A 531,353-nucleotide genomic window follows, 5' to 3' on the forward strand; every position below is an offset into this window, starting at 1 on the left:
GGCCCACTTGATTCTTATGTGAGGCCCGTGGTAAATAACCTTGATGTGAAAATAGACTGTGATCTAAAGCTGGAGAAACAGATAAATTCTGTGGTGAGATCATTCTTTTACCAACTGAGGCTCCTTTCTAAGGTCAAGCCCTTCTTATCTTTTAATAATTTTGAAAGAGTTATAGATGCTTTTATTTCTACTAGACTTGACTACTCTAATGCCCTGTACATTGGTATAAACCAGTCCTCTCTTTCACGCCTTCGATTGGTCCAGAATGCAGCCGCTCACCTTAATAAAAGAACTCCTAAAACTGAGCATATCTCACCTGTGCTAGCCTCCCTTCACTGGCTCCCTGTGCATTTGAGGATTGATTTTAAGATTTTATTGTATGTTTTTAAATCTCTAAATGGGCTGGCCCCATCATACCTCATCGAACTCCTAACACTTTATGCTCCCTCTAGGTCACTGAGATCTGCTGACCAGCTACTTCTCAGTGTTCCTAAAACTAGGCTTAAGGGCAGAGGAGGACCAAGCTTTCTATGGCACGAGTTGCACTCCTTTGTTAGTTCAGCTTCCACTGTGCAAGTTTTTAAAGTGTGTCTTAAAACTTTTTTATTTTCTCTGTTGTTTTTTATATGTGCTTTATAAATAAATTTGGATTGGATTGGATTGGATACATAACCAACTAAAAGACTAAAGACTGATAATATTTAAGATTGAAGCATCAATTAATGGACTTCTTTGAGCAGTCTAGTAGGAATGAGGTCTAACAAACACATTGATGGTTTGTAGGTAGTAACTATTAATGTTAACAGTGAACTTCAATACTTAGAATAGAATGCCTCTATTTGTCATTATACAGAACGTACAATGAGATTGAAGGGCCACACCTGTTCAGTGCCATGCAATAGAAAGTCACACTTTCTAAAAATATAAAAGAATATACAGAAAATAAAACAGAATGTATAAAATATATACATTATAAAAAAATTATGATAGATAAGTATATACATATGAAGATGGTGAGTATTGCACTAGTGAATGAATATTGGATATTGCACAATATAGGAGTGATAGATATTGTTCAGTATGAATAATATAATATTGCACAGTTAGAGTGGGTGAGTGTGTGAGTTCAGGGTGGTGATTGCTCTGATGAAGAAACTGTTCTTGAGTCTGTTTGTTCTGACTTTGATGCTCCTGTAGCGCCTGCCAGAAAGCAGCAGGTCTAACAGGTCAAAGCCAGGGTGGGAGCTGTCCTTGATGATGTCTTTGGCTCTGCTGAGGCAGCAGGATGTTTAGATGTCCATCAGGGAGGGAGAGGGCAGCCAACAATTTTGTGTGCTGTCTTGACTACCCTCTGAAGCCTCCCCCTGTCTGCCTCAGTGCAGCTACCATACCATAATGTGATACAGTACTTCAGCAGGCTCTCAATGGATGAGCGGTAGAAGGTCCAAGTTGTTCTTCCTGAGGACCCTCAGGAAGTGAAGTCATTGATGAGCCTTCTTGATAACAGCTGTGATGTTATCTGTCCAACAGAGATCAGCAGAGATGACCTGAAGGTGTGGACCCTCTCCACACGGTCGCCACTGATGTAGAGGGGGGGCTGGGTCAGTCCTGTATTTCCTGAAGTCGATGGTGCTCTCTTTGATTTACATGATGTTCAGTGACACAAAAAAAGTTTCAGTTCTGTTTGTTTGTTTGTTTAAATGAAGCTCCTGTAGCTCCTGCCAGAAAACAGCAGGTCTAACAGTTCAAAGCCAGGGTTGGAGCATCTGCAAGTATTAGTGGTAAGTAAGTATTAGGTAACTGTTGAAAGGTATGATTATTGTAATTTCACAGATGGTGTATTTTATATTACAAAAACTGGTAAATTACAGAAAGTAATGAACAAACAAATGTACTATATTCTATTCTTCTGCTGTAGCTCAGAAGGTAGAGCAGTTAACTACTAATCAGAAGGTTGGTAGGTCAGTGCTCCAGTCTGCATGGCAACGTTTCCTTTGGCAAGATACTAAACCCCAAGTTGCACTCTGATACTTTCAGTGGATTATGAATGTTAAATAGAAGCAGTTAGGCATCAAAAATATGAAATTACAGGCTTGTATCATCACAAAGATAATCAGTATAGCATACTAACTTATGTATCACTACTGTTTTTAAAAAAAGTTTGTAACACTTAAAATATGAAAATATTTGTGTAATTACTTAGTTTTTTGTAATATAAATGTATAATTAAGAAGTAAAAGGATTAAATCAGAAACATTCTACAATCAAACAGGTTGCAGATTTTAGCTTTGAACAGAAACAAGGAAAGTAAGGTGGGCACTCTGCAATGCAACCTCAACAGCCTTAACCTTTAAATCAGCACACGGAGAGGCCATTGCAGATCATGGCACACTTATAAGGGGACAGTGTGGAATTTTCAACTTTGTAAGAGAAGATGGAGACTTTTCTCAAATTGCTAGCAACAAGGAAACAATTTGGGGAGGGAAACAATCCCTTTACAGTTTGAACCAGGTGAAGGACAAATGGACCTTACAAGACCAATCAGTGTTTACTTTCAGATTAACACGGGACATGGATGCAGGAACATTCTAAAATTGTTGTTGTAAGAGCAACAATAGCTAATTTTGAAGGAGGAAAAAGGGCCATTTACAGTCAACAGTGGGGACAACAGTACACAGTAAATGGAAAATGGACTAGTTCTTATATAGCGCTTTTCTACTCAGTCAGAGCACTCAAAGCGCTTATACAACCTGTTTGCATTCACCCATGCACTCCCATTCATACAAGCACTTCCATTTTTATGAAGCTAAGTGCTTTTAATTACCTAACATTCACTCACATTCATACTCCGACAGAACGGTCGGAGAGCAACTTGGGGTTAAGTATCTTGCCCAAGGATACATTGGCATGTAGCCCGGAGTAGCCAGGATTCGAACCGCTGACCTTCCGATCAGTAGGTGACCTGCTCTACCTACTGAGCTACAGCCACAGTGCCTCTGCAAGCTGAAAATTTCATGTCCATAGGATGATGGCTATCACTTAATGCCCTTTTCCTGTTGCCACTAGGTGGCAATATGACTGTGACTAAATAAGTTGGATAAAAGGTAGAGCAGAGGTCTCAAACTTCAAGCCTGCGGGCCACTCCCCCTCCCAATCCCGTCGCTTCCAGCCCGCTAATTGATGTCAAAAGTATAATGCAACTAAGCCCTTTGAGTTACTTTTTTTTTTTTTTTTTTTTTTTGCTTTTCCTTCCAATTAAAACAACCATTTTTCATGTAATTTAAATCAGAGGTCCCCAGGAACTGGATTCTCTCTGTTTCATCCATCTATGACTCACTCTTGATGCGTGTCACATGCTTCCCATGCCTGTTGAAAGGCCGCCACTGTTAGTGGCATTATAGCAAAGTGGAAGCAATTGGGAATGACACTAACTCAGCCACAAAGTGGTAGGCCAGCTGCATTCAAGACTTACATCACCAAGTGCAATGCAAAGAGTCAGATGCAGTGGTGTAAAGCATACCGCCACTGGACTCTAGAGGTGTGTGACATGTTCTCTGGAGTGACAAAACACGCTTCTTCATCTGGCAATATGATGAACAAGTCTGTGTTTGGCAGTTGCAAGGAGAATGGTACTTGTCTGACTACATTGTGCCAGTTGTAAAGTTTGATGGAGGGGGGATTATGGTGTGGGGTTGTTTTTCAGGAGTTGAGCTTGGCCCCTTAGTTCAAATAAAAGGAACTCTTAAATGGCACATATCATGCTTTTAAATTCTTCCTTTTCATATGTAAATCATTCACTTGTGGTCTATATAAAGTAGAACTGCAATGCTTTGGTATGAATTCCTCTTTATTGTAGCTCGACAGACCCCTCGTTTACCCTTTTTCCTGAGGCGTGTCTTAGAGCAGTTCGTTTTGGTGCGGTCTCTTTAAATGTGAATGAGACATTTCATGCCCTGCCCCCTCCAGGTCTCAGAGCATTCCACTCTACCACATTCAACCATTTTTGTAGTTTGATAGCTGCGATATGGTTATCTACTGGCAGAGAAACAGGAACTTCGAAGATGCTCTGATGCCAGGGGCAATGTAAGGAATCGTGTGGGTTAATACACCCAACAACCAAACATTTTGACTTATCTACTTGCAACTTTGGCATAACTGAACTTGGACTACAAAATTGCTGCGAGAAAAAAATGGCAGATTCATGAAATCGGTAAGCTGGAAGTCCATGCCCTTGTTTAGCAGTTCCACAGCAAATACTGTGACATAACAGATAAGAAAATGTAATGGGGAATAAAGAAAAGTGAACAGCCTGAAAAATATGATCCAAAAAGAATGTAAAGATATCTACGCAGCACCTTAGAGAGCAAATTTAAATTTTCTGCACTCCTACACACTCAAAGTACACAAAAAATTTATTTAAGGACTAAAAAAGTGGATTTTGCATGATATGGCCCCTTTAATGCTTCAGCATTCCAAGACATTTTGGACAAGTTCATGCTCCCAACTTTGTGGGAACAGTTAGGGGATGATCCCCTCATGTTCCAACATGACTGCGTACCACTGTACAAAGCACGGTCCATAAAGATACGGATGAGCAACTTTAATGTGGAAGAACTTGACTGGCCTGCACAGAGCCCTAACCTCAACTTGACACAACACCTTCAGGATGAATTAGAGCAGAGACTGCGAGCCAGGCCTTCTCATCCAACATCAGTGATACTGCAATACACAGTATCAACTGAACATTGTTTGAACTCCACAGCCTACCTAAAGGGCCCAATGTGTGCCAAGAAAATATCCTCTACACCATTATACCACCACCAGCCTGAATAATTGATAGAAGGAAGGATGGATCCATTGTATCATGCTGTTTATGGCAAATTATAACCCTACCATCCAAATGTTGTAAAAGCTCAATTCAGTTCAATTCAATTCAATTTTATTCATATAGTGCCAAATCACAACACTCTTAAGTATCCTAGGAACCACAAGTAAGCCAGCAGTCTGAGAGCGAAGTGCTCTATTTGGGTGATATGGGACTATGAGGTCTTTGAGATAGGATGAGGCCTGATTATTAAAGACCTTGTATGTGAGGAGAAATCGAGACATACTCTGTGAGAGCAGGCAGTGTTTTTTTAATCTTCTGTCGTCTAATTTTGGTGAGCCCATGGGAATTGTATCCTCAGACTCCTGTTCTTCGCTGACAGGTCTTCTGCTGTTGACATCAACATCAACACATCAAACCTCACATCAGAGGTTTGATGTGTTGGGTATTCAAAAAAGCCCTTCTGATTTGGCAAAGACATGGACAATGCAATCTGTAGAGGTGTGACTGGAAAGAGCCTACTCAATCTAAACCTAAGCAGAGTTCTGTTACTGGACTTCTACACAAAACACAGCTGTGACACCATGACACCCTAGGTTACAGTCAGTCAATTTTCATAGAGTCAGATCTGTGGCCACATGGACACTTGGACACTCGGATGAAGACAGTAGGTGACCTGTCAACTGATCACCACTGATAGTAAGTCGGATGAGGTGGTGGGGCTTGGCACACCCAGATGTATAGTGAGGCGCGTGGGTGGCAGCATGGTGGTGCGGTGGCTGGCTCTCTCTGGGTACTCTGGCTTTCTCCCACAATCCAAAGACATGCAGTTAATTTCAGGTTTAGGTTAACTGGTGATTCTCAATTGCAGATAGGTGTAAGTGCAAAACATTTGTCTCCCTGTGTTAGCCCTGTAACAGATTGTACCCTGAATATGCTGGGATAGCCTCTTGTCCCTTGCAAACTGAAGAAGATGGATGGATTGACTGGGAGCATCTGGCAGAGGCCCTGGTCCACAAGAGGAAGAGTCTATCTGTTAGTCAATTGGCAGATCCAGGAGAAACAATGTAGTTTTCATTCTAACATGGAACAGTGAATACGCTCTTTAATCTCTCAAAGATAGGATAAACACCTGCAATGGTGCAGGGGCATTTATCCAGCCATTCTACTTTGTGGACTTGGCAAAGGCATTCAATAATGTCCCTAAGAGCATCCTGTGTGCATGTGTGCCAGTAGGGCAGGGGCTGCCCTTTGTCATAAATTCTCTTCAATATTTTTTATGGACAGAATTTCTAGCCTAAGCAAAATGGAATAAAGTTTCTACTTTGGTGGTCTCAGGATCTTGTCTCTGCTCTTTGCAGATGAGGTGGTTCTGTAGGGTTCATCTGGTGGTGGTCTCCACCTCACACTAGGACCATTTGCAGCTGAGTGTGAAATGGAAGGAATGAGAATCACCACTTCTGAGTCTGAGGCTATGGTTCTCAGCAGGAATAGGGTGGAGTGCCCACTTTGGGTCAGGGAAGAGTTGCTGCATCAAAAGGAGGAGTAAGTGTCTTGGGGTCCTGTTTTTAAATGAAGAGATGGATTGCTGCTTCAGTTCTCGTCTCCTGGTGAAGAGAGAGCCAAACATGAAAGCGAACCTGTCAGTTTAATGGTTAATGTGTGTTCCTAATCTCAGCTATGGTTACAAGCTTTAGGTAATGACTGAAAGAATGAGATCACGGATACAGCAGTGGAAATAAGTTTCTTTTGAAGGGGTGGGATCAGCCTTAGTTAAAGGGTGAGGAATTCGGTAATTCAGTAGGGATGCAGAGCAGAGCTGCTGCTTCTCACATCTAAAGGAGCCAGTTGAAGTGGTTTGGGCATCTGACTAGGATGACTCCTGGGCACCTATTGCGTCAGGTACTCCGAGCATGTTTTACTGAAAGTTGGTCCTGGGGCGGTCCAAGGATATGCTGGAGAAATGATATCTCTTGGCTGGCTTGAGAATGCCCAGGGGCCTCGCTTGATGAAATAGAGGAGGTGACTGGGGAGTTGGGGAGCTTCTCTGCTTAGGCTGCTTACCCTGTGACCTGGCCCAGGATAAGCAGAAGAAAATGGATGGTTGTTTGGAGTATAACATGCAATGTTCATAATGCATGATGCACATTGCCACACACTTCAGCAGCATTTAAACTGCAATTCATTAGAGAAGAATGCGATTAGTGGTTTCAAATACCTTTGTTTAGACAGTTTTTGACATTGTCCATTAAACAGTTCTTAAATTTAACTTGATATCTGAGTGTTTCTTAGTTTTGAACTAGTCGATGAGTCTATATTTTCCCTTGTTTATTTGACTATGAAAGTAATTGCCATGAACATCACTAACTTCCCCAATCGTGCTATAGATAGTCCTTTCCTCTTTGTCCTCCTTCAAGCTTGGGTCCTCTACCAGAAGCCTGGGAATCTGAGCTTCCTGCATTATCTTAGCTGTTCCTAGGACTGCACTCTTCTTGGATGTCATTTCTGTAATCTGCTGGAGCCACTCTCCCAGTTTGAGGGATGTTGCCTTCACTTTCCACATCCTCTCTAGCTCTTCTCTTGGCCCTTGGTATTTCTCAAGCTTCTTGTGCTGCTCCTTCTTGATGCTCCCATTGCTTGGTATTGCTACATCTGTCACTATGGCTTTCTTCCTGTATACTATAGCAGCCACTATGGTGTTCCATGTATGTCCTGCTTGCTAGTATCTTGCACACTGCTGCTATCTGCTGCATTGCCCAGCCTTCATCAATCTTGTGCTTAGAGCGTGCCTCTGTGCTGTCTTTCAGCCCAGCTTTATCCAGCTATTGGTAGGTTTTTTTAATATCAGCCACTTCTTCTGTCTACCAGTGGCACATACCTTGCAGGTGCCTGTCCTTCTGATAGACAAATTTTGAAGTATTTTAAATGGTAAGTAGACTGGTTCTATATAGCACTTTTCTACTCTAGGTTGAGCACTCAAAGTGCTTTACACAACATGCCTCATTCACCCCATTCATAAAAATACTTCTTTCTTAGCGTAAGTGCTTTCTGTCTAACATTCACACTCCGACAGTTCCTTTGGAGAGCAACTTGAGGTTCAGTAACTTGCCCAAAGACACTTTGGCACGCAGGGTGGAGCAGCCAGGGTTTGACCCACCAATAGTAGGTGACCTTCTCTACCTCCTGAGCTACAGCCACCCTCACGTTAACCTTTTATAGTTAACAAGGCACTAGTATGTATATTGAAATAAAGCACTAAAAGTATGTAACCAGCTTTAGATAAGTATTGATGAAATCTCCATTAGGTAAGGTTGTTGTTTTGTACACACTGTCCTCTGAGCTCTACAAAAAGCGGAAGTATGACTACCGTTTCCATAGAGTGACTGCAGAAGAACAGCACACATACACACATACATAAAGAATACTATGTTGCTTTTTTTGTTTTTGGCAAAGTTTCTGGGGAAAACCTGGTCTGGTTAGGAGAGACGGCATCCATCCCACTTTGGATGGAGCAGCTCTCATTTCTAGAAATCTGGCCAAATTTATTAACCCTCCTAAAACCTGACTACCCAGGGTTGAGACCAGGAAGCAGAGTTGCAGTCTTACACGCCTCTCTGCAGCTTCTCTCCTCCTGCCATCCCCCCAAAACCCCATCCCCATAGAGTCGGTGCCTGCTCCCAGACCACCAAAAAACAAAGCTAAAATCAGCAAAAAGCTATTTAAGTATAAAAATTCAAAAACAATAAATAATACAGCTTCATCAACTGCACCAAAAAATAAAACAATTAAATGTGGATTGTTAAACATTAGGTCTCTCTCTTCCAAGTCGCTATTAGTAAATGATTTAATAATTGATCAACGTATTGATTTATTCTGCCTTACAGAAACCTGGTTACAGCAGGATGAATATGTTAGTTTAAATGAATCAACACCCCCGAGTCACAGTAACTGTCAGAATGCTCGAAGCACAGGTCGAGGAGGAGGATTAGCTGCAATCTTCAATTCCAGCTTATTAATTAATCAAAGACCCAGACAAAGTTTTCATTCTTTTGAAAGCCTGACTCTTAGTCTTGTCCATCCTAATTGGGAAAATCAATAACCTGTTTTATTTGTTATTATCTATCGTCCACCTGGTCCTTACTCAGAGTTTCTGTCTGATTTCTCAGACTTTTTATCTGATTTAGTGCTCAGTTCAGATAAAATAATTATAGTGGGTGATTTTAACATCCATGTAGATGCTGAGAATGACAGCCTCAACACTGCATTTAATCTATTGTTAGATTCAATTGGCTTCTCTCAAAATGTAAAGGAGCCCACCCACCACTTTAATCATACTCTGGATCTTGTCCTAACATATGGCATAGAAACTGAAGACTTAACAGTATTCCCTGAAAGCCCCCTCTGTCTGATCATTTCTTAGTAACATTTACATTTACTTTAATGGATTACACAGCAGTACGGAATAAGTTTTATTACAGTAGAAGTCTTTGTGAAAGTGCTGTAACTAAGTTTAAGGATCTAATTCCTTCAGTATTATGCTCTTCAGTGCCATGTGCCAACACAGTGCAGAGCAGCTACCTAAACTCTGCTCCCAGTGAGGTCGATTATCTCGTCAATAGTTTTACATCCTCACTGCGTATAACTTTGGATACTGTGGCTCCTCTGAAAAGGAAAGCTTCAAATCAGAAGTGCCTGACTCCGTGGTATAATTCGCAAACGCACAGCTTAAAGCAGATAACCCGAAAGCTGGAGAGGGAATGGCGTCTCACTAAATTAGAAGATGCTCATTTAGCATGGAAAAAGAGTTTGTTGCTCTATAAAAAAGCCCTCCGTAAAGCTAGGACATCTTACTATTCATCATTAATTGAAGAAAATAAGAACAACCCCAGGTTTCTTTTCAGCACTGTAGCCAGGCTGACAAAGAGTCAGAGCTCTGTAGGGCCAAGTATTCCTTTCACGTTAACTAGTAGTGACTTCATGGATTTCTTTACAAATAGAATTTTAGACATTAGAGAAAAAATTATAAAATAACCATCTCAAAGATCATTCTTTATGTTCGGCTGCTTTCAGCACTGCTGGTATTTGTTTAGACTCTTTCGCTCCAGTTGGTCTTTCAGAGTTAACTTCAATAGTTACTTCCTCCAAACCAGCAACATGTTTATTAGATCCCATTCCTACTAGACTGTTCAAAGAAGTCTTTCCAATTATTGATGCTTCAATCTTAAAAATGATCAATCAGTCTTTATTAGTTGGCTATGTACCACAGACCTTCAAGGTGGCTGTAATTAAACCTCTACTTAAAAAGCCATCACTTGACCCAGCTGTCTTAGCTAATTACAGTATAGGCCAATCTCCAACCTTCCTTTTCTCTCAAAGATTCTTGAAAGAGTAGTTGTAAAACAGCTAACTGATCATCTGCAGAGGAACGGTTTATTTGAAGAGTTTCAGTCAGGTTTCAGAATTCATCACAGTACAGAAACAGCATTAGTGAAGGTTACAAATGATCTTCTTAGAGCCTCTGACAGTGGACTCATCTCTGTGCTTGTCCTGTTGGACCTCAGTGCAGCTTTGATACTGTTGATCATAACATTTTATTACAGAGATTAGAGCATACTATAGGTATTAAAGTTACTGCACTGCAGTGGTTTGAATCATATTTATCTAATAGACTCCAATTTGTTCATGTAAATGGGGAGTCTTCTTCACACACTAAGGTTAATTATGGAGTTCCACAGGGTTCTGTGCTAGGACCAATTCTATTTACATTATACATGCTTCCCTTAGGCAGTATTATTAGAAAGCATTGCATCAGTTTTCATTGTTATGCAGATGATACTCAGCTTTATCTATCAATGAACCCAGATGACACACATCAATTAGTTAAACTGCAGGAATGTCTTAAAGACATTAAGGCCTGGATGACCTCTAATTTCCTGCTTCTAAATTCAGATAAAACTGAAGTTCCACAGCTTGCCTTTGTTTCTCTCCCCTCAGCCCAACTGGTCACAGCAGATGACTGCCCCTCCCTGAGCCTGGTTCTGCTGGAGGTTTCTTCCTGTTAAAAGGGAGTTTTTCCTTCCCACTGTCGCCAAGTGTTTGCTCACAGGGGGTTGTTTTGATTGTTGGGTTTTCTCTGTATTATTGTAGGGTCTTTACCCACAATACAAAGCACCTTGAGGCCACTGTTTGTTGTGATTTGGCGCTATATAAATAAAATTGAATTGAGTTGAATTGAAAAATTGAAGTAATAATTTAATAAAAGTGGCAATAATAATCACAATAAACATAGCAAACTGTAAGTTGATTTTAAAAAAAGTAAAGTGAAACGTACTCCTTCAGCCTTAATTACCCAATACTCTAACACCTAATTAAACCAAACATTTATTATAATGTTTATGTTTCTATGTTGAATATTAAATAACATTATCACTGAATCACTAATGTTTGTCTGGTTGATGTGATGACATTGCATGAATTGATAGTGCCCGTAGTCTTACTCACTTCAGTGTTTTTGACTCAGATTATGTAATTTTAATAAATGTTTTTGTTAAGCAAAGCTAAACACTACGCATGCCCTTCTCATCACAAAGTAGTCCCAGTCTAAACTGTCTACTCTCCTCACAACTGCATAGTAGCTTCATATTATGTGGAGCACTAAAAGTAGCCTTTACCCTTCTGTAGCCCTTACCATCAAGCTATTGCCAATCTTCAGTACCATTGCAGATGGACAAGATGATTGTGTATGTTTGGTAGTAGTATCAAAATCCAGAAATAAACATATTGCAATACTAAAACCAATAAAACAGGGAAACAATTTAAATATGTTTTTGTTTCTTCTTTTAGTGACTACTCCTGATCAGGCAGTCTACAGGTACAAGTGCATTATGAAAAGATACCAGCAACTCAAATATCACCACATGGACAAGACAACCCCATGACTTACCGCCATCATTGCTGAGGTATAGTATGTGCAATGCATCTAAAATTGATGTCTTGCAAAATTTTATGCACAAATGACATGGCCACTCTATTTTTTTATTATTAATAGGGACATGGTCCCCATGTATCATTAAAGGTATGACATTATGGAAACAAAGATGCCTAAATGCCTTTTATTTTACTGGAATGTTATTAAATTAACAGTTGTTACTTTTAAAAATCTGGCCCTTTACATTAATTTTGTAATGCCGTTTCTATAATTGTTGCAGTTTCGTATCCCTTGTACATTTAACACTTGTTATGTCTTTGTTGTCACTGCTGCTATCGTACTCCTTTCACAGATTTTACAGCATCCTCCAGAATAAATAGATGTGGACACTTCTTACCCATCATATTAACAACTCACATCTCACATTCACTACAAATCAACAGCAGCGAGAGTAAATTTGCTACTCCTCGGCCATTTATATTTGAAGTCTTCTGAAACTTGCCATAAACAATCTTTGGGCAAGGCTCTACAAAACAGGGGAGACAGATTTTATTTTATTTTTTAAGTTAATTTTCAAAATTTGTAAAAAAAAGAAAAAAAATTAAAACTAAATATGAGCTCAATGATGGTTGACCTACAGCCAAATTATTATCCGTTCCAATGTATCACATTGCATATTGTATATGTAAAGCATTTGAGAGCAGAGCTCAATAAGCTCATGTCTCATGTTTATTCCTGATTTATTGCTAAGTGTTGATGTTCTTCAAATCTGCTAAAGTTGCAGTGTGTACAAATTTTTAGAGTTAAATGTCAGTACATTGCAGGCAAATGAGTTCTGTTTTCGGAAGCCTCCCAATTCAAATGCATAATTCAATTCAATTTATTTATATAGCACCAAATCACAACATCACCTCAAGACACTTTATGTTGTAAGGTAAAGACAATACAATAATACAGAGAAAACACAACGATCATGAACAGCACTTGGCAACAGTGGGAAGGAAAACAGCTTTTAACAGCTCCGGCTGAACCAGGCTAAGGGAGGGGCAGTCATCTACTGTGACCAGTTGTGGGAGAGAGGACAAATAATATGTTATGGAATAGAGCCAGAAATTGATTATAACTAGTGATTAAATGCAGAGTGGACAATAAAAAGAGGTGAATGAAAAGAAACACTCAATGCATTATGGGAACCCCCAAGAAGCTTAGGCCTATTGCAGCATAACTAAGGGATGGTTTAGGGTCACCTGATCCAGCCCTAAGTATAAGCTTTATCAAAAAGGAAAGTCTTAAGCTTAATCTTAAAAATAGAGAGGGTGTCTGACCACTGAAGCTGGGAGCTGGTTCCACAGAAGACGGGCATGAAAGATGAAGGCTCTGCGTTCCATTCTACTCTTAAGTATCCTAAGAACCACAAGTAGTGAGTGAGTGAAGTGCTCTATTGGGGTGATATGGTACTATGAGGTCTTTGAGATAAGATGGGGCCTGATTATTCAAGATCTTGTATGTGAGGAGAAGAATTTTAAATTCTAATTTGGATTTAAGAGGGAGCCAATGAAGAGAAACCAATATAAGAGAAACATGCTCTCTCTTTCTACTTTTTCTCTGTACGTTCACTGCGGCATTTTGTATCAGCTGAAGGCTTTCCCAGGAGCTTTTAGGACAGCCTGATAATAATGGATTACAATAATCCAGTCTAGAAGTAATAAATGTGTGAATTCACTTTTCAGCAACACTCTGAGACAGGATGTTTCTAATTTTAGAAATATTGCACAAATGCAAAAAAGCTGTCCTTCATATTTGTTTAATATGTGCACTGAAAGACATATCATGGTCAAAAATTAATCCAAGATTCCTCATAGTGTTACTGGAGGCCAAAGTAATGCAGGAAAACGAAATTATTTATACATTTTTTTTAAAGCCTGTCATGTCTGGCACTGTTTGCAAACAGAATTGTGATCTGAATGCATTGTTGTGCCAAACATATTTATTCTTCCAAGATAAGCTCTATAGAGTCTCTATAAGCTTTTCTTGTTAATGTTTTGTGTTTTTGTTGTTTGTTTGTTTGTTTGTTTTATTTCATTTATTTATTTATCTGTGTACATATACATTTAATTCCAGTGGACAGGCTGGGGGAGAAGAAGAAAAAAAAAAGAGAGAGAGAGAGAGGGGAGAAAACAGAAAAAGAGGACAGAGCACCACTACACTAACCAAAACAATTCAAATGCTGCAACTGCAAAAAAAAAAAAGAAAAAAGACAACATACCAAAACAGAACAAGCAATACCTGGAAAAATAACTATGTGGAAAAGGCACAACAAAATGAAGCATGGTTGTATAAGAACAACAATTTTGTTATGCTGTGATTGCGTTAGTGTCTGTGTCATGGAATGCACTTACCAACGAGGGCAGAAAGCCGCCGCTCCACCCACAAGGAGCCAGAGGCAGGCAGAGAAGGACCCAGGAAATCCGAGCCATCCGCAGCCCATCAAGAGCCACGAAAACCCGCGGCAGCACATTCCAGCGACAACCGCATACCCACCCCAGCAGAGGGGAGAGGGAGGTCCCAGATGGAGCCCCCCCAGTCGAGGGGCAAGGGCCCCAGGGAATTCGAGGCATCAGGAAACCGGCCTCCCTAGAGGCCAGCCCCCCGTGCAGGCCGGCGGCAGGGCCCCAGGGCCCAGGTGCCCAAGAACCGCCCAACAAACCGCAGAGCCCCCCCCCCACGCCGGAGAAGCCCAAGCCGCCCCGGCCCACAGCCCCCAGGAGAGCAGGTCGACACCCACGCCAGAACATCCAGCCCGGCCCAGGAACCCCAAGGCACCCACACCCCGGGGAAGCGGGGGACGCAGGAGCGACCACCGAGAAGCAGCCGGGAGGCAAGGCACAAGAAGGCCCAGATTCAGGTCCAGCCATGCACACACGTATGCACACACACTCACCCACATATGCTCATGCGCACACACACACACACACACACACACACACACACACACACTCACACACACACACACACAACCCTACCCACACGCATTTACCCACCCAAATACACCCACGAGGACTGTGACAAATGCACATTCATCCACATCTATCCACCCTCTGAGGCCAGGGCAAGTAGACACCCTACCCGGGCCAACAGCGCCCCCACGATGCTGCCAGCCTGGCACCCGAAGCACCACCCGACTCCCACCCCGGGCGAGGTGCAGGAAATCCAGGTGTGGGATGGCCCACCCCACCCCACCCCCCACGCAAATTATAAATGTTGAAGTGTATGACTTCGTGTTTGTGAATGCATGAAGTGTCTAAGATGCAGTTAAAATTGAGGGGACAGCTGTGCCTCAAGCATCCATGGGTGCTCGAACTCACCACCCCCTCAAAGCCCTTAATGTCTAAAGTGCCATTAAAATTGGGGGGCTGACGGTAGACTGGACCAGAGTGGGGCCATCACAGTGGCCCCCTCTCATCAGGTGAGAGGGGGCCACGTGGACCCGGGGCCCCGGTGACAGCACCATGGAGCACCACAGCCCCTGCCACAGAGGGCAGCATGCTCCACTCCAGATACTCATTCACTCAACGAGGGACACAAACAAGAGACAAGACAACCTGACCTGAATTGGGAAAACGGTGCCCCGAAAACGAAATTAGAGGTCATCCAGGCCTTTATGTGTTTAAGACATTCATGCAGTTTAACTTCTTGGTGTGTCATCTGGCTTCATGGATAGATAAAGCTGGGTATCATCTGCATAACAATGAAAATATATGCAATGATTTCTAATAATACTGCATAATGTGATGTCTCAGTGTGATGCTGAAAAACTAGTTCCTGTTAAATTATTATGAAATGTGCTTTTTAAAAAATATTACATAAAAGGTATTTACATGTATAAAAACAGTGACTTAAAATTGTAGAAATATAATGTTATTGGTTGGGTTTCATAGCATAAGTTAGAGATGACATTTAGTCTTACAGTTACAACTCTTAAACAATTAGGCCACACATACTCCCTGTGCCTCAACATTTAATTGTTATCAAATAGACTACAAGAGAAAACTTCTAATAATTTGTTATAAAAAAACAATAAAAGTGCCCTGTTTCAAAGGATCTTAAAGTGCCATAAAAACAAAACACAACGTGTACCAATTAAGCAAGGGTACCAAAATTTAGAGTCACACTGAGCATGGCAACTTTCCCTAGTGCTGTAGACACCTGGAGATGTTGGACACTTGTAGAGAGTAAAGTTATTTTTCAATCCAGGTACTGCTGACAACAGGTACAGTTCAGGATCTCTGTGAAACACAAAGAAATGATTCGCCACCCTCAAGGAACGATGGCCAAAGTCTATAGCTTTATTTTATCTTCTGGTTGGAGGACGTCATTCAGTTTGAACAGGTAGTCCAGCTCAGGATTGCACGTCTATAGGTGAGGTTGCAAGAAGTTTTGCTGTGTCTCCACGCACAGTCTCAAAGAGCGTGGTAAAGAAACCAAGAGATGGGCTATTACACAGAGAGAGCAGTACAGGACAGGACTGTAGAAGGGCAGCAACTGAGCCGCAGGACCAATGTCTCCTTCTTTGTGCACGGAGGAACTGAACAAACACTGTCAGTCCTTTAGTGGGACTTGTACTTACAGCTCAGTATCAGATCGATTGGCCTTTCCCAGAGAAACCAGCTAGTCTGCCAATGAAATTCCATTCTCTTCATGGATGAGAGCAGGTTGACACATATTTAAGGGAAAGATGACCACAAGCCGCCTGCTCAGGGTTTTCTTCCTTTTTTCATTTTTGGCTGAGATTTATCTTGAAGAGGCATCTGTCAAATTAAATACAAAAAAACAATAATCAGCAACAAAACCTGGACTTTACTGTAAAATACTTTTTATATAAATTACCAATAAAGCAGCATAAAAGTGGGAATTTGCAAAGAGCATTTTTGTGTATTAGGAGTCTGCACGTTATTCAGTGCCCAAAGAAGTTAGGTTACCGTCCATCCATCCATTCTCTTCCAGTTATCCTGTTCAGTGTCACAGGGGAGCTGGAGCCTTTACCAGCTGTCATAGGGTGAGAAGTTAGGTTACATTTGTAATAATTAAAAATGAATAATCTCTGTATTGCCTGTACATTTTATTCTGGTCACAGCTTTTTGCATTTGCATATGCATTTCTGATCTGTTATGGAATGTGGAATGAGAGTAATGCAAATGCAGTACCACACACACAGACCAGTATCTCTTTGACTCCCACCACCCTCTGGAACACAAACTTGGGGTGATCAGGACCCTACAACACCGTGCGGAAAGTGTTCCCTCTAAGGCAGAAGGGAAGCATAAGGAACACACACACATTAAGAAAGCCCTCAAAACATGCGGTTACCCCAACTGGGCCTTCATCAAATCAGCTAAGATGCACAGGAATGAAGGCCAAACACAAACTACAGAGAATAGGAAGGACAAGAGGAACAACATTGTCATCCCATATGTGTCAGGCTTGTCAGAGAAACTCAGAAGAATTTTCTCCAAGCATGACATCTCAGTATACTTCAAACCAAGTCACACCCTAAGACAAAAACTGGTTCATCCCAAGGACAAACCCGCCAAACACAAGATCAGCGATGTAGTGTATGCTGTTCAGTGCAGTGAAGAGTGCTCGGACCTCTACATTGGTGAAACCAAACAGCCTCTTCACAAACGAATGGCACAACATAGAAGAGCCACCTCGACAGGACAAGATTCAGCAGTACATCTGCATCTGAAGGAAAAAGGGCACTCTTTTGAGGATGCCAATGTTCACATTTTGGACAGGGAAAACAGATGGTTTGAAAGAGGAGTGAAAGAAGCCATCTATGTCCACTGTGAACAACCATCATTGAACAGAGGAGGTGGATTACGTCACCAACTTTCCCCCGCTTACAGTGCTGTCCTGCGCTCCCTTCCCAGACGTCTCAACCCCCATTCACACCTTTGTTCCAGTGACCTCAATAGGCCACGGGAAACAATGGAGCGGAGTCCTAAATTGGTTTCAACTGAAACCACTGATTAAATATGACCCACGCCCCCTTCACACCTGGGCACATGTGTTCACGCACATGATCAATAGAGGGTCATAACCACCTCCAGGGGACTACGCCCACAGGGGTTTAAATACCTGGGTCTCTCCACCATTTGGTTGAGAACTGAAGAAGCCTTTCGGATGAGAGGTGAAACGTCTTCAAGAAACAAAAAGAAGTCCAGTCGCCTTTTTCAAGCTCCAGAGACTACTATGACCTGGATGACTGAGAATCTACACAGACAAATGCAGTACTGAAAACTAACCTTTACTTAGGATGTATGCAGAAGTCCACAGAGGGAAAACTAAACAGGAAAATCCAAACTTCTTCAGAGAACAGTGAGCACATGAGTGGAGCTTAAGTAATAGCCTGAAAAAGAACAAAAGGAATAGGCTATAAATGTACATAAGAGAATTAAGGGAAGTGTACACAACTGTGTAGCAATGTACAGCCGAAACTATTCAATACAATGATACAAAGGAAGCAAAATTAAATGGAAGACATGGGAGAAAAATGACTACCAAAATATAACAGGAAGTGAGGACAAGAAAATGCAGAGACAAGAACTTGTAATTAACACTAAAGGACGAGATGGAAGGAACACTGAGGGAAGAACTTAAAGTATATAATTATGACTAGATTAACTTTGTACATTTCATGTGGGTCAATAAAGGTCTCTGCAAAGTCTCACATTGTGACACAGAATATTAAAGCTGATGGTGACAGCAAATGAGACATTTGAAAGCATTGTAATCTTTGATGTGAGACTTGCAACCTGCTATACAACATGGATGTTTCATGTTGTATGGATAACCTGTTATGGTTTTCACAGAAACACCACAGCTAAAGTGTGATTTCTGAACATCTTTAAAATATTTATAGTGCAAACTCACCTTTGCACAATGCCCCTTGACACCAACAAGTCATATAAATTGCTAACATTACCTCAGACATTAGTGTTGCTAGCAAACTGACTCTCAATACCATGAGATGGAAGAGTTGGTTTAATTATAAGCAAGAGCAGTCATTTATTTTTTTTCTCGCTCTTCTGGAGTTCAGCCACATGTACATCATTGAAATCTGTGTGAAGGGGAAATGTGTAAATGTTTATGATGCAGAAGAATGAATGAAAATGCACGGGGAAGGTGTTTTTAAAGTATTATTGGCTGCTCAGTTCCTGGAGTAATGTTTAGTGCCTTAGTATTGTCAGGCCTATATGTTTTATGTCATGTATGCGCCATCAAATATTAAGGCTGCTGTGAATATATAATGACACATCATTAACTAGGTATAATTTTCCTGTTACTTCACCAGTGTTAGCTGACACCACTGTCTCTATGACCAGTCATATGCAATATGATTGGTCATAGAGATTTAATGCCAAGCTGGAGAAAAGATAGTGTGGTATGATATTAAATTAATGCTACCGAGTTTGAGTTTGGTATACTTACCTTACAGAGGCACTGTGTACTGTTGTCCCTGCTGCTGACTGTAAATGGCCCTTTTTCCTCCTTCAAAATTAGCTATTGTTGCTCTTACAACAACAATTTTAGAATGTTCCTGCATCCATGTCCCGTGTTAATCTGAAAGTAAACACTGGTTGGTCTTGTAAGGTCCATTTGTCCTTCACCTGGTTCAAACTGTAAAGGGATTGTTTCCCTCCCCAAATTGTTTCCTTGTTGCTGGCAGTTTGAGAAAAGTCTCCATCTTCTCTTACAAAGTTGAAAATTCCACACTGTCCCCTTATAAGTGTGCCATAATCCGCAATGGCCTCTCCGTGTGCTGATTTAAAGGTTACGGCTGTCGAGGTTGCATTGCAGAGTGCTCAGTGTGCTCTCCTTGTTTTTGTTCAAAGCTAAAGTCTGAAACCTGATTAATTGCAGAATGTTTTTGATTTAATCCTTTTACTTCTTAATTATATATTTATATTACAAAAAACTAAGTAACTGCACAAATATTTTGATATTTACAAACTTACAATTTACAAACTTTATTTAAAAAACAGTAGGGATACATAAGTTAGTATGCTATACTGATTATCTTTGTAATGATACAAGCCTGTAATTTCATATTTTCGATGCCTAACTGCTTCTATTTAACATTCACAATCCACTGAAAGTATCAGAGTGCAACTTGGGGTTTAGTATCTTGCCAAAGGAAACGTTGCCATGCAGACTGGAGCAGTGAGAGACTGACCAACCAACCTTCTGATTAGTAGTTACCTGCTCTACCTTCTGAGCTACAGGAGAAGAATAGAATATAGTACATTTGTATGTTCATTACTTTCTGTAATTTACCAGTTTTTGCAATATAAAATACACCATCTGTGAAATTACAATAATCACACTTTTTGACAGTTTACTAATACTTATAGATGCTATATACTCATTTAAACAAACAAACAAACAGAACTGAAACGTTTTTGTGGCACTGAACATCATGTAAACCAAAGAGAGCATCATCGACTTCAGGAAACACAGGACTGACCCAGCCCCCCTCTACATCAACAGCGAGCATGCCTCTCCACACAGGACTGACTGGGTCAGTCCTGTGTTTCCTGCAGGTTTCTTGGTGTCCTCATCTCTGCTGATCTTTCTTGGTCAGAAAACATCACAGCTGTTATCAAGAAGGCTCAGCAGCGACTTCACTTCCTGAGGGTCCTCAGGAAGAACAACTTAGACTCAAACCTGCTGCTGACCTTCTACCACTCATCCATTGAGAGCCTGCCCTCGTTGGCTCCCCCTTCACTGATGGACATCTGCAACTCCCGCTGCCTCAGCAGAGCAAAAAATATCATCATGGACAGCTCACACCCTGGGTTTGAACTGTTTGACCTGCTACCCTCTGGCAGGAGCTACAGGAGCATCAAAGTCAGAAGAAACAGACTCAAGAACAGTTTCTTCATCAGAGCAATCACCACCCTGAACTCACACACTCTAATGGGCTCGACACAGGGAGCGACGTCGCTCGCTCTCCATTCATTTCCTATGGAGCTTTTGCGATGAGGCGACAATCGCTTGCCCTCCTCCAGCTAAGCGACCGGCGACATTCGTGCATGTGAAATTTCGAGCTCGTACACGTAGACGTGCACACGCGACCAGGCGACGCGACACAACAAAGTTGGAAAATGTTCTACTTTTGTCGCTGTCGCGTGGCACTAAACCAATCAGCAAGAGTTTCATTGACTGACCAATGAGCGAAGAGTATGCTACACACTGCAGTCTGCAACCACTTTCAGCAGGAAGGAAAGCATCGTTTTAGCTGTGTTTGACTTTCCTATATTATATGACACTTCACGCAGTGATTATCGAGTTAAACATAAAAGGCAGCCATATGAGAACGTGTTGGTGCAAGACTAACGTTAAACAGATGGATAGAGAGGACTTTTGTGCTAATATAGGATGAACGTGAGGTTGTCTTTTTCTTTTGTAGAGGAGACTTAACAGCAAGATTTCTGTCAGTTCCAATAAAATCTTCAGACTCATCTTTATTGCCGTGTCTGACACGGACTGCTTTTAAAATGTCTAAATCCCTCCAGTTTCATAACCAATCACATTTCTTGGAGACGAGCGCGATTCGCAAAGCTGCCGTCGCTATCGCGTCCCGTGTGTTCGGTTTCACCCCAGTGGCGATGCGACCCATTCGTCGCTGTCGTTTGTCGCTCCCCGTGTGTCGAGCCCATAACTGTGCAATACTTATATCATCCATACTGAACAATATCTATCACTCCTATAATGTGCAATATCCAATATCCATTCACTAGTGCAATACTCACCCATATTTATTATTATATGTATATAGTTGTTCTATTTTTTACAATGTATAAATTTTTTAAACATTCTGTTTAATTTTCTGTATATTTTTAGAAGTTTTATTTTAAATTTTAGAAATTGTGATTTTTCTACAGCATGGCACTGTACAGGAGTGGCCCTCCAATCTCATTGTATATCCTGTATAATGACAATAAAGGCATTCTATTCTATTCTATTCTAATTTTACACTCAATGCATCAAGTTTTAGATACATATTTACAGCTTTAAAATTGAATTTAACAGTTTTATCTTTTAAATAAACATGGCATATTTATAAAATTGTTAAACATGTGACTGTTTTTTTTTTTTTTTGTCTTTTTGTGTGAAAAAAAATATGTTTCTTCACGGGTATAGGTTTTTCACGTTTTTTACATTTACATTTTAATTAACTGTTTTTTTAATTTTATTGAAAGTTCACATATTTAAAAATAACAGGAAAATTCTGTTAAATTCATAAAAATTATGTTAAATTCTTTTTTTTTTTTACAGTGTAGCATCTACCTATCCATGAATACATAACACACTCTACAATCTACATTACACACTAACTATACACTCCAAACATGCTAATTGTCTTTAAAATTTCAAAAATTGCTATCAATATCACTTTCTGTCTTTTGGCATCATGACAACTATAGCCTGTTCCTCAGCAACCACACGTTGCCATGTAATTTTTTTGAATGGTTGATATGGTGCATTTTTCCACGAATAGGAAAGGGAATGTTCTGATTTTTTGTTTTTGTTTTTTTGCTAACAAGCACTAGCAAATATCCTGTATTACCCTCTCTTCAACCATGAAGACATATACAGGAAAGAGTATGGTTTAAATTATTGATCATATGTAACTCTGGCTTTACATGGTCTATCAACACAGTTTAAAGACTGGTTCGTAGTTTGAAGTCCGCACTTTAAACACAAGTTGAAACAGACACTCAGCAAGGCTGCATCCTGCTGTTATGTAATCTTAACAATGAAATTTGGATGCGCTGGCATGCTGATGTGCGTCGGCTCCAGTGGATTAAACTTGTGAATGTATTTTTAGTCTTTTTGTGTGAGAAAAAAAATACATTTTCCATTAAAAAAAAATTAAAATCATGTTTATTCACAGGCACAGGTTTTTCACATTATTTTACATTAGACATGTTAATTCACTGTCTTTTTTTTTTTTTTTTTTTGTAATTTTATTGATATTTCATTACTTAAAAATAACAGGAAATTCTATAAAATTTGTAAGAAAAATTCTGTTAAATTACAGATTTTTTTTACAGCGTGAGCTACAGCTCCCCAAGTTTCCAGCACCTGGAAGTGCAGGTAATTATGTTCTTCAGAATCATCTGGATCATCACTCCCCCACTCCCACCCACATCACATTAGCAATAATAATCCTTTAGCTATTACACAAAAAGATACCAGCTATTACTGCCTTACCAAACTGGAAGGAATAACATTGCTTAGCCAATTTCCAAACTTTGGTCACTGTGTGTTCAGAAGTCCATTCTTGATACAGAACTCATGACAAATTAAAAACTTTTTACAGAGACATGTACTTCTGAGGTTAACAATCTTATCCAGAATATACTTGGGATTCTCCTTGCGGCCCTGGAAACTGCACGGAATTTCACCACACAAGTTGGAATATCTTTCATGATAAGTAATCTCATAAAATTACTTGTCATGAAAAATAATAGGTTAAACCAGAATCTGCTGTTCTGCAAATTGACCAAATAGCTAATAGTATTGTGACCAGCTTTGTTGACTTACCAGTATGGTAGAAGAAATTCCAGTGCTTTTTGTCTCCCACTATGCTGGGCCCGAGTGTTACTGCCAGGTCCTTGTGGGTGGGGATTGGTGTTTTTTCATTGGCTGATTCTCTGGTAGCATTTGGATTAAAGTGAAGTGGATTATAACTATTTGCTTTTAGTTGGTATTCTCTAACAGGTGGTGAGTTAGTAGGATCTTTTCCAGTGTGTTCTTTCTCCCTTGCAGTGGAGTCCGACATCTTACTGTGTGACAGCTTCATTGTTATGTTGCTGTACTTCTTCCTTGCCTTGCTTAAACCCCTTGATCCTTTCCTTTTCTTTTTCTCCTTTTTATTTTCTTCTTCCTCCTGATCGTCCTTATCCTGTCCTTCCCTCTCTCTTTCCTCTCCATGATCCTTGCACTTTTCTCTGTTCTCACCCCCAGTTTCATTATTATCCTTAACTGCAGCAGTTGTGACAGGAGACATGTCTTCGGTGTGCTCAATGGCTTTGGTAGTCTGATGGTGGAAGGTGGGATTATGGTTGGGTGCTCTGCTTGGCCAAATGTAGCTGGGGAAAGAGGAGATGACACCACCGCTAAAGCCCAGACCAGCCAGTAAAGTGCTAGTCACCACGGATGCAACAGTTGCCTGACTACCGCTGGAGGATGGACCAGTGCCTGTTGCGATAGAGACGAATGAGAAGGGGATACCAGATGACGTCCAAGTAGATGAGCCAGAGGAGATGGGAGCCATATCAGCTGAGGAGGCTGGAGACACTGTCGGCTTAGAAAGAAAAAAAATTGTAAATACAAAGTAAAACTATTACTAATTCCATGAACTCAGTCTGCTTTGACATTATTAATGACAAAATTTGCAATTAATGTCAATTTTAAAGGTTCAGCCCTCAAAGTTTGTTCCATTTATACTTAATTATTTCACTGGATTTTCTCTAAGTTTAGTAGGTGATAATCAAAAAAAAAAAAAAAGCCACTGTGCTTAACTGGTCAAATTTTTAATCTGTGCTACAAAAAATACAAAAGGAACAAATGTAAACCCAAAAGGGATCAAGTAACTTGAGTGTCAAAAGGTATATTAAATAGCTACTCAATTTCTAGACCTTTGCTGGAGACGTATTTTGCTTGCTTCCAGTGCTTCATTTTTATTCTTGAACTCCACTGGAGTAGCTTGAATGAATCCTTTTTTTTTTATTTATTTTTTATCTCATTTCTCAATCTCTAACACAGTCACTCAGACTGGTAATAGTGGTTAAGTAAATTAATGTTTTTGATTAGAAACCTTTTTTATTTTTGGAATATGGCAGCATGCTTGCTGTGCTTGCAGTGACCTCTCCTGGAAAGTTAGCAGAGTGTGTGGATGAATGTACTATTATGCGTGATTTAAACTGTGTGACGAGTGAAGCTAACTGCGTAAGTGCAAGATGCATCTAGAATTGGCAATGCTTATTGAACATCCACAGCACAAAATGCTGCTATGAAATACTTCAGCCAACTGTGCTTCATCACCTGAACAAGTTACGTCTGACCGGGCCCTGAGACACCGCTGCCCATGACAACAACATGCAGGAGGGATTGGAGGTGTTGTGAAAAGATTGGCAACCACAGAGAAGTTCATGCCAGGATAATGGCTAACCCACACAAGCCAGCAGTTCCAACCAGGGTTATTATAGTTTTGAATTTTACATTATAATTTAGTTTTAGTTCATTTTCTGAGTAGTTTTGCTCATTTTTATTAGTTTTTATTTTTGGTTTAATGCTTACTTTTAGTCTAGTTTTCATTTGTTTTAGTACTAGTTTTAGCTTTTCATACTTTTATTATTATTATTATTATATTATTATTACTATTATTATTATTATTATTGCACACTTTCTGTAAATCCTATAAACTTCATTTCATTTCTCAAGTATTACTTTGTTCGTCTGCTATATGATATATTTAACTGAAATTGCTGATCCGAACAACCAATGATTTATAAAGGAAAATTATGAAAATTATCAGGGGTACCCAAACTTTTGCATACCACCGTACCTTGTGGTCACGTGCTGGTGTTTTATACGCGGTGCTGGCTGGGACTTTTTTTGGTCCTTGCTCTTTGCGCTCAGTTTTTTTTTGATGCAAACATATTCGTCCCTGTTTTTTCACTTTCTTCATTCCCTCGCATCCATTCCGATAGTTTTAGCAGTCTCCCTTCAGGAATTTGCTGACTTATATTGATGCTTTGATTATTATTCCTGATTGTTATTCTCTGACTGATAAATTCAAACACTGTGGTGAAAAGTGGCCGGATGTGCACAAGGACTGAACAGGTTAATCACAAAGTTGCGGGCTACATGAACCCGGGGAGTAGTTCCGTTTCTCCAGAGGTGCACGTCAGATCACGTCATAGGTTCAGGGCAGTTTCTGTAGCCGTTGTGCGCGTTTCTCAGGCGGACTTTGATGTTGGTGGTTTTCCGCTTGAGAAGTGCGTCACACATTTTTTCATCATCCACAACAAGACAATCGCTTCTATCTGTGCTATTCTACTCAAATAAACTCCATATGGGACTCTACTGCTTTCTCGGCACACTGCTGCCATTACTTTATGGACCAGCACAGTGAGCATGTAGGCACATGCACACGCACAGTTGCCCGATGGCATTCCCACTGGAGTGGAAAAAAATGATTTCATATCAATCCACAAGGCTTTTAAATAAAATGACAAAACACAAAAACAAAGGTAATTTTACCTATAATTTCAGTTAGTTTTAGTTAGTTTTGTAAACTCACAATACAGATTTTGTTAGTTATAATTTTTTCCGTTTAATTATCATTTTTATTTATTTCAATTAACAAAAATGTTTTTTCATTTTCATTTTTTGTTACATTATTTTGTTCATTTTCATTAACTATAATAACCCTGGTTCCAACAGTCCTCCTGGCTAACGTCTGCTCACTAGACAGCAAAATGGTTTGAGGGATTGCTATGTCTTCATCTTTCCCAAGACATGGCTTTGCTGGACCATCGTGGACACTGCAGTGAAGCTGCAGAGGTGATTTTAAAGGTCTGCATACCAGACATAGAGCTGCTGACAGGCTATAACTTGCTATGAGGTTGTGGACTGGCTAAGAGGGCCCTGTCACGTGACATTAGGGAGGCAAAGGGGTGTTATGGACAGAGTCTTCACAGCCACTTCACTAACACAGGGGACACCCAGCGGCTGTGGCAAGGCTTCCACTCTCTGCTAACCTGGACCCCCTTCAGTTTGCCTGCAAGCTAGACCATTCCACTGAGGATGCTATCTCCACCACACTCTAACTCATCCTGTCCCATCTGGAAGCTCAAGAGACCTACACCAGAGTCCTTTTCATTGACTTTAGTTTGGCGTTTAATACTATAATTCCACAGCAACTGGAGGAGAAGCTGAGCTTGCTGGACATGGACACTGGCATCTGCCACTGGGTCCTCAGCTTCCTGATGCAGTGGGAGCAGACAGTTAAGGTGAGAAAAGGCTGCATCCCGAGTCCCCTCCTGTTTAGCCTGCATACCCATGAATGCACTCACCCCCAGTCACCCACGCCACCAACCATATCATTAAGTATGCAGACGACACGACTGTGGTGGACCTCATTAAGAACATAAAGAATGGAGGTGGAGCAATTGACGTCGTGGTGCAGGTCCCACAAGTTATTCCTTAACATAGAAAAAACAAAGGAGATCTTGATGGATTTCAGGAAATCTGGCAAACAGGCCTACTGTCCTCAGACCATCAGTGGGGCTGCTGTGGAGAGGGTCAGCAGTGAGGACTTGACGTTCACCACACTGAAGTCAGTGTCAAGAAGGTCAACTTGATCATCTTCTATAGGGGCACCATTGAGAGTATTATGACCTACAGCAGGGGTGTCCAAACTACAGCCTATGGGCCCAACATGACCCAAGCTTGGATTTTATATGGCCCATGTGTCGTGTTATTTTTGGCCCACCAGCCCAAGCAATGAATACAACTCAGCATGCAATTCCCCTTTTTAACTCATGGAGGCAGTGTTGTGTAACAGATGTCTGCCAACTGTTTCAAAACCTCAAAAAGTAGATGATTGAATGATTAGCCAATCGCAGCCCATACTGTGTGATGCCGTGCGACTTGGGTGGAGGTCACAAAAGTGTTGCCAACTTAGCAACTTTTCAGTACAGGTGCGCAAACAAAGCAGTATGCACCGGTTAGCGCTAGTGATTTTTTGGTATTTCCCCCCTCCAAAAAAAAAAAAAAAAAGATTTGCTGTATTTGAACTGCTGTAAATGATTTTTTGGCCTATAATCTGTCAAGCATATCTCTCATGAATCATATCAATTCATTTTGAGTGAGAAAGGACACTTCTGTCACAGGTAGACGCTGCAATCACATTTTGGCAAAGTGACTTTTATATATACTTTATTTATCAGGATAAAATTCATTTTTTCAGAGAGATCTTGCCAAGGGGGGCAGCAGAAGTAGCAACAAATATAACATCACACTTTTATAAACAGAGCTGATGTGGGCCAAAAAGGACCAGGTTGATTATTATGTAGATACAATAACACAGTCATGAAGATTCTTGCAAAACAGGTCATTTCTTTATTTTATTCTTAAGGCCTTCATAAATTCTGTTGACTACAGTCTACTTACCAATATAAGCAGAAACATTATACATCAAAAACACATAAAAACATTAGAATTTTTTTTTTTTCAAAATCACTTTTTTGGCAAAAAATCACTTTTTTGGCACAACACCAGCAGCTGGACAAGATCAAGTTTCCAGAGATGTGAAAGAAAATGTTCTGCTTGTTTGGCTCCACATGTTTGTTTGCACAGATTTCCTCTGTTCTGAACTTAAACAAGAACCGCTGAGATCCAGATTTAGTGACTCCCACCTACGTGACATTTTACACACTGCTCAGGAGCCAGACCTCCCCTTTGTGCCTGTGTGCCCTTCACTTCAGTGTCAGCAGCCTATCTGTTGTTCTGTTATGAGAACTGCACAGCAGCATTTTACAGTTTCTGAATGTTAGAAATTTCAGTTGGAAATTTGGTTACTTCATGTTTGTTTGCTGCATGGAAATGAATGTATTAAATAACAACATTTATACGCATCTTTTATTCTTAAAAATAATGTCATAAAAGACTGTTGGCCCTCGGGTACTTTCACATTGTCAAATCTGACCCTCCTTGAAAAAAGTTTGGACACCCCTGATCTACAGCCTCACCTCGTGGTTTGGCAGCTGTAAGAACTATGAGAAACATTAGCTGAAAATGTTGGTTAAGATGGATCATAGGTGCCCCCTCCCCTCGCTGCTGGACATCTACAGCCAGCACTGCGTCTGTAGGGTGTCAGATATTCTAACAGACCCTTACCACCCATCTCACAGCCTGTTTTTCCTGCTACTATCTGGGAGAAGGTTCAGGAGCATCAGCTGTAGAACCAGCAGACTTTTCAACAGCTTCGTCCCACAGTGTGACCTTCTTTGAACATATGCACAGTTCTTGTTTTGAATAATCTTAGTTGCACAGCACAGCATATACACTTCAACACTTACTGTAGGCTCTCACTACTCAGTATGAATGCCACCAGCTGCTGGCCTTATTGCTGTTTTTATATCTTAGAATGTTTATGTTTTAGTTAGATTGTTTTTAACGTTATTTGCACCATTTTGTTTCTGTTGCATGTTTCAATGGCAGAAATGACAATAAAGAGTCTTGAATACAGTAACGGTAAATTGTCAAGTATATCCATACATGTCTGAGCACCACATTCACAAATATGATCGTGTACAACATGAGCATCCTGTGCAAAATAGATTGCAGTAGGATATCTCTGTTTGGCAAATATTAAGCTCACTGTCCGGTTGTGAAACATGATGGTGGATTTAATATTTCAATTATAAACAGTATACATATTTTTTGTTAACATACTTTTCTACTATCATATTTATACTTATTACTTCTACTTACATATTTTATTTTGCATTATACTCCATAATTATATTTTACATATTTTATGAACTGTTTCTTCGGAAGCCTATGAGGCCTGAAGATGTCACATATTCCATACCTGTTTGACATGAATTTGTCTAATTATTTCAAACTCTGGCCACATTTCATGTGAACATTCAACATTTTCTGTCTTATTATAACCAAAAATAAGAAGAAGCGTATAAGAGACTACAGGATCAAAACCATCAGGATTAAAGGGTCACACAGAATCCACGAATTGGAAGACTTCAAATTGCTTTTTAACTTTTAAAGGTCATTTGAAATGTGCACCGATTTATGTACAATAAAACTAAAGTGTGATCACTTATGTAGGAAATAAAACCTTGAGATTGCAAACCTTTCAACCACTTTCACCAAGAATTCTTTGAGTCAGGCTGTCACTTGGTGTTGGCTCTCACTGCGGTATTGTATCACTTCCTGTTCCTGTTTCGGAGCACAGTGTTTTGCTGTCTGTTAGCTGTTATATCTGTATAACTCGATTTATCTGGATAATAATATATTTTAGTGTAATCTTCACCTACTTTAAATAGCATACTCTTTGCTGAATCACCTGTATTCACATTACTCACTTTATTTGTTTTTAGAAATTCGCTAGCTTAGCTCAGCTAGTAGCTTAGCCCTTAGCCGACTCACTACCAGCATGGCTTCTTCTCCTGTTTCTCCTGCACTTTCCTGCTCTGGGTGTCACATGTTTAGTTACTCGTCGGCCTCCTTTAGCAGTAACGGTACTTGTAATAAATGTAGTCTGTTTGTAGCTCTGGAGGCCAGGCTTTCTGAACTGGAGACTCGGCTCCGCACCCTGGAAAATCCTACATCTAGCCAGGCCCCTGTAGCGGGTGCGGACCATGGTAGCTTAGCCGCCGTTAGCTCCCCCCAGCAGATCCCGAGCAGCAGGGAAAACAGGCCGGCTGGGTGACGGTGAGGAGGAAGCGTAGTCCTAAGCAGAAGCCCCGGGTACACCACCAACCTGTTCACGTCTCTAACCGTTTTTCTCCACTCGGCGACACACCCGCCGAGGAACAAACTCTGGTTATTGGTGACTCTGTTTTGAGAAATGTGAAGCTAGAGACACCGGCGACCATAGTCAAATGTCTTCCAGGGGCCAGAGCAGGTGACATTCATGGAAATTTGAAACTGCTGGCTAAGGCTAATCGTAGATTTGGTAAGATTGTTATTCACGTCGGCAGTAATGACACCCGGTTACGCCAATCGGAGGTCACTAAAATTAATATTGACTCGGTGTGTAACTTTGCAAAAACGATGTCGGACTCTGTAGTTTTCTCTGGGCCCCTCCCCAATCAGACCAGGAGCGACATGTTTAGCCGCATGTTCTCCTTGAATCGCTGGCTGTCTGAGTGGTGTCCAAAAAATGACGTGGGCTTCATAGATAACTGGCAAAGTTTCTGGGGAAAACCTGGTCTTGTTAGGAGAGACGGCATCCATCCCACTTTGGATGGAGCAGCTCTCATTTCTAGAAATCTGGCCAAATTTATTAACCCTCCTAAAAACTGACTACCCAGGGTTGAGACCAGGAAGCAGAGTTGCAGTCTTACACGCCTCTCTGCAGCTTCTCTCCTCCTGCCATCCCCCCAAAACCCCATCCCCATAGAGTCGGTGCCTGCTCCCAGACCACCAAAAAACAAAGCTAAAATCAGCAAAAAGCTATTTAAGCATAAAAATTCAAAAACAATAAATAATACAGCTTCATCAACTGCACCAAAGAATAAAACAATTAAATGTGGATTGTTAAACATTAGGTCTCTCTCTTCCAAGTCCCTATTAGTAAATGATTTAATAATTGATCAACGTATTGATTTATTCTGCCTTACAGAAACCTGGTTACAGCAGGATGAATATGTTAGTTTAAATGAATCAACACCCCCGAGTCACAGTAACTGTCAGAGTGCTCGAAGCACAGGTCGAGGAGGAGGATTAGCTGCAATCTTCAATTTCAGTTTATTAATTAATCAGAGACCCAGACAAAGTTTTCATTCTTTTGAAAGCCTGACTCTTAGTCTTGTCCATCCTAATTGGGAAAATCAAAAACCTGTTTTATTTGTTATTATCTATCGTCCACCTGGTCCTTACTCAGAGTTTCTGTCTGATTTCTCAGACTTTTTATCTGATTTAGTGCTCAGTTCAGATAAAATAATTATAGTGGGTGATTTTAACATCCAAGTAGATGCTGAGAATGACAGCCTCAACACTGCATTTAATCTATTGTTAGATTCAATTGGCTTCTCTCAAAATGTAAAGGAGCCCACCCACCACTTTAATCATACTCTGGATCTTGTCCTGACATATGGCATAGAAACTGAAGACTTAACAGTATTCCCTGAAAGCGCCCTCCTGTCTGATCATTTCTTAGTAACATTTACATTTACTTTAATGGATTACACAGCAGTGGGGAATAAGTTTAATTACAGTAGAAGTCTTTCTGAAAGTGCTGTAACTAAGTTTAAGGATCTAATTCCTTCATTGTTGTGCTCTTCAGTGCCATGTGCCAACACAGTGCAGAGCAGCTACCTAAACTCTGCTCCCAGTGAGGTTGATTATCTCGTCAATAGTTTTACATCCTCACTGCGTATAACTTTGGATACTGTGGCTCCTCTGAAAAGGAAAGCTTCAAATCAGAAGTGCCTGACTCTGTGGTATAATTCACAAACGCACAGCTTAAAGCAGATAACCCGAAAGCTGGAGAGGGAATGGCGTCTCACTAAATTAAAAGATGCTCATTTAGCCTGGAAAAAGAGTTTGTTGCTCTATAAAAAAGCCCTCCGTAAAGCTAGGACATCTTACTATTCATCATTAATTGAAGAAAATAAGAACAACCCCAGGTTTCTTTTCAGCACTGTAGCCAGGCTGACAAAGAGTCAGAGCTCTGTAGAGCCGAGTATTCCTTTCACGTTAACTAGTAGTGACTTCATGGATTTCTTTACAAATAAAATTTTAGACATTCGAGAAAAGATTATTCATAACCATCTCAAAGATTATTCTTCATGTTCGGCTGCTTTCAGCACTGCTGGTATTTGTTTTGACTCTTTTGCTCCAGTTGAGCTTTCAGAGTTAACTTCAATAGTTACTTCCTCCAAACCAGCAACATGTTTGTTAGATCCCATTCCTACTAGACTGTTCAAAGAAGTCTTTCCAATTATTGATGCTTCAATTTTAAAAACGATCAATCAGTCTTTATTAGTTGACTATGTACCACAGACCTTCAAGGTGGCTGTAATTAAACCTCTGCTTAAAAAGCCATCACTTGACCCAGCTGTCTTAGCTAATTATAGGCCAATCTCGAACCTTCCTTTTCTCTCAAAGATTCTTGAAAGAGTAGTTGTAAAACAGCTAACTGATCATCTGCAGAGGAACGGTTTATTTGAAGAGTTTCAGTCAGGTTTCAGAATTCATCACAGTACAGAAACAGCATTAGTGAAGGTTACAAATGATCTTCTTAGAGCCTCTGACAGTGGACTCATCTCTGTTCTTGTCCTGTTGGACCTCAGTGCAGCTTTTGATACTGTTGACCATAACATTTTATTACAGAGATTAGAGCTTGCTATAGGTATTAAAGGTACTGCACTGCAGTGGTTTGAATCATATTTATCTCATAGACTCCAATTTGTTCATGTAAATGGGGAGTCTTCTTCACACACTAAGGTTAATTATGGAGTTCCACAGGGTTCTGTGCTAGGACCAATTTTATTTACATTATACATGCTTCCCTTAGGCAGTATTATTAGAAAGCACTTCATCAATTTTCATTGTTATGCAGATGATACTCAGCTTTACCTATCAATGAAGCCAGATGACACACATCAATTAGTTAAACTGCAGGAATGTCTTAAAGATATTAAGGCCTGGATGACCTCTAATTTCCTGCTTCTAAATTCAGATAAAACTGAAATTCTTGTTCTCGGCCCCACAAATCTTAGAAACATGATGTCTAACCAGATACTTACTCTGGATGGCATTACTTTGGCCTCCAGTAACACTGTGAGAAATCTTGGAGTCATTTTTGACCAGGATATGTCCTTCAATGCACATATTAACCCCTTAACTGGCAGCAAATAAAATCACCTGAAACAACTACATAACACCCTCTGGTTATTATTGGCTCTGAACAACCCATTTCATAGCCTATTAATCGGCTGCGTCTGGTCCGCGGGCCGAATGAAGTGCATTTATATGGCAGGCTAGACCCGCCCATTTTGACTGACACCTCATTCGGCCAATCATGTTAAGAAATGGGTTTCCCAGAGCCAATAATACTCAGAGGGCGTCACGTAGCGTTGTCAGGTGATTTGGTGCAGCCAGTTACATGATTGGCCGAATGACGTGTCAATAAAAATGGGAGGGTCTAGCCTGCCATATAAAAGGGACTACAAACGGCCCGTCACCGGGCCCTTGCCAGTTAAGGGGTTAAACAAATATGTAGGACCGCTTTTTTGCATTTGCGCAATATTTCTAAAATTAGAAACATCCTTTCTCAGAGTGATGCTGAAAAGCTCATTCATGCATTTATTACTTCTAGGCTGGACTATTGTAATTCATTATTATCAGGCTGTCCTAAAAGCTCCCTGAAAAGCCTTCAGCTGATCCAAAATGCTGCAGTTAGAGTACTGACAGGGACTAGAAAGAGAGCGCAGATTTCTCCCATATTGGCTTCTCTTCATTGGCTCCCTGTTAAATCTAGAATAGAATTTAAAATTCTTCTCCTCACATACAAGGTCTTGAATAATCAGGCACCATCTTATCTCAAAGACCTCATAGTACCATATCACCCCAACAGAGCACTTTGCTCTCAGACTGCTGGCTTACTTGTGGTTCCTAGGATACTTAAGAGTAGAATGGGAGGCAGAGCCTTCAGCTTTCAGGCGCCTCTTCTGTGGAACCAGCTTCCAGCTTGGATTCGGGAGACAGACACCCTCTCTATTTTTAAGATTAGGCTTAAAACTTTCCTTTATGATAAAGCTTATAGTTAGGGCTGGATCAGGTGACCCTGAACCATCCCTTAGTTATGCTGCTATAGGCCTAGTCTGCTGGGGGGTTCACATAATGCACTGTTTCTCATTCACCTTATTTACTTTGTTTATACTCCACTCTGCATTTAATCATTAATTGATATTAATCTCTGGCTCTCTTCCACAGCATGTCTTTCTCTCCCCTCAGCCCAACCGGTCGCGGCAGATGACCCCCCCTCCCTGAGCCTGGTTCTGCTGGAGGTTTCTTCCTGTTAAAAGGGAGTTTTTCCTTTCCACTGTCGCCAAGTGCTGCTCATAGGGGGTCGTTTTGACTGTTGGGTTTTCTCTGTATTATTGTAAGGTCTTTACCCACAATACAAAGCGCCTTGAGGCGACAGTTTGTTGAGATTTGGCGCTATATAAATAAAATTGAATTGAATTGAATTGAACATGAGATGTGAAATTTTATCTGGAGTGTGCTCAGTAGTTTACCAGTGATTCATTACTGTCATCAATTGATTCTAGGTAAATTCATAGCCATTGTAGTCATTATTGTGGCTGTAGCTCAGGAGGTAGGGCCAGTCACTTACTGATCGGAAGGTCAGCGGTTCAATTGCTGGCTACTCCAGGCTGCGAGCCAGCGTATCTTTGGGCAAGATACTTAACCCCAAGCTGCTCTCTGACGCAAGCGTTGGAGTGTGAATGTTAGATAAAAAAAGCACTTAATTAATCATGAAAGTGCTTGTATGAATGGGTAAATATAAGCATGTTGTATAAGAGCTTTGAGTGCTCAGACAGAGTAGAAAAAGCGCTATATAAGAACTAGTCCATTTATTGTATGAAATAAAGCAAAAAGAGAGAGAGAATATATTTAGTGCATTTGTAGAATTATTTGTTTCCTCAATCTGAATTGAATGCTTGTCAGGTTGTTTCAGAAAGTTTTTGTCACATTTTACAAATAAATTAAAATGTTGGATGTAAATTTGACTTTTCTAATCCTGATTGTAATGCCGAGTGACACACAGATGATGTTCATAGACATGGATAAGAAGAGAAAGCACAATAGTGCTGATTCACCTCTGTTGCCCTTACCATTCCAGTTTTTACGATCCTTGTCCCCTCAAAAATCCTGGTAGTGTTTGCTGAAACAAGAGAAAGAAAATATGACATAATCTACTGTGAAACATAGGACTATGGAACACTTCACTTAGAGATGTCAAGACATCCATGAGTCCATTATAAGCTCTTTAATCATTTCATGAAACTGTAAATACAAGGTACTAATACGATAGCACATAATTTAAGATGTCTGCTTGTATTGTCCTTTAGCCTGCACCTACTGATACACTGATAGTTTAATTTAATAACCTTAATATAATAATATATATATATATATATTAATATAATAATCAAAGAAATTTTCTGTCTCTAATAATATATTTGGCTAGTGCAACTACAACATTACAGCATGACATTAGAGAAGAGAATGTGTCAGGAGTGTGTGTGTGTGTGTGTGTGTGTGTGTGTGCAGTACCTCTAAAAAGCATGCTCTGACTGAAGTCACTACGCATGTCATTCATGCAGATCGCCTGGACTCGAAACAGGTAGAGCACATCAGGGGAGCCAGGAGAAATGATGGCCTCCTGAACAACAGCAGAAATTGCAGTAAGAAAATCAATAAGGTTGGCATTGCCGAATCATGTCAATCTTGTTACAGGTCACTGAAATTATGATGGGGGTCCGTAGTTAATGTCTGAGTTTGGACATAGTACTGAAAACCTCATAAACCTCAAAACTGACAGCTTCTCCTCCTATGACAGCTGCTGTATAATTAAAATTGAAAATTAAATTGAGGTGATCCTTGACTGGACCTTGGCGGGTTCGTGGTCAATCCTTGGCCGAAATTAGATCCCCCGCTTATGACGTGGGGAATGCGACAACAAACTGGTGGTAAAATCTTGTGTAGTCACCAGGAGGAGCAGTGATAAAGGAAGAACATTCATTTACAGCCTGCTACACTGTATATTCATACATTTAATATTTGCTCAGGGGTTCTATAATTTTAACAGGATCATAAAGGGGAATCATTCTATAAAACACTGATATAGATATTTGCTTGAAGCAAATAATGTAGAGGTTGTGCACACTGAACAGGGAAATCAGAACACAGAAAGTGATCCTTGCATGGTTTTTGCTGACTAATGAACATGAACGCATAAAATGATTATTTAATGGCACTGCAAATGTTTTTAAACAAAAGGTAAAATCAAAATTTAAACCTGAATTGATTACTGCTGGATTCTGTCAGTAAAGGGTTCATTTTAGATGTGATACAAGAGGGCAAGTCTGACAGGATAGCACTGGGATTATGCAATGATACAGTATTGTATTGTATTGTGTGCTTTACAGAAATGTGCCAGGAATATGAGGAGATCTCAAAACATTTAGGCTGAGGAAAAGCTACTGTATGGGAGGGACCCGTGCCAATGCTGTCTTTCCAGATACATTTCAGCAACAGCCATAGCATCAACAATCACTGTCATACATGTTTATGTTCAGCATTACTCAGTGCACTAAGATGACTGTAGCTAATCTTAGTACAGTGTGTATCTTCTTTGTGTGATTCATTTTAATACTGTACTCTACTCCAAAAATGATGCGCTGTGAAAGGGATACTCCAAATGCAACTGTGTCCAAATTCATAGTGCAGTTTTTATTTATTTATTTATTCATCCCTAGGTGCAAAAAGCTGTATATGCTGATAGGTACTGTAGGAGAGAATCAGCACATCATTAGCATCAACCCAGCCTTCCATGCAAACATCTCTCCGATAGATACTTAGAACCCTGCTGCTCAGTAAGACTCAACTCACCCACATCACAGACATACACACCTGACAAATTCTGAGGACATCTGACTGGACTTATATCATCATCACGGCACCTTACATACACACAAACATACATTCTCACACATACTATGCGCACAAACCTACACTCGCCCCAGTGCCTGCTCATTGCAGAAATGCTCTTTTTTTACTGCAATATTGTTTCCTTCATTGCACAAACTACCTGCGGTCTTCTGCTACTGTATAAAACTGCTTTTTCCCCATATATAAGATATATTTATTTACATATTATTATTTTATTTTCTTGTTATTTATTATTTACTTCTCTCTTTTTTATATTATTGTTATATTTTTATTCTTTACCATTCCTATTTATATTTATTATTTATTCCTATTTATAGTATCATTCCTATATAGTCTTTAGCATCATCTCTACTTCTGCAAATTGCTTGAAATACCCTGCTGCTTGACAGGTTGAGTTCCCCCTAGTGGGATCAATAAAGATGTCTGTCTGTGTGACATTAGCGAGTGTTACTTCTTCCATTTGAGTGCTTGCTGCTTGCTGATGCACCTCATTTGCATTATACTGGCACTCTTGTCACCTTTTAATGTGTAAAATTAGAGCCTTTCTTTTACCTGCGGACAAGAAAAAAAAATCTCTGACATTCGCTGGATAACTGAATTGTTTTCGTGTTTTGTCCTTGGTAATTAACTCCACTTGTTTCCTCTTTGCAAAGGTTCTAAAGAGCTTCATCAGGAGTAATTTAATCACGTTTGTCAGATTTATTTAATAGTGTTGATACTGTACGACGTCGAGGGACTCAAAACATTTTTTTTTTTAATATGCAGTCGTGAGATTATTAACAACTCATATCAACTTTATACATTTGCTAGGCTTAGGGTTAGTGTGATTGTGTCGTCATCATGCAGTACAACCCTTTAAACTGGATGTGCAAAATAAAACAAGGAAATTTTACAGGAAACTGTGTCTTAAAATATCGGGAACTGGCTGGTTTTCTAAAAAACAAATAGTGTATAATTACAGTAATCCAATGTGGAGAAAGTAAATCATTTTTGCTATTGCATTGTGTGAGTTTTATCAGGACAAAAACACACATCTCAGTCTCAGTCATATTGTCTTTATTTTACATGTGAATGTTTCTACATGCAAACAATATATTTTGAAAAAATGCTCACAAGATAGAAGCTCACAGTTACATAAACGCAAATCAGGTTTGACCATGCAACAGAAGCAGGAGATGAGACTGGGAGCCAATGGGAATTAAGAGCACTTTTCCAGTAGATTGGAATGTATGCCCATTATATTTATGTGGTTAGTAGGGTTCATATTAATGCTAATGAGGCATCTGTGCTGTCTTAGGCTACCTGCAGGATAGGTACATAATTCTAAGAGAGTCTACACTTTAATACAAATACCATACATACGTCACCTTTTACACTGTGGTTTATACATTTTAGAGCACACAGATAAAAAAATACTCTTACCATAACATTCATATTGTATATATAAAAAAAAAAACAAAAAAACTTCCTGCTCACTTAATTGATATCTTGTCAAGATAGTTAACTATTTTCATGTAGACTCTAAAATTTGACAAGTTGACCTTACTTAAGAAAATCTTGGAAACCGATTGCCCTGAAAAATGTAAGTAAGTATAACTATTAAGTCTTATGTTTGTTTACTTAACTTATACTTGTTCAGTGTACTTAAGACCTTGTTGTGTCAACTTAATCGTGTTAAGTTAAATGAACTTAGTTTAGTGAAGTTGTTTCAACTCATAAATAGGAAGTAAATTAACCTGTTCTTAACTTAGCTACATCAAGTTAGTCCAACTTACATGAACAGTACAGTTTACTTAGCAGACTCTAGGAAACCGATTGCATGATGCATGAAGTAACTACAACAAAACATGATGAGTTCACAAGGTTCAGTGTTTTATTTTTAAAAAAATACTATCCTTAGCTTCTTAACAAAAGGCCAATGTGGCCACACATGAACAAATACAAAACTAATCACGTTTTTACCCTTCCACAGGGCTCAATAACAGTAATACCAGAAAGATGCTTAAATCAGCTTACAGGCTGAATGAGCAGCAACTGAAACAGTTTATTTTGAACTGTAACAAGTAGGCACTCTAGCACTGTAACATTTACTTGAAAAAAAGTGATTTAAGTAGTTATATATGGAGGACAGATTCTGACATACTTGGCAATAAACAGAAATAAATAAATAGCTTGATGAAGTAATCCATGTGCCAAACATTGCATCCAACAAATACAAAATAAGAACTTTACCAACTTTTTTGATAACACAGTGCAAAAAAAAAAAAAAAAATCAAATTAAAATATGATAGTAAGTTAAAAGAATATCATATTAAATGAATACACAATATGAAAAAAACATAGAAATACAAGTAATGGCATAAAAAAAGAAATCAGACTGAGCATCAGCCTCTGAATGAAGTCAAAGGTGTTTTTTAGGCGTTTTGGACTGTCAGGATGCAGGACACAGGTCAGTCCAAATATGAGGCAAACAGCATGATCAGTGTCAACCATGACAATTGTACCTTCCAGAATGATAACATGCTGGATGGTTCAAGTTGATGAGCATTCGGACCTGGTTGCTGACTGACTTAAGGAATAACAGGCAATAATCCCACAGGAACCTGGGTGAAGTCTGCCACGGCATCTGAATCCTGTGGCTATTAAGAAAAAAAAAGAGCAAAAAAGAATGGGGTGAAAATCTTGATTTCCAAGTGCAGAACCTCTAACAAACCAAATTGCAATACGTACAAAAGAGGCATTGTAGCAGTCTCTTTCATCACCCCCGAGGAAAACCGAGAGACATCGCAGGACAGCAGTCCTCATGGCAACAACATCACTGGTCTACAAGAAGGGAAAAACAATAAAAGTAAGCAAAAGATTCTTCTGAAGAAAATGAATCACATTCTTCACAATAAGTGATACAAATAATAATTGTTCTGCTTGTTGAGAGCACTTATTTAGTGGAATGCATTGCATTTTTTTCTTCCATGCTACATGTGCAGAGCATTATAAGCAAGCAAAGTCGTAAAAAAACAAAGAACAGCTCTCACTGGCCGCTTTTCCACCGACGGGGTTCTGGTGCCAGTATTTGAACCATTCAGCAGTTTTTCCATGCAAGGCTTGTTCCTGAACGTCACATTACCCTCCGCATGACTGAGTGAAATTAAGGCTACACGAATGTTAGCAGGCCTGGTTTACGCTTACAAACATGCTAACGTGCTGCATTTGAAATACAGGTAATTAATGTTAAGAGCTCTTATTATGGACAAAACATTAAAGGCTCTCAAGTAAAATATAGTACATGGCAGTTTTAGCTAATATTGGCCCCATAAGCCCATGCTAACCTTAACATTATAATTAGTCTGCAAATACGTTTATGCATCATCATGCAAAACTAGCCTGTGACAATATATTGAATAATAAAGTCATACATGACACATGAAAATATAATGAAGATGAACAGCTCACCTTTAGAGAAGATCAGCTTCTTCCAATGTGTAAGTCCACAGGGTTTCTGGAAGCTTCCCGCACTTCTGTACTGCGCATGTGCACTGCTGAACTCACCCCAGCATTCACTCCAGTAACAAAAATATTCAAGTCCAGTTTACACACTAGAACTTAGTCTTGTACCTCTCTCAGGCTAAACATGTACATTACTCACATTGCTTGAGTTAACTCAACAGTATAGTGAGACTTAAGTAAAGCACACAAACGTAATTTAAGTAAGAATAGGTATTACCTTTTAGAGTGTACAACATTTTGCGTATTACGGTCTTGTCTAGAGTACAATATAAGACAAACTAGGCTTTACAATAGGGCATGCCTGATTTTGTGAATGCAAAGTTCCTGATGTGAATGTTGTGTATCAATCAGTTTATCTTCACTGGCAGGACACATTTGCTTTATGAGAAGGCACACCTGTCTGAAGGTGGAAGGACGGTTGGGACAATACTGTCATGTAAATCAGGTTTGACATCAGGCAGCAGAATCAGGACATTACAGAGGCAATGGTAGTTTAATATATATATATATATATATAGCCAAGCTTCTCAAGGATCACTATTACTGTGGTATACATCAGCTGGTTTACTTCAGTGATGGTCGAAATACGGATTGTCTGTAATACTGCATTCACATCTCCTAGTAGACTTTCAGTGGGTACTTCATGTAGTCTTAGTAATTGGCCATAGAGGGTCCAGATTTCCAGCTTAACCATGATCTCATGTCAGCTGCTCTGTCATTCAATGTACCAGTTGTTCTTGGGGCTTGGTATCCAATCTCAGAGTGTGGGAATGATGATATCTCCCTGCTAATCTGACATCCTTGCTCCCTTGTGTGACCATGTCAATTTACAAGTACAGAGGTACTGCCCCAGACCTCCACACAATGAGGTATGTTAGTCAAGAGAGCCCCACAACATCCAGAAAGTCTGCAATGAAGGCAGTGAGACCCACAGACAACAGTAACTTGAGGTCTGGGAGAGCATCTCAAGGGGAGAAATGCAACATTTGGCGATGTCAGTGGATTCTAGATGTCAAGCAATCATTGCATGTGCATGATTATTATCCAAATATTAAAAAAAAACAAACCTTACTTTTTACTTACTTTTTAAGCCTCTGAAAAAATGGCTATGATTCCTGGAGTTTGCATGTTCTCCCTGTGTTTCCGTGGGTTCTCTCCAGGTACTCCGGTTTCCTCCCACAGTCCAAACACATGCAGTTACTGGGGTTAGGTAAATTGGTGACTCTAAATTGTCCATAGGTGTGAATGGTGGTCTGTTTGTCTGTGTTAGTCCTGCAACAGGCTGGCGACCTGTACAGGGTGTACCCTGCCTCTCGCCCAATGACAGCTGGGTTAGACTCCAGCCACCCCACCCCAACCCTCACCCCACCCCCGCAACTCTGAACAGGATAAGCAAAAGGAGATGGATGGATAAACCTATTTTTTAATTACAGTAAACTATAACAAATGTTTAAACTGAGGAAATGTACAATTTTAAGAAACATATGAGTTTATTTTGAATTTGATGGCAACATATCTGAAAAAAAAGTTGGGCTTGAGAGGTGGAACGGTTCATGAAAAAAATCTGTCCTGTTTGGTACGCTTGTCTTGGTTCAGGATGTGCATTGTTCGGTTCAGGTCATCCACAAAAAAGCCTTGTGCCAGGAACCCAAATGAAGGGGCAGAAGGGTAAAGTGTCTAGTGCAGCAGCCAGGTTGTGGAAATGGCAACCGATAAAGACAAAGGAGACCCAGAGTTAGAGGACGCATCAGTAGCAGCATCATTTCAATCTGCTGTGTGGGACCATTTTGGATTTAGTGCTACATATGATGACATCAGCACAAAAGTAGTGGATAAAACTGCAACAGTGTGTAAGCACTGTGCAACAAGTGATGCTTATGCTAGCGGTAACACGTCCAATATGTTGGACACCCTAAAGTGTCAATTGACAGATACTCAGGCAGGAAAGAACAACTTCTGCTCCCCGCAGCTTTTAAACAGCCTCTTGGTGAAAAGTCAGATGGGGTAAAAGCCATAACGAAAGCACTGGGAAGTTTCATAGCTAAAGACATGAAATCTTTAGCTGCAGGATTTCAGCATATAAGTGACTTGATCTGGCAAAATGACTCAGAAGTCGCAGGGGCTAATCAGGCCAATAACATATGAACAAGGAAGAGATCGCTTACATGTTTTGGGCACTCATACGTGCTACCAGTGATGCTATAATTAAAATTGCGCTGCATAATCAATATGTAACATAATTTTGCTGACATACTAATGTATACCAAACCAAACCAAAAACCATGACCCCAAAACCACGACATGAACCAAACTGTGGATTTTGTGAACCGTTCCACCCCCAGTCTTTACCTCTTCTTTTAACAACAATCCATAAATGTCTAGGAGTCTAACTAAGGAGTCTAGCTACTGAACTTTTGAGAGAGGAATGTTGTGCCATTGTTGTCTGACATAGGAATCTAGATGCTCAACAGTCCTTTTGTTTTATGATGCCCTAAATGTTTTCAGTTGGCAAAAGGTATGAACTGCAGGCAGGCCAGTTCAGCACCCAGACTCTTCTATTACAAAGCTATGTCACTGTACTAGATGCAGTATGTGGTTTAGCATTATCTTACTATAGTATGCAAGGCCTTCTCTGAAAAAGACATTGTCTGGATGGGAGCATATCCTGTATATACCTTGCAGGACTGATGGTGCATTTCCATATGTGCAAGCTGCTATTCTATAGGCATAATGCACCCCATAACATCAGTGATGCAGGCTTTTGAGCTGAACAGTGATAACAAGCCAGATTGTCCCTCTCCTTTTTAGTTTGGAGGACACAGCATCCATGCTTCCCAAAAGCAATTTCCAATTTTGATTAATCTGATGAAGAAGACCAGATTACCACGTTGCTTTGGTCCATTTAAAATGAGCGTTGGCCCAGAGAAGATGGTGATATTTCTGGATCATATTCACATAGGGGTTTTTCTTTCCACGATAGTGCTTTAACCAGTATTTCTGAGTAGCACGGTAAACTGTGGTCACAGACAATGATTTCTGGAAGTGTTCTTGAGTCCATGCAGTGATTTCTGTGACTGAATCAAGCCTGTTTTTAATGCAGTGAAGATCACAGGCATCCAATATTAATTTTCAGCCTGTCCCTTATGCACAGAGATTTGTCTCGATTTTCAGAACTGTTTTGATATGTGCTGTAATTGTTTTACAACTTATAGACAGCTTTTTTGCTGATTGGTGAACCTTGGCTCATCTTTACTTCTGGTAAGCTCTGCCTTCCTAAAATGTTTTTTTTGTACCCAATCAACTTGCTGACCTGATGCCAGGTCAATATAATTATTAAACTTATTAGCTGCAATTCTTTTCTTCAGCTGTGTCAGTTTAGTACTACTTACATTTTCCCCTTTTTGCTGCCCCCCATTCCCATTCCAAGATCTTGTTGGGATGAGCCATCAAATTCCAAATGAGCTAATATTTTTAATGTAAGAGTAAAATGTCTTTTATTAAACATATGATATGTTTTCTGTGTTTTATGGTTTATAGTTTTATGAGCTCTGCAAATAATTGCATATATTTTAATTGCCATTTTAGACAGGGTCCCAACTTTTTTAGGAACTGTCGCCTTGTGAGTTATTTGGGGGTGCCACCACTTTTGGGGGAAATGAATTAGGCTACATTCACATTGCAGTGACCCATTTCCGATTTTTTTGCCCTCATGTGACCTGTATCATGACAGTCTGAACAACACAGATCCGATTTTTTCAAATGTGACCCAGGCCACTTGGATATGTGGTCCTAAATCCGATACATATCCGATCTTTTCAAACGTGACCTGTGTCTGTACAGCCAGGTCGCATTTATCTGACCTGCTTGTCATTAATACTCGACAAACATCACTATTCTGCTTCCCTTTACGTGGACACGGGAAGGAAAACAAACTTACTTCCATAAACACTCAGCACGCTCGGTACAAGTGACGTTATCGCATCTTCTACTGCACATTTGGGACACTAGGTTCGTCTACAGTTCACACACAGATCACATCCAAATTGCATATATTTTGAAATGTGAATGACCACGCAAAAAAAATTGGATTTCACAAAAAATCGGACTTGAGTCACTTCAGGCTGCAGTGTGAACATAGCCTTAGTTTCTTTGTTCCCTCAGTCTCCTTAGTGTGTGTCCGCTCACCTGTTCTCCCCAGCTGTGTCCACTTTCCCCTTATTATCTCTTGTGTATGTAGTGTCTGCATCCTCCCCCCATTCTTTGTTGCATTCTCCCGCATGCTGTGTCATTCCTGTATAATGTGCATCATTTCTTTAGTTTGTTATTATTTTTGAGCACATTCCAACAACAAAGCAGTTGATTGTCCTTGATCTGGAGTCTTGCACTGGAGTCCAAACGCTGCCTGCCACACAGCGGAGACTTGACAGAAGAACGCAACCATAAAATGGACTCCGCAGACTCCAACCCCTATAGAGGCACTCACCTGGCCCTGGGGGGACCTGCCTGGTGGAATGATCCCCAGTGACATTGCTCCCCTCAACAGCCACCTCTGCCAGATTCCCGAGCTTCGCCACGTCAGCTGCCCACCATGTCAGCTGCCCACCATGTCAGCTGCATGTTCTCTGCCTGAGCTCTGGGGATCAGAGTAGGTCAACTTTTACTCCGGCCGCTCACTCACCTGCCTCTCCGCTCGCCAGTGTCTCTTCTTCACAGCAGTCAATGCCTCAACTGAGGAAGAAGAGCTCCCGGCGGTAGCGGAGAGAGTGTTTCCCAGAGCCATGCAGTCTAATGCTGCAGGAATCCTTTGCCCAGCCCCGTGCCACCCAGCCCTTCCACACCATCGCTGCTGTGGATTTCCACACCATTGCTGCAGCAGCGGAGTTCCACACCATCCCTGTCACAACAGCCAGCTCCATTGGAGTGGAAACGACACTCCCAGTGGGGAGCTCAGCAGCACCAGTCTGCTGACACAGCGAGTGACCATTTTTTTTGCTGAGAGTTTTGCAAAAACTATGAACTCACAGATTATGTTTGGGGAAGCGCTGGTCAGTAAGGCTAGTGATGTTTTTGCTGAAACGGTTTCATACCATCAGATAATGGACTAATTTACTTTATTCCCCTCTGATGAGGTGAGAGGGGCTATTGTTCATTCTGTTGACACACTATGTTATGAGAGGTTGTTTGACCCATGCAAGGAAGACCAGGAAGCCATTACAGCCAAACCCCGAAGACTGGTTACCAGCTTTCCTTGGCTGTTAGACTCCTTGCACAGGTTAGTGAGAGATTTTCTGGTCACCACTCTACACCTTCATCTAGCTAAAGAGATCGTTCCTATAAACTGGCCACAGAAGGGACTGTGTTTTTAAACAATTCTAGCTATGCTCCTGCCAAGCACCCAGCACCTACACCTATTTAGTTACCTCAGGTGGGAGTGACCAAGAAAAGGCTTACTCCTGCACCCGTTCTGTTTCCACGGGTGGGGGCGGCCACAGACAGGCCTGCCTCTGCACCCATACCTGCTCCATGGGTGGGAGTGGCCAAGGACAGGTGCACTTCTGTACCGGTTCCTGTTTCTCGGCTGGCGCCAGCCAGGTCCAGGCCTTCATGGCAGTCTTCTGTGCCTTCAGCATCTCTTCAATCACCACTTCAGTCTGCACAGTCTCCTCCGTCACAGTCATCAGCCGCAGCAGTTCTGCACCCACAGCTCTCAGCACCAGCTGCAGCAGGTCCACAGCCACAGCTCTCAGCACCAGCTGCAGCAGGTCCACAGCTACAGCTCTCAGCACCAGCCACAGCAGCTCAGCCACAGCAGCTAATATGCTTTATATGGAACAACAAGAAGCCAAGACTTCATCTGTTTTTATTATACCTTCCTTATGATCGTGGAATCTTAAAATGCCCAATTTTTTTGTTGTACTACTGGGCTGAATTGGACTGACTTGGAGACTCAAGGTCTAAATTTGACTCTCCCCTCATATATTTATTCAAATACAATAACTAAACTGCTGAAACAGACTGAAAACCCATTCCTTAAAAATACAGTAAGAGTATGGAGGGATGTAAACAAAACTTCTAAACAAGCCATTCTGCCTATTTCAGTTCAGTCTAATTTGGGGTAACCAATTATTTTTACCTGATAGAGCGGATGCAACATTTAAATTGAGAACTCTAGACAATTCAAAATCTTTATCTGCCTGACTCTGATATACTAATGAGCTTTCAGGATCTACATAAGCAATTCTACTTAGATAAGAAATATTTCTTTAAATATCTCCAACTCAGAAGCTTTATACGAATGCATCATGTACTGACAAAACCTGTTCAATCAAATTTTGAAAGAATGCTGACAAAAGATAGTTGGAAGAAGGGTATCATATCTAAATTTTATTATTCAATGGTGTCACATCTTTCTGAAGGATCCTATGATAGACTTAAAGCATGGAAGAAAGATTTGCTACTAGAATTTTCTGAGGATTGGCAAAAGGCATGTGCATTGGCCCACACTAGATCTAATAACACACATCTCAAAATGATACAGTTTAAATGGTTAATGTGGTTTATGTAACACCAGTAGATCTCAATAGGTATGAGGGAGATACCTGATGTATGTCCAGAATGTACAGAATACAGAGGAACACTGGTTCACTGTATGTGGTACTGCAGGAAAACAACAGTGTTTTGGAAAGAGGTGAAGGATATAATTGAGAAAATTATTTCCAAACAATTAATACTGGATCCAAAGCTGTTTTTATATGGACTGTACCCAGAAAAACACAAATATACTAAAAATGCACAGACATTTATAAACCTAAGCCTGTTCAATGCAAAAAGATGTATATCGTTGTTTTGGAAAAAACCCTAACCTTAACCCTAACCAGTGGCAATTAACTAATTGCCCTCCCACTAGAAAAGATTATGTATGCACTAAAGGACCAACAAGACTTGTTTGAGAGCATTTAAAGACCTAAAAATGCCAGAGGACAGTGCCAGTGACTGAAGGAAATGGAAATAGTAGTTCTTAAATATGAATGATCTTAACATATTTTGATTTCTTGTCGTACTAATGTAAAGGTGAAGGAATGTGAAGATCTGTGACAGCTTGCTTTTTACGCTCAAGGCTTTGTGATAGGCACCTGATTGTACTATTTATTTTTACTTATATTTTTGAGTTAATTTCAGTTCTATTATTTAATTTATTATTATTAAAATACTTTTGCTTTTTATTTCTTCTCTTGTGTTTTTGTGTTCATTTTGATTAAATCATTGAAAATTCAATAAAAACATTCGCAGACTTCCGGCAACAATTTTGTAATAACCCTAGGTTGGGTGTGAAGCACAATTTCTCAGATTTCAAAATAGGAACGACAGTCACGTAATTACGGTAATTCAAAGTGATTTTTTCAGACTTCTCAGCTGTGATATGCTCAGCATTAACCAGCTGTTCACGGCAAGTAAGGGCAGGTAACAAGTGAATTGGCGGTGATCGCCCGCTGTTAAAGGGTTAAAGTATAGTGGGGTCACAGGGTGCCAACTACATTCTGTAACATATAGGCCCATGTTACATGAGCCATTATGCTTAATTGCCACCTCTAGCTGTATAAAGATGGAATTTGGCAAGTGTTACTAAAGACCATCTTCTTTCAGCTTGTCTAGTATCCTCCTATGTCACACCAACCTTCTGCATGTCCTCCTTCACTATATCATTAATCTTCTTTGTGGTCTTCCTCTTTTCCTTCTGCTTGGCAGCTCCATCTTCAACATTCTTTGTCCAATATATCCACTATCCCACCTCTGTACATGTCCAAATCAATCCATCTCAACCTTGTTGCTTTAAATGTGACTCCAAACAGTTCAATCTGAGTCCTCTGATGTACTCATTTCCAATGCTTTTTACCTGGTTACTGCCAACAAATATCTTAGCATCTTCAAATCAGGTCTACCTCCTAGTGATATTATATCTGATATTAAAGCCCTGAGGTCTGTGTCAAGGCTTGTATCCTTTTTCAGAATATCATGCGATAAAAGCCAGACGAGGCCCCATTTTCTGAAAACACGTGACTGCCTTTTTATGTGATTCGAGTTGCTGAAAAAGCCATGGGAAATAGAGGAAGTGTTTCCTTCGTGATATAAGGTGTGTTTTGATCCATTATTATACTGGCTATAGATTCTGTGTACCCCTGCGTCTTCAGTTCTCTGTGAGAGAATGTTTTCTAAGGCTGGGGAAGTTATACCAAAAAGCAGAAATCGCCTGAGCCCCAACCCCCCACCCCCACCCAATCATTTCCTGTAACTGTTTATCCACACACTGTCTATATACAATACTTCATTGATAAACCACAGCTGATCTGTTGTTACTTAGATGTACCGCAATCAGGATAGATTTATTTCACCTGGCTTCACAATACCTCAAATGGAGATTTTGACACAATAATTGCATAATTATGCCAATTATGCCAACATGTAATAGCAGTTATGTAACAAACATAACAGCAGGAATGCTGTACATCAAATGTCCAGCAGATGTCAGTACTCCTAAATGAGATGTTAAAGAGAGCTTTCTGTGATCAGGCTTTTGGTGAAGCAGTTGGCTGGAAAGATTCAACATATTCAAGGGGCCTCATCACATCATCACTGCCACTTCCTGTCTTTTTTGGTAGTGCCACAATCTTTAAACATGCATTATAGCAGGTCTCACTACCATTTTGTAAACCTTTGCTTTCTCTTTTGCTGCTATCCTTCTGTCACAAATCACCCCAATACTCATCTTCACCCGCTCCACCCTGCCTGCACTCTCTTCTTCATCGCTCTTGTGCACCGTCTATTGCTTTGGGTTGTTGACCCCATGTATTTAAACTTATCCTCCTTCATTACTTTAGTCCTTCCATCTTCACAATTCCATCTGCCTCTGATTCACATGTATTCTGTCTTGCATCTACTGACTTTCATTCCTCTTTTTTCCAGTGTATGTTCATCTCTCCAGACACTTTTCTGCTCATGACTTCCTCATATAGTAACCACAGTTCCTTTCTTTGTACCCTATCAAATGCATTCTCTAGATCCACAGAGACAAAATACAACTCCTTCTAGAAGCAAATTCTCTTACTTAGCAGCTATATTGAAGTCATATTTACAATAGTTTTGAAATATGAATTAACTGTCATTTCAGCGGTTAATGGGACATTAAAAACTTCATGTAGAGAATATTCAGCCAAATATGATCAAAATTGTCTAAAGGTTTGCTTACTTTGCACACAAATATTACTTTCACCACTATCTTTCTATGAAAAATTCTCTCATAAATTTGAATTCAGAATGGTAATGTATTATTATAATGTGTTTGGCCAACACACCAAGGATACCAAAGTCACACCAGTCGAACATAGTTCATCATTGTAAACTGAACTACAACACTGCAAACTACCCATTTTAGAGTGCACTTACTATCCAGTATAAACTTTCAATAACATGGAGTCATTATTATTTAATTTGTTTTCAAAAATGTATAATGAGAAGAATGCAGATAACTTAAGCAATCAACATGTATAGAGCCAATATCCATTCATCTGTCCGTCTGACTATCCATCCATCCATCCATCCATCTTCTTCAGCTTATCTGGGGCTGGGTTGTGAGAGCAGCAGCCTAAGGAGAGATATCCAGACCTCCCTCTCCCCAACCACCTCCACCAGCTTATCAGGGGAAACACTGAAGTGTTCCTAGGCCAGCTGAGAGATGTAATCTTTCCAGGGAGTCCTGGGTCTGCACTGGGGCCTCCTCCATGTAGGACATGTCTGGAACACCTCACCCAAGAGGTCCCTAGGAGACATCCTAGTCAGATGTCCGAACTACCTCAACTGGCACCTTTCAATGTGGAGGAGTAGAGGTTCTACTCTGAGCACCTCTCGAATTACTGCAATCTTCACTATATCTCTAAGGGAGAGGTCAGCCACTCTTCAAAAGAAGCTCACTACCTAATTAAAAAAAATTAAACGAATTAGGACATGTAAATTTTAAATTTCTAGTTTATCAAATGACACTTGCTGAGCAGTCTTTATGTTACTTCTTAAAATTTTCTCCATCTCTGAGAGGAAAATTATCAGACATTAACATTTTAAGCTGAGAAATACAGCCACTGTACTCTTAGCTAGTGTGTCATGTTGAGTTGTTTGAAACAATGAATTTGAAACTACCTGTCACTTCAAAAAAGTTACTCCAATTATAGTCACTCTACTTCTGAAACACTAACTAAATGCTGAAGTACCACAAACACAACTTTACATATGAACCTTAAATGCATCACAGGGATAAGAGGGAAAATAGATGTTTGCAGGCAGGATCATGTGATGACTTAACTGTCTCTGTGGTACCAGCTAAAAAGACCACCAGACTGCAACACATAATTGGCACAAGCCAGGCAAAGGGATCAAGGTGAAAAGGATTTCTGGTAGGTTAGGTTGATTAAGAATAGAGACTTATGTAGTTATGTAACTATGAGGAACTGATGAATAAAAAAATGAAAGAAGAGAAGTGAGAGCAGCTATGAAGAGAATGAAGCGTGAAGAGGTGGCTGGTCCAAATGACATACCGGTGGAGGTATGGAAATGAGAGAGGACTGCACTCTTCACCATATCTGTAAGGGAGAGGCCAGCCTGTGCAGAGAAGGGATAGTGCATATTGTTAGCCTAATAGCATAATTGCCTAAGTCATATTTTGGCATATTTTGAGATACGTACCTAATTCTACTCTGCTAACAGTGTAGATTCATTTAGATAGATATCTCAATTTTGGCCAAAATATGACTTAGGCAATTATACTATTAGGCTAATGATATATAGGATGTTGAATGTTGAATATGGAGCTGCCATGCAGGAGGAAAAAAAGGAAGACCACCTGAGAAGATTCATGGACGTAGTGAAGAAGGACAGACAGTTTGTGTGATTAAAGAGAATGCTAGGCAGATGATCTGCTGTGGTGACCCCCAAAGAGGGCAGCCAATAGAAGAATATACTGTATTTCCATGCATGTTTGCATTTTTCAATAAATTACTGCACCTATTTCCCATTTTCATAGCAAAATATAAAGGACTAGGGGGTTAAGACTATTGCACAGCACTGTAAGTATTTTTCTTTCACATTCTAGTTTTTCTATTTAAGTTTAATTTATCATTCATAATCTTGGCTTGTAGAGATGAACTTACAGAGAATCACCAACATATAGAGAACGAGCATCTCCACAGTCCCCCTCAGCTTTACATGTTAAATCATTTTTTAGCTCATTGTTGTGGTTTTAGAGGTGCAATGTTAGTAATTGTAGACAGCATTATATTGACAGAACTTTTACTGACTGGTTACTGATTTTGTCTTCTTTATTTAGCTAATTCTGTATCCGTGATAAAGTTGCTTTTCTACCTCTCAGTGAACAGAGCCTTTTTTATTGATCTTTTAATTGTGGGCTCAATTTTGCCCTGTGTGATCGTGCTTAGGTTACAGCTGATCCAGTTGTTTCAAAATACCATGCATCATCCCCTTAGACACCTTCTGAGGGTCTGCACCAAGGCCCAGCATAAGACACACAAATATGATTTTGAATGTAGTAATATTACAAAAAGGAACATATGGAGCTGGATATGAATAATGGAGCACCCATTTAAACGTTTCTGATTTACATAAAACTATAGATTTTATTATATATTTATATTATTCTTGGAATTATAATTGACATATTTTATACATTTTCACAAACACTAGATGACTAGCATATAAAAAGTTCATTATGATGAGCATAATAACATTACCAGTAATATGCCACATCACTTAACTCAATCTGAAAAACGGGTTCAACTCCGGCACCGCAAGCTTTCTGGTCTGAAACCAAGAACGCGTGCCAAAAATGGCAGAAGGGCGTCACTCTGCCATCTCAACATAAAGTTTTCTACCACTATTTCACTGCATGGTGTGTATTGCATAAGAAAAGCGATGCGATTTTCACGGCTGTGAATTAGGTTGGGCTCTAAGGCTGAACTTGCTGCTTTCTATCAGTTCATATCACAGATAATAGGATGCAAAGTGTGTACTTGTCGTCTTGCTCGTAATCCTGTCTGTGTATACCTTGTGCTGCATGCAGATACTGCAGTAGTTTTATTTGGACCATAAAATATGTTCACAGCACAATAGCGTGTTCTCCCACATTTGTGTCCAGGCGAGGACACGCCCACACTCATATGTGAAAAGGTCAGTTCACAAAATGTGGTGGAAACACAGGCCCGTTCTTAAACGTTTGGCTGGTTCACTGAAACTGACACCAGTACTGGCCCGAGCACCGGCACCTCGGCAGTGGAAACGTAGTAACTGTTACTCATGACAGTTCTACTACCATACAGATATAGCCACTTAAAATGGCTGCTTCCAGCCGGCTGTCAGCCAGTTACCAGCCACTGGGAGTCCCCCCTCCTTCTCTGGGGACGTATCTACATTCCACTATAAACACGCCACTTTGAGTCAATTGCATAGTGTCACCAAGACATGGTGCTTTCTTCACAAAAACTTTCACTTTCATAGTTTCAAATTGTTTTGATAGGTTTTAGGCTTAAATATTTTCTACTGCTGAAATATAAAATTTTAATCAAAGTTATGTTTTGAAAATGTAAAATTGATGGATAAAACTTTACTGTCAATTTGAACATTTAAACATTTTGCACTGCAAGATACACTGCAAATCACCAAAACTATGTTTGGTGACTTTGTTCATCCATTTCTATTGAGTACAAAAAATATATACAATTTAAAAAAAATATGAGATAAAAAAAAATAACAAAAAAAATTGCATACAAGTTCCTCATACTACAGATCCAAAAGCAGATGTGCAGGTTGTATCGGATACTGAAAGAATAGGATTTTTCATTTATTGTTTGCTTCCATTATCACTGCTCTTCCTAGTGGATACACAAGACACTACCACCAGTTTAAATGCTGCTTAGGGGTGTTATCACTCGTGGTTGCATTGTCCATGTCATGAGCGGGGGATCTCATTTCAGCCAAGGATCTGCCAAGGATTGGCCAAGGTCCCGTCAAGGATCAGCCGGCCATTTTAAGTGGCTGTAACTGTAGGTATTAAAGGTACTGTGCTGCAGTAGGTTGAATCATATGTCTGTAATAGATACCAATTTATTCAAATCAAAGGTGAGGCTTCTTAATAAACTAAGGTTAATTATGGAGTTCCACTGGGTTCTGTGCTAGGATATGCTTCCCTTAGGCAGCATTACTAAAATGTATAGCATACGTTTTCATTGCTAAGCAGATCATACCCAGCTTCATCTATCACTGAAGCCAGATGACACACACCAATTAGTTAAACTACAGGAATGTCTCATAGACATAAAGGCCTGGATGACCTCTAATTTCCTGCTTCTAAATTCAGTTAAAATTGAAGTTATTGTACTTGGTCCAACAAACCTTATAAACATGGTGACTAATCAGATACTTACTCTGCATGGCATTACTTCCAGTAACACTGTGAGGATTCCTGGAGTCATTTAGACCAGTATATGTCCTTCAATGCACATATTAAACAAATATGTATGACTGCTTTCTTGCATTTGTGTAATATTTCTAAAATTAGAAACATCCTTTCTCAGAGTGATGCTGAAAAGCTCATTCATGCATTTATTACTTCTAGGCTGGACTACTGTAATTCATTGCTATTGGGTTGTCCTAAAAGGTCCTTAAAAGCCTAGGAGAGCATATTTCTTCCATATTGGCTTCTCTTCATTGGCTCCCTGTTAAATCAGAATTGAATTTGAAATCCCTGTCCTCACATACAAGGTCTTGAATAATCAGGCCCAATATCATCTTACAGACCTCATCGTACCATATTACCCCAACTGTTAGACTGCTGGCTTACTTGTGGTTCTTAGGATACTTAAAATAGAATGGGAAGCAGAGCCTTCAGCTTTCAGGCCCCTCTTCTGTGGAACAAGCTCCCAGTTTGAATATGGGAAACGAACACATCTCTATATTTTTAAGATTATGCTTAAAACTTTCCTTTTTGGTCAAGTTTATAGTTAAGGCTGGACCAGGTGACACTGAAACCCCCCTTAGTTAGACTGCAATAGGCCCAGGCTGCTTGGGAGTTCACCTGCTGCACTTATTTATTTATTTTTTCACTCACCTCTTTTCACTACCTGTGTTTGTACACTGTTTAATTAACATTCCACAGCATGCGTTTTGTCCTGTCTCCCTCCCTTCACTCCCAGCTGGTTGCGGCAGATGACTGTCCCCCCCTGAGTTGATTCTGCCAGAGGTTTCTTCCTATTAAAAGGGAGTTTTTCCTTCCCACTGTTGCAAGGTACTTGCTCATAGGGGGTTGTGAATGTTGGTTTTTTTTCTGTGATTATTGTAGGGTCTTTATCGTACAATATAAAGCAGCTTGTGGCAACTGTTTGTTATGATTTGGTGCTATATGAATTGAATTGAATTGAATTGAATTGAATTCCCTTTTCAATCCAGTTAGGAAACCTTACTTCTTATTTGCTTAAAGGGGAAGCTGCAAAATAGTTCAGTCCGGAGTGTTTAATCACATGGGGTTCTCCATTGATTTTGACAAATGTCATAGACTGTGGGAAGAGGCAGGTATGTGGGGACACACTGAGAGGAAGGGTGAGAGAGAATAAAGTGGATTTTAGAGGCAGTGATACTCTCTTGAGTTAATGATAGGATGATAAAACACCCCGTACCTTCCATCTACATGTTTTGCCATGGCAGATTTCCAGATCGAAAGTTAATGCTGCTTCCGCAGCCAGGGGGCACTCTGATCCCTTCTTTGCTCTGTTTCTGTTTTCCCACAGAGCTACTCACCCAAGGTCATGCTTTCTGCACAGACTGACAGCCCTGTATCCCCTCCAGCTTCACATTAGTATTCTGTGAGCCGAATGGAAGACCAGAATGGCAGGGAATTAAACCTCCTGCCTGCTCCACAGCCTTCTCTCATATCTCATTCTGACTCCTGATGAAACTCATTTGTAATTGAATTGATAGAGGATGCTGCTTGTTTTTTTAATTTTATTTTTAGTCTCTCTCTCCCTCTCTTACTGTGTGTGTGTGTGTGTGTGTGTGTGTGTGTGTGTGTGTGTGTGTGTGTGTGTGTGTGTGTGTGTGTGTGTGTGTGTGTGTGTGTGTGTGTGTGTGTGTGTTGGCATGGCATGTGTGTGTCTTAGTTCAAAAACTTTTCTGCTCACACAAATTAATAAGTTCAGTACCCTTGCTGACCAATTTTCTCAAATTACATGGGTGCCTTTCTGAGATTAAAAAAAATATATGTATTAATGATAAAATCAGTTCTGATTTTGTATGTGTCAACATACTTGTTTCAAAACAAGTAATCAGATGTTTTTCAGGCCCTCACAGTTATATTTGTGATGAAGAAAAATCATCTTGTTAAACTTTACAGTTACAACAGATGAAGTAGACTTTACATCAATTTAAAACAGTTTCACAGGTTAATCAGAATTTCATATGGACTGTGATATCTGTAGACACCAAAAAATGCTAGACAGTTAAAATATGTTAAAATGCTTAGTGGATCACAGTAGTAACATCCTCACATTTGGATGAAGACTGGGTTGGTGTTATCAGTAGGCAGTGTACTAGATCAGCAAGACAGGGAGTGGGGAAAGCCGGCTCATGGAAAACAAAAGACTGAAAAGATGAAAGAGTACAAAACTGAAGGAAAAAAGCAAAATAGGAGAAATAGGACCATAAATGGAAGGGTAAATATCAGTCACAAAATTATGAAGAATTTTGTGATATGGGTGTGGGATATAGTTGGTGGAAAAATTATGATTATTGACTGATGATTAGTTGATGGTTGGCTAATCTGGAATCTGAACTTTTATGTGATCAATTTAGGTTTTTCTAGTCAATTACACGGTATATCAAACACCAAAGCAGTCGTCAGCGAGAGAACGTACTTCAAATATCCTGCCATTTGTAGACTTCAAGGAACAAATACTGTAATAACCCTATGTTGGGTGAAGCACAATTTATCAGCTGTCTGAAACTATTTGAATTTTTCCAATAAGACAAACAGTCATGTAATTACGGTAATTCAAATTATGTTTGATCTGACCTCTCAGCGGTAAAATGCTCGGTGTTAACGAGATGTTCACGGCAAGTAAGGGCAGGTAAAAGGTGTACTGGCAGTTATCGCCCGGTGTTAAAGGGTTATGTATATGCAGATCAGTTATTGCTGCTCCAGATGTTATCAAATTTATTAAGTCCACTAATCATTTGGGTGTAAAAGTGGCAAATGGCACTGTGACTCAGAGAGTACCTTTGAGCACAACACTCACAGTGACTGATCCACAAACCAAAAAGTCAACATCAACAGCAATTGTCCAGTAAATTTCTTAGGAAGCGATGTAATGACAAAAATTAAATCTTGGGATAATTCCAACTGAAAAACGAATTCTGGCTATAAGATTGCAAAAAGAGAGAGGGACCAACTTGTCTGGTCATTCAAAGACAAGGAATTCCACACTATTGGTATGGTTTAGATCTGATAAGCACAGGTCCAAAATCAATAACCTCCAACTTGCACAAGAAAGCTCGACCATCTTTTCTCAACAAATGTCTGCAAACATAGCAAAACTCACTGCAATAGCCAAATCTTACTTTATGTTGAGACATTTTGTTGGCATCAAAAATCAAAAGTAGCTGTGAAACAGACACAATCAGCCTGCTCAACCTTTTGGCAGAAATTTTTCAGGTACTTAGTCTCAACTTAACTGGAGTGGTGGCCTAGGGGAGAAGAAGAGGGTTCATCACTGAGAGGACCCTTGTTCAAATCCTCGGGCTGGCATCACTGTGGGTCCCTGAGCAAGCCCACCCCCCCAGGTTGCTCCCCGGGCGCCCTTTGGCTGCCCCCTGCTCCATGCTGTGCTGTGTGTACTACATACTACATGTGTGTGATGGGTTAAATGCAGAGAATGAATTTCACTGCATGTAAATGTATGTGACAAATAAAGCTCTTTCTTCTTCTTCTTCTTCTTCACAGAAAAGAAGAACACTAGACCACAATAACCACACACTAAGCGGCAGATGATGTCCTTCTTAGGGATGACAAACATCTGCAGATATTCGATAGATAATTACTCTGAAATAACTATCACATCTTAGACTTGCAGACTAATATGGCAGTGCATGACAACATTACCTGGAGTTCAAATGCAGAATCTGCCTTCTGTAAACATTAAGCAACTAATTGCCAGCTCACAAGTGTTAGGTCTGCCTAACAACTCTGAGCCCTTCATCCAGACAGTTGACTGTAAAATTGGCCATATGACCTCAGCCACATGGTTAGAAACACAGGCCTATTGCCTTTTATTCACAAAACTTGATCCTGTTACACTGGCCTTACCTATATGTGTTCAATCTGTTGAAGCAGCAGCACTCGCAATTAAGGGATGGGTGACCATTGTACTTTTTCACCCCCAACATTAAAGGTGCCTCGTGCCGTGGCTGCACTGCTTCTTCAAAATAAAGCAGCCTTTCTATCACCAGCTTTACAATTAAGTTGTCTGATTATACTGCTGTCACAACAACATCTGACCACAAAACGATGCAGCACACTGAAGCTTTGAACTGTAGATGAATCCCATGATTGCTTAGCAACCACATAAACCTGTCTATTACCACAGCCTTAGACACCCTGACACCAAAGTCTGACCTGATCTTTTTCATGGATGGGTCCAGCACGAAGGACCCTAATGGTACTAATTGGACCTCACTTACTGTAGTCAACAGCAGTGAAATTTTAGTAGCTAAAAGACTACCTAAATATTAATAAGCCTGATCAGCAGAATTAATTGCGCTAAATAAAGCTTGCAACGGGAAAGACAGCCACCATTTATACCGACAGTCAATTTGAACTTTCCACATGCAACATTTTCAAACAATGGGGAAACTGGGATGGTAAAATCTGGTAAAACTATTAACCATAAACAGCTGATACTGAATCTCCAAGATTCAATCTTACTTCCCAAAGCACTAGAAATTTGTAAATGTGAAGCTAATAAAAAAGACCCTATTTTTCTAGGAAACTCATAACAAAAGAGGTGGCACTTATGCCTGAAAAGCAACATTATGCGTTTAAACATGCAAATCATTAACCATCAGAAAAGTATGCAACTCTTCTCACTAAAATCAAAACAACGTTCCTAGCTTCATAAAGGTGCAATTATAAATAAAGATGGCTTATATCTTTGACCATTAGGAAAACCAGTCCTACCCAAAGCACTCTCTCATACTGCTGCTTTATTGAGCCATGCCATTTTAAGATGACTACCAACAGCAGAGATGGTACTCTTAATAGATCAAGTGTTCACATCTTATGGTTTTATAAATTAGTCCCAGAATTTTTTCACGTCATGTCTAATACGTGTTAAACATAATACACAGGGTAACCTAAGAACAAAGAGGGGACAGTTCCCAAAAACTGATTTTCCCTTTCAGAACATTGGCATGGATTTTATAAAACTAAACAAATGTGAAAATAAAAGATACTGCTTGGTCATTATAGAGATGTTCTTCAAATGGACAGAAATATTACCTTGTACTAATGCAGATGCCATAAAACATCTTTTTTTTTTTTTTTTCCACAGCAATTTATTTTTATGAGCAGTGGAGGGAGACAGGAAATGGGGGAAAGATACAGGGGAAGACACGGGCAAATTGGCGACAGGCCAGGACTCAAACCCACGTCACCTGCACCGCAACGCAGCGTACGCATGTGGTCGCCGGCTTCACCACTAAGCCACCCAGGGTGCCCGGCAAAACATCTTCTAATAGAAGGAATACCTAAATTTGGGATTTCAGAGAAAATCTACCATGATAATGGTACCTATTTCATAAATAAAGCTATGAAACATATTGGTAAAGTTGTGCAAATAAACCAAAAATAAAAAACAAAAAACAACAACAACAAAAACATTTTGCATATCACCCCAATCTACAGAACTGGGCACCATAAAATCCAAATTGATGGAGTAATGGCAGAGACAGGGAGACTTGGATATATTGTCTACCTTTAGTAACCCTAAGTCTGCACATCCAGAAAACAGAAAAGGGATTTAGCCAATTTGAAATAATATACAGAAGACCAGATGTGCCTTCAAGATTTGTACCACTCACAAGACCAAGTAATGAGGCTGAAAAGGGGCTAGCAAGTTATATGAAAACTCATTAACAAAATCTCTTTACTTATAATAGATCACCAACCCAACCAGAGCCTCCCACAGTTGGTAAAACTGAGAGACTCGGTCCTGATAAAAGTCATCCACAAGAAGAGGTGGACTGACCCAAGGTGGGGGGGACCATTTCAGGTATTATTATCCACTCTCAAACCAGTAAAGGTGAAGGCAAGACCATGTCGCTCCACCTGATACACTGTAAATTACTGAAACTACAATTTTTTGATGCCCTGGAGTAATTTTGTGATCAAAATTGAATCACCACTCCCTGATCTCCCAGCATCCCCCTTAGGAAAGTCCAAGTACAAAGGGGCAGTCCTGTGCTTGGTTCCTGTCACACCTGTCCTCTTGTAGGAAAAACATCAGCTTAGAGACAGAAAAGCAGAGTCCGGAAGCATTGGTATTTACATAATAGGGTCAGTATTTCGAATTGATGAATTTAGAACCTTCTTGGTGGTAATTCAACTCAGGCCCAACATCAGACACCTATCTTCCACATGTATAAACACAACAAATATAAGCACCTCTTCTTAACTTTCAACTCCATGTGGTTTGCCAGCATTGTGGTGTGGTGGTTAGCACTTTTGCCTCACAGCACAAAGGTCCTAGATTCAATTCCACCTTGGTTGAGGTCTCTCTGTGTTTTGCGTGGGTTTTCTCCAAGTACTCTGGTTTCCTCCCACAGTCCAAAGACATGCATTTAGTGGGGATAGGTTAATTGGTGATTCTAAATTGCCCATAGGTGTGAATGTGAATGGCTGTCTGTTTCTCTGTGTTTGCCCTGTGACTGGCTGGGATATGCTCCCCCACCCCCCACACCCCCATGTCCCTGACCAGAATAAGTGGAAGAGAATGGATGGATTGTGATTTGCCAGGCACAAAACTGCAAAAGCAGATCTGTAAATGGACTAGCTCTTATATAGAGCTTTTCTACTTTTAGTTGAGCACTCAAAGCACTTTATACAACATGGTGTGCTGGTTCCTTGGAAGTCGTACTTTATATTCACGACTCCCTTCAGGATGGGACGGAACATGTCCATGGTTGTGCCATTTTATGTGCCGTTTTATGTATTATGTGTACCCTGCTTTACCCTACTAAATCTGAGCTACAGCATGCCAAACAAAGGGTCTCATTTGACTCACACATATACAGTACCAGTCAAAAGTTTGGACACACTGAAACTTTTGACTGGTACTGTACATAGATGCTATAGGAGTGCAGAGAGATGTGCCTGATGAATTTGAGGCAAGAAATCAGATCACAGCTGGGTTTGAATCTCTGTTTGCATGGTGGACTACATAAATAAAAACTTGGATTGGATAAATTATATTTATTTCAATCAGCAGCGTTATGTTTATTTCACAAGTGATGTCGCTGCATACCATGTCTTTGTGGATTGATCAAAACACATATTACCATGGTTCTGACTAAAGTAGACAGCATAAATGGTAAGATCCTAAACAATGCATTTCAGGGGGATGAGGATGAAGCTACTGTGACACAGAACAAAATGAGGACAAAATTGACACAAAACTGTAAATAGATGAACTGAAAGATGCACTACTCATGACAGACCTGCGGAAAGCAAAGAGGAGAGGCAAAGTTTTGATATCATCAGAATGGGACTTTATATCATTCAATTGCGACCGGGTCCTAAGTGAGACTAATTGTATATTCTGAGTATCTTATCACAGGCCTGCGTGTAACTCAATAACAAGAACAGGATGTTCTATGTTCAATAATAAAAAGGCCTTCCACATATTTGCCTGAGCCCTCAGTGTGATCATTTTATTGGTGTTGGATATTTTTCTTACAAGGAGTAATTAAACCATCAGAAACATCAATAACACTAATTTGTCTATAAGGAGTTATTGTGCAATATTTGGTTTCATTACTACAGCTCCTTTCTTTGCATCCCCAATGAGTTTCAAAAGGACTCAAATCAAGGGATTGAAACAGCCTCTCGAGTACATCCCAATGATAAGCTAATAACATTAATCTCAATAATGCTTTAAAAACTGCTCAAATAAGAGTCCAAAGCTGTTTTAAGATGAATGCCAAGTAGAAGGACATGCTTTTGATAACCACCAGGTGTGAGTGTCAACAGGGGGAATTCCTTCTTTCTTTGTTCTTCAAAAAGGCATTCAAGGATGAGATAATGCCAGTGACATAATCAAGATTACCAATTCCAACACTAATACACACACACACACACACACTTTTGTTTTTGTTTTTACACCAAAGATAGTGTTAAAAAGTGTGTCCTAGAACTCAGCAATTTCATGCGAGTGCTTTCTTGTACAGCCATGTCAAGTCCAAGACTGTAATATGCTAAAAGAGTATGAGATTTATGGTTCTTAATATGTATGCTTATTAGAGTACACAAGCTGTCATAATTATCTCACAGTACAATGCTGTAGCGAAGGGTAATCAAAGCAGCACCGATCTGACTTCAATACCAATTTAATGTAAGTTTTTAAATATATGATGTCACTTAACAGTTAATCATAAATAGATTTTTCTAACACAAAGTTGGGTTATCATATAAATTGTCTCCAAATGGAAATGCGGCTCCCTGGAAGTGATGCAAAAGTAGCATAACACAAGTCTTTCACTGCTTTTTGATCAAAAATGGTGTGGTAAGTCTTCTTATGGCTGTCCTTACAATCTACACATTCTTTGGTTCCTGCCATCATCACAATAGAATAGAATAAAATAGAATAGAATGCCTTTATTGTCAGTGTACGAGCTGTCGTCCTGGGGTCAGTGGTTCGAATCCCAGCCAGGACATGAATCCAGTAAGGCCCCCAGGCTTAGGCTGCCATGCTACCCAAGCTACCCAGACCTACCTTAGACTATGAGTGATGCATTTATATGATATATGATTAAAGGACGTTGCCTGGATTAACAAGGTTCAGAGCCTAAGATCAAGGCAGCAGGGAGGGGAGTTAGCCAGCTGTCAGAGCTGTAGAAAGGTGTGATGAAAAAAGGGGTGGCAAAGAAGTACAGCGAACTGTCCAAGCAAAGACTCACTGCTTGAAGACATATGCCTCTTTTCCACTAGTACCTACTCAGTCAACTCGAAACGACACAACTCGGCATCTTGTTTTGTTTCATTACAATTGAGTAGCCCTTAATGTGGTTGGAGTTGATATAGCAACACCGGTGGATAGTAGTCTCTTGATGTAATTTGTTTGCGACTAAAACACGGCTATTAGCTTGGAGATGTCCTGATACACTGTCTCATTTCTCATCTGCCACCAAACATAAACATCTGCACCGCCTCATTTGACCATGGTGTTGGTTTGCGTGCCTCTATTTTCTCTATTTTTTCACATCCTCTATTTTTAAAAATGGCGCGGTTGATTCTGGTGAAGGAATCACTCTCATGACTCTAGTGACGACACTCCCTGGCTGATCAGTGGCATGCTGTTCTTCAACATCACATTTTTGTATTGCCTCGGATTGCTTGGAACCCCAGCTGAGTGGGTACTAAAAAAGTACCTGGTACCTGGTACCAATACCTAATGGAAAAGCCTACAAACCGTGCCGAGTTGAGTCGAGCCGCACTGAGTAGGTACTAGTGGAAATGAGGCAATAGAAGCCAGATTACAAGAAAGTCTATGACTTAATGCCTCACACATGGATCCTGGAATGCCTAAAACTGTACAAGATCAACAGGACCCTAAAAGCCTTCATCAGGAATTCAATGAGGATGTGGAAAACAACACTAGAGGTCAATTTCAAGCCTATTGTACAAGTCACTATTAAGTAAGGGATTTACCAAGGAGATGCTCTGTACCCACTGCTGTTCTGCTGAACCTCTCAGCCAGATCATTAACACGACTGGCTACAAATAAAGACTACAGAATGGAGCAACCATTAGCCACTACATGGATGGCATCAAGCTGTATGCCAGTGGTGAACGAGACACTGATTCACTGATCTACAGAAATGACATTGGAATGTCATTCGGATTGGAGAAGTCTAGTCAGTTGGTAAAAAAGAGAGGGTACATAGTCAGAAAAGATGAGATTGTACTACTGGAAGGCGACACTGAGTACAGCTACAAGCACCTTAGAATCCCACAGGCAAATGGGAACCATGAAGAGGCCACTAGAAAAACTGCAACTCCTAAGTACCTGCAGAGAGTAAGGCAAGTCCTGAGGAGTCAGCTGAATGGGAAGAACAAGATCTGGGCAATTAACACCTATGCCATCAGTTAGAGATAGAAGTCACTGACATCAAGACAATAAAGCTCCTTTCCATGTATGGAGGGTTTCACCATAAATCCAGCACCATGAGACTGTACACTAAGCGGAAGGAAGGAGGCCAAGGACCTGTGAATGTCAGAATCACTATCCTGAATGAAACAAAATGATCCATGACTACATCAGGAGGATGGCCACAAATGATCATGTGCTTAGTGAATGCCTCAGCACACCACAGCATGTACCAGCGGTAGATAGAATATGTGGTCAATATCAATCCTACCAATGGCTGTACAAAGCTAGACTGAAAGATGGCACAGAAGCACTAAGCATTGTAACACAGGAACAAACTCTTAGCACAAGATCGATAAAGGCTGGGGCATACCATACAAGGCAAGACCCCAGGTGAAGGCTGAGCAGAGATGACCCTGAGGCAATCCAGCACATAGCGGCAGGGTGCAAGATGGTAAAAGGCAGAGCATGCATGGAATGCCAAAACCAAGTGACTGCCATAGTATACAGGAACAGCTGAATCCATCCATCCATCCATCCATCCATCCATCCATCCATCCATCCATCCATCCATCCATCCATCTATCCGTTTTCTTCCGCTTATCCGAGGCCATGTCATGGGGGCAGCAACTTCAGCAGAGAAGCCCAGACCTCCCTCTCCCCAGCCACCTCCTGCAGCTCATGTGGGGGGATACCAAAGCATTCCCAGGCAAGCTGAGAGATATAATCTCTCCAGCATGTCCTGCCACAAGGCCTCCTCCCAGTAGGGCATGCCCAGAACACCTTACCCAAAACATGCCCAGGAGGTATCCTACTCAGACGCCTGAACCACCTCAACTGGTTCCTTTCGATGTGGAGGAGCAGTGGGTCTACTTTGGGCCCCTCTCGAATTGCTGCACTCCTCTAAGTGAGCCACCCTTCGAAGGAAGCTCACTTCTGCCACTTGTATTTGCAATCTCGTTCTTTCGGTCACTACTCAAAGCTCGTGGCTGTAGGTGATTGATGGGACATAGATTAACAGATAAATCGAGAGCATTACTTTCATGTTCAGCTCCCTCTTCACATGACAGACCAGTGCAGCATCACTACAGACGCAGCCTCAATCTGTCTGTCAATCTCTCACTCCCTACTTCCGTCACTTGTGAACAAGATCCCGAGATACTTGAACACCTCCACCTGGAGCAGCAACTAGTCCCTGAAACAAATGGGCACTCCACCCGTTTTCGGCCTTACCGTGGCCTCAGACTTAGAGATGATAATTCTGAGGCCACTGTAAGGCAACCTGGAGGCCATCAGCTGATGAAGCAAACAGGAACACATCATGCACAAAAATCAGAGATGAGATTCTGAGGCCACCAAGGAGGAAGTCTTCCACCTGTTGGCTATGCCTAGAAAGTCTGTCCATAAAAATTATGAACATAATTGGTGACAAAGGGCATCCTTGGTGAAGTCCAACACCCACAGGAAACAAGTCAGACTTATTGTGAGTCTGCACTTCTATTTTCTCACTGCGGTTGTACAGGGACCGAATGGCCCTTAGCAACAGGCCAGACACCCCATATTCCCACAGCACCTCACACAGGATACCCCAAGGGCTGTGGTTGAATGCGTTCTCCAAGTCCACAAAACACATGGGCTGGATGGGCAAACTCCTACTCATCCAGCATTATACGATCAGGATGGAAACTGCATTGTTCCTCTTGAGTCGGAGGTTCCACTAATGGGCTGACCCTCCTTTCCAGCACCCTGGCATAGACCTTACCGGTCCCCCTTCTTAAAGGTGGGGACTACCACTCCAGTCTGCCAATCCAGTGGCACCACCCAAGAGCTACACGCAATGTTGCAGAGGTGTGTCAACCAAGACAGCCCTGCAACATCTACAGCCTTCAAGAATCTTGTCCACACCAGGGACCCTGCCAACAAGGAGTTGTTTAACCACCTCATTGACCTCCCCCCAGTGGTGGGCGAGTCATTGCCCTCATCCCCAGACTCTTCTTCCACTACAGAACGCGTGTCAGCTGCCAGGCTCCAGGGTGGCGCCCCAGTAACCCTGTCCCAGGCAGGGTAAACATTTACCCTGGTGGATCTTCCATAGGGGTCACTGGAATCGCTCTTTGTCTGGTCCCTCACCCAGGACCAATTTGCCATGGGAGGCCCTACCACAGGGCAAAGCCTCTGGACAACATAGCTCCTGGGATCACTGGAATTAAGGAAGTCCTCGAAGTACTCCTTCCACCACCTAACTATAGGCTCAGTTGAAGTCAGCAGCACCACACCAGCACTTTAAACCGTATGGGTGGAGCAACACGTTTCTCTCCTGAGTCACCTGTGATCAGTTGACAGCTCAGCTCCTATCTTCACCCAAGCGTCCAGAACATCAACCACAGATCTGATGATACGAATACAAAATTGATCATCAACCCATGACCTAGGGTGTCCTGGTGATATATGCACTTATGGACATCCTTTTTTTGGAACATGGTGTTTGTTCTGGTCAAACTGTGGTTTGCACAGAAGCCCAATAACAAAACATCATTTGAGTTCAGATAAGGCAGGCTGTTCCTCCCAGTCACGCCCCTCCAGGTCTCACTGTCATTGCCCATGTGAGCGTTGAAGTCTCCCAGCAGGATGATGGAGTCACCGGATGGAGCACCCTCAAGCACCCCACCCAACAACTTCAAGGAGACTGGGTATTCTGAACTGTCATTTGGCACATAAGCGCAAACAGTCATCACCCGTTCCCCAGCACAAAGGGGCAGGGAAGCAACCCTCTCGTCCACCGGTGAAAACACCAACACAAAGACAGCAAGCCAAGAGGCTTCAAGAGTTACCACACAAGAGTTGCCACAGTTAGTGGCATTGAGGTCAGTGGTGATTCTCAGTTTCCAATTGGTGTGAATGTGAGTGTGAATGGTTGTCTGTCTCTCTGGGCTAACCCTGCAACAGACTGGTGACCTACCTAGGGCATACTCTGCCTCTTGCCCTGTGACAGCTGGGACAGGCTCCAGATTAGCCCAAGAACAGTGTAGAGAGAGCTTCATGGAATGGGTTTCCATGGCCAAGCAGCTGCATCCCAGCCTTATATCACCAAGCACAATGTAAAGCATCAGATGCAGTGGTGTAAAGCACGCCACCATTTGAATGTAGAGCAGTGGAGTGTGTTCTCTGGAGTGACAAATCACACTTCTTTGTCTGGCAATCTGACAGATGAGTCTGGGTCTAGCAGTTGCCAGGAGAATGGTGCTTGTCTGACTACAGTGTCTGTGCAAAGTATAAAGTTTGGTGGCGGGGTGATTATGGAATGGGGTTGTTTGTCAGGAGTTGGACTCGGCCACTTAGTTCCAGTAAAAGAACATCCTAGTAAATCCTATGGATTAGGAATGGGATGTCACTCAAGTTCATATGCGTGTGAAGGCAAATAAGTGAATACTTTTGGCAATAGAGTGTATGTGTGAGAGACATGCTCTTTGTCTTGGTGTTATGCATAATACAACAAGGGTCTATCCACCACAGGTTAGCAAGTCTATCAATGTCCACTGAGCTAAGAAGAGGAATGCAAACACTGTTTCTCTTTACAGGAGCACCGACACCCACACTGGGACTTTTGTGTACTTGTACGTTTTATATTATTCACTGTTTGTACATGCGGTCCCAGTCAGATCTGCTGACTACTGCATCTCTGCTGCCAACTAAAACCTGTTTCTGCCCACCACCCCCCACTACACTGTGCCCCAGCCTATGGACCACCTTTGAATGGTTGTAAATCTAGGTACTAATGGGTGTTGGCATCCTTCATGCAATAGAGCCTCTGCAGTGGGGCGTGGTCCGAGCAGAGGGTGAATGAGCGTCCCAGGAACTAATAGTGGAGAGAGCCGACTGCCCATTGGATCACCGAGCACTCTTTCTCCACTCTGCTGTAGTGAGTTTTGTGCACCAACAGTTTCTGGCTGATGCTGACAATCGGGCAGTCTTACCTCTTACCTGCTGAGACAGAACGGCTCTCAGCCCTCTGCTCGAAGCATCACTCTGCAGAACAAAAGGGAGGAAAAAGTTAGGAGTGTGGAGCAAGGCTTCCCTACAGAGAGCCTGTTTTACTTTGTCAATGTCTGGCACTGCTTCATCCACTGGACCAGATTTGGGGCACCCTTTGAGGTGAAGTCAATTAAAGGGCTGGTCGGCTTCGCACAGTTTGGAATGAGCCTGTGATAATAACCAGCCAGTCCCAAACACTGCTTCACGACTTTTTTGGTCTTGGGATGAGGGCAGGATGTGATGGCAGCTGTTTTTTCTATCTGAGGGCACACCTGCCCAACTCCCAACTTGGTACCCCAGTCCAACCGCATACTTCTTTGGGTTGGCCATGAGCCCCACCTGCCTCAGAGACTCAAGCACATGCTTCGCCCAGATGTTACTGTGGATGATAACATCATCCAGGTAGGTGGTGGCAAAGTGTCTGGGGCTCCAAACCGGTTAAAAGAAAGGATGATGAATTGGTACAACCTGTACATAGTGGAGAATGCCATCTTTTCCTTAGACTCTGGAGACAAATGAATCTGCCAGTAGCCCTTGGTCCAGTGTCGTAAAAAAAGCAAGCATGCCTGGACCGGTCCAGGAGTTCATCTACCTGAGGCACGGGATACACAACGAACTGTGACTTCTCATTCACCTTGAAATACAGAACCATATAGACCCATCTTTCTTCACTACACAAACTATGGGGTTACACCACGCACTGTGTGACTCATCAATTACTCCCATCTGCAGCATAGCAGCCAATTTCATTGGTTCACCTAACCTAAAGGGCAGTTAATGCACCATCATGCCTGGTCGTGTCTCAAACCAGACAGACCAGGCAGTGGGGAGAACACATCTGCAAAACACTGTTGCAATGCAGTAACATCCATTATCTGGGTGTGAGATGGTATCACAGTGGAGTGAGATGGGGATACCTCCAGCACCTCAGGCCCCAACTCATCTCTATCTTTCACCAGGCTCACTCTCACCAAAGAGACAGACTGCACCAGACTTAACACCCGATAATTCAGGACATTGTGTTGCACAATCCACCAGTACACAAAATGGTATCCCCTCATCTTTCGGTGAAATGGCCTGATGAGGTCCATGCCAATGCGCTCAAATAGGACCTCCAATAATGGTAACGGGTGCAACAGTGCTTTTGGCAAGACCGGCTGGTTAACTAACTGGCATTCTGAACAGGATGCACAACACCAGTGTACATCCCCCTATATGCCTGGCCAATAGAATTGGACCATGATTAGATATCCCATGTGACCAGCCATTGGGTTATAATGAGCCACCTGAAAAATTAATTTCCAACGACTTTTAGGCACCAATAACTGAGTGTATTCATCTCTGGTGCGAGTGTCATGACTAAATTAATACAATTTGTCACTAATCAGCCCAAAATGTGGGTATCACTGCGCTACCTCAGAGCGTACCATGTGACAATCAATTTTTACCACTTGGTCTAAGCCTGAGAGTGTCATCACAAGACTGTTCCACTGGAAAATCTTCCATGGAGTGAATTACGGGAGCTGGCAGGGACTCCTGAGAAGGCCCCACAAGTTCCACCTCCCTGGCAGCAGCGTTGGACAACCTTGCATCACAACTGAGCGCAGCACAATTAAGATTGCTATCTGCCGTGAGTGCACCCCAAACATTGTCCCGCCAGTTTATTAAACCCAGGCCAATCCATCCCCAAGAATTAAAGGGTTTGCAAAGTGGGAGCTAACTGCATCCTTAACTCTATTTGTTTTGCACTTATGTTTAATTTCCACTGGCACCATGGGATATTTGTGAATGTTAGCATGTAGTCACCTGATTTTCACCCATTCTGCTTCCAATGTGCCAAACCAGAGTTTAATGATCAAAGTGATGCTGAAAAACTAATTCATTCATTTATTACTTCTAGGCTGGATTATTGCAATTCATTATTATCAGGCTGTCCTAAAAGCTCCCTGAAAAGCCTTCAATTGATATAGAATGCTGCAGGTAAGATAAGATAAGATAAGATAAGATAAGATAAGATAAGATAAGATAAGATAAGATAAGATAAGATAAGATAAGATAAGACTTACTGATCCCACGACGGGGAAATTTGTGCATTACAGCAGCTCAGTGGAGAGAAGAAGGATGAATAAGAAAAATTTAATAAAATATTAAATAAAATAGAATGGAAAAACACTATATACATAGAATATATATAAATTCACATATCAATATATACATATAAACAAATATACATCAGAACACTATATACAGAGCTAGAGTACTGACAGGGGCTAGAAAGAGAGAGCAGATTTCTCCCATATTGGCTTCTCTTCATTGGCTCTCTGTTAAATCTAGAATAGAATTTAAAATCCTTCTCCTCACGTACAAGGTCTTGAATAATCATGCCCCATCTTATCTTAAAGACCTCATAGTACTGTGTCACCCAATAGAGCACTTCGCTCTCAGACTGCTGGCTTACTTGTGGTTCCTATGATACTTAAGAGTAGAATGGGAGGCGTAAGTAACAGCCAAGTAGAGATGCTGAAAGCTACCATTAGCTCCTGTCAAAACCTCAGAATGCATTTTGTCATCAGGACAATTGGAGGGGTACCTTCACTCTACAAAGAATTTTTCTAACCAGGAATTATTTCAGCTAGGCTTCAGTCAACAAGACTGTACATATAAAATATGTTTGTATTATCAGACTCTCTTGAATAATATGTTTTATCAAATGTATGCTATTACACTTACACACGCACGCACGCACACACGCATGCACGCACACACACGTATAAGGACAGGAAATTATAAGGGACATTTAACCAAATATTTTTGGGGGTATCTATATATTTGAACCTGTACATATTTTGACAATGTGTTGATTAGAGAAAATCCAAAATAAATTCAAACTTGTCCACTCAGTTCTTGTTTTTTAATGTCATTAAAGATGCATGCTGTAAAATATTCTACCCTGGAAAAAGAAGGCATATTTCCTAAGAGCAGCCAGTAAGACTTTTAGTGTGCATAAGGCATGTGAGTACTGTGCTACAACAGACTAAAAAATACTATATTTTATTAACTGCAGAAATAACATGAGTAATCACAGATAACCCGAAATCACCTAGACCAAAATCGGTAAGTTATTACAACACTTTAAAAGGATGGTATTCGTCTTAAAACCACAAATCTTGTCTTTATAGTGAAGTTTCTGTTATTCCCCCCAATTTATATAAAAATGTATTTCCAGGATCAATCTTTTTTCCCACTTCTTTTTCTATGTTTCTCAAAGCCTTCATCCAGTAGCTGCTGAATCAACTGCAGTATGAAACATACTAGTGCTACCATTAATATTCATCATTCACTGTTCATTCATTATTCAGTTATGGAATGGCTGCTGCTTGATTTCAGTGTGCAAAAGGCCATGCTTATGATTGAAAGTCAAAATAAACTCCAATGAACCTAACATCACACATGGAAGTCTTCATAAACAATCATAGCAGATAACATAAGTAGTGCAAGTAACAGCATAAGTCTCTCATTAGTAAATGTAATGTACTATACTGTATTGTGTTACTGAGAAATGCAATGTAATTTCTCACTTTGGAACATAGTAAATCAAAACAGTGATCACAAAATTTAGCATCACAACATTATGACTCTAACCATCCAGACCGTCCAAGCCTCACCAGTTTGTGTTTGGCATCAGTTAGGTGAGTCTCCTCGTAGCTGTCATCATGGGCCGTCCAGCTGTAAGACACCAGGAAGTGTAGGATGGGTGGGTGGTAGGTTACCTCTGGATGAGCCCAACGGACCACCAAAGCACTGCTATTCACATGCTGCACCTTCATGTTTATGGGAGCACTGCTGCAGACTAAGAAAAGGATGGAGGCAGGATCAAAAGAAAGAAAGGAGTAAAGTGGTGGATATGCACAAAAAGAGGAAGTGGGAGAGAAGAAGGGAAGAATTGAAAGTGCAAAATGTAGTAGCAGGAAAGGGTAGGTAAGAATAAAGAAAGCAACACAATCAGATGAAAAGGATTATAAAACACAGAAAAAGGAATATTTGTGAAAGGACATGTGAATGAAAAACATGTCAGAACAAAGGAGATGTTGTGATAAGAAAGAAGAAAGAACAGAGATAGGGAATAGAGGAGAAAATGAAAAGATGGTAGGAAAGGTAAGGCGTAAAAAATAAATGTGAAATGGAAGGAAGAAGGAGAATTATAGCAAGGTAAGAATAGAGATGAATTATGAACAAAGAACAAAGAAACGAACAAAGAGGACAGATGAAAGGGATGAGGAAAAGAAGGCAAGTGACAGGAAATAATTATTAAAAGGAGAATGGAGGAAGAAAATAATGAAAGGATGAATTAGAGTGAAGAAAGAAGTGAAGAGTAGAATGATGGACAGGAGAGGAAGAAAGAAAGGAAGTCATGGAAATAGGCAAATAAGAATTAAAGAGAGGGAGAAAAAGACAAAGAGAGATCATTTAATAACTGAACACATCAGCTTATCTTTCAAATAGAGAGAGAGAGAGCAAGGGGAAGTTATCTGAACCTGAATTGTGTCATTAATATTGTTGTAAAACATCCTGAGTCATCCATACAGAGACACACACTCAAGTCAGCACAATCCAACATAAATAAATGACAGGACTAAACACACAAATAAATGCTCAGTTGTGCACACACACACACACACACACACACACACACACACACACACACACACACACACACACACGCACACACACACACACACACACAGTTATATACTGGCAAAACAGGCAAAATACAGCCAACTTGCTCTGTCTTCACACCTGGTAGTGAGCGATAGAAAGGCAAACAGATATCCAATTTAACAGTAGACATTGCTGCAGACCATTTCTGACTCTTCAGTCTTTACCAGCCCACTCCTGACTCTCCTGGCTTGGACACATTTAGGTTGAGTATTTGATTAAATATCGACTATGTTATAATTAATGCAGTTCTCAAATACTGTCTGGGCACCTTTATTTACCTGTACTTGCCTTAATATCGACAAACAGGATTAAAACAATGTAATTATTGTAGAAGAAGAACATTATGGAAAAGATAAATAGATTGTAGATTACATAAAAACAGATTAAAGATAAAAATGAATTTTGGATAATGGGTGGTGTTGCTGAAATGTAGTCGCTAAAGTGGTGTTGCTAAAAAAAAGGTATAAAAAAAACTGCACTCACTAGGAACAGATTGAACAAATTATTGTCTGTATTTTAAAACTGACCTCATAGCTGTCTACAACAAAAAAAGAAACACATTTTATTAGATCATTATAAAAGTTGAACAGTGAATGTTTATCATCTCATTCACATCCATCTCTGGACCTGCAGCCCCTCTTTTATCCACTGTTCACACTGAAACCCATCAGATCTGGCTCCTCTCTTCCAGATTTCACTCTGTGTGTTCAAATTAGTTCTGCACACTGTCCACTCCACTCTCTGCTCAGTTCTGCTACATTTCCACCACTGCTCTGCATAGCCAGCACTCCACCTGGTTCTCCATGCATCCAGTCGCACACTCTGCTCCGACTCAATATCCCACCAGCTACCCTATCAGTCCTGAAACAATTATTCTTTTTTTAAAAATCTAGCTACACTCCAATATATATTTATCACATCTAGCTAGCTCTGGCTCATGTGATAGCAGCCATCATGTCAAAATGTGTGTAAATAATAGTCTTGCTAAGCAACTGGGCATGTTGAATATGGTAATTTACTTTCATTTCTATCAGATCAAAATTAATCTGTTGGTGATTCTAGGTATAAGTAGTTATAATTTTATTTCTTTTTATCTCCCACACCCCAAAATTTAATATATGAAAAAAAAACCCGTTTTAGAAAATGATGAAATTTGAGATGATGGGATTTTATTTTAAGAAGCAAAGGGGTCAGAGTAACCACCTTGACAGTTTTGGTCTAACAGTAAATGTAAGAGGAACAATGTAACAGTTGGAGGTTTGAAATTTTGTCTAGGTATGAGGACAATATTTTCATTATTTTGTAAATTATCATTATTTCATGAGGCTGAACTAAATGTAAGATTCAGAGGGGTTTGAAATGTCACTTTTATGATGTAAAAGGACAAATAGATATTTTCTATAGTTAGACTGTATATTGTTTAGAAAACATGTATGTCAATGTATGTAAATAGTGGAACCTTTTTCCTTATTCTGATCCAAGCATAGATTGAAATTACAGGTATATAGGACCAGGAGCTTCTACATACCTGTTTTTATATAAATTAGGTAATTTAAGATGATAGAAAAAAAAAATGTATGCTTGTACTTTAAAGTTGACGTGTGAACGTCCTACCTTTGGAAGCTTCTGTGCCATATGGACTGCTGCCACTGTCAGCCAGGTCAGGCAACCAGGCATCTTTAACTGCTGACTTGAAAACATGGCGGTTATCCATGCTCTGGATGGGCCTGAAGTTGCTGCGCAGATATTCCACTGACTTAACATGGTCTTGTTGCTCCGTGGTGAAAATCGAGTAGAAAGCTTCCGACTGTTGACAGCAGGGAGAGTGAGCATTGTAGAAAAATAGAGATGAGTGGAAACAAGAAGTTATTGCCAAGAAGAACTCACATTATGTGGGTATTTTTTATGTGTGTGGGCTTTTTATTTGAGCAACTCGTGCATCCATCACACATCAGTAAGAGGCTATTTTCACCCACTACACAAAACATACCATATGCATTGTATGATTGAAGTGTCATCTCTCTGTCTGTGTTGGCAGATGGATATTATGTACAATGTGTTGGGAAGCAAAACACACTGGAAAAAAGCTTGTGTGCATAGGAGTGTTGAAAAGAAAGGGCTTTGGAGTGTAGGTGCTAAAAGGCAGATTTAGTTTCAGGAAGGTAAATAATTCAACAGCTGAATATCTAAAGACTGCAGAATCATTTAGGCAATCAAATCACTGAAATAAAATAATGACAAACTGAAAAATAAGACACCTATCTGGGGCATGAATATTTTGACACATTTGAATAAGATATGCTCTGTGCCCCTGACAATCTTAGCTACTTGAGTTCCAGAGATTTTAAAGAAAATAGCAATTCTTAGTAATATGGGTGGCATGGTGGCTGTAACAGCCCAGAAAGAGAAGTGGCATGGTGCATTTGAGGGAAAAAAGGTTCACTTACACAAAACTCAGTCATTCCATTTATAAGTTTGGCCTTGAGAATAACCGAAAAATACGTTGATGAATAATTATTATCCCAATAGCCAGTCTCGATAGCTGGGGATTGGTCCGCCAGGGCCTCCGCCCTTGGCCACCGCCCGACACACAGTGCACCTGACCCCTATGATGCCTCCAGTGAGTTGTGGGCCTACAGGAGGGCGGGCCCATGTCTTTTCTTTGGGCTGCGCCCACCCAGGTACCACGGGCTAATGCCCAGCCACCAGACTCTGTCCCTTCGAGCTCCCTCCCCAGGCCTGGCTCCAGGGTGGAACCCTGGTAACCTTATCCCAGACAGGGTAAAAATTTCCTTTGGTGACTCTTCCATAGGTTTCTTTGGAACGTGGCTTAGGCCGTGGAAGCTGACTTCAACTAAGCCCATAGTCAGCTGGTGGAAGGAATACTTCGAGGACCTCCTTAATCCCACTGACATGCGTTTTGTAGTGGAAGCAGAGTCTGGGGATGAGGGTGATGACTCGCCCATCGTTACGAGTGAGGTCACTGAGACAGTTAAACAACTCCTTGGTCGCCAGGGCTGTCCTTTGTCACGGATTGTGTTCATAATTTTTATGGACAGAATTTCTAGGTGTAGCCAAATGGTGGAAGGTTTCCACCTTGGTGGCCTCAGAATCTCATCTCTGCTCTTTGTGGATGATGCGGTCCTGTTAGCTTCATCAGGTGGTGGCCTCCAGCTTGCAGTGGAACAGTTCACAGCTGAGTGTGAAGTGGCTGGCATGGGGGTTCATGGAGGTGGATCGGCGCTGCATCTGCAGTGATGCGGATGCTGCATTGGTCTGTTGTGGTAAAGAGGGAGCTGACCGTGAAAGCGGAGCTCTCAATTTACCAGTCAATCTACGTCCCTGCCCTTACCTATGGTCATGAGCTTGGGTAGTGACTGAAAGAATGAGATTGAGAATATAAGCAGCAGAAATGAGCTTCCTCCGAAGGCTGGCTGGCCTCTCCATTTGAGATAGGGTGAGGAGTGCAGCCATTTAGGAGGGGCTCAAAGTACAGCCACTACTCCTCCACACTGAAAGGAGCCAGTTGAGGTGGCTCAGGCATCTGACTAGGATGGCTCATGGGGCCTCTTGGGTGAGGTGTTCTGGGCATATCCTACCAGAAGGAAGCCCCAAGGCAGATCCAGGACATGCTGGAGAGATTATATCTCTCAGCTGGCCTGGAAACGTCTTGGGGTCCCCCTGGATGAGCTGGTAGAGGTGGCTGGGGAGAGGGTGGTCTGGGCTTCTCTGCTTGGGTTCCTGCCCTGCAACCTGGCCCCGGATAAGTGGAAGAAATGGATGGATGGAATAATCATCATTAGCTAGAGAAAACAATAGTAGGACCTTCCATTGTTTTTTTTGTTTTTTTAGTTCAGGAGAAAGACATTACATAGCTAGTATGCCATCTATCCCTTTTAAGACCTGCTCCACACATGATGTTTTGTAATCCTAAAGTCTTTGGAGAGAATTGTGGGATTTGCATGGACTGCTTCTGTATAAATATATCCTGTTATCATTTGCCAATCTGTATTGCTCTCTTTTATTTTATAAATTTATATTTTTGTTTATTTTTACAAGGAACCTGTCATGAGCCTGGGTCTGTTGAAGCAGCGTTTTTGTTTTGAGCCTTGACTCTTTTTTTATGTTAAGAAGTGTTTACTGTGGTTATGTTGTCCTTAAGAGATTCCTTATTGGTACATTTTCTAGTTTTGCCTTGTTATGGGTTTTTGTTCTTAGTTTTAGTTTATTTGGATCTTCAATTCAGTTCAATTCAATTTTATTTATATAGTGCCAAATCACAACAAACAGTCGCCTCAAGGCGCTTTATATTATAAGGTAAAGACCCTACAATAATTACAGAGAAAACCCAACAGTCAAAACGACCCCCTATGAGCAAGCATTTGGTGACAGTGGGAAGGAAAAACTCCCCTTTAACAGGAAGAAACCTCCAGTCATCTGCCGCGACTGGTTGGGGCTGAGGGCTCTCTTAGTTTAGTTACCCGAGTCTTGTGCATGCTTCCTCATGTGTCAATTCTGCCTTTCTGTAATGATAATGATACAAGGGGAAGCAAAACTGAACACAATACATATGTGTTGTGTTCAGTTTTGCTTCCCCTTGTATCATTAGTGTCATTCTCTACACCTGCCCCTCCCAGCTGTTCCCACTTGTCTCGTCACCCTGATGTGTTTATATTGTCTGCATTTTTCTCTTATCCTTTGTTGCGTCCTCATTTTCAATTGTTGCTCATGCTCATTTTAAGTTAATTTTTCAAGTGAGTTAATATCTTGTGCTGCTGGCACTCATCCAGCTTTATTTATGTATTGTGCTCAAGTCAAGCTCAATTTTGAGTTTAGTCCTTGTCCAGTGAGTCCTGCATTGGGGTCCTCTGCCGTACCTGCCACAGCATCAGTTGACAGAACCATGTCCTACAGCATACCCAAAGTTAGTTTGTAATGCCTGTCCATAGTTCGACTTTTAAAATAGATACAGAAAAAAAATAAAAATAAAAGATACAGTCTAAACAATAAATGTATATTAAGGATAGAACCATTCAAAATGAGTCTCATTTGGTTCTCTTGCCTCAGTTCAGTTCAGTGTGTATGTTACGCTGCATTTTATGTAAATACCTTGCTAATTTGTTCTTTTTTATTTATTAATTTTAGATAACTATTTCTTATCAAAAGTGTCACTGTCATTTTTCCTTTGATTGTATTTCAAATACTGCACTTTAATTTCAAGTGAGAAAACTAATCTTTCCATTAAGAACTAACAATCAGAGAACTGAAAGATTGTTTTTTGTGTTCATTTTCAAGAAAGGAAAGTCTAGTGCTGGTTGATCTTATGCTTCACTTTATGTTGATGGCTTTTGCCTATAATGTGGTCATAAAAATAGCAAAATTTTTGTTTTGTTTTCACTACTTTTAGGAGTCAAGCTTTAAGAGTTGTTTTCCTCTTTTATTGAACAATTTTTGTAAGCACCACAGCAAATTTAACACTGTGATAAATATAGCGTGTAAATTTCAGTCAGTTCAGCCTTTGTGTGCTGAACATGACCAAAAGGTTTTAAAGATGGCAGTAAGAATAGAATAAACTTTTATTGTCATTATACATACAACAAAATTGATCATCATACAAGAAGTCGTATGTCATTCCGTCATAATATAACAAAATTTCGCTTAGAACAACCATCCAGATAAAAACAGTAACACTGTATTTTAGCATCAAGAAAACGTATTTAGTTTCAAGCCTTCCATCCACCATCCATCCATTTTCTTCTGCTTATCTGGGGCCAGGTTGCAGGGGCAGCAGCCTAAGCAGAGAAGCCCTGACCTCCCCCTCCCAAACCACCTCCTCCAGCTTGTCCAGGGGGACCCCGTGGCATTCCCAGGCCAGCCGAGAGCCAAGAACACCTCACCTAAGAGTCACCCAGGAGGCCACCTAGTCAGACGCCTGAACCAACTGAACTGGCTCCTTTCAATGTGGAGAAGCAGCAGCTCTATTTTGAGCCCCTCCCTGCCCTCCTCACCCTATCCTTAAGAGAGAGGCCAGCCAGCCTTCGGAGGAAGCTCATTTCTTCTGCTTGTATTCGTGATCACAATCTTTCAGTCACTACCCAAGTTTGTGACCACTGACCAGTAAACCGACAGCTTTGCTTTCATGCTCAGCTCACTCTTTACAATGACAGAGCAGTGCAGCATTTGCATCACTGATCCGTCTGTCAATCTTCCGTTCTCTTCTCCGATCACTCGTGAACAAGACCCCAAGATCCCGACTTATTGCCGGCAATACGGACCACGCTCTCGCTGCAGTTGTACAGGGACTGAATGACCTGCAACAACAGGCCAGACACCCCATAGTCTGGCAGCAGCCCCCGCAGGATGCCACAAGGGATGAGGTCGAATGCCTTCTCCAAATTTACAAAACACACATAGATCTGGATGGGCAAATTCCCATGCACATGCGAATATCTTCAAAAGGATAAATTGCTGGTCAGGTGTTCTGCAATCCGGAACAAAAACCACATAGTTCCTCTTGAATCTGAGGTGCGACTAAAAGACAGACCCTCCTTTCCAGCACTCTGTCATAGACCTTAACGGGGATGGTGAGTGTGATCCCCTGATAGTTGTAGCACACCCTCTGGTCCCCCTTCTTAAAGATGGGGACCAGTACCCAGTCTGCCAATCCAGTGGCACCACCCCAGATCTCCACGTGACGTTGCAGAGGTGTGTCAGCCAAGACAGCCCTACAACATCCAGAGCCTTCAGGAACTCAGGGCGAATCTCATTCACCCCAGGGTTGTTTAACTGCATCAGTAACCTCACCCCCAGTGATGGGCAAGTCATCCCCTTGTACCCAGACTCTGCTTCCAGTAATGAAGGTGTGTCAGTGGGATTAAGGAGGTCCTTGACGTATTCCTTCCACCACCCAACTATAGCCTCAGTTGAAGTCAGCAGCGCTCCACCCACACTGTAAATCATGTGGGTAGAGCACCGCTTTCCCCTCCCAGAATTGCTTCGAGGCCATCCAAAAAATCTTTTTCCATGGCCTCACCGAACTCCTCCCACACCTGTGTTTTTGCTTCGGCCACCACCTGAGCCACGTTCCGCTTTGGCTGCCGGTACCCATCAGCTGCCTCCGTAGTCCCACAGGCTGACCAAGCCCAATAAGGCTCCTTCAGCTTGATGGCTCCCGTTACCACCGGTGACCACCATCTGGTTCAGGGATTACTACCACAACAGGCACCAACATCCTTGCAGCCACAGCTTTGAGCAGCAGCCTTAACAATGGAGCTGTGGACCATGGTCCATTCCGACTCAATGTCCTCAGCCTCCTTTGGAATGCTGTCAAAGTTCTGCCGGAGGTGGGAGTTGAAGATCTCGTGGACTGGGGCCTCTGCCAGGCGTTCCGAGCCCACCCTTAAAATACATTTTAGGTACACCAGGTCTGTCCAGCATCTTCCCCCATCAACTGATCCAACTCACCACCAGGTGGTGATCAGTTGACAGCTTAGCTCCTCTCTTTACCCAAGTGTCCAGAACATATGGCTGCAGATCTGATGATACAATTACAAAAACCGAGGGTGTCCTGGTGCCACATGCACTTGTGGACATCCTTATGTTCAAACTTGCCGTTTGTTATGGACAAACTGTGGTTTGAACAGAAGTCCAATAGCAAAACACCATTTATGTTCACAACAGTTCCTCCCAATCACACCCCTCCAGGTCTCACTGTCATTGCCCACACGTGTGTTGAAGTCTCCCAGTAGGATGATGGAGTCACCAGATGGGGCACCCTGGAACACCCCACCCAGCGACTCCAAGAAGGGTGATTACTCTGAACTGTCATTTGGCGCATAAGCGCAAACAAAAGTCAGGACCCGTTCCCCGGCCCTAAGCAACCTTCTTGTCCACTGGTGAAAACTCCAACATACAGGCAGTAAGCAGAGGAGATACAACAATACCCTCCCCAGCTTGCCACCACTCACCGAGGGCAGCTCCTGACTGGAACAGAGTCCAGCCCTTCTCCAGGAGGACCGATTCCTGGCTATCGAGCCAGAGCCCAGGCCATGGGTTGAGGTGAGCCCAACTATATCTAACCGGTATGTCTCAACATCAGGCACTAGCTCAGTCTCGATAGCCAGGAATCGGTCCTCCAGGGTCTCGACCCTTTGCCACTGCCCGACACACATTGCACCCGACCCCTTTGATGCTTCATGTGGGTGGTGGGCCTACAGGAGGGAGAAACAGAAGTCATTCTGTTCTCAGGCTTAGAGAACACACTAAAGGGAGAGTCAGTTTTACTCAATGCTGCTGCTGGTTCTGGAAGTCCAACGTCAGCAGTTGCAAATGGAGGAACTGTCTTTGGATGGAAAGAGGAATGCAGACAGCGAGAGCCTTGCTTCCTCGTGGAAGCTGCAGTGGTGACAAGCTCTTCATCCTCGGCTCACATTTCCACCAAAAAAGAAATTTGCGAGGAGCAGACAAAGGTGCTGGACATCTGTACCTCCAATGGTTTAGGCTGGGACAACAAGGCTGGAAGCGGCTTTGGTGGAGGTAAGTCCAATAGCAGGGAGACTTGTTTGTTTGATATTATACAGTCTCTATGCTGGGAATCATTTGTCTGCTGCTGAGGGCCACACTTTCCTCCCATAGGTTATGAGAGGCTGGCAAGGAGGTGGTTGTGGGACTGATAAGTGGGTGGCAGGTGAGCAACTAAGCCAACCCAGATACCTCCTACTATTCAGAAGGTTGGTGGTTTGATCAGAATTGAAGTCTACTAAAACATAACACTGAAAAGTGTAACCTATGGAAACAAATTCTCTGGGACTGAGAAACACTGTGTCGAGGGAAACAAATGATCTTACAAGGGCATGGGTCGGCAGTGACAATATATATATATACGCAGAAGGGTAGTTAGGGGAAGCAGAGGCAGCTGAGGAGGACAAGACATGGGTGAACTAAATTACTGGAGACAAGACACAGCAAAAAAAAAACAAAAGCAAAGCACAAGGAACACTAACTCTCAAAGTAAAACATTAAGTGAAATAACTAAATGGGGAAGACAAAAACACATGAATGAAATTAATAGAAGAGATTTACACAAGAGGAGGGAACACGGGGGGAGGAATTAAACTAAAGCAATTGGTAACTTAGAGCAAGACTAAATATACGTAGAACACTTGAGGCAAATATAAATATTAAACAAACCAAGGATCAATAGAATATTATAACAACAAGAAAGTTAAAAAAAAAAATCAAATCACCGAGTAACTTACCCAGGACCATTGCACATTGTGAAAGATTACATCTGTTTAAAACCAGCCCAGTTTGCAAAATGAAATTGCTATGATTTGAACCAGGCAGGATTACTGAGTCAGATAACATCTAAAATGGCATTTGTTAATTTGGAAAATCAGATTCAACACATAGTTAGTTATTGTAAAAAAAATATATGTTCTTTAACACTGATTACAATTACCACAGAAAAATACAATGACGTTACAAATAACATCTTCTATTGTTTGTCTGGTATTTGACACATAAAATTGCTTTACCTGTAGTAAAATCTACATCTGTCCACCATAAAAGGAAAGCTTATAAGCTTCTCTGATTTTGGTGACAACTGGGAAATCTCATAAATGTGCTCCAACATACGGACAGTACAATGATTTATTTTTTAACATCAACTTCTGACAAGAACTGATCATCAAGACCAGAATGGGTAAGCGCTTTAGTTATTTTCACTGCCTGCAGGACGTCTTTGGACATTTTGTCTTGCCTCTCTGTTTAATGAAAAAAGGCTGTTGCTATTGCCTGCTGCTAAAATTAGAAAACATGTTGAACTCTGTATTGTGAAGTAATCTCAGAAAAGTGGAGAAAATGATGTTACTGTAATTTACTGTTAAGTAGCTGGTGTTTGAGAAGTTTTATGACTTCAAGTACAATTACAAAATAACAGCATCAGAAACAAAAATACAAGTAGGCACTTGTCCATCACTGTATGTTTTGGGGAATAAAACTGGAGGAAGTAATTTTTATTTTGTGTTAAATTGACGTAACAAAAAACCCTGTGTTGCTGACTAATTACCATGTACAAAGTAAAGTCAGCTGAAGCTAAAAAGATACAGTTATAGAAAGTTACCATGCCAATGAAGCTAGATTGTCACATGAATAACAAATCAGACATTTTTGTTAGTAGGCAGCACAGAAAATTGCTGTCACATTGCAAAATCCAGCTTTGTACTTTTTATATTTTATATATTTTTATATATTTTTTATTATAGTCTGTTTATATTTTATCAGTGGCAGATACAATAGATGAATGCTAAAAGATGAGGCTGTTCCATCTACAAAAGTCAAATTGAGGAGTCAGAACAACAAGCTGTATCTAATTTATTAACAAGTAATCTATTAATGACCAGAGATGTATAGTAACAAAGTAGAACTACTTAAGTACTGTACTTAAGTACTAAAATGCAGTATCTGTACTTTATTGGAGTACATATTTTTTCCCCTACTTTCACTTTTACTCCACTATATATTTTACTCGTTACTATTATGAAAATGTTATTAATCATCCCCAAGTCATAGTATCAATGCCAGAGCGGTAGATGGCGCTGTCACGGTTTATGAAGCTGGCTCATCATTGGGCGATTTGAGCGATCAAGCCTAAAAAAAAAAACGCAGGCTTCGTCTCCGCCTTTTGCGCTGTTGCTTGCAAGTATTGAGGACAAAACGCGTCAGCTTACTGTCCGATATCGAGATGGATGACGTCCCAGGAACACCTTGTCCAGGTTTGTCTTTTAGCTGCTCTGTGGACTGCCCCTCTGGCCTTTTGAGATGTTTTATTTGTGTTTGTTTGTTTGTAAACACTTGTATGGCCTTTTATCATTGTACTCCAGCTTCGGCCAAATACATTGTGCCTTTCAAATGTTTGAAATAATATAAACAATGATAATCAAACTTTTGACTGCCTTTCTTTAATATACACAGTACTTGTACTTTTACTTGTACTTGTACTTTCGGTACTTGAGTAGCAATTTTTGAAATACTTCTACTTTCAATACTTAAGTACCAAAAAAATTGAGTACTTCTCTACTTCCACTTGAGTATGGTGTTGAAAGAACACTTCAACTTTTACTCAAGTCAATTTTTTTTATATAGTACTTGTACTTCTACTCCACTCCTCTACTCCAGTACTTTATACATCTCTGTTAATGACAAGGAAAACTCAATCCAAAATTACACACAGTGTTTATGGTGTAAAATTGATCCACATAGTCAATATACTTTATCCATTATAAAATAATTCCTGGTACTATCATCCTAGCCCACTGTAGCTCAATACAACCACCACTAAAATACAAAGCAGTTTTAGTAGTTTTGTCTCACTGCCATAATTTATGATAACATATTACAATATATAGTACTATAGTATAACAGTACAATACTATGTATTGTAATATTTAGTAAGATTTAGTATTACAATATTTTGACTTGTACTGTGTCATTACAGTAACAGTTACAATTTAATGCTTTGCCTCATATCATGTAATTTTCTTATTCTGCAGTTGAAATAAATCATTAAGAGACACTTGACAGGCATCATTTGAATCAGTGAAGTATTAAAAAAGTATTAATTAACTTTACCATTAGCATAGCGTACCTCAAGTATAGATTTCAGGTATGCTGAAATGACTGTGGTTGTTGTTATGTAATTTAGAAAACATATAGTATAGTGATACAACATATAGTTGTATCACTGAAAAACTTCTTACCTGTTTGTAAGAGAAGTAAACAGGTCTGCTGAAGATGATCCACTCTACCACCTTACTGCAGGGTGGAGTGGTCAGAGAACCAGTGTAACGATAGTAACTTCCCAGTGAGGACGGCAGAAGGTTCTTCAGCACAAATGGCTCCAGTAAAGTCTCTTTTTCTGTATGAGAGAGAACAGGACGAAGAGTTACAATTAATGCAACATGATCTAAATAATAATTATTTCTCTGCAAACTGAAGTGACAAGAGTTTCAGGAGCTGATCCAGACTATTGTTTCACAGCCTTTAGGTTTATTTTCTTGATTTCATTTGTTTTTTTCTTGCCTAATTTAGCATCCCCAAGCTCACAGAGATGTGATTTTACCGGTAACCGGTAAAACCGGCAACCGGTATTCCCTGATGGTCTCTCATGCAGTACAATCCAGCCCTGACCCTGCCTAGCTTCTGAGCTCAGAGGACATCAGGAGTGCTCAGGCTGTTTACTGGCACCTACAGCTGATATATATTATATTATATTATATTATTATTATATTATATTATATTATATTATATTATATTATATTATATTATATTATATTATATTATATTATATTATATAAGGTATAAGTCACTTTGTGATTTTTATGAACATAATTTATAAAAAATAATTATAACATCACTAATTTCTAATTTATTTTACTACAGTAAAATCATTAAATTCAGTTCACTGAACATTATTAATTTTGTTTCTGTTTTTCGCAGTGCTATAGTTGTCATTCAGTGTGGTTTCTAAAGAACTGAAGTGTCTCCATGTCTGAAGACATTAAAATCTGGAAAACAAATCTTTTTTTCGTAGTAATAAATAATTTTACACTTCAATAAAGGCCGTGCTGTGCAGTCAATGAGGTCCTGCAAGTGTTGTATTTAGTCCTCACCCAGCAATGCACTCTAATTGTTAAGTATAATTTTTTTAAATGGTTGCTCAACTATACCAAATATTACATCTACACAGCTTGCTGAAACATAAATTTCCTGGACTAAAATGAAAATCAGTGCACCAAAATTATGTAATGTCACTTCTTCATAGGTCCTCAAGGAATTCACAAGGCTGATGGACCTCAGTTCATTCTATGAGCATCTGGACAGCCATCTATTCAGCTGTTCAGGTCAAATGAAGGGGTTTAAAGAAATAACATCTGTACTGGAAAGTCTTAAGAATGTCAGTGCATTTCTTTAGACACTTTTCTTTAGAGACTTCAGGCCAGAGACAAGCCAGTATACTCAGTGTTTGTCATAAGCACAGATATATGGGTTGAATCAATTCAATTCAATTCAATTTTATTTATATAGCGCCAAATCACAACAAACAGTCGCCTCAAGGCGCTTTGTATTGTGGGTAAAGACCCTACAATAATACAGAGAAAGCCCAACAGTCTAAACGACCCCCTATGAGCAGCACTTGGTGACAGTAGGAAGGAAAAACTCCCTTTTAACAGGAAGAAACCTCCAGCAGAACCAGGCTCAGGGAGGGGGGGTCATCTGCCGTGACCAGTTGGGCTGAGGGGAGAGAAAAGACATGCTGTGGAAGAGAGCCAGAGATTAATAACAATTAATGATTAAATGCAGAGTGGAGTATAAACAAAGTGAATAAGGTGAATGAGAAGAAACAGTGCATTATGTGAACCCCCCAGCAGCCTAGACCTATAGCAGCATAACTAAGGGATGGTTCAGGGTCACCTGATCCAGCCCTGACTATAGGCTTGATCAAAAAGGAAAGTTTTAAGCCTAATCTTAAAAATAGAGAGGGTGTCTGTCTCCTGAATCCAAGCTGGAAGCTGGTTCCACAGAAGAGGGGCCTGAAAGCTGAAGGCTCTGCCTCCCATTCTACTCTTAAGTATCCTAGGAACCACAAGTAAGCCAGCAGTCTGAGAGTGAAGTGCTCTGTTGGGGTGATATGGTACTATGAGGTCTTTGAGATAAGATGGGGCCTGATTATTCAAGACCTTGTATGTGAGGAGAAGAATTTTAAATTCTATTCTAGATGTAGCCCCTTAACTGGCAAGGGCCCGGTGACGGGCCGTTTGTAGTCCCTTTTATATGGCAGGCTAGACCCTCCCATTTTTATTGACACGTCATTCGGCCAATCATGTAACTGGCTGCACCAAATCACCTGACAAAGCTACGTGACGCCCTCTGAGTATTATTGGCTCTGGGAAACCCATTTCTTAACATGATTGGCCGAATGAGGTGTCAGTCAAAATGGGCGGGTCTAGCCTGCCATATAAATGCACTTCATTCGGCCCGCGGACCAGACGCAGCCGATTAATAGGCTATGAAATGGGTTGTTCAGAGCCAATAATAACCAGAGGGTGTTATGTAGTTGTTTCAGGTGATTTTATTTGCTGCCAGTTAAGGGGTTAACAGGGAGCCAATGAAGAGAAGCCAATATGGGAGAAATATGCTCTCTCTTTCTAGTCCCTGTCAGTACTCTAACTGCAGCATTTTGGATCAGCTGAAGGCTTTTCAGGAAGCTTTTAGGACAGCCTGATAATAATGGATTACAATAGTCCAGCCTAGAAGTAATAAATGCATGAATGAGCTTTTCAGCATCAGTCTGAGAAAGGATGTTTCTAATTTTAGAAATATTGCGCAAATGCAAAAAAACGGTCCTACATATTTGTTTAATATGTTCATTGAAGGACATATCCTGGTCAAAAATGACTCCAAGATTTCTCACAGTGTTACTGGAGACCGAAGTAATTCCATCCACATCAGGAAGAATGTGGTCAGTTTTTTTATTTTTAGTTTTTGTCTGCAAACATAATTGTCCCTCTCCTTTTTTTCCCTCCACTTTGTTCATTTTTTCACGTCCATTCACAATACCCCTCCAGGAATTTTTGAGTCCTCATGTTGATGCTATGATTATTATTCCTGATTGTTTTTCTCTCACTATTCACTATTCTCTCATTCAAAAATTGCCTCAAAAAGTAGCTGGGAATGCAAGAGAGGACTCAGCAGTGGTGAGCAGGCCAATCACAATCATTCCAGGCTGCATGGACCCAACATGTAGAGTAGAGTCACTACGTCTCCACATTGAAAGGAGCAAGTTGAGATGGTTTGGGCATCTGGTTTGGGCTGCCCCCACACCCAGCCATGGATAAGTGGAAGAAAATTATACATTTTTTTCCCCATGATTTTTCTGATAAAAACTTCCTGATGACACAACATATGTTTTTTAATGAACAAATCCATGTGAAATTACAGACATTTTTTGTGACATTATGCACTCAATGCATCAGATTTCAGATATGTATTTACATCAATAAACTAGAATATAACAGTTTTATCTTTACTCAGAGCTGTGATGGCCTTCTTTTCTTGAATAGTGAGGTTGGATGGAGGAATTCTTGCACTGGAGAGGATAGCTGAAACTTTCATCCTGATTTGCTCTGCTTCCGGTTGTGTTAGTTTTTTTTCCTATTGCTGTTTCTGTGGCCGTGATGAGGTCCACTATGGGCAGCTGTTGAGGGGATATGGCAAAATTAAGCCCTTTGGGTAGCACATTTTCTTCTGGTTTAGTGAAGACCCTGTCTGATAGACAGGTCTGTTTCACTATAGATGCACTGCAAAACAAGATCCACCCAACCTTGCAGGGACTCTCAACACGCTTACCTTCTTACATCTTCCTCCATCAGAAAGTTCTAAGTTTGTGGACAAGGCACAGCTGGCACAACATATTTTAGGCAAAGAAACTCCAGAAATTCCAAACTCTGCAAACAAGGACTTACCATTCAGATTCAATACCTAGACCATCTGGATGCAAACAGGGTGACAACACAATCAAAAACAGCCAAGAGAAGTGGGTGAAGAACCTATCAGACATGTTCCTCCCTAAGCCAGAAGAGCATCTGCTAACCAAAAGGGCTCATTTTTCCAGTATCCCTACAACAGATGCTCATAGTGGATCTCATCACAGAAACAGCAATAAGGATTAACAAACTACAGATACAGCCACCTATAATGGCCACTCCTAGCCAGTTCCCAGCTACTGGCAGTCCCCTCCTTCTCTGGGGGCATATCTACTTTCCACTATAACCACACCCCTTTGAGTCTATTACAGAGTGTTATCAAGAGATATGTTTGTGATGTGGGCAACGGGACCACAAGTGGTAATGCCCCTAAGCAGCATTTAGGAAAATTACCTACCAGAAGGAGCAGTGATAATGGAAGTGTATTCATTTACAACTTGCTACACTGTATTCAAGCATTTTAAATTTGGGGTTCTATAATTATAACAGAATCATAATATTGAACCCTACTGTAGAGAATAAAGTAGAGGCTGTACACACTGAACAAGCAAAGCAGAAGATGCTGATGCTTGTACTCGATGGTTATTGCTGACTAATGAACATGAAAACATAAAATTATTTAACTGCACTGCTAACATTTTTAAACAAAAAGTAAAATTGAAATTTAAACATGGATTGATTATTGCTGGGTCCTGTCAGAGAAAGGTGCATTTTAGATGTGATATGATAGAACACTGGGATGGTGCAACAATACTTTATCTGCATGTGTATTCTGCTACACATGCATATGCAGAAAGAAATATGGCAGAAATATGTGGCGCTCTGTGCAAAACATATATTTGTGCATTTGTAAAGTCTTGAAAGATACCTGTACATTCAGCTGCACTCTGTTAGTCCAACTGAAGACCATAATTTGACATAATTTCCACACTCACCTCAGAGGTTCAACAAGATGTGTGTGTGTGTGTGTGTGTGTGTATGTGTCCCTAGCACTGTCCCCTTATTTCTTCTGTTTTCTCTCCTCCTCTCTCTCTCTCTCTCTCTTTCCTTCCTGCCTGTCATACCTTGCAGTCATATTTTGTGGACAATAATCATAATAGAATAGAAGAATAGAATAGAATAGAATAGAATAGAATGCCTTTATTGTCATTATACAGGATGTAAAATGAGATTGGAGGGCCACTCTTGTTCAGTGCCATGCAACAGAAAATCAAACTCTCTAAAATAAAAATAAAAATATTCTAAAAATATTATAATCTAGTATAATCAAGAGATATACAGAAAATGAACAATGTGTAAAATATTCAAAAAATAGAATGTATAAATATATATACATACATTAGTGCATCTGTACATTGTAAGAAAGTAAATGCGTGTATACATATAGTAATGAAGATGATGAATATTGTTCAGTATGAATAATATAATATTGCACAGAGATGTGGGTGTTGCACAGTTACGGTGGGTGAGTGTGTGAGTTCAGGGTGGTGATTGCTCTGGCGAAGAAACTGTTCTTGAGTCTGTTTGTTCTGGCTTTGATGCACCTGTAGCGACTGCCAGAGTTCAGCAGGTCATACAGGTCAAAGCCAGGGTGTGAGCTGTCCTTGATGATATTCCTGGCTCTGCTGATGCAGCGGGAGGTGTAGATGTCCATCAGGGAGGGGAGAGGGCAGCCAACGACTCTTTGTGCTGTCTTGACTACCCTCTGAAGCCTGACCCTGTCTGCCTCAGTGCAGCTGCCGTACCATACTGTGATACAGTACATCAGCAGGCTCTCAATGGATGAGCGGTAGAAGGTCAGCAGCAGGACTGGAGCAGATGGGTGGTTCTGAGGCATCTCAAAGCGAGCAAAGAAACAGTTAAGTTCCTCTGCTAGTGACACACTCAGGTCTCCTGCAGTCACATCACAGCCTCTGAAGTTTGTGATGTTCTGAATGCCCTGCCACACCTCCCGTGTGTTATTGCTGGACAGATGGGACTCTATTCTCCTCCTGTAGTCCGTTTTGGCTTTTTTAATTCCTCTTTTCAGGTCAGCTTGAGCAGCACTGTACAGAGCTCTGTCGCCTGACCTGAAGGTAGCATCATGGGTTTTGAGGAGTGAACGGACCTGGCTGTTCATCCAGGGTTTCTGGTTAGGGAAAACCCGGATGTTTTTGCTAATAGTCACATTTCCGATACGGAACTTAATGTAGTCCAGTACCGTCCCTGTGAATGTTTCTAGGTCCTCGTGTTCGAATAAGTCGCAGTCTGTGTATGCAAAGCAGTCCTGTAGGTCGGAGAGTGCGTTTTCATTCCAGGTTGTAATGGTTTTTACAGTAGGCCTGGCTCTCCGTCTGAGGGGGGTGTATGCTGGGGTGAGAAGCAGGGAAAGATGGTCGGACTGGCCGAGGTGGGGGAGGGGTTTGGCTCTGTAAGCGTGCTTAATGTTGGAGTAAACATGGTCAAGAGTGTTCTCCCCTCTTGTAGAACGAAGAATAATAGAATGAATAAATAAAAGAAAAATACAAACTTTAAAGGGGACATATCATGCTTTTAAATCATTCCTTTTCATATGTAAATCATTCACTTGTGGTCTATATAAAGTAGAACTGCAATACTTTGGTCTGAATTCCTCATTACTGTAGCTCCGCAGACCACTCGTTTACACCTGTTCTGAGGTGCGCCTTGGATCAGCTCATTTTGTTGCGGTCTTTTCAAATGTGAATGAGACATTTCACGCCCCCTCCAGGTCGCAGAGCGTTCCACTCCACCCCATTCGGCCATTTTTGTGGTTTGATAGCTGCGATACGATTATCTACTGGCAGAGAAACTTTGAAGAGGCTCTGATGCCTGGTGGCAATGTAAGGAATCGTGTCGGTTAATACACCCAACAACCCAACATTTTGACTTGTCTACTTGCAACTTCAGCATAACTGAACTTGGACTAAAAAATCACTGCGAGGAAAAAAAAAAATGGCGGATTCATGCAATTGGTTAGTGGAAGTCCATGTCCTTGTTTAGCAGTTCCACAGCAAATACTGTGAAGTAATAGACAAGAAACCGTAATAGGGAATAGAGAAAACTAAACAGGCTGAAAAATATGACCCAAAAAGAATATAAAGATATCTATGCAGCACCAGGAGAGAATACATTTAAATTTTCTGCACTCCTACACACTCAAAGTACATAACAAAATGTATTTAAGGACTAAAAAAGTGGATTTTGCATGATATGTCCCCTTTAACAAGAGTAGCCTATAGAGAACTTATAGAGCCCTTTCTGTAAAAGCAAATATGCTTAGTACAACAATGCATTCGTATCATAAATCTGATTGCAAAAAAGAAAAGAAACAATTTCTGCTAGCAAAGAACCCATTTTTACTATTTCTTCCTGCACCAAACACACATCACATGTGAGGACAATTTACAGAAAAAAACATGGCATAAATTATTGATCATAACTCTGGTTTTACTTGATCTATTAACATAATTAAAAAAAAAAAATCTGGTACACAGTTTGAAGTCTGCAGTGTCGACACAAGTTTAAATGGAGTATCACTGAGGCTGTGTCCTGCTGCTATGTCACTTTAAATAGACAATGACATTTGGACGTGCCAGCGCATCCGCAGAGGGCCAAAGATAGTGATCTTTCTTTTTAAATTTTCTGGATTTTTTTTTTTACTTTATTGGATTGGATTTACTGGGTTTTATTTTATTGAAAATTTTTAATCAGGTGTTCTAGGGCCACTGACCATCTTTCATGCAAATTCGCTATGAATCGGACTGGTAGGTTTGCTGCAATTATGTTAAATAGTTTTGTTTGTTAGGGGTGGCAGACACTCCAGAGGTAGAGCAGCTCACCTACTAATTAGAAGGTTGGTGGTTCGATCCCTGGCTGCTCCAGTCTGCATCCCAAAGTATCCTTGGGAAGATACTGAACCCCAAGTTTCTCTCCAATGCAATTGTTGGAGAATGTTAGGTAGAAGGAAGTGCTTGTATGAATATGGGTGAATGAGGCACGCTGTATAAAGTGCTTAAAGTAGAGTAGAAAAGTGCTTTATAAGAACCATTAAACAAACATACCAAAAACATATCCCATTCTCCTTCCAGGGGCCTTGGTAATAATTAAAAGGAAGGCAATAATTTAAGTAGAACTTGTTAACAACCAATTCTTATTGTTCTTATTGTATTAGCTTATTTACTTTTGAACTTAGAATATCATCAGCTTTCATTTAAAGTAGCCTAGCTTTACAGAGATATTAGTTTTTACCACTAGCTGGCAGTAGAGACATTGGTAGGTCATTCAATTCACAAAAACTATACTTGTCTTAACACAATAGTCAGGGCAATCATTTCTTCTTTCTTAAAAGATCCCCTTTAAATGTATTTTAAATATAAGTAATCCAGTTTATCCACAGTAATTTTGTTTAAAAATGCATTTAATAGTTCTCAAGCTGTCTGAGTTATCATATGTGGATAACTGCTACATTTGCAATTTTTTAGCATAGAATTTCTTTGTTCTCAGAGTTTTGGGTGCTGAGTGGGGCATTGGTGGTAAAAAAAAAAAAAAAAAAAAAAAAAACATTGAATACATTTAGCTGTTTTGTACGACGGAGTATTAGGGCCACATTTAGAAAAAAAATTAAATCTTGCATTTTGAGAATAAAGTCAAAATTTCGAGAAAAAAGTCGAAATAGTATTTTGAGAATAAAGTCGAAATACTATTTCGAGAAAAACTTCAAAGTCGTCATTTCAAGTCAAATAACGGCCGCGGCTGCTATACCCTCTACAAAATGCCTTGGGTAGATGAAACAACTTGATCAGCTGTCTTAGGGGCTCTACACACGGGGAGCGACGTAGCTCCCTCTCCATTCATGGAACTTCTGCGAAGCGAATGTGGCATCCTTGCACAAGTTCCATAGGAAATTAATGGACAGCGAGCAACGTCGCTCCCCGTGAGGCGAGCCCCTTATTGTGACTTGTGATTCTGAAAATCCCCTCTGTACTGCACGAAGGTGCATTCATCGAAATCCTTGCATCTAACCATTGCCAGTTTGTGTGGTTTTCCTTCTGAGCCGATGCAGCTTTCTGCACATCTCATTACCATCCTCATAGTTATCACTCCATTGTGTTTGTGTACTAAAAGAGAAATAAGTTCCGATTCTTAAGTATAGTTTCGCTAACTCATAATACAAGACATTCTGGAGGTTATACTGTAGTAGACGTAGCATGGCAGGTGTTTGACTTGAAACAACTTAAATCTGCACATTTCAACTTTTTTCTCAAAATACTATTTTGACTTTTTTCTCAAAATTTCAACTTTTTTCTCGAAATTTTGACTTTATTCTCGAAATAGTATTTCAACTTTTTTCTCAAAATTTTGACTTTATTCTCGAAATAGATTTTCAACTTTATTCTCGAAATTTTGACTTTTTTCTTGAAATTTTGATTTTATTCTCGAAATCTTGACTTTATTCTCGAAATAGTATTTCAACTTTTTTCTCGAAATGTTGACTTTTTTCTCAAAATTTTGACTTTATTCTCGAAATAGATTTTCGACTTTATTCTCTAAATTTTGACTTTATTCTCGAAATTGACTTTTTTCTCAAAATGCACAATTAAATTTTTTTTTTCTCAATGTGGCCCTAATACTCCTTCGTAGTTTTGACTAATTTACACAGAAGTTTCACATTAGGTCAAACTTGATGGGGGTTACTAACAATGTATACATTGCAAGTGTTTGAGGATTTTATTTTATTTCTACTTTGGGCAACAACAATTTAAAATCTGTGAAACCAGTCTTTAAGTAATTATATACTAAGTAGAATTGAGTGTTTTACTTAATTAGTTTTATGTATCCATTGAACACTTAAGTTCCATTCAGCTCAAAATAACATGGCATAATGTTACAATTTGCAACATGACACAAAGGGCAATCTTTGAGTGATATTTTTATTAATTTGGAGGTGTATTTTGCTACTCATTCCAACCAAAAGCTTTTTTTCTTTTTTTTTCTTGCGGTTTCTCATGCATTTATACATGTTGGTGGTCTTGCCACATTAGAGACTTTCCTTCCAACATGTATCACTGTTTGCAGTGTTTTAATTTACAGCTGTAAAGAATCACAATACACTGCTCCACTTTCTCAATTACTGTAACCTGCAAGTCATTGCTTGATGTCACTGAGTCACATGATCGCAGGAGGTCTAAACACAACTGCAGGGCAGCTTTGAACTTTTATTGTTCTGGTCATTAAAAGTCTATCCTTTTGCATAATATTGCTTTACATCCTGTATATTAATACAACGAAATTTGAACTTCTCCAATTCAATGTTTTTTTTTCCCCACGTATCAAATTATAAGGTTTTACACTGTGTTTGCAAGACGCATACATCCTTGGTCAAAAACAGTTTCCTGTTCTGTTTAGAAAAAAAGAAATAAAGAAAAGAAAAATAAAACTCAACTTTCCTTGCAACAATTTCAGGCCTTTGGCATACTCAACAATAAAACTTTTATAAAACACCCAGCATATGAAACTTGCACTTTATGTCAGCGGTCTTTGAAGAACTGCTCTGCCTTCATAATTCATCCTACACAAAGACCACTCAAGTTCAATCAAGGCCATGCTCCATTCTCTCCCACAGAGAAGGTGGTTGGCTAATTTGCACTGTCTTCAGCAGCACTGTGCTATGGACCAGCAGGTGGTTAAATTTTCACAGCATTCTCTCTGTTGTTGGCAGGCTTGTCTGACAGACACATGACAGGTTTAACATCTGTCTTTGTACCACATGTTTTGTTGCAAATGAAAACTCAATAGAACAAATGGCCTCTGACTAGCTAGCCAGTGAGCTCTGTACCAGTTTCATGAAATTCCAATATTTTGCTTACTAGTAAAATGGGTGGATTCAAACTAAAGGAGCTATATTCTGAACTGTGTATCAGATCCAGATGTAAATACCTTGAAATAAAAGCAGAGATGTTGAACTTTTGTCTCATATTGATTTTTTTTTGTTTTTTGTATTTATGTATGTATTATGTATTTTTTTGTATTTATATATGTTGGTGATGTTGCCACAAGTGATAATTTCCAACACGTAACACTATTTGCAGTGTTTTCATTTACAGCCATAGAGTACCTCAACACGATGCTCCACTTTCTCACTTACTGCAACCTACAAGTCATTGCTCGGTGTCACTGGGTCAGGTGATCGCAGGAGATCTAAACACAAACTGCAGGGCAGCTTTGAACATTGATTGTTCTGCGCGTTAAAAGCATAAGCCTTTGGCATCTCGGCGACAAGATGGCGCCGAGATGCCTGGCCTGCCGTCTGTCACTGCCTTGCCTGCTTGCACTGGTGCTTTTTTTTGACGGGTTTTTTACAAAAATTCAGTGTCAGCGCTCTGTTGGTCTATGATCGCCAAACTCTCTTGGATCTTCGTATTTTGGCCGAAACAAAGTTTACTTACGGCAACCAAGAAATCGTGCCACCGGTTTTGTCAGAAGTTCCGGAGTTTCTTAGGTGCGCTTCGGGTCCACCTCTCCGGAGGAAACGTTCCCGTTACCGTGGGAGACGTGGTGGGAGGCTGGTGAGGATGAAGGCCTATTTAGCACAGTATACTGGGAAAACTGACAGATATTCGTGGTACCCTGTGTATGGAGTGCCTCATAACTGCTTTTCTCTTTGGCGCTCTCGGGACCCTGCGTACACCTGGTTGACGCCTGTTGTTGACTTTGAAGGACCGGCCCTGCTGCCACACCCTTACCGCCTGCGGTTTTGCCGTCCTAAGCGGCGGGGAGTGGATCTGGGAAATCTGCGGACCTTTCGCCAGGATGTCTGCAGTGTTAACGTCCCGACTCCGCCGGTGTCCGTGAGGTTTGGCCTGGTGAACGCTAGATCCCTTTCAAATAAAACTTTTATTCTTAAGGATTTCTTCACCTCAAATGGACTGGACTTTCTCTGTGTGACAGAGACTTGGGTGAATGTTGGTGATTTCAGTGTCATATCTGAACTTTTACCGCCTGAGTGTGACTATATAAATTGTCCCCGGACGTCAGGCCGTGGAGGTGGAATAGCGACGTTTTATCGGAATATGTATAAATGTAAATTGCTGCTCCCATCATGACCTGTCTCCAGCTTTGAAGTAAGTTTATTTGAATTGGGTCGTTCTCACCCTGTGATATGTGTTATTATCTACAGGCCGCCTGGATATAATAAGGACTTTTTAAATGAATTTTCTGGACTGTTGGCAGAAATTTTGCTCAAATATGACCAAGTCCTTATTATTGGTGATTTTAACATACATGTTTGTTGTCCGGATAAACCGTTGGTCAAGGACTTTTTAAATTTGATTACTTCTTTTAATTTTATGCAATGGGTATCTGGGCCCACTCAAGAACGTGGGCATACTCTGGACCTTGTTTTATCCTATGGTCTGTCTATTTCTAACTTGTCGTTAAATGATGCTGTTTTTTCAGATCATAAGCCCGTGCTTTTTGACATTGCTGTGCCTTGTGGCCGTATGAAATCTTGTGTTTCTGCACGTAGTCGTTGTGTTGTAAACCAGCTCACTGCTGCCCGTTTTTCCGCCATTATCGAACAGAACTGCGGAATTCCGGAGTCTGTATGTTTAGACACAGAGATGATTAATTCCTGGCTTCTCTCTATCTGCCAGACTGCATTAGATGAAGTGGCCCCATTGAAGCTCAGGAAACCTAAAATTAAGCTAGAGCCTTGGTTAAATGACACAACTCGTGCTGCCAGACGAGATTGTCGGAAAGCTGAATGGAAATGGAAAAAAGACAGATTACAGGTGTCTTTTCAAATGTTAAGAGACTGTTGGCATCACTACCAGGTAGTTGTGAAACATGCCAAACGAGAGCACCTATCAAGGATAATTTTGTCAAATTGCCACAAGCCTCGTATTTTATTTAATACTATTGATAATGTTTTAAATGCCCCCCAGAATACAGGTATTGAGCCTTCACCTTAGGTATGTGAGGAATTCTGTAGGTTCTTTGTGGATAAAGTAAACAATGTTAGGGCCCTCATATCACCTCCAACTTTTGACCCTTCATTCAAGATTCAAGAAGTTTATTGTCATGTACACCGCAAAACACTGTGGTTATGCTGAGCAATGAAATTCTTACTTGCGACTGCTTTACAAACAATTGAAATAAGCAACTAAGTTAAAATAAAATTTAAGAACTAGTATATTAGGAAGTAAAAGTAGAAAATAAAAATAAATAAATAATAAAGCAAGTGCAATATATACAGATATATACAGATGAAAGAAAGGCAGGTAATCACAGTTTGGTAATCAGTCAGTGGTTCAGTAGCCTGATGGCCTGTGGATAGAAACTGTTTTTTAGTCTGGTTGTTCTTGCTTTTACACTCCTGTAACGTCTGCCAGACGGCAGGAGTGTGAACAGTGTGTGCTGTGGGTGGGTGCGGTCCTTGATGATGTTGTGTGCCCTCTTTATTACCCGGGTATTATAAGTGTCCCGTAGTGATGGGAAGGCAGCTCCACAGATGAATTGTGCTGTTTTGATGACACGCTGGAGAGCCTTCCTGTCCTGACTGGTGCAGTTTCCATACCACACCGTGATGGAGTTTGTCAGGATGCTCTCCACAGTGCATCTGTAAAAGTTGCTGAGGAGCTTAGGGGATAATCCAAATTTACTCAGTTTCCTTAAGAAGAAGAGTCTCTGCTGAGCTTTCTTGACAGTCTGTGCTGTGTTGTAGGTCCAGGTGAGGTCTTCACTGATGTGGGTGCCAAGGAATTTGAAAGTCTTCACTCTCTCCACCTGAGTCCCGTTGATGAATAATGGAGCATGCTGGTCTCTTCTCTTCCTCGGGTCAATAATCTCTCCTTAGTCTTCTCTGTATTTAAGGAGAGATTATTTTCCTGGCACCAGGACACCAGCTGGGCCACCTCTTCCCTGTAAGCTGCTTCCTCTCCCCCAGTAATCAGCCCAATGACGGTGGTGTCGTCAGCAAACTTGACGATGGAGGTGTTGCTTTGGGAGGGGATGCAGTCGTAGGTGAAGAGGGTGTACAGGAGAGGACTAAGCACACAGCCTTGTGGGGTCCCAATGCTCACTGTCTTTGTTTCTGATGTCCTGGTACCAACTCTGACTGCCTGAGGTCTGTCTGTAAGGAAGTCCAAGACCCAGCGGCAGAGGGAGGGTGGTATTCCGAGGGTGAACAGCTTTTCAACCAGCCTGCTTGGGATGACAGTGTTGAAAGCTGAACTGTAGTCTATAAACTGCATTCGAACATAAGTGTCCTTATTTTCAAGGTGTGAGAGGGCTGTATGGATGGCTGCATTAACAGCATCATCAGTTGAACGGTTCTGACGGTATGCAAATTGCAGGGGATCTAATGTGTCCGGAATGGATCCTTTAATATGGGACATGACCATCCTCTCAAAGCACTTCATTACAAGTGAAGTGAGTGCAATGGGACGATAGTCATTCAAAGAGGTTGTGTTGGTTTTCTTGGGGAGGGGCACTATAGTGGTGGACTTGAAGCATGTGGGCACAGATGATTGGGAGAGGGACAAATTAAAAATATCTGTAAAAACCTCGGCCAGCTCTGAAGAGCAGACCCTCAGAGCACGGCCAGGGATGTTGTCGGGGCCAGGTGCTTTTCGGGGGTTGGTCCTCCTCAGGGCCTTGCACACCTCAGTCGATGTTACAGTGGGTGAAGAGCTCTGTGTTGCCTCCGGTAGTAGAATCTCTCTACGTTGGATGGAGTTGAGGGTGTCAAAGCGAGCATAGAACTGGTTCAACTCATCTGGTAGGGCGTTGTTGCAGGCTGTGATCCTGCTGTTCCTCTGCTGAAAGTCAGTGATGTGTTGCAAGCCCTGCCACATGCGTCGGGAATCAGAGTGTTTGTAATATCCCTCCAGCTTCAGTCTGTACTGCCTCTTGGCTTCCCTGATGGATCTACGTAGGTCATATCTGGTCTTTCTGTAGCCCTCCGTGTCACCAGAGGCAAATGCAGTTGAGCGTGCATGCAGCATGGAGCGTACCTCACAGTTCATCCATGGTTTCTGGTTGGGATATATCTTGCAGCATTTGGTGGGGACAATATTATCAATGCATGTGCTGATATAACTGGTAACCACTGATGCATATTCCTCTAAATCCACAGAACTGTCCTCTCTCAGAGCAGCATTCATAAATACATCCCAGTTTGTGGCATTAAAGCAGTTCTGAAGCAGCAGATCAGTCTCTTCACTCCAAACTTTAATGGTTTTAATTGCTGGGGGGGCTTGTTTGAGGAGCTGCCTGTACTTTGGATAGAGGAACACAGAAATATGGTTGGACTGTCCAAAATGTGGGCGGGGCACAGCCTTGTATGCATCCTTCACATTGCTGTACACGTGATCCAGAATGTTGTTATTCCTTGTGGGAAAGCTCACATGTTGATGGAACTTAGGGAGAACAGTCCTGAGGCTGCAATTGTTAAAATCCCCGGCAACAACAAACACAGCATCTGGGTGGGCGGTCTCATGTTTGCTGATGATGTCGTGCAGTACTCCTAGCGCTGTGGTCCGATCGGCTCACGGCGGGATATAAACAGCCAGCATTAACACAGCACTGAACTCCCTCGGTAAATAAAAGGGTCTGCACTTCACCATCAACACTTCGATGTCAGTACAACAGTGTTTCTCCACCACCTGAACGTCCACACACCATCGCTTGTTGACATAAACACATACACCGCCACCTTTGTTTTTACCCGAGGCAGATGTGCGGTCTCCGCGGTGCACTGAGTGGGTCTGTAGTTGAATGGCCGAGTCCGGCGTAGTTGCAGTGATCCAGGTTTCCGTGAAGATCAGAGCACAGCACTCCCTGATCTCCCGCTGAGCTATTGTCCTAGCTCTCAGCTCGTCCATCTTGTTTTCGAGAGAGCGGACATTAGCTACCAAAAGGCTAGGCAATGGTGGTCGTGTGGCTCTAGCCTTTAGTTTAGCATGTAGCCCTCCTCTCTTGCCACGCTTCCGTCTTGGATGCGCTCGTTGTCGGCTGCTCTGCCTGCCTGAGCGGGATCGTGGTGTTACGGCCTGCTGGCTGGAGCTGGCATGATCCAAACACAGAAGAAGGCTATGGTCCAAAAGGTCTAAGCTAAGCCCATGGGAAACTTTTCCAATGTCCAATAGTGTTTCTCTGCTGTACGTGATCCTTGAGTACAAGCACTGAATATTAGCCACACAAACTAGCACTAGAATAAACAACAAATACAATTGGTGTAGGGAGCGCGTCGCAAACACGTCTGCCACGGAGGGCGCCATGTTGATACAATGTGTGTCTCGGTTCCTTGCTCGACTGCCTTGTACCAGTTTGAGCCAATTACGTTGTCTTTGCTGTATGAGACTGTTAGTCATCTGAAGCCCTCAGGATCTCCTAAAGATACCATTCCACCCCGACTTTTTAAAGAGGCTATTGCTGCCTTAGGCCTGCTAGTCCTGGCTCTTATCAACAATAGTTTATCCTTAGGCGTTGTTCCTAAATCTTTTAAACATGCCTCAATTCAACCACTGATCAAAAAACCTGGATTGGACCCCACTGTGTTATCTAATTTTAGGCCTATTTCTAAACTCCCTTTTTTATCTAAAATACTTGAGAAAGTTGTCTATAACCAGTTGAAAGCCTTTTTAGATAAAAATAATATTCTTGAGATCTTTCAATCTGGTTTTAAACCTCTCCACAGTACAGAATCTGTATTGTTGAGGGTGTTTAATGACATTCTTTTGACTACAGATACAGGAGATCATGTGATTTTAATGCTTTTAGATTTAACGGCTGCTTTTGACACAGTGGACCATGATATTTTAATTTCTCGTTTAGAGCACTGTGCTGGTTTGGATGGCACTGTTTTGAAGTGGCTTAAGTCTTACTTGACCCAAAGGTCTTTCTGCATAAATCTAAATGAGTTTGAATCATCCTCTGTTCCGTTAACATGTGGAGTACCACAGGGATCAATTTTAGGACCTCTGTTATTTTCATTGTATTTGCTCCCCCTCGGAAGCATTCTTAGAAAGCATAAAATTGCTTTCCATTGCTATGCTGATGATACTCAGATTTATATGCCTTTGAAACGCAAGGAAACCCACTCTTTACAGACCCTGTTTAAGTGTCTTGATGATATTAAAGCATGGATGGCTCTAAATTTCTTGAGTTTTAATGAGAAAAAGACAGAGTTGGTTGTTTTTGGCCCTAGTGTCCCAGGTGGATCTTCCCCCGTGGACGTGGGGTCATTATCACAATATGTAAAGCCATCTGTCACAAATTTGGGTTTTATTATGGACGAGAATTTTAAATTGGAGGATCAGATCAGTACAGTGGTGAGATCTAGCTTCTTTCATTTGAGGCAGCTGGCAAAAATAAAAAATATACTATCGAAGAAGCATTTTGAAGTTGTGATCCATGCTTTTATTACCACTAGACTGGATTACTGCAATGCTTTATATGTTGGTGTTAGCCAGTCTGCTCTAGCCCGTCTGCAACTGGTTCAAAATGCTGCTGCACGCCTATTGACGGGATCACGAAAGAGAGAGCATATTACCCCTGTTTTATCCTCACTGCACTGGCTGCCCATGTATTTTAGAGTTCATTTTAAAATCCTTTTATTTGTTTTTAAGTCACTTCATGGCCTTGGCCCACCTTATCTTTCCGAGTTGCTGCACGTACATACCCCTTCCCGGTCACTCAGATCAGCTGATCAGCTTTTTCTGGATGTGCCGAGGACACAGCGGAGGCTCAGAGGAGACAGAGCCTTTGCTGTGGCAGGTCCAAAACTCTGGAACACTTTGCCAATAGAGATTAAACAGGCCTCTTCACTGGCCACGTTTAAGTCTGCTCTTAAGACCCACTTGTTTCGTTTGGCCTTTGATTAATAGGAGCGGCTGTCTATTGAAATTTGTATTTTATTTATTTCTAGGATAAATTATGCTATTTATTATTGGTTTTATTTGTGTGTATTATGTTATTGATTTATTGTTAGGTTAAATTATGCATTTTATAGTTGTTTTATTGGTGTGTATTATTTTATTAATTTATTGTTAGGATAAATTATGCATTGTATAGTTGTTTATTTGTGTGTAAATTTTTAAATCTTTTATCTTTTTTAATTTTCTCTTGTCCAATTGTGTTTTATGTACAGCACTTTGGTCAGTGGTTGCTGTTTTTAAAGTGCTTTATAAATAAACTTGGCTTGGCTTGGCATAATTTAATGCTTTACATTCTCCATATTAATTCAACAAAATTTGGACTTCTGTGATTCAATGTCGCTCACCCCCCCCCACACACGTGTCAAACTACAAGGATTGATTTTGCAAGTCTGAACAAGAAAAAAAAAGTTTTACTGGTTAAATGCTATGCTTGATCAATTTCTGACTTCTCAGACATGTTCAGTACCCCTCCCCCCAAAAAACATGAACTCAGCCTTTTTTGTTTGCCTAATAAGGAACAATATAATTTTAGCTGCATGTTGCTGAATTAATTGTTGCTAATAAAGACAAGGCTGCACCATGTTATGAAGGCGTTAATGTAAATAGCCCCTGGAGGCCACCAGGAAGCTTCCCACATTTCTGAAGTGTGAATACCTGGTCCTGTTCCTGTGACCATTTGATCTTGGTGCCGTTTACACGAGACCGTTTTCATTTTGAAACGGTGTCGTTTTGATGCGTTTCGGCCTTGCGTTTACACGACAACGGTGTCGTTTTGATGCGTTTCGCCCTTCTGTTTACACGACAACAGAGTGAAAACGATGTGTTTCAGAAACGGGGTCCAGAGTGGAGCGTTTCAGAAACGCACCGGCTTGCGTTTTCGTGTAAACACTTGAAACCGGGGTGATTTGAAAACGCTCGACTCGCACATGCGCACTATGGTTGCGACGGCCAGTTTTTCGCGCACGTGCAAACTGATAAACAGTACTCGCGGATTCACGAGTGCTTCTTATGCTTTTCCTGTGTTTTTACCATTTTGTAATTCAGCGTTGTGTGCAGCAGCGATCCAACCTCATCATCGGTCCACACAAAACCTCTCACATTGGCCGTTTTGTAAGTAATGAACAATTTGCCGCACTACCTACTGTGTCACTCCACGCATGCGCGTCTTGCGTAAACAAACTTTGCAAAGAGAAAACCAACGCCAACTTGTGGCCTGGCATGGGAACTACATCGTTTTCATCGTTTCACATGTCCTCGTGTAAACGCGGATCGTTTCTGAAACGCCATCGTGTAAACGAAAGGCTGAAACGCATCAACACGACACCGTTTCCAGTGAAAACGGCTTCGTGTAAACGGCACCCTTGTGTGATACCTTTGACTGTCACCAAGATGCTGCCCATCTCCTGGAGAGTGACCTCCTGTTCCCATTACCATTCAGTCTCTTTTGTTTTCTTGCTGTTGTAGTAGCCTGGCACCTCTGTGACCCTTTGATGTCTTACTTTGGTTCCTTGTATGTATTTAGCAACCCTTCCTCCAGTTTCTGTCACCTCCCCACTCTCCCTTGTAGTCTCCTGTATAAATATCATTCTTGTAGATAGCTCTGGGTTGGTTTACCTACTCAGACCCACCCTCTGTGTTTGTAAACCCATCGTATACCGTATACTTTAATAAATACACCACTACAGCAAACTCAAGGAAACCAGGGTCTGGAGTCAGGTTTTTTTCTTCGACAATGTACCAGAGAACCTGAAGAATATGCTTTACAAAATATATACATTCAGAACATCTAAACTCCTGATGTTCTAGTTCTCTCATCACTAACCGGGCCTGCCACTCACCATGATGGACTACACCCTTCAGACCATGGATTATGGGGTCAACAGCAGGATTGTCCTTTCCTCCCACCTAAGAAAGAAAAAAGAAAATAATTGCTGTATTTATTAAGTCATATAGGCTAATATTGAAACCATAGACTAATAAATTATACATTTAAATGTGTAAAAATAATAATAAAAAAAACATAGGTAGGTTTATGATAGGAAATTCTAATTCTGTTTCCTGAATGGATGAATTTCCTCATAAGGCTAGGACAGCCTTATTCAGTTTTACACTTTTGTATTTGGTAGTTTCTGCTGTATTCTCTGCTCTTGCAGTGATGCACATCAATAATTTCACTACAGCAATAGTGAAGTGTGCTTTAGCATGGGTTTTAATTTATTGGTTTAATTCAAGCTGAAACTGGTGCCACCAATAATGTAATGGTTAACACATTTGCTTGGCTAGTGAAAGGCTGTTGGTTTAAGTCTAGCCAGAGACACAAATCCCCTTTGGAGTTGAGTCAGGAAGGCTATCCAGTGTAAAACCCGGCCAAATCAAACATGTGGAGCAACATGCTGTGGTAGAATAGCTTTCTTTAAATTCAATGTGAAACTGTTGCTGAATCCAAAGAGTGATAATTTGACAGAGTGTAAGGAGTAATTGTAACACTGAAAGCAAAGAGAAGATGAGGCAACAACAGCAACAACAAATCATGAGCAGTGTACTTAGAACAAACAGCAGCAATCAGCAAACTCTCAAAGGCCTTCTTTATCTGAACTATGTGATGTCATATGAATGGGTTTTTCATTGTCTTCAATTAGAGCATCACTGTTGTCATGCAGACTCGAAATAAACAGAAAGCATAAAAAGCAGTGAAAAAATAGCAAATTACTGTATAAAACACCAAAAACACCACATACTTTATGGCCAATCAAAAATTAGTCATCTGAGGACTTAATGGTCCAAGGCTATGTTCACACTGCAGCCTGAAGTGACCCAATTCAATTTTTTGTGAAATCCAATTTTTTTTGCGTGGTCATTCACATTTCCAAATCTATGTGACTTGTATCTGATCTGTGTGTGAACCGTAAATGAACCTAAAAGTGTCCCGCATACGCATTAGAGGACCCAATAACGCCACTTAGCGAGCATGCTCAGTGTTTGCAGAAGTACGTTTGTTTGTCTTCTCGCTTCTGCGTAGCAGGACGCAGAATAGTGAAGTTTGTTGAGTATCAATGACGGCCAGGTCGGATGAATGTGACCTGGCCATACAGACAATATTTGTATTTTCTTGAACTGTGGGACCACGTTAAAAGGAAAGATTTCTGTTTTTCTCATTTTAGTACTTGTGTTTCAGCTGTCGCACATCATTTGCATCACAATGAAACTCTTTCACCGCGCAATGATCAGGCGTGGAATAAAACACTTCCTGGAGACAAGAAGCAACCCGCCACCCCCTATTTCCCCTATTGTCTGTAGAAATTTCTGAATGAATATGACTGTTAAAATCCATTTTTTAAAAGTATGCTACCTTTTGAATATTCACAAAACAGGTGTTAAGACATCTAAGATATCAACTTTGAGATATCATGCTGAATTCATAATAAAGTGTAGCTTAAAAATATGCAGAAGTCATTTCCACCTGATGGAATGATCTGACAAGCTAGAATATGCCTATTTAGTTATTTGGGTGGGAGCAGGCAGAAAACAGTTTCAAGGAGGCATTCCTGAAAACTCTGACACGCTGACCATTCTTGCTAGCTTGGGGCAATGAGATGAGATGAGATGAGATGAGATTTATTTGTCACATGTACAGTTTTACACAATGCAATGCACAGTGAAATGTATCTTGTACCTGCAGCTGAAAATAAGCAGCAAAAAAACATATAAATAATAAGAATAAAAATATGTAATTCACACTATACACTACACATAGAATAATGTAATGATTTACATTGTGCAATAATAGTGCTGTTCAGGGCTCAGATTTGAGCAGACAGATGGCGTGTGGGTAAAAACTCTTCTTCAGACTTTCAGTCTTAGTCCTCAGGCAGCGGTAATGCCAGCCTGATGGGAGCAGGAAGAAGAAAGAGTGTCCAGGGTGGTTGGGCGGTTTAAGGATCTTCAGAGCCCTTAACCTGCAGTGCTTGGTGTAAACGTCCTGCAGGTTGGGGAGGGTGGTTCTGATGGTCCGTTCAGCTGAACAAACCACCCATTTAAGGGCCATGAAGTCCTGTTTACTGCAGTTTCCCATCCAGGTGGTGATGCTCCCACACATGATGCTCACTATGGTTCAGGTGTAAAAGTTCCTGAGCACCTTGAGTGGAAGCTTGAAGTCTCTCAGCTGCCTGAGGAGACGCTGTCTGGCCTTCTTCACAGTGATGTTAATGTGATGAGTCCAGGACAGGTCCTATGAGATGTTCACTCCCAATTATTTGAAAGTGTCCACTCTTTCCACCTCAGCACCACTAATGAGAAGTGGATGGTAGTCCCTCTGCTGCTTCCTGCTGAAGTCCACGATCAGTTCCTTTGTTTTGCTGACATTAAGTAGAAGTTGTTCTCCTGGCACCAGTTCTCCAGGTGGGAGACCTCCCTCCTGTAGGCTGTCTCTTCATTGTTGGAGATCAGTCCCACAACAGCAGTGTCGTCAGCAAACTTTATGATGACATTAGACTCTGACATGGCCACGCAGTCATGGGTGTACAGCAAGTACAGCAGAGGGCTGAGCACAAAGCCCTGTGAGGATACAGTGATGAGGGGGAGGGGGCATGAGGTGAGGTGACCTGTTGATCAGGAAGCTGTAAACCCGGGGGGGTCGCGTGACCAAGATCCGAGATGGCAGCACAGTGAATAACTCCTAGGACAGTGTTCGAAATTTCTTTTTAAAACCCTTGTAAAAGCTGTAAATAAGGCTTGAAAGATACGACATTGATATGTTAAGCTTCATCATATGACCAATGATATTCCAGATACTTGCACAAAATGCCTATTTGAAAAAGGCACTCTTCTCCATTGTCTGTGGAAATGTCTTGAAATCCAGAAGTTTTGGAAGGGGGTTATTGGGTGTCTATCTGAATTGTTTAAGGTGAAAGTCCCACTAGAGGTTAAAATCTGTGTCCTAGGAATATACCCAATGGAATTTAAACAATCACAGACGAAAACTAAATTGATAGATTATGGACTTCTTCAAGCCAGAAGATCTATTGCATTATGCTGGAAGAGCATGGACACTCCCTCTCTGGGACTCTGGAAGAAAGAAATTGCAAACTCGCTTGGACTGGAAAAATTAACATACAACATGTTTACAAGGGTAAACAGCGAGACTTTGAGAACCTCTGGGAGCCATATATGAGGATCATAGGGACTGAAGGCGGAACTTATTAAGAGGAGTCTCGGACGGAGGTCTTGACTATGGTTTCTATTTACATATTGCCTTGTTAATTTTCTTTGTCTTGATCTAAAGGAATTTTTGTATATTTTTGGAACTAAACAAATGCAGGTTTGAATGATGAGTGTGTGAGTGAATGTAAGTGTGTAGAAGTACATGTTTACAATGATAAGTTTGTTGTTTGTAAGTTTGTTGTGACCTAAAAGAGAAAACTCAATAAAATATATTGAGGAAGCTGTAAACCCACCTGCACAGGGATGGGCCCAGGCCCAGGTCCAACAGCTCAGAGACCAACATGGAGGGGACTATGGTGTTGAATGCTGAGCTGTAATCTACAAACAGTGCTCTCACATAGTTCCCCTTACCTGTGTCCGCGTGGGAAAGGGTCTTATAGAGAAGGAAGGTTATGTCTTTTCTCTCCCCTCAGCCCAATCGGTCGCGGCAGATGACCCCCCCTCCCTGAGCCTGGTTCTGCTGGAGGTTTCTTCCTGTTAAAAGGGAGTTTTTCCTTTCCACTGTCGCCAAGTGCTGCTCATAGGGGGTCGTTTTGACTGTTGGGTTTTCTCTGTATTATTGTAGGGTCTTTACCCACAATACAAAGCGCCTTGAGGCGACTGTTTGTTGTGATTTGGCGCTATATAAATAAAATTGAATTGAATTGAATTGAATTGGTGTCGTCTGTGGATCTGTCTGGGAATTGTGCGAATTGTTGTGGGTTGAGGGTGGCGGGCAATGAGGCGGTGATGAACGTCTTAATGAGTTTCTCAAAACATTTCATCTGCACAGAGGTGAGCGCTATGGGCCTGAAGCCATTGGGGCTGCTGGGGTGTGGTTTCTTTGGGACAGGGACTATAATGGACTTTTTAAAGCAGGTGGGAATCACACACAGTTTCAGTGAAAGGTTGAATATTGCTGTAAACACAGGTGCTAGCTGGTCAGTGCAGGTCTTGAGGACAAGTCTACTAATACCATCTGGTCCAGCCACTTTCCTGGTGTTTACACTTCTAAACACCCTCCTCACGTCACGTTCCGTCTCTGCCCCACCGGCTGGGAGCACAGTGGGCTGTCGGCTTCCCGACTTGAAGCGTGCAAAGAAGTTGTTAAGTTCATTAGCCAGAGAAGCACCGACACTCACCGGGGGTGTGTGTGGTGCTTTGTAGTCCATGATGGTGTGTAGTCCCTGCCACAGTCCCCTGGAGTCAGACTGTTGTAGTTGTTGTTGTTCCAGTCTGCAGCCGTAGCAAATGTTTTGCCTCTTTCACCACTCTGCAGACATTGTATTAGGCAGCCTTGTAGTCTTCCATGTTCCCAGAGGTGAGGCCGGAATTGTAGGCAGTGGTGCGGTACCCCAGAGCATCACAGACAGATTGATCCACCCATGGCTTCTGGTTGGGAAAAGTCCTGATGGTCTTCCTAAGCAAAGTGTCATCAACAACTTTCCCAATAAATCCCACAACAATGTACCTTTTCATGTACATGGACTGGATTGAAAATGAATTTAAAAGCAGACAATGTCCAAAGAACAATTTTGACCTTCATAAACCCTGGAGAGTTCTTTAAAAATTACAGTAGGTGAAAGGCTTCTTCTATGCAAAATATAAAGAAGTGATTGTGGGTCAAAACTTTTGAACAATATTAAAGTTCAAAGAAATTTATAGCAAAAATGTAGGACTGAACAAACAGCATCCCAGCAAACAATAAATGAAAAATTAGGTTCTCCCAGTATCAGTCATAACATGCACATCTACTTTTGGAACTGTAGTATGTGGAAGTTTGTGCGCAAAAAATATTTTTTCTTCATTTCATTGTCTTTTAAATTGTATGGATTTACTATATTAAATAGAAAAGCATGAACAAAGATATGTTTGCTGGGAATAGTTTTAGTGATTTGCAGTGCAAAATGTCTGAATGGTCAAACTGACAAAAGCTCTTTTTGATTGATAAGTTAAACCCTCCAGTGTGGCTGAATTAAAAAAGAAATCCTGCAAAGAAGAGTGGGACAAAATGATGGTCATTTCCTGATGTGTAGTCATAGATGAAAAATTGCTCCAAAATGAAAGTTGAACTGATGTTACCGATATTATCAGTAGTCACAGATGCTATCATGACATTGGTTCAATTTACATTTTTAATGTTGCATGACATCATTTTTTGACTTTGTAGATAGATAGATAGATAGATACTTTATTGATCCCATGAGGGAAATTATTGTGTTTCAGCAGCAAGAAAAATAGTACAATCTACAGTAGCTAAACATCAAAGTGAGAGTGCCAACAATGGGTGCAAAACTATACGTATAGAAACAAAAATAGATAGAAAAAAGAGTTAGAGGAGTTATATTAATGCTGACATTGTACAAGAGAGTAGTGCAAATTGCAATGATAAATATGTAATATATACACTATGAATCAGAATATGTGCACAAAGAATCTGGAAGATGGCAGCAAGATGATATGATACAAAAATTTGTGTGTGGGATTTTCTGTCCTGACAGTTTTATTGAGAATGGTAGGACTGATTTCCTGAAGCATTCTTTATGGCAGTGAGGTTGAATCAGTCTGAGGGCGAAGGAGCTCTGCTGCCTCAGTAGTGTGGAGTGGAGTGAGTGAGATGGGTTGTCCATAATGGAAAGCAGTTTGTTCAGTGACCTCCTCTCCCTCACTGACTCAAACATCTCTAAATTCTCCCCTATGATGGTTCCAGCCTTGCGAATCAGTTTGTTGATCCTGCTGGCATGTCTGGCACTGATGCCAGCAGACAACAGCAAAGTAGATGGCACTTGCTATCACAGACTGGTAGAGTATCTCCAACATCTTGCTGCACACATTAAAGGATCTGAGCTTCCTTAGAAAGTAGAGTCTGCTCATCCCCTTCCTATACACAGCAACACTGTTGGTCCTCCAGTCCAGTCTGTCATTCAAATGAATGCCCAAGTACTTGTAGCTGTCCACCATTTCCACACCCTCCTTCATGATATTAATATGCTCAGTCACAGTTCTATTCCTCTGGAAGTCAACCATCATCTCTTTTGTCTTGCTGACCTCCTGCCAATATGCGGGCTAATCACCATTGTTGGTCAGAGAACCAATGAGTCCACTGACCTTAATACAATCAGCATATTTCAGCTGGGTCCTTGGAGGTGCAGTAACTCATGAAGAGCAGTGGGGAGAGTACACCACCCTGAGAAGCACTTGTGCTGACTCCAGAGCTGACTCAGCATCCTATCCTGCTATTTCCCGTCTGTCAGGAAACTGGTGATCCAGTGGCAGGAGACACAGTGAGAGTTTGATGGAGAGCATTTCAGTGTTGAATGTCAAGGCCAAGTCTATTAACAGGATCCTTGCATGTCCCTGCATGGTCAAGGTTTTGTAGGATGTAGTGCAGTCCCATATAACAGCAGAGCTCTTTGCCCAGTAAGCAAACTGTCTTCATAACCACAGATGTCATAGTGACAGACCTGTGGTCATTCAGTCCTGTTTTTTTTTTTTTTATTTCTTTCATAACATTCCACCATCACATTTATTTGTATTAGTTTTTGAACACTTCATCATATAGATATAACACTTAATATGTCTACACTATATAAAGCAAGAGACATAAACAGAGTAAAAGAAATAAAGTGACCGCAGGAAAAATTAACTGGGGATTAATGGACCACATAAAAGACTACTTAAATAATTGATGGCTTCAACTTAACTTTTTTATTCCTGCCATTGGAGAGAAATAAGACTGATCTCAGTCCACTCAAAGCTCCACTCACCAGCCCAGAACTTTATTGGTGGCTGGACTTTGATCTACCAGCATTACAGCTTGTAAGGTCACACCATCTCAATACTCACAAAGTCAGAATGTTTAGTGTCCAAATCAAAATACAAGGAAAATGCACAATGAAAATAATAACCCACTTGAAGATAATTGTCACCTAACTTCCTACTAAACGGAGGCTTCATTCTAATCTCATGTTCTCTCTTTGTTTTTAAACCATAGGTATATAACCAATGTGGAAAAAATTACACTGGACTCAAATTTAGTACAAACTAACTCAAAAAACTAATAATAATAATACCTCTTTAAACTCAATCTTCCCAGAGTTGTATGGCCTGACTAATCTAATTTTGATTGGTGTATCTATATTCAGTCACACAATAACTTGTGAAACAACTGCAAATTAAACCTTCTTTGGTTTAATCTTCCAGAACTGTAATACTTTCCATTATGTTTTTGTCTCAACAAGCTCTGATATGTCACTATAGACAGAAGTTTATTTTTACAGTGAGTTACCCATGAACCATAAATTCCCAATCCACCAAAGAAAGACCATGCACAACTGGACTCTATCTCATCTTGTAGCCCCTTAACTGGCAAGGGCCCGGTGACGGGCCGTTTGTAGTCCCTTTTATATGGCAGGCTAGACCCTCCCATTTTTATTGACACGTCATTCGGCCAATCATGTAACTGGCTGCACCAAATCACCTGACAAAGCTACGTGACGCCCTCTGAGTATTATTGGCTCTGGGAAACCCATTTCTTAACATGATTGGCCGAATGAGGTGTCAGTCAAAATGGGCGGGTCTAGCCTGCCATATAAATGCACTTCATTCGGCCCGCGGACCAGACGCAGCCGATTAATAGGCTATGAAATGGGTTGTTCAGAGCCAATAATAACCAGAGGGTGTTATGTAGTTGTTTCAGGTGATTTTATTTGCTGCCAGTTAAGGGGTTAATCGAGTATACAACCTTTCGTACCTGAAAAAAAACAGCCATGGCTGCAATGATCCTCTTCTCTCTGAGTGCTGTACTGAGACTATCAAAGTCATCTGAGTTGTACATGTAGACCTGCATCTGTGAAAGACAGAAAAACTGCATTAGTTTGTGGGACAGATTTAAAACAAGAAAAACATCAAACCATTTCAATTTATGTAGATGACAAGGTGTCTGCAGTGGCTCAGGAGGTATAGCAGCTTATCAAACAGCTAGATTTTTTCCAGTTCATGTGTTAAGAGGTAGGTGTACAGAACCCCAAAGATGCCCTGGATATATCAGTAATGTGTTTCAGAAAAGTGCCATATGGATGAATGTGTTTTATAAAGCATTTTGATTTGTTGGTAAGACGGAAAAAGCACTATAATGCTGCCATTCCATTTCCCCTGTATACACCTATAAAAGAACTCACTGGTCTCAAAATTTGACTTCATTCATACTCAAACACTATCTTCACTGACTCATCAGCTCATTTCTGACTCTTTCACAAAGTTTTACAGGCTCCTCCAGAGTAAATAGATGTGGACACTTCGTGAGTTAGACAGTAATATTACACCTTATACTCACCAGATAAACGCCGGCCAGAGCATTTGAGGTGACTTGGGACTAAAAACATAAAATATTGTAAAATATTTAATTACCACATCTGTTTTTATATCTGATTTATTCCTAAGTGTGTACTATTAAAATAGAGGATACAGAGGATTAAACTTTATTTATTTATTTATTTTTTTTCTGATACAATAATTCTATGAGCCATTTCTGGTTTGGTTCACCAAACTGTGTCTTCTGAACAGTTACACCTCTAAAAAATTGTCAGAATACTAAGCAAGATTTGCTTTGTTGTACTAAAGTAGGTAATAATATTAGAAGTTTTTTCTGAAGCAAGATTTCATCACAACTTTGGTCACATTGTTTTTGCGATCAAGTTTTTATTGTATTTCATTAAGACCATACAAAACACAAAACCACAATCATATGGCAATCTTTTGTGAGCTCACAATCTGCTAAGACATAGGAACACGTCTTAGCATACAATGTAATGAAAGGAGAAAAAATATAAAAACTGTAAATAAAATAAACAAATGCATGAATTATCAGGGGTAAAACATACCATGCATAAATATAGAAACAAAGATGTAAGCACAGACGGACATAGACAAGACAGAAGGGACTATACATCTTAACAGATTAAAGTGGAAAGGCTAGAGTCAAGTCCTCTGAAGGAAACTCCATATATACTACATCCAAAAAGGAAAGGGCCCAGGACTTGACAAAAACAGAGTTTGAATGGACATAGGAAGGCCCATCCATCTATCTGTATCCTTCCAAACATTGGTTAAGACAGCCGAGTATTTATGTGAAACAATGGTTTACATTGGGGAAAATCTCAATTCCCATATATTTGAATTGCTCAACTGTGGGAACATTAAGAGAGACAACTGATTTTTTTTTTTTTAGCTGAGTCATTAAAATGTAGGAATGCAGATTTGGACCAGTTAATTTTGAATCCTTATAACTGCCCAAACTCCTCACAGATGGACAAAAGCTGAGGCACAGATTAAGTAGAATTTTCTAAGAACCCCAGCACATCATCTGTGTACAGTGAAAGCTAATGTTGTGTATCACGAATACATATAGGTGAGACCATGTTGGACTGGCTGATAGCTTGAGCTAGAGGCTCAAGGGAGAGGACAAAAAGTGCAGGGCTCAATGGACAACCCTGGTGTGAGGACCTGGAAATAAGGAATGGTAGATGGACTAGTTCTTACATAGCACTTTTCTACTATAGCTGATACAACAGCATACTTGCATTTACCCATTCATTCATACAAGCACTGTTATCAAAGTGCTTTCTGTCTAACATTCACACTCTGACAGTTGCATCGGAGAGCAACTTGGGGTTTAGTATCTTAGTATTGTAGACTGGAGCAGCCAGGAATCAAACAACCAACCTTTTGATTAGTAGATGAGCTGTTCTACCTCCTGAGCCACAGCCACCCCATGAAAAAGGAAGAGAGTGTTTGACCAGTTATTACCAAGCTGAGGGATTTGAAAATAATACTGTAACCATAGTTATAAAAGTGGTGCCACAGCCTATTCCCTCCAATACAGACCAAAGATAGGACCACTCCAGTCTGTCAATTCCATTACATCAAAGGAGAGCAATGAAATTAGGGTCTTACTGCTTGTTGTAGCATGTGCAATGTGAAGAAGGCGCCTGACATTATCCGCTGCCAGTCTTGATTTCATGAAGCCTGTTTGGTCAGAACTCACTAAAGATGGCATGTGGGGCTCCAGACAGAAGGCAAGAAGCTTAGCAAAGATCTTCAAGTCAGAATTCAAAAGACTAAGAGGACGATAGCTAGAGCATTCTGTAGGGTTCTTATCCTTTTTCAGGAGTAAGGAGATTAGGGCAGTGTTAACATCCCTTGAAAACCTATCCTTTCTAATTGAAAGGCCCAACTGTTTCCAAAAATTACATAGACTTCCGGAGGGATTCCATCAATGCCTGCTGATGTACCTCTCTACATGCTCTGCACTGCTACTCTCAGCTCTCCCAAGGTAGGACAGCATGTCTTGTCTTGTCTCTATCCCCTCTCTCAGCCACAAAAAGTGGGCGTCCCGTCGTGATAAGTGTCCTCTCTTCCTGCGTCATGATGCACATTTCTGAAGCTGATGCTAATGTGTTTGTAGGTGAATGCTGATTAGCTGCCTGGGTCTCTCTTTCCCTCCTTCCTCATATGTGCACGAGACTCTTGAAGTACGTAGGTGGCTTTTAGAATCATAATATTTTGAGCTTTGCTGTAGATTTGCTTCAACTCTAACTCCACATTTGTTAGGTGTACCACCACTCGGCTGACTCATTTGGAGTCACAATACCTCACGATAGTCCCAGCTGACTGGAGCGGCTGCTGTCCTGTCTCCTTGCTGCTGTGTTTCATTGTGCAGTTAGTTTTATTCTGCCTACGTTGGCTTTTAATATGAGTTTACTCCCAGTGTTTTGAATGAAATACAGAGTGTGGGGGGTGCACTGCTCCTATTTGATTTATGTATTTCTTTATTCTGTTACATTTGTCAATGTATTTTCTGACAAGTTTATTTATTTAGTGCTTTCCACTTACTGATTTTATTTCTTTTCAGTTGCTGGAGGCTGTGGTGGTGGCAGTACTTGTGGCCTGTGATGGTGTCCCCCTCCCCCTTTCCTCGTGTCTTTCTCTCAGATTATGGTTCTTCACTCAAGGGCAGTGGCGCAAAAAGGGGGTATGCACTATATGCAATGCATAGGGGTGCCGCAAAAGAGGGGGCGCCAAAACGATGTGGGAAAATATTTCTCTAGTTGCATTTTCTGTATTTAACAGCTGTGCATATGACATGATCAATAACAGATGTGCGGCGCTGATTAGGCGCCCCTGCGCTCCTTCACCTCCCCTCCTCCTGTCCCCGTTTAAAGACATTCGGTAAGTTATGTCATAGATGTCTCGTATTTTATAAGTCCACGAATAAGTGATCTGCACACATGAACACAGTAAATGTTGAGAGGATGCGGATGGTGCGTTGTGTGTGTGTGTGTGTGTAGTGTTGTAGCTAGTGGTTGGTCACAAGGCGCCGCTCCGGATTTCACCTTCACTTTCGGAGCTCTGCTGTCTCTGCATTTAGCAAACAGGAGCGCGCCCCGCGGACTCCTCACCGGCTAGATCGCTGCTTTTATCGCTGCTTGCGCCTCTATTATTTCACTGCAATTTACAATCTACCACAGCAGGGAAAGTTCACAATGTGCATGTTTGATGTCCCTAAGGTCATGCGCGCACTTGATTTCGCAGCTACAGAAATTGAAATGACAACCGGCATGAATGAGAAGAAGTAAGAAGAAAAACGAAGATCAAATGAAAATTTCAGGCATGCTTTAGCATGAGTGGATCATCGCTGACAAGTTTTTTTTTTCATTCCTCCATTGTTCTGTGTGGTTTTACTCCCTGTACAGATAATGTCAGCTGTTATTTTTTCCTTACATCAGCTGTAGCCACCAGACCGATCACTATAACCACAATCTGGTGATAATCACACTATTGTGGTTTGTGCGATTGTTTGGTGCTGTTTCCTTCACTTTCTATGAACTGACAGATTTGCTCAGGCAGATAATCACACCTGTGTAATAAGGCACGTCACCAAACTCAGAAGCTATTTACTCCAGAAAAGTCTGAAACTGCTGTGATTTAAACCTCTTATAAAGTTCACTGTCTGTGTTTCGGTGTTTATGACGCGTTCTGTCTTCAGGACTTTGCTGCGCACCGTTTCCTGCTGTGTGACGCAGTGATGCACTGTCAGCTCACCTGTGCAGGTCTCCCTCTTCATCTTGTCCCGTATCTGTCCCACCAATCCGCTCTTTTCCCCGCATCGCGAGTGAGGAAAAGAGACAGATGGTTTACCTCCAATGTCAGCGTTCAGGTCTTTTGCCTCCCACCTGTTTGGAAAATCCCTGTTTTCCACTTTTCGTTTGGTCATTTTTGGGGAGTCAGGCAGCTTAAATGTCACCAAAGTGCTGACCGATGTTTTTATCCGCTGATCATTGATCAATCGGCAATACGGAAAACGGGATAGCACAGTTCTTGCCGGCTGCCGGCAGCTGTTGCAGTGCATTGTGGGATTTGTAGTGTAAGTGGTGGAAGCACATTTATCCGCGGGCCAAGCTATATGAAATCATCTTGCTGGCCGTATAAAATTAGATCGTGGGCGGGAAGTGGCCCGCAAGCCTCGAGTCTGACACATTTGACATAGAGAAAAACTGCTGTATGGAAGTTAAAATGTGTAGATGAATTGTTAGTACGAAAAAATATTTCTTATCTGATTACTTGATTAATTGATGGAATAATCAAAACAATACTCGATTAATAAAATAGTTGCAGCCCTACTTGTATTCAGAAAGCCATAGTCAAACATTAGTTTTCAGCACCAGTGGAGCTGTGAAAGGCCTTTAAGAAAAATGACATGCACCTCAAGAAATGTAACTACAGGTTCACAAAGACTGTGATTAGGCTTTAGATGTGCTTTCTGGTTACATGTGTAGGCCCCGTCACTCAGTTAACAAGCAGGAGCAACTTTTAGTGGTTAGCATTAGCTTGCTAATTAGCATTGGGGGGGGGGGGGGGGGGGGGGGGGTCCAAAATGTGTCCGCATACACCTCAGAAAGTATATAGCTGCGCCCCTGCTCAAGGGTGTGTCCATCATCTCTAGGTGATTTAGTCTTTTGTTTTGTTGTTTTTGGGACCCCTTTCTCCCTTGCACTGGTCCCTGTCCCCCAATAGGGTCCCAGCTGATTCTCTGTTTCTCAGTCCTTATCCACGGGTTTCTGGAAGAGCATATGTAGGCTGCCATGACAGACTGCTACTTCCGCTGTACGGTTGTATACTTCTGGTTACCCAAAGTCAGAGCCAGAGTTGATGACAAAATTTGGTTACTTTGTGCTGTAACAGGCGGCTTTATTAGTTGGAACATGAGCTCGGATTCAACTTGTGCTGTTGTTGGTTGTCACTACATCAGTCTGTACATTTTTTCAAATTATTTTATTCTGTAAATTTCTTCTTTTCCCCCCAAATTATACTACCCAGTTGCACATCTTATTATTGTATTTTTTCCTTATGTTTTAAGTTTTCCTTTAATGTACAGCTGCTTATTTTTTTACGTTATTTTATTTATAGTGTGACTACAGTGTAAAGCCTACACAAAGCTTTAACAATGCGTGCCTTCATATAAACACGTAGCAGTTAGCAAGATGACAGCTGCGTGTCTCCCCGATCACAGCCTTCGGCCAGTCCAGTGTTTCTGTTTCAGTGATCTGAACACTCTGATATCCAGATCAGTGATTTACCTTCCACAGAATAGCTGCAGCATCACTACATGATTTCCCTAATCAGCGATACAGGAACAGCTGACTGTGTCCTCCACTCCACTTTCCCTTAGCATGACTCATGCTAAGCGCTTTGCTTGGCCGATGTGCTGGCTCGGATCTACAGCTGCTTTAAGGAAAACAATGTTGCCTTGTTTGTTAAGCATTACTTTATTGATTTTATTGCTTTGAAGGTAATCTGGTGCTCTTATAATTACGTGATTCCTCGCCATCAACACCTTCAGAAAAAACAAGGTAACTGATAATGTGGATGTAGCTGACTTCAGGCCATAATTTCATGTCATTTACACAAGTGACGGGTGAGGCACTGTTACCTCGCTGCTTTTTAAAACATCCTTGCAATGTATCCACCTCTGATGTGGTACATTTAGGCCAGGTAAAAGAAACTGCAGTGTCAAAATGTTTAAAGGAATGGCAAGGATGTAAGCCCACAACCGTAAACAACAGCGCAAACGGAAGTAAACTACCAGTTTCTGCTATGAATTATGGGTAATGGCGCGAAGTCAGGAATACTGTGGATATGTCTGTCATGTTTTAATTAGGGGTGGGACTTTAATGCGTTAATTTCGATTAATTAATTACAGGGAAATTAACGCGTTAAAAATTTTAACGCATTTTAATCGCACTTTGCACCGTGGAACGTTTCTCAGTGCACGAGTTCCCGGCATACAGATTATATCGACGCACAATGTCCAAATTAGAGGCCGCATCCTGCGAAGGACCCGGCCAACGTCTTTCGCAGCCCACGAAGACCGCAAAGGCCGGAAGTGAGCAGCTAGCCTTCATATCAGCTGCCGTCACCTCTGCGTAGCTCATGTCGCCTAGCAACCGTGAGTGAGAAGCACAGCTGTGTAAAAGCAGCTGTTTAAATGGAGAACGAACTTTCGCTCCTGTTTGTGGTTTAATTTTAAGTCTTTAATTCAAAATAAGCTGTTAAAACAAGCATAACACATTTCAACATCAAGGAATACAGCTGAGCAAATGATTAATTTCCAACTATAACAAGTGAGACATTAATGTTGAATAAAACTATCCAGTTATGATGCTTAACTTTAATTTCAGGAGTTTATCACAGGAGCACTTCCACCCTCCGTTGGTCTGTGTAGTAGACTGGTGGGAAAATAAACAAAATTTTGAAGTTTAAGCTTATGTATATTGATTCATTCATCAACTAAACTTAAATTAATATTTCTCATGTCAATATTGAAATGCGATTAAAATGCGATTAATTTCGATTAATTAATTACAAAGCTTGTAATTAATTCGATTAATTTTTTTAATCGAGTCCCACCCCTAGTTTTAATGTTTTGTTTTCTAAATAAAACTTGTATTGTTGTTTTAACATTGAACCTTGTCTCCTGCCTCATCCATGGATGAACCTGTTTGTGCCTTAGTGAAGGAATTCAGTTCTCTGGGTGAAACTCTCAGGGTGGCATTGTCTGGCAATTTGTCAGTTATTTTCTCTCTTCCTGCTTTTGATAATCATTCCTTCGTCCCCTCCCTCACATCACATGTAGAATCCAGTTATGACAAGTTCTGAAGCCGCTGTACTCCTGTCCTATTAATCTTTTGTACAGCATCGGATACTTTTCACGATTAAAAAAAATCATAATGAGGATCAGGAAAGAAAGTGTGTCTCTGGATGTAGGAATTGTAACTTAGGCCAAAAAAGAGAAATAAACCTGCCGACAAAGATTTGCTCAGTCTGCATCAGACATATGTAACTGTACCATGACTAGATGAGTGCTTCAAAAAGATTTTTTTAGTATCAAAGTGAAGCTTGTGATAAATCAGCACTTACACTGGTGTAGGGTAGAAATAACAGCTGTAGTTGAACTGGCAAACTTCACTTTGTAAAGGGTCAGCAAATCCTCAAAACAGCAAATTACAGATGTGTAGTACAGGTCAATTCTTTCATAATGATTTTTGATTTAGTCATAAAAAGATGCCAAGGCAAATATTTTACTTTGAACTCTATTTAACGCTTTAATCCTACTTAGCAGAATCCATCCATCCATCCATCTATTCTCTTCCGCTTATCTGGGGCCGGGTCGTGGGGGCAGCAGCCAAAGCAGAGAAGCCCAGGCTTCCCTCTCCCCAGCCACCTCCACCAGCTCATCTGGGGGGAGCCCAAGACGTCTCTCCATCTCTCCAGCGTGTCCTGAGTCTACCATGGGGGACTCCTCCCGGTGGGACATTCCCGGGGCATCTCACCCAAGAGGCGCCCAGGAGCCATCCTAATCATACGCCCGAGCCACCTCAACTGGCTCCTCTCGATGTGGAGGAGAAGCGGCTCTACTCTGAGCCCCTCCCAAATGGTTGCATTCCTCACCCTATCTCTAAGAGAGAGGCCAGCCTCCCTCCGAAGGAAACTCATTTCTGCCGCAATCTTATTCTTTCGGTCACTACCCAAAGCTCGTGACCATAGGTGAGGGGAGGAACGTAGATTGACCGGTAAATCGAGAGCTTTGGTTTTACGCTCCCTCTTCACCACGACAGATCACTGCAGCATCTGCATCACTGCAGACGCAGCGCAGATCCGTCTGTTGATCTCTCGCTCCCCTTCTCACGTCACTCATGAACAAGACCCCGGGATACTTGAACTCCTCCACCTGGGGTAGGAACTTGTCCCTGAGCTGTAGAGGTCACTCCACCGTTTTCCGGCTGAGGACCATGACCTCAGACTTAGAGGTGCTGATTCTCATGGCAGCTGCTTCACGTTCGGCTGCGAACTGTTCCACACTTAGCAGAATTAGATTAAAATAAACTAATAAATTAGATTAGATCAGATTTATTGTCATCACATATGTCACAAGTACAACGCAACGAAATACAGATTGCATCTAACCGGAAGTGCTTGAGCATTGATAAAAAGAGCATATGACATGTACACAGGTTATATAATAGTGTCTACAGGAATGTATGTATAGGTTATGACTATTTATACAGATTATGACTATAAAATTAAAGTATGTACAGTTGTAGATTATGAGTCATTACAGTGGCTTGCAAAATATTCACACCCCTTGGACTTTTCCATATTTTGTCACATATTTGTAACCCTAACCCTAACCACAAACTTGAATCTATTTCACTTCTATTTAATGTGAAAGACCAACACAAAGTGGTATACAATTGTGAAGTGGAAAGGAAATTATACATGATTCAAAACATTTTTTTACAAATAAAAAACTGAAAAGTGTCGTGTGCAAAAGTATTCAGCCCCCTTTTCTCTGAGTGCAACCGATTGCATTCAGAAGTTGCCTGATGACTGCTAATGACTAAAAAGAGTCCACCTGTGTGTAATCTAATCTCAGGACAAATACAGCTGCTCTGTGACGGCCTCAGAGGTTGGTTAAGAGAATACTGGGGAATAAACAGCATCATGAAGTCCAAAGAACACACTATACAGGTCAGGAATAAGGTTGTGGAGATGTTTAAAGCAGGCTTAGGCTATAAAAAGATTTCCCACGCTTTGAACATCTCACGGAGCACTGTTCAATCCATTATCCAGAAATGGAAAGAGTATGGCACAAGACAAGGCCGTCCACCTAAACTTACAGACCGAACAAGGAGAGCACTGATCAGAGATGCAGCCAAGAGGCCCATGGTGACTCTGGATGAAATGCAGAGATCCACAGCTCAGGTGGGGGAATCTGTCCACAGGAGAACTATTAGTCGTGCACTGCACAAATGTGGTCTGTGTGGAAGAGTGGCAAGAAGAAAGCCATTGTTAAAAGAAAACCATAAAAAGCCCTGTTTGCAGTTTGCCAGAAGCCATGTTGGGGACACAGCAAACATGTGGAACAAGGTGCTTTGGTCAGATGAGACCAAAATTGAACTTTTTGGCCAAAATGCAAAACGCGGAGAATTAACACTGCACATCACTCTGAACACACCATCCCCACTGTCAAATATGGTGGTGGCAGCATCATGCTCTGGGGCTGCTTCTCTTCAGCAGGGACAGGGAAGTTGGTCAGAGTTGATGGGAAGATGGATGGAGGCAAATACAGGGCAATCTTGGAGGAAAACCTGTTGGAGTCATATACAGAAAGTGCAATACAGTAGTAGTGCAATAAAATAATCAGTCCATGGGGTTTAGTGGGTGCATGTGTGAGTGAGGTAATGGAAGGTGGGATGTGGGGTATATGTGCTTGTGTAACAGAAAGAAGTCCAGTTGCCTTTTTTTCAAGCTCCAGAGACTAGCGTAGAAAGGCACCACATTAGTACCAATCCATTTATAATTTGTACTTTTTTTTTTCATGCTCTTCACGTGTTTGGATTTCCACACTGCCTGCCTGTCTATAAATGACCACTACCTGTTTTGGAATAAATATTTGGATTTTCCAAGTCTCCTTTGTCCTGCAATTAGATCCTTTCCCTTGCCACAGTTCATCAAGATGAAGAAATGGTCTGAAAATCAAGATAGTATATTTCCAAACATATTTCAGTTACACCTAAACACAACATTGTTGCAAGCAACTTTCTTTGGTCATTCTGAATTTGGTTTGATTAGTGTTGGGGTTACTAAAAGAATTAATGTATTACACATTACTCATTACTTTTCTTAAAAGCAATGCAGTACATTACCTAATTACTCACTGGAGAAGGTAATTTGCTACACTACTCATTACATTACTTTCGTGTTACTCCATAAGATGAACTTGAAGCACATTGAAGCACAATATAATCCTTAGGCTACAGTTCCACACACTGATGTAAAGCCCTATCCTAATGAGGACACACATAGGATCTTTCTTTTACATTATTCTAGTGTTTATGGATTGTACAAGATGCAGGAATGTGTATGAATGCACATGTGCTTATGACACAATCCATCTGAATAAGTGTGCTGTGGTCCCTGCCAGTGCTGTGTTTGGCATATTAACCAGAACATTACTGTTTAAAACAGCAGGTAGGGGAGTAGCAGGTTCCTACTTCGTTATGCCATTTAAGGGCCCTTTTAGGCTAAATTTACTAAATAGCAAAAAATCATGCATCATTCATGCAGAGCAGTTGGAGAAAGCATGAAAAAATGCTCCTCTTCATCAAAAAGAAATTATCATACAAATCAGAGGCTGTTCATTTCTTTATAAGTGAACAAACTTACAAAGAAGGGCAGGGATCAAATAATTATATACCCCACTGCACATGACAAATTTAGCAATGCATGTTGTACTGCTTAAAGTACTACTTAAAGAATAAAATATGTGTATTCAGAACATACCTACTTAGAATTAAAAATGTAGCCACACACCACATATGCAAACCAAAGATGTAGCAATACATTTTTAGCCACAGAAACAATCAATAAATACATACATACATACATACAGGTTAGTCCAAACTGCAGTAAAGTTAGTTGTAAGACTTTTAAATGTATTTTGTATTGTATCTTGAAAAAGTTATGCCATTTTTAGGGCAATTTACACAATGTTATAACATAAGGTAAGTAGCCACAATATGAGCCTGGAAAGGAAAAAAGAGATACATTTATATGGCACTATTCATGTCTGAGTGACTAATTTGAAATAGCAATAAACTGCGTGAAGTGCAAGATAAAGATATTAAATAATTTTATCCTTCTTACTGAAATGCTGCCTATTGTTTATAACCGAGATGTTCCCTGGCCAGCTAAGAGATATAATCTCTCCAGCGTGTCCTAGGTCTGCCCTAGGCTGAATGGCTTGTGTCACCTTTCTGGTGAGGAACGAGCCTGAGCTAGTGTGTGAGGTAGAGGGATATCGACTAGATATAGTCGGGCTCACCTCAACCCATGGGCCTGGGATCCAGAACCAGTCTCCTGGAGAGGGGTTGGACACTGTTCCAATCTGAAGTTCAATTCAATTCAATTTTATTTATATAACATCAAATGACAACAAACAGTTGCCTCAAGGTGCTTTATATTGTAAGGTAAAGACCATAAAATAATCACAGAAAAAACCCAACAGAAAATGCTCGGTGGGTATCCTTGTATCCCCTTGGCTTGCTGCCTGTAAGTGGACGAGGGTTGAATGGTCTTAAATGTTGTTTGTACTTATGTGCCAAATGACAGTTCAAAGTACCCAGCTGTCTTGGAGTTGCTGTGTGGGGTGTTCAAGTCATCTGGTGACTCAACGCTCATGTGGGAAACAACAGTGTGAACCTGGAGGGGTGTGATTGGGAGGAGCGGCCTGCCTGATCTGAACTGGAGTGGTATCCTGTTATTGGACTTCTGTACAAACCACAGTTTCTACATAATGAACACCATGGTCAAACATGAGGATGTCCATAAGTGCATATGGCACCAGTACACCCTAGGCTGCAGGTCGATGATCGATTTTGTAATCATATCATCAGATCTGCAGCCGTATGTTCTGTACAGCTGGGTGATGAGAGTAATTGAGCTGTCAACTGAGCACCACCTGGTGGTGAGTTAAATCAGGTGGCGTTTAGGTGTCACACCTAAACATATAGGGAGGGTGCACTGGGAATGCCTGGCAGAGGCCCCAATCCGTAAGATCTGTAATTCCCATTTCTGGCTGAACTTTGATAACATTCCAAGTAAGGTTTGAGGGCATTGAGTCCAAATGGACCATGTCCCACTGTTCCATTTTTGAGGCTGTTGCATGGAGCTGCAACTGCAAGGCAGATGGTGCCTGTCATGGTAGTAATGGTGAACCAGATGGTGGCCACCAGAGGTGAAGATAGTCATCAAGCCAAAGGATTATTTAGCCTGTGGGACCTTGTGGCAGCGGACAGGTACTGGCAGGTCAAGCAGAATGGGGCTCAGGTGGTGGTGAAGCAAATTCTTGGGTGTGGGTGGAACTCAGTGAGGCCATGGAAAAAGACTTTCGGACTACCTTGAAGCGATTCTGGTAAACCATCAGGACTCAGGAGGCTCTAGTCACATGATGTATAGTGTAGGTCGGGTGCTGCTGACTTCAACTGAAGATATAATCATGTGGTGGAGGGAATACTTCGATCTCCTTAATCCCATTGACGCACCATCTGTAAAGGAAGGAGGACGACTCACTCATCACTGGGGGTGAGGTCACTGAGGTAGTTAAATAACTCCTTGGTTGTAGGGCCCCTGGGGTAGATGAGATTTGCCCTGATTTTCTGAAGGCCCTGAATGATACAGGACTGGGTTTGTTGACACGCCTCTGCAACATCGTGTAGGGATCTGGGCGGGTGCCTCTAGATTGGTAGGTTGGGATGGTGGTCCCCATCATTGCATTCCATGCATCCTGTGGGGGGGTGCTGCGGGAGTATGGGCTTCTCTGGCCTGTGGTTACAGGCCATTCAGCTTGGGGCAGACCCTGGACATGCTGGAGCAATTATATCACTAAGCTGGCCTGGGAACATCTCGGTTATATAAAATACGCAGTATTTCAGTAAAAAATATTTTGACGGAGCCCCTCTGTACCAAACGGGGTAGTAGTTATTCATTACTGAATAACTACTAGTGCTAATGGCCCGCTAGCAAACTGTGATATAGCAATCCGTTCCGGTAGCTTACAACTGAAATTCTCAGCACAGCGAGCACAACACACACACACACACACACACACACACACACACACACACACACACACACACACACACACACACACACACACAAGGGTGTAGAGAGCAGTGAAGGCATGGAAAAATGTGTTTGGTGGTTATCCTGGGTGGGGGGGCGCTTCGGAGTTTGGCAGTGAATGACCTCTCTGGCTTCCTGTCTGCTCACAAGTTTAGCATTTAAAGTTGCCTCGAGCCTGGTACTCCACTGAAGACTAGTTAGGTAACTTTTTGTTTCACGTCAGGCTGGGAGTTGCTCAAAATCGAACCAGTGACTCTTTTTATTAGAAATTTTGAGAGTAAGTTGAGAACCGTCACAAGCTAGGGTTGTGGTTTAAGCAGGTAGGCTTTTGTTTAGTTGGCATGTAGGGTGTTCCAGTTATGTCTGCATATGATGATGATGATGATGATACTTTATTGATCCCACAATGGGGAAATTACAGTTAACAGAACACCCATCCAAGAAGACAAACAAACAAACATGAGGAGATAGAAGAACTGTGGCCATGCTGCTCCCCCTTCTGGAGGCGCTGCTATTAAAAAGACAAAAACAATAGTATAGGGATGAATGAGGAAAAAAATCATCTCATACTTTGTATACATATGCACACACACAGTATAAGGTTACAAAAATGCTACTGTACATCTGTCAATATTCATGGATGCTGACTGATGAGGTGATTCTTGTGTTATGACCTTTAGTGTTTTGGAGAAGTTGACCATTTTTGTTGGATCACTTGTGAGTGTTGCTGGCCAGGTGATGGCAGTAACTGTGTGGTGTTGTGATCGTTCGGTCATAGTTCTCCATTTGTGGAGATTATTAGCACACTTGCTTTACTGAATTTTGTTGATTAAAGTAACTTGTTGTGGTATAGGACCACTTGGGGTGTGTCCATTTGTTGTGTGGAGGCAACAGATCACTTGGTGGGATTATTGGTTACTACTTTTAGTATTGTGTTGTAGCAATTGTTTGCGTAATCCTTTTGGTTTGTGGCTGTTGTGCTCCTCTTTGTGTTGGTCACATGTTACTTTGTGTTCAGTGCAGCAACTTGTGATCCTCATGGGGTCTTCATGTTTAAAGATGTCCGAAGTCATTCGAGGGCACTTAGTTATTGGGGACATGGTAAGCTGTCCGCTGCTTAAATGATCCAAAATGAGGTGCTTTGGTGGTTCAAGCTTATGTGCTGGATTTTTCTCTAGCTTCAAACTGTTGTCTGGTCTATTGGACTAACTTCATGGCTGATGCACATTGTACTTGTGTTCCAGTTTTTAACCACTGTTTTCAGGGCTGGGAGATCGAGAACCAGTGAACTTCAAAGGGACTTGTTTCTTTAGGGCTCCTAGAGGCACCCTTTTGAGGGGGGAGGTGTTACTTCCATCTGCAATCCGTACTGTGTCATGGCAGTGACAGGTTCATGTGCTGCCTCTGCTAATTGCTGATTACCTGCACCTGATGAGGTGTGGATAAAGGCAGGTATGAGGTCAGCTTTGCAGGGGTTCACAACTTTTGCTCTTCTGCTTGTTTGGTTTTAGCAGTGCTCATCACTGGATACAGAATAAAACCCATTTGTTCTTAAAACTCTGGTGGCAGTCTCCACTTTATGTTGCGGCTTTTGAGCTGGGTTGTAACAGTGTCAAATGACAAAAAAGATCATGGTTTGGGTTTTTCTAGCATTCAAAGAAGCAGCGCTTGTTCCTGTAACTGGGAAACAGCTGGAGGAGCCCTTCATCAACCACCTGATCAGCAAGTGTTAACGTGAAGAAAAGACAACTTTGTAGCTGTGCCATCCATTGCTGTTTATTTCCCCAAGCTAAAAATCAACAGTTAAGCTATGGAAGTTAAAATATACAGATGAACTGTTAATAAGACAAAAATAATTCTTATCTGATTACTTGCTTAATTGATGGAATAATCGATAGAATACTTGATTACTAAAATAATCACTAGTTGCAGCCCTTGTTGTTATAGTTGCATTTCAGCACAGTGGGTGGTTGTACATCATCCTAAACCCTTCCATCTATTGGTCAGTCATGGGAAGTGCAATTTGTTTTACTCAGAACCAAAATGGCATATGAAAAGTCAGAAATGCTGAACATCCAGGGAATGTCTTGTAAATGCTTTTATAGCAGGACATTCTTGTAGGTTAAAAAAAAAAAAAAAGCTGGCATCAAGTGATATCAAAGGATTAATATAATCATTAAAATTTCCAGATATTTATTTTATATTGTGAGAAATATGCAAGCAATCGTGTGTCCATCAAATTGGATGCCAAATGAAGTTAGTGTAACGTTGCTGTTCTTGATAAACCTCATCTGCAATGACTTTTTTTTGTGTGTAAATCAGTTAATATTTATTATTGGAATGTAAATCTCAGCTTTAAAAAAAAACAATATTTTTGCACATTATCTTCATAAATAAAGTAAATATTATTGAAATTATATTTTGTAGAGTTCAAGTGCAGCTTGTGATAGGAAGGCCTACAAGATCATACCATCTGTGTCAAAAGAGGATGATGCCAGTCACAGTGATGATGAATGGTCGTCAGAAAAACAAAGAGAAGGATCAGGGTTAGTCAGTGCTAGCAGTAGAGATAGTGGATCTGAGGATGCTAGAGAAGCTGTAAGTGATGAGTTAGCTGATGATGCTGGGGATCTACCACCAGACAGCGCTCAGGTACAGACTACATTGAATGCCTGGCACTTTTACAGAATGTCTGGTTTGGAACAGACGGCTCTCCTTCATTTCAAGGCATCTGTAGGTTGCGCACTAATAAATGCAGATTCCAAAAAGACACCCACCAGAGAAAGACCAAGGGGTATTCCACCTCCAATGAAACACAGAGCAGTGTCCAGGCCATTACCTGAGATCAGGTTTAGCCCTGGTAACCAGTGGCCTATTCCCACCAAAGCAAAAGAAATGCCAACAAAAGGAACAAAGGAAAAAAAAAAAATTGAAGAAAAGTAGATATACACACACACACACTCACACATCCATACACACACACACATGCACATACATATACACACATACACACAATTTTATTGTTTGCAGTAATGTGTGTGTATGCGCCTCTGTCATGCAATGTACTCAATAATGAGGGCAAGAAACTGTAACCATGCCCCCCGTGATCCAGAGACGAATAGGGAAGGTAATACTGTTAAGACTATTCTGCTTTCTAAGAGTGTTTTTTTTTTCTTTTTTTTTTTAGTTTTCACACAGTACATCATTTTCTATTATTGGTTTGTTAAATGCTTAGTTCTTTGGTTCAAAAGTCAAACACATGGTCTCCCAGCTGAGTGAACATGTTTGTAACCCCATGAAAAATAGGCTCACGAACAAAATTTCACTTGCATTGCTTTTTCCATGCCTAAAGAGGAATAAAAAATCTTGACTGTAGTTCTCATAATTCATGCATGAAAGGGCTAGACTATTTAAGAATAAGAATAACTTTATTGATCCAAGAGAGAAATTGATATATCTGACATAGCTCATCTGCTATTTGTATTAGAATTGAAAATCCCAGTGGCTGTGGGTCCAAATAAATTTCTGTCTCTCCGTTTTACAGAGGAGCAAGAGTCGTCTTGCAGTACTGATGTTTTTTTGTTCCATAAAGATGTTATAAAGTGGGTGATCAGAGTTGTTCTGGATGGTTTCTAACATCTTTAGTCTGCATTTTTTCACCCAGTGTGTCCATTCTGGCTCCAACTACAGAGCCATATCAAGAGATCTTTGTTTTCTTAACAAAATGAGACAGCTCTGCCCCTTTATGTATGGGACATCTGTTTTCAGGGACTAGTCTAGTTTTGTATCTAGAATTTTAGAATAGAATAGAATAGAATAGAATAGAATAGAATATTTTTTTGGAACTCTTGGTGATAATTAAATTAATAATAACCACCATCAAAGTTACATAAGAACAGTCATACATAAGAATAATGAGGTTGTAAGATTTTGAAGCTTCTGCAAAGCAGAGGTGAGCAGCATTCACTCCAATACATTAAGTATTTAAAATACTTTATTCACAAAACTAATGAACAAAAGAACAAAAAGAGCTAACTAAATGTATATAATTAGAATAAAAGAATATATATTATTTGTGGGTGTGTGAAAGAAAGTGTGTGTCTTTATTCTGCAACATGTGATTGAACATGTTGTTAAATGTGGTCACTGAAACAAAAGAGTGTGCCTGGTGGGAACTTTGAATTTCCTCACCATGTGGCAGAGGTAGTAAAAGTACAGACATTCTGTTCTTAAGTATAAATACAGATATTTGTATTAAAAATACTCTGGTAAAAGTTGAAACACTGATTCAACTTCTTTACTCAAGTAAATGTGATAACGTACAGGCTCTGAAATGTACTCAAAGTTAAACATAGCTCTTTGAAGGACATTATAATAAATGGACAAAGTTTGAACACCGTTATGTAGAACATGAGCAGAGAAAAAAAAGATAATACATTTTTTACAAAAATATATAGAGGGGGACTCTGCCTCAACACATAAACAGAAAAAAACTGTACAGTCAGGGGTTAAAGTGAGATTCAACAGGTCGGGGAACCCTAAGATTGGCTGTAGTGATTCAGCGTGTGGAAACAAATCACTGCTGCTCTGAGGTTTACTGCTCGTTGTGGATTTACACAACTGAATTCAACAAGATGTAACCCATTATTTCATGAGCTATCTTGGTTGATTTCCACCCCCTACACTGGCAGTATACTGTTTATATTGTCTTTATACTAGACAGTATAGAGCTGGTATAAGGGTGGAATTCAGTTAATCACTCTAAGCATCATCAGCTTAAATTCAAACTCATCTTTGCTACACTTGATCTAACCGGTGACCATGAACAGCACAGCCACAGTGCACCAGTCCAACATAGTGTTTTAATGTAAACTGAAACTGCTGAGTATTTTTATGAAACCTTTGAATTACATAAAGTTAGTACATCTCAGTTTATGTTGCAGGAAGTTTCACAATATGAAAATGCACTTCACATCATATACAGACTCAATATATATCAATATAGAGTTAAAAAATGAGGACATTACATGTAAGTTTTAAATTTGTAGTTTAATTCCGCTGAGCAGTATGTACCTTTAAATATAACCTTTCCTCTCTTGTCCTGTCTTTCTTACAACTTTCTCCATTTCTGAGCAAAGTTATCTCACACTTTTTTCTCTCCCTTGGAAATACAGCAGCTGTGCTTTTAGGTAGCAGACACACTATGTGACAAATGATGCATAAATTATTTGTTTTTTGCTCCTTCACATGTTTGTATCCAATAAGCCCTGGTGATTGATACACCAATAGGATTGCCTTTTATCTATTATTATTATTCCCCCCATCTGGGCACAAATTGGTCTGATGTTTGATGTGAAATAAAAACTCCCCTGACATCTGTTAAACCTAAAGTAATGAGCCAATTTTAAGAATGGAAAGAGTAGAAGTATAGATATTTGTGTAAAGATGTAAGGGGAAAAATTTAAATGGTAAAAGGATGATAAAAGGTGTCACATTACAGATACAGAATGTGAACCTTCACCTCTTAGAGTGGAGGTTAGGTTTACAGCACACAAATTAATCTGTGACCTTACTCATGGTTCCTACAGCATGTTATTATTATTTATTTGCAAAAATCCATCCATCCATCCATCCATCCATTTTCTTCCGCTTATCCGGGGCCGGGTCGCGGGGGCAGAAGCCTAAGCAGAGAAGCCCAGGCTTCCCTCTCCCCAGCCACCTCCTCCAGCTCATCCGGAGGGACCCCAAGGCGTTCCCAGGCCAGCCGAGATACATAATCTCTCCAGCGTGTCCTGGGTCTACCACGGGGCCTCTTCCCGGTGGGACATGCCCGGAATACCTCACCCAGGAGGCGGCCAGGAGGCATCCTAATCAGATGCCCGAGCCACCTCAACTGGCTCCTTTCGATGTGGAGGAGCAGCGGCTCTACTCTGAGCCCCTCCCGGATGGCCGCACTCCTCACCTTATCTCTAAGGGAGAGGCCAGCCACCCTTCGAAGGAAACTCATTTCTGCCGCTTGTATTCGCGATCTTATTCTTTCGGTCACTACCCAAAGCTCGTGACCATAGGTGAGGTTAGGAACGTAGATCGACCGGTAAATCGAGAGCTTCGCTTTTACGCTAAGCTCCCTCTTCACCACGACGGACCGGTGCAGCGTCCGCATCACTGCAGAAGCAGCCCCGATCCGCTTGTCGATCTCCCGTTCCCTTCTCCCATCACTCGTGAACAAGACCCCGAGATACTTAAACTCCTCCACTTGAGGCAAGAACTCGTTCCTGAGCCGGAGATGGCACTCCACCCTTTTCCGGCTGAGGACCATGGCCTCAGACTTAGAGGTGCTGATTCTCATGCCAGCCGCTTCACACTCGGCTGCGAACCGTTCCACTGCGAGCTGGAGGCCCCCCCCTGATGAAGCCAACAGGACCGCATCATCTGCAAAAAGCAGAGATGAGACTCTGAGGCCACCAAGGAAGAAGCCTTCCGCCACCTGGCTACGCCTAGAAATTCTGTCCATAAAAATTATGAACAGAATCGGTGACAAAGGGCAGCCCTGACGGAGTCCAACACCCACAGGAAACAAAATTTGCAGAAATATCAGTATTAAATGTGACTGTAAAAGAATTCTTTCTGTGTATGTTTCTGAAGAAATCTGAAGAAATCGAAGAGAATGATAAGGTTACTCAATATGAGAAAACAAAGTGGAGCTTTACTGATGCTTTATTAAAGTGCCAAATAGTAAGTTTTCTCTGCAATATTTCTGACTTGTAAATCAATTGTAACAGCATATTCTATAGTAATTTAAAAAATAACAGCTCTTAGAAAACTTTGCCATGTATTTATATCAGAGGTTTGTTTTAAGCACAATCTTAATTCTTCCCTTGTGGACAGCTCAGCAATGTTTTAAAAACAGAAAATGCATCATTTCAATGCAAGACTCTTAGCAACTCTTACAAAAACACCTTTATGTTACTTTATTGTAAAGCTTCAGGAGGGAAAAAACTGGAAGGGAAGGAGAAAATTACAATATCAAGCTGAACTGTTAGCGTGTTGACCAAATGTCAAACTATAAATATCCATCTGTTTGGCTGCCACAGCAAATAGGAGTGGTCCAAACAGAAAATGGTTGATGTTTCAGCATTCAAGAGTCTGACAGCTGCACATAACAACAACATGCAAATACACACTCTCAGAAATGTCGATATGCACTTCTGGTTGTTAGAAGTTGAATCTGAATGACTTTCATGGTGTCTTCAATCAATTTTGAGAAGTAATTTTATGTTTTTGCCATCAGGGCCCCTTGACTTTGGAATAACCTACTAGAAGAGTAACTCTTGCAAATTCTGTGATGTTTTTAAAATCACTATTAAAAAAACACATTTTTGCAAACTTGCTTTTATGTGATGTAATATTTTATGGAATATTTTCCTATATCTTAAGTTCTCCTTAATTTTATTCTGTTCTATTTGTGGCCATAATGTATGGCTATCTGTTGAATTCAGTATTCTACATTCTACAATTTCTATTTATTATGTGTTCTTATTTTTTGGTCTATTGTTTTACAACATTTTATCTCACATTGCACTACTAAATGATTGATGTGTCAAACACAATTCTATTTTTATATGATGTATAAAAATGACAAATAAAAGGAATATGAATCTAAATCTGAATCAGCACATGTGGGGAACACCGTGGCATTCCCAGACCTGCTGAGACGTAATCTCTCCAGAGTGTCCTGGGCTTTTCCAGGGGCTTCCGCCTCGTAGGACATGCCTGGAACACCACTCACAGGAGGTGCCCAGGAAGCATCCTAATCAGATGCCCGAACCAAGTTTACATAACTTGTCTAATGTATATGCACACTGAATGCATTGTGTTTTGGCAAATAATTTGTCCTCAAAAAAACGCACAGTGAAACAAATGAAGCTGACATTAAGTGAAGATGAGCTGGTCCTGATGTTTCTAAACAAGAAAAGGAAGAAACAGAGATTCTAGGTTAATCCAACTCTCATGGGAAGGCAGCAGGGACAATTTCATGGTTTGTTCCAGGAGCTGAAGCTGGATCATGACCACTTTCACACATAATTCAGGATGTCAGGGAGGCAGTTTGCGCTCTTATTGGCAGAGTTGGGACCATGTCTGAGGAAGCAGAGAAATAATTTCATAGCGTCAATTGACATGGAGCAGCGTCTAGTTGTGCGTATGAGGTAAAATAAATATAAATAAAGAAAATAGTATTATTTTACTATTTATATATCATTGTATAAGCTATGATCACACTTGTTGCCAAATGCAGTAGTCTGATTGATCAGGTGTGTTCTTTTGCATGCAAAAATTGGAAAAATCTCATTTGATACAAAAAAAAAAAAAAAATACTGTAAATTTGTCTTGTGAAATTACGTGGTTGATGTCAATGACCCCCATTAAGAATAGGTGAGTCCGAAAAATATTTTTAACACACAAAACATTCTCATGATTTTATCCATCCAGTGTGTAAAGGCCTTACGGCTGATCCCAGACACCCTTCAGAGCAAGTGCATTTCCACTGCTTGTTTCCTCAATCTCATTCCTTCAGTCATTACCCAGAGTTCATGTCCATATATGAGAGTCGGGATGTAGACTGACCAGCAAGTCAACAGCTTTTACCCTCAGCTTTCTCTCCAGTATAGTGTCCACATCACTGCAGACACTACGCCAATCTGTCAATTTCCCAATCCCCTCCCCTCTTACTTGTGAATTGAAGTGAATTGAACTGAACTGAACTGAATTGAATTGAATTGAATTGAATTGAACTGAATTGAATTGAATTGAATTGAATTGACACTACACACTCGACTGCAAACCACTCCAGTGCCAACTGGAAACCACCAACTGATGAAGCCAACAGGACCATCAACAAAAAGCTGAGATGAGATTCTGAGGCCACCATGGTGAAAACCTTCTGCCACTTGGCTCCACCTAGATATTCTGTCTATAAAAATTATGAACAGAAACAAAGGGCACCCCTGGTACACTTTCATCTTATTACCAGCAATACAGACTAAGCTCTCATGAATGTCTTGAAACAACAAACCAGACACCCCACATTGTAGTGAGGATGTGCATGGATTTTCTCCCATTTTTGAAAGACACCCCATACTCCCCAAGCACCTCCGACAGGATTTGCTGAGGGGCACAGTCAAATGCCTTCTTCAAGTCCACAAAGCACAAAGTAGACTGGTTAGGCAGACTCTCACACAGACATTCAAATATCCTTGAGAGGATAATAAGCTGGCCCAGCGTTCCGCAGCCAGGATGAAAACCACATTGTTACTTCTGAATCTCAAGTTCAACTAATGGACAGATTCTCCTCTCCAACACCCTGTCATAGGCCTTCTCGGAGAAAGCTGAGGATTGTGATCCACCTATAATTGGAGCGCACCCTCTGGTTACCCTTCTTAAAGATGGGAACCACCACTGCAGTCCAGAGGTGGGAAGTAACGAAGTACAAATACTTCGTTACTGTACTTAAGTAGATTTTTCAGGTATCTGTACTTTACTTAAGTATTTATTTTTCTGACTACTTTTTACTTTTACTCCCTACATTTTTACACAGGTATCTGTACTTTCTACTTCTTACATTTTCAAACAGACTTGTTACTTTTTAACATGTCAGAGAGAAGTTTGCATTTCCGGTCAGTGCGCCGTCAAACATCAAACGATCTGAGCCTAAACGGAGGAATAATAACACGTAAGAGACAATCGTACTCTGTATCCTCCATCACCGGGGCTTATCTCATACAAAGGGATTAAATACGCAAACCCATATAATTAATGTATCATTTATAGTGCTATAATCGGGCCAGACACATAAACAGCTTAGCAAGCGCTACTGAAGAGGAGCGAGCATGAAGGGAGTAACGTGTGGCAGGTAAATGCAACGTTTCTAAATGCTCAACAAATATCAGCAAACACAAAGTGTGTGCAGTTTGTCACACAGTGTGTCTGCGAGCTAAAAGAAGAGCTGCTGTATTTCAGGGAGAGCAAAGAGAGAGAAGTTCACTCAGAGATGGAGAAAGAGGACAGGAGAGGAAGAAGAGAGGTCAGAATTAAAGATAAGGACTGGAAAACAAACTGAAGTACGCTGACTTTGTGTAATTCAAAGATTCTATGAAAATACTGCAGTTTAGTACGTAATAAACGGGTTAGCTTGTTGTACTGTATTTACAGTAAAGCTCTGTGTTGGTGCACAGAGGCTGTGTTCATGGTCAGAGTTACAGGTTACATCAGTGCAGCAGAGATGAGTTTGAATCAAAGCTGCTGATGCTGAGATTCAATCACTGAATCCAACATTTCTACAGCCTGTATGCTGTCAGTGTAGGGGATGGAGATCAGCTCAGATAGCTGTGAAATACTGGGTTACATCTTTGTGAGTTCAGTTCATCCACACAGAGCAGTAAACCTCAGAGCAGCAGCAGCAGGTCAGCTGATCACAGCCTGCACACCAACATCATTTACTGGAGCTCACAATAGAAAGCTGTGGTTCTTCTCCCCATGCAGAGCCACTACAGCTGATCTTAGGGTTCCTCCACCTTCTGAATCCCACTGTAACCCCTGAGTATCCTCATGTTGGTTTTTAGGTGGAGGCACAGTCACCCTCTACTATGGAGGACACAGAGAACAGAGCTGTGTTTAAATTCCCTTTCACAGTTTATGTCCTACATAACAGATTCAAGCTGAGTGCATTCATTAGGATTAAAATTTAGATTGGAATAACGTTTGTATTCTCGTGTAATATTATTTTATATTATTACAATAATATATAATGAGGTTCGGTTAGTTTTACACAAAAATAGCAGGTAGAAACATCCTCCAAAGAACTACTTTTACTTTCTTACTTTGAGTACATTTCAGAGCCTGTACTTTTTTACTTTTACTTAAGTAGAGAAGTTGAACCAGTACATTGACTTTTACTAAAGTATTTTTTAACATAAGTACTTGTACTTCTACTTAAGTACAGAATGTCAGTACTTTTGCCACCTCTGCTGCAGTCTGCCAATCCAGAGGCATCTGCCCAGATCTCCACACGGTCCGTTCAGGCTCAGAGTTGGCAGCCTCCCTCAGAATGCTGTTGAAGTTGTGCTGGTGGTTGGAATTGAAGATCTCATGGACTGGGCCTCTGCCTAACACTCCCAGCACATATTCACTATGCGTTTGAGCATGCCAGGCCTGTCCAGAATCCTCCCTCACCACCTGATCAAACTCACCACCAGGTGGGGATCACTTGACAACTCAGTTCCTCTACAATTATAAAATTGATCATCAACCTAGGGTGTTGTGATGCCATATGCATTATGAACTTCCTTATGTTTGAACATGCTATTCATTATCCACTCAGGTTCAGATCAGGCAGGCCATTCCTCAAGACCCCCTCCCCCAGGTTTTGCTGTTGCTGTGCACATTCAGCCCAAGCTGTGTTTTGAGGTGAGACTGACTATATCTAGCCAGTATGTCTCAACCTCACACACCAAATCAGGTTCCTTCCACACCATAGAGGGGACACGCCTTGTCCCAGTAGCCAGCCTCAGCAGCTGGGGATAGGTCCACCAGGGCCTCTGCCCTTGACTGCTGCCTGACCCTTAAGATGACTCCTCCAGGTGGGGAGCCTACAGGAGGGTAGACCCATTTCACCTCTTTGGCCTGGGCTATCATTATTATTATTATTATTATTGTTTAAAGGGACATTCACCAGTTTTTGATAATGAAATTTACATCTTTTCTTGAATCACACTAAAGACCACTGATGTGTCTCTTCTTGCATAATTACACAGTTCTTTACACAAAAGAGAAGATAAGATTACCATTCTTAACCACAATATGTGCATATGACACCTCATATATACCAGTCTCATATGCACAATATGTGCATATGAGACTGGTATATGTGAGGTGTCATCAAAAAGCTCGCTGTTCATCGGCCAATCTCCCATGGAGTTTTTTGTTCTCCTCAAGGCAATCTTTGCTTGCCAATCCTACAGTCAAGTTGAAAGATTGTCATTGTGACATAATGAAGAAGATTAAGTGTGCACTGTCAGGGCTTTCAAATTGTTTTGGAGTAGCAGGGGGGAATGCCAAAGTAGCAGGCGCCTTATGACCAAGACCGAAGCCATGACAGCAGCAGATGATATGAACAGTCACATGGCAGTCACATGACAGTCTTGAACCAATCAAATGGATCAGATTGAAAGAACGTAAATATTGCCACCTGTGTCCTCATGGCGCTGGAAATGGAGACGGCAACCAGCGCAAACATTTTTTTTTAGGAAAATTAAAAAGTAGACTGCGCAGAGTGGTGGAGTAGGTGGAAAATGCGCCTGCCGCCGGCAAAATTTGAAAGCCCTGCACTGTAAGGGGAGAGAACCACGCTCAAAAGGGTTTAGAGGTGCAAGAGAACATGATCTCGAAAAGTAGATTGGCCAATAAAAATCAAGTAGAGTCTTTAACATCTTTTACTAGTCATGGAGAGATGAAGCTTCATGAGCCAGTGGAGTTTTCCATCCAATTAGTGAACTCATGGCCCGAAGTTTCATGGCACTTCATTTGCTCTCCTGCGCCATCAAGTGGACAAAAAATGTAAAACAGGCAGAGTGATTACAATCACACTGTGGCTTTGGTTTGTGAAGCTTTGAACAGAATACATGATGTTTGTGTTACCAGCACCAGTACAGAACTTATTAATATGGCAGGTGTCTTTATGACACAATGGTGGGGTCAAAAGGGAAAGTGGAAACAAATTGGGGAGATTGGGGTTGTGATGCAAATGTTATTGTGATTGTGTTACTTAATTATTAATTAATTAGTTTTTTACTATGCGCATATGTTATTATGAGAGATCCTTCAGATCGTTCCACTTTTTTGCTGTTCCATCACAAAAAAAATAAATAAATTAAGCTCAAATAAACTGCAAGCATACTTGTAATAAAGTCCCAGATCCACAAACTGAGTGGGGGATCCCTTGGGTTTGGCTACCTGTTGTGGCCACTGACCTTTGGCCTCTTTTTGAAAGAGAACTGCTCTCCTTTTCTCTCTCTCCTCCAGGTCCTTCCATTCTAATGGCATTGCAGTCATTTGGGAGGCTGCATAGAAGGCTCTAGCTGCCATTACTCCCTGCTGTTAGGCCACTGAGCTTTAACAAGTGTGGTTGCTGGACCAAGGCTGTTTGTACTGACAGTGTTTATGACTGACAGTAGAAAAACATTGGTATTTGTGTTGTTGGCTCTGCTGTGATTTCCTTTTTTTTTTTTGTTAGTGGTAGGGGTTCTCTGAGATTTTGGTTTGTTACCTTGTTTCTCCTGTTTTGTGGCCAGCCAGGGAGTTTAGGTATTGTCTTTTGTTTTAACCCCAAAGATTAGCACTATTTTTAATTCTAGAAAGTGGGGGTGGGGTGGGGTGGGGTTGTTTGTTATTTTAGCCTTGGAGACCCTGAAGTCTGATGTGCTTACTCAGTTTGTTCTCGTTTCTTATTTTGCTTTGTTTGCTTTGATTTGGATAATGTGGGTTGGTTTGTAAATATTAAGATTGGTCTTGGTCTCGAGACCGCTTTTTGATGGTCTTGTCATGGACTTGGACATTGCGGACTCGGGATTTTATTTCAAGACCAGTCAAGACCACAGCTCTGGAAATATCACTAAATTGCCAGAATATTGTCAAATTTATTTGTTAACATCTTTGCATTTATTAGATGCAAATCATACTAATTCAAATCTAACAAAGATTGCGCGACTCCGGCCTCTGCCAGGAGTGCAGCCCCGCAGACTCTGCCCTGGCTAGGTCGCTGCTATTATCGCTGCTTACACCTGTATCATTTCACCGCAGTTTGCAATCTACCACAGAGCAGTTTCATTCACAATGTGCAAGTTTGATCTCACTAGGGTCATGTGTGTGCTGCATAAATCGAAATAACAACTGGCATGAACACGAGGAGAGGCAAAATGAAGATCAAAGGAAAATTTCAGGCTTCCTACTCAACAAAAAAATCCCAGCATGAAAGGTAAATACCAACCTTCATGTATTTTCATGCACAAACTGAAAATTTAATGCAAATTATAGGGCTGCAATAATTCTTGAAGTAACTAAATTCAATTATTTAAAATCCTCAACACAAATTTATTGATTTGCTGTTTCATTTCTACTCAGGTGTCTCTGTGTAAGCGGAGCATTTCCTCTACATTAATTCTCCATAGCTGCAACTGATTTCTGTCATTTGGAAAAATTACCCTTTAACACGAGTGGATCATCACTGACATGTTTTTCCACGCCCCCACTTCTCTGTGCTGTGAGCGTGCATGTTTGAATGTGCGCGCACGTGGGTTGTGCAGAAGATGTCAGCTGTTATTTTTTCTTTACGTCAGCTGTAGCCACCAGAACAGATCTATACCCACAGTTTACTGCCCCCAGTTTTTCAACAAAAACACAGCAGCACCTGTTTATGTGCAGTCTACTAAACACATGCAGCAAGCGCAAAGAGGCGGAGTCGTTACTGAGACAGTGAGCTCAGGTGGAGTGAAAGGAGCTCCTGTTCCTGTAACAACCTTAAAACCTTTACTGGGAAACAGCTGGAGGTCCTTCATCAACCACCTGATCAGCAACATGAAGAACAGAGAACTTTGTAGCTGCTCCATCCACCCTGTTTGTTTCACACAGAGAAACATCAGCAGTACGGAAGTTAAAATATACTAATGAATTGTTAAAATGAAATATTATTTCTTATCCAATTACTATATTATTGACAGAGTAATCAATTTAATACTTGATTACTAAAATAACTGATAGTTGCAGCCCTACTTGTATTCAGAAAGCCATAGTCAAACATTAGTTTTCAGCACCAGTAGAACTATGAGAGGCCTTCAAGAATAAAAAAAAACTACAGTTCCCAACAAGATGATGTCACTTCCTGTAGTTGCAATAAGAACGAGATAGTTAATGCTCACAACATGGTGGCTGATATTCAAATGTAGGAAATGCTTTTAGCAGCTGATCGTTCAAAAATCTGTATTATGTTTTTGTTGTGCATGCTTTTTATGTGATTTCTGCAAATACAGTGGAAGGAAACGGCACTCTGGGACACATTAAGTGCATGATATATAAATGTAACTTTTCTGGATTATATGCAAAAATTATCACTCTATCAATCTAATAAGTCTTGATTTAGAGTTCTGCATTGGTCCATTGTACATAACTGAAAATCCTCTCTGAATGAAAACCTGACATGCACCTCGGGAAGTGTAACTACATGTCCAAAAAAATTGATTACTGACTAGGCTTCAGAAGTGCTTTCCAGTTACATCTTAGGCCCCATCACTCAATTAACAAGTTGGAGTGGCATTTAGCGGTTAGCATTAGCTTACTAATTAGCGTTAGCGCTGGGCTGAGAAATATTTCTTGCTAGAACCCTGAAGTTACCATGGCCACCACCAATGTTAATGGCAGAGAAGTAAGTTGTTTCTCCACCATTAGTACATCAAGCTAGTGGTGGGCAGATAGATCCTAATATTGATAAAATTGACACCAACGTTGGTATTGGCATTGATCAATATCAGTGTGATGAGATTGATACTTTGGCTTCAGTTTCTCTCCTGTATGCAGTGCTGCGGTTTTATCAAAGATGCGAGCTGATTGTCTAAGTGTCACTCCTGTCACAGCACAGAGCAGGCACACTTTGCTTCTCCCCTCCCCTGTTTTGTTATAGTGTCATGTGACACATAATATATTTTATTTGGGAAAAAAATGGAATTTACTATGAAATATTTAAAGCAAATTTAAATTTGTACAACTTGTTTACTTAAGATCAATTTGAGAAGTAATTCTGATCATGTTTCACATTTTGTTGGGTCATGTAGTGTCAGGCACTGATCTTGGTCTTGTCTCGGTCTCGATACACTCTGGTCTTGGTCTTGGGTTAGGTGGTATTGACTACAACGCTGGTAAATAGCTATTTGTAAATAACTGTAAATAAACATTTTAAGTGTGTGCAAGATCCCATTTCTGGTCATTGCGAGGCTTCAAATGTCATCAACACAATCCTTGACACAGAAAGATACATCACTATCTTTTACTGTAACTACCTCAGCAAAATGGCAACTCTGCTTTTTAAGTTAAAGATTGTGTTTGTTTTACAAACTGAGTTTAGCCAGTTTCTAATGGCTTACAGACCTTTACCTTTATTTACACCAATATGAATGACAATTAGCAGATGGTCCTCTAGAGAGGCAACTGAATCAGTTGTCTTTTTTCAAGTTCTCTATACTACCATGACTTAGATGACTGAGAAATTATGCAGACTTAACAGATGGTTTATTCCCTGGAATGAAGAGGTTTTCCAAATGATGCTTACCTCCACAGGGTAACGCTGGCTGTTGATACTATGTTCAGAGCCCACAGATCCATTGCTTGGCCCCCAGTGAAACTCCACTTTTTCTGCCTTAAACCTCCCTGGTAGACCTGCTCCCCGAACAAAGTAATCATCTTTCAACATAATGGCCACTGGAAGAAATACAGAAAATCAGAGAAAAACTGACAATGAAAAAAGTGAACTTTCATACATTACTAATCATATTTTTCAGCATACATAGCAATCAGTTCTCACAAAGAAACAGAAAATTTATGTCTGTTGTTGACATGAAGATAAATTTCAAAGATTGCTTGAAACACCATCAAAATTTGTTAAAGGACACATGCTCAGCATGAAACCTCTTTAAGGTGTAAGAAGACACAAACTAAAAGATACTAAGTATTCTAAGACATGTTAAGGGAAGGACTGTGTTTATACTTCAGATTCAAGATGAATAAATGCTCACTAAAGATAATTTCTGTCATTTTCCAGAAGTTCTCATATGAGAGGCTAATTTGCGGGGCAGGAACATTCTCTTAAGTTGCTGATAGTTGACCTTGCAGGGTTCTTTGTTGTTCTATTGCATCTTGCTGAGATGTAGAGAATTAAGACTTGCTCTTATTTTAACTTTTACAAATGGGTCTGAAAGAATTCCTACATTCCACTGAACAGTTTAGCACCTCCTTCCATGACTTTATCAGACTTTAGTCATGTTTATAGAGGCAGCGCTCAAATGAAGTGTTTCATCATTTTAGGACTTGACTAAGACTTATGAGTCATGAAATATCACCAAAATCACATTTAGAAGCCAACTTTACATACCCCATTCTTAAAAAGCTCTACTAGCACCCCTTAACCAGAATTGTTTGACAGACTCAGATCTTTTTAGCGTACAATTTGAAAGTCCTACAGGGTCAGTGTCACTACTGGTAGCATGAGGTGATACCTGGACCCTTCAGAGGTTGCAGAAGTAGTCCAACTCATCGAGGATAGCACATCATACTTGTCATTACCAGAAGGTTTGTTGTGTCTCCCAGCAAAGTCTCAAGAGCATAGAAGAGATTCCGTGAGACAGGCAGTTACTGTAGGAGAGTTGGACAGGGCTGTAGAAGGTCCTTAACCCATCAGCAGGACTGACATCTGCTCCTTTGTGTAAGGAGGAACAGGATGAGCACTGCCAAAGTCCTACAAAATGACCTCCAGCAGGCCACTGGTGTGAATGTCTCTGATCAAACAATAAAAAACAGACTTCAGCAGGTTCACCCTGAGTACATCTGACAGACATGAAAGGTTCAGCATGACCAGTTTGGTGGTGAGTCAGTGATGATCTGGGGAGGCATATCCAAAGAGGGATGAAGTCCTCTATATGCTAGGCAACGACCCCTTGACTGCCATTACATATTGGGATGAAATCCTTGGACTCATTGTCAGAACCTACACTGGGTCTGTGGGTCCTGGGTTCCCCCGATGCATGGCAATGCCTGGCCTGATGTGGTATGCAGGCAGTTCCTGAAGGAGGAACAACCTGCTATCACTGACTGGCCCCCACACTCACCTGAACTAAATCCAATAGAACACCTCTGGGATATTACGTCTGGGTCCATTCAATGGTGCCAGGTTGCACCTGAGACTGTCCAGGAGCTCAGTCATGCCCTGGTCCAGATCTGGGACAAGATCCCCAGGACACCAGCCATCATCTCATCAGGAGCATGCCCCAACATTGTCAGTCATACATACAAGTATGTGGGGGCCATACAAACTACTGAGTACCATTTTGAGTTGCTGCAATGACATTTTGAGAAAATGGACTAGCCTACTTAATATTTTTTTTTTCACTTTGCTTTTCAGAATGTCTTTGAATTCAGCCCAGTGTAGATTTATAATTTTTATTTCCATTAAATGATGTGGGATCCTTTCATTTAGTTCACATCCAGATATCCATGTTTTTTTTTCTTTTTTTTTTTTTTTTTATTGAGATCTGATGTGTTTTCAATTTTTCAATTGTATATATATATATATATATACATATATATACATCCATCCATCCATCCATCCATTCACTTCCGCTTATCCTGGTCAGGGTCGCGGGGATATATATACATATATATATATATACATATATATATATATACATATATATATATATATATATATATATATATATATATATATATATATATATATATATATATATATATATATATATATATATATATATATATATATGATCTTCAGCCTAATATATTCAATTTCAGTTTCAGACTACATTAAAACTTAAAAACATGAGTTTATCTTGAGAAATGTTTGAGTTGATTTGTGGTTGGATTTGTGTTGCGCCTTATGGACTTTTTATTCAGCCTAAAAATTTGGCTCATCTTTTGTTCAACTCATTCTGCCTCCCCAGGTCTGCATTTTGGGTCCTTATTCACTAACAGTTGACAGAAAGTCAAATTAAAGACTTTTAGAAATATGACATATTACACCAAAATGCAGAAATAGTGTATGAAAAATTAAGTACACTATTTTTAGGTTCATCAGTCCACAGTGAAAAATATTAACTTGAAAACACTGAAGATAGTTGCCAGTTAAAAGTTAACTGGCACAGTATCATGATCCTGCCTTGTTTGTTGTTGTTTTGGAAGTGCTTTTTCCTCTCACTCCAGGGATAGAGTAGGGCTAGTGGTCTTCTCTCTGGGGCATGAATTCTCTTTGCAGTCTGACACACCTGAGACTAGTCTGGTTACAATTACTCCTGCCATTCAAGGGCCAGTTCAAGCGTTCTGTCTTTGTTCGAGTTTCAGCTACCCCTCGCAGTAACTACTCTCCAGCCTACTTCGTGTTTTGAGACCCTTTCTGCACTTAATCTGTGTGTTCTTTGTGTACAGCTCACTTCACCTGCTACGGGAAATCACTTTTTCACCTAACTTACCTGCAGCGATTGGACTGGCCTCCTCCCAGCTCATCTCAATAACTTACTGCCTTCAAACCCTGACCCTGCCCTCCTGGAAACCACAAACCCATCAACAACAAACAATCCCCCCAAGGACTGTTTCACTGCCAATGCCAAGTAAGCTGCTCAGTTTTCTACATTAGATTTTGTTTTCTTATTCCTCTTGGATTCACCTTGCCCTCTGGATTAGAAACTAACTACCCTTTCCTCTGTCTTAGGACCTAACCTGCGTTACCTATCTCCAGTGCTCTTTCTCCTGTGACCTACCATTGCTGCTAATGGATGACTTCCTTAGGATATTGTTTTGGGTAGATTCCTGCTTAAAAGTTGACTGCCTTGATGTTCATAATGTTTCTGTAAAAAATTTTCTAGGAAAACCACAAACATGTTGTTATGTCCCCTGAGTCTAGAGGGCGAGGGAGCAACATATGATCAAGAAAATAAACAAGGAAAACAAAGCTGTCAATATAATAAATACTGTTTATTTACAAGAAAAGGCTAAAAACGAGTCAGAACACAAAACAGTCTCCAAACGGGAGACGCCACCTGTCCTGCCAGGGGGTTACCACTAAATGAAATGGTCAAACACAGCACAAACCCTACAGCCAAAACCCACTCCTCCGGACTCTTGGAGCACATCTGTTGTCGGCCAACAGACAATACACCCTCCACAATGGGAGTAAATCATTGTCCACACAAGCACCACTGCTTGAACTGGCCTTGCAACACTCTCTCTTCCTTTTCGCCATCTTCTCTCCGATGCTTTATATCAGGTGTCCTTAATTAGGATTGGACTCACCTGGGGAGTAGCCCCGGCTGTGGAGAGAGAGACAGAGAGAGAGAATGCCCTGGTCCAGATCTGGGACCCACAGAACACTAACATTATAGCACGCAGCCATAACACAACCACCCACAAGAATGAATACCACATAGGCAGGTCTACACACAAAGAGTCAGCAGTGGAATGAATACCTGACTTGGTATTTATTAAACTTCTGAGAAAAATAGCAGACAGGATGGCTGTTTCCTCGGGCAGTGGAGTCAAATAGATTGGAGAAATCTGGGGCGGTAAGAACAGGAGAGCTAGAGAGGAGAGCTTAACGTACTCTATAAGCATGCTGGCAACGCACATCAGGGTCAGCAATAATTGATTTCCAGTTTTTGTCTTTGGTAGCGGTCCAACAAAGTCAACTGTTACATGTTTGACCGGTTCCCCAATAACAGGGATGGGGGTGGAGTGGGCCAGGAGGAACCACCTGATTTGGTTTGCCTGTAACCTGGCAAACGTTACAGGGTCGACAGAAATGCATGTACATTTTTTATGATTCCCAGGTGCCCCGACCATGGGTGATAATGTGCTAGCATCAACACATGATGATGTAACACAAAAGGCACGACCACTTGATATACTGTTTTCCAGTTACCATCCCTGTTTCCACTCGCGTCAGTAACTATAACCTCTCCCTGAGGAGTGATCCACTTTCTCATTAGAACTCCATCTTTTATTAGGTAAGAGGGCGAGCAGGCTTTCTTTTTATTTGGGTCAGTTACAGTTGCAAAGCACTTGGTTAAATCAGTGTTGGACTTCTGGGCACTAATGAATGCCTCATGCATCACAGACAATCCTGGGGACAGCACGTATGACAAACTCTCCCATTCGGAGAGCCTAGGCTTCAGAGTGCTGGCACTCTCACCAACCCCGTCACTCAAGCCACCCTCTCCAGCAGACTCGGCCGCCAGCCAGGAGTTTGTTATTCAGCATCCTGTGTTAGTTTGCATGATTGGGGTGATTGGGCTCGAGTGAGAACATTAGTAGGAAACACAGATGGATGACTGTTAGACAGCTCATCTAGCCCTGACACTGGTGTGTTTATTACATCAGGGACCGGGTGTACCTTCCCTCCCGCTATGTCATTCCCCATGATAAAGTCCACACCCTTTATCGGAAAAGACGATCGGACAGCTACATCAAACCAACCACTGACTAGTTTGGAAGTTATCCACACATGATGCAGGGACGTATCCCATCTCTACGCCTTGCAGCAGTGTGCTAACCTGACAAGAGAAAGCCTCATTAATAGGAGACCGAGACCCACCCGTGTCTCTCAGCATTCTAACAGGACGTTCATCCGCTGGTTTCCCCGTTAGTGACACTGTCCTTTTAAAGCGGAAGTGCTCAAAACATGGTTCTGTTTCCTTTATCTGACTAGTATCTGGCCTCTGGGGTGAAACAGTTTTAATTAACCCTACTCCCTGTGGATTATGTACCCTTTGCTGTCTCTGTTACAAAGCCAGACAGTCAGCCACCTATATGACCAGGTTTGTGACAGTAGAAACAAAGCTTTTCAGTCTTTACACTGGGTGCAGGGAGTGGAGCTTTAACACTTTCACTACCTCAGGGGGTAGGTGGAAGAGGAGCATCCTCATTAGCGAAAACAGTTTTACGGGTCAATGTGTACTCATCTGAAAGTAACGCAGCCTGTTTTAATGTAGACACCTTCTGTTTTAATAAACAGATATCTGGTCCGGCACACAGTTCTTGAACTCCTCTAGCAGTAGCAACTCCCACAGAGAGGCCATGTCCTCTGCCTTCCATGCAGCACGCCAGCGATCAAACAACAATTCTTTTTCTCAGGCAAAGTCAGCAAACATCTGTCCGGACACTTTACAGAGAAGTGTTTTCTGTAGACTTCAGGCACTAATTCGTACACTGTCAATATAGCGTTTTTCACTTCATCATAGCTCAGGCTGTCCTCGATAGAAAGAGAAGCACACGCTTCCTGGGCCTTTCCTGACAGTCTACACTGCAAGAGAACAGCAGTCACTATATGCTCAAATGCCCCCAAAGTTGTGAGTGAGAGCTGTCACATCCTCTTCCAGCCACAGTGAGGCTCTGCAGCTCCAACTCCCGCATCCTGAGTGCAGTGTTGGCCTCCAGCTTCTTTAATTCCAGCTCCCTTCTAAGCCGAAACTCACGTTCCTCTTTTTCCTTTTCCATGCTTAGGCGAGCCATTCGCAATTTTACTCAGGTGCTTAATCGTGTTCCAGCTGAGGACCCAGCAGAGTCAGGATCAAACCATGGCAAGGTGACTGGCTTTTCCTCCCTTCCGCCACCCCACTGAGCAGGCGTGGCAGCCAAGGGCGCCTCCAGAAGCGACTCAGCCTCTGCTGGTGCATCGAGTACTCCCTCACTTATTAAGTGATCAATAAGTGCTTCTTGCAATGAGAACTTTATAATGTTTTGCGAGTGCCAGCAAATTAGCTTTCTTACAGCCCTCCAACTTCTCTAGGCTAGGAGCAGCAGCAAAACCATCCAGGTCAAACACCATACTGACGCACATACAAAAAGCTACACCCAATGCTACAAACAATAGCCACCTGAGACCCCACACCCGACTTTCCCAGACCTGCCTAATCCATACCCTGCCTGGCTATCTTCTGAGGTGTACCGAGCTCAGAGGGCTGTAAAGGCGAAAACGGAGAGGGCAACCCCTCTGGACCACCTACCCCCACCAGAGAATTAGCTTCTTCGCTCAGAGTTACCTCAAAAATAAAAAAAGGCAAAATAATAACTGAGCACTCGTCAGAAGAGCCTGCCTGTTTGTCAGAGCCTAATCTAGCTGAGGAAGTCACACAGTGCAACAACAACAACAACGCCTCCAGATTTTTGTACAACGATTTGCAGAAACATCAGGTGTCACAATAAGATGCCACACAAATTTGTGCCACTCCAAAAAACAGTTCCTGTCTACCAGTAGACAGCAAGCTGCATATTGCTTCAGAGCTTGGCATGTTTTGTTTTAGTCCACTTTGTCTTGGTAAAACAGTGGAGGAAGATTTGGTTTTTTTTGGGTGGGAGTATCATCTCTGCTTGCCTTCCTGTAAAAGTCACAGCATGTCATTGTAATACAGACTGATCATTCCCAACAGTAGTTCCTACAGTGAGCACTGTTGCATCAGAAATGGATGACATAGTAAAGAACGCAACCTGATAAAATAAATCATTTTTTCTTTTACATCACATGAATGACCACCTGTATGTATGCCAATTATGAAATAGATGGCAGCAGGAGTCATTATGGGTAGAAAACAAGCTGCTGGAGGTAGTTTGATAATGTGGGCAAAGCTCTACTGGCATTCATGCGCACATGAAATTGACATGTACCAGATACCTAAACATTGTTGAGGATCATGTAAACATTTTCATTTAAGCTGTATTTTCTGATGATAATGGCTCTTTTAGCGCCAATCACAGGAAAACAAGTCGGCAACATCTGTATAACTTAAAAAAACAGGTGATTAATGACTGATTACATTGATTTTTAATTAATTTTATTTTGTTTTATTTGCTGTCTGGGACCAATTGGAAGTAGCTGCAGTAACCAATTTGTTTCCCAGGGGCTGGGAATGCAGCACCTTTACCCTTTGGGCAACCAGTTTTTGTCTGGTAACCCTCCCATAAGTCACTTGTCCGAGAATATACCTTTTTTTTGCAAACAAAAATGCTAAGAACTTGAGAGATATATGAGTCAGGGCTGATTGTCATGAATCTCCTCAGTCTTCTTTATCTTTGCTATCTAGTTTACCAGGTAGCAATTTCCCATATTTAAATTGTAGTGCTACGATTAAAGGAGATACTTTGCTACACCCCCACACTGGAAGGAAGTTGAAAATCAAACATAGGATTTCTTGTAGAACCAAATTTCTGGTTTATCTGTTGAAATGCCCTTGTGGGCTTGAGGTAAAACCTAAAGAGAACTAAATATCAGGATTTCTGAACACATTCCAGTGGTTTAAAATTGGTGTGCTTAGAGCTGTGTTGAAGCTGTTTTTGTGGAATTGTAGAGGTGCATTTTGATAAGGATTGTTGGCACATGTCTGCTACATTTGGTATAATTTTTTCTGCAGGGGCTTTTCATTAGAGGTCTGCTTTTAGATTGGTATTGAATCATATCTGGATTTTATATCTTTGTCCTCTCACTTTTTGCTCAGTCTTCACTTTGAGTGTTTAGAACTAAACCCCACATATTCCTGCTCGCAGTGATATCAGTAACACTTTACTCTAACCTGACTACTTTTTTCTGTAACAAGTAATCTAACGCGTTACTATTTGCAGTCCAGTAATCAGATTAAAGTTACTTATTCAAGTCACTGTGCGTTACTATTTTTGTCATTTTCCTTAATAAAAAGATATATTTTTGCTTTCTTCTTGTGTGTATGTGTGTGTATGTATATATATGTGTGTGTGTGTGTGTGTGTATGTATATATATGTACACTGCTCAAAAAAATAAAGGGAACACTTAAACAGCACAATATAACTCCAAGTAAATCAAACTTCTGTGAAATCAAACTGTCGGAAGCAACACTGATTGACAATCAATTTCACATGCTGTTGTGTAGGGGCGCCGCTACGTACTTTCTGAGGTGTATGCGGACACATTTTTAGGTGCCCCCCTATTTTTCGTACTAACAATTCATCTGCACATTTTAACTAACTGCAGTTTTTCTCTATGTCACATGTGTCAGACTTAAGGCCTGCGGGACACTTCCGGCCCACGATCTAAATGATGATTTCATATAGCTATTATTAATAGCTCGCGGGTAAATGTGCTCCCACCACTTATACTACAAATTCCATGCATTTCAACAGCTGCCGGCAGGCCAAAAACTGTGCGCTAACCCGTTTTCCATGTTGCCAATTGATCAGTGATCAGCGGATAAAACATCGGTCAGCATGTTTTACAGTGACATTTAAGCTGCCTGACTCCCCAAAAATGACCAAACGAAAGTGGAAAACAGGGATTTTCCAAACAGGTGGGAGGCAAAAGACCTGAACGCTGACATCGGAGGTGAACCATCTGTCTCTTTTCCTCACTTGCGATGCGGGGAAAAGAGCGGATTGGTGGGACAGATACGGGAGAAGATGAAGAGGGAGACCTGCACAGGTGAGCTGACAGTGCGTCATTGCGTCACACCGCAGGAAACGCAGCAAAGTCCTGAAGACAGAACGTGTCATAAACACCGAAAAACAGACAGGGAACTTTGTAAGAGGTTTAAATCACAGCAGTTTCAGTCTTCTCTGGAGTAAATAGCTTCTGAATCATTACACACGTGCGATGAGCTGCCTGATGAAATCTGTCAGCTCATAGAAAGTGAAGGAAACGGCACCAAACAATCGCACAAACCAAACCACAATAGTGTGATTATCACCAGATTGTAGTTATAGTGATCGTGCTGGTGGCTACAGCTGATGTAAGGAAAAAATAACAGCTGACATTATCTGTACAGGGAGTAAAACCCCACAGACAACAGAGGCGTGGAAAAAACTTGTCAGCGATGATCCACTCCTGAATCATGCCTGAAATTTCGATTTCTGTAGCTGCAAAATCAAGTGCGCGCATGACCTTAGCGACATCAAACGTGCAAATTGTGAACTTTCCCTGCGCTGTGGTAGATTGTAAATTGCAGTGAAATAATACAGGAGCAAGCAGCGATCAAAGCAGCGATCTAGCCGGTGAGGAGTGCGTGGGCGGGCTCCCGTTTGCTAAATGCAGAGACAGCAGAGCTCCGAAAGTGAAGGTGAAATCCTCAGCTGGGCTCGAGGGTGTCTCAGACCGGCGCCGCGCCTTGTGATCAACTGCTACCTAGAACACTACACACACACACACACACACTCACATACATACACAATGCACCATCTGCATCCTCTCAACATTTACTGTGTGCAGATCACTTATTCATGGACTTATAAAATAGAAGACTTCTATGACATAACTTACGACTGTCTTTAAACAGGGACAGGAGGAGGGGAGGTGAAGGAGCGCAGGGGCGCCTAATCAGCACCGCACCTCTGTTATTGATCATGTCATGTGCACAGAAAATGCAACTAGAGAAGTATTTTCCCACATCGTTTTGGCGCCCCCCTCTTGTGCGGCGCCCCTATGCATTGCATATAGTGCATACCCCCTTTTTGCGCCACTGCTGTTGTCCAATTGAATAGACAACAAGTGGAAATTATTGACAATTAATAAGACACACTCAATAAAGGAGTGGTTCTGCAGGTGGGGACCACAGACCACTTCTCAGTACCTATGCTTTCTGGTTGATGTTTTGGTCACTTTTGAATGTTGGTGGTGCTTTCACAGTCGTGGTAGCATGAGACGGACTCTACAACCCACACAAGTGGCTCAGGTAGTGCAGCTCATCCAGGATGGCAAGTCAATGCGAGCTGTGGCAAGAAGGTTTGCTGTGTCTGTCAGCGTAGTGTCCAGAGGCTGGAGGCGCTACCAGGAGACAGGGCAGTACACCAGGAGACGTGGAGGAGGCCGTAGGAGGGCAACAACCCAGCAGCAGGACCGCTACCTCCGTCTTTGTGCAAGGAGGAACAGGAGGAGCACTGCCAGAGCCCTGCAAAATGACCTCCAGCAGGCCACAGATGTGCATGTGTATGCACAAATGGTTAGAAACTGACTCTATGAGGAAGGTATGAAGGCCTGACGTCCACAGATGGGGGTTGTGCTCACAGCCCAACACTGTGCAGGATGCTTGGTATTTGCCAGCGAACACCAGGATTGGCAAATTCGCCACTGGCACCTTGTGCTCTTCACAGAAGAAAGCAGGTTCACACTGAGCACATGTGACAGACATGACAGAGTCTGGAGACGCCGTGGAGAGTGATCTGCTGCCTGCAACATCCTTCAGCATAACCGGTTTGGCAGTGGGTCAGTAATGGTGTGGGGTGGCATTTCTTTGGAGGGCCGCACAGCCCTCCATGTGCTTGCCAGAGGTAGCATGACTGCCATTAGGTACCGAGATGAGATCCTTAGACCCCTTGTGAGGCCATATGCTAGTGCGGTTGGCCCTGGGTTCCTCCTAATGCAGGACAATGCTAGACCTCATGTGGCTGGAGTGTGTCAGCAGTTCCTGCAAGATGAAGGCATTGAAGCTATGGACTGGACTGCCCGTTCCCCAGACCTCAATCTGATTGAGCACATCTGGGACATCATGTCTCGCTCCATCCACTAACGTCACATTGCACCACAGACTGTCCAGGAGTTGGCGGATGCTTTAGTCCAGGTCTGGGAGGAGATCCCTCAGGAGACCATCCACCACCTCATCAGGAGCATGCCCAGGCATTGTCATACAGGCACGTGGAGGCCACACACAATACTGAGCCTCATTTTGACTTGTTTTAAAGACATTAAATCAAAGTTGGATCAGCCTGTAGTGTGTTTTTCCACTTTGATTTTGTGTGTGACTCCAAATGCAGGATGCCCCTCAGCACCCAAACAACAAAAGCTTGACTTCGGTACAATACCATTAAGTGGGGGAGAGCTGAAGAAGTTGGTTGGAGAGTATGTAGTAAAGGAAATGGTGCCCTTAAACACGGTTGACTCGCCCTTGTGTCCTGGTTGTCATTTTTATGTTGCGGCAGTAGGGGGTGCTGTCAGTGTTGTGCCAAAAAGTGACCATCTGCAATGAAGTGATTCCAATGTTTCTGTGTGCTTTTATGTGTGATGTCTTTCCTATTGGTAAATAGAGTGCAGTCAGCTTGATTTATGAAGGGCTTCTATATAATTACCCATTTTGCAAGAATCTCTAGGAGTCTGTGTTATTGTACCTACATTATAATCCAGGGGTCTCCAAACTTGCGGCCCTTGGTCCGCATCCGGCCCCGCCCACTTCCAGTCCGCAAATTGATGTCAAAAATAACATACAGGCCCGGCTCCGCCCACTTCCGGTCCGCCCACTTCCGCCCCTGCGTGTCTTCCCCTGTATCTTTTCTCCATTTCCTGCGTGTTTTCCCCTGTATCTTTTCTCCATTTCCTGCGTGTTTTCCCCTGTATCTTTTCTTCATTTCTTGTCTCTCTCCACTGCCCATAAAAGCTGCTGTGGCCAAAAAAAATGAAAAAGTCACTTTGCCAAACATTTATTGCAGTTTCTATGTTGTGGTAGAAATGCTGTTTCTTGCTCAAAATTACCTGATATTATTCATGAGAGATATGTTTGACATATCTCTAACAGGTTATAGGTCAACAAGTCATTTACAGCCATTTAAATGCAGACGATGACTTTCTAGCACACCGGCAGCTGTTGAATGTAACTCATAAAGTAACTTGTATTCTAACTTAGTTACTTCTAAAAATAAGTAATCAGCAAAGTAACTAAATTACTTTTTCAAGGTAACAATGCCATCACTGCCTGCTTCTTAATAATACTGGAATTTTATTGAAACAGAGCAAACTGAATTGTCTTTCAGGCTTTTCGTCACATTTCTACGCAGAGATTGGTACACAATGAAAACATCTCTTCCTCTCTCATCTCAGCCATATGCACATGGTAAATGGTCTGGTTATTATATAGAGCTTTTCTACTTTACATGAGCACTCAAAACACTTTTATACAGCATGTCTCATTCACCCATTTCCACAAGCATTTTCTACATCTAATTTCTTTCTATCTAACACTCACACTCCAATGAACACATCGAGAGCAACTTGGGGTTGAGTCTCTTGCCCAAGTATACTTTGCCATGCAGACAGGAGCAGCCAGGGATTGAAGCACCAGCCTTACATTTAGTAGATTACCTCCTCTACCTCCTGCACCACAGACACTGCAAAGCCAGAGCAACATTCCTGTGTCTTTCTTTCTTTTCCTTCAACAACAAACAATAGAGGTTATTGTAAATGTTTGTCAAAATACAGCTCTTAATGGGACTGTGTGTGTTAGTGTGTTAGAATAATGTCTGAATGTTATGTTAGTTTTTCCAAAGCATACATACAACATACCGGGGGGGAGGGGGTTACCACCCAACAAAAACTTTTCAAATAGTTAGAAAACGTCATTCAGAACTATGTAATTTGACCACTACCGCCTGACTACCAGTGACCAAGGCATCCACTCTCGTTCTCACAGATACAGGTACACCACCGCACTATTGCATGGTCTGCAGCAATATGGTCTCAGGTTGAAGATCAGATCAAAGGCCTCACTGAATTCTCTAAAATAGCCCATCATCGATTCACAAAAAGACTCTCTACTGACGAACAAGCTGTGGCATACAAGGTGTGGAAAGCAGCCAAAGTCACCAGAGATAAATTCAACAAGGAAGTGGAAGCATTGTGCCACAAAACGGAATCAAAAATGTAAACTGTACGCAGTAAACCAGAGAAAATGATGATTCAGAAGGTATCCACATTAATTCTACATGTTCCTGGTGTTTTCATCTATGCTGGCCCGTGTGTGAGTGTAATCTGGTGATTGGCAGCCAGCACTGTTGCCAACTTCTGTGTACAAAAAACTCGTCAGCTGTCTTAAAAGTCGCTAAAGGATGAATCGAAGTGTCCCCTTCGGTGTGTATGAAGGGACACAATATGAGCATTGTATGTGCACAAAACATGGCGACAGCGGAGGATTTCCAAAAGTACATCACTGGAAAAAGTCCCTAAATTTGTCACTAGTCGCTTTTTGAAAAAATGTTGCTATGGGGCTATGAAAAGTTGCTAAATCTAGTGACAAAATTACTAAGTTGGCAACACTGGCAGCCGGTGTTGCCAAAAACTGATTGCAGCTTCTACCATGTGACAGGAATCAAAATGAATTGATATCATTTATGAGAGATAATGTTTGAGATATGGTTGACAGATTATGGGTCATTTAGCAATAATTTTTTTGGCAAATACCGGAAAGCACTTTTTGGCATACAAATTGCTCCACTGCCACTGTGTACAGTGTGGCAGCATGTACATTTTGCGTACATGCAGAGCAGTACACATTTACATTAAAATTTAAATCAGTTTATTGCAGCCCATAACTTCAAACATATAGGTATATCTGTTTATTAGTGCAATACAATGTTTTAGAAGGAAATAGTATATTTGATACCAAGATTTCCAGAATTATTCAACACCAGGATGTGTTTTTAATACTTCCTATTACATTAAAATACCAAAGAATCAGGTGAAATTAAATGTCATGAAAAAAGATCAATATTTTCTTTGTACACTTTTGGGAGAAGGGGGTCTGAAAAAGAGTACTCTTTGTACACTTTGTAAAAATGTTGATAATTGTGAATGACCCCTTAGCATTAATATGTACAATATTCCCAGCCTCATGCTTTCTTCTTCAGAGACTAGGCAATCAATTGCAACACTACAAATGGCTTAACATACCAAAATTGTCATAGGGCAAGAGGCAGGGTACACCCAATACAGGCTGTCAGCCTGTCAGAGGGCTAACACAGAGAGAGACCTATTCATACCTATAGACAATTTAGAATTACAAATTAACCTAACCCCAGGAACTGAATGTCTTTTGGAGAAAACCCACGCAAACTCTACACAGAAAGGCCGGGACCAAGGTGAATTAGAACCCAGACCTTTTAGGTGTGAAGCAACAGAGATAACCACCATGCCACTGTGCTGCCCTCACCTTGAACTTCAATATTTAATATTTCCTACAGTGTGTCCCTGTGAATGATGCATATTCACAGAACTTAAAATTTGTAGTGAAATACAGTCAGGTTCAAATCAATCAAATCAAATAAACTTTATTGTCCCCCAATGGGAAATTTGTCTTGGACAAACAGTGTTACTCAGCTGCAATTTGTATAATAAAAACAGAGAGAAGGATCAATTATGGTAATAATATGAGAATTTAAAATAAAATAAATAATTAAATAAATAAAAGTTCATAGAAGTTCATCTCTAACATTAAAATGCATATTGGTTTGGCTTGAGGCCTTTTAAACAGTGCTGAGTCTTTGTTCAATAGTCCAATAGATGTTGGGAGGAACGAGAGATTATAGCGGTTTGTTCTACAGCTACTTGTTCTGTAACGTCTTCTTGAAGGTAACAGCTCGTATTGTAAAGAGGATATGGGAAGAATCCTTAATAATCCTGTAAGCCTGCTGTACAACAATTGTTTCATACTTTGATTGGAGAGACTGATACTCCTAATATCCAACAATTTTCATGGCAATTTTACAAGTTTCTCGATTCTCGATTTTACCTTTACTGTAAGTGAGCCATACCAAACTGCCATCCCATATCTGATCAAGCTTTCCAGCACTGCATGATAAAACATACCCATAACCTTGGAACTCACACCAAACAGTCTCAATCTACGAAGAAAGTGTAGCCTTTGTGCCAGTTTTCCACATAAGAAGTCAACATGTTCTTCAAATTTAAAAGATATGTCCATGTAGATGCACGAGTATTTATATGACTTGAACTCATATTCTACTGCACATCCATCGATTACAACAGGATCATGTTTATATATTCCTCTAGGGTCAAATATCATTTCTTTCATTTTTTCAATGTTCAAAATCAGATAATGATCTTCACACCACACTTTGAAGTCCTTGATGTCCTTGTGGTAAAGAGATGGGCAGTCATTTTTTCGTAACAGACAGTATGAGAGTATCATCCGAAAATTTAATTACCTAGTTTTTGAGGTTAGGCTTGATCTTGATCTTTTCACTCAAGAGTGTGGCTGCTCGCCTCTTTCAGTCCATGACAGCAATGGCAAAGCCACTAGCAACTAAAAAAGCACTAGCAAGTAGCAAAGGCAACAGATTGTGCATGTGATATTTCTTCAGAGACACCCTCATAGCAAGGCATTCTAACTGTAGGACTGTAGGACTGTAGGAGCCCCAGTTCATAAGGACAGAGGACAAAAGACATGGTGAGAGCCAGAGATTAATACTGTGATTAAATACAGAGAGGTTTATAAATATAATAATTACAAAGAAAACCCAAAAGTCAAAGTGACATCCTATCAGCAATCACTTGGTGACAGTGGGAAGGAAAAACTCCCTTTTAAACAGAAAGAAACCTCCAGCAGAACCAGGTTCAGGGAGGGGCAGTCATCTGGTGTGACCGATTGGGGCTGAGGGGAGAGAGACGGGACAAAAGACAGACTGTGGAAGAGAGACAGAGAATAATAATAACTAGTGATTAAATGCAGAGTGGGGTAAATACAGGTGAATGAAAAGAAACACTCAGTGCATCATGGGAACCCTCCAGCAGCCTTGGCCTATTGCGGCATATATGATGATATGGTACTATACGGTCTTTAAGATGATGATGATGATGATGATGCTTTATTGATCCCACAATGGGGAAATTACAGTTAACAGAACACCCATCCAAGAAGACAAACAAACAAACATGGGGAGATAGGTGAACTGTGGCCATGCTGCCCCACTTCTGGAGGCCATTAAAAAGACAGAAACAATAGTGAAAACATATAGGGATGAGTGAGGAAAACATCATCTCAAACTTTGTATGAGATGACACACATACACAGTATAAGGTTACAAAAACCTCTGCGATAGAGCAGAAACATATAGCATATAGCACTAAGGTGGGGAAGGATGAAAAGGGAAGCCAGCAAGGGGTGGTCGGGCTACTGTGGGGCTGACTCAAACTCCCTCCTCAGCTAACAGTTCTGATAAGATGTAGAGTTCATCAGCGGCTAGGTCAGGGAGATCAGTCCAACACAGGTCAGAAGAAGACAGGACAGCGTAGAGCATCTGTTTACAAACATCCCGGAGACAATTTGATAAGCAGCAGTCCAAGAACGCCAGGGAGCCAAATTCCTGTTTCTACGACTTATTTTGGTACAGACTGTACTGATTAATTTGTTGACAGCCTTCAGTCTTTGTGGCACCTCTCTGTGGCGAAAAAATCTGTCTGTACCTTCCTGCATTCCCGTCATAAGCAGCCTTACCAAGGCCAGACAGCTGCCTAGACTTCCTTAATTGCAATGACAAGCCAGGTATCTCCAGGTCCAATTCGGAGAAGTCCCAGTGTCAGTAAGCCAAATGTGTGTGTATTCCATTGACAATACGGCCAGGCACGTCATCTTCCACACCACACAGGAATCCATAACGAAGCCAGCTGGAATAAGAGGGAATAGGGTTCTCCTTCCCCCAATCTCCTCATGGTGAAAATTTGATCAAAACAATGGCATTGAGAGACCAGCTGAATTATAAATTCCAGTTCGGAAGTTGTGTGAAGAGAGGCTCTGAAGCAGCAAAGCAGGGGAAAAAGGAAAGGCTGTGGAGAGAAGAAAAGAGCACCTGTGTCCACTGAGAACTTAAGAGAGGCCCTGCTAAGCTGTGGTAGCTTCGGTAGCTTAGCAGGGCCTTCTAAGATAACATGGGCCATGATTATTGAAGACTTTGTATGTGAGGGGAAGAATTTTAAATTTGATTTGCGATTTAACATGAAGCCAATGAAGAGAAGCTAATATAGTTTCTGTCAGTACTCTCGCTGGAGCATTTTTCATCAGCTGAAGGCTTTTCAGGTAATTTTTCAGAAAACCTGATAATAATCAATTACAATAGTCCAGCCTACAAGTAATAAATGCAGGAACTAGTGTTTCAGCATCTCACTGAGAAAGGATATTTCTAATTTTAGAGATATTGCACAAATGCAAATAAATAGTCCTACATTATGTGTTAATATGCGCATTGAAGTACATATCTTGGTCAAATATTTTCCCAGGATTCCTCGCAGTGTTACTGGTGTCACGGATCAGCTGTGTGGCAGGAAAGAAGGGGACCCCAAGGCAGACGAGGTAAATGGAAAAGACAGTCTTTAATTGGCAAAGTGCAGGACAAATCCAGGAACAAAACCAGAACTCAAAACCAGGACAAAACTGAACCACAGAGGAACACAGCAGGGGAGCGAACGACGACGACGCGACGAGGACAAAGTGAAAACACCGACAATATAAACACAGCAGGTAATGGGCAAATGGGAAACAGCTGGGAGGGAAACACAGGAAGCACAATTAAACCAAAAGCGCACAGACAAAAGACCTACCAAAATAAAACAGGAAAGAACCTAACAGAGTACACACTGGCTGAACACCTGGGAATACAGACACCGAAGGATAACCGACACCAGCACAACAGAGCACAAGGGAACAGAAACAGTGAAACCATAATAAAACAGAACTAAATCACCGGAACATAGAATACTGGGCCACCGGCCCAGGACCATGACAGTACCCCCCCCTTAAGGGCCGGCTCCCGACGGCCCACAACAAGAACAAAGAAAAACCAAAACCGGACCAGGGCGGGAGGAGGGGGAACCGGACGGAGGGACCGAACCAAACAAAACCCAGGAGACAAAACAAAACAAACCAGTCCAGGAACTAAACAAAAAACAGGACCAAAACAAAAGGCAGTGGCACAGGGCCGAAGAGCGCCAACGCTCAAAACAGGGGTCAGAAAAACAAAAACACAGGGCCCAGGAAAACAGTACATAGTGTCCAGGAGGACCCACTGGGAAATCCCAAAACAAAAAAAACACAGTTCAGGGGCCACACAGGCCAAGGGCCACAAAGCAGAGTCCAAACGAGGGAGGCTGACCGCGCTCCCAGCAGCGGCGGCAACGACGAGGAGAAGGCACTGGAGGCCGACCGCGCTCCCAGCGGCGGCGGCGGCGATGAGGAGTCACTGGAGACCGACCGCGCTCCCAGCGGCGGCGGCGGCGGCGAGGAGGAGTCACTGGAGGCCGACCGCGCTCCCAGCGGCGGCGGCGGCGGCGAGGAGGAGTCACTGGAGGCCGACCGCGCTCCCAGCGGCGGCGGCGGCGGCGACGAGGAGGAGTCACTGGAGGCCGACCGCGCTCCCAGCGGCGGCGGCGACGAGGAGGAGGAGGAGGAGTCACTGGAGGCCGACCGCGCTCCCAGCGGCGGCGGCGACGAGGAGCAGGCACTGGAGGCCGGCCGCGGGGCATGCGGTGGCGGAGACGGGTGACCTCAGGCTCTGGCGTGGAACCCTCGGGCTCTGGCGCAGGACCCTCGGGACCCTCCGGACGCTCGTGCTGAGCGGAGACCCCCAACGGCTCGGACTGAGCGGAACCCCTTGGCTCCGGCGCAGGACCCTCTGGCGGCTCGGACTGAGCGGGACCCCCTGGCTCCGGCGCGGGACCCTCTGTCTCCGGGCGCTCGGACCGAGCAGGACCCCCTGGCTCCGGCGCGGGACCCTCTGGCTCCGGCGCGGGACCCTCTGGCTCCGGGCGCTCGGACCGAGCGGGACCCCCTGGCGGCTCCGACTGAGCGGGATCCTCCGGATGCTCGAACACTGGATGCGCAGGCTGGGGCTGCTTTGCAGGGCATAGGTTAGGTGAGTCTGATGGCGACAGGGGAGCTGACTGGGACTCTGACTCAGAGACCAGGGACTCTACAGCAGTCGACGGGAGAGACTGGGGCTGAGACAGAGACGCTGCTGAGACTGACTGGGTACCTGACTGGAAAGGAACTGGAATCGGGGAAGCTGACACTGGGGAAGCTAAGGGAACCAAAATTACAGAGGGAGCAGGAGCTGAGCGGACTGTAGAGGGCCATGGTGCCGGCTGAGTGGGCGTCATCCTGGGCAGCAGGGGCTGCTCAGGGAACAGTTTGGGTATGTCAGAAGATGGCTGCGTGGAAGCAGGCCGGGAGACGACTGGCTGCGTGGAAGCAGGCCGGGAGACGACTGGCTGCGTGGAAGCAGGCCGGGAGACGACTGGCTGCGTGGAAGCAGGCCGGGAGACGACTGGCTGCGTGGAAGCAGGCCGGGAGACGACTGGCTGCGTGGAAGCAGGCCGGGAGACGACTGGCTGCGTGGAAGCAGGCCGGGAGCTAGGGAGATCTGGCTGCGTGGAAGCAGGCCGGGAGCTAGGGAGATCTGGCTGCGTGGAAGCAGGCCGGGAGCTAGGGAGATCTGGCTGCGTGGAAGCAGGCCGGGAGCTAGGGAGATCTGGCTGCGTGGAAGCAGGCCGGGAGCTAGGGAGATCTGGCTGCGTGGAAGCAGGCCGGGAGCTAGGGAGATCTGGCTGCGTGGAAGCAGGCCGAGAGACAGAAAGAGCAGACTGCGAGCTAGAGAGGGCAGACTGCGTGGGAGCAGGCTGCGAGCTAGAGAGGGCAGGGAGAGCGACTGGAGCTAGAGCTGACTGAGGGCGAGGGAGAGCTGCTGGCTGCGTGGGAGCGGACTGAGGGAGAGCCGACTGCGTGGAGACTGACTGAGAGCTAGAGAGGGCTGACTGCGTGGAAACTGACTGAGAGCTACAGAGGCTGACTGAGACTGAGCGGTGACTGAGAGCTACAGAGGCTGACTGCGTGGAAACTGACTGAGAGCTACAGAGGCTGACTGAGACTGAGCGGTGACTGAGAGCTACAGAGGCTGACTGAGACTGAGCGGTGGCTGGAGCTACAGAGGCTGACTGAGACTGGGAGGTGGCTGGAGCTACAGCTGACTGAGACTGGGAGGTGGCTGGAGCTACAGCTGACTGAGACTGGGAGGTGGCTGGAGCTACAGCTGACTGAGACTGGGAGGTGGCTGGAGCTACAGCTGACTGAGACTGGGAGGTGGCTGGAGCTACAGCTGACTGAGACTGGGAGGTGGCTGGAGCTACAGCTGACTGAGAGACAGGCTGAAGAGGCACTGTGGACGACACTGAAAACTGCTGTGAAGGCTTGGACCTGGCTGCCCCCACCCGCGGAACAGGAACGGGTGCAGAGGTCAGCCCGTCCGTGGCTGCCCCCACCCGCGGAACAGGAACGGGTGCAGAGGTCAGCCCGTCCGTGGCTGCCCCCACCCGCGGAACAGGAACGGGTGCAGAGGTCAGCCCGTCCGTGGCTGCCCCCACCCGCGGAACAGGAACGGGTGCAGAGGTCAGCCCGTCCGTGGCTGCCCCCACCCGCGGAACAGGAACGGGTGCAGAGGTCAGCCCGTCCGTGGCTGCCCCCACCCGCGGAACAGGAACGGGTGCAGAGGTCAGCCCGTCCGTGGCTGCCCCCACCCGCGGAACAGGAACGGGTGCAGAGGTCAGCCCGTCCTTGGCTGCCCCCACCCGCGGAACAGGAACGGGTGCAGAGGACAGCCCGTCCGTGGCTGCCCCCACCCGCGGAACAGGAACGGGTGCAGAGGACAGCCCGTCCGTGGCTGCCTCCCCCCGCGAAACAGGTACGGGTGCAGAGGACAGCCCGTCCGTGGCTGCCTCCCCCCGCGAAACAGGTACGGGTGCAGAGGACAGCCCGTCCGTGGCTGCCCCCACCCGCGGAACAGGAACGGGTACAGAGGACAGCCCGTCCATGGCTGCCTCCCCCCGCGAAACAGGTACGGGTGCAGAGGACAGCCCGTCCGTGGCTGCCTCCACCCGCGAAACAGGAACGAAGCCATCAGTCTTTGAACCCCCAGTGCTTTCTGTGGCTAATTTCTTAGGAGCCAGTTCAGGGGTGTCAGAATGACAGACCTCTATGACAAAGGCCCTAACTAGGGCAGGAAGAGAGTCCAAAAGCCAGGGATGTACTGACAACAGATTATGTAGCCTCTGCACTATAGCTTCCTTTTGCCTTTCACAATGAAGTTCAAGCCACAGATCACACAGCTTATAAACAAAGTTACACACATCCGACCGGGAGCCCTCAGCAGGGAAACCATTCTTTGTAGACAAACACGAAACGTCTTTATCCTTGGCTGTCAGTGAAACAGGGAATTTGGGGCTGGGTTTTACAGCCTGCTCAAAAAACACATGTCCTTTAGCGGCTCCTTTGTTCAGCCCAATGTCAAGGAACTCAGTCTTTACATTAACAGGCATGGCAACAGAGTTACTCACGGAACCTGGTGACTGAGTATGAAGCGGCGACGGCTGTGTGGAATCTGGAGGCTGTGGTGACCGTCTCCGCGGCGTTATCCCGCTCTGCTCCCGCGGCGATTCTCTACGATGCTGTCGGGAGCTTGGCCTTCCTCCCTCAGCAGCAGGCAGCGGTGAAGCAGAAGTGCTGGGAGGCCAGGGACCCCTGTGTCCCAGGAATCGGAAAAATGACTCCTCCGGAGTCATTCCGGGCGGCGGCTCCGGCGAAAAGTCTCTTTGCTTCCTCCGGGATCTCGTCCTCCGTGGCTGCGGCATGGAAAACCGCGGCGTCATACCGCACGGCTCCGGGGACGAATCATGCAGCTGCTGCCAGGGATTCCCCTTCCGCCATGGCTGCGGCGCCCGCTGAGGAGGGGAGGGACCAGTGAGCGGAGTGACAGGTGAGCGAGCGGCAGGAGACAAAAAAATTCCGCCAGTGCGGATAACTCGTGGCTTAGGAGGAGGAGGTGAGTGGCGTCGCCGGGGACCGTTCCAAAAAGCAGGTCCCCCCAGCGCCAGGCGAGTGCCACTGTAGGGGTCGGAGTCTGCGGGGTCCATTCGTGGTCGCGTCGTACTGTCACGGATCAGCTGTGTGGCAGGAAAGAAGGGGACCCCAAGGCAGACGAGGTAAATGGAAAAGACAGTCTTTAATTGGCAAAGTGCAGGACAAATCCAGGAACAAAACCAGAACTCAAAACCAGGACAAAACTGAACCACAGAGGAACACAGCAGGGGAGCGAACGACGACGACGCGACGAGGACAAAGTGAAAACACCGACAATATAAACACAGCAGGTAATGGGCAAATGGGAAACAGCTGGGAGGGAAACACAGGAAGCACAATTAAACCAAAAGCGCACAGACAAAAGACCTACCAAAATAAAACAGGAAAGAACCTAACAGAGTACACACTGGCTGAACACCTGGGAATACAGACACCGAAGGATAACCGACACCAGCACAACAGAGCACAAGGGAACAGAAACAGTGAAACCATAATAAAACAGAACTAAATCACCGGAACATAGAATACTGGGCCACCGGCCCAGGACCATGACAACTGGAAGCCAAAGTGATGCCATCCAGTCTAAATATCTGGTTAGACAACATATTCCTAACAGGTAGGGCTAAGTACAATCACCTCCGTTTTATCTGAATTTAGATGCAGGAAATTAGAGGTCATCCAGGCCTTTATGCCTTTAAGACATTCCTGCAGTTTAACTAAATAGTGTGTGTCATCTGGCCTATGCCTTCCAATAATACTGTCTAAGGGTAGCATGTTCTGTAGGATGTAAATATAATTGATATAGTTATTCACAGTGGGGTCACAATGGGACCTTATTCATACCTTAGTGTGACACAGGAAGACACAGGAAAGAAAAGAACACGGGGAGAAACAAACACAGGAACACAGAGACACAGGATGACAAGGACCCAGGAAAACAGAATGAAAAGCAATAACTAAACTCAAAGCTGGCACACAAAACTACAACAAACTGAGAACCTAAACAGTGAGAAAAACCAAGAAACACAACCCGAACAATACAACAAAACAGAACTTCACATAAAGAACTCCAAACATTGGGCCACTGGCTCAGGATCATGACATTATGGCCTCAGTCTCAGAAGTTACGGCCTTGGTCCTGGAAATTCCGCCCAACTTAAACTTACTTAGAGGGTATATCCCTGTGAAATGCCTGTACTTACGGCCTTTGTCCCGGAACTTATGGCCTTAGTCTTGGAAATTACGCAGAACTTAAATGTACTTTACTTGTAATCACTACTGAAAGAAATAAACTGCTGCTTAGCATCCTCTGTTGCTCTGTGTTGTTTGCCTTTTCTCTGGAGTGGTTGAGTTGGGCCACATTTTATGTCCATGTTACCCGTAGGCCAGGGACATAACATATAGTTCTTTTTGATTTGCTGAAACAGAACCATAAAGTTTTCCTAAGAATAGCCTCTAAAACCTCTCATGTTCTATATAATGAAAGTATTACATGAACTGTATAATACTATAATCTTTGCTAGAACAGAAAACATTTTCCGTATACCATGATGTGTGCTCTTATATTATAATCTAAAGATCACCCATGCAAGTCTTTTAGACTTGGCTCCTTCCCCAAATCCCCAACCACTTTTGGCAGATGACTGCCCCTCCCTAAGCCTGGTCCTGTTGGAGGTTTCTTCCTGTTAAAAGGGAGGTTTTCCTTCCCACAAATACTCATGAACCTGGATGTATTCTTTAACCTACTGATTATTGCGGTAGCTTAGCAGGGCCTACTAATAACAATTTGCATACCTGTCAGCCCAACACGTCCAGCTTTGTATGATAGCATTGTACTGTGTAGTTGGGTATTAAATAAAAGAAAATCTTGAACCCTTGAATATGATTATTTTGTGAAGTGGGGGAGCACTTTGTTGGCATGAATAATGCCAAGTTTGAAGGCAAGTTTATATTTGATGCTGAATTTAAGTGTTATGTTTGATTTAAAGTTTAATGTTTAAGTATGTTTCAATTAAAAAAAAATATGCTTAGTGAAAAAAAAAAAATCACAGACCTGATAGTTGGAGATAAAATGTGAAATCATGGGAAAACTGGGCCTGATCTCAAAAGGTTTCCAAATGTACAACAAAAATCTGAACAGCATCTTACTTCTTAGGGCCCCCTGCATATGGAGTTTTCCATTTCAACATTTAGCCATGTTTCATAAATTGAGAATAAAAAATCTTTAATTATGCAAAAAGAACATGTTTTGCTTACCTGTTTTGCCAGTGTTCTTCATAGATGTCTTATTTGAGGATTCCGTGTCAAAACCTTCCAGTGTCAGCTCCTGATATTCCGTGGATACTTTAGTATCCTGATCCACAATATTGATTGGTGACTGGTTTCTCTCTCTACATTCTGGGTAGGCAGAGGCCCAGCCCTCGTCTGGCCCATACATACCTGGGGAAGACAGAAAAGCAACAGTGTCCCATCACTAGAAAGAAAAAAGATGTGAATGCAACAGAAATATATCAGAAAAAAATTACAGTTTTAGAACTTCCATGTCATCTGAAACCAGCTGACAGTGAGCACTGCCAAATTGCCAAATATCTAAATCTCTCTCCTGGTGAATGGCAAATGCACCTCCTGGTGAATTTCAGCAAAATGGTCTATGTATGTATGTATGTGTATGTATGTATATATAAATATATGTATGTGTGTGTGTATGTATATATATATGTGTGTGTGTATCTATATATACAGGGGTTGGACAATGAAACTGAAACACCTGTCATTTTAATGTGGGAGGTTTCAGGGCTAAATTGGACCAGCCTGGTGGCCAATCTTCATTAATTGCACATTGCACCAGTAAGAGCAGAGTGTGAAGGTCCAATTAGCAGGGTAAGAGCACAGTTTTGCTCAAAATATTGCAATGCACACAACATTATGGGTGACATACCAGAGTTCAAAAGAGGACAAATTGTTGGTGCACGTCTTGCTGGTGCATCTGTGACCAAGACAGCAAGTCTTTGTGATGTATCAAGAGCCACGGTATCCAGAGTAATGTCAGCATACCACCAAGAAGGACGAACCACATCCAACAGGATTAACTGTGGACGCAAGAGGAAGCTGTCTGAAAGGGATGTTCGGGTGCTAACCCGGATTGTATCCAAAAAACATAAGACCATGGCTGCCCAAATCACAGCAGAATTAAATGTGCACCTTAACTCTCCTGTTTCCACCAAAACTGTCCGTCGGGAGTGCCACAGGGTCAATATACACGGCCGGGCTGCTATAGCCAAACCTTTGGTCACTCGTGCCAATGCCAAACGTCGGTTTGAATGGTGCAAGGAGCGCAAATCTTGGGCTGTGGACAATGTGAAACATGTATTGTTCTCTGATAAGTCCACCTTTACTGTTTTCCCCACATCCAGGAGAGTTACGGTGTGGAGAACCCCCAAAGAAGCGTACCACCCAGGCTGTTGCATGCCCAGAGTGAAGCATGGGGGTGGATCAGTGATGGTTTGGGCTGCCATATCATGGCATTCCCTTGGCCCAATACTTGTGCTAGATGGGCGCGTCACTGCCAAGGACTACCGAACCATTCTGTAGGACCATGTGCATCCAATGGTTCAAACATTGTATCCTGAAGGCGGTGCCGTGTATCAGGATGACAATGCACCGCTACACACAGCAAGACTGGTGAAAGATTGGATTGATGGACATGAAAGTGAAGTTGAACATCTCCCATGGCCTGCACAGTCACCAGATCTAAATATTATTGAGCCACTTTGGGGTGTTTTGGAGGAGCGAGTCAGGAAACGTTTTCCTCCACCAGCATCATGTCGTGACCTGGCCACTATCCTGCAGGAAGAATGGCTTAAAATCCCTCTGACCACTGTGCAGGACTTGTATATGTCATTCCCAAGACGAATTGACGCTGTATTGGCCGCAAAAGGAGGCCCTACACCATACTAATAAATTATTGTGGTCTAAAACCAGGTGTTTCAATTTCATTGTCCAACCTCTGTATGTCTCCTCCGTGAATCGCCACCTTATTGTGGTGGAGGGGTTTGTGTGTCCCAGTGATCCCAGGAGCTATGTTGTCTGGGGGCTTGTCCCCCTGGTAGGGTCTCCCATGGCAAACTGGTCCTGGGTGAGGGTCCAGACAAAGAGCGGTTCAGAAGACCCTTATGAGTGAAAAAACAAGGGAACAGTTTACCCTGCCCGGGATAGGGTTACCGGGGCCCCACCCTGGAGCCAGGCCTGGGGAGAGAGCTCGAGGGAGAGCGTCTGGTGGCCAGGCATTAGCCCGTGGTGCTTGGCCGGGCGCAGCCCGAAGAGGTTACATGGGCCCGCCCTCCTGCAGGCCCACCACCCGCAGGAGGTGTCGTAGGGGTCGGGTGCAGTGTGTGTCGGGCGGTGGCCGAGGGCGGAGGCCCTGGCGGACCGATCCCCGGCTATCGAAACTGGCTATTGGGACATGGAATGTCACCTCTCTGGTGGGGAAGGAGCCTGAGCTTGTGCGTGAGGTTGAGAGATACCAGCTAGATATAGTTGGGCTCACCTCAACGCATGGCCTGGGCTCTGGAACCAGTCTCCTCGAGAAGGGCTGGACTCTGTTCCAGTCTGGAGTTGCCCTCGGTGAGAGGCGGCGAGCTGGGGTGGGTATTCTTGTATTCCCCCGGCTTGCTGCCTGTACATCGGAGTTTTCACCGGTGGACAAGAGGGTAGTTTCCCTGCGCCTTCGGGCTGGGGAACGGGTCCTGACTGTTGTTTGCGCTTATGCGCCGAACGACAGTTCAGGGTACCCACCCTTTTTGGAGTTGCTGGGTGGGGTGCTGGAGAGTGCTCCATCTGGTGACTCCATAGTCTTGCTGGGAGACTTCAACGCTCACGTGGGCAATGACAGTGAGACCTGGAGGGGCGTGATTGGGAGGAACGGCCTGCCCGATCTGAACCCGAATGGTGTTTTGTTATTGGACTTCTGTGCAAACCACAGTTTGTCCATAACAAACACCGTGTTCGAACACAAGGATGTCCATAAGTGCACATGGCACGAGGACACCCTAGGTCGCAGGTCGATGATCGATTTTGTAATCGTATCATCAGATCTGCGGCCGTATGTTCTGGACACTCGGGTGAAGAGAGGAGCTGAGCTGTCAACTGATCACCACCTGGTGGTGAGTTGGATCAGGTGGCGGGGGAAGATGCTGGACAGACCTGGCACACCTAAACGTATTGTGAGGGTGCGCTGGGAACGCCTGGCAGAAGCCCCAGTCCGGGAGATCTTCAACTCCCACCTCCGGCAGAACTTCGACAGCATTCCGAGGGAGGCTGAGGACATTGAGTCCGAATGGACCATGTTCCGCACCTCCATTGTTGAGGCTGCTGCTCAGAGCTGTGGCTGCAAGGTGGTTGGTGCCTGTCGTGGTGGTAACCCCCGAACCAGATGGTGGTCACCGGAGGTGAAGGGAGCCATCAAGCTGAAGAAAGAGTCCTATCGGACTTGGTTAGCCTGTGGGACTCCGGAGGCAGCTGACAGGTATCGACAGGCCAAGCGGAATGCAGTTCGGGTAGTGGCCAAAGCAAAAACTCGGATGTGGGAGGAGTTCGGTGAGGCTATGGAAAAAGACTTTCGGACGGCATCGAAGCGATTCTGGCAAACCGTCAGGCGACTCAGGAGGGGAAAGCAGTGCTTCACTCACACTGTTTATAGTGCGGGGGGGGTGCTGCTGACTTCAACTGAGGCTATAGTCGGACGGTGGAAGGAATACTTCGAGGACCTTCTGAATCCCACTGACACGCCTTCTGTAGTGGAAGCAGAGTCTGGGGATGAGGGGGATGACTTGGCCATCACTGGGGGTGAGGTCACTGAGGTAGTTAAACAACTCCTTGGTGGCAGAGCCCCTGGGGTGGACGAGATTCGCCCTGAGTTCCTGAAGGCTCTGGATGTTGTAGGGCTGTCTTGGTTGACACGACTCTGCAACATCGCGTGGAGATCTGGGGCAGGGCCATTGGATTGGCAGACCGGGGTGGTGGTCCCCATCTTTAAGAATGGAGACCGGAGGGTGTGCTCCAACTTTCGGGGGATCACACTACTCAGCCTCCCCGGTAAGGTCTATGCCAGGGTGCTGGAAAGGAGGGTGCGTCCGTTAGTCGAACCTCGGATTCAGGAGGAACAATGCGGTTTTCGTCCTGGTCGTGGAACGCTGGACCAGCTCTTTATCCTCTCAAGGATATTCGAGTGTGCGTGGGAGTTTGCCCAACCAGTCTACATGTGCTTTGTGGACTTGGAGAAGGCATTCGACCGTGTTCCTCGGGGTGTTCTTTGGGAGGTTCTGCGGGAGTATGGGGTGTCTGGCCCATTGTTGCGGGCCATTCAGTCCTTGTACAACCACAGTGAGAGCTTGGTCCGTATAGCCGGTAATAAGTCGGATTTGTTTCCTGTGGGTGTTGGACTCCGTCAGGGCTGCCCTTTGTCACCGATTCTGTTCATAATTTTTATGGACAGAATTTCTAGGCGTAGCCAGGTGGCGGAAGGCTTCTTCCTTGGTGGCCTCAGAGTCTCATCTCTGCTTTTTGCAGATGATGCGGTTCTGTTGGCTTCATCAGGGGGGGGCCTCCAGCTCGCAGTGGAATGGTTCGCAGCCGAGTGTGAAGCGGCTGGCATGAGAATCAGCACCTCTAAGTCTGAGGCCATGGTCCTCAGCCGGAAAAGGGTGGAGTGCCCTCTCCGGCTCAGGAACGAGTTCTTGCCTCAAGTGGAAGAGTGTAAGTATCTCGGGGTCTTGTTCACGAGTGATGGGAGAAGGGAACGGGAGATCGACAGGCGGATCGGGGCTGCTTCTGCAGTGATGCGGACGCTGCACCGGTCCGTCGTGGTGAAGAGGGAGCTTAGTGTAAAAGCGAAGCTCTCGATTTACCGGTCGATCTACGTTCCTACCCTCACCTATGGTCACGAGCTTTGGGTAGTGACCGAAAAAATAAGATCGCGAATACAAGCGGCAGAAATGAGTTTCCTTCGAAGGGTGGCTGGCCTCTCCCTTAGAGATAAGGTGAGGAGTGCGGCCATCCGGGAGGGGCTCAGAGTAGAGCCGCTGCTCCTCCACATCGAAAGGAGCCAGTTGAGGTGGCTCGGGCATCTGATTAGGATGCCTCCTGGCCGCCTCCTGGGTGAGGTGTTCCGGGCATGTCCCACCGGGAAGAGGCCCCGTGGTAGACCCAGGACACGCTGGAGAGATTATGTATCTCGGCTGGCCTGGGAACGCCTTGGGGTCCCTCCGGATGAGCTGGAGGAGGTGGCTGGGGAGAGGGAAGCCTGGGCTTCTCTGCTTAGGCTTCTGCCCCCGCGACCCGGCCCCGGATAAGCGGAAGAAAATGGATGGATGGATGGATGGATGGAACCTCTGTATGTACACTGCTCAAAAAAATAAAGGGAACACTTAAACAACACAATATAACTCCAAATAAATCAAACTTCTGTGAAATCAAGCTGAAAGCAACATTAATTGACAATCAATTTCACATACTGTTGTGCAAATGGAATAGACAACAGGTGGAAATTATTGGCAATTAGCAAGACACACTCAATAAAGGAGTGGTTTTGTAGGTGGGGACCACAGACCACTTCTCAGTACCTATGCTTTCTGGCTGATGTTTTGGTCACTTTTGAATGTTGGTGGTGCTTTCACACTCGTGGTAGCATGAGACAGACTCTACAACCCACACAAGTGGCTCAGGTAGTGCAGCTCATCCAGAATGGCAAGTCAATGCGAGCTGTGGCAAGAAGGTTTGCTGTGTCTGTCAGCGTAGTGTCCAGAGGCTGGAGGCGCTACCAGGAGACAGACCAGTACACCAGGAGACGTGGAGGAGGCCGTAGGAGGACAACAACCCAGCAGCAGGACCGCTACCTCCGTCTTTGTGCAAGGAGGAACAGGAGGAGCACTGCCAGAGCCCTGCAAAATGACCTCCAGCAGGCCACAAATGTGCATGTGTCTGCACAAACGGTTAGAAACCGACTCCATGAGGATGGTGTGAGGGCCCGATGTCCACAGATGGGGGTTGTGCTCACAGCCCAACACCGTGCAGGATGCTTGGCATTTGCCAGAGAACACCAGGATTGGCAAATTCGCCACTGGTGCCCTGTGCTCTTCACAGATGAAAGCAGGTTCACACTGAACACATGTGACAGACGTGACAGAGTCTGGAGACACCATGGAGAGCGATCAACATCCTTCAGCATGACCGGTTTGGCAGTGGGTCAGTAATGGTGTGGGGTGGCATTTCTTTGGAGGGCCGCACAGCCCTCCATGCGCTCGCCAGAGGTAGCATGACTGCCATTAGGTACCAAGATGAGATCCTCAGACCCCTTGTGAGACCATATGCTGGTGCGGTTGGCCCTGGGTTCCACTTAATGCAGGACAATGCTAGACCTCATGTGGCTGGAGTGTGTCAGCAGTTCCTGCAAGATGAAGGCATTGAAGCTTTGGACTGGCCTGCCCATTCCCCAGACCTGAATAGATTGAGCACATCTGGGACATCATGTCTCGCTCCATCCACCAACGTCACGTTGCACCACAGACAGTCCAGGAGTTGGCAAATGCTTTAGTCCAGGTCTGGGAGGAGATCCCTCAGGAGACCATCGGCCACCTCATCAGGAGCATGCCCAGGCATTGTAGGGAGGTCATACAGGCACGTGGAGGCCACACACAATACTGAGCCTCATTTTGACTTGTTTTAAGGACATTACATCACAGTTGGATCAGCCTGTAGTGTGTTTTTCCACATTAATTTTGTGTGTGACTCCAAATCCAGGCCTCCATTGGTTAATAAATTTGATTTCCATTGATGATTTTTGTGTGATTTGTTTGTCAGCACATTTAACTTTGTACAGAAAAAAGTATTCAATGAGAATATTTCATTCATTTAGATCTAGGATGTGTTATTTGTTATTTCTTTTGTCTTCCCCACCCTTTTTTTTTCTCTATCTCTTTTTCTTTCCCTGCCTGTCAGACCTGGCAAGAATAAATAAAATAAAAATACAATAAAGAAGATAGCCTACAGAAAACTTATAGAGCACTTCTTGTAAAAGCAAATATGTTTGGTACAATAGTGCCTTCGGATTATCATTCCGAATGCGAAAACTGCCAGACATGACAGGTTTAAAAAAAAAAAAAAAAAAAGGAGAAAGGTGGACTCAGAGTGTAGAACTTTCAAAAAAAAAGAGAAATGGAGCCTTTCCTATTTATTTACAGAGATAAATGGGAAACCTCTGTGCTTAGTGTGTTCACAGAAAGTTTCTGTGCTCAAAGAATATAATATCCGACGCCACTATGAGACTCATCATGGTGAAAAATACAATAGCTTAGAAGGACAACTGAGAAGAGAGAAGATAATTGATTTGTTGGCTGGTCTGAGGAAACAGCGGGCAGTTTTTACTTGCAGCCAGGAAACGACACGCAGCAGCAAACGCTAGCTACCTTATTGCCAGTGAAATAGCATCAGAATCAAAGCCATACTGTGAGGGTCAGTTTGTGAAAAAAATGCATGCTGACGGCTGCAGAAATCGTCTGCCCTGAAAGGCGACATGCTTTTGCCAACATTAGTCTGATGAGAAACACTATGGCCAGCAGGATTTCAGATCTTTTGGCAGATTTGGACAACCGAATGAAGCACAAAGTCAAGTCATTTGTTGCATTTTTTGTCGCAATTGTTGAGAGCACAGACATTACAGATGTTCCTCATCTGGCCATATTCATTCGTGGTGTTGATGAGACTTTGACCGTCACAGGAGTTCCTTGAGTTGGTGCCTTTGATGGACACCACAACAGCAGAGGACATTTTCAGCTCTCTCATTGGAGAGCTGGACAGGGTCAGAGTGGACTGGGCCCACACCGTCAGCCTGGCTACAGATGGTGCACCATTAATGATCAGGAAAAAAGCAGGTATTGTGACAAAATTCAGAGATAAAGTACAGGCCGCAAATGGAGGACATGGTTTTTGGACATTTCACTGTATTTTGCACCAGTAGGCATCATGGAAGTGGTCGTCTGAACAGGTAATTTAATCTGAGCCAGAGGTCTGAATCACCGCCAATTTGACAGCCTTCTCAGTGATAAAGACATTACGTATGGACTGCCTTACCACACGGAGGTAAGGTGGTTAAGCCGAGGTGCCGTGCTGAAGTGTTTCTTTGATCCACGAGAGGAAATTGGACAGTTCATGGAGAAAAAGGGCAAAGTGGTGCTGGAATTAAAATTCCAGAATGGCTGCAGGATCCAGCATTTATGGTGGATATTACAGACTTGTTCCTTTTTATTTAAAAAAAAGTTGTCATTATTTATAATTTAATATGCTATGATTTTACTGGTCCAGCACACTTTAGATCAAATTGGCCTGTGTGTGGCCCCTGAACTAAAATGAGTTTGACACCTCTGGTCTAACCTGCTGCATAATTTTTTCACTTTGATTTTCAGGGTTTCTTTGAATCCAGCCCTCTGTAGGCTGATAGTTTTCATTCCCAACAAATGATGTGGCATCCTTTCATTCTTAACACACTACCCACTACCCACACTACTGGTTTTTGTTCCCATTGAGTTCTGTTGTGTTTTCAAAGTGTTCTTTTAATTTTTTGAGCAGTGTATCAACACTATTATTTCAGTTTTATTGGAAAAAGACCAAGCTCCAAAGAAAACATGAACAAATTATCCTACAAAGTGGAAAACAGAACTATATATGCCTTGGTGACTAATAGGATGGAGAACAAGATGCAGGCAAACAATAATAAACAACAGGGGAGAACAATTAGGACAATCACTAACACAAGACATTAATGAAAACTATCCTTCAACCAAAGCCAGGGGACTGGGAAAGCTACAATACCAAATAGAATCAAAGGTCAACATCACTATAATAACAAAACATGAAACAAAAAGTCAAAATAAAGCACAAATCCAAAACATAAAAATGTAACCAAATCTGGCGACCATAACAGAACCCCTTGAGAGATGGGCTAGAGGGCTGACAAATGAGATGAAACCGCTGGGGGGGATACCCATGCCACAAGATTGTTTCTGCCATGTGTCAAACATGAGTCATGCTGCCATGTGTCATGAGCACCTGTCAAAGGTGCTCATGACCTGATCCTTCACCAAAATTTTCTCTTGCCATCTCTTCACATCCATTCTGTTACAGGTTAATCTTTGTTTTAGTTCTGCAAGTAATTTTTTTCAGAACTGTTCAGGCTCTTTTAGATGTTTTCTAAGTCTAAATCTAACCTGGCCTTCCTGTTCTTGTGTATAACCAGTGATTTGCACCTTGTCATAAACCCTCTGAATTTATATTCATGAAAGTGTCTCTTCATTGTAGACTTTGACAGTTATATGCCTACCTAGCTCTTTGGCCAGATGTTGTGAAGGAGGTTTTCTTAGTCAAGGAAATAACTTTGTGATCATCCATTTTAGTTGTCCATCTGTGGTATTCCAGGCCTTTTGATGTTGCTGAGCTGGGAAATGCATTCCTCCTTATGTTTTAAAATGGCTGCAATTCCTAAACAACGGATGCAATACTTTTGTTAAACCCCTTAAATTAAAGGTGAAAATCCGCACTTCATCTTGATTCACACTCATCTTGATTGTCTGATTTAAAATTTGCTATAGTGGTGTACAAAGGCAAAATTAGAAATAAAAACCCCATTAGAAACCTACTTGTCGAACATTGCACCACATGTGATATCACTGCTGGGTGTAATTGGTTGTGGTCATGAGTGCATTTTGTTGTACGAAACAATGTGCCCCATAAATACGGAGAAAACTAGATTCAAGTCATTCCAGGCATCAGGTTTTGGCCTATTATCTGACATTTTCCAAATTAAATATCTGAACTGAATTTGCCATGTCCACCAGAGTTCATGATTAATATTACAGTTACACATTCCTGTCTTATTTAGAGACTATTTCTTTAAAGGAATCATTCACACTTATAAACATCCAAAGCACACAAACCGTACAACGGGGGAGGAGGTGAACAGCCAATGTACGCTTTTCAAAAATGTCAGTTAGAACTATGTAAATTGAGCATTACTGCCTGACCGCCAATGCCCGAGGCAAATGCTCTCATTCACTTTTACACCACTGCACCATTGCGTGGTCTGTGGCGATACGGCAGTCTAGTGGATGAATTCAAAGGCCTCATTGAATTTTCTAAAATAGGCCATCATTGATTCACAGAAAGACTCTACTGACGATATTAGACCACAACAAGCTGGGAGAGCACCGCAGCAGGTGTGGAAAGCAGCCAAAGCCGCCAGAGATAAATTCAACAAGGAAGTGGAAGCATTGTTCCAAAAATGTAAACTGTATGCAGTAAAGTGCAGAAAGCGATGAGGCATTTTACTCAGAAGGTATGTACATTAATTCTACATGTTCTTGCCGTGTTTTCATCTATGCTGGCCTGTATATTTGTGCGTAATCTGGTGATTAGCGGCCAGAACTGTCGCCGATTTTTGTGTAAGAAAACTCGCTGTCAGCTGTTTCAAAAATTGCTAGAAGTTGCTTAAGGACGAATCAAGGTCCAGGGGGTGGGGTATCCTCCTTGGTGCCAAAGAGAGGTCCGGGCGATGCCATAGCATATAAAGGGACGCAGTATAGTAAGTGCTATATGTACACAAAATATGGCGACAGCTGAGTTTTTAGGTTTCCAGTTTTGTGCTAAATAGACTGTGGTAAATAGACTGTGGTGCACAGGATTTATTAAGGGCTTATATATGAAATGAAGAAATGACTTGTTTGGAAATATATTTATGACATGGCATTATTGTAATTACATTATAATCAATCTAGTCCTTTTGGGCTACTCTTTGTAGAACTGTAATGTTATATCTGTTGCAATTTCCGCAGCCTTCTTGGCCAGATCTCTCAGGAAAAAAGAAAATTTTAATGTCAATGATATTTTTTTACCCTCATTATAAAAGACTGTATGAAAGTCACTTTGCCAAGAAGTAATATCAGCTTCTAACTTGTGACAGAGGTGTTGTTTCGCGCTTAAAATGATAATGAAATATAATTTATGACATATATGTTTAACACGTTTCACAGATTTTAGGCCAAAAATTAATCTGCTGTACTTTAAAGACAACCAATCACATGTGACAGTGGGAAGGAAAAACTCTCTTTTAACAGGAAGAAACCTCTGGCAGAACCAGTCTCAGGGAGGGGCAGTCATCTGCCGCAACTGGTTGGGCTGAGGGGAGAGACAGGACAAGCGACATGCTGTGAAAGAATCAGGTTCAGTCAGGTTTCAAAATTCATCACAGTACAGAAACAGCATTAGTGAAGGTTACAAATGATCTTCTTACAGCCTCTGACAGTGGACTCATCTCTGTTCTTGTCGTGTTGGACCTCAGTGCAGCTTTTGATGCTGTTGACCATAACATTTTATTACAGAGATTAGAGCATACTATAGGTATTAAAGGCACTGGTTTGAATCATATTTATCTAATAGACTAATCTAATAGGCACTAAGATTAATTATGGAGTTCCACAGGGTTCTGTGCTAGGACCAATTTTATTTACATTATACATGCTTCCCTTAGGCAGTATTATTAGAAAGCATTGCATAATTTTTCATTGTTATGCAGATGATACCCAGCTTTACCTATCAATGAAGCCAGATGATGCACATCAATTAGTTAAACTGCAGGAATGTCTTAAAGACATTAAGGCCTGGATGGCCTCTAATTTCCTGCTTCTAAATTCAGATAAAACTGAAATTATTGTACTCGGCCCCAGAAATCTTAGAAACATGGTGTCAAACCAGATACTTACTCTGGATGGCATTACTTTGAGAGCATATTTCTCCCATATTGGCTTCTCTTCATTGGCTTCATTGGCTTCATTGGTTAAATTTAGAATAGAATTTAAAATCCTTCTCCTCACATACAAGGTCTTGGATAATCAGGCCCCATCTTATCTCAAAGACCTTATAGTCCCATATCACCCAAATAAAGCACTTCGCTCTCAGACTGCTGGCTTACTTGTGGTTCCTAGGATACTTAAGAGTAGAATGGGAGGCAGAGCCTTCAGCTTTCAGGCCCCTCTTCTGTGGAACCAGCTCCCAGCTTGGATTCGGGAGACAGACACCCTTTCTATTTTTAAGATTAGGCTTAAAACTTTCCTTTATGATCAAACTTATAGTTAGGGCTGTATCAGGTGACTCTGAACCACCCCTTAATTATGCTTAAGACATGCTGCTATAGGCCAAGGCTGCTGGGGGGTTCCCATAATGCACTGTTTCTTTTCATTCACCTTATTTACTTTGTTTATACTCCATTCTGCATTTAATTATTACTTGTTTATTAATCTCTGGCTCTCTTCCACAGTGTGTCTTTTTTTCTCTCCCCTCAGCCCATCCGGTTGCAGCAGATGACTGCCCCTCCCTGAGACTGGTTCTGCTGGAGGTTTCTTCCTGTTAAAAGGGAGTTTTTCCTTCCCACTGTTGCCAAGTGCTGCTCATAGGGGGTCGTTTTGACTGTTGGGTTTTCTCTGTATTATTGTAGGGTCTTTACCCACAATGCAAAGTGCCTTGAGGTGACTATTTGTTGTGATTTGGCGCTATATAAATAAAATTAAATTGAATTGAATTGAATACTTCCTCTTACATTAAAATACCAAAGAACCAGGTGAAATTAAATGTCCTGAAAAAAGATCATTTTCTTTGTACACTTTTGGGGAGGGAGGAGGGGGTCTAAAAAGAGTACACTTTGTACGCTTTGGAAAATGTTGATAATTGTGAATTACCCCTAAATTAACACAAAAATGTATACTTAACATTTAAAAAATGTGTTCCCCTGATTTTTGTTTATTTCAAATGCTATACTTTTCTTAGATCAGTTGGCTGCATATGCACACCCTTCAGGGTTTTAAGGGTCAGTAAAACTGAGATAATAAGCCCAGATTAATTATTTTGCATTCAGTTGTACATTCACGTGGTCTCTTTTGCTTCAGTGCCATTTTCTATTTATGCAGTGCTGTGAGTGGCTCAGACTTCTCCTAGTTGTTTTTAAAATAAGGAAAATAAGACATGATAAGTTAAAAGCAGTTTTTATGGAGATGTGTCTGAAATCAAGCAATGTGTAATGCTTTAACATGTGCTAAAATGCACAGAAGAAATAACTCAATTTTCTGCATTGGGACAGTTACTAAAGAAGTCACCTTTCCTCTTCTGCTCTTTGTAATGTGTGAAGACAAATGGTAGTAAATAACCACCTAGGGCTTTGATTTAATTTCAAAGCTTTTTGATGTTGCTCAAGTTGTTTGTGAAGTCTGAATGATGAGAACTACAATGAACTGCACACACATCAAGGACATTTGCTTATGTGAGCAAAAAGGTAAAAATGGGAAATATTCTCATATTTTAAACTACTAGAAAAGACAAGATGATAGCATGCTTCTTCAGTATGCTACTGTTTACTCACAAACATACAATGCAATCAGTGCTCTCAGTGTTGATGATTAATAAGTACCCAAACTCTGAATTTGCAACTCCATTACCATCTATTGTCCATTATACAGAGTACAGTGAATTACATTCCATTTTGACCTACTATTAACATGTTATCTATACCCAGGTAACTTATCTGGATATAGGAAAATCAATGTTTATACATTTTGTGAATTCAGTTGGGGTTGGAATTTGAGTGGATCTGCCAGACTACATTGATCATCTTATCTATGCAAAGAGTAAAAGCAGTCCCTCCAGCTTGGTCACAGTTTGATGAAAAACCATCAGTCCCACAAAATGGCAGACCACCTATCTTGACCTTGTTCAGTTAATTCAAACAGCCCTGACAAAAGATACCAGTAGAACCATTAACATAACTTCAAAAGCAAGTGTGTAATTGGTGTAGGTGTATGGCTCAACACTGTGTCTGGTACCAGAACTTTGGCTCCCCAATATTTCTAGTCTTTAGTAATACCGGTACATATTACAACACAAAGATCGTTATAATGAACGTGTCTTTGTCTTTTCTCCACTAGGGGCTAGCTCAAACAACGGTATTGGGACCTCACTGTGGCAATGCTGGTAGCACTCTCAAATGCCAAGACCTACTGTAGCTTTTGGGGGTAATGCCCAGAGTTTGGGGATGATGCCATGACTTTTGGGGGCGATGCCATGACCCACTGTGGCAGCAGCTTTTGTCTGGAGGTGGCAACTGCAAAAACCCAAACTCATTCATTGGATTACCAAACGGAGAAGCGTGATTCATCACTCCATAAAATACATCACCACTGCTCTAGATTCCAGTGGCATCCTGCATCCAGCTCTTTGCATTGTGCTCAGTGATGTAAGGCTTGGATGCAGCTGCTTGGCCATGGAAACCCATGTCATGATGTTCTCTATGCATTGTTCTTGAACTAATCTGAAGGACACATGAACTTTGGAGGTCTGTAGCAATTGACTGTGCAGAAAATTGGCAAACTCCGTGCACTATGCGGCTGAGTTGCTGTCATTCCCAATTGCTTCCACTTTATTATAATATCACTAACAGGAGACTGCGGAATATTTAGTAATAAGTAAATTTCAAGATTAGAGAGGTGCTATCCTATCATAGTACCACACTGGCATTCACTGAGCGCCTGAGAGCAACCCATTGTTTCACAAATGTATGTAGAAGCAGTCTGCGTGCCTAGGTAGCAGTTATATTATGCGCCTCCCACCCCCTCACCCCCCCAGAGCAGGTGTGCGTGTACATGTATGTCCTCGTGCACATGCGTTTCTTCTCCTCACAGGCACCTTTGCGCATACATGTTACAACTGTTCTATTCCATCACCCCCCCCCCCCCCCCCCCCCCCCCCCCCCCCCCCTAGTGGGCCTGTGTTTGAAATGTATTTAATTCCCTTTAATTCTGTGATCATACTGTATTTTGGCTATGTAGCTGGATGTGGACAAATTTTCACTTATGCAATGGCTTTGGAGTATCCTGCATGGATTCATTATTTAATTTGTTTTATCCAACAACTATGGAGAATAAAGGCTATGGGTGTATTTTATATTTGAACTATAGTTTGATCATACATTACCACTAGCTTAGATATTTTAGTTTGTCACAAATTTTCACTGTTGGAGACTATGGTTTGCCCTATTGCCTGGCCATCTTTGCTGCAGCAAGTGTACAAGAGAACCATTACTAGACGGCACATTGTGTGTATCTCTGACACACAACTGCTTTACACAGCAGGATTTGACATCCTAGAGTGAAAAAAGTCTCAGTGATCAGTAATGACTTCTTGATTACGATATCTCAATAGCATTTGGTAAACATTACAAATACATAAAAATGTTTTCAGACAAATTTCACTTTTTGCTTGATTTCACCAAACACAGTGAGTGGAGTTTTGAGGTACTATATATTAATTACATGAAAGGTAATTGTGTATTAATTACATGATGTATTATGTCCTATGTTATTAGGTTCCCCAGATCATATCTACCAGTTTACACATCTGTGCATTTTTGGTCTAGGTGAGGATTTGGAACCAGGTTAAGCTTGGTGAGTGTCCAGAGATTACAGCTAATACCCCCACCTCACTGGATTGGATCTTCGACAAGTACTGGCATCCTCCCCATACAGGCCAGCTCCTCAGTGCAGTGAATTTTATCATTTCCCTACTGATCCTGATGGAATCAGTGCAGGGATATATATAGTGGCTGATGGAAAGAACTTAAGGCTTAATGGCTTAATGGCTTAAAGGCATAATGTTACATACACTATTTTGCAAAATGTATTCACTCATCTGTCTTCACACACGAACTTGAGTGGCATCCCATTTTTAATCCATAGGGTTTAATATGATCTTGGCTCACCTTTTGCCATTATAATAGCTTCAACAATGTCTTGGTATGCTGAAGTATTATGAGTTGCTTTCACTGGAACTAAGGGACCGAGCTCAACTCCCGAAAAACACCCCCACACCAAACTTTACACTTGGCACAATGTAGTCAGACAAGTCCAGTTCTCCTGGCAACCACCAAACCCAGACTTGTCCATCGGTTTGCCAGATGGAGAAGTGTGATTCATCACTCCAGAGCACACGTTTCCAGTACTGTAGAGCTTACACTGTAAAAAAAAAAAAAATCTGTAAAAAAAAGAAAAAATCTCCTGGAAATTGTCTGGCAGGACATTTTCCTTTTTTCGATGGAAAGTTCGTGGACTTTTCTGTAAATGGTAAAAAAAGTATAAAGTATATCCTCCATACAATTTACGGACATTTCCTTCAACTCTAAAACAGGAAATTCCATTTACAATATATTTTCTGTGCAATTAATGGAAAATTATGTTAGTAGTAAAATGGAAAATTGTGTTTACACTAACATTAAAGGGCAGTTCCTTTCACTTTTAATCATTAAATGAACTTCTTCATCACCGTAAAAATACATTTCTATTCAGTATTTGTTCAAATATATAAAGTTAATCATCCCTTTATTTACTCCAACTCAAAATCTTTAGGTCATAGCGAGTGGTGTGGCAGGCATGGTTTGGAACCAAATGCAGTACTCAGCAGACTGATGTAAATTAAAAATTGCGTTATTGCTTAATTGCAAGCTTCAGAAAAAACCCTCCATGGGACAAAACCTGACAGGTAATCCATAAGCTCATTCAAAAACAGGATGAGATGATTGATCAACATGGTATATGTATACATACGCAGAAGACTGTCTTGCTGTCACTGCTGCGCTGTCGACAATTGTGTGTTGTTAAAAACAATAAATATATAATGTCAAAAAAGGGTTCCTTTAATTTTTTGAGCAGTGTATATATTTGAGCCTGTATGTATATTTTTGAGAAAATCCAAAAAAAATTCAAACTTGTGCAAAAAAACAAAAAAAACAAAAACAGGATGAGATGAACATACAAGCACACCACCACAAGGGGAGCTTCCGACAGGAACACTGTGACAAGAAACAGACATGAACTCCCCTGGCTCCCCTTTCCAGCCCTCCCCACCCTAGTGCTCCCATGCTATATGTTTCTGCAAATGCAGAGGTTTTTGTAACTTTATACTGTATGTGTGTATGTATACAAAGTATGAGATGATTTTTTTCCTCACTCATCCCTATATGTTTTCACTATTGTTTCTGTCTTTTTAATGGCAGCGCCTCCAGAAGGGGGGCAGTATGGCCACAGTTCACCTATCTCCCCATGTTTGTTTGTTTGTCTTCTTGGATGGGTGTTCTGTTAACTGTAATTTCCCCATTGTGGGATCAATAAAGAATCATCATCATCAATATATACACACACCAGGGAATGAGATCATTGGAAACAGCTGGGCATGACTAAACCCAAAGCACAAGAACCAAAGTAAATAAAATTATATATACTTTCAGTTCTATCAAAATAAAACAGGAAATGGCAAACACAAAGACCAAGACTAATACAGGTGAACTTGACACAAGGCAGGGGAAAACAGGAATATAGAAAGACACAAACACACAGAGACCAACTGTAGACAAGAGATCTGAACAGGATACTGAGGCAGATATTACTCAAAACTGAAACAAAGGAAGAATACAAATAACAAACCCTACTATAAACTCAAAGCACTGGTCAAAAGGCTCAGGACCATGACAGTATACTAAAATATAACAGCCTTCATCTCTAGACTAATGTAATGTCTCATGATAAAATCACTAAACAGTCAATACCTTAATAAAAGAACTCACAATCTTTATCATTTGAGCATTTTTATTTTCCTGAAATCATCATCATGTAAATGTGTTCATATACATGCATTCATACCTGACAAACATTGACATTCATTTCATTTAACAATATGCAGAATATGTATAAACTAGAATTACTACCTCACATTTTGCCACAGGCAAACAGTTAAGTTGCAGTTTAGATCCATGTCTGATGTGTCTAAGTGAATATTCGCTCTAGATTAAAACTGCAGAGTCTTTACCTTACAATACAAAGTGCCTTGATACAAGATTTGTTGATTATTAACTGGTGCTATATGAGTAAAGATGGTTAGATCTAAAGAAGGTGTTCCTGAAATTTGGGTTTATTAGAACAGGCCAGATGGACGACCACAGCCCTCTCAGCACAAGGCTGACAGGACTTTGACACCAAAGAATGCCTTATGCATATTTGACACACCAGCCACGTGTTGACCAGTCTGTCCTTACATACTGCATCTCAGTCTGGTACTCTGGCTGCACTCTAAACAACAGGAAAGCTCTCCAGCTCATCATGAAGACAGCTGAGAGGAACACTGGCACCCAGCTCCGCAGATTAGAGGACATACAGGATCCGCTGCACCAGGTGGGTCACAGCCATAATAAGGGACAGCACAAATCCTGGACACTGCCTCTTCACCCCCTGCCTTCTGTGAGGTGCTACAGGATACTGTATCTCCAAACCACAAGACTGAAAAACAGCTTTTACCATAGAGCTGTCACACTACTGAACACTGACAATATCAAACCCAACATACTATAGCTCCACCTTCACATCCACTTGCACATCCACCACTTTACCACTGCACTGTTTTTTTGCCAGTGCAGTGGTAATTTATTGCCATTTATTGCCATTTTCACTGTGAATACCAGATCTTATTTATCCTTTTTATATTTCTTATTTCTATCTGTATTTATAACGTTAGCACCTGGATGATGGCTCCAACAAAATTTCACTGTATTGTGCAATGACAATATATCTTATCTTAAAAGCTTAATATAGAACATAACCTATGGAAGTGGCCAATGTTGTCGCATTTATACTTTTGCAGGTGCGTTGCATGTGTTAATTACCTTTTGGTCATGTCCTGGTGTTTTACATGTGGTGCTGGCCAACAGAAAGATAAAATGCTGGGACTTTGTTCTCTCCTGGGTCCTATTCTTTGTTGTGGTCAGTTTTTTTTTTCTTTTTTTTTTTAAGGCGCTTCTTTGTGCATACTTGGGGGAAGTAGCTGGGAAGGAAATGATAGTATGATAGTGTTTCTCAGGAGGTGTGCTTCAGGTTACATTGTAAAACTTCAAAAATAACTAGCAATATTAGATCAAATAAAATTTCAGGCCAAGATTAACATGGCATTTTTCTATAACAAAGGCATGGCTGCAGCTCTATCTGGTGGCAGATGGCTGCTTAACATTTAGGACAACCATTTACAGCACTGGGCATCAATTAAAATCTTAATTAGGCTAACTGACGTCTGGTACCGACTGGTGACAATAGCGACGTCTAGTTGAATAGTCACGCACATCCCTAGTTGGAGTGGAGACGCAGTTACACAAAGGATAAAAAGGTACCTTTCTCTGTGCTACAACATGGACGTAATGATAAAAGTGCTGAGTACAAACTTATTTAACTGGCATTTCATGAACTTACCGCTGTAATCTGTTAACCAGCAAACTAGTCTCTGCTGGTCAGCAGTCTTTACTTTAGCAACCCAAATCAGCAGAGGTGGGAAGTAATGAAGTACAAATACTTTGTTACTGTACTTAAGAAAATTTTTCAGGTATCTGTACTTTACTTGAGTATTTATTTTTTTGACAAATTACTCCCTACATTTTTACACAAACATCTGTACTTTTTAGTTCTTACACTTTCAAAACAGACTCGTTAGTTTAGGGTTAACGTGTCTGAGAAGTTTTCATTTCCGGTCACTGCGCCTTCAAACATCAACCCAATCTGAGCCTAAACAGAGGAATAATAATAGACAAGGGATTATCGTGTCGGTGTATCCATCCCCAGGATGGATCGCATCGCATAAAAAGACATGAAAACCATATAATTTATGCATAATTTATAGTGCTGAACTCAGGAATTAAAGTGGGCCAGACTGAGTGCAACTGTCCTTAAGTTGTGGTTGCGGTACTTCAGTATCTAGCTAGCACTACTGAAGACAGGGTTCTAGGCAGTGGTTGATCGCCCGGTGCTGCTCCATGCTGAAATCGTCTCGTGCCAGACTGAGAATTTCACCAGTTCACTGTTGAATCTCTTCTATCAACAGTGACTTTTTTAAAACCCAAAAGGTTATGAAAGATTATGAGCTGAAGCATGTTTGAAAAACCTGGAAGGAGTCTTTTCTGAATGTAATGGCTGTGTTACAGAGGCAACAGCAGCAAATGACTCACAGCCCCTTTAAAAACCAAACAGCTTGAAAGGCTTCATTTTGAGTTTAAGAATGTCAGGGTCACAAAGTGTTTTGAAAAAAAAAACAAAAAAAAACTAAAGGGACATTTTTAATCAGAGTAGAGCATCAAGTCACTTTAACTTCTGGGATATTGATGTGATCAGTGAAGCAGCAGAGGGGGTGTTAATCCGTTTCAGCTGATTTGGTGTTAATGAAATTAACAACAACAATAACATGCTCTAGAGGGGCAACAATGAGACAACCCCCCAAAAAGGAATGGTTTTACAGGTGGAGGCCACTCACATTTTTTCTGACTTTTGTTTTTCATTTCTGCATTTAGCTAGGGTCAGTGTTTCTACTGGTAGCATGAGGCCATCCCCGAACCCTACAGAGGTTGCAAAGGTAGTCTAACTCCTCCAGGATGCCACATCAATATGTGCCATTGCCAGAAAGTTTGCTGTGTCTCCCAGCACAGGTCTTAAGATCATGGAGGAGATTCCAGGAGACAGGCAGTTACTCTAGGAGAGTTGGGCAGGGCCGTAGAAGGTCTTTAACCCATAAGCTTGACCGGAATCTGCTCCTTTGAGCAAGGAGGAACAGGATGAGCACTGCCATTAGATCCCCCAGGACACCATCTGCTGTCTCATTAGGCGCGTGCTCCAACATGGTCAGACATGCATACAAGCACGCAGGAGTCATACAAACCATTTTGAATTGCTGCAATTAAATTTTGCCAAAATGGACTAGCTTGCTGCATGATTTTTTCACTTTGATTTTCAGGGTGTCTTTGAATTTAGTCCTCTATACAGTAGGTTGCTAATTTTAATCTCCATCAAACAATGTGGTATATTTTCATGGTATATTTTATCCAACGCGATTTCACATTATAGTTTAGTTTTAGTCTGTTGTAACTTTTTTCTCTAATTCAGTTAGTTTTAATTAGTTTTTAGAGTGCTCATTTTGATTCTTTGTTAAATGCTTAGTTTTTGTTTAGTTTCCATTAGTTTTAGAATTAATTTTAGTTTTTTCATACTTTGTCAGGTGCACGAGTCAAGATGCCACAAATGTATCTGTGCATCCTCCCGCTTTAAGTGTATTAACTAGCCAGCAGTTTTAGGTGAAAACAGTCAATTATGGTTGTCACCTTTCTGTATGGCTGCGCTGCTGGTTCTCTGTCGGAGCTGCTCGGAGATGCTAGCTCCGTTAGACACTAATTAGACTGTTGCAGGGCCTAGGTGCACAAACTACCTGCATTTATTCTTGTGTGAGCTGCATTATGTATGTTAATTACCTTGTGGTCGTGTGCTGGGATTTTTTTCCCCTCCTTGGTCCTCGCTCACTGTGTTCAGGTTTTTTTTTTCTCATTTTGTTTATTTCCTCACATCCATTCTGATAGTTTAAGCAGTCTCCCTCCAGGAATTTGCTGACATTTGTGAGTTCTTATGTTGATTCTTTGATTATTATTCCTGATTGTTATTCTCTCACTGATAAATTCAAAAACTGCGGCAAAATGTAGCCAGAAATGCACGAGAAGACTCGACTGCGTGGACCCAACGTGTAGTTACATTTGTCAAGAGGTGCACGTCAGTTTACTTCTTAGGTTTGGAGGGGTCTCCGTAGCCGCCTTGTGTGCGCTTCTCAGGTGCACTTTGAGATCCTGGTGGTGTTTTCCCTTTGAGAAGTGTTCCACACATTTTGCCATCATATATATCTGTCTCACTGTCGTACTCAAAGAAATCCCAAATTGGACTCTGCCACTTTTTCCCTACCTTTGCTGTTGCCATTATTTTGCAGACTGGTGTGGTGAACAGACACACACATACACAGTGAGGTGCTGTATGGCGATCCCAGCTAAAACTACTAGAATAGAAAAAATTATTTCATATCAGTCCACAAGAAGGGCTGCACCCTGCTGTGGGCTGCTGTGCCGCACCCTGCTGTGGGTACAGAAGGTGGTCAGGATTATCAATGACGTTCAATGACCTCCTCTACACCACAGCTTTAAAAGGATCCAGTTTTCAGCCAATGACATAGCCAGTCTTTCTGAGAAATTGATTTAGTCTGTTGGTGTCATATAAGGAAGTGGTAAGTATTAATATGCTTATACTGCATTGGCAGTGAGTTTAAGATCACTGTCATGCAGTGGCAAAAAAAAAAAGCCACTGACAGTCAGATGCTTTCCATATGCTATTACATGTTGGATCATAATATTCCCAACACCACTGCCCCAAACCATAACAGAGCTGCCACCTTCTCTTCTGACCTCCTCTGCACATACTGATGACAATTTGAAATTGTGCCACTGATTTTCAGTAGTTAGTGTGTAATTTGGCATACCTCAACCAAATTAAAATACACAAACATTAAGTATTTAAGTGTCATGATTCTTATGGTGTGTTTGCCACTTTAAGAGGCTAAATCCAAGGAAAATCCAGATTATTAGAAAAAACACTGAGAGAACAAATATTTGATAAATCTAAAGTATTCTCAGCTGCATTTATTCTCTGCTGTAAATACGAGAAAGTATTCAAAATCATTGTAAATCCATATATTCTTATTATATACTAGTAAAATGAATGAAAACCTACAGTGGTAATCTAGTACTTGGTTAAATCATTGTTTTGGTGTGCAGCAAGTAATTCCTTTTAATGCCATATTTCACCATAATCAAACCAATTTCCCTACACATGTGCTGTGGATGGTGATACAGATGTGATGAAGGCATCTCTCCAGAGCTTTAATTTTGACACTATAAACATAAAGAATTACAGGAACACTGGAAATTGTCAGGAATTATCTCTGTTGAACCGTAAAGGCCATTTATCTAATTTCTTCCAAGTTGTTTTTGAGTAAATGCTCACATTTAGTGGTGTTATATTGTGAAACTAAACAGAAGGAGTTTGGCCATATGAATAAAATACAAATACAGTTGCAAATGGTTGTATTTAGACATAAAATTTGCTCTGACTGTTAGTTTAGATCTGCAATACTTTAAGGAAATGGAGGTTTGAATGAGTACCAAGGTGCATTTGAGAAAGACACTTACTGTAAGCTTTATGCTCGTGCTTTAAATCTGTGCTGTTCAGTACAGCTGCATACTCCACTGCCTCACATACACTAAATAACCCTGCAATAATGGTTTGGGGTTCTTGCTTTAGTCACTTTCTTATTTATTTTGGCCTGCCTTCTTGCATTTCACATACTTTAACTGATGGTCTTTCTTTAGTTTTCCATCAGTTTTTCTGCCATATCTGTGTTCAATCATTAATACTCATCCAGTATATATCCTCCTCTGCTTCCTTTTGTTCCTTGGAATATGTATGTGTGTGTGTGTGTGTGTGTGTGTGTGTGTGTGTGTGTGTGTGTGTGTGTGTGTGTGTGTGTGTGTGTGTGTGTGTGTGTGTGTGCGTGTGTAGGCCAATGTGTGTGAATACCACTAGATGTCAGGAGATTGCAGTCAAATGAATTCTGTTTTTTTAGTCTCCTAATTGAAGTGTATAATCCTCTTCACAGTGCATTTTTTTTGAGAACGAAATATTTACAAAACCTTCACATTCAGTGTGTGCACTCTTAGAACAGATGCGTTGTTTGTTGTCACAAGTATTTTGTTAATCCCAAAGAGACACCTATTGTGTTGTTTTCTACAGAGTATGTGTTAACTGTAGTGGTGAGTGGATTGATCTAAGTAACAGTGGTATCAATACAATGCCGGTATTGGTATCGGATCCAGGCACGTGCACAGATAGACCCCTAGTGGCGCTCAAGTACCTGCCCTTTTGCCCTGGATGATAAAAGTGCCCTTTCTGCCAGAGCCCAATTTTTTCTTCATTCATCAATATTTAAAAATAGATTACATCTCTCTCATGTATTCAGTGGTAGTTGTGTTTGTAAGTTTGCTTACAATTTAGATTTTTAGTTTGTTTTAGTGTAGTTTTTTTTTAATTCTGTTGGTAGTTATTTGTATTAGTTCTTGTTTCCCAAAACACCTGTAGACTCAACTTCAACTGTGTTTACAATCTGATCACACCAACAAAGAGCAGTGCAGTGCTGAAAATACTTGAAGTCACATGGTCTGATCTTGCACTCTGATTGGTTCTAGGGACATGGAGGCATTTACTGGCAATGGGAAGCGGCATTTGGAGGCTTTTGATAATTCAGACTAGTCAGAGATGGGTATTTAACGGGTTATGATGCAACATGATTGATTGGCATACAGTACCTGTGGCAGTACTATTTGGGGGGGGTTGATGGAAAGCTCTGGTGGGCCCGATGTGGACCGTAGGCCACCAGTTGACATTCCCTGCTTTTGGGCAAACCCTGGGTTAACTTAAGTTCATAACCATCATTTATCCTGATCGCCAGTGTTAGGGTAAGTGTATCCAGATAACAGAAAGATAGCCTGGGTATGCTGAACTTGCTGCATCGTACTGTATAGAGCCCTGGTCTTCAAAGTAAGTCCAGTTGCAAAATACATGAAAAGCTGAAAGGTGTGTTTTAGTGTGTTAACTATTTATTGAGGGAAGTAAAAATGATTTAGTGGTCGTTAAAGTGTCTTCAGATTTGGCAACGTGATGATGATTTATCTTATAAATCCTGACACACTGTTCTCCCTACATGATTTATAAGTCAAAGTATTGGTATCTGCAATACTGGCCCTGTATTTACTTGGTATCAGATTGATACCAAAATTTGCAGTATCGCACACCATATTAGGAAAATGTAATCTGCGAGTTATAATAATCATAATTATCTGAATTGTAAGTAATTGTAATTGTATTAGTTATGGGTAGAAAGATGCGTACGTGATGAGGAATGAACTTTGTATGACCTTTTAAGAGTTGTTTTGTGTGATAAAATGTGCCTTGCTGACCATAAGGATAAGAGAGGATGCATATGACCACAGTCTGGAAATCCCTCTGACTCTTGTGTCAGTTTTCATATTTGTGTACTTAGCTACCAATAGATGAGGGGGAGGAGAAAGGTTATACTAGTGTCAGTTTGTAGATCATGTCAAAGTGGAACTGTGTCAAATGTCACTGTGTGCTTTTACTTCTTCTCTTGTCTGTGCGCCTTTACAAAATCAGCTCTATTTTTTCTCCCCATGTTAATGTTTTTCTTTATAATCCCACTATGTTGTATTGTATGTTAAGTGTGTGTGTATGTGTGTGTTTCTGACATGAAACAATCTCAATAATGAAGGCGAGAAGCCACAACAACGTCGCCTGGGATCCAGAGGCAGACAGAGAAAGACCCTGGGTACCCGGGCCATCCACAGCCCACCAGGAGCTCAGAAGACCTGAGGACACACATCCCCATGGCAACCTCATAGACACCCCAGAGGAGGAAGGAGGGAGGCCCCAAAAGGAGCCCCCATAGTCAAAGGGTAAAAGCCCCAGAGAGCCAGAGGCAATGAGCAGCCCACCCTGTCTACATGAATGGCCTGTACTCTAGCCTGCTCCCGTGCCAAAGTCCTAGCAAAGGTGGACTAGTTCTTTACCTGCCCATGATGGCAAAAAGCAATATGACAGTCCATATTCAGAGAATATGAGGAACCTGGCACCATCTGCACGAAAACCAGGATCCTACCGTACTTGTTAGGATTGCTGTCAGCTATCTTGTGGAGAGATGAGGATCATAAGTTTTTACTGCATCACTTGTCTTAAATTTGAGACACACAAATAAACATATAGCAATGGAATGAAATTTATTTATCTATCTGTACTGTACTATATGACTATTTTATAGTTGTGTGTGAGCTATATTTGAGACTATTAGTGATCTGATTGATAATAGAAGCTGTCTTCTATTTTCAATTATCCATCCAGTTTTCTGTGTAAGTATTGTAGGGTCTTTACCTTACAATTTAATGCCCCTTGAGGTGACTGCTTGTTGTGATTTGGTGCTATATAAATAAAATTGAATTGAATTGATGAAAAAATGCATCTTGCCAAAAATATTGTCACTATTTTCCATAAACTAATTTCCAAAACCTAGGAGCACAATGAAGAATCTCTAAGTAAATATAAATTGCCCTCAAAATATTTGCTTCCACATGTACTGTCAGAGATGCCTCATTCTCACCTTCTGCCTTGGAACTATGCCAAGGAGCACTACTATGATCCAGACTCACACAGGCACTTCATTATAACCTACGAAACCTTCAATGGGATATGGAGGAAAGCCAGAGAAGATATCACCAGAAGAGCAAGTCAGAAGGCCATGTAACTCTGATTATGACAAAGATTATGACACAGATGAAGATGTCACTGAGTGGGAGTCTCCAACATTGGCTGAGATATTTCATCAGTATCCAGGGTTCATTAATATTCCACTTCTGGTAAGGAACTCATTGATCCTATAATCTCCTTAGTTTCTCAATACATGTATCAATTGTTACTCCTTTGAAGCAGTCCCAGGATATTTAATTGCAAGAAGCCATGCCTCATTGAACATGGAACATGAACAAATTGCATTGACACTGACTAAACAACTGTTTATTTTAGCTTGATTCAGATTTTGGAAAACTGTTTGAGGGGGTAACTGATCTTTTTCTTTGCAAATGGGAGACAAACATCATCCAAAAGTTGATGAAGATTGGTTCTTTGGAGTTGTCTCAAGATCTGGTAAACCCTTTATCTTCAACTACTGAGAATGACACTGATAGTATGTGGTATTGCATCAATTTAATTGCATTTAAGCAATGAATACATACTTAATTCATTTTAAGTGTTTAACGTGACTAAGGTATAGTTCAACTATCTAATTTGTGACCTATTTTCTTCTAGACCCGCTTTGCTTTAAAGCACTTCAGTGCTCACACACCTTCTTCTGGCAATTGCTTCAGGACAGAGAGCAGAATGGAGTTGCTGCAGTTGAAATCAGCCATCCCCTACCTCTTAGACTTTGTACCAGTATGTTGCTTTTGTCTTAATCTGTCTTTTTCTGGCATTTTGATTGCAACATTTCATTCATCATCCTGATTTTTGGTTATGTCCATTTGCTGATTTTGTAATGTAGTTTCTGTGTTACAGATTGGAACAAGCATCTCTTCTCTGCTTGAAAATCCTGAGTCAAAGACCCACCCAAGATTATGTGATCATCACTATATGTGACAAGATTGCTCTTCCACTTGGAAATGAAGGGCTGACAAGCACAGTCAACAAGCTGTTCAAGATATATTAAGTTTGCAAACTTATTTACCTGATCTTCTCTTTTCTGGAACACATTTATGAGATGCAAAATTGTTGATCTCATCTTCAAACTCCTGGCTATTTCATAGCCTATTTCATAGGTAAACCATGTATTTTTATCTGAAGTGTAAGCGTACGATTGGAGGAGAAGTCAGGAACCTTATTCAGCATCTCAGAGCCTTTCATGCCTTATCAGATTGAAATTACTGAAATTATTTTTTGCCAGAACAACTGCCAAAGAACATATTTGTCATGTAATGCTGTGTGGCAGGCAGGAGGAGGACCCTAATGCAGGACACTTGACTGGAATAACTAAAAAAACTCAGCTTTATTGCTGGAAACCACAAGGAAGGCTGAACTGGGCGAGGCCAACAGCACAAACTCAGACACGGGTTCACAAGGAGACGCACACAGCGACAAACACTGACTATGACATGGACACGACAACAAGCACGGGAAAACACAGGACTTAAATACACAAGGACTGATGAGGGAAGCAGACACATCTGGGAAACACAGGTGAACAGCATAACACTAACACAAGGAGACACAGTCCCCCCAAGGGATGGCTCCCAGACAACCCCCCAAAAAATGTAGTTAAGGACAGGTGGAGGGGGCCTGGAGGGAGGGACCAAACAGAACAAAACAAAACACAGGAGTCCACACAGTGCAGGGCTCAGAAGCCGCCCAAAAAAGCTAAGGCGGCCGCCCAGGCCAAGTCCACAAGGGTCAGGGGGCCGACCGCAGTGCCAGTGGCAGCGACAAGGCAGGTCAGGGGAGCAGCTGCGGACTTGACTGCTGTGGGCTCGGGACAGGGCTCGGGTATGGCTGCCCAGAGCAGGATGGCTCGAGTGCGGCTGCCCACAGCAGCCACACTCAAGCTGCACCCTGCTGTGGGCTGCTGTGCCGCACCCTGCTGTGGGTTGCTGTGGGCTGCTGTTGACATTGACAGACCCAGACCCAGCCTGAATTCATAAATAGAGAAACATTGGCAATTGCCACAATAGCACCCCCTACATAAAGAAAGAAAATTGTACACGGAGAGGAATTTATTTAGTTTCCAGGAACTTTATGAAAATGGGTACACTAATTTTGCATGCTGCAGCCATGGCCACACCCCAAATGCCCCATTGTATTTCAATGGAAAACCTGACATTGCTATCCATCTATCCATTGCTTTCAGGTTTTATCCCTCCCATCATTGCCAAGAGTTGCATCTTTTACCAGCGGGGATTACATTCGGCAGGAGAAGCGGCTCGCAGGTGGCGAGGGCCTTTTATCGCCACTTGTGGCTATATTTGTAATTGTAATTGTAGGCTGAAAAAAAACATCTTACTGACAATACACATGAGCAGTGCTATATACAGTTATATTTCTTATGGTTATTTATGTTGGAAATTTTATAAGGCTGTTTTTTCCTTTTGAAACTGATGATCTTATACATACAATACATACAATACAATAAATACAATAAATATGAATCTTTTTTGTATTGTTGTTGTTGGCTTATAGAATCCTCATTCCTAGGAATAGAGTACACATTTTTAAACACATTAATGTGTCAATATAAGGACCACACAAACCATGTGTTAAAACTGACAAACAAGTGATCCTGTTCCATTTTACACAATAAATGTGTTAAAACTATCAATACAGTAGCAGTGTTAAAAGGAACACAAAATGTGCGGTCCTTATATTGAAACATTAATGTATTATAAATTGACACCGCTTGAGTTGATATTAACACATCCGTTTTAAGATAAGATACAATTTCACATCTGAAAAAAATTGCACTTTTGTGTCATTTTTCATGCTTTTTCAAATATTTCGTTCTTAAAAAACACATTGTGAAGAAAATTAGGTCGACATCAAGCAATGATGTGCTGGTCCTGATATTTCTATACAAGAAAAGGAAAAAACAGAGATTCTAGGTTTATTCTCACGAGAGAGCAGCAGCAGGGAGAATTTCATGGTTTGATCCAGGAGTTGAAGCTGGATCACGACCGCTTTCGTACATATTTCAGGAGGTCAGTGGGACGTTTTGAGCTCTTGTCAGAGTCGGGACCACATCTGAGGAAGCAAAGAAATAATTTCAGAGAGCTGACTGACATGGAGCAGCCTCTAGCTGTGGGTCTGAGGTAAGACAGTACTATTTTACTATTTCCATATCATAGTAAAAAACATGGACCGATTTATTCAGTATATCGGTGCATGCTTTGAGCTATGAGCTCACATGTTGTCAAACACTTTGGACTGATTGGTCAGATCTGTTTATTTGCTTGCTGAAGTCAGAAAAATCAAACCTGTTCTGAAAAAATAAATGCCGAAAAATTTCTGGTGATATTACAGTCAGTGTGAATGGCTGCATTAACAACAGGTGAGTCTGAAAAATCTTTTTAACACATGAAAAATTTGCATGAATTTCATGCCTTTTCTTTTGTTTTATCCTGATGCCAGTCATGTCCCCTTCCTTTGCATTTCCATGTCTTTGGTGAAACAGGTATGATCCTTGAGTCTGAAGGTGCAGGCCCAAATTAAAACTTGCCTTGACCGCAAGTGAGTACCTATATAAGGGATTTGACACATGAGGAGAGAACACTGGGCGAGGAAATAACCTTCTCTTTCTTCTCCTCCACCTTTACACGTGTGGCCAACACACTATTAGGCAGAACAGTTGGTGCATCTCGGCCGCTGTATTCATGGTGGTGGGGCAACACGGCAGGTTCCACAAAGCAGCACCGCTCCCATGTATATTTAATGGATTAATTCTAAGTTTTTGAGAATTCATCACTTTGTTGGATGATGTAATTACACACAAATCAGTGTATATATTCTTTTTTTTGTTAAACTCAAAAAATGATTGACTGATTTTAAGCATGCCAAGAACAAAGGTCCACACCCATTCTTCATTTGATATATATTTATTCACTTATTTAATACACCCACTCGGATTCGTTTCCTGTGGGTGTTGGACTCTGCCAGGGCTGCACTTTGTCACCGATTCTGTTCATAACTTTTATAGACAGAATTTCTAGGCGTAGCCAGGTGGCGGAAGGCTTCTTCCTCGGTGGCCTCAGAGTCTCATCTCTGCTCTTTGCAGATGATGCGGTCCTGTTGGCTTCATCAGGGGGGGGCCTCCAGCTCGCAGTGGAACGGTTCGCAGCCGAGTGTGAAGCGGCCGGCATGAGAATCAGCACCTCTAAGTCTGAGGCCATGGTCCTCAGCCGGAAAAGGGTGGAGTACCCTCTCCGGCTCAGGAACGAGTTCTTGCCTGAAGTGGAGGAGTTCAAGTATCTCGGGGTCTTGTTCACGAGTGATGGGAGAAGGGAGCGGGAGATCGACAGACGGATCGGGGCTGCTTCTGCAGTAATGCGGACGCTGCACCGGTGGTGAAGAGGGAGCTTAGTGTAAAAGCGAAGCTCTCGATTTACCGGTCGATCTACATTCCTACCCTCACCTATGGTCACGAGCTTTGGGTAGTGACCGAAAGAATAAGATCGCGAATACAAGCGGCAGAAATGAGTTTCCTTCGGAGGGTGGCTGGCCTCTCCCTTAGAGATAGGGTGAGGAGTGCAGCTATCCGGGAGGGGCTCAGAGTAGAGCCACTGCTCCTCCACATCCAAAGGAGCCAGTTGAGGTGGCTCGGGCATCTGATTAGGATGCCTCCTGGCCGCCTCTTGGGTGAGGTGTTCCGGGCATGTCCCAGCGGGAGGAGGCCCCGCGGCAGACCCAGGACACGCTGGAGAGATTATATCTCTCGGCTGGCCTGAGAACGTCTTGGGGTCCCCCCGGATGAGCTAGAGGAGGTGGCTGGGGAGAGGGAAGCCTGGGCTTCTCTGCTTAGGCTCCTGCCCCCACGACCCGGCTCCAGATAAGCGGAAGAAAATGGATGGATGGATGGATGGACTTATTTAATACTTATGGTGCAGTTCAGCAGTGCTCATCAGATTAGGACTAGAGCAGGTTGCTCTATTAATATGTTACACAATAAACAGTTTTCTGTTTTGCATGCAAAATTATATTATTGTTCTGAGACAAAATTAGTATTGAAAATAATCATCAGTCCTCACTGAGCATGAGCTTTTATAGCAGCGTTACATCCTTCTCCCAAATATCCCAGACTTTTATGAAGCTGAGGCAAAGCATAGGATCAGTTAGAACTTTATAAACTTTATATGTCCAAGACACACCAAACAGCAGCAGAAGGCAAACCTTTATTGATATCATCCCAAAATATGTCATCTGACAGGCTGTAAATTTCCTTTGGATTACATTGTCAGACAGCCCATCTGCAGCATCAACCATGAGACGTGCAATCAGGGTTGCCACTACATGAGGATATACACTGCTCAAAAAAATAAAGGGAACACTTAAACAACACAATATAACTCCAAGTGAATCAAACTTCTGTGAAATCAAACTGTCCACTTAGGAAGCAACACTGATTGACAATCACTTTCACATGCTGTTGTGCAAATGGAATAGACAACTGGTGGAAATTATTGGCAATTAGCAAGACACACTCAATAAAGGAGTGGTTTTGTAGGTGGAGACCACAGACCACTTCTCAGTACCTATGCTTTCTGGCTGATGTTTTGGTCACTTTTGAACGTTGGTGGTGCTTTCAAACTCATGGTAGCATGAGACAGACTCTACAACCCACACAAGTTGGCTCAGGTAGTGCAGCTCATCCAGAATGGCACATCAATGCGAGCTGTGGAAAGAAGGTTTGCTGTGTCTGTCACCATAGTGTCCAGAGGCCAGTACACCAGGAGACGCGGAGGAGGCCGTAGGAGGGCAACAACCCAGCAGCAGGACCGCTACCTCCACCTTTGTGCAAAGAGGAACAGGAGGAGCACTGCCAGAGCCCTGCAAAATGACCACCAGCAGGCCACAAATGTGCATGTGTCTGCACAAGCGGTTAGAAACCGACTCCGTGAGGATGGTATGAGGACCCAATGTCCACAGATGGGGGTTGTGCTCACAGCACAACACCGTGCGGGACGCTTGGCATTTGCCAGAGAACACCAGGATTGGCAAATTCGCCACTGGTGCCCTGTGCTCTTCACAGATGAAAGCAGGTTCACACTGAGCACATGGGACAGATGTGACAGAGTCTGGAGACACCGTGGAGAGCGATCTGCTGCCTGCAACATCCTTCAGCATGACCGGTTTGGCAGTGGGTCAGTAATGGTGTGGGGTGGCATTTCTTTGGAGGGCCACACAGCCCTCCATGTGCTCGCCAGAGGTAGCATGACTGCCATTAGGTACCAAGATGAGATTCTCAGACCCCTTGTGAAACCATATGCTGGTGTGGTTGGCCCTGGGTTCCTCCTAATGCAGGACAATGCTAGACCTCATGTGGCTGGAGTGTGTCAGCAGTTCCTGCAAGATGAAGGCATTGAAGCTATGGACTGGCCTGCCCGTTCCCCAGACCTGAATCTGATTGAGCACATCTGGGACATCATGTCTCGCTCCATCCACCAACATCATGTTGCACCACAGACTGTCCAGGAGTTGGCGGATGCTTTAGTCCAGGGCTGGGAGGAGATCCCAGGAGACCATCCGCCACCTCATCAGGAGCATGCCCAGGCATTGTAGGGAGGTCATACAGGCACGTGGAGGCCACACACAATACTGAGCCTCATTTTGACTTGTTTTAAAGACATTAAATCAAAGTTGGATCAGCCTGTAGTGTGTTTTTCCACTTTAATTTTGTGTGTGCCTCCAAATCCAGGCCTCTATTGGTTAATAAATTTGATTTCCATTGATGATTTTTGTGTGATTTTGTTGTCAGCACATTCAACTTTGTACAGAACAAAATATTCAATGAGAAAATTTCATTCATTCAGAGCTAGGATGTGTTATTTGAGTGTTCCCTTTATTTTTGAGCAGCATACTTCACTGCCTGTGGTTCAGATGGAGAACTATTGAATGAGAGTGTTTTTTTTCTTAAGAGGAAGGAACCTAAGATTTTTCTTTTTAGGTGCCTCCCTAGCATTGTCAATAGCAACTTCTCTCTACAGAGTGTGCGCTACAATGCCGATGCAATGATAGAGTTATGATTTACATCACACATGAAATTCGTGTTTTTGTTGTTGTTTTGTTCTCATGGGAGAATAACTGGTGAATTAAGAAGTTGATTCCAATCCTTTTGTGTAATTTTAAACTGCAGCAATAACACATTGTTGTCACAAACACACTTGAACTTGCTTCAAGGCATACAACTTGGAACCTCTGAGCCAGGGAATGGTGCACCTTGCTCAAGGACCAAAAAGTGGCAGCTTGTAGTGCCAGGGACTTCAGTGCCTGACACTCTGACAAGTAACCAGAGCTTTAACTCTTGAGGCAACACTACTCAAACCTTGCACATTTGCAACACTGGCTATTGTGTTGCATGAAAAACTATTCAGTAATGTCATTCTGTGTTTCAGGTAATTCAAGGTTTACTACAATCAGAGAAGTAAACTAAACAGTGAACAAAACTTGAAAAAAAAAAAAAAGAGATACGAATAATTAAGCCAATAATCAAACAATGTTTTCAAAAAGGCCACCCTGACAGCTATCTGTCATTGGGCAACAGAGAAATGATTTCACACCTCATTCTTTGTCCGACTGACCCCGTTAGCCAGCATCACGCTAACCATTAATCTCGTCTAACTGTCCAACTAAGCGTGAAGAGACTGGAAAACAAAATGTTCCTTCCATGCATGACAACAGAATCACACCCATGTGTGTGTGCAATATCACCTGGAAACATATGCACACACACACACACACACACACACACACACACACACACACACACACACACACACACACACACACACACAAACAAGAAAAATGCCACACTTCCACACAAATATCGTTGTTTGCACCACACCTCCTTCACATCCCGCCACTATCATCTCTCCACATGACATGTTGTGAAGGGCAGAGAGGACAAGCATAGAGCCAAGCATGAATAGCAATAACTTTCATCTTAACTTTGTCTAAAATTTCTATTTGAAAGTACTGATGTGAAAGTCTGGTGAGTAGTTATCTCTGCCTTTGAAGGAATAGTATCCCAGAAACCTCAGCTGCTTGAGTTGGCAACTATTGCCACCATGCACTTTTATATTTTAAACACTAAAGGACTATTAAATTCACTGGACTGACATGAGCATTACTCACACTCAGACTGTTTACTCCTCACCGGGTCCTGCTTCCTTCCTCTGAGGTCAGAGGATAAGGTGCCTTCTTCATCTCATCTCAAGAAAGTGCTCCACATCAGTCAATAAGGAAACCATAAACTCTGTTTCAGAGCCACTAGATTTTAAGACTTTTATGCTTACTATATGCTGTGACTAAGTTTTTTGGTGCTGAAGCAGTACAGTAGATCTCACTACTGAGTTGTCTGTTCTTAAGCATGACAGCTCTAAGACTGATCATCATGGTTTATCACTTCCGTGCTCCTAAACCCCCTGGGGAAAGATCTGTGATTTCTGTCTCTGAGCTGACAATTGTAAAAATAAAGCATAATTTGATTTCTGTTTTTGAATCATCCATCCATCCATCCATCCATCCTCTACCACTTAAGTGCTAAAAATGAGCCATTTCTATGACTCTATACACCAGTTTTGCATCACCTGTATTAGCTGCCACAAAGATTGAGCCACTGCAGTGGCTGGGAAATAAAATAGTTGGCTTCATGTTTGGCAGCTTAATAAAAGCTGCCAAACATGAAGATTAAGTTGACTGTTCATTGTGAACCTTGTTCTGAAAATCCTTGTATTCCTCGTTTAACAGTTGGTGTACCTCAGTTAGACATTATTTGTGTTCCTCAGCCTACTCAGAGACGTTATTATTACAGCAATAGTGAGAGAATTTCTCAGCCAGAGGCTGTAAATGTATTACAGCTTCCAGAGGACAGTTGCTACACCCAGGGGCCCTCCCCTGAGACTGAGCACCCTGCACCCATCCTTGCTCCCAGGGTGAGGGCAGCTGAGGCCTAGCTTGTCCCTGTACCCGTTCCTGTTCCCAGGGTTGGGGTGGCTGGGCCACTTCATCAGCTCCATCAGTTGTCAGAGGAGTCATGCTTTTAGTTTAAAAACATTAAAGGAGTCCTGCCCAGCCTCAGTCAGTGCAATCTGTTTCCTGTGCGGCCTCTGCATTCGGAGCCAGAGGTTCTGCAGCTCCAGAGGCTGCGAGTCCTGTTGAGCAGCTTCTAGCATCCCCTGAGAATCCTGCTCTGCCTGAACTTGAGCTTCCAGAGCCTGAGCCAGTGTGTTCTGCTCTGCCTGAACCAGTGATCCCCAAGCTGATGGAGTCCAAAGGTCTCAGCCTCCACTGTCGGCCACCAGCCAAGCCACTGGAGGTGTCCTGTTTCCTCCGTCAACATCCACCCCAAGAGTGTCACCACCATCAGCTTCCGGAGGGGTACCGTCTCTTATGTTGTTGGTTTCATCACCAACACCAGCCTCCAGAAGATCTTCTTTGCTGCCAGTGTCCAGTCAAGCCACCGGAGAGTGTCCTTCACCATCGGCCCGTGCAGGGTTTCATCTCCTTTTGTCACTGGTCCTCAGCTCCCATCAACAAACGTTGGCCCCCAGAAGATCTTCAATGGCAACGACCACCTGAGGTGTCCTGTCATCTCTGTTTACGCCAGACACCAGAGAATTTCCTTTGCCATTGTCAGCCTCCAGCCAAGCCACTTAAGATGCCACGCCACCTCCACCAATGCCAGCCATCAGAGGGCTTCCTTTGCCATCACTGGCCATGCAGCTGGCCCCCAGAGTTCCTCTGCATCTGCCGCTGGCCACTCTCTTCAGGTCTCACCCCATGGCTGAGCAGACCCCTGGAACTGTGCTTTTGTCTTGAACTTTTGCTCCCTGTTTCTCTTTTGCTTGGTTTGTGGTGTACCTGTAATCAACCATCCAACGGCTTGTTTAAGTTCTACTCAGTCTGTCTCCACCTCCAACATTTGGGGCCACTTTAGTACTCCACACAGTCAGTAAACCAACCTGACCGTGACAGTTACCCTCAGAGAAAATCAAGTGTATTAAGCAGAATAAAATCCTGTTTAATAAGTCAAGAAAATGTGTAATGCATTGACTTTCTAGCAATGTTTGGTCCAAATCAGCCACAGGCTGTAATTAAATATAATTCAGAGGTACTTTGAAATGACACTTTGCTGTTCTGTACTTACATTTTTAATGTGATGACGTATACTTTGCACTATGACAACTGGCACAGTTATAGTATCTCTCCTAAGATGTAGAAAAACTAATCAGAGTTTTAATCTAATCTAAGGAAATAGTTAGTCACGCTAGAATGCTGGATCTGCAAAACAATGTTACAGATACATGTAAGGCCATCTTGATATGGCATGTTGAAAGATGAGAGATTGGCTGCAAAAGTCATCTTTAATTCATAACTGTTACTGTTGTATTACTGCCATCACAAGAAATGTGCACTGAGTAGCTTATTAACAGACTTTTAGATAATCTGCATGAGTGTAGTTCCTAAACTGTTATAGAGTCTGCCAAGGGCATAAATGAAACAAATGGGAAATAAATTCAGTAATTTTGCTTGAATTCATTTTGTATTTTTTCATCATGAAAAATTAATTTGAAGGCAAAATTTAAATAGCTTTTGAACAGACTTGATGAGAGTCAGGGTACACATGACAAATCTGTGCCCCAGAATGACCAAACATGTCTCCTCTTGATGCTTACTGGGCTCCACAGGTTTTAGTTTATTATACTTGACTGAAAAATTAGGGTTGATAAAAATAGCCCAGGAGTCCCTGTCCATGTGCCCTGTAGGCCCGACTAGAGCACTTGGAAATTGCGAATGATAAATTGTGTATACAGACATTAGGTCAGTGGTTATTCTCAATTAGCCTTTAGTCTTTGTCTTTAATCTAATATCCATAAGAATTCAGTTACAATTTATGATTCACACATACAGCAGTTTCATTTTATTGACAATAGTATGCCCTATTCACTAGATTTCAGGAGTGTACACATGCATATGAAAAACAGCTGATGGAAGATGTGGACAAAAGAATCATAACTTGTTAGTCACAAATTCAAACCTCAACACGAAAACACTTCAGCCTTGGGTGAAAGAAGTTCTGTGTGTAACACATATTTTCCCTTTGAACCCTCTCAGCTTAATCAAGCTGCTGCTCTGATTAATTAGATCCAGTGTTACACATAAGAGAAAGGACCATAAAGAATTACTTAAACATGGGATAAATAAAGCATTTGTACAATATTAGATTTCTTTCATAATCTGCTGTCATATTACTGGAACAGCTCCTGATATTTATTTAATTCCACACTAAACGTCCTGATTGTTGCTGTTTTTGATTTCACCTGCTTTGGCAGGCCTCAGTAAAGCAATGACACTTTACATCATGCGGCAGCTGGCAGCAGAAGTGAAGACAGCAGGCGCGTGCGCAGATAGACCCCTAGAGGCGCTCAAGCACCTGCCCCTTTCTGCCGGCTCCCAATTTTTTTTGCTTCATTCATCAATATTTAAAAATAAAAATTACTATCTCTGTAAAAAAGTGTTTTGATATCTGATGGGCATTTATTTGAGTTCTTGCGCACAAGCACCCGCCCTGCCCCTCCTTCCTCCTCCGTTTAGAACTCATGCAGTGTTGAGCGCCAAACCGCTGCTACACACTTGTCCTCTGACCCCCAGCATCAGACAGACAGACTGTTTTGCATTTAGGCTTCACACCAGCTGAAAGTGCTTGCCTTTTGATACAAAGAGCATCTGTGCATAACACATAGCCTACACGTTTTGTACTCAATGAGTCATGAAATACGTGATTCAGAGCCCAGTGTTTTATGTTTTTGTAAACTGAAGTCTGTTGTATACTTTCTCTAGTTGTGTTTCTAAGTTTGCTTACAGTTTAGATTCTTAGTTTGTTATAGTTTTCTGAATTCTGTTGTTAGTTATAGTTATTTGTATTTACTGTTTCCCTCGTCGTCGCTGCGTTCTTGTGTTATTCCTCCTGTGTCAAGTGTGTTGTGTTTCAGGTGTCTGTCTTCCCTGTTAGCTGCTTCCATGTTCCTGTGTCACAGTCTGGATGTCTGTGTTTTGGGTTTTCCCTCTGTGAACCTGCTTCCCCGTGTGGTGTCAAGTCTGTGTGTATATTTCCGTTGGTCACGTCCTGTATTAGTTTGTCAGTCTCCTGTTGTCTGTGTTGTGTTTAGTTTTGCTTCCCCTTGTCTCATTTCTGTGATTATGTTCAGCTCTGTTTCCCACTTGTTGGCTGTTCATTATCCCTCTGTGTTTTTATTGTCTGGGTTTCCATTGTTCCTTGTCGCGTCTTCATCGTTGTTGCTTTTCCCTGCTGTGTGCTCTTATGTATTCACGTTTCTAGTGAGTTTCACATTTTGTGCAGCTGGCTCTTGGACCAGCCTTGTGATGTTCAAACTGTCTTTGTGTCCCACTCAGATCATCTGCAGTGTTGCATGCTACTGCCCAGACAATGGATATGGTAAATGTCTATCTATAATGGATAGTCTGGACCACCTCTGCACCACTTACAGGCCAGGCAGCACAGAAACTTTCTATTATTCACAAGATTCTAGTATTTCATTCGCTTATTTAACACTCATTAGTGTGTGTGTGTGTGTGTGTGTGTGTGTGTGTGTGTGTGTGTGTGTGGTGTGTGTGTGTGTGTGTGTGTGTGTGTGTGTGCATATATGTATGTGGATTGTTTGCTACCAATAGTTATGACTTTGCACCCGCTCACTCTTGTCCAGATATGTTTTTTTGTTGTTAGCTCTGTGATGGACAGGTAAACTTGTCCAAGATGTACTCCACATTTCTTCCTGTCAGTTGGGATGAGATACAACAGTTAAGGAAATGGCATATGTTTTCCTTGGATCATCAAACTGAGGCTTCAATAATGAAAATGGGTAAATGTCTTTTTTAAACACCACACAGATCTGTCACAAAGCGTAATATGTATGCTGCCTGCTTTAACACTGCATGCCAGAAAAACGATATCTTTAGTAGAAGGTGTGACTTTTTCTTGGCTTGTTTTTGCTTGTGTCTGTGGTGTTTGTGTATTTGTGTGCTCATGTGATGGGGAGCTTTACAAGCTCAAACAAACAGCAGTGATCCAGACTGAGGCAACAAAGCATTTCATTTTCATGGCCCTAAATCCCTTTGACCTTCCTCTTTAAAATGTCCTCTGCTGCACTCTTCCTGGATTGCTTTGTTTTTATTATGATAGTGTTCGTTTTCTTTCTTGTGTCGCTAATGAATAAACACTAATGAAAATCCCTGGGGCAAAAGAGGCTAGCATTTAATTCTACCAGAATCATGGTGTAGATTTGTGTGTGGTGTGTGTGTGTTGTGTGTGTGTGTGTGTGTGTGTGTGTGGTGTGTGTGTGTGTGTGTGTGTGTGTGTTGTGCGTGTCAGGGAGAGCAGTTGAGTGAAAGAAGAAATGTAATGGCCACACAATGACACAAAGTGATGATCAAATATCTGGCCTTACTCTTCTAAATTAAAGTGATACAGGGAGTGAATTCATAGGTGATCAAAGCCATTATCCATCAGTATATAAAAAAGACAAAGGCACAGGGAAAAGTTCTAAATTGAGTCATAACAACATAGTCAAAATGTGGACAGCCTACTATAATGAAAGCTTCCCTATATAGGTATTCAATATTTTCCACTTTATGAGGAAGCTTAGACTGAATCCAAAATTACAGAGAATATCCATTATTAGGTTTGAGTGAAATGGCCTTGAAAAGCTTGAGCACCCTCAGCTCACTACACACAGAAATCTCAGATTGTGTTATTTAATGGATAACTTGGGTGAATTTCCTATTCATTTTGTTATTGTGGGCTCTATGGGTCATGCAAACTTTACACTCTGTTGTAGAGATTAGAACTCAGAAAGCAAGACCTCAGGCAAACAGTATGCAGCACATCCAGGCCAAATTATACTTGTTCAGATGTGAGACAGTGGACAGCTTTAAAGTAGTAGATAAAAAAATAGGGTGCCAAAAACAATGTAGTTTTTTAACTCCAGCTAGTTAATTAGTATTAATTTATTGTGACTAATTGTTCTCCGAGCTGACTGAAACACTGCTCTAGTTATCAATGGGTTTTTGGGCACAATTATCCAACTCAACAATTTTGAACCACCTACAGGTACTTCTCCAGAAGTTATTTATCAGAACAAGGTTAAACTTTAAAAAAAAACAAAAAAAAAAACATTCTTGCAACTTTTAAATTTCCATATTTTAATAAAGCTTATTCTTAATTTTAGTCAGTCTACACATATTAAATAACTCCCAAATATACTGTCCCAGTGTGAAACAAGCTCATTTGAATTATTAAAAGCTCTCTTAGCATGTTCAACAGGTCATTTATTATCATGTACTTTTCCTTAAACTGGGTCTCATTTCATGTGTTTTGGTAGTAAAATCAGTCATTTTGGCTCAGCTACGTGTTTCAAAAATGCAAGTTAAACCTTTGTGTACAGTATGGGTGTAGTAACTTGATTCAGTTTAAGTTAGTGTCTTTCTTATTACAGTGTGTTTTGTTAGCTTGTGGACACAGCACAACTCTGCTGATTTCAATAATGACATAAGACCTTAGTTTACATTTACTGCTTCTCAGCATGTACTGTGAGTAATATTTAGAATTTCGTCACTGTTCTAAACTAAGCACAAAAACTATATGAAATTGTATTAATTATACAGGCTTTTTGAAAGTGAGGGAGGTAATGTGTAAAACAGCATTCCAGTCAAAAGATCAGTTGCTCTCTTTCTACGGTGTGTGTGTGTGTGCATGCATATATATATATATATATATATATATATATATATAGATATATATATATTATATATTATATATAATATATATATATATATATCTAATATTATATATCTATATATATATATCTGGAAGGCCTGGGTTCGATTTCCACCTTGGCCCAGGCCTCTCCCTCCCTCTGTGTGGAGTTTGCATGTTCTCCCCGTGCTTGCGTGGGTTTCCTCCGGGTACTCCGGTTTCCTCCCACATTCCAAAGACATGCACTTACTGGGTTAGGTTAATTGGCTACACTAAATTGCCCATAGGTGTGAATGACAGTGTGAAAGTGAGTGTGAAAGGTTGTTCGTCTTTCTGTGTTGGCCCTGTGACAGGCTGGTGACCTGTTCAGGGGTGTACCCTGCATTTTGCCAGCTGGGATAGGCTCCAGCCCCCTGCGGATGGATGGTTGGATGGATGGATGGATGGATGGATGGATATTTTTACATATATACACAAATATTTCTCTCAACAATGTCCAGAAAACAGGGGGGGGGGGGGGGCTGGAGATCTTAGTAAGATGGCTCTCCTGGTAATTAAAGAAGTAAATGACAGCATTCTTTGTTTGAAGCGTGGTAAGTCCAGTTCTGGGGCAACTCCAAAGATAGCAGAAAAGGGTTTGGCTCACATTGTAGAACTTCGGATAGAGTACAGAAGGACTGACTTCCAGAAATAGCCAGAAAAAGAAAAGACTAACATGTGGATTAATGTAGCAGGTGCACGCCTACACCTGTCACATGCTGAGTCCACATTTGGGGTAAATGCACACTCGTTAGGCTTTAGAAAATGTACCTGGTGGACAACTTTGAATTGCAGAAGTGCTTGGCGAGAGCGCACATAGAAGATGAATGCACCTGATCCAAAATGGAGTCCCACACATTATCAGAGATGGGGGATTGTAGATCTTGTTCCCAGACTGTTTTAATAGCAGTCAGAGATGGACAATGCAATTTTCAGATGACATTATAAAGTTTATACAGTACACTTTGGAACAGGATTGATTGGCAGAAGAAATGCATCGAGAGGATATCTGGAGGTTTATGGGGAAATTGTGATTTCATACTTTGCACATAATTCCTGACCTGCAGAAATCTAAAAATCCAAATTTTTTTGTTAGTTCAGAGAAGCTAGAGAAGTATCCATCTGATATAAATCCTCAAAACCACTTCACTCCTTTTTCATACCAGACTCAAAAGCCTGTCAATGGCACAAACAGGTGATTAGCTGCAATAGGGCTTAAGAGTGAAAAAGCCTGGAGACAAAGTGTCTTCCTGAATTGGGGACCAAATTTTAAGAGACTGTTTAACCACCGGGCTGCTAAGGGGACCTGAACGGTAGAAGAAGAGCTAAGTTAAAAGTGCAGACAGAGAGGTTCCAGTACCTCCACAGACTAGAGATGAAGGCTCAGATAAAATGCTGCCAGTAAGCATTCCTCAGATGTTAGCTGTCCAGTAGTAGTTTTGAAAATTGGGCAAGGCCATTCCACCTGACTGTTTAGGCCTAAGAAAGGCTTTTCTAATCTGGAGCGTTTACCATTCCAAATAAAAGAAAGAATTAATCAGTCCAGAGATTTAAAGAATGATTTAGGAATTATAACAGGGAGACACTGGAAAAGATAGAGATATTTAGGGAGCAGCATCATTTTCACAGAGTTAATTCTACCTGTAAGAGACAGTAACAATGCGGACCATTTAGATAAGAGTTGTTTTGACTGATCAAGTAAAGGAAGAAAATTATTTTTGAATATGTTTTGAAATTTTCTAGTGACATGTATGCCAAGATATTTACATTGTTCAGTCGCTTTCCTAAGAGGAAAGCTACCCTAATTAAGTTTTTTTGCCTCATTGTTAATCAAAACAATTCACTTATCTAAATTTATTTTGCACTCGGACAATTTTCCAAGATTATCCAATACCTGGAGTATTCCAGGTAATGACTAGTTGGTCAGAACATATTAAAACAAATTGTTACCATAAAGTTGTGGTCACGTTTGCCTCTGCAAATGCCCTGTCTCTCCCTGCTGCCATGGATTGCAATAGCACGTCGGCTCAATTGCAACGGCAAATAAGAGGGGGCTTTAAAAGACAGCCCTGTCTTGTTTCCACAGTACAAGCCTAAAATACTCTGAATATTAGCCGTTTGTTAGCACTGAAGCAGACGGACACTTATATAACAGTTTTATCCAAGAGAGAACTTCTCCAGGGCAGCAGAAAGAATGTGAGATCACTTGAGAATGTTTTACAAAAAATCTGCTGGGGACCCGTCAGGTCCTGGTGATTTTCCAGATTGCATAGAGAATATAGCTGCGTTAATTTCCTCCTGGGTGATAGGGGCTTCAAGATTTTGTATTAAGTCTGTAGACAGTAAGGAATATTAAGAAAACTAAAAAATGCCCTCCATATTACTCAAACAGGCAGTAGATTCAGGCATGTACAACCTTGAATGGAACACTTTAAAATATCACTGATTATATTTGAATTCGATGAGGTGTTCCATGTCAGTTTTTACACCTGGTATTATTGCTTGGCTCCACATGGTGCAATTGATTGGCCAGGATTTTACCAGTTTTCTCACCGGCTCATAAAAATACTCATATTCCAATCAAACAGCCTTCAACCTGATGGGTAGAAAGGAAATTTTCTAAGCAAGGGAGCTGGTGAGCCAGAAGAAGAGCAGACTAACACCTGCCACAGTAGAATAATATTTCTAAATAAAACCAGTGAAGAAAAACTGTGACCTTGCTTCTGTGAATAAAGATTCCTGATGGACCATACAAGTCCCCAAATGACTGATAAGCCATTAGCTTTAAAGGTTTTCTTTAAAACACTGTGAGACAACATTAAAAAAAAAAAATCTTTTTCCAAGTTCATCCAAACATCATGATCTGCTCCAAGCAGTACGGATCTCTTTCCTGTTACTAACGTTTTGTCCAGTTTATTTAGCTTTCTTTAGATTTTTTCTTTGGTTTAATCTGGAATGTGTGTTAGAGTTTGTGGGAGTGTGTCTGCATGTCAGGGTTTTAAACAAACAAACAAACAAACAAATGTTTACTCCTTTTTAACAAAGAACATCTGCCAAGAGCAGCGGATCCCCTGAAGTACTGGGGATGATTGTTAGACATTCCTAGTTGTCTAACAATCACAATTTATTTAAATGTGTAATGATGATGTAATCATTACTTAGTATAAATGAATACAACACATGAATGACCATACAGTCATCTCTGAACCTCTGGACATGGAACTGAAACAGTGACAGTGCTTCAGTCATGTTCGTGAGAGGCTGCTATAGCTTCAGTTGTCCACCAGATGTCACTGTCACTGAAGCCTTGAAGCTTTAATTGCTTTTTCGGCACAATGGTGAGGAAAGCCTCTGTGCTTCATGAGGCTTCACCTGCCCATTACTAACAAAAAAAAAATCACAAACAGTAGGGAACACACAAACAACACTACGCTGTGAAAAGGACTAATGGAAAGTGAGTCTTTAAATAGACACATGAGACACAGCTGAAACTAATCCAATAGATAGAGATGGGAAGCAAAACTGGAAATGTGAGAAAGAAGTTACCTAAATAAAACAGGAAGTAACAAAATGAGGGCAAAAATAACAGGAAGCAATCAGGAAAGTACAAAACACAAACTGCATAAACAATAACAAACTAGAGAGAAAATATTAAACATACCAGAAATTGAAAGTCCAACTCAAATTGCTGGTCAAAGACCTAACCCTAACCAAACAAAACAAAACAAAACAAACCAAAACAAAACAAAACAAAACAAACAAAACAAAACAAAACAAAACAAAACAAAAAATAAATAAAAGAAAATAAATAAACAAAACAAACAAAACAAAAATAAAATAAAATAAAATAAATAAACAAAACACAAGAGCTGCATCTACTACTGGCCTTAGTTAGTGTATTAAATGTTAAAAATTCATGACAGCACATTAAAGGAGGATTTCCAGGAGAAAGCTTTGGCAGCACAGCTTAGTTTCGTAAGTTTATGTGAGCAGAGTTCCATCCAAGCAAACCACAAGACTTCTGGAACAAGGTCCTTGGATAGACAAGACCAGAGTGGACACGTCTGACAATGATGAACAGCACCGTGTTTGGTGAACTCTGTGTAACTAAATATTCTAGAATCAAATGTGAGACTGCCTGACTGACAGCTTTGTAAGGCTTGGCCAAAACTGGGTTATGCAACAGGGCAATGATCCACACAAGCAAATGTATAACAGAATGGCAGAAAAAGAAAAGAATCAAGGTGTTGCAATGGCCCACTCAATGTCCAGACCTCAACTAAGGGCAAAAATTCCTGCTCAGCCATATGAGTGACTGTTATTACTGCAAGTTACTGTTGTTAATGGTGATTCTATAAGCTACTGAAGTTACTGGAGTGTACTTTTGGTAGCTTGGCTTAGTTTTTGTTAAATACACAATGACAAGGTTTTATTTTTATTATGTCCTAATGTAAATCTTACACTAGAAACGTGTGCTTTCTTTTTCACATGACTGTACAGTACCAGTAAAAAGTTTGGACACACTTCCATTGATATTAATGAGTGATTGTGTCCACACTTTTTACTGGTACTTTACATGAGCATGTAATATGATTCAGGCAAAATGTTTTACCTTAGTGAGATGATAATGGAAGTCCTTCTGTCCTTATATTCTTAATAGACCACTTTTATTTTTGCTTATAAAGGTATGCTATATTTATAATTACCACAGTGAATCTAGTCCATAGTTAGGTCCATATGTTTGACAATTAGATACATTTTTATACATAATCCCCCATTTTCATAGGTTCAAAAGCAATTGAAAAATTGACTGAAAGGCAGTTTCATGGCCTGGTGAGGTCTGCTCCTGTCAGGATGCTATGTTGCTGTTGCTGTGGTGGTCTCTCTCTCTCTCTATTTCTCCAGGAGGCGGATATTATGGAGTTCCTCCACCCCTCTGGGCCGGGACTGGAGGTCAGAGCTGGCGCACCTGTTTCTTGTTATGTGGCAATCAGCCCAGTATTTAAGGCCCAATCTAAGCTTCTGTTCTTTGTGAGAGTGTCTGCAATTGCGCTGTAATGACCTCCAACCCTTTTGTCACCAAGAGAATTTTGTGCATTTAGCTCATGTCCTTGTGTTTGGTGGCTACACTAGAAGCTCAACCCTGTTCTCACTCACCTGTGTTTTTGGACCAGCCTGCTTGCCGCGCTTGCTGGAGATACCTCATTACTCCCGTTCACCTGCCTCCCCTTATGGAAATCATCTGTGCCCCAGCAGCAACCACACACCTTCTCCTACAGATTGCCCCACTGTTGCCAACTCCTCGTAAGGTAGCTATAAGCTGTCCTAAAAGTTGCTATATTGTGGGAGTGGCGCAGTGGGTAGGTGCTTGCCTTGCAGCCAGAAGGCTGCAGGTTTGAGCCCCTGTCCCTGCGCTGCATTGTGTCCTTGGGCAAGACATTTAAACCACATTGCCTAACGGTAGCGCTGGTCTCTGGCTGCATGACTGCAGATGCTTGTCTCTGGATGAGTGATCTGGAACAAACATTTCGTTGTGTGCCTTGTGCGCACAATGAAATGATCGTTGAATCTAACAACAGATGTTGAGTCTAACATCTATATGATGTCATCACCTAATTTGCATAAATGGTCATTTATGCATGTAATTGTAATCGAGGCTGTAGGAGAGAGGAATAACATCTTTGGAGAGACAAAAAGTGAAAAGAAACACCCTATATATGTTCAGAACTACAAATGAACTTTATGAAATAACTTTATGACTTTAATACTTTGCCTAGACCCACAGTATATAAATCAATTTTGTCCCATATTATTTAAGTAAATCCACCAGCTGCATCATGAGGAATAAGCACACAAACAAGACCCACTTCTGCTATAAAAGTGACTTCCTGTACAAACCAACTTCTGCTATGAGCTGTGTCCAAATTTAGTTGCCGCATCCTTCGAAGGCCACATTTGTAGGCTGATTACATCACAGTGAGGCAACGAAGGCTGTCCAACTTCGAAGGCTCCTCCAAATGCGGTCGACAAATGCATCCTTCTTTTCTCAAATTTGAAGAATGGGTCCGGTGTATCCTTCGTGGCCTATCATATCCCATGATTCATTGCGCATCAAAACTCAAACATACAATGGTGGAGGTTAGCGGCCAACAAGTTTGAATTACGACTGTTTCTGTGACACAAAATAAACTTTTAAGATGTTTTCAGGTGAGAATGTAAATGTGTGAACCTCAAATATCAGCTTGTTTTATCAAGATACCGCTTAATTGCAAAAAGTGCTCTGACGTTTTCGGAGATGTCAGTTGCTATCGAGGCTCACTATACCCGGAGAGAACGTCCGATCCACGGCACATCCGTTTCAAACCCCCTGGCTTTTGCTGCTGAGCGGAAGTTAAACACAAATATAACTCTCTCAGATGATCTCTAAAGGATCGTGTTTGGTTTATTTCACTGTTTCATTTGTTCCTGAGCAAATTGGTTTGGCTGAAATTAAAGGAAAGCGTCATAACCGGATAGTTTTATTGAACATTAATATTTCTCTCGAGAGCTGTTAATTATTTGGAAATTAATCATTTTCTCAACAGTATTCCTTGATGTTGAAATGTTTTATGCTTGTTTTAATAGCTTATTTTGAATTAAAGAATTAAAATTAAACCACAAAAAAGGAGAAAAAGTTGGGTCTCTGTTTTAACAGCTGGTTTTCCACAGCTGTGCTTCACATTGTCACAGCTGCTAGGTAACATGAGCGACGCTGAGGTGAGGGCAGGCGATGCAGATATGAAGGCTAGACTGTCCAATTTCACAGCCGCTCACTTCCAGCCTTTGTGGGCTTCGTGGACTGCGAAGGACCTGGTGTATGTAGACTGGGTCCTTCAAAGCATGCGGCCCCTGAATGTGGACACAGCTATGGAGTTGTGGTATAGCAGCACCCTCTTTCCTGCAGCCAGGTACTCTTTGGGGTCCAGGCATTACCAAAGCATATGAACGAATGCAGTACGAAGGCTCTATGTACACAATACGGTGACAGCGGAGGATTTCAGGTTTCTGGTCTATCTCCAAAACTCTCCAAAATTCGACGTCACCGGAAATAGTTGTTAAATTTGTTGCTCGTTGCTTTTTGGAAAAAAAAGTCGCTATGGGGTCTGAAAAGCCGCTAAATCTAGCAACAAAGTCACTAAATTGGCAACACTGGATTGCCCGGCTCCCGCGTGCAAGTAAGATCCCTTGTGCCATCTAGGAACTGTCTCTTCACCCAATTATTCTATAAAACAAACTCCTGTTTCTCTGCCTAGAGAGACGCACCCACGCCACCTGTGTTATTTTCCTGTGCCGCTCACCAGGGAACTACTGTCCTATGAGAATACCCTTCTGGATACTGCTTCTGGCATAAAATATCAGCTACCTTGTGTTTCTAATAAACTGTTTGTAATCAGCTTCTGCCTTCTTGTCCATGTGTGCACTTGGGTCCACCTTGTAGCTTTTGTTGTAACAGTTCCCTCGTTATTCAATCAAAACTAAGCAAAAAACTAAACTAAACTAAACTAAAAAGAAAAAGTTTATCTTGAGTGTTGAAGTTGAATTTTAAATATGCAGTCCAAAGAGATGTCCAAAGAGATGTCATTAGGCTGAATACCCAAAAATGAGCCTATTGGAGAGAGAAAAACTTTAGGAGTTGCCAAACCAACAATCTGGTATATTCTTAAAATGAAGGAATACAGTTTCCAGTTCAGCAATACCAAAATGCCTGAAAGACAAATGAAGAACACTATGATTTCAAATTCTTTTCTTAGTCAAGAAAAGCTTCTTACAGCATCTAGCCAAATCAAGAATGCTCCCAAGGAGGCCAGCTAATTGTCAAAGTCTACAATAAAGAGATGCTTCTTGAATGTGAATACAGATGGTTTATAACAAAGAGCAAACCTCACCAGGAGGACCAGATTAGAATTTACCAGAAAACTTCTAAAACACCATGTTGGTTTAATATGTGTTGCAAGTATACAGTACATAAATACATATTGTATGTAGAATGCTTTGATTTAGCATGTAATATTATGTTAATTACGCTAACGTTATATAACGTTTAGTCAGGCGAGGGAGGGGACAAGTCAGTGGTATCAATCCCTTCATCCTCCAGGCACTGCCTGCATTCTCTCACCAGGCCAGGCAGTGTTGTGAACCAGGAGGAACCCAGGACCCACTGTACTGACAAAGGGGCTGACGATGGTTCTAAGGATTTCATCCCGATACCTAAGACTGCCATTAGGTATCGGGATTTCATCCCATACCTAATGGCAGTCTTGGTGCTGTTGCATAGCCTGTAGAGGTCTTTGTGTCCCTCCCTGGATATGCCTCCCCAGACCATCACAGAGCCACCACCAAACTGGTCATTCTGAACGGCAATATATGTTCTCCAGACCATTTCATGCCTGTAAACATGTGCTCAGGGTGAACCTGCTCTCATCTGTAAAAAGTATAGGGTGCCAGTGATGAACTGCCAATTCTGGTTTTCTATGACAATACCAATTAGGCTCCACAGTGCCAGGCAGTGAACACAGGGCCCACTAGAGGACGCTGGACTCTCAGACCATCCTCATGAAGTCTGTTTTTGATTGTTTGGTCAGCGACATTCACAATAATGACCTGCTGTCACTAGTGCAGCCCCTTTGTAGGGCTCTGGCCCTCCTTGCACAAAGGAGCAGATACTGTTCCTGCTGATGGGGTAAGGACCTTTTACGGCCCTGTACAGCTGTCCTCGAGTAACTGCCTGTCTCCTGGAATCCTTTCCATGCTCCCATCTCCCAGCACAGTCTCACCTGTGCTGGGAGATGCAGCATATATATAATATATATATATTATATATATATCTCTCTCTCCTCCTCTCTTATCTCTCTTATCTTATCTCTCTCTATCTCTGGCCTACTCCTGCCTTGTCCTTTTCCCCCCGTTTTCTCTTCCCCGTATTTCAGTGACGTTAGCGTAATTTTCTCTACCTCTTTCCCCTACCTGTCCTGTCGTGCCTGGCATGGCTGCTGAGTGGCTAGGCTTTCTTCTATGCCCCTACTGTCCTGCTGTGTCCTGCTGTGTGACTGATTTGTCTTATCCACACACATGCACGGACAGACTACTTTATAAAGCAATTGGGAGTTATGGAGTACTGAGACTGATCAATAAAACATATCTATGACACACACACACACACACAACACACACACACACACACACACCACACACACACACAACAAATACATCCACAGGTTACCATGATTGTACTGAGATGACACTGTGTGGAATTGTTCACAAAGAAAGTGGCAGATTGACAGCAGGGAGTCAAGTCCTTCAAATGGCTTGTAAGCTGCATGTATTGATTTTTGGTTCCTTATGAACAATCTCTGGGGCAAACACAACTATCACCTACAATGCCTAATGTACCGCCATCTAAAATGCACGCCCTCAAAACCACACTCACCCTACTGCACATAATGAGCTAAAAGACAGCTGAATTACAGCCAGCGTCATTACATTTCTGCATTAAAAAAAAGTTCCTGCTGGTGAGAAGAATATTTCCTTTGTCTTGAAGAACTGAGAAAAACAGGAATATGAAACAAGAAGTACAATGAATTCATACCTTAGATCTTTAATAATATGGAGAAGAAGTCTGCATAATTTAACAAGTTATATATACATGAAACATTTTCCCTTTAAAACCTAGAAAATATCATTATTCTACTTATCATGAGTGTAGGGTTCAAGTACAATGAGCTGATTTCTGGACAGTGAGATTATGAGCTTGATTTGAGCTTAAAGATTCAGCCAAAGTTGTACATCTGACCAAGAGTTTAGCAAACATTTGGTGATAGTCCTGCATGGGAAGCTGAGATGCTGCCTGACATATTGCCATTTGGAAATTGTCAATTTGTCCAGATGGAGTTTCTATTCAGAATGTCCAACAGTGGTGTGATAGACTACAGAATCACTTCTAAACAGTTCATAGGAGGTCTGGACTGGCATTGGCATTGAGTATTTGGTAAAGATGGCTGTCTCCTGTCGCAGCCAAGTACTCACATGTTATGGTTTGCTGAAAGTTTTAAGATTTCAAGTGAAAAATTTGCCATAGATTCAATAAAGTGCCTCAAAAAACTTAAACGCTGAGAAGCCTGAGCGTGTTGCTATGAAGAAACCCAATGTGTTCTATTACAGTACATGGATCGGTCCATGCATTCTGCTGTTCATACAATAGTGTGCTAATATAAGATTTATATTTATTTATATTAGAATTTATATCATATCTTTTATGCCAATCTGTGCTATGTTGGAAGGTAAAAAAAAAGGACAAAAATGTACAATAAAACTAAATGTAATACATCCTTGTTTTGAAGTGAAAAACAATACCAAAAGCATCATAAAAAGGTTTTAAGAAGGGGTTTGTAGGCTAATACACAATGATAGCTTCAGTCCTTGTTCTGGTTTTGGAATGCTTGAAGAGACTCAATCATTTTTTTTAAAAAGTTGAAAACTCATGCCTTGGAGACCAAACTTACTTGAGTAGCACCAAAAGTCTCTCTGGAGGGACATCTGCATATGTGATGAAAATGAGCATGTCATACATATTACTGTCTAGACAACCTGCCTGACTCTGTCTCAGGATGGCTGCTCTCTGCAGACGGAATGTTTTATCACCAACAGATGGCAGATCCTTAGAGAGGTGATGAGTTACATGATGACTAACCTGAGCTGGACAAAGCAGAGACAATAGGATCCACCAGCTGGTTAGTGCACCGGAGACTCAAATAACAAAGTTTGTGCACTAGCAGAGATTTCTAATTGATTTGTTTTCCCCTGACACACCAGCTGCTGGTGCCAGATTACCTAACCTGATTAGATTCTCAAGATAGCACTGCTGTTTTCACAGACGCACATAAGGGAATACAGTAAGATCAGCCATGAGAATTACAAAGTAGATTTAGACCAAAAATGACACTGGTCTTGGCGTGCTATTTCAGGCTCCAAAGAGACAAAAAATGACAGGAAAGGCAGTATATGATTTAGAAGAAACCATTTTTTAAATTGAAATCAGAAATATTTAAACCACATTTCCCCCCCCATCAGGAAGAAGGTATTCTATTGTGTGTCAGGGTGATACTGCTGTTTGCTCACAATTTCTATAAAAATGCTATTCTGCTGTCAAACTGTGCAGTAGTCATATGATCTCATTCTGAATCAGCTGCACACTACTGTGCCCACCCTAAAACACTTTTAGCATTTCCACTTTCCTAATGATTAATATGAATGAAGTAAACAGGAAGTATATAAAATCTCAAAACACTAAATGAGACTAATTCTGCAAATATATCTAAAATATAAATTCACTGTATTTCATTCAGTATACTCAAGACAGTTAATACTGAATATGAGGATAAAACATCCAGAATAAAACATACCCTAGTACCAGTACTGAATATACCACTGTAAGCAAGCACACTGGGAGAAATTAACATATAAATTACAGTTTCCAGTACAGTTACGGGATCTGGCCATAGGACTTTGCTGACTGTACCGTCTTTGGCTAGACAATGTGGGAAGAACTTTCACGTCGAATCGGGCAGTCAAATCTTGGCTCAGAGGAGATCAGTAGAAAGATATTGTCCCAGATGAAAATACACTGCATTTGGTTCATTTGGTTCGCTGATGTGATGATACACTGGGATCTGTGTACAGTTTTTTTTTTTTTGATTGCTAAAATACATTACTTGAAATTTTGCCTCCACATGCCAAAACTCTAAATACAAATCCCAAACTGCATGCAACTCCAAAAACTTTCAACTTCCAGGTAAAAAACAAACTCTCCACTCAAAACCGTCCGTGTGTTTTTAAGGGCTTTTGTGTTATGTGTGATATATATATATATATATATATATATATAATATCGAGTTCCCATCGGTCGTTGTGTCCCTGGCAGGACACTTAACCTACATTGCTTAAGTGTGAATGTGGTTGTGGTTGCTGTTTGGTGGTCGTCGGAGGGGCCACGCTTCTGTCAGACTGCCCCAGGGCAGCTGTGGCTACATTAATAGCTTACCACCACCAAGTATGATTGAGGTGCAAATGAATAGTGCGTGGAATTGTAAAGTGTCTTTCAGTACCATGAAAAGCGCTATATAAGTCTAAGGCATCATTATTATTATTATTATTAATCGAAAGGCGCTCAGAGTAGAACTGCTACTCCTCCACATCAAAAGGAGCCAACTGAGGTGGCTCGGGCACTTGACTAGGTTGTCTCCTGGGGCCTTTTGCATGTCCTACTGGAAGAAGCCCCTGGGGAAGACCCAGGACATGCTGGAGAAATTATATCTCTCAGCTGGCCTGGGAATGCCTTGATGTCCCCCCATGATGAACTGGAGAAGGTGGCTAGGGAGAAAGAAGTCTGGGCTTCTCTGCCTAGGCCGCTGCCCCCGTGACGCTGCCCTGCATAAGTGAAAGAAAATTAATTGATGGATGGCTATTAAAATCTAACTATCCAGCTGTAACCTGACAGGGGCAAAATGTATGCGACAGAAACTGAAGGTAAAAATCAGGAGAAACTAATCAGACACTGTTTACTGAAGGACCTGTAATATTAAGTTAGCCACATAGCATGAGGGTAGATCAGTTTTTTTATTAAATAAAAACAGTTTTTGCAACAGTTTATGACCATTTCAGTGCTTGAATATTTATTCAGTAAAAATGTAATATACTGATGGGACGTAACAACCTTACTTTTAAAATAGAGAATTTCATTATTTCTGCCATTACTGGATTAAAATGAGTAATGAGATTTACAGGAAAACTGTGTTTTGTTTTAATGTTCCCCAGTTTTACCATTTCTAATCTTGTAAAATCTCAGCCTTCACTGACAGATGATTGCTCTGTTACAGTATTAATTTCACATTTAACTGAAAAAAAAAGTTTTTTTCAGTAAAGGCAAACATAAGAAATGGCACAACTTTTAGAGATTTAAGATATTTCATTATAGTTTTGGGAGAACGGAGATCGTGTCAGGAAAAACTAAATCATTATGAATAGATCTGGACAGCATGAGATAGGAAATGACTCTATATTACCCTATCCAATAAAACAAAAAATACAGAGTTACCATCTGGTCAGAGAATCTCAGAAGTCTTTAGGATTCAACCTATAGAGAAGATGAATGTCTGTAAAAGATATATGGTGACACATAATTTTGATCATATTGGTCTACCAAGTGAAATCCCAAGAACTGCTATACCTCCTGTTCAGCTAGCCACCTAAGTATAAAGTTATTTTCTCTTAATTTGAGCACTTTCATTAATTCATGTCCCAAACTGCTTTCAGATACACACTTTGAATATGATTAGCCCACTGAATGGCCCTTACCAATCTTAATCAATCCCATAAATATGGCTAATAGGCACCCTCCTGTACCTAACCATAGTCCAGAAGGTATTGTCACCCAGGCCTCTTTCCCACCAACAGGGTTCTGGAGCCCGTGCCGTTAATTTGAACCTTTAGGCGGGTTTTGCACAGCCGAAGCACTCGGTGCTCGGCCGAAAAATGGGTTCAATTCCGGCCCCGCAAGCTAGCTGGTCTGGAACCAGGAACGCGTGCCGAAAGCGGCAGAGGGGCGTGACTCTGCCGTCTCACCATCAACTTTTCTACCATATTACATGTGTATTACATGAGAAAAGTGACGCGATTTTCATGGCTGTGAATTAGGTTGGGCTCTAAGGCTGAACTTGCAGCTTTGTATCAGTTCATATCACAGAAAAGGACACAAAGTGAATTTGGATTCATCACTCCATAAGACCTGTTGCCACTGATTTTTCAGTCCAGTTCTTGTGTAATTTGGCATGCCTCAGCCTTTTCTTCCTGTTTCTCTTTCTTAAGTCTGGCTTCTTGACAGCTACCCTTCCATTGAGACCACTTTGAAGAAGTCACTTGGATAAGTGATAACACATTTCCCCACTGAAAACACTGTCAGGATGAACAGAATAAATTTATGGGATTTCCTTCTCTGGATTACTGACCATGTAATTAACGTTTCTGTGGAGGCTTGACCACAACGGTAGATGAATAACTTGAAAGGTCAGCTGCAGCTCTCACTTCTGTAAAAGGAAATGACTTTCAGATGGTGTTTATTCAGGTACATTCAGGTTGCCACTTCTTTGTCATCCATTTGTCCAGTTTCTTCAAATGTTTTGTGGACACACTGCACATCATGCCCAGTAACATACTGTGCTGCCTTTATGCAGCTTCTCATTTTATTTCACATAAAGTTAGTACTGTTGTGGTTAATTTCAGTAAAGAATATTTGAATGTGTTTTGTAGTCTTTTCTGGATTGAAATCTGATCGCCCGATCACATCACATCCGGGAGGTCACTTGGGGTTTTCTCTTCCTGGTTGATCATATTGGACATGGCAGGCATGCATACATGCTCTGAAGGTTATCCGTTGTCATCTACTTGGGAAAATGTTAAAGAGGCAATGGTGTAAGTTGAAATACATTCTGTTAAGTGTTGAGAATATATATTTTAGTATATTGTTGAATTTAGAAGACATTTTATTTTTGTTATGGGCAGAGGTGGCAAAAGTACTGACATTCTGTACTTAAGTAGAAGTACAAGTACTTATGTTAAAAAATACTTTAGTAAAAGTCGAAGTACTGGTTCAACTTCTCCACTTAAGTAAAAGTAAAAAAGTACGGGCTCTGAAATGTACTCAAAGTAAGAAAGTAAAAGTAGTTCTTTGGAGGACGTTTCTACCTGCTATTTTTGTGTAAAACTAACTGAACCTCATTATTATTATTGTAATAATATAAAATAAAATTACATGAGAATGCAAACATTATTCCAATCTAAATTTTAATCCTAATGAATGCACTCAGCTTGAATCTGTTATGTAGGACAAACTGTTAAAGGGAATTTAAACACAGCTCTATTCTCTGTGTCCTCCATAGTAGAGGGTGACTGTGCCTCCACCTAAACACCAACATGAGGATACTCAGGGGTTACAGTGGGATTCAGAAGGTGGAGGAACCCTAAGATCAGCTGTAGCAGCTCTGCATGGGGAGAAGATTCACAGCTTTCTATTGTGAGCTGCAGTAAATGATGTTGGTGTGCAGGCTGTGATCAGCTGACCTGCTGCTGCTGCTGCTCTGAGGTTTACTGCTCTGTGTGGATGAACTGAACTCACAAAGATGTAACCCAGTATTTCACAGCTATCTGAGCTGATCTCCATCCCCTACACTGACAGCATACAGGCTGTAGAAATGTTGGATTCAGTGAATGAATCTCAGCATCAGCAGCTTTGATTCAAACTCATCTCTGCTGCACTGATGTAACCTGTAACTCTGACCATGAACACAAACACTGTGCTCCAGTCCAACACAGAGCTTTACTGTAAATACAGTACAACAAGCTAACCTATTTATTACACACTAAACTGCAGTATTTTCATAGAATCTTTGAATTACACAAAGTCAGCATACTTCAGTTTATTTTCCAGTCCTTACCTTTAAATCTAGCCTCTCTTCTTCCTCTCCTGTCCTCTTTCTCCATCTCTGAGTGAACTTCTCTCTTTGCTCTCCCTGAAATACAGCAGCTCTTCTTTTAGCTAGCAGACACACTGTGTGACAAACTGCACACACTTTGTGTTTGCTGATCTTTGTTGAGCATTTAGAAACGTTGCATTTACCTGCCACACGTTACTCCCTTCATGCTCGCTCCTCTTCAGTAGCGCTAGCTAAGCTGTTTATGTGCCGCAGCGCAACTTACGGACTCGGTCCTGCCCGATTATAGCGCTATAAATGATACATTAATTATATGGGTTTGTATTTAATCCCTTTGTACGAGATCAGCCCAGATGATGGAGGATACGCCAGTACGATTGTCTCTTATGTCTTATTATTCCTCCGTTTAGGCTCAGATCGTTTGATGTTTGAGGCGCACTGACCGGAAATGCAAACTTCTTCTGACGTGTTAAAAAGTAACGAGTCTGTTTGAAAATGTAAGAAGTAGAAAGTACCGATACTTGTGTAAAAATGTAGGGAGTAAAAGTAAAAAGTAGTCAGAAAAATAAATACTTAAGTAAAGTACAGATACCTGAAAATCTACTTAAGTACAGTAACGAAGTATTTGTACTTCGTTACTTCCCACCTCTGGTTATGGGCAGACCTAGTACATGCTTCTTAATGCTACTAATATGGATATACTTCATGCTAAAGGCTATGTATAGAGCTATTTGTGGTTGGATATTTTCAAGCCAAATATTTTGTACTGTTTGTTTGCAGTTTTCACTGAAAAGTTAATGAAGGAATTCAACAGTAAATGGTCAAACTTGCTTCGACTCCATCTTCATTGACTGGTTTAATTAATCAGAGTTTGGACACACTGCACAAGAACATCATATATACTTTTATGCCTGTCAAACTGTTATCTTTTGCATTTTTAGTAGATTCAAATTGCCTGTTAAATGTAAGTGCAACACTGGTTCATCACTTTTTAATGCTTCAATGATTCATAGGTGAGTAGCTTCACAAACAAAAGAAATATTCCTCTGAAAATGGTCAATAGGTCAAATGATGGGGCGGGGCAAAGTCTCACAGTAGTTTCACCCTTAACCTTCTGTTATGGTAATGAGCCACACCTTCTTTCACACCTTGGCTCATGTGATGACTTGAATGATGAGTAGTGGGTCAACGACTATTTGTTTTGTATTGTGGGTCTTTGATTTGTTGTTAATTGATGTTTCTTGTGTCTTTTTTTTTTTTTTTGGTGATAATGTTTTTGTTAATGCTTTTGTTGTCAATTGTTTGATGTCTTTTGGCTGACCTGCCAGGGACTACAGATGAAAAGTAGCCTTTTTGGCTAATTCTGGCATATTTACACATTGGTGTTCATTAAGGTGCATTGTCCCTTTTAAATAAATAAATAAAAAAAATAAATAAATAAAGACCATGTCCAAAGGGGACAACCCCCACAAGGGCATACCCGGGACTCTCCACCATCTTGTTTATCAGAATCAGAAAAACTTTAGTGTTCATTGCAAGGCAGTGGAAATTTGTCTTAAATGTGGCTCTCAATATATACAAATAAAACAACATATACACCACACAGAAAGGTCAAAACACTATTAAAAGTAGTACATTAAAAAAATGTTAACAGCGGTTGAGATGAATGATTTCTTAACGATATTAGTCCTGGCTGCTGGGACCCTGTCGCAGCAGCCTGATGGGAGGATTTGAAACAAGCTGTACAGCAGGTGTGAAGAGTCTTTATAAGATAAGATTAAGATAGTGTTTATTTGTCACATGCACAGTTATACACAGTACAATGCACAGTGAAATGTATTTTGTACCTGCAACCATATATACACACACATATAAATAAGAAAAAGAATAAAAATAAAAAAAGTAATTCACACTATACACTATACTCTATATACTATACACTATGCACACTTTTACGTGGAATTATAGATTATAAATTATAATATTTACATTGTGCAATAATGGTCCAGTTAGGGCTCAGAGTTGAGCAGACGGATGGCTTGTGGGTAAGAACTCTTCTTCAACCTTTCAGTCTTAGCCCTCAGGCAGCGGTAACGCCGGCCTGATGGGAGCAGGGAGAAGAGAGAGTGTCCGGGGTGGCTGGGCTGTTTTAGGATCTTCATGGCCCTCAGCCTGCACTGCTTGGTGTAAATGTCCTGCAGGTTGGGGAGGGTGGTTCTGATGGTCCGTTCAGCTGAACGAACCACCCTTTTTAGGGCCATGAAGTCCTGCTTGGTGCAGTTTCCCATCCAGGTGGTGATGCTCCCACGCATGATGCTCTCGATGGTGCAGGTGTAAAAGTTCCTGAGCACCTTGAGTGGGAGCTTGAAGTCTCTCAGCCGCCTGAGGAGGTAGAGACGCTGTCTGGCCTTCTTCACAGTGATGTTTATGTGATGAGTCCAGGACAGGTCCTGTGAGATGGTCATTCCCAGGTATTTGAAAGTGTCCACTCTTTCCACCTCAGCACCACTGATGACAAGTGGATGGTAGTCCCTCTGCTGCTTCCTGCTGAAGTCCACGATCAGTTCCTTTGTTTTGCTGACATTGAGCAGGAGGTGGTTCTCCTGGCACCAGTTCTCCAGGCGGGAGACCTCTCTCCTGTAGGCTGTCTCCTCATTGTGAGAGATTAGTCCCACAACAGCAGTGTCGTCAGCAAACTTGATGATGACGTTGGACTCTGACGTGGCCTCGCAGTCATGGGTGTACAGTGAGTATAGCAGAGGGCTGAGCACACAGCCTTGGGGGGATCCAGTGTTGAGGGTGAGGGAGGATGAGGTGAGGTGACCCACTCGTACCACCTGTGGTCTGCTGGTCAGGAAGCTGTGAACCCACCTGCACAGGGATGGGCCCAGGCCCAGGTCCAGCAGCTTAGAGACCAGCCTGGAGGGAACTATGGTGTTGAATGCTGAGCTGTAATCTACAAACAGCACTCTCACATAGTTCCCCTTACCAGTGTCTATGTGTGAAAGGGTCTTGTGGAGGAGGAAGGATATGGCGTCATCTGTGGATCTGTCTGGCCGGTATGCAAACTGTAGTGGGTCGAGGGTGGTGGGCAGTGAGGAGGTGATGAATGTCTTGATGAGTCTCTCAAAACACTTCATCACCACAGAGGTGAGCGCTATGGGCCTGAAGTCATTGGGGCTGCTGGGGTGTGGTTTCTTTGGGACAGGGACTATGATGGACTTTTTAAAGCAGGTGGGAATCACACACAGTTTCAGTGAGAGGTTGAATATCAGTGTAAACACAGGTGCCAGCTGGTCAGCGCAGGTCTTAAGGACACGTCCACTAATACCGTCTGGTCCAGCCGCTTTCCTGGTGTTTACACGTCTAAACGCCCTCCTCACGTCGCGCTCCGTCACAGTGAGTGTCTCCGCCCCTCCGGCCAGGAGCGCAGCAGGCTGTCGGCTTCCCGACTCAAAGCGCGCAAAGAAGATGTTGAGTTCATCAGCCAGAGAAGCGTCGGCACTCACCGGGTGTGTGTGTGGTGCTTTGTAGTCCGTGATGGTGCGTAGTCCCTGCCACAGTCCCCTGGAGTCAGACTGTTGTAGTTGCTGTTCCAGTCTGCGGCCGTAGCGATGTTTAGCCTCTTTCACCGCTCTGCGGACGTTGTATGATGCAACCTTGTAGTCCTCCATGTTCCCAGAGGCGAGGCCGGAGTTGTAGGCAACGGTGCGGGACCTCAGGGCGTCGTGGACAGATTTATCCACCCACGGCTTCTGGTTGGGAAAAGTCCTGATGGTCCTCCTAAGTGAAGTGTCTTCAACAACTTTCCCAATAAATCCCACAACAGTTTCCGTAAACTCCTCGATGTCTCCGCCCGCGCTGCTGCGAAACATGTCCCAGTCGGTTGAATCCAACGCACCCTGCAGAGCGGCCTCTGTTCGATCAGACCACCGTGTCACTTCTCTCACAGCAGGGGGTTCCATGTATGATTGTGCTGACTTTGCATCTAACTGCTTGAATGTGAAGATGTGACAGTGATGACTGTGTGGTGCCAGTTATTTTGTTTCCCTGTTTCATGACCCTTGACAGTTTAGATTTTTTGCCGAAAGAAAGGTGTACCAAAATGTGATGATATAAGTGAGTACTGACTCAATGTGACTTGTAAACACTGTTAAAATATTTTAGAAATGAATAAAACTCACGGATGAGGTGAAATGTCTTCAAAATCTAAAGGAATCCCATCATTGGCTTTGTCAACCTCTCTTTTACCATGATCTGGATGCTGAGAACCTACATTGTCTGACTTGGTAGTGTGACTGTTATATATAAACTTAAAAAATTATTTCATCAGCTGAACTTATAAGTGTGGGTATAAATATAACTTTATTTATATATTCAATTCTATATTATATTATTGGTTTTAATTGTTTCATTGAACTGCATGTAGTTTTTACTGTTCCATTTTTTAATCTATTTATCTTGATTTAATAATCATTTTTCACGCTATTGTGTTAGACAATAGTTTGTTATTGGCTGCTTAATCGTCTGTGAAGCATCATGAACTGCATGAACATTAGGGCACATCTTATAAAAACAAAGTTTGAAATAATTTGCATGCATGTGCGTATGAGAGAGAGAGAGAGAGAGAGAGAGAGAGAGTATTAACGAGTATTCAAAAACAGAAGAAGCAGCACATGCATTCAAACCATCCTCCATAGTTCCTTTTCACTACATTTGTTACTGGTCTGTACTCTTCACACTCAAACAGCAACGTCCTGTTCCATTCAAAAGGAAATGAATTAGCAGCTAGTATCTTGAACTTCCTTTCTTCTCTCCACTATACTGTAGTCAAAACCCTATCAACAAACTATGTAGTTTCCTTCCCCAGCATGCCCACCTTTAGCCCTTTGCTCTATATGTACCATATATCAACAACGCCAACAAATAGAATTACAATCCTTTGGGAATGGATTGTATCTTTCATTGGGTGGGTGCATGAGCTATTAAAATCCAATTCACACTTATTTCTCCAACAAGTAAAAGTGCCAGTCATCATTTTGTGATGCAGGGAGAGACTTGGGCACTTTTGGGCTGGGGAAATTAATGAGAAGAGAGATTGCATTTTCATTTTCAGTGCTACCTGAGATAGTCAGACCATAATGCCATAAATGAGTTGAAAAGAGAGTTAGAAGAAATAATAGATATAGATCCAGAAGAGCAGCAGTAGCATTGAGCAGCAAGTATGTGGGACAGGGTTTCAGCCCCAGGGCATGAGATGCTATTAGAGGGCAGTCGGAAATGATTGAACCAGGACAACGATGCCAGAAACGCATCTTTGGAGTGGCACTCAGACCGCCAAGACTCTGGCCTCACAGTGCCACCTCAAATCTTATGGTTTTTGCCCCCTTATTCACTGATTTCAATAAACAAGCATGTAGACTAAACATAGCTTTTACATGTTCACATCTGTATATCAAACTAAATGAATCAAAATAGGAGAAAAGTATAAACACACACACAACACACACACACACACACACACACACACACACACACACACACACACACACACACACACACACACACACACACACAACATACATTATAAATATCCCAGTTCAGCCTGTCTTTTTCCTCCAAGCTCGGGTCTTCCTCTTCATACTCGAGTTTCTGCTCCCCAAGGTACTCACTAAGCACCTGATCCTTTGTGGCCATCTTCCTGATGTATTCATGGATCTTTGTTGTTTCATCCAAAATAGTGGTTCTGATGCTTACTAGTCCTCAGCCTCCTTCCTTCCGCTTAGCATACAGTCTCAGGGTGCCGGATTTGAGGTGAAACCCTCCATGCATGGTAAGGAGCTTTCTTGTCAGTGGCTTTTATTTTATTTGGCCAGCTCTATATATATGTATATATATATATATATATATATATATATATATATATATATATATATATATATATAGAGAGAGCGAGAGAGAGAGAGAATTTGAACAGCTTAAAAGACAATTCACCAAGCTGTTGTGAGCCAAGAACTCTGTTGAATTCTGCAAGCATCCATTAACAGAACAGCTTGGTGAATCTCAAATTGCCAATGCTATTAGCCACAGAGTGCCCACTGTCAACTTCTTAAGGCTCTGGCTCTCATGCTTCATGCATTTTGTAGACATTTAATGTGGGTGTTGATATTTAATGTGTAACCTTTCCTATGCTGCTAGCTTGGGCTGAAAAAAATGTTTATTCCAGTGATGTTTAAGTAAAGGTCAAATGAGAGTAAAGTAAAAATATAAATATAGCCACAGATCATGAATTCAAATGAAGGACTGTGATTTACAAAGCTGTAAATAGCAGGGGGTACCAGTACTTCACACTCAGGGGGTTAAATGGGGGTATCACTACTCAAAGAATAGCTTTTATCGAACTGCATTAAACAGGGTCTTCGTTTTTGCCTGTTCTTGTTGACCTCTTCCTGCAAAACAGAATAAATCACAAATATATCCAGTTCATTTAAGTGTGCTTCTGTAACCAAATTTCTGTCTCAAATATTTTGAGAATAAAAAAATTAAAACTTAACATTACAACAGTACAATCTATTTATAGTTATGTTAAAATGTATTTTTGATACACCATATTTTCATATTGATTTTGTATTTACCTTATTTTGAGCAGTGTATAATTATTGTGTAATTTTTCTGTTTGTTCTGTTGTTTAGCAATAAAGTGTGCTGTCATTTTGTGCCATGGCATGTGGTTGTACTGTTAAATTACTGCTCATCAGTTGTTCAGTGTTCATTAAAAAAAGGTTTGCTGCAAATAATGATAAAATTTGCTCACAACAGTTTATGTTTCCTAACTGGATGGATTGATATCCCTGAAGTTTAGTTGACCTTGTGATGCTCATGTGTTCCTGTAATCATTCTGAGCAGTGGACTTTCATCTAAACTTCACTGTTTTCTCCCATCACATACTGTCTGGAAGCAGAGACATGATGTACATTTCATATCTCCAGATTGTTTGGGGGGAAAGTGACTCACTGCAATTGTAAGATAAAGAAAAGAGTGCATCTGTGAGAAGTTCAGATAAATGACCCCTTGGCATCAAAATAGGGAAAAACTCAAAGAGGAAGCTGAGCTTGGGGATTATTCTTTAAATCCTTGTCCTTGACCATTCAGACTAATTTGTAAGCCTTCACATCTCCACCATACTTTATATGTCATATGTCAGATGTTTGAGAGGCAATAAAACTGAGTTTACAGCAAACTGTGAGGATCTATTCAAAATGTACCATTTCTGTGTAAAATGACTGTGCACAACCTGCATCAAGAATGAAAAATAGAAGAATAGTCTATTCTTAAAATTATGGGAGCATTCTCTGTGCACATATGCATCGTTTATAAGTTGTGCTTGCACTCGTTGCAGCCCATTCATTAATTAGAGCAGAAATATGATGTTGCAGCATGGTTCACATTAACAGCTCATTCAGTGAAGCCACTTGGGTTTTAATAATTATGGGGGGGAGTCCAAAATAAACTGGGTTGAAAAGTGATAAATGTAAAGATCACACAGCATAAAACAGCCACTGCATCTTAACTCTAGGTTTCAAGCTTTTCTTTTAACTTGTATTGGTAAAGAGACTGGTATATAGCACTTTTCTACTCTACATGAGCACTCAGAGAACTTTATACAGCATGTCTCACTTACACACACACCACACCACACACACACTCGTTTGCAGACTGTGGCAGCCCGGGTTTGAACCACTAAACTTCTGATTGGTGGAGGCCCTGCTCTACCTCCTGAGTCATGGTATTGAGTTTTAAGATGCATTTCCTCTCAGTAAACCAACACAATCACTGATGAGTGTAAACCATTCACTCATGCAGAAGAGAAAAATGAGAGACAATACAGTGAAGTCAACAATTTGACATTTTAAAAAATCCTTTGTCAGCATCATTTGCTTAAGACCTTCCATTCAGAATATGCTTGTCCTAGCAACAATGCTAGAAAACTGCACTTGACTATCTGGCAGTTTTGCTGTACTTGACAAAATAGAGGTATCTTGAACAGGGTACATGATTCTAATAATATCTTTATGGGGGAGATTACAAGCTAAAGTCCACCTGTCAGAAATTGTAAAGCATCCTATATTGACATGTTGATTGGCTGAAAGTGCTAAGTCAAACTGCAGCACGCAGCAGCTCACTATTACTAATATTTAGGTAATATTTAATTGATCGCATGAGGATCAATAAAGGATAATGTAACATTTAACTATTCTATGCTGGACACAGATCGTTATCGTTTGTCTCAGAGAAGAATACAAGCAAAAGTCTGAGTATTCCTTTAACATGGCCTGACTGACCCCGATTGAAACCATGGTGTGTGTTCCTCTCTCTGGCCCATAACCCCTCTCTGCTGGAGTCAGAGCAGTGCCAAATGGACTGCTCACTATGTCTGGGCAACCCTGGCTCGAAATCCCATAGAAAGAGTCTGACTCAGCTAACTGAACAGTAGACATCTTAATTATGCAGCTGTCAGGAACACACAACTAGTGTTAATCACCACTGGCCACACACGCATGCAAACATGCAGAGGAAACAAGCATGGTATACTGCTCATTCAGTGTTCTCCCATGGCAGCTGCACTTGCTTAATTAATTAATATTGTTCTTGGTATTTCTAAGGTAGAGGTGACAGACACCATAAATACAAATAAACACACTCACACTAGTAAACAAGATATCTGGCTACAAATTAGATAACAAATGGAACTGCAGAAGACACTTTGATTCACTAGGTCATGATTTGGTTCCAGATCTTCTCTGGGAAAAATAGCTAAATAGGACTTGCAGAGGATACTTTCTTTACTTTAGACTTAAAACTCAACCATTTTGAAAAGTATGTCCTATGCACACATCTTTTTAGCTTCAACAGTGTTACAAATAGTTAACATGATTAACCTGCATAGATTAACCAGCAAAAGCCTACGAGATGACCAGATCACTTGAGCAATGAAGGGCAATAGCTCATGGTTGGCATATGGAATGAAGGTGGGAGAGACGTGCTCTGGAGACAGGGTGAGTCTGATGACAATTGGCAAGTAGATTATGGATGTGGCATTTGGGGTCTGGGCACCATGGTGGGTGGCTTGTCCATCTCAGGGGCCGGCAGTGGTCTGGCCAAACAATACAGTCTATTGCCAAAATATTTGCTCATCTGCCTTCACCACACATATGAACTTGAGTGACATCCCATTCTTAATTCATAGGGTTAATATGATATCGGCCCACCCTTTGCAGTTAAAACAGCTTCAACTTGTCTGGGAAGGCTTTTGTTTGCACATTTCAATAAGTGGCTGCACACATTTCCTGTAAAATACACAAAAATTAGTTGTAACAAGATTTTTGCACAGTACTGTACAATGAGTCAACCACGCAAATTAATGTGTATTAGATCAGTGCTAACTTTATGGATGTGGGGGCAGGGAAAAGATCTTTGTACTGTAAATGTGACTGAGGACAGAAAACAGGACATTAGAAGATTACCAATAAAATGGCGTCTGGACTACTGTGTGAATTCCATAAATTTAAGGTTTGATGATGATACTTTATTGATCCCACAATGGGGAAATTACAGTTAACAACTTGATATTCAATTTTTGCTGGATTGTTTTGTGATGTTGAAACCAACAATTTTTCGTGAGGTGAATCCATGCTCTCACTATTGCCCCAAGTTAACAAGAGTGATTTTTTGATGTCTGAGTTTGCATGAATGCAGCCTGGAAACAGTTTTTTCTGCCTGAGCTGATCCAAATAATCTTAACAGCATATTTAACTTACCAGAGCATTCCATCAGGTGGAAATGACTTCTACATATTTTAAGTTGCACTTTACTATAAATTCAATATGATGTCACAAAGTTTGCAGATGTCACCAATTTTATTATTATAATACTCTGCATTGCATACTTTTAAAAAAGTTCTACAGACACACAGAGATGTTCTTGTCTGCAGAAGGAAGTTGTCATGTAAATGCTGTGGCAGGCAGGTTTAGGACCACAATGCAGGACTTGAAACAGAACTTAACCTGAACTCCAGCTTTAGTGCTGGAAACACAAGACTAACAGAGCTGGATGGGAGCCAGCAGAAAAAACTAGAAATCTCACTTAACCAGAAATATACACAGACAGGAGAGCACACAGCAGGATGGAAGACTGTGGCAATGACATGACAATGTACTGAGGAGGACACAGACAATATATCCACAAGAGGTAATGAGGGGAGAGAGGAAACAGCTGGGGAGAACAGGTGAACAGGTGCTGAACAGAACAAACACAGAACACGGGGATGGTGAAATAAAACAGGAAATGAGTAAACAGGGAAACCGAAACGCAGACTTGACACAACACAGGGAGAAAGGAATACAGAGAACACAGGGAAATGAAACAAAACACAAAACACGAGCCAAGGGAGTAAAACACAGAGGGATAAAACAGACACAAGAACACAGAGACTGATCTGGTGGACAAGAAGGGACAAGGAATCAATATGAATAAACTATAACCTAGAACATAACTCAGAATTGCAAAACCCAAAATCAACTAAGAATCAAACAAGACAAACAAAATCTGAAAGTCCAAACTGAACTCTGGCTCGGTGACCCAGGACCATGACAGGAGTCTCTTAATTCACACCTCATTAAGAGGTTAAAACTTTCACTGTGATCCAAATGATAACAGCTGAACGACGAGCACTAAAACAAGAAAAGCAGAAATCTCTCATTTTAAGTCGTCCTACAGTTCAAGAAAATACAAACCGGAAGACTGTTTTTTTATGACAGTGTTCTGTGAATACGTTCTGTCGATTCCTCCAAAAGGACCGAGTACTGTGGCAGAGGGTACCTGAGAGAGTACCTAACCTGTCACAAAATAATCCACCGTGATGCCAATGATAGTCTGAGCTCCTACCTATCTGCAAAGGTAGTCTTTTCACTTAAAAATTACTGTAGCAATTTACCAGACATGTGCAGTATTAATTAATTTTTATCCCAGATATGGACACTTTTTTTTTTTGGAGTGCTGCATTCAGAGTGTGCATTTTAAATTTCAAATAAACACACAAAGTGGTTTGTGGCAGGCACTTTACTGCATTTTAGAATTATGCTGTCCATACATTATTGTAAAACTGGTGATACAACATCTATGTAATACCTCTTATGAATCATGTTATGAATTAATTATTTATCATCAGTCTTAAGAAAGCAGGAAAAGTCATTAGGAGGTTCCTGCATTTTAAGTCACACTCATATACACTGGATTAAAAATATTGTAGAGGGATGTTTGTGGTGAGGGTTGAAATTCATGGTGTGTGGGGGCTGGGGGAGCGGTTTCAAAAACCAGGTTGAATGATAATGCCATGTTAATTCTCTCCTACCTGTCAGCATATGCAGTTTTTGCACCTACGAATAAATACATAAACAAACAAACAAATAAATAAATACTACAGTATTTGGTTGGACAGCTTTGTTGTGGGACATGTATCTGTTGTTGCATTTGGTCCCTTTCACAGCAGACTGGATTCAAATGAATCACAGAGGAGATAAACTAAGATTAGCAACAGACACCTGAGTGTATTGAGTAACGCCAAAAGTAAGCATTCATGATTGTTGCTGCTATGACTGTTAATTTATTTGGAAAGCTGGTACCATGGGATTAATACGTGTAGTTGTGAGGGCTTTTCACTGAGTCGTTACCCTAAACGTTTAGAATAGAGCTCCACATATGTCTGCAGAGCAGAATACACACATGGTAAATGGACTAGTTCTTATATAATGCTTTTGTACTCAGTCTGAGCACTCAAAGCTCTTATACAACATGTTTTACATTTACCCATGCATACAAGCACTTCCATGATTAACTAAGCTACATACTTTAATTATCTAACAGTCACACTCCAAAGGAGAGCAACTTGGGGTTAAGTATCAGTAGGCAACCTGCTCTACCTGCTGAGCTACAGCCACCCCAACATACAGCACTGTTGCGCAATCCCTGTGTTCTTTGTCATATGACATCTAAAATGAACAACTTCTATTTGCTGCATGCAAACATCTATATCAATGTTCAACATTATGATTCTGTTATAATCATAGAACATCTGAGCAAATTTAAAATACATGAATATACAGTGTAGCAGACTGTGAATCAGGGGTCATCAACTACATTTGTCCAATTTTTTCTGGTGGACAGTGTGAGGGCCAGATGCTCTTGTAAAGTAAAATAAAATAAATATTGTATCCTAAGTAATATATTAGCATTTGATACATCAGTTTTCCTTTCAAATTTATACTATATTTAATGATGTGATATGCAAGTCTTGAACTTAGATGTAATTATGTTGACACCGCAATTGTGTGCAGTTGTGCTCATTACAGTAATCCCTCGCACTTCGCGGTTCGCTTTTCGCGGACTCGCTGTTTCGCGGGTTTTCAATCAGTATTAGTGTAAAATATTTATTGCGTTATTTTCGCTGTTTCGCGGGTTTTTGTGGTACTTATTCTTCACGTGCATAGTATGTGTTGTACAGTAATGTATATATTTGGTGTATAAGTGTGTGGGGAGGGTTTATAAAACTTAAATAGTGTATAACTACTAAAATAATGTATAAGTATTAAAATAAATACAGCGTCCCTACTTCACGGATTTTCACTTATCGCGGGTGGGCCTGGAACGTAACTCCCGCGATAGGTGAGGGATTACTGTATAGATATAATGAGCACAGGAAATAATAAAATGTGAGCAACAAGTTTATCTCTGCACTACTTTTCAGGAGGTGTTTTTGTTGTAGATGTTTTTAAATGAATATAGAAACATGAAGAGTTCAGATGTAAAACCTTGTAAATTTGTCTGGACTCTTTTCTTTAATAAGAGCTTTTTTTTTTCTTTTTTTATGGTGAGGTGCCTTTTTCAAAAATGTAAATATATTAATTTACCTACGTTTTAATAAATAATATTTTGTTTGAGGCAAAACAGCAAACTCTTCATTCCGTCTTCTGCCCTGAGTCAATGAAGGCAAAAGGCCCAAATATCAGACTATGATAAAAAGAATTCAACATAGATTCGCACGGTACAACCACAATGGTACAAAATGCAGCACATTTATTTTAACAATAACAGAATAGTAGATACTAGACCATGGGGTTCATGACAACTGAGGGACGAATGCATACGGGAAGGGGGGCTCTGATTGCATGTGGGTACGCACGGAGCCGCAGAGCCACCTACACATCCTGTCCCCCCATGAGCAGACCGTGTGAGAGACCCTCACAACAGCCCCCTGCAGACCAGGGAGTACGCTCGGCAGTCAGTAATGATCCTTCTGCAGGTTCACTGACGGAAATCTCGTTACAACTTTTACTTCCTTTAGTCAGACAAGTTTGATCGCTGTAAAGGAGGATGCACCTTGGTGGCAAGCAGATTTGTCCTCCGTGAGAATGAATAACAATAATGAGGGGCTGACTCGGCTGGCTACAATCTCGACAGGCTGGTCCGGTCAGAACCGATGGCTCCGTCTGAAATGAACCCACTGTGCACTCTGTAGTTGTTGTGATTGTCCACTTATTTATTTACAGCAGGTTTAATCCACGAATATACATCCATATTACAATTGTGGGGAGTGAGGAATAAGATGGAGTTGATGCAAGTGAGATGATGCAAGATGGAGTGAGGTGGTGTGGTTTCTGTTGGATGGAAAGAACATAAAGTTGCATATAATGGCCTGAACAACATAACTGGACATAAACAGTAGCGGAAAGCACATTCTCAATCTAAGGGACTGTCAACAAAGGACAAGCGCACTATTCGAAGAACAGATGGGTACATACTTTACACTTACACCAGAATTACAATTTAGGGACGGTCCCTTACTGGCCGTATAGCAGAGCCTACTTCGCTACAGCCATGTAGCATTACATTGTGAACAAACTATCAATTAACTACAGTACAGTGAAGTATCGTCCTTACATTAGCTCACAGTGACTAACAACAGCAACATGCTACAAACAGGTGTGTGCCACGGGCTAACTAATGCATACGAAGTGATATCAACGAGAATGGAACTGAGTATCAACAACAAAGGAACCCACAGGGTAAGTAAACAGCACTTACAGTCTCATGGACCCACACCACTAACCCAGCATGAAAAGGGGGGAAGAAAGTCCACACAGGAAATAAACATCTGCTGCTCGTCTCCGCGAACAGCTCCGACTGACTTCCGCTCCTCACACATCCGCCAAATGAGGAGAAAGACTCGGGATCTTCTGATTGGTGCAGGGGATGGGCCGATTGACGTCGGTTGGGGGGTAGTACTGACACCTCTTTAGTCCACAGCATGTAAGGTAATGGCCGACTGGATGGCCTTTTGTACAGCCGCCCCCAACTTTGCGTAGCAAAGGTGCTGTCGAACCAGTAAAGGTCAGCCAGTAGGGTCTTCTGGTAGTGCTGGAAGCCTGATGAGACGGGCAACTGGTCGCGTGTACATCTTATCCCCCACCTGTACCTGAGCAGTTCGAACTTTCCCATCCACTCCCGGCATAACCTTGGTAACTCTCCCCATCAGCCACAGGGCACGAGGAAGTTGTTGGTCCACGATCAGTACGATAGTGCCAATGGTCAGCTCATCTGTTTCCTGCTGCCATTTGCTGCATGTCTGTAGAGAAGGCAGATAGTTCCGAATACAGTGGATCCAAAATTGATCAGCTAAAGCTTGACACTGCCTCCATCTGTGCCTGCTCAGGAGCTCTGTTGTTGGGTAGACGACTGGTGGCATGGCACCAGTCATCAGGCCGCCCCATTAGGCCGCCCCATTAGCAACATGTTGGGGGTAATTGAGTCGGCATCAGCCACATCGGAGGAGATGTAGCCTAGGGGCTTGGAATTGATGATGCCTTCCACCTCACTGAGTAGGGTCTTAAGCACTTCCTCAGTGACAGACTGTCAACCCAAGGAGGTATGCAGAGCAGACTTGATGGAATGGATCTCCCATTCCCATGAACCACCAAATGTTGAGCATATGGTGGATTGACACAGAAGTGGATCTGCTGGCTGGCCAACTGAGCTCTCAAAGCAGGGGAGAGACTGTCGAAGGCTTCTTGCAGTTCAGAGCTTCCTCCTTTGAAGTTAGTACCATGATCCGATATCAGCTCATGGGATTTCCCACGCCTTGCAATGAAGCGCCGCAGTCCCATCAAGAATGAATCGGTATCCATGCTGGTGAGCAGATCTAGGTAGATTGCATGCGTCATCAAGCATTTAAAGACGATCCCCCATCGCTTCTCAGTCCGCCGTCCCACTTTAATGAGATATGGCCCGAAACAGTCCACCCCAGTGGAATAGAAAGCTGGATGATGAAATCTCAAACTGGACGGAGGAAGGTCAGCCATTCTAGGAATAACTGGACAACTGCACCACCTCCTGCACTCAGGGCAGTTATGCTGATGTTTCCGGATCGCTTCTCTCCCTCTAAGTACCCAGAACCGATGACGGAGTTCGGCAAAGACCCTTTCTGGGCCAGGGTGAGCGAGCTGACGGTCGTAATCCTGGATAATGAGCTTGGTGATAGGATGCTGAGGGTCGAGAACGATAGGATGTAAGATGTCTGGGGTAAGGGTTTCGCATCTGCGGAGCCGCCCACCTACTCGGATCAGTTGTGTATCTACGTCATACTCGGGTGCCAATTCTAGTAGCCGGCTGTTAGAAGCTACTGGTTTGTGTAATGACAGGCAGGCAATCTCTTCAGTGAAGCAGTCTTTCTGCACCTTCCAAAGAAGAGCTACCTCTGCTTTCCTGTAGTCGTCTGCCGTGGGGGTCGGGTCATCTGCTGCCCCGTGCATGGCTCGAACTGAAGCTTCGAGTAGGCTCCGGAAGTCACTGAAACCATTGGCATCAGGTAACTGTGGGCTTGAGGGTACCATGACGAGTCCACAGAAACTCTCTTTACGCAGTTCTGCCTTGTCATCAACAGGAGAGTGATCTGCAGGCTCTGGCCAGTATGACTCAGGCTGCCTTAAGAATGGAGGTCCTTGGCTCCATCGATGATGCGGGGTGAGTTGTGAGAGTGTCAGTCCCATAAAACAAGGATAGACTCACCTTAAGCTGTGTTTACAATCTGATCACCACCAACAAAAGCTGGCTCCTCAGTGCAGCCATTGACGTCACATGGTCTGATCTTACATTCTGATTGGTTCTAGAGACGTGGAGGCATATACGGGCAATGGGAAGAGGTGTTTGGACCCTTTTGATAATTCAGATTAGTCAGAGATGGTTATTTAATGGGTTTTGATGCAACATGAGTAATTGGCATATAGTACTTGCACCTGTGGCGGTACTATTCAGATGGCTGGATGGAAAGCTCTGGTGGGCCAGATGTGGCCCGCGGGCCACCAGTTGACGTTCCCTGCTGTAAATTAATGCACTTATTGTAATTATCACTGCTCCCTCCGTTGGATACACAAGACATTACCGTCAATTTTCCTAAATGCTGCTTAGGTGCATTACCACTCGTGGTCACAGTCTTCACATCACAGGTAGGGGATCTCACCTCAGGGACCGGCCAAGGATTGGCCAGGGACCTGCCATGGGTCCTGCCACAGACCAGTTGGCCATTTTAAATGGCTGCATCTGTGGTAAGCAAACTAACTGGAAGCTAAGTAAAAAAAAAAAAAAAAAAATTCTAATTTCTCCAAGATGATGCCAAATTAGATTCTGTTTGTGTTCCAACAGCAATGTGTTCTACCAGCTTAGCTGGTCTGTGTGTAGTGCATATTTGCCATCAGTCAAAAAATTTGCCACATTCGGAAAAAAAGATGATATGATTAAAAAAATGCTCTAAACTGAATATTTCCTGAAAGCTCCCTCTGTCTGATCATTTCTTAATAACATTTACATTTACTTTAATGGATTACACAATAGTGGGGAATATGCTTTATAACAGTAGAAGTCTTTCTGAAGTGTTGTAACTAAGTTTAAGGATCTAATTCCTTCATTGTTATGCTCTTCAGTGCCATGTGCCAACACAGTGCAGAGCAGCTACCTAAACTCTGCTCCCAGTGAGGTCGATTATCTCATCAATAGTTTTACATCCTCACTGCGTATGACTTTGGATACTGTGGCTCCTCTGAAAAGGAAAGCTTCAAATCAGAAGTGCCTGACTCCGTGGTATAATTCACAAATGTACAGCTTAAAGCACATAACCCATAAGCTGGGTTATGTGCTTAGATCCCATTCCTACAAGACTGCTCAACGACATCCTACCATTAAATGCTTCAATCTTAAATATGATCAATCTGTCTTTATTAGCTGGCTATGTTCCACAGACCATCAAGTTGGTCAAATTAAACCATTACTTAAAAAGTTATCACTGACCCAGCTGTCATAGCTAATTATAGGCCAATCTCCAACCTTCCTTTTCTCTCAAAGATTCTTGAAAGAGTAGTTGTAAAACAGCTAACTGATCATCAGCAGAGGAACGGTTTATTTGAAGAGTTTCAGTCAGGTTTCAGAATTCATCACAGTACAGAAACTAACAAACTAAGGTTAATTATGGAGTTCCACAGGGTTCTGTGCTAACAACAAGTTACCCAATTTAGTAATGTCCAGTGTCATATGAGCAAAACATTTAAAGCAAATAATAAAGACTGAAACTATCTGTCCTTCATATGGCACAGTCTGCCTTAGGAAAAAACAAAAAAAAAAGAGGGCAAGAGCATGTGTACAGGCTGTAAGGTGATCACAGAATTCTTTTACAAAGTGTGTTTTGTATTTTCTAATTTCTCTTTTTTGCTCATTGTTATGTTCTTTTCCTCCATATTTTTCTATGGTTAGCTTAATGGCATCTAAGTAAAAGACATTGTGTGTTTCTCCTCAAAACTGCTTACACCAAAAAGTAATTCAAGGCCTTTTCATTCATACAGCAAGAACAAACTGAGACGACTGTTATAGCCCTATTTTTCTGTCATTTTTCTAACAGTCGTTTCATTTCTTAAGGCTTTATGCCAGCGCCTCTGTAAAATACACAGTGCTTGAGCAGCGCACAAGCTCTTGCATGCTAGATCAAAGGACAAACAGGAATTGATTTTGGATGCATCTTGTCACCTGAAAATAAAAGACCTTGTAATGAAGTGTGTTTACTGCCAGATCCTGTGCAAATGTCCCCTAGGAACCATGTAATGTATAGAGAAAGGAGAGTGGGAGCGGTGGTGTTTATCATGACATGCTGCCCACTCAAAACAGCTCCTTGACTGTGACAATGTATCAGCATTTCCAAATAAGCTATTTTACAGTCAGCAAGCAAAAAGGGAGGCATCCATTGAAGACTGAATTCTCAGGAGCATCCCAGAACAGGTGCAATAAGATCCCCTAAAGATCTGTGACAACATCTTTTGGAAACATGTTTACCTAACCTTAAACTTACTCGTCAGGCACAGGATTTGTTTACTATTTGCTGTTATTTGTCTTTATTTATTTATTTCTAGTACTTTAAACATTGTGCAGTATATTCAGGAATTTGATCTTTGATCTAAGTGCTGAGAATGGAACACTGAAGGGATAAAAAAGAAAGTCACTACAGTCTGATGCAACCAGCAAATAGCTTCCCAATGACTTGATTCAGAGGATGCATGACTCAGCCATGATACGGCCAATTAAGCCAGCTGATAATGTGAATTAATTAACCATGCACTGATACTCTGAGGAGCTTTGCTGCACTCTGGCTATGGTAAAGGGACCGGAGGAAGACAGATGAAATATCCAATATATGAAATATAAATATGTACCCACTGTGTGTTTCTACATATTAATATCCATGCCCAACAAACAGATTTCTGCTAATTCGTATATCATTATGTAAGAAAAACAGTATAGAAACAGAGCAACAGGAAAACAGAGCAACTTGGCAGTCAGTCATTTCATGTTGAAGGTAATTCTGCTGGAAATCGACATCAACCTCCTAAACACCTAAAGTCAAACAAATGCCCATAAGCACGGGCAAAGATGGCTGTTTTCTGTAACTCAACACAGTGAATTTATTCAAGCTGTAAGCTACAGCCCTGTGCAGCCTGATTCAGTAGATGCACACTCTCACTGAGGATAGGGTATTGATTGAAATCAATTATAGACCTATTTACTTAATGAGTCTGGTGAACATTTGAGTCGGTGCCACACTTGATCAGCCTGCCTTTGACAATGGCTGAGGCCAGCGCTTATGGTGACGGGAATCAGAAAAACTGCTATTTATTGTGCATGTTTTGAGCATATTCTGTACTCAGTTTTTCTCAGTGCAGTGTCAGAACATATAGGTCACCACCCTACTGTAATGCCACAGAAGACCATCAGCATGCATCTCTTAAACTGGTATGATTGTTTTATTTTTCTTCTTTACCTTTAGTGGTGAAATGCTGGCACCCATTCAGCACCTGGTCTATTGTTTTTTGATTGATTGTTTTGGTAATTATTTATTTTTATTTAATACTCTAATTCCAAAAAAGTTTGGATGCTGAATAAAATGTAAATAAAATAATGCAAATCTCAGAAACCATATTTTATTTGAAGTACTTTAAATACTTGATATGTTTTCTATATTTTTCATGAAAAATATTAGTTCATTTTTAATTTAATTGCAGCAACACATCTCAAAAAGTTGGTATGGGAGCAACAAAACAGCTGGAGAAACATTTTGTAAATACTTAGATTGATTGACAACAGTCAGTAACATGATTGGACCATCTTAGAGAGGCAGAGATTTTCAGAAGATGGGCAGAGGTTCATCAGTCTGCAAGAAACTGCATCTGCAAATTGTGGAACAATTTCAGAATAATGGTCCTTATCTTGATATACCAAGATGGCAGTGTGCATAGATGAAATGGAAAGTGCATTCTGATTTTGTTTTTGACTTTATTTTGGAAATTTAACGTGTGCACAATCAAAAGTGATTCACTACACCCAGGAATCAATAATTCACATCAGGACCATGAAACAACAGCTGATCACTGGGGTCTCCATGGATCATCCTACCCAGTGGCAGATGGTGGAGGCATCGGAGAGAGCAAAAGCAAAAGCAAAAGTGAAGCTGCAGGGCTGTGTACTAACTGTGCTAAAGAAGAACCCTCACAGACCCGTAAAGTCTCTCAATAACAAAATGAATGAATGGATGAGACTTTGTTTATCACCAGTCAACCATCCAGGAAAGATCTGTGATGATCATCACTGGTTACATACAGGAGACCCGGACGCAGCTACTGTATCAAGCTACCGGGCTGCACTACACACCACAGCGACATATGTAAGCTGTGGTAAGAGCTGCAGGGGAGGTGGGGTGAAAAAAGGGGTGTTTACACAAACAATACCATGTGCACCTGTAACCCAGATTAACATTGTACATTAGATGAAATCCTATTAATGAACATTTATTTTTTTATTATCATTTCATCTCAGTTAAAAACACACTTTAAAAGATTTAAAAAACAAATAAACATGAAATTTATGGATTAGTGGTTGATTAAAAATAAGTATATAAATATGTTTGAAATGATTTGAATGTATGAGCTTTTATTTTGAAAATGTCACTGCGTGTCCCATGTGACTGGCAGCAGCCAACTTGATTCTTTCTGTTCTAACAGAGAGCAATGCAGATGTTGATATTAAAAAAAAAAAAAAATCTAAAACTATATTTTTCACTTTTGAGAAGTTGTATTTTCGTTTTTTAACTCTATTCTGGCCTTTGAGATATTTTGTACGTTGCTGAATGGGACTTGGCCATTTAAGTTGGATTGAAGAAAGGGTGAAGGAAAGTTGAGCTAATACTGAGGTTGGACTTCATATGCAGTGAAAGATGGCAAGGTGACGGACCTGTTGAACTGTGAAACCACTGAAATGTGCATGTGCCATCTGCTGGGCACTGACTGTTCTTATCCAAACTGGTAGGATTTATCCCTTACTGCAAACAGCAGTGGATTCAAAACAGGCACAGGTTTAACAATTCAACAGAAGGAAAAAAGAAAAGAGACTTCATTTGAATTATTTTGAGTTTTGAACCTTTTCAATATTTCATTTTATTATTGAATGACCATGTGTGGTACTGCTGTGAATGATATTGCAAATGTGAACTATTTTGTTGGCTAACCTTAAGGTAATATCATTTATTTTGGTTAGAAGAACTAAAAGGGATTTATACACCAGGCAGGTGTATGAGATTGTGTTTTCTGTTTGTTAAATGTTGTCTGTTTTTGTCGTGTGTAAATAAATTCTTACTCTTCAAATTTTTAACTTGAAGAGTAAGAATTGAAAAGTAAGAATTTAAAAATTTTAAAGTTATTTCCTGGTCTCTGGTCCAGTTACTGTAATGACTAAGGTTACACACTGACACTGCCGTCAATGTTATTGCTCAGCTGACTTAGAGCTACTAGCAATTAAATGTAGGGCCTTCTGTTGACCATGGGAGATGTCTGTTGTTGTAGTCCTGGCTGTGTATAATCCAGATGATAATGCTAACACTTAGATACATGCTAACAGCAATAAACAAACACTAGGACAGATATCTCGACTGGGTTGCTGTAGTTGCTGGTGACTTTAATAATGTTAACTTAAAGACTGTGCTTCCAATATTGAATGTGTTAAATGCCCAGATTGGACTTTGGTTATTTAACATCACTAAAGATTACAGAGCCTCACCCCTCCCTCATCTTGGACAGTCTGAGTCTATTTAGTATAGTCCTTGGGGTTACAGATCTTGTACAGCACTTTGGTCAACGTCGTTGTTTTAAATGTGCTTTATAAATAAACTTGACTTGACTTGACTTGATCACCTTTCATAATTGGGATTGCTGGTCAGACTCTGTGTCGTTTGTATGTTTGTACTGGATTTTTCCCCTCTCAACTGCTATATAGAAAGCCTGGAGGTGTTGGCATGACGGTGTGTTCAGATTGCCTGAATACAAGAGACAAATAGTCACACAGTGCCTGGTGTAGCCCCATAGTTCTTGTGGTGCAATATACCGGTCTATACCGTTCTGTGGTGATAACTGAAAGGTGAACGAGGTGCATATCTAATGCCCTGGCTTGAACTCCTGGACCGGTTGGGCATTGCTCACTTTTTCACGACACTGGTTTTGACCAAGGGCTACTGGCAGATTACTTTGTCTCCTGAGTCTAAGGAAAGAAGGCATTCTCAATTCCGTATGATTTGTACCAATTTCTTACGGTTCCTTTCAGGTTCTTTGGAGCCCCAGCCACTTTCCAGCATCCCATGGACATGGTACTGCCTCCACATGCTGCATATCTTGCCTACCTGGATAATGTCATCATCAGAGTGACTCCTGGGGGGAGCATGTGCAGCAGGTGGCCGCCATGCTGGCAGCCACTGAGGCAGTATGTGGAGCTGGCTGGTTACTACCGCAGATTCATTCCAAACTTTGCAGAGCTGACACCCACTTAACTGACGTCACCTGAAAGGGTGCCCCAGATCTGGTCCAGTGGACAGAGTAGTGCCAGGTGGCGTTTGCCAGAGTGAAACAGACTCTTTGTGGTGAACCCTTGCACCACATCCTTCCCTTTTATTCTGTAGACTGACACCTTGAGTGAGGCTAGGGGCAAAGCAGTGAACAGTGCAAAAGTTGTGTGAAATAAAAAGTGTTGTATACAGAACATTGTGGTCTGGTTCATGTGTTGGGGTTCTGTAGTGGCAGACATGTTACACTTCCCTAACATGATATTTTTTCTCTTTTTAAACATTTGTCTCCTGTGTTCCACTGTAAATAAAACATTGGTTCACGAGATTTGTAAATCATTCCATTCAATTTTTAATTATTATTTTACATAGCATCCCAACTTGTATGGAATTGAGTTTGTACTAATATACACTGCTCAAAAAAATAAACGGAACACTTAAACAACACAATATAACTCCAAGTAAATCAAACTTTTGTGAAATCAAACTGTCCACTTAGGAAGCAACACTGATTGACAATCAATTTCACATGCTGTTGTGCAAATGGAATAGACAACAGGTGGAAATTATTGGCAGTTAGCAAGACACACTCAATAAAGGAGTGGTTCTGCAGGTGGGGACCACAGACCACTTCTCAGTACCTATGCTTTCTGGCTCGTGGTAGCATGAGACGGACTCTACAACCCACACAAGTGGCTCAGGTAGAGCAGCTCATCCAGGATGGCACATCAATGCGAGCTGTGTCAAGAAGGTTTGCTGTGTCTGTCAGTGTAGTGTCCAGAGGCTGGAGGCGCTACCAGGAGATAGGCCAGTACACCAGGAGACGTGGAGGAGGCCGTAGGAGGGCAACAACCCAGCAGTAGGACCACTACCTCCACCTTTGTGCAAGTAGGAACAGGAGGAGCACTGCCAGAACCCTGCAAAATGACCTCCAGCAGGCCACAAATGTGCATGTGTCTGCACAAACGGTTAGAAACCGACTCCATGAGGATGGTATGAGGGCCCGACATCCACAGATGGGGGTTGTGCTAATAGCCCAACACCGTGCAGGACACCTGGCATTTGCCAGAGAACACCAGGATTGGCAAATTCACCACTGGTGCCCTGTGCCCTTCACAGATGAAAGCAGGTTCACACTGAACACATGTGACAGACGTGACAGAGTCTGGAGACGCCGTGGAGAGCGATCTGCTGCCTGCAGCATCCTTCAGCATGACCGGTTTGGCAGTGGGTCAGTAATGGTGTGGGGTGGCATTTCTTTGGAGGGCCGCACAGCCCTCCATGTGCTCGCCAGAGGTAGCATGACTGCCATTAGGTATCAAGATGAGATCCTCAGACCCCTTGGGAGACCATATGCTAGTGTGGTTGGCCCTGGGTTCCTCCTAGGATAATGGTAGACCTCATGTGGCTGGAGTGTGTCAGCAGTTCCTGCAAGATGAAGGCACTGAAGATATGGACTGGCCCGCCTGTTCCCCAGACCTGAATCTGATTGAGCACATCTGGGACATCATGTCTCACTCCATCCACCAACGTCACGTTGCACCACAGACTGTCCAAGAGTTGGCGGATGCTTTAGTCCAGGTCTGGGAGGAGATCCCTCAGGAGACCATCCGCCACCTCATCAGGAGCATGCCCAGGCATTGTAGGGAGGTCATACAGGCACGTGGAGGCCACACACAATACTGAGCCTCATTTTGACTTGTTTTAAGGACATTACATCAAAGTTGGATCAGCCTTTAATTTTGTGTGTGACTCCAAATCCAGGCCTCCATTGGTTTATAAATTTGATTTCCATTGATGATTTTTGTGTGATTTTGTTGTCAGCACATTCAACTTTGTACAGAACAAAATATTCAATGAGCATATTTCATTCATTCAGATCTAAGATGTGTTATTTGAGTGTTCCCTTTATTTTTTTGAGCAGTGTATTACTGGTAGGAAACATCTCAGTAACAAGTCCACTCCAGGCCATATTTTGTAGGTACAGGCAGATATCAATGTTAAATCTTTTTTAATAACAAAATAATATCTGACTTTGGACTAAAAAAGAACAAGACAGCTATTCTGAACATACAAGATCCATGTCATTCAGCTTGCTCTAAATAGAATAACTTAGATTTAGCTTTTACTGCACCTGAAATGAGGACTGAGAATGAGTCAAAAGGTAAATAAGAATAAAAAAAAAAAAAAACAGTCAAGAAGTAGGGAATGAGATGGAGAAAAGCAGATGAGCGAAAGAGCAAGACAAAATGGAGTACTGATAAAGTGCTAAATGGTGTGAATAACTCAGTTGGAGGTGGCAACTTAATGAGGTGAGCAAGAGAGTGATCACGAAGAAGGCCGAGACTCCCAATGTGACCCTCACAGCAGGACAGGGATATGCTAATAATGAGAAGAATAAGCAAATGAGCAGGCAAGAAGTAAATGTTACAAACAATGGAAGGAAAAAAAATATCTCAGACTGCTTAAAAACAGGAGTTCTTGGCCATGCCTTATGTACAGTTAGTAAAATCAACATTACCTAGAGACAGCTGACCCAAATGTGAGATAAATTTAATTCAATTTAATATTAAGAATGTGGCAGCAGTTCACAGCAATAGTTGTCACAAGTTACATTATATTGCAAGTTTAAAGACCCTGCAATATTGGAGAGAAAACCTCAACAATCAGATGGTGGGAAGAGACCTTAGACAGATCAGAGCTCAGAGAGAAACCTTCTCCAAAGACAGGTTTGTGTTCAAGTCCTCAAGGTATAACTGACATGTTGTCACCCTCTTAAAGTAATGGCCTAATTCCTTTTGGGGGAAAATTTCTATTTTTGCCTAAATCATCATGTTTTTTTATATTTGGTTATCGACCTTCAAACTTTTCCACTGACTACACCCAAAAAGTCCAGGGGAGAGGACATGGATATTGCCTTCACTGAATGTCCATATGAAATATGACTGGCAAGGCACTTAGCTGACATCAAAGGCTAATTGGAAACTCAGGTCTACAAATGAGGTTTTCAGAAGTGAGTGCAGAGACAATGAGGCACACAGAAAGAAACATTATTTTTTAATTAAAAGGTATATCCTAAAACCAATAAGTAACAGAGAACAAATAAGTGTGTATTACTATATATGTGAAGAGTCCAGTGCTTCATAGATAAATAGCAAAAAAGTAAATAACAAAAATTACTATTTCTGAAATATTTTTTTCTTGTGCCTAGAAATGGCACATCTACAATATAGAAAGAAAAATGCGTGACAAATAAAGATTTAAAAGAAACTGATGAAAGGGAAAATGCAAATGTTGCATTATTAGGAATTATTAGGGCCCTTTGCAAGATGAGCTGAAATTCTGGTCAAATCCCAGCAAACATAGTTGAAACTCTACATTTATTCCCATCTATTCTGTCTTCTTTGTTGCATGGCAAACTTAATGTGTCAGATTGTTACAAATATTGGCTTTCTGTTCCCAATGTCAGCATCAAAAACTCCAGAATTCAACTTTTTGAGAGACAAGGCAATTACTTCAATTGGAAATGACTCTGCTGGGTGAGTTTGCAAGTTTGAAGCAGCACAAAACATTTTTTTTCTTCTCATTCTTTGGATGAAATGTTTTGTTTACACTGATTTTTGTAATGAATAAAGAAATAGAAATTTCTTTGAGCACAAACTCTAAAATGGACATCTTGGCGACAATCAAGAATCAAGAACTACCTTGAACCGGCATCAGAGTTGCATTTGTGATGTCAGCTCAATTTTTATTTTTGAACTATTTTTCTATCATGACAAGATGTCAAGAAAAGACTGCCAGTGGAAAGTTATCCTACTTTGAAATGCTTGCTGGGTGCTCTATCAGTCTTGTTATCATCAATTTTCTTTCTCAGCACTAAGCAGAGGTGGAATCTGAATCACAGACGATGTTTTCACGAGATAACGTGCAGGATCCAGTGAGACTCTGTTTATCAATATGGATGGCAGATGACAAACCCTTGCTCATCATGCTGTGCAACATAAGCACTTTTTTATTATGACTAATCACTTCTGTTTTGTTCACAGTTTTTCCTTTAATGCTGTTCAACCATGGGGTGTGGGAAAACATAAACATAGAATTCTTAATTGGACATAAATAGAATGAAAGAGATAATTGTGATCTCCGACTTGAAGGGCCATTCCAGTTGAAAATTCTGACTGGGAACTCGGAAATTCCAACTTTAAATGGTGAGTCACCACACATCAGTCTTTTTGGCTGCACATTAGCAAGACAACTGACTCAGCTCAACCAACATACAAAAATATATAATAAGGCCCTTACCTGTTGTGAAGACAGCATCACCAAACATGAAAGAAAAAAGAACACAGAAAGAGGATTAGAATATTATTACAATTTGCCTTATAATAACAATGTTGAAACATGCACAGCCATTGCAGGAAAGCTGAATGAATTTGCTGTGGAATGCAGATGTCCTTAAAAGAAGAGCAGCTGTTGTTTGGTGTCAGAGGGAGCAAGAATTTATTTTTGGAGGAAGAGATTAATGTGATTCAGTTTTCGCATGGGCAGAGAAATCTGAAACTTGATAGTGTTGAAGGTTAGTGGGTTTGTGTAGGCAGGCTGGGCAGGAATGGCCACCTCCACAGAAAGAGCAGGATTGCAGTAGCGCAACACTGAGACATAGAGCATCCAACTCATTAAACTGCAGATTGTGCAGCATCCAAGGTGCATGACTAGTTTACCCTTCCTAACTATGCATTGTGGCACTGGCATGCTCGCAAGAGATGGTGTGGGTTTAGGAGGTTTTGTAGGAACAGCTGTGGTTTTTGGGTTGTAAAGTATCCTGGGCTGGAATGATACAAGCTGAAGTTGGATGTGCTCTGCATATCTTGACTTGAATGGGTGGCAAAGATGCAACAGTAGAGGTCCTGGTCAAGACTGCCCCAAAATGTGTCCTGGTGAATTACTAAATGTGAGCAGCCGTTTCAGAGACCAACTGTATGTGGTACTGATAGAAGCTAGTGCCACCAAATCGTAGAGCCAGATCAACAATGATAGTCATGTACTTGTCCAATCCTGTCTTCAGGAGGGAAACGCACAACGTATCTGAGAGAATGCGTAAGCAAACTCCCAAGGAGTGAGCTCTTTAGCCTGAGATAAGGCTGAAGCGCACATGATGCTAACACCCTCATGGTTGTCAAACACTGTTCTATAGGCTGGTTGAGTGGTGGAAGAATGAGCCCTGCACACTATTGTCAAACTCCTCTGCCTTCACATGCATATGAACTTGAGTGACATTCCATTCAGAGGGTTTAAAATATTGGCCCAACCTTTACAGCTATAACAGCTTCAACTCTTCTGCAGAGGCTTTCCACAAGGTTTAGGAATGTGTTTATTGGAATTCTTGACTATTCTTCTAGAAGCACATTTGGGAGGTCAAACACTGATCTCAGATGAGAAGGCCTGGCTCGCAGTCTCTGCTCAAATTCATCCCATAGGTGTTCTATTGGGTTGAGGCCAGTCAAGTTCTTCCACACCAAACTCAGTCATCCATGTCTTTTTGGACCTTGCTTTGTGCACTGGGGCGCAGTCATGTTGGAACAGGAAGGGACCATCCCCAAATTCTTCCCACAAGCAAGGGAGCATGAAATTGTCCAAAATGTCTTTGTATACCGAAGTATTAAGAGTTCCTTTCACCGGAATCAAGGGGCCAAGCCCAACTCCTGAAAAATAACCCCACACCATAATGCTCCCTCCAACCAAATTTGAGGCTCTGTTTTTTGCCTCTACCCTGAAGAGGATTGTTTTTGTTTGTTGTGGGAGCTATGAAGCCATAGCCTGCTGTCTGCTATCCTGAAATACACAGGCAATTTGGAAATGATGAGCTTGTCTTTCTTGTCTCCTCCCTCTTGTCAGTGAACATTTAGAAATGAGCAGAAGCAACAATATTTATTAAGATTAGGCGACAAGATCTAGCTTGTTTGTCAAGTCTTAAAGGCACGTGTGTAGTATTGGCAGTAGGTTTTATGCTAAAAATCTAAGCATTTTGAAATTTAAGCCTTGCGTATCAGAACTTGTCTACAAGTTATGCAGCACTAATGAATCTAAACACCTTTTTTTCTTAATGCAGAAAAAATTTCAACTTGTATATCCACATTTATAACAATGATTCTTCCAGGGTTTTGTAGATACATCAAATATAATGTCGTGAATCATGGTCTTTGGAAATCAGGCTAAGGATAAACATAGATTTTATAAATTTAAATTAAAAAAATAATGACTCAAAAAACAGTTTTAGTTGTTGTTAGCTATTGTCTACTTGGCCTTCACTCAGAGATTAAGTTCAGTTCAGATAAAATAATTATACTGGGTGATTGTAACATTCATGTAGATGCTGAAAATTACAGCTTCAACACTGCATTTATTCTGTTATTAGACTCAACTGTAACCCTAACCCTTTTCTCAAAATGAAAATGAGACCATGCACCACTTTAATCATACTCTGGATCTTGTTCTGACATATGGCATAGAAACTAAATATTTTACAGTTTTTCCTGAGAATACTCTTTGGTCTGATCATTTTTTAATAACATTTACAATAATGGATTACATAAAAGTGTGGAATAGATTTCATTACAGTAGAGCTGGAGAGAATATGGTGCCTGACTAATTTAGAAGATTTTAGAAGTTGGCCTGGAAAAAGAATTAGCTGCACAACAAAAAAGCCCTCCAGCCCTACAGTTGACATCTTACTATTCATCACTGATTGAAGAAAATAAGAACAGTCCCATGTTTCTTTTCAGCATTGTGGCCAGGCTGACAAAGAGTCAGAGCTGCTCAAAGATGTCCTACCATTAATTAATGCTTCGATCTTAACTTTTATTTGTTCAGAGTTAAAGTGTATGCATGTACAGAAAAAAAAATAAAACAAAACTCCAATACCAGAATTCAAGATGGCAACATATAAATACAGAGGCGCGCCTCCATTTTACCATGACATTTCACCTTTAATTTATCTTTCCTATTTCCCATTTTATCCTGTAGTAGTGGACTACAGTAAGACAACTCCTTACAAAAACAGAACCAGCTTTACCCCAGATCGAAGTTGTGCACTTATAGACCTCTGCCTTTCCGCAACATATTTCAAATACATTGATGGTTTCTACAGACAAAAGCATGGATGTACCATGGGGTCCCCAGTGTCACCCACTGTAGCCAACCTTTACATGGAGGAAGAGGAAAGTAAAGCTCTTGTGTTAAATCAAACATGCAGAGCTAGCTGCTGTGATGACCGTTGTGAATAAGGGAGTAGCTGAAAGTAGCTCTCATTCTTCATTCTTGACAGAGACAAAATACAGTTGACAGCAACTAGTGATAACAATATTGATCAAACTGATATGATATAAGGTGTTTAACATTACTTATAGGCTTTTGACATTAGTTTTACTGAACAAGACTGATTTTAGTCATCTGCAGTGGCATTTTTAGATTTTTTTTGTTCAAAGTACTCCTCGAGAGTGTTTAATAACAAATTATGTTGAAAACAAACTATGTTGAAATTTGGTCATGCTTTGAAATACTGTCTTTCAAAGCATGACCAAATTTCAACATAGTTTGTCATACCTTTTATCCAAATATACCATTGAATATATTTTTGAGCTTCATATGCTAACCATAGAGTAATACTACTACTACTACTACTACTACTACTAATAATAATAATAATAATAATAATGACACCTTACAAACAGTTAAATACCAAAATCACAGTATGAATAAAACCACAGTTGGAAAACACCACAGATCAAGGAGCCCTCTGAGAGCGCAAACTTCCACCAAGCTGATTCTCTGGGCAGTATTTACTTTTAGGGGAATAGCATTGTATTTTGGATATATTAATTTTGTTTTCTTTTTTATTTTCAAACATATATTAAGAACTATTAAAAAGTTTTAGTCCAGAAATAACAAGTGCAAAGTGAAAGCTTTTTTTATTTGCCCTGTTGAAACCCATTTTAACATACTTGACATAATTTTGAGTATGATTATTTTTATTTATTTCTTTTATTTATTTATGTGGATTCATTCTCTTCTCTTCACAATACTTTCTTTAAAATCATAACACATTTACATCAACTTGAAAGAAAGGCAGATGTGAAATGTAAAACGAGGTCAAATGAGACATATATAACAGGTGACATATATATATATATATATATATATAATATATATATATATATATAGATATATAGATATATATATATATATATATATATTTGTATATATATATATATATATATATATATATATATATATATATATATATATATATATATATATATATATATATATATTTGTATATATATATATATATATATATACTATATATATATATATATATATATATATATATCTATATATATATATATATATATATATATATATAAACATGATATTTAGAATACCCACAACCACTATCAATTACTAAATGTTGCCAATACAAATAAAGGCAAATGAATTTCAAGCAGTTATAAAGATAAAAGCCATTTTATGAAAGTTTGACATAATAAAAGTTTGACATTATTTGACCTTGAAGAGGAAGTTAGAGGCACAACAAGCACCAGACCCAGGACCAGCCATACATGCTCACATGCACACACTCATGCACACACACACACACACACACATTCAGTCGAAACTTTGCAAACCTAAAGTTTCAGTCACACTACAGAAAAAAATAGGAATAATAATAAGTTTCACTCAGAAATCTTCTCCAATATTCCAGTTGTGACATACATTTTTTAATATGTGTGACAAATTGCAACACAACAAATTGTTCATTGATCTCTATTTTATGTTTCTACCATTTCTCAAATTAGATTTATTTTAACAGAGTTTACTATAGTATTTTCGTGCTGACAAGCTGCCTTACAGTCCACAATACATCTTACAAGGGCCCCAGAGAATAAGGGAGTGAGAGCATGGGAGTGAGATTAAAGGGAAGACAGGAATATATATATATATATATATATATATATACATTGTACATACACTTATACATTTAAAAAAGACTGTACATATATATAATGACACCCATTTTTTATGTACATATGCAAAATATATATAAATACTTAAGTATACTCCAGATTTATGTTTACTGTCACAGACACTGCACTCACAAGATTTATATGTGTATAGATTTAGATGCGGATATAGCCAAATTATGTCTTTAGTTTTGATATTTTCATGCCTTTAGTGTATGTTATTTTGTTTTTGGTTTTATTCATTTAAATGAAATGGTTGCAGCTGTAACAACAGAAATTCCCTCTGGGATCAGTAAAGTATTCTGATTCTGATTCTGAGGTGGCTGTAGCTCAGTAGGTAGAGCAGATCACCTACTGATCGGAAGTTCAGCGGTTCGATTCCTGGCTACTCCAGGATACATGCCAATGTATCCTTGGACAAGATACTTAACCCCAAGTTGCTCTCCGACACAACCGTTGGAGTGTGAATGTTAGATAATTAAAGCACTTAGCTTACTTAATCATGGAAGTGCTTGTATGCATGGGTAAACGTGTTGTGTAAGCCCTTTGAGTGCTCAGACTGAGTAGAAAAGCGCTATATAAGAACTAGTCCATTTACCATTTTCTAAAACATGTGCAAATATACAAACTTACATGGAATTACATTATAAGACAAAAAAAAGTACAATTTTAACATGCTTTTTTCTTAAAATTATTTCAAGCAGCCTTCAGGAATAGTTCTCGAGGCTTCTTGATGGGCATTCTTTAGATGTTGGCTGCCTTTTGTTCCATTCTCTGTCAAGATGATTCTACATTGCTTCAGTAATGTTAAAGGCTCTGGGGAGGCCCTTACATGACTAATAGTCTTGTGTTGTGTGGTTCAACTCTTCTGGAAAGGCTTTCCACAAGGTTTGAGTATGTTTATGGGAGTTTTTGACCATTTTTCCAAAAGTGCCTTTGTGAGATCAGACACTGATGTTGAATGAGAAGGCCTGGCTCATAGCCTCCACTCTAATTCATCTCAAAGGCATTCTGGTATGCAGTCAAAAGTTGGGAACATTTTTCACCAAGATCTTGCAGTGATGATGGCAGATTCTGACCACTGCCTTCTCCAACACATCCCAAAGATTCTCAATGGGGTTGAGGTCTATACTCTGTGGTGGCCAGTCTATGTGTGAAAATGATGTCTCATGCTCCCAGAACAACTCTTTCACAATTCGAGCCCAATGAATCCTAGCATTGTCATCTTGGAATATGCCCATGTCATCAGGGAAGAAAAGATCCATTGATGGAATAACCTGGTCATTCAGTATATTCAGGTAGTCAGCTGACCTCATTCTTTGAGCACATAATGTTGCTGAACCTAGACCTGACCAACTGCAGCAACCCCAGATAACAGCACTGCCCCCACAGGCTTGTACAGTAGGCACTAGGCATGATGGGTGCATCACTTCACCTGCCTCTCCTCTTACTCTGATGCACCCATCACTCTGCAACAGGGTAAATCTGGACTTATCAGACCACATGACCTTCTTCCATTGTTCCAGAGTCCAATCTTTATGCTCCCTAGCAAATTGAAGCCAGTTAGCCTCACTGATTAGTGATTTTCTTAAGGCTACATAGCTGTCCAGTCCCAATCCCTTGAGTTCCCCTCTGATTGTGTGTGTGGAAATGCTCTTACTTTCACTATTAAACATAGCCCTGAGTGCTACTGTTGTTTTTCTTTTATTTGATTTCACCAAACGTTTAAGTGATCGCCGATCACGATCATTCAGGATTTTTTTCCGGCCACATTTCTTCCTCGAAGACGATGGGTCCCCACTATTCTTCCAGTTTTTAATAATGTGTTGGACAGTTCTTAACCCAATTTTAGAAGTTTCTGCAATCTCCTTAGATGTTTTCTCTGCTTGATGCATGCCAATGATTTGACCCTTCTCAAACAAACTGACATCTTTTTCACGACACGCGATGACTCTTTCGACATGGTTGTTTAAAAAATGCGAAGCAACTCATTGCACCCGTTGGGGTTAAATAACTTGTTGCCAGCTGAAAGATAATTGCCCATGCAGTAATTATCCAATAGTTAAATCCAGGTGGTGACGTTTTTTTTGGACAGGCAGTGTACTGAGCTACACTCCCGAAATGCAATCCCACACCACACCAAACTGGACTCTAGAGCAGTCTCCACTGCTCTAGTGGAGGAATTATATCCCTAAACTTAATTACAGCACTTTCAGAAAGACTTCTCTTGTAATGAATAAAATGTATTCCCCACTGTTGTGTAATTCATTAAAGTAAATGTTATTATGAAATGATCAGACAGGAGGGGACGGGGTTTAGAGAATACTGTTACGTCTTCAGTTTTTATGCCATATGTCAGGACAATATCATATGGGCTTATTTACATTTTGAGAGAAGGCAATTGAATCTAATAATAGATTAAATGCAGTGTTGAGGCTGTCATTTTCAGCATCTACATGGATGTTAAAATCACTCACTATAATTATTTTATCTGAACTGAGCACTAAATCAGATAAAAAGTCTGAGAAATCAGACAGAAACTCTGAGTAAGGACCAGGTGGACAATATACAGCAACAAATAAAAAACAGGTTTTTGAATTTTCCAGTTAGCGTGGACAAGACTAAGAGTCAGGCTTTCAAAAGAATTAAAACTTTGTCTGGGTCTGTGATTAATTAATAAGCTGGAATTGAAGATTGCTGCTACTCCACATTTGTGCAAAATTTCATTTAGTATAGTATTCTGGAAAGAAAACTTGCAAAAACATAACTTCAGAACCACAAGTCATATCAAAGTGTTGTTGTAAGGATCTGTGATATACTTGTGTTTGTAGTTTTCAAAATGTGGTCAATGAGTAAGGTAAAAAAAGGTTGTTTCTCCTTTTCTCTAAAAGTCCTTGATAAAAAATAAATGAATAAAGCACCTATTTAAGTGCTGAGATGGCACTTTTCTCACTCAAAGCCCTCCAGATCAAAGAGTATACATCTGTTGACTTTCAGGATGACATTGATGGAAAAAAAAAATCCTAGAATTTGGGGAGTAAAATGATGGATGTAGAGTGAAAACTGGGCTCACTGGCAGGTTGAAAAGTAATTTTTCTTTTGAATTTTGCTTATTCTCTCATTCTGAAGTAGTAGGCGAAGAGAAAGAAAATATAAGAATATAGTATAACATATACTGGGATGTCTTGCTTTGCAACAATACCATCGATTCTACACTGATCACACACAATATTGAAACCACCAACCTAATACTGTGTAAATCTCCCTTGTGCAGGCACACAGCTATGACCAATCTAGACACAGGACTTCCTATGGTATTTGATGCTTTAAGATTGGTATTGTATCCTTTGGGTCCTCTGGAATATGAGGGGAGGCCTCCATGGGTCAAGCATATTTCACGGATGCTGGACAGGATTGGTATCTGGAGAGTTGGGGGCCAGGTCAACAGCCTGTGCTGATGGTCATTAACTAAGTTGCTCGAGTTTTTTTGGTGTAAGGTTGCATTGTAATCAAAGAATCATTGATTTTCACTTCAGATGCCAGGAGTTTTAATATTGTCACTGATTTGTGTGTAGTTCCTTCCAAAAGTGTTACAGAGTGCTTCTATTCAGAAACTTCTATTTAGGAACTTGTGAGGTGTGGTTGTGCAATTACAGACAGTTTATTTACATTACAATGCACTACAGAAACAAATTTAACCATGCCTGAAAAGTCTAACAGAATGGGCAAGAAAACTCAAAGCAAACATTAGAAAAAACCATCAAGAGTAGAATCTAGCTCACTTCAAAAAATTATCATGAGGAGTAAAATCAGGCACAAAGCTTAAACTCTTAAAATCTTGAGTGAAGTAGTCCAAACAATGTTCATTCTCATACACAAATGAGTTGAAAACTGCATTCTTGCATACACAATTTATTCTTCATAGAACTATAGTGACTGTATGTGCTCTAATATTCTGTAATGTGTATAGATGGTCTGTGTTAGTTTGGCCCTCTGCTGGTCACATCATTCTGTGTCAAAATGTCACTTGCCTTCTCTATTAATATTATTTGGCACCCTGCATGCAGCTTGAGCCAGGGAAGAGCAATAACTGTGAATGTGGAAAGCAATAACTTTGTTGGATCCTTCATCAAATCAGACCCGAGTGACATGGAATAATCAGAAATTGAAATCAGAGCAAAAAAAAAAAAATCTGAACTGACAAAATGGAAAATGTCATCATGAGAAGAGCAATATTAAAGGAATTGATGATGTGCAGTTGCTCTTCCACTACTTAGAGGCACTATGCATTGTGAAGGAAAACAGAGGAGAAAATGGAGCAGTGTGAGAATCTAAAAAATCTCTCCATCACATAGCAGTGTGTTAAGTATGTGTCCATAAACAGCTGGACAGCTGTCAAGAGTGCTTCATAGTAAATACTGTAAGTGAAGCCAATCCCAGTTATCATAGGATGAGAGGTGGGGTACACCATGGACAGGTCGCCAGACTGCTGCAGGGCTAACACAGAGAGAAAGACAATCATTCACACTCACATTCACACCTATGGGCAATTTAGAATCAGCAATTAACCTAACCACTTGTCTTTGGACTGTGGGATGAAACTGGAGTAGCCGGAGAAAACCCATGCAAACGCAAGGAGAACATTCAAGTTCCACACAGATTCGAACCAGGACCTTTAACAGTGCTAACCACTATGCCACCGTGCTGCCCTGTTTCTGACATCCCCTGTTAAATTGAACTTGGCCTTCTATTTGGAGTGAGCCCTAGTACCATCACCAAATTCCCCTATGGGACAGGCCATATTCAGTCAAATGTTGCATCCTTGGAGCAGACACCAACTGATCACTGTAGCAGGGGTCCATACTCACAGGTGCTGCTAATCATACGCCAGTCAAAGCAAGAGTCAATAGCTCTTTGGCATTATCATTAACAATTATACAACCGCAATTCCAAAAAAGTTTGGATACTTTATGAAACGTAAACAAAAAAGCTTGCACTGATTTATAAATCAGTTCTACAACTGACTGGTGACCTGTCCACAGTATACTGTACCCTGCCTCTTGCCCTATGGCAGCTGGTCTAGGCTACAGTCCAGCATTGTGATAAGTGTGATGTTTTCCCCCAATGTGGCAATACATTAAAAACAGGCATGATTCTGTCATGGAAATCACTGCAAGGGCCCAGAAATAATTGTCTGTGAACACAGTTTACCAATGCATCAAAAAATGCATGTTACATTTCTATCGTGCAAAACAGAAACCATATGGCCAAAGTTAATTTAAAATGGACTGAGGCACTATGCTGTAGTAACATGAGACCTCAACAAAAATCCTGACAGTATTGAGCATGGAGACGTGCCACTGGTTAAAAACCTTTTAGCCATTAGTTTTCTCCAGCAGTTTACTTCTAGACAGCCTTAAAGATATTGTTGCGGCCTCCAACGCGCATCGCTTGGATCCGCTATGGCGGGGGTAGTTCAATCTTCGGACGCGTGAATTAAGCTTTGTATCGTATTTATTTACACTTAAAAAATGCTTTACAATCGTAGTCAAGATCACAGTCAAAAAAGATGTGTCCTACCACCCCACCAGCTGATTGAATCTCCCCACACCTGATCCCAGTGCACCTCAAATCAGCTCACAAAAGGCGGAGCCATGACAGTCTCATCTTCCCTTGCCACCATGACATAGCAAAATAAACAGGTTCTAACAATACATATTATGGCAAATATTTATCAAAGCATAATACAGAAATGGTTCCAACATCCCAGCCCCTAATTGTCCATAATAATTTGACAATTACCACAAAGACCATGGAGCCCTGAAATGCATAATCTAACCATAGCAATAATCAGTTCTGATTCTTCTACACATGTCCATTGCGGTGCCGACAAAAAGGCTTATTTTCTTCTAAAGTGCAAATAAAAAGGTAATCAGTTAGTCAGTCAGAGTCAAATTAAGTCAGGCCTCCAGTAGCAGGCATAGTTTTGTGATCGGCCTTTCCAATACGTTGGTCTGTGTTCGGATTTTCACTCGTCTGACATGGCCTCTGCTGTCGGCAGTTGTTTCTGTCACTCTTCCCATAGGCCAAGAGTTGCTTGGTGCTGTTTCATCAACAATCAGGACAATGTCACCAGGCTTCAGATTCCACCGTGCAACATTCCATTTCTGCCTTTCTTGCATCAGTGGAAGATATTCTTTGACCCATCATTTCCAGAATATGTCAGCAAGATACTGCACCTGTCGCCATCTTCGTCTGCAATAACAGTAGTTTTTATCAAACACCCCTGGTAGCAGCAGGGGTTTTCCTGTCAGGAGCAGCAGATGGTTCAGGGTGAGTGCTTCTGGATGATGAGCATCAACAGGAACTGAGGTCAGTGGTCTGCTATTAAGGATGCTCTCTACCTCACACAGAACAGTCTGAAGGCTTTCATCGTCCAGTATCTGCATTCTGGTAACAGAGGATAAGACCTTCTTGACAGTTCGAATAAGTCTTTCCCATGCGCCACCATGGTGCGAGCCGAAGGGAGGATAGAAAGGACCATTTTATTCCTCTTGTAGACAGGTCTTGCTGGATCTTGTTCTGATTCAGGAGAACGAGTTCTTTTAATTCCTGCTCTGCCCCAACAAAGTTTGTGCCATTGTCCAAGAAGAATTCTTTGCACTGACCCCTTCTGCACATAAATCTTCAGCGAGACGAGATACAGGAGTTAGTGTCTAAAGAATAAGCCAGCTCTAAGTGCACTGCTCTGGTGACAAGGCAGGTAAACAAGACTCCATACCTCTTGAGCATACGTAGTCCGACCCCTTTTTACCTTAATTGGGCCAAAATAATCAACCCCAACGTAGGTGAATGGAGGGTTATCAGGTAACGTACGAAAATAAGGCAGATCGGACATCTTTTGTTCACTAGGGGGAGTGTGTCAACGTCTACAGAATATACAGTCTTTTATGGTTTTTCTGGCTGCAGAATTGGCCTTGGGAATCCAGTATCTTTGGCGGAGCTGTGAAAGCATTTGATTTCTACCAGCATGGCCTGCTGAAGTGTGGATGTGACAGAGGAGATTAAGATTCCTTTGTAATGACATAGCTCTCAGCTCTGCAACAGCTATGTTGTTTGGCATGGTCAAGTTTTCTTCACGAAAAGGCAAATGCATAAGGTAATGGCCATCTTTCTTCTCAGCTGAATCATCTGCAATTTTTAAGAATTTCTTGTCATCAAAAGACAGCTTAGCCTCCTCCTCATAAGTTCTCTCTTGGAAGTCCATGTTGTACTGATGCACCAACAGTTCTTCCAACTTTGTCACAGAGGTTCTGTGTGCAAAGACACATGGTTGGCCATGTTCATCAGTGTGGAAGCCTCCATTCAATGGACCACTGATGACCCATCCTAAACGAGTCTTGACAGCATAAGGCCCATCCCCTTGGCTGTGAATGATCCTCCATGGCTTCAGTGCTTTTGGAGCATTGACACCAATAAGCAGACCAACATCTGCTTTAATAGTGGGAAGTTCAACGTCTTTCAGGTAAGACCACTTTTGTCCATCTTTGTCTGTAACAATATTTCTGTGATTAACAGGGATGCTAACCTGTGTGAAAACTTCGGGTAAATGGAGGAACTCTGATCTATCGATGCTGCTCACTTCTAATCCATTAACACAGTAGGTTTTCACTGCTTTCTCTTGTCCTATGGTTTGAAGCCGGATTTCTATTCATCTGCTGTCAACATGAAGATCCTCCATTAGCTTCTCTGTGCAAAAGAAGGCAGTGCTTCTTGAATCAAGGAAAGCGTAAGTATATGTGACTTTGTTACCTTTAATGGATTTCACCTTCACAGGTACCACACAAAGTTTACATTCAGATGCGCCGGCCCCAGTATGCTTCAAAGACATAGAAATAGCACAATAAATAATAACAATAATAATAAAAACAATAATAACGCTCCTATATTTCCAATCACTTCAAAATTCTAGAGGATGGTGGAAGTGATCTGGGTGCAGACCCAGAGCAATCATGGCCAAATTTGAATACTTTAAGCAAAAAGAACTGGTGAAGAGCTGCTGGTGGGAACTGAGAGGAAGAGATTTCAGCATCAAGGAGATCCTGGATCAATGCAATGTCCTGTTCCCAATCTGGAGAAAGTGCATCCATGAAGGCCCCAGAGCTGTCACCACAGTTAATAAGTTGTTTGCCAATGAAGAGCAACCAGAACACCACTCCATGGCTCTACTGATGTATCACCAGGTGACCTGTGTCCGCACAAACTTTTCTGATTCTTTCTTTATACTTCTTTTCCACACATTTATTAGACGTATCTACATAGAACAATTAATGTTGGTTTAATGAGCATAGTGTGTTTTAAATACACTGTATTGCCAAAAGTATTTGCTTGTCTGCCTTCACACGCATATGAACTTGAGTGGCACATCATTCTTAATCCGCTTTATCTTTAGGGTGTTATGTATATTCATAGCTAAGAATATATCATATAATTTACTGTTTCTTTTCTTTTCTTTGCTCCCCATTTGTATATCTATAAGGAACCTTTCTATAGCTGTGGGGTTTACCAGTTTACCCCAGTCCCTATGTGTTTTCAGCAAGGTTCTTAATTGTAAGTATTTATAGAAATCTGTCCTCACGTTTCAACTGTTCAGATTTCTTAAGATTTCCCTCCCTGATTAACTGGTGTATATAGGCTAGACTGTGGTCAGACCATTTTCTAAACCCAATGTCTAGTTTGTTAGGTGTGAAGGACTTCATAGAGCCAATATTCGTTAGCAATGAAATTTGCTGTGGTAGCTCAAAAACGGCGTGTATTTTATTCCAAATTTTTATTTATTTATTTTCAGATTGCCTTTTCTTTTACAGAGGTATCTAGGAAAGGTAATGTTTTTAAAGGTTCTTAACACAAGTTTTTCTTTATAGTAGTCCCTTAACTGGCCATGGCCCAGTGACGGGCCATTTGTAGTCCCTTTTATATGGCAGGCTAGACCCTCCCATTTTTATTGACATGTCATTCGGCCAATCATGTAACTGGCTGCACCAAATCACCTGACAAAGCTATGTGACGCCCTCTGAGTATTATTGGCTCTGGGAAACCCATTTCTTAACATGATTGGCCGAATGAGATGTCAATCAAAATGGGAGGGTCTAGCCTGCCATATAAATGCACTTCATTTGCCCGCGGACCAGACGCGCCCAGTTAATAGGCTATGAAATGGGTTGTTCAGAGCCAATAATAACCAGAGGGTGTTATGTAGTTGTTTCCGGTGATTTTTTTGCTGCCAGTTAAGGGGTTAAAGGCATCGAGTAAATGCGCCATTCTGAATCCACACTAACAAGGGCTTAATTTGTGCAGCCTAGAAATAATATTTTAAATCTGGAAGTTTAAGGCCTCAATCTGGCTTTGATAGCTGCAGTGTTTTAAGTCTAATTTTAGGGCATCTTCTTTGCCAAATAGATGTTTTTCAAGATTGCTAAAGTATTTCTTCAAATTTCCACTGATAGCATCTGAAATAAATTAAGTAGTCTTGGTAAAACATTCATGCAGATGCTTTCAACACGTTCCATCAGAGAGGGAGGGTTGACCATCATTTCAAGTCATTATTGATGAGCCGGAGTATTTTAATTCTAATTTGCATCATGTAGAGATGGGGATTATAAATGTACATTTATTCAGTGCTCTCTTTAGGGCATTTGAATCCACTGTTCAGTTTTTTATTGTTAGTAATATCCATACTGAATTATAACCTTCTTCAGGTGTGATATAGTTGATGTGGGTTCTGTTAAGTACAATAAAGTATCATCTGCATATAGCAAGATTTTATTCTCTTCTTTGTTTACTGTCATACTTTTTATTATGATATCATCTCTGATGAGCTGGGCCAGTGGGTTGATACTAATGGGGCCAAATCTTAAGCATAAAATCTTCCTTTTATAAATCCAGTCTGATCTGGATGGGTGATAATTTTAATTAGGCCATCTAGCTAGGATTGCTGTAAGTATATGTAGGTCTCCATTTAGTAGTGATATTAGTCTTTAGGACTGGCATTCAGTGGGGTCTTTACCCTCTCTGTGGATTATCACTATGGTTGCCTCTGTGGTTGCCTCTGTCAACATGTCTTTAAAGGTTTTATAAAAGTTGGTACCATATCCATCTGGACTGGTAAAACACCTGTTTGATTTCCCAGTCCTCAGTTGGCTTATCTAATTCTTTAGCTGTTGTCTCAGGTAATTTGGTCAGTTTTATGCCATTTAGGAACCCTGTGAGTTCTCTATCATCACCACAGGGGACTGTTTTTTTATTTAGAGCTCTGCAAAGCATTCCACTTGGGAGCCGGTTCTTTTGGCTTGGCTCACTACAAAGAGCCGGCTCTTTTGGCACCCAAGTGGTTCCTCAGATTTTATTTAAAAAAACTATATGTAAAATGAATTACTAATGTAAAAACATACATTATATCCAAATATTATTTATGTACTCGACATAGAATAGAGTGCTCCAAATATAAATTATAAAAAACAAAAGATTGGCACTGTGGGCCTGTGAGGGGTTGATCCTGTTTCTCCTTCCTGAGAGAAACAGGATCTCTCAGGAGAGAGATCCTGCCCTGTTTTCTTCTTCTAATTGCACTGATGGATGAGCAGTTCGTATGTGCCTGTGCAGGTTGTTTCTGGAGCCTGCTCGATAAGAAATTCTAACTTTGCACAGTTTGCAATGTCTCCAAATTTTACTACGTTTTCTGTCACTCCTTTTCCTCACCGTTCCCGCATGTAGCCTCTATACAAAGTGTAACTTCCTCTAGCGCTTTCCGGTCTCCGACTGAACTTTGCAGGCGCCTCTCCTTCTACTGTGTGGTGTGTCTGTGCCCTCCCACCCATCCTGTCGCTCGGTGTAGACGCACAGATGCTGCCACATATCTTAACCAATCTTCAGTATGATCAGTCTAGCTTTATTAATTGCCTATGTACCACGGGCCTTTCAGGTGGCTGTAATTAAACCATTACTTAAAAAGCCATCACTTGCCTTAGCTAATTATAGGCCAATCTCCAACCTTCCTTTTTTATCAAAAATTCTTGAAAGAGTAGTAGTAAAACAGCTAACTAATCATCATCACAGTTTAGAAACAGCATTAGTGAAGGTTACAAATGATATTGTTATGGCCTCTGACAGTGGACACATCTCTTTGCTTGTTCTGCTAGACCTCACTGTAGGGTTCAATACTTTTGACCATAATATTTTATTATCAGAATCAGAATCAGAATCAGAAGGTTTTTATTGCCATATGGGTGAACAGGTTCACAGCATTAGGAAATTGCTGCGGTACTTCGTGCTTACAGAAAAAAACAAATAAGTATAAAAACTATAAGACAATATACAAGTATACAAATTGCAAATATACAGAGATATTAGAGCTATAACTATAACACAATATTACAAAATTACAAAATATAGAGATTAGAGATTATAGAGATTAGAGCACACCATAGGTATTAAAGGTACTGCACTGCAGTGGTTTGAATCATAGTTATCTAATAGATTGCAATTTGTTAATTAAAACACACCTATATGTCTTAAAAACATAAAGGCCTGGATGACCTCTAATTTCCTGCTTCTTTATTCAGATAAAACTGAAGTTATTGTATTCGTCCCAACAAATCTTAGAAACATTGTGTCTAACGAGATACTTACTCTGGATGGCATTATCTTGGACACCAGTTACACTGTGAGAAATCTTGGAGTTAATTTTGACCAAGATATGTCCTACAATGCACACATCAAACTGATGTTGATGACGTTTTCTTGCATTTGTAAGCATGTATTTATTACTTTGAGGCTGGACTATTGTAATTCATTATTATCAGGCTGTCTTAAAAGCTCACTGAAAAGCTTTCAGCTGATCCAAAATGCTGCAGCTAGAGAACTGACAGGGACTAGAAAGAGAGCCGATTGCTCCCATATTGACTTCTCTTCACTGGCTGCCTGTTAAATCCAGAATTGAATTTAAAATCCTCTTTCTTACATACAAGGCCTTGAATAATCTGGCCCCATCTTATCTTAAAGACACCATAGTACCACATTGCTCCAATAGAGCACTTTGCTCTCAGACTGCTGGCTTACTTGTGGCTCCTAAGATACTTAAGAGTAAAATGGGAGGTGGAGCCTTCGGCTTTCAGGCCCTTCTTCTGTGGAACCAGCTCCCTGGATTTGGGAGACAAACACCCTCTCTATTTTTAAAATTAAGCTTAAAACTTAGTTTTTTGATCAAGTTCATAGTTAGGGCTGGATCAGGTGACCTTGAACCATCCCTTAGGCCTAGGCTGCTGCGGGGTTCCCATGAGACATTGAGTATTTCTTTTTCAATCATCTCTTTTGAATCTGTTTATACCCCACTTTATACCCATTTAATCATTAGTTATTATTAATTTCTGGCTCTCTTCCACAGCATGTCTTTTGACCCCCAAGTGAGCCTGGTTCTGCCAGAGGTTTTGATTGTTGGGTTTTCTCTGTAATTATTGTAGGGTCTTTACCTTACAATATAAATCACCTTGAGGCGACCTTAGACACGATATAAATAAAATTTAATTGCTTTGGCACTTATACAAGTAAAAGGTACAAGTTGATGAGCTGATTCATTTGATTGACTAATTAAAATTTTGTCTCCATGTGTGAGTTGATTATACCTTGAATCATTTCTCTCTCTCTGATTAGTGAAAACTTTTGGTGTGTTTTCAAGGACTACCTTGTGTCGTTCTCAGCTAAATGGTTTACCTGGACATATTTTCATATTGTCAGTGACATTTTGACTTTGGACAACTGTGTGCCTATGAAATTAGCCAGCCACTTTATAAGGTACATTAGTGGACATTTTATTAGCCCTCTATGGCAAATTTTACCCTACATTTTTGGGAGATCGGGGGTCCCCACTGACATGTCAATCAACAGTTAATTTCATTCTTCAAATGCTTTAGCTATTGCTCTAAGAAAGTAAAGTGGTCAAACTTCATGAAGTTGACTTGAGGCAAAGACCCAAAACAATGCTGTTTTACTGAATAAATGAAATCAAAATCTGTCTTTAAATAACCAAACATACATCTTTATATCTTCATGCACATACTCATATTTTTTACATAGTTATTTAAATTTAAACATGAATAAAAATTATGTTAATCTTAGCAGTAACTGGCACTGCATCTGATGTGACTTTGTGTCATAAAAAGATTGCTCCACCCCCAGGTCAGAGGTCAAACCCTCTTTTATTACTCACTTTACTGAACAGTGACATGGTTTGTAGCATTAAATTAAAAAATAAATATAGCCACAAGCAGTGATGACAGGGCCAGTCAGTGAGATGTGACAGTTGCTAGGAAACATGTTGTGAGAATAGCAAGGAAGAGCTGTTAACCCTTTCATGCATGACTCATGAGAACCTCAGTCAAGATTTTTTTTTCCTGAGTGTTTTTATTCCTCTTTGGGCAATAAAAACCAATTCAATTAAAATTTTGTTTATAAACCTATTTTTCATGTCCAACTGGACATCATGCATTTGCCTATTGAACCATAGAAATATGTATTTAACCAACCGATAACAGAAAATGATATTGCATCCTCAAATCAGCTGTCACTACTGCTGGCGTTGAATAATCCTGATCCTGTTAATTACATTCAAATAACAAATAAAATAACAAAAGACCACTGTGCAGTTTGGTCTTTATTGGCCAAAGCATTGCCATGATATAAACTCCCTTCTTTTAGGACCACTGTGCAATCGAATTTGATTAATTGTTGCAGGCAAACCAAAATAAAGTGATGATGTTTGTCAGAGTTGCTGACAAACATATAAGCTCATAGATATAAGCTCAGTTCCCGTGGTGATTTCACCACTGAAAATTCATGTAATAACTTTTTTGAGGCTTGTCCGGAAGATGTTCTGAGTCAATGCTGGTGAACATTGGACAAACTTTGTGACCTGGGAAATTTTTTTAAGGTTTTCCATAAAATCCAATATAGCCTTCTTAAAAAGTTTACATGTTGCTGCATACTTATACTGTATATGGTTATACTTGTTGGGAGTTGGCAGAATATATAGATTAACATATCAAGTCATTCTTTTTTTAAAAGAACAAGCACTTAAAATTGTCCTTTTGAACACAAATAGGAGAAAAGTGCCTTTTTATTACAAAAACTGAGTCTTGAAGTTGAACTGTCACTATTCAGATTGCCTAGTAGATGCCCTTCCTCTCTGCACACATCTTCGTTGTCCAGCTATCTATTTGGCCCTCTAACACATCCACGATTTCAATAACGTGTCAGCTATCTTATTTGTTTATTGTCGAACTTAGAAGTCTTGCTGGATGTCACAAGATGCATAACCGCACTCTCCTTTTATGTTTTTATGTTTGAACACAAAACAAACACAAATTGCTGAAATAGCTCGACAATGACAGGGAAGTGCTTCATCATAACTGATGGAAAATCTCATCACTGGCAGAGATAATGTAAACACCAGGTTCATCTATGCACTTCAGTGCATTCACACAGTTGATTTTCTCAGAGTTATTATCTTAAGTTGTGATTACAGATACATCTTAGCTCAAAAACTGGTCTCCAAAAACATTTTAAACTGGCTTATTTTTAAAACTGTCATATACTTTTGCAAATACATAAGCAGTTTGCCAGCATTTTTCTTGAAAAGATGAACTAATTACTGATACTATATGGATAGAAAATAAAACTCCAGTTATTGTACTTAATGCACTTATGAGCTCCTATTACTACTTGTGCAGTAGGTCCTCAATGGCAACCTGTTGGCTATAGGCTGACCGTCTGCCTGGCCTCTTATCACCCTAGATGATAAACGACTCAGTTCCATGCCTCATTTCACTTTTGGCTCAGCAAATAGCAGGACAGATTAACGGGATGGGGGGTTCCAGCACCCTGAGTGCAAACACTGCATTAATCACAAGCGGCCTTTCTTCTGAACTGCTTGTCTTTTCTGTCCCCTCACCTACATCCAAGTAAACAGAAAGCAACTACAAAAACTAACAAAACATTCACACATGTATACAGTGTGACAGTGTAGCTGACTGTGGCCAGGTCTTGTTACTTGTGTTAAAAAAATACTCTGGTAAAAGTTGAAGTACTGAATCAACTTCTTGACTCAAGTAAAAGTGAAAAAGTACAGGCTCTGAAATGTACTCAAAGTAAGAAAGTAGAAGTAGCTCTTTGAAGGACATTTATTTTTATTTTTGCCCAAGCTAACTGAACCTTGTGTTATATTAATATGATAATAACATTATATTATTACATGAGAATGCAAACATTAATGTAATATAAATTTTAATTCTAATGAATGTATTCATCTTGAATCTGTTATGTCGACCACAAGCAGTAAAAGGGAATCAAAAAATAAATTGGAAAGTGTTGGGATCTGTTTTCCAATCCTACTTTAAGAATCTTTACTTTGTTTAAAACTTGTTGATGGTGAAAAGAAACACACAGGTCATGCAAATACTCACGTCATAATATAAACATTTATTCAAGCATTAATTAACAGAGTATATGACATAAAACATGTTTAATCAGATATCTGAGAGACTGGATCAGACCTTACCTTCCTGGCTCTCTGCCTCACCCAGTCTAAGCTTCTCACAGTCTGTCCTCTGCTTATATCCCCCACCCTCCATTTCTCCTAAAGAATTTACCCTTCGACCTTTTTTAGAATCCCTACACTGGTTTCTATGACAACCACACCTAAGGAATGACCAGCCTGCACACTCTGAGAAAGAAAAAGTCTGTTCCAGACCACTAATAAGTATATACTGCTAAATGCAAATAAAACTAACAAATATAAATCATACAAATAATTGCTAGCAAATGTAACTAATACACATAATGCTAAATAGTTTATCTCCCCACAAAAGCTGAGTTAAATTTCAATTTCAGTCAGGCCTGATCACTGAGTGTTATATGTTTAGTTACTCCTCGGCCTCCTTTAGCAGTAATGGTACTTGTAATAAATGTAGTCTGTTTGTAGCTCTGGAGGCCAGGCTTTCTGAATTGGAGACTTGGCTCCGCACCCTGGAAAATCCTGTAGCTAGCCAGGCCCCTGTAGTCGGTGCAGACCATGGTAGCTTAGCCGTCGTTAGCTCCCCCATAGCAGATCCCGAGCAGCAGGGAAAACCGGCCGGCTGGGTGACTGTGAGGAGGAAGTAGGCTTGCCACCCATCCCCTAAAATATGGAATCGCCCTTTATTTGGCAATTAAATGTTACGTCCCGTATTGAACCGATACGGGATGCGGTTTGTTCTGTATTTTCTAAAATGTCCAATAGTAATGTCTGTCACACACACATCAACACTAAATGTAACAATTAAGCACAGAATAAAATACAGGAAATACTAAGGCCAGCAAAATTGTAGTGAATGATGCTGCTGTCACCGTTTCCTAGTGACAGACGTCTCACACACCCTTATTTTCATTTGTGAAAGGTGGCAAACTTAGGAGGAAGCATAGTCCTTAACAGAAGCCCCGGGTACACCACCAACCTGTTCACGTCTCTAACCATGTTTCTCCACTCTGCGACACACCCGCCGAGGAACAAACTCTGGTTATTGGCGACTCTGTTTTGAGAAACGTGAAGCTAGATACACCGGCGACCATAGTCAAATGTCTTCCAGGGGCCAGAGCAGGTGACATTCATGGAAAATTGAAACTGCTGGCTAAGGCTAATCGTAGATTTGGTAAGATTGTTATTCACGTCAGCAGTAATGACACCCGGATACACCAATCGGAGGTCACTAAAATTAATATTGACTCGGTGTGTAACTTTGCAAAACAATGTCAGACTCTGTAGTTTTCTCTGGGCCCCTCCCCAATCAGACCAGGAGTGGCATGTTCTCCTTGAATCGCTGGCTGTCTGAGTGGTGTCCAAAAAAACGACGTGGGCTTCAAAGATAATTGGCAGAGTTTCTGGGGAAAACCTGGTCTTGTTAGGAGAGACGGCATCCATCCCACTTTGGATGGAGCAGCTCTCATTTTTAGAAATCTGGCCAACGTTATTGTCCCTCCTAAAACCCGACTACCCAGGGTTGAGACCAGGAAGCAGAGCTGCAGTCTTACACGCCTCTCTGCAGCTTCTCTCCTCCTGCCATTCCCCCAAAACCCCATCCCCACAGAGTCGGTGCCTACTCCCAGACCACCAAAAAACAAAGGTTAAATCAGTAAAAAACTATTTAGGCATAAAAATTCAAAAACAATAAATAATACAGCTTCATCAACTGCACCAAATAATAAAACAATTAAATGTGGATTGTTAAACATTAGGTCTCTCTCTTCTAAATCTCTGTTAGTAAATTATTTAATAATTGATCAACATATTGATTTATTCTGCCTTACAGAAACCTGGTTTAAGCAGGATGAATATTTTAGTTTAAATGAATCAACACCCCCCGAGTCACAGTAACTGTCTGAACGCTCGAAGCACAGGTTGAGGAGGAGGAGTAGCAGCAATCTTCAATTCCAGCTTATTAGTTAATCACAGACCCAGACAAAGTTTTCATTCTTTTGAAAGCCTGACTCTTAGTCTTGTCCATCCTAATTGGGAAAATCAAAAACCTGTTTTATTTGTTATTATCTATCGTCCACCTGGTCCTTACTCAGAGTTTCTGTCTGATTTCTCAGACTTTTTATCTGATTTAGTGCTCAGTTCAGATAAAATAATTATAGTGGGTGATTTTAACATCCATGTAGATGCTGAAAATGACAGCCTCAACACTGCATTTAATCTATTGTTAGATTCAATTGGCTTCTCTCAAAATGTAAAGGAGCCCACCCACCACTTTAATCATACTCTGGATCTTGTCCTAACATATGGCATAGAAACTGAAGACTTAACAGTATTCCCTGAAAGCCCCCTCCTGTCTGATCATTTCTTAGTAACATTTACATTTACTTTAATGGATTACACAGCAGTGGGGAATATGTTTTATTACAGTAGAAGTGTTTCTGAAAGTGCTGCAACTAAGTTTAAGGATCTAATTCCTTCATTATTATGCTCTTCAGTGCCAACACAGTGCAGAGCAGCTACCTAAACTCTGCTCCCAGTGAGGTAGATTATCTCATCAACAGTTTTACATCCTCACTGCGTATAACTTTCGATACTGTGGCTGCTCTGAAAAGGAAAGCCTCAAATCAGAAGTGCCTGACTCCGTGGTATAATTCACAAACGCACAGCTTAAAGCAGATAACCCGAAAGCTGGAGAGGGAATGGCGTCTCACTAAATTAGAAGATGCTCATTTAGCCTGGAAAAAGAGTTTGTTGCTCTATAAAAAAGCCCTCCATAAAGCTAGGACTTCTTACTACTATTACTATATTATTAGTGAAAAAATTATTCATAACCATCTCAAAGATTTATCTTCATGTTCGGCTGCTTTCAGCACTGCTGGTATTTGTTTAGACTCTTTCGCTCCAATTGATCTGTCAGAGTTAACTTCAATAGTTACTTCCTCCAAACCGGCGACATGTTTATTAGATCCCATTCCTACTAGACTGTTCAAAGAAGTCTTACAATTATTGATGCTTCAATCTTAAAAATGATCAATCTGTCTTTATTAGTTGGCTATGTACCACAGACCTTCAAGGTGGCTGTAATTAAACCTCTACTTAAAAAGCCATCACTTGACCCAGCTGTCTTAGCTAATTATAGGCCAATCTCCAACCTTCCTTTTCTCTCAAAGATTCTTGAAAGAGTAGTTGTAAAACAGCTAACTGATCATCTGCAGAGGAACGGTTTATTTGAAGAGTTTCAGTCAGGTTTCAGAATTCATCACAGTACAGAAACAGCATTAGTGAAGGTTACAAATGATCTTCTTAGAGCCTCTGACAGTGGACTCATCTCTGTACTTGTCCTGTTGGACCTCAGTGCAGCTTTTGATACTGTTGACCATAACATTTTATTACAGAGATTAGAGCATATTATAGGTATTAAAGGTACTGCACACTGCAGTGGTTTGAATCATATTTATCTAATAGACTCCAATTTGTTCATGTAAATGGGGAGTCCTCTTCAAACACTAAGATTAATTATGGAGTTCCACAGGGTTCTGTGCTAGGACCAATTATATTTACATTATACATGCTTCCCTTAGGCAGTATTATTACAAAGCACCGCATAAATGTTCATTGTTATGCAGATGATACTCAGCTTTATCTATTGATGAAGACAGATGACACACATCAATTAGTTAAACTGCAGGAATGTCTTAAAGACATAAAGGCCTGGATGGCCTCTAATTTCCTGCTTCTAAATTCAGAAAAACTGAAATTCTATTTCTAAAATTAGAAACATCCTTTCTCAGACTGATGCTGAAAAGCTAATTCATGCATTTATTACTTCTAGGCTGGACTATTGTAATTCATTATTATCAGGCTGTCCTAAAAGCTCCCTGAAAAGCCTTCAGCTGATTCAAAATGCTGCAGCTAGAGTACTGACAGGGACTAGAAAGAGAGAGCAGATTTCTCCCATACTGGCTTCTCTTCATTGGCTCCCTGTTTAATCTCGAATAGAATTTAAAATCCTTCTCCTCACATACAAGGTCTTGAATAATCACACCCATCTTATCTCAAAGACCTCATAGCCCCATATCACGCAAATAGAGCACTTTGCTCTCAGACTTCTGGCTTACTCGTGGTTCCTAGGATACTTAAGAGTAGAATGGGAGCCAGAGCCTTCAGCTTTCAGGCGCCTCTTCTGTGGAACCAGCTCCCAGCTTGGATTCGGGAGACAAAGACCCTCTCTATTTTTAAGGTTAAAACTTCCCTTTATGATCAAGCTTATAGTTAGGCCTGGATCAGGTGACCCAGAACCATCCCTTAGTTATGCTGCTATAGGCCTAGGCTGCTGGAGGGGTTCAAATAATGTACTGTTTCTTTTCATTCACCTTATTTACTTTGTTATACTTCACTCTGCATTTAATCATTAATTATTTTCAATCTCTGGCTCTCTTCCACAGCATGTCTTTTGTCTTTTGTCCTGTCTCTCTCCTCTCAGCCCAACCCATCATGGCAGATGACTGCCCCTTCCTGAGCCTGGTTCTGCTGCAGGTTTCTTCCTGTTAAAAGGGAGTTTTTCCTTCCCACTGTCGCCAAGTGCTGCTCACAGGGGGTCGTTTTGACTGTTGGGTTTTCTCTGTTTCTCTATTCTTTACCCACAATACAAAGGGCCTTGAGGCAACTGTTTGTTGTGATTTGGAGCTATATAAATAAAGTTGAATTGAATTGAATTACTGCCAGATCTGTTAAATCGAGAAATCACCGATCACTGAAATAGAACCTATCTGGCAAAGTGAAGCAGGCTAAAAGAGCTCAACAAGCAACACATCATGCCATGATATAAAGAAATTAAGGAACAGATAAGAATCAAAGTTCTTGTTAAATTTCTAGGGCTTTGGGAACCACAGTGAGACAAACGGTGAAAACTCAGAACAGTGTGAACCTTTCCAGGAGAGGCTGACCTACCAAAATGACTCTAAGAGCACATCAACGACTCATCCAGGAGGTCATATAAGAACCCAGAGCAAAATCTAAAGAATAGCAAACATCACTTGCCTCAGTTAAGGTCACAGTTCATGATTCAACAATAATAAATAAACTGGGAAAAATGGCATCCATGGGTGAGATCTGAGGACAAAACCCTGTTGTCCAAAAAAAGAACACAAAGGCTCATCTGACATCTGCCAAAAAAAAAAAAAGAAAAACATTTTGATGATCCTCAAGAGTTTGGGGGGAATATTCTATGGACTGATGAGAAAGGACATCTTTGAAAACATAGGAGTACTTTTGCAGTTAAGCAGTATATTTATAAATGAACAGATATTTGAGGTTTACACATCTACATTCTCACCAAAAAACTTGGTAAAATTTTATTTTGAGTAAAGGAAACAGTCATATTTCAAATGTTTTCGCCCCTCTCCTCCAAAATTGCTGCTTTTGTTTGAAAATTTCCCACAACAGGCTTTGGCCAGCAGTGTATCATGGGATAGGGTAGACCACAAAGGATACATCCGACCTATCCTCCATATGTAGCCTATGGGGAAAAGGCTACATATGGAGGAGCCTTCAAATTGTGACAACCTTCATCGGCTGGCTGTGATGTAATCGGCCTTCAAATGTGGCCGGTAGTGACTCATTGTTAATATAAATAAACATCTTAAAGCTGTCTTCATAAGTGCTACCACTAACTGTGCTAATGCAGAAATCATTATCAACAAAAAAAGCATAGCACTCATTGTATCATAGCTCTGCAAATCTGATATGAAGAAGAAAACATGACCAACTGCAAAAAAAACAAAACAAAAAAAACCCACAAAAACCAAAAAACAACTTTGATCTGTTCTGTATTGTGTGCTTGAACTGAGAAATTCTTACTTCTAACTAGAAAAAGCATTTCCTGAAGAAAATGCACTGTGAATGCTGCATGCTGAAAGATTGGAGCTGAAATGCCAAGAAAGGCTTCAAACAGCTGGAACCTTATTTGCTGAATGAGCTTCAATGAACTGCTGAATACCTGAACTGCTGAAATGATGAATACCTGAACTGCTGAACTGCTGAATTGCTGAACTGCTGAATACCTGAACTGCTGAATTGCTGAACTGCTGAATTGCTAAATTGCTGAACTGCTGCATTGCTGAACCGCTGAATTGCTGAACTGCTGAATTGCTGAACTTCTGAATACCTGAACTGCTGAACTGTTGAATACCTGAACTGCTGAACTGCTGAATTGCTGAACTGCTGAATACCTGAACTGCTGAATTGCTGAACTGCTGAATTGCTGAATACCTGAATTGCTGAACTGCTGCATTGCTGAACCGCTGAATTGCTGAACTGCTGAATTGCTGAACTGCTGAATTGCTGATCTGCTGAATTGCTGAACTGCTGAATTGCTGAATTGCTGAACTGCTGAATTGCTGAATTGCTGAACTGCTGAACAGGTGTTAAAAATGTTGAACAGGTGTTAAAACTGCTGAACAGCTGTTAATAATGCTGAACAGCTGTTAATAATGCTGAACAGCTGTTAAACTGCTGTACAGCTCTTAAAGTGCTGAACGACTGTTTTAGACCTGAAAAGGCTGTTAAAAGTGCTGAACGACTGTTTAAACCTGAAAAGGCTGTTAAAAGTGCTGAACGACTGTTTAAACCTGAAAAGGCTGTTAAAAGTGCTGAACGACTGTTTAAACCTGAAAAGGCTGTTAAAAGTGCTGAACGACTGTTTAAACCTGAAAAGGCTGTTAAAAGTGCTGAACGACTGTTTAAACCTGAAAAGGCTGTTAAAAGTGCTGAACGACTGTTTAAACCTGAAAAGGCTGTTAAAAGTGCTTAACGACTGTTTAAACCTGAAAAGGCTGTTAAAAGTGCTGAACGACTGTTTTAAACCTGAAAAGGCTGTTAAAAGTGCTTAACGACTGTTTAAACCTGAAAAGGCTGTTAAAAGTGCTGAACGACTGTTTAAACCTGAAAAGGCTGTTAAAAGTGCTGAACGACTGTTTAAACCTGAAAAGGCTGTTAAAAGTGCTGAACGACTGTTTAAACCTGAAAAAGCTGTTAAAAGTGATGAACGACTGTTTAAACCTGAAAAAGCTGTTAAAAGTGCTGAACGACTGTTTAAACCTGAAAAGGCTGTTAAAAGTGCTGAACGACTGTTTAAACCTGAAAAGGCTGTTAAAAGTGCTGAACCACTGTTTAAACCTGAAAAGGCTGTTAAAAGTGCTGAACGACTGTTTAAACCTGAAAAGGCTGTTAAAAGTTCTGAACGACTGTTTTAAACCTGAAAAGGCTGTTAAAGTGCTGAACGACTGTTTAAACCTGAAAAGGCTGTAAAAGTGCTGAACGACTGTTTAAACCTGAAAAGGCTGTTAAAAGTTCTGAACGACTGTTTTAAACCTGAAAAGGCTGTTAAAAGTTCTGAACGACTGTTTTAAACCTGAAAAGGCTGTTAAAGTGCTGAACGACTGTTTAAACCTTAAAAGGCTGTTAAAGTGCTGAACGACTGTTTAAACCTGAAAAGGCTGTTAAAAGTTCTGAACGACTGTTTTAAACCTGAAAAGGCTGTTAAAAGTGCTGAACGACTGTTTAAACCTGAAAAGGCTGTTAAAAGTGCTGAACGACTGTTTAAACCTGAAAAGGCTGTTAAAGTGCTGAACGACTGTTAAACGTAATGTCATAAAGTAATAACATAAATCTGCAGAAGAAGCTGAGCATTTTGATACCAGAATGGTTTCTGTAGCATAAACGGTGCTGAAGTTATGAAAGAACAAAAAACAGCTCAACTTTGAACAGCTTGCATGCAGAGGAATAATCCACCAATCAGTTTAAAGTATTATGAGCCAATCAGAATGCTGCTACACATTTAGTTCTGCCAACTCAAAACAGCTGTGTAACTGTTTAACTGCAGGCACTTTGTGGCAAAGCCCTGTTGAATTTGTCTTGGCGCACCTCCCGAACAAATGCTTATAAATCAAAAACCGTAACCCCTATCAAAATAATTTTTAAACTGTGAGCGTCACAAGGACCTGCTCTAAACAGCGGTGTAATTTTTATTTTCCTGGGTTGAAAAATGTGGTCATGGGAGCAGTTTAAAAAAAGGGTCTTTTCTGGTTTTGAGAAAATCACCTCCCGAAAATTTCTATAGAGGCGGATGGAGGAGTTGGAGGGTGCTCCCTCTGCTTGAAGCCTCACAGTTTAAAAAGTTTACATTTCTCAGGGCTAAGAGACACATTGTTTGAAAGTAGAGAAGCAGCTCTACGTTTTGATCATAAAATCATGGCTGTAGAGTGAAGAGTGTGGACACAGCGGCAGTTTAGAGAGATATTTTTCAGCTGAAGAATTTCAAGTCTCCCACTCTAACCTTTGGAATGCGCACTCTAGACGACCACATACACAACCATTATAAACGCTAAAAAGAGCAAAAAACCTTCTTGTGCTTAAACTGTAACTGTTTAAAAACCATAAAAGATATTAATACAAAAAGTAATAGCTGAATAGCTGAGAGTCATGGCTTTATTTTAAAGTTTAAATGGTGTCTCTAGCTTAAGGTATGCTGAAGTTCTTAGCTTTTAAAGGCTGAAAGGGTTTTAAAAGGTTTTTAAGCTTTCCCCATTCATTTGAATGGGGCCAAAAAATTAGAAAAATATTAATATTAAATTAATGGCAGAAGATTTGAACCTGAAAAGTAAAAGCAGCGATCTCCTGAAGAAGCCGCACGTTTTGATACCAGAACGGTTTCTGTAGCTTAAACGGTTTTTGAGATTGAAGCGGTCAAAAAACGTACGGAAGAATAATATATAATAATAATAATAATAATAATAATAATAAAGAATACAACAACAATACTGTGAATGCTTTGCAGCATTCACAGTAATAAAGCACTTTTGTTCTGATGTAGCTTATAACTCTGCTAAAATAAACATCGAGCAACAGAGACACTTCAGCAAATAACTAATGGTGTCAATTTTATTGTGAGGACATGCTCTTGAAGACGTTTGCTTCTTGACACTTACAGTAATCCTTGAATGCTGAGAGCTGCTCACATGCTTCGTCCTTCTGCTGTAAGTCTGCTAGGAAGGTCAGCAGGATAATTAGGTCCTTCAGAGGCATGTTCCAGCCAGCCCTACTCTGTCCTTCAGCTGCAGCCCATCACACAGGTTGGGTTTGCTTGGACTTAACCTGACTGGACTCACAGGAGGGGGTGGTTCGAGGGTGGGGGTGGGGGTGGGGGTTTGTTAGGTCGGAAATACCGTAAATGGCATCAGCAGTAAGATATTTCATTTTAGCAGGGCAGTAACCTAATTACCCTTGCCACCCTGCCACACACATATCTGCAATCTAATAAGTAATTCGCATCCAGCACTGGTTCTGCTTGGCATTGGGGGGAGAACAAAAAAGGAAAAACAGAGAATAAGAAAGAGTCATCAGAAATTAGAGGAATAGGGAGAGCGAGCCTGTGGTTATTTCTCTTGCACACTTTGTCATCTTTCCCTCCACTACATCTCTCATTTCTTTCCTTACCTCACTCTCTCTCTGTCTCTTCATGTCCCTAGCCTTCTCTCCTTAATCGATATACCCCCACCCTTTCTCTCCACGCCTATTACTTTTTTTTTTCCTTTACCCCAGAAGTGGAATAAGAAAAGTGAACTGGTAGGGGGCTGCTGAGTTCATTTCTCTTTAATGCACCAGATCAGGTTCTGGGAAGACAAAGGAATTTAGAATTTCCCAGAAATCATGAGCAACAGAGCTGAAAAAAGAAAGAGGATATTCTCCTACAGAGCTCCATTCATACACAATCTGCTGAATACGATCATATACAAGCAAACAATCCTGACTGAATTTTACCTTGAGTAGGTTTGTAAATTTGGGCCACCATTTTGGAACATGTTTTTTATTTTTTTGCCATATTACCAAAAGTAGGAAACAAATCCAATGATAAACTTTCTAAGTCTGGAAAGAAATGTGTCCAGTGTGTGTTTAGCTTAGCTTATCACAGTGAAAGGAATGAGATGGAAACTGAAAACCTCAAACATTGCACAGTTATCAGTCTAAATTTAAAAGGGTGCATTTAAAAGCTGTTATAGACCCAGTGTTTTCATGCCTGTGATTTGTTATTTATTTTAGGATTGTATTTGGTGTTTTGAATTTTGTAGTTGTTCTTATATGAGGTATTACCTGGTTGGTTTCATTATGTTGAATTCTCTGGTTTTAGTTCTGCAGTCTATTTTCTGTTCATGGTTATAGATTTGTTTATATTTTATTCCTTCAGCTTCAGTTTATTCCTGCCTCCACAGTATCTCTCATTAAGCCTTAGGCTTTTTGCTATTTTTTTTTTTACTTTTCTTGTCTCATCTCTGATCAGTTTCAGCTGTGTTACCCTTGTGTTTCCATCCCTCCCTGATTGTCTTCTCTGTCTGTGTGTGAACCCTATGTGTGAGTCTGTTCTTTGTCATGTCGTATTGTGAATTCTGCCTGTTTGTTATTATTTATTTTCATTCACCTCTTTTCACTCTGTTTATATGCCACTCTGCATTTAATCATTAGTTATTATTAATCTCTGGCTCTCTTCCACAGCATGTCTTTTTTTCTCTCCCCTCAGCCCAACCGGTCATGGCAGATGACTGCCCCTCCCTGAGCCTGGATCTGCTGGAGGTTTCTTCCTATTAAAAGGGGGGGTTTTCCTTCCCACTGTCACCAAGTGCTTGATCATAGGGGCTATTTTGCCTGTTCTGATGGTCTTCTCTGTAATTTTTTTACCTGAAGAGGGGCATCAGAGAGGCCAAGGCTGTGTATAAGAGGAGGATTGAGGGCTGTTTCCAGAGCCACGACTTCAGGCAGGTGTGGCAAGGGGTTCAGCATATTTTAAACTACAAACCCAGCCTGTTAGTTGATGAGAGTAACATCAATGTGGCAGAGGAGATGAACAGCTTCTTTGCACGCTTTGAGGTACAGCAACCAGAGGCAGCCATCCAACATCCATCAGCAGGCAGCAACAATGTCCTCAGGCTGGAGGCACAAGAGGTGAGGCGTATGCTGGAAACTGTGAACCCCAGGAAAGCTGTGGGGCCCGATGGGGTCTCTGGACGGGTACTGAAGGTCTGTGCGGCTCAGCTGGCTGGTATTTTACCAGCATTTTTAACCAGTCCCTGAGGGAGTCCCTCCCTCTCTGAAGTCCTCCATTATCGTCCCCATCCCCAAGAAGAACACTATCAGAGGACTGAATGACTACCGGCCAGTGGCACTCACACCAATTGTTATGAAGTGCTTTGAAAAGCTTGTCGGGGCTCACGTCATCTCCAGTCTCTCCCCCAAACTAGACCCCCACCAGTTTGCCTACAGAGCCAACCGGTCCACAGAGGACGCCATTGCCACGGCCCTCCACTCTGCCTTCTCTCACCTGGAGCAGGGGGGGGACTACGCTCGGCTGCTCTTTGTGGACTTCAGCTCGGCGTTTAACACCATCCTTCCTGGAAGACTGGTGACTAAACTGTCAGACCTGGGGATACCACGCTCCACCTGTCTTTGGATCAAGGACTTCCTGACAGACCGTTCCCAGAGGGTAAGAGTAGGTCCCCACCTCTCTTCAGACATCAGCCTCAGCACCGGCTCTCCACAGGGCTGTGTGTTGAGTCCCCTACTCTTCACCCTCTACACACATGACTGCACCTCCATACATGCCAGTAACTGTATCATTAAGTTTGCGGACGACACCGCTATGGTGGGGCTCATATCAAGGGGGGATGAGCATAACGGGACGAGGTGCAGCAGCTGTCAAGGTGGTGCAGTGAGAATAACTTGATCCTGAACACCACTAAGACAAAGGAGATGGTAGTAGACTTTAGGAGGACAACACATGTCATTCAACCTCTGTTCATCGAGGGGGATGAAGTAGAGCTGGTTTCAGATTTTAGGTTCCTGGGAGTACATCTGCAGGATGATTTGACCTGGAGTATCAATATGACCAGCATTGTCAGAAAGGCCCAACAGAGACTGCATTTCCTGAGGGTTCTTAGGAGCAACCATCTGACCCAGAATCTGCTGGTGTCCTTCTACCGTTGCTCTGTAGAGAGCATCCTGACCTACTGTCTGTGCGTGTGGTTCAACAGTTGCACAGCAGCAGACAGGAAAACACTCCAGCGAGTCATCAACACTGCTCAAAAGATCACAGGCTGTCCCCTGCCCTCCCTCCAGGAACTGTTCAATGGCCGCTGCCAGAGGAGGGCACAGAATGTCCTCCAGGACCCCTCACACCCTGGACACTCTTTGTTTCAGCTACTGCCATCAGGCAGACGTTTCAGGACAATGAAGGCCAGAACAAACAGACTAAGGAACAGCTTTTATGCCAGGGCCATCATTGAACTGAACACTTTGTGGTCAAATGGACAGTGATGTGGGGTGGTAGTGCTGAGTGTGTGTGCGTTGCTGTGTGTATCGGGGCTAGATTCTTCTAATGTTAATTTATTATTGTGTATTGTATTTTATTAATCATTTTTATCACTCATATTTTTATTATTTATTGTCTGAGGTGCCTAGAAAGGAATGCATTTTAAATTTCATTGTGCAACTTGCGTGTACAATGACAATAAAGATTCTGATTTGATTCTGATTTTAGGGTTTTTATCTTACAGTATAATGCGCCTTGAGGTGACTGTTGTGATTTGGTGCTATACAAATAATAATAATATTGAATGGAAATTGAAATTTGAGTTGTCAATACTCAACACTCTAACATGATAAAAACACTGTGCCCACGCTGAACAAATCTCAGTAACTAATATATGAGTTAAAAAACGAAAGTAAAATAAATACATAAATAAAAAAATTACATGGCAGATAGTTTAAATCAATTGTAAATTTACAGAAAAGATTAGAAACTGAGTCATTGTAGTCAGTGAAAGGTACTCACAAGAGATGGGTGACTGAGAAGTAGTGAGTGAGAGACAGATAAATTAATTTCACATTGATATTGCTAGATGAAAGAATGCAATTTCTGATCTCCAAAGGCTGCACTGTGGCTGTTTTGGTATGATTCATTTTAGCAATCCACTGCAATTACTGAATGAGATGGTGAGAGTAGAAAGGCATCTGGCAGATGACGCTCACCACATCCTAATAATAGTACTATTGTGCTCTCTCTCTCTCTCTCTCTCTCTCTCTCTCTCTCTCTCTCTCTCTCTCTCTCTCTCACACACACACACACACACACACACAGACACACACACACAGCTCAGGTTTGTTTTCAATCCATTCTGAGGATGGATGATCATCTTGATTATCACCACCTCCTCTCTGTCCATGGAACTCAAACACAACAACACTTAAGCTGTGTCCCCAGAAACAATTATTCACTTTAGTGCACAAAAGGATACAAAGCACAGCAAAGTCTCTGCATGCATAAAGGCGCAACACTGAGAAAGGCAGGTTGTTGATCATGTGAAATATTTCCTTTTGTACTGCCCGACTGCATCTTGGGAGCACAAAACAGAATTTTCACAAAACCATCTAGACATGAAATCATGCATGTCCTAAAAACACAATGGATACTCATTTCACCACAGTTATTTGGTGACATTTGATCTATTTTTATAGAAAACTTCCTTGAAATGAGCTCATGTGTAACTGTTTATTCTTCACTGGTTCATCCTCCACTATGGTTTTTATGGCTTTTCCTTTGAAATAGATACAAAATTTGATTAACTACAAAAATAATGGTTTCCCAACCATTCCTCCAACTAAATCATCATATGGTTGATTTGTTATGATGGTCCCAAACAGTGCATTTTTATCTCAGGGTATAATATAGAGCAGTTTTGACTTGTGCTCTTTGTTATTGTCTCCACGCAACTCCATGTTACACACAAGGCATCTTTAGCTTTTGTATTGGCCTCCTTGGGATAACTGTCCCATTTTACCTCCAAAGTCTGTGTTAGGACTTTGGAGTTGGTTTGTCAGAGTTTTTTGTTCTTTCACTCACTTTTTATTTTTGTTTTCACTCACTGTTTGGCTTTAGGTTTGGGCTAAAACACCCATTCACAACAATAACAAAATCACACATTTAGAGTGACAGATTTGTCTCACTAATGCCACAACTCAGTGTATTGAGTTCGTCCTCCAAAGGACAGCTTGTGGCTAAATAAACCACACCAGTGGCTTTGAGAATACTGTGTTAAGTAATAGCCTGGGATGAGAAAGGCTGTCTGAAACAACCCATGTAAGCACTCCTGAAATGGCATAAAGAAGTGATTTCAGTTTAAAAGACAAAGTCTGTAACGACTAGTGACTACGAGACTTTTTTTTTGTTATTTCAGGTGTGATTGTTTCAAGTTTCATTTTCATTCACTGTTTAATTTTACTGACACTAAATTCATAACTTTACACCCAAGACAATCATGAAAATGCACTGCTCAAAAATAAATAAATGAATAAAAGAACACTTTTTAATCAGTGTAGCATCAAGTCAATTAAACTTCTGACATTCAGTTAAGTAGCAGAGGCGGTTGTTAATCAGTTTTTTTTACAGGTGAAGGCGATTTAATTTTTTTTTTCCCTTGCTCATTCTTTCTGACTGTTTTTTCACTAGTTTTGCATTTGGCTAGGGTCAGTGTCACTACTGGTAGCATGAGGCAATCCTCAGACCCTACAGAGGTTGCACAGGTAGTCCAAATCCTCCAGGATGGCATATCAATTTGTACCATTGCCTGAAGGTTTGCTGTGTCCAAGCACATGGAGGCGATTCCAGTAGGCAGGCAGTTATCCTAGGAGAGGTGGATAGGGCCATCAAAGACCTTTAACCCATCAGCAGGACCAATATCTGCTCCTTTGTGCAAGGTGGAACAGGATGAGCACTGCAAGAGCTAAAAAATGACCTCCAGCAGCCACTGGTGTGAATGTCTGTGTTTCATGGTGTCCTGAGGGGCCAATATCTGCAAATGGGCGTCGTACTCATTGCCCAGCATCATGGAGCATTTACAATTAGCATTTGCCACAGAATACCACAATTGGTAGGTTCACCACTGAGACCCTGTGCTTTTCACAGATAAGAGCAGGTACGGCCCGAGCACATGTGACAGACGAGAACGGGTCTAGAGAAGCTGTGGAGAATGTTATGCTGCCTGTAACATCATTCGGCATGACTGGTCTGGTGGTGGGTCAGTGATGGTCTGGGGAAGCATATCCATGGGATGCACTGACCTCCACAGGCTAGACAACTACACCCTGACTGCCGTTATGAATCAGGATAAAATCGTTGGACCCACCTACACTGGTGAAGTGGTGAATTGAGATCTGATGTGTTTTTGAAGTGTTCCTTTAATTTTTTTTTTTTTTTTTTGAGCAGCGTATATTGTGAGCATTCTTGAAATGTCAGTATTTTCACCCAAAAGACAAATTTTAAATGCAGTTTTTCACTGCAGTTATGGGTAATTATATGCTGTAAAAAGCTGTTTTCACAAAGGATGTATGGAATTGTCTTCTGTGTGGGAGGACAGTTTTTGCACTTAAAGAGTATTCATGTTAGAAGAAAATGGTAAAAGGCTGCAGTGGTTTATAGCCACATGTGACACAGCTTGGAGGCATGTGTGAATAGACAGGGAGAGAAAGTGTAAATCATTTTTTTTTTCTTCTTTTTATATGAAATGAGGCTCTATGTTCAGTCTCTATGGTCCTTTTTTGCAATTTTGAACTCATGTAAATGGAGTTTTCTAATGTCTCAACCCACATGTACTGTGCTTTCTGGTTACATAAGAAGTGTCTAGGCATAATTAGGGGCTTCCACTTACTGTATGCCTGTTTTACGCAATATAGTTGCAGGAGTCTCATGCACACATAGCTAGAGTAAAACCAGCCATTACTCTTCATCACACATACAGACATCTGTTGCAGCACACGAGCACAGTCCTTTAATTCAAACTTCTGTCTTTCCAGCAACATCTCTCAGTGGCCCACCTCACATTTCACAGCATGTACAGCGTCAGTTCTGCAGTGGTAGTATTTCTGTGCCATATTGGGTTACGTGGAATCCCTTGACAACGTGTTTTACTAAAACTCAAAGTGTCTAAGAGACTTGGTTGTGTGATCAGAGATTCAGGCCTCCTGTCTGTCTGCTGTGCCCTGAGTGCCACGTCCCTATAAATTCACTTCACATAGGAAAGATTAAAAATGTGCTATGAAAACTTTGGTGGAAATGTGAAACTTGACATATCTGTTGAAAGTGGATATTTAAGGAAAATTAAAACAATTCAGCTAAATGCTTTCCTAATTTAATATAATAAGTATATAAGTATACATATATAATTAAAAATGGCAGACATAAGATTATCATTTGCTGACAAGTTAATGACTACATTTCAACACTGCATTTAATGATCCATTAAAAGAAATATTAATACTAAAAAGAAGTAGGCAAGCATCAGATGATAATAAAGCCACATATAAAACAATATGACTGAACATCAAATTGCTTTAGGACAGCAATATCAACACAGTTTATACCCTGGAAGCAATGTTGTCAAGCAGCACTATCTTTCACACTCAGCTGTGACAACATCATCTATCCACATGGTCAGCTTATCTAGCCAGAATAGCAGGGTGGGAAACTGCAGCAACTAAATCTGCAGGGGGGACACTGGCTGGAAGAAGGAGCCCACATTATTTATCAGACAATGACACTCATACGATGATAATATTGTATATGGGATAATATAGACCTAATACTACAATTTTTACTATCTACTGTCTTGCACTTTTTTGTTCTGTGTTGCACCATGGTCCCTGGAGAGCATTGTATGGTTTCAATATGTACTTGTATATACCTGAAATGACAATTAAACCTCTAAACTCAACTCATTCTAGCTAGCTGGACTCATCTCAATACACAGTGTGGTCTCTGGAACCAGTCTCCTGGAGAGGGACTATTTTCAGTCGGGATTTGCCAATGATGAGAGGTCTGGATGCTGGAGTGGGAATACTTGTACTTGTAAAGGCGAGGCTTTTTTTTTCACCGGGCAATCTACATCCCTACCGTCTGCTATGGTCACAATCTTTGCATAGTGAGTGTGTAACACGTACAGGAAAATATATAAATGGATAGGCTCTGAATAATTAACCTACTTGGTGGACCAGGTTCTAGGCTCCTAGGAGGGTTAGGGCAGTGAGTGACATGCACAGAATGAATGGAGTCACGGATAGTGAACACAACAACTGTATTAATAACAATGAAAAAACACAATAGAAAAATATGTACAACACTGTAATAACCCAATAATAGATTGTTCTTGACTCTTTGAGTTCAATTTAGTTCAGTTCAGTTCGGCCGGCAATAATTAGTTAAGTCAGTAGGGTAAGTCAGTCAAGTCACTTGCTCCGTGCCAGGAGGCAATGTCTTAGGGCAGTAGCACGGCAATTGTCCTACCGCACAGTTGAGAGCTGATAGTGTGAAAGAACAACCCGTTCTTTGTAGGCCAAGGGTTGGGCCGCTCAGTTCCAGAATCTCAATGGGTGGCTCGCCATCCCCCTCGTCAGGGGGAAATCCATCGGATCCAGTCCAAGTTTCACGATGTCTAAAAAACCTAGCCTGTATAAATACAGGACCATCACAATAAGAATTCACTTTAGCTCAATATAGCTCAAGTATTTCTTAACTCAGTTTCTCATATCTTAACTGTACAGTTCAACCATGGAATATATTTCAAATCCAATTTCACTTCACATTCAGGCATACTACTTAAAATGTACAGGAATGTAATCAAGCAGTATGATGAACCATATAATTCAATAACATTAAATTCCAACTTAAAACCTAAGAGGAATAATCACAAATCAAATAGAAATGCATAAAAGTACATTTCCCCGGTGCAGCATTAGCTTATTTGCAATAAGACTTTGATGGTAACACACGCGTCCTGTATCACAGCTTAACACGGTTACAATAAATAAAATAAATGTTCAGCTTTAGCTATGCTTGAAACATGGCTTCAATAAAATAAACATTACAAAATATACAATTCAACTCAAGAACAAAACAGTACCAACATAAACTTAACATGGGTTTCTAATATGTAGCACCCATTTCCCACAGCCATCAGGACTGCTGCCACATGTTGGCACTAATTAGCTGCTAATCAAGCTCCGATGCTATCTTAGTCTCCGAGCTATTTTTGCCTCTGCGCTAGCCCAGCCCAATTCACTCACCAAGACGCTCACACTGCTCGAAACCACCGAGAGGTCGGTTCCGTCTCTCTCACTCGCATACAGGTTTTTAGTCAACCAGGTTGTCGTGTTGTCCACTTCCTCCAGTTTATTTCCAAGCTAGAAACTCAGCTCGGCAGACACGCTGGCCTCTAGCCTCCTGCTCTCTGCGCTTCTGCAGCACGTACATGCCTCTGCTGCGTAGGTGGGCGGGGTTAGCAATTTCAGCCAATGGGGCTCAGATTACCAAAGATCAGTCCATAGAAGGTTTGAACAGAGGGGGGTATCTGTGATTGACACACAACTAAAACATGACATATGAATGATAGGGAGAAATGCGATTTTGAACCTACTGGGTTACACCCTCCCCTCTTAAATGTCATGTACGTCCCTGTACATGGCTACTCTGCCATGATCAGTGTCAGGGGCAAGGGAATCAGTCATCGCTTGGGTTAACCCTTGGAAAAGTGATTTGACAACTGTTAACATGGGATTTCCCAGCTCAGCATAATGTAGTCTTCGGGACGGCTGGCGATCTCTCTCAGATCTCCGGAGTTGAAGAGATTCTTGAGAGTCAATCTGCAGTGTCTCTGATTCACTGTGATCTGTCCCAGTATTCAATAGGTGCGTTCCGGTTCCTTTTCGCTTTTCAGTTAAGTTGGTTTCAGGTTCGCTGTTCATTACAGGTGAGTTGGTTGCTTGCCTCTGTTCATCAGTCAGAGAAGACTTGGATGTCTGATTGTCTCCTGTAGATGTCTCAGATAAGTTATTTTCTGAAGGTACTTTCTCGGTTTGCTCCAAAGTTTCTGATCCAGTAGATTGTAGGCAGTGTTCTCCTGCAGGTTCTTTGTTTGTCTGATTTCCGGGCATTATTGGATAGTCGTAGATTTGGAAAAAATGTCTCTCTGTGATTTGTGGAGAATTGATCTCGAGACAAAAATCATTATCCTCTTCTTCAACCAATGTGTCATTATCGGGTTGGAAAGAACTTTGCCTTGTTTGTGGTTTACGGGGTTTGATCATTTGCTGAGGTTCATCCTCTGTGGGTGCTAGAAATCCACAAGGGAGCAAAAGATCCCTGTGAAGTGTTCGGGGAGGTCCATCTCCTTTCTCTGGTGTCACTGTGTAGACAGGTAAATTCTCTTTCTGTTTAGTGACAACATACACAGTCTGTTCCCATTTGTCCGCCAATTTGTGTTTGTCTCTAAGGCGAAGGTTACGAACCAAGACTCGGTCCCCCACATCCAGTGTGGACTCGCGGATGACTTTGTCGAACCTTTTCTTGTTTCTGTCAGCCACTTTCTGAGAGTTTTTTATGGCTATTTTGTAACTGTCTTCAAGGTGATTTTTCAGCTGTTTGACATACTGTGAATGAGATATGGACTGCTTGTTAATCTGTGGCAGTCCGAAAGCAATGTCTATGGGCAGACGGGGTTGTCTTCCGAACATTAACTGGTACGGGGAAAAACCAGTTACATCATTTCTTGTACAGTTGTAAGCATGAGTGAGTGGTTTCACATAGTCACACCAATGACGTTTTTCTGTGTCTTTTAGAGTACCAAGCATACCTAGTAGGGTACGGTTGTAACGTTCCACTGGGTTACCACGGGGATGATATGGACTCGTTCTGACTTTGTGTATACCAAGCAGCGAACAAAGTTCCTTTATGGTTTGTGATTCAAAGTCTCTCCCCTGGTCGCTGTGGAGTCGCTCTGGGAAACCGTAATGGACTAGGAATTGTTCCCACAAACACTTTGCGACTGTAGTGGCCTTTTGATTTCTCGTGGGAATGGCCACGGCATATTTGGTGAAGTGATCGGTTATTACCAATATGTCCTTCATGTTCTTACTGTCGGGTTCTACTGAAAGGAAATCCATACAGACCAACTCCATGGGTCTGGTGGTCTGAATGTTAACAAGTGGAGCAGCTTTATCAGGCAGGGCTTTTCTGCGGACACACCTCTCACAAGCTTTCACCTTGTTTTCAACATCTGCGGCCATCTTAGGCCAATAGAATCGGGATCGAATGAGCTCAAGCGTGCGCTCAGTTCCCAAATGTCCCATGTTGTCATGGAGATTTTGCATCACACTGGGTCTTAGAGCTTCAGGGAGGACAAATTGCAACAGGGTCTCTGATCCAGACTGACGCTTCCTGTAGAGCAGATCATTTTGAAGCTCTAACCGCTTCCACTCTTTCAAAAGCATAAGTAGATCAAGGGACTCAGCCTTCACGTTGGCTGAAGGACTAGCATCTGCTGCTATCAACTCAATGACTTTGCCAATGGCTGGGTCATTCCTTTGCATTTGGACAAGATCAGTGTGACTGTATTTGGGTAAGGTTAACAGATTACAGTCATCACCTTCCTCCTGAAACATTTCAGGAATAGCTGTCGCAGACATAGATAGTGATTGCACAAGTGCACAAGAAGTGGATTCAGATTGGGCTAAGACAATGTGTCTTTGGCATGTGGCAGCCACTGTGTCAGTATGAAGTTGGAGCTCAACCTCCTTAACTGAGGACAACAAGTGAGATCTGAATTTGTCAATGCGCTGACATTCTTCTTTGAAGATTTTATCATCTTCAGATTGACTTTGGGGCTTTCGAGATAGCCCGTCTGCATCCATATTTTGTTTACCAGCTCTGTATCTGATGTCAAAGTTATAGGTGGATAATGCAGCTAACCAGCGGTAACTAGTTGCATCAAGCTTAGCTGTCGTGAGAAGGTACGTCAATGGGTTATTATCTGTGATAACCGTGAATGTGGTTCCGTACAGATAATCATGAAATTTGTCTGTTATAGCCCACTTTAAAGCCAAGAACTCTAATTTGTGGGCTGGGTATCTGGCTTCACAACGGGATAAGCCTCGGCTTGCATAGGCGATAACCCGTGTGCTTCCATTCTGTTGCTGATAGAGGGCTGCACCAAGTCCAATAGTACTAGCATCTGTGTGTAACAGATATGAGAGCTTTGGATCGGCATAGCCCAGTACAGGTGAAGTGGTGAGTTTCTCAATTATGCCCTCAAACGCTCTCTGACACTCTGGACTCCAACGCCCACCAAAGGGCTCTTTGGGGTTCAAGTACTTCGGGTCATGGGGGGTGCTTTTACAGCCTTTACGTTTGGGTGGGTAGCCGCCTGTAAGGGATGTGAGGGGCTTAACTATTTTTGAGTAGTCCTTCACAAACCTCCGGTAGTAGCCGGTGAAACCCAAGAACGACTGTAGTTCTTTGAGAGTCTGGGGCCTTGGCCAGGTTTTTAATGCCTCGATCTTCTCAGGGTCAGTTTTCACCCCCTCTCTAGACACAATGTGTCCTAGGTAGCGGACTGAGGTTTGGAAGAACCTACATTTGTCAGGTGAGAGTTTGAGTCCATACCCCCTCAAGCGTTCGAGGACATGACCGAGCCTGGTTTCGTGCTCTTCAAGGGAACTTGAGAAGACAATTAAATCATCCAGAAAGACTAGGACTTCTCTGAGATTTATGTCTTTCATGCACTTTTCCATAAGCCTTTGGAATGTGCTAGGGGCATTCGTTATTCCCTGGGGCATACGGTTAAATTCAAAAAACCCAAAGGGGCACACAAATGCTGTTTTTGGTTTGTCTGTCTCATTCATCTCAATTTGATAATACCCCGACTTGAGGTCCATCACAGAGAACCACTGCGACCCAGCAAGAGCTGAAAGGGACTCCTCTAGATTGGGCAGTGCATAGGCATCACGGATAGTCTGAAGGTTAAGCTTCCTGTAGTCAATGCATAACCTTATATCACCGTTCTTTTTCCGAACCACCACAATGGGTGATGAAAACGGGGATTCAGATTCACGAATGATACCTGCATCTAAAAGGGCTTGTAGATGCTTTTTGACTGCCTCATAATCATGAGGATGAATGGGTCGGGATCTCTGTTTGAATGGGGTTTCATCTTTCAGGTTAATGTGATGTTGGATTTTTGAGGCATGCCCAAAATCGAGTTCATGCTGAGAGAAAACATCAGAGAAACTGTTCAGCTTTGCAGTTATCCTTTGCTTCCATTCCTCGGATAATGGTGAAACACCAAAATCGAAGCTCAGCTTAGAGTTTAAGGTCTGCTGCTGGGATGAACGTGTTGCAGAGACCTTTTGGCCACTTTTCTCTGGTTCAGGGCATGGAATGATGCAATCAGGGGTCGCTAACTCAGCAATCACACAATTGGTGGGTAGTGTAATATCATGGTTAGTTTCATTTCTGAGTAGTACAGGGACTTTATATGGTCCTCGCTTTGGTAAGGTGATAAGACAGCAATCAACAAAAATACCCCCGGGTAGGGGAGAGGTAGTTGGTTGCTCAATGAGTGCGCACTGGTCCGGGTTAACTTGATTAGCATACACAAAGCCTTCAACCAGTAGTTTCTGGTTGGCTGGCAGGACTTCCTGAGTTCTGCCTTTCAGCTTAACGAAACCAATCCTGCCACTGTCACTCTGTCTTTTTCTGATTTCCAGTGTTTTTAACAACTGCCAGTAACCATAAGAAAGGGACAGTGAGTGGGGTAAAGTGACCTTGTCAATTTGCTCATACAGGGGATCAAGTGTGTTTGTGCCAATTAGCAGGGGTGTATCTGAGTTTGAACGGAGGTCAGGTACAACTAAAGCTAGGGTAGGCAGTTCAGGCTCAGTCTCAACAAAATCTTTTGGAAACTTGATGCTTGCTTCCACATATCCCAAATAGGGGACTGACTGACCATTTGCTCCTTCGACCTCAAGGAGATCAGTGATTGGCTTGATAGGGTGGTCAGATAAATGTTCTTGATAGAATGATTTGGCAATGGTCGTTACTTGTGAGCCTGTATCAAGCAAACAATTGCAATCAACCCCATTGATAGCAACCTTGGCTGTACATTTTCTGCCCACAAGTCTTTTTGGGAGTTTTGGTTTCTGGTTTACCTTAGTTGTTAAGCATGCAGCTTCTTTTGTCTTGGTTTTAGTGGGACGATATTTAGGCTTAGCTCCTGTTTGTCCCACAACAGAAGCTTTTCCTAGTTTAAATCAGGGTGTTCACTGACTTTGTGGTGGTGTTCCCACTCTCGCTGCTTTTGTTTGAAGGCATTTCTTTTTATAGCTACTAGTGCTGGGTTGTGGCCATTGCTGCAGCTGGAAGCAATATGGCCGTCCTCCCCACATCTGAAGCAATACCCGGGTTTAGGCTTGGGCATCGATACATTTATCTGTTGTGTCTCTCTCGATTCAACTTGGCTTTTGTTTTTATGCTTTGTCCCCTTAGGGTGCCTCTTGGACTTTTGCCCTGTTTTTTCAGCTTTGAGTTGTGCTATTTGAGTCTGGAGGTCTGTAATTTGCTTTTGAAGATCAGCAGAGGTGTCATTAATTGCAGGCTCTAGGCCGTTCCTACCTGATGAGCACGTGGACTGCATATTGGAGAAAACTCGTGGTTTTTGCATCCCCAGATGCTGTTTCATGCGGGTGATTTTACTTGCCTGTTTATCTTCTTCTGTCCGCAGTAGGAGAAGTAGCTCAGCAAATTGAGGTGGGTCATTCTTCCTTTGTTCAAGCTGGAGGCTGGCGATCAGCGGACTGTCCCAACAGCCTCGGCAAAATTGCCTCAGAAGTTGTTTGTTTGCATCACCCGGGGCAATTCCATTTCTGCTTACGACTAAGTTTAAGGCGGTGTGTAATCTCTGCAGGAAGTCTGAGGGTTTTTCACCAACATTCTGGTTGGTGTTCAAGAAACGAGCAAAGAGTTCATCACCATCTTCCACAGCAGCATAAGCAGAGTCAAGAAGTTCAAGGTAAGTGTTTGGGCTTGCTTTAGGCCCGAGAGATTTCACAATGTTGGCTGCAGGAGGAGCCAAGCTTTCAGCAATTTTCCTCACGATCTGGGTTTCTGAAAGTAAGGGATCAGTCAAGCAGAATTCTACACTCCTACGCCAGGTGTCATAATCGGTTTCAAAAGTAGGATGTGGAACTCTTCCCGAAAAGGGTTTCAACTTGCAAGGTAAGTTCGGGGTTGAAGCTATGTCACTGCTTTTAACAATGTGTTCAACAATGACACGTTGTACCTCAGGAGTGCTTAATAAACTGGCAGGTACCTGTGATTCAACAGTTTCTGTGATTGGGTGAGGGTCATTATGAACAACACTGGCATGTTCACTAGTTGGTGACACAGGAGATGAGGCTGGGGGTGTTTCAGTAGAAGGCAATGGCTCTTCGACTGAGTGGCCAACAGTGTCAGCATGGATCGTTCCTCCCAACGACTCCCCAATCTTGGCCAGTTCCTCCCTCAAAATGCTTTCAAATGAACGGTTGCTTCGCAACGCCATATCTTTTAACTCTGACAGGTAAGTTGCTGTTGCAGAAGCACCAGACTCAATGCTATAAGCGCTGGCTAGGCTTTGAATGTGGTGAATAACCTCTGGTTTTGCAGTGCATGGTCTGTCAAGAGGTAAATAGCTTTTTTCCAGTTCTTTAGCAGTAGCTTCATGCTGAAACTCTACAATGACCTTTACTGTACCTGTAGTGTGAACTTCAACTAGCCTATTGACAGGACCAAACTGTTTCAGGAAGTCAAAAACTTCATTGTCAATTTCACTGTTAGATAGACCACTGACTAAAACAGAATTTTGAACTTTAACATTCTGAGTTTTCACAACTTCCATTGTTAAGATACCTTTCTGTTCAGCAATGTGGATAGTCAAGTAGCTGTGAAGCTCCAGTCACTCTGGCTTAAGTCACTCAACGGTTGGATGTAAAACTTTAGAAAAGCCACAATTAACCCACCTGGCTGGCTCGCCAAGTCTGTAACACGTACAGGAAAATATATAAATGGATAGGCTCTGAATAATTAACCTACTTGGTGGACCAGGTTCTAGGCTCCTAGGAGGGTTAGGGCAGTGAGTGACATGCACAGAATGAATGGAGTCACGGATAGTGAACACAACAACTGTATTAATAACAATGAAAAAACACAATAGAAAAATATGTACAACACTGTAATAACCCAATAATAGATTGTTCTTGACTCTTTGAGTTCAATTTAGTTCAGTTCAGTTCGGCCGGCAATAATTAGTTAAGTCAGTAGGGTAAGTCAGTCAAGTCACTTGCTCCGTGCCAGGAGGCAATGTCTTAGGGCAGTAGCACGGCAATTGTCCTACCGCACAGTTGAGAGCTGATAGTGTGAAAGAACAACCCGTTCTTTGTAGGCCAAGGGTTGGGCCGCTCAGTTCCAGAATCTCAATGGGTGGCTCGCCATCCCCCTCGTCAGGGGGAAATCCATCGGATCCAGTCCAAGTTTCACGATGTCTAAAAAACCTAGCCTGTATAAATACAGGACCATCACAATAAGAATTCACTTTAGCTCAATATAGCTCAAGTATTTCTTAACTCAGTTTCTCATATCTTAACTGTACAGTTCAACCATGGAATATATTTCAAATCCAATTTCACTTCACATTCAGGCATACTACTTAAAATGTACAGGAATGTAATCAAGCAGTATGATGAACCATATAATTCAATAACATTAAATTCCAACTTAAAACCTAAGAGGAATAATCACAAATCAAATAGAAATGCATAAAAGTACATTTCCCCGGTGCAGCATTAGCTTATTTGCAATAAGACTTTGATGGTAACACACGCGTCCTGTATCACAGCTTAACACGGTTACAATAAATAAAATAAATGTTCAGCTTTAGCTATGCTTGAAACATGGCTTCAATAAAATAAACATTACAAAATATACAATTCAACTCAAGAACAAAACAGTACCAACATAAACTTAACATGGGTTTCTAATATGTAGCACCCATTTCCCACAGCCATCAGGACTGCTGCCACATGTTGGCACTAATTAGCTGCTAATCAAGCTCCGATGCTATCTTAGTCTCCGAGCTATTTTTGCCTCTGCGCTAGCCCAGCCCAATTCACTCACCAAGACGCTCACACTGCTCGAAACCACCGAGAGGTCGGTTCCGTCTCTCTCACTCGCATACAGGTTTTTAGTCAACCAGGTTGTCGTGTTGTCCACTTCCTCCAGTTTATTTCCAAGCTAGAAACTCAGCTCGGCAGACACGCTGGCCTCTAGCCTCCTGCTCTCTGCGCTTCTGCAGCACGTACATGCCTCTGCTGCGTAGGTGGGCGGGGTTAGCAATTTCAGCCAATGGGGCTCAGATTACCAAAGATCAGTCCATAGAAGGTTTGAACAGAGGGGGGTATCTGTGATTGACACACAACTAAAACATGACATATGAATGATAGGGAGAAATGCGATTTTGAACCTACTGGGTTACAAGTGCAAAAACAAGGTTACAGATACAAGCGGCAGAAATAAGTTTCCTCTGAAGGGTGGCTGGCCTCTTAGAGAAATGGTGAAGTGTGCAGTCATACAACAGGATAGTGATGGGTCGTCGCGAACGATCCGGCACCTCTTTGAAGTGAACGATGGGAGCCGGCTCCTGATATTGAGCCGTGTCGTGTTTCTTTAGCTCGTTTGTTTGTTTTTTTTTGTTTGTTTGTTTTGTTTTGTTTTTGTGGAAGCCACACATGATTGGTTAATATGAGTGGTACCATATGAGCATCTACACTGAGCAGGAGGGGAGGGGCCACGGACACACCACGCAGGGAGTAAACACCAAAGAGGGAAGGGCTCCTGCAAAATTTGCTCAGAGACAGGAAAGAGCTAGAGGAAGTTCCGCCTTACATAGAGGCTACACGCAGGAATGGTGAGGAAATTTCTGCATATGTCACCTGGCATCAAAGGATTAACATGATACACAGAGTGTAGACTGCAAATTTAAAATTTATATCAAGCAGACGCCACAAACAACCTGCACAGACATATACAAATTGTTTATCCATCATAGCAATTAGAAGAACTAAACAGGGCAGGTCATATCAGGTCAGGAGAAACAGGATCAACTCCTCAAAGGCCCTTGGTTTTTCTGAGTTCCAATCTTTTGTTTTATAATTTGTATTTGTATTTTACACTTTTTTTAAGTCAAATCTGAGGAGCCACTTGGGAGCCGAAAGAGCCGGGTCTTTTTTGGGAGCCATCACTATAACAGGAGCGCAGAGCTGCTACAGTACTCCACCACATCGAAAGGAGCCAGGTGAGGTGGGTCAGGCATCTCACTAGAATGCCTCCTGGGCACCCTGTGGGTGAGATGTTCTGGGCACAGCATATCGGGAGGAGGCCCCAGGGCAGAACCATGACACACTGGAGAGGTTATATGTCTTGACTGGTCTGGGAAGGCTTTGGAGTTCCCCTAGATTAGCTGGAGGAGGTGACTGGAGAAAGGGAAGTCTGGGTTTCTCTGCTTAGGCTGCTGCTCGCTGCTTTCACGTGTTCCCCAGTCACTCTCCACATCTGTCTCCCTGTGTGTTTTTGCCTTCATGTCCTGTTCCCATGTTTTTTTAATTCCTCCCTATCTGTTAAGTCTGCATTTGTGTCCCTGTTTACTCTCTTCCAGTTTTATTTTGTTGCTCTCCTGTTCCCTATGTATTGTGTTTAGTTTTGCTCCCTTTGTCTTATTAGTGTAATTCTGTTCACCTGTTCTCCCTAGATGTTTCCACTCTACTCTTGTTACCTCTTGTATATACTGTCTGAGCTTTGTTCACTTACTTGTCACGTCATCATCTGTCTTCCCTTAAGCTGCGTGTTTGCCCTTTTAGCTCTGTGAGGGTTTTGCATATTGAACTAATGTCCTTCCTTGGATTTAAGCTTTTTTATTTTGTGGTTTGGGACATTGCTAAATGAATCAGCATTAAAGCTGTTTGGAGTTCAGCTCTGTCTCACATCTTGAATTTGGGTCCAACTCTGCCTGGCACACAGCTACATCTGACACTTCTTGACAATTCTTGAAAGAGTAGTTGTAAAACAGCTAACCAGTCATCTGCAGAGAATTGTTTTATTTGAAGAGATTCAGTCAGCATTCAGAATTCATCACTGTACAAAAATGGCATGTGAAGTTTAGTGAAGGTTGATCTTGCAGCCTCTAACAGTGGACTCATCTTTGTGCTTGTCCTGTGTCATTTTCAATACTGTTGACCAAAATACATGCTGTAGGTATTAAAGGTACTGTGGTGCAGTGGTTTGAATAATATTTATTTAATATACTCCAATGTCAATCGAGAGTCTTATTCACACAATAAAGTTAATTATGGAGTTCCACAGGGTTCGACACTTGAACCTATCCTGTGTGTATTAAACATGCTTCCCTTTAGGCAGTATTAATGGGAGGCAAAGCATATATTTTCATTGCTATGCAGATGATACCCAGCTTTATATATCCATGAAGCCAGATGACACACATCAATTAGTTAAACTGCAGGAATGTCTTAAAGACATTAAGGCCTGGATGATCTCTAATTTCCTGCTTCTAAATTCAGATGCAACTGAAGTTCTTGTACTCGGTCCCACAAATCTTAGAAACATAGTGTGTAACCAGATACTTACTGGCCTCCAGTGAGACTGTTATAAATCTTGGAGTCATTTTTCACCAGGATATATCTTTCAATGCAATTTAACAAATATGTAGGGCTGCTTTCTTGCAGTTGCACATTATCGAAAATTAGAAACACCCTGTCACACTAATGCTGAAAAACTAGTTCATGCATTTATTACTTCTAGGCTGGACTATTCTCCTTCATTATTTATCAGGTTGTCCTGAAAGCTCCATGAAAAGCCTTCAGTTTATCCAAAATGCTGCACTGAGAATGTTCACAGGGACTAGAAAGAGAGAGCACATTAGCTTCTCTTAATTGCCTCACTGCTAAATCCAGAATTAAATTAAAAATCTATCTCCTCACATACAAATACACAGTTAAATAATCAGCCCCCTATTTTAAAGAACTCATAGTACCAAATTTCCCCAATGAAGCACTTGACTCTCAGACTGCAGGCTTACTCGTCGTTCCTAGGGTATTTAAACGAAGAATGGGAGGCAGAAAGTCTCGGAAAGTACTGTGTAAAAAGTGCATATATTTACTAAGTTATGCTGCGTTAACATCTGGACCAACTAAAATAATTATGGCTGGTTGTTGTTGTGTTTTTTTGTTTTGTTTGTTTTTCTACTTTTTCAGAGAAATTCAGCAACATCAGTGTGAAAATATAATACCTGTTCTCACTAAGCTTCACTAGCATGCTAGCATGGAAAGAAATTACCTGCCACTTGTGGAAAGTTTTAAGCTGTTCAAGAAATGCAGTGAATGCAACCCTTAGGCTTGGGCTAACTACTTGAATGCATTACAATAATCTATATATTTATTCCAAGCAACTTCCATGCCTGCAGTCTTCAGATTAGCAAGGTGCTAGTGTATTTTTAAGGCTGCGCAAACTTCTACATTTGGATTACCACCCAGATTGGAAATTAAAATTTACAGCAGGCAGTCTAAGAAATAACAGAAAGCAACCAGCAACAAAAACTCTCACTGCAAATAAAGATAATGAGAGTAAATAAGCAGCTGAGGTTAATTTATTTACGATATGTTAACTTTGATATCACTTTTATGACCAACTGGCAGCACACAGACCAATTAAAGCTTCTCAATCTCAGCTTCAATATGACATTTTCCAGCACGGTGGCACGGAGGTTAGCACTGCTGCCTCACAGGAGTTTGCATGTTCTCTCCATGGGTTTCTTCCGGGTACTCCAGTTTCCTCTCACAGTCCAAAGATATGCAGTTACTGGGGTTAGGTTAATTGGCCACTCTAAATTGCCTATAGGTGTGAATGTGAGTGTGGATGGTTGTCTGTCTTTCTGTGTTAGCCCTGAGACAGGCTGGTGACCTGTACAGGGTGTACCCAGTCTCTCGCCCTATGTCAGCTGGGATAGACTCCAGCCCCCACCACAGACCCTGAGCAGGATAAGTGGAAGTGAATGGATGGACGTAAACTTTGATATCACTTTTATGACCAACTGGCAGCACACTGACCAATTAAAACTCTCAGCTTCAGTATTACATTTTCCAGTCCTTGATTACTCATTACATGTGTGTCTTTCACCATCAAACACATAAACACGTTTTATGAAAGATACATTAACTCCCACTACAAAGGAAAAAATGTGTGGGGCCGGTGTGATTTGTCCTGCCTCCACATAAAGCCCAGAGGCAGGGGGAAAAAACTCAAGGAGTATATTTATCTTAGTCAGTGACTTCTGAGATTCTTGAGGTTTTGGCTTTTTTAAAAGAGATGAGCCACAAACATGTGTTTCCTCATTAGTCTACAATATTAAGGAGAAGGCTGCTGTTTCCCAAATAGGAAACTGTATCAACAGGAACCAAACTGAAGCAGGAATTCCATTTTCCACTTTCAGACAACATTCACTATGGAAATCTCTGTCATGTTCTCTTTAAGACTGCTCTTTCTCACTGCTCCTTGTGTCCTCAAGGTAATGAGCCAAGATGTCTTGTGAAAAATATTTTTTATACTATCTGCATTTTTGTTCACATGCATCTCTAATCTTTACTGTGCTGATTCAAACCATTTATCTTTAACACTTAGTATACAGCAGGACAAAGATTATTATTATTAAATCTGTCATTTGAATGTTAAAATGAACTGACTTTATAATTACTGTACAGTGTTTACATTCAGCCAAGGACCACAGATAAGCAGGCAATCAGTAGCACTTGTAAATAAACATCACACAATGCAGCTTTCTTCACTTTGCTAAGGAACACCAGTCCACTTTTTCACACAAGATTCAAATGGTGAATAAGAAAAGAATCCATCTGTCCATTTTTTTTCTGCTTATCCAATTTAAGGTCAAGGTGGGTTGGCAGGAGCCTATCCCAGCTGCCATAGGGTGAGAGACAGGCGTGTCACCAGCCTGTCACAGGGCCAACACAGAGAGACAGACAACCATTTGCACTCACATTCACACCTATGGGCAATTTAGAATCACCAATTAACGTAACACCACTTAGTTGCATGGTTTTGGAAGCTGGAGTACCTGGAGAAAACCCACTCAGACACTGGGAGTATAGTGGGAGTACATTGTGTACTATGTGTGTATATATATATATATATATATATATATATATATATATATATATATATATATCACTGATCCACACCACCAGGATCTACAGCACTGATATCAGCGTGTCATTTGGACTGGAAAAGTGTAGTCAGATGGCAACAAAGAGAGGAAAAGCAGTCAAAACCAAGGGGATTGTTGTACCAGAAGGCAACATTGCAGACACTGCAGAACGCTACAAGTACCTTGGAATCCCACAGGCAAATAGGAACCATGAAGAGGCTGCTAGGAAAACTGCAACCTCCATGTACATGCAGAGAGTAAGGCAAGTCCTAAAGAGTCAACTTAATGGGAAGAACAAGATCTGGGCAATCAACACCTACGCCATATACCCTGCTGGGATAATAAGCTGGCCAAAGGAGGAGATAGATGCCACTAATGTCAAGACAAGAAAGCTCCTTACCATGCATGGAGGGTTTCACCCCAAATCCAGCACCCTGAGACTGTACACTAAGCGAAAGGAAGGAGGCCGAGGACTAGTGAGTGTCAGAACCACTGTCCTAGATGAAACAACAAAGATCCATGAATACATCAGGAAGATGTAAAGGATCAGGTGCTTAGTGAGTACCTTGGGCAGCAGAAACCCAAGAAAGAAGAGAAGGAAGAACAGGAACCATCATGGAAGGACAGGCCTCTGCACGGCATGTACCACCAGCAGATAGAAGAAGTGTCTGACATAGAAAAATCCTAACAATGGCTGGACAAGGCTGGACTGACAGACAGCACAGAGGCACTAATCATGGCAGCACAGGAACAAGTTCTAAGCACAAGATTCATAGAGGCTGGGGTCTATCACACAAGGCAAGACCCCAGGTGCAGGTTGCGCAGAGATGCCCCTGAGACAGTCCAGCACATAACAGCAGGGTGCAAGATGCTAGCAGGCAGGGCATACATGGAACACCATAACCAAGTGGCCGGCATAGTATACAGGAACATCGGTGCAGAGTATGATCTGGAAGTCCCGAGGTCAAAATGGGACACACACCCAAGGGTGGATGAGAACAACACAGCTAAGATCCTGTGGGACTTCCAGATACAGACTAACTTGTGATGGCTAACCAACCGGACATTGTAGTAGTGGACAAACAAAGGAAGAAGGCCGTAGTTATTGATGTTGCAATACCAAGTGACGGCAACATCAAGAAGAAGGAACACCAGAAGCTCGATAAACACCAAGGGCTCAGAGAGGGGCTGGAAAGAATCTGGAAGATGAAGGTAACAGTGGTCCCCGTGGTAATCAGAAGACTCGGGGCAGTGACCCCCAAACTGAGAGAGTGGCTTCAGCAAATCCCTGGAACGGTATCCAAGATCTCAGTCCAGAAGAGCACAATCCTGGGAACAGCTAAGATACTGCGCAGGACCCTCAAGCTCCTAGGGGACCCGAGCTTAAAGGGCAAAAAGGCCGCCCATAGGGGTGAGCTAGGATATATATATATATATATAGATATATCTATATCTATATATATCTATCTATCTATATATATATATATATATATATATATATATATATATATATATATATATATATATATATATATATATATATATATATATATATATAAATATAACATATATATAAATAGAGTACAAACTATTTATGACAATCAACAGTCTTAAGAATTTTATATGTATTTGTGCATAAATGTGTACATGGGTGTGCTTGCGGGTGTGCGTGGGGTTGTATGTTTGGCTGGACCTGGGTCTGGGCCTGTGCCTTGCCTCCTGGCCGCTCCTTGCTGGTTGCCTCTTCCCCCCTGCCCCCCTGGGGTGTGGGTACCTCCGGGTTCCTGGGTGGGGCTGGTTGTTCTGACGTGGGTGGTGACCTGCTCCCCTGGAGGCTGCGGCGCGGGGCTGCATTGGCCTCTTTGGCGTGGGAGGGGGGCTCTGTGGGGGCTCGGGCAGTCCTCGGGTGCCGGGGCCCTGGGGCCCTGCTGCCGGCCCCTGGGTGGGGCTGGGTTCTCTTTGCCTCGGATTCTCTGGTGCCCTTGCTCCTTGACTGGGGGGGCTCCGTCCGAGACCTCCCTCCCCTGTCTGCTGGGTGGGTGTGCTGTTGTCTTTGGAATGAGTGGCCGCGGGTCTTCGTAAATCTTGGTGGACTGCTGGCGGCCTGGACTTCCTGGGGCTCTCTTTGCCTGCCTCTAGCTTCTGATGGGCAGAGCTGCGGCGTTCTGCCCTCATTGGTCATTATTACGTAATCATAATACAAAAGGGTTGGTCTGTGTAATCAAGCAATTTTTGTTTTCCCCACACAATTTTTAATTTTGCAAGTATTGTCAGTATCTTTTATGTTTAACAAGTGACTAATTATTTGGTTTATTCATCCTATTTTTTTCCTCTCTCTTCTGTTCTTTCCCTTCTGTCTTACTCTCTCTCTTTCTCTCTCCCTTTTTCTTTTCTTTTTCCTAAGCCTGTCAGCTCTGGCAAAATTCATCACACAGTATGCTAAAAATAACTCAAATAAAATAAAGGTTCACACACTAACAAGAGAAGCTTATAGAGAACCTATAGAGCTCACCTTGAAATAGCAAATATGTTTGGCACAACAAAGCTTTCAGATCACAGTTCTGTTTGCATAACTTCAAAAAAAAAAAAAAAAGAATTTTATATGTATGTGTGTGTGTGTCTGTGTGTGTGTGTGTGCATGCGTGTGAATTCAATTTCATTTCCAATATGGCAGAAATCTGCTCTCTCTTTCTAGTCCCTGTCAGTACTCTAGCTGCAGCATTTTGGATCAGCTGAAGGCTTTTCAGGGAGGTTTTAGGAAAGTCTGACAGTAATGAATTACAGTTGTCCAGCCTAGAAGTAATAAATGCATGAATTAGCTTTTCAGCATCATGCTGAAACATGACATTTCTAATTTTAGTTATATTGTGCAAGTGCACGAAAGGAGTACATATTTACTTTGTGCATCAAAGGACATATCTTGGTCAAAAATGACCACAATTCCTCAGTGTTACTGGAGGATGAGGTAATGCCATCCATCTGGTTAAATAGCCTAGATCTTATATAGTGCTTTTCTACTCTAGCTGAGTATTCAAAGAGCTTTATCCAACACGTTTGCATTTACCCGTTCACACCCATTCATACAAACACTTCCTTCTACAGCTAAGCACTTACTATCTAACATTCACACACACTCCAATGGTTGCATCAGAGAGCAACTTGGGGTTCAGTATCTTGCCCAAGCATTTGGCATGCAGACTGGAGCAGCCAGGAACCACCAACGTTCCGATTAGTAGATGACCTGCTCTACCTCCTGAGTCACAGACACTGTGTTTCTGAGATTTGTTGGGCCGAGAACAATAACTTCAGTTTTATCTGAATTTAGAAGCAGGAAATTAGAGGTCATCCAGGCCGTTATGTCTGCAAGACATTCCTGCAGTTTAACTAATTGCTGTGTGATGTGTTGGAAAACAGTGTTTGGTGACTGATTGATATTTGTCAGGCTAAAGTGAACATGACAAAAGTTGGAAAACACTTTGATTCTCTCAGAGTCGGCGATTAAAACACAACGCGAAACTGTAAGAAAAATACTCACACAAGACCAGATTTATTTGCTATTTATTTTAGAGGTTTTTGTTTTTGTCTTTGTTTTTACCAGGAGCTGTAGATTAACATGAAAGTTACAACCTTGACATGATTTTTTTGAAGTCGTTTTACAGAGAAATCGATCAGAAGCACCGTGAAGACTGTCGGACCTGCAGTGCACGGTACCGACATGGGGGGGGCAGATTTTCACAGGGCAATAGAATTTCGCACAAGACCGGAACAAACCCGGAAAAACAACTGGACCTTGGTTGGACTCAGTGTTGCCAACTTAGTGGCTTTTCAGACCCCCGTAGAGACTTTCTTTCTTCCAAAAAGTGACTATCGACAGCGAAATCCTCCACTGTTGCTGTTTTTTGTCTCAACCTTTGAGACAGGCTGAAGCGAGTTTTCTTGCACAAGTTGGCAACAGTGGCCCAGATAATGGAGGAGGGTTGAACTTAGCTAACAGTCTCACCCCACAGTGTTTTCATTAAGTTTCATATTCTAACATTAAACAATATGGGACAAAATTGATCTAGACTTTAAGTTATTTAGTTATTTCATAAAGTTCATTTGTAGTTCTAAACATATTTAGGGTGTTTTTTTCTTCACTTTTTGTCTCTCCAAATATGTTATTCCTCTCTCCTACAGCCTCGATTACAACTACATGCAAATGAACAATTACGTAAATTAGGCAATGACGTCATATAGTGACTTCTATTTTCAGCGGCGGAAAATTTCCCGTATTTTTAAATACAAAACTTGACAGGTATGCTCCTCAGCCTCCTTTAGCAGTAAAGGCCAGGCTCAGTGAATTTGAGACCTGGCTCTGCACTTTGGAAAATCCAGTAGCTAGCCATGCCCCTGTGGTTAATGTGGACCAAGGTAGCTTAGCCGCCCCAGGTTAGCTCTCCCCCAGCAGATCCCGAGCAGCTGGGAAATCAGGCTGACTCGGTGATGGTGAGGAGGAAGTGTAGTCCTAAACAGAAGCCTCAGGTACACCACCAACCTGCTTTAGATAATTGGGAAAGTTTCTGGTGAAAACCTGGTCTTGTTAGGAGAGACGGCATTCATCCCACTTTGGATGGAGTAGCTCTCATTTCTAGAAATCTGGCTGACTTTATTAACCCCCCCCCAAAATGTGACTATCCAGGGTTGAGACCAGAAAGTAGAGTTGCAATCTGTCATGACTGTCTGCAGCTTCTCTCCTCCATACCATACCAAACTTTATTTATAAAGCACTTTAAAAGAGCCAAAATAGATACAAAAGCTGTACACCAAATGAATAAATCCCCCCCAAAACCCCATCCCCATGGAGACAGTGCCTACTCCCAGACCACAAAAAAACAAACCAAAAACCAACAAAAAAATGATTTAAGCATAAAAAAAACAATACAGCATCCTCATCTTCACCAGAGAGTAAAACAGTTAAATGTGGATTATTAAACATTACTTCTCTCTCTTGTTAGTCCGTGTTAGTAAACATGTTAGATCTAAATCCCTGTTGATTTATTCTGCCTAACAGAACCCTGGTTACAGCAGGATGTATATGTTAGCTTAAATGAATCAGCACCCCGAGCCACACTAACTGTCAGAATGCTCAGAGCACAGGTTGAGGAGGAGGATCAGCAGCAAAAAATAGCCTTTTCCACCCTATTTGGAAAACTCAAAAACCTGTTTTATTTGTTATTATTATCCACCTGGTCCTTACTCAGAGTTACTGTTTGATTTCTTAGAATTTTTAGCTTATTTAGTGCTCAGTTCAGATAAAATAATTATAGTGGGTGATTCTACCATCCATGCAGATGCTGAAATTAACAGCCTCAACACTGCATTTAATCTGTTATTAGATTCAGTTGGCTTCTCTCAAAATATAAATGAGCCCACACACTACTTTAATCACACTCTGGATCTTGTCCTGACATATGGCATAGAAATACATTTTTTATGCCATATGTGATACATTTTATTACAGTAGAATCCTTTCTGAAACATTTCATTACAGAGATTAAAACATGTCGTAGGTATTAAAGGTTCTACGCTGCAGTGCTTTGAATCATATTTATCTAACAGAGTCCAATTTGTTTGTGTAAATGGGGAGTCTTCTTTACACACTAAGATTAATTATGGAGCTCCACAGGGTTCTATGCTAGGCCCACTTTATTCACATCATACATGCTATACATCAGCCCCAAACAGTCATGGCAGATGACTGCCCCTCCCTGAGCCTGGTTCTGCTGGAGGTTTCTTCCTGTTAAAAGGGAGTTTGTTTTATCTGTAATTATTGTTCTGTTTTTACCTTATACCTTATATGCATTTATTACTTCTAGGGTGGACTATTGTAATTCATTATTATCAGGCTGTCCTAAAAGCTCCCTGAAAAGCCTTCAGCTGATCCAAAATGCTGCAGCTAGAGTACTGACAGGGACTAGAAAGAGAGAGCAGATTTCTCCCATATTGGCTTCTCTTCATTGGCTCCCTGTTAAATCTAGAATAGAATTTAAAATTCTTCTCCTCACATACAAGGTCTTGAATAATCAGGCACCATCTTATCTCAAAGACCTCATAGTACCATATCACCCCAACAGAGCACTTCGCTCTCAGACTGCTGGCTTACTTGTGGTTCCTCGGATACTTCAGAGTAGAATGGGAGGCAGAGCCTTCAGCTTTCAGGCGCCTCTTCTGTGGAACCAGCTTCCAGCTTGGATTCAGGAGACAGACACCCTCTCTATTTTTAAGATTAGGCTTAAAACTTTCCTTTATGATAAAGCTTATAGTTAGGGCTGGATCAGGTGACCCTGAACCATCCCTTAGGTATGCTGCTATAGGCCTAGTCTGCTGGGGGGTTCACATAATGCACTGTTTCTCATTCACCTTATTTACTTTGTTTATACTCCACTCTGCATTTAATCATTAATTGATATTAATCTCTGGCTCTCTTCCACAGCATGTCTTTCTCTCCCCTCAGCCCAACCGGTCGCGGCAGATGACTGCCCCTCCCTGAGCCTGGTTCTGATGGAGGTTTCTTCCTGTTAAAAGGGAGTTTTTCCTTCCCACTGTCACCAAGTGCTGCTCATAGGGGGTCGTTTTGACTGTTGGGTTTTCTCTGTATTATTGTAGGGTCTTTACCCACAATACAAAGCGCCTTGAGGCGACAGTTTGTTGTGATTTGGCGCTATATAAATAAAATTGAATTGAATTGAAAATAATGCACTTTGAGGCAACTGTTTGTTTTGATTTGGCACTATATAAATAAAATTTAATTCAATTGAATTTTCTGTGATCTCGGAAGCTAAGCAGAAGAAGGCTTGGTTAGTATTGGCTGGGAGACCAACTGGGGACACCAGGTGTCTTTTGACCTGGTAGAGCATGTCACCTGCTGGTTAGAAGGTTAGCACTTCGAGCCCTACCTGCAACAGTCTGCTGGACTTGTTAATTTTTTATTTTATTTTTTATGGAACAGAAAATTTACTTTTTTATAGTGAAAAATCTCTGGCACCCCAACTGTGGCAATATTTCTGTGATTTCATGACACAGAAAATTTCTGCTTTTTTAAGGTATTTTTTGGTGCCCTAGCTACCAGAATATTTCCATGATTTGACAATTTTTTTTTAACAGTGTGTCATGGTGGGTTGTGATCACATGAATGTGAGCAGATTGGATGATTCCAAATGGTGTATTTACTTTTTCTTGTTGATAAACATCACAATTAGCCTCAACAAAGGTCTAGGTTCAAAATATATGATTTAGAATATACTCACATGAGGCAATCCATACAGTTCCCAAATATGTTTTATCCCCAAAGTTCAATTGGTTCAACTACAGTAATGCGATCACTGCGTGCCATGCTGGGGCATGATTTGGTTGGTCATAGACTCAGTACACATATAGTGTAATGGATGGAAGGCCAATGCTTTCCCGATGACAGATGCCTTTGTAAATGTTGATGTGTTAATAAATAATGAAAATAATGCTTATGAGAGGACAGCTTATGACCACTTCAACAGTCAAGCTACAAAATAATTAAAATAGCAAACCTCACTATTCTCTAAAAAAGTTCTTTTCAGGGGCATGTGTGTGAAAGAGAGGGGGAGAGAATGCAAGAGAGGAGTTGACATGCAGATTCATATTGATTCATAAATGGGTCCAAATTGTTATGCACAGTCTGAGAGCTGGCTAGTGGGGGAGTGGGGGGATAACTGTGCCTGGGCACAGTACAAGGCAACTGTGCTTAGTGTGCGTACACCTTAATTGACCAAGTGAGATGAAACTGTTAACCAAAATTATTTATTTTGACACCAGAAGATGATCAAGGATCCCATACTACAGTATTATACTTAAAAGGGTTTGTTTTTATTTTGAATTATCATCTTACTGAGCAGTGAGCAGAGCCTTCCACACTACACGTTCAATTTTAATAGTTTCTAATTTTGGGATGATTTTGTGGCATGCTTGTTTGCGCAGAAGGCTAACTTCCGCCCTTGGGTAGGTGTTACCCTTAAATCATGGCACACATGCATATGCATTTTTTTCACATCTATATGCTGGCCTTAAGAGAGAAATTCTCAAGTTCCCAGGTTTCCATGTTGTGCCTGGAGGATGCATACCTGAGCAATGAAGCAGCAAATCATGGGCACTGAGGGTTTCTGCAAAACCACTGCAGCTGTTCACATCCATTGCTTTGATATTACACTTCTACTGATGAAGTACCCTCAGGGTTTGAACTGCATTTAGACTTTAAGAGCAATGAAAAATATCCTGCTTTACTCAGGGAGACAGTAGAGACACTGGCTGGGAATAGCATGATTTTTGTCTCCAAAAAAAAACCATGATGCTGGAATGCGCTGCAGTGAAAAAAAAACAAAAAACAAAAACAAAAAACTATTGTATTTAGAGATGTTACAGCCCAGCCAATACATTCCACATAAATTTATAGACATTTATTATCCCCTAGGAGCAATTTGTCTTGCAACCAACAGCAAAATATCCCACACGACACATAAATCCAGAGATACAGAATCACCTAATAGAATTCAAAAACTTAATAGTGATAGGAACAAATGAAAATTTAAATCTGTTTGTTTTGCAATGAGACAGAGAATACTGCCTTCCTGGAGGCAGCAGCTGATACTAAAATAAGGGGTGTATCCTATCACCCCGAATCCTCTCTGCCTTCTGGATAGCCCTAAGTCTGTGCAGGAGGGCAAGATAACTGAGCTTTATACCTGCCACTTTGCTGCGCATTTTTCACAACATACTCCTCATTCTAAATACTCCTCATGTAAAGATCTAAGATGGCGCTGGTGAGGTCAGCAGCCGTCGTACCTGCTCCTACGCTTTGTTTGTATATATTAGGTTTAGCTCTAATTTTGGACTTTATAATTCCGCCTGCTCTGTGTCATATCACGTATGACAGACAGACTCTTTTTAATATCAGAATACAGCACTCTGGCTGTATTCTGACACCTTTTTCTCCCGACCTGACTTGGCCTCGGGAGATCCAGCGTTTCCAGTGGGCCAGCTCAAACAAAGGACGCGGAGCACCCAGGTCACGGACAAGGCCCCGAGGGAAAAGAGCCGGCGTAAGAGAGAGGCTGAGGCGCAGAGCGCACCAAACGCCACTGCCGAGCATCCTGTTGGCTAATGTCCAGTCACTGGATAACAAGCTGGACGAACTCAGGGCCAGGATACAGTTTCAGAGGGACATAAGGGACTGCAACATCATCTGTCTCACGGAGACATGGCTGACTCCCCTCATACCGGACCACGCCGTACAGTCGTCGGAGTTCTTCAGTGTTCATCACACGGACAGAACGAGTGAGTCTGGAAAATCAAGAGGAGGAGGTGTGTGCCTAATGATTAATAACAACTGGTGTGACAGTAGGAATGTTGTCCTTCTGAAACAATCATGTTCACCTAACCTGGAGCTCCTAACCCTGAAATGCCGTCCCCACTACCTGCCCCGCGAGTTCACTTCGGTCATCTTCAGCGCCGTCTATATTCCACCTCAGGCGGACACAAACACTGCACTATCCGAGCTACATGAGGCGATTTCCACCTATCAGGCTAACCAGCGTGATGCGGCTCTCATCGTAGCCGGGGACTTTAACAGTGCAAACTTGAAAAAGGTGATACCGGAGTTGATTCAACACATCGACTGCCCCACCAGAGGAGAGAGGACCCTAGACCACTGCTATTCTCCATTCAAAGATGGCTACAAAGCAAAGCCTCTTCCGCCTTTTCCGTCTGACCACACCTCTGTACTTCTCATGCCGAAATACAAACAACGGCTCAGGCAGGAACCCCCTGCTGTGAGAGAAGTGACACGGTGGTCTGATCAAACAGAGGCTGCTCTGCAGGGTGCGTTGGATTCAACCGACTGGGACATGTTTCGCAGCAGCGCGGGCGGAGACATCGAGGAGTTTACGGAAACTGTTGTGGGATTTATTGGGAAAGTTGTTGAAGACACTTCACTTAGGAGGACCATCAGGACTTTTCCCAACCAGAAGCCGTGGGTGGATAAATCTGTCCGCGACGCCCTGAGGTCCCGCACCGTTGCCTACAACTTCGGCCTCGCCTCTGGGAACATGGAGGACTACAAGGTTGCATCATACAACGTCCGCAGAGCGGTGAAAGAGGCTAAACATCGCTACGGCCGCAGACTGGAACAGCAACTACAACAGTCTGACTCCAGGGGACTGTGGCAGGGACTACGCACCATCACGGACTACAAAGCACCACACACACACCCGGTGAGTGCCGACGCTTCTCTGGCTGATGAACTCAACATCTTCTTTGCGCGCTTTGAGTCGGGAAGCCGACAGCCCGCTGCGCTCCCGGCCGGAGGGGCGGAGACACTCACTGTGACGGAGCGCGACGTGAGGAGGGCGTTTAGACGTGTAAACACCAGGAAAGCGGCTGGACCAGACGGTATTAGTGGACGTGTCCTTAAGACCTGCGCTGACCAGCTGGCACCTGTGTTTACACTGATATTCAACCTCTCACTGAAACTGTGTGTGATTCCCACCTGCTTTAAAAAGTCCATCATAGTCCCTGTCCCAAAGAAACCACACCCCAGCAGCCCCAATGACTTCAGGCCCATAGCGCTCACCTCTGTGGTGATGAAGTGTTTTGAGAGACTCATCAAGACATTCATCACCTCCTCACTGCCCACCACCCTCGACCCACTACAGTTTGCATACCGGCCAGACAGATCCACAGATGACGCCATATCCTTCCTCCTCCACAAGACCCTTTCACACATAGACACTGGTAAGGGGAACTATGTGAGAGTGCTGTTTGTAGATTACAGCTCAGCATTCAACACCATAGTTCCCTCCAGGCTGGTCTCTAAGTTGCTGGACCTGGGCCTGGGCCCATCCCTGTGCAGGTGGGTTCACAGCTTCCTGACCAGCAGACCACAGGTGGTACGAGTGGGTCACCTCACCTCATCCTCCCTCACCCTCAACACTGGATCCCCCAAGGCTGTGTGCTCAGCCCTCTGCTGTACTCACTGTACACCCATGACTGCGAGGCCACGTCAGAGTCCAACGTCATCATCAAGTTTGCTGACGACACTGCTGTTGTGGGACTAATCTCCCACAATGAGGAGACAGCCTACAGGAGAGAGGTCTCCCGCCTGGAGAACTGGTGCCAGGAGAACCACCTCCTGCTCAACGTCAGCAAAACAAAGGAACTGATCGTGGACTTCAGCAGGAAGCAGCAGAGGGACTACCATCCACTTCTCATCAGTGGTGCTGAGGTGGAAAGAGTGGACACTTTCAAATACTTGGGAGTGACCATCTCACAGGACCTGTCCTGGACTCATCACATTAACATCACTGTGAAGAAGGCCAGACAGCGTCTCTACCTCCTCAGGCGGCTGAGAGACTTCAAGCTCCCACTCAAGGTGCTCAGGAACTTTTACACCTGCACCATTGAGAGCATCATGCGTGGGAGCATCACCACCTGGATGGGAAACTGCACCAAGCAGGACTTCATGGCCCTAAAAAGGGTGGTTTGTTCAGCTGAACGGACCATCAGAACCACCCTCCCCAACCTGCAGGACATTTACACCAAGCAGTGCAGGCTGAGGGCCATGAAGATCCTAAAACAGCCCAGCCACCCCGGACACTCTCTCTTCTCCCTGCTCCCATCAGGCCGGCGTTACCGCTGCCTGAGGACTAAGACTGAAAGGTTGAAGAAGAGTTTTTCCCACAAGCCATCCGTCTGCTCAACTCTGAGCCCTAACTGGACCTAACTGGAAAGTGTCCACTCTTTCCACCTCAGCACCACTGATGACAAGTGGATGGTAGTCCCTCTGCTGCTTCCTGCTGAAGTCCACGATCAGTTCCTTCGTTTTGCTGACGTTGAGCAGGAGGTGGTTCTCCCGGCACCAGTTCTCCAGGGGGGAGACCTCTCTCCTGTAGGCTGTCTCCTCATTGTGGGAGATTAGTCCCACAACAGCAGTGTCATCAGCAAACTTGATGATGACATTGCGTGGCCACGTTAGAGTCCAGTCACGGGTGTACAGTGAGTACAGCAGAGGGCTGAGCACACAGCCCTGGGGGGATCCGGTGTTGAGGGTGAGGGAGGATGAGGTGAGGTGACCCACTCGGACCACCTGTGGTCTGCTGGTCAGGAAGCTGTGAACCCACCTGCACAGGGATGGGCCCAGGCCCAGGTCCAGCAGCTTAGAGACCAGCCTGGAGGGAACTATGGTGTTGAATGCTGAGCTGTAATCTACAAACAGCACTCTCACATAGTTCCCCTTACCAGTGTCTATGTGTGAAAGGGTCTTGTGGAGGAGGAAGGATATGGCGTCATCTGTGGATCTGTCTGGCCGGTATGTGAACTGTAGTGGGTACTGTATGTTGACTGTAATATAATATAATATAATATAATATAATAACTAAAAAATTTTCAAATAATTGACCAAACTAATGTGATATATTAATAAATTTCTATATTGAGTAATACACTGTTTATTTTTTAATTTCCAATTCATGTAGATAGTTTTCTTAGTGATGCATAAGGCGGTAAGAACTATGTCTGATATATTTACCTCCATAACTAATTCACTGACGTCACCTAAAATGCACAGTCTGGGGGAAGTTGAGATGAAATTTTAGATAGTACCTTATCCGAATGAAGGGATGAAAAAATATATTTATAGGAAGTTGTAACATGCTTTCAGTGTGAGGCTAACCATAAAATCTGGGTAATATCACATCCTGTAAAGACACCCTGTTCTTTGTATCAAGTTAACACAGTGGGGTTGACTGAAATATTCTTTGCACATGTATTAAGCCTGATTGACATTTACACATTTCAGTAGCAGTTTTCACTGGACAATGAGGGGAGAATCGGGTAAGGGCATTGTCAGCAGTTATCCTTTCTCACGTGCACGACAAAAGATAAATTGCTACAGACACAATTTTGCTGCTGGTTTTGGTTTTGTATTCTCACGTGCAGTTCTGTTAGGTAATAAATGGAAATTGCCTTTGACAATGAAGTCTTTGTGAAGACCTCTTGCATAGAGTGCCATGTAATATGACTATTACAAAAATCATATTTAATTTTCACTGCATTTTCACACATTTTCACTGCACAGTACCCAGCTTTATTTAACCATGAAGCAAGATGCACAGTTTCAATAAATATGTTGGACTGCCTTCATTCATTTGTGCAATATCACTAAAATTAGAAGCATGTTCATGCATTGATTACCTCTACACTGGACTATTGTATTTAAATTAATAGGTCCTCTAAAAGCTCCCTGAAAAGCCTTCAGATGATCTAAAATGCTGAAGCGAGAGTACTGATAGGGACTAGAAAGAGAGAGCAGATTTCTCCCATATTTGCTTCTCTTTATTAGTTCCCTGTTAAATTCAAAATTGAATTTAAAATCCTTCCCCTCACATACAAGGTCTTGAATAAGCAGGCCCCTCTTAGAGACTTCATACTATCATTGTAATAGAGCACTTTGCTCTCAGACTGCTGGCTGACTTGTGGTTCCTAGAATTTTCAGAAGAAGAATGGGAGGCAGAGCCTTCAGCTATCAAGCATCACTCCTGTGGAACCAGGTCTCATTGTGTCTGGTGTCTTGTTAGTCATGTTTTGTTCATTCTTGTGTGCCTTCCTCCCTGTGTCAAGTCTGAGTTTCTGCCTGTCATGTTTATTCATTTCCTGTTTTACTTTGTTAGCTCTTGTTTCTTCTGTTTTTATTCAGTTTTGCTTCCCTTAGATTTAGTTCAGCTGTGCTCCCTGGTGTATCTGTTCTCCCCAGTTTCCTCTTTATGAGTATATATTGTCTGCATCTCCCTCATTTCCTTGTAGTGTTGTACCTTCATGTGCTCCTCACTTAATTCTAGTCTCGTCAGCCTTGTTTGTATTTTGTTTGGAGAATGATCTTCATTGAAGTAACCCTTCAGTTTATGTTTGCCACTTGAGTGCTGCATTTTTGCATTTTAGGACTTCTATGCACATTACGACAAAACAACACGACCGTGACGGACCCAGTAGGCAAGGAATGCAACATTTTATTGTTGCATTGTGGGATTATGTGGACAATGGTTTGTTTCCTTCACCCCAGAGAAAAAGCAGTCTGTTTGGACCCAGGTAATACAGGTGGTGCCTAACCACCTGGACTGGGTGGATCATTTACCAGACTTTTTAAAAGACTTCACTGTTTCCACGATCCCACCATGGGTGGCTCATCCTCCGCCACTGCAGCTTCTGGATAACTTTTTATCATCACTACTGCAGACAGTGCATTCTTTGGCTTTGTTGCATCCTACCTGTCTGGTACCGTCACCACTTCAGTGTCTTCTCAAGTGGAATCAAGGATCCCGACGACAGAACCGGCAGCCCCAGCTTGCCTGCACTACCAAAGATCTTCAAAGCTGTGTGCCTAGCGCAGCCCCACCCTCTCGCCACTGTGCGCCCTGTGACAAGACCCATGTGTGCCAGCACCAGGCCAGAACTGGGAGCCCCAGCTGCTTGTGTTTCCCAGCCTGCCCAGTCAGAGACTGTCTACTGACTTGTTTTGCTCAGTATGAAAGACTGTTTATGCCTATAAGCTGAGTCAAAGACTGTGTGCAATGCACCTGTGCTGCCCAATTCAAAGACTCTAGCTTCCTCTGTGCCAGTGCACCCTGCACCCAGACCTGCTCGGTGGGAGTAGCTAGGGCCCAGCCAGCACCCGTACCTGTCCCACGAGTGGTGGTGCCTCGGGTCCAGCCTGTTCCCCTTGTACCTGTACCTGTTCCCAGGGTGAGGACGGCCAAGGCCCAGCCAAAACTTCAGCCTTCATCTTTTTTTATGCTAGAGCAATCAAGAGCTGAAGTCATATGCTATTGCAGTATGACTTCAGCTCTTGATTGCTCTAGCATAGAGAGCTGAAATCATATGCTATTGCAGTATTGGGAGTATTGAATGTAAAATAATACATTAAACTGTTAATAACTGTGAATGGCATATAAATGTTTTAGAAACATTTCTGAAATTGGCAAACACCCATGATTCACTAACCCTTATTTTTCTCCATTCATCATCAGATTGAACTCAATTTATAACTATTCGCACTGACACACACTATTTATCACTCTCTTTGTTTAAAATTTCCTAAGACCTATGAAATCTGTATTCCTCCATTTCTGTCACGTTTAGTCATTTCCTGTTTTACTTTGTTAGCTCTTGTCTCTTGTGTTTTGTATTCAGTTGTGCTTCCCTTGTCCTGTTAGTTAGATTAAGTTCAGCTATGCTCCCTGGTGTGTCCAGTCTCTCTGATTTCCTCTGTGTGAGTATATATTGCCCATGTCAGTAGTTATAGAATGTGCCTTTCCGCCCCACTCCACATGAACAACCACTCCCAAAACCATATCAAATATCTATGATGTTTAGAACAAAACATATACAGATAGCATATATTCAATTTGACATAACCGCAAATAGTACTGTAGTGCGATAGTGTTTGTTGAGCTTACATTTGTTTTAAGAGGAGAGTCTAAGACACACGCAACACTCAAGCGCACACTTATAACATCATTTCCATGCATTCATGTTTGTTTTGAAAACATAGCATATAGTTAAAGGTGTTATGTACCCTAGCAACGACGGTCAAATTACAACGTATGTGTATTTTATTTGTATCCTATGTATGTATGTATGTATAAGATTTGTGTGTGTGGTCAGAGGCCTTGGAAGTTCACAGTGATGCAGTCACAGGGGATGTTCCCAGCTATCCAGCACGTGTATGCCATAAAATAAGTAGCGTTAAGACGTGGTGCTACAACAAAAATGTATTATCTCTGCTGAGACGAACGTGTATACACTCGCCTATCACATGCAGAAAAACATATATAGTTTTTTTGATCAGGCATAGCTGTTATCACAGTCAAAGTATACATCATATTCACGATGTAGCTTCTCTGATTGTCATAGGCTACGTTCACACTGCAGCCTGAAGTGACTCAATTCCGATTTTTTTGTGACATCCGATTTTTTTGGCGTGGTCGTTCACATTTCCAAATATATGCAACTTGGATGTGATCTGTGTGTCAACAGCAAACAAACCTGAAACTGTCCCACATGCGCAGTAGAGGACGCGATAACGGCACATGTAGCGAGCGCGCTCAATGTTTGCGGAAGTCACACGTTTTCCTTCACGCGTCCGCGTAATGGGACACAGAATAGTGACGTTTGTCGAGTATTGATGACGTGCCTATCGGATGAATGCGACCTGGCCGTACACACTTAGGTCGCATTTGAGAAGATCGGATGCGTATCGGATTTAGGACCACATATCCAAGTGGCCTGGGTCGCATTTGAAAAAATCCGATCTGTGTTGTTCAGACTGGCATGAAAAGATCAGATACAGGTCACATGAGGGTGAAAAAAAAATCGGATTTGGGTCACTTCAGGCTGCAGTGTGAACGTAGCCATAGTGAACTACCAGGTGCAATGTATGCTGTTTTAATTTTGTTATACGTCACTATGAAGATCAAAGCGTGATATACGTAAATATTTCTCGTAACTTTGTCTGTGTGAGACTCGCTATTGAGCTTTACAAAACTAGGTATGCTTACAGATGCCATCACATCCTACTAGAGAGGTCTGTGTCTCTTCAAAACTATATTTAATCACCTATTCATTCAAAACAACACTTACATACTATGTCCAAGCAAAACTGTGGTTAAAGCAGTAGGTGTGTATTTTCCTATCTAAGGGGGGAAAAAAGAGTTTCTCAAGAGTTCTTACAGCTCTCCTGTACTTCTGTTAACACATCTGCATTTCTTAAAACAATAGCTGCCGCTAATTTGCAGTCACAAAAACAAAGAGACCAAAGGGATCTGCACTCACATGAGGTCCATTAGGTGATATAAGTCATCACAGACACATACTTTGACCATGCATTCCCACTAGCATGGTCTGAGCTACTTTAGTTTGTTGTTTGCGTTTTCAAATCCAAAGTTAAAACTTCTGAACACTCTGCTGTTTTTATTCTACCATAATAAAGCCCGTCGACTCTGTGAAAGCATTATTGCAGCAGGTTCTTATCATCCTTTTCTAGCCTCATTACAAATTCGACTCAATAAAGTCAGAACATAAAGTAAAACATCTTTGAAACATCACAGGTTAAGAATAGTATTACCTATCTAGTGTACACCCTAATAATCAGCTAAAAAACAAAGTATGCTACTCTGCCATGTGATCTATAAAATGTTTTTATTCATAAAAGTAACAACAACTTCATATGTCGCAAATGACAAATGTTTTATAACATCCAGCTGTTTTTGATCAACGTAAGCTCAGGTGGACAGGTGGACTTGAATAACAACAGCAGCATGTGTTTTAAATACTTCCTATTACATTAAAATACCAAAGAACCAGGCGAAATTAAATGTCATGAGAAAAGATCAACATTTTCTTTGTACACTTTTTGGGAGGGCGGGGGGATATTGGGGGGGGGGGGGGGGGGGGGGGGGGGGGGGGGGGGGGTGAATTCGCTACCAGAGGAACAAAACACCAGCTACCGGTAGATATAGTAATCACTCGAGAACGTAAGACCAGAATGACAAACCTGTGCACCACCAGGACTGATTACAAGAATGCGTATGATTTAATGGATCCTGGAATGCCTAGAACTGGACAGGATCCTGAGAGCCATCATCAGGAACTCAATGGCGATGTGGCACTAGAAGTCAACTTCAAGCCAATTGCAATAGTCATCATCAAGTGTGGGATTTACCAAGGAGATGCTCTGTCCTCACTGCTGTTCTGCACAAGCCTGAATCCCTTCAGCCAGATCATTAACAAGAGTGGCTACCGATACCAACTACTGAATGGAACAAACATCAGCCACCTCTTCTACATGGATGACATCAATGCCAGGAATGAATGGATCTACAGCACTGACATCAGAATGTCATTTAGGATAACAACAAGAGGGAAAGTAGTCAGAACCGAGGGTATATATATATATATATATATATATATATATATATATATATATATATATATATATATATATATATATATATAAGGGGCTGTGAGTTTGAAAGTTTAAAGGAGGCCAGTGACAGCAGAAAGGAGAGACAAGGAGAGTCATGAAAGGGAGGATGGGAGAGTGTAATGCAATTTAGCATAGTTACTCTCTCACAGATACACACAAACACAAGTAACTCCCATGATGCTGTTGGCCAGCTGTTTGAAACGGTTCCTCTGAGAATTTGTTGTAAACTCCACCATCCTACCATACCAGTATCACCTGGCCCTGTCAGAGCCAATTAGAATGGCCATTAATCATGCCTCACACAAACGCTGTCACCCCTGCTGCATCTAAAGATTCATCCCTGTCTCCTCCTGGCTCTCCCACCCACTTTACCTCCCTAGACTCAATGGTGCTAATTTACTAAGAGTGCTTATGTACAAATCTGTGTGTAAATCGTGCATATGAGCATTTCTTGCACAAATCAGTGATTTATCAGTATTTTCATACCTGAATTGTTTTGAACTTTACAAATTTAGAAGTCCCTCTGACCATACATATGAAAAAAGGAATACCTGGCTGTCTTGCAAAATTTAAACGCACATCTTTACTACTACCGTACTGTTAGTTATTGTTATCCTTGCTATCCTCTCATCTAATCTTATCTTATCTTAAATGGTCTTATCTTTAATTTAAAATGACATATCATTGCTGGATGTCATCACTTACAGTCTTTACATCACCACATTTATTTATTAATTTTTTAACTTGACCCACAGTGAGTGTCTCAGGGGAATCAAAATTCGGTACCCCTCAGTTTGAGTGTCAGTTTTTATTTATTTATTTTTAAACATTCATCATTTTCGTGGGGAAGTTTCTCCAGTCTGACTCTACTTTTTTGTGTTGGCAGTGCAGGCTTCTCTCATACATCGTCCTCACTCTCTCCACTTCACCTGCTGGTACACATTTCCTTACATTGACAAATGGGATGTGGTTATATGTAGATTGCAAGCAGCGAGCACATGGATGTAGATTCAGAATGAGTCAAGTTTACTAACATACGCACAGTGGTAAGAACAAAATGGCCGGCGCGCACATGACAAATCTGTCGATTATTTTTGGACCCCCCCCCCCCCCCCCCCCCCCCCCCCCCCCCCCCCACACACACACACACACACACACCCCCCAACCTGCTGTGTCCCAGTTTTTTATGGCTGCTTGCTGTGATGCAGAAATATTGTAAAGTACTTAATGAACTGGTAAGCCAAACATGTGCCATGGAAGAGTGAAAAGCATATGTCCACATTAATTTTGTCACATAGGTGATTATAAGTTCATGTTTCCTCAGTACCTGCTGAGTCTAAATTTCAGTCTCTTTATAATTACAAACATTATGGAAAACAACCAAACAGCTCCCATGACTACTGTAGTTCTCCTTTTGTCAGCATGTGTCAGCAGAGGAACGGTTTATTTGAAGAGTTTCAGTCAGGATTCAGAATTCATCACAGTACAGAAACAGCATTAGTGAAGATAAATGATCGTCTTATGGCCACTGACAGTGGTCTCCTCTCTCTGCTTGTTCTGCTAAACCTCAGTGCACCTTTTGATACGGTTCACCAAAATATTTCATTATTAGATCATGCTATAGGTATTTAAAGGTTCTACACACTAGTAGTTTGAATCGTATTTATTTAATAGACTCCAAATTGTTCATGTAAATGGGGAGTTTTCTTCACACAATAAGGTTAATTGTAGAGTTCCACAGGGTTCTATGCTAGGACCTTTTCCATTTACACTATACATGATTAGGAAGTATTATTAGAAAGCACCGCATACATTTACATTGTTATAAGGATGATACTCAGCTTTATCTATCAATGAAGCCAGATGAGACACATCAATTAGTTAAACTGCAGGAATGTCTTAAAGGCATAAAGGCCTGGATGACCTCTAATTTCCTGCTTCTAAATTCAGATAAAACTGAAGTTCTTGTGCTCTGCCCTACAAATCTTAGAAACATGGTGTCTAACCAGATACTTACTCTAGATGGCATTACTTTGACCTCCAGTAACACTGTGAGAAATCTTGGAGTAATTTTTGACCAGGATATGTCTTTCAATACGCATAAGAAACCAATTTGTAAGGTAAGGCTGCTTTCTTGCTTTTATGCAATATCTCTAAAATTAAAGTGATGCTGAAAAGCAAATTCATGCATTTATTACTTCTAGGCTAGACTACTGTAATTAATTACTGCCATGTTGTCCCAAAAGCTCCCTGACAGCTAAAACAGCTTCAGCTGATAGAAAATGCTACAGCTAGAGTACTAACAGACTAGAAATAGACAGCATATTTCTCCCATAGTGGCTTTTCTTCATTGGTTCCCTGTTAATCCCCAAATTGAATTTAAAATTATTCTTCTTGCATACAAGGGCTTGAATAATCAGACCCCATCTTATCTTAAATACCTTATTGTACTGTGTCACCCAACAGACTGCTGGTTATTTGTGGTTCCTTGGGTATTTAAAAGTAGAATGGGAGGCAGAGCCTTCAGCTTTCAGGCCCTTCTTTTGTGGAATGGTAAATGTACTAGTTCTTATAGCACTTTTCTACTCTAACAGAGCACACATACAACACATTTGCATTCACCCAAGCACTTCCATGTGTAGCTAAGCATTTACTGTCTAACATTCACACTCCAACGGTTGCATCAGAGAGCAACTTGGGGTTCAGTATCTTGCCCAAGGATACTTTGGCATGCAGCCTGGAGCAGCTAGGAATTGAACTGCCAACCTTTTGATTAGTAGGCAACCTGCTCTACCTCCTGAGCCACAGCCACCCAGTTTGGATTTGAGAGACAGACACCCTCTTTATTTTTAAGACTAGGCTCAAAACTTTCCTTTTTGATCAAGCTTATAGTTATGGCTGGATCAGGTGACCCTGAGCCCTCCCTTAGTTATGCCCCAATAAGCCTTGGCTGCTGGGGGCTTCCAATGATGCACTTGGTATTTCACTCACCTCTTTTCACTCTCTCTGTGTTTATACACCACTCTGCATTTAACCATGAGTTATTATTAATCTCTGGCTTTCATCCACAAAATGTCTTTTGTCCTGTCTCCCGCCTCCCCCCTAACCCATCGCAGTAGATGGCTGCCTCTCCCTGAGCCTGGTTCTGCTCGACTTTTTCCTTCTCACTGTCACCAAGTGCTTGCTCAGAGAGGGGTCATCTGACTGTTGGGGTTTTCTCTGTATTAGTGTACAGTCTTTATCTTACAATATAAAGTGCCTTGAGGTGCTATATAAATAGAACTGAACTGAACTTTTTATATTTATGAGGAGCACTGTATTTAAGCAGTAGTGCAACAAATTTGTAAATTGTACTATACACTGACACTAAAACATTAAACACCTTAAACAGTAGATTCAGAAACATTATTGCACCTTGAAAGAAAAAGAAATAAAGACTGTTTTTACATAGTAGAAAAGTACAGACTGTGGATGCGACCCATTATGTCTAGGCAAAAACAAGAATGCTATCTTTATTTTGTAATGTATTAGAATCTCCATATTCTTTCATCAAATTAAATATAAAAAATTTCAAGTAATTATAATTCTAATTTGTTTTTCTGAGGCACTACATTCAAAATCTAGTCACTGCTTTCCATTTGTTTCATCAAAATATCAAAATCAGCTTTTAAGTCTTGAAACTTGATTCAGAGAGGTAATCCATCATAGTGAACATGTCAGCTTTCGTTCCTGTCAGTGCTTATTAATTCTATCATTAAACAGTTGAAAATTGTGATTGATTTGAAAAGTGTTCTCTGAATCAGCATGCAGCAGTTTAAAGTGCTTTAAATGTTTAAAGTAAAATAGATAAATAAAAGCAGACCTTTTCCTCATAGTGATACATTACTAGAGTTAAACATGTTTTAAGATTGTTTCACACTTCAATGAAACAAGTGGAAACCAGACAAACATTAAAAACCATGTGAGAAAATACCAAGAATCCAGAGTGTCCAGAGCTGCCTGAGTCCCAGTCCCCAGAGACTTCAGTGGGCCCTAAGAAAATGTTACATGACAACCATGTAACAGTTTAAGTGGCAAATACATATTTCTATGAGTCTGAAGCATTTCAGACAATTTTTCCCCAAACTAATTACCAATACAGTTAAGAGTGCTTGAAACATAGTGTGAACTGCACTGATTTCTGAAACAGAATGACTGTGTGAGTTGATAGCATATTTATGAATGTTGTCTAAAGGATTGCTTCAGTGTTTCTTAAAGCAGAAACACTCATTTATCTTTTTCCACATCCATTATCATCTAATCATGCTAGCTCGTCAGTTATGCTGCAATAGACTACTGCTTCCCATAATGCACTGAGGAAAAGAAGGAAAAATGCTATATTATACTGCTGTATTTCCAAGTCACGCTTCAACTCTAAAGTTTACACCTTTATCCAAACTACCATGGTAAAGCATGATATCACCAGCTCCACCTGGCTGAGCAGTATAAACAACCTGCCACCAAAGTAATTTCTCAACCAGTATTTGTCAACCTATATTCACACTTTTGCTTTTTACACAACACAAAACATGGTGCTAATAGAAACTGGCTCAGCACGCATGATTAAATTGTGTATTTGCCAGCACAGGAAGACAGAACCACAACACAACATGTTGTGCTGTGGTCTCTGTTTGTCAAACATTACACATATATTTTGACCACAGCTTGTAATTATCATGCACATACAGTATCAGGCAAAAGTGTCCCTTGGACTGGCATTCATACAACACTTTTTTAGTCTCACTGACTGCTCAGAGCTTTAGCTATCTCACATCTGCATCCTGAACAATTATGTATGTCTTGCTTAATTTGAAGCAACATCACTAACCACTATGTCACTGTGTCACCAAGATAGATTCAGAAGGAAACCTGTCAAAATGTGTAAAAGGCTTTTCATTTAACTTAAGTAAAAAATACAACATTAAAATCTATGAGGAAAATTAACATTCATCTATTTTTTTCTTGTATTTTGATGAAATAATACAGACTTTTGTGCTGCAAAATTGAAAGAAAAAACAATAAATTAAAAAAAAATACAAAGAAAAAAGTGCAAAACACGTTTTTGACCCTTGGAGATACATTTATAGATTGTACAGTCACATAGGTTTTATTTGTAGGGACTTAAATAGACTTTAACAGTCTTTATATATTTTTTTAGAGTGTATAAGCTTTGCAGTCACTCCAGATCACAGTCATCACAGTCAGGACTTGCCCTTCTGCTTTACTCATATCACATCCTGTAATCCAGAGGTCCCCAACCCCCAGGCCGTGGACCGGTACCGGGCCGTGGGACATTTGGTACCGGGCCCCACATAAAGAATAAATAACTTAAATTATTTCCGTTTTACTTATTATCTGCGCCTAAACTATATTTTATTTTGAAAAATGGGCGGATTCGCTCCGTTACTTCCCTCCATGACTTCCCTCCATGACTTCCTCTTGACGTGTCAAGACGTTTCTGCTCACATGATACGTCACCGCTAAAATTAAACCCAGAAGCTTCAGGCCTGTCTAACGAAATCGGTTGGTTGACCTACATAACGCTTCTTTAAATTTTTGAGTGCTCAACAAGAGTAGAAAAGCGCTATGTAAGAACTAGTCCATTTACCATTTTTATTTATCAACACCGGGGATAGCAGTGAGGTAGACCCAGCCATCAAACTGACTCTCCAGCGCTTGACACCGCGGCTCTGCAGCCACGCTCCATGTGAAATCGGCCGAACCCAGTCAAACGAGAAGCCAGCAAAAATGAGTATCAGAGAAACAAGCTCAGGGGGCTTACACTGATTCAGTGTTATGGTGAGTTGTATTTTTCATGCGCTTTATACAGTAAAAATCACCTAAGTCGAAGTCGCACAAATCGGGTTTTCGCTCTAGTTGGATGGCATCTGCAGGTCCTGATTTTTCCTAACATTAATTCCAATAAAATCATCACATAAATCCGTCGGATATTCACCTACCTCGGATGAAAAATCTGGTCCCATTGTAATAAATTTCCAGTTAAATATGATCGCATAAACTGGATGAGTTTAGCGCTAAAACCCTCCTCAGCTCCTGTCCGCCCACTTCCATGCATCGGCTCGTTCGTGCACAACTACACACACACTAACAACGCCTGGAAATTGTTTTAGTGTTTATATCAGTTCATTTCACCGGGGACAATCGTGGCAAGTGTAAGCTACAAACTTGCACTTACGAGTAAAATTTCAGATTATAAAATTTGCAGAAGCAAATTCATAGATGAAGCAGAAGCCATTGCAGCGAAATTCGATAATAGACCCCAAAATGGGCCATTTGAATCCGACTGAGGTGATTTCTACTGTATTTGTTTTTGCGGTGTATCTTATTTTGAAGGCATGTTTTACCATGGCTCTAACAGCTGACCAGGGAGCGCTGTGGGCAGAGAGCCTGTTATTCATGTTGAGGCGGGATGTTACGAGAACGCTGCTGATAGAGTTGCATACGAATACAAAGTGGATTCCCGTTTTTTATTATTATACGTAGAAAATATCACACTTGGTTATGGTCGTATCATTTATTTTGACGTATTTATTCGCCACACCTTAAAAGCCGGTCCGTGGAAATATTTTCTAACACTAAACCGGTCCGCGGCTCAAAAAAGGTTGGGGACCACTGCTGTAATCCGTATATTAACAAGGCATTTTGAATCTGCCACAGTGGTTCTTCCCAACATTGGTCCAGGTATGCACAGCATCTGTGCAGACCTTGCCACAATAACAGGCAGCACTACAGAAAAACACTATAAACACGGACACTCTGAGAGCCCCGAACTCTACCAAACAGTCTACTGCTATATGTGAATCTCCATGCAAACCCATCCTATAAAATGCATTATTAAACAAATCATTTCACATCTGCACTAAATTTTGTTGTTTTCTTTCTCAGTCCATGCTCCATAGTTTCTACTGGCATTAAAGTAAAACCAAAAACATGACCAATATGAAGGCCCTGCCTCCTTGGAGAAGATAATATTCTACATTAAAAATGCCAACATCACAACAACTGCAGAACTCATATTTTATCAATAAATACATCAATCACCAATCAGTTTATTTTTTATTACATAAAGTCTTCAAAAACCCAACACCAGGTTTTAATGGAGATTAATGCACTGCTTTTACATGCATCAAAAATGGTTCTGAAGGCATTAATCATTATTAAGGTGAATATGTTACCCTAAGGTTTAAAAACACACTGTTTCTTACCTGGATGAGAAAGGTTGTTCGACAGGATGGGAGTGCATGGAAAACAAGAGAACAGAAAGAAACAAAATGAGAAAACAGTCATTGCAAGCCACTAAAATGATGAAAATATTTGAAAATCACTCACTGACTTACTTTGAAAATCTCACTAAACTAAATGTCATCATGGAGTGAAAAACAAGGCTCCTTGTTCCAATTGTTAGAAAATACACAAACCACACAGACACACACAAACAAACAACCAAACCAGACTGATAAAGATAAAATCAAGTCCTTTTCTGTGTTTCATTTTTTATTTAAAGAAAAGTGTTAACTACCACACAGCCACAGAATGTCGGCAGCCAGAGAACCAAGGCTACAACATAATGTTGGATAATGTAGAGTGTGTGTGTGTGTGTTGTAGAGCTGTGCTGGTTTTTGCAGTTTTTTCACTGCACTCTCCAACTCACGCTCTGCCAGGGGGCATGGTGTACTGCCATCTACTGTAGGTAGATCAGAACCTCATTCAACCCCACTTCCAAAAAGCCTAACTCTAACAGACTCAGTCAAGAGTTTACCTGGTGAGACTTATTTTAAAGATAAAAATAAACAAATAGCCAAGCCAAGTCAACTTTATTTAAAAAGCTCTTTAAAAATAACCACTGACTAAAGTGCTGAACATGGGAGCAAAAACACACTAGAACAAGAGAATATACAATAAATAGAATTAAAATGAAAGCATCAATAAAATACAAGACACAATTAAACATGAGTAAAACAATGAAATGAAAGTAAAACCCACATTTCAAACTGGGTCGAAAGCCAAGCAGAAAAGGTAGGGTGGAGCAAGGCCATTTAAAAACAAATAAAAGAATTTTAAAATGAACTCTGAAATGTTTGTTCTTTTGACATCTTTCACAGTTGCCTGATAATGACGCCAACAGTCTTTTAATATTTGAAACAACACCTGCAGCTTGTCCTTTTCCCCCTTTTGTTCAGCTTTTTGGCGCTCATGTCTGAGCTGTGTCATTCAACTAGAGCTCAGATTTAGTATTAGGCTGCCTGGGTTTTAATGGAGCCACCACATCTAATTAAGACTGGCGGGTGCAATGAAACCAAATGAACAGGTTCATAACACGGCAGCACCGCACAGGGGTTTGAGGTTTAACAAAGCTACAGGGCAAAGCAACGTCAGATAACACAGGCTTATGAGCTGAAAACACAGCATCACAGATCATCAAGGTTGAAATAGACAAACCATACAATAAACCAAGGTCCAGTGTGTGTCCACGTCCTTATGTGGACCCAGATACCTACAGCATGAAGTTAAAAGACTCAGTTAAGCTTAGAAAGTCCTTAACCATCAGTTTATTGCAGTGGTTCTCAAATCCAGGCCTCAAGGCCCAGTGTCCTACAGGTATTTGATGCGTCCCTGATCCAACACACCTGAATCAAATGGCTGAATTACTTCCCCAGTATGCAGTCAAGTTCTCCAGAGTCCTGCTAATAATGACTTCTATATTTGACTCAGGTGTGTTGAAGCAGAGACACATCTAAAACCTGCAGGACACTGGGCCACGAGGCCTGGATTTGAGAACCACTGGTTTATCGGGACAGCACACAAGTACATTAAAATTGCCAATAATAAGGATTTGATCATATTTAGGCATGATTTCAGCCAATAATTGAGAAAAGTAATTTAAAAACTCTTTATTGTATTTAGGTGGCCTGTAGATGACAAGACAGCAGCGGGTAAGAGCAACCCACCTCGAATAAGCTCAGTTCAAAGCTGGAGAAAGAGGACATTTATACACACTTAAAAAACAGCTGCTACTGTATTCCTCCTCATTGTCTTGATGCCCAGGGGGCGTTAAAATAACCACAGTCAGGCAGTAAACGCTCCGAAAAGATGCTGGACTCACCAACATTCACACAGTCCAGTCCTCTGAAGATGAAGAAATCCTTAAGAATAACAGTTCTCTTTGTGAGGGATCTATAATTCACCAGTCAATCCTAACCCACAGATTCCCCAGATTTACTCCACGCTGCCTGTAATGAGGAGACAGGAGGCGGTGGGGCTGTGACAGCTGGAACAGTCTTTCTGAGCCGGCGACAGGTACTAACCAGGTGTAGAAAGGCTCCCATGAGCACCGAGAAGGAAAGCGGCAATGAGCCACTCCATGTGTAGAATGAGACATCTTTCTTCCATTTGCCAAACAAAAATGTGTTAAACAGGCCTTCAACCTCAAAATCCTACCACTATGTTTCCCATGGGAGGTAGAACCAGAGTGCAGCAAAGGTGATCAGGGATCTCTGACAAAAACAGAGGGAAAGTTTCTTGGTCACCATGGATAAGCTTCACTTCAGCTAAAAGTCAAAGATCCAGGAGAGTCTGACGATTGTAAACCAGTAGAGCGTTGATATTGACATTTTGAAAAACAAGTGCCGAAAGCAGCACAAACACAAACAGACAAGGTAGTGACAGACTGCAAGCATACACACTGGAGCCATCTTGTCATCAGGAAACCCGGTCAGCCCAACCGGTCGCGGCAGATGACTGCCCCTCCCTGAGCCTGGTTCTGCTGGAGGTTTCTTCCTGTTAAAAGGGAGTTTTTCCTTCCCACTGTCACCAAGTGCTGCTCATAGGGGGTCGTTTTGACTGTTGGGTTTTCTCTGTATTATTGTAGGGTCTTTACCCACAATACAAAGTGCCTTGAGGAGACTGTTTGTTGTGATTTGGTGCTATATAAATTAAATTAAATTGAAATGAAAAAAAAATACTCTTATTATTTCCCTGAAAATTGTGGACCCACTAAACAATAGGACAGGCACTGATGGCCCCCTGGGTGTGTTAACTCCCAGTATCAGAGACAGTGGAATGTCACCCCACTGGTGAAGAAGGAAGTTGAGCTACTGTGGTACGTAGAGCAGAACTTTCTCAAGGAGGTTTCAAGCTTGAATACATGGGAAGCCTCACCAACTACTTGCTTGGGCAGTTGAAAAGTTGATCCTACATTTGAATGAGGTTCATCATCTAAAGTCTCTGGACACTGTAGGATTGTTCTGGTTGTCTTTAATGTTGTATGGATGTCAGGGACAGTGCCTGTGGGGTCTGGGGAGTTTATTTACATTTTTAAATCAGGGTATCTTACTGCTAAGCCTCCCTAAGAAATATTATTCCCAGATGCTGGAAGGGAGGCTTCAGTAGATTGTCAAATACTGGTTGAAAGTGAGTGGAAACGACTAAATACGTGTGTGTGAACAAGAGTGCAAGAGATGTAACAGTGAAGCTGCAAGGAGTAGGGGCAGTGAAGAAAGTGCTGGTTTGCTGGTTTCATCAGGACATGACCTTCAGCATTCACTGGATCAGTGTATAGCAAAATGCTGGGGTAAGAGTCAACACCTCCAAGTTGGAGGACATGGTTTTGTGCTGAAAAATGGATTTTTTTGGGTTGAGTCGAGACAAGTCAAGTTTATTTCCATAGCATATTCAAAAGTAACAGCTGTCGACCAAAGTGCTGTACATCTAAAATAATCAAATAACATAAACTATAGGATAAAACGACAGAGTTAAGGAGGAAAACATCACAAATATAGCACTCAGAATTCACTCTGAATTAAAAGCCTGATGTGAAAAGGCAATTTGTTCCACAGTTTCAGAGCAGCAACTCCAAAGACCCGATCTCTTCTGTGCTTTAATCTGGATCTTAGGACTTTGCTGAGCAGACCTCAGTGATCTAGAGTGAATTTACAAACTTAACCCTTGTGCCCTTCTCAAATTTTGGATCCTCAGGACAACTTCATGGTAAACATGTATGCACATTAAACTGCTATATATTATAAATAGCTTAATCAACTTCAAAACCATCAAAGAATAATTAGAAAAATCGATTATTTTCCATATTATAAAGAGTAGACAGATGGGGTATTTTTGGTGATTTGAGTATGTCAAAGATCAGCAACAAAATTGTTTTGATTGCATCAGTATTTTTTGATGTTGTGTCAGATTTCTAGTTTTGCACCCTCTGGACACTTTGTGGCAAAAATGTACACACACCAAAACAGTACGATTTAATCATCACATTTATTTTTTTTTCATAAATCACTAAAACAACTTCAAATCTACTCAAAACATCCAAACAATAAAAACATTTCAGGATTTTAACCTTTTAAATGCCAGTTTAAATGCTGATAATGCATTAATGCATTTAATGCTGATAGGATTCATTGTTGTGCAGATGATCCCCAGCTTTATCTATCAATGAAGCCAGATGACACACATCAATTAGTTAATCTGCAGGAATGTCTTAAAGACATTAAGGCCTGGATGACCTCTAATTTCCTGCTTCTAAATTCAGATCAAACTGAAATTCTTGTACTCGGCCCCACAAATCTTAGAAACATGGTGTTGAACCAGATACTTTGGAGGGCATTACTTTGGCCTTAGGTAACACTGTGAGAAATCTTGGAGTCATTTTTGACCAGGATGTGTCCTTCAATGCACATATTAAACAAAACTGCTTCCTTGCACTTGCACAATATTTCTAAAATTAGAAACATCCTGTCTCAGAGTGATGCTGAAAAGCTAATTCATGCATTTATTACTTCTAGGCTGGATTATTGTAACTATTACTATCAGGCTGTCCTAAAGGCTCCCTGAAAAGCCTTCAGCTGATCCAAAATGCTGCAGCTAGAGTCCTGACAGGGACTAGAAAGAGAGAGCAGATTTCTCCTATATTGGCTTTTCTTCATTGGCTCCCTGTTAAATGTAGAATAGAATTTAAAATCATTCTTCTCACATACAAGGTCTTGAATAATCAGGCACCTCATAGTACCATATCACCCCAATAGAACACTTCGCTCTCAGACTGTTGGCTTACTTGTGGTTCCTGGGTTATGGATCCACAGTGACACTGGTGTCACAGTTTTGCATGTTAAGGATGTTTTCTTAGATTGGTTTGTAATTCAAAAGATTTTTGAAATTCTGTACAGATTGTCCTTGAAGGTGAAATGTGTCTGGGCTCGTATGGGTTAAAAGTAGAATGCACCCTCTTCTGTTGAACCAGCTCCCAGTTTGGATTCAGGAGACAGACACCCTCTGTTTCTCAGGTCAGGGTTAAAACTTTCTTTTTTGATAATTAGGGCTGGATCAGATGACCCTGAACCCTCCCTTAGTTACACTGCAATATGCCTATGCAATATGATGCACTATTTTTCCTTCACTCACCTCTTTTCACTCTGTGTTTATACCCCACTCTGCATTTAATCATTAGTTATTATTAATCTCTGTCTCTCTTCCACAACATGTCTTTTGTCCTGTCTCCCTCTCGTGTCTCTCCCTCAGTCTGGTTCTTTTTTCCTGTTAAAAATGAGTTTTTCCTTCCTACTGTCAACACTGCTTGATCTTAGGGGTTAATTGTTGGGGTTTTCTTTGTATCATTGTAGGGTCTTTACCTTACAATATAAACGTCTTGAGGTAAATGGACTAGTTCTTATATAGCGCTTTTCTACTCAGTCTGAGCACTGAAAGCACTTATACAACATGTTTTACATTTACCCATGCATAAAAGCACTTCCATGATTAACTAAGTGCTTTAATTATTTAACATTCACACACCAACGGTTGCATTGGAGAGCAACTTGGAGTTAAGTATCTTGCCCAAGGATACATTGGCATGCAGCCTGGAGTAGCCAGGAATCAAACTGCTGACCTTCTGATCAGTAGGTGACCTGCTCTACCGCCTGAGCCACAGCCACCCCAGGAGACTGTTGTGATTTGGCACAACATAAATAAAATTGAATTGAAATTCAACTGAGTCATTAAGCAAACGTTCAAGGTTTGACTGTCAGTACAGAGATTTCTATGTTCCTGTGTATGCAAAGATTTTTATACCATCCATAACATCCAATGAAAACAAACAACTGTGAATTTTTTTAAAGGGGTGTTTATTAGAAAGGATATGTAAAAATTTTAATTAAAAGAGACCATACTGAGAAAATTGGTGGGCTCTGTGACATAGTTTTCAGTTGTTAGAAATATGGAACCACCAAAGTTTCACACATGTGAAACTGGCTAGCATGATGTTTGTATCCTATCATCTGCCCCAGGCACTGGTGGAGACCTTCCTGCATGTTTCTGCCTTGGCACACAGGTGTCCACTGCTTCTTGGCCTTTCATGTAGGTTTCAGCCACTTGGGGTCTCTGAGCTGTGGTCACTTGGGTTCTTTTCACCATCCCGTGTTGTGATGTTTGGACTCTGGTGACTTTATTGAGAGTGGGGGTGCCATCAAAATCACCACAGTGCCTGGTTTGGTTTCTGCTAATCTCTTTATCCTAGTTTAGGTGTCTGGATGCTGGCTTCACTGAGGTGCATTAATGAGTCAAGTTCACCACATGGATATAGGCACACACACACACACACACACACACACCCACACACACACACCCACACAAAGGGGGGGGGGGGGGCTAATGATGTATCAATACCAGGTGATAGGTATTTCAACTGTAGCTGATTGCACATATGGTAGTTCAGTTTTCTACCTGTTCCATCTACATGACCAGCATACCTGTCAATACTTTTCTGAGGCCCTATAAAAAAAATTAATGATATCAGTGGTCAAATAAAGATTACCTGAATTCCATTTCCAATGCTACCAAATATGGAAGTTGAGAGAAGGCAGATTTATGTTGTACCAGCTCTGTCGGACTGAATGTGTCATTTCTTCCTCCGATATGAAAAAAGTAGTGTGGACTCGCAGAGAAAGAAAGCTGACATTGTCACTTTGTGCAGAGGTCCTTCCTGCCCAGGGGCACAAACCAGAGTAAATGTCAGCGTTTTCATCTCCCCCGCATTGATCTCTCGCTCTTCTGTTCAAATGGCCAACAGATCCCTTTATGCCCTTTATGAAATCAATGCATTCCTCTGCTCACCTCATAAAAGTAACACAAATGGAAGGCTGGACTCTCTCTCTGTCTCTCTTGCTCTGCTTCTCATGCGCTCACACACATAAGTTGTGGTTGATTTGACTGGATGTTTTTTATATAGATAATTATCTTAATTAATTTATTAGGTTATTTGCTGACCCACAAGCTGGGAGCTGAAATGATTTCTCCCTGTCATCTTCACCTGACCTTTCTTGATCACTTTTTCAGCCTTCCCTTCTCTGTCTCTCGATTTTTTTCATTGTTGCTTTTATGACTCTCTACCTCTCTTCCTTTGGCCTTCATGTCCTAATTTTTCCACCAACGTTTGTCAAACCGTTTTTCTGCCTCATTCATTTTTCTCCTTTCCCTTTAGTTATATTGCTTTCTATCCATTCAGACACCCTATTAAGCCTAGATCTTTGTTGTTGCTTTTTCCATAATTTGCACCTGTCTTTCATCTCACTCATTCAGTTCATAAATACTTTTCCTCCTTATATTGTTCTGCCTCCATCTTTCCTTTTGTCTCTGAAGATGTTTCTCCCTTTTGTCAGGGTTTGCATTTTGTCATACCCAACATTTTTTTTGTCTCTCAGCTGCACTAAGTGAAGTAATTAACTTTAATTTGGATGAACGAAAATATTACATTCATTATATCTCAAATAGGTGAAAGAGGTTCTATACGATTGTCTATGCCTATTTCTTATGCATACTAGCATAAGAAATGTTAACATGTGAGAAACAAATTCTAGTAACCTGTTTAGGCATGTTTTGTATTTCAATTTTTACTGGGAAAACTCAAATTTAAAATCATAAATTGAGTATTAAAGACCATTTTTAACACTTAAAGTACTTTAAAAACCTGTGTATTGTCTAAAATAAAGAAACAAAAACCTTCCTAAAACAGAAAAGGAATCAAGCTGTGGAAGAAAGAATAGAAAAATGGCCAGTATATGCGGAGCAATTACAGTGTTGTTAGAACTATGTGAGAGTGCTGTTTGTAGATTACAGCTCAGCATTCAACACCATAGTTCCCTCCAGGCTGGTCTCTAAGCTGCTGGACCTGGGCCTGGGCCCATCCCTGTGCAGGTGGGTTCACAGCTTCCTGACCAGCAGACCACAGGTGGTACGAGTGGGTCACCTCACCTCATCCTCCCTCACCCTCAACACCGGATCCCCCCAAGGCTGTGTGCTCAGCCCTCTGCTGTACTCACTGTACACCCATGACTGCGAGGCCACGTCAGAGTCCAACGTCATCATCAAGTTTGCTGACGACACTGCTGTTGTGGGACTAATCTCTCACAATGAGGAGACAGCCTACAGGAGAGAGGTCTCCCGCCTGGAGAACTGGTGCCAGGAGAACCACCTCCTGCTCAACGTCAGCAAAACAAAGGAACTGATCGTGGACTTCAGCAGGAAGCAGCAGAGGGACTACCATCCACTTGTCATCAGTGGTGCTGAGGTGGAAAGAGTGGACACTTTCAAATACCTGGGAGTGACCATCTCACAGGACCTGTCCTGGACTCATAACATTAACATCACTGTGAAGAAGGCCAGACAGCGTCTCTACCTCCTCAGGCGGCTGAGAGACTTCAAGCTTCCACTCAAGGTGCTCAGGAACTTTTACACCTGCACCATCGAGAGCATCATGCGTGGGAGCATCACCACCTGGATGGGAAACTGCACCAAGCAGGACTTCATGGCCCTAAAAAGGGTGGTTCGTTCAGCTGAACGGACCATCAGAACCACCCCCCCCAACCTGCAGGACATTTACACCAAGCAGTGCAGGCTGAGGGCCATGAAGATCCTAAAACAGCCCAGTCACCCCGGACACTCTCTCTTCTCCCTGCTCCCATCAGGCCAGCATTACCGCAGCCTGAGGGCTAAGACTGAAAGGTTGAAGAAGAGTTTTTACCCACAAGCCATCCGTCTGCTCAACTCTGAGCCCTAACTGGACTATTCTTGCACAATGTAAATATTATAATATTCTATAATTCCATGTAAAGTGTGTATAGTGTATAGTATATAGTGTATAGTGTGAATTACTTATTTTTTTTCTTCTTATTTATGTGTGTGCATATATGGTTGCAGGTACAAAATATATTTCACTGTGCATTGTACTTTGTATAACTGCGCATGTGACGAATAAACACTGTCTTATCTTATCTTATCTAATAGCAGACTGAACATATTTTTGTATAAACAAACTTAATGGTCTTATTATATGTAAAGGAAAAAAATACTGGTCAGATCTTTTAAAGCCCTTAAATCTGCTATTTTTATCAAAGAAGAGTCAAAAAAAAAAAACGGCCAGTGCCATGGATTTATTTGTTCTCTTTGCTTTGCTCTTTTACTTTTCCCCACCCCGTCTTCCCAAATCTTTTCCTCTCAAAACTCATTCCCGCACACCACAACACATCTTCTCTACATCCCACCTTCTGTAATGAGCTCTGAGGTTTCCTTGCGTTTCCACTGACCTTCCTTTAAAACTGGAACATTCTAATTTTTTTTTTTCCTTCCTGCTCTCGGTGGAGACGGACACAATTTTCTCTCCTTCCCAGCATTCCCTACCTACCCCTGCTTTTTGCTGCTTCACTGCTTTGAGCATCTCTTCACACATCCCCGAACTGGAAATTAAATTATGGATCTGGTCAGCTGGTCTCTCAACACTATTGATGGCCAAATTCTCATCACGAGGAGATTGGGAGAAGGGGAACCCTCTTTCCTCTGGTCCGACTACACTCCTGGCTAGCTATGTTATGGATTCCCGTGGGGATGAAAGATAACGTTCCTGGCTGCACTGTGTGGATGTGGCATATATATTGATACCTGGATTTTTCCCGAATTGGACCTTGGGATACCTGGTTTCTGGGCAGCTGTTCAGGCCCTAGTAAGGCTGCCTGCGAGGGATGCAGAAACAGTACGAACTCAATCAGTCTCAGTAGAGCTGAATCGAAATGGATTACATCTGGAGGAGTGTTGGAGTCTCTGCATGGTGGAGTAGAACCAAATTCGGATCATTGGACTTCTGGGAGGTAACCAGAAAACTGTAAGGTCTGTCAGAAAATAGTTATGACGGCCTGAACCAAAACAATTGCAGTATTTGGAATTTGGCTCTCAGACGGCCTTGGATGCTGTCTGTCTAAATCGCTTCTTGGAGATGTTTGTAAACAGATGCTCTTCACCCCCGCTCCGTGTTGTGACCTGTATAAACTGGTATCCTGGCAACCAAGGCTGACTGTACCATCTTACCATGAACATTATCATGAAGTGCTGGTCTGGAAGCTGTGTGGCCATCACAGTATCCTGCTCGTCTCCGCTGGTAGCCCCTCCCCTACCCACCCTAGTGCTCTCCAGGCTTTAAATGTGCTACTGCTTTGCTGAGGTGTTTTTTTGGAACCTCGTAAGGTGTTCTTAATGAACACAATACGAGATGATTTTTTTTTTTTTTTTTTTTTTTTTTTTTAGCCTGTCATGTCTGGCATCTTTCACAATCGGAATGATGATCCGAATGCACTGATGTACCAAACATATTTGCTTTGACAAGAACAGCTCTATATGTTTCCTATAGGCTCTTCTTGTTAATGTTTGCAATTTTATTTTTATTTATTTATCTTTTTATTTAGTTATTCATGCCAAGTCTGACAGGCAACAAGGAAGGGGCAAGAACAAGAGGTGGGGGGGAGAAAGGGGGGGGGGGGGGGGGGGGGGGGAAGGAAGAAAGAAGATAGAAAAAGAAAAAAAAATAAAATAAAATAAAAAATAAATAAATAAAAGGGGTTGATATACTCACACACACACACACACACACACATCCACACACACACCCATATTCACCTACATATACACACACACACACACACACACACACACACACACACACAAGTTTATTGTTTGTAGTAATGTGTGTGTATGCGCCTTTGTCATGCAATGTATTCGATAATGAGGGCGAGAAACTGCAACCATGCCCCCCGTGATCCAGAGGCAGATAGGGAAGGACCCAGAGGACCCAGGCCATCCACAGCACAGGAGCTCAGAAGACTTGGGGCCACACATCCTGCTGGTAGCCCCTCCCCTACCCACCCTAGTGCTCTCCAGGCTTTAAATGTGCTGCTGCTTTGCTGAGGTGTTTTTTTGAAACCTCGTAAGGTGTTCATAATGAACACAATACGAGATGATTTTTTTTAACCTACCTATCCCAGTGTATCTCTTTCTGTTTTCCTGCTAAAGGTAGCACCGGCAAATGTTTGGCACACAAACATCTGACATGATGAAAACTTTCATGTTTTCAAATCTAGTGATGTTTGATTGTGGTGGAAATGTAATCGTTGCCTCCATTCTTGTCACAAGTTTCAAATTACCTGTGCCAACCTTCGGCTCGTCCCACTTGGCGGTGGCATCGCCATTGCTGCGGTAAATGTGCAGGATGGCTGGTAAAGCTGAAGACATGACAGCTGTACCGTTCTACTTTTTTCCAGAGAAAACATGGATTATCTCCACGCTTCTTTGTGTCCTGGCATTTCCTGGATCCCATTGATGCTTGTCTGGTACCTGTGGTCAGCCTGGATGAGGCTCTTCTACCCCACCGCCCCTGTTTACCTCAGCCCCACCTGCACCAGATGAATTTTTGGAAGTTGAGGTCATTGCATCGTGGTCCAGCTGAAGTTCCTGCCATATGTGGCTTGGTAAATGCCAGATCACTGGTAAATAAAACTTTTATCCTTTTTCAGTTCACGTGACCTAGATTTCATTTGTGTGAGTGAGACATGGCTGTTGAGACCAGTGCTCTGTCTGAATGCTTACCAATTGATTGTTGTTATTTTAACTCCCCTTGGACCTCGATGAGAGGAGGTGGCACAGCGACTGTTTATAAAAAGGATTATAAATATAAGCAGTGTTTTTTATCAACTTCATTCTCCAGTTTTGAATAGACTCTATTTGAGGTGGGTCGCTCTAACCCGGTGCTGTGTGCTGTCATCTACAGACCCCCCAAATACATTAAGGACCTCATAACTGAGTTTTCTGACCTTTTGGCTGGAATCATGCCTATCATGTCCTTGTTATTGGAGTTTTTAATATAATGTGTCTTTTCTCAATAAGCCATTGGTAAAGGACTCCTATTGACTCCTTCAATCTGGTGCAATATGTATCTGGTCCTATGCGTGAACTTGGACACACACTGGATGTTGTTTGGTTACATGGTCTGCCTGTGTTAAACCAGGATATTTGCAAAACTGCTTTTTCTGACCTCATGCCCGTGTTATTTGAAGTTGGGCTGTCTTGCACTACAGTTAAAACCTGAATTCCTGTTTGGTGCTGTCGTATCTTCAGCCCTACCACTGCTGATCGGTTCCCTGTTGTTTTTGACCAGTTTTGTACTCCACCAATTCTATTTCCTCTGATCCAGAAAGGCTCAGTGCCTGTTTAATTCTTCCTGTCAAACCAGCTTGTACTTGGTGGCTCCACTAATATGTAAACAGTCAAACGCTAGATCTGAGCCCTGTTCAATGATAGAACTCATCCAGCCAGATGAGAGTGTTGCAGAGCTGATCACAAGTGGAAGAAGGACAAACTATAGGTGTCGCTTCAAGTCATCAAAGATTATTGCATCCAAATGTCAAAACCCACGCCTGTTATTTAAAACTATACACTCTGTCTCAAATGATTCACAGTCTGCCTGCTTTGAAACCTCCTCAGATATGTGTAATAAGCTTTTACACTTTTACTGATAAGGTTGCCACTGTAAGGACTCTCATTTCGGCCCCTGCCTCTGACCCATCTGCCTCTGTCCCATGTTCTACTGTTTTTAACCAGTCTGAGCCTGTGATTCTGGCATTTTTAGAGGATGCGGTTCATCATATTTAAGCCCTCAGGTTCTTCCTGTGATGCTGCTCCTCCTTGATTTTTTAAAAAGAGCTCTTTCCTAGTATAGGTCAATCACTCATTGCCATCATTAATAGCAGTTTGTCTTCCGATGTGGTCCCTGTAAATTTTAAACATTCAGTCGTGTAACCTTTAATTAACAAATACAGCTTTTCTCAATCTATGTTATTTAATTTTAGGCCCATGTCTAAGGTGCCTTATATATCTAAGATTTTAGAGACAATTGTTTATAGTCAGTTGAAGTCTTTTTTAGAAAACCATGATATCCTGGAGGTTTTTGAATCAGAATTTAAAGCCCTCCATAGTACAGACTCAGTACCGTTAAGGGTCTTTAATGATATTCCCCTGGCATCTGATTCTGGTGATTATGTGGTTCTTGTTCTGCTTGATCTAACTGCTGCTGTTGATACAGTTGACCACGATATCCTAATATCCCATTTAGAGTATTTTGTGGGTATTTGTGGCACTACGCTGGAAGGGTTTAAATCTTATTTAGCAGGCAGAACTATTTCTGTCAGCTTTGCTGGCTCTGATTCCTCCTCTGTTCCCCTGATATGCAGAGGTGGCAAAAGTACTGACATTCTGTACTTAAGTAGAAATACAAGTACTTGTGTTAAAAAAATACTTTGGTAAAAGTCGAAGTACTGGTTCAACTTCTCTACTTAAGTAAAAGTAAAAAAGTACAGGCTCTGAAATGTACTCAAAGTAAGAAAGTAAAAGTAGTTATTTGGAGGACGTTTCTACCTGCTATTTTTGTGTAAAACTAACCAATCCTGATTATATATTATTGTAATAATATAAAATAATATTACATGAGAATACAAATGCTATTCCAATCTAAATTTTAATCCTAATAAATGCACTCAGCTTGAATCTGTTATGTAGGACACAAACTGTGAAAGGGAATTTAAACACAGCTCTGTTCTCTGTGTCCCCTCCATAGTAGAGGGTGACTGTGCCTCCACCTAAACACCAACATGAGGATACTCAGGGGTTACAGTGGGATTCAGAAGGTGGAGGAACCCTAAGATCAGCTGTAGTGGCTCTGCATGGGGAGAAGAATCACAGCTTTCTATTGTAGCTGCAGTAAATGATGTTGGTGTGCAGGCTGTGATCAGCTGACCTGCTGCTGCTCTGAGGTTTACTGCTCTGTGTGGATGAACTGAATTCACAAAGATGAAACCCAGTATTTCACAGCTATCTGAGCTGATCTCCATCCCCTACACTGACAGCATACAGGCTGTAGAAATGTTGGACTCAGTGAATGAATCTCAGCATCAGTAGCTTTGATTCAAACTCATCTCTGCTGCACTGATGTAACCTGTAACTCTGACCATGAACACAGCCTCTGTGCACCAACACAGAGCTTTACTGTAAATACAGTACAGTACTTGGTCCGGCCTGAGTTCGGCCACTATCAGAGCAACCTGGGCTCTCATAACACCTGAGCAGTGCCACAGACTGATCAACTTCATGCCACCCCACATTGCTGCAGTAATCCAGGCAAAAGGAGCCCCAACTAAGTACTGAGTGCTGTACATGCTCATACTTTTCATGTTCATGCTTTTCAGTTGGCCAACATTTCTAAAAATCCTTTTTTTGTATTGGTCTTAAGTAATATTCAAATTTTCTGAGATACTGAATTTGGGGTTTTCATTAGGTGTCAGTTATAATCATCAAAATTAAAAGAAACAAATATTTGAAATATATCAGTCTGTGTGTATTGAATGAATATAATATACAAGCTTCACTTTTTGAATGGAGTTACTGAAATAAATCAACTTTTTCATGATATTCTAATTTCATGACCAGCACCTGCACATGCCTTTATTACATCTTGGCTGGATTACTGTAACACACTCTGTTGTTAAAGTTAGTCAGTCTTCTCTTTCATGTCTCTTTCATGAGTTTAAAGTTACTCACAAGTAGGCATAGTTACATATTTCTATAAATGTATTTATTTATGTACAAAGTTTTAAGGAAATATATCACTTTCTCTTATATTTTGATGAGAGTGAAGACAGGCCTCTAGCCTGGAAGGGGGGGGTGGGGGTAGAGGGGGGCCCTGGTTTTTAAGGGGGCAACATCACTCTTGACTTTGGGAACCACTGTCCTAGAGTTTTGGAAGATGGAAGTAAAAAGTAGGGAAGACAGGAATTGATGAAAACTATGACTAAGTTGTCTGCAAATGAAAATAACAAGATTGATCCTGCAAGAGGTAAAAGTCCTGGTAAAATGGGTAGTGAAAAGCTTTTACAACTCACATACTGACACAATTCTCCCATTCACAGCTCTCTGGTCTTCAACCTGGATGCTCTCCAAGCACCCAGACATCAAGCCACATCACCACCGTACCTACAGCTTCTCCTATCAGATATTGAAAATGCTGCCAAACACCTACCGGATCACTATGCCTGAATTCAGAGGCCTCCTGGCCACAACCATTACAGCCACAGACTCTCATGGTTGTCCTCTGATGCCTGAAGCCACTGAAGGCATTAGATCGGACTTTGGCTCACTGTTACAGGCAGGAGTAATCAGTAGTGATTACAAAAGCAGCAAGACAGCAGTGCGTTTCTCTGTGGTGTCTGAGGAGGTTTGGTGTGGACTCCAGAATACTCACAAACTTCTTTTGATGCACCATTTAGGGTATTCTGTCTGGCTGTATCACCACCTGGTGTAGCTCTCTGGATGAGGCAGACCCAGCAGATCCTCTTTGATCTCAGCCACCCCGGCCATTCACTCTTCATGCTTCTGCCATTAGGCAGGCGGTACAGGAACACCCAGACCCGCACAAGCAGATTCAGGGACAGTTTCTACCCACAAGCTATCAGGCTACTGAACTCTAAAACAAACCCGGAGCCAATGAAGTGAGGCTAAAACCGGTGTAATGTGCCACATTTTTTGACACCAGAACTGAAGCAACACAATGACCCAAGTCAGTAGATAAAAGAATGTCATTAAAAACCCGCAACAGTGCCGACTCAGTACTGTGACGGGAATTAAAACCCAACTGGAACACCTCCAGGGTGTCATGCTTATTTAAAAATGAACCCAGCTGGCAGTAGACAATTTTCTTTAAAACCTTAGAAAGAAAGGAGGGTTTAGAGATTGGCTGAAAACTGAAAAGTTTAGAAGAGTCTAAGCCAGGTTTTTTAATAATGCATTCTTAAAGCTGGCAGGCACCATTCCATCAGTTAAGCTCCCATTAATAATATTAAGCATGTATGATGCTAAGGTGGAAAGGACCTCTTTAAAATGATGAGGTGGAATGGGGTCATTTGGAGACCCAGCAGGCCTCATATGACCCTGAGGGCCCTGATGCCCAACCTTATTGATTTAAAAAAAAAAAAAAGTTAACGATGTACTTCATAATAAATATGCACCAGTATTTGAGTTGTACTATAAAAACTGGATATTTCTCTTTCAGTCTCCTCTTTGCTCATCCTCTTGGTTCTAAGAGCATGTCACCCATCAGGTCACTAATGCTTTTCAAGGATCCTTGATGTCAGGAGACTATTAACAAGCCCTTGACTCTGCACCCTGCAAACTGTTGGAATCTACTCATTTGCTTTCAGTAACAGATTTCTCTCACAAATCAATATGAAGGACAGAGTGTGAAGGAAATGAGTGGCAGAGGTAATAATTGGAATCTGTCATCTGGAGATACATGTTGAAAACATTGAAAAAAACAAAAATCAAAAACATTATCTGTGTGAGAAACATTATCTGAACAATTTACTTCAAAGACTCACTTTCAAAGCCAAGCATTAATACAAACAAAATTAAAAATTTGGTTTGGGCTATATTACAGATATGTTGCAAGACCCATACTGTGGCCCTGTTCAGCAGTACCTGACTAACTACAGCATTATTAATGACCACATTTGAAATGACAAAAAAGAAAAATGGAAAGCTGCAGTTATAAAACACAGTGAGGTGGATGGAAAGCATGTCTATCACTGTCTAATCTAATGCAACTGGTAATACTATCTGTATTTTCCGAGGAAGGACCAGGAACTCGGATTTTCCATTTGTTGATGGTTGCCCACAAATCAGTAGATATCAGTGGTCATCCTTAATAAGATGACACCAGGAATTACTTATCTTCCAGTTAAGTAGCACTTGAGTTAACTTCATGAATTTAGATGTCCTGACCTCATCTAATTAGGAGCATAATGAACCACTGGATTAAACCTAGTTACTCTATTCACATACTGAGAACTGACTGAAAAATTTAAATTAAATTTTATTTATATAGCACCAAATCACAACAAACAGTCACCTCAAGGCACATGATTTTCTATGGTAAAGACCCTACAATAGTTACAGACAAAACCCAGCAGTCAAAACAACCCCTATGAGCAGCACTTGGTGACAGTGGGAAGGAAAAACTCCCTTTTAACAGGAAGAAACCTCCAGAAGAACCAGGCTCAGGGAGGGGCAGTCACCTGCTGCGACTGGTTGGGTCTGAGGGGAGAGAGACAGGACAAAAGACATGCTGTGGAAGACAGACAGAGATTAACAATAACTGATGGTTAAATGGAGAGTGGGGTATAAACAGACCGAAAAGAGGTGAATGAAAAGAAACACTCAGTGCATCACAGGAACCCCCCAGCAGCCTAGGCTTATTGCAGCATAAAAACGGGAGGGTTCAGGATCACCTGATCCAGGCCTAACTATAAGCTTGATCAAAATGGAAAGTTTTAATCTTAATCTTAAAAACAGAGCAGGTGTCTGTTTCCTGAATCCAAACTGGGAGCTGGTTCCACTGAAAAGGGGCCAATTAATTTCTAAATTGAACAATTTAGACAATTGTATGAGGCATTCATCTTTTACAGGCACTTTGAAATGCTGGTTGTTAGAGATTTCAGATTGTCAAGGTAATAAAACATGTTACTTAAAGTCACAAGTCATGGTCACTGTCATTTTAGAAGAATGCTTGTATCACTTTATCATGAGAGAAAAGTGATAGGTGCATTACAGAACAGTAATGCAGTCTATTAAACCACATGGCTTTTTCAGTCAAGAACAATTAATCACGTCATTTGACAGATATACAATTTTTAGAAAAAGTGAAGAAATAATTATTATCCAGCAATTCACACTGATTCCTGTTTGTAAAATCTTCACCTCAAGAATCCGCAGCACTAGACTAAGCTCTTTATTATGTGGGAGGCACTTATAAATAATGCAGATCTCATCACTTATTCTAAATGTGATGGTGGCTGACAATCTGATAAAAATCCATTAGTGAGGCTTATGGATATCACTTGTATATGGGATTTACTTACTTCAGTGATTAAAGTGGGCCAGGGCAATCTGGAATGGTGTTCCAGCACCTTCAATTAATGGGCAATTAAATCTGATAGGCATGTAAATGCATATTACTATCAACCGAGTGATGCAACCTGGCATTGCTTTAAGTGACGGAATGGATACTTGCTCAGTAATGACAAAATAATTACATCCCATGGCCCAATTGCACCCCTGTGCAGTATGGTGTCAAGGTGGTTATCACTGTTACCTCACAGTAAGAAGGTTCTAGGTTCAGATCCACCATCTGGCCAGGGCCTTTTTATGTGTTTGCACTTTCTCCCTGTGTCTACGTGGTTTCTCTCTCGGTACTCCAGCTTCCTCCCAAAGTCCAAAGACATGCAGTTAGTGGGGTTAGGTTAATTGATGTTTCTAAATTGCCCATAGGTGTGAATGAGAGCGTCAATGGTTGTCTGTCTCTGTGTTGGTCCTGCGACAGGCTGGCGACCTGTCCAGAGTGTACCATGCCTCTCATCCTATTAAAGAATTTAAACTGATAAAGGTTACAGTGATGCACTACGTTGTACTGATGCAGCGGTGTTCAGTGAATGATTATATAATTTATTGCAGATAATGCTATTTATATTCACTCATCAAATTTTACCTAGCTTTAGGGTATGGAAATCAACCACACAGCTTGTGAAACATCTGCTTGTATTTTGTTGGATGCAGTTCATGAAGAGCCGTGAATATCACAGTAGCAACACGGGTCAGCCGATAACAGCTTGTCTACAAAGAAAAATCTACTCGATCTCACAAACAAGTTATCTGTCTTATGTCTAAGTTATTCTTTTCCCCAAGTTGCACTGCTACAACAAATTATAGGGTTGCCCCACCTGCCAAATCCTACTTTAACCCCTTAACTGGCAGCAAATAAAATCACCTGAAACAACTACATAACACCCTCTGGTTATTATTGGCTCTGAACAACCCATTTCATAGCCTATTAATCGGCTGCGTCTGGTCCGCGGGCCGAATGAAGTGCATTTATATGGCAGGCTAGACCCGCCCATTTTGACTGACACCTCATTCGGCCAATAATGTTAAGAAATGGGTTTCCCAGAGCCAATAATACTCAGAGGGCGTCACGTAGCTTTGTCAGGTGATTTGGTGCAGCCAGTTACATGATTGGCCGAATGACGTGTCAATAAAAATGGGAGGGTCTAGCCTGCCATATAAAAGGGACTACAAACGGCCCGTCACCGGGCCCTTGCCAGTTAAGGGGCTACCCTCTTTGTACACTAAACATATCCTCTTCCCATGGTTTAAAGAGGAACATTGTCAACATGACTGCTATTTGCCAAAAAACCAATACATCCATACTACCGTTGTTTTCTAGCCATTCTGAAATCAACTCAATTAAGTCTCCAGGCAAGTCTTTATCACAGGAAGTAAGTATAGGTTTAATTTTGACCTGGCTGCTCTCACTAAGGCCATCAGATGAAGCAGGCAAAATGCTTGCCAAAGTGTAAAATATTTCTGCCCAAAACATCTTAGCAGAAGGTGCTAATAGTGGTTAATTAAAATGAGTTAGCATATGAGAACAATGTGAACATGTTATTGTGTTAAAGTGGGAACAGCCTTTCCCCAAAGTTGGATTGTTATATTTGACTTATATGACTCCTCCGTGACTCGCCACCTTATCGCGGTGGAGGGGTTTGTGCATCCCAGTGATCCCAGGAGCTATGCTGATGTGAACCCGAATGGTGTTTTGTTATTGGACTTCTGTGCAAACCAAAGTTTGTCCATAACGAACACCATGTTCGAACATAAGGATGTCCATAAGTGCACATGGCACCAGGACACCCTAGGTCACAGGTTGATGATCAATTTTGTAATCGTATCATCAGATCTGAGGCCGCATGTTCTGGACACTAGGGTGAAGAGAGGCGCTGAGCTGTCAACTGATCACCACCTGGTGGTGAGTTGGATCAGGTGGCGGGGGAAGATGCTGGACAGACCTGCCCCCCCCCAAACGTATTGTGAGGGTGCTCTGGGAACGCCTGGCAGAAGCCCCAGTCCAGGAGATCTTCAACTCCCACCTCCAGCAGAACTTCAACAGTATTCCGAGGGAGGCTGAGAACACTGAGTCCGAATGGACCATGTTCCGCACCTCCATTGTTGAGGCTGCTGCTCAGAGCTGTGGCTGCAAGGTGGTTGGTGCCTGTTGTGGTGGTAACCCCCGAACCAGGTGATGGTCACCGGAGGTGAAGGGAGCCATCGAGATGAACAAAGAGTCCTATCGGGCTTGGTTAGCCTGTGGGACTCCGGAGGCAGCTGACAGGTATCGGCAGGCCAAGCGGAATGCAGCTCGGGCAGTGGCCGAAGCAAAAACTCGGGTGTGGGAGGGGTTTCGTGAGGCTATGGAAAAAGACTTTTGGACGCCATTGAAGCAATTCTGGCAAACCGTCAACTCAGGAGGGGAAAGCAGTGCTCCACTCACACAGTTTATAGTGCAGGTGGAGTGCTGCTGACTTCAACTGAGGCTATAGTCAGAAGGTAGAAGGAATACTTCGAGGACCTCCTGAATCCCACTGACATGCCTTCTGTAGTGGAAGTAGAGTCTGGGGACGAGGGAGATGACTTGCCCATCACTGGGGGTGAGGTCACTGAGGCAGTTAAACAACTCCTTGGCGGCAGGGCCCCTGAGGTGGACGAGATTTACCCTGAGTTCCTGAAGGCTCTGGAAGTATTAGGGTTGTCTTGGTTGACACGCCTCTGCAACATCGCGTGGAGATCTGGGGCAGTGCCATTGGATTGGCAGACCGGGTTGGTGGTCCCCATCTTTAAGAAGGGAGGATGTGCTCCAACTTTCAGGGGATCACACTCCTCAGCCTCCCCGGTAAGGTCTATGCCAGGGTGCTGGAAAGGAGGGTCTGTATGTTAGTCGAACCTCGGGTCCAGGAGGAACAATGCGGTTTTCGTCGTGGTCGCAGAACGCTGGACCAGCGCTTTATCCTCTCAAGGATATTTGAGTCAGTGTGGGAGTTTGCCCAACCAGTCTACATGTGCTTTGTGGACTTGGAGAAGGCATTCGACCGTGTCCCTCGGGGTATTCTGTGGAAGGTCCTGCAGGAGTATGGGGTGTCTGGCCTGTTGTTGCAGGCCATTCAGTCTCTGTACAACCGCAGTGAGAGCTTGGTCTGTATAGCCAGTAATAAGTCGGATTCGTTTCCTGTGGGTGTTGGACTCCTTCAGGGCTGCCCTTTATCACTGATTCTGTTCATAATTTTTATGGACTGAATTTCGAGGTGTAGCCAGGTGGCGGAAGGCTTCTTCCTTGGTGGCCTCAGAGTCTCATCTCTGCTCTTTGCAGATGATGTGGTCCTGTGGGCTTCATCAGGGGGTGGCCTCCAGCTCGCAGTGGAACGGTTTGCAGCTGAGTGTGAAGCGGCTGGCATGAGAAAAGGGTGGAGTGCCCTCTCCGGCTCAGGGATGAGTTCTTGCCCCAAGTGAAGGAGTACAAGTATCTCTGGGTCTTGTTCACAAGTGACGGGAGAAGGGAGCTGGAGATCGACAGACGGATCGGGGCTGCTTCTGCAGTGATTTGGACGCTGCAGTGGTCTGACATGGTGAAGAGGGAGCTTAGTGTAAAAGCAAAGCTCTCAACTTACTGGTCGATCTACGTTCCTCCCCTCACCTATGGTCACAAGCTTTGGGTAGTTACCGAAAGAATAAGATCGCGAATACAAACAGCAGAAATGAGTTTCCTTCGAAGGGTGGCTGGCCTCTGCCTTAGAGATAAGGTGAGGAGCGCAGCCATCCGGGAGGGGCTCTGAGTAGAGCCGTTGCTCCTCCACATCAAAAGGAGCCAGTTGAGGTGGCTCGGACATCTGACTAGGATGCCTCCTGGCTGCCTCTTGGGTGAGGTGTTCCGGGCATGTCCCACTGGGTGGAGGCCCCGTGGTAGACCCAGGACACGCTGGGGAGATTATATCTCTCAGCTGGCCTGGGAACACCTTGGGGTCCCTCCTGATGAGCTGGAGGAGGTGGCTGGGTAGAGGGAAGCCTGAGCTTCTCTGCTTAGGCTCCTGCCCCCATGACCCGGCCCCGGATAAGCGTAAGAGGATGGATGGATGGATGGATGGATGGACTTAAAAATCAAACCGCAGTTCAAGCAATGGGATTATGAAAGGTCACCTTTTCCCATTTAATAGCCGTGTTGCAGAGGCTTTACTCTTCCATATCAAGGGAAATCAACAGGAAAAGGAGGTCTAGAACAATGTGGGGCTAATTTCACTGACAGAATAAATGATGAGCTCCTTCAGTATCCAGTCAGGGGCCTTATTTCCACAACACCCCTCAGTTATGATGCATGAAACTCATTCAGCACTGAAGTATATGTGCACACCTGATACAGAACAGTAATTACTGTCCTCTGCTTTCTCCTACTTGAACATGTTAGCAGTCAGTAGTCAGCAGATGTAGATGAAATATATTCCATTGCCATGGCATTAAACTTTAATGGACATATTTAATCTTCAGTTAGACAATGAGAACATATTTTAATTCACTCCATCCTTCTGCACTCATTTTATTCTTACAATATCTATCTGTGTGTTCGCCTTACAGATGCGTGTGACGGTCACTGGGTTGGCCTTGTTTTCTTGGCTGTGTCTCTTTCTCAGGTAACTAGTGGGTGGAGCTGACCCAAATTCAGATGCAGCACACCTGAACATGTCAAGCTCAGTTGCACTGTAAAAGCAGCCATGCCTGAATCTACTACAGGTTCCTGTTTGCCCCTTTTCTCTTCATGGAGGCTGTTTTGGCTGATGCAGTGTATTGGTCCTTGGTTTTACTACACTGATGTGCTGTCAAGGGTTCAGGTTATCTTTTTGCTTTCTTTATTCAATTTTCATTAAAGTATTAAATAATCTTTCATGTCTGTGTGTGGTCTTCATTTTTTTTGTTGCATGATTTGAGCTGGGTTGTGACACATGGAACCACTGAGCCCAGACAGCAAAGGTGATACCCCACCCCAGTTAGGGATTTTTTTTTTATTGCTATGGTAGTACTAGTCATAGTATCCATTTAGTGTGTGATTTATTAGTAGTAATAGGGGTCATACATACACTGAAAGGATATACTCAAGGTAGTAGTTTAGAGCTGAGGCCTGTCATATTTATACTATGCATGAGGCTTCATATTCATTTATACACATATCATATTCCATTATATCATATTATACTATGTTATATCTCAATCTGTTCCTGTATACCTTTTGAAATGTGATTCAGCAGACTGACCATGTTTGGATAATATTAAATATTAGGGGGATAAATTTAATTGGGGGTTATGTCTAAACATGATATTGTGACAAATGTCTTTAGCCTGGGGATGGCCACATTATTGATTAGACCTGTCAGACTTGTCACAAGGAAAGCATTACAGCAAGAACAAATGTGTGTTTCAAGTACACTTCAGAAATCAGGCTGGAAAGTTGTTGGAAGTTGGTCAGTTGATGATCAGGTTTCAAAAGGGAACAGAGTATGGAAATTGATGGTGTTAGATCCCACAGGTTCAACTGTGACAGCTTCTCCGTTCAATAGGGTCCTGGCTACATTTTCAGCGGAGTATTACCCCAACCGATTAGTGTAACACTACTTAAAGCTGTGGCGGGGTAACTCGCCTGGCTTCTTACCACCGTTAATCCTGACGTCTGCCCCGCTCCCTCTGATCCTTCAGTGCCGCCAGTCAGGGAGGCCTCCTGCGGCTGGGTCTGAAGTTCAGTCCCGTCAGTTGTGGTGGCTTACCCCTAATCGATCTGTGCACTTGGTACGTGCCAGGTTAGAATTTAAAGGCTAGGCAGAAATCCCTAGGGACATATAGTAGTTTTTAAGTGGATACTAGACTAGAGTGACCATACAGAGCTAGATGTTAGAGCTAAATTGCCTATAGTTTTACTATCATGGAACTAAGTGTACCGTTAATGCGGGAAATAATTCTCGAAAGGACTATTCTGACTTTTTAGAGTCAAATTTTATTTTGCAGGTTCAGCTCAAGCAAATTGCAATAGCTCAAAATCAATTTCAGTCAATCCTCACAATTCAGTAATTAACTAAAAATTCAGAATTCAGAATCAATTTAAATCAATCATAGATCATATTCCAAAATCAATAAATCTCAATCAAATATGAGTCTTTATGAGCTGAGTTGATGAAGAGGGGGATGGGAAATGTCCAATTTTGTTCGAAAATCCTTTTAGGGATGGAAAGGCTTCGGGTGAGTCGCTCGGCCAAAGCGACCACACCCAACTCCAGTCCCGTTGAACTGCCTCAGTGTAGCGGGGGGGGGGGGGGGGGGGGGGGGGGGGGGGGGTCCAAAAGAAAGATGCTGCCGTCCTTCTGTTAACTGTCCTTTTTGTGATCTTTGCCTTTTGTGCAGAAGTCCTCTTTGACTCAGCACAAAGTCCAAAAGATAGAATCCGACAGCAAAGATACTTCAAACTCCAACTGTTAGGCAGGGAGAATACACTGCAAAACTGTTCAAAAGTTGAATTAGTTATCCACAGGAGGTTTGGGGCAGTCCTCTCTGCAAAGAACAGTCCTGGTGTGGGGAAGAAGCTCCTGAAATTCTCAATTGATGCTTCTGCACATCTCTTTTATACCTTAAATCTAAGACACAACCTAGTTTCTATATTTCATCATGACAGACCATCACCCCACTGCCTTTAACCAATTGGGGTGTTTAGACCTAAGGATTATTTCATTTCTATTTAACATATGGGTTTTTTAGGTACTTTTCCATTTCTGGGACACGTCTGAACATGTTTTTAACTTTGCTCTTGCTCGTCTCTAAGCAACAGTTTCGAGTTCCTCATTTTACCCTCAGCTCAGTGATTTCACAATTTCCTTAATACATTGCTTCAACTTATCATTTCTGTGTTACACACACTCATCATTTGATTCTAAATCACACAAATCATTCTCTAATAATTCTATAAATTTGAATTATGATTGTCCATTCAGTACCAGGCTTAGGCTAATGGTTACCAAGATCTCAGCTCACTTGACAATGGTGTCAAAGAAAGGGCATAGTTATCCAGAGTAAGTATCTTGTTATACACCATGTTTCTAAGGTTTGAGGGGCTGAGTACAATAACTTCAGTTTTATCTGAATATAGAAGCAGAAAATTAGAGGTCATCCAGGCCTTTATGTCTTTAAGACATTCCTGCAGTTTAACTAATTGATGTGTGTCATCTGGATTCATGGATAGATAAAGCTGTATTTTATTATGATATACATTGTAAAACTAGGTCATGTCCATGACACTGAGGAGGGAGGGACAAGTATCACTGCAATCTACTGTAGAGGACATAGGCTTTTTAAGAAATGTGTGATTTAGGGTGTTTGGCCTGCTTTTGGACATGTTGGACAGTTTTCATCCAAATGTGTCAGGTTTGGGGTTGTGGCAAGCGAGGCAGAGGACCCCAATGCAGGACTCAGACGAGGAATTTTACAATAGCTTAAATCTTTAATCCAAAATACTGGAACGTAGCATAAACATGAACATGAATGTGGCCTAAAGCACACAGCAAGGAAAAACCAATGACTAACTGACGACGCGACAAGGAACTAAACAACACAGAGACCTTAAATAGACTGGGTGATAACGAGGGAAAAGGAAACAGGTGACAACACAGGTGAACGAAATACACTAACAAGACAAAGGGAAGTAAATCTAAACACAAAGCACAACAAACACAAAATCGTCAAAATAAAACAGGAAGTGACCTAACCAAATACATGCAGAATTAACAGAGGGAAACTGACACACAGAGCTAAGGGAAAGGGAACCTAAACACAAAAGGGCCAAGACTTAAACACACAGGAGCACAGGGAAAACCAGAACATGGAAAACTAAACAGAAAACAAAGACAAACTAAAATTTAAAAAAATCATGAACAACCAGAAAACAGAAACTTCACAAAAGTTCAAACACTGGGCCACCGGCCCAGGATCATGACATAAGATGTATATTTTTGCATATATATATATGCAAATATACCTAATTACAGACTAGTAAATTATCCATTATGTAAATAATAAATATTCAGCATACAGAATTGCTGGGAATAAATGGAATAATATTTAACACAAATGGTCAGCAATTGGGCCCAGTGCTACAAGAAGTGCAGGAAATATGTTATTATGCTGTTATACCACAAAATGGCATGGTGGCAGTACCCAAAAAGCACAAAGGCATAAAAGTGAGGTCCACTAGTCTATCCATGCAACCTGACCACAGTGTGAAAACAACAAAAAGCTGTCACCACAGGAACAGTGAGTAAACCAGTCACATTAAACTCACAAATGCAGTTATGTCTGAACATGCATGGTGGTCAGGGGGCCCTGTGCAGCTGCATATGTCACCTATGGCTCGGGCCGCCTCTGACTTCACCCACCCCACTTTGACTGAACTTCACAATAGAAACACTTGAAGAGGAAACAGGTTTGCCTGCCATAAGGACACTCATGTAATTTGTTTGCAACTTGCATGCAGAAAATAGACACTTATGGGGCGAGCCTCATCAGGGCTAGAACAATTCTAAGAGGCTAAGGAGTATACCGTACTGTGTACACAGTTTGTGTACTGATGACAATACTGTGTATGATGACACAGAACTGGAATAATTCAAAGCTTAACTACAATGCATTTTGGTTAATTGCTGAAGATCATTATTTATTAAAAAAATATATCAATAATCAGGTGTTCAAAAGACCTTGACTGAAGTATGAGTTGCAAATGTAAGTTCCAAAGTCCTTTGCACATTTGATGTTAAAATGAGGATGTTTTCAAGATCCTTTATCTAGTTAAGCAGTACCACAAGCACCACGATAAACTTTCAATGGAAGTGCACATAATGACAACATACACTTCAGACCTCCTCAGTCCAGGGTTACACAAGAGCTTGAGAGAGTTAAATTGAGCCTCTTTTTCTGTATTCCAAAAGCAGAGGATGCCCTTTCACTTAAAGAAGACCTGAGGAGCAAAACTGAATCAATTGCTGTATATCCTCATGGATTCTGTCAGGTCTTCAGATGATCTTTTTTGAAGACTTTCTGCTTTCATTTTTCTGTGCAGTTTGACACCACTGTTCAAGGACAATCAATGCCTCCACTGCCAAATCAAACCATTTTGCATACATAGTGATTAATTGCCTCTGTATTTCACTGACTAGTAATCTGACATCAAACCTCTCTACCCTCCACAGACTGATTTTCAATTACACAATGCCAAAGTGGCTACACAGCAGCAACAAACAAGTGGCATCAATCACAAGTCAGCATAGAGATAAGACTAGCCCATCAGTTCACACACACACACACACACACACACACAGCTAAACAGTCCAGATTTCCATGCATGCACCCTTTACCTCTATCTCTGAATGAAGTGCAGTTACATTAAGTCCATCCATCCATCCTCTTATCCTGTTCAGGGTCGCAGGAGGCTGGAGCCTATCCCAGCTGTCATAGGGCGAGAGGCAGGGTGCACCCCGTACAGGTCGACAGCCTGTCACAGGGCTAACACAGAGAGACAGACAACCATTCACACTCACATTCACACCTATGGGCAATTTAGAATCACCAATAACCTGACCCACTAACTGCATGTCTTTGGACTGTGGGAAGAAACCCACGCAAACACAGGGAGAACATGCAAACTCCACACAGAAAGGCCTGGGCCAAGGTGGATTCAAACCCAGACCTTCTAGCTGTGAGGCAACAGTTCTAACCACCATGACACACTGTGTGTCCATTTAATTAATCTTTCAAAATCGCTTCTTTTTTTTTTCCTTTCTTTTCTTTCACTGATTTTCCTTACAGCTGACAGTGGGCAATACAGACTGTAGCTCTGCCTTTGTCAGGGATTGAAACAGATAAAAGATACAACCCTGAGGCAATATGTGTGCATAACTGTTCTCAGGTAAACAAGCTGCAAAAAATCTCCAGTTTATCAACTTATTTTTCTCTCCATTAGAATCATGAACATTTTATTATCTTAAGAGAAAATACTCTGCGTGAGCACTGACAATATTTCAGTCTTTTTTCAAAGCAAATATGGATCTGTTTTGAATGTCAAATCCAGCTTTTAATGATCCTTTCCTGCAGCTACTTTCCTAACACACATTGCATCATGCCCATAAAAAAAAAGACACTAATTAGTACTTAAAACTAATTACCTCTAACAAATGACAGGAAGATGTGAGGAGAGGTCTTATCAGCATCCTATCTGATCTTATCAGTAACTCCTGAAATCACTCAAAGCATTATACTACAAGTCACATTCACACAGCACTTTAATCTGTACCCACACAGTCACACTGACGGTTGCATCAGGGGCAATCTGGGCTCAGTATCTCTCCCAAGGATACTTCCATATGCTGACTGCAGAAGTTGTTGATCAATTCAATTACCCTCCAATTGATAAAAAAAACCCTCTACCACTTGGCCACAGAATCAACTAGTATACAAGTTTACAGATTTACATAATATTCACTGCTTCTGATTCTGTATCCCACCCTCTTTGACTTATTAATTGTAATCATTCATCCATCGAGTCTCCCAAATGTTTATTCAACTTAATGGTTTAGGGGCCTTTTCCCGTTTGCTCTAACAGACCCAACTGACAACTGACTGAAGATGTGGAGAATACCTCAGACAGGTCAATCACAGGGTGAACAAAGAGAAACACACCACCCATACTTTGTAGCCCCCCCCAAATTAAGCAAAACAACCAATATAAAAATGTCTTTGGACTGTGGAAGGAAGTTGGAAAACCAGGACGAAACTGAGGGTGAGGCAAAGAGAATGTACAAATTCCACAAAGAAAGACCCATCACACCAGAAGGATCTTCTTGCTGTGAAGCAATAGTGCTAACTAATTCACAACTGTATCCAATCAGAGATAAGTAGTGCTATTACCAATGAGCAAACCTACAAAAGAGCCAATCAAGTAATTGAGGATTTAGACTTTTATTGCAACACAACCATTGTACCCTCTTTTCCCTTTTTTACACTCTTTCCTTTTTTTCATTCTTACATGCCCCGCTCTCTAAAATAATTTCTGTTGTCTTCCTTCTCCATCTATTTTCATTTCTCTCTCTTCCTCTCATCATGATCCTTTTGCATTTTAGATTTTCAGCCACTAACCTGTCTAATTAATTACTGCAGCTAGAAATGTACTAGTTACACACCACTTGGTGTTGCTCCATCTAAAATGCTTGTTGAGTTGTCTAGCTTACAGTTAAATCAATGCATATTTGGACAAAGGAACAATTTTTGTCATTTTTTCTCTGTACACCATCACAGGGAATTTTAAATCAGATAATTAAGATATGACTGAAGTGCAGACTTTCAGCTGCACTTCAGTTAAAACTGTTTGATAAGAGCATTAAATATTTAGGAATTAACCATTCACCATTAACCATTAACCATTCATTTTCAGAGACTTAATAACAAACATAATTTCAAATATGATTATTTTTAATACTTAGATGAAAATCCTCTGCTGATATCAACAAAAGCTGCATTTCTTGCCTCGGGATACTGTGACTTAGCCAGTATGCTTACGAATATTCCATATATTTGCCTTAAAAACCCTTCCATTGCTTTGGTGGTATGTTTGGCTCATTATCCATTTTTACTGTGAAATGCTTTCACATTAGTTTTGTACCAATTGGCAGAATCAGTGCAGGTATAGCCCTGTACACTTTAGAATTTATTCTGGTACATCTGTCAGCACAAATCTGTTCTTGTCCTGTTGGACCTCAGTGCAGCTTTTGATACTGTTGACCATAACATTCTATTACAGAGATTAGAGCATACTATAGGGATTAAAGGTACTGCACTGCAGTGGTTTGAATCATATTTATCTCATAGACTCCAATTTGTTCATGTAAATGGGGAGTCTTCTTCACACACTAAGGTTAAATATGGAGTTCCACAGGGTTCTGTGCTAGGACCAATTTTATTTACATTATACATGCTTCCCTTAGGCAGTATTATTAGAAAGCACTGCATCAATTTTCATTGTTATGCAGATGATACTCAGCTTTACCTATCAATGAAGCCAGATGACACACATCAATTAGTTAAACTGCAGGAATGTCTTAAAGACATTAGGCCTGGATGACCTCTAATTTCCTGCTTCTAAATTCAGATAAACTGAAATTCTTGTTCTCGGCCCCACAAATCTTAGAAACATGGTGTCTAACCAGATACTTACTCTGGATGGCATTACTTTGGCCTCCAGTAACACTGTGAGAAATCTTGGAGTCATTTTTGACCAGGATATGTCCTTCAATGCACATATTAAACAAATATGTAGGACCGCTTTTTGCATTTGCGCAATATTTCTAAAATTAGAAACATCCTTTCTCAGAGTGATGCTGAAAAGCTCATTCATGCATTTATTACTTCTAGGGCTGGATTATTGTAATTCATTATTATCAGGCTGTCCTAAAAGCTTCCTGAAAAGCCTTCAGCTGATCCAAAATGCTGCAGCTAGAGTCCTGACAGGGACTAGAAAGAGAGAGCATATTTTCTCCCTATTGGCTTCTCTTCATTGGCTCCCTGTTAAATCTAGAATAGAATTTAAAATTCTTCTCCTCACATACAAGGTCTTGAATAATCAGGCACCATCTTATCTCAAAGACCTCATAGTACCATATCACCCCAACAGAGCACTTCGCTCTCAGACTGCTGGCTTACTTGTGGTTCCTCGGATACAAATACACACTAGTGACCTAGATCCACTGACAGCCATATATATACAGTACTCATGCCATAACATTGTCTCCACCAAGTTTGACAGGTGTGCTGGTATGCTTCGGATCTTTCCTTGTCCATAGTTTTCCCTTCCCATCATACTGGTCCAAGTTAATCTTGGTTTCACCTGTCGAAGGAATGCGTTCCTGTTCTTGGGTGCAACCACTGGTCTAAACTTGTTGTAAACGCTTTGTATTTATTTTCATGAAGGCGAATATGATACACTTACCCCCTTGAGAGTGTTATCAACTTGGCATAATGTTGTGAACGATTTGTCTCCACCAAGGAAAGAATTCTGCAGTCGCTCACTTCAGTTCTATTTACGCTCTTGCAGGCCTTTCTTCTTTTTAAGAATGCACTTTGATTTGGGCAACCCTAAAGATTTTGCTCTCTCTCTCTCTCTGAAAGGCTTAGTTTTGTTTGTTTGTTTGTGGTCTTCTTCACTTACATCGGTATCTTTTTGGACCTCAGGTTGAGAGTTCCCATGAACAACTACCAAATGCAAATTCAACACTTGGAATCAACTTCAGATGTTTTATTTCCTTAACTTGAATAATGAGGGAACAGGCTTCCCCCTGCCATGAAACTGCTTGTCAGTTAATTGCCCCAATTACTTTTGAAAATGTAGAACTGTGTATAAAAATGTCTGTAAATCTTAAATACTTTCGGTAAATGCTTTGAATTAAGGCTGAAAGTCTTGCAGTTCAATCACATCTTAATTGCTTGATTTAAATTCCACTGTATTACAAAAATTGTCTTATTATCCAAATTTGAATGAAGTAATAGCGTCACTGCTTCGATACTCCATGGTATCTCCACTGAATCTGGCTCAGTTGAGATGAGAGGTCTAAAATCCTAAATCCATGGTAGGTTAAGTTAATTTGCTTGCCATGCAGAGGTGTGAGCTCTGCGGATGATCAAGGATCCCAGTCACTCTCCTGCTATGACATATGGTGTATTTGGTTGGCTCATCTACTGGTGTAAACAGTCTATGGGGTTGGTTGGTTGGTACATTTTAAAAAAGGAACACATCCAGTTTTGAACCTGATGGTCAGCTCCCCATATTTCTAAAATATACCAGTCTAGTTATGCTCATTCAAACAACTAAGTTACTACTTCCTACCAAGTGAGCACAAAATAAAATTAATGCAAATTAAAAAAAAAAAAAAATCAAGTTTATATCCGACAGTATGCAGGGACAGATTCATAGAAGCAGAACAACTGCAGGGAGGGAGCAGGATGGGGTACTGACTGTAATCAATGTTTTCAGGCTCCATAGGCCCTGAATCTCTAGACTGAGCAGAAAAGGCTTAATTTGTTCTCTAGATTCAAAGCAGCTCAACCTCATTTTTGGAAACTGTGACTTACAGAAATTCCAATAGATTAAAGTGAGAGTGAAGCATCATCTTGTTGAATCTTTTAAAGTATGTCATTTAGCTATAGGCTGAAGTGCTTTAAGTGGTTAAATGATAAAGGTTTGCCTATTGTGCAATTCCCATTACTTGTCAGTAACTCTTACGCTCCCTTAAAAACTAGTATTTATTGATCTGCTTGTACAGAACAATAAATACTATTTATCTTTTCTTAATTCATGTATCTGTGTACACCCTCTCCCAGATGATTTAAAGCAATATTTCTGAGGCAGCACAGGTATTCTGTATTTGAGCAGGGATATGCACTTCAGATAAAACCTGCATTCTCCAGTGGTCATGTTGGGATTTCTTGTTCCTAGCCTGTGAGAATGATGTGTTATTTCAAAGAGCTACACACAGTACTTTTCTGCCTTAAGGGGGTTAGGTAAGGAATATGATTTTTACATTGATGTTAAAACCCTGGACACTTAGCTTGGATCAGTAAACCATGCAGGGATCAGAAGCTTCACAAAGGCCTCAAACTCTTTCTCTTTGTAACTGCTGGGTGTCTGACTAACTCCAAAAGTCAGAGTCAGACAAGTTTTTTGTCAGAATACGTTATTTTATCATTCTAAAACAAGTACAATCATGGTATACATTTTAAAATACAGGACTAGGCAGGGACAAATAGGGCCAAAATATGATTTCATCAGAATCAATACAGTAAGACAGCACTCTAAGTAATGACACATAGTAAAGTCAAAGAAGACTATTTTAGTTTCCAAAATGGTCACTCCATGATGCATTTTATAATTGAATAATCCACAAAAAAGCAGTAGATGGCCAATGTCATCCACCCCATCATTGTTATCAGGCCATTAATGGGACAGTTTCCTATGTATACCATCTGTAATGCATGAAAGAATTTATCATCCATTTTAATTGAACCCCCCCCCCCCCCCCCCCCCCCCCCACACACACACACACACACATACACACACACACACACCTCAACAACAACAATGAACCAAGACACCTTTCAATATTTCAAGATGTTATCACCTCTTTTAATAAAACTATATGATATATGATACTCTTCTTCACTCCACCATAAATGGATGCACGTATTATATCCCAGAACCACTATCCTGAATGAACATGAGTACATCAGGAAGATGGCCACAAATGATCATGTGCTTAGTGAATACCTCAGATAGCAGAAACCCGAGACAGAACAGAATCAAGAACTGAAACCATCATGGAAGGACAGACCCCCGTATGGTATCTACCACCAGCAAACAGAAGAAGTGGCTGATATTGAAAAATCTTGCCAATGGCCAGACAAAGCTGTGGTGAAAGACAATACAGAGGGACTAATCGTGGTAGCAAGGAACATGCACAAGATCGATAGAGGCTGTGATCTAGCACACCAGGCAAGACCCCAGATGCAGGCTGTGCACAGATGCCCGAGAGACAATCCAGCCCATAACAGCAGGGTGCAAGATGCTAGCATGCAGGGCATACATGGAACGCCATAACTAAGTGTCTGCCACAGTATCCAGGGATTCATGAAGTCCCTGTTCTGCTGTGTATAACAAAGTGGTGGATGAAAACAGCAGAAAGTAACAAAAAACTCACTCACCTAATGTAATATTACTAGGGAACTTCAATATTCAGATTGACAACATTAATCTTCCTCTCACCAAAGACTTTTCATCCCGCCTTGAGAGTTTTGGTTTTCATCAGTCCACCAATTTCCCTACTCATCCCAAAGGACATATTCTGGACTTTATTTGTTGTTCTGGCCTCTTCCCTTCCATCTGCTCCACAGACAAATTTCCTTTGATGTCTTACTCCATCATTCCTAAACTAAAGCATCACAGCTTATTACATTCAGGAACATTAAGGACATTGATTTGGATTTCCTGTCTGTAAATATCGGCAACAGTTTGATTCCTTTCCATTATTCCACCCCTGATGTTCTGGCTACTAAATATAACACTTGTTTAATTAACTGACATCCTCAATTCCCTCACCCCAGTGAAAACACGGTCTGTTTCCTTCACCCATCCTTCCCCCCGGGTTTACCCCTGAACTCCAGTCCATGAAAGCCAAAGGGCAACAACTGGAGCATCTCTCTAAAAAAAAAAAAAAAAACAGGTCTCACTATCCACAAAGAAATGTATTTATCTCATGTATTATTGTATAAGGAGTCAGTCACTCATACCAAATCTGTCTATTATTCTGGCCTTCCTCAAATGAAGGCAACACTAAGACCCTGTTTTCACTGTTAACCAGTATTCTTCAACTTCAACTCAACTCAACTTTATTTATAAAGCACTTTAAAATCAATGCCATTGGCCAAAGTGCTGTACACAAGTAAGAGGAAACAAGTTTAAAATACATATAACAAAGTAAAACCATAATTAAAACAATAAACAATAAGAACCAACATCTCAGATTGAGTTAAACGCCAAGAGAGAGCATTTAAGAGCAGAGTGAGTCAGCCTGCCTGATATGCAAAGGGAGATCATTCCACAGTTTTGGGGCAGCGACTGAAAAAGCACGGTCACCTCTCATCTTCCTCTTTGCCGTTGGGATAACCAACAGTGACAGATCAGCTGACCTGAGGGAGCGTGCGGGAACGTATAGGTGGAGAAGGTCAGACAGATACGGTGGGGCAAGGCCATGAAGACACTTAAAAACAAATAAAAGAATTTAAAATCAATCCTAAAATGAACTGGGAGCCAGTGAAGTGAGGCTAAAATTGGTGTAATGTGTTCAAATTTTTTGACACCAACTAAAAGTCGAGCAGCAGCGTTTTGTACGATCTAGTCGGGTGAGCAGCATCTGGTTCAGCCCAACATAAAGTGCATTGCAATAGTGTAAGCGGGTAGTGATAAAAGCATGGATTAAAATCTCAAAGTGGTGCCGTGAAAGAAGTCGCTTCACTTTGGCCAGTTGTCTTAACTGATATAAGCTGGACTTGACTACTGACTTAATTTGAGCATCAAGTTTAAGATCACTGTCCAGTTTTACATCCAGATTTGTTGCTGTCTGTGTCAGATGTTGACTCGTAGGACCCAGATCAACATTAATTTTGGAGGTGTCACTAGGCCCAAACAACATGACCTCAGTCTTTTTATCATTCAGGTGCAAAAGATTTGTGGAAAGCTAAGCCTTAATATCTCCAATGCACTCTAAAAGATGGTTTGCAGAATATGCATTTTGCTGCTTCAGTGCCACATAAATTTGACAACATCAGCATAAAAATGGAATGCGATGTGATGATGTCAACCCCCTGACTTATTTCCCTCCCACTTTTATTCAACTGCAACTTGCAACTCCCTTATGCTATTTTTCAATGAAAAAATTACCAAAATCCACGAGCACCTCTGCTGTGTTTCTACGCCCTTCCCCCCATCTGAATGTTCCCTCCTCTGTCAGTCATTTTCCGGTTTTCAGCTACCAACTTCCTCCGAAATCACTGAGCTCATCCGTAAATCCAAACCCTCCACATGTCCCCTTATCCTCTTCCTACAGCTCTAGCTAAATCCAGCCTCCCCTCTCTCCTCCCCTTCATATCTGCCATTATTCACTCTTTTACCACTAGAATTGTACCACTCTTTTCAAAACTGGAGATGTTACTCTGAAAAAGCCTGGTTCAGATCCAAATAATTACAATAATCTTCACCCCATTTCTAACCTACCCTGCATTTCCAAAACACTTGAAAAAAAAACACTGCTATTCAACTTCACTCCCATTTAACCCAAAACAGTCTGTATGAGCAATTACAGTGTGGTTTCTGCCCCCACCATAGCACAGAAACTGCTCTACTCAAAATCACTAATGATCTTCTAATGGCAGCTAATTCTGGACTACTCTCCATCCTCATCCTCCTCGATCTGGGTGCAGCCTTTGACACTATCTCCCACAACATTCTCCTTTACAGATTATCTTCTATTGGCATCACCCACACCCCTCATGACTGGTTTTGATCTTATCTCACAGACCACACTCAGTTCATCTGACTAAATTCTTTCAAATACCAACCCTCCCCTGTTACCACAGGTGTGTCTCAGGGTTTTGTCCTGGAGCCCCTCCTCATTATTACTTATCTCCTTCCCCTTGGCAATATCTTTTTGCAAATTTAGTATTAATTTTCACTGCTTCGCAGATGACAACCAGCTCTATTTACACTGGTCAACAAAAAAAACTTTTTATCTGCTACCTAAGGATAAATGACTAATCTTTAATTACTTGGGTATGCAGATTTCAAATATGCAAACAGAATTACTCTACCACAACAGGACCACTGCGTAACTATGCCAATCACCAAACTCAACATCAATGATTTTATTAGAAAAGTACACCCCGGGGTGCCAGGATAGCTCGGGGTGTGAGCAGGCAACTATGTATGCTGCTTGGCTGCGTGGCCAGCATTTGCCGCATGTCTTACCCCATTTCTCCTCCCCACTTTCCTGTCTATCTCCAATGAAGAACTGTGGAATCAAGCTGAAAAAAGCCTAAAAAAGTACACCATGAACATACAAGTGGTGAAAAATCAATCATATGAGGAATCTCAAACTAATACAGTCTGCAATTAGTCTGCCTAAACAGTTCAAAAGTGTGACTTGCACTTGTGCTTCATTGAGGTTTCACGCTGTAGAAACGAGCAGTAGTCACCCATCATGTTTGCACACCCCTGGTACCTGGTCTCCTTTTCAGAGATAGCTTGATGGAACCTTTCACCATCCTCATCACTCACATCACCCAAACTGGGTGGAAAGAAGTCAAGATGAGAGTAAAGGAAGTGAATCTTCTGAAACCCATGAGTTTGAATGTTATGAGCATGTCATCAACTAGTTCTTCATAGTTTGTGGCTTTGTGGTTGCCCAAGAAATTCTGTACCACCTGAACAAATGATTCCCATGCTCTTTGTTCAAGGGGTCTGAGCTTAGATGGAAAGTCTTTGTCTCTAATAAACTCATGAACTTGGGGTCCATCAAAGATCCCAGCTTTAAGCTTGGCATCACTTTGGACTGCCCCAGAAACACTATTCATCACTTTATGTAGCACTAAAACTTTGTTTTTATCTACTGACAGATCAAAGCAGTCACCATAAGAAATTGCAAAATTCTGGCATTAATGATCCTCAATATTGGCAGTTAAACTTTAGCTGGTTGAATTTGAATTACCATATTTGGATTCAGCACCCCCAAAATCATCCAAATTATTGCTAAATTCTGTTCGATTTCAAAATTAGAAAATCTTAGCACACTCTACATTTGTATGAGTGCCAGTACATCAGTACATCAGCTAAATATTGGTATGCACATAACTTAAGAACCTGACGTGTTAGAGAAATTCTGATCATAGATTTGGAATCAGCATACCCGAAATGCCTTATATCAGGTATTTTTCCCCAGGTAGCAAAATCATTGTTGACCACTGTTATCCACCAAACCTAACTTGTCACTCCCACCCTCCTCACCACTTGCTCGTTTGAAATCAAATCTTGGTTTACCTCAAACTTTCTTAAACAGTGATAAAATTGAGTTCCTCCTCATCAAAACCAAATCGATTTTATCCAAAATTGACAGTTTCTCCCTCACAACTGACAGTTCCTCAGTTTCCCCTTCCCTCAGGTTAAGAGTCTCGGTGTCATCCTTGACAACACTCTATCTTTCCACTCCCATATTAATAATATTACACAGACTGCATACTTTCATCTCTGAAACATTAATCGTCTCTGCCCCTCCCACTCCCCACACACTACCTCCATTCTTGTTAATAGTCTTGTTACCTCACGTACTGATTACTGTAATTTCCTTCTAGTTGGCCTCCCTCTCAAATCCCTCCATGAGCTCCAAATGGTTCAAAATTCAGCTGCTTGCATTATCGCCAAACCCTCTCATTTCTCCACATCACTCCAGTCCTACAGCATCTGCACTGACTCCCAGTTCAATTCTGAATTAAATTCAAAATTCTTTTGAATACATTCAAAGCCATCCACAACCTGGCCCCTCCTTATCTATCTGATCTTCTTCTCATCACCTCCTCCTCCCATTTCCTTCATTCTTCTTCTACCATCTGCCTCACTGTACCCCCTGCCTGCCTCAGTACCACGGGGAACAGAGCTTTTTCTCACTCCACTCCCCAACTGTGGAACTCTCTCCCACCTGATATCCGTGACAGTGACTCACTATCTGTCTTCAAAGCACGACTCAAAACTCACCTGTTTAAGATAGCCTACTCACTCTAGTTCCCAAGTCATTTGAATTTTTTTTCTCCGTGCTTTTATGTGCTTTTATGTGGAGTTGAAACTCTAGCTGTAGCTCAAACTCTAGCTGCAAAGGGTGGGTCGACATATTAAACCCTATGGATCAAGAATGGGATGTCACTCAAATTCATATGTGTGAAGACAGATGAGCAAATCCTTTTGGCAATATAGCGCACCTGTGTGCAATGATCACAGCCAGAAACAGTTAGCACAACTGCATACACTGAAGAGAAAAGGCAAGAAAAGACAGAGGAACTGTCTGGACAGTTAAACTCACCCACACACACGTGCACACACAAAATGGATGTTGACATTGTGCTATTGCTGTTGTATTTTTTTTTTTCCTTTTCGAATTTTCAGAAGTTTTAAAAAATGTTAAAAATGTGCAATATGAACAATATTTTAAACATGAAATCATTCTTTTGTGGACAAAAACATAATACAAAATATAATAAAAATGATTATTCCAAACCAAAATGAAAAAAGTGGCAAAAAAAAAAACACAGTGATTCTAAAATGGGTAATTTTTGACCCACTTATGGAAGAGTGTCAGGTCCAATCATTCATGCAGCTAAGAGTTAAGATCTGTAAATCAGATCCTGTATTTTAGAAGTCGCGTCAAGAAGAACATCCAGGGTGATATTAAAATGTATTACCATGGTCAAAAAGCACTAATAAAAATACAGCAGAGAGTAAACCAAAGGGCATTGTAAAACAGGCTGTATTATACACACACATAGGTTCTGCCAAACATGCATACACACACACACACACACACACACACACCTATTGTGTTTACAGAGATATAACAGCATCTTTGTCTCTTCTGCAATGTTATCATGGCTTCGTCAGATGATGTATGACAACTCTTGAAAATCTTTAGCTGAAATGATCTGAGCCAAATGAATTAATAATTCATGTTTGATGGAGTCTCCTTCATATTTCAGGCATAATTAATAAGTAGGGGCATTGCTTCCCCTCATTTGAGGAAATCACACTCAGTGTCACCAGCAGACAAATGAGACAGAGCATCCTGCTCTGGCCTGCTGTCTCACACACATACATGAGTTTCTACACAAAAACACACATGTGGAAGGATGAGACAAGAAGCCTAGGGGGTAGCTTGGCTTACTTTTTGCAAAGAGTAAGAAATGAGCACACATACACAGTCGCACATACATTTTTGAGTGATGTTGAGCATTGTGGATCTAGAATAAAAAGAGGCACATACAACTAAGACCCTAATAAGTTCAAATCCAATCTAGGCTCATAGAAAATTAAATCAAAAATGGGAAAGAAAGAATTTGTCCCAATACACAGCAGTGCTAGATCTTCTCAGACAAACATGCTCACATGTAGCACTGCATTGTGAGTCATTAGATAAAATAGAACACACACACACTCACACACAGTCCCTTGAGTGTATCACTGTGTGTGGTGGGTGGATAATATCAGGGCATAGTGATGAAGAATGGCCCCAGAGTACACACAGCTTTCTCTAAATAAAACATAATCAGTTTCGGAAACATCAGCTATTTCAACTCATCCAGCCACCTCTGCCTGCACCACAGTGGTGTTCCCTGAGGTAGCAATACAGGGAGGGTGGTAGGAGGGGGACTGGGGCATAATGGCGGGCTAATGAACAATCAAGTGGCTTGATACACGCTCCAATCCACAGGAAGGTAATAAGAATCCTTGTAAAGCAACTGAAGACAGAAAAGATATAAAAGATTTTAAAAAAAGATTGCAATTATAAAAGTAGCAACAAAGCTGAGCTACAATTGAGTCAAGACAAAGACCACACCAGCCTCTCTCTAGAGCATGTGGTAATTTGTTGGTTCGCTCAACTCCTCCACCACCACCACCACTGATATCAATCAAGGTGTCAACAGTAACAAGAATGGTAATTGCAATGGCCAATTGAAAATTCAGCTATCATTGACAAACCAGAATGGGGCTAATGTTGCACCTTTAATTAAGCAAATAACTAAGATGTGCTTTTTGTATGCCACCTCCATATTGTCCCTGGTAAACAACAATCTTTCAAATTCAACACCTGCATTCAAGTTTGAAAGACTGTATTTTTATAACAGGCCCTTCAATAAATTTGCAATCTCCAAACCTGAGGTTTGAGGTTTCTCTAGTTATCTAGATAGACAGAATATATGTAGACAGACAATTCCTCCTCTGCACAAGTCCAAACCCTTCCAGCCTAGGATCTCTCTCCAAACTGCTCAACCTGAGCCTTCCCTCTGATATAATCATTTCTAATCCTGCACAACCTGGTCAATAAAATCTTAGCATCTATAATTCTGCCACATCCAACCCCACTCTCTGCCTTTTTGTCAATACCACTGTCTTGGAACAGTCTTTTAAACCTTCTTCTTCACTCCTGCTGCTATTATTCTTTTATAAATAAACATGGTTTTCTTTGTAGATGGTTTGTCTTAATCCATTTTGAATGTACTTTAAAAAGTGAAATACAAGTAAAAGTATTCAACAGGACATCATCACATTGACCTAGCTGGTTGCACCAATTTAATTCAGTTCAATTCAATTCAATTTTATTTATATAGCACCAAATCACAACAAACAAACGCCTCAAGGCGCTTTGTATTATGGGTAAAGACCCTACAATAATACAGAGAAAACCCAACAGTCAAAATGACCCCCCTATGAGCAGCACTTGGTGACAGTGGGAAGGAAAAACTCCCTTTTAACAGGAAGAAACCTCCAGCAGAACCAGGCTCAGAGAGGGGCAGTCATCTGCTATGACCGGTTGGGCTGAGGGGAGAGAAAGACATGCTGTGGAAGAGAACCAGAGATTATTAATAATAATTAATGATTAAATGCAGAGTGGATTATAAACAAAGTAAATAAGGTGAATGAAAAGAAACAGTGCATTATTGGAACCTGCCCAGCAGCCTAGGCCTATAGCAGCATAACTAAGGGAGGGTTCATGGTCACCTGATCCAGCCCTAACTATAAGCTTTACCATAAAGAAAAGTTTTAAGCCTAATCTTAAAAATAGAGAGGGTGTCTGTCTCCTGAATCCAAGCTGGGAGCTGGTTCCACAAAAGAGGCGCCTGAAAGCTGAAGGCTCTGCCTCCCATTCTACTCTTAAGTATCCTAGGAACCACAAGTAAACCAGCAGTCTGAGAGTGAAGTGCTCTCAGGTCTTTGAGATAAGATGGGGCCTGATTATTCAAGACCTTGTATGTGAGGAGAAGAATTTTAAATTCTATTCTAGATTAAACAGGGAGCCAATGAAGAGAAGCCAATATGGGAGATATCTGCTCTCTCTTTCTAGTCCCTGTCAGTACTCTAGCTGCAGGATTTTGGATCAGCTGAAGGCTTTTCACGGAGCTTTTAGGACAGCCTGATAATGAATTACAATAGTCCAGCCTAGAAGTAATAAATGCATGAATGAGCTTTTCAGCATCACTCTAAAAAAGGATGTTTCTAATTTTAGAAATATTGTGCAAATGCAAAAAAGCGGTCCTACATATTTGTTTAATATGTGCATTGAAGGACATATCCTGGTCAAAAATGACTCCAAGATTTCTCACAGTGTTACTGGAGGCCAAAGTAATGCCATCCAGAGTAAGTATCTGGTTAGACACCATGTTTCTAAGATTTGTGGGGCCGAGTACATGAACTTCAGTTTTATCTGAATTTAGAAGCAGGAAATTAGAGGCCATCCAGGCCTTAATGTCTTTAAGACATTCCTGCAGTTTAACTAATTGATGTGCATCATCTGGCTTTATTGATAGGTAAAGCTGAGTATCATCTGCATAACAATGAAAAATAATGCAATGCTTTCTAATAATACTGCCCAAGGGAAGCATGGTTAAGGTAAACAGAATTGGTCCTAGCACAGAACCCTGTGGAACTCCATAATTAACCTTAGTGTCTGAAGAAGACTCCCCATTTACATGAACAAATTGGAGTCTATTAGATGCAGTGCAGTACCTTTAATACCTATAATATGCTCTAATCTCTGTAATAAAATGTTATGGTCAACAGTATCAAAAGCTGCACTGAGGTCCAACAGGAAAAGTACAGAGATGAGTCCACTGTCAGAGGCTGTAAGAAGATCATTTGTAACCTTCACTAATGCTGTTTCTGTACTGTGATGAATTCTGAAACCTGACTGAAACTCTTCAAATAAACCGTTCCTCTGCAGATGATCAGTTAGCTGTTTTACAACTACTCTTTCAAGAGTCTTTGAGAGAAAAGGAAGGTTGGAGATTGGCCTATAATTAGCTAAGACAGCTGGGTCAGTGATAGCTTTTTAAGCAGAGGTTTAATTACAGCCACCTTGAAGGCCTGTGGTACATAGCCAACTAATAAAGACTGATTGATCATTTTTAAGATTGAAGCATCAATAATTGGAAGGACTTCTTTGAACAGTCTAGTAGGAATGGGATCTAATAAACATGTTGCTGGTTTGGAGGAAGTAACTATTGAAGTTAACTCCAACAGATCAATTGGAGCAAAAGAGTCTAAACAAATACCAGCAGTGCTGAAAGCAGCCGAACATGAAGAAAAATCTTTGAGATGGTTATGAATAATTTTTTCTCTAATGTCTAAACTTTTATTTGTAAAGAAATCCATGAAGACACTACTAGTTAAAGTGAAAGGAATACTCGGCTCTACAGAGCTCTGACTCTTTGTCAGCCTGGCTACAGTGCTGAAAAGAAACCTGGGGTTGTTCTTATTTTCTTCAATTAATGATGAGTAGCAAGATGTCATAGCTTTACGGAGGGCTTTTTTATAAAGCTACAAACTTTTTTTTTCAGGCTCAATGAGCATCTGCTAATTTAGTGAGACACCATTCCCTCTCCAGCTTACTGGTTATCTGCTTTAAGCTGTGCATTTGTGAATTTAGGAACAATTTAGGAAGATACAGATACCGGATGGCTTTAACTAAGCATTTGCAGGGGATACTCACAGTAGGCAAAATTTGTTTACTGACTTTCTTTCTGCATATTGAGATTCTTAATCAAGTTAATTAAATGCACGTTATCAATGATTATCAGACCCATAGTTAAGGGCCAGGAGGGGCCTCCTAGCCAGTCAAAAAGGTGGTTATCATTGTTCTAATCGAGGATCACTGTTCTGGTGTGACGTGGACTGGAGTGGATGTCTGGGGTGGATCTGAATTCTGCTCTAATTAGTGATAACAGCCAACTGAGATGGCTAGCAGGTGCAGGAGGGCCAGTCTGAACTACACTTATGGGACTGATAGATGTTAATAAAGTGCATTTAAGGACTGGTAACATTTGAATCATCTGAATTAGAGCGGTAGCTGGCTGGGAGGGACTACGATGAATCAACATCCACTCCAGACATCCACTCCAGTCCACGTCACACCGGAACAGTGTTCCTCGATTAGAACGATGATAATCTTTTTTACTGGCTAGGAGGTGGAAACGGCCCCTCCTGTCCCTTAACCATGGGTCTGATAACTGTTGATAACATGCATTTAATGGACTGTTAACATTCGAAGTGGGTGATTCCAACACAGTTCTAAAAGGTGCAGGCAGGAGATGGACCCAAAATGCAAGTCTCGGAAGACCAGACATAAACTCAAAAGCAGTTTTATTGCTGAGCTTTTGCCAAACAAAGCAGGTCAGGAGCAGACATTTCAAACTAAGACTCTTCAACGACAACACACTACAAGGTAAGACACAGCCATGGTGACACAAGAACCTAGTGAGACTCAGACAATTTATATAAACACTAGAGGCCAGGAAACAGGTGGGAACACAGCTGGGAAAAACTTACATAATGACTCAAAAGGAAGTTAAACTAGACACAAGATACAGAGAAGATCAGCTGTGAAAATAAAACAGGAAAATAGTCATAGCGGGAAGAGAAGAATAACTTAACCATGAATACAGACATGAAGACTGAGCCAGATACAGAAACATGAGAGAGGCAGGAAACAGCGATTCAAGGAATAATACAAACAGACTGAAACCAAGAACAGGAACAGATGAGAATTAAAAACCTGAGCATATAAATATAGTCAAAGCAAGAAATGCAGCAAGAAGAAAATACAAAACCAGAATACAAAAATGTAATCAAAATTAAAAAAGCTATAAAAAACCCCCCCAAAAAACCTAGACATCCTAAAAACATAAAAAACCCTGGGTCCAAGACTCAGGGATCATAACACTATTTCTGTTAGCTCCAATGAGAGTAAAAAACAATTGTGTTTAAAGTGTAATCAATCACTGACTAAATATGAGAACTGGACAGATGTTAACATGCTTCCTGATTTATGTCCTCGATAAACAGCAGCAAGTGTAAGATGCAGCTGTTATAAAGGTCTGGCAGAAGCTGCCGTTCTCTATCAGTGGGCAACATTTAAACCAGATCACATTTTATGCCCACATTTACTCCGATTCTAGCCTTTCTTGACCTTTTAATTCTCCTGAAACACTGTGTATTAAGTACCACACACACACACACACACGATTAAAAGTTTAAGGACACTTGCTTTTATCCATGCAATTCTTAATTCATGTGGTTCTCAGCAGATGACATCTCAACTTCATATCCCCTGCAGCTCGAGGAATGTTGCTTTCTCTGGTGTTTAACACCCACTGAATATGAACAGTCTAGAAGTCAGTAAACAACATGAATATTTTATTTAAAAAGTTGCCATGTGCTTGCTTATAGGGGACTCTTGCTTTCAAATTGTAGGGCTATCCCTTAAAATATAAAGGACATTGAGAATGTTTTTTTGTTGTTGTTGTGAGTTGACACGATATAAACAAAATTAAAATGAATTAAACTAAGTCATTCACGAGTTCTGAAGTAGCAGTTTTGGGTTTAATGCGAAGTCAAATGTCCTGTACAAGTTGCCGCTAAATAAAAGAACTACAGCATCCAGATGACTGATGTTCCAGTCTTCACTTTAAACCTTTGTAGTGGCAAATCAAAATAGGTTTTCTTGGCTGGGTTTACCCATGGAGCTAGAGTAAAGAACCTGGATATCCTGACAGAATGTAGCACCATTCCTTTATTAAAAAAAAAAAAAAAAAAAAAAACAACACCCGAGTTCAGTTTAATAAATTATTAAATGTAATAAAAAGGAGATCAATATGTGCACTCTTGCATTTCACTCCAGACCCTGGCATTACTGTGATCTTTGAAGCCCCATAAACAATTTTATATTATCAAAAACAAAGGATGTTCTGGCTTTGAATATCGAGCAGCAAATCATTTGTGCTTTTAGTGTTTAAGTCACAGATTCACTTGTGATTTGGAATGTAGCTTCCACAATGATGAAAAGCTATTTTTGAAACTGAGTTGAAATGTAGGAGATTTCTCATCCAGCCACAAATGAACACATCACAATGAATTAAAGTTCCTCACTTGTCATTGATGTGTCTTCACCCCTTTCATTCAAATTTTCACATTGTCTCATTGGTGTTCACCCCCTGTCAAGCTCCCTTCCCTGTGTTCACACCTGATCTTTCCCTGTGGCATGATGCCAGTGATTTTATTAGCACACAATGAAGAAAGAAAGAATGGGCAAAGGGTGGAGCTGCAAAAGAAAACAGAATGTTTAAAGAAAAAGTATAAAAGTGCAAAGAAAATTTATATGTTGATTCATAATTCACTAATGGTGTATGTATAACAGGGCTGTTGCCTGCCCAATGGAAAACGGTAATTAAATTCATCATCATTAGGTAAATTAACTACATTTAATTGTAGTGCTAATATTTGGGATGTGACATAAATTCTTCTCCACAGTGGCAGTGAAATGTGAAATTCAAAAGTGGCACCAGAAGGAGTTGGACTGTATTCTCAGTAGTGCTCCAAATTACATTGATACACGTACTGTATCAGTCAGTGTTTATACTGTTTAAATCTTACTGCTTTTTATACAGAGCACTTTCCCTTATTGTTTTCAGTGTTTATTAAACTACCATAATGACCACTATGTTAGAAGTGGTAAACGAACAGAGAAAAATGTTTACTTTTCAACTTGTGTATCCCTCCAAAACAAAGAAAAAAAATAAAGCAGAAATTTTTAAAATGTATTTTCTAAACCTTGTCATATTTATAAGCTCATCTCTATTGTGTTTGTTTTGTTTTTATCACTGTCCTTTTCCAACCCTCCCTCCAAACTAAATAGCATTACATTTCAGAAAGATCACCCACTATCTCAGATATAAACTCCCCCAACATTAGCCTGCTTCATAAACCAGCCAAAGACTCTACACTCCCATCCAACTACTGCCCAATCGAACTCATAAATGACCTTATAATAATTTGAAAATTCCTTGCAAACGATTAGAAAAAAATCACTCCATTCAGAATACATCCTGAACAAACAGGTTATTGTTTTGTTCATCTCCTCATCTGGAAGAACGCATCACTTATACTTCTGCAACATGCCTATATGACTCATGGAGAGAGTTGCCACCATTAAAATGATGGTTTGCCAAAAATCAACTATTTGTTCTCACTGATCTCTAATAAACCTTCTCTTGCTTGGTTTAAGTCACTAGACTCAAACATCCCAAAATTTCTATGGAAAAACAAACCATCACAAATAAGTTTAAAAACTTTACAAAAGCCAAAATCCACTGGCTGTGTAGAACTACCAAATTTTTATCACTACTTCAAGGCCAATAGGTTGCAATATGTTTCAAAATGGATCAAATCAAGTTTGTTAGACAGCCCATAGTTGGACGTAGATCAAGCACTTTGTGGAAAAGTAAAAATCTCAGATCTGCATTTCATTAGCTCCGGTATCAGGCATCATTAAGCCTCAACATAAACACCTCCCTGACAGCCTGGTGGGAATTTTTAAAAAGAACTAAGTCTTCACTTATCCCCGATAAACTAACACCCATTTGAAAAAATCCAGATATTTGTCAGAAGAAGAAAGTACTGAAAAATGCATACATGGGTAGCAGAATTTTTAAATCTCTGAACCCCTAAATTGCTATCAAAACTCTATAAGTTATTGTGAAATATTGATGATTCAGTTTCTCTCCCAATTGCTATATGGCCGTGTACACCTGTTCAGAGGTTCTGGCAGATTATATGTGAAGATCTGTCCACATGGTTTAGTTGCTGTATCCCAACCACCCTATGCAGTTTAGGTAATATAAGTGAATTAGATATAGAATCAAATATATCACACACAATTCTTACTGTGTTATCATCATCAAGAAAACCGTCCTCAGGAATTTCAAATCACAATATAGTTACACAATATGGAAATTTACTTCTAGACGATATTAGTGTGGAGAGAATGTGCCTCCTCAAAAAACAATTAGACAAATCTCTCTGGTTCCCACAGATCAATTCCAGTGGGGGTGGTCAGCTGTGGTCTCATCTCTCCGTGTGCCTTATAAGTGGCTGGGGGTGAACTTTGGGCTGTGGGTGCCAGTGGACTTAATGGTGCTGGAGGGCTGCCGCTGCTGATTTATGGTATCTGTGGTTCTGCCCTGGTTGGTGTTGGTGGTGGTGGTGGTCCTGGGTTGGTGTTGTCTTGCGATCTTGGGGCGTGGGACCTGGGGTGCTCACGGTACCGAGTGCTGACTCTGGCCCGGGTGTCTGGCTTCTCCTGCACCTGTCCCAGTGCAGGGTCTGGGGCTCTGGTACCCAGAGTCGCCTGTCACCTGGTTGAGTCCCTTCCTACGTGGAGGTGGTCCATGACCCCTTGGTCACATCTCCCTTGGCCACACCCCCTTGTGGGGTAGGTTGGGACGTGGGACATCCAATGTGTGTGTGTGTGTGTGTGTGTGTGTGTGCTTCTGGCTCTTCTTCCCCCTCACTCCCTATACAACACATCACACACACACACATAGGGCCAGACACTTGGTGGCATGTGTGATGCATAGGACACAGTGAGCCATCAACATGGTTTTGGGGGGAGGCATGGATGAGCACTGCTGAACAGAAGTCGGGTGCTCATCATGCACCTGTCTACTCAATTTCAATAGCACTCTAGTTTTCATACAGACATACTCATTTTTTGGACCTCATCCACTCACATATTCCAACACATGCACTCAACAATTCACCTTCCAGATGAGTGGAAAGGGGAACAGGCGGGTCTTCCCACACCCATTTCCTGCACCCAGTCCAGGGTGGGGGTTGGCTAGGGTATCAGGGGTAAGGCTAACTGCATTCTGGGGTGGCTGCTGGCTCTGGGGGCACTCATTCGCTTGCTGTGCCTGCCCTCTGTGGGACGTTTTTGCTCTCCACTGGTCATTGCTGCCCAACCAGGAGGTGGGCACTTGGTGTTTCCAGGGCACGAGGCCAGGTGTTTTGGCGTGGTTGTTGGCCCGCTCCCTTGTGGGTTGTGGTTTGGCTCAGGCTGCTTCTGCATGAGAGGGGGCTCTGCTTGGCGTCAGGTGGTTCTTGGGCACCTTGGGCCCTCCCTTGGCTTGTGACCGGCCTCTGGTGGGGTCAGCTGCATGGCATCACTGGTTCTCTGGGGCTCTTGCCCTTTGGCCGTGGGAACCCCAGCTGGGACCCTCTCTCCTCCTTCTCTGGGGTTGAGTACGCGGTTGTCATTGGGATGTGTGGTCTTGGACCTTCAGTGCTCATGGGGGTTGTCTTTGGCCTGGGTTTCCTGACTCTATCTCTGTCTATCTGACTCCAGGAGTTGTTGTTGCGGCTTCTCACCCTATTTGCACACACACACACACACACACACACAGGCATGCACAAACTCAAGCAACAGAACAAGACTATCTGTTGTTTGTTGTATTCTTCTCTTTCAGGTGCTGTTTGTTCGTGGTGGGGGTGGGGGGGGTGAGGGTGGTTTTGGGTTTTTTTTGCTTTTTTGTGTGTTTGTATTTTGTCACAGATGCAGCATTTGTGCCCCCCCCCCCCCCCCCCCCCCCCACGTAAAAAAAAATATGACAGGATTATTAAAACAAAAAAAGAAACAAGGAAAAAAATGGAAAATGGAGCTCTACTACTACTACTATGGGGATTTACTATAGGTGCTACAGAGGAAGCACAGAATGTCTATAAATGACTGCACATTTACATGCAATTTGTTTACTATCCAATGTGGGATTCACATTGGGGGAGGGCACATAGTATTATTAGGGATGCTACAATTTTGCATGCAACATGTCTACTTCTACAATATGTACCTTGGAAGAACAAAGAAAATAAATGGACCACTCAGGCACATTTTCCAAAACATTCAGTTTGAATGGGATTAAGGTGTGCAAAAGCTGACTTTTTGTAATGAATTGTAAAGAATGACTTCTTGTTCACGTGGAGGTTGGCACTGTGTTTTTCAAAGGAACTGACCCAACTTTTGCCTCCAACTGAACTCCAGACCTATTTTTAGGAGCTTCTGTGCCAGATAATCAGATATATACAGTTAATGGATATTATATCCTGAGTCCCAAAAGGATGCCAAGGCTACTCAAGGACCACTTGAGAGGTGTGGGACTATCATGATAACTGTGAAGAGGTCTTTTTTTTTTTTCCACAGAGTGATTCAGGTTGATCCTGCATTAGACACAATCACAGAGAGTACTTGTATAATGCATCACCCTTCAGAACTCACACGCAGAACTCAGTTGGTTGGAGCCAATTTAATCAGCATGCACAAAAACACAAGAGTGTGCACGCATACACACCTATGAACATTTATGTGATGACAGCCACAGTATAAGTGACAAGTCTGATTGAAAGCAGCTTTTCTTGTCTGTTGTGTCCTCTGTCTGTTGAAGTTCATTATCTGATTCTACCATAACTGTTTTTTATAACTCATTTACTCAAATGTCTGACAGGGTATTGTCCTTTTCAGCTTCATAGGAAATGGTGCTATTGCTTGTGCAGATTCATAAGGTCTGCCTGGCATACAGCATGTTCTTTCATTGTGTTTTTGCTTCCCTCCTTCTTTTAAGCTGTTAACTATTGTCATATTTAAAGTACTGAAAACCAAAAGGCCATAGAAATTTCTTGCTGTCGGCCACATTGTCTTTGGGGACCATACAGTACCACCAGGGGGGTAAAACAGGGAACATAAGATGTTTACATATATGATATATATAAAATATAAACTAAATTGTATCTTGCAGTAGTTAAGCATACTTCTTCATCTTTTGACTGCTCCTTGTCAGGGTCACCACAGTGGATCATCTGCCTACATGCACCGTATCACTAGCATCCTCCACTAGCACTAGCATGTCCTCTCTCATACATCCATGAATCAACTTGGTGGTCTTCGTCTTTTCCTCCTGACTGGCAGCTCCATCTTCAACACACTTTATCCAATATCCCTCCTCTGCACGTGTACATGTATTGACTCATGTGCCTACTCAGCTTGGTTGCTACATAGGAGCTTCCATGTTGTGGAGAGACAGGTAATGCTTTGCAATCTCACGACAATGTAAAGTGTAAAGTGGTGAAAAATCATTAAAATAACATTCATTATTATTCATATTGTTTTTTTTTTTTTTAAATAATTCTTCAGTTAAGCCTTTTTTCATGGGGCTAAAACGTTTTTCCCGGTGTTTGTCTGGAGTACATTCCTTAACTTTCATGCTGTGCATTGATGAATGGGTAGATGATCTTCAAGTTCTAAAACCATGTCTTCAGGTGGAGAAACTTATCAGGGGCATGGGCGCAACAGCCTAAGCAGAGAAACCCAGACCTCCCTCTCCCCAGCCACCTCTCCAGCTTAACTGGGGAGACACCAAGGTGTTCCCAGGCCAGGAGGTGGCCCCCAGGTGGAGATACTGTTGTTTCATATTTTAAAGAAAACAATAACCAATCCTCTGATAACATGTTTGTTATCAGAAGTTTTGTTTCTAGTGGAGGAATTGTGCAAAGTGAATCCTCTAAGCACAAAAGTCAGTAATATTGGTCTTCTGTCTTCATCATTCGGGAAGTGGCACATTTTGAAGATGACCCTGTTGAACATATCCTGAATGTATTCCAATTCCTCAGTCCTTGATTCAGATTTTAGGCAAAGAAAATGTTAGAGAAAAAGTTCTGAGTAAAGAACAGGATGATTTGTCATCTCCTAAATTTCAATCATATCATGACGGTACAGTCTACTTGGCCTTTTAATGTAAAGCAGTTGACATCAAAAGATTTGGCTATGATAAAGTGCTTGCCTCTTTGTTAAAAGACATTGCTTCTTACATGACACCATCTAAACACTGCTGGAAAAAATGTGAAATGAAATGCATTTTGTGTGGCTACAGACAATCTTAGGGCACACACAATTCATTTGCAGATGTTGTCTTGCACAGCAATCTGAATTTCAGAGAAAGGTGGTGAGGTGCACGCAAGGTCCCCCTGCGCACGCCAGCAAATGTCCAGCCCTGCTTGAAGTTTGCCAGTGACCATCTGGATGATCCAGAGGAGGCATGAGAGAAGGTTGTGTGGTCAGATGAGCTTTTTGGTATCAACTCCACTTGCCGTGTTTGGAAGAAGAATAAGTATAAGTACAACCCCAAGAACACCATCACAACCATGAAGCATGGGGGTGGAAACAACATACTTTGGGGGTGCTTTTCTGCAAAGGGTCAGGATGACTGCACCGTATTGAAGGGAGGATGGATGGGGTCATGTATCATGAGATTTTGGCCAACAGCCTCCTTCCCTCAGTAAGCGCATTCAAGATGGGTCATGGCTAGGTCTTCCAGCATGACAATGACCTGAAACACGCAGCCAGGGCAACTAAGGAGTGGCTCCGTAAGAAGCATTTCGAGGTCCTGGAGTGGCCTCCTAGTACCCTTATCTATTTTCTTACTCTCTTTCTTACTCTCTCTCTTTGCTAGCCTTCTCCTTTGAACACTTTCCTGTACTTCCTCACTTCACCGCCAAGTCTCCTTACCCTCTTTCCTCTGTCCAGAGGATATACCAAACCCCTTCTTGGCAATTTATTCACTCCAGCTATACTGTAGCTATAATGTAGAAAACTACGGTCATCTGGAAATTCTTCCCTACAACTCAGAGCCTGTCTCACATCCTCCCTGAACTATGGCTCTGCCTCACTTGCTTCCTCTTCTTGATGTCCAAAGTCTTCCTACAGACTACCATCTGATGCTGCCTAGCTACACTGTCCCCTGCTGCCACCTTGCACTCGCCTATCTCTTTCTGATTGCACCTTCTTCATAAGATGTAGCCAACCTGTGTGCACCTTCCTCCACTGGTACATTTTACCCTATGTTCCTCCCTCTCCTTAAAGTAAATGTCCATTATAGCCATTTCCATCATTTTCCCAAAATCCACTACCATCTGTTCTTGTGCATTTCTCTCCTGAACGAAATGCCTCTCTCCCCTGGGACCACTCTTTACCACTACATCCAGCTTACTCCACAGTTCCTCTTTCTCTTCTGACTTCCAAACTATGGGGCATACTAGCTGACATCATTCAACATCACCTTTCCGATTTCCAGCTTCAAACTTGTGATCATGTCTGACACTCTCTTCTCCTTCACAACACTATTCACATACTCTTCTTTCAAGATTACTCCTACTCCATTTCACTTTCTATCTACACCATGGTAGAACCGCTCAAATTCACCTCAAATGCTCCTGGCCTTCCTTCCATTTCACCTGGTCTCCTACGCTCAATATATCTACCTTCCTTCTCTCCATCATATCAGCTAGCCCTATCCCTTTATCACTCATAGTTCCTACATTTAAAGTTCTTACGTTCACCTCCTGCTGTCCCTTCTCTCTCTGCCTCCTAACACACCTTCCCCCTCTCCTCTTCCTTCGTCTTCATCCAGCACCCTGCTGGCCAGCAGCACTGGAGGAGGTCGTTGTCCCGGCGGATCTGATATGGAAATATCATTGTTTATGATTCACATGTTTGATTTGTCCAGTATTTTTATACCCTTACTGGTGCTGGGTTTATTTGCATGACTTTACAGCCTAATGATGGCCTCAATTTACATCAACATAGCTCTAGAAGTCAATGGAGAATTCCAGTGAACAGCTACAAGTTCAACAGTTGAAATCAACTCCAGAACTTTTATTTGCTTAATTTAAGAAATGCCCATGCTGGCAAGGGAACAAGTCTCATCTGAAAATAAAACTGCTTGTCAGTCAATTGTCCAACTATTTTTTAGCCTCAGTGCTATGCACGAAATGTCTGTAATAATGCAATACTTGTGTTAAATACCATCATCTAAAGCTGAAGTCTGCACTTCAGTCAGTGAGGACAAGGTGATTCAAAATATAACTTGAAAAGAATGACAAGTGAAACAATATGACAAGGATTTCTCATGTAATAATAATATTTTAAGTAACAGTAGCATCAAAAAACTATTGAAAAAAAACAGAGGTCAGAACACAAGCCACACAAGAAACATGCCACATCCAACACCCAACAAAACTGACAGTGGAATGAGGCATTCATTCATTCACGTAAACTTTTTGATTCTTCAGTTTAAGATTCAGTTTATATCTGGGATTATTAAAGCCTGTAAAATCAAGTGATGAGTACAGTTTTGCTAATGTCACATGATATTGTCCAATAGAAAACCCTAGTTGTGAATAATGGGGAAAAAATTGCTATGACATAAAAACAAAATATTCACCAGCTGCTTCTGAATTGTTTTATTCTGGTGCTTCAATCTTGCTCACCATTACATCAGGATCTTATATAAGAGCTGTGATCAAACATGTACTGGGGGAGAGCAGAAGAGCATTGGTTGGTCTTAGCATCAGCTGCAGCACCACTAAGTAAAAGAGTGACCAGGTCTGTTTTTACCTACAAGTTCTTGTACTCTTGCTGGATTCACAGACATTAGGGCTCAATGAGCATGCAGAAAAATACTGAAATAAATAAAGTTAAAGATCATTTGTGGCCTAAGGCTTGCGGTGCATGGATGATAAAAGATTAATGCTGCCCTTTCTGAAAAACGAAAACTCTAAAAGCTTTTATTTTTCTCCTCTGAAACACCAGTAAAATTTTAAAAAAGGGCCCTAAGACACCTCCAGGCCACAGCAAGGAGGAGAAAGGAGGAGGGGAAAAATTGGTGAGAAAAAAAGAATGAGAAAGAACGAGGAAGTGAAACATATTGCATTGACTGTGACATAGAAGTGCTTTCACACTGAAACACACGTAAACAACAAATCTAAATCAAACTTTGTGAAACTTCAAACTCTAAACCCAGGGGGTATTAAATGTACTATATTTTGAAACCAAAGCTCAGTGCAGTATAGTGTTGAGTATAATATGACTCTACTGTAGTAGTGAGAGAATTTGTTACTGAATTCTAAATCATACCACTCTTCTGAAGATAACAGATAAACACAGAATTAAAGCATTAAAAGCTAAAGTCTCCTAAATAAGCCTGTTGAAAACACATTTTGTATGCAGTTAAATCTAATAATGGTAATTTAATAATATACATTAGGGCAAAATTACACTTTATTTTTATTTTTTTTATGTTATTGTAGGTCTTGAGTATAGACTCCCTTTGTTCCCACTGAATGATGCTTTGTAGGTCCATGGTGACAAATTGTCTGTGATTATATTATTACAGGTTATATATATATATATATATATATATATATATATTTATATATATATATATATATATATATATATATATTTGGATATTTTACGTGCCTGTCCATGAATAGCAACCTTATCATGGTATAGGAGTTATGTGTCGCCCGGGATCCCAGGGGTTATGTTGTGTGGGGGCTTTTGACCCCTGGTAGGGTCTCCTAAGGCAAATTGGTCCTGGGTGAGGGGCCAGATGAAGAGTGATTCAGGTGACCCTTATGAGAGAAAGTTCAAGGGAACAGATTTACTCTGCCCCATATAGGGTTACTAAGGTCCCACCCTGGAGCCAGGCCTGGAGAGGGTGCTTGAGGGAGAGTACCTGGTGTCCGGAGATATGGGCCTGCCTTCCTGAAGGCCTGCCACCTAAAGGAGGCACTATAGAGATCAGCTGTGGTGTGTGTCAGGCAGCGGCCAGTGGCAGAGAATCGGGTGGACCAATCACTGGCTATCAAGGCTTTTGACTTTGTTGCTCTATTGGGAGACTTCAATGGGGTGACAGGAGTGAGGCCTGGAGATCTGGGGCAGTACCTCTGGATTGGCACACTGGGGTGGTGGTGGTTCATGTCACATAACTGTGAGCATGAAGACTACAGTCACTGTGCAACAGTCCAAGACAGCGCTTTCCTGTAAATTCACCACGGTATGGCAAACAAATCTTTTTATCCTGCACTAAACTGCCATGTACTCCAATAATGCAAAGTCAGTATACCTCAGTTTGTTTTGCAGGAAGTTTCACAATATGAAATCATAGCTTCACATCATATACAGATCCAGTATCTGGTTTAAAAAATGACGGCATGTAGGATTTAAATTTCCAGTTTATCAAATGCCACTGAGCAGTCCTTACCTTTAAATATAACCTCTCTTCAAACTTTCCCGTCTTTTATTTTATACATTTTTCTTCATATCTGAGTGAAGTTATCTTCCATTCCACTCTTTCCCAGGGAAATACAGCAGCTGGACCTTTAGCTAGCAGATGCACTGTGTAACAAACTGCACACAAACAGTTTGTTTAGTGATATTTGTTAAGCAGTTGGAAGAGTTGCATTTGGAATTACCTGCCACTTAAAAAGTGCTATTCTCTTTATGCTCGCTCCTCTTCTATAGCACTAACAAGATGCTTAAGTAAGACTGCAGCTTATGGACATTTGCACCAAAAACGCTGTTCCAGATCTCTCCAGCCCACCATCCCGAGTATAACAGTATAAGTAAATTTTAAATGGAATAGTTCCTATATAGCACTTTTCTACTTTAGCTGAGCACTCAAAGAGCTTAAGTGATGCAAAAATTATATTTCTTGCCTCTTTCATCTCTTTGTATTTGATAAGCCCTGGGGATTGCCTTTTATGTGTTATTGTTCCCTCCATTTAGGTCTTGATGTTTCAAGGTGTGCAGTGATGTGAGAAAAACTTTCCCTAAATGCATTAAACCTAAAGTAACAAGCCTGTTTTGAAAATGTAAGTAGCAGAAAATAAAGATATTTGTGTTAAAATGTAGGGAGTAAAAGTAATGATTTGTCCATAAATAAATCCTCAAGTACAGATACCTGAAATTTTTAATTAAGTACAATAATTAAGTATTTGTACTACGTTACATCCCACCTCTGTTTATCTTATATTTATGTGGCTTGGGGGACATTTATTAACTCATGGCATTCTGGAGTGTGTTAGTGTTCTTCTAAACTACAGTATTGGTGAGACTCTTGGAAAAAAGTATTTTTTCTAGATACGTTACCTGCAGTTTCCATCTTTTTCCAGATAGTTTTTAGTTTTCTAGATTTTCCATTGCATATGGGACAACAATGCCTCACCACATATTCTATAAGTCTGAGGATATTGACATAGCAAAAGAAGTACACGGACAAAGACACGCACCTGAGTATGCCCAGTAAGTCTCCTCGGTGGTAGCTCTTCGAGATCGTGTCCCACTGGCTCTTCGAAAACCTTGGATAGGGCCTTCTGACTCGGCTTGGCTTTCTGTCAATGCTGCAGGAGAGAAGAACAAAGGGACCGGCAGGTTAGCATAAACAGCAGTAGCAACTGTGTCCAAGACTTTTAGTAGATGTGTCTATGGTGTGATTTTGAACTGGCCAGGATGCCTACTGTTCAACCCCTAAGTGAGGTGTTTTGGGCACATCCAACCTGTAGGAGGCCCCAGAGCAAACTCAGGACACACTGTAGAGATTTTGTCTCTCTGGATCCCACAAGAGGTGGTGGAGGTGGCTAGGGGAAAAAGAGGTTTGTGCATCTCTGCTTAGACTGCTGCCCACATTTTAGCTGTTTCTGTCAGCTATCTATTTAAGTGGCTGTTATCAATAGTTATCACTCTCATTTAGCCAAGCCAAGTTTATTTATGAAGCACTTTAAAAAAGCAACCACTGACCAAAGTGATGTAGATATGACTATTAATATTCCTTGTTGGCTCAGTTAACAGTTATCACTGTCTAGCTCACATGTGTCAAACTCAAGGCCCATGGGCCAGATCCAGCCCATGACATAATTATATTCAGCCCGTGACATAATTTCATATGGCTATTATTAATGACGCGCCGGTAAATAGCACTCCCACCACTTATACTACAAATCCCACTATCCACTGCCACAGTGCACAGGCCAAGACCTGTGCGCTAACCCATTTTCCCACGTTGCCAATGACACATTGATCAGTTATCAGCGGATAAAAACATTGGTCAGCACTTTTTACAGTGACATTTAAGCTAGCTTGACCCCTCAAAATGGCCACATGAAAAGTGGAAAACAGGGTTTTTCCAAACAGATGGGCAGCAGAGGACCTGTTCGCTTACATCAGCGGTAAACCTGTGTCTCTCTTTTCCCCGCCTGCAATAGGCGGGGAAAAGAGTGGATTGGTGGGACTGATGGGGTAGAAGATGCAGAGGGGGACCTGCACAGGTGAGCTGACAGTACATCACTGCGTCACACACCCGGAAACACTGTGTAGCAAAGTCCTGAAGAATGACAGAATGTATCATAAGCACAGACAGTAACACAGACAGTGAACTTTATAAGAGGAAATGGTTTAACTCACTGACAGTTTCAGTATTTTCTGGAGGAAATACCTTCTGAATTTGGTGATGTGCCTTATCACACCACTGTGGAGACCTAGTTGCTTTTTGCTGAGAAACTGGACACACTGGCGCAGTTTCTGCAGCGTTTTTCTGACTTTGAAGTGCAGAAATTGACATCCAATTTTTACCTAAAAAATTGCAAATTTTCATCATCCATCCATCCACTTATCCTGTTCAGGGTCATGGTGGGGTTGGAGCCTATCCCAGCTGACATAGGACAAGAGGCAGGGTGCACCCTGTACAGGTTGCCAGCCCATCGTAGGGCTAACACAGAGAGACAGACAACCAATCACAGCTATGGGCAATTTAGAGTGACCAATTAACCTAACCCCAGTAACTGCATGTCTTTGGACTGTGGGAGGAAACCCACACAGGCACGGGGAGACCATACAAGCTCTACACAGAGAAGCCTGGGCCAAGGTGGATTTGAACCCAGACCTTCTGAATGTCATTCTAGATGTGAGGCGGTGGTGCTAACCACCACACCACTGTGCTGGCCACATTTATTTTTTCCATCAGCTTGAAATATTCTTTTTCCCTGATGTTATTCTTGAAGAAAAATATCATTTTTCATATATTTTTTGATGTGTTGAGGAAAAAGTTGCTGTATTTTCACCTTTCAAATTCATATTGCTGATTAAAATATTTTCAGTTTTAGACTGTTCGATAAAGGTTATTCCTGTTTGGTCTGTGACTGTGTTTTCAATTTTGGCCGATCCTGTGATTGAATTTGACAGCCCTGGAAGAGTTGATGTCTAGTTGACAGTTATCACAAAAGCCACAGTCTGTATTTTGTAACAGTGGAGATGATAGTGTCATTTAAGTCACTTGATTTTCACACAGTAGACTAGCTTGTGGGACTGTTAGTAGATATGAATTAGAGCAGACTATGTAGACTTTTTTGTTTTCATTTGTTAGGTGATGTTGAGGGGAAAAACACGTGGCTTGATATGGGTGACAATTCTTTAAGAAAAAAAAATCATTTTTTTCAGCAAACACTCACAAGAGGCTGGCTATATCTTTTGTATTAACCTTTGGCTCTCTTCCACAGCTTGTCTTTTGTCCTGTCTTTCTCCCCTTCTCCCCAAACGATTGCAGCAGATGACTGCCTCTCCCTGAGCCTGGTCCTGCTGGAGGTTTCTTCCTGTTAAAAGGGAGATTTCCTTCCCACTGTCATCAAATGCTTGTTCATACAGGGTCGTTTTGACTGTTGGGTTTTCTCTGTAGTTATTGTATGTCTCTACCTTACAATATAAGCACCTTGAGGCTACTGTTTCTGTTGATTTGGTGGATTTGGTGATTTGGATTATCAGTGACAACACAATCGTGTTAAAAAGTGAAGGTTCTATTGATCTTGTGTATTTCTAGGTATTCCAGGATCCATATATGAGGCATTGAGTCGTAGGCTTTCTTCAAAGCAACCCAGGTGGTGCACGGTGTTGGTCAGTCTAGTCTTAAATTCTCTCTCTCTCTCTCTCTCTCTCTCTCTCTCTATATATATATATATATATATATATATATATATATATATATATATATATATATATATATATATATATATATATATATATATATATATATAGACACACACACAGATTACCAGTCAGAAGTTTGGACAAACTGACCCATTTATTTGAATACTTTGGGATGTACATTAGCATGACTCATATCTGCAAATGTCAGTCACAGCAAGCTTTATGGCTTTTTTATGAATTACATTATTGATTCCCAATACTACTCAGAATAGTAAATGTAATTATGCATAGACCCCACCCTAACCCCTCTTCATCCTCACTGAACATACCTTCTTTTGTCCCTTCCCTCTTTTCTTTCTTGTCCTTCACTCATTTGCTTTTCATCATTTTGTCTTTTGTTCCTGCCATCACATGACCTCTCTAAAGCCTCTGAGTGCATTGTCCTTCAGCGATGTCATGATTTCAAAAATTTCACAAAATGCTCTGCAGCAGTATCAGCAGTACCGCTATCTCCACTTCAAAAAGTATTCATCTTAGTAAGTCTTTTGGAGTCAGATTTCCTACCCAACACACATATAAGCATTGAGTGGCTGGTGAGCGACGCTGAGCTTTTCTGAGTACCTGTGCTCAGACAATTTCCATGGATTTTTCTTCCTTGTCCCTACTTGTGCACACAGGGCCAAGATTTGTGAGAACACATTACAACACGAATTTTTATCCAGACTCCCTGGTTGTTTTGTACACTTTCCCTTCAATGAGTAAAATTCAGGATTATCACAGTTCAAATTTTGTTTTTACATCCCTTAGCTCAGGCCACTATGCTAATAATCAAACTTCTACCTTGCCGAGTAGGGCTCTGTGAAATGTGGAATTTTTTTTATTCTTGAAATCTGGTATCTCACATCAATCCGTGACTCATCTGTACTCCTTCATTAGCCAGCTTTGTATGTCTAGTTGAGAAGAAGGTCTTGCTGCACTGTTTGGAAACTGGTTCTTATGTTGTTCAGTGAATATCAGAAATTTTTGGCTGTTTTAACGTGTTAGATCCCGAGGTACCCTTGTACAGTAATTCTGGACTGGCTCTCTGTCTAAAAGGTCTGAGGTTCTGCTCCTAAAAGGTATTACCAAAATAAAATTAGTTATAAAATAATTTAAGCTAGTAGTGGGAAGACACACATAGCGCTGTCTGCGAGGTTTTTCCTTTAGTGGACTGGACAATAGGCCCCAAGAATATGTTAACCCTCTGGAGTCGATGGAAGCACCAGCATGTCCAAATGACATCACTGATTTAAGATGATGTTGCAGCAGGACACTTGCCTCACTGAGTCTCCGTTTCCACTTGTGTCAAAAAGTGTGGACTTCAAACTATTTACCAGTTTGTAAATTGTGTTGCTAGGCCATGGAAAACCAGACTCATGATAAATAACTTACTAGTGACTATTGTCCTCACGTTTTGTGTGCATTTGGTACCGAAAGAAACCGCAAAAACATGATATTCTGGCTAGCTGTAAGATTATATAAAAACATTATATAGCAATGTGTGATATCTGGTTGCTGAGGAACAGGTGAAAGTTGTGGAAGTGGAGGTGGTAAATGACAGAAGTCTTGAAATTTGAGCAATTTGAGACATTTAGTTTGGAGAGCATAGTTAGTTTTTTTAGTATAGTGTGTCAAGTGTGTTGTGTAGTCATGGACAAGGCAGATGCTGCCAAAAAGCCAACAAAGGCACACTCAGATGTAAATACTGTCTCCAGATGTACAAGTGGAGGAGTGACACACCTGGAAGTGTCAGGCTTGTGATGTGCCCTTCTTTCCATGGTAGACAGGACCTGTTTTTTGGAGTGGCACAAATAATTTGTGTGGCATCTTACTGAGACACCTGATTGTTCTGTTGTACAAAAACACCTGAGGAATTGCCTGCATTTTAATGGAAATAGTTGTATATATGGACAGCACGGTGGCGCAGTGGTTAGCACTGCTGCCTCACAATTAGAATAACATCTGAAAGATCTGGGTTTGGCTACTCTAAATTGCCCATAGGTGTGAATGTGAGTGTGAAAGGTTCTTTGTCTCTCTGTGTTGGCCCTGCGACAGGCTGGTGACCTGTTTAGGGTGTACCCAGGAGAGCTGGGATAGGCTCCAGCCCCCCTGCGACCCTGAGCGGGATGGATGGGTAGTTGTATATAACTTTGTTTGCTAAATTTCTACATAAGTTTTTGAAATTTACAATTTATATTTGTATTTTATTTTAAGTTATAAAAATAGCTTGTTAAACTTATTTTTCTACCCTTTTCTACTCAGATTTTGATTTTAGTGTGATTTTAGGTCCAATATATTAATACAGTACGTCATAAAATGAAAAATAACTGTACAGTCACACATGTGAGGTTTTGCTGAAAAAAATGATACCAAAGGTTAACAGTTTTTAAAGTGAAATATAAAGGTAAAATCAAAAGTAATAAAAATGGCCATTTATACCCTAGACCCCAGAAGGTTCATTTGTAGGACAAGAACAACCGAACCATTAAAAATATGTAACTGTAATATACAAATGACAAATCCTAAAAGTAAATGCCCATAATTTAGACTTTAAACGCAGATAGGATGTTTATTGAAATTACTAAGCAGGAGCAAAGCATACAGTTCAATAAATTAATTGTTAACTACGAAAAAATCAATTTTTATAAATCACATCTCAGAAATACTAAAAGGATCCAAAACTGATGTTGAATAATTGCCACTGTTATGGGGAGAGGAATCTTGCCTTGCCAACAATGAAATCCCCTTACATGGCCAGAAAAGGAGAGTTTATTTTTGGACAAATATGAAAGCCAGGTGTGGAAGTAGTGACGCTCTCCAAAGTCTCCTAAATCCTTCAAGGTCTATATTCTAACACAGCAATGTCAGTAGAGAAGAAAATATTTAAATTCAAAACTGAATCCCCAGTTGTGCTCTGTGAGTTTGGGGTATGCGTCTTTGTTCAAGTCAAACTGCTCACCACGAAGTCCTGGAGGAAGAACAGCTAGTTCTTCTCAAAACTGTCCTTTTTCTATCCTTTCCTCGGGCTCCTATTCCTTCCTGGTGTTCCCTCAGTGCAGTCAGTCCAGTTGGTCCACACCCTAGTATAACTCATTCACCCTGTTGACTCACACATATGAGTACTTTTCCATTGTCCACATCACCCCAAAACAGTGCTGCATTATACCCTCCTTTTCCAAGGCAAAAAAAAGCAATACACATACTCATTCACTATATTTGTTGAAGCATACCATTATATTTTAACTTGCTGCCCCAAGTGGAGGAGTTTAAGTATCTCAGGGTCTGGAGTGAAGGGAGATGGGAGCGGGAGTGATGTTGAATATTGCCAGTGTGCATGACCCACAGTTTGGATGTCAGTTAGAAGAGAAAGAGGAATTGTGGGGTAAGTTGGATGAAGTGGTAGAGTGTCACCAGAAGGGAGAGACTGGGGAAGGAAACAGAGGTGATAAGGAGGTGTTGGGTAGGGATGATGTTAAGTAAAGAACTACAGAAGAACAGATGGTGACGGAGTTTGTGAAAAGGATGGAAATAGCTGTGATGAACATGTACTTCAAGAAGAGGGAGGGACATGGAGTGATGTATAAGAGTGGAGGAAGGTGGACTACATCCGGTGGACAGTCTCCTCAAGGTGACTTCTTACGCAGAAGGTGCAATCTGAAAAAAGATAGGAGAGTGCAAGGTAGTGCGAGTGGAGAATAATGCTAGGCAGCACTGTATGGGAGTCTGTAGGATAACTTTAGAAATCAAGAAGAGGAAGTGAGTGAAAGCAGAGTCAATGATTAAATGGCAAAGGTTGAAAAAGGAAGAATGTTGCAGAATTCAGGAAGGGGTTGAGACAGGCTCTGGGTGATGGGGAAGAGTTTAAAAGATGACTGGGAAAGTACACCTGTAGTACACCTGTAAACTACTAAAAAGGTCTTTGGTGTATCCTCTGGACAGAGGAAAGAGGACAAGGACATTTTATGGTGGAATGAGGTAGTACAAATGAGTTGATTCAATGAAACTGTCACGTTCTGCTGTGGCAAGCAAGGCAGAGGACCCCAGTACAGGACTCACGAGGCACAAACTAAATTTAAACTTAAGTTTTTTTAATTAAATCCCAGGAGAATACAAGGCTGGTCGGGAGCCAGCTTCACAAGAACACCGAACTCGAAATACCAAAAGCACAGAGCAGGAAAGCCAACACTGATGGCAACACTGACAAGGATGCAACAAAGGACAAAGACAAAAGTAGACAATAAATACACAAGTGCTGATGAGCGCAGTGACAACAGGTGGAATCACAGCTGAACATAACTTCAGAGACAAGAGAAAGCAAAACTAAACACTAAGTGCACGGGACAAAGGACTGTCAAAATAAAACAGGAAGTAACTAAACATGGCATACACAGACTTGACACATAGAGAGACTGGCACACAGAGGAAACCTAAACACCAAACACAAGGAAACAACGGGAAGGGAAACAAAACACAACAAAGGGCCAAGACACGGGGACAAAACAGACACAGGAACACAGACACGGGGAAGACGAGAACGAAGGGAAACCAGAATAAAGCACAAATAACTTTAACCAAAAACAGAATACAAAACTACCAAGAATCTCAACTAAAAAACCCAAGTAAAAATACAATAAAAACAGAACCTCATACAAAAAACACAAAACACTGGGCCAACAGCCCAGGACTATGACAGAAATCCTTTTGCACTCATTACATTCTTACATTTTACCTGCATCTTTGTTCAAAAATGCCTTTAAGTTTTGTGCTCACTATAATCAGCGCCTCACCAGTGTCTGGTCATGCCCCTGCTTATTTTAAGAATGCTGTCATCCACCTCCTTTAAAAAAGTTCGACCCTTCTCTTCTTAACAGTTATAGCTCAATCTCAAAATTACCATTCATTACTAAGATTTCATAAAACACTGGAAAATTCCAGCATTCTTGATCATTTTCAGTCTGGCTTTCATCATGCACATTCCACCAAAATACCTTAGATATTTTAATGCACAGTGATGCCAGAGAATGTTGTGCTTTGCTGTTGTTAGACTTGACCTCTGTTGATCATCACATTATGCACGATAGGCTGAGATACTGTCAATGCATTTGTGGTTGTAGTAAAGGAATGAATAGCTATTTCATGACTTTATTTCGTCTGGATTATTCTAATTCATTGTTTTCTTTTGAACAGCTGCAGGTTGTTCAGAATCCAGCTGTGAAGCTTCTGACTAAGTATTCTAATTACTTACATGTTACACCACTGCTGTTTCCGTTGCACTGGATATCCATTAACTTCAGTTTTAACATTCTGGTTTTGATTTTTAGAGCATCATCGTATATTAGTGTACTTTTACATTCATAGAGCTACAGCAAGTCCCTGAGGTCCTGTGGTCAGGGGTGGCTGGCTGAAGATACAAGGCTGAGAGCTAAAGGAGACAGGAGCTTTCCAACAGTGGCCCCCAGACTCTGGAATTCTCTTGCTATGAGCTTGAGATCTGTGGACTTAGTAAAAAGCATCTAAAAACTCATGTTTTAAACTTGCTTTTGGGTAACTTTGTTTTCTATTTTAGCACTTTGTGATATTTATTTTAAAAGGTACAATATAAATAAATGTTACTTACTTTATTTACTTTGTTCCACACAAGTTTTTTAAGTGTAACATTTCTGTTGAAGCCAGGGACAAAAATGACATTTCCATAGAATGACCCGGTGCCGTATACAGACCATCTATGGCACCAGGACAGATGGATAGATGCTCATCAGTTCTTAAATGTTTGATTCACCCTAATTATGAATGCTATAACTGGTGTGCTAGAAATCTCAGTCTGATACCTTGTTAGCAAACATATTTAGAGGAATATACCAGTAGCTGCAAATTCAGTTTCACTTTGTCCCCTCAGGTTCTTCCTTTTTTATTCCCTCTTTGAACACTGGGGACCTTCAACCCTCTAATCTCTGTCTCATTTTTTCATTTGCCACTAAATTAAAGCAATTTAGTAAGTTTTATTTATTCAGAGCTGAGGCCCCAATAGCCAAAAAGGACAGACCCATGCCCAAACTATTTTATGGGAAAATGTCTATAGGCTTTAACCACAGGAATTGTACTTTTAAATCAGTAACAGAGAAGAGAAGGGTTGAAAACAGATGAAGAAGATGAGGGATCAGATCTCCAATCAAACAATGGGGGAGGAAGAAGGATAAGGTAAACTAAGTCTAAATTCAGAGATTGACTTTAAGAAGAGGTACTGAAGTAGTTAAGGAATTGCTGGAAGAAGAGAAACACTGAATGTGCGTGAATAAAAGTGGACTTAAGCACCAATGATAAAATTATGCTTCTCTCCTAGCAACAGTTTCTTGGTCACTGAGGGACACCATTGCATGGCAACCAGTCAGTGGCAGTGGATGAGAGATGGAATAAGGCCCGCTGTTGGGCTGAGGGGAGTATGTGAGGACAAGAAGAGGTGATAAAGAAGGGGGGAGGTTTTATCACAAATAGTACAATCTTCTGCACACCGTGTATATACAAATGTTAGCATTACATACATTTGCCTGATTCTATTTCCCATAGAAAGAGAATAAGGTCTGTTAAAAACAAACTGAATAAGCACAGAGGGAAGTTTAATTCACAGGCTTTTCACACTGCTGTGTCAGTCTTACTGAGTTTTATAAAGAAGGGTGCTAGTGGAAAGCAGAGCTGTCACTGTGAGAACAAAATAACTGTTGCACTATATCATGATGACAGGGAGGTTTGAACATTAAAACTACAAAGTCTGTGTTGTCAAAAGTGCAATGCTCATGATAAGGACAAAGCTTTATGAGAATTTCACTGATAGATTTTACTTTATGAGGAGACATGGATCAAAAAGACTGCATAAAACTGCACATTTATAAAAGACAATGCAAAATTGTCTAGTTGAAGCTGACAAAGCTTTTGAGTAGACAAAACCCAGGCCTAATGTCTGCATACTAATAGCAATATCCCACCTACATGCTTCACATCATCGTTTTGTGTGTGTGTGTGTGTGTGTGTGTGTGTGTGTGTGTGTGTGTGTGTGTGTGTGTGTGTGTGTGTGTGTGTGTGTGTGTGTGTGTGTGTGTGTGTGTGATTTTCATTTTATTAGTATTTACTACTGCTTCTATCCATGAAGCCAGATGACACACACCAGTTAGTTAAACTGCAGGAATGTCTTAAAGACATTAAGGCCTGGATGACCTCTGATTTCCTGCTTCTAAATTCAGATAAAATTGAAATTCTTGTTCTCGGCCCCACAAATCTTAGAAACATGGTGTCTAACCAGATACTTACTCTGGATGGCATTACCCTGGCCTCCAGTAACACTGTGAGAAATCTTGGAGTCATTTCTGACCAGGATATGTCCTTCAATGCACATATTAAACAAATATGTAGGACCGCTTTCTTGCTTTTGCACAAAAGGTCTATAATTAGAAACATCCTTTCTCAGAGTGATGCTGAAAAGCTAATTCATGCCTTTATTACTTCTAGGCTGGACTATTATAATTCATTATTATCGGGCTGCCCTAAAAACTCCCTGAAAAGCCTTCAGCTGATCCAAAATGCTGCAGCTAGAGTACTGACAGGGACTAGAAAGAGAGAGCATATTTCTCCCATATTGGCTTCTCTTCATTGGCTCCCTGTTAAATCTAGAATGGAATTTAAAATCCTTCTCCTCACATACAAGGTCTTGAATAATCAGGCCCCATCTTATCTTAAAGACCTCATAGACCCCAACAGAGCACTTCGCTCTCAGACTGCTGGCTTACTTGTGGTTCCTCGGATACTTAAGAGTAGAATGGGAGGCAGAGCCTTCAGCTTTCAGGCGCCTCTTCTGTGGAACCAGCTCCCAGCTTGGATTCAGGAGACAGACACCCTCTCTATTTTTAAGATTAGGCTTTTGTCCTGTCTCTCTCCCCTCAGCCCAACCAGTCACAGCAGATGACTGCCCCTCCCTGAGCCTGGTTCTGCTGGAGGTTTCTTCCTGTTAAAAGGGAGTTTTTCCTTCCCACTGTTGCCAAGTGCTGCTCATAGGGGGTCGTTTTTTCTGTTGGGTTTTCTCTGTTATTATTGTAGGGTCTTTATCTACAATATAAAGCACCTTGAGGCAACTATTCGTTGTGATTTGGTGCCATATAAATAAAACTGAACTGAATTAAACTGCAGCTTTCTCATTCCACTTATATTACTGTAAGGCCTTATTTACCAGATAAGTCATCTTTTTCATGGCTCCAAGTGATACAAAATGTTGAGGCCAGACTATTAACACATTCTTACATTACTCCTATTTTATATTCTTGACACTTGCTTCTAATAGATCATAGAGTTGCTTTAGAATTCTTGTGCAAAAGAACTAAATGGCAAGGCACCATACTGTTCATCCCAGCTGCTTCTTGCATTCTTCAATTACAGGCTCAGAATTTGTTATTTCTTCCTTTTATGTTCCTTGTACATGATTAAAGACTACAGGGGACCGAACTTTTCAGTCTGTGGCACCAAGACTTTGGAACTTTGGACTTTGGTCTCCCACTACAACTATGTTAATCTAACTGTGAACTATTAAAAAGCAGTTTAAAAGGTCTCGTTTAACCAGGCTTTTGGTTGAGACTTTTTTTTTATTGGACCTGTCTTTTAAATTACCTGTTAACTTTATTTTGTGTCTTAACTTGAATTTGAAGTCCTATTATGGTACTAAATTGTCTTATTTTACTCTTTTTTGTTGTACAATGCTGTCACTGCTTTATTTGGAAATCGAGGAAATGATTAAAATACTGAATATAAAAAAAATACATTATCACCTCCACAGTTTTTCTAGAGTGGCAATACCCGTGTCGTATGCAAAATATTGCTGGGGAAATAGAAAGGATCTCAGAGCTATCAAGAACCATGCTGTGAGTTTTATTCACATCAGTCATGCTGGTACTATAAATAGAGACAAATACTATATGGACTAGGAGATGCACCATACTATAGGTATGGTGAATAAACACTCTATTTGTCTGAAAGGATGTTTTAATTAGCAGGCACAAAGTAAAAACTGGAATCAGTGCCCTGTTTATTTAATTTTTTTGTTAAGTTCTAGTGCATTTTTTTTTTTTGTGATTTATCTTCTAAGAGATGCATTGAATTTAAGTGAATAAGAAGGACCAATTTTATTTTGATGCATTTTTTGTTTGTTTTTTATATTAGCTGAAATATCACACAACATGAAAATGAAAATTGTCCACATACAACCCTGGTATCTGTAATTCATGCAGTAAAACTACTTTTTTCTCTCTTGAACAGGCCTGTTAAATGCTCTTTTTAAAATGTCCCACAGAGGCTTTGTGAGCTTTGCAGTGCCTCTGTGCAGGGCACAGATTGCAGGATTATTGCTCCTCTGTGAAGAGAGGGGAAAAAGGGGCAATTCTTCTTCAAGATATCTCCTCACAGTTGTCTTTAACAACAAAAATTCATCAGGACACTACTCTGAGAAATATTAACTATTTGCTCTGCATTTGGTGTGATGACAAGTCTGATGCCAGTGTCAAATAGATAATAATAGCTGGAATAAACTCCAATTCAGCTGTCATTGTGTAAATACCATATGCCGTCTCTGCTTTCCTCTGTACCAAGAATTTCACATCAAAATTGTTTATCTCTGTAATGCTCCACAGGTGTGTGAAAATATGGAATTATTTAGTCCTCACTGTAGACTTAATTATTTGGTATCTGTTATGTAGGAATCACATGTTAAATGCAGGATTAAGTGACAGCAACCACCAGTGGCAGTTGAATAAAAATATTCTAAATGTCTTTTACATGTTTCCCCTGATTTCAGTGTGACAGGTTTGATATCTTTGCAAAGACTGGTGTGTCCACAAGAATTTTGATAAAGTTCTATCTACTGGAGCAATGTAATGGTCTTTACATTACAATATAAAGCTCATTGAGGCAACTGTTTGTTGTGATTTGATATAAATAAAATTGAGTTGAATTGAACAAAAATGTGCAAAGATAGAGCATCTGGTGTGTGCTGCAGAGTTTACAGTAATATGGTTAAAACCTTTGAAGGGGTGAAGGGACTCTTTCTTGTCACATACTGTACAAACACACATCAGTACAAATGCACAAATACACAGAAAGGGCAAACTAGATGCACTGGAGATGTGTACCAAGGGAACATTTCCTCCAACACTCTGCCACAGCTTGTAGTGCCAGGAGTCAATAAAGTTTAAAGGGACTTTGGCCCAGTCTTTTGTTTCCAAATACACAAAAGTTCCTGTTGAGAAGAAAAATAAACAACAGTGGTTCCTGTCATCCATCACAGGGGAGCATTTAGGGGAATTGCAGAGTGTTTGCTCAAACCTTAATTAAAATGCAAAGCCCATCACTGTGCTTCTGTACTTAACCTTGGCTTGCCCACTTCTCAATTGCTCTCCCTTCACTGGGCTTGACAGAAAGAATATCAGGGTGGTCAAATGCACAGGAAAACACACACTCTTTCCAACACTCATACACACAAACAGATTCAATGTATGTATGTATGCTATGACTAGCCAAATCAGTCCTTACACTGGTGATTCAATTCATTAGCATTCCTTACATGCCCAGTGCTCTTAGTGCCGAAGGACTTTCCCCAAAACACACACAAACACACTTCACTTGTGGCTTATTGAGCTCTTTCATGCTTTGAATTTAAAAAAAAAAAAAAAAAAAACAAGACAGGATATCTTTGTAAGGACCTAAGGATCCTAAGCCATGTTTCTTTTTAGTTCTCTGTTCAACTAGCTTATATTTCTATGGCAAGTAGATGTCAGAGCATCCAGTGTTCCTGTCCACCAGTTCCATTAAACTGTTCACCCTACAACCAATGAGTCTGATACTCTTCCATGCAGTTAATATTTCCAGAGCATTAAACACTGCCATTTTACCAAACAACAAAACTTTCCATAATCTAACCAGCAACCTTTAATGCCGAAATCTAACTATTGTGTCAAAGCAAATAATAAAAAGCCAACAATAAAGAAGCCATTCAGCAAGTTAAACAAAACAAAATGAAATTAAAAACAAGAAAGAAGTGTGGCTGGATAGGGAACAACAAAAGAGGCTATACTGGGAAAAATAAGGGAGCACAGAAGGTCATTGGAGATTGATTGGGGTTGTGCTTGGCTAGATGTTGATAAGAGCAAAATAGAGTGAAATCATTCTCAAGAGCTTAAAAAGGGGTGACTGGACTTCTTTAGGTGTTTTTGCAGATGTTCCACTGCTCACCAAAGAGGCTTCTTCTGTAATACAAAATGTGCCTGAAGTGCATTTTCTGCCCTCCCCACACATCTTCCTCACTTTCCTGTAGTTCACTGATCAGATATAGAGAGCCGGGCTGGCTATGAACGGGTTCCACTCACACCCTTCTAGCCTCTAAACCCTCCTATTACCACTCCCTGAACTGTAGCACACACACACACACACACACACACGCTTGGCTAATTAATAGCCACTGAAACACAGTCATGCTGTAATGGGGCTAAATAATGTCACAAAGCTGATACCTCTCCTGGGACACATGCTGTTAATGTACTCCTCCATTGTGCTGTCCCAGTGGAAGCTGTTGCCTGTTCTCACCCAGTTCCAGTATAATCTAACTGCAACCCACCTGCTGGACTCTTTGTCCTAATAAGTCACCATAAAATATATGTAGAAATGAACTGCTTCTGAATGAAACACTTTATTCAATAGTTTAACATCTTTTTTTCCATTCATTGCTGTTTTTTACTGTTTAATAGCCAATTGAATCTGCACCTCTGCAGCGAGAAGTATTCTGAACATTATTAAAGAAAATAAATGTTTACTATTTAAAAACTGTTTATCTGCAATATCAGAAAAATATTTTTAAATGGTTTTCTCATGGCTAAGTATTTTTAACATACTGAAAAAAGACCTACCCTGCCAGCACACATAGGTGGGCTCCATGCATAGCCCATGCATGCATGGACCATGCATGGACCCTGCATGGGCCTCATGTAAGTCACCCATCTGGGTCCCAATGAACACATATTCAGGGCCGGTTAAAATCTATCTGGGCAAACCCCTGTAGGGCCACCATGGAAACCGCAGACAAAACCTTATGGGGCCCATAATGTTTGCCCATATGGGGCATACCTATGTTTGCTGGCAGGGCTAATATTTAGATTGACAAATTTAATGCGTTAGAGATTTTTATTATGATTAATTAAATTCAGTCAATAAACTTGATCAATTATGATCCCTTTACATGCATTGTCTACAAACTTGCATAAGAATCGTATATAACTTCCATAAGTGAAACATAAAAGCAGGGCGTTTCCTGCACTGCAGTCTTGAAGCGGTGATTCAGGCAGTAATTGATGTAGTGTGCAGTGAAATGTTTTTCACCCATCTCTGCTTTCTGTAAATGATGTGCCACCAAATACCACCGAAAAGGCTTCTAGTTTTAATTGGGACTTAAATAGTCTGATGGGGTACAATGTGAGCCTGCTGAACCCAGCCCAGAAGACAGCAGTCCTCCACATAATTATTCAGAGCAGGGAACTGTGGGTGAGGTTTAGTGATGTTCCAGCTGATTGGTGTAGGGTGAAAGTAGTATTACCTTCCCACAAAAACTGGAATAGAAAAAAAATCTCTCAGCCCATCTTACACATTTACAAAGGATGACAGGTGAGGAACAAGAAATGCGATGGACTCTTCTTTATCTCTTCTCTTCTATTTTCTAAGTAGGCTTGAAGGTCACCACGTATGAAACAATCCATAAAAGCTGTCACTTTGCAGAATCTGAGAGGACATGAAAGGCATCTGCTGCTTTGTCATCTCTTTGTCTCCATGAAATGGTCCCTTTTTTTAATAACTCACATCTTCTAATATGACATTTTAGAATTCACAAAAGGTTGCTCATCCTGCAGGCTTTTTTGTGCAGCAGCAGACCATGCAAATGTCAATGCATCGGGTGTACTGACATGTTGCCTGGGCTGCACCTTCATGGTCATGTGGCCCTTAGCATTGCTTTGGCCTCTTTTTTTTTTTTTTTTTTGATGTGCACACCCCTTTTATTTGGGATATTGTTTTGGAGAAGACACAATCCTCCTCCTTGCAATATTTTGAATGTCATGCCACTTCCAACCCCCTCCCATCCCTCAGTTCATTGTTCTCATCTAGCTTAAGCATATAGACAGTATTTCTTGGTTATTTGAGATTAAGTTCAAATTTTAAGCTCAAAATATTCCATTCATCTATTCATTTTCCTTCTCTTATCCGGGGCCAAGTTGTGGGGGCAGCAGCCTTAGCAGAGAAACCCAGACCTTACTTTCTCCAACCACCCAAGAGATATCATCTCTCTCCTGGGTCTACCTTGCAGCCTCCTCCCTGTACGACATGCCCTGAACACCTCACCGAGGAGGTGCCCAAAAGGCATACTAGTCAGATGTCCAAACCACCTAAACTGGCTACTTTCAATGTGCAGGAGTAGCAGCTTTACTGACTACTGACTTCACCCTATCTCTAAGGGAGAGGCCAGCCATCCTTCGGAGGAAGTTTATTTCTGCCATATGTCTGTGTAGATTCTCAGTCATGCAGGTCATAGTAGTCTCTGGAGCTTTAAGCGACTGAACTTCTTTTTGTTTCTTGAAGACGTTTCATCTCTCATCCGAAAGGCTTCTTCAGTTCTCAACCAAATGGTGGAGAGACCCAGGTATTTGAACCCCTGTGGGCGTAGTCCCTTGGAGGTGGTTATGACCCTCTTTTGTTCATGTGTGTAAACACATGTGCCAAGGTGTGAAGGAGGCGTGGGTCATTTCAATCAGTGGTTTCAGTTGTTACCAATTTAGGACTTCGCTCTATTGTTTCCTGTGGCCTATTGAGGTCACTGGAACAAAGGTGTGAATGGGGGTTGAGACGTCTGGAAAGGGAGCTCAGGACAGCACTGTAAGCGGGGAAAAGATGGTGACGTAATCCACCTCCTCTGCTCAATGATGGTTGTTCACAGTGGACATAGATGGCTTCTTTCACTCCTCTTTCAGACATCTGTCTTCCCTGTCCAAAATGTGAACATTGGCATCCTCAAAAGAGTGCCCTTTCTCCTTCAGATGCAGATGTACAGCTGAGTCTTGTCCTGTTGTTGTGGCTCTTCTATGTTGTGCCATTTGTTTGTAAAGAGGCTCATCCTTTTGGTCACTACCCAAAGCTCATGACCATAGATGAGGATAGGGCCGTAGATTGACTAGTAAACTGACAGCATTGCTTTCACACTCAGATTTCTCTTTACCACAACAGACTGATGCAGCGTCCACATAACTGCAGCTGAAGTGCCAATCTGTCTGTCAATCTCTCACTCTTATTCCCCTTGACTTGTGAACAAGACCTTGAGATAATTAAACTCCTCCACTTGGAGCATCACCTCATCCTTAAACCAGAGTGGGCAGTCCACCCTATTCCAGCTGAGAAGCTTGGGCTTAGATTTGGAGGTGCTAATTCTCATATGTGCAGCTTTACACTTGGCTACAAACGACTCCAGTGCAAGCTGGAGGCCACCACCCGATAATAATAATAATAATAATAATAATAATAATAATAATAATAATAATAATAATAATAATAATAATAATGCATTAGTCTTATATAGTGCTTTTCTAGACACCCAACAACACTACACACATGCACTATTCATTCACATCTCAATCATACCTGGTGGTGGTAAGCTACGATGTAGCCACAGCTGCCCTGGGGCAGTCTGACAGAGGCGTGGCTTCCAATTTGCGCCTACGGCCCCTCCGACCACCACCAAACACACAACCACATTCACACTTAGGCAATGTGGGTTAAGTGTCTTGCCCAGGGACACCATGACATGATGCGCTCAGACGGGGACTCAAACCAGCCTCTGGTTGCAACCCTCTAGGGCCATATCAGCCTCAAAAAGTAGGGATGTGATTCTGAGGTGACCAGTGTGGAAGCAGTCCACCACTTGGCTACACCTAGAAATTCTCTCCATAAAAATTATGAACAGAATCTGTGAAAAAGGGGCAGCCTTGGTGGACTCCCCCACCCACAGGAAATGAGTCCATCTTATTGACAGCAGGACCAATTTGCCTTGGAAGACCCTACCTGGGTCAAAATCTCCTGGGATGACTGAGACACATAAACCCCTCCACCACAATAAGGTGACAATTCATGAATTAAAATACCTTGTCAAAAACAGACTAACATTTATGACTTACTATTTCAATTAAATTTGAATCAGAACATATATTTATTAAAAGGTGCACTGTGACAGTGGTGAATATAAAGTCAAGCCATAAGATTTTGGACAATGAAATTTATTTTGCAATTTTGATTATATATCATCACATCTTGATTAAACAATCAATATGTGATTAAAGAGCAGATTTTTAACTTTAATTCAAAGTCAGGATTGCTCAGCCTTTTAAATTAACCATTCCTCTGCGGATGATTAGTTAGCTGCTTTATTTCAAGAATTTTGAGATAAACAGAAGGCTGGACATTGGCCTATAATTACCTAAGACAGCTGGGTCAAGGGATATTTTGGTTCTTTTGGGGTTTTTGTTTAGCCTGTCATATCTGGCAGAATCATGCCAGAATCATGATTCAAATGCATTGTTGTACCAGTCACCAGTGTTATATATATATATATATATATATATATATATATATATATATATATATAAACACTGACAGTAGGACCCAGGAGGGAAAAAATTGCCAGCATTTTATGTTTCTATTGGCCAACACCGCATGTAAAACACCAGGACATGACCAATTGGTAATTAACACATGCAATGCACCTGCACAGGTATAAACACAGCAATATCAGAGGCTGGGAGAGAGGGAGGTCTGGGCTCCACTGATGCCGCCCAGGATAGGAAGAAGAAAATCAATGGATGCGTGTATTGTATTGTTTTGATGCGTGTTATGAATTGTAGAGTAACGAGCATCGTTGATAATGCGTGGGACAATGTGCCACACTTTTAAGTCACAATTTATTAATTTTTCAGATGTTATTTTCTCATATTCAATGATGTGTGAACATCATTTTCATGTTCTTTGTTGTTTGAAGTATGTGGAGTGCTCATAATGCGCGATGCGCAGTGCCGTACAGTTACGTAGCATTTAAAGTGCGATTCATCATAGATAGATAGGATCTCAATCAGAATTTCATATATATATATATATATATATATATATATATATATATATATATATATATATAGATATAGATATAGATATATAGATATATATATTAGGGGTGGGACTCGATTAAAAAAATTAATCTAATTAATTAGGAGCATTGTAATTAATTAATCGAAATTAATCGCATTTTAATCACATTTAAATATTTAACATGATAAATATTAATTTAAGTTTGGTTGATGAATGAGTCAATATACATAAGCTTAAACTTCAAAATTTTGTTTATTTTCCCACCAGTCTACTACACAGACCAACGAAGGGCGTAAGTGCTCCTGAAATTAAAGTTAAGCTTCATAACTGGATAGTTTTAGTCAACATTAATGTCTCACTTAATATAGTTGGAAATTAATCATTAGCTCAGCTGTATTCGTTGATGTTGAAATATGTTATGCTTGTTTTAACAGCTTATTTTGAATTTAAAGACTTAAAATTAAACCACAAACAGGAGCGAAAGTTTGTTCTCCGTTTAACCAGCTGGTGAGGGCAGGCAACGCTGATATGAAGGCAAGCCGCTCACTTCCGGCCTTTGTGGTCTTCGTGGGCTGCGAAGGACTTTTTGACATCGTGCGTAAATATAATCTGTATGCCTGGAACTCGTGCAATGAGAAACGTTCCAGAGTGTAAAGTGCGATTAAAATGTTAAAATTTTTAATTCGTTATTTTCCCCGTAATGAATTAATTGAAATTAACGCATTAAAGTCCCACCCCTAATATATATATATATATATATATATATATCCACACTTGTGTTCAAAATAATAGCAGTCCAACATGAGTAACGGGATAAATAAATCTTTTTGGTAGAAATCATATTACTACATGGCAGACAATTTACCAGTAGGTGTAGTAGAGTCATAGAAAACTAATAGACCCAACATTCAGGATATACATACTCCTGAGTCTGTGTAATTGAATAATTAATTGAAAGGGGTGTGTTCAAAATAATAGCAGTGTAGAGTCCAATCAGTGAGGTCATTCATTCTGTGAAAAAACAGGCGTCAGTCAGTTGGCCCTTGTTTAAGGGTGAAGCCAACACATGTTGTACATGCATTTCTCACTGAAAACCTGAGAAAAATTTGCCGTTCCAGACATTGTTCAAAAGAAAAGCGTTATTGGAAATGTTGATTGAAAAGGAGAAAACATACAAAAAAGTGAAGAAAACGATAGGCTGCTCAGCTGAAATTGATCTCCAGTGCTCTAAAATGGAAAGCAAAGCCAGAGAGAAATGGACTAAAATTAAAGACTACCATTCAAATGTATCGAAGAATAGCCAGGATGGCAAAGACTCAGCCAATGATCAGCTCCAGGGTGATCAGAGACAGTCTGATGTTACCTGTGAGTACTGTGACAATTAGAAGACACCTGTGTGAAGCTAATCTGCTGGCAAGAAGACCCCATAAAGTCCCACTGTGGAAAAAAAAAGGCATGTGCTAAGAGGTTACAATTTCCCAAAGGAGGCTGCAGCGATCAGTGGGGAGCGGTAGGGATGGGTAATCCCACCCTCCACAACCATGGCCCACAGGGGCCAGAGCTCACTAAGCGTGAGACCCAGGACACAACTGCACACACATACATGCTATTCATGCACGTGTAACCCCGGGGTAAAATCCCCAGTGTTTAAAGGTTTGGTGAAAATGTGAAATTCTGATTGAGATCCTAATAAACTGTGTTACTTTAAGATGTTTCCTCCTTTTCATAGTGGGTGGCAATGTATAAAAATAAGTTGTAATATGCATACTGTCTGCAAGTATTTACTTTGTGATGGGTTACGTTAAAGTTTGTGAAGTTTTTGGTGTAATGCCGGAAATCGGTCCAAAGTTATACCTTGTGAACTCTGATTGGCTGGTTGGCAAGGGACTAGCTGGTGGGGGGAGGAGGAAGAGAGAGCGAAGCGAAGGGAGAGGGAGTGAGAAGAAGCTCGTGCTCTCCGGCGGACATTCAGTGTCATGCCAAATATCTACTGATAGTGATTAGCTAACAGTTTGCCGAGAGACTGTTTCCAGTTGAGGACATCACCTACAGTGGCCTCTCCCGTCAGTGAGAGGCTGGGGCTGTTGTTTTGTTCGACAAAGAGCTAGACAGTGTGGATTTTTGTGTTTGTCGCCAACGCAGAGTTGGATTTTCTGGCGATCAGGCCTGCAACGGGTTATTTTATGGTATTGCCGGCTTTTTTCTTTAATGTTTTCTTTTTTTTTTCACTTCTTGTGGGCCCACACAGGTAAATGTGTTTGAAGTTTCACAAATATTTTCAGTTGTATGGAGGTTTCACCCTCAGTTTGTTTAAGTGGGTGGGTTTTCTTTTAATGTGCCACTGACGTTTGTAAATAAATACTGTACTTTGGGCACTATTTCCTTCATTCATTTGTGGTATTACTAAGAGGTTTATTTGATTGTGAGGGATTTACAGCGGGAGAACTAAAAGGGTAAAATCACACAACAATTTGCGAGATAATTTTACGTTCAGTTGTCAGATCCAAGAGAGTGAAAATTTCCCTTGTTGTGTGTTATTAAAGAGAACGGACCCAGGGCGCTGTATCTCAGTTCAAGGGGTACATAGAAAGCGCTACATAAATGGAGGCACCGCTGGAATTTCAATGTTGAAAGTGTTTTATTTCATGATGTTCTTTGCATGTAAACCCTTTAGTAGCTGTGTGAGTTAATGATTCTTGTTTTCCTGCCTTGCCTTTGTTAAATGCCAACCCCAGGTTTACAGCTATCATTGTAATAATTTGTTAAGTAAGAAAAAAAAAACATGTCTCTATTGGAGAACTGGTGTAAAGGGGAAGGGGTAGACCTAAACCATGCCACTGTAGTTAAACGGGTCCCCATAGACACCACAGTAGAGCATATTGAAGAGACTGTCAAGGCTATTAAGGCCCTTGGGAGGGTGAAAGTTAAGGGGCGGATGTTTGACCCAGAGTAGTGAGTGTAGTGAATGAGTGAACACTAAAACCATTCCCCTGGATGTACCTGCTGGGAAGGGAGGTGAGCTTTGGACCCTGCATGGCCCCAGTGAGGGGGAAGAGACCCCTGCCAGTGCTCCAAGGGTAACCACCGAACCAGAACCAGAGCTCTCAGATCTAGCCAGAGGGAACTCGGCGCAGTCCATTATACGAGCAGTAGGAGACTTGCTAGCCAAAACCATGAGGCCCACTTCAGAGAGTAGTGTTTTTCAACAGCTGAGGATATATTCTGCAATTACTCCCACCCCTGCTGGGGAAGAGCACCTAGTTAGAGCAGGCCCGATTGATGGTAGAAGAATGCAACTGCTCTGTTTGTGAAAAATGAAAGATAATTGTGGAAAGATTGAAGGGTCCTGCCCTAGACATAGCCCAAGCTGTGAGAGCTAATGACCCTGATGCAATGGCCGAGGAATACATTGAGGCCCTGGAAAGGGCTTTTGGGATCTCAGAGACCCCAGAGGACCTCTACTTTTCTTTCAGAGCATTGAGGCAAGGTCCTGGGGAACGACTGTCTGACTACCTGAGGAGAGTGGAGTGATTATTAACTAAAGTAGTACACAGAGGAGGGCTGTCCCCAAACCAGAGAGACCGTGCTCGTTTGGAGCAACTCCTCAGAGGAGCTACCGAATCTGACATACTGCTTCTGCAGTTGAGATTACGAGAGAGAAAAAGCAACCCCCCTTCTTTCTTGACTCTGTTAAATGAGATCAGAGAAGAGGAAAATCAACAGTTATTAAGACAGAAAACTGGCCGCCACCAGGCTAAACCTGCAGTCAGGCAGGTGAGGGTGGAAGAAGAAGATAAACAAATGTAGTGTGATGTTGGAGACTTAAAGTCACACATTAATGAGCTGCGGTCCCAGATGTCTGAGTTGACAGCAGGGCCAAAACCCATGCAAGGGAATAAGCAGTCTAAAGTGTCTCAAAGGGAGAAAGGAGACAAAATGACCATCAGCGGTGAGGTTCAGGCCTTGAAGAAGCAGGTAGAAGATCTACAAAATCAACTCAGTGTAATGTCCGTAGCCTATGCAGACTCTAGGGTGTCCAAGGAGTTTGGGTGAAAGAAGGGCTCCAGAGAGAGTAGAGACAGTAATACCAGTCTCACACATTCAAGTGATCCAGGTTGGAAGGAGAGGATTTCTTCTGTTACCACTGCGGTGGAGATGGCCACATAGCCACACGCTGTACAGCCCCTGAAGATATTGCAACTGTCATACAGAAATTAATTCGCTCACTAAGGAGACAGAAAGGAAGCAAACAGGAGCCAAAAACTCGAGGTACAGAGCCACCTAACACCCATTGTTCTGTCAAGCGGAGCACCGTAGACACTGAAGAAGCCACAACCCTCCCTGAGGGGTTAGTGGGAGAAGCGTCCCTGAGTGAGGTGATTATCGAGGGTCACCCAGTAACTGCACTGATGGAAAGTGGCTCGAGTGTCACCTTAATATTCGAAAGCTGGTACTCAGCACACCTGTCACACTTGCCCATCTATCCCATTTCTAGCCTAGCCCTTTGGGGCCTGAGTGAGTCTAGTTATCCCTACAAAGGATATGTAGCAATGAATGTCATATTCATGTGACTGTGTTAGACTGTGTTAGCTTTGGTGTGCCCAGACCCAAAAGGGCCAGACCAGGCCCCAGTAGATGATGGTGTTGGACAAATAAGGTGGACTGGCCCCGGACCACTCCAAATCCCCCCTGGTGGGGCAGTATTTGCATCCTGTAAGGTGACTGCAAGAGTCATGGGACCAAGATGTGTTAAAACCCCTCTCCCAGCCGGGGATATGGTGCCCCCGTGTGTTCTCCTGCCTTCAGATATTAACACCAACAGTTTTTCAGTGTTGTTTAGGAATAAATCGCTGAAAGCCAAGTCAATTCCTAAGGGGACTGTCGTGTCCATAAAGCCGAAATCATGACTGCACTTAAGAGGAATGAGATCCCCTCTAAAGCTATAGATCCAGGATTATCCCTTTAACAATCGGGGTTTTTTTTGGCAAAAACGCCCAAAAATGTAATAACATTTTTAAGTTAAAGCTGTTCCTAAACCCTTAGGACTATGTGAAAAAGCTTGGGCATTTTGTAAAGGTAATATTCTGTATTTTTTACCACAAAAGTAAGATTTACTCTAAGTGTAACTATCAGAAAGTTATACTCTTTGGAACAGACAGATTTGAAGATTTTTTTTTTCTTGCCTAGATTAAAAAAACAAAAAAAAACAAGAGTGTAGACAGCTGAAGTCGGTACTTATGGACTAAAACACACCCTGATTACAAAGAATAAGGTCTTGGCTATTCCCATTTCAAATTTGAAAACAATAGCTGTAAAAATGAGCATTTTACAGCATATTTCATATGGTATATGTTGTGCGTTTTTCAGAGAGACATTTTTGGAGACTACAAATGGACACTTTGGATGAATTTGGATAACCCTGAAATATGCAATAACTTTTGAATGCTTCATCCTACAGACATCAATGGGGGCTCTATTGAAAGCTTACTCTTAGAGGAATTAGAATATAGAGCCAAAGCCATTCTTCCTGTTTTAGAAATTCATATTTTATCATTAAAAAGCAATAAAGAGTAAACTAAACATGTGCATTATAAAAAGTACTCCAAACCAGTGCTCTAGTCAACAAACATTATAAACAAAAATATTTTTAACTATTTACATTTTTAGTGGCACATTATTATTTTACATGTTGTTTTCTCGGGATTGCCCGGATACAGGCCGTTGGATTGTTATAACGTTATTCAACCTTGGAGATTCTCCAATCCCAAGTGCCTGGAAAGAGAGACTCATTAAAAAATTGTCTGAAAAAGCTGGAGCTTTTTCTCTGGGGGAATGGGATGTAGGGCTGGCAAAAGATGTTGAACACACCATCCGCCTTAGCGACCCACGACCGTTCAGAGAAAGATCCCGACGTCTTGCACCGGGAGACATAGATGATGTGAGGCGCCACCTGCAAAAACTACTGGCAGCTGAAATAATCAAGGAGTCACGCAGTCCGTATGCACCTTCCATTGTAGTGGCAAGAAAAAAGAATGGCACAATCAGAATGTGTATTGATTACCGGACGTTCAATGCCCGGACAATCCCCGATCAGTACACAGTCCCTAGAATAGATGAGGCCTTAGACTCCATGACTGGGAGTCGATGGTTTTCTGTTTTGGACCTGAGAAACGACTACTATCAGATCGCAATGACGGAATAAGACAAGGAGAAAACAGCTTTCCTATGTCCACTTGGATTTTTCCAATTTGAGCGTATGCCTCAGGGCATAACCGGAGCTCCTGCCACCTTTCAGCAACTGATGGAAAAAGCCGTGGGAGATATGAACCTGCTCCAGTGCTTGGTGTATCTCGATGACCTGAAAGTGTTCAGTAGGACACTGGAGGAACATCAGGAACGCCTCCTCAAAGTGCTTGACCGCCTGCTGGAATATGGCCTGAAAGTATCCATTGACAAGTGCCAATTTTGCCAGCCTCAGGTCAAGTACATTGGCCACATTGTGTCTGCTGATGGGATAGCCACCGACCCGGAGAAAATACAGGCAGTCGCTCACTGGCAGCAGCCTACTGATCTCAAAACCCTACAATCCTTTCTGGGGTTCTGTGGATATTATCAACGCTTCATCGCCAACTACTCAGCTTTTGTAAAGCCTCTGACTGATCTGACAAAAGTTTACCAACCAACCAACCGGGGCAAGCAAGCTGTAGCACAAGGGACCACCTATTTTAAGAAATCACAGCCTTTCGGAGACCGATGGACCCCAGCTTGCACTGCTGCCTTTCAGAAAGTAATCCACTGTCTTACACATGCTCCAGTGCTAGCATTCGCTGACCCAGTCAAGCCCTACATATTGCATGTGGATGCCAGTTTTGATGGCTTAGCTGCAATTCTCTACCAAGAGTACCCAGAGGGTTTGCGCCCGGTGGCCTTTGCCAGCCGAAAGCTGAGAAACTCTGAAAGAAACTATCCAGTCCATCAGCTTGAGTTGTTGGCGCTAAAATGGGCTGTGGTGGATAAATTCCACGACTACCTATTATGGCGTTAAGTTCGCTGTGAGAACTGACAACAACCCACTCACCTACGTTCTCACTACAGCCAAGCTCAGTGCCACAGGGCATAGATGGCTTGCTGCCCTGTCTACTTATGGTTTTGGCATACAGTATAGGCCAGGCCGAGAAAATGTAGATGCGGATCTGTTGTCAAGGAAGGCAAACCCTGAAGATGAGGGGTGGATACCCCCTTCTGGAGTGAAGGCTCTCTGCAAAACTGTGAGAGTCAGTGAGCTTTTTGACATCCCGAGTGGATGTGTTATTCAACTTGGTGCATCACCCTCAGCCATTCCAGACCTATACGTGTATCCAGTCCAACTGGGTGAACCTCCGATGGAATTGCTGAGTAATCTGGACCTACAACAGGACCAGGATTTGGACGAAGCCATTGGAAAAGTGAAACAGGAAATGAGAGCCAGAAAGTGGCCCTGCGCTATTTCGAGCAGCCACCCAGAGATAGCCCTTCTTCAGCGAGAAGGGGAAAGGCTCCAGCTGCGGAATGGGCTCTTGTACAGGAAGACAGTGAAGCCCAGTGGTATGGAAATGCTCCAGTTGGTTCTTCCTGAAAAACACTGGCCACTTGTATTGCGGTCTCTGCATGATAATTTTGGACATTTAGGTGTTGAAAAGACCATGGAGCTGGTTCGAGAGAGATTTTATTGGCCCAAAATGGCTGCTCATATTGAGCAGTACATCAAAAGCTGTGGGAGATGCGTGGTTCAGAAGACATTGCCCCAAAAGGCTTCTCCACTGCATCAGATAACCAGTAGTGGTCCCCTGGACCTGGTGTGTATTGATTTTCTGTCAGTTGAACCAGACTCACGAGGAGTCTGTAACATCCTAGTGGTCACTGACCATTTCACCCGGAACGCCCAAGCTTTTCCCACAGCTAACCAACGAGCCGCAACAGTAGCTAAGGTACTGCTGGAGAAAATCTTTGTCCATTATGGCCTGCCAGGCCACATACATTCTGACCAAGGGCGGGATTTTGAGAGTCTGTTAATAAAAGAACTCTTGACCATGTTGGGGATAAGGAAATCCCGAACCACTCCTTACCTCCTTATAGGTGGGTGCAGGAAACTGGGGTGTGGGAAGACCTGCTCATCCCCGCCTCCCACCCAACATGTTTGAGGTGATGTTCTTGGGGTATGAGCTGATGAGTGAATGTAGTGGGGAGAATGTGTATGACTGTGTGAAAGCTACGGTGCTATTAAACCTGGAGGGACAGATGTAACATGAGCACCGATCAGCACCGATCAGCACCCCCCCCCCCCCCCCCCCCCCCCCCCCCCCCCCCCACGGCCCTCAATGTCTAAAGTGTAAATAAAATTGAGGAGCAGGCAACAGTGAGGAGACAAGTGGGGCCACCTCAACCACTCCACCCACTAACCACTGTGTGGCACACCTGCCCCCCGAGGCCTTATGCATACTGTGATGTGTGTGAGCCGGAATGACCATGATGTAATTAAAAAGGAGGGACAGGACATCATGCAGCACAGTAAGCAGAGCCAAGGGAGTCACCCTACTCACTGCGGCACAAGTCCCCCCCGCCCCCCCAGGACCCTACCTGTGTGTGTGATGTGTTGTGCGATTGAATGGGAGGAGGGGAAGGGCCAGAATACATATGATCGGGAGGTAGAAAACTACTGGAGGGAGAGAGCCAGCTGACTCCTGGCTCATTAAGCACCCCGATTCCCTACACCTGACCGTGATGGGTTTTTAAGCAATGGTTTAATTACTGCCACCTTAAAGGACTGGGATATGTGGCCTGTTAATAGAGATATATTGACCATATTAGGTTGATCACATTAAAGCTGAAAGTCTGCACTTCAATCATATCTTGATTGTTTGATTTGAAGTCCTTTGTTGAGATATACAAAAGCAAAATTACAACAAGAAAAATTCATTGACCCAAATGTAACTGTGGCACGAGGCCAGATTCTGGGGTGTTAGAAAGTGCCATGAATGTGGGTCTGGACTTTTTAGTTCTTTGTAAAGTTTGCTTTTTTTCTGCTAATGTGTATGTCAAATCTTAAAAAATTTTGATAAAATAAAATAACATGACATGACCTCAGTATCCTCAGCAGTGGATATGGCCCCAGTGCTATACTTTTAAAATTAAGGATAATACCAGCAATGGACTGTGTTTTGGGGCTGGGATGGGGACAGTGGGTGTTTAGCCCCAGACACAGTTATGATGAGAACCAGCCCTGTATCCTGTGTCTACTGTCTGGTGTCTTGCACACTGCAACTTTGTCTCTACTTCAGAAAAAAAGTTTCAGTGGAGCAATATTGGTACATTAAAGCTACATAAGTTAATGCACACACTGGCTTGCATTCAAGAGAATACAGCCATGGCAGCTGTTACACATAGCTTGGGATTTTCAGGTTACTGAATGTCCCTCTATTAGGAATGTAGCATTTTACTTTAGTGCTCCTGCAGTTAAGTGACTGCTTTAATTAGGCAAAAATTATTGTGCAGTCATTCAATAGACACTGTTAAGTAAAACAACTCAGTTAAGGCTTGCACTAGTGCGAATTAATTAGAAATTTAAAAAAAATCTGTCAGGTTTTTAAATCTAATCAGCATGCTTTGAAAGGGCAATCTGTGCTTAGCAGCCTATAGTTGTGTTTGTAGTACCTGCTTGATACCCATTCAGTCTACTGAGACTGACTATTGTCAGTCAGTAGTCAGTCACAGGGCTATTGACTGCCCCCCCCCCAGTACTGTATAGAATCCTATCCACCTAAACCACATCCTGTTCACCCTCCCACCTTCTGGCAACATGACCCAGACCACCAGGGCCTCCTCTGCCAAGTTCTGCACGAGCTTCTTCTCTGAAGCTATGAGAACCATAAGTACCTTATACACGACAGCTAATAACACCACCACCATTTCCACACACAGGTAAACTTAACCATGATTCCCTTGAATCTCCATGTAGTGGCCAATCAGGAGATGTGGAAACTAGCATTTGTTAACAGGAATGTTTACCCCCCAAAAATGTGCAGTTCATTAAGATCTAAATTCATTGTCATCTGCTGTGACTGGTTGGTATGGGAGAGAGGGCCAGAGTTTAATAATTACTAATGATTAAATGCAGTGGTGTATAAACACATCGACAATATTTCAGTGCATCAAGGTAGACCCCTAGCAGCCCAAGCCTATTGTAGCATAGGCTGTGCTTAGCACAGAGTCCCCTAATTCAGCCCTAAATATAAGAATTAACACAAAGGAAAGCAAATCTAATCTTAAAAGGAGAGAGGGTATCTGCCTCCTGAATCTGCTGCACCAATTATACTTTTAAAAGCTCTAGGAACCAGAAGTAAGCCTGCAGTCTGAGACCAAAGTGCTCTCTTAGGAAAATAAGATACTTTAAGATATGACGGGGCTGGATTATTCAAGAACTTCAATGTGATAGTGATGGGAGTGTCTTATGTGAATCGACTCTTCTCGTTCACTACAAAGAGCTAGCTTGTTCACAAACAACACATCACTACCATGTGAGAAGAAAGATTATAAATTCAATTCTGGATTTAACAGGAAGCCAATATGTGAGAAATGTGCTCTACGTATCTTTCTAGTCCCAGTCAATACTCTTGCTGCAGCATTTTGGATCAACTGAAGGCTTTTCAGGGAGATTTACGAGTTACCTGCTAATAATGAATTACAATAGAATTAAAAAATGCATGAATTAGCTTTTCAACAATTTTGCTCTAATCTCTGTCATATACACTCCTGATCAAAATCTTAAGACCAGTCAAAAAATTGCAAGAATTTGCATTTTGCACTACTGGATCTTAAGAAGGTTCTAAGTAGAGCTTCACAATGCTAAAAGAAGAAATCGGCACAAGAGACAAAAACGTTTGAGCAGGGAATTTATTGAAAACTGCATTTACACCCAAACATGATTTTTTTCAGCTGATCAAAAGTTTAAGACCACAGCCTTTAAAAGCCAAAAGCTGTGCAAAAATTTGGATTCCATGTCATTTTCTATCAAGTCTTTACACTGTCAAGCAGAATAAGCTCACTGACTTTGATCGTGGTAGGATTGTTGAGCTGCATAAGCAAGGCCTCTCACAACTTGCCATTGTTGCTGAGGTTGGATGCAGTAAGACAGTCATTTTGCATTTTTTTAAATGATCCTGAGGGTTATGGAACAAAAAAGTCAAGTGGTAGACCCAAAAAAATTTCACCAGCGCTGAGCCACAGGATCCGATTGGCTGTCCATCAAGACACGGGACGATCCTCTACCCAAATTAATGCCATTACTGGTGCTGACTGCAGCCCAATAACCATCAGATGGCATCTGCGAGGGAAGGGCTTCAGAAACAAAAAACGTCTCAAAGGCCACGTCTTCTTCAACGCCACAAAATTGCCCGTTTGGACTTTGCAAGGGTGCACCAAACATGGGACACTGAAAGGTGGAAGAAAGTTGTCTTCTCTGATGAGAAAATTTTTAACCTTGATGGTCCTGATGGCTTCCAATGTTACTGGCATGACAAGGAGATCCCACCTGAGATGTTTTCTACACGGCACAGTGTGGGGGGGGGCGCCATCATGAGTTGGGGTGCGTTTTCCTTCAATGGAACAATGGAGTTTCAGGTTGTGCAGGGGCATCAAACAGCAGCTGGTTATGTGGAGATGTTGCAGCGGGCATCCCTCATGACTGAGGGTCCTCGTCTGTGTGGTAATGACTGGGTTTTTCAACAGGACAATGCTGCAGTTTACAATGCCCGCCTGACAAAGGACTTCTTCCAGGAGAATAACATCACTCTTTTGGACCATCCTGCATGTTCCCCTGATCTAAATCCGATTGAGAACATTTGGGGATGGATGGCAAGGGAAGTTTACAAAAATGGACATCAGTTCCAGACAGTGGATGCTCTTCGTGAAGCCATCTTCAACACTTGGAGCAACGTTCCCACTAGCCTCTTGGAAACACTGGCATCAAGCATGCCTAAACGATTGTTTGAAGTGATCAACAAGAATGGTGGAGCTACTCATTACTGAGTACTTTTTTTGACACTTTGATTTCTGTTTTGAGGGTGTTTTCAGGTTTTTTTGTGCTATGGTCTTAATCAGCTGAAAAAATCATCTTTGACTGTAAATGCAGTTTTCAATAAATTCCCTGCTCAAAAGTTTTTGTCTCTTGTGCCGAGTTCTTCTTTTAACATTGTGAAGCTCTACTTAGAACCTTACGATCCAATAGTGCAAAATGCAAATTCTTGCAATTTTTTAACTGGTCTTAAGATTTTGATCAGGAGTGTTTTCCCCAGCATGAGAAACAATTTTCAGTTATTACATGGTGCAAACATTTGTAATAATGCCAATAAAATGAAACATAATCTCTGCAAACTAATTGGGGGGGGGGGGGGGGGGGGGGGGGGGGTCATTTTAGTCTGTTTTTGATTTCTAGCAAGCCCTTAGGGAAATTATGGCTCTTTAGCTTGATGCAGAGCAGGTAAGCTACAGTGGGTTTTTTAGAGCTTTTTTCCTGCCTGATATTGCCCAAACACCATGCTATGAGAGTGAATCAAATGCTTCTTCCTTTTGACAACTCACTGATTTTATCTTATTGCAGCTCATCCTGCAGTCAAGCAGCATTAATTTCAGATTCTACCATAACACTGATAACTGAAGATGGGACAAGACGAATATGGTAAATGGACTGGTTCTTATATAGTGGTTTTTTACTCTACTTGAGCACTCAAAGCACTTGATACAACATGCCTCGCACACACACTTTTTCTTTGCCTAAATGCTTTCTATCTAACATTCACACTTCAATGGATACATCGGAGAGCAGCTTGGGGTTCAGTATTGACGATGAACAAATATGCATCAAATAATTATGGAAACTGGGAATAGACTCCTAATGAGACTGTACTTTTATAATCTTACTGACAAGTTCTTTAGACTACAAGTTATGTTTAACCATGCATCCACCATTCAGTGCTTTCATTCTATACACGAGTTAAATCTACTGCTCCATGACCAGTTTAGAATCACCAGTTAACCTGGCATTCATGTGTTTGTGCTCTGGGAGGAAGTCGGAGTACTTCTTGGTATGAGGCAATAGTGCTAACCACTGTACGACTACACTCCCCTCTCAAAGCTTGGTACTAAAATTAAAGCTAACCCTGACTAGTATGCTAAGAACTAGGTCAAATTAAATCATGAAAGATGATGACTGAGCTTTAACTAAGATTTTAAGAGCTTTAGATCAAACTCCACACACATTACTTTGTCCTTGCATCATCTGGGATGGTGAATGGATTAACACATCAAGCTGAGGCACCTTTTTCCCAGCAATTAACTGAAGAGTTAGGAGGGAATATGAAAGTGGGTGACTTTGCTAGTTGAACAAAGGAACTGACAAAGAAAAAGATAGGCACCATCTAACATTATGGAAAACAATTATAATAAAAATGAATGAGGAAGAACAGATCTGCTTTTATCTGAACGTACAAATTGCTGTATTATTAAATGTCTGACAAAAGCAATGCTGCATCAAACTGCACCCAAAGCTGAAAAAGGAAAAGAAAATAGAGAAAGTCAGCAGGAAAGAAAAAATCAAATGCATAATTGAGCTGGTGTCAGAGTGGATGATAAGGAAGGCCAAGCAGATGAGTGATTGTGAATCGATAGCCTCTGGGCACACTGCTTTCCTCTCCCTAGCCAAAGAGTTAACCTTCAGGGTCAGCACTGATTCAGTATGCCTCCACTACCAATATGCCTTTGAGCCCCAAGGCACACAAACCCCTCATTAAAAGCCCAGCATTAGTGGCTCATTTCTTCTATTCGCCACTTCTTTATGCTAGCTTTGGTTGTTCTTTTAACTCCCACACAATATACACCAGGATTCCATGATCTCCTGCCTTTTCCATGATGCTTTCCAAGGTTCAGAGTAGACATTGAGGATTCTTTTTTGTTTGTTTGTTTTTAAGTGTGCAAATCAGCCCAGCACTGTACAGCCTATATGCCCAGAGGCATTTTATTTTATTTTTAAGCTACCTTTACTTCTCTGCCAAATAAGCCTTGAATCTATACTCTAAATTCTAATGATCCTGTTTTAACAGAGGTTCAGGGCTGGGTAAATACAGACTTCTCAGCTGAGATTGCATTTTAAAAGTGTGTCATATTTTCACTTATTTAAACATGTTTTGTTTTGTTACTTCAAACCAGACTGCTTGTGTTTTAAGCAAGTCTATCACTGATCATTTATTTTGCATATTATTTCTCTTCTTTTCTCACTTCTTTTTTTGTTTGACTTATTCTGTGTTTGTTGTGTTTTATGTCATGTTACATGTTGTTCTATTACAACCTTCTATAAGGGGTTTATCCAGATATAATACATTTAACAAACAGTCCACATAGTGTCTTTTTTATTATCTTTGTAACTGTGATGACAACTAACCCCAACCACATCTCTTAAAACCTAAGTCTAAGTAGCTATCTGTAATCTGTAATCAAACCACAGCTCAACAGCTTGGAAACCGAAATTATTGTGCAACACACTGGTGTGTGATATGCCTCATGAGCCTTAAACAAGATGTTTTCTGTTAATAAATATTTGCATTATTTTATAGTTGTTATTAAGTATAACACTGGAAATTTCTGATTCTTAGTGCCATGTTACTGGATTTCACAGATCAGAAAGTGTGATGCTTCAGTACTGATCCTCTGTCTCACTTTGTCTGGACTCCACTTTTACTTACCTCAAGAGTCTTTGCTTCTCATCTACATCTCTATGTGTTGAGCCAGCATTACCCTAACAAATGACTGTGGAGGAAGGAAGCAGGCATACTAGAGAGCTGATCAGCCTGGGGTACATGACTCATGACAAGTTTAAGATACCTGAATGGATAATTTCTAGCTGCCACTGTTGGAGTTTTTAAAGTGCATATGGAATTTCCTCAGTGAACTGATAAAGTTTTGGCAGGCAGTGAGAGGTTGTGGGGCATAATCACTCAGTGGTGGAGCTCTGCTTGAGTTGTGTACAGTGAGAAACTCAATTAACACCTTCTCTGGGGTCTCTTCTCTGGGGTCTTACAGTCCTCACACCCTAGCCCTCACAGTTTATTGGGCCCGTGTGTCCAAACTTTTGACTGGTACTGTATACATATTGAGTGGGATACTGGAACAAGGATACGGCATAAGTTGACACGAGATGAGAACCAGGAACTGTCAGAATGCTACTACACATGAAGAGTACAGAAAAGACACCTCCATCATAAATTAGATATATTTATGGAATACTTTCCACACTTAATAATATACCAATCAAATCATTTCACATCATAACCTGCTAAATACCGTCTCCGCCTCTACATCCCTAGAACCAATAGCATTATTTTATGTGTAGAAAAAATGTTCAGAGATCAAACTTGAGTATTTGAAAGAAGTAAAAGTCGTAATGAGATTTCCACTCTCAACTGCGTCTATGTGGAAGAAGAGGATTTAGAGTTCTTTGCAAAAATGAACCTTTGGATTTACCTGGTTTTCCCACAAAAATACAATATTATGGTAAATGGACTAGTTTCTATATATTGCTTTTCTACTCTGAGCACTCAAAGCGTTTATACAACATGCTTACATTTACCCCATTCACACAAGCACTTCCATGATTAACTAAGCTAAGTGCTTTAATTATCTAACATTCACACTCCAACACTTGCGTCGGAGAGCAACTTGGGGTTAAGTATCTTGCCCAAGGATACCTTGGCATGCAGTCTAGAGTAGCCAGGAATCAAACTGCTGACCTTCTGATCAGTAGGTGACCTGCTCTACCTCCTGAGCTGCAGCCACCCCAAATATTATTTGTTAAAAGGTAGGGAAATGACTATATTTACATTTTGGGGGGAAAAAAAGTTTGTTGTCTTAATAATAATCTCACCACTGCCTGTAAAATAAAATTGCTGAAGTAAGTGCCAGATAAAAAAAATGCTCTTGTAAAAGAAAAGTGTCCAGGCAGATTTAAAGGGTTTTGCATCGAAACTCTTCACAAGTAATCCCAGTGAAAGGGGCTATATGAAGACAATGTAGGACCTATCTTCACCACCCAACATCCAGAATGACATCAAAGCAACTAGTAGCTCAGTATTCCAACATCTGCAAGGAGCAATTCCTATTGCAACTAGAGACTGACAAGGTACAACACAAATGCTACGGCAAATGGAGCCAGAATGTCAGGGGTGAGTATCACGATCCCCACACTCTGAGATTGGGTACCAAGCCCCAAACACAACTGGTACGTTGAATGCCAGAGCAGCTGACCTGAAAGATAAGATCATGGCTGAGCTGGAAACCTGATTCCCCAAGGCCAATTTCCATGACTATGTAAAGTACCCTCTGAAAATCTACAAGAAGATGTGAATGCAGCACGTTGGACAATTACTACTTCGACCATAGCTGAAACCAACCAGCTGATTTATACCATGGCAGCAGTGATCCTTGAGATGCTTGGCTTTAAGATGAACAACAGCCACAAGGAGCAGTACCCTCCGTGGAAAAGAAGACTACAGGCTAAGATCAAGGCAGCATGAAGGGAAGTTAGCAAGATATCAAAGCTGGAGAAAGGTGTGATGAAGAAAGGAGTGCCTAAGAAGTACAGAATGTTGTTTATACCTGAGGCCTTAGGGACTGCCAAGCAAAGACTGAAAGCATTGGCTTAACTGCTTGAAGAGGTATACCAGAGACACAGAAGCCAGGAGAAAAAAAAAAAAAAAAAAAAACAGATGTCCATTGATCATCCAAGGTGTACTCCTAGTGGGAATAGAACAATGTGAGAACAGCCCATCACAGTGGCAGAAATTCAAGAAAGAGTCTCAAATATAAGGAGTTGGACATCACCTTGCCCTGACATGATATACACTTGCTGGCTAAAGAAGTTCCTGGCAACATGAATGAACCAGCTGCTAATGGATAAGACCCAGAATGGCTGACTGAAGGCTAGACAATCCTGATCCCCAATGATCCCCAGAAGGGATCAGTCCCGTCCAACTACCGGCCAATAATGTGCCTTAGCAAAAGTATTACACTACCAGAAGGCAACATTGCAGACACCGAGGACAGCTCCAAGTACCTTGAAATCCCAGAGGCAAATGGGAACCGTGAAGAAGCCACTAGGAATGCTGCAACCGCCAAGTACCTGCACTATCCTGGATGAAACAACAAAGATCCATGCAGTTTGAATCAGGATGATGGCTACAAAGGATCATGTGTTTACTGAATACCTCAGGCAGCACAAACCCGAGAAAGAAGAAGAGGAGGAAGAACAGGAACCATCATGGAAGGACAGGCCTCTGCACAGTATGTACCACCGGCAGAGTGAAGAAGTGCACAGCACATTTTCAGATGCACACACAGAAATATGTGATATAAAATATTTAATCATCAATACAAACAAAATACAGGTCAGACATCAAGCATGGTGCAGCTATTGTGTAAAGACAATTTTTTTAAGGGTACAAGTGAGCAAATGCAGGTCTGTGGTTGGATTTAACTACATTTTGGATGTAGGACTTCTGAAACAATTTTGCCTCAAAGGCATCATTATTCAGTGAAGTCTAGACAGGCAGCTTTCCAGCATGACAAAGAGCGGCTTTGCTGAATTCAGGTAATGGATAAAAAAAGTGCAGTTTAAAAAAAGGTGCTCAGATCAAAGCTAGCTTGCCTGTCATGATGTGAGCAACAGGAGTTTTTGATGATAGAAATGTTTTGTCACTGATGAATTGTCACTTATATGTCTGTTCACCAAATGAGCTACTCCTCGGCTGTGCACATCTTCATGTAATTTTGTGTGACTTAAAATTTCTCACACTTCACCTTCAATACCAGAGCAGTTAAGAGCCTGCATAGATATACTGTAATATAATAAGCTGAGAAGAAAGATGAGTGCCATGTACCCCCCCACCCCCACCCCCCACCCCCCCCGCGTGCCTCTCATTATGTCCTTTTCCTATTGTTATATGCTTTCTCTTTTTGCAGGTTTTCCTTTTTTTTGGCGGGGGGCGGGGGGGGGGGGGGGGGGGGATTACAAGCAGAGCACTATCAAATAATTGATAGAGTAGCAAAACCCTCTAAATGTGCCTGGACACTTTTCTTTTTTAAAAAGAAACTTTTTTTTTTTTTTGGCTCTTATGGTAAAGTTCAGTAATTTCATTTAACAGGTTATTATTGAGAGAAAAAACTGCCTTTTTGTTTGTTTTTTTAATGTAAATATAGTAATTTACCTACTTTTTAACAAATATTTTAACACACAAATATTTTGTTTTGTGGGAAAACCAGCTAAATCCAGAGGGTCTTTTTTTGCTAAAACCTCTAAATCCACTTCTTCCATATAACTAAAAAGGGCAAAATCACTTGGATAAAACTGGAAACAATAAAATTATGAAAGAACATAATAAATTAGAAATTTCTGGGGATTAAGGGGGTGGGTAGATTCATCCATGTGCATATCGGATAAAACATACAATCACTCTCAACAGTCTATCCTCTGCCCAGCGTGAATGAATACAAAGGCCCCAATATTAGTTATGATAAAAAAATATTTCTACATAGATTCACACAGGACAACCACAATAACACAAAATGGCAGCACATTCGTTTTTAACAATAACAGAATAGTAGATGATAGCCGTGGGGGTCGCGATGACGGAGGGACGCAGACAGAGGGTTGTGACTCGTGCCACCCGCATGCAGGTACACGCCACCCAATCCTCCCATGAGCAGACCATGTGAGAGACCCTCTCAGCAAAGGAGACAGGAGCCCTGCGCTCGGCAGCCAGTAACAATCCCTCTGCAGATTCACAGACAGAAATCTTGTTACAACTTTTACTTCCTTCAAATAGTCGAAGTTGATTGCTGAACATTTTTTCTGCACAAAACAAAGCTAAACTCACTTATAGCTGTGCTTACAGTCTAATCACCACCAACAAAAGTCTGTCCCTCAATGCAAAAAATACTTGAAGTCATATGATCCGGTCTTGCATTCTGATTGGTTCTAGGGATGTAGAGGATTTGCGGGCAATGGGAAGTGGCGTATAGAGGGTTTTGCACCTGAACTTTTTATATTTACTATTTTTACAATTTTAGTGTTACTGTTTATTTTAGGATTTGTTTAGGATTTTGTGTGCACTTACCTATTGTATTACTTATCCCAAATCTTATTGTGTATGCTTGCGTATACAGTGACAGTAAAGGAATCTTGAATCTTCATGGATCCAATGATTTTTGTCTCACAACAACAAACTTTTTTTAATTTAAAAAAAAGCACATCAATGTACTTTGCTTACGCAAGTATGCCTTTACATTTTAGTTCAGCACATCAAAACAATTACTGAAAAAGACCACTACCATCTGCATAAAGTTCTACACAGCCACAGACTGTGAAGGGGGAGGCCAAATATTTTCAAAAAGGCTCACTTTGGCTTCACCGGAATACCACTGGGCTCACCTCTATTTTCCCATCTTCATTTTGTTCCTTGAATTTTCCCCCTCCTCAGCTATATACATACATAAATGTCTCCCACCCAAGCACCTATCAACTGCCATAGTCTCATCTTTCTGTCTGTAATGCATGGAGCATGGAAAAAGGAGAATGACATCTCATTGCTGATTAGGTTAGACTGACAGCTGGGCATATTTTATAACACAGACACACACATAGACCTACACACATGCACACACCCGAAGCCCTGTCCTGCATGAGACTTGCCATTAAAGGAGAGATAAAAATGAGGAGATGATGAATTTACCGGAGGAGCACTTTGTCCCCTATTCTGTTCCCATCACTGTTGACTGAACACGGGACAGGATGATAGATGTCCAATTCCTCCTCCTTTTTATGCTTTTTATTATAAAAAACGATAAAAAAATTTCTCGGAGAAACTGAGTCATCCAATTCTAGTGGTCCACACGAGTGACACTGAATGTACTTTCTCTGCTGCTTAGGCTCTGTTTCTTCTTCCGCTGCAGAGGTGGGGCTTGTTAGCATCTTATGGACCGGCATGCAACTTCACGCAAAAGAGTGAAGTTGCATGACATTTATAACATAATGAGTATCCAAAAAGTGGCCAAACTTTATAGCTGTCATGACAACATCAACACATCACAATGTAATTACCAGTATTTACACCAGCACCAGTGAGCATGTAATCAATCCTATTACAAATCACACTGATACCATTAAAAAATTTAATGATATATACATAAAATCATGTAGAGGGAAATTATATTATACTGCTGAAATGTAAAACAAACAGCAAAAAGTAAAAAAAATGTTAAGTAAAATAAAATAAATAAACAAAATTATTTTTTAACATGCTCGAGGTATACTACTGAATGAAGGAAAAACACAACAGGGGTGGAGAAAGACATGGGTAGTTGGGGAGGGTAGTTGTAAAACTACCAAGTGCATAAAAACTATCTTCCATCTGCAAAGAAAAACAAAGTCTGGTTAGAGCATGATTGATGAACCCACAGTTGCCGTCTCACACTGGCTCAGGCCTGTGCTCAAATACATAATTCTATGCACGTTCAAATGCATGCTTGCACACATGAACATGGCTCACACAAATTAGGATTTTCTGTGTGCAGGAATCATATATGTCCCATATGTTGTGATATGTAAACCACAAATGCTACAACTGGTTGATACACTCCTAGCAAAACTATGATGCTGGGGGTATGCCAGTGCAACATATAAATAGGCTAAACACATCTCCTAATCTCCCTATGTGAAAAAGAAATGAGTCAGAGAGAGAACAAAAAGGCCCAAACTTCAAGGGCACAGAAAGCCTTTAGTTTTGGAGCAAGTTGAGAAGACAAACAACAAGCCAACAAACTCTCACCCAAAAGGGAAGTTAAGGCAAATCCCACTCCTCAAGACCTCTGACACAACCCTCAGCCCACACAAAGTCAATACCGGGTAGGCCACAAAAGAAAAATAGTTTCTCAGCGTGATTGGTCTGCCAGTTCAAGTGATACATTAGAATGAAACAACAGAAAAAACTAATGAAGAAGAAACAGTTTAATAGTTTGGATTCAGTGTTAAGTGACTCTGTGGCTGCTGGGTGTGGTTTGGGGCATGGCTGCAGAAGAGAGGTGGGACAGTGGGTTTAGAGAGGGGCGTCAGGGGGGACGGGTGGTGCGCAGCTGCTTGGCATGGGATTGATTGCGAGTTCTGTCTTTTTATACAGTAACTGGCAGGTGGAGAAAATGAGCTGAGCTGAGGTGGATGCCTGCCAAGAAACGAAAGTCAGTGCAAAGTGTGAAAAGAAAAAGCACAATAAAGGGTCTGGTGACAAACATCCCCAGTGTCGGCATGTGTGTTCCTGGACTAACCAAAGTTTTCCGTGCCGCAGACTCTTTCACGTGTCAGTCACAATTCATTTACAAGTCTTAGATAGACTGAATTCATTAGTCACAGCAGTGACAGTCGATTTTGGATTGGTATTATTATCTTTGTGACCATTTTTTATCATTATAATGGATTTTGATGTTTTGAAATTATCGTAGTGCTGTGGTACTCTTCTCTGCAAATCACCACCTTATCGTGCTCGACATGTTTGTGTGTCCCAGTAATCCCACTGGTGTGTGTGTGTGTGTATATCCCCTTGGCTTGCTGCCTGTATGTAGTTGTTTTTTGTTTTTTTTCTGGTGGACAAGAGGGTTGTTTCCCTGTGCCTTCCAGTCACACAAGATCCTTGTCTTCACTGTCATTTGCAGTTATGTGCCGAATGACAGTTCAGGATACCCAGCCTTAATGGAGTCGCTGGGTGGGGTGCTTGAGGGTACTCCATCTGCTGACTCCATCGTCCTACTGGAAGACTTCAATGCTCACATGACATCGACACCCAGAAGGGTATGACTGATAAAAACGGACTGCCTAATCTGAACCCGAGTGGTTTTCTGTTATTGGACAGTCTGTCCGTAATGAATACTATGTTTAAAAATAAGGATGTACATAAGTGTACGTGGCACCTGGACACCCTAGGTTGATGATCAATTTTGTAATCATTTGATCAGATCTGCAGCCATATGTTCTGGACACTCAGGTGAAGAGAGGAGCTGAGCTGTCAAGTGAGCACCACATCGTGGTGAGTTGGATCACTTAGTAGGGGAGGATGCTGGACAGGTTTGGTGCACCTAAACATGTACTGAGGGTGGGTTGGGAATGCCTGGCACTCCCACCTCCTGCAGATCTGGTAGTCAGGTGATATAGTCTGAATGCTCTGGATGTTGTAAGCTGTCTGCAGCATTATGTGGAGGTCTGAGATCTGAGGCAGTGCCTCTGGATTGGTACACTGTGTGCAGAATTATTAGGCAAATGAGTATTTTGACCACATCATCCTTTTTATACATGTTGTCCTACTCCAAGCTGTATAGGCTTGAAAGCCAACTACCAATTAAGTAAATCAGGTGATGTGCATCTCTGTAATGAGGAGGGGTGTGGTCTAATGACATCAACAACCTATATAAGGTGTGCTAAATTATTAGGCAACTTCCTTTCCTTTGGCAAAATGGGTCAGAAGAGAGATTCGACGGACTCTGAAAAGTCAAAAATTGTGAGATGTCTTGCAGAGGGATGCAGCAGTCTTGGAATTGCCAAACTTTTGAAGCGTGATCACCGAACAATCAAACCTTTCATGGCAAATAGCCAACAGGGTCGCAAGAAGCATGTTGAAAAAAAAAAAGGCGCAAAATAACTTGCCCATGAATGGAGAAAATCAAGCGTGAAGCTGCCAAGATGCCATTAGCCACCAGTTTGGCCATATTTCATGCTTTTTGATACTAGAGTATCAAAAAGCACAAGGTGTGCAATACTCAGGGACATGGCCAAGGTAAGGAAGGCTGAAAAACGACCACCTTTGAACAAGAAGAAGAACATAAGATAAAACGTCAAGACTGGGCCAAGAAATATCTTAAGACTGATTTTTCTAAGGTTTTATGGACTGATGAAATGAGAGTGACTCTTGATGGGCCAGATGGATGGGCCCGAGGCTGGATCAGTAAAGGGCAGAGAGCTCCACTCCGACTCAGATGCCAGCAAGGTGGAGGTGAGGTACTGGAATGGGCTGGTATCATCAAAGATGAACTTGTGGGGCCTTTTCGGGTTGAGGATGGAGTGAAGCTCAACTCCCAGACCTACTGCCAGTTCCTGGAAGACACCTTCTTCAAGCAGTGGTACAGGAAGAAGTCGGTATCGTTCAAGAAAAACATGATTTTCATGCAGGACAATGCTCCTTCACATGCATCCAAACACTCCACAGCGTGGCTGGCCAGTAAAGGTCTAAAACAGGGATCCTCAAATCCAGGCCTCGAGGTCCGGTGTCCTGCAGGTTTTAGATGTGTCCCTGATCCAACACACCTGAATCAAACAGCTGAATTACCTCCTCAGTATGCAGTCAAGTTCCCAGAGTCCTGCTAATGACTTCTATATTTGACTCAGTTGTGCTGAAGCAGAGACACATCTAAAACCTTGCAGGACACCGGACCTCGAGGCCTGGATTTGAGGATCCCTGGTCTAAAAGAAAAAAAAAATAATGACATGGCCCCCTTGTTCACCTGATCTGAACCCCATAGAGAATCTGTGGTCCCTCATAAAATGTGAGATCTACAGGGAGGGAAAACAGTACACCTCTCTGAACAGTGTCTGGGAGGCAGTGGTGGCTACTGCATGCAATGTTGATCGCAAACAGATCAAGCAACTGACAGAATCTATGGATGGAAGGCTTTTGAGTGTCATCATAAAGAAAGGTGGCTATATTGCTTACTGATTTGTTTTTGGTTTTGTTTTTGAATGTCTGAAATGTTTATTTCTAAATTTTCTGTTGTTATATTGGTTTACCTGGTGAAAATAAACAAGTGAGATGGGTACATATTTGGTTTTTATTCAGTTGCCTAATAATTCTGCACAGTAATAGTTACCTGCACAAACAGATATCCTCCTAAGATAGCAAAATCTAAAAAAACCCAGTCCAACTTCCAAAAATATTAAGCTTTGAGATTTATGAGTCTTTTGGGTTGATTGAGAACATAGTTGTTGTTCAATAATACAAAAAGACTTCTGTCGAATACAACTTGCCTAATAATTCTGCACACAGTGTAGACTGGGGTGGTGGTTCCCATCTTCAAGAATGGGACCAAGGGTGTGCTCCAACTGTTAGTTGAATCTCAGATTGAGTAGGTACAATGCGGTTCTTGTCCTGATTGCAGAACACTGGACCGGGTCTGCTCTCTCACAGATATTCAAGTGTGCATGAGAATTTGCCCATCCTGTTGTTGGGAACTTTTATCACTTTAATATTGTTATTTACAGCTACTATTTTATATCATATATTAGTCACACACACTGGATTAATGGACACTGTATGCTTTAGATTAATGGGATAAAACTGAGGCCTGTTATAACAATTTCTCATGTATGCTTAAGACCTTGGTGGGATCCAGGTACATCTTTGGTTCACATGAGATTGTCACCTTATGTTGTATTTTAGGTAACTTTATGACAGGAGAAGAGCTCTGCGGACCCACCTGTGCTTGTGTAAGATGAGTTAGTGAGGGGATAAAATCTAGATAAGTGGGGATTGTCCAAAGGTGTTTTCATAGCAGAGGTTTTAGTTGGAAGAAGATCCATCATTATGACATCTGCCAGAGCTGTTGTAAACCACTGGGTACTCTGGTGACCTGTGTTTCTTTAGTATACGTGGGAAGAAAGCTAGTAGAGCCCAAAAGGTGACTGGCTGGGGTTCAAGTTTCAGGAGGTGACACTTTATGCAAATTCAGAGGGATCAAAGGCAAGTGGGCAGTTACCTTCTTCAGGGTATAAAATGATGCACCTGCTCTTTGTCTCTCTCTAACTCTACTCTTCCTCTTCCTGTCTCTGCATCACTTCTGTCTCTTTGTTTCTGTCTTCCCTTTTCTCTTCTTCTTTCTTCTCTCTTCCTCTTTATCTGTGAGTGTATTCTAGTCTTAATTCTGTTACTGGCTGTGTTTTGGTTTTTGTCTGTGCTCTGTGTAACCAATATGTCCAATAAACAGCCTACATTGGAGCCTGCTCATCCCAGTGATTTTTTGGAAACTTTGATTTAATTGAATACATGATTAAATCCACTTCATTTCAGTCAAAAAGGAACCCCTAAAATCACAACCCAACACTGTCTACATGTATTTTTTTTTTTTTGTCTGGCCCATTGTTACAAGCCATTCATTCATATGAGTCTCTGTACAACTGCAGTGGGATCGTGGTCCGCATTGCTGTCAATAAGATGGACTCAGTTCCTGTGAGTACTGGACTCAGCCAGGGCTGCCCTTTGCCACAGATTCTGTTAATAGTTTTTGTGGACAGAATTTCTAGGCACAGCCACGTGACAGAAGGCTTCTTCCTTGGTGGCCTCAGAATCTCATCTCTGCTTTTTGCAGAAGATGTGGTCCTATTGGTGTCATCAGGTAGTGTCCTCCAACTTGCAGTGGACAGGTTCACAGCCGAGTGTGAAGTGGTGGGAATGAGAATTAGCACCACCAAGTCTGAGGCCATGGTCAGCCGGAAAAGGGTGGAGTGCCCACTGTGGGTCAGGGATAAGTGGCTGCTCCAAGTGGAGGAGTTTAAGTATCTCAGGGTCTTGTTCACAAGTAAGAGGAGAGGGGAATGGAAGATTGACAGACAGATTGTGGCCGTGGTTGATGTGATGCAGACCCACAGGGTGAAGAGAGCTGAGTGTGAAGACAAAGCTGTTGATTTACCCATCGATCTATGTCCCTACCCTCACCTGTGGTCACAAGCTTTGGGCAGTAACTGAAAGAATGAGGCTGTAGATACAAGCAACGGAAATGAGCTTTCACTGAAAGGTAGCTGGCCTCTCTCTTAGAGATAGGATTTAGAGTGCAGTCATTTGAGAGGAGCTCAGAGCAGAGCTGCTACTCCTCCAATTTGGATGGATGGATGGATGGATGGATGGATCAGAACAGTCCGGTCTTCAGCAGGGTATTAGTAGTTTTGAATGTTACATTACAGTTTAGTTTTTGTCTCTAATTGAGTTAGTTCTAATTAGTTTTTAAAGTGAGTTTGCTCATTTTTATTTTTTGTTTAATGCTTAGCGTTAGTTTAGTTTTCATTAGTTTTAGTATTAGTTTTTCATACTTTTTCAGGTGCAAGATTCAAGGTGAAAGACAAACTATTGTGTAATAAGAACTCAACAGATAATATGATTAAAATATGTATTCAACAAACAACTGTTCACAAGATAGCAGCATTATGTGCTAAATGTGTGTAACTTTAAGAACACACATGAACATCACAAGATATCAACAGGGAGCAACATAAAGAAAAATCCAATAAACTCAAACTCCCGATAAACTCTTGTCTCAAAAATAAAAAAATATTAATAAAAATATTTATCTAAAAAATGAATTAGGAATAAATTGGACTGCCTAGCACTAGATGCAGGTATAGCTTCAGTGCAGTAGATTAGCATTACCTTGCATGTGATGCATAACATCACAACACAGTGAAACATCAACAAGATCAAACTGAACACTGAGCATTTGAATGATTCAAAGCTCAAATACAGATTTTCAAGATTGTGTGTGTTTGTATATGTGTGTCACACAGTGGTGTGGACATCCCAGTGTCAATAATCAGTGCAGCCTCCCACTTGCAGTGTTCCTGTGTATCAGCGAGCCAGCAGTTATTTCCGAATCACACTAAGTGTCTGAACGCTGGAAGCACAGGTCGAGGAGGAGGAGTAGCAGCAATCTTCAATTCCAGCTTATTAATTAATCAAAGACCCAGACAAAGTTTTAATTCTTTTGAAAGCCTGACTTTTAGTCTTGTCCATCCTAATTGGAAAATTCAAAAACCTGTTTATTTGTTACTGTCTATTGTCCACCTGGTCCTTACTCAGAGTTTCTGTCTGACTTCTCACACTTTTTATCTGATTTAGTGCTCAGTTCAGATGAAATAATTATAGTGGGTGATGTTAACATCCATGTAAATGCTGAAAATGACAGCCTCAACACTGCATTTAATCTATTATTAGATTCAACTGGCTTCTCTCAAAATGTAAAGGAGCCCACCCACCACTTTGATCATATTCTGGATTTTCCTCATCGTGGGAAAAATAAAGGGATTTTTTATCTTATCTTGTCCTGACATATGGCATAGAAATTTAAGCCTTAACAGTATTCCCTGAAAGTCCCCTCCTGTCTGATCATTTCTTAATAACATTTACATTTACTTTACAGCAGTGGGGAATACGTTTTATTACAGTAGAAGTCTTTCTGAAAGTGCTGTAACTAAGTTTAAGGATCTAATTCCTTCATTGTTATGCTCTTCAGTGCCAACACAGTGCAGAGCAGCTACCTAAACTCTGCTCCCAGTGAGGTCAATTATCTCGTCGATAGTTTTACATCCTCACTGCGTATGACTTTGGATACTGTGGCTCCTCTGAAAAGGAAAGCTTCAAATCAGAAGTGCCTGACTCCGTGGTATAATTCATAAACGCACAGCTTAAAGCAGATAACACGAAAGCTGGAGAGGGAATGGCGTCTCACTAAATTAGAAGATGCTCATTTAGCCTGGAAAAAGAGTTTGTTGCTCTATAAAAAAGCCCTCCGTAAAGCTAGGACATCTTACTATTCATCATTAATTGAACAAAATAAAAACAACCCCAGGTTTCTTTTCATCACTGTAACTAGTAATGAATTCATGGACTTTTTCACAAATAAAATTTTAGACATTAGAGAAAAAATTATTCATAACCATCTCAAAGATTATTCTTCATGTTCGGCTGCTTTCAGCACTGCTGGTATTTGTTTAGACTCTTTTGCTCTAGTTGATCTTTCAGAGTTAACTTCAATAGTTACTTCCTCCAAACCAGCAACATGTTTATTAGATCCCATTCCTACTAGATTGTTCAAAGAAGTCTTTCCAATTATTGATGCTTCAATCTTAAAAATGATCAATCAGTCTTTATTAGTTGGCTATGTACCACAGACCTTCAAGGTGGCTGTAATTAAAAAGCCATCACTGACCCAGCTGTCTTAGCTAATTATAGGCCAATCTCCAACCTTCCTTTTCTCTCAAAGACTCTTGAAAGGATAGTTGTAAAACAGCTAACTGATCATCTGCAGAGGAACGGTTTATTTGAAGAGTTTCAGTCAGGTTTCAGAATTCATCACAGTACAGAAACAGCATTAGTGAAGGTTACAAATGATCTTCTTAGAGCCTCTGACAGTGGACTCATCTCTGTACTTGTCCTGTTGGACCTCAGTGCAGCCTTTGATACTGTTGACCATAACATTTTATTACAGAGATTAGAGCTTGCTATAGGTATTAAAGGTACTGCACTGCAGTGGTTTGGAGACTCTGAAATGTACTCAAAGTAAGAAAGTAAAAGCAGCAGGTTGTATAAGTGTTGACTTCAGTGACTGAATCTAAGCATCAACATCTTTGTTCCTAATTCATTTCTACTACACTTCATGTAACCTGTAACTCTGACCATGGACACAGACACTGTGCACCAGTCCAGCAGAGAGTAAATACAGTACAGCAACACATCAGAACACAGCAAAACATTATAAACAAGAACTGAACTCTGAGCATTTGAAGGAATCAAAGGTTAAAAACAGCTTTTCAACATTGTGCGTTTGTATTTATGAGTGTCACACAGGGGTGTGGACATAAACACATAATAAACACATTTATCAGTGCAGTGTTCCTTTGTATTAACTAGCCAGCAGTTATGTTTTCAGTGAAAACAGTCCATTATGGTTGTCACCTTGCTGCTTGACAGCGATGCTGATTGTGTCAGAGCTGCTCAGAGAGCTAGCTTGGATACTTACTCACTAATTAGACTTCTGCGCTAGGTACGCAACTAACCAGCATTTATCTTTGTGTGAGCTGCATTATGTGTGCTAATTACCTTGTGGTCATGTGCTGGTGTTTTAGCTGCGGTGCTGACAGAAACAAAAAACAAAACTGGGACTTTTTCCTCTGCCACTTTGCCAACTCTACCATTATTTTGTGGACCGGTGCAGTGAGCTGACACACAGTGAGGTGTCAGAGTGTGCGTGAACTCACAATACAATTTCAGTTAGTTATTGTTTTCTTTCCTTTTAATTGTAGTTTTTATTCATTTCAGTTTTTTCAATTTCAGTTTTCATTATTTTGTTCATTTTCATTAACTATAATAACCTTGGGCACAATGCAGTCAAACAAGTCAGAATTTTTTTTTTTTCTAGAGCCTATTCCAGCTGTCATAGGGCAGGTGGCAGGGTACACCCTGTACAGGTCGCCAGCCTGTTACAGGGCTAACACAGAGAGACAAACAACCATTCACACTCATTCTTACCTATGGGTAATTTAAAATCACCAATTAACCTAACACCAGTAATCACGTTTACATTTAGATTTTAATTTTTGTTTAGTACAGTGTTTAGTAAATTGTTTTTGTTAGTACAGTACTTCCCACCTCTGTCCCTTAGGCAGTAATATTAGAAAGCATTGCATATATTTTAATTGCTATGCAGATGATACCCAGCTTTATTGATCCATGAAGCCAGATGACACACATCAATTAGTTAAACTGCAGGAATGTCTTAAAGTCATTCAGGCCTGGATGACCTCTAATTTCCTGCTTCTAAATTCAGATAAAACTAAAGTTCTTGTACTCGGCCCCACAAATCTTAGAAACATGGCGCCAAACCAGATACTTACTCTGGATGGCATTTCTTTGGCCTCCAGTAACACTGTGAGGAATATAGAGTCATTTGTGACCAGGATATGTCCTTCAATGCACATATTAAACAAATACGTAGCACCGCTTTTTTGCATTTGCACAATATTTCTAAAATTAGAAACATCCTTTTTCATAGTGATGCTGAAAAGCTAATTCGTGCATTTATTACTTCTAGGCTGGATTATTGTAAGTCATTATTATTAGGCTGTCCTAAAAGCTCCCTGAAAAGCCTTCAGCTGATCCAAAATGCTGCAGTTAGAGTACTGACAGGGACTAGAAAGAGAGAGCATATTTCTCCCATATTGGCTTCTCTTCATTGGCTCCCTGTTAAATCTAGAATAGAATTTAAAATTCTTCTCCTCACCTACAAGGTCTTGAATAATCAGGCCCCATCTTATCTCAAAGACCTCATAGTACCGTATCACCCCAATAGAGCACTTCGCTCTCAGACTGCTGGCTTACTTGTGGTTCCTAGGATACTTAAGAGTAGAATGGGAGGCAGAGCCTTCAGCTTTCAGGCGCCTCTTCTGTGGAACCAGCTTCCAGCTTGGATTCGGGAGACAGACACCCTCTCTATTTTTAAGATTAGGCTTAAAACTTTCCTTTATGATAAAGCTTATAGTTAGGGCTGGATCAGATGACCCTGACCATCCCTTAGTTATGCTGCTATAGGCCCAGGCTGCTTGGGGGTTCCTATGAGGGTTTCTTTTCATTCGCCTCTTTTTACTCTGTTTATATCCCACTCTGCATTTAATCATTAGCTATTATTAATCTCTGGCTGTCTTCCACAGCATGTCTCTTGTCCTGTCTCTCTCCCCCTCAGCCCAACCGGTCATGACAGATGACTGCCCCTCCCTCAGCCTGGTTCTGCTGGAGGTTTCTTCCCGTTAAAAGGGATTTTTTCCTTCCCACTGTTGCCAAACCCATAAATCCCATTCATTGCATTTATGGGTTTGTAGAAATCAAGTAACAAGCATACACAACAAAAACATTATAATTCAGATGTTTTATCAATCTGATCAGCTGCTAAAAGCACTTCCTACGTTTGAATATTTGTCATCATGTTGTCAACATGACAAGGCCTTTCACAGCTCCTGGGATTTTATGTTCAATAGGAACCCTGAAATTGTACTTTTGAGCTCCCCTCCTGTTCTTCCCCTTTGCGTTTATGTTGGTCTGCATTTTGCTTTCTGTAGCCCTGCAAAATCAAGCATGAACAGGACCATCGCGAAATCACACGTGCGTATTGTAAATGAAACTGGCCCTGCCCGATGGTAGATTGAAAATTACTGTGAAATAATACTACAGTGCAGCAATCTAGTGAGAGAAAAAAAATATGACTCTGGTATTGGCAATTGGGCGGGGTGCGTGCCCACTTGTTAATTTGCAGTGATAGAAGAGTTCCGATAGCAAACTATGGTTAGCACCGGGCGATCAACCGTTGCCCGGAACCCTGCTCTCTAAGTCATGTATGTCACAGATGTTAGCCAAATTGATTAGTGAGAGAAAACTTGACTGGTAAGATGATAAAGCACACTGGGATCTTTTACTTGCTAATGCTAGCTCTGTTTCCAACTAGCTAGCTACTTTCCAACATAATAGGCAGATGGCAGTTGGTCTAGAGCAGTGAAAATAGAGAAACAGCTTGTCTAGCACACTAGTCTCTCATCGGACTTCTGTTAAAGACCAGAGGTTTATCCCCAATGTGCATATGCAGACAACCAGAAAAAGCCACTGGCCTTTCAGCCTGACATAGTCAAGGTTTTGTTAACAGGACAAGGACACACCAATGTCTTCACAATATTACATCGTGTCTTTATAACAATAGAATGGGAGCGCTGGTCAAGTTCATGTAGTTCAGAGAATGGAAGAGAAACGGGTGCAGCTATTATAATAAACACTGACACTCAGGAAGAATGCAGACTACAACGAATATTAGTCCCCCCTCCCATTAATGAATAAATAAATAATGGATGGATGGATGATATTCTAACAAACAACAAGAGACAAACCACAGAACAAACACTCCAACATGAACTGTTAGTTTGCCTCTTGATCCACCTCTTAAGATGATCTCTGTATGTCACCGACTTTTTTTTTAAACTGGTGTACCGAGGTTGATTGAATGCACTAAATAAAAAGATAGTCACTCACGCTTCCATCCCAGCACACACATGAATGCACACGCATACCTTCCCTCAAAGCAAAGCAACCTTGGCAAATCCTTTTAGGTTCGCTGGTATTGTCTCACTCATTGTATTTGTTTATTTTTTGCTACAGGAAGGAGAGCAAAACTGTAAAATGATCTGAGGTATTATATGTTCCATTTATGCTCAATGACGTACTCATTATGTTTGAATAAGGAAAGATGGGAGTGGAAAAGACAGAGAGAAAGAGATGCATAAGCTCTATCTCATGCTCATATTCAAGAGTCTTTCTGCAGCTTCAGGTTCAGTAACGTGGCACGGCCTGGGTGGGCTAACATTCTCAGAAGCGCTCAAAAGAACCATGTGAATCTAAGACAATCCCTGTTTACTTTACCATCTCAGTGGAAGCAAATCTACATAAGGTACAAACCCTTGCAAAGATTTGACAAGCTTTGTAGTCAAACTTTAATTTCTTTCATATCAGCTCAGAAAGTAATCCGCATAGTGCAGCTTTGTGCAGTCAATGATAGTTATACACAGATGCATGAATATATTTTTGATCTAATGAAAATGTGTCTATTTACTGCCACATATTATGCAAATGGAAAAAAAAGAAAGGTAATTCAAAAAAAGTGCAGCTACTCTTGCTGATGTACAGCTTTGTGCCAGTGGTGCTTTCATGTCTACTCACAGATGATAAAGCTAACCTGCTATCAGTGATATCAAAGGCATCTTCTAAAACACAGTATAATCCTATATCTATCCCAATTATAGGGCTCTTTCTTCCATAATGAAAACAGCTTGGAGTTTGCTTTTAAAATAAAAAAGAGAAATTGCGCAGGCTGTTACACTGTGAGGAACAATGATCCACCAACACACACAAACTAATATAAAATGTGCGTACACAAAGGTCAGAACAAAAGGACTGTATTATTCCCTAATTCAGAAACTTGCTCAGTTGTGCTTAGAGATGAAGTTTACAGTGGCTGAGCTTTCTGAACGTCATGTGAACACAATGGCACCTAATTTTTGTACTAATCTAAAATTTACCTCTTTTTCTTTATTACTTGCCCCACTGGGACACAAGCTTCAGGAGTTATCCACACTGATGTAATTCATAAACTATATAATCACAGAAATGTTACTGTTAAATCCAAACAGACATGTAATGTCTTCACTACCTTTGTACTCTTTCCTGCAGACATACTTCAATGTTACATTTTTTGTTTGTTTGTTGTTTAATGTAACATGTTATAAAGAAATGCCTTACAGTAATCACATTGCATGTGCTTGTGATTCAGTGATGTTTTATGCTACTTTTGAGCAGTGATGATATGTTCATTACTGTTACTAATTCATTATGTAAACTGACATAAAGGTGTAAACTATGCTTAGACCTCATACAACTTTTAATTGCTGCAAACACAATTTTGAAAATGCTGTGTATGTCCTCCCTGACTGGCAATTACTGACAATAATGCATCTCAGACAATCAGTAGTCTAAGAAATTTCTCTCTACAGGGAATAAAATAAGTAAAATAATGCATTACTTAGTATTAGTGCCTGCTAATGCCTAGTACCAAGTGCAGCCATCAAAAGTAGCAAATGGGATTACACATGACAATTTCAAGTCAGAGCAATCAAATGCAATTACATTTCTTAATGATTGTTAGACTTGGATAGATGAGGATAACTTAGGTAAGCAGGGTCTGGTGCAGCTGTGGAATGGACCCTCATGTTTACTGCACCCAGTGCAGTGAGAACATATGTGGGTAGAAATAGTTAGAAAAGCTTTGAATGATAAAACTTTGTAGGAATGTAGAATGGGGTCATTTTAACAAGTCATTAAAATTTGTCTTATCCACATAGGTTGTCAAGGTCAACTTAAATGATTTATTGGTCAAAAACTGACAAAAAAAAACTTAGAAACTATGATTCTTACAAGTTTGTTGTATATTGCCAACAGGGTGAAAGTAGTTTCAAATTAAGCCGGTACTAGGCCAAATAACATGTATGTATGTATATGTGTATATATATATATATATATATATATATATATATATATATATATATATATATATATATATATATATTGGCACAATGGAAGTGCAAAAAGGTGTGTGAAGAAGAAATGCTAAGTGCATCATAGCAGCATAACCAAGGGATGGTTCAAAGTGTCATGGTCCTGGACCATTGGCCCAGTGTTTTGTGTTCTGTTTTTGTTATATTTCTAGTTGTGTTCCTTAGATTCCTTGCAGTTTAGATTCTCGGTTTGTTATTGTTTCGGTGTCCTGTTACTTGTGATTTTATTTAATTCTGGTTTCCTTTTGCTCTGGTCTTGCCCGTGTCTGTGTTCCTGTGTCTGTTTTGTCCCTGTGTCTTGGCCCTTTTCTGTGTTTAGTTTCCTTTCCCATAGCTTCAGAGTTTAGTTCTATTGGAAGGGAAACTAGTGCTATTGCTATGAAACTAAACAGACAAGTCTGTTTTTGTTCACATGACATGTAATGCCAGAAGTAGAAAAGGATAAAGGGACAAAGCACATCAGCCCACCCTTTGAAGCAGGGGTGAATGGATGCACCCCCTAAGGCCAGCAGCGATCCCAGGATGCAGTCAGCCTGGCCTGAATTCCTGAAGCACAGACCTGGTTCATCCTGACGTGGTCCAACCCACCCTACCCGGTGGTGCGCTGGGCATGGCAAAGACAACCCCAGTGCACTGTCCACCAGGACATGGGTGATCCTGGGCCCCAGGCCCCAGACCCCACAACCCAACATTTAAGTAATACAAAATTCAGGATTTGATTTCCAAATCACGAGGATAGCGTTCTTAGTGATGCATAAGGAATAATGATTGGAGTTGGCAAGAGAGTTGGCTGATATGATGGACAGAAGGAAGGAAGATATTCAATTCAATTCAATTTTATCTATATAGCACCAAATCACAACAACAGTTGCCTCAAGGCACTTTATATTATAAGATAAAGACCATGCAATAGTACAGAGAAAACCCAACAATCAAAATGACCCCTGTGAGTAAGCCCTTGGTGACAGTGGGAAGGACAAAAGATGAAAGAGAGCCAGATATTAATAATAACTAGTGATTAAATGGAGAGTGGTGTATAAAAACATATAGAGTAAAAAGAGGTGAATGAAAAAGAAATACCATTTGACTCATATGGTGGGGGGGGGGGGGGGGGGGGGGGGGGGGTCAAATGGTATATAATACCATTTGACCCCCCCCCCCCAGCAGCCTAGACCTATTGCAGCATAACTAAGGCAGGATTCAAGGTCACCTGAATTTTATGTCTTTCTCCTGAATCCAAGCTGGGAGCTGGTTCCACAGAAGAGGGGCCTGAAAGCTGAAGGCTCTGCCTCCCATTCTACTCTTAAGTATCCTCTGAACCACTATGGCAGTATGAGGTCTTTAAGATAAGATGAGATTTGATTATTCAAGACCTTGTGGAAAGAAAGGATGAGAAGGGAAAAATTGTTTGTTGTCTCCGCCTGCATTATTGTTGCCCCTCTAGCACACCTGTTGTTACCGAACAACCCCCCCCCCCCCCCCCCCCCCCCCCCCCCCCTTCCCTCCGCTAGTTAACCCTTTAACACCGAGTATGTTGTCGCTAACATGTTTGAAATAACATTTTTGTGTTTTTCCTTGCCTTCGCTGCTCCCTACCCCATGTGTATGTGTGTGTGTGTGTGTGGGGGGGGGTTATCATAATACATGTGTTCAATAATAAAACGTGTTCCTTTAATCTTTTTGAGCATTGTACACTCATAGGTCTGCAAAGCAGGCACTTCACATTCAAACTAGGAGGTTGAGTGACATGTCATGACTTTATGCTGTAGGTTCCTCCATGATTTTTTCTTAGCTTCAAATTTAACCTGCCACAATAAAACCCATAAATAGCACCCCATGCCTCAAAGTAACCAAAATATACTGTCAAGACAATTCTTCCCACAACAAAACCTCACTCCTCAAATCAACATGGTTCCTCTGTGTATGTACTTTATGGGTGTATAAGCATTCAAAAAACTGAAAGCAAATCTATGGAAATGGATGAGTTCTGTGACATTTAACAATATTAGAGTTTGTGTGTCCTACTGGTACTACCTTTACTTCTTACTCACAGCTTTGCAGAGTTTGTGGAGTGGGCTTGGAAAAGAAATGAGAGATCTTTTTTTGTTTTCAGAAAATGGGCTGCATACAATACTGTAAAATACTGTGGAAACACTCCTTATTTCTTTATATCTTGCTAGAAAAAGGGGAACTACACTTGCGGTCAAAGGGCCTGAATGTCATAGTAATTTGGTGCTTTTAATTATTTCTTCGAACTGTTCTTTTTCTAGGGTGAGATGATTTGTGCACCCAAATCTTGTTTTTCATTAAAGATGTATGCTGTACAGTCTGAATTTATTTTGGATTATTTCTAATCTACACAGGATCAGAGTAATGCATGCAGGCTCATATATGTACATGCACCCCTACTCAAATTTCGTTAAACTCTTACCATCTAGCAGTCTTGCTCACACCCATGTACAGACCCAGGGTGAAACAACAAAGACCTGCCATTAGAAAAATCAGAGTCTGGTCACAGGATGCTATTCCCACACTGCAGGGCTGATTTTAGACAACACAGTTGGATATCTTTATGACAGGGGACTTGACCTTGAGGAATACACTGAATCAGTCATTAGCTGCATTGATAAATGTATTGACAATGTGATGACAGTCAAAACCTACAAGCACTGCAACAACGACAAGCCCTAGATGTGTGCTGAAGAGTGTGTGCTGCTAACAGCCAGAAGCACAGCGGTTATGTCAGGAGATGTGCAGGATACAGACTGGCTATGAGGGCCCTGTGGCATTAGGGAGGCAAAAAGGTCACAACAGAGAACAGACTTCTCTAACACAAGGGACACCCGGCGGCTGCAGCAAGGCTTCCACTCTCTGACTGACTACAAGCCTCGTCCCACACAGATATGCCCCAACGACCCCACCGTGTCTGATGAACTCAGTCATTTCCTAGCTCAGTTTGAGGCAAGCAACACCATCCAACCCCCCACCCCCACCCCACCCCCCTCCTTCAACTGCCAATCAGATCCTGCCGCTCTCCATAGCTGGAGTGAAGAAGAGCCCATGGAACCCATGGAAATCTGACCCCAGGAGGGTTCTGAAATACAGTGCTAGCAACTAAAAGATGTGGCCTAAACATCTTCAACTTCTCTCAGCCAGGCAGTGGTACATGCCTCAAAGCGCTACCATTGTTCCCATGCCAAAGAAGAAATGACTACTGCCCCATGACACTCACACCAGTGCTGATTAAGTGCTGTTAGTCATGCAGCACATAAAATCCTGCCTCCTTGCCAGCCTGGACCTCCTACAGTTTGCCTACAAGGTAAACCATTTCATGAGGATGCCATCTCCACCACACTCCACCTCGTCCTGTTCTACCTGGAAGAAAAAGACCTATGCCAGAGTCCTCTTCATTGACTTCAGTTGGGCATTTAAAACTACAACTCCACAGCAACTGGTGGAGAAGCTGAGGTTGCTGGACATGGGCACTGGCACCTGCAACTGGGTCCTAAATTTCTTGATGCAGCAGCAGCAGACAGTCAGTGTGGGGAAAAAGAACATCCAGGTGAACACAGGGTCCTCTCAGAGCTGCGTCCTATTCAGCCTGCATACCCATGACTGCACTGCCACTGCTAATGCATAATGTATGAAACAATTCGTTGCCTGATCACCTTGCCAGGTACTCCGTCTGGTCCGGCAGCCTTCCTGGGGTTCACTGCCAGGAGCACGCGCCGTACCTCAAGCTCCTGGACAGTGAGTGGGTGTGTGTGTGTGGGGGGGGGGGGGGGGGGGGGGGGGGGCAGGACTGGAGCAGATGGGTGGTCCTGAGGCATCTCAAAGTGAGCAAAGAAACAGTTAAGTTCCTCTGCTAGTGACACACTCAGGTCTCCTGCAGTCACATCACAGCCTCTGAAGTTTGTGATGTTCTGAATGCCCTGCCACACCTCCCGTGTGTTATTGCTGGACAGATGGGACTCTATTCTCCTCCTGTAGTCCGTCTTGGCTTTTTTAATTCCTCTTTTCAGGTCAGCTCGAGCAGCACTGTACAGAGCTCTGTCGCCTGACCTGAAGGCAGCATCACGGGTTTTGAGGAGTGAACGGACCTGGCTGTTCATCCAGGATTTCTGGTTAGGGAAAACCCGGATGTTTTTGCTAACAGTCACATTTCCGATACAGAACTTAATGTAGTCCAGTACCGTCCCTGTGAATGTTTCTAGGTCCTCGTGTTCGAATAAGTCCCAGTCTGTGGATGCAAAGCAATCCTGTAGGTCGGAGAGTGCGTTTTCAGGCCAGGTTGTAATGGTTTTTACAGTAGGCCTGGCTCTCCGTCTGAGGGGGGTGTATGCTGGGGTGAGCAGCAGGGAAAGATGGTGGGACTGGCTGAGGTGGGGGAGGGGTTTGGCTGTGTAAGCGTGCTTAATGTTGGAGTAAACATGGTCAAGAGTGTTCTCCCCTCTTGTGGAACATTTGACATGTTGGTGGAATTTCGGGAGTACAGTCTTTAAGTTGGCCTTGTTAAAGTCTCCCGCGATAATAAGAACACCGTCGGGGTGGACCTGCTGCTGTTTGTTAATGGCGTTCAGCAGGAGAGCCAGCGCCATGCTAACGTTAGCATCGGGAGCTATATGCACAGCTGTGACGATCACTACTGTTAGCTCTCTGGGTAGAAAAAAAGGCCGACATCTTACAGACATGTACTCGAGGTCTGGGGAACAATGTTTGTCTATGATTGTTCCTTTGTTACACCAGTAAATGCACGTAAATACATGCACGTAAATACAGAGACCCCCTCCTCTGCTCTTACCGGAGTCCTTGGTCCGATCTCCGCGTAGCAGAGTGCGGCCTGCTAGCTGCACGCTAGCATCGGGAATCTGCGGGTTTAACCAGGTCTCGGTGATAATCATTACACAGCAGTCATGAACATAGCGATTTCCAGCCAGCTCTAACTCTAGGTTCTCCGTTTTATTTACCATGGACCTGGCGTTGGAGAGATACAGGCTCGGCAGAGGAGGCCTGTGTGGTTGGCATTTCAGCTTCAGCATAAAGCCGGACCTGCAGCCCCGCTTCTGCTTCCTCTCCCTCCGCCGTCGGCGGCGCCTTCCAGACCCGATAACAATCCACAGAGCACCCGGCGGTCTCGCTATGTTGTCTGGGATGTTATGAGTGTAGTGAAAATCACTCGATACTGATATCTTGTGCCGGTAGCCAATGTCCACAAGATCCTGGCGTGTGTAGCAGTTGTTTGCGGAGACAAATGCACCAAAACTAACAAATATGAAATACAAAAAGTACAAAAAAGAGCACCGAAAGGAAGAGCCGTGAGCCGCTGCGTCTGTACGCGCCGCCATCTTGAATCACTAGATTCATTTACATTGTATGATGTGTCTAAATGGTAAAGAATGGACAGATTCTTATATAGTGCTTTTCTACTCAGTGCTTGGAGCACTCAAAGCACTGTGTATTGTCTGTGTGTTTGTGTGTTGTCCTGTATATAGTTATACATGAATTTTGTCTGATTACTCTGTATTTTGGGGATAAAAGACAAACAGTGCTGTGGTCTGCTTTGACATTGTTCAAGAGTGTACAGCTAAATCATTCACCAGGCCACTTACACCATCATCTACTTCTAAACATGAAATAAAGTTTATTACAATTTGATTCAAGCTAATGACAGTAATTTAATGGTCACATTTGTTTTGTAGGAATGAACTACAGCAGCTCATTTCTGCTAAGCAAATGTGAAGCAAATGCAGTTTCAGTAAAGGTGCTATATCTATGAATCAGTGGAAAAGTTTTGGAATATTGCGCTCATACCCTGAAGCATCACAACATATTGCTATCGAGAAAATATTGCTACTGTGAGAGCAGTGATCACATTTGGAATTAGCTTGTTTGAAAACCTTCAGCTTGTGATCTTCTCTCTCAACAATTTCCACAGAGATTTGTATAGAGACTTTATTTTAGACTTTATTTTAGACAAAAAATAAATATCACACCTTTTTTCTTGTGAAGTCAGCCATCTTTTCAGTGCATAATTTACCAGCAGCCAACTATACATGTAGCATGGTGAGTGCACCACAAACTACTTCCTTAACTCCATGATTGGCCCTGAGGTTCACAAACACACCTGTTCATGTAAAATGTACCCCTCCCCTGTTCCATCACTGGAATCAGACACCTATTCCTATATACAAATTTATGAGCAAAAAAGTGTATTTCAGGCTTCAGCAGGCTGACAAATGTTTCCACCTTGCTAAGACTGGCGTTCCCCCCTCAAATCGATACATCAACCAGCTTTTTGTGTAGCATTCTTCAGATTTCCAGGGATTTTTATGTATTTGTATTTATTTATTTTACAATATTTAGAATGCACGTACCTTCTACTTCATAGAAGAAGATTTGCTTCATAATCTCAGTAATCTTATGTTCAGGCCAACTTGAGCCTCTCCACCAGAGTGATGCTGGTAGAGCTTTTGAAAAGGGCTATTTTGAGGACAGAAAAGCACTCTCATAGATATCACTTCAATGACACCCAGACATCACACTGCAAAATATTATTCTTTTTTTCTGTTTCATTTTGAAACACAGGACACAGGGGAGCCATAAAGCTCACGTTTTGCCTCTCTTTCTGAAGTCTTGTTTTGAAGCCTTGAAATATGTTTTTTCACCATCGCCTTCTTGGTTTCAAAAGCCGGGATGTAATGAGAGAAGGGTGAGTATGATAATGGCTGGCCAGATAATCCTCCATTCTGAGACATAGTATGACCAAGATTTACAAAATGGACTTTTTATTCAATATGACCCAGAAAGAGTGATTGAGGGATGTTTACAGAGGTCAGGACAGAAAGCCATGCCACATAGACTTCAAAAGGACAAGAAGTCTTTTTGCAGCCACAGCTATCACCATCTGGTGCCCTTAAGACAGAATTCAGGTTTATGCGCTTCTGACTTGGAAGCAATGTCCATGTTTTGTATTCTCTATGAGTGCCACCACCACTGACATCACTGCAGTAATGTTTAGAAGGGACAAGTGGGCCTTTACAGTCTAATCATAAGTCTACTTATAGCAATCAGGCTGTATTTAGTACATTTTAGATTTAGAGATAGATTTAGTCTAACTGAAAGTCTAACTGGCCAGCAAAAATTGTCAATCAAATTTAGCACACGCACACAGAGATCATTATAGTCTCTGTCTCATGCAACCATCAGAACAATATTCACAGACTAACTGTCCTATTAGTTTTGGCATTAACTGTGGAGGAGAATCCTGCATTATTGCTGGAGCAGCCTCTGACCAGAGTGCTGATTGACTGGTCAGCTGGAAGGCTGACTGGGGCATTATGGATATGAAGTGAGAGGACAACTAATGCTAAAAGAGCCACACCATTGGCCCAACTAAAATTACTGTCCATATACTCTCCCTCTAATGGCACACACGGTGCCTCTCAGACAAGTTACGCCTAAGTGTGTAGTCTGCATGCTGTCTTTGATTAGTCCTTGCCGTTGCCTTTCTGCAATGGCAAAAGTCACATCGCATGCAGAGTGCCTGCATGGCATTTGAAGCGATTTGTCAAAGAGTGTTAAGGCTTTTATTTACATCTCTATGTCCAGCACCAGTGAGTGGGATGGAAGGAAATTCCAAAAAGCATGCATTAAATGGTCATATCAGTACTTTCTATATTTCTAAGGAAACCGAGAGGAAGGTGCAGAAGGAAAGGGGGTGGCAGTCTGAATGGCAAGTTTTATAAAGGCTATTAGAAGGAGTTATGGCAGGTACACAACTCTCTTACAGCCTCAGTTATTGTTTCTGGATCATTTTTGGCACAGTATTTTATAGATGAGATTGAGGTGATGTGAGGTGCTGGTAGTGATGAATAGGGATATGTGGGACCAGTCAACTAATCATCACTATTGTCACTAGTCAGTACCAGACATACTAGTTGGTTAGCCTAATTGTTAAAATTTGAATTGATGCCCAGTGCATAGTGACAGGACTACTGTGCTGAGGCTTCGGCATGCATGTCAAGAAATCCAGGAAGTCGTTTATGAAGCACATGTCAAGGCTTGCTTCGTTAAGGGTGAGTGACATCACTGGTGACGTCTGAAGCCTCGTTTGAGTGTTGGCAGGATTTCTGAAAACACAATGTATCCCCGCAATATTTGTTAGTGTTTGTGTTGGAGTTTCGCCAGTTTGCTGTGACACAGAAGAGCTGGTTTCACTGCTAAAGGTGAAGGGTTTCCTCTGTAAGGCAACATGTTGAGCTGATTTCTCCCAGAAAGGTATTACACATAATGCACCTGTAAATAATCAAATGTGTTAATATTATATTATATTATTCATGTTTTTTTTTATTGTTTTCATTCCAAGGTGATGTGTTTGCAGCTGGGGTAGAACAGCTACAGGTATCATCTAGGCAGAGGTATATATAGCCAGGATTATACAGGCTTCCTGTGTGATACTTGTGCAGCCCTGCTTCCTCAGCACCATGTGAAAGGATTGTCTCAAAAGCTGGGGAGGTTATTTCCAAAAAGAGAAACTGACTGAGTCCAAGCACAGTGGGAAAAAAAATATTATATCTTAATAAAAATGAATAAAGTCACCATCACCTCAGTATTCATAAACACAATCACTGTCCCATCTTTGGAAAACACTGCAATAGTTTTAACATAAACATCTCGTGTCCTATTGGATTTACTTAAACACTGACAGAAATCATAGGTTAGAAATCAAGTTTTTAACATTGATACACCTCTATTACTATCACCCACACGTTAATCAAAAACAGATGAATGAATGAACCATACAAAATAAAGTTAAGGTGTTTGTATTTCTATTCTTGGCAGCCAAGAGACCATCACAAATCGTTGAAATGACAATAAAGGTTTTAACCAGCAAGGGGGGGTTTGTGTGCACATGAAGCCTCGAGAAATTAACTTTTTTTTAAATCAACTGGATGGAAAGCTTCAAAGCTTTATGAGGCTTCATCTGCCCATCGCTTGTTACACAGCCAAATAGAGCTGCAGCCCTGACATTGTTATAGAAAAGTGTCATAACTCTGTTAATCTCCTGAGAACCTCCTGAGAAACACTGTCATTTCCAGCTACTTCCCCCAAGTTTGTACAAAGAAGCAAAAAACTGGTGGGATAAACGTGTTTGCACCTTAAAAACTGACCACAACAGTTGGACCCAGGAGCATATTATGTTTCTGTCCACCGGCACCACATATAAAACACCGGGACATGTCCAAAAGGTAATTAACACATGCCATGCACCTGCACAAGCATAAACGCCGACAACAACTTCAGCCAGTTAAGTAGGTTATGTTGTAGCTCCACAAAGACCCACTGCTGAAGGCAAATCGGACGTAAGGGGAGAGGGTGGTCTGGGCTTCACTGTTCAGGCTGCGGCCTCACGACCCGACCCCAAATAAGTGGAAGAAAATGGATGGACGGATGATTGTATTGTTTTATTATCATTTTAGATTTTAACTTTTACTGAGATGCATGTCATAAATTTTAGAACAACAAGCATCATTCATAATGTGTGGCACAATGCGCCACACGTACATTGCACTTTATTCAAATCAATTTATTTTAAGTTTTTTTCTTTGTTGTTTGGAGTATAACGTGCAGTGTTCATAATGCACGGTGGCGGTGCTGCACAGTTAAGCAGCATTTAAAGTGTGATTCATTATTGAAGAATGTGATTAATGGTTTCAAATGCTTTTGTTTGGACAGTTTTTGACATTGTCCATTAAACAGGCCTAAAATTGAACTTGCTATCCGAGTGTTTCTTAGTTTTAGACTGCTCGGTTAGTCTAATTTTCTTGTTTAGTTGACTAAGAAATTAGTTGCCAGGAACATCCCTAGTGAGGAATATAAACCAGCTAACAAGACAAGAACAGCACAAGCGCACAAAGAGGGTGGAATCAGAGGTAAATTAAACTGAGACGCTATGGTAATGTTATGGTAATTAGTCATTAGTCTACATCAGAGTGGAGCCAACAACTTTAACTGAGAATGAACTGTTTGCACAGTGTTGATCTTGTTATCTGTAAGCCAGCTCTGACCTGTGTCAAGAGAGCGAGAGAAAAAAAACTGAATCCTGCCTTAAGGCCATTCTTTCTCTCTGACTGATCCTGTTACATGGAGATCCAGCTGAAACCACAGCCCGACCGCCATCCTTTCCCAGTTATGCTCAGCAGACGCACAACCCATTTATGGCTCTTAAGTCTTTTATTTTTCAACCTACAGTAAATGTAGCGCATTATCAAAGTTAAGGATGTCACCCAAATCATTAGGGATAATCCTCTAGAGACTGTTTACACATGCAAAACCTTTCTTGGCATCTGAAGCAAATCTTTTAGCAAATGGACTGAATGTCACCATCAGCTGCTTTACCTCAAGTTAAATAGGAGGAAGGCAGCAATTTAGCCCTGTTTGCATTTTGGATGGACAAATTCACAGGGCCATCACATGCATTCCTTCTGTCCTTCATTCTCGTGTTACTCTCCTCTTCCCGCTACTATTCAGGCTCTGACATCCATCTGCACTTTCGGATCAATATGCCCCTTAAGTGCTTCTGACTAAAGGCATATTCCACATTTAAGTTCTTGTGGTTGTAACTGAATCTCCACAATACATGATGCTTGGTGCCATTTCTCACAGCTCTGCTTGATGTGGGCTAATTTCTCTGTACCTCACCCACACAGAAATTTACTCATATTCTTCACAACAAATAGATCCAGCACCTTCACATTCCATGTAGATTCTCAGTATCAGATGCTGTTAACTCTACTTACTAATCAACCAATATTAGAAAGGAGTGTTCCAAATTGCCACACTTACTTCCAAACCATTAAATATTGATTAGGGAATTTAAACTATTTGAAATTTTGCTGCCATTTAAGATGTATATGATGAAAAGTAGAAAAGAAATTCACAAAATTTTGAGTCCAGAGAATTGTGTGTGTTATTCAGTTTTGCCTTAAAGAAATGGAAATGGATTAGTTCTTACATAGCGCTTTTCTACTCTACTTGAGCACTCAAAACACTTTATACAACTTTGAACTTTGAATTCATCCATTCATATAATCCCTTTTTCTACATCTAAGGGCTTTCTATAGAACATTCGCACACATATTCACACTCCAATGAACACATCAAGACCAACTCAGGGTTCAATATCATGCCCAAGGATATTCTGGCATGCAGACGGGAGCAGTCAGAACTCAAACTACCAACCTTCCGATTAATAGATGACCTGTTCTACCTCCTGAGCCACAGAAACCCCAAATCAGCGCAGTGTTGCATAGCTGTATTTACTTCTGTCAATGTAAAAATCTATACTCATTTCGGATGAACATATCCAAGCAGATTACAGTCTTCAACACTCAGTCTGCTCGCCCTGTGGGCGGTCTTTGTCCTGCAAGCTCGGGTCCTCTACCAGAGGCTTGGGAGCTTGAGGGTCCTTCTGTCTTCTGGACAGACATCTCAGAATCTGCTGGAGCCATTCTCCCAGTTGGGGGTCACTGCCCTGAGTGATCCAGTGACAACTTGGACCACTGTTACCTTCACCTTCCACATCCTCTCTACTGTTCTCTGAGCCCTTGGTATTTCTCAACCTTCTCATGTTATGAGAGAGAGAGAGAAAGAGAGAGACAGAGAGAGAGAGAGAGAGAGAGAGAAGGTTTAAAAAAATGAGGTCAGTTTAAGTAAAATGTCTTTTTAGACTTATTACCATATTTTCTGGACTATAAGTCACACTTTTTTTCATAGTTTGGCCGGGGGTGCGACTTATACTCCGGAGTGACTTATATGTGAAATTATTAACACATTAACCAAAATACTCAGACGCTTGACATCTCCGTGAACCGGAGCGTCACGGCAACCGGGAGAATGTGCCACCCAACTTCCCTGGAAGTCATTGGATGGATCAACAAAGCATGGGCTTCAGTGACAACCGAAACCATCCTGTTGGGATTCAGAAAAGCCAGAATAATTGGAACTCTAACTGATGACGAGTCTGACGAAAGCGACACAGAAGAGGAAGCGGCGCTTCGTCTACCTACAGAGTGTGCAGAGTAGTTTAGAAATAACACAGAAGATGAAGAATTCAATGGATTGATGGTTTGGTAACTTGTTAGCATGGTCTTTATGCTATGGTTATCTGAATTACTGTTAATATTACATTAACATACCAGACACGTACTCAGTTTGTTGTGCGTCATGTAGCTAGCATACCTTAGGCGTAACCCTATTTGGCCTGCTCTTTAATCCATTATTATTCTAAATTGCCTTTCAAGATGGAATGTCTGTTCTTGGTCTCGGATTCTATCAAATAACCCCCCCTCCCCCAAAAATGCGACTCATAGTCCGAAAAATATGGTAAACATATTCTATTTGATTGTATGCTTATTGTTTATATTATTTTTCTTTGTGTTTTCTCCTGTGTTTACTTCCTTTGATTACCTCATGTCTATTTAAAGCCTCAGTTTGGTTTTGTTCTTTTTTGAGTGTGTGTTTCTGCTCTGCTGTGTATTTGAGCTCAGTGTACTGTAGTTAGTATTTTGACACTTTTTGGTAGTGATGGTGAGATGAACCACTTCATGAACCACTGGAGCTTTCCATCCAATTAGGCCTCTTTTCCACAGGGTTCCGGTGCCGGTGCCGGTATTTGAACCGTTCAGCAGTTTTTCCACTGCGAACGCACTTGGTGCTCGACTGAAAAACTTGGGCCGCAAGCTAGCTGGTCTGGAACCAGGAACGCATGACGGAAGCGGCAGAAGGGCATGACTCTGCCATCTCAACGTAAAGTTTTCTGCCGCTATTTCACTGTATGGTGTGTATTATACGAGAAAAGCGATGAAATTTTCACAGCTGTGAATTAGGTTGGGCTCTAAGGCTGAACTTGCTGCTTTGTATCAGTTCATATCACAGATAAAAGGACGTAAAGTGCATACTTGTCGTCTTACTCATAATCACTGTCTGTTTACCTCTGTGCTGCACACAGATACTGCAGTAGTTTGGTTTGCACTGTAAAAGGTGTTCACAGCATAAGAAAGGGGAGCGTGTCCTCCTACGTTTGTGCCCTTTGGCTTCCGTGTTCAGACAAGGACCCGCCCACACTCATACGTAAAGGATCAGTTCACAAAGTGCGGTGGAAACGCGGACCCATTCTTAAGCGTTTCACTGGTTTATTGAAACCGACACCAGCAGTGGCACGAGCACCTCGGCAGTGGAAAAGTAGTATGAGTGAACACATGGGCTGAAGCTTCATGGCGTTTCATTTGCTCTACTGCGCCATCAAGTGGACAGAAAATGTAAAACAGGCAGAGTGATTATAATCGCACTGTGACTTTGGTTTGTGAATCTTTGACTTGAATAAATGAATAAACGATGTTTGTGATGCCAATACATAAATTCTGAACATATTAATGTGATGTCCGTCTTTATGATACAATGGTGGCATCAAAAGGGAAAGTGGAAACAAATTGGGGAGATGGTTGTGATGGGAATTTGATTGAGTTACATAATGATTACTTATGTAGCTCAGGCTGTAGCTCAGTAGGTAGAGCAGGTCACCTACTGATCGGAAGGTCAGGGGTTCGATTCCTGGCTACTCCAGGCTACATGCCAATGTATCCTTGGGCAAGACACTTAACCCCAAGTTGCTCTCCGAGCGTTCCGTCGGAGTGTGAATGTGTGTGAATGTTATATAATTAAAAAGCACTTAGCTTAGTTAACATGGAAGTGCTTGTATGAATGGGTGTGCATGGGTAAATGTAAAAAACGTGTTGTATAAGCGCTTTGAGTGCTCTGACTGAGTAGAAAAGCGCTATATAAGAACTAGTCCATTTACCATTTAATTCATTACTATGCATATATCTTAATATGAGAGATCGTTCCTCTTGTTTGCCGGTTCCATTGCAAGAAAACTGAAGCTTGAAAAAAATTGCAAACAAACTCACAATAAAGTCCCAAATCCACAAACTGTGAGGGGGATCCCTTAGGTTTTGCTGCTACTTATATTTTAACTAGTACGCCAAACCCACAAACCATTTCCTGAATGAGTCAAGGCTCGGCTGGCTGCGAGGTTTCAAATGTCATCAATACAAGCCTTGATGTACAGTTCACAAAAATCTTCCTGGAGTACTCAACACACGCCTTAAAGCCTCGACGCAGAAAGACATATCACATGGATTACCTGCCTTGCCTGGAGTTCATATTTTTGCTTGCTGCCTTTGGAAGTCTGCATTAGCGTCTGCTACCTGTACATGGCTCCAGATTGCTCTAAATGCTTGTTTTAAATTATTATTTTTATTTTTTTTGTCAGTCAGAGGATGGTTTTCTCTTTTAGTTTTCCCAGGCAGAGTAGCAGTACTCAGTTGTTAATTCCAGGAATATTGAATAAATTGGAGGCAAAGTGGAAAGTGTCCAGTTCAACTGTAGTCTCCAAATACCCTAAAAATAAACACATTATTTAAAGAGCTGTGATAACAAATAAACCCAGTTCGAAATCTAAACATGAATGGTCAAAATTTTTAAAAGGAGACTCTGGTCACATTTCAAGAAAACATCTTTGTTAGCACTAATTAAAGAAATGAAATAAAATAAAAATAACAAAATCAAATTAAAAACATGGCTTCTCACTGCTGGTAAAACTCTCCTTCTGGCTGGATCATGTGTCCTTACGGCTCTACTGTTGCTGCCTTCTCCTAACACATCTTAAGTGAGTCAGTGAGTCAGCCGGCCTCTTTGATGTTATTTTGGGATCAATATGTTCTGGAAGCCAGCATGCTCCTCTCGTGCTACAGGGAGAGAGGGAGGAAGTGTGAACCAGATTTTGTGAAATGACAGCATGAGGAAGCACTCTGCATTCCTCAGGCCACTTCAAGCATTCTGACAACTCTTCCCACATAATGTTCCATAGTGTACATTCATTATAGAAATAACCAGCACGAAAAAGTAAGGGAATTTTTATTTGGCTGATTATTTCTTTGTTGTAACAATGCTTCTTGGCAATAAATCCTATACCATCGAAAAGCCTGTTTATTTCCCATTAAATGGTGCCATATTTGTAAGGAAAATGCATTTGAGGGCTGAGCAGCAAAGCTGAGTATGTGGGTCATGCCCATGAATCGATCAAACACAAATTTCCTTACTTTCTGTGCTAAGCTTACACTCAGGGCTCTAACAAGCAGAAAAATGCTATAACGATGTATGCATGGTTGCCCACTGTGGGTTCAGACACTGGAAATAAAATTGCTTACACCTGCAGGTACTCAGCAGGCAAATGTACATGGTGTGTCCATATCTATTAATGTGAATATTCAAAAAGCAATATCTATACACATCCACATAGAGATCGCAGACAGCCATCTGGCACACTAAGCAGAGAAACCCATGGCTATATCAGTGCTTTCTACATTTCTGGGGATACCAAGAGGATGGTGCAGAGAAAACCTCCCCAGCCACGTCCTCCACCTTATCCAGAGGAACACAGATGTGTTCCTGGGGCAATCAAGAGATATAATCTCTCCAGTGTGTCCTGGGTCTATCCCAGGGTTCCTATTTTTATCACAGCAAATATTCCTGTGAGCCATAGATAGATAGCAACTATTATGATGTGGAAAACTGCAAAGAAATTATTTCAGATGCTTTTTTGTATACATGTATACTGTTGTGTAGCGGAAGCAGCTTAAGATTCAGGCAGCGTTTAAAATGCTAGAAGTAATTTGAAGCCGAAGCACTGAAAAGTTCCAACTGGAAAAATTATATTTTTATAAGGTTGTAAACAATAAAAACAGCTAAATTAATCAAAATAACAATGTGGCAACACATTAAAAAATGAATGCACCTAAGTCTTTTCCATATAATATGTGGCATAATCTGGAAATGCTTTTTTTGTTTATTAGTTTTTCACTTTTATCTTTGAATCAATGTAAGTGCAGAAAAAATGGTTACATTTACAAAGACCTGCAAAGATGTCATATCTGAGTATCTGCAAAACAAACCCTAAAGCTCCACATGTACTGACAAAAGCACACACACACCCTGATTGTAGTACCTCAAGCCAAGGAACATCAGCCACATTTCAATATGCATTCATATTCATGTTCCCACCCCAGTGAATTACCCCAATGAATGTAATATAATTTCCTAATATACATTTATGGATGCCACACTGGCAAAGTTAGTTCTGGGATATTGATGTGGTCAGTTAAGGAGCAGAGGGTTTGCAAATCAGTTTCAGCTGCTTTGGTGGTACTAAAGTTAACAGGTGCAACAATGAGACAACTCCCAAAACCGGTGGAAGCCAGTGAAAGTTTTTCCCTCCTCATCTTTTCTGTTTTTCACTAATTTTGGATTTGGCTAGGGTCACTGTCACTACTGGTAGCATGAGGCAATACTTGGATAGAATAGAATAGAATAGAATAGAATGCCTTTATTGTCATTATACAGGATGTACAATGAAATTGGAAGGCCACTCCCTTTCACTCCTGTTCAGTGCCAAACAATCAGAAACCAACCTCATTAGGGTGGCCTGATAGCCCGGCGTCCTCTAATGGGCCCAGTGCTCACGGCACCGTGGAGCCCAATTGGCATTCCTCATAAAATCCCAGAATTGGCAAGTCCACCACTGGTGCCCAGTGCTTTTCACAGATGGACACAGGTTCACCCTGAGCACATGTGAAAGATGTGAAAGGGTCTGGAAAATCTGTGCAGAATGTTATGCTGCCTTTAACATCATTCAGCATGATCAGTTTGTTGGTGAGTCAGTGATGGTCTGAGGAGGCTTATCCATGGAGGGACACACAGACCTCTACAAGGTAGATTGTAATTAGGTATTGGGATGAAATCCTTGGGCCCATTGTCAGACCCTACACTGGTGCAGTGGGTTCCTCCTGGTGCACGGCAATGCCCAGTCTTATGTGGGTAGAGTATGCAGGCAGTTTGTGAAGGATGAAGGAATTTATACTATTGACTGGCCCCCATGCTCATTTGACCTAAATCCAATAGAAAACCTCTGGGACCTTACGTTTCGGTCCATCCCACATCACCAGGTTGTTCAGTTTCAGCTCAGTGATGCCCTGGTCCAGATCTGGGAGGATCCGCAGGACACTAGGAGCACTCCCCAATGTTGTCAGACATACATACAAGCACATGGGGGCCATACAAACTACTGAGGACCATTTTGAGTTGCTGCAATTAAATTTCACTTTGATTTTTGGGGTGTCTTTGAATTCTGCCCTCTGCAGGTTGATCATTTTCCTTTCATTCCTAACATATTACCCAGTCCATTTCAGTATAAATATCCAGGTTTGATAGCTGGAGTATAGTTGTTAATAGTTCCAACAGGGCTCTGTCTTTGGCTGTCTGGGCACCTCTTGGGTGAGGTGTTCCAGGCATGTCCTACTGGGAGGAGACCCCAGGGTAAACCTAGGACACACTAGAGAGATTATATCTCTGGAGTGGCCTGGCAACACCTCGTGTGCTTCTGGATAAGCTGGAGGAGGTGGCCTGGGAGATTTTCTCTGCAACTTGCCCTTGGTCTGGGCTTCTCTGCTTAGGCTGCTGCCCCTGCAACCCAGCCCCAGATAAGCAGAAGAGGATGGATGGACGGACGGACAGTGTCTCAGAACCTATAATTCAATCAGTGTCCTTACCAAAACATAAAATATTGAATTAGTTACTCACAATTCATATATCCATTTGTGTTATTACAATCATTCATGATCTATCAATAGATGTTTGTGTTTCTGTTTGTGGCATTACAATATCTCATGTCTATCAATGTCAGTAACTCAGGGTCCGTTAATTCATGTCTATTAGTAGCAGCTGAGAAACATAAAATTAATCAGGATTAAATAGCCTTATCTTCATATTTTTTTTAAATCTCTCTCTCATCTATAAAAAAAATTGAGACATTACTCCTGTTATTCATTTACACATGAAAAAAAATGTGAGGACTTTAATCAGCACAACAGGGAAATATACACGATACTGCATCCTGGCAAAGCTTTAGTTCTTGGTGTTTCTGGTAGTATTGCTACCTACATTTTGTTTAACCATATCAGCAACATTAGTGCTAAAGTTCAGTTTGAATGACAAAAGTTGTGATGCATTTTAAAAACCAATCTCAATTAAATCAGCTAGGGATAAGAGGGATACTGGCTATGAGGTGTACTGATATGGAAAACATTTGACCTGCCAACATAAAAAGGTCATCATCTCCACCTTAACAACAGTTTTTACCCAGATAGATAACAAACGACATTAAATTCTGATTAGAGTTAAATCTGCAGGGGTATACACAACGCATGTTGCATGTGTACTATGTATTTTATTTCTGGTGTAGCTGTCTGTGTGTGTGTGTGTGTGTGTGTGTGTGTGTGTGTGTGTGTGTGTGTGTGTGTGCGTGTGTGTGTGTGTGCGTGTGTGTGTGTGTGTGCGTGTGTGGGCTTGTGTGTGCGTGTGTGTATATATATATATATATATATATATATATACTGCTCAAAAAATAAAGGCAACACTTAAACAACACAATATAACTCCAAGTAAATCAAACTTCTGTGACATCAAACTGATTGAGCAACACTGATTGACAATCAATTTCACATGCTGTTGTGTAAATGGAATAGACAACAGGTGGAAATTATTGGCAATTAGCAAGACACACTCAATAAAGGAGTGGTTCTGCAGGTGGGGTCCACAGACCACTTCTCAGTACCTATGCTTTCTGGTTGATGTTTTGGTCACTTTTGAATGTTGGTGGTGCTTTCACACTCGTGGTAGCATGAGACGGACTCTACCACCCACACAAGTGGCTCAGGTAGTGCAGCTCATCCAGAATGGCACATCAATGCGAGCTGTGGCAAGAAGGTTTGCTGTGTCTGTCAGCGTAGTGTCCAGAGGCTGGAGGTGCTACAAGGAGACAGGCCAGTACACCCGGAGACGTGGAGGAGGCCGAAGGAGGGCAACAACCCAGCAGCAGGACCGCTACCTCCGCCTTTGTGCAAGGAGGAACAGGAGGAACACTGCCAGAACCCTGCAAAATGACCTCCAGCAGGCCACAAATGTGCATGTGTCTGCACAAACAGTTAGAAACCGACTCCATGAGGATGGTATGAGGGCCCGACGTCCACAGATGGGGGTTGTGCTCACAGCCCAACACCGTGCAGGATGCTTGGTATTTGCCAGAGAACACCAGGATTGGCAAATTCGCCACTGGCGCCCTGTGCTCTTCACAGATGAAAGCAGATTCACACTGAGCACATGTAACAGACGTGACAGAGTCTGGAGACGCCGTGGAGAGCGATCTGCTGCCTGCAACATCCTTCAGCATGACCGGTTTGGCTGTGGATCAGTAATGGTGTGGGGTGGCATTTCTTTGGAGGGCCGCACAGCCCTCCACGTGCTCGCCAGAGGTAGCATGACTGCCATTAGGTACCGAGATGAGATCCTCACACCCCTTGTGAGACCATATGCTGGTGCGGTTGGCCCTGGGTTCCTCCTAATGCTGGACAATCCTAAACCTCATGTGGCTGGAGTGTCAGCAGTTCCTGCAAGATGAAGGCATTGAAGCTATGGATTGGCCCGCCCGTTCCCCAGACCTGAATCCGATTGAGCACATCTGGGATCTGGGACATCATGTCTCGCTCTATCCACCAACGTCACGTTGCACCACAAACTGTCCAGGAGTTGGCAGATGCTTTAGTCCAGTTCTGGGAGAGGATCCCTCAGGAGACCATCCGCCACCTCATCAGGAGCATGCCCAGGCGTTGTAGGGAGGTCATACAGGCACGTGGAGGCCACACACAATACTGAGCCTCATTTTGACTTGTTTTAAGGACATCAAAGTTGGATCAGCCTGTAGTGTGTTTTTCCACTTTAATTTTGTATGTGACTCCAAATCCAGGCCTCCATTGGTTAATAAATTTGATTTCCATTGATGATTTTTGTGTGATTTTGTTGTCAGCACATTCAACTTTGTACAGAACAAAATATTCAATGAGAAAATTTCATTCATTCAGATCTAGGATGTGTTATTTGAGTGTTCCCTTTATTTTTTGAGCAGTATATATATATATATATATATATATATATTAGGGGTGGGACTTTAACGCGTTAATTTCGATTAATTAATTATGGGGAAATTAACGCGTTAAAAATTTTAACGCATTTTAATCGCACTTTGCACCGTGGAACGTTTCTCAGTGCACGAGTTCCCGGCATACAGATTATATCGACGCACAATGTCCAAATTAGGGGCCGCATCCTGCGAAGGACCCGGCCCACGTCTTTCGCAGCCCACGAACACCACAAAGGCCGGAAATGAGCAGCTAGCCTTCATATCAGCTGCCGTCACCTCTGCATAGCTCATGTCGCCTAGCAACCGTGAGTGCGAAGCACAGCTGTGTAACAGCAGCTGGTTAAACGGAGAACGAACTTTTTCTCCTTTTTGTGGTTTAATTTTAAGTCTTTAATTCAAAATAAGATGTTAAAACAAGCATAACACATTTCAACATCAAGGAATACAGCTGAGAGAATGATTAATTTCCAACTATAACAAGTGAGACATTAATGTTGAATAAAACTATCCAGTTATGATGCTTAACTTTAATTTCAGGAGTTTGTTTATCACAGGAGCACTTCCACCCTTCGTTGGTCTGTGTAGCAGACTGGTGGGAAAATAAACAAAATTTTGAAGTTTAAGCTTATGTATATTGATTTATTCATCAACTAAACTTAAATTAATATTTCTCATGTCAAATATTGAAATGCGATTAAAATGCGATTAATTTCGATTAATTAATTACAAAGCTTGTAATTAATTCGATTAATTTTTTTAATCGAGTCCCACCCCTAATATATATATATATATATATATATATATATATATATATATATATATATATATATATATTTTTTTTTTTTTTTTTTTTTTTTTTTCTCATGGTATGACCAGATCAGGACCTAATTATGTTGTCATCTGTAAACCAGAAAACCTACAACTGATTAAAGCAAATCTGTGTTGCTGAGGGTATGTGAATGCCACGCTTATATAGAGACATCCATCCATCTCTGTGCCTCTCTGTCTGTCTCCACTGCTCTGTAAGCAGAGTTCAGACTTACTGCTTGCCAGTTGCATAATAAGCAGTGCCTGCATGGTTCACATGGGATCACAAGTCTCTAGATTAGCATTCCTTACACACACACACAGACACACACATGCAAGAGTGGCTGACAGCAGTGACATCATCAGTCTTGTCAGCCCAAACACACTCTTGTCCTTTACACCAGGAGCCAGCTACAGACTCTCCTCTCTTCAACTCATCTGTAGATTCCCCATGGATGGCTGCACCAGAATTTTCCAAACCATAAACATTAACACAGAAACACTCATAACAAATAATAAATTTAGGCTGAATATTGCTGGATAGTTCAAAAACTGTGAGCACAATTTAGATTTCATTTTATTCAGGTTAAATTTATTTACACAACACTGATTCACAATAGTCAGCACAAGTCACTTTTTATTGAAAAATAAACCATTATAAAACTCACATTTATCATAAGTTATGAATTTAATTAAAATCTAATAACAGCTTTTATAATATATACATTTCCTTCCCACTAATGTCTGTTGGCAATTTAGGTACATTTTTTCTTCCTTTTGTATCCACAGGTTTTCAACACATCATCACTGTAATTATTTTACATACAAGATCGATGAAGTTCAGGTGTTCCTGAAATGTGAGCACCATATAAAGGAGAAATTCTACACCTTTTTGCTATGGCTGCAGTTGTTTAATGGGTGGGTTGACTTACCATACGTATTCTACATGATAGAATTTGTGTCTGTCAAAAAGCAATTCTCAAATCAAACACCACCACTAAGAGTTTTTCAAGTGTACTTGTAGTGTTAAATACAGATTAACAGTATGTTGTCAAGCTGTGGAATTAAATTCAACTGAACTTTATTATTAACTTAATTATTATTAAGAAAAAACTCTGTGAACATCAAGCTCAATAAATGGTTCATTACTAACTACTAGCATGGTATAATATGGTATGATACTTATCATATGATAGGTTACTGTTTATATTAAGAATTTCTAATTTTTCAGTAAATATTGCTTCCTGCAAAAGTGATTTCTTCATTAAAAAAATTAAGTTTTAACCAAACAAAGCTCACTTTCTTCTCATTGATGATCATTGGTGATCAGCTTAAGGGAAAAAGAAAATATCATTTTTGTTCACTTTTGCGCTGCCAGTTACATTTACATCCACCCTGGAACAGGGATGGATAAGGGAGGAAGGTGGAGATGACTGCTGGCTAACACTGATGAGGCCTAATTAAAGAGATGAGAAGTGGAGGGGGGGACTCACAGTACAATAGAAGCTCTGACCTAACTGCTAATGTTCTCCACCCAGTCCATTTAACCCAATTCACATCCATTATCACTGCCTCTTTGTTCTTGCTCTGCGTTTATCCCATCAGACACTGCTGAATGACATCCTTTATTTTTGTTTAGTTTTTTCATGTATTTGGACAAGGAACGGAGTCATTACAGATCTGACATTTTACTCTCCCTCATGTAACAGCTAATTGATGCTTTTATCATGATGAAACTAAACTAATGTGCCTTGATGATAGGAGCAGCTAGAAATGCCTCCTGCTAACAGACACATATAAAATAAATCTCGTTATAGCTCAGTGATGATCTAACTGAGATACTGTATGAAAAATTACTAAGCTTGAGAAAGGGGAGGTATTATTTTTTTTATTACCACCAAGTTAAACCAAAAGTGTACATTGTCCAGCCCAGTCTCACTGTAGTTCTTGGAATAGTTAAAAAAAAAGAAAAAATCTATAAATCGTTCTCTCTCTGGAGATAGATAGATAGATAGATAGATAGATAGATAGATAGATAGATAGATAGATAGATAGATAGATAGATAGATAGATAGATAGATAGATAGATAGTCTGAAGTGTCTGACAGAATATACAGGAACATCTGTGCACTGTAAACCCAGATTTTGATTCCACTTAAAAATATTGAGTTCATATTACTTAAAATTGCCTAGAATGTGAACATTACTTGTTAATGCTGAGTAGACTGTACGTTTTGATGGTCTATCTTATTGTAATCATGTGTTTGAGTTCAAACAACTTAATATCATCAAGTTTTGCACCTGCTAAAAATCTAGTTTATAGCAGTTTTAACAGACTGGATTAATGTGCATCTGCATGGTGGCATGATGGTCAGCAGTGCTACCTCACAGGTAGAGTACCATCTAGAAGGTCTGGGTTCAATTCCGGCTTGGCCCAGGCCTCTCGCTGTTTGGAATAGTAGACATTTGGTGTTTTTGTTTGACTTTTGTTCACAACGCTCTCTCGTATAGTTTTTTTTATTGTTCCATGGACAAATGTTATTTGTAAATGTTAATGTACCAGCATTCAGCAGGGCAACGAGTTACCTTGGTTTTTTAAGTAGATTCAACTTATCTGGCTTTACAGATGTATGTATGTATATATATATATATATACACAAAATGTTTGTAAGTACTGCATTTCAGTAAGAATTGTATTTTGTGTCAAAAGTACATTTTTGAAGAGAAAAGAGGTGTTACCATGGCAGCCAGCAAAGCAAATTGTTAAACTGGCAGCTGTTGTATTTTAACACATTTTTCTAAACCTAACAGAGAAGTTTTTAATATCTAACTTTAAGTAAGTAGTTTTTAACGTGTAAACCTAATAAATTTGGGTCTCTTGTGTGAAAGTCAAGACAACTAACTCCTCCACTATACCTCCAACCAGCAAATGCCCTTTTTAACTGTACATTTACAGTGCCTTAACATGACCTCAGGCAGCTCTCATACAGTGGCTTTCAAAAGTATTCATACCCCTTGAACTTTTCCATATTTTGTCACATTACAACCACAAACATAAATATATTTCACTGGAATTTAATGTGAAAGACCAACACAAAGTGGTTACAATTATGAAGTGACCGAAATTTTTGCCCATTCTTCTTTCAAGGTGCAAAACAGCTCAAGCTCAGTCAGATTAGATGGAGACCGTTTGTGAACAGCAGTTTTCAGATCTTGCCACAAATTCTCGATTGGGTTTAGGTCTGGACTTTGACTGGGCTGTTCTAACACATGAATATGTTTGGTTTGAAACCGTTCCATTGTAGCCCTGCTTTATGTTTAGGGTCGTTGTCCTGCTGGAAGGTGAACCTCTGCCCCAGTCTCAAGTCTTTTGCAGACTCCAACAGGTTTTCCTCCAAGATTGCCCTGTATTTGCCTCCATCCATCTTCCCATCAACTCTGACCAACTTCCCTGTCCCTGCTGAAGAGAAGCAGCCCCAGAGCATGATGCTGCCACCACCATATTTGACAGTGGGAATGGTGTGTTCACAATGATGTGCAGTGTTAATTCTCCGCCACACATAGCGTTTTGCATTTTGGCCAAAAAGTTCAATTTTGGTCTGATCTGACCAAAGCACCTAGTTCCACATGTTTGCTGTGTCCCCAACATGGCTTCTGGCAAACTGCAAACAGGACTTTTTATGGTTTTCTTTTAACAGTGGCTTTCTTCTTGCCACTCTTCCATAAAGACCACATTTGTGCAGTGCACGACTAATAGTTGTCCTGTGGACAGATTCCCCGACATGGGATCTCTGCATTTTGTCCAGAGTCACCGTGGGCCTCTTGGCTGCATCTCTGATCAGTGCTCTCCTTGTTCGGCCTGTAAGTTTAGGTGGACGGCCTTTTCTTGGTAGGTTTACAGTTGTGCCGTACTCTTTCTATTTCTGGATAAATGGAAAGAGTAACTGAGAAGTAAATGAGAAGCACTTGGGTAAATTTTGTCATAGATTTCTCTGTGCTCCGTGAGATGTTCAAAGCTTGGGAAATCTTTTTATAGCCTAAGCCTGCTTTAAACTTCTCCACAACCTTCTTCCTGACCTGTCTGGTGTGTTCTTTGGACTTCATAATGCTGTTTACTCCCCAATATTCTCTTAACCAACCTCTGAGGCCGTCACGGAGCAGCTGTATTTGTACTGAGATTAGATTACACACAGGTGGACTCTTTTTAGTCATTAGCAGTCATCAGGCAACTTCTGAATGCAACTGGTTGCACTCAGAGAAAAGGGGGCTGAATACTTTTGCACACCACACTTTTTTGAATTTTTTTTATTTGTAAAAAATGTTTTGAATCATGTATCAAGTTTCTTTCCACTTCACAATTGTATACCACTTTGTGTTGGTCTTTCACATTAAATTTGAGTGAAATATATTTATGTTTGTGGTAGTATTGTGACAAAATATGGAAAAGTTCAAGGGGTATGAATACTTTTGCAAGCCACTGTATGAGAGCTGCCTGAGGTCATGTTAAGGGACCTAAAATAATTTTGGGAAATTTGTGTTGAGAGATTCATGGTTGTGACTAGATCACAAACTGCTGTGAGACTGAGTTGCACTGTCTGATGTTACAACTGTTGTGCATGTCAGTCTCAATTGTAACAGTATGCACTGCATTAGTAATACAACTAAAAAAGTGATTAAAGAAAGCATTAAACATTTTTGTTTTATATGGCAAATCAACATTGGTCAAACAAGTGCTTGTATGATGATTTCAGACCATGGATGTGATCGGATAATGTTTAAAACTTACATATTCAAAAACATAATAATAATAATCAAAATATATAATAATCAAAATATTACCAGTTAAAATATTTATATATTTGAAGTATTATGAACTACCTCTGGTGACACTCATGGAAACGTTTGCTAATGCACATCAAACATTTCCTACAATTGTGGCTTCACATTAAAAACATTTAAGGTCTTTTTTCTTTTTTACTTACTTTCGCACACAATTCATACTCCAGAATTCACTGATAATTGCTCATAAAATAAGAACTACAGCTCAGATCAGTTGCAATATTGCAAGTTTAAGTAGTAATTAAGGAGTAACCATTATTTTCCTGGACTAAGTTTTGCATTATATTTACTTACAGTTTTATTTATCTAATAACCTCTGTTGGGTTAGGTTTAAGAACAGAATATGGTTTGAGTTAAAACAGAAATATTCACAATATTAAACATGTTACAAAGCTCCATTTTCCATATTGCTGTGTGGTGCTAGAGTGATTTTCAAAAATCTGTATTGCACATCAGTGGACACATTTTATGAAACTAAACTTACTGTATGATGACAATGAAAGAAGTGTCAAATTGCAAGCAACATCTCTCTAAAATAATTAAAACAAGTGAGTTCTACTTGTTCTATAAGATGAAGAGTGGAAAATAAACAATTTTTAGATAAGATGCTTAATAATAAATTAATAAAAATCCTGATGCTTAGGAAGTTAACACTGCTAAAACAGTCAACAGCAAACTTTTTTTTTTTAAATGCCAGATGGTTACTGTCACATTGGTAATGGAATGTGAGCTCGCATAGCACAATTTATAAGGAATTCCCACTTGTGAAATATTGTTTATTATACATATTTCTTCACTGGCATTTTCTTTGTAAAGTGAAGGAGGTCTTGTGCCCATGCTACAAAGTCCTGTTTTTAACACTGTGCTGTGAGCAAAAGTGGTAAGAGGAAACATGAGTATATTGTGATATCAGCCATCTGCAGCACAGCTCAAACATTTAGTCTACGACCCAAAGCATCTGTGTGGTTGTGTGTTTCCATGCCCTGATTCTGCAGTTTCTTACAAGTAGAACATGTAATGGACCATCCACGCCCACCTACCATACACCTCAAATCACTTCCTACAGAGATATCAGATTCAATATGTGACTCAGGCAGCGTTACCAAAGGGGATGTAAGAAATCCCCATTTGGATGAGACAACATGCACTCATCTCTTGAAAGTTGAAACAAAGTGAGGAGGAGTGAGAAAAGGGAGCATGTGGCAAGGACAGGGAAATGTATGACTATGAAGAGCCTGAGCAAGAGGGAAAAAGTGTGTTCTTTTAATGTGAGAGAAGTACATGTGCATTTTTTGGCTAATAGGCCAGGGAGTGATGTTGCTGGATAAAGCGTGGCTTGCAGGTTTCATGTTAATTACATTTTGCTTTTGGCTCACCAGGCTCACCCAGCACCTGTCAACATTGTGTCACAGCAGAGGTCTTCAGTGTGACAATTCCAGCTTTTTTTTTTTTTTCACTGGGAAGGGCCCAAACCAGAGCTAGGGACATAAAGGCAGAGCGAGCTGCGCAGTACTACAAAACACAAAAACAAAGATGCAGAATAGGAGAAGGACAAAGAAGGCTCAGCATTATTTGAATAATTTGACTTTAACTATAGATAGATCTTTCCAAACCTTTCAGAATGAGTTATTGCCAAAAATGTTTATTTAGGGATGATTTACCCAGTGGACTCTTAGTGCTGGTCCCAAGCCATGATAAATGTTGCATCAGGAAGGGTATTCAGCATAAAATTTTGGCCAAATCAAACATGCCTGCAATTCCATGAACCTGCAATTCCACAGCAATTTGCACTGCTGCTAACTGATGAAAATCCTGTATTTAGTGATGTTGTGAAATTTAATCATTTTCTCATATAAAAATACATACTACACGCTGGCTTTGCTCTTCATGTCAGTGCACTAATCCCTGTGTCATTAGTCTACCAATGTTATTCTAATAATAATAAGAATTTACCTCATATTTGGGTTATTACTATTAATATAAACTGTTATTGTATAATAAAAGTATATATAAAGAATTGTGTGTGTTATAAAAGATTTTCTGTGTCTGCAGCAGAGCTGAATCAGTTTGTTAGAGAACATGCTCTACTAACTAGGCACTAAGTGGTGCAGAAGGTGGTTGAATTATCCATGATGGATAACAGTTTTTTCAGTGACATCCTCTCCACCACAGGCACAAATGTGTCCAGTTTGTTGCCAGTCACATAGCCAGGCCACTGATCCGTTTATTCAGACTGCTAGTGTCACCTACTCCAATGGTGTTCCCCCAACAGACCATAGAAAAATGTGCTTGCCACAACAGACTGGTAAAAAGTCTCCATAATTTCACTGCACACCTTGAAAGTTGCTTATGAAACAAAGCCTGCTCATCCCCTTTTTATACACAGTCTCTGTGGCTGTCTTCCATTTCAGTCTGTTTTGATGCAGATGAACAAGTACATGTACTCCTCTGCATCAACATCCTTTCTCAGGATAAACACAGTGGCTTGATTATTAATGCTTGGCAGGGAGAAAATGTCTGAGGGCTCAAGATGCGTACGGGTTCCCCATTCCCTATGTTTAGTGTCTAACAGTTGGTTTCCAATAAATTTATTAAACTTGTTTTTTAAATATGTGTCACTAAAATACAAAACTGTGAAAGAACATTATGCCAAGATCTAGATTTAAAACAAGTTAACCTCATAAATGCAGCAGGACCAGATGTCTTTTTACAGGATTCATCCTTCTTAACTTGCAATCATCACTTTAGCCTCTGGCAAGTTGTAATTGGCATTTGTCGTTATTTAAGAAAAAACACCACAAGAAATTTCTTCAAATGAAACCAGGTGGTAACTGCTTTCTGAGAAACATGTGGAGCAAAGACTGTATCTTTAGATAAGGAACAGATTAGAGCAAATGCTGAATTAGCAGCACAGCTATACTCTGGCCACTGGTACACACACACTAAATTACTTTGCTGTCCTATTTTCCCCCTCTCAGTGTGGATCCTAGAAAGTGCTTTAAGAGCGTCAGGCTTGGCTGGTTTCCATTCGATTTCCCCAGTGGGTCATCTATTGGCCTGGGGACATGGCGAGCAAAAGCGCCCAACCCCAAGGTGATTAACGGAAGAAAGATGGCTGCAGTTTGCAGTGTAAATCCAAAAGCGTTTCAGGTGGAACATGGGTGCCTGTCTAGCAGTGAGGAATGGAGGAGGCTTCATCCAATCCAGCACTGAAATCTCCTCCTTCTATGCATTTACTCCCATTTCACAGAGAACTGTTGCAAGCAAAAAATTTGGGTGAGATCGTGAGAAAAAAATTCTAAAAAACAATTTTTTTAAGAAAGCCAAAAAAAAAAACAAAAACAAGATAACAAATGACAGAAATCTACATTCAAACAAACAGCAGAAAAAAGTAACAGAGGCTGGGAGAGTTAGGCCCCGTTTACACGTTTCAAAATGAAAATGGTGTCGTTTTGATGCGTTTCACCCTTTCAGTTACACGACAACGGAATGAAAACGATGTGTTTTGGGGTCCAGAGTGGAGCATTTCAGAAACTCACCGGCTTGCGTTCTCATGTAAACGCTTGAAACCGGCGTGATTTGAAAATGGGTGACTCGCACATGCGCACTATGGTTGTTACGGCCACAGTTTTCCACGCATGTGCAAATTGATAAACCGTACTCGCGGATTCACGAGTGCTTCTTGTGCTTTTCTTGTGTTTTTACTGTTTTGTAATTCAGCGTTGTGTGCAGCAGCGATCCAACCTCATCGTCAGTCCACACAAAACCTCTCACATTGGCCGTTTTGTAAGTAATGAACATTTTGCTGCGGTTCCTACTGTGTCACTCCACGCATGCACATCTTGCGTAAACAAGCTTTGCAAAGATAAAACCAACGCCAACTTATGGCCTGGCATGGGAACTACATCGTTTTCATCGTTTCACCTGTCATCGTGTAAACGCAGATCATTTCTGAAACGCTATCGTGTAAACAGAAGGCTGAAACACATCAAAACGACACCGTTTCGTGTAAACGGGGCCTTAGAGTGGAAACTTGTCCACCCTGGGGTGATATTAGTGAGTCCCATGTGTTGAACACCTTTAAAGCCGTCTACTTACATGGGACAGGAAAAGTCTGAGTCCTGCTGAGGCTTATCTTGTTCTCAACAGGACTGAGGACAAAAGCATTCATCATCACTTTAAAACATGTTCTCCTCACTAAGAAGATCAGAAAATGGCTCTAGGTGGTTAATAAAGTGTATTGGTTATTTTTATCATTATTTTATTTTTATCAGTTATTTAACTTTTCCAGAATCAATACTTAGCAGAATGGGAGGCAGAGCCTTCAGCTTTCAGTCCCCTCGTCTGTGGAACCAGCTTCCAGCTTGGATTCAGGAGACAGACACCCTCTCTGCTTTTAATGTTTAAGCTTAAAATTTACCTTTATGATCAAGTTTACAGTTAGGGCTGATGACCCTGAACCCTCCCTTAGTTGTGTTGCAATAGGCCTGAACTGCTGGCGGGTTCCCATAATGCACTGTTTTTCTTTTTCATTCACTTCTTTTCAGTCTGAGGATACCCCACTCTGCCACTCTCCCCACTCTCAATCATTAGTTATTATTAATCTCTGGCTCTCTTCCACAGTGTGTCTTTTGCTCTCTCCCTCTCCTCACTCCCAAATGGTTGCGGCAGATGCGCTTGGTCATAAGGGGGGTGTCTTCTTATTGTTGGGGTTTTTTTCTGTATTAGTGTATGGTCTTTACCTTACACTAAAAAGTGCCTTGTTGAGATTTTGGTCCTATTTAAATGAAACTTGATTGAACTGAACTGAAAGAATGGATTGTTGTAAAGAGCTCATTGAATTTGAGCATGGTACTGTAATAGGATGCAACAAGTCTGCTTGTCAAGTGGTATTACTGCAAAGCAGAAGCAGTTACAGTAGGACCACAGGCCCTAAGTGCTGTAAAATGGAAAGGGGAGTTGTATAGCACTGAAGTTCATAAAAATTACCAAAACTCTGTTGACTCAATAACTATAGAGTTCCAAACCTCCTCTGGCATTAACATTAGCCAGGAGCTTGACTTAGGTTTCCATAGTCATGTAAGTGTGATGCACTGGTGGCCCAGTATTTTTGCTGATATCATGTATGACTTTCTGCTGTGGGCATTACTGTCTCTTTCTTGTATAACTGAACTCTAATAGTGATGATGACGTTTCCAGAACGACACCAGAGACATGAAATACACTGTGATGTTGACACAGTATCCAGCAGTCGCCATGATCATGATATTTCAGAGAGAACAGAGGTTGCTTTGATACGCATTATTGTGCTATAACAAATTTCAAGGATGTACTGTTAGGCTTTTTTATTGCTCTCTGACTTGTTATCTAAATTGCTTGGCCTAGATTTAGCACAAACATAAGCATGCTATTTTCAGTGAGTCGTGAATTGAGTTGCAGTGAAGCAAACTCCATCACCAGACTTACCTCACATGGGGCCAGTGGGAGAATTGGCTTGGAGATTGAGAGACATACACAGAACATGTAGTCAAATAAGACAGCTCAAATAGGACAAAGCACCAAAGAGAAAGGGAGCTCAAAGCACAACAGAGATATAAGATAGAGGAAGAAGTCACTAGAGATTAAGAGAGAGAGGAGGGCACTGCTGTTAAACCACCTCCCCCTGGAACAAAGACAAATTGGGCTATGCGCTTGTCTCAGTGGCCCCCAAGTCTCTATCACTCTCTGAGGAGGAAGCCAGCGTATCCCAAGCATTAAAGTGGAAAACCCATTGCCACTGCAAGAATTTAATGAGGAGGCCTCTGCACTGTTCTCTGCTCAGTGTGTGACACAACACTTCTTGGCATGTAGTGATTTTCTCTCTTCTTTGCTCAATGCTTTTATTCCCACTGTCTACACCAGCTGAAATGGAGTGAAAATACAGACTTGAAAACAGCCCTGGCCCACTCAGCCTCAATATTAGCATGTAAAAACACAATGTGAAAATAACTGTATTGCGCCCAAATATGCTTGTACTGCACATAATGAAAAATAAAGTACTCCTTGTTGTTATTATTATTATTATTATTATTAATAGTAGTAGTAGTATTGGCTTTATGTCGGGATGTCATACCTCTTCATTTTGGGAACTGCTGTAAGCAGAAGACAGGATAAGACCAGGATGTCTTTAGCATTGATTACTGTACAGCTGGAAGCAGGAGGAAGCAGGAGGAAGCAGTGGCCCCCCGAAAAAACTGGAAAAAAAACATGTGTGCGTGTGCGGGCACACACACACACACACACACACACACACACACACACACACACACACACACACTACATCTCTGCAGCACTACTTCACAGGTTGTAGGCAGTTAAATGAGAGCACATGACATCACTATTTCACACAAGATGTTTTGCCTGCAATCAATTTTGAACCTTAAATCAGCCAAGCAAGGTTATTATGGTTAACAAAAACGAGCAAAATAATGAAAACTGAAATTGAAAAAACATTTTCTTTAACTGAAATAAATAAAAACTCTAAAAACAATGACAAATTGAAAGTGTATTTTGAGTTTACAAAACCTCCTGAAACAAATTGAAATTATAGATAAAATACCCTTTGTTTTTGTGTTTGTAAGTTTATTTAAAAGTCTTGTGGACTGATATGAAATCATATTTTCCACTCTAGTAATTTTAGCTGGGAGAAAGCAGCAGAGTCCCATATGGGATTTCTTCGAGTACGATAGTGAGACAGATAGGCATGAGTGTCTTGCTGTGGCTGATGACAAAATGTGTGGAACACTTCTCAAAGGGAAACCCCCACAACCCCAAAGTCCACCTGAGGTGGCTATGGAAACGGCTCTGAACCTATGCAGTAACCTGACCCCCGCCTCCCGAGAAATGTAACTACACGTCGGATCCACGCAGCCAACGAATGATTGTGATTGGCCTGTTCAGCACTGCCACAGTTTTTTAATTTCTCAGTAAGAGAAAAACAATCAGGAATAATAATCAAAGTATCATCTAAGGACTCACAAATTCCTGGAGGGAGATTGTTGAAACTATCGGAATGGATGTGAAGGAATGAACAAAGTGAAAAAAAAATTACACAAAACTAGAAGGACAATTATGTTTGCAGCCGGAAAAAAAAAAAAAAAAATTACCACAGAGGAGGACCCAGGAGGGAAAAAAGTCCCAGCATTCTTTGTTTCTGTCGGCCAGCACCACAGGTAAAACACTGGGACATGGCCACGAGGTAATTAACACGCACAATAGACGTCGGCCACTTGTGTATGAATTATTCAGGCCTAATAGTGAGCATCTAACCAAGCTAACATCTTTAAGTAGCTCCTCCGGCTCCAACAGAGAACCGGCATGTCAGTGTAACAAGGTGACAACCATAATGGACCATTTTAAAGTGAGAGGATGCACTGATAAACTGTGTGGCACACAGAAATACAAACACACAGTGTTGAAAAGCTGTATTTGAGCTTTGATTCCTTCAAATGCTCAGAGTTCAGTTTGTTCTTCTTTATGATGTTTTGCTGTGTTCTGATGTTAGAAATGTTAATGTTAATCTACTGCACTGCACTGAAGCTGGACCTGCATCAAGGGCTGGGCAGTACAATTTATTCCTAATTAATTTTTTAGATAAATTGATAATAATAATAATAATAATAATAATAATAATAATAATAATAATAATAATAATAATAATAATAATAATAATAATAATAATAATAATAATAATTTGAGATAAGAGTTTATGGGAGTTTAAGTTTATTGGATTTTTCTTTATGTTGCTTATGTGTATACTTAATATTACACACATTTAGCACATAATGCTGATATCTTGTGAGCAATTGGTTGCAGTTGTTTTTTTTTAATGGTATAATTTATTGAGGTCTTATTACATAATAGTTACTCTTGCACCTTGAATATTGTACCTTGGATCTTGCAAAACCTAAAACTAATAAATGAAAACTAAACTAAAACTAAGCATTAAACAAAAAATAAAAACAAGCAAAACCACTTTAAAAACTAATTAAAACTAACTGCATTAGAGAAAAAAGTTCAAACAAAGTAAAACTAAACTATAATGTAGAATCTATAACTATTATAACCCTGCAGCCAAGTGTAATATATATATACCGATAAGTTATAACCAATTTCATTGTATATTCTGTATAATGACAATAAAGGCATTCTATTCTATTTCATTTATATCCCCTTATTCTTCAGAAGATATTCTTTTGTATATTATTTAACTATAAAAAACATGCTAAATGGTTAAAAATGAATGACTTTCACTGAATAAATGCAGACACTGGATTTTTACATTTATGTTAGTTTCGTAAATGTCAGTTTTAATGAAAGCCTTAACATTTAGAAAAAAAACAGAACAAAGAACAGTCTCATCAACATCGCTGTCATTACTGTAAAACCTCCACACTGACTGTATACAGATCACAGCCGAGTGTCTCAGTGGATCCACAACACAACGAAGGAAAAATAAAACTGAAAAAAAAAGTCTGTGCAACATTTGTACATTTTTGATCAAAGTAAAATGATGGGTAACCATGAGCTTGGAGTACAGGAAATGACTTTTTTATGGAAGCTGCTCACTTGACATTGCAGGAGAAATGGAGTAGGTACAAAAAATTAATTTCAGGAGTCAAAGGCAGCAAGGCTTACTGGCAAGCGGAGGGAGAGTATGAGCTCAAAGTAAGGAAAGAGTTTGATGGATGAACATTTCCAACACCAACCTGACTGAGCTGCAAAATGAGCATTATGAATTAATGCCTTGTGATAATTCAGAGTACACATATAGCTCGAGTGTGTGTGTGTGTGTGTGTGTGTGTGTGTGTGTGTGTGTGTGTGTGTGTGTGTGTGTGTGTGTGTGTGTGTGTAGTTTTTTGGACAGCTACACAATTTTGTAATTTTGCATCTATACTCCACCAGCAGTGTAACCATTGCTTTGCACCATGCTGTAAATCCTCTGTATTCACAATCATATTCTCTTATTTCAACTATTAACACAACTTTTGTTTTTGTGACAGGAGAAAACACCTGTCGGGATCAGGGTTATTATAGTTAACGAAAACGAACGAAATAACGAAAACTGAAATTGAAAAAACATTGTCGTTAACTGAAATAAATAAAAACTATAATTAAAAGGAAAAAACGATAACTAATTAAAACTGAATTGTGAGTTTACAAAACTAACTAAAACTAACTGAAATTATAGATAAACTGACTTTCATTTACTTGTTTTTTTGGGGGTTTTTTTTTAAGCCTTGTGGATTGATATGAAATCATTTTTTCCGCTCTCCGAGTTTAAGCTGGGAGCGCCTCAGGACAACTGTGTGAGTGCGCATGTGCGTGCGCTCACCGCGCTGGTCCGCAAAGTAATGGCTGCGGTCTGCCGAGAAAGCGGCAGAGTCCCGTATGGAGGTTCTTTGAGTACAAACACCTGCACACGACCACAAGGTAATTAACACACACAATCCAGCTACACAAGCATAAATGTGGACATGAGGTCGGCAACTTCTGTAGGTTGTGTACAGAGGCCACAAAGACCCTGCAGGTTTAATTAGCGAGCATCTAACCAAGCTAGCTCCAAAACAGAAGCAGCTTCAGGTGGTGAGAACATCAGGATGCAGCTGGATTTGAGCTTTGACTCCTTCAAAGAGTTTGTTTTTGTCAAACACCACATGTAGGCGTTATTAATCTGCTGCACTGATGCTGAACTTTATTGTGGAGTTTATTGTAGAATTGATTGAGTTTGGGAGTTCATGTTTTTCTTTGTTTCTCCCTGTTGATGTTCATGTGTGTCCTTAATATTACACAAATTTAGCATGTCTTATGAACAGTTGGTTGTTGACTATATTTCTTTAAACTGTATCTTTTGTCAAGTTTTCATTACACAATAGTCACTTTTGCGCCTTGAATCTTGCACCTGATCAGGTATGAAAATACTAAAACTAATACTGAAACTAACTGAAACTAACTAAAACTAAGCATGAAACCAAAAATAAAAACTAATAAAAACGAGCAAAACCACTCTGAAAACTAATTAAAACTAACTGAATTAGAGAAAAAAAAGTAAAAACTAACTAAAACTAAACTATAATGTAAAATCCAAAACTATTATAACCCTGGTCGGGATATAAGATCCCACACACATATGTCTGTATTATATCTTCTTGCAGCTGTCTTTCAGATTCATAGTGTACATATTATTTATTAATGCAATTTGCACTACTTTCTTGCACAATTTCAATCATACTGTTACTCTTCTTTACCAACATCTATCTATCTATCTATCTATCTATCTATCTATCTATCTATCTATCTATCTATCTATCTATCTATCTATCTATCTATCTATCTATCTATCTATCTATCTATCTATCTATCTATCTATATTATCTATCTTATTATCTATCTTATTATTATTGCACAATGTAAATATTATATTTTAAAAAGTGTGTATAGTGTATAGTATATAGAGTATAGTGTATAGTGTGAATTACTTTTTTTTATTTTTATTCTTCTTATTTATATGTGTGTGTATATATGGTTGCAGGTACAAAATACATTTCACTGTGCATTGTACTGTGTATAACTGTGCATGTGACAAATAAACACTATCTTATCTTATCTTATCCTATCTATCTATCTATCTATCTATCTATCTATCTATCTATCTATCTATCTATCTATCTATCTATCTATCTATCTATCTATCTATCTATCTATCTATCTATCTAATTGTAGAGTTCTTAACTGGGCTGATGTTGTGAAGGTTTTTTCCTTAGTCAGGGAAGAATTCTGCAATCATCCACTTTGATTGTCTTCCATAGTCTCAGTGTTGGTGAGCTGGCAGGTTTGTTTTAATGTGCCACATTGTTTACTTGGCTTCTCCTAACATGTTGATCTCCCTGATTGGTTAGTCTTTCCTTTTCAGCCTCACTATGACCTTCTTCATTTGTACACTTTTTTTGGACTTCATGTACCTATCATTCATATACAGTTAATGCAATACTTTTGTCAAACCCCTTGAGTTAAAGCTGAAAGTATGCACTTCAATCACGTCTTGATTCTTTGTTTGATTTAAAATCCACTGCAGTGGTGTGCAGAGGCAAATTACAAAACATGTCGCTGTTCAAAAAAGCATGGACTGGGTGGCTGTGGCTCAGGAGGTAGAACAGGACATCTACTAATTGGAAGGTTGGTAGTTTGATTCCTGGCTGCTCCAGTCTCCATGCCAAAGTATCCTTGGGCAGGACATTGAACCCTGAGTTGCTCCCAATGTCGTCATGTGTTCAGTGAGAATGTTAGAAAGAAAGCACTTAGATGTAGAAAAAAGTGCTTGGATGAACATGAATGTGTTGTTTAAAGTGTTTTCAATTCAATTCAATTCAATTTTATTTATATAGCCCCAAATCACAACAGTCGCCTCAAGGCACTCTGTATATGAAGACCCTACAATAATACAAAGAAAACCTTGGCGACAGTGGGAAGGAAAAACTCCCTTTTAACAGGAAGAAACCTCCAGCAGAACCAGGCTCAGGGAGGGGGGGTCATCTGCTGTGAGGGGGCTGAGGGGAGAGAGACAGGACAAAAGACACACTGTGGAAGAGAGCTGGAGATTAATAATAATTAATGATTAAATACAGAGTGGAGTATAAACAAAGTAAATAAGGTGAATGAAAAGAAACAGTGCATCATGGGAACCCCCCAGCAGACTAGGCCTATAGCAGCATAACTAAGGGATGTCTCAGGGTCACCTGATCCGGTCCTAACTATAAGCTTGATCATAAAGGAAAGTTTTAAGCCTAATCTTAAAAATAGAGAGGGTGTCTGTCTCCCGAATCCAAGCTGGAAGCTGGTTCCACAGAAGAGGGGCCTGAAAGCTGAAGGCTCTGCCTCCCATTCTACTCTTAAGTATCCGAGGAACCACAAGTAAGCCAGCAGTCTGAGAGCGAAGTGCTCTGTTGGGGTGATATGGTACTATGAGGTCTTTGAGATAAGATGGGGCCTGATTATTCAGGACCTTGTATGTGAGGAGAACGATTTTAATTTCTATTTTAGATTGCTCAAGTAGAAAAATGTATATAAGAGCTAGTACATTTACCATATAAATGCTGAATTCACACACTTCTCCTTATGCTGACCAAAGTGATCTTAAGGTTTAGAGTTTGTGGGTTAGGGTTATATATTTGCTTCAAATATGTGCGATTTCTTCTGTTTTGACTCCTTCAGCAGTCAGAACATAGCAATTAACCTGCTAGGTAAAACATGTCCACAGATGGGAGTGATGGTCAGGACTACAAAAATTAGACCCTGGCTATGAATAGCCCAGGTTTTGGTTTCCTCTCAGTCACCATGTGTAAGTCAGTGGTGGCAGTTTATCTTCATAAAGTTATTATATTTATTTCTTCATTAACAACGAGGGAATTTTAAAAAGTGTCCTTTTGTGTCCTCACCACTTCTCATCTTGATGCTGACTTTGACATTCAAACTGAATCTAAATTTCCATCACTGCAAATCTTCCAAGCTTTATGAATCTAAAACACTGAAAAATAATTTTCTCTGTGTGTGTGTGTGTGTGTGTGTGTGTGTGTGTGTGTGTGTGTGTGTGTGTGTGTGTGTGTGTATACAGAAGCAAGACACAAAGAAAGGCAGAAAGGAGTGAAAATAGCTAAAGAGAAAGAAGGAAATTAAAGCCAAAAAGAGGAACTGAAGCTTACTAAGCTGTTATGTAAAACACGAGGACTGTCGTCTGACACACCTGATATCATAGTAAGATGGTGGTGACACTTCTTTCACCTTTCTCAGGGAAAAGGCAGCTGCTTCCATTTCACTGTCAGCAGGGATAACTGATGGAAGTCGAGTGAAGTGCATTTCACCTCTGAAAATGAGAAAGCGTTCTGGGAAATGGCAGGAACACCCATCTACACCTTTCACTGCTGTATCGGAGAGCTGTCACTGCTTCAGTGTGAATGGCCACCTATCGAGCCTGACAAAAGAACACAAAGTGTCTGAAAGGCTTGACATGTGCCAAGGTGGCAGTGTAGGGGGAACAAGGGCCTGTGGCCAAAGGAACCACCACCTGGCAACCATCAGCCACCTCTTTGTCAGTGTCAAATTGCATTCTACTATATCCAAAATGGCTAGCAGTGTCACATTTCAATCTGAGGGTTGAACTCTTTCATCATGTTCATTTGTTTTCACATCTCATGTTCTTACCTCCAGTGTTTGTTTGAGGTCACCAGTGGTTAGGCTTGTCACCCTCCACGCCAGCCGACAGCCTGTCAGTCTAAGCTGCTTTTAACACAGAATAGCCCTGCACTGTGACACTGCGCTCCTCTGACATCATGGAAAAAAGGGCTTGGCTCCAGACATCTCTCCAGTCTCAGCTGCATCTCGTGATGTCTTTGTCTTTTTTCTTTGTTTTTCTGCTCTCTGTACTGATTTCTGCCTGCACACAACCACAGCCTGCATTTATTGGTTTACCAAAAGGAAACTATGACAATAAAGAAAAGAAGTGTACGTTTTTTGGGTTTTTTTGCTATAAGTACATTCAGCTAATATGTTACTGCAATGCTGTTGCCTGTAGTTGTATAAGCATTTAAAGCTAATTTTTTTATAGAATTTTGTATCTGTATCTGTAATAAAAACAACAGATCTGTCATAATTGACAGGCAGGATGTGGACCAAAAAGCAGGCCTCAGATTGAAAGTAAACTCAAAGCGCAGATTTAACAAAGAACTCTTAATCAAAAATACAAAATGAAGATGTCAGCCAAGCTGGAGCTAATAATTGAAAACTAAGAATTTTGGGAGAAAATGGACAAGGAAGCAAGGAAAAATGAGGATGTAAACAGACACAAGGTAATTATGGAAAAATGACACATCTGGGAGAAAACAGATGACAGAGACACAGATGAGCAAAATCTAACTAAAACAAAGGGAAGCTAAACTGAACATAAAACACAGGAAATGAGACTGTCAAAAATAAACCATGAACACATCAAACACTGACTTAACAACAAGATATAGGGGAGGCAGGATAACTAGACCTCAAGGAAAAAAATAACCTATCAAAGAAACTATAAACTCAAAGACATTTCCTATGCAGACGATACACAGCTGTACTTTTCTCTTAAGCCAAACAACCTCAACAGTCTCTCCTGCATCGATTGCTTCACTTTGATTAGTAATTGGATGTTTTCAAATTTCCTTCCTCTTAAGGTTCTTGTGTTTGGCACCTAGAGTTTGGCTAGGGAGGCCATTGGCTCCCTTGCCAACATTATCAAATGCTAAGAACTCTGGTGTTATTTTTTTTTTTACCAAAAATTGAATTTTGAATCTCACACCTCAAAGCTCATCCAGTTGGCACATAAGGAACATTGCAAAAAATGATATAGAAGTTGTAGCACACAATTTAATTTTCTCCTATCTCAATTTTTGTAACTCACTTTTCACATGCATCTCTCATATCATTATTAGCCCATCTTCAATTGGTCCAGAATGCAGCCGTTAGACTGGCATTCATACATCACCCCAATTCTTGTTTCCCTTCATTCGCTTTCAGTGAAATTCAGAATTCATTTAAAAATTTATTGGCAACATATAAAATCCTACATGGCCCGGCTCCTGTGTAAATAACAGAGCTACTGCGACCTTATAACTACAGCTGATCCAGGCTCCAGTTTTAAAACCAGACCTGATCATGGTTTTGAAGTTGCAGAGCAAAACTCTGGAACAACCTTCCTCAGCCAATCAGGTTGGATGACTGATGAAAACTCATTTCTATACCTTTCCTGTTCCTTAATCTTTCACCCATCATTTGTGGCCCTTTTTAATTCTTCTATGTGTGTGTATTGGAGTTTGTATACAGGAATGAATGAAAGACCATGTGTTTGAGTGTATCCAGCCACCACGGGAGAAAGTGGCAGGGTACAGCCTGTCACAGGGCTAACAGAGAGAGACAGACAAGCATTCACATGCACATCCACACCTATGGGCAATTTAGAATCACCAGTTAACCTAACCCCACTAACTGCATGTCTTTGAACTGAGGGATGAAACCAGAGTACCCGGAGGAAACCCACATAAACATAAGGAGAACATGCAAACTTCACACAGAAAGGCCCGGGCACCATGCCACCCCTTATTATTATTATTATTATTATTATTATTATTATTATTATTATTATTATTATTATTATTATTATTATTATTATTATTATTATTATCTTTCAGTTTACTGACATTTTAATGGATGAAACTTCACTATCAGTCCTACTGCTCAAAGACACAGCCAGCCACTGGAAACTATTTGTGTTACACCAGACAAACACAGTTAGCATCAACAAGGTGAATACATTGAGCAAACAACCAAAAAACAGGGAGCTAAAAGAAGGCTGAATTGTAAACATTTCATTCTTGTGGTAGACAGAAATGAAGGAATTTTCTTCATATCTGCATTTAACAAATGGCTTTTAAGGCAACAGTCTTTCACCTGTTGTAATTTTTAAACAATTTTCCAGATTCTTTGCAACCTGGTCTCACACAAATATGTTCTGTGACCATGACTTGGTACCTTAGCTACATAATGTGCTCAAATTACATGTGATGCATTTTTGCTGTGGTGGCTCAAAGCAAGGTAGGACCATTTCAGACAGACAAAGTCAACTAAAGAAGCAGGAGGCCATGGTGGTTATGGTGGAGCAAAAGCTACCTCAAATGCAAGATTTTACCCAGGAGAATGGGGGTTGACTCCCTTGTCAGGATGGTATTATTATGTAGAGTACAAAAGCAAACTTTGGACAGCCTGAAAAATGACAAGTAATGACATGTAAAATCTATAGCATTTTGTGAAAGCTAGTGGCTATGGCACCACCATGGGAGAGACAAGGTAGAGGAGGAATGTGTTGCTTCAGGAATGGTTAAAGGAGCACAACAATGAGTTTGAGGTGTTGACTTGGCTTCCAGATTCCCCATCTTTCAATCTAATCGACCATCGTGGTGCTGGACAAACGAGTCCGATCCATGGAGGCTCCACCTTGCGACTTGCAGGACTGACAATCTGTTGCTGACATCTTGTTGCAGATACCACAGCACACTTTCAGGGGTCTAGTGGAGTCTATGCTTCACCAGGTCAGGGCCGTTTTGGCAGCAAAAGGGGGACCAACATGATATTAGGCAGTTGGTCATAATGTTATACCTGATCAGTGTGTCAGGCGTAACATTCACATTCACATCCACACCTATGGATGTTTTTCTGAGTTCCCAAGGGGCCTGAAACTCAATTAAGATGCTTTCACAAATTAAGCAAAATGTATCCACCTGAATGCACCGTTTGTGAACTTTACCTCGATAAAATACCTGAAACCAGAAAGATTATGATTTGACAGGCAAATCTGAAAAAGAAATATAACAAGTTTATGCATAATCTATCATTGAGTTCCCATACATATTTTGGTGTGCAGGACAAAAGGTTTGGTTTGATATTATTGCTAGGCTGAGAGAAACTTCCATCTTATTGATGAGTATAAATTGCTCACATAAGTAGAACAGTGGAACTAGAGCTACAGAGAAGAAATGGCTCCAAAATATGCTTGATGCTAGATTTTGCCTTTTTTTCATTGGTGTTAGTCAGACATATGAATGAAACATTCAGAAACATTATGTTCAGCAACATTATGGTGATAATGGCAAGGGGAAGGAGAACATATGGCAGCCAACACAAAATCCTGCTGGAAGCAAAAAAGACCTAACAAAGCAGAATGAACGTAGTGAAAGTGGGGAGAGATGGAGGGGGCATAATGCAGGTCGAAAGTAGAGTCTATAGGCTGGATTTAGCTAAAATTCAGAGGGCATCCCCTGAAAAATATGTTGGGAAACAGAACCCCTCTTTTCCAAATAATCTGACACTGAATTAAAATAATAAGTGGAACAATGGAGAGAAAAAAAATGAAACACTGGTGGTGGTGGAAGTGTGCTTTAATTTCAGCAGCCCATTTAGTCTGAAGCCAGCAGACCCCAACGCAAGAAGACAGGGCTGCTGTCTTTGCCAGTGTTTTCCATTTTCCAGCTGCACTATGGACTCACAAGCTTATGAGGTGCAAAGAAAAAAAAAACAAAAAACCCTGAACAGATTAAAAACCAAATAGGCACACTCAGCCAAGCACAAATGCAAAACAAAATAGATGATGCTGCTGCACACTTGGCTCCCCTCATCGTATTCTTGAGATATCATTAGTGCCTCTGCACTTAATATCATCATTGCTATTGTTATCATTATCAGAACTATTTATCTTTAGTTTCTCCCTGTGTGCAGCAACCAGCATCATTTCCTGCTAAAAATCAATAGCGAAGCAGAAAGGATGTTTCATCATTTTCCCCCCATTAATCTGGATCACCATCCCTCTCTCAAGCAGCTACCTCCTCATGACAAAGCGACATCTATCAATGCAGCTACCCCTCCCACCCCTGCATCTCATATGCATGCACGCACACACACGCACACACACACACACACACACACACACACAGTGCAATATCTTTTAATCAATCTATTAATGAAAGCAGAGGTGGCATTGACAGGCCCCATGGTGACTGATAAAGTGACCCATGAGCCGACGTGTGCATTGCTCTGTCCACAGCAGAGGACAGATAATAGCTCAGTGAGCACTGAGATGACAATAATGATAATGCTGGCAACCAAAGGCCATAAAGCATATGAATCCCTTTTTTTAAATGTCAACTTTCCTCCTTTATTGCTGCAAGAAAAAAAAAAAAAAAAAGGGTGAAAGAAAAGGTTTGTGACATGGAGGCCTGCTTCGAATTATTAACTTGGCCCATTTGTCCCTGCAGTTAGGAGACACAGGAAAGGGGCATATGTACATATATGTATTCACAAAAGAAAAAAGAAAAGTGAATGAGAGAGGAATGAGACAGAGATAGATGGAAAGAGGACTCTGTGTGTGTGTGCGTGGGGGGGGGGGGGGGGGGGGGGGGGGGGGTAAAGATGTGCTACCTCAGGCACTTGTTGTGAAATTACAATGACTGTTCTGTTTCTTCCTCTCAGCTGGCAGCAACAGAGCCCGTTCATTTTTCACAGCAGAACTCAACAGACTGAAGGCCAAACATCTCTTTCTTCACCTGTCTTTTCTGTTTTCTTCCTTTTCATTCTTTCTCCCTCTCTCGTGTGTGTTTGGTTAACCCAGGGCTGAAGTGTCGTGCAGTGACAGGGACGTGATGCCTCAGTGCTGACACTGCACGCCACAGATGGAAAAGGAAAAGTGATGCTCTGTGTCAGCTAGCAGACACCCCACAGTGATATTCACTGCTCTCAACACCCCCTAACCAAAAACAGAAACAAAAACCGATGTTTGTGTGGCTGCAAACCAGCCATTATGTGGGTGACTGGGTGGGTGCATGTTGGCAGCAGTCAGGTCACTTGTGCAGACATGACAGCACTGCACAAACTTCCTGTATTTCTAATGCCACTCGGCTGAATCATTGCTGCTCTACAGCGAGGTATGACATTATTAAGGTGGACTCTAGAGAAAATAATGCCCTCTACTCTTCGAAAGCTCAAAGGATAAAGAGCCTACCAATGCTCTTCCAATGCTGCAGGTTGGAGATGAGGCTGTAACTGCAGGCATCACAGCCTCCCAGCTGAGAGGGAGTCATGGGGCGACGCTTCAAAGATGAGCTGTGATGCCTGATTAATCAGTGAACAAATATGTCATGACATGAAATAAATCAGAAATATTTTTCTCATACAGATTCTCGTCGCCTTTACTTGAGCTTTGTCCATTGCATATGACACGAAAAGTTTGGATCTTGATGAAATCTCAGTCAGCGTTGCAAGCCAAAGTGCCTGACCAGCCAAAACAACACCACAAGTGTGGCTCTTACCAGCAGATATGACACTTTTGGTGTGCCTTTGTGAGGATGACAACAGTGGGTTCAGTCTGGTGAAATGAATGGCAAAGACAAAATACAATCTTAAAAATCATACTATATACTATATATACCATGCTTTGATTACAGAGGTTATCCTAAAAGCTCCCTGAAAAGCCTTCAGCTGACCCAAAATGCTGCAGCTAGAGTTCTGACAGGGACAAGAAAGAGAGAGCATATTTCTCCCATATTGGCTTCTTTTCATTGGCTCCCTGTTAAATCCAGAATTTAAAATCCTTCTCCTCACCTACAAGGTCTTGAATAATCAGGCCCCATCTTATCTCAAAGACCTCATAGTACCGTATCACCCCAACAGAGCACTTCGCTCTCAGACTGCTGGCTTACCTGTGGTTCCTCAGATGCTTAAGAGTAGAATGGGAGGCAGAGCCTTCAGCTTTCAGGCCCCTCTTCTGTGGGACCAGCTCCCAGTTTGGATTCAGGAGACAGACACCCTCTCTATTTTTAAGATTAGGTTTAAAACTTTCCTTTATGATCAAAGCTTATAGTTAGGGCTGGATCAGGTGACCCTGAACCATCACTTAGTTATGCTGCAATAGGCCTAGTCTGCTGGGGGGGTTCCCATAATGCACTGAGTGTTTCTTCTTCATTCACCTCTTTTCTCTCTCTCTGTGTTTATACATCACTCTGTATTTAATCATTAGTTATTATTAATCTCCAGCTCTCTTCCATAGCATGACTGCACCTCTCTGAGCCTGGTTCTGGTTTTCGTTCCCACTATTGGCAAATGTTTGCTCATAAAGGGTTGTTTTGGTTGTTGGGTTGTCTCTGTAATAATTGTAGGATCTTTACCTTACAATTTAAAGGGGGGTGAGGTGATTTTTTGTTGTGATTTGGTGCTATATACATAAAATTAGATTGAATTGAATTGAATTGAATGGAAGAGCAGGAAATGACATACATACACAGAGAAAATATAGCTGTGATAAACACATACACAACATACATCAACTACAATCAGAGACACATATGAACCTGATGAACCATATGTTTCTCATTAATCCATTAAACCAAAAAAGGAAAAAAGACATCCTGAAAAGCCATTTCAGAAACACGTCTTACCAAATCTACAAAACATAGGTGTGTGATAGGACTAAATCAATCAATATGTTAAAGTATTTTTGATTAGTATGTATTTTGGATAAGCAGAAGAGAATGGATGGATGGATGGATGGATGGATGGATGGATGGATGGATTTTGGTATCTTAAAATACATATCTGAAGAGAGTACAAACTGTGACTCTCTAATGAACCTCACCTCCTCCTTTCTGAGTCCATGCTGAGGGCCAGCTAACCAGAACAGCTAAAAATGAATTTACTGGTGTTAATTTTACTTTTGGAGTGTTTGTTTTTTTATATGATGTTTTAGCTGATTTTACAGTGTGATCCACATTTGCATGCAGCCCAAGGGTGACATATTTCTTTTATGCAAAGCTGTTAGTGCTTCACCACATACTTTTCCACCCCAATCTCACAGCCAAGAGCCTTATTAATGGAAAAGTAAGCAGTAAGCAGTAAGCAGTAAGCGGAGCAGCGCTGAGAGCCTGTGGATGATGATACCCAGCAGGAGAGAAGCACACCCATCTCTGTTTCTACATCATCTGGCAGCCATTCAACATGAACCAGCCACCTTGGGCTCACTGGAAGCTGCTATCATGACAGCATGCGGCCGAGCCAAGGAGAGGAAGGAGCCGAAGAGGAGGTCAAGTAGAGACAGAGAAAAGACAGAAACATATTATCAATGGGCAACATCCTGAGACACTGGATTTGCCCTTCAGTGACATCCACTTCCCCTGACATTCATCATGTCACAAAAGGATCACATACAGGCAACTAAAAATCCATTCATCTGTCTGTTATCCTCCCATGCAGAGCTTATATCTAAAGAAATACATTTTCCATAATGAAATGAGGGTTTGTGTTTTCAGTATTTTGGAGAGTTGTTATGTTTCAAAATACAAAGCATCATCCAGTTTTTAACAAAAACTCAGTTTTTAACTGAAAATCAGTCATTTGCTCCAAAGATTTTACCAGCAAAGACACATTTATTGCTCAGGAGGGCAGTCCTATAAATTGCTCTCAGACTCTCATGCTCATTTTGTGTGTATGTGTGTGTGTGTGTGTGTGTGTGTGTTTCATGACATCTCTTCAGACTGATAGGGTACATGAGAGCTAATCTAGGTGAGGTGAAAAGTAGGCTAATACTGTCTAACTAACTGGCTCTGAAAATGTGTCATATCCATAGACAGGTACAAGACTTCCACACTAGCCTAAAAGATTTCAACAACAGTGGCTCCTCTGGCTCTGGGGGACAATGAGAGTCTACTATAAGATAGAGAGATAGAGATAGAGTCCAGTTGGGTCATTAATCTTCTCCTTATGGCAGATGATGTGAAAAAAATGTTTTCACCCAATGTGTTACATGGGGAATTGGGGACACAATGCAACATGCAGTCATTTTTCTCTCTTATCACAGCATAAAGGGTTCATTTTTAATTTGTACAGTGGCTTCCCACACTGAATTTTATTTCTCAGCTTATCTGATTGCCCTCTATCACTTTACTTGTTAACTACATCTTCCAAGCTTGCCATTGGAAACGCCTATGCTGATATTCTGTGATATATGTGGTCAGAAATATAAAGGAAGTTTAATATCTTCTTGCCATTAACCAACATCTATTAAATACCGTGTATGTCTGCTGGTACTGCTTGATTTCAGATGACAAAGAGGCTTTCACGTGAACTTCCTTTGTTAGAAATTAATGCATATCATCACCCTCTTAAAATAATGGCCTGTCATTCTTTTTTCTGAATCAAATATTGAAATATGATGATTTAAGGAAAAATAAAATTTTAATTAAAAATAATTATTTTAAGAGGGTGACGATATGAATGTAATACATCGAATCTTTTCCAGTTAAGTGGTTGGTGATTGCCACAAGTCCAGAATTAAGCGCATGAAGCTCTTGGTAGGTTGGTAGCCCGTAAAGTGTTTGATTTATATTTCTAGCATCTTCCACATTTGCAAGAATATAGTGTGGCCAAGGTCAAATTTGATTTTTAGGGTTTCTTTTTAATTTGATATAAAAACGATCTCTTCTTTTGGTTCTGATAAGCAAAACAACTGAACATATTTTGTACATCTTAAAGCATTGGTTCATGGGGGTTTAAAATGTGGACCTCAAAACCTGTGATCCAGTACTGGAGATGAGGCTTCCATATGGAAAATGAATGTGGGAAATAGTTCAGTTCTGTTATATAACAGCTGGAGATTGGCCTAATTAAAAAAGCGAGAATGAAGGACATTGTTTCACCATTCAGTTGTAAAGTAGTCAGTGTTAGACAGCCATATGGGTATCTAGGGTCAGGTGTTATAACTTGCGAATACCCAGTGTGGGTCTACATGTCAACCCCAAACATAGATATGAGGACATAGATATGAGGTCTGATTTCCCCACTAGGCAGATTAGCGCCCCAACTGCAATTTTAAGGTTGTGTGCCTAAGCGTGTGAAGCGGCTTCACAGCCCTGCTGTCTTGCTCGAGGCGGTGAGATAACGGTTTTGGCATACGCGCCGGCGGCTGACAAGCCATCACATCTTTTATCTATCCACATCTCCGACCCAAGCCTACTCTGCCTGCTTCTCCTCCCATAGCATTTCAGTCATCTGTGTTTTCTTTTCTGTTAAAGGTTTTAAAAGGAAGAAAATCAGAGGAAATGGACATGAGGACTGAGTCCCGCCAGGAGGGATAAAGCAGGGTTATAACCCCCCCCCAATTATAAAGCCGTGCTTTGAATGTGTATGAGGGGACTCAAACAGGTCACCCAACTGTGTGTGTGTGTGTGTGTGTGTGTGTGACATAACCGTCTTTTGTGTCAGTCTCCAGTCAATGTGTCGGTGCCGAGGAAGCGCGTCAAGACAAACCGCACGAATACTCCCAACCTGTGACCCGTTACAGGATACTCAGTGAAGGGACATGACTTTATTTTATCAGCTCTTTAGGGGCGTTTCCTTCTGACAATGCCACAGAGATAAACGCATCACTTCAAGTGCAACAAAAAAGCCTTGTGTTTGACTTGTGGGGGTACAAAACTTACCAGGGTGACACTCGGCCCAGAGGAGCACGAAGGCTGGAAAAATGAGAGAGAAAATCCACCAGCAGCAACAGCACCATTGCAGTAGTTTCCACATGGTAGTAATATGCACGTCGACATGCATATAATAACCACAAACAACTGTTGAGTTTCTCCCTTTTGCGGTCAGATCACTGCCCCCTTTGCTGAATATAAAGCAGCACCAGAGACGCAGCGCGGACTGAGACTGGGCACGATGGAGATGGAGGGCGGAGAAATTTAGTTAGAGGTCCAGTACATGGTATTTCCTTCCCAAAATCCCATAATATTCCGATATTATCATAACACTTGGCTACTGGTGTTTATGGAGGGGCGCGTGTATGCGTCGAGAGAAACGCGTTTTAAAGGGGACAAGTCAAGGCGGTCCTCACAGCGCGTCGTCGATTCTGTGGTTGCGGCGGTGAAGAGAGCGCTCTTCGGGTACAGGTAGAGAGGACAGTCGCCGCTGGTGATGGTAGTGGAAGCTTTCTGTTCCTCCGTCCATCCAGGAAGTAACGTGTGAGCCCGGCAGAGACTTTAAAACAGTCTTGGGAGAGAGAGAGAGAGAGAGAGAGGAGAGAGGGAGAGAGGGAGAGAGAGGAGAGAGGGAGAGAGGAGAGAGGGAGAGAGGGGAGAGAGAGAGAGAGAGAGAGGGAGAGAGGAGAGAGGGAGAGAGGGAGAGAGAGGAGAGAGGGAGAGAGAGAGGAGAGAGGGAGAGAGAGAGGAGAGAGGGAGAGAGGAGAGAGAGAGAGGGAGCACGCGCGCGCGTGCCAGAGAGCGCATCATTCCTCTGGATCCTAGCGCCGGCGAGGAAAGGCGTCAGTATAACACGCACATGAACCATAACAATAGATAACAATAGATATTCGATCCCCAGGGAATCTTCCAGGTTATTTATGTTAATGATATAATAGATTCACATTAGAGAAAGCACCTCCGACTCAGTCTACCAGAGGGCTTTGTCTTGGAGGGGAACTGTGCTTACTTAAGATTTATTAGCCCAATTAAATAAATTAACAAAGTAAATAGTCCAGAACAGTATAAAGATTTTTGTGGCACACATCAAAATTTGATCCTTGCATCACATAATCATTTCCACAAAGCTACAGGTCTTGCTCAGTGGATCAGAGGATTATCCCAGCTACAACTACTGAACTCTACTTGGCCACTGTTTCATTCTGTATGACACACTGTACATATAAAAAATAAAATTAACCAGCAACCTATAAAATTGTGTGAAGGCAATGCAAATGATTTACCTGTGCACTGTAAACCCGGATAAGTTGAATCTACTTAAAAACCAAGGTAACTCATTGCCTTAAATTTTTTAAGTAATCAAACAGTTGAATAAGTGCAGTGGACTATGTTCAATGTACTTGAGGCCCTTTTGGAATGGAATGGAAGATTTAAGTTGAATGTACTAATAACAGAGTTTCAGTAACTGAAGATACTTAGTTTAAGCAATCACCACCCATTTATTTAACTCAGCTTGTTAAGTAAGCACTACTCCATTACCAGTTGAACTAAAGTGTATGTTCTAATTGACCAAACGTATCTTTTATAGTTCATGTAGAATGAAAATGTCTTTTAATCAATCCCCTATCCTTTTCATGGTCATGGGGGGGCTGGAGCCTATCCCAGCTGACAAGGCAGTAAGATGCAGGGTACACCCCATACTGTACAGGTCAACAGCCTATTGCAGGGCTAACACAGAGAGAGAAAGATAACCATTCACACCTGTGAGCACTTAACCTAATCCCAGCAACTGCATGTCTTTGGATTGTGGGAGGAAACCCACACAGACATGGGGAAAACATGCAAACTCCACACACCAAGAGGCCCAGGCGGAATCGAACCCTGTGATAACCACTACGCCAATGTGCTGCTGCATATTAATCCAGTCTGTTAAAACCAGTATAAACTAGATTTTTAGCAGGTGCAAAACCTGAAGATATTAAGTTGTTAGAACTCAAACACATAATTACAATAAGATAGACCATCAAAAAGTACAGTCTACTCAGCATTAACAAGTAACGTTCACATTCTAGGTAATTTTAAATAATATGGACTCAATATTTTTAAGTCGAATCAAAATCTGGGTTTACAGTGTGATAATATGCTGTTAAATATATGTAGAGGTCAGGGCTCAGTCTTCTGGTGACCTGAAGAGAGAAGCTTTACTTTTATTTAGTTATCTCTTTGGCAAGGGCAAGGTCAGTGCAAAATATGTGATTATTGTTATTTGTTTGTCGGCCAACAAGAGTGGCCAAGCTGAAATTCATGAATAACAAGTTGGACCAACAAAGCCTTCGGAATACCTTTTTTTTCTTGAAAAACCTTGGAAAGCTGTATTCATATAGTTTGGCAGAGGATGCAATCTTACAGTGCCTGCAAGTTGTACTGTAAACTATTTGTGTGTTCATAGAAACTGGAATCAGTATTCGAATGGTCTTCATTTGTATTTAACATTATTCATTTTGGTGAAGCACTAATTAATTTTCCATCCTTAATGACTTGACTTTGAAATCCATTAATAGAAGTTAGTGAATCACAAGTTTTTTTGTTAGTCGTGTGTCCAGGACAAATCTCACCTCTCATTTTGATGTCACTTCCAGAAATATTGGGAAAAAACATATGTTAAAAAAAAAGCATGCTTTTCAAGAACATTCAGCTATGCTGAGGCCAAATCTGGAAAAAGATAGATAGATAGATAGATAGATAGATAGATAGATAGATAGATAGATAGATAGATAGATAGATAGATAGATAGATAGATAGATAGATAGATAGATAGATAGATAGATAGATAGATAGATAGATAGATAGATAGATGGATGGATGGATGGATGCGGGGAGTCTTTCCTCCAAGCTCAGGTCCTGCGCAGTATCTTAGCTGTTCCCAGGACTGCACTCTTCTGGACAGAGATCTCAGATGTCATTCCTGGAATCTGCTGGAGCCACTCTCCCAGTTTGGGGGTCACTGCCACGAGTGTTGCGATTACCACGGGGACCACTGTTACCTTCACCTTCCACATCCTTTCTAGCTCCTCTCTGAGCCCTTGGTATTTATTGAACTTATTGTGTTCTTTGTTCTTGATGTTCCCATTACTTGGTATTGCATCATCACTACGTCTTTCTTCCTTTGCTTGTCCACCACTACGATGTCCGATTGGTCAGCCATCACAAGTTTGTCTGTCTGTATCTGGAAGTCCCACAGCATCTTAGCTCTGTATTTCTTCAACACACTTGGGGGTGCATCAGCAGTTCTCTGGGCAAAAATGCCTTGTTGACACCAAAGGTTGTAGAAAAATGCCCAGACTGATCTGAGCTGATAGGAAGGCAAATGTAACTCAAACAATCACTCATTACAGCCAAATTATGCGAAGTGCATTTCTGCAGCAGAAGACTACACTGGGTTCCACTCATGTCAGCTAAGAACAGGAAACTGTAGTTTTCACAGACTTACCAAAATTGGTCAATAGAAAATTGGAAACATGTTTTCTGAGTCTCTGCTGCAAGATCACACTGGTTTCTTGAACATGACACTGAGTTTATCATACTCAAATGGCCTCCAAAGCTCATGATCATAGGTGACGTTAGAATGTAGATCAACTTTGCCTTCACACTCAGCTCTCTCTTTACACCACAACGGACTGGTACAACATCTGCATCACTGTAGATGTGGCCATCCGTCAATCCCCTACTCCACTCTACCCTCACTCATCAACAAGAACCCCAGATACTTAAACTCTTCCACTTGGGGCAGCAACTTGGTCCTGTCCTGTGGTGGACACTCCACCCTTTTCTGGCTGAGACCCATGACCTCAGACTTTGAAGAGCTGATTCTCAGTCCTGCAGCTTCACAGATGACTGTGAACCTGGAGGCTACCACCTGATTAAAGCAGAGATGAGATCCTGAGACCACCAGGATGCTGGTCCTGATTGCCCCAGAGGGTAGTTATACAAGAAGTTCGTGTCCAGAGCGGGAAGGGTCAGTATTAATCTGTGTTAGTGTTACTGAGGTGTACAAGTCTTAAAGGGAAGGCAGACTGCAGTTAACCAACTTCTTAGCAGGAGCAGAAGATGTTCACAGTGTCCACTGGGCAGGCTTGCAAAGAGATGTGTCTGGTGGGGCTGGTTTCCTCCTGAAGTCTACAATCATCTCTACGTTTTTGACAGCATTGAGCTCCAGGTTGTTGTCTCTTTATCAGCTCACTAGATTGTCAATCTCACTTCTTTAGTCAGAATCATCCCAAAATGAGACCAGTGAGAGTGGTGTCATGAGCCACAGGGCACCCATGGTGACAGCATCCCCAGGCTCACACTCTGATTGCCTGAACAAGTGGAGCCATCGGGGGTGCACACACTGAGAACACGACCCAATGACCACAAATGGGAGGCTCACATGCACAGTTTCAGGCTGAAAAGTCAGTCCTTCAGGAACAGCTCAGGCTGTTGTCTAGGTGTGACTTGTTGGTGGAATAGGGGGCTTTAGGCTTGTAGTTGGTTAAGTGCTTGAGCCTTTTCCAGACTGAAGTAGAATAACTAGCGGAAAACTGTGTGAAGTGTGAATGTGGTTGTGTGTTTGGTGGTGGTCAGAGGGGCCGTAGGCGCAAATTGGCAGCCACGCCTCTGTCAGACTGCCCCAGGGCAGCTGTGGCTACATTAGTAGCTTACCACCACCAGGTATGATTGAGGTGTGAATGAATAGTGCATGAAATTGTAAAGTGTCTTTGAGTGTCTAGAAAAGCGCTATATAAGACTAATGCATTATTATTTATATATTCATTAAAACTGATGCTGTAGTTCCTTGGAGTACAGCTGTATAGCATCTCTAAAACCTGTACTTTGAGACACTGAAACTGTCCCCACTCCAACATGCCTTGTCCTTTTTCAACCTCCTTTGCTTGGCGTGTCTTCAAAACAGGTTTAGAAAGTTTTAGTTTCTGCCTTTATGCAGGGATCAAGTGAACCATCACATGGTCTGAGAATCCAAAAGCAGCGTGATGGACTGCATGATAAACATTGCTTACTGTAGTGTAACAGTGATCCAGAATATTGTCTTCTCTGGCCAGGGATTTAATAAATTGAGGTCTCTTATTTGAGTAGCTAAGGAGTCCAGGTTTCATGATCCTGGGTCTGTGACCCAGTGTTTGGACTCTTGAACTCATTCTATTTTGGTATATGAATTATTAGTTTGAGTTTTGTTGTTTTTGTTGGTCTTTGGTTTTCTGTTTTCTCATTATAGGGGCAGTGCTTTTATATTCAGTTCTTTCTTGATATCTTTGTTGTTTGGTTTTTGTCTGTATTTAGTACTGAGATTAGTTCTAGTTATCTGTGTTTCATTCTTGGCTGTTTACTTTGCTTCCATTATCAGGTTTTCTCATGTTCCTCAAGCTTTGTCAAGTTTTTGTCTCGTGTTTGTGATTCTTTGTTTTGTTACTTCCTGTTTTATTTGACTAGTCCCGTGTCTCTTGTGCATTGTGTTCAGTTTTGCTTCCTCTGTCTTGTTTTCTTCCAGTTAGGTTCAGCTGTGTACCCTTGTGTTTCTTATTTCCATAATTACCCCAGTGTGTATTTAAGCCCTGACGTTTCCTCTGTACATTGCCGCGCTGTCCCTCATCTAGCAGCTTGTTTTTCTTTTTCTGTGTTTCTTACTTTGCACTTTTGGCTCCAATCCAACTCTGTTTGTATTTAGTTAATTTAGTGTGTTACCAGCAATAAAGCTGTGTTCCTTTGAGTTTAGTCTTGTCCTCTAAGTCCTGCATTGGGGTCCTTTTCCTGCCTGTCACAGAGCGGCCTGTGACAGAATGACAGGACTTGGATTTTCTTGATAAGTTTGAAGAAGTCGTTGCACAGTTTTGCAATTGCTCCAAGCAATTAATCACTGTGAAAGATGTCTACCAGAGACTGATACCACTGGCCTTCTTTTGTGAGACTCAGCTCAGAAAGCAACTCGACTTTGAAGTGTTTGGCATTGGCACCCCGGTCAAGGGGCGTGGCTCTGCCTCTTTTCTATAAGCCATCACCACTTCACCTCTCCTTCTATCAGCTCTCTGTCTCCTCTCTGTCAGCCCAACTCCTCTTCACCGTTAATGCATCCAGCTCCAAGCAGGAGGAAACATGGTTCCTGATGGAATCGGCAGCCCCAGTCTAACGACACTGCGTGACCTGTGCAACCTCAGCTTGCTCCTGCCACTCTGCCCATGTGTGCCGGCACAAAGCCATCAGAAAATACCACTGAGAGTAAAAATGTTTTGTTACCTGGAGCCCTTACTCACCTTAATAACTGAACACTTTGTTTCTAACTTGGCTAATGAGAAGACTTTTTCCCAGCCCACCATACATAACAAAGAATGAGTGCTCTGAGCCAGCAAATAATACCATGTATATAGTTTATTTTTCTGAACCAGCTTTTCCCTGAGACTGTTTATGTACAACAGTCAGAGACCGCAGTGTTCAGAGACTTTGTGACCGTAAAGCACACCTTTGACTGTTCCCAGGGTGAGGACAGCTAAGGTTCAAGCCTGTCCCCACACCTGTGCCTGTTCTCATGGTGAGGATGACCAGTCCCCAGTCTCTAGAATCAGCAGTGGACCCTGCTGAGCAGCCCCAGTCATCAGAGGAGATGGGTGAGTGCCCTGCTGAGCATGCCCAGTCTTCTCAGCCAGAGTTACAGGAACCCTCATCTCCAGGCTGTGAGTCCCAGCCAGAAATGTTAGAGTCTGCTGAGTGTGGTGGAAAAAAATAAGTTGAGCTCTGAAACCAAACGGATTTTTCTGATATTTATTGAAGGAAACCTTTGCAAGGGGATCAATACAGTACAGTCTTCGCAAAAGCACTGACCAAAAAACAAAATAATAACAGCTCCTTTATACTAATTGTGTGGATATAATCTTGTTCTGTTAGCTATGGGAAGTTCCAGTTCCCACCACCATGTAGGCATTAGCATGATAATAACCTGCGTCATGACCTTGGACACAGTCTACATTGTAGTTGTTTTCTTGCCTTCACACACTCAGTCTTTGTACAAGAAAATTAGAGTTACATACCCAAGAGGTACACAGAGTGATTTTCCATCACATCTCCACCCTTTTGATTATTTTTAATAACCCTTTAAAGTTTGTATTTAGTAGTAATATAGTAGTGATTATATAAAAAAAAAAAAAACGTCCATAAAACATCAGCACTGACACATCTGGGGTTTAAGTAAACATATCATAAATTGTAAGGTGAAATAGCCTTAGCTGTTTAGTAAAACATAACCATCTTAATGATCACAACAGTAAAGAGAATTAGAAGATTACACTTCATTTTCATGACAGAGACGTGTCATGTTGGGTACTGGATTTAATTCCAGTTGTTCCTTTATGAGGGGCTGTTGTTCGGGAAAAAAAAAGACCTGTGATGTGAGGCAGATTTATCAGTGGTTCTAACAAGCAGGCCTCTAACATGACACAGCATCTACACAGTGCTAAGATGCTGTGTCATTCCCTGTTAAGATGCTAAAGCTCCAATGACTCCTGTCATGAGTGACAAAGCTTTCCATTTCCCAAAAATTCTGTCAAACCACTTAAACGTAGAACTTTCTCTGCTTGCATTTTCTTTAAGTTCCAATGTTTCCAATTTAGTGAGTGCTTCTGTAAAATAACCATCTCTGCTGGTTGTAATAGATGTCATTTATCCACTCTGTGTTTTTGTTGGTTTCTATCACATCAGAACTGCCCGAGGGACACCTTTGGCATCTACTTTAGTGTCAGGCTCGAGGATGTCCTTGAAACATTTAAACCTACCTTGAGGGGATAATGCCCCTAATTGAACCTGTAGGTAAATCATCGTTTGCTGAATTAATTTGACGCTGACTCGTGCCTTTCCAAGTTTGAGATAAAACCAGACACAGCCGTGTGTCTTTGCACAGCCACCTTACATCAGCTACCTTTTGATCTGGATTTTGCAACAGAGTAATGCATGGACATTTGCTACCCACTGAGTATACCTGCAGGTCATACAGTCTTTTATGATTTTTACTGTAACAAGGTACTCAGCAAACATCCCAAAGGTATTTACATTTAGCTTTTACTGTGCTATAGGTGGAGATGAAACAGTCAGTTACATTTAGCTCTGGAGGACTAAGTACGTCCTCTGGTGGTTCAAAGCGTGTTGGAGGCCCAGTAAAATCACTTGATGGAATAAAATGACCACAAAGTTTTGAAATTTTAGATGACATGTCAGAATTTGTGAAGTAGATATCACAAAGGAACTTACAGCTATATTTGTTATTAGCAAAATAAGGATCAGATGCTCAGGTTTCTGAGGTGTCAGGAACCAGTGTCACCATAAGTATCCATCTAGCTGCCATACAGAATGTGCATGTGTAATTTCTTATTGAAATAGTTGTAAAATTTGCATACTGCACATATTTTTTTTGATAAAACCAGGACTAGAGAAGGGGTTGAAACTCTCAGAAAGGGAGCACTTTGAGTGATTCATACAAGCCTCACCTGTGTCTGTGATGCATGGAGAGTCATGTGGATGTTTATTATGTGTAAAAATGACTAGATAAATCATGCAAATAGCTGTCACAGCCAGAAAACCTACTGAACCGCTCAGCCCATGCCATTCTAATTATTTTAGCAAGTGTCTGCATGCCATCGCTGATCCCTCATGCGTGACACAGAGTCTCACTCTGCACGTCACTTTATTGGCGCTTGGCATGCTCTTGTGGGAGGAGGGCACGTTTTCACCCCTCACTCTTACTTTGGTTCCAGTACAGCTGCAGGTTGAAAGGGCAGAGCACGTCATACACCCTTGTTGTCTTCCTCAGCGTCAACGTGGAAATTCTTTCTAACCCCATGGGTTATTACTGTGGTTCTGGGATCCCCTTGCAGTGGCTGGCATAAACCCAGGAGGCGTGACCTTCAACCTTAGCTGCTGTCTGTGTTGTCAGTAGTATCTGGAATGGTCCCTGCCACCGTTTTTGCTGCCAGCTGGTTCTCCGGAGATATTTGATCAGCATGCAGGTCTACATTGGTGTAAGTTTGTTTGGGCTGGAATTCCTCACCTTGGGATGAGTTCTCGCAGTGAGGCTTTGGCCACTGCACCTGCATTTTGCTTGCTAGATGGGAAAACCTCTACCTATTTTGAGAGCATTTCAACAATCACCAAGCATTACATTTTACCTCCACATGGTGTGAGTTCAATGAAGTCCATTTCTAAATGATCAAAAGGCCTATCTGGTGGTGGATGTGCTGGCTGTGAAGTTTGAATAACTCTGCCTACATTGTTAGTTGCACAGATTATAGAAGACTTACAAAATCTTTGAGAGTAAACTTGGAATGCCTTTGTGAACCAGTGTTGCTGTATTTGTTATACCATCCCTCCTTTTGACTCATGGTCTTTCCTATGTGTTAACTTAGCATAATGCAGAATGGTGATTTTATTGGGACCATACCAAACCTCACCAGCCCCTGCTGTTTCCCATACCGGTTTCTCCTCTGGGGTCTCCTTGCTCTGGATAGCCTGTAAATCTGTGTTAGGAGATGAAGTTAGTGTAGTTTTGATGTTCATGCTGTGGTCTGGTTGCACATTCTGTTTAGCTGCTGCATCTGCTCTATAGCTGCCTAGAGAAAGGGAGTCCTTTCAGTTAGTGTGAGTTTCATATTTACAAACAGTTGTGATTTTTGTGAGTAATAAGGCATCCAGCAATGCAGCCACAAGTTTGCGATGTGCAATGGATTTCCCTGAATCCATAATGTACCGAGATCATGTACCACCCCATGTGCATATCTAGAATCAGTGTAAATAGTGACTGTCTAGTCTTGAGTGATTTTCAGTTGCTCTTGTTATTGCTACAAGTTCAGCAACTTGAGCTGAATAGTGAGATGGCAATGAGCCTGATGCTAGAATGTCATGTTGACCACTGCATGTGCTACTTGACCTTTACCAGTGTCTGGGTTGCATGATCCTGAATCATCTACAGAGACCACCAGATTAGAGTTGGATGCTGAAGAGGTGGGTGCTGCTGGTCAGGTGTGGGAGAACAGATTTCAGAAATAGCTACTATACAATCATGAGGTTCACCATCTGCTTCAGTAGAGAAAAGCAAGCTGAGTTTAGCACAGTGCATCTTTTAACATTTGTGTGTGCACTGGTAACAATTATCTATGCATTAGTAACAATTATCTATGTATTGGTAACATTTGTGTGTGCACTGGTAACATTTATGTGTGCATTTGTAACAATTATCTATGCATTGGCAACATTTATCTATGCACTGGTAACTATGCACTGGTAACAATTACATATGCATTGGTAACAATTATCTGTGCTCAAGCCAATTATAAAACATATACATATGTAAATTATACATGCAATAATATAGGTGTACACAACACTATTTTTCCAAGAAACATTTGAAAAAGAAGAAAGTAAAAGATCAAATATTTTTTTTAATGCTTTGCTCAGAGTATTCATGGATCTGTCAGGTTTCCAATATGTGTCCCCCCCAATAGTAAACTCATTCCTACGCCCCTGCTGTCAGGCACTCATCTCCTCAATAGTTTACTCAGAGGTAAGTGCGCTTTCAGACTCATTGAGTCAACCTGCAGGTTTTCTGGATCAACATGAAAGCAGAAAAGAAATCAGTCGAGAAATCCCATCCTCGTCACCAAGACTGTGGTGGAAAAAATAAGTTAAACTCTGAAACCAAATATTTTCTGATATTTATTCAAAGAAAACTTTGCAAAGGGATCAGTACAGTATGAACAGAAGTTCCAGTTTCCACCACCACGTAGGCATCAGCACGATAATAACCTGTGTCAGGACCTTGGATATGGCTTACATTTTAGTTGTTTTCTTGTCTTCACACACTTGGTCTTTGTACAAAAAAAATTACAACTACATATTCAAGAGGTAAACAGAGGTCATTAGAGTTGAAACACAAATTTTCCATCACACCAAGTAACTCCAGTCTCCAGAGAACCCTGATGATTCCGTATCAGAGCTGCAGTGTCCCGCTCCGCCTGAGCCACAATGTCCAGAGCCAGGGAGTCCCACTCTGCCTGAGCTAGAGAGTCCAGAGGCAGTAAGTCTAATTCTGCTCGAGCTGCCTAAGCTACCTGAACCTGAGCCTGAGGGCTCTGAGCTGCCTGACCCTGAGCTCAAGAGTCCCATGCTGCCTGAATCTGAATGTGAGTCAGTGGGTCAAGCACTGCCCAAGTGTCCCAAGCCTGTATCCAAGGATCAAGATGTCTACCAGAGACTTCTACAACTGTCCTTCTTTAGTGAAACTCAGCTCAGAGAGCAACTCGACTTTCAACTGTTTGATATTAGCAGCCCAGTCAAGGGGCATGACTCTGCCTCTTTTCTACAAGCCATCGCCACTTCACCTCTCCTTCAGCCCATCAGCTCTCTGTCACCTCTCTGTCAATCTGGCTCGTCTTCACCACCGTTATTGCATCCAGCGCCATGAAAGAGGAAGCGTGGTTCCCAGTGTCAGGATTGGCGAGCCCAGTCTGCTGACACAGTAAGCTCTGCGCAGCCCCAGCCTGAATGCACGGTGCAGCTACAGCTTGGTCCTGCCACTCTGCCCATATGTGCTAGCACCAGGGCATCAGAAAATACCACTGGGAGTAAAACTGTTTTGTTCCCAAGAGCTCTTCCTCTTCCTGCACCAGCCACCTTAATGATTGAACACTTTGTTTATAACTTGGCTAATGATAAGACTGATTCCCTGCCTGCCATATTTTATTTTATTTATTTTGTTTTGGTCACTGTTGTATAGGTATTGTTTTGCACTCTGTGCCTGTGGCACTTCTTCTCTCACTTTATTTATTGTAGATTATACTGTTTTTTTTTTTTTTTTGCTGCTGTAACATAATAATTTCCCATGTGAGATCAAATAAAGTATCTATCTATACATAACAAAGAATCAATGCCCTGTATTTCTGAGCCTGCTGTAAATGAGTTTCTTTTTCTAAGACAGTCACCATTAAGTGTTGGTTTTGTGTTTCTGAGCCAGCAAATAACACTGTGTATAGAGTTTCTTTTTTCTGAAACAGCAAATAATTATGTGTGCGGGGTATCTGTTTCTGAACTGACAAATAATGTGTGTCCTAAGCCAGTGCGTCCCACACTAACCAAAAGTCTTGTTCCATGGAAGTCCTCCTACACCTGAGTTTTTGCTTGAACTACTGCCAGTGCCTCCAACGTTCCACAGGCTAACCAACCTTATCACAACAACAGGCAAACATGGTGTTTGTTATAGACAAACTGTGATTGGCACCACAGGGAGATTTTTTTTTTTTTAATGTGAGCACATATGATTTCTTGTAATATCCTAAAGGTATCATGGTCGGCAGTGTGGCAGGCAGAATTTGGACCCAAATGTAACAATCCCAAACTTCATTCCAAAACCTCAATGGGGCAGAATTCAGTTCAATTCAATTCAATTCAATTTTATTTTATTTATATAGCGCCAAATCACAACAAACAGTCGCCTCAAGGTGTTTTGTATTGTGGGTAAAGACCCTACAATAATACAGAGAAAACCCAATAGTCTCAACGACCCCCTATGAGCAGCACTTGGTGACAGTGGGAAGGAAAAACTCCCTTTAAACAGGAAGAAACCTCCAGCAGAACCAGGCTCAGGGAGGGGGGGTCATCTGCCGCGAATCTGAACAGGCAATCCAGAAACCAAGAAAGCTAAGGCAAAAGCGGGAACAAACACACCACCGTGAGGAGAGTTGCTGACAACAGCACAACAACGAACTGATCAGAAAACAGACAATATATACCCAGGGATAATGAAAGGAGAGTGGAAACAGCTGGGGAAAACAAGTGGACAGAATCACACTAACACTGTACATGGGGCAAGACACTATCAACTCAACATAGTGTCTTGTCCCGTGGCAAACACAGAGATCAAGACTAAGATACGTGACGCAAAGACCAGGCGGTAAACCAACACAGAGAGGAAGGCACACAGCAGAAGAAAATAGTAATTAAATAAACTATGACCAAGAACATAATTCAGATAAGTAACTAAGGAGGCCTGAAAATGCCAATCCAGGATGCACTACAAAAAGGCACATAACTAAAAACTGAAAACCCATAATGACCTAAGAAACAAAAACAGATATATAATAACAGGATTTAAGAGTCCAAAACAGAAAACATTGGGTGGCTGTGCTGGCTGAGTACTGCATCTGTGTTCCTCCCATTCCACACTTCATGACAGGTCACAAATGCATGCGGAAATGCAAAAAGCTGTTACACAATAAAGTACCCAATGAATACATAGAATGCAATTTTTTGATTATTAAAAATGCAATAATTTAGAGTTACCACCAAGGACTTTTTTACAGTGGGGTCCATGTTTAGTTACTGATTACTAATTGTGTTTTGTTTTTGTATTTAATTCAAAAGATGCCTCTTCAAGACAAACCCCAGCATAAGATGAAAAAGGGAAGAAGAAGCTGTTTCTCTGATAAAAAACTCTGTGAACCTGCTCCCATCTGTGCAGATAATGGGATGCTAGTGGCAGCTAGTATTCTCTGGGGAATGCCAATCAATCTGCATGGTGCTGGGCTTTGAGCACAAGTCTTACTAAAGACTATTTGGTCTGTACCTCCTTGCACAAAGAAGCAGATACTGGTCCTGTGGCTTGGTTGATGTCCTTCTCCTGCTCGCCTCGTGTAACAGCCTATCTCCCGGTGTATCTACCACACTTTTCAGACTATGCTTGGAGACACAGCAAACCTTGTAACTGCACCTATGGATGTGCCATCCTGGTTGACTTGGACTGCCTGTGCAACCTGAATGGATTGCTTGCATTGTGTCATGCTACCAAGAGTGACAAGGACACTGGCAAAAACAAAACCAAACAAAAAAAAAAAAAACAGTCAGGATGGATTTGGATAGAGGTGGTCTTTGACCAACTTTTCTTGAGGGTGGGCAACTGTTTTATTGTGTTTTACAGTGAACTTGAACTGTACCTGTCAACTGCACATGGATTGAAACATAACTTTGCTGTCTACAAGTGTCCAAACATCATCAGCTGGCTGCAGCTCTGGGGAACTTGCCATGTTCAGTGTAACTCTAGATTTAGGGTACCCTTGGTTTAAGTGCTAGATCTTTTACAATTTTAGTCTGTATTGTTTGTATGGCTCAATAAAAGCAGTTTGGAACAGAACACTTTTACTTTTATAACAAATTCTTAGTTTTGTTGTGATTTATTAGTGAACAAAATTAAATGTTTTGACACAAAGTGTGTTCTAATTGTTGAGAGTTGTCATTGTAAAGCTAAATTTCATCATTCTGTAATTTGTCATTCAGCCAGTGTAGTTTTAAGTGAACATTTATATGAAGTAATGAATTAGTCTTACAGCAGTAAGAAATTTTCAGTATTTTAATTATGTAAAATGCATTTTATTTACATGATGGTAAATTTCCATTATTTTACTGTATTATATACTGTATATTACCATTCTTTTACAGATTTTTTTTCTTAAACTGTGTGGCAACAGAAGGATGCAGACAAAGAAAAGCCCAGTAAACCTTACTTGCACCCTCCAGACTTTCTGCAAAAGGATACTGTTAGTACTGGATCTAGAAACACATCGGGAAGTGTCATCACAGATGGCAACATCATCATCATGTTTCCTTTGTGGTGTGTCCTCCCTATTGTCCTCCCTTGCAATGGCTCCATAGGATTTTTCCCAGACATAACTGTGTGGGAAAAATCCTATGGAGCCGTTGCAAGAAGCCTGATTTAGCCATTATAGTACAAGAGTGTTTCCTCCAGCCAATAGCCAAAAATAACTTTGGTGAAAGAAATAGCAGCTTGAAATATTCTATCAATCCAGCAATTCATTTTTCTTCCAAGTCAGGGTTGCTGGAGGCTGGAGTGTACTCCAGGACTCATAGGGTGACATTTGCACAGGTCACCAGTCTATCACAGTTCTAACATTTTTCTTCTATTCTGGATATTGTGAAACCCAAAAGTAAATATTACTTCTGGGTATCTAATCATATGGGGTGACTGTAGATCAGAAGGTCATCTGCTAATCGGAAGGTTGGTGGTTTGATCCCTGCATGCCAAAGTGTCCTCCAAGTTGCTCTCCAGTGTGTTCATTGGAGTGTGAATGTTAGATAGAAAGCACTTAGACACAGAAAAAGTGCTTGTGTGAATGGATGAATGAAGACAGTCCATTTACCATAAGATTTTTAACCACTCATGAGGACTCCATTGACACCACCCACTCAAAAAAAAAAAACACACACACACACACACACACACACACACACACACATACACAAACTTTACCTTTAAGAACACAGGGTTGCTGTTTACCACATCAGTCTGATTTAGAATTAACATGTTAAAATACCTGTCACTCAAGCAAACTGAAGCAGTCAAGGCAGTGGCAAACCAGTTGTAAATTGGGGTAGACTGGGGGTCGTTGTTGTTGTCATGCTTTCATGAATTGTTGATTATTGAAACATCATTCAGTAACTATTCCTTAATTTTAAAGCTTAAGGTGCTGGCTCAAAATGGGTATCTTTTTCATTTTTGCCTCACCATCATTGACACTCTGACAGTTTGTGACTACTACCCCTACAGCAGGGCTGGTTCTCACACAGTATGGACTTGGCTGTTCCTAAAGTTATCAATTGTTTCAGTAAAACAAAAAAAAAACAAACAATCAAAAAAAAATGGTGATTTTAAAAGATGCATACTTTATTTAGATAGCCATCAATTAGATTAGAAATGAACACCACCCAATGTCCCTTGTATTTAAACTGTGAATTTGAACCAGTGATAATTATTGTGAATTATTCTACGTATGAACAGGGAATAAGGGGATTTACAGTGCTTTTATAAGGTAGTGGGCTGGAAAAATGCAAGTTAAAATTTTCACAGCTAATACTTTACTCCTGCAAGTAAAAAAAAATTGCTAATCCTTAATGTCTTCTCCTCCTGTGGCCAGCCTCTCCTTTCAATCTCCTGGTTATCTGGCTAACAGGAAACAATCAGGTAAGCAAAATGGGAATATGAGCAAAAAAACAGCGACAAACTTGCACAGGAGCCAGCAACACTGACTGTGGTTCAGTCAGTGATCCAGCAAAGACTAACAGCAGCACAGGGGTTAGGGTTAACCCCAACTTCAACAGTGGTCTTGACAAGATTATCAGGAACAGGTGATTCTCATAAGTTCCAGGTGGGTGTGCGCTCAGAGGGCGGAGACCTGAACCGGGCCCCACCCCTGACCCTTCAGGTGTTGGGGGCAGGCTGGAATTGTCACGAGCAGTTACATAGTGGGTAGGGTCAGCTACAGGAATGTACACTGGCCCCCCGCCTCACTCTCCCCTACCCCATCTACCTTCTATTTTAATTCATCTCACTAATCCCTTTACACATTTAGGTGGGGCTCACCAAAAAGAAAAAAAATCCAATCAGACAATTGGAAAATACATTGTACCAGTTGCAATAATTTATAGTGTGCCTTCAGCCCCCCGCATCTCTCCTGTGTCTCTCAGGGGTGGGGGCTGGCCTGGTGGGCCTGTCCTTGTCTCTCCGGGGGAGTGGCTTGCTGTGGTGGTGGGACTCCGCTTTTGCATCTGCTGGCTGGGCACGGTGGGGGTGGTGTGGACCAGGGTTATTATAGTTAACGAAAACGAACAAAATAACGAAAACTGAAATTGAAAAAACATTGTCGTTAACTGAAATAAATAAAAACTATAATTAAAAGGAAAAAACGATAACTAATTAAAACTGAATTGTGAGTTTACAAAACTAACTAAAACTAACTGAAATTATAGATAAACTGACTTTCATTTACTTGTTTTTTTGGGGGGGTTTTTTAAGCCTTGTGGATTGATATGAAATCATTTTTTCCGCTCTCCGAGTTTAAGCTGGGAGCGCCTCAGGACAACTGTGTGAGTGCGCATGTGCGTGCGCTCACCGCGCTGGTCCGCAAAGTAATGGCTGCGGTCTGCCGAGAAAGCGGCAGAGTCCCGTATGGAGGTTCTTTGAGTACAAACACCTGCACACGACCACAAGGTAATTAACACACACAATCCAGCTACACAAGCATAAATGCGGACATGAGGTCGGCAACTTCTGTAGGTTGTGTACAGAGGCCACAAAGACCCTGCAAGTTTAATTAGCAGCATCTAAACAAGCTAGCTCCAAAACAGAAGCAGCTTCAGGTGGTGAGAACATCAGGATGCAGCTGGATTTGAGCTTTGACTCCTTCAAAGAGTTTGTTTTTGTCAAACACCACATGTAGGTGCTGTTAATCTGCTGCACTGATGCTGAACTTTATTGTGGAGTTTATTGTAGAATTTATTGAGTTTGGGAGTTCATGTTTTTCTTTGTTTCTCCTTGCTGATGTTCATGTGTGTCCTTAATATTACACAAATTTAGCATGTCTTATGAACAGTTGGTTGTTGACTATATTTCTTTAAACTGTATCTTTTGTCAAGTTTTCATTACACAATAGTCACTTTTGCGCCTTGAATCTTGCACCTGATCAGGTATGAAAATACTAAACTAATACTGAAACTAACTGAAACTAACTAAAACTAAGCATGAAACCAAAAATAAAAACTAATAAAAACGAGCAAAACCACTCTGAAAACTAATTAAAACTAACTGAATTAGAGAAAAAAAAGTAAAAACTAACTAAAACTAAACTATAATGTAAAATCCAAAACTATTATAACCCTGGTGTGGACATTGGGGGCGGTGTGGCTTGGGGATGGGTGAGGGTGGATGGGTCTAGCCTGCTGGGCTTTGTGGCTCTCTCTTTCCCCTTCCCCTATTGTTCCCTTTATCTGCCATTCTGGGTGCTTGTGCTGCCTGGGTGGGACTGGGTTGTGCTCTCTGGCCTCTGTTGGGTCTTGGCGAGGGCCCCAGGCACTGATGGAGACATGCCTGCATTTCTCTGCCTCAGCACAAAGGTATCCACTACTTCTTGGCCTTTGATGTAGGTTGCAGTCACTCGGGGTCTCTGGGCGCACATGTGTTCTTATCAAAGCTCTTATGTAACAGTGTTTGGATGGGTGATTCTGATGACTTTGATGAGAGTGGTGCTGTCCCTAAAATCACCACCCTGCCTGGTTTTGCTTCTGGTTTAGTTTCTTTATCCTTGTTTAGGTGTCTGAATGCTGGATTTCACTGAGGTCCATTTTGCTGGTGAATTTTCCAAAAATTGATCTGGCAGCAATTTTGTCATAATGAGTCAAGTTCACCACCTTTGATTTGGGAAAGATCACATGCATGTCCTCACATCTGCAATGATACACACATGCATTCGCACACACAAAAAAACAAAAAGGCTAATGAGGTAAAAAGAATACCAGGTGACAGGCATCTCAAACTGTAGGTGATTGCACATTTGGTATTGCAGCTTCCTACCTGTTCCATCTACAGTAGTGCTCCCACCACTTATACTCCAAATCCCACTATGCACTGCAACAGCTGCCGCTAAGGTCAAGGCCTGTGCACTAACTTGTTTTCCCCTGTTGCCAATGACAAATTGATCAGTGGTCAGCGGAATAAAAACATCAGTCAGCACTTTTTACAGTGATATTTAAGCTAGCCTGACCCCCAAAAATGGCCAAACAAAAAGTGGACTCTGAAATTAGGGATTTTCAAAACCGGTGTGAGGCAAAGGACCTGTTCATTGACACCGGCAGTAAACCCGTGTGTCTCTTTCCGCTCAAAGTTTCTCTTTGCCTGCGATGTGTGGGGAAAAGAGTGGATTGGTGGTACGGATGCAGGAGAAGATGTAGAGGGAGACCTGCACTGGTGTCAGTGCATCACTGCGTCACACACCAGGAAACGCTCCGAAGAAAAGTCCTGAAGACAGAACATGTCATAAACACAGTAACACAGACAGCAAACTTTATGAGAGGCAAAGGTTTAAATCACTGCAGTTTTAGTCTTCAGAAACTGCAGTTTCTGAAGACTGAAACTGCAGTGATATAAATGTTCATCCTGTGATATAAAAAACTGCAGTGATATAAATGTTCATCCTGTGATATAAAAAACTGCAGTGATATAAATGTTCATCCTGTGATATAAAAAACTGCAGTGATATAAATGTTCATCCTGTGATATAAAAAACTGCAGTGATATAAATGTTCATCCTGTGATATAAAAAACTGCAGTGATATAAATGTTCATCCTGTTTGGATGTGTTTTAAATTTTGGCCTGTCCCGTGATTGAGTTTTGTCACCCCTGATCTACAGGATCAAAGCACCTGTCAATATTTTTCTGAGGCCCTTATAAAAAAAAAAAAAAAAAAGGAAAACATTTTTTTTTAAATGGCAGCTCTACAACAATATTTAAAGATTTACTGTCAACCAGACATCAGACATCCTTAATACATAGGTCCAATTTCAAAAATTGATTGATTAAAACAGCACGTCTGTTGTGTCAGACACAGTAATCGCTTGTGTAGATACACCTCGAACAGTTAATAATGCATTTGACTTTTAGTCCATGTCCATACAAATACATTTTCATTTCAATGCTGCTAACATTGTATTAGTTTAGAAATGGAAACTGTGATGCACACACCAACCTGCACTACCTGATGGAGTCTTGTCAATCACCACATCCTTCTCCGATTTCTCAAGTCCCTATCACAGGACCATCTTCCATAAAAACAAAGACACCGGCCTTGGCAACCAGTGGCTACTACTGCTTACATGTGCAAGAGTAAAAAAACAAAGACAGTATTATATGGTATTCAATTTAGTATGTTAGTGTGGATTGAATGTATTTCTAAACTGGTACTAAGATATTTGTGTGGTTGGTGATGTTTCCATTTAGAAAAAAAAATTTAAATGATTTTAAATGTGTTAGTGTGGGTGCAGCCTTAATCTTGTTGGGTTGGCCTTTATAGGCCTCTCTTTCAACCATGTGCTGCTGCCACTATTGAAGTTATACTGTGTGAAAAAAAGTGTTCTGTTTATGTGGGCCATGCATCATTTTTTCTGCCTGCTCTGTCAGCAAAGTAAACTCAATATCCCAACCAGAAGCATGCTTCTGGTTGAATGCAAAGAAAACCTTGGGCTGTCAACATGACCAAAATATTAATTGCTTAAGGACACCTAGGAAAGACCACACAGGAAGGTTTTACTACATTCTGTGTGGATTTGAGATGCTGAAACTATGGCTATGTTCAAACTGCAGTCTCAAGTGACCAAATTCCAATTTATTTGTGAAATCCGATTTTTTTTTTTGCGTGGTCTTTGGACTGCAAACAAACCTAAAAGTGTCTCGCATGCGCAGGACAGGACACAATAACGTCACACGTAGTGAGCGTGCTCAGTGTTTGCAGAGGTAAGCTTGTTTTTCTTCCCGCCGGACGCAGAATGGTGACGTTTGTCGGGTATCAATGACATGCAGGTTGGATGAATGTGACCTGGCCTTACAGACACAGGTTGCATTTGAAAAGATCAGATATGTATTGGATTTAGGACCACATATCCAAGTGGCCTGGGTTGTATTTGTAAAAATCGGATCTGTGTTGTTCAGACTGTCATGAAAAGATCAGATAGAGGTCACATAAGGGCAAAAAAATCAGATTTGGGTCACTTCAGGCTGCAGTGTGAACGTAGCCTATGTTGCTCATTTTGGTCTATCAAAGTGTTGTACCACTTTAAGGTCTAGCTGTAGCTATTTGGCCCTATATAAAAGATTGGCTAAGTATATGCTGGACAATCTAACAAAAGTACAACCAGTCAGCTTCGTGCACAGGAATTTAAGTAGTTCCAATTAAAAACAGTACAATAAGGTCTGTGAGAGGATTCTGGCTCTACAGACAGGTACAGTACATCTTCCATGTTAACCTAGAAAACAGAGCTTTTTAACACATGGATCACATTGTGTATTTTAGTGTTTTTTGAGCCCTAACTAAGTGGGGTTGATCAAAAACTGTGTGAAACAGAATGGAATAGAATAGAATCCATTTATTGTCATTATACAGGATGTATAATGAGATTGGTGGGCCACTCCTGTTTAGTGCCTTGCAGTATAAAGTCAAACTTTCTAAAATATAATTTAGAACTTCTAAAAATATACAGAAAAAAAACATTATGTATAAAATATACAGAAAATAAGAGAATGTATAAAAATAAAAACATTGTAAAAAATAAAATAAGTATATACATATAATAATAAAGATAGTGAGTATTGGTGAATGAATATTGATTATTACACAATATAGGAGTGATAGATATTGTTCAGTATGAATGATATAATATTGCACAGAGATGTGGGTATTGCACAGTTACAGTGGGTGAGTGTGTGAGTTCAGGGTGGTGATTGCTCTGGTGAAGGAACTGTTCCTGAGTCTGTTTGTTCTGGCTTTCATGCACCTGTAGCTCCTGTCAGAGGGCAGCAGGTCAAACAGTTCAAAGCCAGGGTGTGAGCTGTCCTTGATGATGTTTTTGGCTCTGCTGAGGAAGCGGGAGGTGTAGATGTCTTATATAGATAGATAAGCAGTAGAAGGTCAGCAGCAGGTTTTAGTCCAAGTTGTTCTTCCTGAGGACCCTCAGGAAGTGAAGTCCCTGCTGAGCCTTCTTGATAACAGCTGTGATGTTATCTGACCAGGAGAGATCAGCAGAGATGAGGACACCAAGAAACCTGAAGGTGTGGACCCTCTCCACACGCTCACCGTTGATGGGTCAGTCCTGTGTTTCCTGAAGTTGATGATGATCTCTTTGGTTTTCATGGTGTTCAGTGCAGGTTGTTCTCTGAACACCAGGCTGTCATCTTCAGGACCTCCTCTCTGTAAGCTGCCTCATCTCCCATTGAAATGAGTCTGACCACTGTGGTGTCGTCAGCAAATTTGACGATGATGTTGTTATTGTGGGCCGGACTGCAGTCATGGGTGTAGAGGCAGTACAAAATCACATTTTTAATTTTAGACTTTTAAAAAAAAAATTTAACATGATTGTGATGAAAAAACTGGTGGTCACCAGAATGTGCAGAAAACATCCATTGCAAAGCTCGTGGCAAACCTGCAGCTGTCAGGAGTTCTCAGTCAACTGATGGACTGACACCACAACAATACATCTCACAGCTATCACTATCAAAAGTAATATTTTAACCTTGTAAGAAAAGCTCACCTTAAATCTTCAAAGGTGTTAAGATCTTTTGTTTGATCAGAAAAATCTTTGGAGATTTGCTGTCAGACAGAGATTTAACTGGGAGGATCGTGAGTCTGTCAGCAGGGATACAGTTTAACAATGTGTCAGTGTGTTTGAGAGCAGATGCTGGCTCATTCCTGCCTGACTTCTCATTTCTGGCATCTGGGTGGCAATTCATCTGTTCATCGATACATTTATTTACTGTTACCATGCAGACGCTCTCATGCAGACGCTGACAAATTGTTACTTTTATTTGACAATGAAAGACTCTTTCATTTTCATGGCAATTAATTTACAGCTGATATAAAAAGCTTCATAAAGTTAGCAGCTGCTCATGTGCAGTGCTATCTTTTACTACCTTAGGCAGCTTCAAAATCACCATTGTCTTTTAAACTCTTTAAATTAAGAGGGGTGTTAACTTGCCCCATGATAGCCGTCATGTGCAACTCTGCATGCAGTTAGAAAATAGAAATCAGTTATGTCAGTTTTTTGTTGCAGTATGAGACCACAAAGGCTGAATATTACAGCATTTGGAACAAGACTGGAAATGACCATTTGCCATCTGCAAACTGGTATGTTGCGTTGTTGGGTCATTTAGTGATAGCGTGGGGGTTAAAATGATATTATATTAAAACAAGCAAACATGTATAGCATTAGAGATCCTTTGCTGAAAATATCCCCACTGTCTGGTCAAGATGCCAGTTCTATGTAAAAACAAGCATTCAGCCAAATCATTACCAATATGCAGATATGATTTTACCAAAATGTTGTCACAGTGGTGATGGATTCTGCACGAGATTACTTCAGGGAGAACGGGATGGACAAACCTTTTTCAAATCACACTCTTCATGACAGCTTTTGTTATTGCAGTAGAGGCAAGTGAATTCAGAGGAAAATGAAGGAGTCATGAAGTAAACATAAATATGAATATTTGTATTTTTTTGGCAAAGAGAGGAACATTGTAAAAAATAAACAGGTGGCAAAAGTGCAGACATTCTGTATGTAAGTAGAAATTCAGATACTTGTACAAAAATAATACAGTTGAAGCACTGATTTAACTTCTTGACTCAAGTAAAAGTGAAAAAGTACAGGCTCTGAAATGTATTCAAAGTAAGAAAGTAAAAGTAGGTCTTTGAAGGGCGTTTCTTTCTATTTTTGTCCTAACTGAACCTTGTGCTATATTAATGTGATAATAAAACAATATTATTCCATGAGAGTACAAACTTTATTTCAATCTAAATTTTAATTCTAATGAATGCACTCAGCTTGAACACTGTCATGTAGAACATGAGCAGAAAAAAAAAATTAAAAAGCTCTATTTGCCTACATTGCCTACATTGTAGAGGGTGATTGGCTCATCATCTAAATAGAAAATGAGTAGTCTGTCATGATCTATTGCAGCTGGCAGGAGTGAGGACCTCTAAGCAGACACTAAAGACACGGGAATAAACTCAAAACAGCTTTAATGCTGGAGACAGGGTTGCAGACACACAAAGGGAACAAACTCAAACACTGACTGACTGACAGAAGACCGCAGGATGAGCACTGATGACAATGACGCGACAGGGACTGACTGGAACACAGACAATATAAGCACACTAGGTAACGAGGGGATAAGGAACACCTGGGAGGAAGACACAGGAAGGAAAGCTAAACATACTACACTAGAAATCAGACAGTACCAAAATAAGACAGGAACTACATGAATGAACAAAACCCAATACAAACTGGAAAACATAACAAGGACTCAATGAAAACAGAAACCAAAAGAACTAAACCCAAAATACTGGGCACGCGGCCCAGGATCATGACATAGTCAGGGGTTACAGTGGGATTCAGTAGGTGGGTGGACCCTAAAAGTGGTGGTAGTCACTCAGTATCCTGTCCTGGCTAGTGCACGGACATTGGTGCTAGTTAGCAATGCATGCAACACATGCTAGTAGTGAAAGGCTAACACAGAGATGCTTCATCAAAATGTAACTCAATAATTCAAAGAAAACAATTCACATATGTTGTATTATTAAAGATTAATGTCAAACTGTTACTGACAATACTTTTCTGTTCCAACGTTTGGAGCGAGAGAAACCACCTCAAAGAACAGTTGAGTGAACTGAAGGCGTCTCAGAGAGACAAATGCTTATGACATGCAGTACCCAAAATTAACACTAGAGCTATGTCCAAATTCGAATTTGGACAGCCCCAAATTTGAAGGCTCCTTCAAATGCAGTCAACGAATGCATCCTTTTCTCAAATTTGAAGGATGGGTCAAGATGTATCCTTGGCCTACCATATCCCTTGATTCATTGCGCAGCAAAACTCAAACACACAATGGCCAAAAAGTTTGAAATATGACTGTTTCTGTGACACTAAATAAACTTTTAAGATGTTTTCAGGTGAGAAAGTAAACCTGATATCAAGATAAAATTGTTCCGACGTTTTCGGAGATGTCCGTTGCCACTGCTCTACCAGCTCACCTCGCTAGCTGTCAGCTGACCAGCCGGTTGAGGCTCGCTTTACCCGGAGAGAACGCCTGACTCCCGGCACATCCTTTTCAAACCCCTGCTGGCGTTTGCCACTGAGTGGAAGTTAAACACAGATATAACTCACTCAGATGATCTCTAACAGCTGATGATTGGTTAATTTCAGTGTTTCATTTGTTCCTGAGCAAATCGGTTTGGCTGAAATTAAAGTTAAGCATCATAACTGGATAGTTTTATTTAACAATAATGTCTCACTAGAGAGCTGTTATTCCTTGATGTTGAAATGTGTTATGCTTCTTTTAACAGCTTATTTTGAATTAAAGAATTACAAATAAACCACAAAAAAAGGAGCAAAAGTTCAGCTCCATTATAACAGCTTCTTTTACACAGCTGTGCTTTGCATTGTCACGGTTGCTAGGCGACATGAGCTATGCTGAGGTAAGGGCAGGGCCGTCCAATTTCACAGCCACTCACTTCTGTCCTTTGCTGTCTTCGTGGGCTGCAAAGGACCCGGTCCACGTAGGCCGGGTCCTTTGAAGGATGCAGCCCCTGAATTTGGACATAGCTTAGGTGTCATCGTAGGGTCATGAAAATGCAGAACTAAAGAGGCTTCTAAAACATAAATTGACTTACACAAGTCGGAACACTCCCCGCTTGATATAATTTCTATAATATCACTATATTTGTTTTAATGAAACAGTTATCTTTGCCATTACTAGAAAACAGCAAAACAACATCAGCAATTGGTCTCAAATACTCTTTCACAGGTCCTTCTTTTACAGTCTTGACATGACCTTTTGAGCTCTATTGTCACTGCTGTTCGGGATGGCCTCTGTGATAAGTCCAACTGGCCATTCATTACATTTTACCTGACAATCTTTGAGCAGGACAACCTCACCTACCTGGGTCTGTCCTCTGCCCACTTCCTCCTAGGCTGTAGGAGTGTCAAATATTCTTGCCTCCATCTTTTCCAGAAAGAGTCTGCTAGCCTTTGGACCTGGCGCCATTGACTTTTGTGCAGGTGGTCCAATTTGAAGTCTCCTCGAGGAGCAGGAGCGACACTTGCTTTCTGAGTAAGCAGCACTGCAGGTGAAAGTATTTTGGGGGGCTCTATATCTGATGAGACAGGGGCCAAAGGACAAGAGTTCATGATGGCCATGACCTCAGCCATTAGTGTGGTCAGCACCTCATTTGTGAGTAAGTAAGTAAGTAAAACGTTATTTATATAGCACCTCTTGAGGCAGCTGCCTCAAAGTGCTTCACAACAGTAAAACAAAGTACAAAGAAAACTTTAAGCAAATGCAATATTAAAAAGATAACTTTAACTGTCCTTTGAAAGATGCCACCGAATCCACCGCTCTCAGGGAGACTGGGAGAGAATTCCACAGACAGGGGGCCACAGAGGCAAAAGCTCTGTCTCCTTTCGTTTTGAGTCTTGAGGGATATATAGCCAGGAGACCCTGGTCACATGATCTCAGTGATCTGATGGGAGTATATGGATGCAGGAGTTCACTGATGTAAGAAGGTGCTTGTCCATGGAGTGCTCTAAAAGTAGGAACTAAAATTTTAAACTGGATTCTGAATTTCTCAGGGAGCCAATGAAGCTTGATCAGTAGCGGGGTAATATGAGAATACTTAGAGGATTTCATAAGAAGCCTTGCCGCTGCATTTTGAACAACTTGTAAATGTTCTAAAGAGCTTTTGCTAAGACAGTAAAAAAGGCATTACAATAGTCCAGACGGGAAGATACGAATGCATGAATGACAATCTCAAGTTCTGAGTGTGACACAATTGGACTCAATTTGGCAATGTTCCTTAGGTGGTAGAAACAAGAATGAACCAAAGACTTGATGTGAGTGTCCAAAGTGAAGGCAGAATCAAATGTGACCCCAAGGTTCCTAATGGAGGACTTAGAAAATTTTGCGAGGGGACCTAAGGCTTCCATTATATTGGGCACAAATCTATCTGGGGCACAGATAGGTATTTCCGTTTTATCCTCGTTAAGTTGGAGAAAACTGTCTGCCAACCACGTTTTAATAGAGTCTACGCACAAAGTTAGCACCTGTAGCCTAGAAACATGTTCGTGCTTAAAGGAGATATAAAGCTGAATGTCATCAGCGTAACAGTGATATGAAATTCCGTCAAAGGTACCCAGGATGTGCTTTAACGGGAGTAGGTATAAAAGAAACAATAAAGGCCTCAAATAGAGCCCTGGGGGACACCACAAGAGAGATAAGCACAAGAGGACCTGAAATCAGAAGTAGCCACATGAAAGGATCGTTCAGATAAATAGGAGTCGAACCACTTCAAAGCAGATCCTGATACACTGACCGAGTGTTTCAATCTATCAATCAGAATTGTATGGTCCACAGTATCAAAGGCAGACGTGAGATCCAACAGCAATAATACAGAACATTCTCCTGCATCACTACTCAACAAAATGGCATTTGAAACTCTAAGGAGAGCTGTTTCCGTGGAGTGGACTCTCCGAAAGCCAGACTGAAATTTGTCAAAAATATTATGTTTTTCTAAGAAGGCTGAAAGCTGGTTAGCTACAACCTTCTCTAAAATCTTAGCTAAAAAAGGCAGTTTAGAAATTGGTCTGTAATTATTAAAGGTAGTAGTGTCAAGATTAGATTTCTTTAAAAGTAACAGCAGTCTTAAGATAAGCTGGAACACAGCCAGAGGCTAGTGACATATTAATTATGGAAAGGATGCATGGACTGATGTGACGAAAGACATTTTTGAACAGTGGTGCAGGCAGGATGTCCAGAGAACATGAAGATATTTTCAATGATTCAACCAATTTTATCAGCTCAGGTAAGAAAACAGGAGAAAAACTTTCTAGAGTAACAGACCGGGCTGGAGGAGAAATGGCTATTGAAAAACCTGGGTGGGAAATATTGGATTTTAAATTACTGACATTGTCTATCAGAAAGGATAGAAAATTATTACAATCTTCACTTGAAAAAATTGGCACAGAAGGTAGAGCAGGTGTAACGATATCATTAATGGTGTCAAATAACACCTTTGGATTTCCTCTACTTCTCATAACCAGCTTAGAAAAGTAGGAAGCCCTCGCATCTTTAACAGAATTATTAAAGTGAGCTAAAAAATCCTTCAAGTATAGACGATGGACATGTAAGCGAGATTTTCTCTATAGACGCTCAGCTTTGCGACAGGAGCGCTTTAAGGAGCGGATGCTGTCATTTATCCAGGGCGACGTTTTAAAAACAGGAGCTAATCTAGATATTACCGGGCAAATTTCATCTAAAATTGAAAGGCAATAGTCATTGAAGAGATTTGTTAAGTGATCAACATCGTCAAAAGGAGATAAAAATAGGTTAAATCTATCGGAGAAAATGACTGCTGACGAGGGGCTGACGATGCGAGAGCTAACCACACGTCTAACAGGTGATAGAGTCACATGATAAGACAAGTTAAAAAAGACACAATGATGGTCAGAAATAAGAATATCATTTGAATAAATAGAGTCAACATTTAAACCCAAGGTAAAAACAAGGTCCAGAGTGTGACCCTTGTCATGCGTGGGGCAAGATACATGCTGGGTAAAATGAAATGATTCCATGACACTGATAAAACTCTTGGCAAAGAGATCAGCTTCATCATCGATATGAATATTAAAATCCCCAGCTATAACCAGTCTGGATAGTTTTATAGTACAGGATTAAAAAATCATGAAATTCCTTTAAAAACAAGCCACTCGCGCCAGGAGGACGGTACACCACAGCGCAGTACAGAAGATTCTTATTTCCAATTTTAATCAGCTGTAGCTCTGTGTTGAGGGACAAGGAAACTGGTTCCGAAAAACCAGAGCAATACCTCCTCCTCGGCCCGACGTCCAAGGTTGACTGATGAAAGAATATCCATCAGGGCAGAGTTCAATAAGAGATGAATGGTCAGAGTCACGCTGCCAGGTTTCAGTCAGGAGTAAAAAATCTAAATTTTTGGAGAGTATAAAATCATTTAAAATGAACGATTTATTAGTCACTGAACAGGCATTAAGTAGTGCCATGCTCAATAAGGAGGATGCCCGATTCATGGCTGATGCACGGGGTATGGGACGTAAAAGTTGAGGGTTGAGCCAAGGCTCTCATAAAATCCAGTCATCGAGGGGAATAAAGGCCAGGTAGAGGAAAAGTCTGGATGGACCCTCCTAAGGGAGCACTGTCGTATGAAGCTGGGCCCAGAGATTTCGGGCAGGGATATTAAAAAGGGATTTACCTCCATGAAAGGTGATCGAGCACAGGAAGTCAGAAAAGCACGACGACGCTTACCCGTTATACCCTGCTTCCAGAGCAGTCTAAGCTTCACTTGGATACCCGCTCGTTTTCCTCTCCTCCTGCGTGATTTACGAGGCCCCAGGAAAACACCATCAAGGACGCCAGTCAATCCCTGGGAGTAGAGGATGAAGAACGCCGACACCAGGAAAAAAGGCATCTTGACCCATCATGGAGGCACGGATGGACGGGAGTGTTTGGCGATCATACACCAGAGCTGGGAATACATTCCTCGTGCAAAGCGAAAACAGCAGAACAGCAGAGAGAAATAATGGTAATGGAGAGCAAAACAAACTGCGGCCAGTAGCGGCAGAGCCGAACACAGGCACCATCTTACCGGAAGCAGTGTGTGTGAGTCTTGTGGAGCTGGTTTTTAACAGGAGGCCATCAAGGATGTCAGCCAACTCCAATCATTCTCTCCCACACTTCTCCCATATGGAATAAATGCGGTGCATTAAATTTCCAGGTGCAACCTCACTCTTGTAGGAAGCTGTTGATCTCTGGGTCTGTCGTGTTGATTTTCAGCTCTCTGTAGGCACCAATGAAGATAGTGCCTCCGTCTGAACGAAGGTGCTGAACTGGCCATTGCACAGTTAGGAAATGCCAGAATGCATTGATGAAGCTTGAAGTTGACACTGACTCTATGACTGTCAGGTGAACAGATCTAGTACTTAGGCAGCTGAATATAACGGCCCACCTTTTGTTCTTAGTGCTGTCCCTTCTGATTCGGCATGTCACTACACTCTATGGGCCAAAGACATCAAGCCCAGTGTGAGTAAATAGAGGTTCAACAGACACTCCGTCTGCTGGCAGATCTGGCATTTTCTGTATTCCAAGCTTTCACCTGAGCTTTCTGTACATGACACATTTGTGAATCACAGTGGCAATGAGTTTTTTACCTCTGACAATCCACAGTCCAGCTGTGTATATTGCGCCCATGGTGAAATGGTGCCCTTGATGAGCTACTTGGTTATGATAAGGATTAATAAGCAGGTTGGAGATGTGGCTGGGCGGTATGATCAAGGGGTGTTTTTCTTGGTCAGAAAGGTCAGCTGACCTGATCCACCCACCCACTTTCATCAGTCCCTCTCTATGGATAAAGGGGTCAAGTCATTTGACTCAGCTATTGTGTGACACATGTCATCTGGCATTAGACTTTCAAATTTGTCTTTGTACATCTCTTGTTGCACAATTTTGATAATTGTGGTTTTTGCTTGTGAAATTTCTCCAGTGCAAGTTTTTGTGCAGTGATGCCACTTACAAGTGCAAAAATGACCTCACTACATGGGTGAGCGTGGCTAAGGCCCTCACAAGAGATTTCCAGCTTGAAAAGTGTGGAAACCCGTGTGAACCTAAAGGCTGGTGTGTCATTTTGGTGATCTGTGTGGTTACCTGAGGTCTTTGAGCTGAAAATACTGCTCTTTGTTTCCTGCAGCATCTGGCAGTCCCATGAGGCAGGCCCTGAGAACCAGTTGGAGAGTAGCAAGTGGGCTGGAGGCATTGGTCTAGTGGTGTGATCAGCTGGGTTTTGGTCAGTCCGAACATATTGCCACTGATCAGGGGAGGTGGATCTTTATATGTGAAACTCTATTTGCTACATACATGTGAAACCTGCTGGTTGTGTTGTGAATTTAGCCCAGGACTACACGGCTGTTGGTGTAGAACTTCACATGTAATTCACTGTCCATCTCTTCTTTTATGAGTTCCATGAGTTCAACAGCAAGCACAGATCCACACAGTTCCAAGTGTGGGATAGTGTGAGCAGGAAATGGGGCAAGCTTGGACTTGCTCATCATGAACCCCACGTGACACTGTCCTTTTGAGTCAGTGACTTGTAGGTAGGCCACAGCAGCTATGGCCAGAACAGATGCATCTGAAAAGAAACAGAGCTCTATGTCTTGGGCCACTGAGAGTGAGACTGGAACGGATGGGCGTGAAATGTGGAGGTGCTCAAGGTCTGCAAGCGACGTGGTCCATGCTTCCTTCTCAACTTTCTTTTCTGCAGGGAGAGGATCATCCCTGTTCTGTTGCAGAGAAGTGAAGACTCTCATGAGAGCTTTCGTTTGTGTGGTGACAGGAGAGACGAATCCTAGAGGGCCATACAGGCTATTGACCGTTGAGTGTCCCTCACCGTTTAAATGGTCTGGTGTCTCTTGACACTGAATGTGAAATGGTCCATTTTTAGGTCCCAACTAATGCCAAGGCTCCACTGCAGAAGTAGTGGATCAGAGCGCAGGTCAACGTCTTTGAGTTCGTTGGCCCTGTCTTCAGGGAGGAAGGCCTCCATGACCGTGGTACTGCTGGATGCCATTTTGTGAAGTGCTACTGACAACATTTTCTGCATTCATTTCAGGAGGTCAATGGCTTTGCTTTCACAGGAGACAGAGGTAATCCCATCATCCACATAAAATTTGCAGAGCACAAATTTTTCACCATGCTTCACCATGCAATGAATTCTGCTTCAATGCAGCCCATATGTTGCAATGGTTGGAGAGGGACTGTTTCCAAAGACATGAACAGTCATTTTGTAATCGACAGTTTCTTTGTCAGGACAATAATTTCTGTGGTCTTCTCTCACCTTGAAACTCAAAAACATCTGTTCGATGTCAGTGGTGACGGCTATCTGCTCCTTACAGAACCGCAGCAGGACACCTATCAGTGTGTTGTTAAGGTTGGGCCCCCTGAGTAGGACGTCACTCAGTGTGAGATTGTGAAACTGTGCACTTGAATCAAATAAGAGTCTGATTCTGTCAGGCTTTTGAGGGTGATAAATGCCAAATGTTTGCAAATACCAACACTCCTCACCAGGCAGCTGGGGCAAAGCAGGTTCAGCTTGGTTATTGTCTTTCACCTTTTGCATGAATTCAATTCCTTTATGCTTGTTTTCTTTTGGAAGGTGCATTGTAGAGAGGACAGTCTCTGTGCAGCTTGGTCTTTATTGTTTGGTTGCCGCCTCCTTGGTGAATAGAACGACAATGGTGCCTCCCAGTGTTTATCCTCTCCATGATGCAGTCCTTTGTTCATAATGTCCAGGAACACGTTGTCTTCAATAGAGAAGGCAAGCTTTTCATCACTGGCTTTTCTCGAGAAGATACTGTCTCCAAGGTGATTTATGGTGATTTAAGGCCTGGAGCTGTGTGACGGTCTGGACTCCCACAGTAAGTCCGGTAAGTACAGAGGATGAGAGTCTATTTCCTCTTTCAGTTGTACATTTTTAGAAAATGGAGTGAAGAACAAAGGTCAGCCACTGGACAACACGTTTGTCTTGAAGACGTTGGCTTTAGCAGGCCGATAGGCTCCGTTGAGACAGATCTCTCCCACAATCACCCAGCCAAGATCTAAACGCTGAGCGCAGGGTGTGTTGTGGGGCCCATTGTGCTGCTCATGTACCTTGTGCACGCTCAAGATGTCTCTCCCAGTAGAAGGAGGACCTGAGCATCCAGATCTGGGGGAGGAACCTTGTCTGCAATGGAGGTGAGATGAGGGAAGTACTCGGCTATCTCTGGCATTGGAATCTCCGTTCTGTCATCCAGCATTGTGTTACATATAAGGGGAGGGAGGGCCACTGTCGTTTGTCCATCAAATGACTCCACTGTGAAGTTACAGGCCTTTCTCCCGGCCATCTCAACCATTCCAGATCATGTCCTCAGAGTGTATAGACAGGTGTTTCCTTTGATGCTGAACAGGTCAAAAAACTGTGACTTAGCGAGACAACAGTGACTCTGGTCATCCAGCACTGCATATACGCAACTTACACAAGTTGGAACACTGAGCATGGAGTAAAGAATCACAGCTCACAATAATTTCTAATGTGAACTCCAGTAGATTTTATTTGTGTTAGGCTGTGATCAGCTGGCCTGTGCTCTGCTGCTGCTCTGAGCTTTACTACTCTTTGTGGAGTTAGGGGCTCGACACATGGGGAGTGACGTCGCTCGCACTCCATTCATTTCCTATGGAGCTTGTGCGATGAGGCGACAATCGCTTGCCCTCCTCCAGCTAAGCGACCGGCGACGTTCGTGCTTGTGAAATTTCGAGCTCGTACACGTAGACGTGCACACGTGACCAGGTGATGGGACCCAACAAAGTTGAAAAATGTTCTACTTTGGTCGCTGTCGCGTGGCACTAAACCAATCAGCAAGGGTTTCATTGACTGACTGAGCGGAGAGTATGCTACACGCTGCAGTCTGCAACCACTTTCAGCATGAAGGAAAGCATCATTTTAGCTGTGCTTGACTTTCCTATATTATATGACACTTCACGCACAGTGTTGCCAACTTGGCAACTTTGTTGCTAGATTTAGTGGATTTTCAGGCCCCCCTAGAGACTTTTATTATAAAAAGCGACTAGCGACAAATTTAGCGAGGTTTCCCGGTGACGTCGGTGACTTTTGGAGAGTTTTTTGTTAACCTGAAAGCCTCTGCTATCGCTGTGTTTTGTGTATATAAAGCCTTCGTTTTGCATCCGTTCAGACCCTTTGGCATCGCCCGGACCCCCAAGAGTACCTGGCTGTTGGTGAAGCACTTTGGTGAAGTCTACTTCACTGCAGACTGATTTTTTAAAAAAACAGTCAGCCTTTTTGCTATTTTTGCTCTGTGTCTTTTCTGTTTACAGTTTAATAGCACGGCTGCGAGTCTTTTGTTATGGAGGGAAAAAGCATTAATTTATTTGAGGAGCATTAATATTTAAATATGCCAGTGGTTTATTTTTCAGCAATTTCTCATGTACATCTACGGCTGAATGTTAATAAAAGTGTCTGTGTGACATTTGGGACATGTAGCTTTGACTCAGAAGTGCCTTTTTGTTTATACCTTTGGGAAGAAAAAATACCAACAAATATTTCATATATCGCCATTCAGGTAAAAAATACTGAGATATTATTTTGGTCCATATCACCCAGCCCTAGTAGTTCTAAACATATTTAGGGTGTTTTTCTTCACTTTTTGTCTCTCCAAAGGTGATATTCCTCTCTCCTACAGCCTCGATTGCAACTACAAGCAAGTAACCAATTATGCAAATTAGGTGATGACGTCATATAGCGACTTCTAGCGACTTTTAGGACAGCCAATAGCTACTTTCTTTGCTGAGGAGTTGGCAACAGTGTTCACACAGTGATTATCGAGTTACACATAAAAGGCAGCGTATAGAAACCAGGCTGACCTTAAACAGAAGGATAGAGAGGACTTTTGTGATAATATAGGATGAACCCAAGGTTGTCTTTTTCTTTTGTAGAGGAGACTTAACAGCAAGATTTCTGTCAGTTCCAGTAAAATCTTCGGACTCCTCATCTTTATTGCCTGAATGACACGGACTGCTTTGAAAATGTCAAAATCCCTCCAATTTCATAACCAGTGACGTGAAAGCGCGAGTCGCAAAGCTGCCATCGCTATCGCGTCCCATGTGTTTGGTTTCACCCCAGTGGCGATGCGGGCCATTGGTTGCTGTTGTTTGTCTCTCTCCGTGTGTTGAGTCCATTACACAACTACATTCAACAAGATGCAACCCAGTATTTCACAAGCTATTGTATCTTGACTGATTTCCACCCCTACACTGACCATATACTGGTTATACTGTCTTTATACTGACACTTTGCAGTTGGTATAAAGGTCGAATTCACTTAATGAATCTCAGCATCATCAGCTTAAATTCAAACTAATCTCTGCTACACTTGATGTAGCCATTACTGCCCATGAACCCCACAGCCATGTTCACCAGTCCAACAGAGAGCGTTACTGTAACTTCACCACAGTACAACAAGCTAACCTGTTTATCCTGCTCTAAACTGCAGTATTTTGAATAACACAAAGACAGAATAGCTCAGCTTGTTTTGCAGGACATTTCACAATAATAAAAAAAAAAAAGTAACTTCACATCAGATCCAATATCTTTAAAATGCAAACTTTAAATGTCCAGTTTATTAGATGTCACTGAGTAGTCCTTATCTTTAAATCTAACCTTTCCTCTTCCTCTCCTGTTCTCTTTCTTACATTTTTCTCCATCTGAGTGAACTTCTCTCTCATTCTTTTCTCTCCCTTCTTTTCTCTCCCTTTAGCTAGCAGACACACTGTGTGACAAACTGCAGACACTTTTTCTACGTTCACATTGCAGCCTAAAGTGACCCAAATCTGATATTTTTGCCCTTTTGCGGCCTGTATCTGATCTTTTCATGGCAGTCTGAACAACACAGATCCAATTTTTACAAATGCGACCCAGGCCACATGGATATGTGGTCCTAAATCTGATACATATCTGAGCTTTTTAACTGTGACCTGTGTCTGTCATTCGACCTGCACATCACTGACACTCAACAAACGTCACTATTCTGCATCTTGATCCATGTTTAATTCTGCAAACACTGAGCGTGCTCGCTGCATTTCACGTTATTGTGACCGCACGTGCACATGCGGGACACTTTCGGATTGTTTGCAGTTCACACAGATCACATACAAGTCGCATAGATTTAGAAATGTGAACAACCACGCAGAAAAAAAATTCTGATTTCACAAAAATCGAAAATTGAGCATTAAGGCTTGCAGTGTGAATGGAACCAGCCTTTGTGTGTTTGTTGATATTTGCTATTTAGAAAAGTTGTATTTGAAATTACCTGCAACACATATATAATATTACAACTTGGGTTGGCTGTAGCTCAGTAGATAGAGCAGGTCATCTACTGATCAGAAGGTCAGCGGTTCAATTCCTGGCTACTCCAGGCTACATGCCAATGTATCCTTGGGCAAGATACTAAACCCCAAGTTGCTCTCCGACGCAACCGTTGGAGTGTGAATGTTAGATAATTAAAAGCACTTAGCTTAGTTAATATTGGAAGTGCTTGTATGCATGGGTAAATGTAAAAAACGTGTTGTATAAGCGCTTTGAGTGCTCAGACTGAGTAGAAAAGCGCTATATAAGAACTAGTGCATTTACATTACTCCCTTTATTTTAGCTAGATTGCTGAAGTACCACGACCATAACTTATGGGACAAAAGTGCTGTTCCAGATCGCTCCAGCCCACTGTAACCCCTGAGTTCAACACTATAAATTATACGAAAATTATATGTTTTTGCCTCTTTCATGTCTCTGAAATCAAAAACCCCGGGATGGCTATGCCAGTACGATTGTCCCTTAATCCAAGCCAAGCCAAGTTTATTTATAAAGCACAGTAACCACTGATCAAAGTGCTGTACACAGTACACATCAGGACAAGAAAAGATAAAATTTCAAAAAAAGTTGGTCAGCTGATCTGAGTGACCAGGAAGGAGTATGTAAGTGCAGCAACTCGGAGAGATAAGGTGGGGCAAGGCCATGTAATGACTTAAAAACAAATAAAATAATTTTAAAATGGACTCTAAAATGGATGGGCAGCCAGTGCAGTGAGGATAAAACAGGAGTTGCGTGATCCTGTCAGGAGCCACGCAGCAGCATTTTGAACCAGCTGTAGACGAGATAGGGAAGACCGGCTAACACCAACATACAAAGCGTTACAGTAATCCAGCCTACTTGCGATAAAGGCATGGATCACTACTTCAAAATATTTTTTTATCTTCGCCAGCTGCCTCAAATGAAAGAAACTAGTTCTCACCACTGCACTTAATGTGTTATTGTTCCTCCATTTAGGCTCAGATCAGTTTGATGTTTGAAGGCACAGTGAGCAGAACTAAAATCTTCCCTCAGACGTTAAACCTAAAGTAACGAGCTGTTTTGAAAATGGAAAGAGTCAAAAGTACAGATATTTGGGTAACAATTGTAGGGAGTAAAAGTAAAAAGTAGTCAGATAAATAAATACTCGAGTAAAGCACAAATACTTGAAAAATCTACTTAAGTACAGTAATGAAGTATTTGTACTTCGTTACTTCTCATTTTTTCTCTGGGGTTTATTTCTTAATTAATAAAATGACAAATGTTTAAAAGTATACTCCAGGAAATTAATTAATAAGTAGTGGCTGAAACAAATAATGGACAATTAAATAAATACATTAGACAGAGAGCAGACAGATAGATAGTGCCAGACTAAGTTCACAGCCTTAGGGAGATATGTTTAGCTTATTTATGACTTTCCCAGTCTCAGAGGAAAATATGTTTGTCATATCCTTGAAGGTTCTGCTACAGTATGTACAATTAAGATGTACAGGAGAGTAAATGTCATCACGTCCTGTTACTAAGCTGAAAAAAACTGCCTTGTAATGATTAGGTAAACATGGGGGGGGCTTTTTGCACAGGGCTCATACTCTGGTACTTGTAGTTTTTCAAACATGGCACAAGTCCTGATTTCCTGCTTACAGCACGTGCATACAACTACACTTCCCATAATGCACTTGGGTGAGCTCGTCTGCTACAGAAGGTGAGTGTGTCCTCATTTATTTGTTGTTTGAGCGTGTGTTTAGCAGTGGGTTGGCTTCAAGGTGTTTGTTTCAGTTATTTTTAAAGATAAAAAACCTATAAAGGTTACCGTGTATTTATTTATTTTTTTTATTGTTAATGAACAATAACGGAGGCTTTCTCTGCTGCACGTGAGAATGGACAGCAAAGCGCAAACTTCCGCAACCGGAACAGTAAATGAGCGAGGCTCGCTCACTCTCGTGTTTCAATATTTCAAATAGTTACATAGTGTCGACGAGGACGACGCTCATGTGTTGCCCGTGTCCACCCAGAGCTCCACATGAGGACACTCAGCTTTAGTGCCGCAGGCTGACAGGATACCGAGTTTCGTTCACGTGGGAAACGACAGCTTTTCCAGCACGTTCTGTGGAGACGGTGCCGAGGAAAAACGGATGAAACTCTGTTCTAAATTGGGCCGGATCCAAAAGCTAAATGATATTGTGTTATTAAAGGCCCGTTTATTACTCTGAAATTCGCTCCTGTAATAATTGAAGTGGTCGTGTTGATCAGATCTTTTACCAGAATATTAATGGATGCTTATGAAACAAGTGTATTTGCCAGTATGTAGGTTTCACAGTTCAGTTTTTGAGCAGGGTTTGGTAAGCTGTGGAAACTTTTTTGGAGCTCTTCATTTGTGCTTTCAGCAGACTGATGTGCAGGGGCGATTGTACCGCGGTGGCTGTGGTGGGTTTGCTTTTGCGCTCCATCTCATGTATTTTGCAAATGGGTGACAAATTATTGGAAAAAACCTGAACTCATGACACCAACGTTTAGAACAGGTACTGTTATGCTGTGTGGGCATTTTGCTGCCATGATTTAAGTTTACTTTAGAGGACAGGCACTGCAGATTAATAGAGTTGTACACTTTTACTGGTGCCATCCTGATGTGGATGGAAATGGCATGACATTTAACCATATTCATAGTACAAGGCCTCAGTCATTGATTTGGCAGTCATTAAAATGGTAACCTTTGTAAGAATTGTGCGTTGCTCATCAGTAGTGCTCTGTGTCCTATTCCAGAAAGCAAGTTTAGCTTAAAAATTGGGGTGGGGTGGCTGTTGCTCAGGAGGTAGAGCAGGTCACCTACTAATCGGAAGGTCGGCAGTTTGATTCCTGGCTGCTCCAGGCTGCATGCCAAAGTATCCTTGGGCAAGATACTGAACCCCAAGTTGATCTCTGACGCAAGGGTGCAATATGAATGTGTGTGAATGTAAACACTCAGCTTAGTTAGTCATGGAAGTGCTTGTATGAATGGGTAAATGTAAATGTGTTGTATAAGCGCTTTGAGTGTTCAGAGTAGAAAAGCGCTATATAAGAACTAGTCTTTTTACCTAAAATGGCAGAAACTGTTCCAAAAACTGACTCTGAGTCAGTCACCAGGGTAACTGACTGTGAACCTAACCTGCTCGCTGGCAGGTTTTTTCTCTGACTCCTCCTCTCCTGCTGCACCTGAACCTGTGTGACACTCCCATTCATTTTCTCCTCCATAAAGTGGCTGTCAGAGCATCAGAGGAGCAAATTCATCTGCAGACATTTGTTTCTGCAAGCACTGACATCCCAGTTAGACATTAGATTGTTATTTTTGTATGTAACATGAAGCTTTTACAGTCGTTCACTCATCAACAGGCTGTAAGGACGGAGTCAGCGATGATGTCACGGATTTATAATGAGGCAGCTGCGGCTGCGGCTGTCAGTCAGTTCCTCTGAAACATTTATTGTAGTTACTGCAGCATCACTGTTACATCACACTGATCTGGATGAAGCTTTAGACGCAGAACACACTGATCAGTGATTGATCATTGGTCGTGTTCAAGGGCGTAGGAAGGAGTTTACTATTGGGGGGGGGCACATATCAGAAACCTGACAGATCCGTAAATGCTCGGAGCAAAGTATAAAAAACGCTATTTAATCTTTTACTTTCTTCTTTTTCAAATGTTTCTTGGAAAAATAGTGTTGTGTACACCTATATTATTGCATGTATAATTTACATATATATATATTTTATAAACATAAAGACGTGGACAAACCACCAAACAAAATGGCTTGAGTCTTTTATGAAGCATAATGACCATGTCATTCCAGGTTTACTTTATCAGCTGGCTGCACTGGTACTAGTACAAAGGAGTATTAGGGCCACATTGAGAAAAAAATAAATTGTGCATTTTGAGAATAAATTCAAAATTTTGAGATAAAAGTCAAAACGTGCAGATTAAAGTCGCTTCAAGTCAAACAACTGCCACGACACGTCTGTTATACCCTCCAGGATGTCTTGTATTATGAGTTAGTGAAACTATAGAATCAGTTTTAGTAACAAGGAAATGATTTCTCTTTTAGTACATAAACACGATGTAGTGATAAGTATGAGGACGTTAAAGAGAGAGTGCAGAAAGCTGCATCTGCTCAGAAGGAAAAACCTCACAAACTGGCAACGGTTAGATGGAAGGACGGCTGCACCTTCATACAGTACAGAGGGGACATGCAGACCCACAAGACACAATAACACAGCTGATCAAGTTGTTTCTACCCAAGGCATTTTGTAGGGAGTGTAGCAGCTGTGGCCGTTATTTGACTTGAAATGATGACTTTGACGATTTTGACTTTATTCTCAAAATGCACGAAATGCTCAAAAAGATTTATTTTCTCAATGTGTCCCTCACACTCCTTCATATAGTAGCAAGATAAATATTTCAGTAGCACAAAAATAATTTAGTAACACACAGAAGTGCAAAGTTTGATATGTTTTATTGGTCGAAAACATTTAAAATGGTCTAAAATGCATTTATGTAGGTTGACTGGCAACAGAACTGGTTCTTTAATTAAACAACGTTCAGACATGAAAAAATCCTCACAGATAAATTAATGAACAAATTATTCACTTTTTAATATCAGCCTTGAATTAAAAAAAACATCTATTAAAATATGCCTATTCAGCTTGAAATTAATATCAATAAAAATAATAATAACCAAAAGAAATAAATAAAAGTGATACCTCTCATATTTAATAGACAAGCTGTGTGCCTCTTTACAGCCCTGCATTTAGCCAAACAGGTAAAAGGTTAAAAACATCGGCCTAAGCAGAAGAGCCAAAATGATTTTTCCGCCTCTCATTTGAAATTCATTCAAATTGACTTCTTGTCCAGTAAGTAAACTTTATCCTGTGTATGAAAGTAAACTGACAAACAACCATATTCATGGTAACATTCCCGACAGACCGTTTTACCTCGTTCAAAGAGTTCCTGACTCCCGCCGCTGTCTCCGCCTCCCAAACACTCAGAGCTGTTTAGACGGCGGCGGGGGGAGCGCAGTGGCATGACGCTATGTTGCAACTTCAAAATAAAAGCACGCGAGTTAAAAATTTTTCTCCTCCACTGTGTAATTTTTGGGTAGGACAAATGCACCTGTCTCCAATATTTGGGGGGACACGTCCCCCCCGGTTCCTACGCCTGTGGTTGTGTTGTAAAAGCTCAGTGATGGAAAAAAATGGATCCTGGAGATGAATGTTTCACTGAAGCTGAGGCTGAAATGATTTGAAGACTTGAAAACAACTAAATGGATTTAAAGTGACTGAAATCAACATTTTGAAAGTTGTCTGAAAATCAGAGTATGAATCGACATATTTTCCACTAAAAAACACTTAAATCAGTGATCATAGGCTCTATCTTGATCAGCAAACCGAGTCCACCTGCAGAGCAGGAGGATCCAAACAGATCAGGATCAGGGATTCAGATCAGAAAAGGCCCAGATCCAGATCAGGCTCCAGTCATTTCCCAGCTCATCCAGTCTGGATCCGTTCATAATGGATCCATTTTCCCAACACGATCTACATTCTTTAATTAAAATGTCTCATCCTCCCAAACTGTACTGAAATATTTCAAACCTATAAAGCTGAGACATTCATTATAATCTTTTTGCCTTTATCGGTAAAACTTTACATTCATTACAGACTTGAAAAGCTGCTCTGCATCTTTTCAGCTAAATATGGAACTATGAATGACCTCTGACTTTTAACAGTAATTCAGTGAAACATCTCTGGTGAAAATGTATGCATTTCATGGGTTTCACACATGGAGGATACAAAATGGCTCCATAACTTCACATATAAAAGTATTCCCGGCACATCGTTTGACCTACATGTATGAAATTTGGTGGACACATACAACATTCCAAGACACACAAAAAAAGTTCATGGGAGCTATGACCCAAACCTAACAGGACATTTGCTGTTTTGATATTAATGCATTTTTGCAATTTCTAGACATTTTCCCTTTTGAGATTTAATGAGATAAACACTGGGTTAGTCTCACTCTGTGCCGTGCTAAACTGCAAAGCTTTTGAGTTTTCATTGAAGGATGTGTCTGTGGCACCGTGGCCACTGAAATTTGAATTTGTTGTAATTCACACGTACAGTATCCCATCCACCCCATAGTTCACACTTTTAATAAGGTGGGGGTGTCCCCTGGAGGTGGTTGTGACCCACTTTTGTTAATGTGCCTAATCACATGCGCCAAGGTGTGAAATAACAATCAGTGGTTTCACCTAAAACCACTGATTGTAATGACCAACGTCTGACTTTGCCCCATTCTATCAAGTGACCTATTGAGGTCACCTGAAGAAAGGTGTGAATGAGGCGCCTGGGGGAGGGAGCTCAGGACAGGATTTTAGACTGGGGAACGTTGGTGACGTAATCCACCTCCTCTGTTCAGTGATGGTTGTTTACAGTGGATATAGATGCTTCTTTTACTCCTCTTTCAAACCACCCGTCTTCCCGGTCTAAAATGTGAGCATTGGCATCCTCAAAGAGTGCCCTTTGACCTTTAGATGCAGATGTACAGCTGAGTTGTGTCCTGTCGAGGTGGCTGTTCTATGTTGTGCCATTCGTTTGTGAAGAGGCTGTTTGGTTTCTCCAATGCAGAGGTCCGAGCACTCTTCACTGCACTGGACAGCATGCAACACGTTGCTGATCTTGTGTTTGGGAGCTTTGTCTTTGGGGTGGACCAGTTTTTGCCTTAGAGTGTGACTTGGTTTGAAACATTCTGCAATGTCATGCTTGGAGAAAATTCTTCTGAGTTTCTCTGATAAGCCTGCCACATCAGGGATGACAATGTTGTTCCGCTTGTCATTCTTAAGGTCCTTTCACACCGGACGCGTAAATTCCGTGCGAATGTTTCGTGCGTTAAAAATATTTTTCGGACTCTCCTGTTCTTAATGCAGTCGTTCACACCGACCGCGTCATTTCACAGGACGAATTTGTGGCATTTATTTTTTCGGATCAAGTTCGATTTTTCTGACTTTTCTGACAAGCAAACAAACAGGACTGACCGATCAGAGCGCTGCATTTAGCAGCATGTGAGGTCGTAGCCCAAAACGCGCACCGATGTACTGAATATACAGTGACGTGGGAACAATAAAATCATAATATTTTACCTCAGACACACAGCTACACGCTGCTCCGGGTCAGTCGGCTCTCTGATATTATCCTCTGCCTCCTCACATGTGATCCCAACTCTACCAACAAGAGCTCAAACTGTCCCACTGACATCCTGAAATATGCGTGAAAGCATCCGTGATGCAGCTTCAACTCTGGGATCAAACCATGAAACCCTCCCTGCTGCTGCTTTCCTTTGAGTTGGATAAACTCTTTTTCTTCCTTCTCTTATTTAGAAACATCAGAGCCTCATTACATCATCGCTTGATGTCGACTGCATTTTTTTTTCACCGTGCTTTATATGAGGAGGATTTGTCACAAAAACGCAATGCGTCCGGTGTGTATATAGGTTACACGACAGGTTCGCATCTGAAAGATTCGGAATTTTGTGTCATTTTTACGCAACGCATCCGATGTGAAAGGGCCTTTATTCTCCTAGTTTGAGTTTGACCTTCTTTCCTGTGCATTGTTGTTGATTTGATGAAAGCCCAGTTGGGATAACCACATGTTTTAAGGGCTTACTTTACATCCCTTTGTTTCCCTTCTGCCTTAGAGGAAAGATTTTCTGTTGCAGGGTCCTAATCACCCCAAGTTTGTGTACCAGTGGGTGGTGGGAGTCAAAGAGTAGCTCCTGGTCTGTGTGTACACTCTGGGTTCTATGCTGCTAGCTTTGCGTTAGCATATTGTCTTTGCAGTTGTTTACATAAATGGGGTCGCTGTGGCTCAGGAGGTAGAGCAGATCACCTACTGGAAGGTTAGTCGTTCAATGCTGGGCTGCATGCCAAAGTATCCTTGGGCAAGATACTGAACCCCAAGTTGCTCTCCGATGCAAGCGTGTGAATGTTAGACAATAATAGCACTTAGCTTAGCTTCATATGGAAGTGCTTGTATGAATGGGTGTGAATGGGTAAATGTAATGATGCTTTGTATGCTTTGTATGGGGTTAGGTTAATTGGTCACTCTAAATTGCCCATAGGTGTCAATGTGAGTGTGAATGTTGTCTGTCTCTCTGTGTTAGCCCTGCGACAGGCTGGCGACCTGTACAGGGTGTACCCTGCTTCTCACCCTGTCAGCTGGGATAGGCTGCAGCCCTCCCGCAACCCAGAATGAGATAAGTGGAAGACGATGGATGGATGGATGTTGCTCAGTAACAGTAATTAGTAACAGATCTTTTGTCAAATCATTAAAACCACTATACAAACTCCCCCTAACAATGTCCACTTTAAAGTGTGCTCATAAGTTTCCAGCTTCTAGTTACGCCTATTATTGGCTCATTTTGTATTTATGACTGACTCGTCTGCTGGAAGGCATGCTGATTGATATTTAGCAGAACCTTCTTCCTTTTTTTTTTTTCTTCTAGTCACACACAGTGGCTCATATATTTTTTAAAGCCTACGTGTTTACTGCCAGTTGAGGTAGAACATCATTCGATCTAGCCAACTAATTTTACAGGAAGCCCTCAGGATCAACACACTCCTCTTCGCAAATGACAGTTCAGCTCATGGATCTCACACTCTTTTTCTTCCTTCCTAACTACTTTTAAAGATTTACTCTCCTTATAACTACCTTTTAAATAGCAACTTTACTTTCTTACCATCTATTTTTTCCTCCTTTTCTCTCTGTCCATCCATCCATCCATCCATCCATCCATCCATCCATCCATCCATCCATCCTCTTCCTCTTATCCGGGACTGGAAACTGAGTAAAATGCAAAGTACCTGGACTACAAACTGTAAAATATTTATTAAACTAAATGGGACACCGGAGGGAGCTAAAATGTTGGTCATCAAAAATATGAAAAATTTGGGAAAAATACCAATGAACAGCATGATGTAGACTATAAGCAAGAAAATACAAGCCACATGGACTGTAAACTGCAAAGAGCTGGACAAGTACCAGTAAATCACACTCATCAACACAGCAAGGTAACTAAAGCATTGAGTCATGACATTGGCAACTAATTTAACAATTGGGAAGTATCCATTGCTAACACAGAGAATTTCTAATCACCATAATCTGCAGTTGAAATCATTTCAAAACATCAGTATACTGATTTAGTACTGAACTTTGTTTAACATCAGTAACACCTGCTATTACTATATCAAAAAAAATTTAAACAAAACTGTTTAGTTTGTAAAAAGTTCACAACATCACTCTAATAGTAGAAGTTTATATGCAAGCTTCCATAATATAAGAGAATATTTAGGCAGATTTGCAGCCCCAATTTAGTGTGATTGCAAAATCTGAGTTGTGGATTAATATGGAGAAAGGAGTGGAAAAGATGGCAACTGAATTATATGAATAGAAAGAACTAAATACGACTGACTATAACCAACTAAATATCAATCAGCACGCCTTCCAGTGGACTAGTCGGTCATAAATACAAATTGAGCCACTAATAGGTGTAGCTAGAAGCTTATGAGCACATTATTAAGGGGAGTTTGTATCGTGGTTTTAATGATTTCACAAAAGATCTATTAGTAATTACTGTTACTGAGAACTAGGGTTTAATCCCGGGATCCTCTTCAGCCTTCATCTCAAGAGTTTTAATAGAGATATTACACTTTTTTCCTTTTTAATTTGTTGAAATCGTAGGCAGTGTGTTTAACCTAAGGTATTTTGTATAAGATAATTTTATATTATTATATATTGTTATATTGCATTATATAGCCTATAAAATATGCCCGCCCTGAACAATAAAGAAATATCTGTTTAACTTCGAGTGTTTCTTTTCCTCATTTGCAGCCGCTTACTAACAATCATGAATTAGGATACAGGCCTAATGTGTGAAGAAAGTATCATGAAATAGATTACTTTAACATATTTCGCTTTTAAAATGGAGTTGAGTAAAATATATATTTTTTAGGCTATAAGGATTGGCCAGTTTTTCAAAAGACGATTCACAACGAACCTACTTTAACCCTTAAACACGGCGTTATAAATTTGCTGTTGCCAGAATGGCAATGACCAAGTTGTAGTGCATTACTCAAGGCCCTGTGTTATGTCATATTATAGTGTAGTACGGTAGTTAACTTTTCAATGACTATTACAGCGTTCCACTGGTGGAACAGTGTGCATTGTGGACAGCACCAGTGGCTGAGCCTTTATCAATGCTGTGTGGAGATGAACCGTATTGCTATTGTAAATTAGCTTGGTATAATTCCATGTACAATGCAGAAATATTAGAATTATATTTGTTAAGGGAATGTTGAGGAACGATACAACACCGCATAGCTCCAGCACTCGAATGCCGAGATGTAGGTTTTATTATATTAATCAAGCCAACGTTGCCCCCTACT

The 531,353-nt window shown here is 41.3% G+C and overlaps 2 protein-coding genes across 2 annotated transcripts in view; one reads left to right on the forward strand and one right to left on the reverse strand.

Annotated features, from left to right (window-relative positions):
* Positions 1-23,019: 23,019 nt before the first annotated feature.
* LOC115776234 (receptor-type tyrosine-protein phosphatase gamma-like) lies at positions 23,020-485,799 on the reverse strand. Its single transcript, XM_030723842.1, has 12 exons — positions 485,293-485,799; positions 383,529-383,639; positions 166,623-166,805; positions 142,279-142,427; positions 112,417-112,512; positions 104,303-104,369; positions 84,742-84,899; positions 74,597-74,789; positions 71,929-72,113; positions 35,865-35,973; positions 35,423-35,472; positions 23,020-24,129 (listed from the first exon to the last, which is right to left on the reverse strand). The coding sequence occupies exons 1-12, from the start codon at positions 485,411-485,413 to the stop codon at positions 23,278-23,280; spliced, it is 2,274 nt and encodes a 757-aa protein (XP_030579702.1). The 5' UTR covers positions 485,414-485,799; the 3' UTR covers positions 23,020-23,277.
* Positions 485,800-522,560: 36,761 nt separating this feature from the next.
* The window catches only part of fhit (fragile histidine triad diadenosine triphosphatase), a 324,470-nt gene continuing 315,677 nt past the window's right edge, over positions 522,561-531,353 (forward strand). The window contains exon 1 of the mRNA XM_030723868.1: positions 522,561-522,591. The gene's annotated coding sequence lies outside the window, so the exon portion shown is untranslated. The remainder of the gene's footprint in view (positions 522,592-531,353) is intronic.

This window comes from Archocentrus centrarchus, unplaced genomic scaffold (genome assembly GCF_007364275.1).
Source record: "Archocentrus centrarchus isolate MPI-CPG fArcCen1 unplaced genomic scaffold, fArcCen1 scaffold_29_ctg1, whole genome shotgun sequence".
Classification (NCBI taxonomy): domain Eukaryota; kingdom Metazoa; phylum Chordata; class Actinopteri; order Cichliformes; family Cichlidae; genus Archocentrus; species Archocentrus centrarchus.

What these genes read in the sequence shown, in the direction of transcription:
- LOC115776234 (XM_030723842.1), bottom strand. Translation starts at nt 485,413, where the DNA reads ATGCATGTCGACGTGCATATTACTACCATGTGGAAACTACTGCAATGG. An exon ending in CTGGGCCGAGTGTCACCCTG is followed by an intron (nt 383,640 to 485,292) that starts GTAAGTTTTGTA and finishes TCTCTCCTGCAG; the next exon opens with CATTGACAGAAAGCCAAGCC. An exon ending in GCCAGCGTTACCCTGTGGAG is followed by an intron (nt 112,513 to 142,278) that starts GTAAGCATCATT and finishes TGTCTTTCACAG; the next exon opens with ATGCAGGTCTACATGTACAA.